The sequence below is a fragment of the Hoplias malabaricus genome, chromosome 7, assembly GCF_029633855.1.
Source record: "Hoplias malabaricus isolate fHopMal1 chromosome 7, fHopMal1.hap1, whole genome shotgun sequence".
Taxonomy (NCBI): Eukaryota; Metazoa; Chordata; class Actinopteri; order Characiformes; family Erythrinidae; genus Hoplias; species Hoplias malabaricus.
In genome coordinates this window covers 16,964,979-17,541,694 of record NC_089806.1, presented here as the reverse complement: position 1 = coordinate 17,541,694, position 576,716 = coordinate 16,964,979, and the positions used below count along the sequence as shown (strand labels likewise).

At 38.7% G+C, this 576,716-nt stretch overlaps 16 protein-coding genes and 1 non-coding gene across 27 annotated transcripts in view; 10 read left to right on the top strand and 7 right to left on the bottom strand.

Annotated features, from left to right (window-relative positions):
- Positions 1-23,565: 23,565 nt before the first annotated feature.
- On the top strand, positions 23,566-29,336 carry gzf1 (GDNF-inducible zinc finger protein 1). The gene is made up of 6 exons (XM_066676443.1): positions 23,566-23,920; positions 24,934-26,226; positions 26,514-26,608; positions 26,690-26,857; positions 26,962-27,119; positions 28,109-29,336. The coding sequence occupies exons 2-6, from the start codon at positions 24,947-24,949 to the stop codon at positions 28,769-28,771; spliced, it is 2,364 nt and encodes a 787-aa protein (XP_066532540.1). The 5' UTR covers positions 23,566-23,920; positions 24,934-24,946; the 3' UTR covers positions 28,772-29,336.
- Positions 29,337-29,349: 13 nt separating this feature from the next.
- On the bottom strand, positions 29,350-34,935 carry napbb (N-ethylmaleimide-sensitive factor attachment protein, beta b). Of its 2 annotated transcripts, XM_066676444.1 has the most exons (11): positions 34,710-34,935; positions 33,085-33,164; positions 32,334-32,450; positions 31,941-31,987; positions 31,564-31,641; positions 31,329-31,384; positions 31,140-31,224; positions 30,946-31,050; positions 30,792-30,860; positions 30,647-30,697; positions 29,350-30,473 (listed from the first exon to the last, which is right to left on the bottom strand). In XM_066676444.1, the coding sequence occupies exons 1-11, from the start codon at positions 34,805-34,807 to the stop codon at positions 30,372-30,374; spliced, it is 888 nt and encodes a 295-aa protein (XP_066532541.1). In that variant the 5' UTR covers positions 34,808-34,935; the 3' UTR covers positions 29,350-30,371. The 2 variants fall into 2 exon arrangements, with proteins under 2 accessions (XP_066532541.1, XP_066532542.1); XM_066676445.1 differs by lacking the exons at positions 31,941-31,987; positions 34,710-34,935 and having other exon boundaries at positions 29,351-30,473.
- Positions 34,936-36,997: 2,062 nt separating this feature from the next.
- On the bottom strand, positions 36,998-50,176 carry gpcpd1 (glycerophosphocholine phosphodiesterase 1). Of its 3 annotated transcripts, none has more exons than XM_066677667.1 (20): positions 50,158-50,176; positions 48,765-48,846; positions 47,476-47,566; positions 47,296-47,380; positions 46,102-46,177; positions 45,405-45,446; positions 45,146-45,269; positions 44,827-45,055; positions 44,217-44,379; positions 43,707-43,836; positions 42,810-42,864; positions 42,617-42,709; positions 41,801-41,878; positions 41,606-41,645; positions 41,461-41,519; positions 41,293-41,358; positions 41,072-41,208; positions 40,773-40,908; positions 40,284-40,444; positions 36,998-38,486 (listed from the first exon to the last, which is right to left on the bottom strand). In XM_066677667.1, exons 2-20 carry the CDS (start codon positions 48,811-48,813, stop codon positions 38,291-38,293), a joined length of 2,010 nt encoding a protein of 669 aa, XP_066533764.1. In that variant the 5' UTR covers positions 48,814-48,846; positions 50,158-50,176; the 3' UTR covers positions 36,998-38,290. The 3 variants fall into 3 exon arrangements, with proteins under 3 accessions (XP_066533764.1, XP_066533763.1, XP_066533762.1); XM_066677666.1 differs by lacking the exon at positions 50,158-50,176 and adding an exon at positions 49,756-49,858; XM_066677665.1 differs by lacking the exon at positions 50,158-50,176 and adding an exon at positions 49,010-49,090.
- A 20,803-nt stretch (positions 50,177-70,979) lies between these two features.
- chgb (chromogranin B) lies at positions 70,980-78,686 on the top strand. Its single transcript, XM_066677448.1, has 5 exons — positions 70,980-71,200; positions 73,774-73,820; positions 73,909-74,002; positions 74,407-77,354; positions 78,506-78,686. The coding sequence occupies exons 1-5, from the start codon at positions 71,155-71,157 to the stop codon at positions 78,560-78,562; spliced, it is 3,192 nt and encodes a 1,063-aa protein (XP_066533545.1). The 5' UTR covers positions 70,980-71,154; the 3' UTR covers positions 78,563-78,686.
- Positions 78,687-78,826: 140 nt separating this feature from the next.
- Positions 78,827-86,519, bottom strand: trmt6 (tRNA methyltransferase 6 non-catalytic subunit). Its single transcript, XM_066677449.1, has 11 exons — positions 86,220-86,519; positions 85,565-85,695; positions 85,366-85,475; positions 85,180-85,271; positions 85,012-85,095; positions 84,717-84,841; positions 84,257-84,582; positions 83,035-83,120; positions 79,896-79,998; positions 79,722-79,808; positions 78,827-79,544 (listed from the first exon to the last, which is right to left on the bottom strand). The coding sequence occupies exons 1-11, from the start codon at positions 86,327-86,329 to the stop codon at positions 79,365-79,367; spliced, it is 1,434 nt and encodes a 477-aa protein (XP_066533546.1). The 5' UTR covers positions 86,330-86,519; the 3' UTR covers positions 78,827-79,364.
- Positions 86,520-88,697: 2,178 nt separating this feature from the next.
- On the bottom strand, positions 88,698-101,465 carry fermt1 (FERM domain containing kindlin 1). Its single transcript, XM_066676896.1, has 15 exons — positions 101,339-101,465; positions 99,326-99,484; positions 98,130-98,363; positions 96,954-97,082; positions 95,212-95,398; positions 94,945-95,047; positions 93,944-94,051; positions 93,122-93,253; positions 92,942-92,991; positions 92,458-92,579; positions 92,256-92,362; positions 91,890-92,114; positions 91,092-91,216; positions 90,521-90,662; positions 88,698-89,288 (listed from the first exon to the last, which is right to left on the bottom strand). Exons 2-15 carry the CDS (start codon positions 99,474-99,476, stop codon positions 89,115-89,117), a joined length of 1,989 nt encoding a protein of 662 aa, XP_066532993.1. The 5' UTR covers positions 99,477-99,484; positions 101,339-101,465; the 3' UTR covers positions 88,698-89,114.
- A 23,880-nt stretch (positions 101,466-125,345) lies between these two features.
- On the top strand, positions 125,346-131,509 carry bmp2b (bone morphogenetic protein 2b). The gene is given in 4 exon segments (XM_066676793.1): positions 125,346-125,751; positions 127,503-127,852; positions 130,616-131,242; positions 131,245-131,509. Coding segments are annotated over 3 exon segments (1,170 nt in total). The 5' UTR covers positions 125,346-125,751; positions 127,503-127,509; the 3' UTR covers positions 131,445-131,509.
- Positions 131,510-161,408: 29,899 nt separating this feature from the next.
- plcb1l (phospholipase C beta 1-like) lies at positions 161,409-287,065 on the top strand. Of its 2 annotated transcripts, XM_066676509.1 has the most exons (35): positions 161,409-161,838; positions 162,116-162,225; positions 162,640-163,023; positions 169,598-169,675; positions 203,275-203,343; positions 229,887-230,027; positions 231,094-231,173; positions 233,748-233,801; positions 234,763-234,838; positions 238,619-238,719; positions 239,364-239,530; positions 245,607-245,753; positions 247,405-247,562; positions 248,221-248,303; positions 248,650-248,734; positions 253,303-253,477; positions 256,134-256,214; positions 256,603-256,670; positions 256,879-256,975; positions 257,617-257,701; positions 257,796-257,920; positions 258,739-258,893; positions 261,916-262,080; positions 262,200-262,299; positions 262,535-262,639; positions 263,831-263,946; positions 264,714-264,849; positions 266,068-266,121; positions 267,575-267,794; positions 268,366-268,537; positions 268,928-269,004; positions 269,098-269,169; positions 269,657-269,714; positions 270,019-270,105; positions 284,343-287,065. In XM_066676509.1, the coding sequence occupies exons 3-35, from the start codon at positions 162,925-162,927 to the stop codon at positions 284,562-284,564; spliced, it is 3,708 nt and encodes a 1,235-aa protein (XP_066532606.1). In that variant the 5' UTR covers positions 161,409-161,838; positions 162,116-162,225; positions 162,640-162,924; the 3' UTR covers positions 284,565-287,065. The 2 variants fall into 2 exon arrangements, with proteins under 2 accessions (XP_066532606.1, XP_066532607.1); XM_066676510.1 differs by lacking the exons at positions 161,409-161,838; positions 162,116-162,225 and having other exon boundaries at positions 162,509-163,023.
- Positions 287,066-292,247: 5,182 nt separating this feature from the next.
- Positions 292,248-387,254, top strand: LOC136702302 (1-phosphatidylinositol 4,5-bisphosphate phosphodiesterase beta-4-like). 2 transcript variants are annotated; one of them, XM_066677306.1, is made up of 40 exons: positions 292,248-292,673; positions 295,405-295,449; positions 318,529-318,590; positions 336,635-336,732; positions 344,615-344,695; positions 347,307-347,366; positions 350,618-350,761; positions 352,872-352,951; positions 354,012-354,065; positions 354,234-354,315; positions 354,876-354,976; positions 355,396-355,453; positions 356,823-356,931; positions 357,465-357,675; positions 358,843-358,936; positions 359,260-359,339; positions 359,607-359,691; positions 360,049-360,139; positions 360,407-360,496; positions 361,991-362,088; positions 362,212-362,304; positions 362,554-362,704; positions 363,707-363,791; positions 364,892-365,016; positions 368,064-368,115; positions 369,114-369,216; positions 369,604-369,768; positions 374,924-375,128; positions 378,644-378,732; positions 378,835-378,985; positions 379,696-379,745; positions 379,881-379,946; positions 380,258-380,373; positions 380,466-380,541; positions 380,802-380,977; positions 381,600-381,701; positions 381,830-381,887; positions 382,454-382,540; positions 382,708-382,744; positions 384,531-387,254. In XM_066677306.1, exons 4-40 carry the CDS (start codon positions 336,649-336,651, stop codon positions 384,617-384,619), a joined length of 3,678 nt encoding a protein of 1,225 aa, XP_066533403.1. In that variant the 5' UTR covers positions 292,248-292,673; positions 295,405-295,449; positions 318,529-318,590; positions 336,635-336,648; the 3' UTR covers positions 384,620-387,254. The 2 variants fall into 2 exon arrangements, with proteins under 2 accessions (XP_066533403.1, XP_066533404.1); XM_066677307.1 differs by lacking the exons at positions 292,248-292,673; positions 295,405-295,449; positions 318,529-318,590; ... (5 more) ...; positions 354,012-354,065; positions 355,396-355,453 and having other exon boundaries at positions 354,236-354,315.
- Positions 387,255-391,705: 4,451 nt separating this feature from the next.
- Positions 391,706-398,818, top strand: lamp5 (lysosomal associated membrane protein family member 5). Its single transcript, XM_066677732.1, has 6 exons — positions 391,706-392,100; positions 393,081-393,262; positions 393,563-393,694; positions 393,794-393,911; positions 395,229-395,417; positions 398,175-398,818. The coding sequence occupies exons 1-6, from the start codon at positions 392,070-392,072 to the stop codon at positions 398,348-398,350; spliced, it is 828 nt and encodes a 275-aa protein (XP_066533829.1). The 5' UTR covers positions 391,706-392,069; the 3' UTR covers positions 398,351-398,818.
- Positions 398,819-400,213: 1,395 nt separating this feature from the next.
- pak5 (p21 protein (Cdc42/Rac)-activated kinase 5) lies at positions 400,214-483,230 on the bottom strand. 3 transcript variants are annotated; one of them, XM_066677032.1, is made up of 10 exons: positions 483,139-483,230; positions 438,987-439,210; positions 436,148-436,192; positions 416,222-417,040; positions 409,170-409,667; positions 408,577-408,710; positions 404,086-404,212; positions 402,633-402,758; positions 402,198-402,332; positions 400,214-401,853 (listed from the first exon to the last, which is right to left on the bottom strand). In XM_066677032.1, the coding sequence occupies exons 2-10, from the start codon at positions 439,188-439,190 to the stop codon at positions 401,698-401,700; spliced, it is 2,244 nt and encodes a 747-aa protein (XP_066533129.1). In that variant the 5' UTR covers positions 439,191-439,210; positions 483,139-483,230; the 3' UTR covers positions 400,214-401,697. The 3 variants fall into 3 exon arrangements, with proteins under 3 accessions (XP_066533129.1, XP_066533128.1, XP_066533130.1); XM_066677031.1 differs by lacking the exon at positions 483,139-483,230 and adding an exon at positions 480,874-481,227; XM_066677033.1 differs by lacking the exons at positions 436,148-436,192; positions 483,139-483,230 and adding an exon at positions 480,874-481,227.
- A 3,081-nt stretch (positions 483,231-486,311) lies between these two features.
- LOC136702865 (U5 spliceosomal RNA) lies at positions 486,312-486,427 on the top strand. The gene has a single exon (XR_010803970.1). It is a non-coding gene; the product is annotated as a U5 spliceosomal RNA (small nuclear RNA).
- A 6,475-nt stretch (positions 486,428-492,902) lies between these two features.
- On the top strand, positions 492,903-497,247 carry LOC136702027 (galectin-3). The gene is made up of 5 exons (XM_066676846.1): positions 492,903-492,986; positions 494,733-495,269; positions 496,044-496,132; positions 496,673-496,844; positions 497,082-497,247. The coding sequence occupies exons 2-5, from the start codon at positions 494,745-494,747 to the stop codon at positions 497,238-497,240; spliced, it is 945 nt and encodes a 314-aa protein (XP_066532943.1). The 5' UTR covers positions 492,903-492,986; positions 494,733-494,744; the 3' UTR covers positions 497,241-497,247.
- A 387-nt stretch (positions 497,248-497,634) lies between these two features.
- Positions 497,635-520,811, bottom strand: LOC136702026 (mitogen-activated protein kinase-binding protein 1-like). 3 transcript variants are annotated; one of them, XM_066676845.1, is made up of 29 exons: positions 520,575-520,811; positions 518,875-518,966; positions 517,995-518,057; positions 516,859-516,916; positions 515,588-515,758; positions 514,955-515,092; positions 513,805-513,987; positions 512,460-512,620; positions 511,675-511,864; positions 510,881-511,021; positions 509,203-509,375; positions 508,930-509,021; positions 508,335-508,460; positions 507,458-507,528; positions 506,961-507,082; positions 506,773-506,848; positions 506,580-506,691; positions 506,060-506,123; positions 505,858-505,968; positions 505,245-505,384; positions 505,112-505,152; positions 504,352-504,585; positions 503,659-503,884; positions 502,596-502,724; positions 502,076-502,139; positions 501,697-501,986; positions 499,541-500,230; positions 499,101-499,186; positions 497,635-498,333 (listed from the first exon to the last, which is right to left on the bottom strand). In XM_066676845.1, the coding sequence occupies exons 1-29, from the start codon at positions 520,677-520,679 to the stop codon at positions 498,115-498,117; spliced, it is 4,368 nt and encodes a 1,455-aa protein (XP_066532942.1). In that variant the 5' UTR covers positions 520,680-520,811; the 3' UTR covers positions 497,635-498,114. The 3 variants fall into 3 exon arrangements, with proteins under 3 accessions (XP_066532942.1, XP_066532940.1, XP_066532941.1); XM_066676843.1 differs by having other exon boundaries at positions 497,636-498,333; positions 513,805-513,990; XM_066676844.1 differs by having other exon boundaries at positions 497,637-498,333; positions 503,659-503,881; positions 513,805-513,990.
- Positions 520,812-521,479: 668 nt separating this feature from the next.
- On the bottom strand, positions 521,480-547,490 carry magl (MAX dimerization protein MGA-like). 2 transcript variants are annotated; one of them, XM_066677169.1, is made up of 27 exons: positions 547,360-547,490; positions 537,776-538,790; positions 537,064-537,682; positions 536,853-536,952; positions 535,402-535,515; positions 535,151-535,285; positions 534,943-535,065; positions 534,256-534,824; positions 533,918-534,155; positions 533,180-533,346; positions 532,367-532,507; positions 531,788-531,836; positions 531,311-531,667; positions 530,985-531,172; positions 530,586-530,871; positions 529,916-530,191; positions 526,166-528,114; positions 525,965-526,071; positions 525,728-525,776; positions 525,398-525,586; positions 525,118-525,229; positions 524,406-524,633; positions 524,069-524,296; positions 523,842-523,925; positions 523,414-523,506; positions 523,026-523,079; positions 521,480-522,925 (listed from the first exon to the last, which is right to left on the bottom strand). In XM_066677169.1, the coding sequence occupies exons 2-27, from the start codon at positions 538,705-538,707 to the stop codon at positions 522,426-522,428; spliced, it is 7,887 nt and encodes a 2,628-aa protein (XP_066533266.1). In that variant the 5' UTR covers positions 538,708-538,790; positions 547,360-547,490; the 3' UTR covers positions 521,480-522,425. The 2 variants fall into 2 exon arrangements, with proteins under 2 accessions (XP_066533266.1, XP_066533267.1); XM_066677170.1 differs by lacking the exon at positions 523,026-523,079.
- Positions 547,491-551,831: 4,341 nt separating this feature from the next.
- Positions 551,832-552,755, top strand: ora6 (olfactory receptor class A related 6). The gene has a single exon (XM_066677839.1). It carries the CDS (start codon positions 551,832-551,834, stop codon positions 552,753-552,755), a length of 924 nt encoding a protein of 307 aa, XP_066533936.1.
- Positions 552,756-567,175: 14,420 nt separating this feature from the next.
- The window catches only part of LOC136702235 (bromo adjacent homology domain-containing 1 protein), a 31,227-nt gene continuing 21,686 nt past the window's right edge, over positions 567,176-576,716 (top strand). The window contains exon 1 of the mRNA XM_066677205.1: positions 567,176-567,312. The gene's annotated coding sequence lies outside the window, so the exon portion shown is untranslated. The remainder of the gene's footprint in view (positions 567,313-576,716) is intronic.

Below are 576,716 nucleotides of genomic sequence, written 5' to 3'. Positions count from 1 at the left end.
GCAGCATCTGTGAAAGGAAAGTATATATAAATATTAAAATATTCAGTGCGAGTTTTTAGATTCATAAACTTAAAGGCAACTCTGTCAAATTCTGAGGGTGTTTTCTCATCATTTGCTGCTCTCCAGTCTGTTTGCATGCTTGAAACCTTTTTTAAAAAAATTTGTTGACAAAGCCCCAGTGGCTGTAAATGTGCAACAAAAAACTGTGTCTAGGTCAGGTATACAAAGCTTTCTCTCTCTGCTCACAGCAGACAACAAATAGACCTCCAAACATTGAAATCATGGACCAAGACAAGGATATTGCTCTATTCCTGCTCCAAAGGTGGGCAATATTTACTTATTTTTGCTGTAGATGGAACCGACTTAAAAATCAAGCGAGAACTAACAGCATGGAATTAAACACAGACTGAAAGTGCTACATAACCAAACAACCCGAGTTACAAATGAGTTTCTGTGGGAATTCACACGGTGAATAAAAACGTACAGACGGGTTAAACTTCAGCTACGTACAAACAATCAAACAGTTGTTGTTTTTTTCCCCTCAAACATACCATTCTTCCTTAAAATACACAGAGATTCTAATTATAAACAAACCAGAGAGAACAGTGGTTTCCATAAATTGGAGACATTGCCTTGAACTGAAACTAGATTTTTATACCAGATATATTATTTTTTGTTTTTAGGTGAAAAAAAATCTCTTAAAGAACTGTGTTATAGCCACGTTTAACTGGTCTAAGAAGCATACGTGACTCGAGACTTAGTTATGTATATTGCATATCTAAATATACCCCAGGATGGAAAGGTTTTACTTTGCCCATGGAAACATATTTACCGGTTTGTGAAGTAGTGGCATATACCGACAGTGAAAGATCAGCTTTTGCAGAGTTAAACAAACTCCCACAGAGTTAGATCTGGCTAAATTAAACTCTGTAGGAGTTGACTCTCGTTATTGTGTTGTGTGGGGGCAGATGTTATGTAGCGTGAGGCTCACTGTAGCATGTCCAGCTTGCCCACACTAAAAAGTTCCCTCAAATGATGTGGGTGTCTTTGCCATGCATCTGATGGGGACTCCTGTTTGAATGGGCGATATAGGGTCACCACCAGAGCACTGTGGAGCCCCAGCAGCTCAATATGGCTCGCTATGTGTCGCTTCGACCATGACCCATTTGCAGATCGAAAGAACACAGTGTTCCCCTGTCCCTGCAGTTGCTATGGCAACGGCAAGTGGAGAGACGCAAGCTGTGGACATCATTTATGCTGCCAAGCAGAGATGAGAGACGGAGGGAGGGAAAGACTGAGTGTGTGTGTGTGTGTGTGTATGTGTGTGTGTGAGAGAGAGAGAAAGACAGAGAGAGAGAGAGAGAGAGAGAGAGAGAGAGAGAGAGAGAGAGAGAGAGAGATCCATTCAGGCAATACTTTCTGAATCATGATTCTTCATTTTGGGATAAAAGATGCACAGATGCAAGCGAAATGCAACCAAGCTACATGTACAAAATGTTTCTAAACAGTAACAACAAATGACTATGGCTGACATTTTAGTATTCACCTCAGTGTCAAACCTTTCACAGCAACTTGCAGCACTAACACTCTAGCACATGTGAAATAATAATGTCTCCAAAACTCTTAAAAGAGAAGACATTGCAGAAAAAATATCAGCTAAAGGATTCTCAGCACATGGACTGGCTAAATATAAAGTGAAAATAGAGGCTAGTGGAAAGCTAACTAATTCAATTCAGACATCTGTAAGGCAGGAGAACAGTGGAGGACTAAAAATGCACAAGTGAGAAAGGCAGACGCACAAGCCAGCACTTCCTCTGACTCAATAAGTATTACTGAGAAGTCACTCGTGGCCTGTTTGCAAAGCAGCTCAAAGGTACAAAAAGGCAAATTTTCATCCAAGACCCAATGGCCTCCTCACATCAATTATTCAAAGCAGTTTGTTAAACTTGAATATGCTGCTTAATTTCTTCATAAGGCCTCTAGCTAAAATGCATAATACAATATGACTGCTGTTGCAAGTTTTCATATGTGCTTAATTTCACCAATGCATAAAAAAAGAGTCATGCCCAACTCACATTAAAAATGATGATTCATTATAATAGACTTATTAAAACATAAAATTCTCATTTTCTTTCAGAATTAAAAGTAATGTATTCTTCCTACAACATATTTTGAGTTCAGCAGTGGGTGGACAAATATAACATTAACTGATAATATTATGTTTCAAAATATTGCTTCTTTAAATTTGGGCATCTGCAGTGAACTGTCCCCAGTGGCCCAGTCAGGAACACGTCACTGACCAGCCATGAAACAGAACTAAAAATGGCCGTAGTAATGATTTACAGTAATGATTTAGTTTCTATAAAGTTCATCAGAAATTTCCTCAGGGTAGTGATCTCATCACTCATAGTCTCAAAGCTCTGCTACCTAAATGAGGTCTGCTTGGATGATGGTTTTTCAATCTGTTTACAGCTCAAATGCTAGGTTGATGACGCCATATCCTCTGTTGGGTTTAGATAATTCTCTGGCTGCAGGTCCAGTCCCCATGGAATACAGATCAGCTCTAATGCTGCTGAAGTCCATGCTGATGCATCATGTTTGTGCTAGATCAGGGCAGTGATTACTTCCTGATGGAGGGACGACTGCCTTTGCTAGGGTTTATACCACACTGCAGTAGCTCGTTATGCTGTGGTACAGTCTTACTAAGCAGAATATGCTAAAGTGCAGTTCAGGGGAAGAGCACAGGATAAGTGGAATGTCATACACATGTCTAGGTTCTGTAACTCCTTTGGTTCAGTCCTTTCATTGAAAACCATTTAGATTTTCTTTATTCCACAAAAGTGCAGAACTCAAGATATTTAGTTTGTGGAGTAAATTTGATGATAGAGAATCATTTGGAGTATGTAGGTGGCCATAGCATAACACATTAATCACTTGGTTGCAAAATAGCAATTAACCGGAGGCAAGCCAGTATGAAATCAGAGGCTTTTAGCTATCAGTGATTCATGGAATTAAAGGGCAAGCTGCATAGTCATTCCACAGATACACATATAAATACTGAGAATTTAGACTGTGATGCAGAACGTCAATGTAGAAATTATTTGGTTGAAAATGAATATGCATTTTAATATCATTCATTGAACAATATACACAGTATTTACACTATACCACTTAAATACTTACTGTATAGAAAACAATATAATTGAAACTTATATACAAATATTTGAAATATATCTCATATGGGATATTTTAGCACTGACAAAAACTGGCTTGTAAACAAGCTATCAATGCATACTTCATTAAGATGCGCAACTTAAAATGGCCATCTAAAATTTTACTTTTTGCAATCATACATAAATAAATATTATTTTCTGCATTACTAATTCTGACATTTTAATTTATGCACTGCCATCTACATCAACACAAATGGTATAAGAAAGACCACCTACTTGTTTCTACACTCTGTCCATTCTCTCAGTGCCACTCACCATAATACAGAAGTATTTTGCAGTTCAACAATTTCAGACTGTAGTCCATCTGTTGTTATGCATATGCATATGCAAACTCCAGCAACACTGCAGTGCCTGACACACTCATATCAGAACAACACACACTAACGCACCACCACGTTAGTGGCACTGCAGTGCAAAAATAATCCACCACCCAAATCATATCTGAAATGTCATGACCTCTGAAGAATACATATATTATGTGGCCTGGTGGTTGTGAAATGGGCTCGTAAACAAAAGGTTGCTGGTTTGAACCTCAGAGCCGGCAGGCCATGACTGAAGTGCCCTTAAGCAAGGCACCTAACCCCCCAAGTGCTCCCCACTCTGGGCATGTGTGCTCACTGCCCCCTAGTGTTCACTAATGTGTGTGTAAATGTGTGTTTCACTGCACGGATTGGGTTAAATGTGGAGCAAAAATCCCATTGGCCGATAAAGTGATTCTAATTCTAATATATTAATTATTCACTGGTCAGGACAATATACATAAATTGCACTTAATATGCATAGTCTTTCTTTCTAAATACTAAAAAGTGCTGAAGAAATAAAACGAAGAGTTTGGAGACTGTGATTTAGACCACAAAAAAATTCTACCACATTTCTGCTTGTTTTGTACGATTCTAGTTACTAACCATTACATACACAAACATAAGAATCGCACAACACATGTATCCATACACACATCAGAGGGTGAATCACCGCCGCACCCGTCCTCAGGGTCTCCTTGGGATGAGTCATCCCCATTAACAGTTGGCCCTTCAGGAATATCTGCGCAGCCGCAGATACACACAGTCGCATGTGCATGGGTGCACTCTCTCTCTCTTTCTCTCTCTCTCTCTCTCTCTCTCTCACTCCATCTATCTCAGGCGGGAATCCCCTCTCTGCTTGCCTCCCAGAAACGTGTCTATCATACAGAGGCAGAAAAGACGCCTGGAGCAAGAGAGCAGTGGGGTTCAGCTTTCCTCCCTGAGCCCGATGAGTCATCCACTGAACAGGGCAGGCAGGCTCTCCCAAACCTACCTGATCACAGCGCAGCCTGCACTTAGCCCCAGAAATATAATAATACTGCTCACCATCACAGCACATTCAATATATTATTTGCCTCTCAAGGCATCAGTGCTGCTTCTCACTAGACGGTCAATGGAAGTAATTTCATGTGCAAGGGCGGCTGTCACTTTTTTGCATGTTAGCTCCGCATATATCATCTGCACAGTCAATGACAGCCTTAGAGGCTTCGAAGCTGCCAGAAATGGACGACAACTCCCAGGCTGGTTTTACAAAGGGCTGCCGTTCTGCTGCAATTACTTGACATCGCTGACATTGAGATCATCCATGCTAATGCTTTCCAAGCATGGGATGCTAGGCCATTCTCAGCAGGGGCTAAGCTTTCTCTGCCAAGAGTACGATGCACAGTTTGAATGAGCGATGTTTTAGTACATGGCGGTCGTTTTGTTAGATAATGACTTTGACTTTGCATCGACTCTGACAGAAGTAAACTTTTAGGTGTCTGACTGTATACAAATACACTGTAATTTAATTCTTCAGAAACAGTCAGCATTAGGATGCTTGAACACCCTTATCACATATTCAGGACATCCCATAATGCACTGCACTTAAAGAAAACAGCACTAGCACAAATTTTTAAAAACAAAACAAATAAGAAGACCTCTGCTCCTTCACAAATTTGACAAATCAGAAATATGGCGAACCGTACACTTCAACATGCGCATGAAACGTTAGCAGTTAAAATTGTGATTTGGATTAACTCTTAAAATACAGTATCTTTAACATTATGGCCTGAAGGGGTAGAAGAGAGAAAATTATACTATACTGTAATAAAAAATGCAAACACATCACTTAAGTTATCAGTAATCCTCTTAGCCTGAGCAATTTTCACATTTTTAAAAAATGAAATAGGCGCAATAAATGGTGTAAACAAAATTCATACTACCAAGAACACTATGCAAAATGTATTTGCAGAATATGCAAACTGTATTCGTCAACTTGTTGATTTGTGAAAACCACTGTGGAGGAAGTTGGTTGTTGATGTGTTTTATGTTACAAGAATACGGGAGGTGTAATAAAACATAAAAAGAGAAATATACAATATTTAGTGGAATAATTAAGGTATTAAATACCGTTGGTTATTTTCAGCGTATGTAATAGAACCAAGATAACACTGAGAACAGTGTTTATTTTGATCTATAAAATACAGTACAGTAGGAAATCATCCACGGCCTACTAATCACTGATACCTGCTCATATCCATAGAGACGGTGTACGTGGATGTACTTCAACTACACTGGCAGTATACGCCTGTGTGCTGTCGTCTCTAATGTTGTCTGGCAGCCAAATTGTGTCCTGTTTGCAGTGAGTCATCCGGCTCTGTTGTGTGACAGAGTGACCCATGCTTTCACACTGATGAGGAGATAGACTGCAACTGAAAACCACCATGACAACACAGGCATGTCGCCATAGCAACTCCACTCGACTGAGCTGAGGGGGAGCAGGAGGCGTCACCTTAACGAGGAATACACAGTGTTCCCTCCACACTGAGAGAGAAAGAGAGAAAGAGAGAGAGAGAGAGAGAGAGAGAGAGAGAGAGAGAGAGAGAGAGAGAGAGAGAGAGAGACTTGCTAGCAGCCATTCTAAATCCAGCCCTGGAGCTGGTGATTAAGACACAGTAGCCAGTTAGATCTAATACAGTGACATGTCTGCCCACCTCACTTCGGATAAGAATAAATGCACACATTTGTTCTATTACCATGGGGACAAGTGGATGCATATGCATTCTACATTTCATGCATAAATTCAAAGTTTTTAATGCTTAGGATATACAGTCTTAAAAAACAAATTACACTATGAAGAGAGTCTTTACCCTTTAAACATTTGTCACACTCACACAAATCCCATTTACATAAAGGATCGTTCAAGTACACTTGGTAACACTTTACGACAAGGGAACATAATTCACAACACTTAAGACAGTAATAAGCCTTAATAAATGGTTAGGTAATGTCAAAATAAATAGTTAATTAATGATAAGAAACAAGAATTAGCACTAACTAGCATTCTTTTTAAAATCCTTAAATAGTGTATGTTTTTGTTTCTATTATTACTAGGGTGACCAGACGTCCTCTTTTACCCGGACATGTCCTCTTTTTTAGACTTAAAAAATGTCCGGGTGGAATTTCAGAAATTTCCGGGATTTAGTTTTTTCTAGAGCTTACATAGAATTTCGAGAAGCGTTTCGTTCACAAACTAGTCCCGCCCTCCTCTACTCCGATTGGTTCGCTTGAGTGAGAAGGGGGCGTGGTGAAGTAGCCTAAAATCTTCTGATTGGACGGTCTGACTTCAGAGCTACCGTTATTGGTCGATAACCTTCTCTGTAAACATTTAATTGGTCAGTCTGCAGGTCAGTAGTCCTTGTTTACGTCAGGCAAATCTCATGTACCTACCCTCATCTCGAGCAGCAATGCCGAAACGTAAAAGTTCTCGGATGAATTAAAATAGTAATTCAAGTTTTCTGTAGCAAATAAGGTGTGTCCTCTTTTTCACCATCTCAGATCTGTTCACCCTAATTATTATTCATTCATTCATTCATTATCTGTAACCGCTTTTCCAATTCAGGGTCACGGTGAGTCCAGAGCCTACCTGGAATCATAGGTCGCAAGGCACCACCCTGGAAGGGGCGCAAGTCCTTCACAGGGCAACACAGACACACACACATTCACTCACACACTCACACCTACGGACACTTTTGAGTCACAGTCAACGTGTGTTTTTGGACTGTGGGAGGAAACCGGAGCTCCCGGAGGAAACCCACGCGGACACGGGGAGAACACACCAACTCCTCACAGACAGTCACCTGGAGCGGGAATCGAACCCACAACCTCCAGGCCCCTAGAGCTGTGTGACTGCGACACTAGCTGCTGTACCCTTACTGTAAAGTATTACATTACCATTCATAAAAGCTTTTATAAAACCAAAATGCTATATCCATTGTCTCACTTTATAGAATCCGATTTGGTGCCCTTTAAGAGTGTGGTGTAGGTGGACATTAGTGAGTAAGATTTAAGGATCGACCAGGTTTAAGACCCTCCCTGTGCTCTCTAAATCCCAACCTCAGTTCATGTGTTTGCCCGAGATTTTGTCGACATACCTTTCAGCTTTCAAGATTTGAAATGCCCCTGTGGCTGGGCATTAGTGATCTCCGCAAGTAGGGAGATTGCTATCTCTGGCCATTTGGGCTATTTGTTCTGCTGGTGCGCACAGCATGGCCTGGAGAGAAGCCTCATTACAGGTATTACTGTGGCATTTAGTTCTGCTGCTGCCAAGAGCGCAAAGAACAGCACAAAGAAAGATCAAAACAGTGTCCCTTTCAACTCCACAAGCAACACATACTGTAGATGTTTTCAATGATAAATTTTTCTGCAGGTCTTCCTTTAAAAATAACAAAGGCTTTTACCATCAATATTCACCAAAAAAGAAAGAGAGAGTGAGTAATGAACAACCAGAGGATAACATAAGCCACTGGATTCATGACACGTTCAAACTTTAAGTGACATCATTATAAAGGTTATGTTTCACTGTGATTATTGTATGATGCTTTCCCCCCAAGAAGGGAGAACATATTGACTTTGTAGACTATGTCTAAAGTTAATGGAATGTCTAAGAGATCCTGCAAATATGAAGATAATCTCACGTATCTCAATCTTTCTATTTAGACTCTGTTACTTGACAAGCAAAATAAGTGTGTGTGTGTGTGTGTGAGGGGGTTGAGGGTGATAGAGACAGACAGACTCTTTTCAACCATTCCTGTACTTATACAACGTCATTACAGTGTTTCAGGCAGAAGGTCAGTGATATTGACAACAAACACTGGCTTATGTTCTCACACAAACAGAAATAAAGAGGAACCATCACGATAGTTTGTATAGCTTTATGTTTGGACCTGGCTCCTTCATATGAGCTATTGTGTCAACAGACAGTACATGGCTGTTGTGGTATATCCGTCAATGTTTTGCTTCAATTTTTTCGAAAGCTTAAATAACACAGAAAGGATGAAAAGATGAGCAGGGAGGCCCCTGGTTAATTCAGCTTAGGCCAGTTACACAAGAGCTTGGAATTTGAGAAAGAACATTATGCAACAGACAGAGGGCAGGCCCAACCTGTCCATAGCACCTTTTTTAGGCCTTTGTTAAAACCCTAAACATGCTTCCTGTGTTCCACAGGCTTTATCCCCAAAAGAACAGACTCTTGATGCCAGACGTAAAGGAATTGAGAGTCATTTCCAAAGCTTTGGAACTGATTCCATACAACGACATTCAAAATTCCCCAATGCATCCAGCAAGGCATGAGATAATCTGTGTTCATAGTTTGCCGGTTGTTTTGGCCATGAAGACCAGAATATCTACTTCTGGCTTGAGACTTGCATGTTTTGAACAGTGTGCCAGAGAGTCAATTAACTGTAAACGTGTAGCACATACATCTAACCCTCATTAGTCAGCTAGCTAGCATTTAGCAAGCTTTTACTTGCTAATCCAGTAGGTTGTATACTTAAGATGGCATTTTGTATCTTGGAGGAATAGCCCTATTATGGCCCTTCCATGCCATCAATCATAATATGGTAGAATGTGTTCTTAATAATGTACTAGTTTTATTAATTAAATTCCCGTCCTTTACTTGAATTTTTGGAAGAGATTATGGTTTGGAGTCCATTACCAGAACCAACTCCATCGATTACTATCACTTGGATTCAGACTAGACTCCAGGCTTTCTGGAACTGAACAGGCCTGGTTCAGTGAGTGTGTGTGTGTGTGTGTGTGTGTGTGTGTGTGTGTATGGGGTACAATCTGAGGCCAGCCGAGCCCTGCTTGTGTTTTTATGTCGAAGGCAGGGCCGAAGAGATCAGACCCAAACCACAGGATATTTTTGACCTTGGGGGCAGAAATAGGAGGGGACAGGGATAGGGAAAAGGATTGTGTGTGTGTGTGTGTGTGTGTGTGTGTGTGTGTCTGGGAGCTGCTGTGGGAAAGCAGCTGGACAGCCTCCAGCACCTCCCTCTGTTAACCAGGCATGAAATTCCTGCGGCAGCCTGCAAAGAGACAGTATGCGTGTTTGTATATCTGTGTGTGTGTGTGTGTGTGTGTGTGAGAGTGTGTGTGTGAGAGAGAGAGAGAGAGAGAGAGAGAGAGAGAGCGAGAGAGAGAGAGGGGAAAGTTCCAAACATAATGACAAAGGAAGGTTCATGTCACCAAAAGGTGCAATAGCAAGAAAACAAGAGAACAAGTATGATGCAACTCATGGAATGTCAAAAGAGGACAGGAGAGAGGGAGCGGAAAGAACAGGAGAGAGAGAGAGAGAGAGAGAGAGAGAGAGAGAGACAGAGAGTGAGGGAGGGAGAGAAAGATAGAGAAAGAGAGAGAGACTGCTGGGACTTCCTAATGGCTTTTGCACGCTTTGGAAATGTGCTGATGATGCCCTATTCTAATGATCTCAGCAAGAGTCCGAGCTAGAGCTGTGATAAAACGGTGATAGAGTGTAACTCAGTAAGCATTCCTCATCTGGCTATTTCTCTCTATTTAGTTTAACAACAAATGTCTCTCTTCTGTGTTAACCTTAAATTTACATTTCTAAGTCATCTTTCTGACAAGAGAGAGGTTTTACTCGTCCTCAAGTTAGATCAGAGTGCCACAGAAATCTGTTTTAAGAGATTACTAAACTGCCCAATGACAGATTATACAAGGTTTATTTTCTCTGGGGTACTGTAGGTAGAGCTCATCCTTTGGTTAGGCCGGTGGTTCTGCAGTATGCAGAAATTTGCTTTCACACAAAACTGCAACTTCATATTGAACAAAAAAATATAAAATGATAAATCACATTTGGAGTGTAATTATTACAAGTGACAAGGCTAATGTATGCATTTATTCACCTTGCTGAACCTCCCTGCACAAGGTTATTTGAGCGATGCCATAGAAGAACCACATTTGGTTCCATAAAGAACCATTTTTTCTAATAACGTTTGAATGGGTAAAGATTGTGTGAATTTTTTCTTTAAAGATTCTTCACACTCACACATCCCTTAAACAAACATGGTTCTTTATGGAACCAAAACGTGGTTCTTCTATGGCGTCGCTCAAAGAACCCTTTGAGGCACCATTGTGTGAGAGCATGTCCCCACGTTGTGAACCACTGGGTTAGGCTGTCAGGAGACGACCTGAAGGCTTAATATCTCAGATTAAGGCCTAACGTAATTAGGACATGGTGCTGAAGTCAACGTGTCATTGGTACAGATTAATTATTTTACTTGGGTTCACCATTAGAATCGTGACATTACGGTACAAAGTGAAGGCCTAGCTCTAACAGTGAAAGTTCATCACTTTTTAGCAATGATTTTTAGACAGCTAAGGAAATGTTCTCTATTTAACCATTTTTGCCCTAAAAACTTCTAACATTAAAAGAGATGGAGAAAAATGGATTTAGAAAGCCCCCAGTGAACACTACACCTCTGCATCAGTATCACGCTGATCAATATCCAACCAAAAGAAGATTTTCTGGCCGATTCATGGGTAAATGCATGCTCCCAGGACAGTTCTCCCATATTGAACAGGAAACACAACACTCTAGCCAATGCATGAGCAAATATCTATTTCAGGCTGCTGACAGCAGGTTTCGTTGATGCTATACTTGTGCACCATTCACAAAGAGAGCATGACTCATGTCAAGGCAATCTATTCACTTATGAAGCCTATTCATACCTACACTCATTCAAATAGCAACCTCCTCTTATCTTCTTAAAAGAGAGTTTAAAACTCAAATAACAGTTGGGCTATTACTAAAAACAATCAATAAGCTAACATAACACATCATAAACTCCATACAGGTAACAAGTGCAATGTCACAGTAGTGCATAAGCAAGAGATCAATAGTCTATCAGGTTCTAAGAGGCTCATGTATCACTTCCTTCACCAGCTGAAAACAGCCACTGATGCTGCAACTGATATTTATACACCTACATACTAAATTTAGTGTCAGCTTTAGTCCTTGAGCGTTTAAGTGAGTTTCTGAGAGCATTATGGGCTGTATACTATTACATTGTAGGCCTCACAAGGACAGCTCAAGGAGACATGGTGCTACACAGGGAATAGGCTGAGTGAGTCAGAGACCTGGCTGAAAAAAATGGCAGGGATTCTTTCTGTTATCCCTGAAAGCCAGGTATCCTTTCATCACTGGAATAAGATTCCAACAACACACTTCAAGCTGAAATACGGGAGCTAATTTCAGCAAGTCCCTAACTATATTTAGCTGGAAATGGAATAGATTCCTGTATTATTTCATTTATTGACTTGCCTCTGTGTCTGTGTAAAGAATATACTAAACCCACTTACTTGTACAGAAATTAGCTACATGTTCCCATTACACCTGCAGAAATGCTGTCTTTTGTGATCAGAGATGCAAAATTGATCTAGACTTAAAGTAGCTGAAGAGACAAGACAGACAAGTATTACACAATTTACATTTCATAAAAACACTGTTCAATTATTATTGTGACAGGGACAATACATATACTTCTTTAATTAAATGAAAATGTAACATGGTCCCGAGACAAACCTGCAACTTCAGAATTATTAATTGAAAACAATATCTGCCTATGTTTATATAAAATGCAGGAGCTGGCACTAAGCACAGAGAAATAAACTGTTTATTTTATGGCGCTAGAAAAACTAATGAGATGCTGATATTCTGCATATTGCTCAGACATCCCATAAATGCTCTTCTATTTCAGAACATTCTAAATGCAGAAGTTAATTTCAGTTTAATCTATTGGTCTAATCTAAATATCTGTCCAAATGCAATCCTTTTTAGGTAAGATTTTGAAATAATCTGATCTCATAATTCATACCTCCTTTAAAGACCTGTGACAATGAAGAATTGTTGCCTTGGTAACTAGTGGTGTATTTACAGTATATGTTAGAAGATGTATCATGTGTGAAATAAGCTGTCGACACCATGGATAATTACTTCCGCTTTGAAATCGAACTTTTCCAAAGCTTGGGTTTCTTACATCATAAAACTAAATAACCAATGCTGTCAATTTGGGGAGCGGGCTGTCAAGCTCCATGCGAGTTGAGGAGATAGAATGGCACTAAAGGTAGGGCCTAATTGCATTTTGCTGAATGAATGTAAAATGAATGTACAGTTATAATTAATCCGCTGGGTTTTTTTTTTTTTGCTTATAAAGGCAGGTAGGAATTTCAAGAGAAAAAAAAAAAAAATATATATATATATATATATATATATATATATATATATAAATGATGACTTATCTGTGTGCATGTAAATGTGGAAATGTGAGTTTATATTTGAATGTGAATCAATAGAAACATTACAGATATACTAAAATGTCCAAAGAAGAAATGAGGAAATATTAGAAATGAATCTGGATTGAGATGGGGACTTTCCAATCTGTGAGACGTGCTGTATTTGCTCTCAGTGATGGGCAGTGGCACTGATAGATGAATTGTGTATACTAGCAGGGATGAGCAATGGTAGGCTGTAAAAGTCAACACTGGCAACACAAACACGACTGAGGCTCTTCTTACATACTGCATCTTGCACAATCATTGGTCAAAGCAAAAGCCTATTATATATACATTTTCAAACAGACAAAATTGTGTTTTAAACATGTACTTATTCCATTTCTGGAAAGGATGGAACATGTTGTCAAATGAAATAAAAACAAGAATCTGTGATTTATTAATTCTCTTGACCTAGCCAAACGTTTCTGGAAATGGAGTTTGTACATTTTTTCAACATTTGAGCATACTAGCATACCATTCACAGAAAAACAGTGACTCATTGCGGGTTGAGAGCATTGGGTTTCATGAAGTATGTTTTATGGGATCACATTTTGAAAGGAAAAAAAAATAAAAAAACACCAGAGCAGAAAGCTGGCTTGGACAAAGGTTTGATTGGAATACTATTAACCATGTGGTTGAATCCGAGACCATGCAAACTCAGTTGTTTTGCACTGCAAGTCACCACAGTCCAACAGCTCAAACTGAAGTCCAAGTCATGACAGGCCATTCGAGGACAAAATCCCCAAATGCACTGAAATTAAACCATCCACTATGACTCAAGCTCATAACCATTGTAAATCCCACACAAATGCTTGTTTAGCTGCCTCGGTGGCAATCTTTGTCAAAACCCCATGCAAATAATGTGTGTATTTTAAGAGTGCCAGGTTGTTCTGCTTTTTCGTTCAATGAAAGTTTGTTGCTTTCTTTAAATTTTACTACTGAATCACCTGGCATATTTATACTTCTGACCTCCATGGAGTGAGTAAACACAATGGACTCTTGATTTACTGTTTCAAGGCCCAGTGTGAGCACTCTCAATTCTGTTACAACAGTGTAATAAATTTCACATGCTTGACTATTATATCACTGCAATTTCTTTGAACGCTTGTACCTCAGAGTCACACCACCCTGGCCTTTTAGCTATCACCTCATCTATATCACTTTCAGCATGCAGGTTTTTAATAGTCCTCTAGGGAAAAGGTCTCCACAGTGCTGTAACTTCACACTCAGTCAGCCAACCACCGCAACAACAGCCTTCCGGCGTAGGAACTCTCCCTGATGGCTTGCTTGTTTTCATGGACAACCTGGGATTAATAGCTCTGAATATAGTCACACTTAGAAAGATGCTATAACCTATGCATAGTTCCAGTTAGGTCTTGTCTATGACATGAAACGACGCCTCCAGGCAAACATTAACACAAAAGAGTGGAGCAGACGGGGCTCCATTGTTTTGAGCTGGAGGACAGTTTCGTTGGCTAGCCAACTTGAAAGCGTGCAGGGTTACAGCAGTGCAGACTTGCAGACACCGTGGCTGGGGTCCAGTGGTAAATGGAAAACCACAGCCTCCGGTCCACAAAAGTGCAGAATGAGTCACAGGAAGGAGCCGTGCACTTGCAGAACTCATTAAGCGAAATGTAAGGCGTATGGATTTCCTATGTCAATAAAAATGGCTTGGCAGCCCAAGCAGCCCCCCCCCCTGGTGAATCCTGGAGTAACACAGAACAGCAGGACAACACAGGGACTGCATTTAGATGCTTGAAACTTGCATCTAATTTGTGAGATCAAACATGGCCTGAATAAATGATTTAGAAAAAAAAGGCCTGTTTTCTTCCCCTTCCACAGATCATAAATAACAAAGACAGAGGAGAGGTTGAGAATGATGCTGCTTTTAGAGTGTTTACAAAACAACACCTGAAAACACATTCTGAATCACACAATCTTAAAGTTAAGTTTTATAATTGAATTTAAAATGATTATTCTAATGAAATTTTCAGTGATAAAACATATATTAACATTTTAATTACACAGTGAGCTTAATCTAACCGGTTTGCGATTGATAAAGGCAAGTTATTTTAAACTATTTTTTTTTTCTTCATAGAGCAACTTGTACTCTGTACCCTTCATTCTCTCTTGTTTATTTCTGTGCAACAGTGACCTCAAGTGGGCACAAACACAACTCACTGTAACGTGTTTATTATACGATTCTGTATTAGAAATATCATATATCATGCAGCTAAATAATTGATTCAGTTATAAAGCAGGTATGTAAGGTTTAACATAGAGTTTGTTCATCTGGAAATATTAAGTATTATTTAAAACACCTTGTGCTATGAGATTATGTATACAAGAGCATGTGGTGTTTGTCCTGTTTCACTCAAAGGTTCATCACGCTGATGAAGTAAAATGCCTTCAGATCTATTTTTTTAAATTAAAAATGCCATAAACTGACAAATACAAAGAATCATGCATAGTGGAGAGAGTCTACTCGATCTTTTAGGAAACATACCTTTCTAAATATTGTAAAATGAAAACTTAATAACAATATCAAAATATTTGTATAAATAAATAGTGCAAAAACCCTTGATCACACATTTTAAGCAGACCAGAACATTTTTACTATACCATACTATTTTTACTATTCAAATTCCTTTGTTTACACTGCATCAATGTGAATCCAGTGTGTTTTCAGCAATTATGGCAGTAATGGTTGTAAATAAATCAGAAAATGAATTTATTGAGACATACATTTACCTCCCTACCTGGATCTGGGCCTTGTCGTGGCTCAAGGTCTTGTGTGGCCTCATGACCTCCAGGGCTATGTCGCCAGGACATACTCACAAGTGCCCGGATGGAGGCTGTACAGTTGGAGTTTGTCCCTGTAAATGAGAGGGTTGCCTCAATGCGGCTTCGGCTTGCAGAGAGGAAAACTTCGACTGTTGTTTGTGCGTATGCACTGAAGAGCAGCTCAGAGTATTCGGCCTTCTTGGAGGTAGTGAGCGGAGTTCTACAGAGGATTCCATGCACTGACTCTATTGTTTTGCTGGGGGACTTTAATGCTCACGTTGGCAATGACTGGGAAACCTGGAGAGGAGTGATTGGGAGGACCGGCCTCCTGATCTGTACCTGAGTGGTGTGATATTATTGGACTTCCGTGCTAGTCATGGTTTGTCCATAACAAAAAGCCCATGTTCGAACATAAGTATGCTCATAAGTGTACTTGGTACCAGAGCGCCCTGGGTCAATGATCGACTTTGTGGCCGTGTCTTCTGATCTGAAGCCATATGTTTTGGACACTCAGGTAAAGAGAGGGGTTGAGCTGTCAACCGATCACCATCTGGTAGTGAGTTGGATCCAATGGCAGGGAAAGCTGCTGGACAGACCTGATAACCCCAAATGTATAGTGAGGGTGTGCTGGGAAAAGCTGGCAGAGGATGGATTTCAACTCCCACCTCAGAGAGAACTTCTCACAAGGAGGTAGGGGGAATGGAGACTGAATGGACTTTCATTGTGGAATCAGTTGAATGAAGCTGTGGTCAAATTCTTATCGGTGTCTGTTATGGTGGTAACCCAAGAACCCGTTGGTGGACACCGGGGGTGAGGGAAGCTGTCAAGCAGAAGAAGGAGGCTTTTTGGGCTTTGCTGGCTCAGGGAACTTCTGATTCTGCGGCAGGCGAAAAAGGCTGCAGCTATGGCACTTGCTGAAGCAAAATCCAGAGAGTGGGAGGAGTTTGGAGAGACCATGGGGAATGACTTCCGGGCGGCCTCAAATAGGTTCTGGAAAACACTCCGACAGCTCAGGAGGGGGAGGGGGACACTGTCCAAGCTGTGCTCAGCAAGGATGGTGAAACTCTAAACTCGACTGAGCGTATTGTCGGGCATTGGAAGGAGCACTTTGAGGAACTCCTTAACCCGTGAGACATGCCTCCTGTGCAAGAGGTACGGCCAAAAGTGTCTGGGGTGTCAGATTCCATTTCCTTGGCTGAAGTCACTGAGGTGGTGAAAAAGCTTTGCAGTGGCAAAGCCTCAGGAGTGGATGAGATTTGCCCAGATTTACTGAAGGCCCTCGAAACTGTGGGGCTCTCTTGAATGACACGCCTCTACAATATTGCATGGACCTCAGGAACAGTGCCTTTGGATTGGCAAATGGGTGGTGGCTTGTATTTTTAAAAAAGGGGACCAGGGAAAGGGTGCCAATTATCATGGCCTCACACTTCTCAGTCTCCCTGGGAAAGTCTATGCCAAGGTGCTGGAAAGGAGAATCTGTCTGACTATGGACCAACCCTTTACTTTTTCACAGATGATTGAGGGGGTGTGGGAATTTGCTACTCCACTCTACATATGCTTTGTGAATTTGGAAGAGTATGACTGTGTTCCCTGAGAGATTCTATGGGAGGTGCTTTGTAAATATGGGGTTCCAGGGTTGCTTTGGTGAGCCATACGGTCCTTGTACTCTCAGAGTTTAGGTTGTGTTTCGCATCCTCAGCAGTCAAGTCAAGCTTGTTCAATGTGGGCATTGGACTCATCAGGGCTGTGCCTTGTCTCCACTCCTGTTCATGGACAGGAAGACTTCTATTGAGGGGCTCGGGAGGTGGCATCTCTGCTGTCACAGATGTTGACGGTGTTATTCTTCTGGCTTCTTCACACAGAGGCCTCCAGTGTTCACTTGAGCAGTTTGCAGCCGAGTGTGAAGCGGTCGGTATGCAGATCTCCAAGTCTGAGGCCATGGTTATCTTCTGGAAACAGATAGCATGCTCCCTTCAGGTAGGAGGTGAGAACCTACCCCAATTGAAGGAGTTCAAGTATCTCTGGTTCTTGTTCACGGGTAATGGGACGAGGGATAATGAGATTGGCCATAGGTTAGGTGCAGTGTCTGCAGTAATGTGATCACTGTACCGGACCATCATGGTGAAGAGAGAGCTGAGCCATAGAGCAAATGGTCATGAGCTTTGAGTAATGACCGAAAGAACGAGATCGCGGATACAAGTGGCCGAAATGAGCTTTCTCCGACAGATTGCTGAGCGTACTCTCCGTGATCAGGTGAGGAGCTCAGTGATTAGGGAGGAGCTCGGAGTAGAGTCGCTCCTTCGCATTGAGAGAAGTCAGTTGAGGTGGTTTGGGCATCTGATAAGAATGCCTGCTGGAGGCCTCCCACTGGAAGTATTACAAATATGTACAAGGAGGAAGGAGGCCCAGGGGTAGACCCAGGGCACACTGGTCTGGGAAGACCTGGGGATCCCTCAGGAGGAGCTGGTGGAAGTTGTGGGGGACAGAGACGTCTGGGCTTCTTTGCTCACCCTGTTGCCACCGCGACCCTGAAATGGATTAAGTGGAAAAGATGATCATGATGATGTTGATGAAACATTAACCTTACTAATTAAAAAAGTTCAAAATTTTAATATGGTGCTACGTTGTATAGCGGGAGCAACAGTGAGTAAAGTTTGTTTATTTGAGCTCACACTGTGCTTGTCTACAAGACAAAACCCCAAATGAGAAAAAGTTGTAACATCTTCTCCAAAGAATAATGAGAAAGTATTTGGATAATTCATCATCTATGGTGCATTATGTAATTAAAAGATTCAAGGAATCTAGAAGAATTTCAGTGAACAAACAGCAGGGTCCTAAGCTGACTAACCATGATCTCTAAAAAAAATTCCAAATAATGCCCTCTTGTATTGTTTGAAATGTAATACAGTTCAACAGGAAATTATAAATCATTGTTGTTGTTTTTTTGTTTTTATTTTGTATTAACCATTTAAAGTTTTAGTGAGAAGCCTTAAATCTACAGTGAGAGAGGCCATACATGTCAGATTATGTAGGTCATATGTGGGTTTTATCTTGCCCTCTTTAAACTTCACTACATCAAATTGCTCTCCTTATATACTGATTTTGAACTAGGACTTCAACATCACATCAAATCTATGCCAGCCACTATACTCAGTGCTTCACGTAATCAGAGATATTATTCAGTCCAGCTGAGCACTTTCTCTTCCTGCACTTTTCCAAAGATCAGGCTTATACTGAGGATGTCAAAGCTTTAAGAGCATTAAAGACCAGAGACATATACACAATTCAGAGAATGCACTTATTATTAATGTTAACATTATCCATGTGTGTGAACATACCATCACCCCAATGCAAATGACACACAGGCATTCTTTTTGGTCTATTATGTTTCCCTGGTATCGCTGATGTCCTGAATATGTTGACTAAACAGCCTGAAAACAAAGTGTCTTTCATGAGCATCTTGTGATCATGAAAGTAGAACCCAGCCTTTACAAAGACAACCTTTAAAAAAAGATTTTCAAGTGGTATTTAAAGGTGAATACATGTTCCTACGTGGTCTACTGTATGGATTAGTGCCATACTGTGTAAATTTTCAAGGTAGCTGGAAACATCCACAGCAATCTTAAGAAATATATATTCATGCAGGATATTTAACACAGTAGGATATTTAACTTTTATATTTATTTGTATTAACATGTGTTGGCGTTATGCACGGATGCTGTTTGTGTAAAAATGAAAGTGTTTTCAGCGGGTGTGACTCCTAAATGCATCCCCCCTCCCCATCTTGCACCAAACATTGTCAGGGATTGCACTAACACTGTCATGTTGGATGCTGCAGGTCAGAGGAGAAGTGTGTATCAGTGGTTTGGCCTGGCCTGGTGCTCAGCGCTGCATGAGTGTTAACCAGAGGAGGAGGAGGGAGGACCAGATCAGATTAAATACAATGAATGATTTTATATCAACTATTACATAAAAGCAAGGTACTGCCCCTCCAAACCAACAGAGGTCGCTGTCTCCTGAGTATTAAACCCAATATCTGCTTCTGTGTTAAACCTGTGCAGTATGCAGAGCAGCCTCATGTGCACCTCTCCAGAAATGTAACTGTGCCGAAAGCAATAAAATCGCTCATCACACACCAAGTCCTACAGCTTTGTTTATTGTGTTTATATAACAATAACTGTATTATTAATAATTATTTTTGACTCAGATATCAACTGTAATTTGGGCATAATGTAATTTATCAAAACAATAGCAAATATTATTTACATTTCAGTTGTAATAAACAACAAAACATACTGTATACTCGAACTTTATACAAGTCCGGACGCAGTAAGGTTTCTCCTTAGTTGTTGAGAAAGGAACAAATCTTCACTAGAACCAAAGTGAGTGGAGCGTTTCTGATGGAACGTGAAGACCTGCTTTTTCATTGGTAGTCGCCACTGTACGTCACTGATCTTTTGCATAGAGTTGAGCTGTAATTTTAAGGTAAAATTATTACATATTGTTACTGTAAGCTCTTTGTTTTGTCTACATAGTTGCAGAGTATAGTTTCTGCAATTTTGAGACACCTGTTTCTTAAAAAAACTATGGTTTTGTTTTTCTGACTTGACACTCCTGATACGTGTCTGTTGGACTTATTTATAGTTAGATAATAGTTTATCTTCTGAATGTATAGTAGTTACTGATGCAGCCAAATACTAAACATTTATAGTCTGAAACCGCTTATCCAGTTCAGGGTCGCGGTGGGTCCAGAGCCTACCTGGAATCATTGGGTGCAAGGCAGGGAACAGACACACCCTGGAGGGGGCGCCAGTCCTTAACAGGGCAACACACAGTCACACATTCACAACTATAGACAGGTTCAAGTGGCCAAGCCACCTACCAACGTTTGTTTTTTGGACCGTGGGAGGGAACCAGAGCATCCAGAGAAAACCCACATGGACACAGGGAGAACACAACGAACAGTCACCCGGAGCGGGACTTGAACCCACAACCTCCAGGTCGACCTGTAGTTCTATTGTAGTTTTAGGCTGAGAAACATTTTCACTAGTTTCGCGGCGACTGTGTTTGTGCGGAGATCTATGCAGACCAGGAAGATTTGTTCAAACACGTTTCGGATTTATTCACATATAAACCAAAAGGAACGGTAGATTTTCATAATATAGTGGAGTAAAAAGAAAGTTATTTCACTTTGAAATGTAGTGGAGTTAAATTATAAAGTCACCCAAAATGGAAAAACTTCAGTAAAGTCATCATCATCATCTTCTTCTTTTCCGCTTTTCCATTTCAGGGTTACGCTTCAGTAAAGTATGCACAAAAAAAGTACTTAAGTACAGTAACGAATTACATTTAGTTCGTTACTGTCCACCACTGATAAAATATACTGTTCAGGTATGAGGATTAGTTCAAATGCACGCACCGTGCTCAACGACACTGAGGTTGGCTACTTATTCGCCAGTTTCTTATTTGGATTTTTTCTTCCACCATAAATGGCGCAGTAGTTGCATTCTGTCGCAGCTAGATGACAAAATACGAACACAAATTCCATACCATTTAAAAACACGTTTAGCTTCAATCCGTGGACATTATCTCTTTATTTTCAAAGGGTCTCAAAAATCTGAAAGGCTCATTGAAGCCACAATATAACACACTATTAATATCCTGAAGATGAAGAAATTCTACTGAGGAAATTTTTTTTTTGCCTTGGTCGTGTGAACATAGCACTGGACATCATAGAATGTGCTGAGAAATTGCGCATTTGGCTTAAATCATTTGACATTATCTCTAAATATTCAAAGTGTCTCAAAAATCTAAAAGGCTCACTGAAGATACAATATAACAGACTATTAATATCCTAAAGATGAAGACATTTTACTATGGATTTTTTTTTTGTATTGGCCCTGTGAATATAGCATGTGATATGACAGAATATGTAGAAACATGAACTGTGGGTATACAGTCATGTGAAAATTAGGACATCCCATGAAAGCCTTTGTCTTTTTGAACATATTTAAACATATGGACATTTGAGTTTCATTTGAACATTATTGAGAAATGGAGCTTATATAAATAAAACTGAAGAAAAGTTTTACAATGTAATGTAGAAAAATTAACATTTTTGTGAGGAAAATGTTAGGTTCTTGAGGAAAGGGTGCTTGAGGAATGTGTCCAAAAACTGAAGCTGAAGTGGACATGGACCATGCAACATGACCATGACCCAAAACATTCCAGTAAATTCACATGTAATGGTTCAAAAGTAAGAAATGGAGAGTTCTGCAATGGCCAAATCACAGCCTGGATCTTAATCCTACTGAGATGCTGTGGGGTGGTCTGTGCATTCAAGAAACCCCTCAAATATCACACAGCTGAAAGAATTCTGCATGGAGGAATGTGAAAAACTTCCTCCCATTCGATGTCAGAGACTGGTAGATGGTTATAGGAAACATCTAATTGAGGTTATTTCAGCCAAAGGGGAAAATACCAGCTATTAGGGCATAGGGTGTCCTAACTAATCTGCAATTGATATTACAGAAGATGTAGTACAAATATAATATCCCAAAGTGTAGCGTTTAATTCATAAAGTCTGTTTGTTTAAACACTGAATGTCAGTGTGTATATTCACAATGTCTGGTTATTTCCAATGTTATTATATTCTCATTTTTATTTTAGAGCAAGTAGTCAGGTTGCTTGGCATCATTTTAAGATAAAAGAGGGCCTGAAATATGTAAAGAAATTGTGTAAAAAAGACAACAAGAATACATTCCAAATAGTTAAAGTGCATTGAAAAATGTTATATTGTTGCATAAACATAGCACAAGAAGTAAGGAAATTTGTGTTTGGTAGATTATTTCTTTATTGTAACAATGCTTCTTGGCAATAAATCTTAGCGTTGGAAAGGGTGTTAATTTCCCTTTTAAATGGTGCCACATTTTCAAGGAACATACATTTGTGGGATGAGCAGTAGAGTTGAGTGTGAATATACACACTGACATTCAGTGTTTAAACAAACACACCTTTATGAATTAAACTCTGCACTTTGGGATATTATATTTGTACTGCATCTTCTGTAATATCAATTTCAGATTCTTTATAATCTGACAATTAAAAAATAAAAATGCCTTAGGACATATACTCCAAAGTTCATGTTTCCACATATTCATCGTCACTTGCTATATTCACAGGGCCATTACAGAAAAAATCCACAGTAGAATTTCTTAATATTCAGGATATTAATAGTCTGTTATATTGTACCTTTCAGATTTCTGAGACAATTTAAAAATAAAGAGATAATGTCCAATGAATTCAACCAAATAAGTAATTTTCCCACATTCTATCGTGTCCAGTGCTATGTTTATAGGGCAATTATATAAAAATCCCACAGTAAAATTCTTTATATTCAGGAAATTAATAGTCTGTTATATTGTATCTTTAGTGAGCCTTTCAGATTTTTGAGACACTTTGAAAATAGAGATAATATGAATGAAAGAAGCTAAACGTGTAGTTTTTCCACGGTATGGAAGTTGTGTTCGAATTTTGCCATCATCAGGCAGCAACAGAATACAACCACTGCACCATTTAAGGTGGAACAGAAAATCCGAATAAGAAACTGGCGAATACATAGCAAACTGCCGCGCGACTACCTAATTTATTCCTCTGGGTGAGGTATCCAAACTCATTTTTCGTTCTTTTAACATATAAATGAGGACTACAAGTGCTGACCGAAACAACAAACCCATTTTTATCAGAGTCTCAGCATTTATAGAACTGATCTATTATCAGCATAAAGGGAATGTCTCATGTCCAGTAAAATAACTTGGTTTCAACTAAGTTTTGTCATCAGTCATCAGTTATGTCATCATTCTTTTCTTATTTACTTGCCAGACTGTATTTTCCACACGTCTCATCTGTGAACTGAAAAACAAATTTCCCTGAGTTTCTTGGTGCTGTTACAGGCAGTTGTGTAAAACTATAAGAGCTAAGGCCCATAAAAGCTGAATCCCCACAATCACTGCTGGGAACAATAATATACGGAAATAATCATCTTAATGTAATGCAGTCACAAATGATTATATAAATCCTGCTCATTTTAGGGACTTTGGCTTTAATTTCTCTGAGGGTTGAAATCCCTTAGGCTCACGTTTTAAGTCCCTTAATTCACCCCCAACCACAACATGGCTGCGGCCTCAGCGCTGGGTGCGATTTCTACAGGAAATACCTTTTATTCGCCGCTGTGAATTTGTGAAGGGCTGCCATTTTACCGGGCTTACGGTAAGATTTCAGTAACAACTTTGTACCACACCCTTTCAGGGCTTGAGCGCTCAGGGAACACTAAACAAGTCCAGTAAACCGCGGTTTTTAATAGACGACTTGTGTTGTTTTTAAATGAAGTTATGTTGTCCTAGTTCTTGGGCTCCTTCAAGCTCATAGCCCGCTAAGGCTAATGTTACGCTCTCTGAGCTAAAACTGTTCAGCTAGTTCCTAATGTTTTGATTCGTTTTGCGGCTAAACGTGTATCACAAATAGTAGGTAGATAACGTAGAAGTGCACGTTTTTGTTACTGGGCGATTCGTTTCCCACAGTAAATATCACCGTTCACTTCAGCAACAATAAAATGTTTTTATCTGAGAACAAAGTGTTGTCTCTGAGCTGCTATGCTAGCGTGGCCTTCAGCTAAACCAGCTAAGGTTAGGTTTATAAAGCTGCTGTTGCTAGCGACACAGTTACGGTTAAAGATTGTGCAAATAATTTTAGTGAAGTATCCTCTATATTGTGTATTTAACTGTCTAACTGTATATCTTGGTCACGGGAATAGGCGGCGCGCTAACACGTTGCTAACGTTTCTTTCCTTTACAAAATACCACATTAGTTCAGCTCTGTTTAGATGATTCACTCTTCTACAACACTAATATTAAAATGTTTATATGTGGTTTCATGACATTGTAGCAACATTGAAATCATTTTAACGCTATAAAGTTATCTATTATTTCCATACTAGAAAATAGCAGTTAATGCATTAAAATGTCTTTGAGGTTTCACGGTCCTAAAGAGCCTTTGCTTTCACTAAATAAGACATTTTTAAGGGTTTAACTAAAACTACATCACTCTACTAGTGGAGTGGTAGGACTGCAAATGTTTTCTACTGTTACTTAAAATGTCGTGAATAATATTTGATTTACTGACATATTTGAGGTGTCATTTTAAGTATTTGAGTAAAATAAGGGCATTGCCCCATGAAAGTGAATTAGAAATTTTACATGTTACATTTCTTTATGAATTTTCAGAAAGTCAACAACAATGGGAGCACAAGTAATTCAGCTCATATCCAGCCATTATCATGAACACTTACTTGGGGAAATGTGGAAATTAAGAACTACTGGAAACCTGTGCGACATCACAGTTGAAGTATGCTATCAGGGGGAGGTGGAAAATTTTGAGGCCCACCAAATTGTACTTGCTGCATCCAGTGGACATTTTAAGACCTCTCTCTTATCTGGTGAAAATGAGAAAAAAATATCCTTGAATGAAATTCCACACAAAACCTTTAACAAATTCTTAGAGTTTGCCTATTCTGGAAAAATAAAAGTAAAGAAGTGCTATCTTAGCAGCATTTTACAAATGGCAAAGCTGTTGGACTGTCAACACCTAGTAGACGCTTGTAATGCAAAGATGGAACTGAATTCAGAAAGCCCCTGCACTGGTGAAGTTGAAAGACAAGTGAACTTAAAAAGGGGAAGATGTGAAAGGCTAAAAAAGAAAGAACTATCTGTGAAAAAAAAGTTTAAAAAATCCTTAACAGTAGACACTGAAGGGGAGAAAAAGTTAGCCTCACAGGGCCGGAGGAGTAGCAGAAGGTTGGCAGGCCGCAAAGTCTCAGAGAAACTCAAAAAGAAAAAGACGGCATGTAAAGCAGAATCTCAGCCTGGAGCTTCAGAAAGCCGAGCTGAATCAGGGACACCACAAGAGGAGTCATTACTAACCTGTGAAACACAGCCTAAGAATGTTAGAAATCAGATTTTACCAGAGGAGGCTCTTACTGACAGTGGTTCTGAATCAGCATATATTTACAACAATGATGCTCCCGAAGAAGAGAACTTAGAACCAGCTGAAATCATGGAAGCAGACGGAAATGAAAAGGCATGCAAGACAGGGAGTGCAAAGTTTAACTGTCAGAAATGTATTCGTTCTTTTCGCTATGAGAAGAGCTACCTGAAGCATGTTGAGATTAGTCATGGGATCCATACTGACACCACTTATCGCTGTGAGATCTGCCAGCAAACCTTTGCCAACCGTTGCAACTTAAAGATCCATGAGCGACATGTGCACAGTGATGAGAGACTCTTCCCGTGTGATATCTGTGGGAAGGCCTTCAAACGCAAGAAGGATGTGACAAGACACAGGAGACAGGTTCATGAGGGTGGAATTGAACGGCACTACTGCCCCACCTGTGGTAAATCCCTAAGCTCCAAAACAGCACTCATTCTTCATGAGAGGACCCACACAGGTGACAAACCCTACAGCTGTATTGAATGTGGAGCCCGGTTCTCCCAAAGCTCGGCACTCAAGACCCACCAAAGGTAATAATGCCAGTATATCAATATGGTATTAGACAAGACATAAATTAAGCCTTCATCTGTGTCTGTACTATTTTATGCATTGTTGTGTTGCCACACAGTTGCATAATTTGATAATTACATGACTGATCACATATACAGGTATATTTAATAAAGTGGCTGGCAATTGTAGCTTGTATATAGTAGGTATTCCTGACCAACTGACCTCTATGCATGGCTTTAATATGAAATCCAGTAGACTGGACTCTCCTCAGTTTTTCATGACATACTGCTACTGATGTACATCACAGGATCCACACTGGTGAGAAGCCTTTTGCTTGTGACCTGTGTGATGCCAAATTTACACAAAACCACATGCTGGCTTACCATAAGAGATGCCACACAGGTAAGTCTATGTCTTATCTCTGCCTAGAGTATATTTCATATAAAACACACTTCATTATGTTAATGGTGTTTCTGTTAATAGGGGAAAGGCCATTTATGTGTGAGAACTGTGGAAAAAGTTTTGCATCAAAAGAATACCTGAAACATCATGCCAGAATCCATTCTGGTTTCAAGCCTTACAAGTGTGAAACCTGTGGAAGAGCATTTGCTCAACGGAACTCACTTCATCAGCATATGAAAATTCATACAGGTATTTATTTAGAGTGCATGTTATTAACCACATACGTGTCTTGCCACACACAGACAATATACAAATACGATCACTGACTTTTACTGTCTGTTGGTGCTCTTCAGGTGAAAGGCCCTACCACTGTAAGGAATGTGATAAGCAGTTTACTCAGCTGAATGCTCTTCAGAGGCATCAAAGGATTCACACAGGAGAGAAGCCATATATGTGCAGCATGTGTGGCCGGACCTTTACGGACAAGTCAACTGTCCGCAGACACACCATGGTGAGCTGTCAGCAGCTGAGCAGATAATAAATAGGTTTTATAACTAAACCATGGTCAAATATCATGGGAATGGCCGGGGTATATTGTATATTTACACATGCAATCTTTGTTTCTTAAGTCAAGAATTATCAAATGAATTTTACCCAGGCTTACCATATAGCTAGCTACCATATAATAGTATTATAATTTCCATATAGTCACCAGTTGAATAGGTTCTAGATATATTCCACAGGCAGCATGTGACACTGATAATACACCGTTTTCAATGTTCTTTTGATTAGAAATCTCTACTAGACAGGTCTTTTGTAGGTCTGATGAGTTTGTTTCATTTGCATATTCCCAATCTGAAAATCTACAATATAAATCACAGGTGACATTCAAATTGTTTAATTTTGTGGTTAGTTCTGTTTATATAGCTTATATTTAATTGCAATATTCTCTACTAAATAAATATTTTAATATTTTAACATTCTATATGAGCGCCCCCTCCAGGGTGTATTCCTGCCTTCCGCCCAATGATTCCAGGTAGGCTCTGGACCCACTGCGACCCTGAATTGGATAAGGGTTACAGATAATGAATGATTGAATGAACATTCTATATGGATGATAGTACAATGGGAGAAAATAAGCAATACAAAAATTTCCAAAAAGCATAAACCAACATACATGTAAATATTATTGCCACTTATTAAATAGTGAAATAATGATGATGATAGTGATGATAGGTTTATAATGAATTACGAGACAAATGTGTCTCCGAAAATGCTTCAGGAGAGGAAGCAATGAATTGTAAATTAACGTATAGTTGATGTAAATGTTGGTTGATTCGTCCTGAAAAGTTCATACTGTCAAAAAAACAGAGTTATCAAATGATAAAAAAAATTATAGCAGAAATGTTTTCTGTGGATAATAAAACTTAGCGCATGATTGAATCTCAGATTATATATATTTCTCCACATGTACAATTTTGTCCACTTTGTTATACACAGACTCATGACAAGGACACCCCTTGGAAGAATTATCTGGTTGTGCTGCAAGGCAATGTGGAGGATCGTGTCAAGAAGCCCAAAAGTGTTTCTTTGAAGAAGGAGAATACAGCAGTGTCTGAAGAGAAGGATCAGGCAGATGTGAAGCAGACTGAGCCAAAGTCCCAGGAGATAGTTACAGTGTCTGAGGAGCCTGTGACTATCCCCGGGGATTGGAGCAGCCCTGGCACCATAGCACTGGTCAGCCATACAGCACTGGGCAGCCTAACAGTTATTCAAACTGAGGTGCCTGCTGGTACACAATTGCAGCCCATTGTTACTGCTGATGGAGCCAGTGTCATTTCTCTGGATAGTTCTGCTGTTGGCATTCCTGTTACTGTCCCATTTTCCATTCCTATCTCTGTTGCACATTCCATCTCTGAGCCAACACCGCAATCCAGCTCAGTATGTTTCTCTGATCCAGCAACAGTTTCTGACACCATGCTGGCACCAGTGGTCACATCAGTAACATCAGGAGAAACAGTCACAAAAGCCCTTTTGGCTCCAGCTGAAGTAAATTTGTCCACTACTGAATGCATAACAGCAGAGTCAGAACTGGAGCAGGTTCAACAGGTACAAAATTCAGACTCCCATCAGGACGTAACTAAATCTGTTCAGACTACATAAACAGACGTCATGCAGATGGTAATAGAAGAATAGCGGAGTATTCCTGAATCTTTAATAAAAAGAACAAAACACTATTTTAAGGTACTCTAAACATTCTCCCCTGCCTTGGTGTGTGTATATATCTGTGACTGCTTTTTTCTAGATATGTGAATGATTCCTGAAAATGACTTCCTCAGTACATTAATTCATATTAGCAGGCAAACCTTAAAATGACCACATTTCCACTGTGCCTGGTTTAAATCTTATCATAATCAATGCCTTTTATAAGAAGAAAACTCTAGAATGATCTGAAATCTGCATATGTTTCTTATAGAGAAATCTAAATAATTAATTAAATGTAGGCTGCATCATGTTAGAACTGTTAAGTTACTGCACAACATTGTATCATTTTGTTTCCATTAATTTGAAAGGTCCATGAATTAAAATGAGAAAGAATGTTTCATTTTGTTATTCTGTTTTACAGAAACACAGGGATGTAACATGTAAAAGTTTAAAGCATTTAACAATGATATAATTTTGAATATTGTATTTTATTTCTGTACTTTATACAGACATTCAACAAGATAACTACTCAGTCAGAAAGTATCTGGATAAGTATGTAGTACACCTCTTTTGGTGGCTTTTTAAAAACAGTGGACACTGTGAGAAACAACACAACACTTACACATATACAGTGACATGCGCTACTAAGGACCACCCCTATGGAGAATGCACTAACCTAAGTGCTGCATGAAGTATGAATTCACAACACACACAGCACAATGACACAGGTTATATGTGGGTTTTGCAAACTGTTAAGTTCAATATGCTGACCAAGAACAAAGAATAACGTTTGCTTTCATCTGTATAAATACTTTGAGTGCAATTTGCAAACCACTCCCTGCAAGCAGTAATAATAGGGAGCAATAAAAATAAGAAAGTAACACCTGGTATGTAAATAAATATTAAAAATGAAACAAAGTACTGGAATTCATAAATTAATTTTATGGAGATTATAATTTCTGACATTCATTACATTTGTATAGACCTAATTTTTCAAGTTTTTACATTCCTGGATTCTCCAACACACACACACAGTAACAGCGGCATAGTCACCCAAGTCTGAACAACAGGGTACATTTGTTCAGACTCAGGCCCACATACCGTTATAAATACTAACAGGAATGGGTTGAGTACAGATTGTTAACAAAAAAAAAAAGATAAATCAATAGAACAACATTACCTACATAAATGTGTCTGGTTGTCTAAATCCATAATTACATTTGTACATGTCATGCAGCACTCACAATCCAAACTCCAGTGATAACTTAATTAGCAGGACCAACGCCAGCTTGTTAGGTTGTGAGGTTATTCTTGGCTTTCCCTAAACTGAACTACACCACTTTGTGTATTCAGAACCACATTCATTATTAAGTCAGGAAGTGTAAAGTTTCGCAGTCCCAAATAAGTCTAAATGTTATGAAAATCAGTGTAATATATCCTCTATAAAGGCTGCAGCAAAAAATCTGACATTGTACTAGGAAACCTGGACTTGGCCATTGCACAAAAATATGAAATGTTTTGGGTAAGGTTGGCATGCCTGGGATGGTTCAACCCAATTTCACTTCAGGTCACCCTCGTCACCCTGGATGGTTTTCTTGATGCGCAGAAGCATGGTGGTCAGCCACTGGTCCAGGCGTGAAATTGAGTCAAACTCCTTCACCTGGTAGAGGAAAAGAAACAAGAACACATCCTGCTATTAGTGATATATTGTATTTATATTTACTAAATAACGTGAATTATTTTGTAATATAAAAACAAACCATGGTGTCAAAGCATATACTTTATCTTTGAAGCAATTTTTTTCAGAATCATGAGATAAAAGGCAAGTCTTACTGCTTCTGTGAAAGCCTCTGCATTCTGTTCCTCATGAGCCTCCAGGAGTTTCTGGAAGTAGCAGTATAGGTGAGAGTTCAATTAATTAGGGTATGTATGTCTTTTTGTTTAAATTTTTATACACACATATATAGAACTTACAAACCTTCAGAAGTTTGCACTCTCTTGAATCGGAGAACGCTGGGAACATTTCCTCATACTTCTCAACAGCAAGCTACAGATTTAAAAATGAATCAGCACAGTTAAATCCATGAAAGGTTATGTACTTTGTTTTTTAATGTTTCTGATAAAAGCCTAACCTTTGCATTCAGCTCATCCACTATAAAGTGACATAAGGAAGCTTTGAAGAAGTATTCTTTGGCGCTGTATTTCAGTAAGGGATTGTCCATGGTGTTTGTTCCAACCTGAAATGTGTTCAGATAGACGTGTAAGGGCTCATTGTGAGGAAACAGTCATTGTTACAGAATCTTCACAGGGGTCTTTAGTATGCTACCTGTTCATAGATTTCAATGGCCTTCTGATACTGTTCAAGCTGGGCACTATATGAAGCGACCTTCAGGAGACACTTGTTCGCAGAGCTAGCACAGGAAAATGAAGTATGGTCAGACACAACCCTGAAAACCTATATAGTCTGCTCTAAAAAAGGTACATCAAGATAAAAGCCACTGTTGAATAGACTAACCTGTTGGACTCCTCCCCTTTGTAATAGTCTGCAGCCTGTTCGTAATGTGCAATTGCCTGGAAGCAAATATTATTGTAAACTTTCTTAATTCCAATTTGTCTCTCCAATTATTGCAGGATACTCTAATTTCTTTAAATAGCAACATGCATTCTATCAGGTATATATCTATATTTATAGAAATAACAATGAATCACACTAAATTCTAAAAATGTACTGAATTTGCATAATACCATACCTTCTCAATATCAACCAGCTCTGACTCATATACCTCAGCAATTGTGATGTGGTGTTTAGCCGCAATAGTAAATCGTCCCTAAGGGAAGAACAGAAGGTCAAATAAGTTTAAAAATAGCCTGATATAAACAACCAGTTTTATATGTATCCATAAAAATATCACGACTGAACTTCAAAGATATAAACCAACAAACGTTTGAAACGTTAACCCCATGTGACTTGCCACTAAATGTATTACAGCTATATACTGGCAAAGTGTAACATTAAAAATAACCGTGGTTAAACAAACAAATGCATGCAAATTATATTCACACATAAACAAATGTACTGATATTAACAGGAGCAGTCTGCACTGACCGCAAAGTACCTTCACCTTACCATATCTGTGTAAATATCGATGGCTGCATTTAAGCAGTTGATAGACTCTATGGTAGGCATTAAAAGAAGAGTGGAAGGAAATATTAGCAAGACATAATCAGACATAAGATGTTTGTTACAGGCTTTAAGCTCACATTGGGACGCCAAATGCAAAAAAACAAAAGGACTTGAACAAAAAAAAAAAAATACATAAATAAATGATTTTGCTGCATAATGTATAGGAAGACTGGACTTATTTACATTTGGGGGATAATTAATTTTGTTAATGAAGTCTATATTTATACACAGTACCCAACTGTCCAAGGGGAAACCATGAAATAAAACAGAGGGTCATATAGAAATATGCAAATGATAGATGTAGAGGGCTGAACAAACAACTGTATTTGCCCTCACCCTGTGGATCAGCCTTCTTGAAAGCATTTCCGGCATCTACAAAGCTGGTGGCAGCATCGTGTTTGTTCTGAAGCTGCATGTGTAATCTGGCTGCCTGACAGAATGCATTCCCTGCAGCTGAAAATCAACAAACACATTATGCACTACATGATGATGATTTTATGACATTAAAAGTTCTAATTCTAATGCTAAATTCTTCATTGTTGTAAAACGTGTCTGTAAAACTGCTGTCATATATCGCAAAATAATGTATGTCCTAAATTTGGAGACACAACCCCTAAGTGATTTTTCATTTCTGGAGATGTGCACTCATTGATCAGGCATGCATTTGTATAATCTGCATGCAAAAGCACTTCTAATAGCAATATCTAAATCATCTGCACACAAGCTTAATGTCACCATGCCCAAGGCCACCCATCACATGAAGTAGTATAAAACCCACATTTACTGAATGAAGCATCAGCCAGTACCTTTGGGATGAGTTGCAGTGGCATTCTTTATCCAGAACTAAGCAACGTTAGTTTCTGACATCGCAAATGTTTATCTGATTAAACGCAATCATATCCTCAAAGCAAAGTATAAACCTCTACTGTAAAGCCTATATAGAACAGCACAGGCTGTTACTGCAGCAAACTGACAAACCCCATACTTTTAATTTCAAAGAAACAACAAGCAAGAAGTTGTCTTCCAACTTTTGGCATTTAATCTAAGAACTCAGTGTAACTTATTCATATATGTGAACAACACTCACCGCTCCAGTTTTTGGCCATCTTGAACATGTTGGCCGCTCTGGCATACATTTCACAGGCTTCCTCTACTTTATGATTCCCACTGGAAAGTGCAACAGACAGCAAACAGTTGCAAAATCAATCATGTCATTTATTGAATTAACAAATTGGCTGCTTTGGCTTGATATAATTTTCTTTAAAAAAAATCCCAGATTGCTTTATATAGGGCAGGTCTGAATTGCAAGGACTGTGTATTGGTCTGAATATTTGAAGCTTTTAGAGTATATATACACTTGCTGACTGTAAGCTGATTGATGTGAGTCCCAGACTGGGGCTTGAAGACTCTTGGGAAGACTCAAATAGGCCATCACAACTTTCACCAGTCAAACCAAAGCATTCTCCACAAGTGAGATTTAATATTTATGACACAGTTGTACATACATTTTAATAAAATGAAGTTATATTGGACATTTATGATTGGATATAAGCTATGATCCAAACAGAGCTGCCCTAATGCTGCATAGGTCATTGGGGGTTGGACTGTTGCCAGGAACTGACCATTTAAAAGATCCAAATATTTAAAACCCATTTCTTTCTTTTTAACGTAGTTAAACACAGTAGTTTTAACACAGGAGTTTAGTCTCACCCATTCACGGTTATGAGGAGCATTTCAGATCAAGCAGTTATTTTAATTAAGCCTGATACAGACCAGGCAATGAGAACTGTGTTGAAGGTATAGGACCATAAACAGCCTGTTTAACAGAGGTTGAAAAACGTGTAACATTCATGTGAATATTAACTGTGATTATGGAACATTAAACCACCCTAAACGTGGGCCCCAGAGGGAAAACTCAACCTAAAATGAAGACGTGATCTTTAAGCTTTACCTACAGTATATATTATTGTATTAAGGCAACCAACATCCCCAATTTCAGTGGTAACATAATACTGAATAAACTGGGGAAGCGACAGTGACAACTATGACTTCGTACGTTTGTTTGATATTACAATCACCTGTCCATTTCGAGATACCATTACATGGTGTCAGCTCAGAGAATAACGCAGTGTAACTGCGCCAATGCTGCGTAAACGAGATAGAGGAGGATACATCGTAGTTAACATACAAACCTGCTTTTAACACAGCTTAGTTTAGTAACAGATAACCATGTGAAACTGGTAAGTAGCTAATAAAATCCTGTAATATTACAAAACCTGACTGTTAACAGTCTTTCACAGAATTAATGTTATAATCGTGTTTAAATATGAGTTAAGAGGCACGCTACATAGAAAATAACCTTTATGTTAACACTCTTTTACATAAGGTGGCAGTTCACAATGTCTGATAAATCCTCCCACATAAAAACACACAGGACTGCTCACGACTCCTACAGAGAAACACTCGTGTTAGCCTGCAGCAGTTTCAAATCAGCAAAACACAGTAAACACATCTACATCCTTCTACACAAGCTTTGTCTCCTCACTGGCAAACTGGTAAAACCCATTAGGTTTTTTTAAATGCTTAAACGGTTAACATTTACTGGTAGGCAAGGCTTACGATATGCTAAACACAGAACTTGATTGATCGACCTGAGCGGATAACGTTAACCCCGAATCCCGCTCCAGAAATACCCACACCTGCTAATCTTACCCAAACATTCCTCCTAAAAAGGACCCTGAAGACTTCACTTTTTTGTCCGCGTCGGCCATCAGTTGAACGGCCTCTTTCTCCTTGCCGGAATTGTCCATGTTTTACCAACAAACAAACAGAAAAACAAGCCTATAAACTTAAATATCCGCAGCACTCCTCCACTCGCAACGTAGCACTACAGTAGCTGGGGATTACTGGTAACAAGGAGTCGATGCTAAAAAGAATCGGTTCCTCGACTCAAGAGTCGACTGCAAGCTTAAGTTTTCAAAAACAGAAATATTTTGCTCTTACTGGTGGGCCATTCCGTCAAACAAATACGTATACTCAGAAATACAGCTCACACATAAAAAGTCGAGGTTGATTTTATGTACTGAACTGAAGGAGCTGAAAGTGTAGAGCCGTTCACACATGCTACAAAATCGTGTTTACTTTCAAATTAAGAAATAATCCCGAGTGATTGCGTTTAAGAAACGATTCAAATAACAGCATTATTTGCCAGATGTTCATTACGTCCTAACTACAATCCGTTGCGCTGAATCGACTCGTTAATTAATACGATTCTGTAATCATTCCAGCGCTCGGACTCGAAGTCGATTCTTTTAGAATCGAACAGCTCCCATTGGCAAAGGTTTACTTTTTGCAAGCGTAGAACCGGCGGCGAAAGTCTTCATGGGAGTTGTAGTTCTCATAAACGTCATGCTCCGTCCACCCCAAGAATTTCATATGATAAACCGCACTACATCTCCCGTGTAGGACCCAAAATCCATTACGTAATACTAACGTGTGAGCCTACGGAGAGCTCGTATACTGCATTGAGGAGATTAAGGATTTTAATCTCGATGTTAATTTAATAGTACGTTTAATAGAAGCACATATAGTTCTAGGGAGTCATCATATGCAGCACTTGCTGTAAACAGCGATCAGACGTCAAATGTAAAATGCAGGTTTAAGTGTTAGAATTTTATTCTAACACCATTCCATACAACTTCTGCATGTCTGTTTTGTTTCAGTATTATTTAAAGTTATTTTTCCTGTTATGTTTGCGCACTGATAAATGCATCTTGCAGCAAAACACAGCAGTGACTCTAGGAGTCTACTTGCTCTGTTGTCCAGCAGATGGCAATAAATGCCTTCTATAGCGAACCTTTCAATATTTATTATGTCGGACTTCGTCCTTAACTAAGAAGAGCATTGATTTACAAACATGAGTGAGTGGCATATTCATTAATGCAAATAGTGTTGGAAAGGGTAAAGAAAGCATAATGCGGTGGCTTTTTCGATTTTTTCCCCTTAGAATAACCATTTCCTATTTTTAATTTTATTTTTAGTCTGCCTAAAACAAATGTTTTTAAATACCATGGCATTACTATTATTTTGTATTATCTGCTACAGCCAACTATGTTCATAAGTTATGAGAGTCTAAGCATAGGTTTCTGCTGCGTTTTGTTTTTACTTAAACAATGTTATGTGTGGAGAGAGCTAACATTTTGCATGATATAATGACTACACTATGCTACATTTTGTCTCTAAATGTTTGTGGAGAATTGCTTTGACACATGAAATATTGAGTATTAATAGGGAATTTGAATACATACGTAAGCAATGTTTGTAATTTGTGTAGCTGAATTCACCAGTTAGAAAGAGCATATGGATAAACTGCACATACAATATATCTAAATTAAAACATCCACTGAGTGTATCTAAATGTAAAAGTGGAATCGCATTAAAAGCACTACTAAACCAACATAGAAGTTGGGGTCTATTTGGCCACGTATGCATTAACAATGAATAGATTGCGAGAACAATAAAGCAGCTTACTGTAGACATAACAGACATGAAAGCAGTTTGTCATGTGAGCATTTCTTCAAAGCACTGCTGACATCACACTAATGTAAGCAGAACGAGAAACTGTGTTCTTCTAAAGAAAGACATCTACTTAGAAAACCCAGCAAAACAATTATGGGTGTAACTGATAGATGCATTAGAAAACAACAGTTGGGTGGAGGCTCCACTGCCTCTGGCACAAACACATAGAAAAGTCCTCAATCACAGATGGATTGACCAAGTGAAAATGCTGATTAAAAATTAGTTGTAAATTTTGTCACTGGACAGATGTGAACTAAACCAGTTAATAGAAAATGCCTTATTTGGGCAGGCATGTGAGCAGCCACATTTAATCACAAGCAGTGCAGTAAAATTCCCCAAAGAATGTTCTTTGAAAAGTACTTTGTTTCCCAAAAACTGCTACTTTACATACAATCTTTTAATTTCCAAAAACGTAACTTTCCTTAAATAACATTTTATTTTGCTTTTGAAGACTTTTTGTGGTGGTAATGTGATGACGACTTCACACAGTGACCAGTAAATACATCACTTTACATCATTAAATTAAGAAAGCATTTGTAACATGCTAATTGCCCTGCGGAATGGGAGAAATATTAAGGCTCACAGTTTAAACACAACATTTGAATATTGAGACACAGCCATGCTAACATTCATAGCACACAAAGATTTACAGAGATCGTGTTCAGAGGCAACGGTACATTCTGTGAGACAGGCTTTGTTGAACATTTGTTTTCTGCAACTCCTCAACATCTTTCAGCTTGTCTCTTATTCTATTTTATAACGATCTTCAATGTTCTGCATAATTATATATCATCACTGTGCAATCAAAATCATTTATCTCCAAAATAATAACTTTATAGAAGGAAGAAAACCTTATAATCTGTGGAAGTCAATGTAAAAATATTTTTATTCCTAATCATTTTGGAGCCGCTCTATTCGCCCATTCTTCATGAAATTTTCACAGTGTGAAAGACGGCTGCTGTATTCAAACGATGTAGTAAATAATTACTAATAATCACCAAATATGGAGACATGGATTTTGTTGGAGAGCAATGATTTTCAAAATGATTTTGCATTCCAGAGTTTCAATTTAGCAATTTCAAAGATCTCAGAAATACACAGCTACTAATTACAAACCTATGAAGTTTAGATTAAAGAGCACAATTATCTCAGACACTGCAAGGATAACTTTATTCAGTTATTTCATGTCTTTGTTGCAGTTTAGTGTTTGATATGTAATTTTAAAAAGTCTTGTGCGATTGAGTGAATTTTTAAAGTGTGAAATTGATTTCTGATTTATGTTTACATTAAGTGCATCATACCTTTACACTGAGAGCAGGTGCTTCTAATACGACACCTGATGTGCAATTTTAAATACATACATTACAGAGAGGAATGAGAATGTTAAGTTTGAAAGAAAAAAAAAGTCCATTGGCGACGGCAGTCATTATTGAAAAGTTATATTAAAGCAAATTTCTTACTGTGTATATTATTTAAAGCACTTCACTTTACAGCATGTGTTTAGATCAGGTGAACTGAGTGTCTACTTCAATATATTTACTATATTTCTGTGTGCATTTTACCTTAACATATAGGACATTAAATCAGGCTTGTTTTGGCAAACATTGCTTAAGTTGAAAATGCCCAGAGATGAGGAGTGTCTGTGTGTGATTTTGACTGGTTTACGGAGACATGAACAGAAATCTTGCATTTATTTTGTCTGAAAACTTTTTGGCTCAGGATGAGCTGAGGCCTGAGTCCGACTCACGGTTGCCTGTTCGAGCCTTATTCGAACATCGCACAGAGGAGCAGGGGAGACTGTATGTGGAACAGGCACAACTCTTCAGAGTCTCCTCAGGGATCACCTCATTCAGAGACACCTTCTCTTCTACTTTAAAGAAGTTGGGTGGCTCAATTTGGTCTTCACAGATTCTAGGCAGAGAGAGAGAGAAATATTTCAGCTGATCTGAAAACTCTAGGTTCATGGGGAAATTAACTCAAAGTTAATTTTTTACAAGATATCAGTTATTCTAATATGGACCAGAAAGTACAAAGGGGTTAAACTGCATTGTTGTCATTAAATACAATTTATAATGTTTTTTATTGACAAATCTTTTAACAATAAAAACAGGTTCATGTTTGTTTAAGTAAAATAACCTAATGCTTATACTTTACAAATCCTTTAAAGTACAATATGATTTCATGCATTATTTGTGACAATGACAGCACGGCTCATTTATATCAAATGAGACCAATGGCTGAAGAATGTAAACAAGCATCATTTGCAGCATGGGAAAAATAAAGCTGGGTGAACATCCTGCGTGGTTATTCCATGATTTTTGCCAGGGGTTGTATCAGTGAATACAGGTTTCCTCTTATATAAATTTGTGCAAATACATGTAATGCTTACATAAAAACAGTATGCGGCAGCAGTACAAAGTGACTAATGCAAAGTTAAATTGTGTAACAGAATCTGAAACAAGCCAGCGTTCATCAATAGGCGCAGTCAGCAATAGCCTATAGCAATATAAAACCATTTTTTCGACCATGCTTGATTTTAAGTCAAAGCAGCTTTTTTTCCTCAAATTAATCAGCCATTGGGATAAGTCAAGATCAATTAAACCATGCACCTGTCACTAGGCCAATGCTGAAATGAATGCTCTTTGACATATTGAAAATTAAAGTGTACTGAAAGTTGCATAATGCTTTGGCAAAAAAAAACAAGCAGGTTAAAATCACATTAGTCGGGTTCAGAATGATGCAATAGGCAGTGGAACATTAAATAAAACTGATTATGAGTGTTATTCTACACAGCCATCAACAGATATTATTCATTATACATTTAATATTTTGACTGCCTTCGACATCATCGCTGTAGAATGCTACATTGCTGCAATAATACAAATCAGTGAGCAAGTTCTTTCAGGCAGTAACCACAAAGGCCAACCAAACATAACTAGAAACATGGCAGACGTTACTGGCATCAGAGGTAGCTGAGGCATTGATATTTGGCACCAAGCATTCACAAATTCTGAAAGAAAGAGGCACAGTGAAGACCACAAAAGCATAAAGGGTTGACAAATTGATGGTAATAGGAGGATAGTCACAATCTTTCTCAAACATCATTTTTACAGAGTATATGTCAATGATTTAAAAGGTTTCTCCCAACAAACCAAGAAGGGAGCTCCATAGCAAAATGAAGGCAATCTGCAGCTGTTAAATTTTTGTGTAGGCTTTTTTTGAGCAAAAAAATACTTAATCATCCACATTCATGATACTAACATAAGACCTAGTGCAATTTTCACATGGATCCACTGTATCCACCAGTGAGCAAAATGTATTATTTGATGAGATGCTGTAAACATTTCTTGTCAGGCATTGCCTGCTAATAGTTGCACATTAACCACTAATACAATATCAACATCAGCACAAACTATTATATAAGATCTTCTTACATAATGGAGATTGTAAGAGAGTATCAAAACCCTCACAACAGAAGGAGGGAGGGAGAGCAGAAAATGCACACATGGCAATGTCCCTGTTTGAGTATAACAGCATTGATTACATTAACCTTTACCCTGGACGACACGGAAATGCTCTTGGTTACTGCAATCTGCCAGAACACAGAAAGCAACTAGCACACAAAATAATGCTTATCTAGTATTGAGACATGGACTGCTCAGGATCATTCATAACAAAACAATAAAAATACAAGTGTTTTAAAATTACCTGTCATAAATGAGGCCATCTATGCCTTGCTCCCTGAGTTTCCTCCGGTTCTCATGAGTGTTATTGTCATCTCCCCAGCAGAACACTACCAAGCCTTTAGACTGGGCCTCCTGAATGCAGTCCATATTTCGCAGTAGTTCCTCAGTGTGAGCAGAGATACCCTGTGAGCAGAAGCAAGGGCAGGATTCTTTTTTATTTTACAAGAAAGAAAACACTGCAATTTACTCAATCACTCAGTTACTATTTGTTCTTGTGTGTGTGTGTATACACACACACACAAGCACTAATTCTTAGGTGCCAAGACAGTTAATTAAAAAAGAAAATATTAGTATGTATTCTCTATGAAGAAAGTTCTTCAATTTATTATTAGTGTTGCAAAATTTACAGCAGAAACTGCAACCATGTCATTAAGTGCAGCATTGATAATATTAACTTTTATGACAAGGCAACATGGGGATGTGCAGGGGACAGCAATCAAACCCTACTCACGAGAATGTCTTCACTTTGAGCAAAGCTCATAGCAATCTGGGTGGTCTGACAGCGGATGTCCATCAGTTCAGGATAGACTTCCGACACACCTTGGGTCAGAAACAGGATGGGATATTTGTTCTGCTTCCGTCTGACCCTTAAGTGGAACAAAAATATATATTCTTCCATCTTTTGTTTAAAAAAGTTCAGTTCAAAGCAATAAGTCAGTGGTTAATTTGTTTAAACGCAGACCATTATTTCTAATCAAAAAATGTATGTTTGTGTCTTTGTGTATCACAGATAAAAGTGTGTTTCCTTACATAGTACAAACGTCGGGGTCAAAACAAGAAAAGACTATCCTTCTTTTTCCAGCATTCTGAAGTACACAGGTGAGGACAACATCAAGGAACTGGTTCATGTTAAAGTAAGAGGACAGGTTTGCATCCCAGCTGCCATCCTAACATCAGAAGATATACATTGTGAAGTTATGCAACCTTTAAAACCATGTAAAATCCCATGCACACTGTAAGAGAATGCCAACCTTCATTTGAGTTATCCATTTCAGCTCGATATTAAATCCAACACAATCTGGGACAGCCTGAAAGATCTGGAGTAAAAAAAAATATTTACAGCTTTTAAAGTTCATATATACTTTCAATATTGATATCAGTTTGTTATATTTGTGGGGATTTATTATTTGTATAAATACCTGTGATAGTGATGGAAAGGGCTGATGTTCATCAATATACTCCTCCTCATCTATTAAGTCTAAATATAAAGAGTACAAAGAGTAAACTGGCAGTACAAAATTTATGTACACTTCTTTAGTAGTGAAAATAGTGGCTAAGACATACCTTTGTGATCATGCATATTCATAGCAGTAGTGTGGGCTAGCTATTATAAGAGCAGAAAGAGCTGTTAGGCAATGTCATCTGTGTCTGGTGCACATACTGAATAATGTATATACTTTTAAATGATGCCATGTGCTTAAATTAGCCTATTTACTTAAAGGGAAGAGAAAATTACAACAGTCATAATGAAATATTTACCTTAAGAAGCTGAAGTTGGTCAAAAGTCAGGTCCTTCACAGGAACTTCAAGTAATACCATAGAGTGCTTGTCATTTTTCTGTGAAATATCAGTACCAGGACAATGTAAATAGAAAAAAAATAGACTAACCCTGTACGTGGTCAGGTGCAACAATGCAACGGACCTCATTAATTTTCTATTGGAAAAATCAGTTTAATCATCCTCAGGTACAGGAGTTGGGGCTGTGGGAGGTTGGCGGTGTGTGCATAGTGGGTACACTGTGTCAAGTTTGGGGGATGCGTTGATGCAAAAAGTTGAGCAGAGCTGAACATTATGCTAATTAAACTGGCCAACATTATCCAAGGAATTTGAAGTGTTCTTCCCTGTCCACGTGGGTTTGAGACATTTGTTTCAAAGGAGAGAATGCATTATCAACTGAAATGATGCAGGTGGAGGACAGCAATAGCAGTTTGCAGTTCCTCCAAAGTTCAAAGCCCAAGTTGGAAAACATCTGGCTGGATATAAATATCCAATGAAATAATTATGCTGACTATTAACTGTCCCTGTATAGTTAAATATAAAATTGTATTAAATATTACATCAATGAAACACACTACACTGATTTGTGAATTATTCAAAAAACAAAGCTTTTTTTTATTAAAAATGACAAGACTTAAATTTTGATTGGATGACATGCAGCCAGCTAAAGATCAATGTAAACTCAGCTTAAAAGATAAACTTTATGCTGAAGGACAATCTAGGGACCATTCAATTAGTGGAAAAAAATAAATAATTTAGATAAGAATGGTAAGATTCCAGTAATAAAATGTCAGTCACCTTTTTGGTGGAAATACAGCATGTGAGATCATGGTACACGATTGGAACAAAGTCCTTAGATAGATGGACATCAAACTCCACAAATGCAGCTCCCTACAATAAGAAACACATTAGTCTTAAATAAACCAACTAAATCAATGTATGTTTTAATCAATGTATGAGTTACATGACTAGCAATGTAGTTTGTCCTTACATGACTAGCAGCACTTAGAAATGAGGCAATTGTGTTTTCCCTGATCTTGTGATGTCTGCAAAGGGGAAAAAAGTATCAGTTAGGCATAGGTCAGAACAAGTTAAAAACAAGCAAGAAAAATCTAAGAAGCTTTCTTACATAATTTCTTATATAGAAAACATCTTTTGACAGAAAATCTCTTTCAGTACAGTTGCAATTAGTCAACCTTCATGTAAACTCTCATGCTGAACAACAGCTCTCTTTAATTCAGAAGTCAGAGAGTTTGACCATTTACCCATCAAACTAAGCATTACTTACCAAGATGTCTCAAAATAACACAGATGAACGTCTAAAGAACTATCTTGGTTAAGGTCAGTGGACACCATTAGAAAGACACTGGCAAAAATAATGGCATCTATGGGAAAGTAGCAAATCACTGCTGACCCAGAAGACCACAATTACATCTCGTTTCCTTTTTGCCAAAAATATATAACTGTCCCCCAAACCTTTTGAATTAATTATATTTGGACTGCTGAGTCAAAGATGGTTTTAGGAAGTTTTAGAAGACATGGGTCTCTTTGGGTCCCCAGTCACTGTCCTGCAATGATCCGAAGAACACTCTTAACCCCACCGCTGAATGATCCAAAGAAGCAAAATAATGGTTTTTGAGAAGCCAAATAAAAGTGCTGACTTGAATCCAATTGGGATGTAGTTGCAAGCAACTTTGTGTGCAGTTCATTTTATTAACATAAAATAAAATCATGCCATATATACATATAAATATAGCTCATCATTGTTAACTATTCATGCACACATAAATTATTTGAAATACATAAAATGTAGGCAACTTATGAAGTTCAAGGCTTCTATAAGGCTTGACATGTAGACTATAGCAATGTGCATGCAGTTCGGACTCACTTGGCAGCATGTGTGCTCCCTGCTCCTCTGTGGCCCACATCCAGTGCCCTCCTCTTCCTCCAGTACTTGGTAAAAGATTGGCGCATGTCACACTGAAAGCCCTTTATTGGCCGAATAACCAGGTAGTCCACTGCAAATGACAAAACATCATTAAATACAACAGCATCAAGTTTATTGATTACAACAGTGACTGTTAAAATCTATTTTTAAACATTGAGTTACTGTGTGTTTGGGTTACTGGCTTCTTTCTTGTGTTTGTTAAAATACACAAATATGACTGAAGTACTGTCAACACATTTCAGCTATATGCTGGGCAAACCTATATAAATGAACTTCCATGGGGACATGCAATTTGTTGTTATCCTAGAACATTTAATTCTACAACCAATTGTTTTAGTATATGTTGCACTAACTATGTTGAAAAAAAACCTGTTGCAAATCATTTTTATACTGTGCAATGCTGTACTGCAGCATGAAATTTGAGAAAAATTAGGGTGTTCTTGAACAAACCTCTAACTTTGCCAATTGTCTGCCTGGAATTTCTGCTCATGATAGGGAGGGTAACAACTCCATTATCCTTGCCACTCTCACCAAAAGAGGAAGATAAGAGGCAGGCAGTGCCAACATGACCTGGATGAACATCTCCCTGAACAACCTTCTCACTCAGGTCCTCCTAAAAGCCAAACAAAGTAACACAACAGCTGCACCAGACAGCAATGCAAACTCTTTCCATGGATTACTTCACACTGCACATTCAATGATCAAATAAATAGGTATATGTATGTCGATGTCCAAAGAAAACTCAAATTTATCTCCAAAACAGTAACTTGATAGGAGAAGAATAAACCCTCTTAACATTCAGTGGAAGTCAAAGTAAAAATATTTTACTCCAAGTACTCTTGGAGCATTTCTATTGTTTGATTCATCATGACATTTTTATTCAAAGTGGGGGACAGCTGCTGTGTTCAAATAGTGTAGCATAGTGTCCGATTGTTTTTCTTGAGTCAGCAATGGCCCAAATTTTCCTTGTCAGATTTTTTTAGAGAGTAATACTAGGTTATTGCCGCAAGTCTTCAAGTTACGAAAGTGCAAGATGTTACTCAGTAAAGAGAATACATACCTCAAAGAACTCAAAAATGAGCTCCAAATTGTCAGGGTCCATAGTGTGAATACTGTATTCAGTCCACAGTGTTGGTTCAAGGGCATAGCCACATTCCGGCTGGGAATGACGAGACTTATATCCTCCAACACTGATCATACTGGTCTCCAGTGTGGTAGTCATCTTGTGCCATGATGAAGGGCTCTCCTCATCTTCTTCCTCTTCAATACCTTCCAGTGTCAACTTAAGCCTACAATATCCAATGAAAGACTTATAAAAATCATACTTAACAAACAATGTTTAAAAAACCCAATACATTCACTCTGGAAAACAGCAATACCTGAAGCGAGAGTTCTTGAATTTCTTCTTAGTAATGGACACTGGAGATTTAATGGAGTAATGGAGTCGAAGGCGAATTTCTGTTTGACATGTCAACCAGCCAATATCTGTACATTCGCTACCATCTAAAAGACAGAAATATCCAAACATTTCACCTTATATAATATAGACTGAATTAATAACATAACACGGTGTACAAAAAATACCAAATGTAATGGAAAAAAAACATTATTTAATAATAAACACTTATAAGAACTTACTATGGGTTCCAAACTGTCCATCATCAATCTCTAGGTTTGGTCCTGCAAGACAAAACTGTTGTTACTATTGCTGTTTGTCTGCCTAAAATGAACATCTACAAAACAAGGCTCATAGGGACAGAGCAATAAGACATTCAACACTTTTTAGTGATAAAGCTCTGGCAAATAATCATGTTTCATCAGTACATCAGTGAAAGATAAAATTGTAATGATACTTAAATAATTAACATTAATGATGAATGTTCTACACTGGTTATGCCTCCAAAGAATTGTAGATGAAAATATCCACACCAACAACACCAAATATAAACAATATTGTTGTGTTCTGTTCTAACACTGTAGGCATATGTTATGTTGATTATATATTTGCCCTAAGGTTATGTGTTAAAAAAGGGGACCAAAGCAAGAATGGGGGAAGGTGGAGAAAAACAATACAAAGGCTTGTAAGCGCTGGCAAACAACCCAGGAAAAAACTAGATGCTATTGTTTCTGTGTATTCCAAAATGCCACTGAAACACTTTCAGCTAAACTAACTGTCTGCTTTGTAAAAGAAAAAAAAGACCAAATTATATATGTATAATATATATTTAGGTGACAACACCATGTTGTATAAGTATAGCCTGAGTGGAAGAGGGTAGGCAACCTATAGGGTATTGAAACACTGAGCCAACCCGTGCACTATTTTAGATTCATATACCTGAGGGGATCAATGATCGAGGCAGTTGATGGGTCTCCCATTTATTGACTATCACTTGACATGGACCACTTGCATTCTGTAATTCCAATGTTTAACATGGTGTTAAAATTAGGGGACAATTTTAATTAAAACACACTTTGGTTCCAACCAAAGTCACACTCCAAAACAATTAGCTCATATATTCACCACTCTCTCAGCCAGCCAGTCATGGTTGGTTGACATCTGAAAAGTGGATTCATTAGTCAAAAAAAAAAAAAAAACACACACATTGGCATCACAAAGCTACAATACTATTTTGACATTTTTAATTAGCATTCTAGCATTCTTAGGGACTAAACTCTAAATACCACTATAATTGCCAACAACCTTTATATTAAAAATTCCAAAATAAAACTTTAATAGAAAATGACTGCATCAGTCAAATGTGGCATAAAATATTACTAACATTTTTCTTTACAAAATGAAATTCAAATACATGGAATTTAGTCATTGTTCAAAAGTGCCAGAAATATTGGTGAAATCATATATCTATAAGCAAACTGATAACAACTCAAAACACTTTACATTTTTGGTAATGCAGTTCAAAAACACAAAAAACTGGAGAGCAGAAAATGGTGAGGAAACATCCTCACACATGAAAAGTGTTTTTTGATTAAAATCATGAATGTCGCTGAAGTTATAAAGAGCAGCATAATGCCACCTCCTGCCAACTCCTACCAAGGCTGGTTTATTTCTCTAATGAAAAATAATCACTTTAAAAGAAAATCATGAAAAACTGGTCTTTTGTTATTATTATTATTTTGTTAAATGTTAGCTTTCTAGTAAAGCAGAGCTGGGCCAGTAAGCAAAGAACTCACCAGCCACCTTAAATGGTAAAAATGGAAAAACAATTAGCAGTTCTCACAAACAACAATATGAAATAAATATTTCATGTTAAAAACTTTACTAAGCACTAAAATATTTAAATGTAATAATGTAATTTTCAGAAAAGCATTCAAACAAAACAAGCATTACACTTAATTTCAATGTACAATATATACAGTGTTAGGGTGTGTAATAAATACAGTGTAATGAAATAAATTATATATCTGAATATATCTAATAATGGCCCAAACTGATTTAATTAAAAAAAATAGTAGCCGATATGCATAGTTAACAATATAGCTTGAGATTTGAAAAAATATATAGGCTCACCTTGGATTCCAGAAAGAACCCCTTAAAATAGCGATAATTGATTTCCGCACCATTTGGAACTGTGATGGTCTTTTTCCACAAGGTACTTGGATGAGACAAACAGGGTTTTGTTTTTTCATTATAACCCTTTACGTAATAATAGGAATTTAAATATTATGAGACAGTAAAAAATATTATTACCAGTCGTCTTCAGTTGGTTCTAAGGGGACAGCCTTCTGGTGACACCAGCTACCAAGAGTTTCACAGCTGCCAACAACTGCAATCACTTCTCCTGGTAACAAGAAAGCAGTCTGTTGAAGCTACAGATATTATATTATATTATATTATATTATATATATATATATATATATATATATAAACACAAACTAAACGAATCAACTGAGTTTGACTGCAGCATGCCTTAATCTTTGCTTATATCTCTGAATTTAGGCTGATTATTATATAAAAAAGAATGGTATTTAATATAAGTTTTGTTTATCCTCAAGAGCAAGAGAACTCCAACTCCAGATACGAGCATGGTCTTAACATGCATAACCTCAAAACTATCCTTCCATTTATGCAGGCTGGCATTTAAAAAAAAAAAAAAACACATTTTTATTTGTAGAGGCTTTACAACCACGCGACTGAAAAACAGGACAAAGATTTACTGTGATAAGGCCTGGCCCCAAAGTTTAAAAGTACTCCATTAATTTACTTAAAATGTTTCAATATTTATATGTTATACTTAAGTATTACTGAATCTGAATATTTTTGTCATTACTACACAAAACTAATTACATTTTTTAGACATTCAAAATGCTTATTACTAATTTAATAACCAGTTTTGTATATTTGTTCAGCTTGTAAAACAGTCAATTTACAGTACACATTAATACACTTTTAAGATATCTGTCATCAAAACCAATCAATCAATCAATCAATCAATAAACAGAAATATGTTGATTTAGCAGTAGCAACAACTAAGCTAACTTAAAGCTCTATGTCTTGGGTACACATCCCTGTGTTCACAATGTCCATGCACTGTTGACATTCTGCTTTTCTTAAAAAAAAGTACTTAAATACATGGTACATTATTTACATGGTACATTAACCACCAAACTACAGCAATCACAGGAAACGTCAATGCTTTATTTTCTCTTTTGCTAATTCCCAGAGCATGTTCACTTGCAGTTAACAGCAGAGATAACATATAAAACAATAACCAGCGCAACAGGGTCACTGATTTCCTTGTCTATATAATCTATATTCAATTAATAGATCTCATCCACACTCTATTGTATGCTGAAATAAGTTACTTGTGTTAGTAAGTGACAAGCATGATTTCTTGATGACATATGAGCTGAAAGTAAAGACATTAGTTCCTTCCTTCTTCTCAAAGGAAGAACTCTTCCAGTCATTTGTGTTTCAGTAAGATCCCTTTTCCTGCAAGCAAATATGAAGGTCTGAATATAATTCTTGATTTAACTTACCAAGTGTTGTGGTTCCCCTCACAGTAAGTGTAACCTGAGTACAGTCCATGGTTTCTGCAGAGGCAAAGAGAGCAGGGAGGACCTGACAAGAACATAATGACAAATTATTATCAAACTTACCCATAAGAAAGCAATTAAAGTACAAATATTGACAAAAGTCCAAACTGATCTCTAAATGTACAGGTGTATTATGTATGTAACAAGTGTACATCTGAAAAATAATGATTTCCTTGGGTGCTATTTACCTTGGGTACCGGTCTACTCTGCGTGAATTTAAACAAAAATATACGTCAAAACAATCTCAGGCACCAGGCAGAGTGTTCATATGTAAATACAACATGTGAATAAAAAACGGTTTTATTACAGACCGTTCGGAATGACGTAAATGTAGTTAGTTCGTTTCGCACAACTTCTGATAAAACAGAGAATGTCTTTAACGCGACAACATTAGATACCGGTGTCAAATGTTTTGTGACATTGAACGTGTTCTTATCACGTGTTAATCTTCTGCTTTTTGACAAAGTTCATGGTTAATCTCAGTGCAATATTTAGGACTGTAACTCGAAGTAAACACTACGTCGTGCTGTTAGTCAGTGGTAAGCCCGGTCGGTGGTCCAGTTCGGTGCCGCTCGGCTGAGGGGGGACCGCTGTGTGACTGAGTAAATCTTAGCTCAGGTGCCCTCTCTTACTGAAATTCTTTGTCCTCTCGGTGACTCAGAACACACAGAGCAGATAACACGTTACCTTTTCAGAAACGGAACTAAGACATAAACCCGCGGTTACTCTAGTGACTGCTGTAAAATAGCAAAACAACTCGTCCCTGTGCTAACTAGTCTCTCCAACCGGTCCGAGCCGGTTTATCACTGCCGCAGTGAGTGTTGCAATGACGGCTCAGATGCCTAGAGCAACAGGAACAAACCGCTGTGTTTATATCGGAATAACAGTAAGTGTTACAGTTGAAAGAGCTGGAGAAGGACGTTGGAGCCATTACCTCTAAAATGGTCAAGATATTGAATTCATATCCAGAGCCCAGAAGTCATCTGCTATCGCTCGCGCGACATGCTCATGTCTTTTGTGCGCGATAACGAGCGGAAAACGCTGAGGCGGAGGATAAAATTAAGCCACACCCAACCATTAGTCAATTTCTCCTCATAAACACAGAATTCCAACGAAAACTAAGTTTTTTAAACAGTTTTATTCCATTTTTGAAAACACTGGGTTATCATTTAAACATCTAAACCCACATTCCTTGCCACACATACGTTTGTAAACACAGCCGTGATCCCGCCCAATTTCGTCAACGTGTCGCAGGCCTCCGTCACGAATAGCTCCCGGCTCCCTACATAGTACACTTCACCGACTATACCACCAAGGCTACTACACCCATACATACCCTATATGGAGGACACGGCGTAATGCTACTTGTAGGGCTGGTGAATGACAATTGTTATCCGACTTACAGCGGTGCCATATTTCACCGTGGAGATGTTTCCCATCCTCTCAGAATTTCAGACTAGGAGAAGTTCACTTTGACAAAGTCATTCATTCACTTTCTGTTACTGCCTTATCCAGTTTAGGGTTGTGGTTGGATGCAAAGCAGGAATACACTCTGGATACGGCACGTGTTCACAGATTCTGTTCTGAGCCTTATTCACATCTATGGATAATCTTGAATCAAAACAGAATAAGTCTGTCACTAATTAACATGTAAAATATAGTGCATACCAACATTTTAATAAAGCTATTAACATTATTTTCATTGACTAGAAATACAAGTAATTTTAAATGTTTTTAGGAATATTGTTAGCTTAAATTATAATAATAATATATTAATAATGTGGTATAAACATTGTATGTGGTTTAAATGACATCCCACTTTTGCAGGTTAGCAGGTGATTTTCGACTGCATTGGATTGGCTCGACTTGACTTGGCTCAGGTGGTTTAGCTGGTCACGTCTCTAATGGGGACAATGGGCTTTGAAAACCAAAACAATGCCAATGGTAAAAAAGATGCATTGTCTACTCTTTTTTAAGACTGAACACAGTGCCGTGCCCCAGTTCTCACAGAACAGATTTCCTTTTTGCATGTTTAGCATTCTATGGAGATTTTTGTCAGCCACAAGATCCAAGGAGCATTTGAAACTCTTCAGAAACCCTCAGGGTAATGTTACAAGGTACCGTTGTTGGTGGAATAAAAACAAAAGTGAAAGTTGCTGTAACTTAAGATATTTTACAATTGGCTAGGTTTTGCTGGAGCTACCTTTTTTGTGGTGATTGACAGGTCTCTGGCCAATCAACTCTGTGCAGGACTTACAGGTTATGATTTAGTACCTCAGCTCAGTTAGAACTGTAAGTCAGCAGGGACTAGAAAAGTACCCAGTTTCAGGGACTAGTTCCCACCCTAGTTCCCCAGATATCAGTCCTCAAGTACAGGGCCAAGTGGCTCCCCAAATGCCAACGTCTCCCACAGATTCTTGGGATGTAAAGTCTATTCCACTATCCCTATGTATCTTACACTTTTTATAGTTATTGCCCCTGTTTTTTTTGTTTGTTTGTTTGTTTTGTTTGTTTGTTTTTTGTCAGAAGTAGGATTTAGAGTAGTTGAGAAGTAGTAGAGTAGTTTTTGAGTAGCTTGAATAGATCTGGCATTTTAGTGACCTTAAATTTGGATGGTATCATTCAGCAAACTGGCTACGCGTTGTGGTTGCCCTAGTTTGATGGAGCCTGCCAGCAGCATGCCAAAAATGGAGCTGAATGTATCCTGGAGCTTCATATTCAGCAAAGAGCTGATCATGGCATGAAAGATATATGGTGGTTCTTGGTGGGCTGTGGACAACAATAGAATTCAAGATATAGTGAGGAGGGAGATATTTGAGATTCAGTCTCAGATCCACTGTGGAATAGAAGTGTCGCCGGAAGTAATAGACTAAGCAGATTATTGCACTTGGTGGTAAACACCCTGAGTCATGGTGAGGGAGGCCAATCCCAGTTACAAAGGTCAAAAATATGAGCTGGCAACAGAAGCCTTTTTCTATGCCCTGCTATTGGAGACCCTCCAGTGTCAAGTGTGATTAACATGTCCACATCTGATTGAATCTGATTTTTGAAGCATCTGCACAGCCAAAGTAAGCAAGGTTCATTAATTGCCAAAAACCACCGACGCACACATTGCATGGCTATTGCATTTGTGGAGGGAGACCTGAGGACAGAGAGTGGTGCTTTGTGGCAGTAATGTCTTGAGAGGAACAATGTAACTAATGGTGTTGGTGCTGGAGGGTGCTGCAAGCAGAGCAGAGTACCACTCCGTCAGCTAATATCAGAGGTGAGACCCTGCAGCCTTTCAGCTCAGAGGTGTCCCAACATGTATGAGCCCAAGTGCACTGCTGGAGAAGTAAAGGGCGAGGTCATCAATTTGGCTTGTTACTATGATTGTTATTAAAAGAGCAATTTTACCAAAGACAAACATCAACATATAGACTAGCTAGTACCTGAAGAGTATTCTGTATTTTAGAGGAAAACAAGGGGAAACAAGCTAAATGTAGACTATTGATCAGTCAGTAGACACAGTAGAACTACTCATACTGCAGTGTTATTAATATTTAATCTCACATCTCTCTCTCTCTCTCTCTCTCTCTCTCTTCTTTTACTGTCTCCCTGAATCTCCCATACTCTCTTAAAATGAGGGAATTTACACAAAAATGTGCTGCATATACAATTATGGTGAGATTTTAAGCTTTTATAGTGCAGATAAATACTATATTGCCATTTTTGAACAACACTAGGGGTATTCCATTTTAACAGACAGTTTAAGCCTTAGTAAGCTTACGGAAATAACATTACAATGGCTAATTTGTGAAAGATTGTATAAACCTACGGCTTACCATTGTGAGTCATTGGGCTTTTGATTTTGTAAGTGTGGTTCACTGTTTTTGTGGATAAAGAAATCAATAAATACATCAGCTGTTATATAAACCTCCTACTGAGAATAACCTTAGACATGAATAGCATTAACAGTGAATGCCTGTTTTTTTCTGCTTTTTGATGATTATCTCAGGCATTATGTGATGTAAGATGTTCCTATGCAACAAAATGACCATATTAAGGTTTTAATTGTACTAAACTATTTCCAACAAATTGACATTTTTTAGGATAAAATGAATACAAGAATCCCTGATCTGGTAACTCTCATGAATCTTTAATTACTTGAAAATAGTACAAAGATTTCTAATGTTTTCACTGACGAAGTTGATTGTATTTTGTTAATAAGGCTAAATGTTAAAAAAAATTGTGTACAGGGGCCAAATAAGAGAGAAAGGTTTATGGAATATTCAAGTTACACAGTTGTGAAACATTCACGAGCAGTTGATTATAAAGAGGCATCCAACAAAGGATGAGTTTTGCAAACAAAGATGTCTCATGACTCAGCAATTTGTGCCAAACAGGGGAGAATTTTCATACAGTTTGAAAAAGACATTTCTTAACGCAAGACTGCAAAGAATTTAGGACTTTCACCATCCACCATTAAAATGATACAGGATAAGATGAGTAAATCCTGCACTTATTCATTGTTACCCATGAGGCCCAATTTATTACCACATATTTCTAAGCACCCGCTACCTCTCAAGCTTTTCATAGCAGTCATCAGGTTGGCATCTTCTTTCATCTGTTTCACTGAATTAAATCCATGACACCTCCAGAGGGCTCAGCAGTAAAATCTGTTGTCCTAGACTCACCTCTTCCAAGCTCACTTTTTTGAATGTAGATCCACGTTTGCCTCGTTTGAGTGACTAAGCTCTTACATAGCCCTCTTAAATAGCCATAGCTCTTACTGGCACCCTTATTGCATGCTTAGAACAACCAGTTCTATGTATACTTTACACACTGCATCAATGGCCTGCACAATAACAATGACCCTGAATTCACACAGGCCTCGCTAGTGACTAAAGCTGTACTTAACCCCACTGACAACATTAATGTATGTTCATTTCCTCCAGTTCCATGTGAGGTTTATGTGAAACATGAAACACAACATCAACATTCAGCATATCCTTACTGCCCAATTAAAAACATGTATCTCCATGCCCTATCAGCTACCTCTGGCAATTACTTCATGGCTGCACACAGCCTCTAATTCTAAATTCAAAAAACAAGGGTGTGGCATAGTTTGCTATGCTTTGTTTTGTTGTACCTCCTATTTCTATTGCTCTAATTTATGCCTGCCACCCTCACTCACTAATCTCAGACACAAAATCTGCATAACTCATCATCTTCCTTTCATAAGCTTCATAAATTTCATCTTTAAATGGGACTGTTAAAAGATGCTATCTGCTCTCTGAGTACACCACATCAGGCCTCAGCATAGTTACCATATTATATAAAATATTATAGTGTTCAAAGATTTTGAACATCAAGAGGAAACCAATATTCAATGTGTGTGACTTTGAGCCCTCAAACAACACTGCACAAGTAACTGTCATGCTACTTTGGTGATTATAGCCATCAAGGCTCAGGAGTACTTCAGAAAAACATTGTCATGTAGCACAGTCTGTGACTTACTCAGGAAATGCAGCCTGAAACTTTATTACTCAAGGAGAAACCCATACCTCAATTCTATGCAAAACACTGCCAATTTGTCAGAAATCAACTAATCTCAGAAGGTCTAAAGACAGTGAAAACATGCTATGTTCAGATCAATACGTATTTCAATTAGATTTTTTTAATAAAGAGCATGCTGAGTTCTCTAAAGTCAAAAGATACTATCCAGACACTTATCAGCGATAGGTGCAAAACCAAGATAGTGGAAACCTCTTATAGTATGGGGTGCAGCAATAACCAAGACTTGAGTGACTTGCATATATGTGATGTTACCATTATTGTGGCAGCATATTTTTAAAGAGACATACTACCATCCAGGGGACATCTTAGAACAAAGAAGATTCTCAAGCGGTAAGTATCACATAAGATAATCTTAACACTGAAATGTTTTTGGGAATATGGACCCAGATCTCTCTCCTATTGTGCATTATGAAAAGGAGATTCAGAACACAACAAACTGTTGGCAGCTGAAGTTTTGTATCAAGCAAGAATGAGGAAATGCTAGGGTTAGGGTTAGCAGCAAATCTCCAGCAATTAGTATCTGTCAATTCCTAAAGTCTAATTAAAATATTAGGTAGCAGTGGTATATGTGATACAAATGTTTTTCAGAATCCATTTCCTTGTATTTACAAAATAAACCCACTGCAAGCAATAGTAGTCAACAGAATGAACAAATAACACATTATAAAATTGTCCCAAAGATGTTAAATGCTAGCTTCTTACAGTTACTCAGCAGTTATAAATATTTCCAAGCAATTTTGTGTTGGAACGAGAAGTTCTCCAAAAAAAAAAAAAGTTGCTTAATGTGTTTGTTTAATCATTGCTCATTTCTTGTTAATGTACAGTTTAATGATTTGTCATTTGGTTTATGGCTCATTTTCTTTTCACATAAATATGTAAAGTATATGATTTTTTATAATGAATGTATTGATCAGACCCCACCACTGTGGACATACTCGAGTTTTCCTCTGCGTCATATACAATAGCTCCATCCAGTGGTAACACGTAGACAGCCCAATGGACAACCACAGCATTAGCATTGCTCTAGAGCTGAGGGCTAGCACAGTGTACCCTCAGTTGTTAGCATTCGTTTGAGCTTACAGATAAATGTTCTTTCCATTGAGAAAAGTGATGTTTAATTCAACATTAAGGTCACCTCAGGTTCCTATCAAAATATTTGACTTGTTCTGCAGTGCTGCTTAGTGTTTCATGCAAGATTTCTGATGGCTCACAAAATAATAGTTTTTAAATCTTAAACTATCATGATCGCCAAACCTATAATTAAAAAGAAGCATTGTGTGTTTATATATATATATATATATATATATATATATATATATATATATATATATATATGCCAAATGCTTGTAAAAAGCTGTTCTAATGAATGTTCAGCTAAGGTGCTTCCATTCCTGGTGTTTTTATAATCTCTATAGAAATGTGTGGACAAAAATAATAGAATCACTGCACTTACTAAACGTTCACCCAGCTTTTTAGTTTTATTTATTTATTTGTTATTATTATTATTATTATTATCATTATTATTATTATTATTATTATTATTATTTACAAATGAACCTATCAGAGATAGAAATAGTTAATAAAATTGGTTAATAACTATAGTTCATAAATATTCTGTTTTTCTGAAACATAAAGAAATTGATTTATTTCAAATAATGGCATTTTTTTGTTGTTGTTGTTCAAGAAGTGGAAGGAGTGGAAAAAGTTAAATGTAAATCAGTGTAAATCACTCACTGTTGGTGTCATCTGTGATTTGTTAATTTGTGACACAGTAAATACTTTGGGGGAACATAGTACTAGAACAGACTAGGGTAAAGCAATTGGACATGGAGCAGTGGAACAGTTTTATTTGGAGTAAGTGAATTCTAAAATCTACCTGATACTTTTTAGATAATTGAAGTTGTATTTGTGATCCAAACTAATTTTCCAATCAGTGCCTGACTTGATGATAGATTGAGGTATGTACACAAAGGGATTTCTGCAGTTTGCTCAAATACCAAACATTCTCTTTCTGTCTCACATTCACCCTGTTTGTTAGACAATGGCAAGTGTTTGTACTGCTATTAATATAAAAAAAATCTCACTATTTACAATGTCCTAATAATTTAATGAAGAATAAATATCTACAGAAAAACTTTTTGGCCTTCTCCAAACATTTCTCCTGTGTACCCCATTGTCTGTGTTTTGCTAAATTACCATAATAACAAAGGTTAACCCATCTTTGCTGTTACCCTGTGTTTAATGTAATTGTTCTTCTCTATTTTACATTTGTTGGAATAAAATGAAATACAGTAAGCTGTCCCCTGGTGATGCTCAAGCACAACCTGACACCTTTAAACGTCCCTTGCTCAAACTGACCAGCTGTTTGAGCCGTGTAATCTCATTTCTAGAGTGATGAGGCAATAAGGTCTCTCAGAATTGTGCTGGTCTCCACACTGGCATTGGCTTCTCTTCTCTTCCAGCAGCTCTAATGAGCGAATTCGGTGTTCTCATTGCAAGCCAATGAATCCCAGCAGGTTCAAGCTGGATATATTGGTCTGCCTGAGTTTGGCTCATGCTAACAAGTCTAATATTCCCTTGTTGTTTCTATTGATGCAGAGATTGCTTTAGCAGTGTTTAAAATATGCTTGATTTGAGAAGGTTTTATCAGTAGTTATATGCCTGATTTTTATTTAAAATGTGCCTCTTTTTGGCTGGGATAGTTTGTTTCCTTGTTAACATATTACACTGGATGTTATAAGGCCTCATGAATCTGCATTAGATATTTGCACACCACTATAAACAACATATGTTTCTTTCATACTTGAGCGTATTTATAAAAGGGTTGCTCTCATGTCCTGCAATAACACCATCTGTATCCCCTGCTAGGCTTTACACTAGATGCTATAGATGTTGGTACTGATGTTGGATTATTAATTTTGGATCACAACATTAAACCAGTTGATCCCAGATGTGTTTGACCATGCACCATCCCTTTCAGAGAACACAAATTTTCTCTGCCCAACAACCCAAGGTTGGGGGCTTTATACACCTTTTAAACTTGGCATTGGGCGTGGTGACTCAAAAGTAAAGTTCTATCAGGTGTGTTCTTGTCTCACTGTTACATCCTAAATCTTTCTAAAAAGTGCCTTTTCCAGAACACGCTGGGCGATTTCTTTCTTAAACTAAATATATGTACACAATTAAAACCCTGTGTCAGCAATGGTTCTGTCTTAGGATGCACCTTTTATCACATATTAGAAGTAAAATGTACAAGTTATGTATAGTTTTTACTTTGTAGTCTTACAATGACAGAGTCATAATATGATGTGAAAATAAATATTGAAAAACAGATCCCTGAACCATGTTTCTCTAATGTTCCTAGTGTTTGAAGAGTTGATTACAACTTTGATTACAAAAGGTAGGTTGATCACTCATATGTTCCAGCAGAAATTATAATGTAGAATTTGCTGAAGCCCAAAACAATCTCAATGTAAGCACAGACACAATTCTTCTTGTGCAAAACAGATGACCATTGAAAGGGGTCTAGCCTTATTGATAGCACTCATGAGTAATCTGCATTTGAAAATGGTTTGCTTACAGAGTACATGGCTCATTTACACATCAAGAGCTGTATTGTGATTACTAGGCTTTATGTGTGTCCATCTCATTTTAAGTGAGACTGTGCATTACACATTGAAGAAGTAGGTGTCATAAACACACACACACACACACACACACACACACACGTAGATTGCCTGTCCATTACCATTACATTTTAATATACAAAGATGTACAGAGATTCGATAATACTTGGTCAACTTTCACTATATGTAGATGTTAATGTTACAACAAAGATAACTGAAGTTATTTTAATATATAATTTTTTGGAAGATAAACAATGAAATATTAAATGATAAATACAACCATAATTGTCTGTTTCTCGATATTTTATGCTTTAAGATTTAAACACTATTCAAATGCCAGGTCTTTTTGTGGTTATTATACAGTACTGTGTAGAGTTTTAGGTAGTGTTACTGTGTTACTGTGTACTGTGTCAGAGTGTATATATATATATATATATATATATATATACCAAACATATGAATTTGTTGAGTAGTTAGGTCGACACAGAATAATGTACTTACTTTATATATGAAAATAAATATTATATTACAAATAATATTATATTAATTTTATAAAACACATTCCAAAAGTTTGGATATTAAGGAACAGCTGTAACAGGACAAAGGACAAACACCCGTTAGTATAAATCTGTATCTGTATTCTTGATGAATAACAAAAAATGTATATATTATTTAACATTTAACAACTTATATTCTAAAAATTCTGAAAACTGAATTAGAAACATGAAACACAATAGCACAGTTGTATTTTAGTGAGAATGGACGAGTGGAAGAAAATACCAGTTGAACTGAACTAACATGGTAAAGAATAACTGACAGGTGAGCTCTAATAAAACATGGACGTTCACTGGATCAGAAATAGCCGGAGTCCTGCTCTAAAGCCATCAGCAGAGACAGTAATGTGCAGCCGAACATGATAACCCTCCAGCACAGCCACTGTGTCTGATTGGGAAAAACAAATGTCTCTTCCAATCTGTCAAAGCGGGTTCACACAGACACTGCTGAAGGCAACAGAGAGACTGCTATCTGGAACACTGTGGAAAGCTGGACAAGAAGTTTTAGTTTTTTTTTTTTAAATTTAAACTCTGAATTATGAACTAGATATTTTGAGAAATGTTATTTTTATATGTACATTAATAAACAATTGGGTAAATGTGGTTCAGCTAAAAGTTCCAAGTTGTGAAAAACTCTAAAATATGATATATTCTATTTGTATTGTATTAAATTATATACATAGGGCGGCACGGTGGCGCAGCAGGTAGTGTCACACAGCTCCAGGGGCCTGGAGGTTGTGGGTTCAATTCCTGCTCCGGGTGACTGTCTGTGAGGAGTTGGCGTGTTCTCCCTGTGTCCGCGTGGGTTTCCTCTGGGTGCTCTGGTTTCCTCCCACAGTCCAAAAACACACGTTGGTAGGTGGATTGGTGACTCAAAAGTGTCTGTAGGTGTGAGTGTATGTGTGTGTGTCTGTGTTGCCCTGTGAAGGACTGGCGCTCCCTCCATGGTGTGTTCCCGCCTTGCGCCCAATGACTCCAGGTAAGCTCTGGACCCACTGCAACCCTGAACTAGATAAGCGTATGGTATACATAATGTCCACACAAATTGGACATTTCATTTTAAATAATTTTTGTGGACTAAAAAAGCCTAAAAAACCCAAATCACATTGTGACAAAATTGGACAGCACAAATTTGGACTATGTCACAGCTCCGGGGACCTGGAGGTTCTGGGTTCAAGTCCCGCTCCAGGTTGTCTCTGTCTCTAAGGAGTTTGGTGTGTTCTCCCTGTGTCCGTGTGGGTTTCTTCCGGGTGCTCCTGTTTCCTGTTTACATGATGTAAATATATACATAATGTCTGAAAAGTTCAGGCAATTATAATATTAGCTTTTTCTTAAAACCCCACAGCTTGATAAATTAGGCAAATTAAACAGGACTGCACAGTGCTCATCTGATGTGAATGATAAGTCTGTAATGATAAATCTTAATACACTTGTATTATGAGAAAAAAACAAACAAACAAATAAATGAATAAATATATTTATATACAGCAGTACTGATGTATACATTTTGGTCAAGTCAGATCAGTGTACATTACTTATTATTCCAAGTTCCCTCCTAAGCATTTATTTTTAACAAGAGAACAGTTGAACTCTGCAATCTAATTTTTGCTTATGGTTTTATCTGAGCTTCGGCAGTGGTGGTTGCCCTGGGTCATGCAGATATAGCTGCCATGTGATTCTATATCCTCACACGAGATTACTAAAGCATCAGCACCCTCATAACAAACAGCCTCACCATCTAATTCAATTGCGCTCACTGGGCTTAAAGGTCAGATTGCCCTGGTAAATGCACCTTTGTCACAGCGAGTTTTCCTCTTGAACAACTGATGTTGATCAATTTCTGGGCAATAGGGTCAGACAGGTCTACTGAAGCCAATTTCGTAATTAAAATGCTGTTAGCATCAATCTTTATGTTGACACCCTGACCTGTGAAGGATGTGTCCAAGACATCGACTTCCTTAACTGAATATGCAGATAGAATTACAAAGTCAAATGCGACTAAACACATAAGGTGTGATAAGGTCACCAGTACCAGTGAGTTATAGGCATCAGGTGAATCATTTGTCACTGAACTGACAGCACATATCAACCAAAGTTCCACTTGGCCTGTGAATGTGCATTTATTGTCGGTATAGGTATAAAACACAAACCAGCAACCTCCAATTCATCAGCCTGTGTTTTCTCCCAGCAGTGTAGCAAGTGGATTAGATTAGGGAGGAAAAAGGCTCAAGGCTGAGGATCATCTCTGTGCTCTGATTGCCTATCTGATGTCTGTCTGCAGCCCTTTAAGTGGTAATCAGACCTGAAAACCAGACATGAAGTGGGAGCTACGTAGACTCAGTCTGTTGGCCCAACTTCACACATTCTAAGCAGAAAATGTCACTTTCCTTGGTGCATTTAAACATGGTCAGATAGACAGTTTAATTCATTGATCCTTTAAACTCCAAACACAGTGACTGTGTCTGAAAGAGGATACTGTTTGCTAAGGCAGTATTCTGAAGGAGGAAGGCACTGAGTCATGTCTAAAATAAATGTGTGTATAAATCCTGCCTGTTTTCTCAATATCTTCAAAGTTGTAATTATTTTGGCGAGCACTGACGGTGTAGTGACTGATAACGTGTTGAAATATTTCTGCTTTTAAGCCCCATCTGTGAGACTCACAGACACAAACACCTTAAATACTGCCTTCTAAGGCACTGATTGTGTGACAGCAAGACAGAAAGGCATCTATGTTGCTGCCTTTTGTTTTAGACACAAACCATAAAATACATTTTCTCCTTGTTTCACCTTGCATCCATATTTGAGCTCCTTTATTTTACATGATTTTAGAAATTTCAGTGGACATTTACAAAGTTTTAATACAAAAAGCCCAGAACTGCTTAGAATAAGACATTTTAATAACTAAAGTAAAATCCAACTTAAGTACTGTCACAATTGAGGCAGGATGCGGATGTACATGCAAGGAATATTTAATTAAACTAAACCAATAACAAACAGAAAACAAACACAAGCATGGAGTCAAGAATACAAACTAGAACTTAATAGAACATAACTAGGACAGGAACATAACAACTGTGAACTGGTGGCAATGTGTAAGACAACTGACAAAGAAACACATTTACACAAACAAGAACCGACCAAGGAACACTGAAACAAAGGGGATTATGTATACACAGAGCACTGACAAGGAACACCTGGGGACAATAACGAGAGAAAACATTAACTTTCAGGTCTTCACTGTAGTTTAAGTCTTAATTGTTGACATGCCGTTTGTGAAGTATGTCATATACCTATATCACCCTCCACTTGCAGGAAAACCCAAAAGTATAAATCTCAAAGTAATTTTATTCACTTATTTATCATTAAAACACTATCACCCACAAGAGGAACTGAAGAATTACCACACATTGATATGTTGTGTTTCCCTACATCTGTTATAGTGCTTTATTGTTATTTTTTTCCTTTGCAGCAGACTTCTAATGGCCTAACTTTGTTGCAGTGATGAATTGCCATGTCACTATGAACTGTTTGGAAACTAACCTCTAACACCTATTTAATTATAAGGCGGTCTGGATGAATGCACTGGGTAATTTTGCACAGTAGATCTTTGACTCCCTGAACTAAAAACTCTGCTACAGTCTGACTACCAAGTTCTTTCTTCAGATTCTTCATCCAAATGCTGGTTATGATTTTAGAATATGTACCTTTAAATATTTATTAATTATGAGGATGATATGATATAAGGAGGTATGAAGTTGTCACACGCTAATGTGCAAGAATGTGGACTGTATGGTACTACTCAGAAAGCATTGGAAAAAAAGGGACTCCTAATAGTCATAAAAGAACTGATACCCTCAAATAAACTGAGGGAGTAAACTGAAACGTAAACTGAATACAGTTTATTGGTATGAAACATAAGCAGAAGGTAATTTACTGGTGAAAAATGTATTAAGGATAGCTGCAGAATAATGTGAGCTGTAAGCATCAGCTAAGCAGAGTGGTGCAGTGGTTTCTGGTTCAGTGGTTGTCCTTCCTTGGACCACTTTTGTTAGATACTAACCACAGCATGCCAGCATACCACCACAAGATTATACGACTTTCACAATTTGGTCTTTGCCAAAGTTGCGTGGGTCCTTACATTTGCCTCTTTTGCTGCTTCCGATACATCAACATCAAGGACTGACTCTTCAAATGTCCAACCCATTGACAGATAATAACCTTTCAGTGTTTTTCATGCTGTGACCGATTGGTTGACACTGGATATTGTGCCCAGTGCTGTATCTTGGCTGAATAAACCTGAAGTTAATTCTCTTCTCCAGTCTTGACAAGCTGAGACAGTGTGGACAGCAGCAAGCAGGCAATTACAGCTTACAAGTGCATCATTACAGTGTAGCAGTAGATGTAGTGTATCTTTAATGATATTCACAGTCTTTTAGCTCTCTCTCTCTCTCTCTCTCTCTCTCTCTCTCTCTCTCTCTCTCTCTCTCAGAAAGACAGATGTCAGCTCCACTGTAAGAAGTCTCAGTGTAACAGAAAGAGCAGATGGACATATTGTTCTGAGCAGAAGTGCCACTGCATCAAGCCTTACAGCTGTTTGTCTCCATGTCTTAGATGTATTATTGATGCCAGTCTTTGCAGAAAAGGAGAGAAGGATAGAGAGAGTATCTGCTTTGTGAGTATCCATACCGTGTTCTCCCGGTGCCTTCATTCTCACACTCTTTCCTCCTTCTCTTGGGCTCTCATAATGAAAATGCAGGAGATGTTCTGTCACACCTGATGAGTCATTTCACAGTGGACACATAAAAACATATGCATCAATTTATTTCAGCTGTTCATGAAATGTGAGTATAATGAGTTTAGTGAGCAGTTATCGTTATTATTTCAGACACACTTTTTTTTCCCCAAAATTTTTCAGCAGGGCAGCTTAAAAGCAACATTAATCTGGTTTGAGTGGTGCGCACAGCTTGTGGACTGATTAATTAAAGGCTGTCTTGTTTTGTGGTGGGGGGTGTATCAGTAAGTGACACTTTGACATAAAAGAAAGCACCTTCCATTAATCAAGCTTCCCAGATTGATTTTAGTTTGTGTGTGGTTTCAGAAAAACTTACAAAGGGAAGTTCCATTCATTTTTAAATAGGTTTCTTTATTATTAAATGTTTAATACTCCGTTTTGGTGTGAAATGCTCCATTCAATAAAACATAACAAGTCAGAATGCTTCACAGTTGTAGTAATAGGACGTCAGTCACAGAAAGTCAGTAGGCAGCAAATTCACCAGTGTTAAATCAACTTTGCTGTGTAGGTGAATGACCAAGAGTGTGTTTATGAATAGTCTGCCTACATCTCTCTACAGTAGTTTTATAATCTGAATGTTGTAAATTAATGTGAATCAATTTTTAGTATTGCGGCATGGTGGTGCAGCAGGTAGTGTCGCAGTCACACAGCTCCAGGGGCCTGGAAGTTGTGGGTTCGATTCCTGCTCCGGGTGACTATCTGTGAGGAGTTGGTGTGTTCTCCCCGTGTCTGTGTGGGTTTCCTCTGGGTGCTCCGGTTTCCTCCCACAGTCCAAAAACACAGGTTGGTAGGTGGATTGGCGACTCCAAAGGGTCGGTGTGTGTGAGTGAATGTGTGTCTGTGTTGCCCTGTGAAGGACTGGTGCCCCTTCCAGGGTGTATTCCCGCCTTGCGCCCAATGATTCCAGGTAGACCCTGGAACTACCGCGACCCTGAATTGGATAAGCAGTTACAGATAATGAATGAATTAATTTTTTAATATTTACATTGCTTTAACCATTATCAAATAATATCCCATATTAGGTACATTTTAGATTGTAAATGTCCATTTGTCTAGTTTCAATGTAAAGGAATGTGAGCTGGTAAGTTTCTCTTGCCTTTCACACCCGACATCTCTGAATGAATTTAATGATTTGAATTTATTGCACATACATCTCTTTAAGGGAATCCTTCTTCTCAGAAGAACTTGTTTAGTTCGATCAGTTGTGATGAGTTGGATCGTGGATTGTGTCGTGAGCAGAAAAAAACATCAAAATGTGCAGGACAGGATGTACTCCATGAATAAGGTTTGGAATCAATGTTTTATAACAGAGATTTTCTGGCACCTTTGTTTTGAAGAGTGAAGGCTGGAAAACTGAGAGACAATGAAGACCTGCCTACATGAAAAAGCCAAACATGCTGCACTGTGGCCTTCCTTAGCCCTGAATGCATAAGTTAGTAGAGTGCTTTCATTGCACACCTGGGAAAGTGTTTGTGACCGCTACAACAGGCAGTGTCCACCCCTCTCTACTGTCCCCAATCAATAGAGCTTTATTCACAAAGCTTACATAAAAACACACCAAAAAGAAGAGCAGAATTAGAGTACCCTCTTTCTGCTAACATGATACAAAACACCATAATGAATAAAGGATGACTAAGGAAAAGAGAGGTTTTTAGGACAAAACCTAGGATCTCATTTTCATCAACAAATAAAGTTGGTTTGATAAGTATTTGCTCTTTTAGGACACACAAAAACAACAACAATACACTTTTGCAACACAAGGTTGTAGACACAGCACATCCAATGTTTATTCTGAAATCATTGGCGTTACCTGAGTGAGGTCAGGCTCTGGTGTTGGATGTTCTTGATCACAAAAACCACCCCAACTCAACCCAGTTTTTTTGGCTGATGATCCATCAGTTCAGAGAACATGTTTCTGCTGCTCTACAGAACAAATCCTAGGGGCTTTATAGCCAAAATGTGGTATTGGACATGATTCGATACATGTTCAGCTGCTGCAGAGTTTCTGTTTCTATTCTCAGTGCTTTATTATAGAGACTGTCTGTGTATCTACATCAGCAATGTGTGCACTGCCACGAATTATAACTTACTGGTAACCTTTGGACATGTAATGTATTATTATACTTTGATTACTAATAGGAGAAAATAAAATTTTACACTTACGATTTTATTAAAGCAACTCTGACATGTGATAGCAAAATATAACATGATAAAAATTCTATCCCAGCTTCAAGGCTGCCATAGCAACTGCCATAAACTAGAATCTCAGAACAGATTGTTCATAAGACACGCATAACCTCTGCTATATGAATAAACAAAATAAAGGTATTAAAATGTTGAACTTCTAGAAAAGCAGTTAATTCCTATGAGTTTGAACTGAACTGCGGTGAAGATACCATTTACAAACCTACCCCAAACCCTACAACTTTTCTCAGAAGTACACATCAGAATTATTGACACCTCTATATTTAGCTTAGCACTGCCCCTCTCACAATATAACAGCGTGTACCTTCTCTTGTAGTGCTGCTTGAAGAAAACACGTGAAAGTGTCAAACACCATTCTTTTCTAAAAATCTGTCCAGATATTTCAGACTCCTCCTGAGTTCTGGTTCTCAGTGGGGTTTACTTAAGGGGACATATCCTCATTCAGGGGTCTGTGATTTATTTTTTGTGCATTTGGAGGAACTGACTTAAGGGGAAGATCTAAGATTATCCAGTGTCAGCTCAATCAAATACCAAATAAACAAATGACTATGGTTAAAGGCCACAATTTAATGGTTGAAAAAATGTTTTTATCATTTAAGAAAATACAATCAATATATGCAGTGCATTGGTCTTATAATCTGTGTCTTTGTTGCTGATAAAGGTTGAATGATTTGTGGGCATATGTAGCATGTTTTTAAACATTATAAATAAACAAAACTCAGTAGGTTTCACAGTTTCAACTGTTACATTTTAAACTATCTAAAGCATAAAATCGAGTATATGTCCAAAATCTCTAGGCACATTTTCAGGTAGCTTTGGTTCTTAAATAGGTTTGTGTGCCTTGTGCCACAGCTGATGCTGTGAGAATTTATTTGCCTTCAGCCACAAGAGCATTATTAAGGCTAGGTACTGATGTCGGATGATTAGTTCTGGATTACAGACATTACTCCAGCTCTTCTCAAATATATTGGATGGTGCCCAATCATTCCAGAAAAAAAGCAATTTCACTGCTCCATAGTCCAATGCTTTATACCACTCTAACAGACTCTTGGGCATAATGACAGGGGGGTCATGACCTACTGCTCCAGAGTGTCTCGTTCTATTGGCAATGTTTTTCTGTCAGGAATACATTTGGCTTAAATTAGCCTCCATTCAATTACTGCCCTAATACATTTGAATATATAATTTACTGATGTGAATGGAGTCTGGTTGGGCAGTGTAATTAAGATGATGCCTCTATTCCAAGCTCAATATTCTTTTTTGTTTAAGCAAAGATAATATACCAAAGACCATAGACCCCCAAAATCCACTTTTTCCTGCTTCTTCATTCTTTTCGTGCTGCTTCTTTTTGTTCCTGCGTGCAAATGACGTCGATTAAAGTCAGTCATGTAATGCAGTGTCCTGGGGAGCCATTAAAACCCAAAATCCTGCACCATTTTCTTAGCTGCTATGAGTAGAGTTGGCTCTCTCACACATAGTGGTGTTATAAAGTTCTCATCTTTAAAATGGGATGAAATATTAACCAAGAGCCGAGCATTGAAGATATGGTGACTGTATAATTCATTGCATTCCAGTTTTTAAGATGGAGAGCCATGAGACAGGAGTGTTGATCTCCAGATGAACTAACAATCTCACTCACTCAGACCAGACATCAAAGATACACCGTCAAACACTTGGCCCTGTACTTGTACTCTGCACAATGACACTAAAGTTGAATCTAATCTAATCTTAATTATCATACATGTTTGAACATCCATGTGTTTTTGCGCCCTTAATGAAAACCAATTACTGAGTGATTATGTCTGACTAGAGGCAAACATACATCGGAGTAACCTGATTTATATTGATCTTCAGCATTATTGAGGGCAAAGGACCATATCATAAACGTAAACATTCTGACGAAAACGTGAAATGAACTTCAGTCACTGCAGTCATTGTATGGAAACTAAGCTGATAAAACAACCCCTTATGGATTCCTTCTTTTTGTGATGACACAAAAACCACGACCCTTTCACTTATTCAGTTAACAACGATTTAGCTTTGTTCATTAATGCTGAAGTTGTAAGGCATGTTTCAGCCTGAACTGCTTTCTGACCAAGGCACAGTGCAGAGTTATTAAAATATATTTATTTCAGTCATATATCTGTCCTAAATGAATGGCTATATTAACACTTGTAATAATCAAGTATAAATGGTTAATCGAGTTTGGAAACATATGAACAAAAATTAATAACATTTGGTGCATAAAACTATGCAATGAATGAAAATAAAAAGAAATGTTAAAAAAACAAGCAAAATAGAAGTTTTGCCTAATTACAATAATAATAAAAAAATGCAGTGCAGTCCATAATTTTGCCAATATAAATTAAATATAAAAAAGCTATATAATATAAACAAAACTACACTATTGGTTAAGAATCTAAGGCTAAATATTTGTGCAGCTATTCAAAAGCTGAACAACATCCTGCCCCACTGCGATGTTACCACAGCAACAAATACACCTCCAGCATGATCTACACCTATGAACTAAGTCTAAATATGAGCAACAGAAGCATAACTGAATTTGTACATGTGCTGCAGTCCTGCAGAGTCTTTTATTACAGTCATTTGAACCTGTGGTTTGTTTCTGTTAACCCACCAAGACTTTGGCCTGGCTGTACATACATGTGCATGGGTGAGCACCTTTGCCTTTGAGGATCTACTCGTTTTTATGTAACAGGGATTAGTTACAGCACAGTGTCTGAAGTAGTGGAATTATGTGGAAGTTCTTCTTCCATCTATTAAAAAATACATGATCTCACATCAAAGAACTCTCTGTTTTATTTAGGAGTGTACCCTGAAACACCTAAAACACCAATTCTGCACTTCTAAAAGTTACTTTAAAATATGTTTAAAGCAAAGCCAATGATTATATATAATCAGTTAGAAATGTGAGTATGACCAGGCCCCAGAAGAATAAACCCTTCACAATTGATTGAATGCCACAAGCTCTATGATGTTCCTGCATCTAGAGGAGACTTCTTTGAAAAGTTGCAGCTGCTACTGCAGCAAAGAAGATGCGAATGTCCTATTACTAACCTTTTAGATGAAACAACAAATTACATCTAGTCTACAAACATTTAAACATAACATTTATTTCACTGGGTTTCAAAAATGTGGAGTGTTACTCAAGGCTATGAAATCGCTTGGTGTACACATTCTATCTGATGAATTATTCATATCCAGTTGTAGGCTGAAATATCTGGAGCTTATACAGTGTGGGAGAGAGAAATAGCAAAGTACAGCAAAGATGGGCTCAGCATGATTTCACACAAATACACACATTGACATGAGTAATGCTGTGATCAAACCAATCACGTGGTTTATGTGGGTCTTTAGTTCACACAGCTATATGATACAATAGAAAACAGCCAAATAAAAAAAAGCAACCATTCAAAAGGGTGCATCCCAACTGAATACTTAACACTAATACTAATTAGATTTTGAGTGTGTAGTATTGCAGTGTTGTTATTAGTGTCAGAGTTGAGTATACTCACAATGCCTATTTAAAACTGATTGTGAGAATTATGGATTATAAACACAATGTTGTATGAAATGGGAAGGGAGGAATTAAAGCTGGAAAAACTGCTGCATGTTGGCATAGCAACACATTCACTTCCTGTTAGCACAAAACTAATACATTAATACCATGTGTTCTGACTTTATTATAGTACATAATATATCATTTATGGTATTTGTGTGTCGTACACAACACACACAACACACCAAATGTTTCACATATCAGTTTGTAAGTGTGTGCTCACTCTGAGTTACATTGTGAGAAAGTTGAGATTTTTTATTACAGTGAACACTAGACCTTTAATACTGAAAAATAGATATTGGAGAACACTACTGCAGCCTTCTACTCCTTTTTCTTCCACATCCATAAATCTCTCAGCATGACAATACCAAGCTGCTTTCTGCATGTGTTCAAACAGCGTGGCTATGTAATCAATTGTGTGTGAGTTCGATACTGGCCATTGTACTCTCCAAAACGGTTTCCCAGTGAGAGCTTCCATGGTCCTTTCATCAGTCAGCCATAACTATAAAGCCACCTCCTTGTTCCTAAGTTCATTGTCCATGTTGTCAGCTCCACTGACAATACAGGAGCACTTTGTTCTTCTGTAATGACAGGCTGTCCTTGACATATGCTGATTTTGCCAAAGTGCATCTGGTCCCCCATAAGATTGCGCATCAGTGAGATATCATTGTGCGGGTATGATATGGCTGGTGACTCAGTCTCAGTACTGCAGTGACAGCGATGTGATGGTGATGTTTTAGTGTGTGTTGTGCTGGTACGATTGGATCAGACACAGGAGTGCTCACAACCAAAAACTCCCAGTCAACGTTGTCCTGTAGGCAGCATTCTGTGGTAAAATAATATACTGAAATTGTCAAATCAAACACAGGAGTGGTGTAGCAGTGATACTGGTGTCTCCATGCCACAATAATTAGCCCCAAATAACGAATTAATTAAAGGAACACTAGTATTTTCCGACCTTAAAATTACAGCTTCCAAATAGTTGGATCTGTAATAAGGAGAATAGAGCCTCTTTCTTCGGTACTCTGGGTTCAGAACTGCAGAAACTGCATTATGTAACTTCTGCAGGAGGGTAGGAATCCACCCTATCCCTAAATCCTTGTGTTCAGAGCAGCCTTATAAAGGGAATTATACTCTGCAACTTTTGGAGGAGCCCAGGAGAGAGAAAACCTAATCACTAACTTACTATGGATTAATAAGAACACAACAAACATGATTTTGCGATGATTTCAGCAGGAAACCCATCAATCAGAACTCATTAGTCTTTTGTCTGTTGAGTCCAACAGCTTTTTGAAGTGAGGTTTATACATAGAGGAACATTTAAAATCTGCTCGTAGCCAGTGAGTCCCTGGGGCTACAGACACTGCAGTCTCCTCTTTCTCAGTGCTGTTTCTTGTCAGGCTTTCCCACATTGTGGGGGGGGATGTGTGTGGGGGGGTGATGATTACATAACAGGAAAGTGATGAATATAACGGCTGAGAATCTGCTGAGTGTGTGAGGAAACTACTGCTGAAGAGAGCTGCTTCCAGTTCCTCTGGCCACCACAATGACCCATTTCGAGTTAAGCTGTAGTGTTGTGATACATTTGTGAGACTTGAGCAGTTGTTTCACAGTAAACAACTCCTAGATCTGTGGCATCACATGGCCCGTTCAATAATGAAGTGTTGAAATGCTGAAATGTCACGCCTTCACATTAAAACGGACGTCTCGTTGGATAAAATGGACAGAGAAATGGTCTCTGACGCTGCTTTAATTGGAAGCAGAAGCTCATGAATATTAAGCAGCTCGGCTTTTTATGGCCATTGTTTCTTACAGAGCGCTTCAGTTTGGGACGTGACGTGACGAGGTGGTGCAGCCCACGGTCTCTTCACGCTCCTGCTGCGCTCCAAACAGACGCAGCGAGAGCGCAGAGGAGCAACAAGGCGCTCTCAGGAGCAGAGCAGCGCATTGCTGCTCTCCTTTTCTCCTTTCGCGTTTATCTTTACCGTTCGCACCAGAAACTGGTGGACGCTTCGATATGAAGTTCCTGTGTCTGCTCGCCGTTGCTCTGTCGCTCTTTGCCGGTGAGTAACTTGGATTTTCGCCTTTATTCTTTGCGCTATTACACTGGCCATAGCGCAGATTTCAGCACCATGGTCAGTGGCACGCTCACGCGTTTCTCTCTGAGGCTGATGTTGGAGGCAGGATCACAAAGAGCATTCTCTTTCAGACCCTGCTGCTCTGACTTTGAACCAACACACACGCACACACACACACGCCTGTTATAGATACTGTAAAGCTTGGGTTGGGACAGTTGGTATTTTTACATAAGAAAAATTTTTTTTAATTATATATACATATATATATACATATATATACATATGTTATACATATATATATATATATGTTTGAGTGTGTGTGTGTGTGTGTGTGTGTGTTGGAATCTCTTCTCTCTAATGCCTAAACCTTGTACTCTTATCTCATTTTGGCACATTTTCTCACTTTTCCCATTCAAAGAATCCAACTGTCTTTTAATACTGTGTTAAAAATCATACACATTTTACAACATTACTCACATTTATTCCATTAAATGTTTAAATATTTTTTTCTATCCTACAACCCCTGGCAAAAATTATGGAATCACCAGTCTCTGAGGATGTTCCTTCAGTTGTTTAATTTTGTAGAAAAAAAGCAGATCACAGACATGACAAAAAACTAAAGGCACTTCAAATGGTAACTTTCTGGCTTTAAGAAACTAAAAGAAATCAAGAAAAATAATTGTGGTAGCCAGTAACAGTTAGATTTTTAGAACAAGCACAGGGAATAAATTATGGAATCACTCAATTCTGAGGAAAAATATATGGAATCAGCCTGGACATTTTCATTACAAACACTAACACCTGCATCAGATTAAAGCTGCTCGTTAGTATGCAGCTAAAAAGGAGAAGATCACACCTTGGAGATGTGTTACAACAAGTGGACTGACATGAATCATGGCTCCAACACCAGAGATGTCAATTGAAACAAAGGAGAGGATTATCAAACTCCTTGAAGAGGGTAAATCATCACGCAGTGTTGCACAAGATGTTGGTTGTTCACAGTCAGCTGTGTCTAAACCCTGGACCAAGTACAAACAACATGGGAACGTGGTTAAAGGCAAGCATACTGGTAGACCAAGGAAGACATCAAAGCGTCAAGACAGAAAACCTAAAGCAATATGCCTTGAAAACAGAAAATGTACAACAAAACAAATGAGGAACAAATGGGAGGAAACTGGAGTCAATGTCTGTGACCAAACTGTAAGAAACCGCCTAAAGGAAATGGGATTTACATAGAGAAAAGCTAAAGAAAGCCACCACTAACACCTAAACAGAAAAAAACAAGGTTACAATGGGCTAAGGAAAGGCAATCGTGGACTGTGAATGAATGGATGAAAGTCATGTTCAGTAATGAATCTCGAATCTGCATTGGGCAAGGTGATGATGATGATGGAACTTTTGTTTGGTGCCGTTCCAATGAGATTTATGCAGACGACTGTCTGAAGAAAACATGCAAATTTCCACAGTCATTGATGATATGGGGCTGCATGTCAGGTAAAGGCACTGGGGAGATGGCTGTCATTACATCTTCAATAAATGCACAGGTTTACATTGACATTTTGGACACTTTTCTTATCCCATCTATTGAAAGGATGTTTGGGGATGATGAAATAATTTTTCAAGATGATAATGCATCTGGCCATAGATCAAAATCTTTGAAAACATTCCTTGAAGAAAGACACATAAGGTCAATGGCATGGCCTGCAGACAGTCCGGATCTCAATCCAATGGAAAATCTGTGGTGGAAGTTAAAGAAAATGGTCCATGACAAGGCTCTAATCTGCAAAGCTGATCTGGCAACAGCAATCAGAGAAAGCTGGAGCCAGATTGATGAAGAGTACTCTTTGTCACTCATTAAGTCAATGCCTCAGAGACTGCAAGCAGTTATAAAAGCCAGAGATGGTGCAACAAAGTACTAGTGATGTGTTGGAGTGTTATTTTGTTGGTCATGATTCCATAATTTCCTCAGAATTGAGTGATTCCATAATATATTCCCTAACTGTTTCTGGCCACCACAATTATTTTTCTTGATTTATTTTAGTGTTTCTTAAAGCCAGAAAGTTGCCATTTGAAAGGCCTTTAGTTTTTTGTCATGTCTGTGATCTGCTTTTTTTCTACAAAATTAAACAACTGAAGGAACATCCTCAGAGACGGGTGATTCCATAATTTTTGCCAGGGGATGTATTAGTGTAGTGATCTGGAGAGGTATGAGTTTCTTTTTTTTTTCAAAAATCAAAGATTTGCATTTATTTATCAGTGTGTTGTGAGCAACTGTCCAAAAACAAATTAAAAATAGAGTTTAAATGTAATTAAAAAGGGCTGTTCTCCTTGTGTATTCCTTCTGGCCATGACTCAAATTTTAAGACAATTCTGCGAACATATTTGGTGGTGCTACTTTTTTCTTCTGAAATCCCTGACAGAGATATGCAGATGTGTTTGACAGCTCTGTGTAGCAGATGTGACTTTTAAATGAATGAATGCAACTGTACCCTGATGTAATTCTCAGTTGTTGTTGTTTTTTTCACAAACGGACTGAAATCCTGCATTAAACACCACAGATAATGAGGCATTACCAGTGCTGCAAGAGGGCCGAAGGGAAGATCTGGTATGCTTCACTTGATTTTGTCAGTTTATTATCCGAGGACAAATGACTTTCCCTGAATATATTACAAAATATTCATCTTTCCTTTTAGCTCACGCACTGCCTGGTTCAGATCCTTTCTAAGGCACTGTCCAAATCAGACGCCACTACACTGCAACCTGAATGTAAAGAAATTCTAAAGGCAGGCAAGTAACTCCCATTTGTTTCATCTTGACAGTTTGCTGGATTCTCTACTAAAGGAAGATTAATCTCAAATGAATCACGCCTCACACGTCTGGCTCTAATTTGGCTCTGGTTATTAATTGGGAGGTTGGGGATCTCATTTCAGGGAAATACTGGAATAATACACAAAAAATCTGCAGAGTGGTAGAGGCACATGTGTTTATACTCTTAAAAATAGAGGTAGCAAAAAGAGTCTTTGCCAAGTGCAATAGAAGAAATTGCTTTTGTGAGTTTTTCTTTTAAAACCATTTACATTTAAAGGTTTTTCATAAATCTAAGTTTCAAATATGGTACCAAAAATGCATTACTCAAAGACGTACTGATGATGTGCAGAACATGACACTCATAATTGTAGCTCTTCATGCAGGTTCCATTCACTCTTCCCCTTTGAAAAAGACTGAAGAAGATGTTGTGCCTTCAGAGCAAGAGGAGAAGAAACATGAAGAGCTCTCTAACAACAGGGCACAGGAAGTCATTGAGGAACTTCTCAAAGCAAAGGAGGAAAAGCATGAGGACCAGGATGAGGAACGGAGCCAGGAAGAATTCCCAAATTATTTCAAAAGACATCATCTTCTGACCAGCAAAGAAAAAAGGGACGATCCAGAGGAGGAGAGGAGCCAAGAGGAATTCCCTCAAAAGAGGCACCACTCTATCTTCACTAAAGAGAAGCGTGAGGATGAAGGTGAGGAGCGAAGCCAAGAAGAATTTCCAACCTACGAGCAGAAAAGACATAATCTCCTAAAGAGCAAGGAGAAGCGTGACGAACCAGACTATGACAGAAGCCAGGAAGAGTTCCCACGTTTTGACCAGAAGAGGCACCATGAAGAAGAGGAAGATGAGGAGAGCGAGGAGAGAGAGAAGCGGATTTGGAAACCTACTCTCAGATACCATCACGATAAGGACGATGACTCATTGGATGAAGAGAACGGGCTGGAAGAAAAGTCAGTGGAAGAAGGGGACAGAGATAAAAGACAATGGAGGCCTTCTAAAAGTCAGAGGAGACACCACAAACGTGATGAGGACTCATTGGATGAAGAGAAACAGTCAGAAGAGGAATTCGAGGAGGAAGACGAGGACAGAGCTAAGCGACAAAGGAGACCATCTAAACATCAGAGGAGACAACACAAACGTGATGCTGATTCTTCTGATGAAGAGAAGGGACTGGAAGAAGAGCCAGTGGAAGAAGAAGAAAAAGAAGGGGACAGAGCTAAGCGACAAAGGAGACCATCTAAACATCAGAGGAGACAACACAAACGTGATGCTGATTCTTCTGATGAAGAGAAGGGACTGGAAGAAGAGCCAGTGGAAGAAGAAGAAAAAGAAGGGGACAGAGATAAACGACAATGGAGGCCTTCTAAAAGTCAGAGGAGACACCACAAACGTGATGAGGACTCATTGGATGAAGAGAAGCAGTCAGAAGAGGAATTCGAGGAGGAAGACGAGGACAGAGCTAAGCGACAAAGGAGACCATCTAAACACCAGAGGAGACAGCACAAACGTGATGCTGATTCTTCTGATGAAGAGAAGGGACTGGAAGAAGAGCCAGTGGAAGAAGAAGAAAAAGAAGGGGACAGAGATAAACGACAATGGAGGCCTTCTAAAAGTCAGAGGAGACACCACAAACGTGATGAAGACTCATTGGATGAAGAGAAGCACTCAGACGAAGAATTCGAGGAGGAGGAGGAAGAGGACAGAGCTAAGCGACAATGGAGACCATCTAAACATCAGAGGAGACACCACAAACGAGATGCTGATTCTTCGGATGAAGAGAAGGGACTGGAAGAAGAGTCAATAGAAGAAGAAGAAAAAGAAGAAGACAGAGATAAACGACAATGGAGGCCTTCTAAAAGTCAGAGGAGACACCACAAACGAGATGAAGACTCATTGGATGAAGAGAAGCACTCAGACGAGGAATTTGAGGAGGAAGAAGATGAGGACAGAGCTAAGCGACAATGGAGACCATCTAAGCACCAGAGGAGACAGCACAAACGTGATGCTGATTCTTCTGATGAAGAGAAGGGGCTGGAAGAAGAGCCAGTGGAAGAAGAAGAAAAAGAAGAAGACAGAGATAAACGACAATGGAGGCCTTCTAAAAGTCAGAGGAGACACCACAAACGTGATGAAGACTCATTGGGTGAAGAGAAGCAGTCAGAAAATGAATTTGAGGAGGAGGAGGAAGAGGACAGAGCTAAGCGACAAAGGAGACCATCTAAACATCAGAGGAGACAACACAAACGTGATGCTGATTCTTCTGATGAAGAGAAGAGGTTTGGAGAAGAATCAGTGGAAGAAGAAGAAAAAGAAGGGGACAGAGATAAACGACAATGGAGGCCTTCTAAAAGTCAGAGGAGACACCACAAACGTGATGAGGACTTGTTGAATGACGAGAAGCACTCAGACGAAGAATTCGAGGAGGAGGAGGAAGAGGACAGAGCTAAGCGACAATGGAGACCATCTAAACACCAGAGGAGACACCACAAACGAGATGCTGATTCTTCGGATGAAGGGAAGGGACTGGAAGAAGATTCAGTGGAAGAAGAAGAGAGAGCTAAAAGACAGTGGAGGCCATCTAAACACCAGCGGAGACACCACAAACGAGATGCCGCTTCTTCTGATGAAGACTTGGAAGACATGGAGAGTGAGGAGATGGACAAAAGGTCTTGGTGGCCCTCTCACTGGTTCCCACACCAGAGGCACTACAAGCGCAGTGGAGACTCTGAGGAGGACTCTGAAGAGCATCCACTTGATAAGAGATATGGGGAGTTAGAGGAGTATGAAGACAAGGAGAAAAGCATCCACCCCATTAAACACTACCACACACATGGAAGGAATGAAGATGAAGAAAACAAAGAAGGGAAAATTCACAGTCTCTACAACTTACTGGAGGTTTCCCAGAAGCACCACTCACCCGAGGAGGAAGAGGAGGAGCTAATCGCCCGAGAGATAAGTGAAAACAAAGATAATTTGTCCAGTCAGGAGGAGGAGAAAAGCCACCACAGCGCTTCAGAGGAGGAGAAGCAGAAGGAGGCAGCGCTGAAATACCTGACTGAGAAGAGGAACAAGCTGGAGGAGCGCCTGCTGAAGGAGGGCGAGGTTTACGAGAAGCGCAATCCCTGGATTTATCGCGAATACTACCATCCAGCCTGGTACAAGAGAGGCTCTGATGGAAACGAGAGATTTGCAGGTGGCCGTCCTTCGCAACAGCTAGAGGAAATCGCCAAGGCCCTCCGATACAAGCGGGGTCTCCTATCTCAGAAAGATTCGTCTGAGGGGGGAAAGACTGAACTTCATCAGAGACCTCTGACTCCAGATGAGGTAAGCACATTAACATACACACAAGTTGACACTTGCAAAGCAGCAAATGGCTGCCTTTGTAAAACATGTGGTTAAAGGTGAGTGGGTGGGTTCTAACCCAGTTCTAAGGCGCTTATAAGACTCAGTGACAGAATATGAAGTTGTAAGCCTGGCATGGAGGCGTGGTGGTGCTGCAGGTACCAAGCCCTACCTCGTGTCACTGTCTTTGAGAAGTCTTGTGTCCTCTCCCTGTGCCTGCATGGGTTTCCTCTGGGCATTTTGGTAGGTGTATAAGCTATGCCAAATATAGCTATAGCTTTTGTGACATAAATTGTTTATGCAAGATAAGAATTACAGGAGAAATGAGGTCAGTTTAAATCATTGCAGTCAGGTGCCTGTGCAATGTTTGTTGCAGGCTCATGAACTTAACCAACGTCCCATAACAGTTCCAGCAAGAAAGTGTGTCAGTAGATTCTGTACAAGTTTTTATAGCGCAGTGTACAGCAAGAAAACTCATCAGCCTAGACTGCACTGCCTCATAAGCCAGCCAACAAAAACCTGCACAAAAACATTCACGTTACAAATGATGCCTCGCAGCTTTAAGAGTAGAACACGGTAAACAAAGCTCTGCTGCTTAAAGTGGGAAATAACACTGTGTGGAGGGGTCACAGTATGAAACTGATCAATTCAAGGAAGAGTGGAAGCACTTTCCAAAGCCATTCCCTTTCGTTTACTGCATGGAGTGCCAACTGCCCCTAAAAAAACATTAATCATCTCCCGCTTCAGTGGCTCCCCAGTGAGTGGTTGTATCAAATCATGCCTATTAAAACGACACTAGAGTTATCATCCCTTCCAATGAATGCAGCACCACTATCGTGCTGTGTGGTCTGTTCGCCAAAGATTTAAAGGCACAGAGAGATGGCTGGCTTATAGTAAAATTTTTCATCCTGACAGGACTGTTGTATGGCTTCAGGCACATTCCACCACATGGGACTTTGGCAAAGTACGTTGCACGGTTGAAGAAGGAAACAAAAAAATACTAAGAGACTAATGTTGTTCTTTAACCACAAACATGTCTCCATTTATCAGACATTGGTTCATTCCATGTTTTCCCTTTTCCAGACCGGTCATAGCTGTGGTGATATCTTTTTTTTTTTTTATCTTTTCCTTAGTTAAAAGAACTGGAGAAACTGGCTTCAATGGATGAGCAACTAAAGCACTTGGATTAATTGATTTCAGGAAGAGAAGAAAACCAGCTATCCAAAGAAAAGGCAACAGTTAAAGTTTCCAATTACGTCCTTCCAGAGGCTTTGTGTGCTGCTGCTTCGGGCTGCTTTTGGATTCATTAATGCATTCTAACTCAGTTCTGTGTTATAAAGTTTGCTCATAGCATTAGTTCATGTTAATGCTTTATATGTGAAATATGTATTATTGGTAGTGGAGGCCTTATAATAGAGAACTGCATTAATAAAATGGCTTAAATATTCATGAAGTCAAACTTCATGCAATGAAGAAAAAAAAAAAAAAAAAAAAGAAAACTATGCCTGTTTATTAACGTTCTTACAACCTGTGTAAACTGATATCAAGAGCCAAAAGCATGACATTTATTAATTATTCTCTTAGACTTATGTTTGCATTTGGTTGTGTGCATCTAGTAAACTGTGTTATGTCGGGACCCAAAACTCAGTGTTTTTGTTTTGTTTATGCTTCTACAATGAATAATACAGACACCTTTTTCCTCAGTTTATTGGCCATTATCAAGTCAATGCGATTGTTCAGTGATGTACTATATAATGAAATGGCTCATTTGTTTCCTGGCACTTTTTGCTTATAGAAAATTTAAAAACAGCAGAATGTGAGAAGCCTTATAAAGCTGGATGAAAGACTGGCTATTGGAAAACTAACTCAATAAGAAGAGAATTTGTACAATAAAGCCTAGCTACTTAAACAGAGAAGTAATATAGAACGTCTCCATGGGAAGAGGCTAAATTGGTTTATTCATATTAAAATAAGTTAGACTGAGCAGAAGGGCTAGGCAGAACTGTTGCTCGTGCTCCTAATCTCATCTAATTTCATCCTCTTCGCCGCTGGTTCGCCTGATTTGTGCTGAGCTCCTGATGTGGCAGCGTCAGCAGTAACAGTGATTCCAGAGAGCACATACCCTCCTCCCCCACTCATCAGCAGCACTGGATGGGTTCTGTTGGGTAACACCTGTCAACAAATTAAATAGAACCTTAACAAAGGAAATGAACGTTTCATTTAAACATACCACAACAAATGATTAATGGCAATCTTACACAATACATCTGTATCAAAGCAATCATTTATTAAAATTATTGTGCATTCTTACATAGGTTCTGAATGCTAACGTAAATCAAACTGAATCACCTGGTAATGCCTGAGCCAAGAGTCTGTCAGTCTGAGACTAATGGCTCCACCTTGCTCCCTGAGCTTTGTATAGCATTCAATTAAAGGCTAAAAAAAAAGAGAGGCAAATATTACACTTGAGTTATCCTTCAACATGCAATTTTATAAAAGAAGAAAAATCATTACTACCAGTACCTCCCTATATTGGCAATACACTACAAATGGTCTAGATGGTGCCACAAACTTCAATAATCCCAGCAGCACAGGACAGGGGTGGAAGCGACTGGCGATCACTAACCTGCAGAGAACAATCCATTCAGCAGTTAAACCATGCAGTTCAGCACTGTGCATGTTACATTTTCAGAAAGACTAAATCAAATGTTCAATACAACAGCATATTAGCCAAGGAATCAATACATGAGATGAGGTGTCAAGCTTCACTGACCTTCCTATATATCAAAGATGTCTAAAGTCAGCAGTGTAATGCTATTCTCATCATAAGCAAAGCGGTAAACAAATATATAACTTTGCAATGGCCACTCAGACCACCAAGCCAGCGAATCTCTCAGTCTAAAGTATTTACGATTAACCTACTGTTGTATTGTTTTTCAGAGTAGTAAACCAGATTTTTATAAAGCGTTGACCATTCTCTACAAAGTTTGATCAAATTAGACCTTTTATATGGCTCCTCTGCAGATAGCGTCATGGAGCCTTCCAAGGATTCATAACTGCAGTAGTTTTATAATTCATGTCCCTTACCAGCTGGAGTTAGAACAGTTTTATAGAGCGAGCAAGAGCTGAGAGACAGTTATAGGGAATAATGGAAAATGAGGTCATATCCCACTTGTATCACTGAAACTGCATAAAAACTCATCTCTGATTATCAAAATTAGATACTTAGAAGTTATTTCTGAGGAAAAATCATTGAATGCCTTAAAAAGGAGCTTAGATGTAGCTCGGCATCTTCACCATGCAGTACACACAGATCTTTGTACATGCAATTAGTCCTTGCCTCTAGCTCCCCGTTGACAGAACTGTTGCTTAGGTTCGATCTGTATGAAACCCCGACTCTTTGAAACAGTAGGTTAAAGGCCGATTTTCATACAATGCAGTTTCAATGTAAGAAATGTTCAGTAATGTAACGTGTAAACCTTGCAGAGCGCACAAGTTAGTCATATGTAAAGTCTTCAAGCTACAGAGACAATAACCTTTGTTTATATCTGACTCGAATGGCAGTTTGTAAAATTACACCATGCCCTTTAATGAGGTACAAACATTTCTCGGAATGGTGGCTGACAAAACAGTGAGTGCCTGTGCAACAAAGGGATAAAAATACACACTGATCTGTCTGCAGATCAGTCTGCAAATTCAAGTTGATTTCCAGAGGACATCACTGCAATGCTGAGAAAAACTAAAGAAGCTGAAAAGCTGATGTCTGGAGCAGATTTGGGTGTTGCCTGCTATGTTTTGAGGGGAGCTGTGGTTGTGGAAAATGAACCAAGCTCCAGGTATCAAAAAATGAGTGTTGAGTAGTGCAGGTAACATGCAGTGGAAAAGCTTATGTTTCAAGCTCAAAATTAGCTTTGACTCAAAATTGCTCATTTGTGATGAGCACTTAGAGCTTTGTTTTTAGTTTAGCAGCAATTTTAGCAATGATTAGCACTTTTCCTCCCTTTTTTCACTCTTTACTGCAGTATTAACCCTGTTAAAAACTGACAAGGCTGATTTAAAATAGTTACATTTACAGCCAATTTATGATGAAATGCTATTGTTTTGTAAAGGAAGTGGGGACAGGGCAGAGTTAGGAAAATACTCTGGGTAAGTCCAGACTGACCTTGTCCCATTTTTCCTACCAACTCACCCCAAAAAGGCTTGTGGGAAATCAAGTCAAGGAAAGATACATATGGCTCGCCAAAAGGAGGACACATTTTAAGGATACTCTAAAGATACGTCTTGGTAAAGAGGACAGTATATATGATGGATGCAGCTAAAAAGCACCCTTCAATGCTCACAGTCACATAAATGAGAAACAGTGAATATAGCTCTATAAAAATAAAAAATGTGTTTCAAAAACACATTGGCTACATTCATTTTTCATTCTTATGAACCCTGTTTGTGATGTAGGCATCAATATATTACAAACAATGTATTCCCTAGGGCTGGGCGATATAGCGATATATTGAAATATATTGGAGATAGAACAGGAAGGGAGTTAGTCTATAGAAAAAAGAAAAGCTGGTTGGTTATATATAAATGTTTTGGATTTGATCGGTCAGATGAGGAACAGAAACGACTATCTGCAGGGAATGCCTAAAGGAGGTAGCATCAAAATGCAGGAGAACTCCCAGCCTATTTCACCACTTACAACTGCAGCACAACCTTCTGTACGAAGCTGTTAAACTCTGAGGTGATGCTGCAGCTACTGTTCTGAAGTATTCACGTCCCAGTACAGTTCCCATAAACCAGTTCAGACAGCATTGCACGCTTCATTAGCTAATGCTGTGCCTTACGAAAAGAAAAGTACGTAGTGGCGTGTCATTACTAAAGCAGTTGTTTATTACATGGCAATGGGTATGGTCCCCGTCTCTACAGTAGAGAAAAAGGGCTCAGAAAGGCTGATTATAACTTCTGGCCCACGATACCAAATATCTGTCAATACCGATGACAGATATATGGTCAAGTCGCACCTGTGAGCCATATTTGAGCGTGACTATCCACTTTATTGAAGATTGGGGGATTAAAATGTGTGTTTGTAGACGAGATATTTCCCAGAATTCCACACTGGGAGCACAGAGCCGAAGCCTTTACAGTGTTCTTAAAATCACTTTAATACAGACACTGTAGGTCTGTAAATTAATAAAGTCATTTGACATGTACTTTAGTCTTTATTTTGATAAATAATAATGTTTTTCTGACATTTTCTTGCTTTGCTTTACCACTGAATTTTCTTCAATGTACAATTATAGGGAAAAGTAAAAGACACTCAATGAAAACCTATGTCTTAAACACACATGGACATTTGATTTTCATATGAATATTGAGAGATGAGCTTGAGCTAACACACGAAACTGAATGTTCTGTTTATAAAATGTTCATAAAACATTTATTCACATTATTTTTCACAACATATCACCATTCAGCTAAAATTATATCGAGAAATGATGTTTGTCCATATTGTCCAGGTCTAGTATTCCCTACAAAGAACAAAAAAGGGTCTCACTGAGACAAACCCTACCCTACTGCCCCCAGTTTACCAAAAGGATTGCTAGGATCTACAGAGTAAAAAACAAAACATAAATACAAAACAAACAAACCAAAAACCTAGGGAACTTACCCATCTGCATTGCGGGTCTCTAAAAGAGCAGCGGCTGCCGCCAGCTTTTTTCTCTTCTCCTCCATTCTCATCTTTTTGTCCTGTGCCTGCCAGAAGGAGAGAGCCCCAGGTTAGTTCCCATCAGATAGACAGATCTATTTTCTGGACTCTGCATTTTCTGAGCAAGAATAAAATATATCTTATTGCTTCTTTAAAAAAAAAATCAACATACTCTAATAAGACCTACAGTATCTACAAAAAAAAATGGGCCTAATATTTTAGAGTGACATCCCTCTGTCGAGGTGTGCCACAGTAAACTGATTACAATAAAGTGGTGGGTTCTGACAAGATTTCTCAAATATTAAAAACCTATATTTGTGTCCTCAGGAATCTAGATACTAGAGAATGCTAAAGTAATGTTTGTTCTTGGCAGCGTGATCAATTTTGACCAGAATTGTGTTGGGCTTTGAGTCATGGTCACACTGGGTTTTACATATTGTGTGGCCTTGTGAAATAGGTGCAGCTGAGAGGAGCCCAGAAATGAGCGATATAAACAGTCCTGCATTTTGGTTCAGTAGTTTTTCATCTGAAGAGCAGTAGTATTGCAGCAACAAACATGCAGAGTTCTGAAAGAACAGTTTTGTTAGCTCTACTTATACTTGTGCTGTATGTATGTAATCTGCACAATAGATTTGTAATATCTCAAATATTAAAACCACAACGATCAGCATTTCCTCCATGTTTTCCAAGATATAGACGAGACTGTAGTGTGTGTCAGAGGTCACACCACCAGAGGTGCAGTCAGGAACGCATATTTGCATGTGGAAGTTAACCAAATTTGAATTTGACGTGAAACATTGGAAGCTAAATTTATTCACCTGTAAATCATGCACACGAAATTCACCTCTCACAGCCAAGACCTCAGCGTGACCCTGGACTTTGTCATAAATTTATTCTAACTATATCAATCACTGGAGAGTTTCCAGTCTTTATCTATAAAGGGCAGTGGTGCTGCTAGTTTTCATATTAACACAGCAGAATCACATGAGATGTGCTGACTAAAGGCCTGTTTAGTTTAGATCGCTTTAATCTAAATTGCAATGGCAATATCGCTCAGGAAAATCACAATTAAATATTTCCTGAAATCACTCAGCCCTACTGAAAGCTCACAGCATCTGATGAAATAAGAAGAGTCAGGAGTCCTCCTGCTCGTTTCAAAAGAAAACCTGCAGCTCATTCTCACCTTTTGCTCCCGCAGCCTCTCCCTCTCCTCCTTTTTCTTAGCCTCTGCTGGGTCTGTGCTCACATCCATGCTCTGTGGCTCGGAGGTGCCCTCCTCACCCCCGGCTGAGGAAACCTGAGAGAGGCCAGACTGCTCGTCTGACTGCTCATTGCTCTGAGAGTCCATGTTTTTTTCATCCACATTCAGTGTTCCTGACAGAAGGGCATTCACCTTACAGAGGGGAAAATCATGTAGGGTCTTATGGAAGTGTGAAGGGAAGCCAAAGCTCTCCATTCCTGCTCTCACTGGACCTCCACCTGGATACATCTGGATCACTGAGCCATGTCCTGCAAGAGAGAACAAATGAAAGAGCAAGTACAGCAAAACCCTATGCTGCCATTAGGCAGATAATAAAAAACAAACATACTGGCAGTGTGAGTAACAAATTAATACAAAATAAATACAATAAATATACACATACCTCCCATTCTCTCCATAACTGAACCAAGAACCAGGCCAGCACATGTCTCAAACACAATGATCTTACTGCCTGCATGGATGTTGGCCAAGGTCAGCATTTGTGCTAATGTGTCATATCGCAGGTGACTGCAACAGCAATAAATAAATGACAAAACATTTCTAGAGATGTATCTGAAACAATATTAAAACACCACAGCTTTCTTCACAGTCTAGATGTTTTATTTAAGTGTCATTATAGAAATGACAGAGGTTGCTGTTGTCATGGTAATAATGCTAAGAACAATGGGGAAGCATACCATATTTTTCCAGGTTCCCTGCCATGGTACATCAAGGCTAGAATACGGGAGGTAGGCCTCAATACTGTTATGCTGCTCTCATACCTGCAAAACACCAAGTATTTACTAATCAAAACACTAATAGCTACGGCGTATATCAGGAATCATCCCGCTACCCTCTCCACTTACTTCTTTTTTTTCTTCTTGATGTATTTCTCCTGAGCAAATTCAGTTTTATCCTTGAATGTTGTGCTATTGTCTATAAGTTGCTGAATAATTTCCTAAAGATGAGAGTTTCAATGAATACAACGCAAATCCATCAGACACAAATATAGTGCAAAAATTCAAAACCCAAAGATTATTAATAATAAATACCTGCCCTTTCAACCCTTGTTCTTTCAGTGATTCAATGTCATCTCGTGTCAGTTTCTGTGATTTGCCATCATCCACAATGTGTCTATTGTCCAAGCCAGCTCCTTTGTTTTCTGTTTAGAAAGACCGTACAGTCAAATTCAGAGTTTAATGGTTATGTAAAAACATCTACAGGCTACAGTCAGTCAGTCTCCTCCATCACCTGCAGCATCTTCTGGGTTTTTTGGTTTACGCAGGGTCAGTTTCCCACCACTGTCCACTTCAAATATAGAGCCATACAGTTGCCCAACAGCATTGTCCAGGAAGATCCACTGCTTCTCAAAAATCACTTTTCTGAGAAAGGAGATCCATTGTTACAAGGCAGGAACTGTAAGTATGAGTAAAGCAATAATATACTTGGGTAATGCTGCTATACACTGCCTTTAGCAATGGTATAGAATTGATTTCTCAATTGATTTTTCAGAAGCTTAGTGTCCTACTTCAGAGTAACACATTTAGGCCTGAAGTAGTTATGTAGGCTGTGTGAAGAATTTAGGCAGGGCAGATTCTCAGTTGAGAAAACCATTATACTTGTTTACTTAATGAGAATATTTGTGGGACATTAAATTCAAAACTGCCTGTTTCCCCATCGCCACCACTGTGAAAGCCTCTGACCAAATACGTTTGTGACCAAGTACGTTAACAAAATATTTCATGTCAAATCTCTCTCAATAATTTGTTTACATATTAAACACTTTCATATTAAGATTTTTAAGTGAAAAAAGGCAGATTTTTTCTTTAGGCACAAGAATAGAGGTGTACAGCTCGGGTAAAGCAGTGGTAGGAATTTGACAAATAGCGACAGAAAGGGAACTTACTTTCTCTTCTCCACCTGCACGGACTTGTAGACGTCTGCTCTCTTCAGAACCACGAATTCTCCTTCGCTGATTCTGCCCTCCTCATCTCCACTGTCCGCCATTTCTAACATTCACACACACACAACCCCACACACTTCTTGTCGAACGGAGAACGACTTTCTGCTTCGGCAGCCTCCCCTCCCTCCAACAGTAACACAATCAGAGAGAAATACAGTGCTGATAAACACTTATACTCTCTCTCTCCACGTGCAACTAGCTTTTTCACAAACCAAAGGATGATTAATCGATCCAACCCACCGCTGAATGCACAACCAGGAAGACTATATGATCACAGATAAGTTCAGCGCGCTAAGTAATTTATAAAATAAAAGTCCTAGGGAAAAGGCTAAAACAGTTCATTATTTGGACGTGTGTATTCTTTTGTGAAATTTGTACTTTCCCGAGCATTGTTAGAACGATATACCTTTTACTTTTAATTTTTAAAGCAGAAATACACCGTCCTTACGGATCACCAGAATGAAAACAACTAAGGCACGGGGAAAGACTGTGAAGACTCTTTCTAGATAGATAGACAGGCAGACTCTGATTTTTTATTTATTTCTTTTTAAACAAAAGGTTGTGTGTGTGAGTGGGGCTGAGTAACAATTAGTTTACTAACTGTTCGTGTATTGTTTAAATAAACATTAAAAACTCATTGTAAATCATTTTTATGAGCTGCCCTAGCTCCTGGTTCCAGACCGCACTGTGACCCTGACCATGATGATATAATATATTAATATATTCTGCTTCAGGCATTACTAAAAATCTAATTAATTATTCTACTATGATGACACGTATTTTTGTTAATTACAGAATGAAATCCAAGGGACTTTACTGGTATATATTTGAATATCTTACACCATTTAAAGTGGAATTTAACTGATTTTATATTGTGAGAATTAAGAAGGAACAAGATGAAAAGGAATTCCCTGTTAAATGTACCTGAATAGTATATCAATAGTCATACCACAGGGACATGGTTTCATATGAATGAATGAAAAAAAAAATCAATTTAATAAAAAATATTATATACAAAAAACGTTGGGATGCTGTGCAAAATGAAATCATTTAAACCCTATAATAACGTATAAATAATACAAAGAAAATGTTTCCAGCTGAGATTTACCCATTTTGAATTTGACACAACACATTCCTGCAAAGTTGGGACAGGTTAATGTTTACCACTGTGTTGCATCACCTATTATTTTAACAACACTCTGTAAAAGTCCAGGAACTGAGGAGACCAATTACTGTAGTTCTGTAAGTGAAATGTTTTCTTATTTTTGCTTGTTATATGATGTCACCTGCTCAACAGCCCTGGGTCTCCTTTATAATGATTTTCTTGTAATAATGCACCAATTTTTTCAATGTAAGACAGCTCTGGACTAGTTTGACTTTTATTATTATTATTATTATTTTTAAGTCCTTAATGTTTTAATAATACAGTAACTTTACAATTAGTTTAGCCTTTTATAGCGGGCAGTAAAATGGGTTCAGCCATTTAATGTGGAACTGAAAATGCTTAGAAGAAACTGGTAAATTAACAAATGGTTAACAACAAAGTTTAGTCTTATCACTAAATTGTAATGTGAGAGCCCTTTGCCTCAATTTTAATACTCTAGAGGGTAATTTAGTGACTTTTTTCAACCATGGGGGTATGGTACCTGTGTGAGACGTTTTAGATTGTAGAATGAAGTCAGGAAAGACAGAATTTTGCATACAAAATGGCAGTATGAAAAGTTCTGGATAAAGCCACCATACAAATATTCCTCCACTAAAAACACACATTCTTACTCAAGAGGTGCTCCACATTATATTTAAATTACTTTTTTATTATATTCATATTTAAATGTAAATGATCTGCATGAATTAGGGAGACCCTTATATAAATTATATATATACGGCACAATCAGGCAGCACCTAAGTTAAGAAACTGAATATGAATTCTCAACTGTGCACAATGTCTCCACATTTAATGAAATTTACTGATTTAATCAACATTGAAGAATAAGAGCCAGTTTGATTTCTGCATGCCATATACTACACTGAAAATCTAAAGAAGTTAGAGTTAAATCCAACAACTTCAGTTACTACTCAAATTGATTAGTAATATTCAGAGAAACAAAATAATGTTGCATTTGAGATTAAACTAGACAGAAAACAACTTGATAATCTGTTCTGGAACAGTAGGTCATGATGTTAAATTGGTGGCTGATAAAAACTTTGGCTGTAGCTTAAGCATGTTTGTATGGCTTCATTGAGACCTGCAAATGCTGCAAATGCTGGTTTCATAGGGATTGATTTGGTCTGAACATATACATAATTGCAAACACTAATGCAAACAGAACTGTATTAGAAATGTAAACATAAAACAATTATTTAATTGGCTTGCGTTATATAAAGAGTAAAAAGCAGCAGTGGTTTGTTTGACATGTTTGTTTTATTAGAAATTGAAAGCAAAAACTTTCTTTGTTCTGAAAAGGCAAAGTATGTTTAAGATACAAAAGTCAAGAAAAATACGTCAATTTAAAAACTGCTGCCCTGGTTTCACTCGTGTGGCTCCTTATCTTAACAAGCAATTGTATATCAAAATTCAGTGATGTCATACCAATTGTAGACTGTCTTACTGAATGCATTCCCAAGTCTAAACATATAATTTCACAAGATATGTCTTCTTAGTGCTTCTGAGCATTTGGCTCAAGCATTCCTTGAAATCTGGTGGCCCTTCTGAATGACAGAGTGTAAATGAACAAGCATAAAATGGCATAATGTAGAAGATAAAGTCTTATTCGTGTCAATTTGTAAGTGACGCACGGCTGTAATATTAATTCACATGTTTCTCAGTAGTTTTCACCATCATTCTTGCCCCCCTGTAAGTTTACGGAAGAGTTCTTCATCTAGAGTTTCATTTTGGTCTTTGGAGCGCGTTGAAAGAAAGATATAGCCTCCGATGTATTCATGAACCACCCTACAGTCACAGCTCTGGCAGGAGAAAGCTATAGACACGCTCTCGTCAAATTCAATGGCCACCTGAAACAAGAGTCATAAATATGAGCACAAATACCTATTCTTTCTAGACAAAATGTATGAAATGTAGACAGTCTGTACAAAATGTCAGCTCTTGATTAAAGATATTGAAATTGTTTGGGGTACTGAAAGAGTTGAAAGTAGGGCTGCAACTATATATTTTTTATAATCGATAAATCTTTTACTATTTTGATTAGATGGTTTATTTGAAAAAATATATATAAATGCAAAATAAGTAAAAAACTTACATTTATTGCAGCATTTCAGTGAAAACTATGCCCTAATTCTAACACTTTTAACATTTATCATGGTCTGCATCACTACAACATGCAGCAGCTCTGGAGTTGGGGCTACACAATATCTGACTCAACACAAACATACAGGGGTTGGACAATGAAACTGAAACACCTGGTTTTAGACCACAATAATTTATTAGTATGGTGCAGGGCCTCCTTTTGCGGCCAATACAGCATCAATTTATCCTGGGAATGACATATACAAGTCCTGCACAGTGGTCAGAGGGATTTTAAGCCATTCTTCTTGCAGGATAGTGGCCAGGTCACTACGTGATGCTGGTGGAGGAAAACGTTTCCTGATTCGCTCTTCCAAAACACCCCAAAGTGGCTCAATAATATTTAGATCTGGTGACTGTGCAGGCCATGGGAGATGTTCAACTTCACTTTCATGTTCATCAAACCAATCTTTCACCAGTCTTGCTGTGTGTATTGGTGCATTGGCATTCTGATACACGGCACCGCCTTCAGGACACAATGTTTGAACCATTGGATGCACATGGTCTTACTGGTGCAATGTGCATTTAATGAAGATTGGCCACCAGGCTGCTCCAATTTAGCCATGAAACCTCCCACACTAAAATGACAGATGTTTCAGTTTCATTGTCTAACCCCTGTATATTGACCTTTAGTCCTCATATGAAAGAGAAGTGCTAGGAGCATAGACAATTCTAATTTCAAGTAAATAGACATGACTATTTAGAGGGCCAGTTTACAATTCCCATGTATGGTCTTTGTATCACTACAGCTCCGCATGGCCAGAGTGATAAAAGACTGAATGTTTATCTGTGTTACTATGAAATAAACAATAGATCAACTATTCAACAACTAAATTAATTGCCAAACATGTTTACAATCAAGTTTTATTAAATTTGTCAATTAGTTTTTGCAGCCTTAGTTAATCTTAAATGTAGGTAAAATCCAATACGAAAAGAAAAGCACCTGTTTGATCTCCCAGTTTACATTCCACTGCTTCATGTTTGAGAATCTCCATGTGGTCACTGGCAGGCGTGTGGACATGTCAATACGGATTAGTCTGTTGTAGGAGATGCCCAGTATCTCATCCTTCTTGCACCCTTTAAATCTTTTTGTACAGAGAAAGCAACATATTTAAGCAAGTATCAAGGCAGAAACATGAAGAAAAATTACAGCAACTTACAGTGAACTTAAGAAATCCATTTAGATTACGCTTTCTTAAGGTAAGATGCAACTTTTGATACAGAAGTCAAGATTTAGATTGACTGTCTAGTGTTAGTGTTTCAGGTAGTTTTTGATTGAATATTATAGTGTTAAATTACTTGTGTTTGATTCAGATGAAGAAGAATCTCTCAATAAAACCTTAATTCATCGCTAATAAAATAAAATTGCAAAATGCTATAGTATAAGATGTATAACAATATGATGTACAAAAACAAAATATCTGATTTGCATATTTAATATGGAGAGGGATAAGGTCTCATTCATGGCCACAATAAATAAAAGTTGTGGCAGAATAATTAAAGGCCACACATACCTGACTATGTAGTACTTGATTCCAAACTCAGGCAACGTCTGCCATGCTTGGATGAAACGCATTTTAGCATCAATGAGAGAAAGCATGGAAATGTTGTGATGGACCTCCAAAATCCGTGTGGCAAGCTGAAGTTCAAAACACAAGAGAAAATATGTCAATATTCAGTCATTGTAATACAGCAGCGTGGAGAACACAGACTTAAAAAGGCCTAAAGAAGTATTTGGGATTTTCAGAACTTACAGATACCTACAGTACTGTGCAGAAGTCTTAGGCACCTAAGATTATTATAAAAATTTTAAACTAATGCTGTCATAGTGGTGTGGTGCTTACATAAAGTTATATATAATCAAAGTAAATACAAAAAAATAATATAAAACAAATAAGAAATATAAGTAGTAGGTGTGAGAGAGTTTGAAGAACGATGTATTGTTCAGATTCTCCTTAATTGCATGAATTTGATAAATCAACAGCACACATTATTTAAAATCATTATTTATTAACCGGTAAAACTAAGTACTGGAAGATAACCTCAAATATTACGGATTGCCACGAGGAGAGATTTGGAAAAAGTTAAACCAACACATTCACACTCATTGGAATAATGTTATATGGTTTTATTCCAATGTTGGCCGTTATTTGTTGTTTGTTTAGGCAAATAAACACTTACTGCTCAGATAAATAGCTTTTGAAATCTCATAATATCTGGTGCCTAAATCTTTTGTACCGTACTGTAGATTCTCAGTGTGTAAGATATTCTTCTCGTTAGGCAGTCCAATGCTCCATGAAAAAAATATTTACTTGTTTGCTCTTGTATTTTTTGGCATATCGTGGAGAGACGAAGCATTCTGCATTCATGTCCATGGACTCCATCTCAGGGGCTGCCTGGCCAGGTGGGGGCGCCAAGCTCTTCATCTGCAGGAATGACTGGATGTTCTTGACCTCTGTGCTGTAGGAGCTGTATGCCATTGTCTTGCCTTTAGAAGCGAGGATGCAAGCAGCTTTCCACTTGGCATACTGCGTCTCCTTTAATAGAGCAAGTTATGCACCGTGAACAAGCCTGAAAACTGTTTAACTGCTACTGTAGCACTGAAGGAGGAGAACATCACATTCTACATTCTAAGACTTGTGTTATATTGAAACCAAATCAAACCAGAGTCAACTCACATTGTCACAGCGAAAATACACCTCACTCATTCCATCTGCAGCAGGCAGCAAGAGTTTTATGCCAAATCGCTTTTCTGTCACATTGACATCTGGAACAACTTCGCTACCTGTGCAATCAATGTGAAATCAAACAACATGCATTAACACTGAACCACAAAAGAGATCATTTTGATGAGTTATAATTGTTAAATATGACGCTAACCTCGCAGATGAAACTGTTCAATGGGCTCCTTTTTGGCTGATTCTTCATTTTTGTAATAGGATATGGTGGTGTCTTTGAACACAAACCAGTAGTCTTTGAATGGTTTCAATAGTCGTTTGGGCCTGCATAATTAAAAGGGCAAAAAAACAAATACTTCATTAACCACACTTCATTGAAAAAATATATAAATATATTATTAATATCTATATATAGTATACATTTTAATACAAATCCTTCAATTTCATACTGAGGAAATATGTGCAGGGAATTCTAAGGCAAAATAATGCCAAAAGAAAATAACGTAGTCCGTAAAAAATAGCATAGTAGATATCGCAAACTAATGTCACTAAACACTATAAAACATGGGTAGGTTTCTCTAGAAAACTCATTTTCAATTGAAACCACTTTAAATGATATTGCTTACATACAGCATACTGTTGAATAATGTAGAAAATATACAAAAAAACTCCTCAACACAGCTTACCTATATAGCTTGAGCGTGTCTTTCAGCATCGGAACATCAGTGATATCTTCCTAAAGGTACACAAAGAGGCATATACTTTAAAGATTTAGATAGTGTGAATATAATTCTCAGATATACAAACCTCCTATATAGCAATTATTGCTACTGACACTGACTGAATCCTTTAGACCAAATGCATACCAGAACTCTGTCCGTGTTCTTTCCTTGTAGCGTTGTTTCTAAGTGTGAGAGGGCTGCATCCACTTCATCAATATCAGGTTCATCCACAATGTCCACAGGTTTGGTGGACATAGTCAGTTTGCATATGTGATACTGAAAGAAGAGCAGACAATATAGATACTGTTTCTGTATTCATTATATTATCCCTGTCATAACTTGCGTCTCATAATTACAAAAGTGAAAAGAGAAGGAAAAAGATATAAATTTTAATTTTGTACATTTTAATGTAATGAGGTGTCCTTTTTGAAATGATTATAAAAAAATGACTAATCATCCTTTGTTATGACTGTGATTCCTCTGACACATCTGTCTTGCTCAATTACTTTAAACCCTTTTTTAAGTAGAAAGCAGTAAAACTGTTAAATCTTTGACAGTTGAGTTTGGCCAGTAAAGACTAAAAAAGGAAAAAGGAAAAACAAAAATTTTGTCTACAATGTATCACCATCCCCTACTGAGCCAGTCATTGGAATCCTGCACTATCTGGTTTGCAGAAATCTCTCCTGCTGCTTATTCTCTTTGTTGTGACACGCTTCATCACATTCTAGTCTAAAACAGTCTTCTCAGGCCTATGAAAAGACTGAGCCTGCAGCTACACAAAGCTCAGTGTCTTATCTCATCTCTCTTTTTATATGGAGATAAAGAAAACCAATGCAATAAAATACCTGATGTAATCAAACCAAAAGCATTAGACAAGAAAACTGTACTCAAAGGATAAATATCGATCTTAGTGTTAGGAATACAATTTGCATTCCTTTGTGTTGCTGGCTGTAGGAGTGATATTACCTGCAGGGAGGCAAACATCAGCATCTCCTCCTCAGTGCATTCAATCTCTTCCAGAAGAATGGCCCAGCGTGCCTGTTCATACAGCTGTGTAATCCTTACTGCATCGTACTAGGGAAGAGAATTTATACACACCTATATAAAACACTCACACACATTCCTGTTATCATATTTATCACCTGTATTATCATAAGTGCGCATGCATGGAGCTATGCATACAGACTGTTATAGTATCTCCAGTTTGTGTTTTTGGTTTTTCAGTGTTTATTCTTTACGTAAACGGTTGCAACTGTAACAACAGCAATTTCCCTCTGGGATCAATAATATATTTCGGAATCTGAATTCTGAATCTGTTTTGAACTTCTATTTGTTACCAAAATACTTAATAAAAGAGCAGCATAAAGCAGTTTAATCTATAAAAATGTTTGACCGCCTTTTAAAGAAACACTTTTTCAATAAAAATGTAGAATGTAGAACAAACAGCAAAAAAACCCACTGACACTTACACAATGCTGCGGTAAATAAATTCTGTCAGAATTTTATACACATTTTTATGAAACACTCTGAAAGCCTGTAAATCTGTATAAATTGTTTTGTTTTTCCACAGGTTCCTAACTGAAGACCCCTCCTGGATATACAATTACATTAAGACAAGCAAAAGAAATCGAAAGTGCTTTTTTACTGTGCTGTTCCATAAATTTCATGAAGAAAAAGAAAGCCCTTGGAAAGCCATTCTGTCTCAGATCTGCACTGAAGAACTGTAATGAGTGTAATTTTAGGTATATCAAGTTTATTCATGGAAATCAACCATTCAAGCCCAAAGACTTCTATTATAAGTGATTTTGCTGTCTGTGGGTTTTCTGTTCTGAATATGTAGCCCTGTTATGTTATTTAACAGACACCCATATGATGAGGCAAAATTCATTCATTTATTTTCTGTCAGTGCTTTATCCTTTCAGTGTTGAGTTGTGGGTGTAGCTCATTTAATTGCACAGGATTCTAACCTTTGGATTAAGATCAAAAAAGCAATGGTACTTGAAGCGCAGCAAAAGTCTGTCATTCTCCTGGACACCCTGCTCCATCAGAGAACGTGAGGAGTCTAGCCACCTGCAAGATACATTTATTTGTTGATCTGTACATGAGCAAATGCATGTTTGCTGAGTGTGTCTTGTATTTAAAGTAGCCCATGGATGCATTTATGTGTAGCGACACTAACATAAGTAAAGTATTAAAACCATCTCATGAACTATGAGTACTAGTGGGACTCTCACCCTGCATTGATAGCAGCTTTATCTTCCATGCTGAGAGGCTGGTACATCTTGGCCAACTCCTCTGGGGGCAGATTGGGTTGGCTGGAGGTGAGAGGGTTCTCTCCAAACCACAGGCTAGTGGCTGACGCTGGTGTCCCATTCTCAGGGTCATAGGTTGCTGTCATGGTTTTACTGTACAGACTGTTTCCTGGGGTAGAGTCCAAATTAAGTCTAGTGATTCTGAGTAAACCTGTTCTACACTTCATTAACATTATTACTACTAACCACTTTTGTATACGCTGCTATACAACATTATTAAAATGACTTCCTTGTTTCTTAATATCAGCTCTAAAGACCATATAGTTGGACACTGCAGTTCTACAATTACATACTGCTGTCCATCTATGATCTTCATCTTCATCTTTGTTAGCCCTATTTTATTTTGTTCTTCAAAGGTCAGAACCACCCTAGAGCAAATATTGAGTAGTATATCATTCTCAGCAATAAACTCCAGCAGCACTGTCATCCACCCCCTACCAGCAGAATATACATTAAGATGAGGCCACTGCCTCAGTGCTGAGAATGATCCACCACCAAAATCATACGTGTTCTGTGGTGGCCTTGTTAGGGTCCTGAACATTGAAAGACTGGATAAAATTAAGCTTACAACGTATGCAGAGCAACAGATGGATATATATTCTTTAGTTGTAGAAGTACTAAGTGTTCCTGTACAGTCAGTGGAGCTGATGAAATGGACAGTCATCGTAGTAACAAGAAGGTGGCTTTAATGATGTCACTGATAGGGGTATCACAACAGTGTATTTCAACCTTATACACTGTGTATAAACTTATGTATACTGTAATAGCAGGCCAAAAATAAGTCTGCAAAAATGTCTCTACCTCAGAGCAAGCCACTAGATTAGAGCCTAGACCACTTTGCTGAGGCTTTCAGCTAAGAAAACAACACAGAGAAATGTCTAGGCTAGGCTTAAACAGCATGCACAAACACCAGAGCTACAAGGATGAACTAAACACATTATTTGATTCAATATGATAAAATAGTGTCTCAATTTGATACCTTTTATGATACAGCAAAATTAATTTAATTTAATGTTAGTGTAAATACTGTAAAATACTATAACACTGTGACAGCGCATGACATGCTTTTGTGATCTAGCCTAAATAATTTTGTGAACTATAGTGTAATAGCACTGCTAATTACTTCAGTCTTGTCAAATACTAAACAGAGACATAGTACTTCTTATTATTATTATTAATGTATTTTACTCTAAATACACCAGCATGGATGCAAAACCCTGGTAAATTTCAAGAGAAAACAGATTACAATTTAAATATCAATCTTTAATACACAGTGGATGTGGCAGGATGGAGTGTACAGATATATCTTCACTCAGATGATGCTACTTTACACTATCAAATATAACGCATTTCAAGTAATGTATTTACTTACTGAAAAACTGAAATTGCAACAATACAAGGCTCTATTTAATACAATATAGTGTTTGCTCGGTGGGTTAGTGGCCTCACACAGTCCCTACATGCAAATAATCTGTGACTTTTGTTTACAAATTTTTTTAGCAACTATTGGGCTCCTGAATTGATGGGAATATGCATACAAGCTATTTTGTTCCCCCAAAACAGATATAACATACTGAGGATATATCTGACATTCCAACTAATAATCAAAGTCAAAGCAAGTGTCAAAGCCAAACAAGAGAATAATTTTAATCATGGTTACTTACCTGGGCCACTGATAGAGTCCATGTCAATTATGTCATCTTCAGCATGAAACTTGGACTTGTCTTTTTTCTTTTTCTTTTTTGGATCATCTGGTGGTCTCAGGAAGGACAACTCTTCAGATCTTCTTATGTCTATAAATGGTTTAAGCACAAATATTATTCACCATGTCATGAAATATTGTCCTTTAAAAAAATCACTAGTTGGCACATACAATGTAAGTAAATGTATGTAGCTATTTAAATACTTTTTTAAATCATACTTGCATCTTCTTGGTTGATATTTAATAGCACTTAATTGATCATAGAAACTTACTGAGTTAAAATAAACAAATATATGTCTTTTTCTATACTGCAGCGTTTTAAAAATATTATAGCGTCAGTTAGTCAGATGTTAGAACTGTTCTCGTTCCCTAATGCAGAAAAAGATATTTCATTATTGCACTGAAAGTATCAGACACTCAGTCAACTTGTGGGCGGAGCATCTATGATTGTGGGGAACTGTAGTTCTCTTTGGTTGTTTATATTCAGAAGCTCTGGATCTTTTAAGTTGGAATGGTATGTTCGAGGAGAAAAATGAAAATGTTTTTTGTACGTAGCTGAAGTTTAACTTGTCTTTAAGTTTTTATTTACTGTTTGAATTAGCACACAACTTGTCTGTAACTCAAGCTGTTTAGTTTTGTTTGGTCTGTGTTTACTTTCATGCAGTTAGCTGTCTCGCAAATTTAGAGTGGGTTCCTATGTAATGAATCTTAAACAGCAAAAACAAATCTATATTACTCATCTATGGAGCAGGAATAAAGCAATATCCTTCATCTTTTTTCATGATTTTCAATGTTTGGTTGGCTCTTTGCAATTTTTTTGCTGTAAACAGAGAAAGGAAACCTAGCATGTCTGACCAAGCTACTTAGATTTTTTACTTGTTTACTGACACCATGGTTTTGTAAATATTTTCAAGCACACAAACAGACTGAAGAGCAAGCAAGTGGTGAGAAAACACCTTCTGAATTCTATATAAAAAAAGTGTTTTTAATTACAATTATGAACATCACCTTTAAAGCCAACATTTGTAGACAATAATAGTAGATCAGGTTTCTGCTGGCATAGCTGTTTCTTAGAAACCCTAAAAAAGCAACGCTGAGAGGATTTGAGATTCTGACCACATGATGTTCCCACACTTACTGAGTGCTCTGCAAATTTCTTCTACGGACTTAAACACCACTGATGAGAAACTGACAGTCGATTTGATGGTCTTCATGTTGGGCAGTTGCAGACATAGTGGCTTGTGCTGAGGAGTGAATCGTAAATCAGCATCTGCCTGCACTCCATATTTATCCAGTGTCCAGTGGTTTTTCAGTAGCCAGCAGTTCCTCTTTTCCCACCATAATGCATGATCTGACCAGTTGTGAGGGGTCTCTGCAACAGCAAAAACGCAGTTTATTTTGATTCATTTTTTGAATGTTCTGTATGTTACAAATAAATTAGGTAATGTTTGGTCTATCTTACAAGGTATTGCTAAAAAAACACCAAAAACGAAATAAAAAAGACCTAAAAGAAATTAATCGGAAATTATTTATATTAACATACATAGACATAAATACATTTTACATGTTTTTTTAAGTCTTTGAAAGCAACATTTAGATAATCATTCAGTCATTGGATTATTATTATTACAACGTTATAAACAATTTAAGACAAAACTGGACATGCAACAGGTGTGGCATAGATGTCATTCTAATGATGTAATTTAATCATAAAGATCAAACAGCTTAGAGCATAGAATGATGATTCTGTCCTTAGTCACACCTCTCAGCCTTCCCAAAGGAGGTGCCAACTCATTCAGGAATCAGCCTTTAAACCGAAAAAAAAAAATCCATCCTTGTCCTACAACGGTGTCAGTGATTTTTATATGGACAATTCACATGATTTCTTATTTTTAAATTCCACATCATTTTTTGAATTTATGTTTTACCTCTGTAATCTATTCTGTCAGGTTTGATCATGAGGTGAACTTCAGACCTTGTGGCTGCAAATAATACCATAGGAGAAGAACAATGGCAGAGAGCCAGGGGCACTTGAAAGGAATGCAAGGCAAACATGGGCGCACCCATGTGTTTAAATGAGGTGAATTTACGAGGCTATATCAGGGTGAGCCATGTAAGAACTTTACAAATGATTTCTATGACAATGTTGCGCACAACCGTAAACACTATGGTTATGTTTATTCTGAAGTAACTTATTCTGACATTTTAAAGTGACTAAAACATTCTGAATTCTGATTTCTGAAACACTCTTGTTGTCTGTGTTATGTAATGGCTTATGCACAGTGTCTTGATCTGAAGAGAACCCTGGAGTGAGCATAAGATTAAAGTACTCACTAATCTCCTCCACGAGTTTGAGCATGAGTCCTCCAATGTGAAGGTCTCCTTTGACCTGAACTTGAATCTTCAGGGGATCATCTTTGTCCCGCTGGTCCACTTGGACTGTAAGCTCCCATGAGTTATGCCCATATGCAGCAGGAGTAATCATGTCTTCACCTACACCAACAGAATAAAAAGGCAGTTCTACAATGTGGCAATTCATTCTTCTCACAACCCTCCCACAGATATCCTCTTACTTTATATAAAGTATAAAGCAATATATAAAGCAACCACCAGATGCTGAGCTCTGTAAAGTTTCTGAAATGCAATTTATAAGCTACAGCATCAGTAATCAGAGATTTCCTTTGTACTTTCAAAGTACTTCAAAAATCATCTCCAGCAATGGGGAAAAACATTGAAGCAGAGAAAAACACAAAATTTTAAGTATGTGAATGAAAAATAGAGTAAGAATTGTCAATGCATTGACTTATTAGTAGTCACTATTTTTATTAATTTTAAAGGGGACGTCTACAGTGGTGAAAAACACTGTGCTCTGGTTTGTTTATGTTCATAAGCTCTGCATCTTTTAAGGATTTAAAATGATTTTGTTTAAAATGACTTTGTATAAAAGCATTAAATATGTATTTCTTACAAAAATACATTTTAAATGTCATGTTTTGGATGATATTCTGTAATATTCTCATTTCTGTTTCGCTTCATTAAAAAACAGCACAATGTTGAGTAATGAATGAATAACTTGCTTCAAAATTATTTGCAATGTATCACATATATCACACAAAAGTTTAATAATTGCGATATAATCGAATATTGGTTTAGGTACTTCAATAACACTGAAGTGAAAGACGGATTGTATGTATCACTCATTCATTAATATTCTGTAACCATACTGTTCAGGGTGGCAGTTGGTCTGGAACCCCACTCAGAAATGTAGAATAACAGCAGTGATTTCCTGTGTACTTCTGGATTAAACATTTTCCTGCTCTAAAACACACAATTCACTACAATCGTACAGGATTGAGCTCATGAGCTAAAACAGGCATGTTCCAACATGGAAAACTCTGAATTACAGAGTACAGGCCTGTGGTTGGGAAACACTAGCTTAGAGAGACTCATTAATTAGGGAATTGTACAATAGAAAGACATAAAGACAAAAAGAATTAGACTTTAATTTAGGAGAAGTCGCTAAAAGAGGAGGGGTGCTGGTCATAAGAGAAGGGAACAACCCCATCCCTGAAATTCCTGACAAGCAGGGACTTGACCAAGGGCAAAAATCCAAACATGAACCAAGTGTTCCCTCTTCCTTTCTGGTGATTTGCTATAAATCAGGTATAACATATCTGCAGTTTGTGAGAGGCTGGCCAGTGTTTTGTGGTTAACACTGAAGTTTTCTTTCTTCATCACTAACCCTTTCATATTTCTCATTGTTGTCTAGTTCATACTGTGACCCACAAGAACAGTGTTGTGTCAGAAGTCATGCAAAACATGACCTCAAAGGACATTCTATATTTTGAACACTGTCCAGGGCAAAGATTACTACATTTTTACAGACAATACCAAAACTCTGGAGAAACAACAGGGATTCTTTAATTGATATTAATGCGAAACATTCTGTAGCTGTAGGGCACTTCTACAGGTTGAGGTTGTTAATGCCTGCAGGGCAAGTAAACGAACACCCTTACTACAGTACACTCAAGCCCAGCAAACAGATATTAAAATCATACTGAAGGCTATTATTAGGCAGCATTACTGAGCACCACAAAACATCCAAAACAAATGGAACCTTTACAACAACTTGTTTACACGTTGATACAGTTATAACGTTCTCGTTTTGAGAACATTGACAATGAAAACTGAAGGTTTTTTAAGGTTTCCTCGCCTGTATGAACGCTAACTCCAGTTCTGGATTCTGCTTTTTGTTGAACGCCTCAAAACAAAGGAGAAATATTACGGCGTTAATCGCCGGCGCGTGAAACGGTTCAAAATCAATTCTGAGATTTGAAAATTACTTACCTGTGGACGGTCAAATTCTGAGGCTGAACCCTGTAGAAGACACGAGAGCTGTGAATAAGGTAAACGGAGGAGAACCCGCCCAGTCAGGTAAAGACCCCGCTCAGGAAATGACTACAGCGTTTGTAATACAGCGAGCAGCCATTTACTGACTCACTGCTACAAACACACACCGGTGATGGTACCTCAGATAAATGGTCAGATAAGAACTCTAAAAACTATTTCAGTCATTTAATTTAAGTAATACTGTCTGAAAATATATATCGCGCGTTGTATTAGCTTTAGTTGATAATAATTAGCAGGGATTCATGATGTCTGTATAATTGAAGGTTTTAGATTTAAACAGTAAGTCTTATTAGTCTGATGTATAATGCTGAACTACTGCTCTGGTGACAGGTTATAACCCAGATAGTAAAAATATTCTGGCCCAAAACTCTAATCTGGCACACTGAACCCCAGTCTGTAGGTCCACGTGTCCTATGTCAGTCTGAAGCTGTGTGATTTTATGTTTTGGGCCGCTGTGGCTCGCACGGAACCGGAACTGTTTTGTGAGATGTGGCCCAACTTATCATTTTTAATATGTTGACCACTTTTGGTTTGCATGCTGTTTGCCATATGTACATCAGTGAGTCTGGACAATGTACAGGAAACATATCTAAAAAGCAAGTTTTCAAGTAGCCTCAGACAGTCTGTTGATGTTTTAACATGGTATGGATAATGTGAATGGTTCTGAGGTCAACTCATGCTCTGATAATAATGTGTCCAGCAATTGCTCCAGGGCCTTCGGGTCCCTAGTTTAGCATGTTATACTTGGGTCTTCGTAGGTTTGAAAACATAATCTGAAAGCTCATGTTGGTAGATTGATTGGCTGTGTGAAAGGTCCACAGGTGTGTGTTTTAGTGATTGGGTGAGTGTGCAATGGGTGTGTCTCCTGACATTCAATGTCACCAAATAGCTGATGTTTGTTAAGCATTGGTGCAGAATTCCTGCCATTGCTTAATCCAGGTTGATGCTAAGCATTGGTTGTGGTTGCAGTTGACTCCCTTATATTCCATTTTGTCCATTGTCTATTTTTCATTTGATGCCACCAGAATTTTCCCAAAGGTTGGGACAGGGATATGGTTGCATCCCCTGTACTTTTAAGTACACAAAATCTGTATATATTTTTTTTATCAGTAATGGTTTTCATCATTAATGTTGAGGGTTTGATTTGCCAATTATTGTATTTTTTTTTCTTTTTGCAAACTGTCCCAGTTTCTGAAAATGAGGTTTGTAAATAGTTTCATGGACATCACCACATAAGTATTTTACTCTTTAATTTTCAACATTTCAGGGTGTTTAAACAAATGAATTAGTCTGAATTGTGAATTGAATGAATTGTGAATTGTATGTTGACACCATCACATTAGTTTCAGAAGTCTGGTTGGTATTATCCAAAACAGCATTTTAACATAAGCATTAGCATTGTCAAATAAAATAATTATTTAATGTGGTCTTTACCACAAAAGTATTATTTTTTGTGCACAACATGTGTTATTTTGGTTGTGCATTGGTTACCAAAATTTAATGCTGCCTAATAATTGTGTGCACGGTGGCGCAGCAGGTAGTGTCACAGTCACACAGCTCCAGGGGCCTGGAGGTTGTGGGTTCGATTCCCGCTCCGGGTGACTGTCTGTGAGGAGTTGGTGTGTTCTCCCCGTCTCTGTGTGGGTTTCCTCTGTGTGCTTCGGTTTCCTCCCACAGTCCAAAAACACATGTTGGTAGTTGGATTGGGGACTCAAAAGTGTCCGTAGGTGTGAGTGAAAGCGTGTGTGTTGCCCTGTGAAGGACTGGCGCCCCCTCCTATTCCCGCCTTGCGCCCAATGATTCCAGGTAGGCTCTGGACCCACCGCGACCCTGAGCTGCATAAGCGGTTACAGATAATGAATGAATGAATAATAAATGTGTGTGACGATTGTGACAAGAAAAATACAAGAATAACACTCTTAAAAATAAATGAACTGCTAAGGCTTCTTTGAGAGATGCCATAAAGAACCATTTATGCTGATACAGTTAAACAGGTAATGAACTGTAAGATCGAGTTACAGATGTGCTCTGCCTATGGCCTGGCTCAGAGAACCCTGTTGTAGCACCTTTATTTTTAGGAGAGGATTTGAAAGGTCACTGTTGCCCTTTCTCTCAAATAAATAGATTTTAAACCATTTATAAACGTTAATAAGTGTAGTCTTATTTTAAAGTAGTACCCTGCGTCGTTTAAGGTGGAACAGATTTCAGCTTCACCTGAGAGTTTGGATTTAATGTGGAACAGCTCAGTGCTGATACTTTTATAATTCTATATTTACTGCACTCGTATGTCACCCAGGTGACTGTTAGAAATCCTGGTGTATAACACAGGGTTGTAAGGTGTTAATGATTGTGAAAAAGGCAAATATTAACATTCACTAAATAAACATTTTTTCCGCCTTTGATTTTGTGTTGTAGCCAATGTTGTCCACTAGAGGGCAGAGTCCCTCTACTGACTGTAGAAATATTGCTACTGAGGAGTAAAAGAGCAAAATACACTATTCACAATGCCCGCTGAAACTTTAAAATAGATATTGTTATATAATATTCTTGTTATATCAGTTCTGACAGCACATTTATCAGGCTCAGAACTATAGCTCATTTGTCTTGTAGTTGCGCTTTATGAAACTACTTCTATTCTCAAAAAAAAAAAAAAAAAAAAAAAAAAAATGAACACAACCTTAAATTATTAATCAAATAGCCAAAAAAGTAAAGTATATGAAATGCTAGTTTAATTGCAGGGTGCTATTAAGAGCTATATTTTCACTAACGCTGTTACATCAACTGAATCTCAGATAAGGTTTCTCTCATTGGTTTCTGAATTCTCTCTTCGATGGTCTTGCGACTCAAAAGTGTCTGTAGGTGTGAATGAATGTGTGAGTGTTGCCCTGTGAAGGACTGGGGCCCCCTCCAGGGTGTATTCCCGCCTTGCGCCCAATGATTCCAGGTAGGCTCCGGACCCACTGCGACCCTGAGCTGCATAAGGGTTACAGACAGTGAATGAATATACTCCATGAATGTATGCCAACTGTTCTATCTGCTGATACTTTACTCAAAACAGTTGTGCCAAAATGTAGAAACATAACAATATGGAGCCTGTTCTTTTTCAAGAAATACATTTCAGTATTCATTTTACTGTAAGCCACACACACACAGTTTTATTCAAAATATTCCAAAACAAATGTATTTACTTGTTTCTTTCCCTGAATGTTTCTGTAAGTTCATTTATTATCAAAGTCTAATGTAAATGAGCCAGAACATTTTATTTTATTTAAGTATATTTAAGTTTATTGTAACATGTTTCAGAAAGATTGTAATTTAAATTTTGAGTGAGCATGCAAGTGCACCATCATTTTTTTCTTAAGATAACAATCCAGAGGAGTCTTACCCAAGAGGAGAATAAAATAATTGAAGTGATGGAATATGACTTTGCTCAGGAAGCCCGTTTTTTTTATTTATTATTATTTTTTTAAACAGATTTTGGCCATCCATTGATGGTCCCCAAATAACTGACTTGTTTAAAGTGAATTTTGTGTATCCATTCATGTTATTAACAGGTCCCCAGTCTAAACGCATTTTGCACGTCCACTGACGTTATTAATTCGTCTTAAATTTACTGACTTGTTAAGATGGATTGTGGAAGGCCACTAACGTTTAAAACATCGGACTGACTATTTTTAGACCTATTCTGAATAGAATAGCCAGCTTTTTTTTTTCACCCGTTACATTTTCATACACATTTTGTTTTGAACATGTTTTTCTTCCCCTTGGCACTAGGTGGGGCTCCAGTCAAAGCCTTAGTCATAACGCAAAGTCTATTTAGAAATAATTTTATGCTTTGTTAAATGTATTTTGGAATTTGGCCCTGACCAAAATTTTAAGTGTCAAGATTCTGTCAAAAAAGATCCTAAATATGCATCATTTAAGCGATTCCCATGGGAGACCTTTTCCCGTAAATTTATGCTAATTCAAACCAGGTGCTTAGCTTATCCATGGCCATATTCACTTTCTCTGCTGGAGAGCAAATTCTGCATAGTCAACTCAAACAGGTACAAAACGGACTCTTTTTTGAAGGATTCCGACTACAGTGCCAGAGACTGAAACCATGAAATCTCCTATACAGCCTTGGATAGCAGTACTGCATTTACGAACCTTTCCCTGAACTTAACCAATTATTATGTTTGTTATAGTTTAGTCAGCCAATCAGCAGTATCCTCGTGGAAAATAGAGGGTCTATTGTGTGGACTATTGGATTCTTCCATAGTCAGTGTAAAAACTCAGGTCGGGTCTGATTGCGATCTAAAAACTAAATCCCTTTTCAAAATCCTCACACAGAGGCCAAAGGGATCAGGGTAGGCTCGCAGTGTGCCCTTTTCTTAAGTGGATCAGACCATTAGGAAAAAAGAAAAGAAAACATTGTTGTTTACATCCTCCACATGACCTCATTTGACCTCCTCTTGCTAGCATTCCTGCCATAGTTTTGACATTTAAGCACAAGTACACAAGGTGGACAGGGAAAACATCACCTAATCATACCCAAAGGGCATGCGGGAGATAACAAAACAGGCTCTTAACCTAAAAGTTCAGGGGCTGACAGATGCCAAGCCATCTGTACATCAGCCCTTTGATTTCCTCCTCTGGCCTTTAAAAAGACATTTTGTCTTTGGGAATTTAATACGTCTTGTGAACGTTTCATTTTTCTCTGATTTAAAAACATTTTGGGAATGGCAAAGTTCCTGAACATTTTCATTATTAAAAATCCTTAAGTGGGGGTTTTAGCATTAGTCAAACGAGTCACATCTAGAATCATGTTTACACCTGCACTACTGAAAAAAGACTGTTGTAGCTGTAATTTGAAAATTCAGGCAAGATCAAGAAAAGGTCAATATTTTGCTTGTTATTTTCTTCACTAAACAGTAGTTTATTTATTCAGTGTAACGGGTTCAGACTTGTACATGATTTCCATGTGAGTGCCCAAGGCCAAGCAACAGTTAGAGAAAGTCCAAAATAGTCCCACATGGGGCTTATTGTTTTTTTTCTAGAATAATGTGACTCATTTAATAAGTTAGAGTGGCATTTGTGATCCAGAACTACCCAACATCAGTGCCTCACCTCACTAATGATCCACTGGCTAAAGTGGAATTTCTAGTGAAAAGCCGTCTCAGAAAAGAAAAGGATGTGACTGGAGCATTGGGGGACACTGTGGCGGTACTCGTTATTATTCGTGATAGTGTCTTTACGTTCTATTGGAACGCTGGAATGAAAGGAGCACACAGTGACGTTGAGATGAAGCATATTTTATTTATCTACAACAGATTAACCCCTTTATTTGCTTGACTTTTACAGCAGATTTTCTTCTTTTTCCAATGTTTGCATAAGGATGAGCCATGAAGTCATAAAGATTAAAGCCAGTTAAGCTTTTTCGGAATCGTGGCCACAGTGGTCTGTCACATCACTTTAGATCGAAATAATAGACAATTCAGCCACTTCCATGCCTCATAACAAACATGAAGGACCTGGTGGTCCACCAAAAGGGTAACCATCCGCCAAACTTTTCACGTTTGAGAGATGAAACTCTTCTCTTTCTTCAGATTTGAACAAATCTATATGTGTTTATGCCCATCTTCACTATGAGTAGACCTGAAAGGACGTGTAGATGTCAAATAAGGAGCAGTACTGGGAAAAAAACAAAAACAAACACATCCAAAGTGTAATCACAAGAATAGATGAGCAAAATCCAACTTCTAAGACTGAATTTACCAATGAACATCCCTTCACATCTCTCCCAAAAATACCTGATGCTGTAACAATTGCAAAGGATAAAAATTCATTAAATTTGAAAATGATTTTAATCTCAAGGAAGCAAAGCAACTGTTACGCGTAGGATCTTTCTTTATATGCAGCCAGTTACTCTTCTTCCTCCATTCCATACTGTGTTATTATTCAAGAAGCCATGAATACGTCTGGACAAAACTGATAACTCAAACAATGTCAGCATGGCCCAAGCAGCAGTGGTGCTCACCTGTGTGTGCTGATCAGGCTTGGCTAAGTCAATATTCTGGGTAAAAAAAAAAAAACAGCTCCAGTTACGACAGTGCTAAAGCAGTAAATGTGAGCTAGAAATGACTGAAATTAACCAACGCATGCAGCCACATAAAAGAAAAATATTTAAGTGATTTATTCGTCCATGTCGCACACAGGCACTCACTGACATGCAGAAAATTGTGCACATCCTTCCATGAGATTGTTGTAACTCACAGTACTACTGAGTTTCAGCCATGAGCTCTATTCCTAGGGGAGTGAGTTCCTTAGAAAAAATGAAAGAAAGATTTTTATCTCTACAAAACATAGTTGTGGCCCCGTCCAGGGTTTGCTCCTGCCTTGTGCCCAGTGATTTGGGGTAGGCTCTGGACCCAACGCGATCCTGAAAAGGATAAAGGGGATACAGAAGACGAATGAATGGATAAACATAGTTGTGTGAAGTTGTAGTTCTCAGGAAAACTGAATCACGAGTGTGTGAGGAATACTGTTATCATCATATCCATAATGTTTGTTTAGCTTACCAGCTGTGAACTTTGCCTTCAGAGAGGAGTGTATTTAAGAGCATGGAAAGGCCATACGTGTGACCGGCTTATTTGGGGAACCGTCTGTTCGCTCAGACCCGCTCCTGCTGGGATCACATTCATAAAAGTAAGAGTTCTTCACTGCTGCGCAACAGACCTCTGTTCACAGAGCATGTTTCCAAGAGCTTCTGAAATGAAAGCCAATAGGGGGTAGTGTGCAATGATTCTACTCCATATGCCCTGTCCACTTAAATTAGCAGGGCCTTGCATCCAACAGCATCTGTTTTCAATATGGAACGAAGACGGAAGGGTGGGTGCTTGGCTTTGCAGCGGAAAATACAGCCTACTGTACTTTTAAATAGCCCACGGGAGACGCGGGACGGATGTGGTCCATATCTTCTTTATCCCTGGATTCCTTGTATCTGGATTGCCACTTCTTCCCCTTTGAAAGACGTCAAATGTACAATTAGGAAGGAATGTTTGTAATGCTGTCTGAGCGTGTGCGTGTGTGTGTGTGTGTTTGTGTTTGTGTGGGTAAAGCACCCATGCCATAGTGGCACTGTATGAAGACCGACAGTATAGTGCACTTCCCCCAGGCAACCAAACAGCTTTGGCTTGCTATGGCACAAACCACCGATTCAGTGTTTGTAAATGTGTCTTTTTCTGAAATGTTTTCTGCTGTTGCTCTTTCTCTCGCTTTAACAATTGCTCATCTGTATGCCTAAGTGCTGTGGAACAAAGTCAGAGAAATAACTCCCTGCAGATAAGAAGCACTGTAGCTCCCCCATAATTCAAAGCTTTGCCATAATTCACACTGCACAGCTTTAACTAAAGGGGCTGTCTGTTACTGGGGCCAATTGCATGTTTGTCCTCCAAATTGTTGGTGCAGCAGGGAGACCATGACGGGAAAAGAAAGAAAGAAAGAAAGAGCAGACTAGCAGCACAGTGATCACCTGCTTACAGATTGGAACATATGAGGCATTTTCATACTAGTCATATATTGCTCTTTGACTAGACTAAAACATAAGCATCGGAAGAGGCTCATGGAAAGACTTACACACACATACGCTTCAACTGGAGCCTTTAAGTCCATTTAAACATGTCATTTTCTCTAAGAAAACAGGCAACGGGAATAGTTTGTCATCTTGCACCTAAAAGGACCTGGGCCTTATCTTAAAATAAGGGCCTTTCATGTTCTCTCTAATGCTAAACACTTCAGAATGACCACACATTTCAGGATTTTGTAGCAGAAGCAATGGATAAATTTAACATTGCCATCATAAATAAGCAATATAACACCATTTTTGGTTTGGTCATTCATTCAAACTCTTTTATTCATTCATTTATTCATTATCTGTAAGCGCTTATCCAATTCAGGGTCGCGGTGGGTCCAGAGCCTACCTGGAATCATTGGGCGCAAGGCAGGAATACACCCTGAAGGGGGCGCCAGTCCTTCACAGGGCAACACACACAGTCACATATTCACTCACACACTCACATTTTTGAGTCGCCAATCCACCTACCAACGTGTGTTTTTGGACTGTGGGAGGAAACCGGAGCACCCAGAGGAAACCCACGCGGACACGGGGAGAACACACCAAACTCCTCACAGACAGTCACCCGGAGCGGGAATCGAACCCACAACCTCCAGGTCCCTGGAGCTGTGTGACTGCGACACTGTTTTAATACTAAGTATCATTATGCAACATTCAATGCACATGATTTTGCAGCACTTTTTCCCTTACTGACCTCAACAAATTCAGTGACAAATAAATTGCTTTTCACACTACTTTTTTTAGTTTTTAAGCTGTACTTTGATGAGAAAATGACAATATATATATTTGAATTCTCAATTACATTATGTTACACAAACACACACACATCTGTACACCTAATGCTACCCTTTAAATTGTGTTCAGTTTTAAATGTACACGGTTAACATATAAATACAAAGGTAGCACATTAATGCTAAGAAAAGCTCTTTACATGAAAAAAAAAGGATTTGTTATCTTATGCGTCTCATGGGAGCTATGTGAACAGAATGGCCACATTGAGGCACGATGGTCATAAATGTGGTGCTGAAACGGCACTGTGAGGTAGCGTGTGAAACCATCTGGAAGAGATCTGGCATATTTCAGAATCCGTTTTTGTTTAGCCAGCGTCAAAGAAACACACACGCCTAGCCGCCATACGCTCTCCTGTCTGAATGAATTCTATTTTTCCATTCACGCCGAGGAAGGAGATACTGCGCGAGGCAAAGCAGAATCTGATAAGGCCGATGACAAACCAGGGGATGGTTGACAGGCCCCTGACGTTTTTTGGCACTGCTTCCCTGACCCCTACAGCTTGCTGAAATGTGGATCACTTGAACAGACTCCTCTCAGCTCAGAGATACTGGAGAAATGTGCTAAAGATAATGTTTTAACAGCTTGTGCCATGCTCACCTTGTTTTGATACGCGATGCTTCCTAAAAGGTGTTTCTGGATATTTCATTACAGAGCAAATGGATGCTATACAATACATAAGTTAGAAACCAGCCTCATTTATTTCATATCCAGTCAATTTCAGTGTAAGGAAAGTATCTTTGTTTTACAGAAATCGTCACATAGGCCTCAAAAACCAAGCTTATCAACATTTTCAGTGTTTAGAGTCCACCCTTAGCTTTGCCTTAATTACAAATTCCATTCTTTTTAGGAGACTTGTTGTTGATTTTTGTTAAAGAAACATGCAGGTATACTGTTCCACACCCTAAAGTTCAGTCAGAAGATGTGAAGAAAGAGATGTGTGCCCAGTAAACATTTAGCCGTTGAGTCAACGTTGGAATGATGTAATGACTGCCGTCTAATCAACGTTCTCTTAAGGTTGAAAATGAAAGTTGAAAAGACGTCCAAACACAGACATTGAAAAGACGACTATTAGATGTATTTTGGACGTCCATTGACGTTATTAATTGGTCCTGAAATAAATTACTTGTATAAAACGCATTTTGGACGTCCACTGACGTTATCGATTGGTCACCACTTAACTAATTATTAAGATGGATTTTGGACGTCCATTGACGTTTAAAATATGTCCTTGACGGACAGACTACTTTTAGACCTATTTTTAATGTCCAGGGACGTTCCTTGTTTACTGGGTTCCTTGTTTAATTTTAATTGTTTAGTTTAAGTTTCTTTTTTGTTAATTTGCTTTTCTGCTCTAACTATATAAATAGCCTCTTCAGAAATGTTTCCTCAATGTTTCTATTATTCCATATTGGCTGATAGAACAGTCTCAGGAAGAACCGTCTCAGATTGTACACATTTCTATTGATAGAAAAGAAGAATTTTAGTAAGGACCAGATGTAAGCAGAACTTACAATAGTAGCCTTTTCAATACCAAACCACAGTGCTGACTAAATATAAATTTAGGATTTTACTGCAGTTCCGTAAGTCTCTTTCGTCCTGTCTCCAGCCATGGTTACAGCTAATCTGAATAAACTTGTTACAGTTTTAAGTTCATGGCGAGGAAGGCTGGTTTCTCACACATGGAGAAGGAATTCGGGCTATTGAAAGATCCTTGGCTCCCATTGTTTTGAGATGAAATATTTAGATATATATTCAAGTGTGCTCCACATGCTCAGAGCAGCCCTATAGCAAGACTCCCCACATGCTTCTGCTGGCTGGCATGCCAGAACCATTTGTGGTCATTTGCAAAAAAAGTAAGCACCTCCGGCACCTCCTCCTGTGTTTCAATGCATTGCCTGAAAATCTTAAAACCTTTAGTTATTCCCTTTAAATTGGCATCATTAACAAAGTTGTTAGCTTCAATCCTCCCTCTACATTACATCCAGCAGTCAAAGGTCAAGAGGATCTGTCAGCAGTAACACAGGGATTATCCCTTTGACATTCCATTTCCAAGGTTTTTTTTTTTTTTTTTTTTTTTTTTACCGACTCACGGCAGCAAGGTCTTGGCAGGCTAGGCATCAAGGAGCAATTACTGTCGCATTAGTGATGATCAAGCCATGTTTCTCAAGTGCACAGAGAAGCTACTGTTTTCCGCTCATTCTTTTTAGCTCCTGTCCGTCACACTGTGGTGTTTACTCTGCTTCAAGCTCACCTCCAGGACCATTAAGAGCAAAAGTGTAGGTGTCCTCTTCCTGAACCCATCCCAAACAATTAAGCAGCTCTTGGCGCCATTTCACTTAATATTTCACATTTTCTTTGCATGTCCTTTTAAGAAGAAATATGGCTACACTTCATTCTGATGATGGGATGTTGTCTTTGGCTTGTCAGCGGGAAATGACTTAATCTCCCCATCCGCACATGTGGAAGGATTCAGTGCTGTGCTTTGTTACTGCTGACTGCTATTCAGTTACTTCAAATCATATCCTATTATACTGTAGCATGATTGTAAATATGCATTTACAAAATGTTGTGTCTTACACACTCATGTTTATTTCCAATCCAAAAGAAAAACAATAATTTGGGGAGCTGATTTTTCAGTGAAAGGGAAGAATTCTTCACATTCCTGTTAGAGCACAAGCAGGTAATGGATCTTAAGAGGGGATATACGTATTGTAGCTTCTCCTTCAGGATGTTCTGGATAGCTCTCGGCTTACAGGTACCTCCCTGAAAATGGCCTCAGGTGCAGGGATTACTACTCCTGTGTGTGCAGAACAAAGACGAGCTGAGTTCCCGCCAAGCACTCGGTAGCCTGTTTCACTGCCGCACCTGAAACCCTATAGCGGGAGTTTACATTGTGGCCACACGAAGGAGATGGGGTTGCTGTAAACAGTGAAAGAAAATGCCTGTTAATTTGACCTTAAACTTAAGGTTAGTTTGCACAGACGCCCGGACTTCATTTAGCGTTTAAGAGAGTGATGATCCACTCAGGACATAACTGAGATCCTTCATTGATTCATTATTCTTCAGTGTCCACTTCATCCAAATCAAGGTCATGCGGGCATGGTATGTACAGAGTATATTTTGCTTCACAGTTATTGAATTTTTGATATTAAACGATGTATCATTAGTTATGAGGAATAATGTAATTGTGTATTTATATATATTTTTTTTAATTGGGCGATTATTAAGTCCAAGCTTTAAGTGGTCAAAGTAACTAACGAGCTGTATTGAAATGCTCTCATTGCTTAATAGCTGAGTAACTGAGGACTGAAACTCATATAAACCAATTGTCGCTATCTTTATGTATTATAGAACCAGTAAGACGTGAGTAATCATTGGTCTCAATGAATGTGTTTTCTGTTTACTTCTTTTAGCATCTGTTTGCCTCATTGTGGGCGGCACGGTGGCGCAGCAGGTAGTGTCGTAGTCACACAGCTCCAGGGGCCTGGAGGTTGTGGGATCGATTCCTGCTCCGGGTGACTGTCTGTGAGGAGTGTGGTGTGTTGTCCGCGTGGGTTTCCTCCGGATGCTCTGGTTTCCTCCCACAGCTAGCATTATTTTTAATCTTGTGGATATTTGACTTTTATTAAAGGCACTACTCAATTTTATTCACTTTACATTAAAGGAGTGTTTTAAGCTATACCTAGGGCTTTATGATTTCTAATTTTAGTCACCTTGGGTATATATTGGTTTACAGCCACGAGACTTCAAACCATTTTACTTCACACATGTTCCTGGGTCAAATTCTATTAATACACAGTTGCCAGAAAATGTCTGCTATTGCAATTCTATAGCTTTTGTAAATGGAAACTTTATGGTAGGCTGTACTGGATTTGCTCACTGGGCACTGAAGCCACCTACAGCTTCATCATTCCCAGTTCGTGGTCACTTTGGATGTGTGAGTTTACAGCAGCAGGCCTTGAAACCATTTCCGTTCACACATGGCACCAAGGCTGCCTTTGGTAACAATTAAGCTTTTAAAGATGCCTGGACACCCCGAGAAGACAAATTAAAGCCCATCTCTCTCATACACCAACCAGCCCACAATGTCTGGAGCTCAAGACCCTGGACTCAAGCCTTTCATCTTGATTGCTCATCTCAGGGGAAATTGATTAAAGGCCCTTGAGACTTCCTCTTTCTCAGACCTATTATTTTCCAATAACTAGCGCTAAGATTGAGGACTGTTTAACTGTTGTTTCCCCTGCTCATTCTTATTTATTTTTCGTTAGACACAAATGAATCAGCTTCGCCGGTTTACTCGTTCGTCATCAGCCTCTAATACTGGAGCCCTCGTGTAACGTTAGACCCTTCATAAGGCACACCACACCAGGGCTGTCACAGCCATGAGTGAAGCCAGTCACCCTCCAGACCCTCACACAAAGGAGCCAGGTCACAAAGGGTCCTTGGGACAGCTACTGTTGTATTTAAATGCTTTTGAAGTTGCAAACAAGAAGGCCCACCAAGATAATGGAAGCCCCTCATGACTTTGACCTCTTGGTGACATGATTCCCTGGTGACTGTAGTGCTCCTTTTTTGCCGTCTGCTCATCACTCTGCGGTCATGCTATCCCTTCCGGAGATCTGGCGCAAGGTCAGAAGGGTTAACTGATCAATGCCATCGCTTCAGAGATGGCTTGTGAAATACTATCAGAAGATAAAAGAAATGGAGCTAAGATAGATATCTATACATGTCACCTGATTAGGTTGGTGAAATTGGGCCCCGGAATTGTTAAAAATAAGGAAAGAGGTCTAATTATTTTAAGGTCAATGTTTAATTTTCCTTGTCATGGTTTGTCAAAAGAGGTAAAGCGGAGTATGTCTGGAATGGCAATATGTCATTTTTTTTTAGCTGGAAGAAAAGTAGAGCTAGAAAAACAGCTGGCAGATGAATGGCAGCAATGGCAGAAGAAATGAAAAGATAAGGGGAGATGAGGCACTTTGATTCTGAGAAGAACATAGGGACAGTGCTGTTCCTTTGAGTCTGCAAACAGGATGTTTCATAGAGGACCTTCAAATACAGCAGTTATCCAAAACACCTGAAACACCTGCTTTTATCTGTGCACGGTATCAACGCAGGAGCATATTTTCCATTCTTGTTCATCTGTGTATAGCAGCCTCAGCCCATTCATGTTCCTCTGCATGAGGTGTCTGAAGAGTCGCAGAGGATGAAACACTGGCTTTGAGGCAAAGAGAGAAAGGGGGAAGTCCGCGTAGAAAGAAAACATTCTCAGATGATAGAGCAACTCCAGCTTTTTGCCAAACGGCGGTTACAGTACATATGTACCTGCAGGTGGTCCCAGACACCCTATCCAAACAGCGGCGTTTGATCGGGAAAGCTGTTTGGTGTGATGTATTGGCTGCTGGCTCATTGCTCGCTTTAATGATTAATCTGATGGAGACTGACTTTTATCTGAGGATGCTCAGAGCATGTAACAACAGGTGCTGTTGTATTTCACACTTTACAGGTCTGTGGATCCCCATATCTGAAACGCATATGATGGAATAAAGATAAATAATGTATCCAACATATCCTGGGGCAGAATGACCTTATGGGGATACCATTTGCTTTTACGATTTTCTGATATACGAGCATCAAATTTTCTTCAAAATATACTTTTCATCCACTAACCAAGCGGACAAGTTTTATGTTATGATGATGTAATTCAACTTTTCAGTAAATTTTTCTTATTTCCCTTTGTGGTAGGTGCCTTGCGGACCAGAATGACTCTATGCACTCAAAACTTGACCTCAGTGCCTCTGAGGTGGGAGATGGGACTTTCCTCTCCCAAATGGACCTTTCATCATCGATTCAAGCGCCGAAGCAAAAGCAAGGTTTAACGAGGAACCACAGCTTACTTTTTGACAGGGGTGAACAAAGCTGGCTTTTGTGAGCATTTTCTGGGAGGCCAGTAGCTCTTGTCATGTACATATGAAATTAATTATAAGGAAATACTAAAACACTTGGGTGGAAATTGCTTTTCACCAGATGTTCCGCATATGAGGATCAATTTAGTATTCTTAGCGTAGCAAAATGACTCCACAAGTTCAACGCTGGCCTCTTTGATGAAAGCCAATCTGTCACTCAAGGCACATAAAAAGAAGCTGAATCTCTATGCTACTGTTTGTTCCACTTTGCAGAGCCTTAGGTAATGTGATTACTTAACCAGGTTAGGAAAATAAAATGTTTTATTCTTAGGTAAAATCTGACATAGTGAAAAGGAGCCCAGTGTTTCTCAATGATCCATACATAAACCAAGCGAGAGCACCTTTGTCTGCTCTCAGCACAGAGAGGGGGGAGGAGCAAATTAATCTGCAATAAATCATTTCCTTCAATGAGATAATTTTCACAGTGTGAGGTGATGTGTTCATGAGCACGAGAGAGAGAGAACTCAAACAAAATATGGGCTTAAAACAAAGATCATGCATCTTCTAATAAATAACGTCCTGTTCTATCAAAGCCAAAGCTGTATTCTGAGCCAGCTAAGTCATTTGTAAATCCCAAGTATTAGTCGACATACTCCTGTTTTAAAGACTGCTACACTGGAGGAACTGCTTGAAAACATTACAGCACCAAAGCCTAAGGTGCAGAACATGGATATGATAATAAGCTCATTTTCATTTATTATTTTTTTAAACACAGGTTTTAAACTTATCAGGACTCCACAGAGTGGATAGTGAGTGGGCTCTGTTAAGAAACTCCAGTGGCACGGCCATGTCTGATTCACTTGTACAAGTACAACACATACAAACACTCCAATATCACGTCAGTTCTGGGAATGATCCACTAGATAAAGTGGACAATGTGTGTACAAACAAGGTAGTCATTAAATATTATGGCTGATCAGTATTTGTATTACCATCATTTCATTTCATTACGTCAACAAAATTAACTATTTGAAATAATCACAACAGTGACTCCAATAATAATAATAATAATACATTTTATTTATAACGAACTTTACACTTGAAACTAATCTCAAAGTGCTACAGGGGTGAAGCATTTACATGAGAAAAGAAAAACAAAAAATTAAGAGATGATGAAAACATCAGCTGGTTTCTTATAAGTCATATATTCAAATATTCCTTAAATTCCATTGGTTTTATTAATTAAAGGGAATGTCTACAGTTGTAGGGATCTGCAGTTCTCTCTGTTTAGTTTACATTCAGAAGCTCTGCCTCTTTTATGGTGGAATGGTATGAGGGGAAAACGACAGTTTTTTGTACATGGCTGAAGTTTAATTTGTCTGTAATTTTTATTTCACTGTTTGAATTTTACATAGAAACTCAAGTTGTGTAGTTTGTAGCGCTTCGCTTTCATGCAGTTAGCAGTCTCCTGAATTTAGAATGGGTTCCTTCATAAATCTGAAACAACAAAAATAAGTCAATAATACCGACCCATGGAGCATTTTCATGATTTTCAATGTTTGGAAGGCTCTTTGCCATTTTCTGGCACTTTCAGTGTTTACTTTCATGTAATTAGCTGACTGCCAAATTAAGAGTGGGTTCCTATGCAAAATCAATCTAAAAACAGCAAAAATAAATAAATATTACCCACCTATGGACCAAGAATACAGCAAAATCCCTCAAAATGTTTAATGATTTTTAATGTTTGGTTGGCTCTTTGCCATTTTTCTGCTCTGAGCAGAGAGAGGAAGCCTAGCATGTCTGACCGAGCTACTTTGTTTTTTACTCATTTACTGACAGTATGGTTTTGTAAATACATTAGACCAGTTTCAAACACTTAAACAGACTGGAGAGCTAGCAAAAGGTGAAGAAACATCTTCTGATTTTTATAAGTTTTTTTTTATTACAATTTTAATGTTGCCTATAAATATATAATTTATTATATATTTAATACATATATTAACATAAACAGCAGTAACAATAATACCACCTAGCCACACCCACTCAGACACACCACGGTAAGGACCTGCATTATATGGATCCAAGATATTAGCAGCAGATCCATATTGTATATTGTCTTGTATATTGCTAGGTTAAGCACTTCATCCCTATGAAGGACTGGTGCCTCCTCCAGGGTGTGTTCCTGCTTTGCGCCCAGTGATTCCGGGTAGGCTCCGGACCCACCATGACCCTGAACTGGACAAGCGGTTACAGATAATGAATGAATGAATGAATGAATAAGCACTTCATGGACTTTTTCCAGCACCTTCCACATATACTTGATCGGCTGAAATCTGGGGAGTATGAATGGCATGACAACAACTTTGTCATGTTACTTTTCCTGAAAATGTTTTTCATTGTGGTCTAGGGCATATTGTCCTGTTGAAGGTAGCCTCCACAATTAGGAAATACTGTTGCAATGAAAGGAGTTATTAGTCTGCGATCATGTTTTGGGCGGTGGTTCATGTCAAAGTAACATCTACATGAATGCCAGGACTTAAGGTTTCCCAATAGAACAATGCTCACAGCATCATACTCCCTTTGTAATTTGTCTTCTTACATTGGGCACAGCACTGTGTGATCAGACCCCATTCCACTCCATGTTCATCAGTGAGCCTTGGATGCCCATAAGTCTGACGACTCTCCTGGATGCACTATTGGTAGGTACAAATCACTGCATACCAGGAAAATCCCACAAGTCCTGGCCGATTTGTGACAAGACTACAATTTTGCCCTTGTCAAAGTCACTCAGATCCTTCCACTTGCACATTTTTCCTGCTTAGTGTTGACTTCAAGAACGGACTGTCCTCTTGCTGGCTAATATACCCCACGCCTTGAACACTGTAGTGAGATAATCAATGCTATTCACTTCACATCTTAGTGGTTTTAATCTTGTGACTAATCAGTGTATACCTATACTTCTTCATTTAATTAATTTCTATTTTGAAGTTTACAGTTTGTCTTGAGAACAGAAATTATTATACGTCAATTCTGGATAAGCTAAAAGCTCACTTGAAATTTCACCAGTAGCAAGGTATTTCCCTGAACCTGGATCAAAGAAGTGTGTTCTGAGGCATCTGGTATTTGTTTATGACAGTCGTAGTGGCACATCACAGTAATGGAGTGTGTGATGAGAGAGAGAGAGAGAGTGAATTACAGGCACGGTGTTTACCCATGCGAATGAATGGGCATCGGTCTCCATTTGATTCTCTGGTGTAATTTAAGGCTGTTTGATCCAGCTGATTATTCATTACACACTGCACTGCTGCACCAGTTTTCGCAAAGATAAATAGAGGAAACAGGCAATTAAGTCGCATGAGTTAAAGTGGCTTGAGTGTCACACAACCGTTTACTTAGTGCTAAATCTCCAGTGATTTTGCATATGTAGTTCATTTCTTAAGCGACACTAACATGGAGCCTTGTGCTGATGGCCTAATAGCAAAATGTATAATACATTTTGCTCTGAACTTGGACGTGCATGCATGTGCAGCAAGATAAGGCAGAGTTTAGGCGTTTGTATGACTGAAATGGGATGCAACTGAGAGTGAAAGTCAGTCAAACGCAGCTCTGAAATCCAATTTTGTGAAAACATCATGGTCAAGGGTTAAGTCAATAGCAGATGAAAGGTATACACATGGAGATAAGTGTTGATATGCACACACAATTGCATCAAGCAAAAGACACAGTTCCACATGAGGATCCCATATCGTGCCACAAGAGGCGTGCTCAGTTAAATGTTTACACAGCTGTTCTGGAGATTATTATTATTGTGAAACCACACACTTTTAATGTTGCTGTGTGGATGCCAAAACACGTCTACTCTTTACCTCCCTCCAGAGCTCGCACAACTGCTCTCGGTACATACAGCAAAACGGACACACATACACAGGCTTAGAACATTTAGGATATGACCAACATAAAGTGTTATATATGCTTTGAATATTGTTTTGCGAGAATTAAAAAAATGGTTTCTCAGAAAGCAGAGACTGCTTTCTACATACATTTCCATGCAGTTCCAAAAGTAAAATTACATTTAGTTTTATTTCGTTTGAATGAATTTCTCAAATGCTACACATGTAGTGTCAGTTCCTCTGTTGTAGTTTAGAACTCATTTAACCTGGAATAACTCTTTAAAAATGAACCTATTGCTTGAGTCACCTTAAAGATGTTCTACAACAGTATGGAACGCATTTATAAAGACTTGACCGTAAATTGTGTACCTCCCCATAAAACAACACAACCTTTTCACATTGAGACACTTGAATTTGTTTGGTGTTCTCTTAAATGCCATGTTTAGTTTTGCGTATCTGTGGTATGTGCACTTAAGATTGTGTCTCAAGTGTAAACCTGAAGATCGGAGGAGCCATTTCACCATCAGAACAGCATCCTGCACCTTGCTCTTCACTGAGAGGTAAAGTCAACATTCTAAGGGAAAAGAAAAGGATCACACTACTTTAAGTCCTTAAAGCACAAATCACCAGCCATTTCTTATGATATGAAAACCCAAAGTCAATAAGGGCCCTTTCTTTGCACTGACACTTTGATGTATGTTGAACATTACAGCTATTTCCGTCGTAACATGGGTGATCGGTAGCCATGTTTTCCATAATTGTCATTTAATTTGACATTGCATTCATTAATCTAAATAAGTCTCTGAGGAAGGAGTTTTAAGGCTTTTGCCCCTATGTATAGCACAGTCTCTCTGCTTCTCTGGGGGAGGCTATAAACAGCTGCTTGCGCTTAAGCGGTGAAATGTAAATCTTGACGCGGGATGTTTATGCAGCCCAAGCTTCTAATCATGCAAACGTATAATTCACTGACATGTGGTGTCTTTACGAGGCCAGTTTGATTCAAAGGGCAGATCCCTGTATTTACCAGTCTCACTCCAAACTAGAAGTACATTGCATCTCTCATCTCAATCTCCTAGAAATGTTGATTTACTTGAGGCACCAAAACTTTTCGTTGCCGTGGTTGTGCACCGGCAATCAGCTTGTTGCAGTGTAGCAGCTGAATTTACAGAGGAAGCCTAAAGAAAGTTTTTGTCACTTTAATCCTCTAATTCAAACTAAACAAGTATGTGCTGTGAGAAGGTTACAGTGCTTAAGGGAGAAATGTCTGGCAACATTCTTGGCACAGTGAAGTGGATGTAACCCAGTCTTCACTGTTCAATGCTTAGGAAAGCATTATGTTACGAATAATTGTGTGTGTGTGTGTGTATATATATATATATATATATATATATATATATATATATATATATAAAATGTAAACATGTTCTTGCAGCTGATGTCAAGTACAGCACATGAATCATAAAATCACCTCTGTCAACTTGGTTACTACACTACCTCTCCCAGTCAGTGCATTCCTGTCTCATCTAGCCTTGTTATTATGAAAGACCAGGCTATGTTGGTGTGTCTCCACTGTTGTAGTGGTAAGGCCAAAGAAGTATACCACATGGAAGAAATCCACCGTTATTTGCTTATGTTTTATGGCAGTCCATTTCTTTACTCTTGGCGAGACTTTGTGAGGCAGTTTTGTAGTATCTGCTGGCCTTGTTAAATATTTGTACCAGATGTATAATAAGTGCTGCCTTCGCTTATCAGACCTGAGAGGGAGGTCTAGGTCAGCTTTAGATTGAGCAGTCCAAGTTTCTTGAAAAACACTGGAATGTGTATGCGTCACTCAGCCAAACAACTGTTAGCACAGTGTAAGAGGGCTCCGTCTGCAGAGTCATCTCCATGTCTTGTTCTCAGACAGTCATGTGGAATGCAGGTGATGACAGAAGCTCTACTCAGCTTATTGGAGGATACAGCAGAGGAGCACTGGCTCTCTGATACTTCCATAATGATACTTGCTCTTCATCATCTACCTGCGCTGCGCAATAACATGGGGCTTGATTTGGCCATGGAGACAGATCACTGACAAAAGTCTGTGTTCCCCACTGACAGAGGCCTGGGCTTCAGACAGATGGGTTTGGAGCTGAAATCTCATATTACTTTCATACACTAGGCTTAGCCCCAAAGTTGTGTTGAAATAGCCATGATGATTATGCTCAAAGGAACCAAAATCCTTTTGTGGTTGTGCCATGTTTTGGTAACATACTGGTAGCCAACCAAACTTTTTTATTATTATTTTCATGGAACCAAGTTGTGGCAACCAATACGAGGCTTTGTTGTGGAGCATGTGATTGGATGCATAAGCAGTTTGGGAGTGGAATGTCCCATATATTTCCTTGTTTCACAAAACAGGCTTGTTTTAGATCTGAAATAAATATGCTGTGGTTTTCAAACATCATACCCACACTGTATTTGTCACTCTTCTTTTCCTACTCTCATCTCTGTTGCAGTGCTGCCATGAATGAATTCTTCCACTCAAGCCAGCACAACCCGCAGAACACAGGACCAGGAAGAAATTGTTGGTAATTACATAGTTTAGCTAATTACGTATTTAGGCTAAAGCATTACTGTTGGAGTAAGTACAGTCTTACCTTTGTGGAGGTATGGTTTTAGTATGTATGGTTTTAGATAAATGAATAGGGTAATAGGAAAACTTTGAGAATCACGAACAGATTGTTTAGTAATTTCTTAGCTAATGTCTGCGTATACCATGCTTTCTTCACATATTTATATGTTATTAGTCTAAAGTGTTTTGGTTTAACATATCGGTGTTTAGAACTATTCTACAAAATTTTCATTAAGGTTATATTGGTTATATGTCATAGAAAGGCTTTTCCAAAGAGCTTTACACAGAAAATTCCAAAAAATCCTTCCAGATACTTTATGATCAACAACTCACTAAGCTTCACTGTGCTATAAGGTTCGGTTTGGCATGCCCACAGTAGCTACAATGTTACAAATCATTTAAGCACAATAATAAAAAATATAAAAAGAATTGTCTTGTTAACACACATATATAAACTTTCAAATATATATATATCAGTCATCCCATGCTGTCTTTTATTGGACTGCTTTATAAAGTTGAATGGAAAAGATGACCAAAAGCCAGACATCTCACAGCTATGGAGCAGATATCTTGTATTGCAGAGAAATGTGCAGGAAAGCAGAAGATTTTTTTTCTCTGAATGGGTCAGTTCCCCATTTCTTTTATTGTTTAAGCCAAAGGCACTGTGTTATATCCAGGTCAGAGAAAGAATCAGCTTTGAATACTGTCTAGCGCTCTGACACCATTAGGGAATATCAACAGATTGGCCTGTGAGCAAATAATAGACAAACCAGATAACATTTCATCCAATCAGTACATAATTACATCAAGTACACATTCATTAGATAACGACTTTACTTTTTAATGAGGGATCAAATTTGTATTAAAAAGAAAACAAGCACCTACACATACGTACACGCACGCGTGCACACACACACACACACACAGAGAGGCAGATACACTCGTGTGCAAGCACATAACTGTCCACAGTTCCCACACACACACACACACACACAACCTTATGCATTCCAGTAGGCCCTGTGGACACATTCTCTCCTTAAGGATTCAGGCCACGCCAGCAGACAATAAAGAGAAGATAAACATTCTTTTCACTCTCCCTAATCCTCTTGTTTTCTGTAATTAAGGCTACTTAACACGTATTGTGGGGTGTTATCCCTAAATCTAAAACACCTTTGGCCACTGAAGGGTTTAGAGCACCAAGTTCATGACCTGATGTTTTCACAACAACCAGCCGGTGAGCAATAAAATAAAAAGCTTTACTGGAAAACAGAACAAGCCAACAACTGCAGTTTATACACTGAAACTTCTGCATGTCTTTTGTGCCATTATACATTTTAATTTGGCAGATGTTTAACCAGATATGCTCTAGAACAATTGTTTCTTGGTCAGTACTCAAACTACTGATGTCCCTCGGTAATTGCATTAATGCAGTTCAAAGTGATCAGTTGATTAAATACACTGTTTATGAGACAGTGTGGCAGCATCACCTCAGCAATGGAATGCGTCAGTGTATTTTAATTGCTAAGTGGATGATCCCGGATTATCCTTCATAAGACATTATTGTCTTAGAAGAAGACAAAGATATCTTTTGATCTCAGTGGAGTTTCATCTGCTGCCATCTCTCCCAGCCCAATAGCTCAGCTGCTTTTGTCAAAACAAGCCTGCCATCATCACATAATTGAAATGAATACCTGTAATCAATGAGGGTTTTTCATATGCTGATTTCTCCAAAAAGCGGTTTACTAAGCACATGGTCATGTACTTTTTCAATATAAATGGCAATTTTTTTTCATGTTGCTAAGTTTTTTTTATTTTGAGAGTTTTTGACAATTCTGTGAATGACAGTCTATGTCAAATTGAAACAAGAATTAGTACTGCACATAACATTTCCAAATTATGCCTGATAATGTCTTAGAGGCATTGGGTCGGTGGTGGGGGTGGTGAGTGTCCTGACATAATTCTGCCCCCTACCTTCACTGATGGCCCCCTGACGACATGATCTGACTTTAAATTAGTCACCTCTGTCTTCAAGTTTGAAATGTCAAGTAAATGAAGTATTAGAAGAGAGTGTTCCAAATACAAAAGACCAATCACTAACACCTTTAATCCCTCTTAATCCCAATAACCAAAAGCCAGTACACATGCCAGCTGTGTTAGTTCATTTTAATCCAGTCTGTAGGTTTTTGCTGAATGTTAATTAGAGTCTGCATTCAAGGGAAACATGCAGCACAATAATAATTACATATATTTTGTTTTTCAAATGATCAAAATAGTGTAAGTAAACATATTAGAGTAGCCGCAATGTAACACCGGCAGCTAATACTGTCTTCATGTTCACTTGTCTAACTTCAACGTTTTTGTGCAAATATGAAGCCATGTTATGTCTTTACACACTTAAAATGACCCTCGTGAAATTACTGTTATTTTTGAAATAATTGCACAAAGGAAAGTTAAAAAAAGGTTTAAAAAAAAAAGACTTGCGTGGGTGTGAAAAAGTACTATGCTCTGTATAGAACTGAAACTACAACATTTATAAGAATAGAAACTGAAACATGAAATCTTATAATTTTGTCTGAAATCATTTTGTCTGATACCCTTTAGTGTATAAGGTACAAAACATAACATTTAAGAAAGAGGAAAAAGCTCCCCGTCCAGAGAAACTGTGGGTTTTTCACAGCTAGCCTACAATCCTGTAATACATATTTGAGTTGAACTATAATAGTTACTGTTGGTTTTCACATTAAGCATCCTAACTGTTTGGAGTAAACTGAAAGTCTCATTATAACAATGTGGCTTAATTGGCATTGCTAAATTAATCTTAAACTTGGTAAAAACAAGTTAGTTTAGTCCAAATGGAAAAACTGTGGCTGAATAACTATGGTGTGTGTGTGCATATATATATATATATATATATATATATATATATATCCACTAATCTGACTGAAGAGTAAGGAGATTTTTCCTCCCCTTAAGAAAGTCTATCAAACTTTCCAACGGTCGCCGCTTCATCAACAACAACAAGAGAAGAGAGGAGCGCGCGAGCGTCGCCGCATCCAATCAGCGCTGCTTTGATGACGTTTTTACTCAGGGCTCATCGTGTACAGAGCGCAGCAGCTTCAAACTCAAACTCCAGCACCAACTCCAACGCAGATTAACTCAGCGCTGAGAAAATACCGGATACCAGCAGCTTCTCACCTCAACAACACACACACACACACACAGCGGAGAAACTACAGAAAGTCCACCGCGGTTCAGGAGTGATGGCGCACAGAGAAGCCGCTCACCGTCTCCACACAGCTCCGCGCGGACTCACTCGCCTGCCCTCGTAGCCGCGTCACTCCGGCCAGAACTGCGACAGAAACCTCGCGACTCCTGTGTTGTTCCGGACTGCCGCTGTCTTTTCGAAGGGGGATGGAGGCGCCGCTGCTGCTGAGAGCGAAGTCCGTTTAATAGCACTGTGGATTTTTAACGCGAATTGATGAGGAATATAAAGGAGAAGGCGGCTGGAGCAACGACAGACTGCAGCGCGTCCTCGTTTGGTAAATGACAAGCTTTAGCTTCTAATGTACGACAGTTAGTGCCGTTGGTGGGGTGAGTGCTGTGGGCTAAATGAAGGAACGAGGGACAAATCCTTCTGGACCCTCAGTAGCATAAAAAGTTTATATTTCCTTCTTAGATAACACTTGACATATTGACTTTGTGGACTTCAGGTGTCTGGCGCTGGACTTACCACCTGTAGGTTAGAGTCTGTCTCTCTCTCTCTCTCTCTCTCTCTCTCTCTCTCTCTCTCTCTCTCTTTCCCCTTTCTTTAAACCAGCGGGACAATTGTGCTTAAAACGTTTACTTCATAGCCACGCAGCCAGTATTTTGTCGGCTCTCTCTCTCTCCCTCTCTCAGACACACACTTTCTCGGTCAGTTTTAAACATATTTATTTATTTATTTATTTGTTACATTTCCATTGCACTTTTACATATTCTGTCATTTTCCCCGTTACCTTCAGGTTTATTTATGTCCCTTTTGTACGCTGCCATTTCTCTCTTTTTACCTCCCTTTAGGTCTCTCTCTCTCTCTCTCTCTCTCTCTCTCTCTCTCTCTCTCTCTCTCTCTCTCTCTCTCTCTCTCTCTCTCTCTCTCTCTCTCTCTCTCTCTCTCTCTCTCCCTCTCTCTCTCTCTCTCTCTCTCTCTCTCTCTCTCTCTCTCTCTCTCTCTCTCGCTCTCGCTCTCTCGCTCTAGGAAGAGTTTCATGCCTGCGCGTGATCTAAAGACAGCGTGCAGACACACCGCGCTGCGCGCACACACTCCCTCCTCCTCTTATCTTTGCCAAATTGCAGACTCCATGTCTGCTCTTTTCTTGTCTCTTTCGATTTTTCTTTGATATTCTCTCTCTCTCTCTCTCTCTCTCTCTCTCTCTCTCTCTCTCTCTCTCTCTCTCTCTCTCTCTCTCTCTCTCTCTCTGAACGTTTCATCCCCTCTGTCTATCTTTCTTTGTCTTACATCCGCTTTGGTCTCCCCCGTGGGTTTTTAAAACTCCCATCAATCTCTTTTCTGTACTTTGCGGTTAATCTGACATGGGAGGGGGATTTTATCTCTCACTTTGTTGTACCACTAAAACACCTTTAGATGTTATTCTCTTCATGGGGGACATGTGTGTGTGTGTGTGTGTGTGTCAGGGTGGGCGTATAATATAGGTGGCCAATATGAACATATCTGATCCATGTCATGTTCAATAATACATTTTCTGTATACCTTCAGTATTTAAAGAATATATAGCAGGTTCAGTTTTATTAGACTACGAACATAAATATTCCTGTAGGCTTACAGTTGTAAAAGCATTGTTTTCAGAACTTTTGACAGCAGACTTCAAATGTGGCACAACATGTGTGTGGTGTTTTGAGATACGTACAACGTGGAAATGCTATGATATGATAAATAAGATCTTGACACCACACAATATCATTTTATTTCCATATTGCCCAATCTAATCTGTGTTATAGCTGTGTCTGCTACAGAGGCTGGAAAGGGAGAGTCTCTGGAGAGTCTTGGCTGGCGTGTGCTAACGTTTAGCCAGCTACAGTAGATATTTTTTCTATGCTTCGCCTTCCTGTGCTCCCTCTTTGAATGAAATGCAGACTCTACACTGCCCTCTGGTGGAGGATCGAGATGAGATTTCTCATGATGAGAATGTATAATGTTACAGACCTCACTTGCTTACTGAATATCCTAATTTCCATAGTTGTTAACTGTTTTTGTGTTTTAATGTATATTCTAATTCTCTGTCTTGCTTGTCAGGATCTGCATGAGCATGGTGGCTGCAGTGCGCTCCGTCACGGCGCTGCTGCTGCTCGCTCAAGTGCTGCTGGGAGGCGTCGCTGCTGCACTAGTGCCCGACGTGGAGCGACGAAGGCCCGGTGAGCAGAGCGCCAGCTTTCTGCATGAGTTTGAACTACGTCTACTCAACATGTTCGGCCTAAAGCGCAAACCCACACCCAGCAGTGCCGCCATCGTTCCCCAGTACATGATCGAACTCTACAACATGCACGCTGCTGGCAGTGAAGGAGAGCAGCTACAGGGTGCAAAGAGGAGGCACGCAGACAGAGCAGCCAGCAGAGCCAATACCATCAGGAGCTTTCATCATGAAGGTGAGCACCCAATTTTTTAAAATTAATAATACATTTATTATGGCGGCACGGTGGTGCAGCAGGTAGTGTTGCAGTCACACAGTTCCAGGGACCTGGAGGTTGTGGGTTCGATTCCCGCTTCGGGTGACTGTCTGTGATGAGTTGGTGTGTTCTCCCTGTGTCCGTGTGGGTTTCCTCCGGGTGCTCCGGTTTCCTCCCACGGTCCAAAAACACACGTTGGTAGGCGGATTGGCGACTCAAAAAGTGTGAGTGAATGTGTGTGTGTCTGTGTTGCCCTGTGATGGACTGGCGCCCCCTCCAGGGTGTATGCCCACCTTGCGCCCAATGATTCCAGGTAGGCTCTGGACCCACCGCGACCCTGAATTGGATAAGCGGTTACAGATAATGAATGAATGAATGAATGAATGAATACATTTATTAGTAGTTTTAAGGCATCAGCACCACACAGTAAGGTTTACTTCTTAGAAATGGATTCCAATATATATATATATATATATCAACGATTGTAGAGAATCTTCAGCCAGAAAGGTAGAAAACAAAAGAAGCATAGGGTCGAATTTACTTTGAAGAAAATCTGAGGACAAATAGTACCTAAAGAAACCACCATTTCTGTGTTGCCAGTATTCAGTGGGAAGGTGAAGCTGTAGAAACCATGACCTCTGGTCACTATCACAGACACTGTATGGAAATCGGAACTGCTACATTTCTCCATAACAGACTGTTGTCCTTGGAAACACACATCAAGTCTTTCCTCACATCTAAAGGAACAATTAATATTGAAAAATAGCTGGAGTTTCTCTTTAAATCAAAAAGATTCTTTTAATATCACAGCTGTTGCTCTTAGTTAATTTCTTTCTGAAATACAAACAGAAGGGTCCTCCTGTTTTTCTAGCTCTCTGATGCAATCATTGAGAAACTAGGCTCTGCATTCCACACCCAGTGCTCATTGTTATTAAAAGAGGCAAAAATGCTATCCTGTCTGCAACTGCTAGAAAAAAAATAGCTGATAGTGTTTACATCTGCACTAAGAATGATTTTCCAGACATATCTCTGCACATGCATCAGGCATTTCCCAGGAATCTGTGCATATCATTGTACTATCATGAGCCATTGTGGCATTTCCTCTGAAATTTATTGGCATTTCAGCATAAGGTTTTAGGGCTTTATTCACTCACGGTAACATTATATGAGATTCTGTATCTATGTAGAGTGTAGATATGTGTAGATACCTCCCTAGACACAAGGTTGTCTGTTGATGGGTGGGCCCGTTGGTGCTTATAAGATGATTATATCCCTTTTTGTCAGTTAGTTTGATGTCTAATCATGAACAGTATTATGAAGTAGTTTATGAACTGCGGTGTCTTTTGATCTGTCTAATTTGTAAGTGATGAGTAACAAGTCTTCTCTTGCTTTGTTTTAATGTTCGTGACCTTTTATTTCTAAGTGGTAGGGAACTTAGGCAACTCAGGTTGTTGTAACATGTTGTACATCACTGCGTTCCTTGCCAGCGAACGCTGCTTAAATTAAATCCTAATGGTTATAAGAAACCCTTTTTTGCTTCAAAACTGTATTTACATTGTCTTACGTGCTGCATTAGAGTTCTGTAGCCGTGCGGGGTGAATAATCATTTTGGTGTGTTGATTGCCAGTTGGTAGTATTCGTGACGGCACGTGAGGTTTTTTTTAGGGAGGTGTCCAAAACAGTGAGTCATTAGGGCTGCCGTGAGGACTCAGAGAGTAATTTGGACATGAAAAAATTCCATTTATTATTTGTCAGTGTCATGATATGTTTATTATTTAATTTATTGTTATTAATTTGTACTACATTTCGTCTTCTCATGCGATCCCTCAGCTTACCTGCCCCCAGTAGAAGCTACTGTCACTTTATGACTTAGATATACTTATCACAGATTGCCTTGTGTGTGTATATATATATGTCACACAAGGATAAGAGCTGGATATTCATAACAGCTTATTTTGACATTTTGTTCTATTGGTTTTTATTTTCCCAGTGTAAATTTTGACAGCAAATATATATATATCTGTAGTAACTGGCAAAAGGATTAGACAGAAACATATGACTTGTCATTAGCTGTTGCCTCCTCGTTTTGGCATAAGGCACAAACAGAAATTAGGAATGTTGATACACTCATAACTGTGGCTGACTGCTCTAGACATGTCCCAACACGCTCACAGAGTTACTCCCCCTGTGGAGGGATTGACACACACACACACACACACACACACACACACACACACAGAATGAGAGAGAAAGAGAGGCTTTCCCACATCAGATGAAATATGCTTAAATTTTTAGGTGTTTTTGAAGCAGATTATGGACAAATGGAGTTTCCAGAGATTAAGCAGTCTTTGGTGTAAAATTGTCTTCTTTTAGTCATCCATGAAAAAAGATAGCTTTCCAAGTGATGATTACACTGTTTTTAAAGGAACACTTTTGAAGCCTCTACATTTTGCTGGAATACAACCTCTCAAAACAGTGCAATCACAGTTAAATGCCTCTGTTTTTTAAATGTCTTAACACCTGGTCCAGCTACTATTTAGAGCCAGCAAAGCTAAGAGTGAGGCCAATTTACAAGAGGGGTTAGCCTCGACAGGTTTCAGGTTATTTGTATGGAATGAAATCTTGGCTTTTTAAAGCTAAACATACCAGTAAAATAACCATAGTAATAACTATGGTCTAGACTTGGACTGTGGATATTCAGTCTTGATAAACTTATAACGACACAATTTTTCTTTCTTCCAGAGGCTTTAGAGGCCCTGTCCAGCCTGAAAGGAAGGACTATGCAGCAGTTCTTCTTTAACCTCACCTCCGTACCTGCAGAGGAGCTAATCACAGCTGCAGAGTTGCGCATCTTCAGAGACCAAGTACTAGGTAATTTTACAAAGAGCAACAGCAGTGTTGCAGGGGGCTTTCACCGCATAAACATTTTTGAGGTGTTCAGGCCAGCTCAGTCCTCCTCTGAGGAGCCTCTCACCAGGCTGTTGGACACCCGTCTGGTGCAGGACTCACATTCACGCTGGGAGAGCTTTGATGTGAGCTCAGCAGTGGCACGCTGGACAGCACACTCACACCAAAACAATGGCCTCCTGGTGGAGGTGCTTCACCCAGAGGAGCAGGAGGCTGAGAGGAGCAGAAGGAGGCATGTAAGGGTGAGCCGTTCTCTGCATGAAGATGAGGATTCGTGGCCACAGGCCCGGCCACTTCTGGTCACTTACAGCCACGATGGGCAGGGAGTGCCCCTCCTGCAGCCTCACAGAGAAAAGCGGCAGGCACGGCGAGGGCCAAAACAGAGGCGGAAACCACACCAGCGCACCAACTGCCGACGCCACCCACTATACGTGGACTTCAGCGAAGTGGGCTGGAACGAGTGGATCCTCTCTCAGATCACCTCAACTCCACAAACCATGCCATTGTCCAAACTTTGGTGAACTCAGTTAACTCTAACATTCCTCGGGCCTGCTGTGTGCCCACAGAGCTCAGTCCTATCTCTCTGCTCTACCTGGACGAGTATGAAAAAGTTGTGCTTAAGAACTACCAGGACATGGTCGTAGAGGGCTGCGGCTGCAGATGAGAGTCCCAACGAAACTCCCAATGAAGACTTTAATTTATATAAAAGAACATTCAAAGAGCTATTTTGGAGGGAAAAAGTATGTGTGTATATATATATATATATATATATATATATATATATATATATATATATAATATTTATGTTTACTGAAAATGGGAAAATAAATATTTTAATGAGAATGTTTTGCTTTTCCAGTGGTTTTGAAGCTGTTTGTCCAATATATATTTCAGTGCAATAGCACATGAAGTATGATGCTCAGATTTTTATTATGTATTTATTTCATCATAACCACTTTATTTGTAAATGAACTATGTGTATTTATCACAAAAATATATGATTTTGTTCCTAATGTGGCTCTGGGGATACATTTATTTTAATATTCAGGTTTTTTATATATGTACTATTTTACATTATTTGTTTCCTATTCCATTATAAAGTTGTGTTCAAAAGTTTGGGGACCCTGGTAAAATCAGTTTGTGAAATTTCTAAGTGAAAACGCATGCATGGAACAAATTGGAATATGACACAATTCTGCATATTTTATGTGTAATATGCTCAATTGTTATCTATTTGCAGATTTTGACCCTCTAGAAAAATAAACACAAAGAGTTGCTCCTCTTTAGTCAGTACAATGTAAAACTCAAGCTGAAATAACACCACACCAATGCGTAACAGTTGATAGGGGATAATTAAATATACTTTATTTCTCAAAACATATTAATGGATTTTATCCAGTGCTTTAACTTTGAGAGTTCAGTCCACAGCACTGCTTTTTTTAAGTGTTGTGTTCCATACTTTACATGTTGACTTTTGTGATGAGATCAGAGTTAAAGTTACCCTCCATGTTGTTGATGTTTGTATAACTACAGTGTACAGCAAGCCAGAGCATCACTAAACTCATGCCTGCAAAAACTTCCTGAAGTTTCTTGACAGTGAGTGGAGAAACCACATCCTCGCACCAGTTTTCCTTTGCATAGTTGACTGGCTTGAGCAATTTTTGACATACTTTTACGTGGTCTTCTAAATCTTGGCTTGAGTTCAACAGTTCTTTTCAACTATTATTATTGACATTCAGGGCATTACAAATCACAAGCCACATAAGTCTATTTCTCTTTTACCGTATTCTCATGCTTTGTAAGAATCTGTGATCTTTAGTGTCAGATCCTGAGTCTGATATTCTAATACACGTCAGATCACGTATCAGATCATAATAGGCACAGAAATGAGTCAAATTTAGGTCTGTTCCATGTAGATGTTGTGTTTACATTTTTACGAACAGCCTGTGCTCAAACTTTTGTGTACAACTTAATTACTGCACTTTGTACAATGGTATATTGACTTATTTCAGAAGTCTGACAGTCTTAGAATATAGGTGATTTAGTCAGCTTCTGCAATGCTCAATAGTTTTCTGAGTGGTTTTCTGATATCTCTGTCCTCTATGTGTCTCTGTTTCAGCAGTTTGGATTTTGAAATCTGGCACTGCCCTTTCCCGCCTTGTCTGGGGGCTGTATTTTTCAGACTCATGCTAATCCTAGTCTGGTACTAAATTGTACTGCCACTGGAGGTTCTACTTTAATAATTCCTATTAAGTAGACTAGGCTTAAGGTCTGTCTGAACAGCAGGCTCAATAGCATAGCTGAAATTAGCCACACACACAAAAAAACATACTGTACACGGCGTTCCTTAACAATCAGTTCAGAGCTATGTATAACGTCTCAAGTCAAACATTTCATGAAGAAGTCTATCAGAGAGTTACAAATGTACAACAGACATTTACAGATGTACACAGCTGATAAAGACACGGTAAATGGCCAAAGCTGTGCCATAAATGAGGACTTCATTAATAATAATCTCAAAAACAAATAAATGAGAAGATCGACATTCTGCTCATCCTATTCTTGGCAGAATTCTTGTGACATTGTTTAATTGTATTGCATTTTTTGGCATTACCAATCTTGGCAGTCCCAGAAAAGAAGTGATTAAAGAAGAAAACAGCAACAATAAATTACAAAATAAGATTAGATACAAGTGAGACACTAACAGGAGAGAAACTCAACAGTATTTTCACCGCAAGCTACACTTTACTCTCTGTGCAAACTTCTCTCAAAGGTTTTACAGCTTCGGAGAGAAGTGTAGTTTGCAGTGTAAATACAAAAATGGCCAGCTATACCTTAATTACTGTAAAGAATCTTTAATGTTTTGCCCCAGGTTTGATGTTTAGTGAAATGTAAAATTCAAATATTCACAGCAAGAATTTTTCATCCTTGACCAGTGGAATTTTCTAGCCTTGGGTAGCTTTGAGTTGGACTGTTTGCTCATTCCCTGTCAACCTGATGTTTGCATGAAACATGGTATTTCTGTCTGCTTTGCTTTGTCATTGTATAGAGCTGACCGCAGTGCTGGGGAGGGAAAAACTGCGTCCTCTGTGGTCGGTGTTCACCAGATCATTTTCAGGGCCAGAAGGAACTGTTTTGCTCTAAAAACCTCAGAATGAAGGTCTTTAATGAAAATTACATTTCATGCAACAGTAAAATCTTACGTTCCTCCAACCAGTCCAGAGCTCTCTAAGGGGAAACGTACTTTGGGAAAGTGTTCGATTTAATGGCTGGCCTTTACTGCACCAAGTCCATAAAGCTTTAATTGAGTTGTGTGGGAATACGACTCCCCTGCCATGTTTCCCATTTAGTGCGCATTTCCCTTGGCTCAGCCTCCACATTTTGAGCCCTCTCTGGTCAGAGGGAATGCCATAGAAGAGGTCAGGGTCATTATAGATAGCCCCAAAGGGCACAGGCTTAAAACTTGTAGCAGTAGCTGAAAAACTGTTTGAATTACAGAAGGCCTATCATCTCACCTAAATTCTTGAAGGTAAAACACTGGGATGTTTTGGAAAATCTTTATTTTTTAAAACATTTTCCAGGAGGCATTACAAATGATTAAGAAAATGTTATCATAAACATCACATGGGAAGGAATTGGCTGAAACTGCTTTTTTAATGACCGTGTGTTGCAGCTTTAATTGGTCGATGAAAAGCCATGGCCCTGGTCTTGGCTTAAAAAATAGGCAAAAAGAAAAATATCATATTCACACAGAATGTTTATGTTTGAAATATCTTACAGCTTAACAATTGTTTGTATTCAAAAGTTAAAACGCCACAGTTGAAATTGTTGGACTAAGAGACAAAATATAATACAAACACATGTTTTGTCTAGTTGTGGCCTTGATTGCTATGTATGCATGGATCAGTCAGTGTATCCACTGCAAAGTTACTGTCACTAAAGTTTATGGAGCAGGTTTCCCACGTTTCTTTTTAAAACATCAAAAACTACTACAAGAAATTCACCCGTAAATGTTTCCGCACGTAGGGTCCAGCCTGCTGCCGGATGGGGCTGGATTCAGTTTGGAAAGGAACTGTAATTTGATTCATCTCGCTAAGTGCAAACCACACCGAAAGTATCTGTAGTTCCTCCGACCAGATTCATAGAGCAGCAGAATCAGATTTCCAGATTTCTGGCGGTTGACGTTTGGAAACTATGCAGCATGTAGCTTTGATGAAGTGAACCCAAGCGGGGCAAAAGAGGGCCTTTGGCCTCGTGCCATGGGGATGCCGGAGTTCGGCCCAGTTCGGCGGTCGACCGGAAGGCCTTTGTTATGCCACAGTGGCGCGCTAATTTGAGATGTGGTTTACTTTGCCTTTCTCAGAAGCGTCCGTAACATGACGTCCAGCGTACTTGGAAATGCAGCATCTGTGAATTAGCTCAAAACACATCAAAAAGTCTTGTATCCACATTTTGGTAAGAGAGGAAAAACACACACTCACACACACAAATGACTTTTCCAGAGTGACCGAAAGACCTAGAAATGATGGTTCTTATTCTTATATCCCTTTAAAGAACACATTATTCTATTACATTATTAGTTTTTATGGTGCATGTGGGTGTGCGGGTGATTGGTGGCAAGGGGGCTATGTCTGTATGTGAGGGCCAAACTGGGGAAATGTTAGGAAATGACTCAGTAGTATTTATGAAGTCTAGTGTTTGTTTGTGCTTTTTTCCACTTCTCCCTCTGGAACAGCAGATTATCCCCTCATTAAGAGTTCACCTAGCAGAAAGCTCCTGACAGATTCCTAGCCACTAGCAGAAACCTAACAGAACTGAAGCCCCCCTCCGTTTAGCTTCAGAATGTCATTGGAAAATCCGAAGTCACCTGGTGCGTTTTTGCTTCTGAAGTCCTTCTAAATGACTTTTTCAGTCAGGACTGACCTCATAGGCACTGACAGTTGTGGATGAGCTCAGGAAATACTGCCCAACACAAAAGCCCATATCAATCAACGGCTGAACATGCATAGGGCTTTTTTTTACGTGCAATTCAGCAGGTTTAGGGAGTGCACCATTATTAAGTGTGCTTTTCTTGGCTCTCCATCACCTTCCCCTGAAACATATGTCATTTACACTAATCACCAGAGCAGAGTAATTTTGTCCTCCATACACAAACAACAAACACACACACACTCATACACCCACAGAGCAGGTGCATTGGTGGAGGTGAGTCAGAGCACTCTCCCAGGCCCTCATGGTCAGATGCACTGTTTGCTTTGATCTTGTGCCAATGCAATTTGACTCATACCTCTAAATTTGTGTTGTTGGGACTAAGGCCTCTCTAACTCTCTAACAAACCACATCCCTCTTCCCAAGAACCCCTTTTAGTCAAGTCTGGTTTCATTTCCTTCAATCTATTGGTCTATGGTCACCATGGCAGCACAGTGAGTTGGCGCATGAAAGCAATTTGACTTTTCTTGTAAAAAAAGAAAAATTGCTGTGTGGAGCATGTGTCCGTTAGGACTGTCTCTCTGAGTGAGGGCTCAAACAGATGGCCAGAGAGAATACAGTATTCGGGCTGTTTGTTCCTACAGGGCAGCTGGAGACCAGTGCTAAACGCAGTTGGTGGTCTAGCTGGTGCGTCTGCTCTGTGTCTTTAAGTGCTTTAGTAATATAGTTAGAAGTTCAAGTTTGGGTGCAGTCTCTCTTAGCTCTTAGCTTATGATGCTATTTATAAGATCTTTGAAGTACTTTGTATGTATGCATGTATGTATGAATAAACACTATGGCAACAATGAAGCATCATCTGAGTTGAAGGCCATCACTTGTGTGAGAGGTGAGCCGTAAGTGATTCACCTTTTCCTTGTTTACGGTTGTTTGGAGCTCAGTGGGCCATTATGACAGGATTTTGATCATCTAGTTCGGTCATCTGTAACCATCATGTGGCTCAAGCACTTGAAACTGGATGTTTAAAAAACAATTAAGAATACTAAGCTTTGTTTTTGACCTAAGGCTTTTGACTCGTCCTGATAAGTCCCCATCTGTAACAGATCCTACCAGCAGATGGCAATAACCAGTCTCTCTCAGTGAGCATCTCTTCTTTTGATACAGAGGCTGTGAATGGTCAGTGGTATCTCTATAAAAAAAAGAACAATATCAGTACTCATAAAGCAACTCAAAAGACCATATATAAAAAGCCTAGCGGCAAAGCCTGGTCTTGAACCTGCTGCTTAGAATGGATTATCATGAGGTTGCAAGCAGCTGCATGGCTGGAAGAGAAGGGGGAACTCTGTTTCCTTGGGTGGTACGGTGCTAATTCCCTCCCCACAAGTTTTCCATTAAGCTAAGAGGCTTCATATGAAGACCTAGGCAAAGGTGGTCAGGGACACACGCCATCCCAGCCCTGCATGCTCCATAGCATCGTTCTCTGCGTGAGTCTTTCTTCACCATTCTTCTCTGTGAATGAGTAATGCCATGCCGTATCATTTCATTAGCGTTTTTTCCACTGCGTACGTCACCAGTCCCACAATCTAGCAATTTGGCAATGAGGCCATGGTGTAGATGGACTTGTTCAGCATGAGTAAGCCTACTAAATGGTATCTTCATCATCAGTTTATACAAATGACTATTGACCATAAATGTTAATCATGTCAAGGTTAATCCGTAGAATGCAGTATCTATCTCGAGAACATCACACTTGTGGGAAATGCTGGAATTCCACTCACTGTGAAGATCTGTAGCCACATTCGGTTCTACTTAGCATCAACTGTAAAAGAGTGTGCGTGTGTAGTGTGTTCACCCAGGCTTGTTGGAATGAGTTTGTGTACAAGGTAAGAGATGGATGGCCGTCTGCCTGCCTAACCTCACCTTACTTCCTGTGAGTAACTTCCTGTCCCAGGCCCTGTCCCGCTGTCCTTGGGTGATGTCAAGGCAGCTTTCCACTCTCTGCCTATGGAACACAAACATCTGGCTATAACATCATAGGCCTGAGCTGAGAGCCAAAGTGAGCGCCAACCCAGCCCTCCCGGTCGAACCCAATGTGACCAACGGAGCTGCTGCATTCTGCTCCTGAATTTATTGACTTTACACAGAGTGGGAGAAAGCCTCATTCGTCAGAAGTTTCTCCTGCTGTAACACTGAATAGTGTGACAATACATCAAGGCTTCTGCTGGGTCTGTAGGAGTAGTTTAGGCCCAAGCTCGCCAAAGATAACACAATAAATAGGCAGGGCTGAAGTTTTTCAAACCCACAGGCAAATGCAAACATCATACGACTGAAAAACACACTTTTTCACTCTTTACTCTTCCTCTTTTTGGGATTTAAAAGCAAGCCATATATATAATAAAAAACATTTGGTTCTTTCATTACTTTTTCTTGGCAGCACCCCCCTGATAAAGAGCATATAATTCTCTCCAAAAGGACGCATGGGTGGTTAAAGTTGACATCTCCGAGTTGACACCTTGACGGCTATGTTCGAGAAGCAGGCAGGAAATGCCGGAGTGTGGTCGTCAGCGGAGTAGGAGGAAAGTATCGGTGGGTTAGAGGTCAGAGGTGAACATGAGGGGGCAATGGGCACATTTCAACATTCATTTCCCTTCTACTTCATCCACGGAGCTCACGGAGCATCGCTTTTTCATTTCTCCTCTTTCATTCGGTTCCGCCCCATTTGTCCCCGCTGGGCGCCTGTTGACAGTGAGGGCGGCACTAATAGTCTGCTGTGGGAAACTCAGAGTTGTGTCCGGGGCATTCCGCTCACCGAAATGTATTCGACAGAACTGTTGAAAGATCACATATCCGTACAGACGAGCGAGAGCAAGAACAGGAATGTTTGGATAGGGCCTAACAGTGGCATTCTCTCTCTGACCGAAGCACTTGGGCTTTTTTCAGTGAGGTAGTTGCACATTGTGTGTTCCTGTCTAGAAATGTACAAAACCCACCCCCTGTGAACTTGGCATGTTCCGGAAGCTTTTAAGAAGGAAGGTGACAAATACTAAAAGGTTCTGGCAGGGCCTCAAACTCTCAGGATTTCTGATTATGAAAGACCACCCTAAAGGCAGCAGGTTAAGATTCATGTATGTTTACATCATATTTAAAGAGGACTCGGGACTTAAAGAGGTCATCACGAGCAAAGATGATGTAGCTTAATTTCGATGTAAATTTAAACAGATTTTACCTCTTGCTTGAGAAAATTCTAGAACAAATCCCCCTATGTGCTTCTACAGTCCCATAAGTCAAGCTACAGTAAAATAGTTGTACATCATGACCTGAGAATGTCCACTTATGTTCCCACAAACATTTAGACCAGATGACACGCTTGTGTATGGCATTAGAGAACATAAGTTCTATGGCTGAAATGAGACCTTCTTGTAAACAACAGACATTTATAACAGTGCAGAGTATTTGCAGAGGTTATAAACAATTCTGACGATCTCAGCTTCAAGCCTGTGCCATTGCTGTTCAAACACGAAGCATTTGTTGACTGCGATATAAAATAGTGCTGTTGGGTTTTGGGTTTCCAGAGAGGGAGCTGGGCTCGAGTATATTGACTCCATGTGGGGAGGACGGTTTTAATCGGACCGTTACCCACATGTCTTCCTGTTTCTAATTTGGAGCTGTGGTGGTTTTGTCCCCTGGCCAACAGCCTCTCATCCACCGAGTGTCCATTTCCTCTGAAGTGAATAGTAGCAGGTGTGTTGGCATGGCTTTGGGAGAACAGCCTCCTGAATGGGCCGTGTATTTTTCTCCCTTCCTCTTTCTGTCTTGTCTTCCCACTCTCTTTTTCTTCATATATTCTTTCCTTGGTCTTTTCCTTTTCTTTTTTTCCTTTCTTTCTTTTCCTTTCTTGCTTTCTTTCTTTCTTTATTTTCATAACCATTCTAAATATTGAATATGCTTTAATGCCCCCCCACAAATGTAAATTGTGAAATGGATAACCGTAAACAAATCACACAGTCTACTTTGAGAAGGCCAGTTTTAGGAAAGTGCATTACACACATTTGCCACTGTAATGTGGCCCCTGCTAGAGATTCAGTCTGAATGGAACTGTTTGATGACAGACATAATAAAAGTTCCTCAGTGTAGAATATACACCCATTGCCGACTTTCTGCATGACTTCAGATCTTGGGAGGAGAACTTATCCAGAGTGACTCTGCTCTCTCACTCAAAATGGGCTTGCTGTCTCTCTGGGAGGAGAGGTGACCTCTTCTTGGGAGAAAGGCAAAAAGAAAAATCAACCTGCTTAAGCTCATTAGGGCCAGTGAAACACACGGTCGACCTCATCCCGCACCAGTTCCTCCGCTGTCTCCCGTGCAAGAGGTGCACTCTTGAGATTCCTGATGAAGGCAACGGTAACGGAATTAACCTCTGTGACCCTTTCCTCAACTTCCGTTGCTCCCTGGCTTCCCACCAGCTCAGGCCTAATGAAGGAACTGCCTTTTGTGGACAGCTCCAGTTGTTTAAGATGAAACAAATCCAATTTAGGTACTGCATTCAATCTGAGGGAGGTCGAACTTCTCATGCAGCTTCTTGTTCAGAGGTTGTTTAGACGTAGATAATTTCTTGAATCATCTATGCTTTTCTGTAATTGATCATGTGGTCAGACTCGTTTCAAACAAGGGAATGTGATGCGGGCAACTTTGCCGATTGGGTCTTAAAGAGGGTGAAAAGGTTTTCAGCTGTTTCCTGCAAATGTAGCAGAACTACACTCCTTTGGTCCAACAAAAGAACACACCAGGAGTGATTTAATCTCTCCCATGATTAGTGGCCTGCTTTACTCACAATCTGATAAAGAATTCATTTTGCATGTGGAGTGGGCATCCGGTTCAGCAGTAAACATAGCCAAATTTTCTTTTCATCTCTGAAAGCTTCCAGCTTTCCCTTAATGTGTTGGGGCTTAAATCAATAGAGAATATGGTAACACATTAATCTTCCTGCTGGGTTTTTCACAGCTTTGAAATAGGAGCTATAACTGTGACTCTCTGAGGAGCATTATCATGGAGCATTTTCAGGTGCACTTTAACTAGGCCAGCATTCGATATGAAGCCTGTAATGGTTTTCTTTTAAAAGTCCACACACTAGTGGAAGGCTCCTATGCTGGGTGTATTTCCAAGATCCACAGTCAAATAATCTCAAAAACGGTGCATCAAAATCAGAACATAATTTAGGATATTCCTTTTGGAAGTTATTCACTATTTAAATGTTGTTTTCCTTTCTCCACATATGGCTTGTGTGTCCTCGCGAACTCCACTGAACACATCACCTGATCATGCAGCCATGCCTTAGCCTCCACCGCAGCTTGCAGCCAATTCTTTTGCTTTCATCCAGGACAAACCGGAACCTAGTAGCTGTCTGCTTAATTGTATCACATTATCTCATCATTGTTTTCCACAACGTCCAGTGAAGAAAGCTCACCGAAATCTCATCTGCCACATCATAGAGGCCCCTATTAACCTCCGACCCCTATTCCGTGTGTATGGATCCTCACACCCAACCCTGGGCCCATTAACACGTAGCTGCAGTGCAGAAAAAGCTATTTTGACGGGCTGTAATTGCTGCTAAGTGACGGCAGACAAAGCTGGCCTTTGTGTGGGAGGCTAGGTGGGTGAGTCTGAGCTCCCTGCTCTGATGTAGGGGACGTGGAGACCCCCGGTGGCCTGCACTCGGCCAGCCTCGCGGCGGCGCTCCTTTGAAAATGTGAGATAATGAGAGGAAGATTTTGGAGGACTTCGCACAATTACATGCCCCAGATGGACGCGCTAGGTGCTGATTAGGCCATTGTGACGTGGCAGTGCTTTCCTTTTCAGTGGCTCAGCACAGGCCTCCCTAAGGCCTAGAGTGAGTAATGAGTTTACGTTAACTACAAAAGGTCAGGGGCCACTAAAGGCCATGGCATTTTCTTTAAGGCAGCGTGCTGCAGTGCAGGTGCTGCCATGAGGTCATTCAGTCCCGGCTTGCCAGCGCTCAGTCCACAGCTCCAGCCCAGTCGCAAAACTGCGCAGGAACAAGGCTCTGTTTGTTCTCAGAGTGCATCAGACCTGATTGATTCTGCAAAACAGACATGTCATCTTCCTGAGATATTGGCAGCCATAGGGTAGATATGCTAAATATATCAGCCTGTGTGCATAATCCCTGTCTTGTTTTTATTTTGCGGTTCAGCCTAAATTAAATCCTGAGGTAGACTTCTGTTCCCCGAGGTTTCAAAGGTTTGGGCACAGGATACATTAGGTTTTAAAAATGTCTTTCAGAATGCTTGAGGTTATTTTCTTTTGAAAAAGTATCCAGGCTCACGAAAATTCCAACATAATACGCTTCTGTTCATCATAGGAAAGGCTGTCCATGAAGTATGTTTGCCAGCTGGGGCTGTTTCCTGTATTTCATATGTGTGGAAATGAGTAAATGATAAGCTGAGGGAGAAGTAGACACCTTGTTACTCTGAATCAAGCTACTCATTGAGAATAGATGTTTTAAAATCCAGCCTTTGACCAAATTTTGTCATCTTTGTATTTATAAGTCTGACGTCATGCACGGGGCAGAAGTGGCAATGAAGTCTTTTAATACCAATGTGTTGCTCTGTCATTATGGGATTTGAAACCGCCTATCAGAAGCAAAGTGAGTGATGTGGTGAAGCCTGGTCCTCTCCTTCCAGTCCTCCACACCGCTTAGCTTTCTCTCACCAGCCCAGCCAGTCCCCAGTGAGCCCAATGGGTGGCTGCTGATGACATCACCACACTTCCCTGTGGAAGAACCTCCTTAGGAGTAGATGGAAATGGAAAACAAAATGAAAGTAATTAGTCCTGTATGGTGTGAATTTTCTAAGCAAACTAGAAGAAAGAAAATAGGTATGAGACACATTTTCCCATATGTAAAAAATTTAACCACTGAGTTTGCCTGAGGTCAAGGGTCAGCTATGTAAAGGACATTTACCTAGTATTTGACATGTGACGTTCACACCCACTTCTATGTATATTTCCATTTCATCTGAGGGCTACGATTCTCAGAGGTTTGCAAATACATTTTAAATGCAGACTAGTTATTCAGAGGTTGATCTGAGTAATGTATCCAATAACAACTATTACAATAATATGTGGTTAAAAGAGTGAAATATTAAAAAAATAGTAAAAGATCTTTGATTTTCAAACCCCACTCCTCAGATAATAGTATATTGTTAAGCTTTTAGCTAATTCAGTCAAAACTTCATGGGCTTTAGACCTATTCTACAAGGCACTCGGTTCATCCTGTTTAATATGAATTATATCAATCTTCAGGGCAACACCTGCAGTGGATTCTTGGTCACAGTGAGCTTTCAGCTCCACAGAGCTCTTTGTTCCCACACTCTGCTGCCTCTCCTGGTCCTGTCCTCATAACAGCAAGCATGTGACTTTGTGGATGAACACCTGCAAAACACAGTGAGATTTGTTGGGCAATTAGAGACCTCTGAACCTTGCAGGCGAAGGAGAACCAAGCCCTAGTTTAGCCTTGTTTCACTGTGGTATCACTCTGGTCAATGGGCCTGTTTTTGGCCATGCTTGCTTACTGTTCCATGAAATGCGCCTCTGGAACAGTGCAAACTCCACTGAAACAGACTGGACACTGTTAGGCAACAGTGCACCCTTTGTGTGGAATTGTCAAAGCTGGCTCTTTCCTGATGGTCCTCCCTTTCTTCAGAACTTCAGCTGTGAGCAAACAAAGCAAGCTCCAAGGCTGTGTGTTGCTACACAGCTAGCCATGCTGGAATGCATGGCAATTACAAGGGCTGCCATTTTGACTTTATCTTCTGTGTTGTCACTAATGCAGCAAGAGTGAATGAGCTGAAAACATTTAATTTACAAAACCATGTGCTTCCACTCCGGAACTTTCATGGCTTCCAGGCTTTTAGAGAAGCCATAGTGACCTCTGTGAATTAAAAAAATACATGTCTGTATTTATTATGCTATTTCTATAACAATTTCATGCCTGGTGTATTTAAATTTTATTTAGAAAAAAAAGATGAATATTTTGCATGCCAAAATAAGACGTATTTTATGTGGTATCTAGCTAGATACAGCCAAGTGAGCATTTCAATTGGTTAGTGCTTCAGAAGCTGAACTGAAGGCTTATACAATCATATTGGCCAATGCCATAACTGTGTAACTGTGTAGAAATAAATGGGCAATATAACTTTTTTTTATTAAGGTACATTTAGTTTTATTTCATAATTTGTTGGAATTGTTGGAATTCTCTGCTGCCTCTGAGGCAGATTCTGAAGAAGTACTTTCCTCCAAATTATAACTGCCGCCTCTGACAAAGCTGCAGAATCACATACAATAGCTTTTTCTGAGGCAGCAGAGCATTATTGTATAACATTCTGTAGGTCTTTCAGAGGCAGCAGTCATAACTTAAGTGTGCAGGAATGCAGCTTCAGATTAGCTTCAATGCTAATCTAAAAACATCTTGACTGATTGGGATTTCCCATGCCAAAATTAAAACTCCAACAATGAAAGATTGTTTGCAAAGTAACTACAGTTATTATATTATTACCATTTATTTTGATCAAAAATGTGAACTCTGATTGGGTTGCAGTCTAAGCCAGACATGGAGAACACAATCCACATGAGCTTCCTAAAGCACATTGAAGCTGACAGCAAACTCGCAGGTCAGAGATAGATCTGGGGGATAGTTTCTTTAGGCAGATTATTTTTGCAACTGGGATTTTTTTCCTGTTGAAAAATGAAAATCAGTAGCACTTGGTCTTAAGCCTCCATTCACTTTGCATAATGGTTCCCAAGGTTGCTGTTTTTATGTCCAAGCTCTCTGTGCCAATATAATTCAATTTCTCTATCCAAGCCAAATATTTGCCGCGTGGCCCACATTTCCACACTGGGCTGCGTGCAGCTTGAAGCGTGGGTGCTCACACAGTGCTCCCGCTGTAGTGGCTGGAGGAGTTTAGCAGTGACGCACAGCTGCTCTTCACCTGACACTTCACTGTGATGACATGTTGACCAAATGCCTTGTAAAAACCTGCTTCCATGGTGAATATATTTCCATAGTATATACACTGCTATGCATATGTTCTTTTGTTTATCAGGATCTGCACTCTGAATTAAGTCTGGTTGAATGTAATTGCATATGGCTACACTAAATGGATTTAACATTATTCAGTCCTACATTCTCTCTCAGTAGGCCAAGACTGGATCTTTTGCATTACTGCAGTGAGGCAGTGAACAGGAGAACTGGTGTAATCCAAAAGGACACGGCCATTTAATTTGACTTACTACCAAATGGAGCCTTTTGTACCATAATTGAATTTGAGCAGGTGGTCCTTCAAGCTCCTGAAAGTCCATTAACCTGGATTTACCTGCACCTGAGTGAGCAGAGGTTTCATCACACATCATCCCAGTGTTAATCAGATCTTTAGCAAATATGGAACAGGTTATACGCCAGACCCAAACAAAAGTATGGTCAATAACGGAATAAGCCGAAGAATAATCAAGGTGAGATTAGTCTCATATTTGCATAGACCCTGACAAGTATGAGGGTACATTTTATCTAGGTAATGATGTTGTTCCATGGGCCTTAAAAGCTTTTTTCATTTTTTAACTAAGAGTGATGAAAGAGTCAAAGCCCTGACAGAATGGAATAGCGGCAGCAGTCTGTAATTTATTCTTTATTTATGTTTTTTTTTTCTTTTGAAGAAGAGAAAAGAAAACGGAGAAGTCAATGTAAGATTTTCCTATCATAAACTAGGTCAGGCAAGCCGTGTGACAGGTGAGAGGGATTCTGTTTGTTTGCTGTCGGTCACTGACCATCTTTTCCATGTAATTAAAAGAGGTTTCTTCCAGACATGCAGCTGGCCATCACAGAGGAGGCTTCTTTCACTTTGTTGATGTAGACCTGCTGTATCTTTCCTGACGTCCCCAAAATGGCACTGGGAGCCTCGAGTGCTGAGAGAACGCAGCTCTGCTGCTGAAAATGAGCTGTAAATCTGGAAATGTTGAGTAAAACCCGGGAAACACCTTAGTCGACACCCTGAAACGCCCTCCAACTCTGATTCAGAACTGCGTCATCAACATGCCATGAGAAATGTCACGCCACACACTGTCATTATGTGACATGTCCACGCATATTTACACCCCTGAAACACTGGGGTAAGAGTTACCTTGCTCAACACACAACACAGGCAGTTTGCTATAGGTAGAACATGACCTGTGTGCTAAGACTTCATGTTGAGCCCATGTTTGGCTTTTTTGCTGTTAATACTCACATTGTTTTTAATGCTTTTTCCAAGAAACGGCCTGCAGCATAAGCCAATTATATATCAGTGAGTAAAAAAACAAAAAAAAACAAAACATGTGCAATTCAACAGGTGCTTATTGGCATGCAGACTTTTCCATGTCTGGAAAACATCTGCATAGGTGGTCTCTCTCTCTCTCTCTCTCTCTCTCTCTCTCTGTGTCTCTCTCTCTCTCTCTCCAGGGTCAAGGAGGAGGAACAGTTGATTGTAAATACTGTGTGCTCCTCAGAGCCAGAGAAGCAGCCTCATATTTCTGGAGCAGAGAGGCTGGTTTTTACCCGAGCATATTTTTATCACTGAACGCCAACACGGATACACCAGGCCTGCACAGCTGTGCCTCTCATTTGTTTAAGCGCGTACAAATAGGCCGACCCACACAAGCCATAAAAAGTGAGAGGAGGTTTTGCTCAACATGGCACTTTTGTCCGACCAGAGGAGCAGGGCCACATTCCAGAAAACAAACACATTATAACAACAACATGAAACAAAAAAGAGAGAGATAGAGACACTTAGATGAGCAAATGCTCTACAGCAGACACCTGTGTTGCATATGGATTCTGCAGTTATTCATTTGCTTGTATTTTGTATTTTTTTGGTAAACAAGAAAGTTCTACATATTTAAATGATTAAAAATACAATTCTTTGATTTTTTTTCCTTTTTATTAATAGTCCACATGTACGGCAATTAAGCTGCAAAATCTTGTAATGAATTGTTTGTGTTTGTGACATCACATAAGCACATTTACATATGGCATTTCACACAGGCAGTGTGGCAGCTCGTCAGTGAGCTAATGGAGAGGAAAATATGATTAAATGTGTGTGCTGTTCCTGGCAGTCAGGAAGCAAATTTATCCTTGCAGCTTTCCAAAGGATCCACACACCTTAAAGAAACAGATATAGTTTATTTATTAATGACAATGCTGGTGATTTGTGTCCGAACTCCTTGTTCTGTACGTTTCATCCCAGAGTGTTCTTTGAATGAAGCTGAATTTTGAATGTTTTTACACAAAACCACACAATTGTTATGAATGACTCTTTGGTAAAAGAAAAGAAATTGAAGACAAATGTATATTATGTCCTTTATTAATCTGAAAGGAAAGGTCACTATTAATGCAAAATACAAGTAATCCACCAGGAAACAGACACGTACAATAGTGGTCTGTTACACTTCATACAACTGGCAGCTGACTCAGTATTCTCTCCTGTTGAAAGGAAGCTGCTTTTGCACTGTTTACAGACGTGGACTATGAAACTTTATGAACACTTGTAGTGTGCTTATGGTCTCTCCCCTCATGAGTCACTTCCAGGTTTAGCTCAGGTTTATAGCTCACGGAGACGTCTTTACATTTTTAGCTTTGTGGCGAGAACCTCGAATTCACAAAGGAAGAAGCCTCCCTCTTTTCCCCAAAGCCATGACTCGATGAGGTTATCCATGCATGGAAGATCACTGTGGTCCAAAAGGCTGTTGATTCTGGGAGTTTTCATAATGTGCTGATTCTTACACATAATTTCAAGTGTTTAGACGTTGATTAAAGGATTGAAGCACAAGAATGATGTGGGTTACAACATCTGTCAAACTTGGCTTCACAGAAAATAATGTCCTTTGACCATGTAAATAAATAGCTGAATGGAACAGTCAGAGTGGAAACCCTAAACATTTGCTCTTCAGAAGTCGCAAAACAGGTGCAAACGAGATTCCCTCTCTAATCTTTAACCATCTCTCCTTCCACTCCCCTTTCCTCAAAGCTAGAGTTCCCTACCCCCCTTTCTTTCTCTCTCTCTCTCTCTCCCCCTTTTATCCCTATTGCCACCCAAAGAGGACTATCCCTCCTTCAGCATGTGTGTATGACTTCCAATAGGAAATATCTACTACAGTCTATTGTTCCAAACAGACATATTTCTGCAATAAATTAAGTGTCTGGAATTGAAGCAAAGCAGGACTGAAACCAATATGTTCAAACCATATCAAAGCTCTTCTCAGTCATAATGTAATGTCTTTATATTGATCACAGTTTATTTTTTCAAGAGATGCTCACTATTCGATTATATTAGTTTTAGAGTTAGAGCACTAAGAATTTCTTATATATATATAACACCTTACTCAAATTATGTGTTCACGTTACACAACCGATTAAATACATCTCATCTCATCCCATGAACGAAGACATCTGCTGAGCAGAGGGGGACGCCCCCCAGCTGAGGTTCACTAATTCTTCATTTATCCACAGAGTTGTATTTGCTCTTGAGAGCAATTTGCAGTGGAAATCCCCCTGCGGGGTCTGGGCCATACAGGACACATATATGTTTGTGCGGGGTTTCCCCCATAAGCCCCCAGTCTAAACGACATGCTTCAAACACTAAACTAGGTGCTAATGAACTGGGTCCTGACAAAGTTTACTTTCCTGGGTTGAGTCCCACCATACAATGGCTTCTTTCACTGGATCTCAGCCGTGGAAAGTGTCTGTAAGGTAATCCCGTAAGAGTTTGCACGACCTTTTCAAATTTTCAATATGTCTTTCTCCTGAACTGCCTTTTGGCCCATGCCAAGGATAACACTAATATACCTCAGCTGATACTAGCAGTTGATTTGCATGAGGCAAAATGGCATCCATTCACAAATCCCTGGCATATTCAACGATGGAGGAAACAAACACCTTCCCTTGCTGTGCCCTATTACTCACCCAATGCACTTACAGCCTAAACATCAGAGTCAGTGGCCTGCTGTAAGTCCTTCCAGGGCACTGGGCCCAATACACAATCAAGGAGCATTTGGGTTTACCTATATACTGTATACAGTGCACAGAGCGTAGAGTCTGGGGTCTATGGGTAAATGCTCTGGAAGATCCAGAACATCAGCACTGATCTGGCAACAAGAGGTGGAAAATATACAGAAAGCACTACGTATAGTAGACATAGTATGGAATCTGTATCCAGGTTTATTCTATTAGGACTGGAAATTTAAAAAGGAATAAAAAGGAAAGGTTATCAGAATCTATAAGCTTCTTTTCCCAGTTGTGAGTAGTGAGTGGTATAAGGCAATTTTATTTTACACTAGTATGACAGTTTTTACTTAAAAATAAGTTGGAGCCCAGTAGATTGGAAAGATTTAACTACAGTGGTCTCATTGATTTTTAATGCGAATTTTTTCAATTACAAATACAAATCTTACCCAATAATATTTAAAAGCATTAATGTTGTACAGTGATGTAGTTTAGTAGAAATTTCATCCACCCTGGTGAGTGTCCAATGGGGATTATCAACACCCTAGTGAGAAAACTTTCTTTCCTCCACAGGTTTTAGGCCAGTTACATGGAAGTAAAATGGGTGATGATATTTTAAACGCTGGACACATGAGTAGAAACATTTGGAAAACTGTTGGCACTGATGGTTCGGTGCTGAAAAGTTAGCTAGAAGGCTCTTGAGATTAGAAATCTTACTACAGAATGGAAGCTCTTGGGATTAACACTGAGGTTCTGAGAGTAGCATTGAAGCTCTCAACATCTGTATTGATGCTGTAACAAGCTTTTGAGATTAGCACTGATGCTGCAGAAACTGTACTTTACATTAGCATTGATGCTGCAATCTTGAAGCTTCTGAAATAATCTATGATACTGTTGAGAATGATACAGTTACAGTAAATCTGATACTTGTTGCTGCAGCATTGAAGCTCTTGATGTCAAAGCATTTTTTCACCTGGTTATTAGGTTAACTCTCTCATATACATAAAGGTTGGCTTCAGTGTTACACTGAATACCTGCAGAAAGATGAGTGACACACAGAGGACAAGGCTCCAGACACCGCTGTCCTGGGGCCAGTAAAAAGAGCCCTGGAGACGTGATAAAAGCTGTTTTGGGACACTTTCAGGACGACAGTGTTGTATGAGGTAAAACCAGAAACATTAAAAATAAGGGAACGATTATGGGTTGAAATTCTCATAACACTGAGCATGGATTCTGTTTACGAACCATCCTTAAGCATAAAGAGCCAATCAGCTTGCTGTTAACAGATAAAGCCCTACCTTCAAGCAATAAGAGCCAATTAGATTACTGGTTATGGAAAAGTAGTAAAGTGAACTTTAACTACAACACAGATCTTTAGGGACTCTATTTACATATGCGTTTATTTTTCAAAATAATTTAAAAATAGTTTCATTTGTAAATTTTACTTAAAATTAGAAAATGACATTTTATTTAGAGTAATCTTGTTGAAATGTAATTGAAAGTGTAATTTGATTTGACATTAAGTTGTTAACTACATAACATGTTGCTATAACTACAAGATTATTTTAATTTACAGGATATGGCTCTGATCATTAGTTATAGTTTATGGTCCTCTAAAATTTTCTCTAACTGGACCTTAATGAATTTTAATTAGTTACCGTTGGTCTACATTATGAAACCTTTTCAAGGCCCCGGTTTCAGAGAGGTGTAATTTAATAGGAGAAGTGATATCTTTATTATACACTCAACTTAAACTGCACCTTTATGTGACATTTCCTCCAGTGTTCATGTTGGTAAACTAACACCTCTCCCCTTTCAGCTGTCAGGGCTTACACCTTCATACGTCACTAACATTTACTGTGCAGGTGGCCACAGCTTTCTGAAAGCTGGATGCTTTTCAGTTTGATTTATTTTCAGCTTACAGGAAATGTGTGTAGGTCATAGAGAGACGAGAAGAAAAAGAGTTGTGAGAGGAGGAGAGACCACAAACTATCTTGCAGATCACCTTCATCAAAACATATGAGTCTGTTCATCCATATCTTTTATGTCTTTCGGCTGTGGAGCAATAAAACACTGCACAGATTTGCAGGCTCCGGTGTGTAACAGAAGCTGTTCTACAGTAGCTGCTCTTCAAAGAGCATGATATTTCAGCATGTGATATCCTTTCCAAGGATGAGGGATGTAAGACTGTAGGGGGAGCTTCATGTGGCAGCCGCTGCATCCATGGCGATCTAACCTGACAAGCTGCGATGCTTTATTTCTATCAGATGTTTCCATGAGAGGCAGAGCTATGGGACTTGGCTGATTTTGACGGAAAGTTAAGATCTGTGAGTGAACACAGAGATAATTGAAAATGCATGCTGTGCTTGGTTTTTTCTTACACATGGTGTTTTTTTTTTTTTATATATGTGTGTGTGTGTGTGTGTGTGTGCAGGTATGTGTGCCTCTCTTATTTTCTTAACAGTGCTGACCTGAGCCTGGTCACATTTTCATAAACTTCACTGGAAATGTCCACAAGCAGAGAGGTAGTTCATAATTTTAATGAAGCAGCAATGCTTCCACTTGCATAAATAAACAAACAATGAATTCTGGAAATAAGGAAGCCATTTATGTAGAATTTGTGCACAGAGGCACTGAAACCAGTTAAATGGCATCTGGCAATGGCAAATTTACTCCACTGTATATCTGCAAATGTGCACTCCTGTTGACATAGAAAAGCCAATACACATTCAAGTTCTTGACGCTAGAATAAAGAAGGCTACTCCAGTCCTGCTGACACATAGGATACCCACTCTAAAAAGTTCCTTATCCTATAAGTAGTTTGTCACATTTATATTAACTTAGATGTAACCCATTCAAATGATTCGCACTATGTTTATCTTTATAGCGCAGCTCCATTTTATTCCAAGGGATAAACAGTGTTAGCTAAATTCATATATTTGGATATACAACTGCTTATGAGGCATGGTGGCGCAGCAGGTAGTGTCACAGTCACACAGCTCCAGGGACCTGGAGGTTGTGGGTTCGATTCCTGCACCGGGTGACTGTCTGTGAGGAGTTGGTGTGTTCTCTCCGTGTCCACGTGGGTTTCCTCCGGGTGCTCAGGTTTCCTCCCACAGTCCAAAGACACATGCTGGTAGGTGGATTGGCGACTCAAAAGTGTGTGTGTGTTGCCCTGTGCCCCCTCCTGGGTGTAGTTCTGCCTTGCACCCAATGATTCCAGGTAGGCTCTGGACCCACCACGACCCTGAAGTGGATAAGCGGTTACAGATAATGAATGAATTAACTGCTTATGACCAGCTCAAAGGAGACCTGAGGACAGTGACACTTATTTTAGTGAAAGGTTTACTGCAATTTATAACTTTCTAACCTTCTTTTGAAAGTCAGTGTATTAATAAGCAATAATCCCCCTTTCGGTGCATTAAAATTCTCTAAACTTTTGAGAAGGCCTGATTGCATATAGGTTCATGAACATTACTAATATTAGGCATTGATTTTCTGATAAGTTCTGAATCAAATATTCAACTCCCATGCTAGGTTCAAGGCATGGTTCAAGAGGGTTTAAGGCATGGTTCAAGATAGGATACTTCTGAGCATCTCATTCTATTGGTCATGTAATGATTAGTGATAATAAGCAAAGTACCTGCATTCAAAAAGTGTGTAATATGCTTATTATTTACAATAATACTCTGTGCAGTCTGCAACAACACCCTTAACTATCTTCTTACTTGGTTTTGATATGTGAACATTCCCTGCAGAGTCAGGTCACGAATCCTGCTGTTCTGTTTAGAAGTGGAGCACCTTATCACCTACAGGAATAGAAACAGTTTGGGTGAGAGGCTGTTAAGTAAAGTGGAAAACCTGTGCAGGAAGTGACTGCACTAAACCTCAAACCCTGCTGCTTTTGACCCTCTTTCAGTCCATAAAACAAGACCTGCACTGACTGAGAGGCTTCTAGTTGCATTCATAAAAAACAGAGGGGGAAAAAGCAGCAGCTTTGCGTTCATGAATGGAGCATTGTGATGTGGGGCAGTCTTGTTTTCTATTGCACTTGATCCAGTAGTGAAACTGCTAATTGGTGAAGTGTGTTACTCAGGTCAACCTGAGGTTTTGCCTTCCACAAGCACACACTCTTGTGCAAACGGCCTCCAAACACTGCATTCCAAATGAGATCCGGCATCCATTGGAACTGCCTGTGTTCTGTGATTAATTGCAATTTATCTCAGACAGATGATCAAAAATCACAAGCAGGTTTTTTTCAAAGGGTAATATGTACAAAGGTGTTTCTTTGACAGATATTATTTAGTTCTTTAAAAGACCTTTTGGTGGGTGGTTGTTTAAATCCATTCTTTTAAACATAATTTTTTAAAATGGTTTCTAAATGTTTTTCTGGAACATATTGTACTATGAAAAACCTGAACTTTATGTACTTCGTGCTCACTTAAAAACTTAAGGGTAGCTTTGAATTCGACTCGAATATTTGACACCCATATATCCAATACAGTCAAAATCACCTTCTTCCACTTACACAATTAAACAAAGTTTACACAAAATTATGCTAATTGCTCTAGCGTCTCAGAGCCAAACATAAACAGTAATTCTGCAACGCCCTTCCTTTTAGCCTCACCCTCTCTCCCACTACAACCCCACCTCCAGTCTTAACTTCTTGTTGCTGAGAGCAAAGGCTAAAAAAGTCACACTGACTAACTCACAATGAACTCATAATATCTGTAACAATAAATGTTATCAAGTCTGTCAAGAAAACACAGTGGCAGCAGACTCAGGCTCTCCCTCTTTGCAGTAGTTTAAAAGTGGAATTTTCCTTACAAGGGGAGTTAGAGAAGAGAAAGCAAAATTTCCCTGTGCAATGAAAGGAGTCCCTGTGCGAGGAAAGTAATCATTGACCGAGGACAGCGTTTCTAGGAGAATAATTGTGAGTTCAGAGTCTGGTTGGAACCTTTCAGCATAACTTAGTGTTCCCCATAATGAAAAAGTCAGTCACGCATTAATTCTCGTCTCGCTATGTGTTTGTGGCTATTTTTGTGATTTTATTTTCTCCATAGAACAATGTGTGAATTGTGGTGTTGTCTTGAATAATAGACATAATTTGGTAATAGAATCCTCCATCTTGCTTTGAGAAAGCTTTGTGGGCCAAGTTTCCAGGGGGCGGGGCTATCTGTTGTCCCAGGGTTTGAAAACAAGGCCTAGAGAACAGCAAAACAGAGCAGTATGTGGCGTCTTTCTCTGCTCATAACGCTTTAACTCCACTACAATTTTACAATGAAATGAGTTGAAATGAGTTGAAAAAACTAGTCCATGCATTTATAGCTTCATGACTAGAGTACCACTATGCACTCCTGGAAAGGAGCTCATGTAAAGTGTTACACAAGCTTCCGTTAGTTCAAAATGCAGCAGCCAGAGTTCTCATTAGAGCTAGACAATTTGGCCACAGCTCTCTCATACCTACACTGGCTACCAATAACATTTCACACTGACTATAAAATACTCCTATTGGCTTATAAATCTCTAATGGTTTAGAGATTTATATGGTGTAGGCCTGCAGTATCTTACTGAGCTTCTCATAGCTTGTTCCCCATCACATACACTTTGTTCACAGGATGCACGTCTAATTCTTGCATTGGAACAGAAGTAAAATATCATGATTTTTTATGGCATTAATGCCCTTTAATTATTTTTGTAACAATATTCTTAATTAATCACCTCATGTTAAGTAAAAATACTTCAAAGTCATTCTTGGTACACCAATATTTCAAAACAATGTTGTTAAATTGTCTGACACTAGTGTCATAAAGCATAAAACACTGAAGGCAATCTTTATCCATTAGGTAGAACCGAATTGCTGTGAAATTGCATTTTGCAAACAAGCAGTTTTGGTTTAAGATTTATGGGCAATTTAATTACTAGTTTAAATTTCCATCCATCCATTATCTGTAACCGCTCATCCAATTCAGGGTCGCGATGGGTCCAGAGCCTACCTGGAATCATTGGCGCAGGGCAACACACACATTCACACATTCACTCACACACATACGGTCACTTTTGAGTCGCCAATCAACCTACCAGCGTGTGTTTTTGGACTGTGGGAGGAAACCGGAGCACCTGGAGGAAACCCACTCGGACACAGGGAGAAGACACCAACTCCTTACAGACAGTCACCCGGAGCGGGAATCGAATCCACAACCTCCAGGTCCCTGGAGCTGTGTGACTGCGACACAACCTGCTGCACCACCAATGCCGCCCCAAATTTAAATTGAATAAAAAAAAATAATTTAAAAAAGCATTTTAGGCGTTTATGGAATAAAAAATAAACTAGCCAAAACATGAAAAGTGTGTTAAGTTTGTATAAATTCCCAAAATACGCATGAATGTAGGGCCAGGCGTACTGCAAGATAGGATTTTCATCCATCGCACTCCAGCTGTCACTTGATGCAGCTGCATAGGTGTTGAGCTGGATAGCTCTGTCTAGACCAACCCACCTTTAAAAAAGTGTGCGCTGTAACCAGATTTTGAAACTAACATTCTTGTATGATGCATGAGACAAAAGTAATGAAAGATTTGACTTTGAAATGTAGTGAAGTTAAAGTAAAATGTCCCCCAAAGTAATAGTTCTCTAGTAAAGTACTGATACACAAAAAAAAAACTACTGAAGTACAGTAATGAATTACATTTACTTTGTAACTTTTTACCACTGCTTTCTCCTGCATCGAGATGTCCTGTTCCTGCTGCACTCCCTGGTGTTGCCCTGATCCAGCCCCCACCCCTATGCCTCCTCTACAAGATACTGGCCTTGTCTCTCCTATAGCTCTATGCTTGGCCATGCAAGGATGCTGTTTTAGCCCAAATGAACTTGGCGCTTGTTTTTGCCCTTCCACAGGGTAACTGACCACCTCCTGCTTGCTCATACAGTTTCATCACTAATATTTCACATTCACATTACCTACCTAATGATTATCTCTATCCATTCATTTTTACTGCCAGGTTATTTGCTGTCCTCTCCAGTGTTGACCTGAGGAGGATGGGTTCCTCGGTACGAGTCTTGGTTCCTTTCAAAGTTTTATCTTCATGCGCTGAGGGAGATTTGCCTTGCCACTGTCGCCCTTGGCTTCCTCATAGAAGGCTTTCTGTTGTGAAAAGTGCTTCATATATTCATTCATTCATTATCTGTAACCACTTATCCAGTTCAGGATCGCGGTGGGTCCAGAGCCTACCTGGTGGGTCCCTCAGGTGGGTCCAGAGCCTACCTGGAATACACCCTGGAGGGGGCGCCAGTCCTTCACAGGGCAACACACACACCTACTCACATCTACAGACACTTTTTGAGTCGCCAATCCACCTACCAACGTGTGTTATTGGAGCGTGGGAGGAAACCGGAGCACCCAGAGGAAACCCACGCGGACACAAGGAGAACACACCAACTCCTCACAGACAGTCACCCGGACCTGCTGCACCACCGTGCCACCCCTGCTTCATATATATATTGCTCATACAGTTTCATCACTAATATTTTATATATATATATATATATATATATATATATATATATATATATTTTTTTTTTTTATTGATTGATTGAGGGCTAAAACTGAAGGTGTGTGAAAACATTGCTAGGTGAACTATTAATCCAAAAAACAGTAGTCAGTAGCACATAAACATCATACTTTACATTAAAAAAAACTGCTATAATAAAGAAAATACATAAACAAAACACTTTTTATGAATGTTGGTTTCAACTGCAAATATCAAACGGCTTTTGATTTAAAAACTTTTTCATCATAATAATATAATTCATAAATGTTACTGAATGGAGGAAAATGCACAGTTCAAATCCATTCAGATAAGTTAAACTCATTTAGTGTTTTAATCCAAAATAGGTAGGTTATAACTGTATTTTATGGCTTCTGTGAAATGATGTTTTAAGGAACCATCCAGAGAAAGATCATTTAGAGTTCCAAAACTTGTTCTTCAATGCTTTTGGTCTCTTAAGCAGTTTTTATTAGTAAGAGTGAGGCAGTGTTTATGTTGCTAATGTGAAGAGCAGGTGATGTTAGCATGGTTCATCAGTATTCTCAGCACGTTCCTCAGATTGGCAGAGCAGGTTGATGTTCCCAGCAAAGGCACTTACTGCCAGTTATATCCCTCTCTGCACCTGAAACCTGCCCAAACATCAATCTTCATTAAGACAGCCCCTTGGGTGTTTCTTGGTAAACACACAGATGTGGTAAATCAACACATTCTGAATATACACCAACCCACACAAACACCTGTACAGCAGTCATTAACGGTAGTACCTCTTAGTGGTAACATACTTAACATTACCACTGCTATTGGACTCTGCCTTCTTTGTCCTCTGAAGGATTGACGTACTTAAAGAACACTGGCGCTCTTTAAGTCGCGTATTTAATGGAACTTGTATTGCTTACTGTAATGTCTTTGTCCTTAGTCCTAGTCCTAGTGGCTGCCCCAACCCACAGCTCTATAGCGCCATCTCCTGGTGTCCTGGGGCTGAGAACAGACTGCACTCTTCAGGAAATGCATTAAACCAAGAGTTCAGTATTGAGGGGAGAATTTAATTGCATTCAACTACAACAAGTATTAGTGGGGTCTGATGTAGGATGATTAGTACTGTACCACAAACTCCAATTTTTCCAATGACACTGATGGAGTTTTATCTTTCTGGACAATGCAGGCAGGCTTATCATCAGTCTTGACACTTTGAAGTCGTGCAGCTGCTCCAGAGCTTCAAATTGGTTTGTTTATTTTTAATTTAACTTAATACTTTTGTTGAGTTCGAGCAGTATACAGGGTGTCTACAAACTTTTGGACATATTTAAAACTTCATCCTAATGGTACATAAGACCATGAGACAATTCTCTGCTACATTTTAATTACATACAGGGGTGTTGACTCAGATGCACTATGTGTTCACTGTATTCAGTGTGTCACTGAGATGCTGTGAGTCTGATCCTCTCTGTATTGGGAATGTAAGATAGCACAGCTGACTTTGCTTTTCCTGGATGGTCAAAATCAACAAAACATATACTTTGACCAAGATATTTTGCATGCAACAGGCAGGTATTGCTTTAGCTTTTTGATACAGCAACATCAAAATTTCTTGACCTTGTTTATATGCTTATATCACCAGTAGCCAGCACTTATACTGCAGAAATTTAACATTCTGGACGCCCACTTCCTTCATTTTCACCCAATGCTAGTGCATGTGATCCAACCAATAAAGTCACTGCTGGATGGTGCTAGTCTCATTAGGATGGTAGACCTCCAGGTGGAGAGGTGATGGTCACAGCTTTATCCATTAAATTACAGCCACATGAGTCAGTGTTTAGAGGAACAAGTTGCTGGTGATAAAGAGCAGGTGCGCCTAATAAAATGGCCACTGAGGGTCTGTTTGATTGGTCAGGGGATATTGTTCTAGCCAGTTTCATCTGATATAGAACATTACATGAATCTATCCATCCATCCATTATCTGTAACCGCTTAGCCAGTTCAGGGTCACAGTGGGTCCAGAGCCTACCTGGAATCATTGGGAGCAAGGCGGGAATACACCCTGGAGGGGGCGCCAGTCCTTCACAGGGCAACACACCCACTTACCACTTACCACCAAATTATTTATGCAAAATAGTGTCTTGTATGCATTATATAGTTCCCTGTATTAATGGTATAGTTTAGACTTGTTTAATAGTAATGCTGTTATGACTATTCTGACTGGATTATATGCCTACAAAGGGTTAATGAGGTGAATGGTTTGCCTGGCTGAAATATGTGTGTACAACACAGTGTGAAACACAGATACATGTTTCTGACTGGTCAGCAACGATATGTGTGATAAATATAAATGTCCAATATATTGTTTGTCATTTATGTTAAACAAAACTGCTAATACACTCAAAGAAATAAGTTATGAGATCAGTTCCAGAAAAGTATTTCAAAGTAATTCAGGAAGCTTCAACCATATTGTGAAAGAGCTGTACAACCTATAACAATCAACTGCACCACATTATTGTGTTTTACAGTAATTTGATTGCATTATGTCACAACAACATTGTTGACCTTATGAACTAATTTCCAGCGAAGGTCTGGCGCCCTCTCCAGTGTGAGCCCCGCCATGCGCCCATTGATTCCGGGAAGGCCCCAGACCCACCGTGGTTACAGACAATGAATAAAAGAATGAATGAATGTACAGACTTTTAAATTATAAATTCCTGATCACACACAGTCCTACATCTCATCCTACAGGCAATAGCTGGAGCTCTATTACTGCCCAAAGCTTATAGCCTATTTGTCCAAGTTTGGCATTGGGTATGGTGACTTTAGGCCCACAGAAGTATCCTGATTGGTTTTATGCTTTTCTATACATACATATGAAAATACATTTGAGCTGTGAGCCTTGGCCTTAGTGGGGATTTAGTCTTGCGTTTGTTACGACAGCTATGGCAGTGATTCACTTATATGAAACCCAGGACCTTCCTCCATGCTGCATTGCCGCTGTTTGTTCATTAGAGGGCGATAAGCTTCCTTCTTATGTTTTACATGAACGGGTTCATGAAAGGGACAATTCAGGTAAAGTTATAAGGCAATGCATTAAGCTTCCTTCAAATTAGCTCTGCGCAAGTTCTGCAGAAAGCAATAGCCTTCATCACATCCAGTGGGTAATCAAGATAATGGAACAAATTACTTCTGTAAATTTCTGATAGACGACATTCCCTGCATTCAGCCTGTTGAAATATAGGCTCATTTATCCTCAGTATTTTTGCTTTTTTCTCCTTTCCTCTCTCGTTCATTGTTTCATGATATCATTCTAATGTGCATCTTTGTCACACTAGAATAAGTAACAGGATGTTCACTGCGGATTTCCAGGTAAAAGCTTCCCACTGCATCATTTCCACACCACCAGATATTGTACTATTATTATTATTAATATAGTAATCAAAAGAGTGGAAATGTCATGGTGTCTAACTTATAAAGGCACTACAATATTTCAATGATTGAAAGCCTGACGTCTTCTTGCAGGACACCAACTGCCTAAAAGATAATTTGAATGTTATGACGTTTCTACCAAGAGCATTGTGCATATTAACTCTATATCAGTGCAAATGTTCATTCATTATCTGTAAGCGCTTCTCCAGTTCAGGGTTGCGGTGGGACCAGAGCCTACCTGGAATCATTGGGCGCAAGGCATGAATACACCCTGGAGGGGGCACCAGTCCTTCACAGGGCAACACACACTCACGGACACTTTTGAGTCACCAATTCACCTACCAACATGTGTTTTTTGGACTGTGGGAGGAAACCCGGAGGAAACACACACGGATGCAGGGAGAACACACCAAATCCCTTACAGACAGTCACCTGGAGCAGGAATCACAGCCACAATCTCCAGGTCCCTGGAGCTGTGTGACCGCGACACTACCTGCTGCACCACCGTGCTGCCCAGTGCAAATCTGTCCAGGATATAATAATTAAATAATATTTAATATTGGAACTGTTTAGGATAATGGAGAAACTCTGGTGGAGTTTTCTCTAAAAGGAGATCAGAGTTCGAACTAAAGGAAACTTAATTATTAAAATGCCAATATGCATCATAACATTATGAAAGCTTTCAAATTTTTTGTTGAGGCCAGAGATGTATTACTGAGTGGCCAAAAAGCACACCACAGCAGGATATTGCCCCAGACAGAGAGGATCAGTCCACTAGCTTAAAAAGGTCAGCACACCACTGGCTGTAGGCCATGGCTGGTCCACCAGCAGACCAGATTAAAATCCACTGTACAAGATCTAACTAGCTTCAAATAGAATTTAAATTCAATGGAAATAAAACAAATATTACCAAACACTGTGAGAGGTAGTCTGATATAAAATGATTACGCTGAAAATATTGACACTATGCTAGATTATAACTGTTTACTAATTTAATTTGCAAAGACTTACAAAAGAAGTTAAAGAAGGAAAAAAATGTTTAATGTCTGGTGCTCCTCACAAAAAAACTGCAAAAACCCAGTGGACCTCCAAGATTGCCCACAGTGAACCAAACATGGTCCATATTGTTGCTAGCCATTTGTCTACTTTTTTATTTAAAAAAAACCAAAATCAATTCCATGCACACTTTATTTCAATTCCACTTTACAGTCTGGCCTTATTATTTTTAAAAACAACTATTTTTAGTATTTTACATTGGAGTAGGCCTACATGTTCTGACGAGCTGTATTGATTGTACATTCTCAGACCCATGTTAATGTTTTTTTTTTGTGATTTTCACAAAACCTTGGAAAAAAGTCTCCTAGCAATCTTGTAAATGTTACAAATTTAATTTCTTCTTCTCATCTCTCTTTTTTTTTAATATCCCTCATGGCAATTCAATAGGCCATAGTACCTGTTAATGAAAGTCATAAAACACGACCATAAGTAGTGCACTAGTAGTCATGAAATGAAGTTTAGAACTTAATAATATATTGCGTATTTCTAATACAGCATCACATTTATTCACATGTGGAAATATGAAATCTAGTGTTAGCTGCATGTACATAGTAGTTTAATAACGACTTGTGTACTTAATGAGTGGGGTATCAGCCACAGACAGGTACGCTGTGTGACGTCAGTGTTTCCGGTGACGTGTCATAACGGCTACTTTCGTCCACAGGAGACAACCATCTGCGTTTTCAAAAGTCCCCACCTTGGAGAGCATTTTAAAATCATCTGTATTCAGTGACGTTTTCGTGTGGACAGGAGGCCAGAAAGCAGGCAAAACCTTCGTTTTAATAAACATCCTCATATGGACGGGGGTCTTACAGATTTTCTCGTCAAAATCTGCTTAGCGAGTCACGCCCAAAATATAAAATGGCGTCTTCAGATCAGTACAAAGGAAATTGGCCCGTGAAAACTCCTCGTTAACGTGAAACTGAAAATATGCGTTAGATTTATGTTCACTCATTGACTATTTGTCATTCATTTGACTTTCAGCTCTTTTGGACCCTGATATTTAGGAAACGGCGGACCACTGTTGACCCACTGAGGGCAAAGTTGGAGGTCCACTAGAGTTTAGCACAGAGTTTTGCTGGTGATTCAATAGGATTTTAGCACTTTTCCATTCACAGTCCAATTTACATATTTTTCCTTCATTAGGTTCTTTTGTTATTCTTTATAAATGAGATTAGTAAATAATATTAATCCAGCACAGTGTCAACATTTTTAGCATAATCATTTTATATCAGGCTTATACTCATTATATCTCTCATAGTTGTTGGTAATATTTGTATTAGTTTGTTTTCCAGAATAAAAGTCTCTGAATTTAAAATCTGTTTGAGGAGATTATAAATGAGTTGTATCCTGTACAGGACAGTGATCTGAGTGGTCCGGTGGTGGTCAAGCAGTGGTCTACAGTCAGTGGTGGGTCAGCATTTTTATTCCAGTGGACCGATATATGCTCGCTGTCTGGGGAAATCTGGTAAGTTAAATTGGGTAAGGATCACATTTGAGTAATGGGTCTGAGACTCGTGTCGTGGGGAATTTAAAAGTCTGTTTTACCTGGCTGAGTCATTCCCTTCCCCAAAACACCTCAACAGATGCCGACACGCTTAAGACATGTGGTAGGATTGTTCTCCACCAGCCCTACATTTTGTTAGATGATAAAATAATGGCATTCTCACATCCCTTCATAATTTATTATCATAGGGTCTACAGTGAACATTCAGGTTGGTGTTGAACGGTCACCCTTCGCCTGCTGTGAATGCACTGTAGTGATATTGGTCATTGAGTTTCTTTGTAAATTAGGCTGCTTGTTAAAAGGCTTCACAATGAATTTGTGGACTAATGTCTGAAATCTCACATTGATAAGAACATGTGTGTCCACTTACCGCAGAGTGGCGCTAGTGCGCAGCCGCTCGCGGAATGTTTCTTCATAAATGGAGGAGTACTGGGGGGATGTTCCCGCACTCGGTCACTTCAGCTCGTCCTGGGTCCGCACGCTGCGCGAGGCTCTGTCCGTGGAGTCCAGCTGTAGCGCGAGGAGCTGCTGCAAGATGGACAACAGAGCACTGGACATTTGCAGCTGTTTTCTGTGAAGAAGACGACTTTGTGCTGAACTTTTAAGCAGGAGAGCAGGAGTTTGTCCGTTCTTTCTGTCCGGTGTGTGTCCGCTGTCCAGATGGCCGGAGCTCAGCCGGGGGTGCACGCGCTGCAGCTCAAACCCGTGGCCGTGTCCGAGAATCTGAAGAAAGGGAGCAAGTTCATGAAATGGGAGGATGTAAGTAGGAGCTACTATACAAGGAACTCACCTGCTACTGTTATTGTTTACGGCAGCAGTTGTAGTCCTGCTACAGGTCCTAACAGCTACATATTGTTTCACAAAAATACTGTAAAACATGAGACCTCTATAGTTTCCCAAAGTGTTAGTAACTTAAAAAGAATGCATTGGGCTGTATATTTTAATTGTTAATTCTGCTCACCCTACAACTCAATCACCACTGTCATCTACAGTCACCACTCCCATCTACAGGTGAACAAAATGAAGGGAGAATATAACTATAATATAATTTGTTTCACCTTATTTTATATAGGCTTTCAGTGCAATTTGATAAATTGGTTAAACCCCTGTTCTTTTCTGAGGAGACCAGCAAGTCCCTTTTCTCTGTACTTAAATACTGAATGTAGTGAGAGATGAGCTGTTATTAGCTTAAATCTCCCACCTTAAATTTTTCAACACCTCATTAATAGACATTGGATAAAATAAAAAATCTCTCGTGAATCTCTTTCAAACTGTCATTTATAATTGTAAACAATATTTCAGCAAGACTGACATCTCTAGACACACACAGTCTCATACTTTAATAAGCTTGTAATATTAAAATGAGGGTCACGTAAATCACTTTATTTTGTGTAATTGCTGTTCTGATGACCATGTAGTGGCACTCCTTTTAAAGGGGAATCGCATCCATTTTCCCTCCATATTGTTATATTTCTGCTCAGTCAAACAGATGATGTGACTAAAGTCATTTAGATTGTATTGATGTGAAATGTGGAGTGAAGGTTTTCGGATCCAGATAGATGTAGTGTTTAAAGAATCAAAGAAAAACTCCAGTTATGAAATGTTTACCAATACATTGCTGATGTTAGAGACATTGTTTTCCTGGGGTTCGTCTCTACAGCGAACGTTTACAAATTAAAACACTCCTAACTGTTTATATCTCAGTGAATGAATGATGCATACATTGGGAAACCCCTTAAAATGCAAAAATGTTCCATGTAGATGAAAATGAGCCTATATTTAATTCAGGAATCAAGTGGAATAAACATCATGTGCATTTACAGATGTGTTATTTCATTTGGATCTATATTAATAGGATTCACCTCTTTATTATGCTGCATATGAGAAAAATGCATGTGAAATTATAGTGATTTGACAAATGGAGAGAAACATTCATTGAACAGTTGGGTGTATTCTCTGTTAACCAAGAGCAAGTGAGAGTATGCCTGCAGTGAGAGTACTTTTATCATTTGATTTACATTTGCTTTTAATAAGACTGGCAAATAAGAGGACAGATCTGTGGCTCTCTTACTCCTCAAATGGAGAATAATTGGCTTTTATGTAATTCATTAATGGAACACACTATTCTCTACAGACGTCTTCAAATGATGTCACAAGATCTGAAAAAGCAGAGATTGAGGACCAGATTTAGGTTTAAATCTAAGGAATAGTTACTAATTCCAATGAACTCCACTGAAGTGAGTAGGTGTGCTGTTTGCTTCTTTAGGTTTGTACTGAGGTTTTAAGGCCAGCGTGGCTAACAATGACTAATGGCCGTTTGAGCGTGACAGTTTTAAATGGCTCTTATTACATGTATTATATCTAACACATTTATATAAAGGACCTAATCTCAGGTGTCCTGGGACAGCATGGAAACTTTTTACAGACAGCATTCGACTTAAGAGATAGGAGAAAATCTGTCTGCTCTTGATTCAGATCTGTGAAAATTCACAAGCGTTTCTCTCAGTCCTTCCCCATCTCAGTGCTGTGGGTCTGACAAAGTGTGTAGTTGCCAGAATCTTTTACTCCGAACCAGAAGCAGACAAAAAGATAACGTGACAAAGGAACAATCTACTGGGCCCCACACAGCCCAGACCTCGACATCAATGAATGCATTTGAGATTACTTGGATCATAAAAAAGGAGAAATATAGCTAGTTTCTAACACTGCAGTGAAGTTCACAGCTGTCAAAGTTGTTCCATGCTGTGGTATTTTTACATTTCATTTGTGAAGAGTTGATTCAGCTTTTGACAAAAACAGAAGTCATTCATGAGAGACACTCCAAAACACCACAGGGAAGTCATAAATAATACATTCATGGATGTCTTCCCGACTGCTCTGTGATGCACGCACGCGTGTGTGTGTGTGTGTGTGTGTGTGTAGCCCTGTCCATCAGTCATTGGCCCTGGAGGAATGGAGCTGTTTTGTCCTATTCTAAAACCCTGGCCCTCGACTTTCTCCTTTGTTTTCCCAGTATGTTGCTGCTATGGGTGTGGACCATGCTATGGCCCTATTCTAGACCCATCAGCCTTTCCAAAGTTCCCAATTTTTGTTTTCTGTTTAGTCCTTCCTCTCTCTCCCGCTCTCTCCTGCTCTAACTGTTTGAATCCCTCAATTTTTCTTTCCATGTATCATTTTCTCTCTCTCCCCTCTCTCTGTGTCACACACTACTTCTGTCACGTTTGGTGTGAGGTGTGGAAGACGGGTGTTTGTGTTTTCCAACATGATGTTAAGCAGCAAAGCAGCGTTCCTCTGGGAGCTTTAGAAATGTGGCACGTTTCAGTTTTGTCAGTGCATCTCACATTTACTGGCTGCAGTTGTGACAACTTGCTGTTGGTGGGGTCTCTACAGATTAATAGACAAGCTCTGCTGAGTTCCATAGCCTTGCCATCATGGCTATATTTGTTAGAGTTGTCTAGAGCTTCTCCTATAAGGCCACAAAGCACAACATTCAGTGGAACAAACACGGGGCTAGTCACAATTTTGAGATGACAGTTTGATCTCCTATTGTTTGTAGGATATTGTTGCAAAGTGTTGAATCTCAACAGCTGATTTAATATTTCTAATAAATTCTAATTATATATATATATATATATATATATTTCATGCTCATTCACAAGATATTGAAAATAAAGCTGATGGTTCTCTATTGTAGTGTGGCATGACACAACAGGTGTCGTCCACCCTGGGTTCAGGCTTAGCCACCGGGCACTGTCCTTGGGGTGTTTCGTCCTCATCTCCCTGTCTATGTGGGTTTCCTCCTGGTGCTTAGATTTTCTCCCATGATGTAAATACATGTTTTTCGGTAGGTTCGCTGGTCAAAATATTCATAGCTTTGAGTGACTGGGAGAGTACGTGGTGTACTTTGATGGACAGGCACCCTGTTGGGTGAATATTCCTCCTTTGGGCTATGGATATCAAAGCATCTGCTTAGTAATGTAACATTTTTAAACTAAATGACGTGTAACTGTTTGTAGACGCCTCTTCTAATTTTTGAATTCAGGGACTCAGAAACAGATAGTGCTGACACAATGTGGATAAATTCTACAGGGGGGTCAAATGAAATAAGACACTTAATTTATCTTCAGATAGTTGTCCATTTAAGGCAGAATATAAAGTTAGAAGGAACTGACTTCAGCTTCGTAAATGCCCACATTTCAGTAAGTACTCAGAGCACTGCTTCATTTAATGGTAAGAGGAAAACTTGAATAAACATTTGGTGTATTACATCTAACATCATACTTTTGCTAGATCAAGCCCCCCTCCATTTGAGCTTTAACTCAATGCATATGCAATGGTCAAAGTGGTGTTTTTATTATTATTATTATTTTTTTTTTTTTTTCACTTGGTCTTTATTTTAACTGACTCAAGTACAAAGAAAATATTTTTGGATATAATTTTTTTCTATGATAAGCTTAATTTTTCAAAACATACTAAAGTTGGACATGTCTACCAGAGTTGTGCATGTTTATCACTGCGTTACCTTTCCTTTTAATTACACATTATATTGGTTTGGAATTGAAAACTGAGGACACTAATTATTTTTTCAACTGTTTATAAAGCAAGCATGCAGATCACCCATGCTGTAGGCACTGATGCACCTCCCATACCATAACAGGTGTTAATTTTTGTGTCTTTTGTTGGTAATGGTCTGGGTGGTCCCTGTCAATTTTGACACAGAGAAGCTGATCTCCTTTTTTTTTTTTCTTGAAAACAAACATTTCTGTTTGTTTTCACCGCACAGGTGTCCTATGCCTTTCCCAGCATCTGAGATGAGCTTGGGCCCAAATAACTCAGCAGTGTTTCTGCATAGGACTAGTGTATGGTTTCTCCTTGCACAACAAGGACTTGTCAGATTACATTTCATATTGCAGCAGTGGTGGACTGTGTTAAGTGATAGAGTTTTCCGAAGTACTCCCAAACCCACAGGGCTACGTTACTCAAAGTATGAGTACCTTATTCATAACGGGTTCTCATGCAGTGCCATCTGATGGTTCAAGGACAAACTTATTCAACAGTGGTGTCCAGCCTTGCCCTACACTTCATGAGATTTTATTTGGATGGTGAAATTATGTCAAATGAAGTTGAATATTGTGTGAAATTTGCACATTTATTTTGCCCTGTCCTAACTTTGTGTTGCAATAAGCAAATTGTTTGTTTATATAAAATAAAGAAATTAAATCAGGTTTGCCAGTGTAACAATGGAAATCTGGTATTCAACAATGGTGTTCTTTTGTCAGTAAAATTAAGGTTGAGGCATACAAATCAATTTTTTATTTTAACAGCATTTTTGGAAATATCCCAACTTCCATGTAAATGGGATTTTACCAAACCATACCAGGTAGATTTAAAGTCAGAGACATTAGCTCATGCATTGCTGCACTGTTTGTGTTGGTCGTCTTCTAGTCCTTTATCTCTGGACGCAGGATACTGTTGGCTGGATAGTTTTGGTTGGGGACTATTCTCAATCCAGCAGTGACACACTAGCTTGAGCAGCCCTGCTCTGTCTGATCTACACATATCAGTGCAACTGGCAATGAAATACCAGCATGTCAATGTCACTGCAGCACTGAGATTTATCCACCACCCAAATCATACCTGCTCTGTGGAGGTCCCGACCATTGAAGAGCAAGGATGTAGGACGCTAACAATTTTTGCAGATCAAGAGATGGACACTAAAGTGCCATAATTTTATGGTTAATGTGTTTTGTAACGTGAAGTGACAGGAATCTCTTCCTGGTTTAATGTGGAGGGCAGTGGTGTTACCCCTATGCTATACCTTGGTCCCATGCATGGTAATCATGTTGTACTGGGTATGAAGGATAGAACCAAACCAACTAATAAGAAAATGTGTCAACATGTTTTGGACATCATTTGTGGTATCTGTTATGGTATTGGTTTTCAAACAAAGTGTTGTATGTTCTCAGGTTGAATCCTATGTGAATGCTGAACACCACTGGCTACTTGAACAACCTCGATTACTTAAAACAACAGGTCATTGATAACTGGCCTACAACATCCCCTTCAGTTGGTGTCATCTCTGAGAAGAGCCTGCCACATAGCATCTACACTCTGCACTATAGCAGAACGATCTCTTGGGGTTTTTCAAAGGCTATTCAATGCCTCCCCCCAGCAATGAGCAGCCCTTTCCAAATGGTCACTGCTCTTTTTTTCTGACAGAGCGATTGATTTCCCCTTTAGTCGTCCACCCACTGCTGGACCCCTCGCAAAAGCTGGCCCGCTTTGAATTCTCTCGCTGTGCCTATCAGAAGGATCAATTAACTAGACGCTACCTCCTCCTCTCAGCTTTATCTCTCCCTCCCTTTTGTCTCAGCACGGATGTGTGCAAGCGAGCCGTATTACCTGAAATAGAATCATTCTCAGGCCCCTGCAGGAAGGCTACACTGAGCACTGTCATATGTGTTTCATGCAGGGAATTCAAAGTGCAGTAAGATTGAGTTACAGCAGAGGAATTGGAGAAGGTTGCGACTGGCCTCCTTATCTAGGTCCTTCGTATTAATGGTAGAGATGGCAAGTGTTGTCACTGTTACCCCACTGTTTTCTCAGAGATATGAGTGTTCCCATGAACACCATGCTAACTTCAAAGAAACTGTCCTGTCACACAGGCAGTAAAAGAGGTACCCAGAGTCAGCTTGGAGCTGGTTTATGCTCTGTCTGGAACATCCTAGTATAACACTGGTATAACACTAACTCAGAATTTAGAGCAGCTCACTCCTCTCAGCTCTGTTTTGTTTCAGCAGTCATTTAGCCTCAGTTCTTGCTGACATCATTCCACTTCTTTTGGGACCCAGCACAGCGGTGTCATGCTGTAGCTAATCACTGCTTTTGTGTCTTATTCTGATACAATTTGGCCATTACTAAATGTTCCTGCACCCTGCTGAGCACAACTGAAAAGAAGTTGTTTGTTTTTTTTCCCAATGAAAGTGTCCAGTAGTATCTTCAGTTTCTATGTAAAGATGACTCAGGGGTTTGGGTGGGGGGGCTTTGTGGTATGACATGAGATCTCTTCTGTGTCTCTTCAATAGGCTAGTTTATGACAGAGGTCACATCAGGCACCAGGGTTTTCTCAAAATGTACTTTCTTTTACAACACAATATTTTCTGCCTCTGTCTCAGTATAATTCTTTCTTTGTGTGTGTCTCTCTCTCTCTCTCTCTCTCTCTCTCAAACATAGATTGAACCATTTATAAACTAGCCTCATTTCAAGTGCCCATTGTCTGCCTCCATGGTTGTGTACCAACTCTCTTTAAACTGACCCTTCTCTACATCTACAGGACTCCACCAATGTGACTCCAGTGACATTACGAGTTGATCCCAAGGGCTTCTTTCTGCACTGGACTGATCAGAATAAGGTAAGAGCTTGTAACACTTGTGTCCTTTCATGTACATTATTCAGGAATATTTTCCATGATACAGACCATTTAAAATGATTTGTCCAAGACATCACTAACAGCAGAAATTGAACAGCAGTATTGAATATTGCTGCTGTCCAGTTCAAACACGTATATCATGTGTATGTTTACTTTTATTTGATGAATGGATCAATAGAAATGCTTAAAAAAATCAAAACAATCTTGATAGAGACATGTAATACAGGTTCCCCATCATAAAGAAGTGCAGGTGAAGCACACACAACCATTTTAACGGCAATTAACACTCACCCAATACCAAATATTGATATCAGGGCAGTATCAGGAGAAAGTTCTGAATAGCACATGCACACACTGCCATGTTGTTAGCTGTGTATTTATATTTGAGATGTAGTTCAGTACTCTCCTGAAATGATTGGCTATATATGGTTTAACAAAAGTTTAGAGTTTAGTACTGACAAAAGACAAAGTGATTTAAGTGGCATTAATGTAGTTCATTGAGTTGCCCTGATTCTGTGTATTGGCATTGCCTTTACATAAAAACCCTGTAAAGGTTTTGTAAGAGAGAATTCTTAATGAAATGTTCACATGGTGTACACATGTGGCGTGTGGAAGTAATTTACATTATCCAGTAAAGTTTACATTTTTGGTAGGCAAATGTAGTATTGGCTTCTTGGCCAACGCCCTGTTAAGGACTGGTGCCCTCTTCTCTGTGTGCTCCTGCCTTGCACCCAGTGATTCTGGGTAGGCTCTAGACACACCACAACCCTAAGTAGGATGATGCAGTTACAGAAAGGAAGGACATGGACGACAGCAACTATGCTATACCATCCTATATTATTCAGATATCATAAACAAAGTATCGTATGTTTAAATATCATCTCTGTCCAATATAAATTATGTCAAAAGTAGCAACTTTACAGAGTAAAAAAAATCTTTTTTTCTTGTAAGAAGTGTTTGTTGCAGGTAAATTTGGAGCAATTCTGTTGGTCCATTCACACAATGTGAAGGACAGCTGCTGTGTTTTTCATTGGGCAGTGACCATATACTAACAGCATAATTGGACAAGAACATGAGCTGGAGAAAATGTTAATTTCTTCTTAAGCCCACATCAATTTACAACACACACCAGGAGGGTTATTAGGCCTGAAGCTCACTTTCCTTTCTCCCAGGACAAAGCTTGATTCCTTGCACTGTTCATCTCTGTGTACACAGCCTTGGAACTGGGTGCACTAACTGATTGGGATGCTGAAACAAAGACTTAATGATTCTGCTGTGTTCATTGGACACACCCACTGAGGGAGGGTTTCCTTTTTTTTATTATTTTCTACATTAAACTATGAAGGAACACGTATGGAATTATGTAGTAAACATAAAAATGTTAAACAAACCAGAATGTTTTATACTTTAGAGTCTCAAAGTAGCTACCTTTTGCTTAGATGACAGTTTTGCACACTCTTGCCGTTCTCTCAATCAGCTTCATGAGGTCGTCACCTGGAATGGTTTTCAGTGAACAGCTGTGGCCTTGTCAAGATTTAATTTGTAGAACTGCTCGCTACCTTCATTTGACACCATAACTTAGGTTGTGCAGAGTTAGGGCTGGTACACTGTTCTATAGAGTGAATAGCCCTATTCCACCAAAGACTAATGAGTTGTATGGAATAACGACATTTTAGAGTACTCACTTACATTATCAGTGTCCTGAGAGTCTGCCCATTTCGACTGATGTATATGACGTACATGGTATGTAAAAAAAAAAAAAAAAAAAAAAAAAAAAAAAAAAAAAAAAAATTAAGAATGTATAAGAACTGCAGTGGACTGAATGTGCATTAGCACGATCCAACAATCTCCCCGTGATGGTGTATCGTGGACAATTTCTTATCCTTCACAATTTGATATCATCATATCACACACCCCTAACTTCATTTGTTTTATTGTTTCTGTCAACACCTTGTAGTCCTCATTTAGACATTAAAAGAAATGTAAGTATGGATCCCTGACCTGTTTGTCTGCATCACGTTTGTAAACAGAGCTCTGTGTCAGTCAGTAGAGGACCTCGGGCCATGTCCAAAAGAAGTGCCATACTCCATCACATCACAGATAATAAAACTAAATAACACAGACAGTAATAAGACGCTCATTTAACAGAGAGCTTTGAACTTTGAGCGCACTAAAACTTATTTTCAATATACATCGCAAAAAAAAACAAGAGTGATATAATATGATTACTGACGCTTGTATATGATCTGTGTATGACTAACTCACTCAGATTTGGACAGAAGAGCAGAGAAATGCATTAGAGTCAGATGTGCTAACAGTTTTTTAAAGACTATTATGACACAAATGCTGTGGCTAACCAATTTTACTTCTTTTTCTTCTCATTATGCTACCTGTGTGATTCTTTGCCTCCTGGAATAGAGAGGAGGCTGGGTTCTGTTGTTCTGGGTGCTGTACAACCCTCTAGCACTGGGAGAGAAATTTGCCTATATTAGTGCTCGCTCTAAAACATGACAGTCGGTCCACAATATGGCACTCACACCAAAAACATGTCACTTCAACCCATGAATATTAGACATCACAAATATGACATCACCTCATCTCAGAGATCATGAATAGAGCTCAGTCACTCCAAATGTTCCACTGCTCCACAGTCCAAGGCTAGCTGAATCATTCATTGAAAGGGTCTACAGGCTTTTGGAGGTTTGGTTTCTACATTAAAGTTAAGTTAAATAAACTTAAAGTGGTCATATTCAGAACTTGGTTGGAATTCGTTGGCATGACTACTTGAATGAAATAAATTATTTACAGATGTCCCCAGACACTAAATGTCTTCCCTGATGATGCTCTGTCCAGCCTGTACTGTGACATTTTTCTATCTGTGTTTATTCTTTCAGGTCTTTATACTTATCTTCATTAAGAGAAGAAGTGAGATTCATGCTCAGTGTTTAGGTCAGCAGACTGGGTTGGCCAATCAATAACACTTCACTGTTTGGCATTGGAACAACTTGGCTTGCATTTATCAGCATATTTTGAGTCACTGCCTACTACAGAGTGACTCTTCATACACAGGGTTTTGAAGCCTTTGTTTTGATTTGAGCTGTTAAGTTATTCTATACACTTTAGAATGTATCCTCTTACTGTGGTCATCAATCACGCCATTGGATAAGTGAGCCAGTTCTGCCGGCAGCTGTACAGACAAATCCATATTGCCATGTTTAAATGAGCTAGCATTATTTTTGATCATGAACGGTTTTATGCACCGTTCTTTTATGGGTTTTCTCAACCCTACACTTATTCTTCAGTTAATATTAAACCTGTTCCCCCCATGTTTTGCCTTGTGCGTCAGCTCTGTTAGTTCATGATCTAGAACATTCTTTGATTATCCACTGCAGTATATGTTAGAGACCACTCTTCATGTCCAGAGCATCACTGAATGTGTTTGGAGAACATTTGTAAGACTGGATCTGGACGTTTTGAAAACTTATCTGTGCAGATGTCTTTGGAAATTGGGTCTGCTGAAAAGAATGGTGGGCTGTAATTTTAACACTGTATTTTTTTAACAGGTGGCACGGTGGCGCAGCAGGTAGTGTCACAGTTCCAGGGACCTGGAGGTTGTGGGTTAGATTCCCTCTCCGGGTGACTGTCTGTGAGGAGTTTGGTGTGTTCTCCCAGTGTCCGCGTAGGTTTCCTCCCACGATCCAAAAACACACGTTGGTAGGTGGATTGGCGACTCCAAAGTGTCCGTAGGTGTGAGTGAATGTGTGTGTTTTGCCCTGTAAAGAACTGGCGCCCCCTCCAGGATGTGTTCCTGCCTTGCGCCCATTGATTCCAGGAAGGCTCTGGACCCACCGCGACCCTGAATTGGATAAGCAGTTACAGATAATGAATTAATTAATTTTTTTAACACTTCAGTGTTAATTTTTTTAACACTGAAAAATGTTATTAGTTATTCAGGCTTCTGAGTAATGTTCAGTTATTTTGAAAAGTGTTTTATATTTGATTCTGAGAGATCACTATCTATAACCTTGTGACTCTTTTGCCAGATACTTGATGTAGTGTAGTCAGTGTAATCTCTGACTGTACAGTACTGTAAGGTGTATATTTAACAGAAAATTACACAGAAGCTTTTTATTGTAGGTTTCAGTCTTTTCTATTCAATTCAGTTGTTCACTTATTTATTTATTTTTTCATTAGTTTTTCTTTGACCATTAATGAATAGCTTTACTTAACAGCTGTGTCAACTGGAAATTTAAAAACAAAATGGTGGCCTCTGACTTTTGCACAATTGTGAATTGTGACATGGCTGGTACAACTTTCTCTGATCTGTTTGGATTTTTCTGATATAAATACCTCACCTGGAATGAACTCTAGACATGTTATAAACTCTTGTTTTAGAGATAATGATGCATGAGCTAATGAAGTAACTAAGCAGTCACTACAATGTTAAATGAACTTTGTGTAAAATGGGCTGTAATTCCTGTATAATTTGTTGAATTGAAACAGACATAAATGAAAGGTAATAATGTGCACTGTAAGTTTATAATTGAATTGTGTTTTGAATGAAGTGTTTTTGCAGTCTGTATCCAAAGTGTGACTGTCCAATTACTTATTGACTGCAGTGTTGTGGTCTGACAGTAATATCAGTAATGTATGGGTTTGCATAAGAGCAAATTGCTATTGAAATGTAGAGAGAGATGAAGAGACACTCTTGTATCCCAAAGAGCTTGCTAATGGTTTTGATGCTGTGATGAGTTGTGGATAAGGCCGTCCTCTGAGACGACTGAAAGTGTGTGAGCTCTTCAGCCTTCATCAATCTGTCCTAGGGGAGGGAGGAGGATGAGGACAAGCACATGTTTCTGAAAATCGAGACATTCACTCCTGTCATCTCTGCCAACACACCTTTTTCCCCCATACTCTGTTAACCACAGTGTGGCCAGTGTGATTACTGTAGGCCAGACTGCCATTAGGAAAACAAATACCTATTTTTAGTGAATTACACAAAGTCATGGAGGCGAGCCGAGAAACTGACTCCAGCCCATTCCAACAGTCACTGTTTTTACAAACATTCATGTCTGTAGCATTCAATACTCTTATATCAGCCTATTTATGGTAGCATGAGACCATGAGATTGAATATCACCATGACGACACACCCAAAAAACATCCTGATTGGCTGAGCCTGATTCATGAGGCACCAGTGAAATCATTTAAAAGGGTTTTTATTTAATTAATTAATTTATTATTATTTTTTTTAATTAGCTTGCCCTCAGTCCTGAAGTTTCTCTCTTATTAGCCACTTTCAGTTTCACCCTTTCAATGAATCTCCAGTGATCGCACATAGTACCACCAGCCTCAGGAGTGTGGAAGCATGTGCTTCTTCCAAAACATGAGCCAATCTACTAATGCAGTGCGACAGAACAAATTAGCACATCAGAGAATGTAAACTGCCCTGGTCTGTCGCATCAGTAGACAGACATCCATTCTAGCCAGCACCACAGTCATTGATGAAGAGACAGGGGCATCCTACCAAGCCAGAGAGTGAGATCATTTGTGCTTTCTAGGCTTACTGACCTTGGACAGATGAGGCATCTCCTGTATTGGGAAACAAGCTGTTGCCTGCCACATGCATGACCTACCAGTTTTTAAAAATGATCGAGCTAAATCATAAGCATAGGGTATGGTGTTGAATTAGACTTGGTGAATAATTATTCACAATCCAACATTAATATCACAAATGGTTGGGTGCTGAGAAAATTGTAAATACCTTTTTAAATTAAATGCAAATGTAATCATTAATTCATAGCCTATAACTGCTTATCCAGTTAAGAGTCATGGTGGGTCCGGAGCCTACCCGGAATCATTGGGCACAAGGCAGGAGCAGACCCTGTAGGGGTGCCATTCCTTACAGGCGACACACACACACACATTCACTCACACATCTATGGACACTTTTTAAGTCACCAATCCACCTACCAATGCGTGTTTTGGACTGTGGGAGGAAACTAGTGAACCCGGAGGAAACCCACGCCGACACAGGGAGAACACACCAAACTCCTCACAGACAGTCACCCGGAGCGGGACTCGAACCCACAACCTCCAGGATCCTGGGGCTGATTGACTGTGACACTTCCTGCTGCACCACCGTGCCTTCCCGAATATAATCAATACAGTTAAATTACATTTGACACATGTCCAAGTGTTTTCTTAACCGTTATTAAACAATTGATTACAGTGGATTTTTATTAGCGGAAACACTTTAATTGTCATTATTAAAGTAGTTTGAACAGTTTGCTTGGGTGCCCCTTCCAGGGTGTGTTCCTTCTTGGTTCCCATTCATTCCAGGTAGGTTCTGGACTGACTGACTGAGTTTGTTTGGGTGCACAGTACTGTATATGGCACATGTGGTGTGCAAGTAGGTATCGCCCTATGTCTTGACGTTGTTTATCAGAAAGCCTTTGAGTGTCCCAAGGCACTTATGATCAACTCTGGAAGATTACTTGATGGAAATGGTGCAGGCCCACCACACAGCCCAAAAAACAAAGACATTGAAACACAGCAGGATTCTGTAAACGTGGACAATCCCACGTGCAGATGTTCACACATCTGTGTTTATATTTAGGCACAGATGGATTGTGTGACAGTGCATGTGTTTGTGCGTGTGTGTGTGTGTTTTAGTGAGTGAGACTCTCCTATGGCCTGCAGAGCAGCTGCGTTCCTCGGATGCCTCAGATGCAGGACTGTGTCCATGCTCTTTGCTCCCTAGGGCCTTTTTGCCCTGGGTTCTAGTCACTGGCTTTAAACTACTACAGCCTGAAGAGGACTTGAGAAACGTTACAGTTAAACTGATATTTACCCATTACACCATACTGTCACAACTGAATAACTGACTAACCTCACTGATACTGGCTTTGTATCTAATTACAGGGCACAATTGAATTGTTCAGCAGTTTGGAATATATATATATATATACTTTCAATACATTTGAATAAGCTGTTCATGAGTTTGTCCCTGCTGCTTTGACTTTCTCTGGCCCTGGGCTGTGGTGTAGGGGGCAGCTGTATTCACTGAAGAATGCAAATCCAAAATAGCAGCTTCACAGGAGAAGGCGGGTACGTTATTTACTTGAAATTTCAACACAGTTTAGAGACTGTTCAAATGATGTTGCATGGACTTATGTGGGTTTTTGGACTGTGAGATGTGTGGGTATTTGCAACTTGTGTGTTTTTTTTATTATATTTAAGTTAAGAACATTAACATAATTTTAAGATTAGCTTTCTATTTACATGTTAAGTAACAGCTATGTGACTGATTTGCATGTTATTAAGGGCGAGACAAAGCATATCCACCTTAAAATAAACAGAAAATGTTTTGAGCAGTTATAATTATTTGACTATGTTTTTGTCAGCTGGCTTTTGTGTTCTTTTACATTTGGGATAAATATAAATATACAATTTAGCATGTATGACCCGAGTAAAGTTGCCAAATGTAATAAATTCAGGCAGAAGCTGGAGTGTCTTTATCTTAATGCATGTTCTGCTATATCCCTGGTTTATACCACACTTGGTGTTAGTAAATGAATTTCTATAAAATTTGTGTGCCATTACAAACTTTACACATGTTCACTGTTCTGTGGTTCAGTGCATGTGTCATTTGGTAGTCAAGCCTGGGTCATTTGAGACGGTTATACTCTGTATCACTGTTGTCAAAGGCCATTTGCCTAAAGCATTTGCATAAGACCGAAACCACAGTGCTATGACTACGTTCCTATGTATACTAGGCCAACAACAGACAACAGGTGCCTTTATCTTACACAAACCCCCCCCTCACACCTGACTGGGAGAGAGTGGCTTTCTCTGAATAGTGTATGGTAGCTTGAGAATTTTTGACTGACTGTGGCTATGAGACAGCACATGACCCTTTGATTTTTACAGGGTTTTGATGAAAAGGCTTGATACTGAAAAGGCTGATAATGTTATGTGGAAATGAAACAGATATCACATATCACTGACTTGTGACACTTATGATTTCCATATGTTGACCTTCGCATAGATGGCTCTACATAGAAAGCAGCCGCAGGCACCAATCTCTTACAGAAAAAGCTGCCGGAAGATATGGGCAGAACTCTGATCACAATTTATTTCTTTACATACAACATATTTCCGCAACATGACATCCCCATCAAATAAATACCTCTTGCCTTTGTCAATATTAATACGTTTAAACTAACTAACTAACTATATATATATATATATATATATATATATATATATATATATTAGTGTGGGTGTTTGTTTGTTTATTTATTTTTTTATGCATGTATTGTCCAGCACTAGCTACTTAACATTTCATATCTCTTATACATCACTGTAATTCATCTATGAGGCTCTCCACGTTTCCTCAGTGCTAACGCTTGTTCCTCCTACTTGTCTTTTTTTTCCTTCCATGGCCAACAGATGAAAGGCTGCTTTCTTGCCCAGCACTGCACTTTTATCTGATTAGCCAGACAGGCTCCCCTTTCCTTCACTGCACATTATTGGAGTAGACAAAGTGTAAATCTTAATCCAATATTCCAAAAGTGAAATGCACTCCATGCCAACCTAGAACTGCTGCCTAGCTTTTGTCAGAGGGGAGGAGGGCAGAGAAAGGAGGAGGAACAGCTACTTAATATGCACAGGATCTGGAAAAGGGAGACTGTTGAGAGTGAGAGAGAGCGAGACAGAGAGGTTTAACTCAGATTATACACAGTTTATACTGTGGGCTGTAATGGTTCACAGAATGTGGTATTGCAGTTCAAATGGCAATTTTTTTTTTTTACTTTATAACAATTGTACACAGTTAAGATTAGAAATGGCTACAGTGCTACCCACAAGCTAATTTTTGCTAAGTTGCTATTCACGATACAGTGATATAATACAAAATAAAATAATGCAGTATGATTATTATAGAAAGGCAAGAAAATACTTAATACCAAAACAATACTCAAAAGAAAATACTTAATGCTCTGAAGGTGTATGTGGTGTATCAGTAGGTTGATGGCATGTGCAGTGATGTAGTTATCTGTGGAATATAGTTATCTTTGCCTCAAGGAGTTTGGGTGTCTGATTAGCAGACCCTGATGCAAGTGCACTGGTTGAACAGCAATAATTCCACCAGAGATTTTCTTGCCAGCTCTATCCATCTGATCTAGTTGTGTTAAATATGGTATGGGCAACTGGACTAGCTTTCATAGCATACAATATTTTATTGCAATTTTAAAGGAGCGATCCTTAATACGTATAACATACTCAGTCACTTGGTTTGTGTATTTTTAACGGAGAAAAGATGGAATGAGTTAATGCTAGTGCTGTATGCAGGCTTCTGTAGTCACCTTTTTAATGTGGATCTGAGAATTCATGTATGAAGCTGGTGAATAACACCAGTATTAACTTTGTAAACTGACCCATTAAAGGTGGAACAGTGCTCCCCAATGTTTGGAACTAAACGCTTGCTGTCAATAGTACAGAGTGTTCCTTTAATAACTTTTTTTCCTCATAATTGTATTTATTTATTTTAATTTGAATTATACATTAGACTCAGCCTGTTAATAGTGACAGGTAACTGAGTTGCCATGATAATCACCTCTGCTGATGGCAGAAGCTCATTTAGCTACAGACTAATTGAGCGGTCTCACAAATTCAAATTTTACATTTTTCATACTCTAAATTGCTGTTTTATTTTGTGCAAAATTTGCTGGTGTTTGACACTAGTGTCAGTCTTTTCACCAGACATAGTCAAGTTTTAGCTTCTAAGGCAGAATATTTTTTTGGTTCAAATGTAGGAGTAATATAAAATGTATTGTTGCATCTGTTTTTAAAGAATTAGCATTCTCTCTTATTTCTAATGAATTTAACAGATTGATCACGCTGCATTTCTGTTTAATCAGGCCGAAAAACAAAACCTGCAGTGGTTTGTGTACAGATGTAGGAAGCACTCTCACTGTATACCTCCTGGAGACTGTTCCTTTTTACTGGAACTGGGGCGTCAAGAGTCAGATGTGCCATAGTTTATTTGTTAAATGTAAACTATTCACGTGGATGAATAATATGTGGTCTGTTTTGCGTTTTGAAATTTGACTATCTTCAGTGTCTATCATGATTATCAGTCAGCATTGTTAATGGTTGGTGCGGGGCACATCCGTGGCTTTTGGAATTGCTGAGCGAACATTCCCACTGACTTCTTCTTTCTGTTCTTTAGAGTTACAAGTCACATTCACATACACTTCTTTAAAACATTTACAGGTTCTTTAGGGATTCATTAAAGAAACGAAAGTGGTTTCTCTATGACATCTCTACAAGAAATCAATTTAATTGTACTGGAGTGAGGTCTTTAATCGGTCACTTGGCAGCATCTTATCTTAGTGGGGCATTGGTGGGTATTTACAAATGTGTTTAGAGTTTAAGATGCACTTATTCTCAACCAGACACCTGCGGAGTGCTGTGGTATTGGATTATAAATAATTCCATTATAAATCATGTCCATATCTGTACATAGAAACCCTATTGTTTGTGTTATAGCTCTATACTCATTAATCATAAATTGTGCTCAACTTGCTTGCTCTGAAGCTCTATTGTGTGAAACAGCGAAAGGGCCAGCGGGTAACTTAGGCTCCAAAAGCCATGAGGAAAGCAAAAGGCAGTGCTGGACTGGATTTCCATGGCTGTTTAGATATTCAGATCAGTTACCCGTCCACCATGGGGCACAGCTCTCTCTGTTCTCTGTTGCCCTGGATAAAGAAGCGGAGTTTCATTCATGAAGGAAAAGAAAAAGAGGCTGAATGAGGGGCCGGAAGGTAAGTGCTGCTCCTGTGCCTGGTGGAGGTCTGAATGGGACTAAAATTACGCACTGCCCTAGCCAGACAGCAAGTGAGCCACCAGTTAGAGTTACACACTTGTATCAAGACAGGAACTCTCCCCTGTAAACTGAAACTGGCCAAGAAAACAGTCGTTCAAAACCAAGAGAAGAGATTACACATGCTCTACACTATAAGTAGAGAAATCTTATTGGTGATGTTGATTCTAAACTTGTAAAAAAAATGGAAAAATATTAGAAGTACAGTCTCAAAACTGTTGTTCAAGAAAGAAACACTTATGAAAATACTTATTCTTACCACAAAATGTAATGATATCCATGTCTTGTGTCATGAAAACATTCTTAGGGCATTGCCACCTCAAGGATTTAAAGAAGCTGAAAGAGTAAAAAGATGGATAAGAAGTTTAAAAATAATAAATAAATAAAACACTCCAATTTGCTGAACTGTAAACATACTGCACTTGATGCATTAGAAGGCTTAGAACAGTGTTTGTAAAAGTGGGAATGCTAGAACGTTTTTCAGTTTTGCACGTTGCACATTGTCTCGAACCGCTTTGTCTGTCCAGAGCCTACTCAATCACTGAGTGCACATCGAGAACAGTTCCGCAATTGGGAGTGTTTATTTATGGAGAAGCATAAGAAACAGCCTGATCTATGGTGTAGGATCCAATTCAAAATTCGTGAGCGGAGAAAATAATTTAGTGTGAAGAAAAACCACATCAGGCAACGAAGAGTCCTCTTGCAAATGAGAAAAAAATTTTCAGGAGGAAAATACACTTTAAGTGGAGTGGGGGGGACCCATTTTGTCAAAAGAGTGTGCCAAACGCTCCCTCGCGCACAGGGAGAATTGGAGAGCAAAGTGTCTGCACTTGTGTTCGCATGTAGTCCAAACAAAATACACCCAAAAACACAGAGGGAACAGGAGACTATAACATATTTAACTAAACTAAAACATACACACAAGCACTTGAGTTAAACCCATTATAGTGTTGTTTACATTCTCACCTTCATGCAGTTTCCTATGTTCATTTGCCATAATAGCATGAGTATACATGCCTGATAGCTTGCAGCTGGCTGTGCTAACCAGGAATAGAAATTAAGGTTTATTTAGCTCAATTTTGATAAATTACTCAAAGTTTATCACCTGTTAAAAATTAATCACGAAACAAATTGATAAAATCCTTTTATTGGCCAGCACTATTTGAAATATTGTAGCAAAAATGCAGTATGAATGCTCAAGCTCTACAGGTCTTAGATATAAGGCTATGCACTGTTTTATGTATTGAAAGTATTTAATCTCAGAGTTTTGGATGCATTGGTGAATTAAGGGGTTCATGTGAATAGAAAAGTAAATAAAAAATAACCTGGCTGTGTATTACACACAGCTCATCACAGTCAGTCACCCAGAACTGGGCTCAAACCCATAACCCAGAGACCCTGGAGCATTGTGACAGCGACAATACCTGTTGTGTCACTGCGCCGCCCACAGATAAAGTCAATAAATGTAAATGAAAATATAAGGCAAGGATTTTACATGGTCTTCTGACTATGTCCTTTTAAAGATGCCCTCAATCTACTGCTGATCATTTTAACTAAATCCTAAACCAGAGTACATGACAATCCACTGTACAGTTACTGACATGTTTTCCAAATCTGTCATCAGGAAAGTCCAGAAGACAATCTTAGCATTGTGGTGCTGAAAATACCCTGCTAATATCTCTTACAGCGCTCGCTGAAATATGTATGAATGTATTTTCCGGATGCCAAATGCCTCGTGATGAAATTTTGATGTACAACATTCTGATGTCTCCTGTTAGAAATGGCAGATTTTTTTTATCTATATAGAACATACTGCCCCCCCCCCCAATCACCTTATCTCACATTGCCACCCACTAAATTCGCAGTCCTTTTATCCTGTGTGATAGAGAGGGAGAATATGTATGTGCCAATGTGTTTTTCCATGTGTAGAACTCGGTGGTGTTCAGAACCTTTCAAATGTCAGCAGTTCAGTGCTGCACTCCTTTTTTAAATATTCTAATCAAGTAAAAAGTAAACATGGACTGCAGATGCAAATGATGACAACGAGCTAAATTTGTCTGTTTGTAGCATTTTCTTTCATTTCTGCTACAGGAGCTTGTGTGATATGGCATATTCAAATAGATTCAAATGTTGTTTTTTTTCTGTTAGCCATGACATGTAGTGTGTTTTTTTTTTTCTCTACATGACATTTGAAAAAAAATATTTGCATGTCTAGTTCAGCAGAAATACATTGTAACTTACTGTGCTGTTCCCAGATCTTTTGTTTGTTTTGCATTTGATTAACAATTGGTTTATTTCCTCCACTCATTTTTATCTACTGGATTTGTTCTGTGTTTTGCTATACAACTCGCTGGTCCAATTGTTCAGAACCAGTAAATAAGTTCAGTAAATATGTTTTGGGATCAGCTGTGTCTTCCAGCATGTGTGTAATAGGGCTGTCTCGTATTGTATTGTTCATGATATTTATCATAATTTTAAAAACGATCAAAAAAAACAAATCTATATCGTGATAATTATGATATTATGACTTGTCAATTGGGCAAACATTCAATACAGGAATCATTTAAGCACAGTGAATTATGGTGGATAGTGGCTCTGATGTGGAGGGATATGCTTCAACAAAAAGTGTTACAGTAGTGTGGAGGTGGTTTGGTCACAAAATATCAGATGTACAATAAACCATGGTATTATGTAAGAAATGAATGGTTGTGTGGTAAATTTATATGCAACTTTTTTTAAATCAGAGTTTTAGTAAATTACTGTTCTTTACAAACTAAGCAAATATTTACAGAATTTATTTTTGTCATTTCTGAATGTTTGAAACTGTTAAATTTGTAGTAATATAAACATTTAATACATTAAATATATTTACCCTAATATAATTTATATAAACATATTATTTATTTTGTTGTAATAGTGTGTTCTTGAAATTAAAATTGATATTGTGCCATGGATACATGTAATACTCTATCAGTGCTATGGCAATGATGTTTATTGTTAAATGCGTGATTCTGAAAAAGCATTTTTTTTTTTTTTAAATAGGCAAGGCATGTTTACTTCATTCACTTTCCGTTTGAGCTTGAGTGTTAATGTTACTAACAACCAATGGATTACAGTGCTACCCAAAACAAACATTTGATTGACAGTCTGCCAGTTTATTCATTATTTTGGTTTGTGTACTTTTGTGGAGCGACACCATTGCTTATATCCAAATTAATATTGTGGCATCTAAATACTTATATAATCTCACTTTGATTCAAATGTTAGCCCATTAACACGCAATAAGAACGTAGCTAGTAGAAAATACTGGGAAAAATCTCATCTGCATCTCTTGTGACTGCAACTAGTAGTAATAGTAAGTGTATTCATGTTTATGTAACCCTAACAGTGTGAGGGCTGCTTTTAAGAAAAAACCCCGACCATCCGACTATATGAGGGAAAAGAAATTAAATCTGGGCATAAAGGTTCATTATTTAGTCAGAGACTCCCGCAGCTCCGTTGCAATAAGGACCACTACAGGAAATCATTCCTGTCCCCAGCAATAGTCTTATATAAGGTCTTACTCTCTCCTGACAGAGATTATTCCTCTGGATTTTAATAAAAATTGCACATCAATTACCACTTCACATTTATTTTTTTATATAATTATTTGCACTTTGACTATTCTTTGGACATTTTACATCATTCGCACATTTGTGTAATATATTTGTGTCATTTACGTAACTTGCTGCTCTAACTAATTTTCCATCCATCCACTCACTAAATTAATATATTTTGGGCAAGGGCAAATTGTTTATAATTATAGTGGGATTATATCTCCATCAGTATGAGTGATAATAATGCGAGGTATATGAATGGGGATTTGTGGGGAAACACAGCTCTCTTTAGTTTGTTTACATTCAGATATGCCTCATCTTTTTTAAAGTGGAACAGTAAGTTTGAGGGGAAAAATAAATGAATATTGCTGGTACGTGGCTCAAGATTGACTTGCCTGTGAATTTTTATTTAATGTTTGAATTACCACAGAAACTCTTTTGTAACACGTTTTGTAGCATTTTCGATAGTGCAGTTAGTTGACTCCCAAATGAGGAGATAAGCCACCTTAGTTAACAGCAAAAATAAATCAGTATTACCCAGGAATAGAGCAATGTCATCAACCGATTTCATGCTTTTTAACGTTTGGAGAACTCTCTATTGTCTAAAAAAAAAAAAAAAAAAAATACCAGATGCCTTTGCTCTGCCATGAGCAGAAATTAAGAAAGAGAAAGCCTAGCATACCGGACAGAGAGTAAACTTTGCCTTTAAGATGTTAAAATGCTGAGTTCACCCTTGCACCATTCATATACACTCACCCTTTCAGAAACATGGTGCTTTTTCATTCCACCAGTGTGATGTTCAATTGTGGAGCAGCAATGAAGGAAAAATGATTCTTTGTGTGTATTGGCTGTGTGTCCTTGATTGCCCCTGGGGGACAGAGAGCTACTGGAGAGGAACTTTTGTTAAGATAATGACTGCAGCAGAGGGAATAGTTTGAGGCTACACTTTCTCACATGTTCTGTGCTGATGATGGATTCTGAGCATTATCTCACTTTATGAAAAGAAAGTGGTGGATGAGAGAGCCCTGCAAACTTCTGCTGGAAATGAATTCATTTCTGTAGTCCTGCAGGTTATGTAGTGTACTCTCAGACTTATAGAATTGCTCAGATATGCACATAGCTAATTTTAACAGCTTGCTTTCATGTATTAAAAGGGATCTATATATTCTACTCACTTACCCCTACCCTCACCATTGGTGTCATCCCTTAACCAACTTACATCTACCCAAGAGGAGCTTAGCATGTGGGATTAAAGCTTTGTGGCATATGTTTTCTGTCATTGTTGCAAAAAAAATGCACTAATTGTGCATGAACATAAAAGAAACTGAAGTCTGATTTATTTGTGTTTTCTCTGTAACAACATCTGCCAAAATAGCCAATTTTAAAGCTGATACTGTTATCACAGAACCCCACAATTTAAATTTATCTACATGTTGCACTAACAGCACTTTAGCTTTGCATACCTAAGGAACATAAACATGCAGTGGTTTTGCCTGGACTGCTATTTGAACAAGGTTCAGCACAGGACAATTTAATGCAGTTGATTAGGTCTAGATTTGTGAAAGAATGTTATTTTATAGAATATATGGTTCTAAATAGCACCACTATACTCTTTTGAAGAGTGTATATACATATGTTCTATAATACATATGGTATTTGCATACAGTAACAAGTGGGACATTGTTGCTGCTTAGAATACATGTAAAAAGATGCAGGTTGGATGGAATAACGATATTGCCGTATACTGTGGTATTAAAAGTGTGGACAATACCTCAAAATGAGGGCGGTATTTATGATGTGTGTCAAATTTCTGTTTTGTGCCTTTTAAGTACATGGCCAAAAATTTTATTTACATTCCTTTACGAGAGCCACGGGATAGGGGCGTTTTGGGAGCTCAATGACGGTCTGAAATCGGGTGGGGGAATAAACACCCAATGCAGTTGTGAATTTAGGACAGAGCTTGGATTAAAAAAGAGCTGAAAATTAACAAAATACACACAAATATGAGGCTTTATCCTCTAAATTTATGATTTGAACCTCAGTTTGCTGGAAAATCATCAGCCGTGGGGTGCTAAACCACAAGTGGCTTTTAAACAGTGCTTATTTCGCATATTTACAAAATTTTCTGTTCCTCCAGCACTAGTTGCTGAAATTTGCTCTTTCAGAAACGAGTTTTTATCGTCAGCACGTGTGTCTGTGTGCATGTTGGACTATGCTGAACACGGCACAAAACGAAAACCTTTCACTCCACTCTGCTCATAAATATAAGGTTCACCTCTGCCCAAAAGTGCACCATCTGGCTCTTGATGCAGAAGGCCACAGTTCTGAAAAGCTCCTCCTTTAAATGATGTCATACTCCTGAATTTCATTGAAACTCATACCACTGATAAATATTCTTGTTTATAACCTTAATTTGCATGCCTTTTTCAGTGTAGCAACTCTGCTATGCAGAATAAAAGTTTAAATTCTGCCATTTATATGTTGAAATTGTATGTGAAAGCAGGTGATTTCATACAAACAGAAATGCAGTTTAGTTATGACTATAACTGACTTTTGACTCCAGAATAAGGCAAATGATAATTTAAGTCAAAACTTATCTGTGACTTGCAACGGAAAGGTTTGCATTTTGATGCAGATATGTAAAACGAGTTATGCAATACTTTTGAGGTCTTGGTGCAGTTTCGTTTTCAGATCTTGCATTGCAGAGGCTCAGTTCCCATGGCTGAATGTAGCACCAGTGCCAGAGCCATAGACAGGGTCATTGTTTACTCTTTGTTTACGACGGGGTCAAATCAGTGAGATATAATGTACAGCTCCTTTGTGTGATAACAATTTATTTGAGCCTTTGAGCTTTTTCTCGAGTTTTCTAAGCTTGACAAACCCACAGATGGCATCACAGTTCATGCTAAGAACCTAACTCTTCAATTCTATTTCTTTCCTGCTTTGCAAACCAATTTACGCTGAACAATTCCAGATTAGGTACGTTAACAGGAATAGTTCCGGAAGGATGGTGATAGAAACTTCACACAGATAGGAACAAAACTGATCAATTACATTATAAACTTGTATTATAATAAGTCAAATTCTGGAAATGTCAAAGCTCTGGTACTTGATCTAGTTCAAATATCATTTTTTGATGCGAGTCACTACGATCAGATGAGTGGCGCTTGGAGGTAGGTCAGCCAGGTGCAACATTTCATGAGACATCACAAATGTTTATCAGATGATCCCTCCCTTTAATCCCTGAGTTTGTGATCATGTCAGTAAACAGGCATCCTTAGTTATTCGTTTCTCATCCGTCAAAAACATGTATTAATTTAGGGAGCATTCTCCAAATGCACTTGAGGATTTAGCATAACAATGAGCTTTAAATAAAACCTCCAAATGCATTTAGCTAAAAGTTGGTTTACATGAAGTAGAACAGCATAGATTATAGTGAATCTGTGGTGTGTTTGTGATTTCGCTGGTCTGAACTGTAACCAGTTTGATTTCCAGCATTTGTGTTTTCAGCAGCTAATGCATATTTTCATGCTATTTTAAACAAATGCTAAATTCTTTTTTTTTTTATCTAATGTTTATAAATAATGTATAACGAATATGACGCTATTGCTGGCTATAACAAAAACATTCCATTTTACATTAATTATTTCTTGTAAAATTACCTCTTTGAAAATGTGCAATGATGGCATTGACACAGGAAACATCAGCATCTTTCTTTGATTTGCAAATGTTCTTTTCTCAGAAACCGCTTCTTGACAGTTATGCATCCTTTCAGACCTCTGCCATTTAGTAGTTGTCTTCACACAACGGAAGTATGGACAGAAAGACCTGTGGGTTCTTTTCCAGTCTGAAGCTCAGGATTTTCTCCTCAAGTATTGTTAACCCGAGAGTGACAGTTTAGCAGTCTTGCGGGCCTTTCTGGATTGCTATCAATCTCATTTTCACAATATCTTTTAATCACTTATTAAAATCCCATTTCCCCTCACCTATTTGCTTGGACTCTTCTGTAAGGAAGGATTTCTTGATGTCTGATCTTGCAACAGGTAATGTCGCTGACACAGTTTGTGGGTTCAATCCTCGCTTTAGGGAGGCTGCGTTGTTTTTTTTTGTGTTCTCCCTGTGATTGTGTGGGTTTGTTCCAGGTGCTCCAGTTTTCTCCCACAGTCAAAAACACATGCTGATAGGTGAATTGGATATGAAAAAGTGTCCGTAGCTGTGTGTGAGAGTGACACTCTGCCAATGGGTGATGTCCTGTGATGGACTGTTAAGCTCTGAATAAGGGACCATGTTAACTTAATTTTGAGTTAACATTGTCCCTTATTCAGAGCTTAACAGTAGAGCTTAACAATATGCATTAGCTGCTGAAAACACAAATGCTGGAAATCAAACAAGCGAACTGATTACAGTTCAGACCAGCGAAATCACAAACACACCACAGATTCACTATAATCTATGCTGTTCTACTTCATGTAAACCAACTTTTAGCTAAATGCATTTGGAGGTTTTATTTAAAGCTCATTGTTATGCTAAATCCTCAAGTGTCACTAAAACAATGTTGGTGTCTGACCTGCACACAGCACTAAACTACACTATGTAATTAGGGACTGATATGATCATAACAAATACGTTTAAACGATAAAAAAAAATCAGATTGAAGGGGGGGGTTGAAAGTGTGTCAGTGGTGGCTAAATGATGAGTCAACACTGTAACAGCACATGTAAGTCACAGACTGTTACACCAGTGAGGAGAGAAGACCCAAACACACACTGACAGCAACTTCCTGCTCTTACATTCAGCTGCTGTTCCAGACGAAAGCACAGAGGAAGAAGGCTGTCTGTTTATTTAAAAACTAAAGTCTGGTTTTACACTGCAGGCTTTATACATTTCCTGCATTCAAGGAATTAGATTTTAGCCAAAGTGCCATATTCAAAAAGCAACATAATCTTATGAAAGTAAATTTATTCAAGTATAAAAATAAAAGTTACCCATCCCTGAGCTGATTAATGATTTAGACACAGGTGTAACAACATTGTTAAATGTTCACACCCAAGGATGTGAGACACAGGTTGTGTCAGTTAACCTCTAAGGTTGTGTGCAAAAACACAATTGCACCACTAAGATTCACCATAACAACACTAAGATTCACCATGACCGTGACGTCACTGGTGGACAACAACTGAACAACGCCACAGTAAAAAAAAAAGTGTTATGACAGTATCTATCTAGCTAAATAACCAACATTATTCATGACAATAGCCTAGCAATAAGCTAAACTCAAATTTAGAGGTACAGTTATTCTTGTAAATGTGATCGAAGTCGAACTCGAATTTATCCGACACTATAAACCTCCGTAATGCAGCCGAGTATAATTTGAGCCACCGAGTTTGGCAAGTCAAGCTAATGTTAACTAACACCAACTAAAACAGGTGAAGTAAGTGTCCTTACCCTGTTTACCTTCATGTTACAGAGGCTCTTGAACACCTTTCGTTGGTTTCCTTACATGCCCATATTGTTGGAAAAGCGCCAGTGAAATGAGCTACAGATAACGGAGTGAGCGGATGGTCCTTTCCAAAGTGCCTGTTTAAAGTTGACAAATTTAGTCAATTTTCTGAATATTTTGGGATCTTTGGGCCATTTGTGCACAGATGACCCACTGTACATTGAATGATTGCAGCCAAAAACAACACACCTTTTCGTCATTTTGCATTAAATTAAGTGCAACTTCTAGAGTTGTTGTCCACCATCTACGTCACAGGCAAGACGTCTATTAGAGTTTCCGAACACCGTTTGGGGGGGGCGGTCTTTTAAACCTTATTCCTTGAATTAGTAAGAAATAACATGTTTTCTGACTATCAATAAACACAAGTTAGGAACTCATATTCCACTATTTTTTTGTTTGACACTTCATATAGCTGGTGCTTAGCCTTTAAGCTAAATGCATTGGGATTTTTATTTAAAGCTCATTGTTATGCTAATTCCTCAAGCTCTTGTGGAGAATGGTCCCTAAATTAATAGATGTTTTTGACGGGTGAGAAATCATTTGTTACTGCTCTAAGGCCTGAATAAAAGCACATGGATTTTTGAGGTTTTAATTCCAAGCCAGCAGGTCTAATCCCAAACCTCATTTCAGTGCTCTCTCCAATGCTGCACCTGCAGATCAGAGGACATAATGAAATCCCTTTTTTTTAAATCTATCTATTTCAATTTCTTGTGAGGGAGAGTTTATCTCATAGAGCAGTTGCTCTTGGCTTAATATAAATAAAACTTACAAAATTCAAACATTACATTTCAATGCACTGCACTGTGTTATTCCCTTAGGTAGACATGTACTATAATCATTTTTGTCTAGGCAGTATAAAAAAGAATTTATTGACCCCCATTTAAAGCCCAAATGGTTAGGCAGGCATGTATTTCCCATGCTTCCACAAATCAACAGGGCATATTTGTAAGAAAATAAAGCATCTAAGAAATAAAAAGGATTTTTGCTAGTTTCAGTCCCATTTTCTTCCCATTTTGAATCATAATCTTTTATTTAGAGTCCTGTATCCTTATTGGCACAGATTGTACTAGGTAGATCTGCATATCTGAAACAATATCCCAGGCATAGCATGGCCTTAAGTGTATTATTGTTGTTATACCACAGTTACATTAATGATGTTTGCTATTTTAAAGACCATGATAATACACAAAAAGAGATTATCTATTTTTCTTTGTGTTAATAAACTTAGTGTTACTGTCCAACGCTTCTGCTTAAACCCTCTAAAAATGAAATATTGTATTGTTTACACTGGAAACATAAAGTCTGTTCATGAAGACATAATGTAAGTAAACTACTGCTTGATATAACTAGCATACATTTGTAAACAATATTTGTAGCTCAAAGCAGATTAAAATCAGTCACTGCATATATTAATAGGTCTCTTGAATTTTCAGTTAGTCTGTTACTTGTCAGTTACTTTTCTTAGGAAGTGTCTCTTGTCCTTTCCGGCAGTTTAAACAGGTTTTGATTAAGGGCAATGGCCTAAACCTAGTATTTAAGATGGAGCAAGGCATCTGTCAGGCTTTGCCACTTCTGGCTTATGTAAGAAGCTTTGTTGATTCCACCTGGTGAGTATTTTAGTTCTATCACTTGCTGTTAGAACTTGATGTTCTTTTTGGCTTCTTACTGGTAATAAACTTTGCTTTGGCTGTTTCCTTTTAATGGCTGGTTGCTATGTTACAGTGGATAAGGCGGAGTAATCTTAAAAAAAGAGATGTTCAGCGAGTGATTAGTCCTCAGAATGGATCTATGCCAATCATTTTGTGAGGTCAGCTCTGACTGCGGTGTAATATGCTTTGTCTTTTTTTCAGCATGTTCATGTTCTTGTACTCTTGTGGTTGCCATTTAGGGGAACAGTGTGTGCTGTCCATCTCCTGGATTCCCCTCTCCCTCGCTCCATTTCTGCCTTCACTCTTAAATGTGTCAGAGATGTAGGTCACTCGTCGTTTTCCCTGTGTTCAGTCAATTCAATTTGGTAAAAAGATAAGAACGTATCAAATTTAAACGCCGCCCAAGTGCTTTGAGGCAAGGCACAGGAACAGGAGTCCGCCATACTTAAAATACCGACTCCCCAGTGTAACTGTTCCTCGAGAGAGAGAAAGAGAGAGCGAGAGAGAAAGAGACAGCCAACAGAAAATCTGTCAGCATATAGGTTGCTGAATGATTGAAAAAGTAGAGAAATTGTCATTTGCTGATTTTATGAGATTAATAGGGAAAAAGGTTTGATGGCAATGTGCCATATTCTAATCCTTCTGATGTACCCTTAGTCCATGATGGTCCATTACTGGCTCAATCAACACAGTGTCTGTAATTGCATAGGATAAGGAATAGAATTATTGGGACTATCCTAGAGGTGTATCAATCCCCTCTAGCTTTAGGCTCTGGAGCAGTGAAACTGTTTTCTGAAGTAATTGAGCTACATTCAGTATCTCTGGCATGAGCTGGAAAGGCTTTGATGATCCAGAACTAATCATCAAAAATGTATCTGATCTCATTAAAGCTTTTGTGGGTGTATGCCATCATATCCTCACAGAGATGTTTCAGCATCTGGCACAATTCCTTGAAGCTGTTGCTGGTATTAAAGGAGACAAACTACCCATAAATAAACTCAATTATCGAAGAAATACTACATAATCAGATTTCCACAAACCTTTGGTTGCTCTGCCATAGTCTCCAGAGCTTTAGTCTTGTACAGTTTGGTTTAGATTGGGAGCCTGTAAGAATTCAAAGTCATTGTCTTTCCAGCCAGAAGCAATCTACATTCTCTGTATTATTTCTTTGATTTTTTTTTCATAGGAGTGGGGCATGTCCCTTCAAAAGGATTTTATACAGATGACTTTCTGAAATGCTTTGATTTGTGCTGTGGAATTCTGAGAACCTGTACAGCTTGGGAAATTGCTTTCTAGCCACTTGCCATTGTCCTAGTTTCAAAAGACCCCTGGATCCTATTTCAGAGCCGTACAGTAAGGCTGACATTAAAATAGTTTTTTTTAAAGTTTTTGGTGGAGCAACTGCTTACGTCTTTTATCTGAAAGATATGGGCTGCTTGTGCACTATTAATGTGTGTGTAATATTTGTAGTTGGTGAACGTTTGATGTGTATGCACTTCGGGCTACTTCTTCTCACCAGTACTGTCAGCAGCTTCTTTCAAACAGCAATTTTGCAAAACGTCCATTTTGCCTGCAGAAGAACAGGTTATAATATTAAAAATAACTTATAACTGATATTTTTTTACTATGATGATTTATTTTTTTTTAAAGTCATGGTTTTATGTTACTAAACATATTTAAAATGCTCAAGGAGGTGGTAATATTAATTGAAAAAGTATGAACCACTTGCAAATGCACTTAATTCAACCTATTGCCTTTGTTGTGCTTGAATGAAAGTTTTGAAAATCAATCAGTAACAAGCACAGACGGATGTATGATAGATGTGGGGTTTAATCTGTTTTTTACAAAAGTAAGTGGTGAGTTAAACAAACAGTCAAATGCTGTGCCTCAGCATAAACCAATGTCTCCATAACAATATACCATAAGTATTCAGCTAAATAATGTACTTCTGTCAGTTCTGTTGTCAGGATGTCTGTAGTTGTTAGATGCAGGCCTGAGGTACGTTATGATATTATGTAGATCATCCAGATGCAGCTTTAAGAGGACAAGCTGTGACCTCAGGGAAAAGAAGAATAATCTCTTTTGGTGAGGGAATGTAAAAGGGGATGTCTCTCCTAGGCATCAAACTTAAGCTGGAAGATTGGTCTACAAAATGAAGTACCTGTCCCCAAGGAGGAGGCAAGCAGAGCAAATGGATCTGAGTGACAAGGACACGCTTTCTGAGACAGAGGGCTGCATCTCCAAGCTTCTCACCTCCTGGGAACTTGTGGCATTGACGGATGGACTTGTGTTGTCATATTTGTCCCACTGTGACCGTTCGCTGAACAAAGACCGTGGGCACCTGCGGGCATCTTTAATTTGAAGACGTTTGTCATGGGAGCAGCTACTGTGTGGCCACTTGACAGATGCTCTTGTGCTTCAGCTGTGTAGTTGCACCCCATGGATCCGTCACAAGTCGGTCAAACTCGCAAGACCCTGTGCCAGTGTGAATGAGCAGCGGTTCAGTGTAGGGCTGTGTCATATTGTCATATTTTTTAAAGTGATAAATATTTATATCGTGATATTCTGACTTGTTTGCATAATGACTCAGCAAAGCAACTATTCTGTATTTTTGTTGTTTATTGTGAGGCTTAAGGTTACTTTTTGTATAATTGTTTACGTTTGCTGTTTATATGCGCTTTAGTTTTCTGCACTTTAGTTGTGTTCTACTTTCTTTTTTTAAACAAATTCAGTATCTTGGTAAGCTAAACTGTTTACAAAATAAGGAAATGTTTACAGATGTTTGTGTTGTTTCTTCTGTGTATTTGAAACTGTTACATTTGTAATATATATTATATATACATATATTTAATTTAACTAATATTAATATAACATTTTATTTATTTATTTTGTTGCAATAGTCTGTTCTTGAAATTAATTAAAGCAAAAATACCCTGAAATATCATCATGTTATTTTAGGGCCATATCACCCACCCCTAGTTCAGAGTAATGTGGCCTGAGAGAGCTCTGTTTCTTCTTATTATCTTTTGCGACTTTTAAATGTGCTCTCTTACCTTGGTGTTTACCAGTTCCTAATCCAGTACTTATGGGTACTACTGCTGTTTTCATATGCAAGTATCATCACCAGCTCTTGTTTGGTACTGAATCTATGTTTATTGTGATTTTCTCCATTTCTAGATATCAGCACTGATTCTTGTATCTTTAGCTATCTTAGTTTTTAGATAATTAAAAAAAATTAAACTATTTGTACTAACAGATATGTAGTAAAGTCATTTTATAGAAGCACCTCTGCTAAATTCCATAGGTCATAATGTACTTTAAGTGCGAACACAAGTGGGGGTGGAAATCCTGACGCTAACGGTTTACTTACAAGAGACTTACTACAGTGGCTTGGTGGTTAACATTTTTGCCTCTCAGTGCTGGGATTCAGGTCCCATTTATGTGGATGGTATGGAGGGTGACTCTATTCTGGGTAAAGCCTCTAGTGCCCAGTGCAGTCCTCCAGGTGGGTGCTCGTCTCTGGTTGAGAAGACACTGTGTGCATCAGGCTGCTGTTGGTTGAGTGTTGAATGAAATGGTGTCGTTGAATGTCTAGAAAGGTGCTAAAGAAAGTGTAAAGAAATCTTTCTGCACATGAAGGACTGTTGGTGTTTTGTGCTGACCGTGCCCCCTTTTGTTTATATTCATAGGAAGTATGAACGAATTGTTTCAGTAAAATACCATCTGCATATGAATGTTGCAAAGCTTGAATATGAGCAGTAAATGAACCTTGCATTAACCTGGGTTTTAAGTATGAAAGGGCTTTGTAGTCTACAAATCAACAGTATATGGGAAGTGCCGATAGGCTTTTATCAGGAGAGCTCACCAGTTCGCTCTGCTGAATACCTCAGAGTCCAGCCTGTTGCCCCTTCACTGCTCTTGCCAGGACTCGGGGAGTAACAGAGGCGCCCAAGCATTGACACCATCCTCTTATCTGTCACAGTGAATCCACAAAAACGATGGCCACAGAGGACCAGGCACAGCTTTATGGCTCCTACTTGTGTGGTTGAAATAAACAGCAAGAAAGATCTTTGACATGGATGACTGTCTCACACAGATGGCAGCGGCAAGCTGAAGCTTAAGCCTGTGATTCAGTGGTGTCCTCTGGTCCCTCTTGAGAGCTACAGGTCATTCTGAGCTACCGTATCACTGCAGCAGTAAACACAAAGCCAGTGGGAGTGAGACCCTTGACTATCTTCTTCAGAAGTCCTCTGTGCCCTGCTTAATGTAAGCACTGAGATCATGCTCGCTCTTTTGACTTGTGAACTGAAGCACATTGCCAAGGAAAGAAGACTGCATCTTGTCATTATCGTTTCTTGGAGGGTCTTGCAGCACCCTACACAAGTTCCACTGTGTCATCAGCGTCGTCGGCTTGGTTGATGCTACGTGTTTTTGATGAGCTCACTGATTTACTGATGGGACAGCTGGAGGATGTCACCTCTTCCACAGAGAATAATCCTTCTTGGGCTGTAAATATGCCAGCAGAGAACACAAACATTTACACCTGCCATTTGCTAGCAGAGTTTGGCCTTTCTCAAGTGTATTCATATCACAATCAATCAAATTTGGCCATGGAAACAAACTTGCAGTATGGTCCTCCTGGTGATTTGTGAGAGCAGTGGACTGTGACAGTAGTCTCTCATTTTCTCTCTGTCTGTCTCTCTCTCTTTCTTTCTAAGCATGCACTGGAGATCAGCCCAGAGTATGTGATACTCTGTTTGACAAGGTTTATTTTGGACGTGTAAAGGGTAAGGTGCAGGGCAACACGTCATACCTTTTAGGACCAATATAGAATCCAGTACACTGCATGGGTTGAATTTGGAAGACATCCCTTATTATTTGTAAATTTTGCTGCTTTAAAATCAACATCCAATATCAGTACCTGAACATCACTAAGGCATCTATAGCTTGAAGCTATCAGACAACCTCCTTGCACCACTGGATTCTAATCATGTTTTTTATTAATTGTTAGAAAGTCTAGTCTTGTCCATAGTCTGTTTCAAGGTCTGTTCCATAAGGTGGTTTGCATCTAAAAATAACCTCCATGTTTGCCATGTTTCTGTCATTGAAACCTCGCTTTAGAAGAAAGGCTAGAACATCTTGTTTTAACTGAAGTTGTCGGTTGTCCTTGAGACTTCCTCTTTGTGTTGGTTACTGCATCTATGCGTAACGGGAGCGGTTTTAAATAGACACTCACTGACCTTGAAAAGGCAGGTAATTATAATTTTACTACTACAGTGATTGTGACTGCTGCTGACTCAGTCTGCCTACTCCACTGACTGTATCTGCACTGGCAGTGATGATAGATAGCTGTGATAATGAATCTAAATTGATTTTTGCAGTAATGCAGAGGGCTGCTGGAGTGTTCAGAGCTGATGGTTAACTTCTTGCCCTGGCACAAGGCAGGACCATTTACTAGAGTTCGTTTTGCCTTTTAATTCTGTGCTGCTCTCTACAGACATATAACTGCTTCTCTATGTACAATGTAGTTGATGACATGGTAGTTGTGACACAGGTTTGGTGTTTTTGGCACATAAGCGATAAATCTGATGTAGCAAGTAATGGAAGCTAATAGCTGTGCAAGTCATTTTCTAAAGAAAGTATACTTTAAATGTGCTCATGTTGTTCCTGAAACTGTTTTATGTGTTTGTTTATATAATTGGGAACAGGTATGGCTTCAGCATGAGTTTTACCACTGTTTCACTGTTGTAGCATTGGGACGTGCCATGATGTACAGTGTCAGATTCCTCAGACACCAGAGTATTTTGGTGCAGTGATTGCTATGAGTAAATAAGAATTAGAGCATTATTTTTCCTTTAAAGAAAAAAAAAGCAAAATATTATTCCCTTCCCTTTTTATTACCTATCCCAAAGAAAAAGACAGGAGACGGATTAATCATGTTACTGATGTTTATGCTATGTGGTTATGAGCAACTACATTGCATTTAAAGTGTGCAGTGTAGTTGTGTGTGTAAGATGTGAATGTTTGGATCCTTGCATTTTGTCTGTGTTTGCTGAAATAACCTTGAGACTAGAAAGAACAAAGTTCCTATTTTGTATTTTGATAAAAATCTGTATAGCCGTCATATATAATACATAATATTATAATATATTTATGTGAGGAAAGGTGTTCAAGAGAACAAACATTTCCTGTGCCATTTTTTTAAATGAATGACTCTGATGTTATGTGAAAAACTCATTCATTCATTCACATACATAACATGTCTGAGGCAGTGTGGGACACACACACACACACACACACTTCGTAGCACAGTGAGTGATTAGTGCCTGAGGGGTTCAGACCTCAGTGGGCTGCTCTTTCCTGGGGCTGTGCAGCTCTCTGCTTCATGCAGTGTGGCATCTCTTTAAACACACACTTCAAAGACTAGTTTTTATAGCAGGGGTTGGAAATGCTAACCTTTTGACTCAAAGCATATCCCACTGCAAACAGGGCCTGTTAAATTGATTTGAGGAATGAATGTGCTGCTCTTTGTGTTTCTGCTCACTTCCAGTGAAAGGTGCTTGCCAATTAGATACTTGAGGCAAAGGCTTCTAGGTAGTAATATTAATAATAATAAGTTGAAGTTATGCTTTTGGCATTTGGTCTTGTCTGTCCACCACGGAATGTGTGAATTTGTGTTTACTAGCTGAATAAGGGCTTAAATACTGCAGTGGTTTTCAATCACATTTGTAAGGGGTAATATATAGACAAAAAACCTTCTTAACATTCAGTGAATCTCAGTAGATTCATTATAGATTTCACACCATGTGAAGGACAGCTGTTTGTTCAAATAATATTGTAAACTAAACATGAAGATACATGTTTTCCTTGGTTATTGTCTAAATACCTTTTTTGGCAATTAATTTAAATAAGAGATTTCAGCAATGCAGTTTTATTCAAGTAATATTTAGGAAAATCATATTGGGTATTTTGAATGGTTCAATTGTTATTACGTTATTATGCATCACTCCTGTTGAAATGTTCACTATGCATAGTCCTCCAGTAGTACCACAAGTCTGGGTGTCCCAGTTCAAGTGATATACACTACTAGTCAAATGATTGGACATGCCCTCACTCAGGGAGGTTTTTTTAATGTATAGTTTGGACAACTAATTCAATGGCTTTTCTTTGTTTTTTATTATTTTCTACATTGTAAATGAATATGGTAGACAAACTATGAAGGAACACGAATGGAATTACAGGGGTTGGACAATGAAACTGAAACACCTGGTTTTAGACCACAATAATTTATTAGTATGGTGTAGGGCCTCCTTTTGCGGCCAATACAGCGTCAGTTTGTCTTGGGAATGACATATACAAGTCCTGCACAGTGGTCAGGATAGTGGTCTTGCAGGATAGTGGCCAGGTCACTACGTGATGCTGGTGGAGGAAAACGTTTCCTGACTCGCTCCTCCAAAACACCCCAAAGTGACTCAATAATATTTAGATCTGGTGACTGTGCAGGCCATGGGAGATGTTCAACTTCACTTTCATGTTCATCAAACCAATCTTTCACCAGTCTTGCTGTGTGTATTGGTGCATTGTCATCCTGATACATGGCACCACCTTCAGGATACAATATTTGAACCATTGGATGCACATGGTCTTACTGGTGCAATTAATGAAGATTGGTCACCAGGCTGAATGACAGTTTTGCACACTCTTTGGTGTTCTCTCAATCTGGAATGGTTTGCAGTGAATAGGTGTGGCCTCAAGAGTAAATTTGTAGAACTGCTCACTGCCTTAATGTGTTTGAGACCATAACAGAGTTAGGGCTGGTACAGAGTTCTATACAGTGAATAGCCCTGTTCCACCAAAGACTAATGAGATGATGTGTCCAGACTTTTGACTGGTACTGTGTGTACTCATCCTCTACAGAGAAAAAGGTTAAGCGTATTTGTGTACGAATATAAATGTGTATATTGTGCAGCTCATTTATAAAATGTAGCAGACAAATTATTGTGGTCTTCTCCACATCATCCAGTATTGTTCTGTTTTATTGGTTAACTCTAATAATTGGTCTGATCTAATGTTTATTTAGACATGAATATACTTATGATTCTGATTGGATCACACTGATTGGATTCAGTATGAGCAATAATCTGAACAAAAGGTTCTTTACACCAAACGTGGTCAGGGTACATCAACATGATCAAGTGGTCTAGAACTGTGCAATTCATGTACGCTTTAAAAGGCCTGTGGATCCATTAATAGTGTCAAAGAAATGAAGACAGCATGCTCTCTAGTATTTGTTCTTGCTTTCTCAATTCCGCTCACACACAAAATCTCTGCACATACAGATGGCATGGAGCCAACAGCAAGTTGTGACAGGTTAATCTCCTGCATTCTGCACCCAATCATTGGGGTCTAAGGCAAAGATAGCTGGCTAATGTCCAGCTTGATTGTGTGCCTACGTGAGTGAGGCACAAGAGACTTGTGCTGAAATCCTGCTCCAAATCTTGAAAAATGAACTTTGTTCAGGGACTAAAATATGTTCTGCAGTGGTGTGGGGCAAACATTCTATGGCTTAATTGTGAATATCATGATTTTAAATGTTTTCTTATTTTGCAGATGCCCAGAAATGATCTTTCCTCTAAGCGCTTGTTCTGCGCTGTGTAGCGTTACTCACACCTTTCACTGAGTTGTCTTATGCAATCGAGTATTTTAATGTAAACAGTTACTTTAGATAGTTAATTTAAAACAGTTGCTTCAGAAACACCTCTGGTGTGTCAGCACATGGAGCTATGAAGTAAATATCTTTTCTCACAGATAAATGGAACATATTTGACATTTATGAGCAGCTGTTAATTTCCAGTTGTATTGATTGGACACTAATGTATACTAATGTATCAAAACGGACATTTATGATTGTGAGGAAATGATGTTCTTTCTGGTTTGTTTATGTTCAGAAGCTCCCCCTCTTTTAAGATGGAACAGTATGTTTCCTTATTGAAACTAGGTTTATTTTTTGTAGCCGTAGCAATTTCATCTGTTCCTATTATCCTTGTATTTTATTATCAAATCAGTACTGGTATTTGTTTTGTGGGTAACCTTTCTCTTTGGCTCCCAGTGGAACAGCTGACTGGATCCAAGCCATGAGCCATGAAAATGCCATAATCTTACACACCATGTTTGCAAGTCTCTGTTCTTAATTGTTCACAACAGGAGTCAGTCACCTGAACAGTAAATGGAGCTTAGCAGATTATTGCAATTTATCAGAAAGTTTCAGTTTCACTTGGTGTCCAGGCTCACGAGGGGGACATACAATGGCACATATCTAGAGAGCTGGTTTTGGATGTGGACCAAAGTCAGCGTTCAGCTAATGTGTTCTTTTCCATGCTTGGTTCAGTAGATTACTCCCACCCTCACATCTTTCAGCAAGAAACGCCTCATAATAAAGTTAGAATGAAGTGGAAGTTAGAATTGTGTTCATTGACATTTCACATCTGAAAAATGATTCCTGAGGAAAACTCAGTTACCACTTCATTTTTCGTTCTCTCTCTTACTTGGTCTTGCCCCATCAATAATAGATATGTAGAAGTACTTGCAGAGTGGTCTAGTCCACCATCTGGAGCCACTGTGGTATTTAAGATGTGGTTATAGAGTGTCTTGTCTGGTCAGAGACCCAGTTAAATCACCCTGAGATTTCATCCTGTCATAGCACTCTCAGACAGAAATTTCATTAGCTTCTCTCTTTCCCCTAACTATATAATAGTTTTGCTGCTGGCTTAATGTGGACTGATGTACACACTCTGATCACATCTGCAAGAACTCTTCTCTTTACATATTTACACTTCCAAACATGAATAGTATGTTGAAGTTCATTGTAAACTTCAGATAAAACACTAATTTCATGTTCCTATCAAAATGGTCATGATCCGAAATTGTGTGTGTATAATAGGGCGGCACAGTGGTGCAGCAAGTAGTGTCACAGTCACACAGCTCCAGGGTCACGCTCCAGGCTCCTCCCTGTCTGTGAGGAGTTTGGTGTGTTCTCCCTGTGTCCACATGGGTTTCCTCCGGGTGCTCCGGTTTCCTCCCACAATCCAAAAATACATGTTGGTAGGTGGATTGGCTACTCAAAAGTGTCTATAGGTGTGAGTGAATGTGTGAGTTTGTGTCACCCTGTGAAGGACTGGTGCCCCCTCCAGGGTGTATTCTTGCCTTGCGCCCAATGATTCTGGGTTGGCTCCGGACACACCGCGACCCTGAACTGGATAAGCGGTTACAGACAATGATTGAATGTAAATAATATGTATAGTACGTATGTAAGTATGTAATATGTATGTAAGTCAAAAGGTCACATCTTTTCATTAGTCTTTGGTGGAATAGAGCTATTCACTCTATAGAACTGTGTACCAGCCCTACTTAGCACAACAAGTTATGGTCTCAAACACATTAAGATAGTGGGCAGTTCTACAAATGAATTGTTGATGAGGCCACAGCTGTTCATTGAAAACCATTCCAGGTGATGACCTCATGAAGCTGATTGAGAGAACGCAGAGGGTGTGCAAAGCTGTTATCAAAGCAAAAGGTGGCTAATTTGTAGAATCTAAAGTATAAAACATATTCTGGATTGTTTAACACTTTTGTGTGTACTACATAATTCCATACATGTTCCTTCATAATTTAATGTCTACCATATTCATTTACAATGTAGAATATATATAAACCAACAAAATTTAACCTTAAAATTTAAGAAAAGATACCCCAACTGTGTAAAAGGTATGTGTAAGAAAAAATGTGTTGCATACTTTCAAAATAAATGTTTAGAAGGTTTAGAATGGTTGCATTTTCCGCGATTTATGATCCAAGTAATCCCCAGTCATTGATGTTCACTGATTCATTGATGTTCAGATCTGAGCTCTGTGGTCAGTCCCCTATTCCACTAGTCCACTAACCAATTATGTTATTTGTTATTTGATTGTCCACTACTTATACTATAATAAAGCAATAAGCCACGAGAGGCCGTGTTTTACTGTGATTAAACCTTTCCTGTCATAAAATCACAGTAACACACAGTGGTTTATTGTAAAACGGCAGTCAACATAAAATACAATAAAATACACAAATGTTTAATTAATAAACATATTTATTCATTAACAAACATTCACAATAAAATATTCTTCCACCACACTGTATAGTCTGTTAACAGTAAGCACTGTTGCTAAGCAACGTGAGGGCGATACATAGCTACCCCATTGAACTATATATGCTCACATATATTCAGAATTTCTTAGTAGAGTAGAAATACTTACATTTCTGTCCTCTTTATGAAGGGACCCTTAAGCCCAATTTATCTCCGCTTACTCTACGCCATAGGCAATGTGTCATTGCCGACCCTACGCCGTAGCCTAATGCACACCTCTCCAGAAATGTAAGGTTAAGCTGCAGGACGCATAGAGCTAGCCCTGGGCTGTGTTTTCAGCCTTTAGCTCAAGAAACTGGCTGAGTAGGATTAGCAACATGAATGATATGAACTTGCGTGTTCAATTCATAAATCACATATGTGAGTAGTATTTGCAATAACCATTCCTTCACTAATTTAAACTCTGGTAGCTAAGCAGTCTAACATGAAAAGTTAGACATTAAACGAAACACCCACTTAATCATTTGGACTTAATATTATATTAATCTGGACAGTCTCTTCACACCATTCATCCACTGTTAACCCACCCAATATATCAAAAGTATCCATTTTTTATAAGCTGCTCACTACCAAGGTAGTGTGTTTTTTCAGCTTTGCTCTAGCTCTTCACTTTAACAATTTACACAGTGAGCTGATTTTCTTCTCACCACTTTTTCACGTTCATGATGAGCTGTGAAATCAAGTGATATATTGTGTAAATAATACATTGTCTTGAATCTGTGCAATATGAACATTCATTTTATTTTTTTTTTTTACTGCAGGAGACAGACCTTCTGGATATTTCTTCTATCAAAGATGCTAGAACAGGGAAATATTCCAGAACACCCAAGGTAAGTTAATGATTACATCTTTACAGATTTAAACTGAAAAAAATGTACCAAAGAAATTACTCTTAAGTCTGCATCAGCTGCTGTCACTTTGTTGTGTGCCTTAAAGTTTTTGAAGGTCACCAGGTCCCTTTGCTAAATATTGAAACAAATATTCATGTAAATAATATTTAGTCAGGAATGTGTTGACAAAACCTAAAGCTCTGCTCTGCTGTGCTTGCCAAGGAATTTTTCCTGCATCCACAGATTTGTTCTCAAAAGCAGACTTCTGGAGAGCAGTGATAAAGAATGTTTGACATAGTAGTTTACACAGCTATATCCGTTTTTCTTTTTTTTTGTGATAGATGAATCCTGACGAAATAAATAAGAAACCATACCTTGTGTATGTTGTGTGATTAAGGTTTTGGAGGGAAAGTACAGTCATAGTTTTCACTGCAGCAGTCTGGAGTAAATCAGATAAGTGTTTCAAACCAAATGTGTGTTTTTCCATCTTTGGCCAGTGACGTGGTGCAGGGGAGTTGCAGTGTTCAGGCTGTAAGCTGAAAAGATCAAATAGAGAGTTGAATACTGTGTTATCTGCACTGAACTGACTTCTGAACTCATTAAACTGCAACATGGAAGCATTGCAGTCTGAGAGATGTGCTTTTCTTGTTGAAGGCCATTAGAAGAACAAGCCAGTGCCACATACAGGGTGAACTCTGGCACTGGCAGAATAAGCGAAGCTAATGTTTCAGCCCCAGCTCAATAGCAAAAAGCACATCACTTACTGTGGCATGATTTTATTGAGCCATTTCTGACAAAAGCAGTGTTGTATCTCTTATGCCACAGGGCTGTTCACAGAAACAGTTAGAGAGGACTGTGTTAGAGAGTGCTGACTAAATACAGCAGGCAGCATTGCTGAAGGCATGCAGACAGCAATAGAGGCAAACATGCCAAATGACTAACAGTATCCATAAACGCCGCCTAATCCATTTGCAAAAATCACCGAACCTCAGCTAAACATAGTTTTAAACATAGTGACAGGAGATGAGTCACAGCCAAACAAAGTGTTGTAGAAGCCTCTAAGTGCAGTGACCATGTGACCTTCAAAGCACATGAAGAACTCAGTTCTAACATTCTAACAGTTCTAACAAGTTCAAGGAACATTGCTACTTCGCAACAATCACCTATTGTTTTACCCCAAATGTCGTTGATCAGACAAGATATTTTGTCTTGACTATGTGGCTAATGTAGCTCAATATATGGGAAGCTATGTGCATTTAAAGTGTGGTGGGTATAGAGGGATGGCTCATACCTGCCTCCAGTTGTTACACAGTGCAGTTTCTGCAGTGCTGAGCCCAGAGTAGCAATGACAGATGATCTACTCTGTTATTACGAGTCATTGAAGCATAGCAATTATTTGAAGCCAATGTTTTAAGGGAAAAATACTACATAAAATTCCTTTAAGTAATCTCAAATATTGCTTGTGTTGTTTCTGACAGGTGCAGCCTGGTCTTAAACTGATTTTTTTTTCTGTAAATCTTTTAGCTTAAAGCTTTTGGGCTGTTAAGGATTGGACATAGGACGACTCACTGGGTTTAGGACAAGAAATTGTAATCAAAATGAGTGAAAACATGAGTTACTGAAACTGGAATTCAAATTATTATTATAAGATACAGAGATTATATTCTACCACCCAATTCATACCTGTTCTGTGGTGGTCCTTTGGGGGTCCTGACTATTGAATAACTGGGTGAAAGAAGGCAAATAATGTACGGAGAGCAACAGATGGTCTACTGCTGTCTGTAATTGTAGAACTACAGTGTGCTTCTGTGCAGTTGAGAGAATGAACAGTGAGTGTAGAAACAAAGAGGTGGTCATGTTATTATGGCTGATCTGTGTTTGGTTAATGTGTTATATGCGGACACTGAACAATGATTAGATTGCACTTAATGACTATTTTTGTAGTGGAAATTTAAATAAATTAGTCACTTTAAGATATGCTTTAAGAACATTTATAATGATGTTATCATTCCCAAGCTACCCCCAAAAAGATATGCACAATTAAGAGCATGTTATCTCACAATGTTGGTGTATTTTTAGTGAAATTTCAGACTAGATCTATTAGAGTTATTGGACTCATGCTTTATTTCCCCCTCTGATTTCTGAACTAGTATTTTTGTCTAGGTTCAAATACTTTTTGAACTAGGTGTTTGTCTAATCAGTCTCTATTATTCATTCATTCATTAAATGTCTGTAACCACTTATCCAGTTCACGGTCGCGGTGGGTCTGGAGCCTACCTGGAATCTCTGGGCAGGAATACACTCAGTCCTTCAAGGGATGACAAACACTCACACATTCACTCACACCAAGGGACACTTTTTGAGTCACCAATCCACCTACCTAAGTGTGTGTTTTTGGACCGTGGGAGGAAACCCACACACGCGGACACAGGGAGAACACACCAGACTCCTCACAGACAGTCACCTGGAGTGGAACTTGAACCCACAACCTCCAGGTCCCTGGAGCTGTGTGACTGCGACACTACCTGCTGCACCACTGTGCCGTCTCTATTATACATAATATCTTTAAAGTCATACAGTTTTTCATTTAACTTAGTCAACATCAAGACACAATTCTACACTCACATGTGCTTTTGGAAGCAGCATTTACATTAATTTCGATTTCCATTGTGAGGCTCAGCCTTGTCCCATACCAGTCCTAACAGCCCTTCAGGAGCGGTGAAAGTTCCCTTTTGTGCATTTGACCTCATTAAAATCAGGTTGGAGTTTGCATTACCGTGCTGTGGCCGGCCTGTGGTTCTGCCTATGCAAATTATGACTCGTGCTGAAGACGAGGTGGCTTCCTGTTCTGAGTCAACCACCAGAACAGCACTGCATCAAAATTCAAATAGAACTAAAGTACTGCTTCTCAGAGAGCGCTGTCTTAAAGAGCAGTTAATCCTACAGGGAACAGAGTCTTTAGAATGGACCTGAATGCTTTATTAATGCATATCCAGAGACTCACTGAATAAAGCAGATGCCAAAAGAATACAAGTCCTTCCTGTGCACAGTGCAGTTTAGGTTAGGTAGGTTAATTAGCATATGTCCTCCCACTCATATTTCACATTGATTAGATTTAGCTTTTTTGTCCTTATGAGACAACAGCTGCTGCATCGCCCTCAAATTAATCACCCTCATACGTGTCAGGTAAACAAAACAGGAGCAGAATTACAGGCTGGCTCCACTTTGATAGTGCATGGCTGCTGTTTTTAGTGTCTATGCTTGATGTGATCCAATATCTTGGCTGTGTATTTAAATGTCCTTACTTATGTTTTACCACATTTAACCATTTCATTTACTGATGCATTAAAGAAATTTAGTTTAACCAGATTTTTCTATGATTTACAAAAGCTTTTATTGAAATGCTGGTCTTGCAGAATTTGTCATTATGCATTTAAAACTTGGACGTGTTCCACACTGCAGACATTTAGAGCTCTTGTTACTTCCAGAAAATTCACCTCATGCTGCAGAGTGTGGGTCCTGTCTGTTTGACACAACTACACTGATAGCATGAATAGAAGTCATAAATATAAATGTTAGATGTGGATTGGGCTTAATACGATCAATATTCAATCAATTAAAATATGCCAGAAGCAGCTCTCAGTCACCGAATGGGATTGGGCCATCTCTAAAATCAAATAATAGATCAAAAGTGTTTATTTTACATTTACATAATCTGAAAATATTGACAGTCAAATAAATGAATGGAGTTATTTTAAATCACTAGTTTACCTAAAAGGGATAAGAATGACCGTCTTTTTTTAAATCCCTTACGCACAAAGACATAATGAACCCAAAGTTTAGCTACATTGAGTGAATTCATTAGAGGATTCTCCATCTAGAAAATAATCATGTTTATAGATGACAAATTAAAATCAGTTTATGATACAAACCAGCATGTAAAATCAAGAAAAAAGTCTCAAACAATTACTGTGTAAAAAAACCTTATTGATGTTTTCTGATTATACATAACCCTAATGGATAAAGCTTATTCTGCTTTCAGGACAGCACTGCAGAAACCTGTACAATTCACCCTGACCTATATATATGTGTGTTCAAGTTAATGCTTATCAGTATTATACTCATTTTTCACAGAAAACAAATGTTGTATACCCATGGAAAATTTCAAAGGTGTGCAAAATTAGGAAACAAGTAATATGCTCTTAGGCATGAGCAGGTACCAAAAAAGATACTGGCACTTTGTGCAGGGGGAAAAAAGTAAGCCCTGATTTATTTATATCTGAGAAATTCAGGAAACATTATAACTCAATATCTGGTAGTCATGGGGGTGATTTTTGTGCATTCATATTGCACAAAACATTGTGCAATATATAATTTTATTACTTTTTTAAAGGTATTTCCGCAATGTTTTGGACTATGCACATAAATGGTGAGCAAACAGAAAACACTTAAAGAAATTTGATCCGGTTTACAGACACTTCACTTCAGACAAACACCTTATGGTGAGAGGGAAAGAGAGCCCTTACCGATTTCAAAGGCTGCTATAGTGGACATTATGCTGCCTGAAAAGCAGTGTGTTCAGCTAGTGTGCTTACGTGAACATCTCATTTTCTGCAGTCAGTCTGATTAACTGCACCTGAGACGGAGCACTCTCTAATGTCTTATCAGCAGAGGTAACGGAGCTCAGTGTCAGAGGATATAAAGGCATGCTGGAGAGACCTTTTAACTGCTTATCTAGATGCAAATCTCACACACATTCCTCATAATACAGTAGACTCCCTGTGCGGCGCTGCTCTCTAGAGTCTCTAGAGCCAGTCGTTGAGTTTGGCCTGCTTCTCAGTGATGATAAAAGTTTAGGAAACCCTGATCCTGATGCTGAAACAAAGTTGGAGAGATTTGGACTGCCACACCTGTTCAGTAGCTGCTGTGGGTGGGATGGTCTTGAGATCTTCAGAAGCTGGCCCATAACATAGGGGTGTATATTCTGTGCTTTAGTACGTAGTTACATTTTATTTTAATCAGATGTAATAACTACTCTTACTTGATGTCACATGTAGGACTTATAAATGATGATGGTTACACTCCATCCGTTTATACTGATGTTGGATATCAACCAAAAGCATAACATTCTTTAATATTTTGTCTTGACAATGTGATTAAGCAATATACTGTGGATGTGTTTGATCAACCATATTATGACCAACTTCTTTCTACACTCACAGTCCATTCTCTCAGCTCTGCTGACCAGACAGGAGCACTTTGTAGTTCTACAATTACACATGGCATTCCATCTGCTGCTCTGCATATTTAGTTTGCCCCGTTTCATCCTGTTCTTCAATGGTCAGGACCAAGCAGTGTGCAAAAGCAAAACTTAAGCAACACATATGATGAACATAAATTGATGGCAGCCTAAACATATCTAAAATAAAACTGTATTAGTAAGTCAATTACATCTTACTAACTTTATTGCCATGAACGAGGCCCTATGGGCAGATATGGCTTTAAACACACTAACTAACTGTCTTCAATGGTCAGGACCCCCACAGAGCAGGTATGGTTTGGGTGGTGGATCACTCTCAGCACTGCAGTGCCACAGAAAACAACTGTTGTATACCCATAAAAAGTTTCAAAAATGTCTAGTTTTAACAGGAAACAAGTAATATGCTCTTAGGCATGTGCAGGTACCAATGAAAAAAATCACACTCCCGGTGTTAAAGATACTGGCACTTTATGCAGGGAGAAAAAGTAAGTGACACTGGTGGTGGTGGTTTGTTAGTGTGTTGTACTGGTCAGAGTGGATCAGCCACAGCAGTACTGCTGGAGTTTTTAAGGGTCACTACTGCACTGAGAATAGTCTACTGATGAAGGACTAGAGGACTGCCAAAACAAACTATGCAGCATCAGATGAGCTGCTCTGTCTGACTTTAGATCTACAAGGTGGACCAATGAGGTAGATGTGTCTAACAGCGTGAAAAGTGTGTGGACACAGTTGAACACACCACCACCATATCAGAGTCACTGCAGCAGGGAGAATAATCCACTACCCAAATCATACCTGCTCTGTGGTGGTCCTGACCAATGAACAACAGGGTGAAAGGGAGTATGCAGAGCAAGAGATGGACTACAGTCTGTACTTGTAGAACTACAAAGTGCTTCTGTCTGGTCACTGGAGCGGACAGAATGGACATTGAATATAGAATCAAGGAGGTGATAATAATGTTCTGTTTGATCTATGTGGGTGAAGATAGTGAAGTACAGTAAGCCCCTCTGAATAAACCCATATCTTTTGGTCATTTGTCAGAATATTACAGTTTTGTTGCTAGTCTAAATAAAGTTGTTGAACTAACCTTGACAGCAACTTTCAATGCAACCTCTGTTTCTGTGTGAAGACTTATCTGGAAAGTGAACTTGACGAGCTGTTCTGCCAAGGACGACTTTGCTTAGTGCTGCTTTCCTTCAGCTTTGCCAGTCAGAATCTTACCAATCAACTCAGTGTATGTTTGCCATGAATCTGAAGCTGTGCCTGTATGATAAACTGCCCTTCCACCTCCTGGAGGTTTGTTAGAGGGTTTATTCTGCACCTCTCAGTGGGAAGGTAGGAAGTGGAGGTGGGCAGACAGGTGAAAGGTCTGTCTTGTTAGGCTGTTGCTATAGTGATAGCGAAGGAGAGAACAGTTTAATGAGTGTAAGGAAGTAGACTGAGACAGTTGTGGACCCTGCCAGGCTGTTCCACTTCAAAACTATGATGAAACGTAGATCCCCTCTACGCCTTTCATCCAATTCTCCACTAGATGTTCAGCCTACAAGAGCAGTCTTCACCGGACGAGTTCAGCAATTCCCTTTCCCCTCTGCTCCAACCCCTGGTTTTACTCTGTGCTGTTTGATTTTAGGATGAAAGGGAACAGGAGATCATGTGACATCATATTTCGAATGTTTAACCAAAGATGACTGTGTTAAGAATGACAGGGTAAAAGCAAAACATGTGGATAACAGATGAGTGCACATCGTATTGTAAATAATACACAAGTCTGTTTGGACAGGATTAGTTTTACCTGTGGACGTGGGGTAATGCAGTCATTACTGGGGTATCTCTGTTGTTTTAATCCCATTTGAATAACCATTTTTGGTCATTTTCCTGGCGTGCGCACTCCTGGAATATTCCTAAGCCTTTTACCTACTGTAAAACATGCAGCAAATATAACCCCAGGTTATGTAAATCCATGCCGAATTGATATGTGGGGGGAATATTGCGTCATATCCTGGGGAAAAGTAGATTTTCTTGCAAGCGGAGGAGCTGGAGGAGGCATTTAGTGATTAAATCTACGGTTTAAGTAAAAGCTCGGTGGATGAACAAAGCACCATTATCAAATCCACAAAATGATCTGAAGATTCACTCAATGAAGAGACATTTCTGGTACCTGAAGGTAGGTTTTGTGCACAACAATATCTTCTACACATTATTATGAAAGTGTCCTACTCTTACCATTGAACTGTTTATAACATCAGTTCTAATAACTGTATGAAGGGTTAGTACATTTTTGGCCACCTTTAGCCTGTTGTCTGTTATGAAGGACTAGAAGGTCATCGAGAGCTGGATATTTAGGCTGTTCTCAGAACAGTATTGACATTCTAAAAACTCCAGTAGCTCTGATGTGTATGATCCACACTGTGTGATGAGCATGAATCGATCAGCCTCTCCCATCTGTTATTTCTTATCCAATGCAAATCCACCATAAACATTATTGACATCTTGTGGAAAAATTACCCCAGCTCACCACATAAAATTAATCCCGTCAGAATAGGGCTTTAGTGTGGTGTTATAAAAAATGCTCTACTCATGTATTTCTTGGACAGACTTAAAAAAAGAATTTATTTTTTATATCAGAATATTAAACCACTGCTAGGTTACAAAGTGGGATGCTGTGATATACATTTATTTAATTTTAATATTTGTTCAGTGCATTGGCCCAAGGGAAAACTGATTTTCATCCCAATGCTAATCACAAATGAAGGTTATGTAATGAATTATTTTCATAGTAAGATATTTTTTGAAAGTTTAATTTGAAAGTGAAAAGGAGCTGTGACCAGAATTTAAGAACATTTGGACACACTTAGGTTCATGGTACTAATCTGGTCCCAAATGTCTCAATTACCGTATAAACTCTTTATCTGATAAACATCGTACTCATTTTGAGAGATGACTTGCTACTAAAGCATTGTTTGAAACTGTTAACATTAGAATAATGGAATTGCCTTCGTAGTAGGCCACTTGAATTTTCAAATTCTGAAAAGACTGGAGGCAGAGGGGAACAAAATCAAACGAGAAGTGGAAGAAACTAGCCATGTCCTAAGAGAGCAAATGTGCTGAAGTCCAAACCAAGGGCCCCATATTTCTGATTTTAGGAAAATGTAATAATCAAAACTGCAGTTTGTAAGCATCTTTTCTCCTACAATTATTACTGTTCTCTCATATATTTCTACTGTTTGTTTTAGCAAACAGTAAGCAATGAGCAATGATTTTTAAATATAGGAAAATCATAGGAAAATATAAGTTTTCTAAGTTTTTGCCCAACAAAATGTCTTCTGAGTCAGTAATGTAGCATTAGTCCTTAATACAATGTTAATATTACGTAACTGTTCAGTATTATATTAGTCCCTCTCCGTTTTGTTTATATTTATTCCTGTAGTATATCATCTTTTTTGGCCTTGTATTCCTTGTGGCAAATAAGGACACCCTCAGTTTGCCCATGTTGTGTGATTTTGAATGGATACAGGCTGTGTTGTGGTGTGCTGCATCAAATTATGATGGCAATCTCTGTCTCTAAAGCATTTTCTCTTGCCTGTGGCTCGCAGGCTTATTAGAGATGGTCCTCCTCTCCATTATTCTATCCATTTCAGCAGAGCTTAATCCACACACAGACAGTTTACCTGAGATGTTTGATGGGATACATTGGTGTAATGATGGCAGTGGCGTGACCTTTGACCTTTCCTGGCTTCTCCATCAAGCTCAGTGAAGCGGACAGGCTGGCCGTTGGCTTGATTGAATTCCAGTCATAAATCTCAGAGGGAGAGAAGGAAAATAAGCGCTGGGAGCTCTATCTCTTAGAAACGGCCACACTCCCGGGAGCAATTCACTACCAATCTAAAGGCACAAAGTTGTTAAGAATGGGCTCTGGCCCTGTATTTCATCTGGGGCCAAATCCAGCCCTCACTAGCCTTACTGATCTCAGTTTATTTTAGATAGGCTTTCTGTAAGAATCCACCATTTTCGTTTGGCTGAGCAGAAGTCTCTGTGCAGTGGGATAGAATGTGATTCATCTAGTACATAAAATCATTAAAGTGGGAACTTCTATTTCTACAAAACTTAGTTGTAATACCAGTCAGTGATGGTGTCCAGTGAATGTAAACGTGCCCTCTGTATTTGTGTGCAGTGTTGGTTATGAGGTAATGTGGTAAATAATTAATTTTGGAGTACTTGTTTATACAATGCCTTGCATGTACTTTTCACCCATGAATGAGTTTTTAAAAAATACATTTTTTTAGACAGTTTTCTCAGAACTAGTGCAAGGAATATCTGTGACATCAGGCAGCACATTCATAACCATTTAATAAAGTAGACTGTGAGGTAGCTTTTTGAAGCATTCAGCATTTCAACATTCATGGGTTCTTATCACCAACAACAACAATTCTGACTCAATACGTGTCTCTGGAGGGACTTCAGATCTGTCCACTCAATGACACTGTGTACAATATTTGATAAAATATGAAAATACCCCTTGTTGGTTCATTGTTGTTAGAGTAGTGCTGGGCGATAAGATATTGATTTTCTTCATGATTATTTTTTTGCTCAGTAACAATGATGAGCTTTGGGTAATAGAGCTCAATAAACCTTCATTTCTATTCCCGGTTAGCATAGTTTTGGGGTGTATATTGTCAGGTATGGTGACCCCCTGTCAGAAAGCAAGCGCAGAAACTTTTCCTATTTGCGAGAGCACTGTTTGTTGCCTGACATGGGTTTTCCTCACACTAAATTATATTATCCACTCACAATTTTTTTTTAATAGATCACGCTGTTTCTCTTAAATAAACACGGCCAATAAGTAATCACTCCCAAGGCACTCAGATTCTGGGTATTCTCCGGACCCCCTGTGACCCTAAACTGGATAAACGGTTACAGATGATGAATGTTCAAGACTGAAAACTTTCTAGCTTTCCTACTGTTACAAGCACTGTTCTAAGCCTTCTCTGTGTTAAGTGCAATATGTTTACAGTTCAGCAATTTGGAGTGTTTTATTTATTATTTTAAACTGTTTTTTAATCTATCTTTTTACTCTTTCTGTTTTTTAAAACGCTTGTTGTGGTAATGCCCTAAGAATGTTTTCATGACACAAGACAGATAGTATATTTTGTGGTAAAAAATAAAAATAGATTGTTCTAGTGAAATCTTTCCTTGTGAATTTGAGTAATGTGCATACTATGTTCATACTGTGTGTGTGTATGTGTGTGTGTGTGTGTGTATAATGAACATTTGGTGTATTCCGTCTACATTCTTAGAAGGATGTGCGTTGTCACAGTGTGACAAAATGTTAGTTGTGTGATAAATATCGAAATCGGTCAATATAGAAAACCTAATCGTGAAAACATTTTTGGCCGTATCGCCCAGCTCTAGGTTAGAGGCACATATTTGAAGTAGCTCTGTGGCAAGTGAGTTGAGTTTATTTAACGATTTATTTTGACAGAGGAACACTAATACAGAAAAGATGTAAATAACTTTATTTAATAATATGTGTAAGCTTTTTTGCTTGTTTTATTGTAATACAGTACTATAGCCTCACCAAGCATGGTGAGAGTTTCCCCCTGCTTTAATTTAACCTGTGTGGGTAAGTCTTGAAGCATAGAGTTCAGGGCTCTTGGCCATTCCCGTGTTAATGAATAATCTTAATGAATGTCTGTAGCTCTGAGCACACAAATGCAGTGCCTCAATATACCATGCTGGATATTTTCTCAGGCGCTTAGATGACTTTAAATTCTCATGCATCCTTTTTAGCTTCAGAAATAGCCTGTGGGGATCTTTGTCGTGAGCAGTAGTTGCAATGGCATGTGTCTGCATTTTTGTTCCCCTGTATCAGTCTGATTGGATAGGTTTTCTCCACAGGAAATATGCCGACTGAAAGGCTGATGACACTCTCCACTATGGGTCACATCACAAAGTCGTTTGTTGTCTGTATAAAGCTGAACAAATTTGTCTAGACAGTAGCCTTGCAATGCAAACTGTGAAGCAGTCAGAGCTATATAATACTTGAAGGTTTTTGGGCAGCAGCTTACTATTCTTCAGTGGCCTCTGAACTTAAAGCAAGATTGTGTGTTAGACTGTCACTTCCAAAGTTTTGATTTTACTGCATGTCTCTTGTTTTAGAAAATAATGGTTACTAAGAGAGTTCACATATGCAGCTGTAATATATGTATATTTACATTAATACCTTCTTTTCCTCCTAGATACACTTCAGAATTGGAAAGAACCATACTAAAATGTACGGTGACTTTAGATGCTTTATCCTTCATAGTAGCTAAGTACCTCATTAAAATGCTGTTTATCTGTGAATAGGTCTTTTCTCTGTAAGTACAACTACACTACTGTAGTTGATATTGGTTGGGACTCTAGGAGACAGCATTGAGCAGAATGACATTAGGCTTGTGTGGCTGCTCCAGAGCACCATATTCAGTGCAGTTCTGTAGAGATTATACAGGTGACCGTCTGTGAGGAGTGTTCTTCCTGTGTCTGCATGGGTTTCCTCCAATTTTCCAAAAACACACGTTGGTATGTGGATTGGTGACTCAAGTGTCCGTAGATGCAAGTGTGTGTTGCCCTTTGAAGGAGTGGCGCCCTCTCCAGGGTGTGTTGCTGCCTTGCCCCCAGTGATTCCAGGTAGGCTCTGGACCCACTGCAAATGGATAAGGGGTTAAAGATTATGGATGAAAGAATGATGGATAGACTGATTAAAAAAACATGCCTTTTAATTATTTTATTACAAGAGTTAAATTAGTTAAAGTATTACAGATTTTGTGTTGTTTAAATAGCAAAAATCGAGATTCCATTTTTGGTTTTCCAGTGTGCAGAGAAGCTTTGTGGTCATTCTAACATATGAGCAGATAGAGACACTCCTCAAAATCTAGAGCTTCTTACGCAAATGTTTCCTGTCCGAGAGGGCGTGAAGTTGGCACGGCACTTTTACAGATGGACTTACTCAGTTATTCACTCAGAACAGAATGGTCCACATTTCTACAGGCCACTACTGATTATGAGAACTGATGGATAGCAAACTGCAGTCAGGAGTTATCAAAGTCCTCCATGTGAAAGGATGAAAAATGGTAATGTTCTCTTTCGAACAGTGTCCTAGTGTACACAAGCTAAATGTCAACATGCTCAAAGCCAAAAGTCTGCTGGAGGAGTATTAAAAACCCATAACACTAGGTTATGGAGCTATGGAACTGTGGAATTGTGTTCTGTGGAGTGATGGAGCACATTTCAATTTTTTTTTTTTTTGCATAAGCTGGAGTGAGGTTTGTGATCCAGAACTAAACCCTCACAGCAATGATTCAGCAGTTTAAAGCCTTCACAGATGGGTAGAGTCTGGTACTTCAGCAAGGGGGACAAACTACCTCTTAATGTCCTTAGTTTTAAGATAAATGTTGAATAAATAAGTGTCCAACAACCTTTGGCCATGTGGTGATTGTTTCAGAAAAACACAAACATTCAAATCTCTCAAAACTGTTTCTCTCAAGTGTCCTTTCTCATTAGCACCAGTTCTCTCTGTGAAACAGCAACAGTTCCAAAATTCATCTCAGTATGAAGCAGATGTACAACTTAAGGTTAATATTTATTTTCAAATTCATTTTCATTTGTCTATAAAAAGTCACAGTTTATAGTGGTGGGCTGTTTGAGATGTATCCTCAGTGGTAAAAAGAGCTTATATAGCAGCAGTGCTTCTCTTTGTGACAATCCCCAGCTCTTGCATGTGATTCTGTATCTGTTTCCTGTTTTTACCCATTTGTTCCTGGAAGAATTCCTCGAATAAACCTCTTCTGTGTCCAAAATCACTCAAACTATCACCTGAGGCTGGAGTCTGTAACACATCTCGATAAGTATTTGGATCTGGGGTTTTTTGCTGGGTGGAAACCAAGGGGAAGCACATTCCTTAGTTCAAATAGTGTTCTAGCCACACGCTGCAGCTGTCAACAAGTGCCCCCGCATAAATGATTTACCTCAGTACAGCTGGGGAATAGCCAAATAATGGCCACGTCAACCTGCACCTCTTGGCAGTGGTCCACACAGACCTAGACCCAGTGCACAACAAAAACTTGACTCCTGAAACCTGCGGCTGATTCTGTGTGACTGTTTGCAGCTTTAGGAAGTGTGGACCTGCAGAGGTTTGGGGCCTGATCCAGGAACACAGAACGCCAGCCTGGTATTAATAAAAATAAAGAAAAACAGAAACACAGTTGGATGATGCACTTGGCATATTAACAGCGGGCCATTAAAAAGTTTAATACATCTAAAACAATATTTCAACATGTAAATGTTTATTATTAGTAATTTGATTATAATCAACTCATAGCTTTTCTTTCTTTATTTAAAATTTAGAAATCATATTTCCTAGGTAACATTTACACTTGTGTTATGGCTTTTTACATTTATAAAAGGTATAGTTATTGACTAAGTAGATTAAAAATCTCTTTTATTATTATGTGAAATTTCAATGTTTACATATTTTTAATATGAAACATCTGAATTGTCGCTATTAAGACAGCATTATTTAATGAAATATTATACAAACAAGATCAATTCTAGATCAAATACAGATCATTAGTGTAAACTGCTGGACACTATCTCTCACACAACAGCCAGAACCTGTGGATAAAAAGCTATGTGCACACGCATTCTGACATTTGCTGGAATAGCTGCCACTGCTTCTCTTGCCAAATGTGCTTTCTCAAAAGTGTTTACAAGTTACACTTGATTCACTTCAGGAAACATTTTGGTTAAGTAGAGAGCTACTCAGTGTCTGGTCAGGCACATTGTAAATGCGTGATTTCTTTTGTCTTAGTTTGCCAGAGGCATTGTATTCAAGCTATTTTATTTGTTTGTTTGTTTGTTTATTTATTTATAATTTATTTATTTTACTAGCCTCTTTTTCCTGGTACCATTGCCTCCTGAACACGATGGAGGAAAACTACTTGAATTAAATCCCCAAAGGTTTGTAGGAAGGTGAGATTTTCTGTGAAAGATAAGCCTTATCTGTGTACCTTGTAAAAACCAAGCAGATTCTGATAAATGATTCTGATTGTAAACTTGATTGCAGCTTGAACACATTTCGCAGATCTTTCTTTAACAGAATAAGCATATCTGCCTGTTACATTTATGCCTTATTATTTTTGTGACATTGACAACATGGACAGTGTCAGAAGTGGTAGGTTGTATCTGTGTACATTGAATGTTAACTGATTATCCATGTTATATATTGTGCAACTTTCATTATGTAATCATCTAATTACATGTAATAATATAGCAGAATAAAGTGAAACTCTTGATTTCAGAGATTTAAGAAGCCATGGTCCCAAAGTCCAGAATAAAGAGGGCCACATGTTACCATTACATATCTCCCTCTGTGGGAGTTACTCTGCTGTTGGAAAGTGCCCTGAGGACTGTGCCAATTTTTAGCTTCTGCTGACTCTGTAGGGTTAATGATTTGTCAGTGCAGTGATCTAACATCGTCTTGTTTTGTGCTGTTTGTCCATATCTGCCCTTTAGTGATTGAATGAAATTACTTCATTTTGTGTTTTGCTTGATTTCACAGCATGAAATTTAATTGTGCTGGTTTTGCTACAACCCTGTTCAGCTATGTCTTACTTTTAAAGCACCTTTGATTAAAATAAAATTGTAGTGTTCTCATAAAGTATGGCAATGCTAAGTATGCAATTTTTTGTGCTAGTTTGGATTGTTGCCAAGGCTCATTATCAGGGCAGGGTTTTGTTCTTCAGTGGTTATGTTGCAGTGTGGCCTTACTGCAGTGTACAAACCCCTCCAGAATAATTACCCTCCTGTTTCTGTGTAAATTATTATTATTATTATTCATTCATTCATTCATTATCTGTACCCTTATCCAGTTCAGGGTCGCGGTGGGTCCAGAGCCTACCTAGAATCATTGGGCGCAAGGCGGGAATACACCCTGGAGGGGGCGCCAGTCCTTCACAGGGCAACACACACTCTCACATTCACTCAATGTGTGTTTTTGGACTGTGGGAGGAAATCGGAGCACCTGGAGGAAACCCATGCAGACACAGGGAGAACACACCAACTCCTCACTGACAGTCACCTGGAGCGGGAATCGAACCCACAACCTCCAGGACCCTGGAGCTGTGTGACTGCGACACTACCTGCTGCGCCACCGTGCCGTTTTATTATTATTATTATTATTATTATTATTATGTGTCCCACAGTTAATCCAGCTTGGCCCTCTTTTTTTTTTCACTGTTGATTAAGTTCAGTGAAGCTCTTCTAAGCAGACCTTCCTCAGTGTGTATCTTAGGGCATTTCTAGTCTCTGCTGTAGCTTTAACTCATGTCCTTCCTAATCTTAAAACCAACTATGGCCACTGCTTCTGCAAGAGTTGGAGATAAAGCTGTGTCCTCAAATGTTTTCTTAGAGGTGTCACGGACATTGTGTTCCCCTCTAAAAGACACAAACATTTACACAAGTGACTTTTCCAAACACTGCTTAGTTGCCTTATACATTTCCTTCTCCTAAACTGGCTAAAGAAGTTTAGACATGTGGAAAGGGAATTTTTGTGCTGTAGTGTACGCCTCTTGTGCAGCTCATTTTCTGCAGTCATGTGAATACTGCTGTTTTGCACTTATTTGCTCAGCAGAACCTCCAGTAGAGTGTGTAGAACACAGATGTAAATCAAAATTGAATATATTACATTTTCTCTTCACTGACAAATCCTAGATTTCCTTCATTGATGAGAAGGTAATTGTCTGCTTTCTGTCTTCAGACACGAATGGAGATGTGCTGAAATGGAAAAGTACAGTTTGTGTAATCTTCCTGAAATTCAGTTTGATGATTCATAGGACGTTCAGAATGTCATAGCAGTGCTTTTCAGAGCTTTTCTTTCTCATCAGTAAAGGCCCTGTTCCATTGTCCGGAGACATGTCATTAAAAAAAGATGAGGGAACGGGGCTTTAATAAAAGAAGGGCAGAATCCTTCACGCCTGATGCATGGTGACAGTGCTGACGGTTGTATGGAGTGATTTAAACAGACGGCAGATATTCCAGACAAATTGTCAGCTCCGCTCAGTGTTTCAGATGGAGAACATATTCAGTGTGAGTGTGTCACTCTCTTCTGAGGGAGACATCGGGGGAATTTTATGTTAGGAACAATTTGGCTTGGTGCACTGACTTGTTTGACTAACCATGCATTGACATGGAGAGAAGTATGATGGAATTGACAGTGTGCAACAAATCCATATCTTATCAAAATTAAGCATGTATCAATCAGTGTGATGGTGGATCATAGATAGCAAATGTTTTGATGATTTTTGTTTGTAAATATTTGTACATAGGTAACATATTGAAGAAAATCTGTCACATTCGTGGTACCTTTTTGCTGTCACTGTGGTGTTACCCTCAAGGCGACATATTCTGTACTTTTAGTACTTTTAGGGGAACATAACTGTAATACAGGAGGTCCTCGGGTTACGTCAGTCCCAAGTTACGATGTTTCGTGGTTACGACACATCTCCCATTTACTGTATAAAGCCTTGTTACGTAAACGTAAAAGTCATAACGCAAACTTCGTGTTTGGTGTGCGCGGTGGAAGAATACACGGTTACGCGGCTCGGGACCGAGGAGGACAAGTGTTAGGATTTGATAAGTGCTTACAGTATGTTATTTACGTGCAGTATGTACATATGTTCCGACTTACACCGAAAATCGGTTTACGACGCGACGTAGAAATGGATCAACGTCGTAAGTCCAGGACCCCCTGTAATATATTCTATATTTATTGTAGATTTTTTTTTACTTTTTTAAGCCTCATTTAATCTTCAGGATGTTTTTTGGTGTTTTATTTTACACAGTTCTATATAATGCAAGCTTACAAATATTAATCATTTCTTCTGGAGAAGAGAATATAATGTAACCTAATTTTACAGAACACAACTGGACCTTAACCCTTTAAAGCCTGACACATGAAATAATAATACAATAAAACTGATTTTTTTTGAAAATCACACATTATGTGGCCCTTTAACTAAGTCCTAATGTGGTTAATTTTTTAATTTTGGATCATATATATTTTGCAACATATTTAGCCATTTAACAATATATATTTTTTCTTTAATTAGTCTTTCATTTAGTTCACTGCATCATTTAAAACTGTTCTTTAGACTTCTTTAAAAGGTTTTTCTTAATTTTGGTTCATTTTAATTAAACAATGAATAACAAATGCTTGTCTTTGTTCTTCAGAACTTCTCAGGAAAACATTGAGCCGATGAGAAACACTGCTCCAGAGGTCCTTGACCTTTGAGTACTCTGTTCTTCATTCCGACCTTTTCACATTTCATATACTTGTGGTAATAGAAACACCAAAACCACAAAGGCTCTTTTTTGTTGATCTGCACAACAATGTTTCCATATTTAGAGAAACTACAGTTGTTTCTGATACTGTCTGAACCTTGGCTTGAAGTATGAGGTCATTCAGCAGACCTCCCACACACATCATCATCTTCCTCTGAATCTCTCTCAGAATTTACGTTGACAAATGTGCCAACACATTTTGCACATAAAGACATTTGGAAAACTAAAAATACATTTTTGCTTCATAAAAATACTTTGCAAATTTGTCTAAATGTGTTTTGCTGCTGTAAAGAACCGATTGTGTTTTCTGAATATTCATCATAATTAATGAGCATGTGGCAGGTAGAATACACTACATCTATGAAATGGAACAAAAATGCTTAGTTTTGCTATAAGTAACATCATACACATTATACCCGTAATTGCTTCAGTTTAGCGAAAGAGTAGCCTTAAGATTTTCTTGTGTTTTTTCATGGTGATAGAAGCAAATTTGTAATGTTTTGGTAAATATATGGAAATGCTTCCACTTCATTCACAGTTCAGTAGAGAACTCCGAACACTCGCTCCAAAGGGATGGAAGTTTGTTTCTGTATTTCTTTTCATTAGATGATTAAAGAGCCACCTCCAAAGGTCATGTATCATATTTGATACGTTTGGCTTTAAAGGGTTAAACCACTGTTGTACCTTTTGAAAAGTACATTCCCACTGTTTGTACCTTTTAATGGCAATGTACCTGTACAGTCATTTTCTTCCTTTGTGATAAATATGTACATTGTGGTAATGCAGCTGTCACAACCTCCAATGTGACGGATAGCAGAGAACCACAAGAAATGGAAAATGACTTTAAACCTTACAAATATGTTGTATCATTGTTTGAAAGTGAAATAAATTGGAACAGGTTTGGTACAAAATTCTGACTATTAATGCAGTGTATTAGCAAATGAGTTACAAACCATTTCCATTTTATATATATATGACTCTTTTTTTTTTGTATTTTGTTTCCTATGACTGTTTATTCATAGAAATCAATGACTGCCCATTAGATCCTATTAGGGTGGATTTTTGAGGAAGTAGATTGTCTGTGGTAATCAGTATTATTATGCCAGTGTGACAGAAGAGTTTAATGGAGTAGGCTATTCCTTTTACAACTCTACCACAAACATATCTTATATTAGCTCATGGAATACATTTGAGGTAATGGGAAAATTGTGTAAATTTAAAGTGGCAGTATAGAACTACAGTAGACTATATCGTATTACAGCATAATAATCCAACTCTATCAGATGGAGATCAGAGTGTTTTGCATTTCATTGCATCAGTTAGTCTAATTTGCATATTAAACTGACATTATCATGAAAGCTAAAATCCAAGACCTTTGCCTAACCCCAGAAACACAGACGTGTCCTCTGCGGCTGTGTGTGTGCTGTGTTCTCTCTGCAGTTACGCATTGCTTCTATCAAGCTAATTAACCTCTTTATGTGAAGGATGAGAGTGAGTGATTGTTAAGCCATCATCGACTTGACCGTACCTCCTTGGCCAGTGAAGCATCGCCTGATGGCTGACCGGTAAAGATCTGACCTTTTCCACAGTGCTGCAGGATTGAGCTAGTGTGCTGTGTGATGCCTGCCGTGCTGCGTTTATCTCCATACGGTCTGGCTGATTTGTGCACAAAGAGCAGTACAAACTGTCAGCCCCACCTCAGTTTACTCAATAAATGGCTTACGACAAGAGAGTTTTCATCCGCCTTCCATTTAAACATCGCATTAGTACAAATGAATAACGGATATAACGAACAATCTTTTTAGCTGTTATTTTAGTGCCTAAAATTGAGCAAGTATTTTTATAATATGAGAGAACTGTTCATGTAGCGCTCACATATTTTGGGACTGGTAGCTCACAGAGAGATTTAGTTGCACCAGGATGGCTTGACATGTTAGATTTTATCACATGGCTTTTACTAGCAAAATTTTGCTTTTTCTGCGCTCTCCCTGTCAGCATTTGACAGCACCCGATAATAATGACAGAAGGTGTGGCCATAGACTATATTACTGCCATAATGCACCACCTTTCTTTTGGCTTTAAAACACTATTTTAATATGCTATTGAATGCTGGTTGTTTAATATTGTATGACGTTTCCAATGCAAAGGTTACAAAATATTTGTCAGTCAGAAGTGATTCCTCTGTGACATCACATCAAAGAACCTTTTACATGCTTTTTACATGAATATTTATTAGTTTATGTTCTTTCTTGAGTGTCCATACTTCTAAGATTGACAGACATTACTGGACCCAGGGTGCACCAAACCTTTCCTTAATGTTCACTTGTGTATTTAAGGTCTTTTCCTTATCTCTGTTTTATCCCTTAAGGTATCATTTAAAGTTCATTAAACCGTGGCACAAAACACCTTAGCAACCAAATTAAGGAAAATATCTTAAGGCACTTCTGATACTGTCTTAACTACAACATGGTCGACTTTATGGTGATAAAGGAACATATCCTGAGGAGAATGTTTCACGACCTGGATGACGAGCAGCTGATTCTAAATTATAGATTTCATCAGCAGTCAATCCAAGATTTGTTTAATCGTCTTGAGTTGGATCACGCTACTTTCAGCAGCTGTGCTCTTCCTGCTGCAATGCAGTTAATGATTGCTCTCCGATTTTTTGCTACAGGATCCTTCCAGTCAGTAGTAGGCGAGGTATTTCATGTCAATAAGTCAACAGTGTGCCGCATTATTCAGAGTTTCAAAGGCCCTCGCCCCGTCTGCTTTTATTGTATTCCTCCAGAAGTATTATCTTTTCCTCCTCTGACCAGTGTGGTTTTCTTTTGTTCCATTATTATTTTTTCTAAAAAGTCTGTGAGCTGGTACAAGAGAGACAATAACAGGTATCACAGCAAGTGCATGTAAACAATGGTTTCCATGGAAACAATTGAATTTTACTCCCTTAAATATGTTGAGGTAAGGAAATCTTTTAAGGGATATTGTACAACACCCTTAAGCTTTAAGTGTCAAACTTAAGATCTTTTGTGCAACCGGCTCATGGAACTTTTGTACACTGTAAAGTTAAGTGTCATATAGTTTTTTGCTGTTATGTCACTTGCGGCTAGGAAACAGATTCTGTAAACTGTTTTTAGACGAGGTTAGTTGTAGCACTGATCTGTATAAATGAAATCGAATTGAATGCTGTGTTTACTAACGTTATTAAACATGTTCTAGAGTTGGTCCCCTTTATGATCAGAGATTGTAAATTTGGATAATGTCATTCTAAGAAACCTGGAAGTAGATTTGCTTAATGTCCAAAATATTAGTGCGTCTATAGTAGTGATCCACCCCCCACTGCCCCTGCAGAACCTTTGTAAGTCTTTGATTACATCACTAGAAAGAGGAAGAAATTAAATAGGAAAGGAATAGGAAATAAAAGGATTTTTTCCCAGTTATAGCTGATTTTAAGCAAAGAATGTAACAGTAAAATGTGTTTTGCCAACATACCAATGTCCCTGTCTAGATAATGAGTGTTTTTTTTTCAGTAGACACACTATTTATTAGGTCTCATGCTGTCATGTCCCTCAAGCTGCTGCTGCTACAAAATGCCAGGTTGAATGTTGTGGTTTTCTTTCTCATGCTGCCTATGATATTGTTACTTCAGATGATTTAAGTCTCAGAAGGAATAGTCTCTCCCAGTGGTAAATTTTATTGAGAGAACCTGTGCTCTTTTAATAGGGTAGATTGGACTCTGTTATTTATTAAAAAAGAGGGTTAAACCTGAATACATGAATAACAGCTAGTACATTTTTATGCAGTTCCTATTGATTTATGTGACTTTCCCTTCAGCTTTTTTTGACAGTCTGAGCGTTCCTTTGGGGAAAGTTTCACACCACTTTGTTCCAAGTCTCTGTGCTGACAGTAACAGTTATTTTGATTTATTGAAGACTGTTTACAAGAAACTACAAAGCTGTGCCTCCAGAGTTTGTCTGCCTTCGTTAGGCTTGGCATGTCTCGCTGTGTCGTTTAGGATGCCATTAGAGGGATTTGCTGAATGTGGAGGGAAGTCATGGCTTCGTCGTCTTTAATGGGATTGGGGTTTCACTCCTCTCTGGTTCTGATAAATGATTTTTGCAGCAAACACTAATATATATATATATATATATATATATATATATATATATATATATATATATATATATATATATATAAAACATGTCTGGCCATGCAGTGCAATATATTGGAAGGTCAAGGTCCTAAATGACAGAACACATCTTGAGGTTTCACCACAGTCTGTGCTCTCCATTTCACTTGTAATATTAAATTTATTCTGTAATTCTTTGGATACTCTTGTGTATTACACCCCAATTATGGAAATATATGAAGAAGCAGGTTTTGCCTGCTACAAGTCTGGTGATGATATGAATTCTGGGGCAGTGTTAAAGAAGCTTTTCAGGGCCTCAGTAGCTTTCAGCAAAATGAACCAAGTCACAGTCATTAGTGACGTAATCTTAGAAGCTTCATGAACATGGGCCTGCACTTATTCTGAGAACTTCATCTTGAGGTAAGTATCTCCCATGTAATCTAGTTTCCATTGGGTAGGGGTCCATGTACCAGGATCTGTTGAAATCCATAATATGTATTGATATCAGCAATACATATTTATATAGATTTTTTGACACAAGCTTTGCAAAGCGGTAGGTGCTCAGAACTCTATGCAGATATAGTATATAGACAATGTTTGTGTACATTTGCCCAGTATTTCCTCTGAAGCATAGGATATTAATCAGTAGTTTGTCCTCCCAGTCTCTACTTTTCTAGGAGGGCTTTACTTTAGATATTAGAACATTGATGTAAGAATTTGATTGGGTTCTGTCATATAAACCGTAGTGAAGTCGTTGGTTGAGTAGTTCTAGATCACAAACAGCACTCAAACTCATCCCTCATGTATTGTATGCTGCTTCACTCCAGAACACTGTTCCAATGTTCATAACTTTTTTAACCCTTAAGCTTATATTTGGCGTTGGGCTTACTTGCCTTGGGCTAATGTGCAGCTGCTAAAGTTAATATAATATTATAATTAAATGCATGTATGAGTGGTGAGGTCCAGATTTCACAGTAATTTTAACTGCTATTTTTAGCTCTTTCTTGTGCATGTTTTATAGGCCAATTAATTCACGTTGTACAGTATAACCATGTTATTATTCTAATAGGAGTTTATACTGCAAAAAAACAACAACAATATATAATTGAAATAAAAAAAAGCTTTCTTGTCAACAAGGAAAATAATCCAGTTTCTGTCGTTAATACTTTCTTGTAAAAAAAACAACAACAAATAAATAAATAAAAATAGCTTTGTGTTTTGTTGTGTTGCACCCGTCTCCCCCCATCTCCCCTCCTGTAAGATCACAGGACACACACACATTCTCACTAGGTTACTCTGAACTCTGACAGTAAGACTTTGGGGTCCTGCTAAGCTCACGTCATCTATTGTCATGGCAACAGCATTTTGAGGCCTTCAGCAGGTGTCACAATGCACCAGTTCACTAATTAAACCTCTCTCCTTCAGACCAAGAAAGGCTTGGGGACATGCAAAGGGTATTCTTTTTATTTGTTTATTTCCTGACCTCACACCACAGCAGCAGTGCAGAGCACCTGAGAGGAGCCCAGTCCTACAAGCGACGAAACAATACTTCAGTCAGCACTAATTTAATGACCACTGCTGAGTAATTACATTTTAAAAGAGATGAATTTCAAACGTGAGGAGTACAGTGTGGCCATACAGAAATGTTAGCTTGCTGTGAGGGTTCCAGAGGCAAAGCCTTTTGTTTGGGCAAATGAGAAAACCTGGGAAAGGTGCAAATTACAGGCAAATAAAGCCTACAGTGATTAAAGAATACAGTTCATTAAAGAATTGTGATATTACACTTACAGTTTGCACAGTAGAATATGATGCAACTCATGTAAAAAGCATCCTTGTGAAAGATGATGGCTGTCTACTTTCCACCAGATTGCATTTACATAATAATTAATACTTAATTAATCAGATTCATCTAGCTGTCAGTACATTAGTAGTATGTTTGAGCTAAATCTAGCTAAACCAAAGACCTGTTTGAGTTAGCCTTCTTTGATGCACATATGCTTCTTCCTTTTCTTTTGATTTCCCAGACCCTTTATTAGTTCTGTTAAAATAATGAGATCTTTCATTTAGTCACTGTTATTAAGACTCTTTTTTAAATATCCTCCAGTCTAAGGGACAGTTGGGCTCAGTTGACTGGAAACCATTCGGAAATGTATATTCTCTTAATTCATTACATGATGCGATATGCTGCAACCTACACTGATGGTATCTTTAGCAAGCAATAATGCTTCACTGTTTGTCGCCTTATATCTCTTCCTCAATCACTGAGTGGTTGCTGCATGAAATGATAATGCTTATCTGCAGATCTGTCAAGGTTGTGAGTTGCATCACCATGAAATGAAACTTTCCTTTGTCGTCGGGTATGAACAAGCCCAGTCGTTTTTTTTTTCTTTTTTGTCTTCTGTTTTGTTATCCCTCCCCCACACACACACTTTTTGAGTTTTTGCTCAGAATTCTGCACGATAAATAGCTGATTATCTGCTGAGGAACATCATCTGGGGAAGACTCGTTGACTTTATCCCTGACAAATTGCCTGTGATTTTTCAGCCCAAGATGGATGGCACTCTTGTCTTTCAGAGTGCAGTCATTTTGTTTGATTGATTGCTATTTAAATCAGCAATTTTGGCTTTATTTATTAGGCCTGGATCAGCATATGTGTCCAGCTCATTTTTATTGTCTGTCATGTGTCCCTGATCCGAGGCAGAAAGTTTTGCAGCAGCACTCCACTGGGAATATTCCCAGCATGCAAATGGAGCTCTGGTTTTAAAGAAGCCCTACAATAAATCAGTAGTGGATTCACCGTGGAGCTCTGAAGCACTTGCAGCGACATTTAGCTTCTAAGTGAGCTTCACGGCTTAAATCAGTTTAGCAGCCACACTTGGTTCAGTGTAGACCTATCTGGAGGTTAAAGAGTAGCATTTCCCCCAAACTGAGATGTGTTAAATCTCATTAACCAGAGGCAAATCAGGAGACCCCAAGGATGGTAAGAAAGAAAAGCAGAGAAAAAGCCCACCTCCTGCGGGAAGTTCAGCACGCTAATAGAACAGTGAGCCTTCAAGACATAGTGTGATGTGATTGGGTGGCTCAGAATGTGTAGGGGACATTTATCACTGTGACACAGCACACTGACTCTCTTTGTTTGATTGGGTAAATTAGTGCGAGCTAATTTGCTTCCTCTGCAGAATCCTTTGCTGGGTTTTTCTTGTGTTAATTAGGCTGTAGAACTGTTTGGTATGCCACATGTATGTCAGGCCAAGGTGCAAGGAATAAGAGCGGTGTCATTGTTATTCATTGCCTGTGCTGGGAAAAGTATGAATATTTTTGTCAAGTATGACCTGCTGTTCATGAACTCCTTCATTGCGCTGTCAAATTGAGCATATAAATTAAAACCAAGGCAATAATCATCACTTCATTCCATATAGAACAGCTCTAATAGAACTTGGATCCAAACTCATTAATATGCTTAATCAAATTTTAAGAAAACCCCATTCGTATTTATTATACTAAGTGATTTATAAAGTTGGTCATGGGCTCTGAAAGATGCATTGCGCTTGTCAAGTCAGATGAAATCTGTCCAGCTGTTTTAAATTAGCCATCATCTGGTCGTATGACAAAGCCATTGCTGTCTAGTCATTTTTCCAAAACAGAGCTGTATAAATACAGCCTGAATATTACACGGGGAGGTGTGGTAATGGAATTATTACTGCTCTTTCTCAATGATTTTACTCCTCTGAATCTGCCTGTAGATTTAGTCTACAGTTTAATAGTCATTTTTATAACAGGCACATAGGGCTGATAGTATTCCGGTGCCACGCCAGATCTCTGGTGTACTGACATGGTTGCCGGGAAAAAAAAAATCAGGTTCACCCAGTGATTTGACAGATCTCTTGAACGGAGAGGTCAACCACACCAACAATAGACCTACTAGACAATAAGCCAATCAGAAATAGGGTAGGGGCGTGTTATACGGTTTACTTTTACTTTTAGAAGCTACTTTAATATAGGCTTGTATTGGGCTTTTTCATCTCATGTGTGAATGTTGTCCATTTATTTCCACAAAATTTACCAGAATCTATCATTTAATGGGTTATTAAAATAAAATTCCCAGGGGAGCATACCCCTGGATCCTTCTTGACAATAATGATGATCAGGGTTATACACAGGCTGTTTATATATATATGGGGTGTTAAAAGTGTGTCGCATACATAGCGCCCCTGCCATGCCTCCCAGGCATGGAAAAAAGTTCTCAGGAATTTTTTCCACTATCAGCCCTGGGCACACTCCCTGGTCCCTTTCAAAAGACTGTGGGAAATGTAAAGACCGGGAACTGTATAGATAAACCTGGATTATAGAAATCAAGTGCCATATTGGTATATCATTGTTATATTATCGAAAGCACTTTCCATGTTTGGATGTTTCCATGTTCCATATCTGTGTGTATTTTCCTTCCTTAAATAAATGAGATATCTTCCTTAATGAGATGTCTTATGTAGTCTTAAAAGGCTGTGTGAAAAAATTCATATATATATATATATATATATATATATATATATATATATATATATATATATATATATATATTTTTTTTTTTGTAAATGGCTTGTACTTCTTAATATGCTTTTTCTAAGTATATGGTGTGAAGCCTACTGGGAAATTGTTGAAATGTGATCCTTAGCTTATAACCTGAAAGTGTACAGGTCACTCTTATCAAACAATAAATAATGTGTGCATGCGACAATTTTATGAGGAATATACAAACTAATAAGTGTGCTTTTCATTTAGGAAACTAAAGTCCGTGAGCAGCTGGGTGTGGCTAACATGGTGGGGAAGATGGAGAACAGGATACTGACAGTGGTCACTGGTCCAGACATGGTCAACATTACCTACTTAAACTTCATGGCTTTCCAAGATGAAGTAGCCAAGGTAATTAACTTATATACATGATACATACATGAGAATTCTTAACTAAGTCAGTTATCAGAGAGGATCATTAGTTTGTCATGACAGAAACTAATGAATGGAAACATTTTAAAATTTTCTATAACTGAGTAAAAATATACATGGCATGATGTAGGTGTCCTGTATAAGAAGCATTTCATGGCTCACCTTTATTGTATATTCCATAATTTATTGACATTTTATTGGAGCTGTATACTGTATTTGTCGGAAGAAATATACTGTTCAGAATGTGAATGTTCAGCTGTAACACAAAAACCACAGAGTGCCACAGATCAGCTATAATATTAATAACAATGAGGTGAAGTGAATAACATGAATGATCACATTAACATGGGTAGGCTACATAGGAAGCAAGTCCAAAACCACCTGCATTTGTACGAGAGGATCAAAAATGGACCATGGTGCAGTGCGTGCATGCCACTTACTTGAGAAAGCAATGGCACTAGGATGCACTAATGGAAGAAAACCTGCCTTGCACCCAATGATTCCAGGTAGCCTCCAGACCCACCGCGACACTGAACTGGATAAGCGGTTACAGATAATGAATGAATGACTGCATACATTTAAATGAAAATATAAGTAAAACAAAATGCTGGCTTGGCCTCTACATTCCCTGTATCTCAGTATAGTTAAACAGCTGTGGGATGTGCTGGAAAAACAAATATAATCCATGCAATACCCACTTTGCAACATTCAGGATTGCCGCTAATGTCTTGCTGCGAAATACCACAGGACAGCTCCAGAGATCTTGTGGAGTCCATGTTTTAATGTTGTGGCAGTATTGAATGAGGCCTACAAAATATTAGGTTAGTAGTTTTAATTTTATGGCTGATCTGTGTATACTGATTCATTTGTTATCAGACTTTACACAGTGCACTAAGACCCTCCACATTCTCACCTAGTTTACTCTGACACACTCATGATGCCACTTTATTATGAGATGACTGAAAAGTCTACAATTAACATTAATTTTAAATGAATCTTATTTTAAATTATTACTGTCTGTGTTTATGCCTGATAATGTTTATAGGAATGGGCTGAAGAGCTTTTCAGCTTGGCTTCGAACCTTCTGGCCCAAAACCTGTCCCGAGAGTCATGTTTAGAGAAAGTGTGAGTATGCTTTGTATTTGCAGTATATTTGCAATTTCCAGATGTTGTTTGTTATCTACTGTAACTATTCCTCTGAAATAGAGATTCTGCATTTTCTAAATGTGTTCTTTATACTTACTGTATCTACCAGTCCCTTCAGCACCATTTCAGTTCATCTAGTAGAACTTTTCTCCCCTAAAATAATAATAATAAATACTATACAATAGGAGCTTCCACAATGTGCAGTAAAATTTCATAAATCAATACTTGGCCCACAGGCGAAAAGATTGGCGCTTAGGACTTGTGGCCCCAAAGCAAGCTGTTTTTATTTTTTTAGAGCCTGTGATGAACAGCAGCAGCATTTAATCAATGCCAAACAGAAAGCACTTCTAGCAGTGTATTAATCTCCCATTGTGTTTTTTATGGTTGCAGTGTTGTACATACATACAAGATGTTTTAGTTCTGACTTTGGTTGCTTGTTTTCTTTTCTACCAGAGTTTTAGATATTTTTCAGTGAACTGGCAAAAAGACCATGGAGGCTAAGTAGCATTAAAATTTCAGCTGTGTTTTTATCTATATGTAGTTTAGTTCAGATGACCCATTGTAAAATTATGTTGCTCTTTTAATGGCAACAGAAATCATTTTGTTGTTATTAGTCAGATATGACATGTGCATTTTCAGATTTGCATTTGAGTGGTTCCACAAAGTGAACAGTATGTCGTCTTTTCATTAGGAATTCAGACTGGTTGTCTGTAGCATGTCCAAAGACAAGGTGATGCAGGCCACCGTGAAAATAGTCAAAAGAAATGAGTTGAATCGCCAAACTTTTTGTTTTAATATTAAATAAGAAGGAAATAAGTTATTTACATACAGAAGAATAAATACCCTGCCTCAAATTGTAACAGTGTAGTAAGAACATTTTATATTTGAAACTACTGCTCTGTATATTGCTACATACATTCTCATGCCATCACTGCAACGAGTTCAAAAGTCGGACATTCAGACATATGTTTTCCATGGCCAAGATAGTCTTATAATAGTCAGAGCGTTTTTCAACTTAACTGTCCTCTGCTCTGAACCACCCTTCCTGAGAATCAAGGCAGAAAATGTTTGCGTTCTAGAAGAGCTTACTGGGGAATTTCCTGAATATTTCATGGGGAATCTGTGAATCAGCTGAGCAGTGCAGGAAGTCTAGCGAGGTTCTTAAAGACCAACATTACAAAACTCTTCTTCTAGAACCTTAGAAGGTGTCACCTGAGAGGAAAACTACTGACAGTTTTCAAAGAACTACACAATTCAGTTTGCTAAATAGTTACTTATAAATAGAAATACACTACACCAGCCACAATATTTTTTCTTTGATGATTACCAGTTAATAATACAAGCAAAGATGTCAATGTATTAGCTCCATATTGATTAAGTTTTTAGCTAGTACTGTCTTCTGATTGGAAAGCAGATTATTTAATGGTGAGGACCACCTGAAATTTACTACCACGTTCTCAGAAAAAGAAAAATGCAGGATATATATTTTGTATGAGGAAAAGTATTGCAGTGTCAGGTTTTTGCCATATCTGTTGGCTCTTTGTCAAATAGTGCTAATTAAAGTGGGTTTTAAAGATCTTCTGTAGGTAAACATGCTTATAAATGACATATGCCCCTCAGCATCCCACTGTGACTTTGGTTAGAACTTCAAGGAGGTCCAGTCAAAGCTGTAGATTGACACCAAAATTGCAAAGGTTTTGTGGCATATTCCGCAACTGCTTTGTTTCTGAGCCACTTTTCTTGACTTTGCCTGAATCACTCCCACTGTCCTTTGCTCAACTCTAATCAAAGAAAAATGCACAGAGCCACAGCAGAAGCATGTAATCATCCATTTAGCAGCTCCCATGCTATTAGAAGGGGGAGCGGGTGGCTGGGCATTTACTCGGGTCTGGAAAGCAGCTGCATAGCAACAGCAGCAGTTCAGATGTCCTTGTGCCACAGAGCAGATTTGTCTGGTCACTCAGTGGGTGGCCATCGGTGGAGGAGGCGTGATGGAGTCAGTGGTGTTAGGGACCCTTTCCCCCGGTGGCTGACTATTACCAGACTTTGGCCTTAAATGATATAACACTGATGAGGTCAACTGCTTAATTGACGTTAATTATTTGCAAAAAGCTACTTATCACCGAGTGCAAAATGACAGCTCATGTATGCAGGCTTATTTTTAGTGTGGTAGCTGCGTACCTACCTCCGCATTCTCCACTGACAATGCAAAACATCCTGGGATTGTGGAGCAATGCATGAAATGTAAATATGTACAAACACACACCCCACACACCCAAAGATACTCACACACAAGCTATAATTAGAAACACATTGGGGCAGTTCTGTATAGTCATGGAGACACACACACACACACATTTTGACAGAAGGCTTATTGATTACAGGCAAATGATGCTTGCCCATTTTCATGCATATGAATGAGCAAAATGTCAGTGATATTTATAATGGTGTACTAATGAATGCATCCACAATTCATGCTTTTGTTCCAGTGATAGGCTGGAATATTTTCACTCACAATAAGTGAAAGGGTGTTTTTATATTATTTTTTTGCAGATATACTAGACTATTGCTGCAGCTCACTCCTGAAGGAGGTATTCCTGTCAAAAAGTGAGTAAAATCCACTGCTCATTCATCATTGTAAATAATATTTACATTTATATGTATCTTCAGTAATTGAATGGTTTAATTGTTTGCTCAATATTCCATTTAGTTTATCAGCTGAGACATGTTTGCTGTCTCAGATTGTATGGGAGATAGCTAACAGTGCTTACAAACCCTAGAACTTTCTCCACCCATGCCCCTGTCACTTGTTCAACAGTTGTCCTTCCTTGGACAATTTTGGTATGTACTACTCACTCCAAAAACTACTCACAGTTCCTGCCACCTTGGTAATAATCTGACCCAGACATCTTCCCATCACAAAGTCATGCAGATAACATTTTCCTGCTTCCAACACATTAACTTCAAGAACTGACTCTTCAGTTGTGTCCTATAACCTGACGCTTGACATTTGCCATTTTAATGAGAGGTATATGAGTGTTATTCACTTGACTTGTAAGTGGTTTTACTGTTGTAAAGTTGCACAGACATTAAGAACATTATGAATTACTGTGAACTATAAAATTGAACACATTTTGACCGTGAAGCTTAACAAAGCAGGCATATGTCTTCAGATCTTAAATTCAGGATAAATAAATCTATATGAAAAGCAGCAACAGATATAGTTATCATAATCTCTGGCATCCTTCTGTTATTTGACCATGCGGATTTCAGCAGAACATCTGTTATCTACAGTAGCTGCATTGCAATATTCAGCTACATGGTGAAATTTGTGTAACTTCCTCTCTGTTGCTGCAAGAATTCAAAGGTATCAAAGACAGAGTTTGTTTGTCCATCTTTTAGCTGTCTGTGTATTAGTTATTACGCTTAATTTTGTGGGGAAAAACCTGTTGAAATTAAGAATCAGGTAGAATTGAGTCCAACTTTTTCTGCATTTGCCATGATCTACATTGAATGCCCTTCATAAATTGTTTGATGTTGTGTCCTAATAGTGTCTGCTTTGTTCTAGTATCTTCCGGGTATTTTCAGCAGACAGGAAGAGGGTGGAAAATGCTTTGGAGATCTGTGGGCTTCCATCTGGAAGAGTAAGCTCTGTCTCATGTCTGTCAATGCACCATGATTCTCTCTCGGTTTGTTCACTGCACCAGAGGTTCTGTAACTTGGTAGTTTAAAAGTTCAGCTTCAATTCTGAGAACAAGAGATTATTGTAATTTACGTTTAATCAGAATACGTCAGACATCACAAAAGTATATTGAAGAATTGTATATTCAAAGGAAACATTTTTTATAATGGTGAATTTTTAGAATCATAATGTGACCTTGCTTTAAAATTACAGAATGATACATTATTTCTATGACACAAAAAGTCTTTCTGTTTGTGAATATTATAGGAAATAAAACCAAATATTCCTGGAACACCTTGCCACTGAGAACCAGGCTACAAATGCAAGACTAGTGTAACCTGTAGTTGAGCAGAGTCTGAGCAGTTTGTGAATGAATCAGTTTAAAAAGATGTCATCATTACACAGTGAAACAACTATTTAATTTCAGAAAACATTAATTTATTCCAGTTTTCCTTATCATAATGGTAATAAAATTGGCCTGGTGGACATTTTTGTGACATAGTTTTTTATGCACAACAATTTTTTGCATTTGAGACAGTAAAGATGTAATCTAGGCAGTAAACATATAAAGACACTATAATAAATACAAATATGGTATTTGTACAATATTTGTATGTATGGACTTCTATAAACCTTATTTTTTCATCACAATGAATGTCCATATGTGACATTTTAGATTTATTTCGTTCCATTTGTTCTCAGGGCATGTGTGATCACAAATCTGCAGAACTGTTCAAGACACACAAATCTGCCTTTAATCTGAATTTTTAAATGTGGACTTTGGATATTGGAGAATGCAGTTTTTAAAACATAGTACAGGAAATGGCTGTTTAAAAATAACTAGTAATGTCATTTTTAGTTCTGTGGCATATTTCTCATACATCACACTCAGTTTAGTAATTTGTCACACGCAAGTTAAGACTTTTGTTTCGATCACTGGTGTAACTGACAATGAGCACTCTACTTATTCACAGAAAGGGTTGCGCCCCCACACTGAATAAATTGTAGCAAACAGATTATTTAAATACACAACCACACTCATTCACAAAATAGAGGCAGCCTGTTCATAATTACATACTTAGCAACAGGCGCAAGCAGTGTATTGCTGTGGTAGAGGCCAGCTGGGATTTGTTGTTGTTGTTGCTGCAATGTGTAATTAATTAGAGCTAAATGTTGACAAAGGTTAACAATTCCTCAAATCTTCCTTTAACCTCTCTCTCTCTCCATCTCTCTCTCTCTCTCTCTCTCTCTCTCCTTGCCTCCCTTTCTCAGTTTGAATATAGTTTCTTATATATTATTAATGAATGTAAACACATGGCTATTTGAAGAGATTTTTCCAATGAGTAATCGGCCTTTGAAAACATGAAACATGGAGCATTTAAACAAGCTATGCCCTGCTCACTTTTTTTGGCTGAGAAAATTTTAACTGACATTTTACATTCAACACACGGTAATAATTTCAAATGAAAAGGCATTTCTTACAGTCATATATTACAACAAACACATTAGGCATGTCAAATTTCCTAGTGAGCTGCCTTGCCCTCTATAACCTTCACAGAGGACCTGGACATGTCCTCTTTTTAAGACTTAAAAAATGTCAAAAAAGACATCCAGGAAATTTGTTTTTCTAGAGCTTACATAGAATTTCGAGAAGCGTTTCGTTCACAAACTAGTCCCGCCCTCCCCTACTCCGTTTGGTTCGCTTGAGTGAGAAGGGGGCGTGGTGAAGTAGCCTAAAATCTTTATTGGTTACCATTATTGGTCGATAACCTTCTCTGTAAACATTTAATTGGTCAGTCTGCCAGTCAGTAGTCCTTGTTTACGTCAGGCAAAGCTCATGTACCTACCCTCATTTCGAGCAGCTATGCCGAAACGTAAATGTAAGTTCTTGGATGAATTAAAAAAGAAATTCCCATGTTTTCCCATGTGTAATAACGGTGTAAAGGACCTAAAAGCACACATGGGTTCAGCTAAGCATACAACGGCAGCGAGTGGCGAGAGCTCCTCTTTCTCTCTATGCATGTGTATATCTATCTTTACTCTGCTCACATTCCAGCCCACTTAATAATAACCTCTAAACTCACTCAGTCACTATAACTAACCTGTTAGAGCTTAGCCCTGTTCCTTAACAAGTAAGGGGAATTCCACTGACATTTCAGAATAATCAAATCTTTAAGAAAAGTTAATCTCATTCAGACTGGATTAATTTAAAATGTTTTGCGTTACTGAAGCTTTCCCCCAAACCTCTCCTATTTTGTTACTTTTTTAAGAGTTTGTGCAAACTTTATACAAGAAATGAATGTAAAATTCAGCATCTCCATGTCTTCTGTTATCACAACAACAATCTCAGAATCAGACTTTTTTAAAATTTATTTATTATTGTTCTGCTCTATTTGTCCAATTGGGTCCATGAATTTATGCTGTAAATTGTACATCAAAATTAATCAGACCAAGCCAACTGTCTTGTTTTAGTAAGCCTGGACCTACTGTAGCCTGACAGAAGAAACTTAACGTTGTCCTCTCTGCTCACTTTGTTTGTTTGTGCAGTATAAACTCCAGAGACTGTTATGCATCATAATCCTAGGAGATCAGCAGTTTCTGACACTAAACACACTCAGTGTGGCACAGACAACCATGTCACAGTTAAAATCACTTTCTTATCATATTTTTCCCATTCTGGTGCTTGGTGTGAGCATAATGATTGGATTATGGTATGACTCTGTGGGTGTCCAGGTATTCTTGTTACTTATTAAGGAAAAGAAGGAAAGCAATAGCACATTTCAATCCACTGATCACAGCCTCTTCATTGTCAGCTAAGAATAAAGGATAGTCTGTATCAGTCACTGCTGACAGATGACTGGAGAGGGCAACACCATGGTGCTTATTGTGAAGTGAGAAATTGCATCATTCTTAGTGAGTAATGGAAGGGTTTTAGTGACACATCTCATTTGCTTCTCTGCTGTTCATTAACTTCATTGTTTGCTGAAGAGAGATGTGTAATTATTCCCTTCTTCCCCAATAGATCCCCAAAAGTTTCTTACACGTCTTTTGCCATAATATTCTGCTCTGCTTAACATTGGGAGTTACTGCTGTGTTACTGTATAGTAATACTCACTGTGATTGGATGGTAAAAAATGATAATTAAACATAAATATTTAGTTAACTTGCCTTACCATTTGGTCAGAATTGTGTGCCTAAATGTAGAGATATAACTAATGTACATGCTGTATATAAACTGGACATCTGGCTGGTTATTCAAGCAGTGACAAAACATGTCCAAATGTATTTTTAGACTGTTTCACTGTGTCAAAACTGCTGAGGGCTGCAGGTTGTCTGGTCCAGTTACCTGGCTGACCACTCAGTTCTCTTTTCCTCTTCTTTTATGAGGATGTATTAGACAGCTCTTCCTCATTTAAGACTGTCGTTGCTGTCATTCTTACACGATCATTATCTTTAATGAACCCCGTCTCTGTAGACCCTTTGTCTTTAATAACCACCGGTCCATGTAATTGGCCGTGTTGAGTTCTTCTTCTTTATATGGGTTGATATTTCTCATCTTTTTTCTTCCGATTATGTTAAGTGCAAATGAATCAGTGCAGATGATTGAAAAATAATTTACAACTTCATGTTCAATAACAGTCGCTCATTTATGGTGGTTATATATATATAATATTTATATATATATATATATATATATATATATATATATATATATATATATATTGTTTCTCTCCCCATGCAGAATGACACAATCTCCCTGCAACAATTCACACCAGATATATACAGAGTGTTCCTCAATAACATCTGTCCCAGGAAGGACATCGATACCATCTTCTCAGAAATGTAAGTCCCCTTCATGCTGCATGCTGAGTCCAGGGTTTTGATGGAAATGGTTGTTTCAATCTCTCCAGGGGAAAGAAAAGCTGGTCTTCTGGAAGCTCAGGTAGTTCTAGAAAGAAACACAGCCATTCCAGGCACAGCATCCTTGCAAATTAAACTCATAAATCAAATGGAGTTTTGGACGAGCAACATGATAAGAGTGAGTCATAAGCTAGGGAGTATGACCAATTGGAAAAGACAAGGATATTAAACACCTCTAATTGGACCTCATGTATCTTTAACAAGTCCTCATGCCCTAATGCAGATCTATTAAATGTTGACTTCCAGATTAAAATAGTCATTTACTCTTCAATCAGCTCATTCCCAGTACTTAATGTCTCTTTGCACCTCTTTAGTTTTCCTGTCCACCTGAACAGTGAACAGTGTGGTCACATGACATTGCCTCTAGTCATACTCTTATCTGCAGTGGAAAATAGCAATGTTTGTATTAACTGAACCAAAAGAAGTTCAAGGAGGAGGGAAAAAAATGCATTCACATTTACACAGAGTGCCTGCTGCTGCATTAAAATCTCTCTCTCTCTCTCTCTCTCTCTCTCTCTCTCTCTCTCTCTCTCTATCTATCTATCTATCTATCAATCTATCTATAGTGGTGCTAAGAGTAGGCCATACCTCACAGTGGAGCAGATAACAGACTTCATCAACAATAAGCAGCGAGACCCTCGACTAAATGAGATTCTCTACCCACCCCTGAAGCCTGAGCAGGTGCAGGCATTGGTGGAAAAGTATGAGCCTGACACCATGCTCTCCCAGCGGGGTGAGAGACGCTGCATGTTTTAAAAAAAATTCACAACACTTCTCTTGGCAAATACCAAGACATACCTGTTTTCTGATGTTTGTTTCTTTAGTTTAGCACTAGACGGACAAAATTAAGGCTTCAGATTATCAGCTGTAATAATTCAGTATACACTATGGAAACCCCTTATAATGAATGATTATACTCCAGTTTTTATCCACCAGTTCATGGAATAAGAAATCCAGTTGTGCTATACTTTGCTTTTATAACCTCTATAAATAAAATCTTAAAACAAACGGCACACTCTGAAGCAGCTGCAGCCTAGGTTTACCATGCTTAGTCCCAAGTGTCAGCTACAGGAGTATTAAACCCACCAGGATTGGGCTGTATACCAGGAACAGTACATCAAATCAGAGCCTGATCTCACTATTGCTTTTGTGAACGCTATTAAATCACAGATATGTCCAACATCTGGTGCAAAGGCTTTACAGAATAGTAGAGGCTGTTACAGCCACAAAGATGGACAAATTGCCTTAATTTCAGAAGAAATGTTGAATGAGCAGGTGTTCACAAACTTTCTTTTCTTTTCTTTTGCCAGTCATCCCTTGGTAGCTCGTAAAAAACACTACTTATTCATGAGTGAATGAACGCAGCTGTGTTGAAGCAAAAAAGAAATCAAGCGCTGCCCTCATGCTCTCTGTAGGGCTCTGAAGTCGGAAGGGTTGTTACCGTAGTAACAGTTGTGTTCCATGAGGGCAGTGAGTTTGGTGGCCCAGTGGGATGCGGGAATGGAATGTTAGCTACAGAGATGAGTTCTTACAGTAACTAACACACACACACGGGCACTGGCACAGCAGGCTAAGAGTCTCCCTGCAAAAGTCATGTTTACAAATTCATAATCCCCACACAGCTGTCACTCTAATATGCATGGCTGTTACCACTAGAGCATACTCCAACAGCACAGTACACATACACACACACATGCTTTTAAAGCATTTTATTGTGTCATGTGCAAAGGTTTGGTACCCCCTCTTCAAAATACTTGTTTTGTTGATTATGAATATAATAAGTAAATTGAGTAAAATGTGAATCTATAGCTTTTAAAATTGAATTTATCTTATAGAAAATTATCTTATAAAAATATATGTCATATATTTTGACTTGTGCACAATATATAGCAAAATTAATATTTTATGTTCTGTTTTTCCCCAGCTAATATTATTAGCAAAGGATATAGAATAATTAATAATAATAAAAATAATTCAAATTTACAGGGGTTGGACAATGAAACTGAAACACCTGTCATTTTAGTGTGGGAGGTTTCATGGCTAAATTGGACCAGCCTGGTGGCCAATCTTCATTAATTGCACATTGCACCAGTAAGAGCAGATTGTGAAGGTTCAATAAGCAGAGGGTAAGAGCACAGTTTTGCTTAAAATATTGCAATGCACACAACATTATGGGTGACATACCAGAGTTCAAAAGAGGACAAATTGTTGGTGCACGTCTTGCTGGCGCATCTATGACCAAGACCGCAAGTCTTTGTGATGTATCAAGAGCCATGGTATCCAGGGTAATGTCAGCATACCACCAAGAAGGACGAAACACATCCAACAGGATTAACTGTGGACGCAAGAGGAAGCTGTCTGAAAGGGATGTTCAGGTGCTAACCCGGACTGTATCCAAAAAAACATAAAACCACGGCTGCCCAAATCACGGCCGAATTAAATGTGCACCTCAACTGTCCCGTTTCCACCAGAACTGTCGGTCGGGAGCTCCACAGGGTCAATATACACGGCCGGGCTGCTATAGCCAAACCTTTGGTCACTCATGTCAATGCCAAATGTCGGTTTCAGTGGTGCAAGGAGTGCAAATCTTGGGCTGTGGACAATGTGAAACATGTATTGTTCTCTGATGAGTCCACCTTTAGATCTGGGAGAGTTATGGTGTGGAGAAGCCCCAAAGAAGCGTACCACCCAGACTGTTGCATGCCCAGAGTGAAGCATAGGGATGGATCAGTGATGGTGTGTGCTGCCATATCATGGCATTCCCTTGGCCCAATACTTGTGCTAGATGGGCGCATCACTGCCAAGGACTACCGAACCATTCTGGAGGACCATGTGCATCCAATGGTTTAGACGTTGTTTTATCCTGAAGGCAGTGCCGTGTATCAGGATGACAATGCACCACTACACACAGAAAGACTGGTGAAAGATTGGTTTGATGAACATGAAAGTGAAGTTGAACATCTCCCATGAAGAATGGCTTAAAATCCCTCTGACCACTGTGCAGGACTTTTATGTGTTATTCCCAAGACAAATTGACGCTTTATTGGCCGCAAAAGGAGGCCCTACACCATACTAATAAATTATTGTGGTCTAAAACCAGGTGTTTCAGTTTCATTCTCCAACCCCTGTATATTGTATGTTGATCCCTGTTGAGATACTTCTTTAAAAACAAGAAGCATGGGGTATTGGGTGAAACAAACTTTAAACACAACTTTGTTGGGTTTTACCTTTTATTTATACTGAAGTAGCCTTGCTCAATTCCCAGACCTCAGAATTCAGAACATGTCCTGAAAATGTACAGAAACAAATTTACTACCACACTTCATCACATCGTGTCTTTTCTGCCGTACACAGTGGGGTTTTACTAAAACAGCTGCTACACAGACTGATTCAATCCTGAATCAAAATGTTATACTGCCAACTCTGCCTTCTGTTGTCATCTCTCTCACACACGCACACACTGTCGCACACAGTCTGTTCTGTTACTGAACTGTGACACCGAATCTGAAGAGGCTTCTTTCCTCGCTATTATAACTAATTGAATGGTGCAGACAGAAAACCTCTTTGATTTATGTTTTGTAACTTTGTTTATAGCAGACACTAAAGCCTGAGGCTTATGTCGCTGAAAGTGGAACCATGGGAGACTCGTTGAGTTAAATAATTCAGAAAAAATGTTTCTGGTTATTAGGAGTCAGTGGCCAGTGGCGTGTTGCTCATCAGCTGTGGAGCGTTTTGCAGCTACGGACCTGTGAGCGTGGATTCTGTTTGCAGCATTTATTTTGCCTGAGGAGCTGCTGATGATGCCTCCGTCTGTTTAACAGTTCCTCCACATGCTCTCCTTCAGGTCATGCAGTCTGTACAGGAGCTCGCACTCTCCTCTTTACTCTGACACTTCTGATAATGGCTTGTGTATCATTCAGAGAGAAACAAGGTTGTGTTCTCTGAATTCTCTGTCCACCACCTGTACTTCACAGAACTCCTCCCAGCAGAAGCTGTGCATCCAGCACAGTTCTTAAACTACACAAAAAGAATAAGTCTAGGACTAATGAAGAAGGCTAGATTAATTAAACCTAAATTACACAATACTACAAACACATCTAGTTTTTGAATCATGCTACTGACTGCAGCAGATATAGCTGTAAGGGTCTTGTTGATGGACTTTTTGGTATGATGTGGTATGGTTGCTTAAGTTTGAAACTGGGCCCCAGTCTGCCATAAGGAGAACAGTGCTGTCCATCAAGTTATACCAGCAGCTAAAAGTCTTATACATCCACCCTACTGTTATTAAAACTAGATTTGACATCTAAATATTAATATGTTCAGAGCACATGCTGCAATCTCTGCTGTCCCAGTTTGAGAACAGTCTTCAGTTAGAAACCACATCCTCTTAAGTTGGATTTTTTTTTTTCAGTGTGGAACTGTTGATGCATGCATCACTGAGGACTATATAGTGGGGCTTGCTGCTTATACAGTGTGCTTTTTTATTTATGCCTCAAAGGTATTAAATGTTGTCACAACAGAAACTCAGTTGCATGGTAGACTGAAGTGCAGATGCTTCAGAGCTTATCATACCATTTTATGTATTTAAATATTAGATATTTTTATAAATGTTAAATATCTGGATATATCGCTTTAGGGTAATTTCTAACACTTGAGTTTGTGCACTGTGAATTTTTGGTAGATTTGGTAGCTACTGCATTCAAATATCCCTTCATATTTTTCATATGTACCTTTATTGTGTGGTTTAAGTATTCTGACTTATTTATTCTAGTTGTCATTATTTAGTGGCACAACGCAGACTAACATTCATGTGATATATCTCAACACATATTGCAGGTAAAATGCTTAGCAACGTAATCAAAATATGGCTTTGGTCCCTCTGACATTAGCCCAGTCTCTAAGGAGAGAATGTCCCCTCTCACACATGCACGGTAACCCTGAACTTTTCTGGACTTTGTACTGGACATTACCCAAATTTTATCCTGCCACCCCCTAGTACAAATCTGAGTGAGCTCCTGTGTGAATAGAGCTGGTAATGTTTTGAAGAATTCAGTAAATGCATGATGTTCCTCACAGGCACCACCCCTTGTCTAAATCACACAGAACTAGCTGCAAAAATGCATCTGACACAGAAAACGACAACTTCATTGTCAAGACTTTTTCCAGAGTTCATATTTGGGGAAAAAAAGACTATTCTTAAAAACTTGACCCTGTAAATAAAGCAGGTTCCATTCATCGAAATATTGGAAGTTAAAAAGAAAGGATAGGCCAGGATTCTGGGAGATCTCCTCAGTGCTTGAACACTCCACTCAACTTCTTAATCAAGTTCTAGTTACATTCTCTAGTTAATTCCACAAACTGTGTCTTTGTCTCTGGTCCCAGAGCAGCACTCTCAGTGTGGTCTTCATCCACAGAGTTCCCTCCAAAGGCTGAAAAGGTGAAGTCTCGCTGAGATGAAAGTCACCCTCCATGGCCTCATTAGGGAGAGTGTGTTCAGATGTCAGAGGAAAAAAATGTCGTTAATTAGGCTGCGGAAGTCTTCCGAGGGCGTGGCAGGATTAATTAGTCTAAAGTGGCCAGAGGGACTGAGGGGATCTCCCATAGTCCAGAGCTTTTACCTGGAACAGCGGGAGGTGCTGAAAGTGGGCTTACTTCATCACAGCTCACCTGTCAGTAGTCAGAACGCCTAAATGGTCAGCAAGCTCTTGCCGTCACTGACCATCACACTAATTGGTGGATGGCATGGTCGAGCTCTGTTCTAGCTGCGGTTGAAGTGTTGCAGGTTTCTCTCATCCTCACTCTGCCCATTAGGTGCCAAACACAGGAAACATTTAGCTATTTCATTTATTCCCCCAAGATTGTTTCCTCCTGGACCAGAGGGGGAGTGGTTCCCATTTTGAGTCTAGGTTCATTTTAAGGTTTCTTTCTGTTTTACTGGAAGAGGGTTTCTTTAGTTTGAATCCCACTGTTGCATCCCTCGGCAACTCTCACTTGGTGCTAGGATTATGGCAGAGCTGCTTTGTAACAATAGCAGTAGTGAATAACACAGCACAGGTTTACAGCTTTTCCATGAATATGCACTATATAGCCAAAGGTGGTGTAGACAATTGCTCAAAAAATTTTGTTCTGAAATTAAGGCAGTTAAAATGACCTCCCCATCTTTTTCGTGCTTAAACAAAAGCCACTAAATATGATCTCAAATGTACTGAACATTAAGTTATCACATTAAAAGAACAAATTTCTACTGCTCCACAGACCATTGCTGGTCTGGTTTATATACCTCTCTAGCTGGCACTTGACATTAGGCTTGGTGAAGTTACCCACAGATGCTCCCGAGCATACCATTTCGTTTTATGCTTTCCTTGCATGTGCTTTAAAGTGACATGATTTTAAAATTAATTGAGCAAAAAAAGCAGATGAATATAAATGTTTGGTAAAGGTTTTATTTACTTCAATAAAAAGTGTCCTCTACAAAAATCGACCAAACTATTTCATCAAAACAGAGTAAATGTAGCTTATTACATTCTTGTAAAGGTCAGGATGCTGAGGTAGTTCTTTAAAAGTGTGTTGATGACCGTCCATTAAATGTAATCTACATTAATTCTGTGTGAAGAAACAGAATTGTTCAGGATTCAAATCAAATCAAATGTATTTCTGCTAGTGGTAGTAAATATTACTGAAATGAAACAGATTCTAACTTCATTAATTTTGTGAGTAAGTACTGCACTCTTCAGTAATACTGAAAAGCAGTTCACGAGTGATATTTACTGTGTTGATGTGAATGCAAATGCGTGCTTTACTCCATGTAGGTCAGATTTCTGTGGAAGGATTTGCAAGGTATCTGAGTGGAGAGGAGAACAGCATCATTCCTCCAGAGAAGCTGGACCAGAGTGAAGACATGACACTCCCACTGTCTCACTATTTCATTAACTCCTCCCACAATACCTACCTCACAGGTCAGCCAATCAGATTACTTATAAAGCTCTGTTTAAGCAAATCAACTACTTTGTGTTTCTTCTCCCCAGATTTTCAGCATGTGTATACAACACACATAAGAAATGGTATAAGTTATACTCAAGTTGCATATTAACTGACTTGAGACTAATCTTGAATGCCTAATATTTAGCCTCTAAAATCCTGATGTTTGCAGGAACACAAGGTAAGATGTGGCATTTTGCTACTGAAGGTTGTTCTATTTATTAAAAATGTTGTTTGAAACTGCACCAAACCAGGTGGACTTTACCTTTGTGCAAATTTAAAACCTGAAAATAAGACTACTTTAAACTCAAGGCTTGACTGGTGCTCACTGCCAGTGACATGAGACTTTACTTCTCTTTACCTGAAGTGCCATTTTCCAGAACATCTTTGGAAAAGAAAAATGCTTATTAAGGAACCCTAACGTTTGTGCACGTTTCCAGACTTTAGAGAGGTTCCATATGAAACATTTATCTTTACCTCATTATCCTCCATGTGCTAACATCATTAATATTTATCTAATGAGCACCATATATCAGGCTTTGGATGTAGACTGTGATGAGAATTAAAGTCAAATGAGTGTGTCGCCGTTTGATCCTGAGGCTTGTATTGTTTCTCATCTGTTCGTTCAAAGTCTTACCAGACACGAGGATGAAATCCCCACAGTGTACAGAATAGCTTCTGAAGTAGAGGTCATGTTATGAAACCCTTTGAATTTGTCTCAGAAATTCAGAGGCACCAGGCTTGTTCCTTAGAATCATCAAGAGCCACAGAAATGGGCTATGGTCAACAATAATGACATTAGTTCACAGATTGTGGTAATGTACATATTACCACGACCACTGCATTCACAAAAATCGGAAACCAAGCCTGTTCTCGTTTACTGATTGTCCTAATGGACTTGTTCTCAGATAAAGACATTAGTTCAGGCTATAAGCAACTGCAAACAATTAGAAGATAATGCAGTATAGATGTTTCTGGAAGTGGCTATGTGCAGAAGTAGATAAAAATGCATTTGCTGGAAAAGCTAAAAGGTTTTTGTCTGGAAAATGACCCCTGAAATGTCTGTGTGGCTTCTCACTGTGCTGTTGTGTTATGGTGCTAATAGGGATGTAATTGCTTTGCTAATGACTGTAATAATGTTGGGGTCAGCTCTGTCACACCCATTCTTTCCAAGAATTATGTATTATTTGGTAAACAGGCAGTATGTGGAGAATCATATGAACATGGGTGTGTGCATATGTTTTAATTGACCCTGGAGTTTTGAGGCTGTGTTTTAAGTTTGGTGTGAACGACATCTGAGACATGTTGGCGTTAGCAGATGTCAGAATCAGACAGACGTTAATATTTCACTGATATTTCCTACTGATATTTAATGATGGACATACTGTTCTTTAAAATAATTTTTGCAAAAATATCTGTGTATTATTGCTTTGACTAAATTTTCAATCACATTTAAACCTTTGTCTCTATATTCTCCCAATTTCTGCATTGTTAATGTTTACATTGATATGAATTGCTTTTACTATTATGAAGAACTAATCTATTCCTTAAAAAGATCTGAACTCTGATAAATAATGAGTTGTGATGCTGTATGAGGCTGTCTTCTGAGAATCTGTATGGTTTCTGCAGCTGGTCAGCTGGCAGGGAACTCCTCGGTGGAGATGTACAGGCAAGTGCTGCTGTCCGGTTGCCGCTGTGTAGAGCTGGACTGCTGGAAGGGGCGCACGGCTGAGGAGGAGCCAATCATTACCCATGGCTTCACTATGACCTCAGAAATATCCTTTAAGGTAAACTCTCACACAGAACACAGCTGGAAAAGAGATTATAGAAAGTGAACTACCAAAATATGTCATACAAACATATGTACCCAGTGAAAATCGACTTATATCCAGTGACTGGACTAAAAAAACGAGTTGAAGAAATAGTTCAGCAAAATAATCTAATGTACATCGACTTCTCCTTGCACCAGATAGAGCTAAAGATAGGAGGCTGAAGATTCTCCACTAAGCAATAACACTCTCCTTGGCTGTAGTTCTTTCTAAGAGCAGTGCTTAATATTGGTGACACTATTTGACCTTGTTATACAAACTATTATTTTTAATGAAGAGGGGATCTACATTAAAAAATATACAGTAAAATAGTTTGAGTTCATTTGAACATTGGAAAAGCAGTGGAGTTGAAAGTAAATGCAGGACGTTAATTTGCACCCTCTCACTTGGTCATACGGCTCCAGAATGAGTCTAATCTCCCACTGTAATAATAGCTGATGACACGGGTTAAGAGACTTCTATTGACTTCTAATAAGATTCCATTTCCATCTTGAGTGGTATTAGAAATATCTCAAGTTCTCTCATCAGCATTCAGCTGGCAGGAAGGCCATGATAGTGCCTGAAAGCCTTCTGGAGCTTCTCAAGGATGATTACACAATGCAACCTGTCTTTTCAGGAAGTGATTGAGGCCATTGCTGAAAGTGCATTCAAGACGTCCCCTTTCCCCGTCATCCTTTCATTTGAGAACCATGTGGATTCGTAAGTGAAAGACGCTTTCTTCTTACGCAATTAGTCTGTCATGTTCCTCCATAATGGTCTGAGTCACTTGATGAGACTAAAAGAAGCCGCTCGTGCTGACCAGTGCAGCACTGCATAAAGGTTACATGAAAATATTCCTCTATTATCATACAGGATGGGTGCATTACTCATACAATGTAATTTTAAGATTCAGAGAGCAGATTTGTAAACGAGTTCTGCCTTGACACGATGGAGAAATTGAATTGGCATGTTTTTCTTTCCTTTAGACAGCGATGAGTTAATGCAAATGTGTGCTGGGTCATGGCCGCAGGCTTGATTGTCTGTCTGTTTGTCTCGTCTTCCTCAGGCCCAAGCAGCAGGCCAAGATGGCGGAGTACTGCAGATCAATATTTGGAGATGCTCTGCTCACAGAGGAACTGGAGAAATACCCAGTGAGTTCAGGCCACGTGCAGTGAATATGCCTCTATGCCGTTGATAAGATCCACAAGCCTTGTCTAATGCTGCCTTCATTTCCACTGTGTTCATCTATTGTGTTCTACAGAAAATGGGAATTTGAATTTACTGTGCAAAACTCAGAGACCACCCTTTATTTAGCTTTCATAATCAACAGTATTCTATATCTTTGATAGATGGGAGGGGGAAAAAAACTTTTTTCAGATCTTGTTATCATGTGAGATAACACCAATTCTGTGTAAGAACATGGAGCTCACAAGAAGCTGTTAGAGAGAAAGAGAAACAGCAGAGAAGACAGCTTTCAAATCAAACAAACAAACAAAAAATGGTCTTGATGTTCTCAGAAAAATGGCCTTCCACAGACTCCAAACCTTATTCATTCGATGCGAGGTAGCCAAGTCAGGTCCAGGAATTAGAAACCTTGTTTCAAGTGCCCTGATAACCTCTGAGGCTGGTTTGAGATGATTAAAGAAGTCATGCAGTTAGTCTACTGAAGTCAATCTTTATTACTAAAGCATGTTTAAAAGACCAAGGAAGCTGGCCAAAGTGCTTACTTGGCTTGACTTAAAATCATCAACTGTGGATGACCTCTTTATGTAAAGTGGCAGGCCATTCCATGGTTTTGAGGCAGCTACAAAGAAAGCTCTGTCGCCGATAGATTTTAATGAAGAATGATTAAAATGATGAAGAGGAAAACAGCAACTGATTTGAGGATCTTCAAACTTATGAAATTGAATGTGTGCTCAAATGATCAGAGAGGTGAGACACTATTAAGCGCTTTAATAACAACCAATAATATCATTTAAAAGTCAGTCCTGTATTTAACTGGTAACCAGTGAAGCCAAGCCAAAACAGTTATATTGATTTCCCTTTGCCTGCTTCCTGTTAAATACCTAGACACCGCATTCTGCTCCAACTGTAAGTGTGACAGAGTAAAGTTGGAATAAAATTAATTAAAAATAAATCAATAAACTGCTAATAAAAATGCTTTTAAGATGTTTAAACATGACCTTTAATACATTATCGCCATTTTGACTGAAAATGATATAATAATAAATAATGGTTTCTGAGTTTCAGAGGTCGTTCAGTATTCTGTGTACCTCCACATAAATACATATGGCATACTTTGCCCTTAGCACAGTCTGTACATGCAGCAACAGTGTTTTCACACTCCTCATATTCCACACAGTACTGTATGTATAATACATAAACAAGCATTGTAATGCGTCACCAGCCCCTATCTGAGAGCCTGAGTGAGGCTTTTGAAGGGGCCATTTGAAAGAAATGCTGCTGTTTACTCAAGGTCTCTTTTCATCTCCTTTCAATCACATGCTCCTTAGTATCGGACTGCTCTATCAGCCTGCTGTTTATCAAATTGCAGAGGGCCAGTCAGTCAGAGCAGATTAAATGGAAATATGCCACCAAGTAATCTAAATGCTAGCCCTTGGCCAACCTTTATCTCTTTCCCCCCTGCCCCAGTTGTCATAGTGACTAGTCAAAAGCATGCTTTGTGCTGTTGTAGAGGAACTCGCCGAGGCCCTGTCCCTCGTCGTTATGTAACCACTTTTCCCTGTGCCTCTCTCCTCCTTTCATCCGCACTCTTTCACTCGTTAAGAAAGTTTTTGTGACATGCCGAGTGACACGTGGGAATACATTTTATTGTGCTATTGGATTTATTGCCCTAGGGAAGTGCAGGATCTTGACCAGAGCACTACTGTAGCCTTTGTGGGGGAGACATTGTGTGAGACGTGTAGCTTCATCTCAGAGAGAGACCCATTTGTCCAACTGTGAAAGGCCTACTGTGCCTTCTGTCTTAACTCATCTCCACAAGACTTTCCTTCTCTGAAGTAAATTATGTGCTGAATGTACATGATGCAAATGTGCAGTTTTTTATTTAACCTATTATGTTACATTGACTTTACAATTTCACTTTGCATATACTAATATATTTCACTCTCAAAGAATTACAAAGACAAGAAAATAACCCACGAGGGCACTAATCTCTTCTTGACCTCTGTGGACCTCATTTCACTGGGTTATTGCCTGGTTCAGGATCCAAGATGCAATAATGTGATGATGCTATATATAATTAACAGTAAAATAAATAAAAAGTAAAGTTGAAAAATATTAGAAAATGGTACACACACTGAAAATGTTGAGCGGTACAACGATAAAACCGTATTTCAAAATGAGGGCGGTATTTATGACCAGTGTGGTGTGTCAAATTTCTGTTCTGTGTCTTTAAAAGGTGGCTAAAATTTGTATATGCAATTAAGAGAGCCACAGGGAGGGGGCGCTGTGGGAGCTCATTGACTGCTGATGTCACTGTCTGAAAACGAGTGGAGAAAAACACAAGCCCCGTAGCCCACTGCAGTTGTAAGTTGAACACTGAGGTTGGGTTAAAAGAGAGGAAGAAAGCTGTAAACAGACAACATTCTCTGAAAATCCTTTACTTAACTTTGTGCTCACAGGTATATGGCTTTATCCTAAAAATATGTGTGTTTTGATACTCAATTTGCTGAAAAATCTGCTGTGCTGTGCTAAACCACAACTGCTTGTTAGCACCAACTGTGCTTCTAAACAGTGTAGAACCGTCTTATTTTGCTTATTTTTCGAACATTTCTGTCCCTTCAGCACCAGTCACTGAAATTTGCTCCTTCAGAAACAGTGTTTGTCCACAACGTGTGTCAGTGTTCACTAAATTCACTCGTTTTTCTGCTCACAGAGAACACAGCCTGACAGAGCACCACCTCTAGGGTGACCAAGACGTCCTCTTTTACCCGGAAATGTATTTTTTTAGACTTAAAAAAATGTCCAGGATTTTATTTTTTCTGGAGTTTACATAGAACTTCGAGAAGCGTTTCGTTCACAAACTAGTCCCGCCCTCCCCTACTGGTTCGCTTGAGTAAGACGGGGGCGTGGTGAAGTAGCCTAAAATCTTCTGATTGGACGGTCTGACTGTAGAGCTACGGTTATTGGTCGATAATCTTCTCTGTAAACATTTAATTGGTCAGTTTGCACGTCAGTAGTCCTTGTTTACGTCAGGCAAAGCTCATGGACCTACCCTCATCTCGAGCAGCTATGACGAAACATAAGTTCTCGGGTGAATTAAAGAATTTCCCATGTTTTCCCATGTGTAGCAAATAACGAGACACAAAGGTACAAAAAAATGTAGATACCGCCCATTCCTACGCACTGGCTTCAAGGAGTGCATCACATGCAAACTATTGTTGCTGTAAGAACAAATATTTAAAAAATATATATAATTTTAAAATATTTTTTTTCTGATAAATGAATCATTACCAATGGAAATGCTCTTATGTAAGTTGAGACGGGGTTTGTCAGTCTGTAATGTAGACATTTGGATTCTGTTTAGGGGATAATGTATTATTCCGTACTCTATGATATTAACACAGCTTTGATTTTAGTAGTTAACTGTTTGATAATGTACTTTAATTAATATAAATTACTGAACCAAGTAAATTCAATTCAGTGTGAAAGAAAAAGGTGAAAGAACTTGTTTACTGAGCTGAACAGTTCAGAGGCATTGAGTTGCCAAAGACTGCTCGCACCTGATTAGTCTGCTTCTGGAAATCTGAATGGAAAGATCGGGGTTTAGGATAAAGATAATTGCTTTGAATACCACCCCACACCCAACCCCCATTCTCGCACTCACACACATGTACGTACACACACACACACACACAAATAAACACCCTTGCTCCTTGCTCCAATGCCTGTGTTTGAATGCAGTTCCATGTTATGATATATTATTAATGAATGTAAACACTGAGATATGAAGTGATTTTCCCCACGAGGATGAGTCCCCACTTGAAAACTCAGATTTACACAAACATGCCCAATCTCTTCTGCCCTCAGCTTCCTTTCAACCTTGAAGACTTTAATTTTTTTTTCATGTTTCCTTGTTCACTGGAATACCACAGCATGAATTTGAAAATAGATGATTTATTTTATATATATTCAAGATCATGAGGCCAACAGTCTGTGAAATGTTCCTTATCTTCCACCCCAGCTCTGCTTACCATAAGACGTGCATTTAAAACTTAATAACATTTTTGCCAGCAGGGCAGCTTAAAAAATTAGCAGACAAAAGTCAATCATGTCGTTACCCCAAGAAATCCAAGACAAGCTTCATGATCACAGAGCAAATCTCCACTCACGCTGTTTAATAATGAAAAAGAAACAAAAAAGCCAGAGCAAAATCAATGTGCCACAAAGCACATCACTGTGATCATAATGACTAATGCGTTCATAAAATACAGCTAAATAAAGTTATTCTCTGTCGGAGAAAAAAGAAGAAAAGGTTAGAGGTAAGATGGTGTACACACCACACAAATAGCAGTTTGTATTATCATGACAGAAACATGAAATGAGCCTAAGCTCACCATGCCAAGCATGTGTAAAACCCTGTATTATTTTAGCTGGGCAGGAGCTGTGTTCTCTGGAGTGATAGAGCTGCAACCATTCCATCCATGACACGTATGCTTGTCCAGAAACTGATGCACATCATTTTTCTCCTTCTCAGCTGGATGCAGGAGTTCCCCTGCCCAGTCCTATGGACCTGATGGGTAAGATTCTCATCAAGAACAAGAAGAACTCCCACAAAGATGAGGGCAGCACCAAGAAGAAGCTGTCAGAGCAGACTTCTAATAATTACAGTGACACGTCCAGTATGTGTGAGCCATCTTCACCCAGCGCAGGTATTTTTCCTCTTTACACCAGCACAATGAACTGGGCTCAGTCACTGATGATATTCCTCTAGGACTGCTATATGTATTGAGTGACCATGGAGCTTTTACACATTATCACTGTCGTCTTGTATTTCTTGCTCATCAAGTTTTACAGTGTTTATCACCTGTGTTTGCATGATGTAGAAAATATTTTAAAAAATGTAGACAGTGATAATATGGAAATGCTTCAGTTAATGGATTAATACATTCAGACATTCTATCAGATGGACTGCCCTGTATGGTCATCTGCAGAAATCTGGGTGCCTCAGATCACGTTCCATGTTTTAATGTTCGTAACTGATACTAAGCTCTAAAGAGGAAACTTGACTAGACATTTTCAGGCATTAATACTTGTTTACACAAATGGACTAAGTTTAAGGCACTGGGGGATGGACATTTGGCCTTTGTAAAAGTTATGACACATTTAAACATTTGTTTTATTCAATATGTATAACTCAGCAAATAAATAGACTAATGTAAATCTGTCCAGGGGTGTTCAAACTTTGTGAATAACTGTAGCAATTAATGCAGTAGATAAATATACCTCAGTTATGTTATAAAACAAGATAAAACGATAGAAAGTTTCGAATGAATATTGTCTTGAAATATCTTTCAAACACTCAATCAGTCTTTCTCGCTCACTCTCTGTCTTACACTCTCTGTTTCTCTCTCTTACACAAACCCCCTCTCACACACACCTCTCTCTCTCTGTTTCTTTCTCTCTTACACACTTGAATGTAGTTTCATGTTCTTTATATATTATTAATGAATGTAAACACATGGAGATTTGAAGAGAGTTTTCCCTCAAGTAATCTGCCTTTGAAAACATGACTCTTGGAGCAGTTAAACAAGCTTTGCCTTCTCACTTTTTCAGCTGAGAACTTTTTTTAACAGATTGTTTAAAAAGTACAGGTTCCTTATTTAACAAATGGTAATAATTTCAAATGTGAAGGCGTCTCCTACAATAATACACTCATAGGGCATGTCTCATTTCCTAGTGAGCTTCCTTTTCCTCTATAGCCTTCATAGGGAGCTGTGTAGATCAGCAGCATTTTAAAATTTAGTTAGACAAGTGTTCATTCAAAACTCATCCTAATTTTGCCAGAAGTCATAACTTTAAGCAAATGGATTATCACAACAAAGCAAAAGCTACATTGTAGCTGTTCACTTAGTTTTGTTTAACTTTTCAACTACTGAAAATAATGACCAAAAACAATTAATGGAAATACAAATAAACTGCAGTGTGATGGTAAAATGGTGCCTAGGTGATCAACTCACTGGGTATTGGGATACACTTAATATTTAAATTAAAATAAAAATAAAGCAGGAGGGCTTTGTATTGTAAATTTGCTTTTACACCATTTTCGTCATGTTCCTGGCTTTCCAGTGGAGTGCTATTTCTTTCTTTTCAGAAACATTTACAGCATTTTAGCAGACGCTCTTAGCCAAAGTGACAAAAGTGCTTAGTGGAACAGAAACAGAGCGCTGCTGCTGACACTGAAAGTCAAAATCTCAGTCAAAACTTGTAACATCAGTTTTCCAGCACAGTAAGAGGGATCTGTCAGCAGCTGGAACTCCTCTTTTCTTACACAGCTCTCATACTGCCCTCTTCTGGACAATCAGCTTTAACACCCCATCAAAATACATTAAATGCATGCTTTAAAAAATACAACAATGAAGAAATATGATAAATTGAAATATTTAAATTAGATCAGAAGGTCATCTGACAGTAGCCATACACATTACTAACATCAACAATGGAACCCATACACTGTGCATGCAATGCTTTGAATTTGTTTCAGATTTGTATATCAGTTGCGAATGTAAATTTTTTTATCAACATTTTTATGTGTTGTATTAAAGTTCGAATGATGTACATATTTAAAAATGAAATGTGTGCCTTTTGTACAAGTAGCCATAATAAAGTCTATAAACATTTCCTCTTCAGTCTTTGTTTGAAAGGAAAAAGTTTGTTTCTCAAATTTACTTTATACGAGTGGGTGAAAAATTCCAGTGTAACTCAGTGTAATGAGGCACGTTTGCTTATTTTTATGAGTAAAATGGATTATTGTTAGCGGTAGTAGTAATAATTGTAGTATTATTATTAGGTTACTATTAAAACTGATCAAACGTATTATTGATGTAATATTACTACTTTAAATTCGGGTTTTGCAATCAAATGTGCAGAAGTGAGTTCTCCGCAGAGGATTTGCACAAACAAAATAAAACAAACATGACGTTAGACAAGAAGCATCCAAACTTTTCCACATGAATGTATTAAGCAGATGTCTGGCATTTGTCCCTAAAAAATTAATGAACAATTGGGAGCATGTTGTGTACAGTTTGATTGTTCAGTCTTATTCCAACTTTCACTTCATCCACATCATCCACTGCACTCCACAGTTTTGAAGCTTTGATCTTTTTTACGTTTAGCCAGTTATCAATTCATTTCATTTGTGTGTAAAAGCAGAATAGAAACGATGATGTGAAACGAAAATGGAGTCTCTTTAAAGTTCAGAATTACTGTTAATTTACAAGATAGAATGATGTTGAAGGATAGTGTTAGGTACTGTCAGGGGTTTGACTTGTTAATTTTAGAAATAACAGAATCTGGATTCATTCACAGGCTCCAACAATCAGGAGATCCCAGACTCTAGCCAGCCCAGCTCTGAGAACAGTGACAGCAGACTGCATGGAAAATCTGCTGGTGAGAATACACTAAAACTAATATTATTACTAAAACAATAATTGTGACAAAGATGTGAGAGTGTGAATAAATCTTTAACAAATTCTATATAAATTGAATGTAAGTATCATGCATCTATGTGTAAATGTAGATATTTCTAATTACATTATGTAATTATTATTATTAACACTTTAAATACAATCTGACACACTACATCTCATTTCTAAAGAACTGTGTGATTTTACTATAATGTTATATTTTGCTGAATTATAGTATGCTTTTATTGTTGCAGTCTTTAATTATTGTAGATGTACGTAATAGTGCCTTTATGAACATTGATGAAATGTGTGAATGTCTCATGGCCACAAATGACTGAAAAGTGTTATCAACTTCTGTCCTGATTTGTCAGGTGAAGTTGAAGCAGAAAGTGACGATGAGGATGACGAAGACGACGAGAGCAAAAAATCCATGGATGAGGTAATAGTTCGTATAGGGGTCAATAATACCACTGCCTTGTGCAGAAGACTAGGATTTTCTTCCCTGTTTGGGTGAGCTCTTCCTGCTGCACCAGTAAAAGTAGTTTGGCAAGACTCCTATAAAATAATCGGATCATCTGTGTTCACATAACTTCATAACTTCAGTATAAACTCACAAAGAGTGAGAATTTACTGTCCATCGTGTGTAGGGGACAGCAGGGAGTGAGGCGTTTGCCACAGAGGAGATGTCCAACCTGGTCAACTATATTCAGCCGGTCAAGTTCAACTCCTTTGAGGCATCAAGGAGTAAGTTACTCACATTCGTTTGGATACTGCTAGTATAATATGCGGTTTGACATAATGTGACAGATTCAGTTTCACTCAGTATGTACATTTGAGACAAACAGATCTGAACTGAACCATGTTTTAGGGGCTAATTTTATCACAATTTCTTTCTTTTTATTGCATCCACTTATTTGGGTTTTCGAAACACTTTTTAAAAAATAGAATAAAAGAGTGTTGTTGTTTTTTTTTTTTTTTTGTATAGTGATTGTTGCTGTGCCTTTAGTACTCCTATATGCTACATTATTGGATACATTGCAGTTTTATAACATTATTGGTATATTATTGCTGGTGAGTTGGCTAAACTGATGTAAGATGAATAGTCAGATATAGTGGCTGTGGGTTTTCATTTTATCACAAAAACTATGTTTTACAGCATAGTATCTATATATGGTCTGTATAGATTAGAAACTTAAAAAGTGCTTTTGAGGTTTTAGGTTGTTCACATTCCATGTCAAACTCTTTATTACAATATAAATAATATGTGTCCTTTTAATAATAACATCTACTGATGGTGCATTCTTTCATACTGTATTTTTTTTAAATAACTTTACTGATACATTAATATATTTTTCTCCCTTTAAATGCCATGTCTTCTTTTACAGAAACCAACAGAAGTTACCACATGTCATCTTATGTGGAGACCAAAGCACTTGAGCTGCTGACCAAGGCTCCAGTGGAATTTGTGGAGTATCCATTTCATACAAATTTGTGTAGCTTGCTTACACTGTTGTATATATCTCTGCCCCTTCATGGGTGGTGTTCCTTAACTAGATTCACACAGATATAACAAACTCCAGCTCAGCCGAATCTACCCCAAAGGCACCAGAGTAGACTCCTCCAACTACATGCCTCAGGTCTTCTGGAACGCTGGATGTCAGCTTGTAGCCCTCAACTTCCAGACAATAGGTACATAACCAGTGACCATTCAGACTTTTTTTTTTTTGCTTTTAAATAATTAGGAAATCTTTCTGAGGAATAGTGATTGAAAACTACAAAACCACAGTGCTGCTGTTATAATGAATTATGGTGTGTACAAATGCCACCACCTACAGAGGCCACTCTCATACAAAGCACGAGTTTTGCTGCGTGCCCATTTTTTATATTGATGCATTGCATCCACCTCAAATAATACTGCATTAAATCCAGTCACCTGCCTTTTACAACAGCATTGGAACAGTGTCCTCATGCTCTGATTAATCTAATCTAATATAAACACTGATGGCTGAATGTCATCAACCCCTCAAAGAAATATTCCTGTATCTAGTGTAAAGTGTTCACAGAAGCATAGAAACTTTAACTTCTGTAATAACATTAATTTAAATGATGTTTTTAGATGAACTGGTGTCCAGAAATGTTTGACCATATAAGGGTTAATATGAAGTTTGTTTACAATTCACATACAGATAGTTTTGGAATACAAACATTTAAAAAGCACAAGAACTGAATCATATTCAGCTGGAATCATTCTGATCTTGTAATGTCCTTGTAAGGGCTCTTTCTTAGATTAATGTCTGCCAAAATTCCTCAGCTGGGAGATTTTTCCCAGAGGCCTGGGCTGAATTTTGATAAACGATTTGTCTGATCGTTTTCCAAATGTGAGCTTAATGTTATGCATATGTTCTCTACTCTCTGCTGTGTTTTCTGTGGAAGGTATGGGTGTATAGAATTTACATTAACTCATTTTTTCACTACTTCTTCTCCTTCATGTTCTATGTGATGGACAGATCTGCCCATGCAGCTGAATCTGGGGATGTATGAGTACAACGGGAGGTGTGGCTATAAGCTAAAGCCTGAGTTTATGAGGAGGACCGATAAACATTTTGACCCCTTCACTGAGAGCACAGTGGACGGGATTGTAGCGCACACACTGTCTGTGAAGGTAAGAGAGCCAGCAGTTTAGTAGACATGTTTGTGTACTGTGAAATGAGTTTTCCAGTGCTCTAGTATAACTTGGGATTTATTTGCTTAAACATTCCACCTTGGAGGTGGTGCAGAAGCATTAGCCGCGTTGTCAAGAAATGTCAGATTTAGTCCCCAGAGGAAAAAAAATCACAGGTTGTGAGTGCTACAAATTACAGTTGGTTTATATGACCTTCTTTCAGCTCTCATCACAAGCACAATATTAGCCAGTGGAGGTATCTGTTAGCTGTCATGAAATATGGACTTTGAATTCTCTTCCAATTGTATTTAGTTGCCCAGGGGTGATTTAGCAGCAGTTTGAAAAGTTCACATTTGCCCTCACCCTCTCAGTATGGTGGTGTTTGTAATTTGGGGAGCTAATACGTATAATAAGTGATGACTAAATCGTTTTTCTGCCTTCTGCAGATGACTCTGTTTGGGCAAAAATGATACTATAGTTATAGTTTGTTAGTTGATCTTTTTTCCCCCTCTATATATGCAAGATATAAAAGTGTCCATTTAAAATTTGATTTTGTTGTGAATGTTTTTATTGTTTAGCATAATATTCTTAAAGTAATTCTTAATGCATCATTTGCTTGATTAGTTTTTTATTCCTTTCTAAATAATTCATAATTGTTTATCATTTAGTCTGGCTCTGGTTGTGTGCACCTCTGATGAACAATTATGCTGCAAGAGATTGCCACGTTGTAGTCATGAATACTTAAAGAAGGCATCATATTAAAGCCCCGGGGAAGCAAACTCTGTGATTGCATTCTAATTAGGTTCATTGTTGAGCTCTGGCTCACAGTTTGCCAAAAGATTGTCTACATGTATTCCATCAGAGTTTACCATTTCTCTCCTTTCACTGTAATTACGCAGGCATCTCTCTAGAAAATTAAAGCATACAGAAGTCATTCACTGGCCAGAAGGCTGATGAGGTCCCATTAAAAACCAAATATCCAGACACTGTTTCAATTAATTTAGCTATAATTTTAATAGAAAATGATTACTCTTAACTCTTGTTCTGCACATGAACCCAACACTGTCAGAAAAAAAGAGTGGTAAAAGTACATCATTGTCACTAAAAGTACAATAAACTAATGTTAATGCATCTTTAAACAAAGAACAATGGTTATAAAGTCCCGTTTTGTGCAACAAAGGTACATTATATCCTCTTCTCCAGGAGGTGAATATTTTATAACTTTTTATTATAGAATTGTATCAACTAAAGCAACATAATGTTAGTCTTGGAGATGAAATGTGGCATATAAAATCAAAACAATATTAAAATCTACATTTAATATAGAATAAGGTACAATTATGCTACCTAACTGAAGGTGCTGAAACATACCCATAAGGATACCACCACAGTGACTGTTTATCTGACAGTGAAGGCCACAATACCCAATGACAGAATTTGGAAAGAAAATGAATATACATACAACAATGGGCTGTGGAGAACTGAAACTCTGTTCTCTGGTGTTATGCAGCAACATCTAATATCTTGGGGATAAGTTGAAGTACAATTTGTGATTCTATGTCGTCTGCAACTGACCTCTCTAGTGATTGTTATGTGAGTTAAATGCAATCCTTGCAAAAATGTTTAGTCAAAAAAACCTCTCAGAAGATTAAAAGCTGTTAGCGCAGCAAAGAGGGACTAAACTGCGTGTTAATACCCCTGAAGTGTAGTAATCTAGCTTTAATCAAAATGATCCTACTTAAACCACCACACTGAATGAGCTATGGGTCCAGAAGCAAAGGGAGTAAGATGGTTCTTTTTGCTGGACCAGCTTAAACGAGAGACGAGAGATTCTGCCGCCTTAGGTTTGCTAAAGTCTTGTCGTTTAATGTGAGTTTGTGAATTAGCTTAAATATTGTTGTAAATGGAAGTAGTGGTATGAATGCATTTCATACCACATCAGAATCCCCAGCTGTTGACAGTAGACTATTCAAGATACACTAAAATATACATTTTATCTTGGTGCTACCTTAAATGTCACAGATTAGCTTGGTCACACTCTAATAATGAACAAACTTTACATGGAGGCTAATGTGTGAACCCCTGCTCATGACTGTAATTTGATTGTCCCTGTATTGAAAATAGGAAGAAGATAAGACTTGCTACTTCTTGGCTAGTGGAATTAACCCTTTCCATATTAAACATATATATATATATATATATATATATATATATATATATATATATCTCAGATGTAGAGAAAATATAGTAGCGTGCAGAGAGACAGAAGGCAGCAAGGCAGCAAAAAGTGAAGGATCTGCTTCAGTTTTTACTGCAACATGTAGCTTATTTTCCAGGTTTATATTTGAATATTCATTTCCACTTTAATGCTAAAAGTGACACTCCTTTGACCTACTGATACATAGAGGCACAGAGAGCCTGTCATTTGACCATGGTGACTATCTACTCTGCCAAATCCAAATCCAACATGGTGCTTAATTCCAGCTCTTAGCTACTGTTAAATGTGTTTATAGATGAGGCTGATGTTATTTTCCTTTTGGATTTTCCCTTCCACATTTAAATGTCATTTTAGGAGGCAGACATTTGATTCTTATTCACGCTTTTCTCATTTGGACAATAATTTTTACTCAGATGTGTGTTTACAATGCTAATATAGGTGTTATTCCTCTTATTTGAATGTCGGGTTCCACCTGAAATAAGGGACTGTGACTGTGCAAGGCTGAATTTGGCTTTTGCCGGTCCTGCAAAACTAGGCTATTCTAGTTGCATTTGTGTTCAAATATCCCTTATTTTCTTTTCATTCAAAAATGGAGGTGGGGACCCTGACACAAACAGAGAATTATTGAAAATGATAGTAATGTGGGGATGGGTTCTTATAAGGAAATATCATTACTGGAATATTTAACACTTCATTATTGCGTATTCGTCCACATATTCTCAGCCTTAGTAACTGTTAAAGGAATATATCAGTAAAACCTACTTTTAAATTCTACTTCTAAGTGTCTTACTTTGTGTCTGACAGATTATATCAGGTCAGTTCCTGTCTGACAAGAGGGTAGGAACATATGCAGAGGTGGAAATGTTTGGACTACCAGTAGACACAAAGCGGAAAGCTTTTCGAACCAAGACATCCCCAGGCAATGCTGTTAACCCTGTGTGGGATGAGGAGCCTATAGTCTTTAAGAAGGTAAACCAAAACCCATCGTTTTACTATATCAAAATCCCTTTCAGTTCAAATCAATTCACAATGCGCTTTTCTAATGACCGTTTCCCTTACTGTATCATGTGCATGGCTTTATCTCACAGGTGGTTCTTCCTACTCTTGCTACTTTGAGAATAGCTGTTTATGAGGATAATGGGAAGATCATTGGTCATCGTATCATCCCAGTATGTGCCATCCGACCTGGCAAGTAGCTCTGTTTAATCTCATTGCTCCACTGTGTTTATAATACAAACATCCTGTCACATTACAACATCTATGATGTATACACAAGGGTCTTTCTGTGCCTGCAGTATATTACTTACACGTTTCATCTCTGGGGTATCACTGTTTCACAAGCTAAGGCTGCTCAGTATTGTTTGAATTGTGAACAGGAATGATAAAGAGTGTGTCTCCTCTCTACTCTCAATTTGTGCTTCAGGTTACCATTACATAGGACTGAGGAATGAGAAGAACCAGAGCCTAACACTGCCTGCAATTTTTGTCTTCACCGAAGTCAAAGACTACGTCCCTGACACTTTTGCAGGTAGAATCTAAGACTACAGGCTAGACCAAGTGTTTCCCAACCCTGGTACTGGAGGAACCCAGCCCTGCATAAATTATGGGTTTTCCTGCTGCAGACTCATCTAAACAGGTTAAGGCTGTTGGTACTTCAGGACCAGCGTTCAGAAACATTGAAAAAAAAAAATGGTGCTTTAAATTTACATAATTAAGAAGTGTCAATCATTTACATGTATAGTACTTTGCACAAGACAGAGCTCACTCGTTATGTATTCCATTGTCAAATAAATTGATGTTTTTGAGATGACATTTAAGAGGAGATTAGTTTAAAGATAAAATCCTTTGGCATAAGAAGCAGAAAGTCAAAGAAAAAATGTGAATTTCCAAAACTGGAGTTCAAAAAAAATATTAAGAGGTACGGGAAAAATGGGACTCCTAACAACTGTGCAAGGTTTCGCCTTTGACTTCAGATCTGACAAAAATCCACAGGTGTTTCTTCCCATCTTTCGACTGTGAGAAGACAACTCAACTACATGGATCTGAAAGGACGTGGATCTGTCAGGACACCCTTGCAGAGAAAAGGAAACAGATCAAAAGGAAGAAAATTTACAAAACAAACGAAGTCTCTGTCTGTGTTCTGAGAATAATGGACTGATCGCCTCAGAGCCCAGACCTCAGTATGTCTGAATGTGTTTGAAAATACCTGAACTGTTAAGAAACAAAAAAAGGCTGGACTAGATATGGAAAGACTTCCCTGCAGATGTCTTTGAAGAACTGAAATCAAGTCTTCTAACAAGACTGGAGGCTGTAATAGAGGCAAATGGTGGTCACACTAAATACTGAAAAAAATGGTGTTGTAGTTTTTGAGGTTTAGATATCTTTTTTTTTTTTGTTAAATCTCTGTTTTCTCCTCTTTGTCCTGTAACATGGAAAACTTGTTTTAAATGACAGTGTTTGTGTTTTGGTTTTGTTTTTTTCGGGGGAAAAAAACGAAAAGTGGTTTCTGACTTTTACACAGTAATACACAGACACTTCTTGCCATAAGAAGTTAATTGAAATACTGCAGTTGTATTGGTGTAATGTATTATTCTCTTTAAACTGTAAATTTAAAGCACCATTTTTTTCAGTTGAAGATCAATAGAACAGTAGCATTCACCCACAATATAATCATTTGTATTCGAATTCTAATTGGTATTTACTACCCCTGCGTGAGCAGATGTGATTGAAGCACTGTCAAACCCTATTCGCTACATCAACCTGATGGAACAAAGAGCCAGTCAACTTGCAGCTCTCACACAGGAGGAGGGAGAACCGGAATACAAAAATGAGGAGGTGTGTAAAGTTCATTCTGAGTATATGTGGGTATTTTTTGTCATTTGGAACACGTTCTTATCCAGAGCTTGTCATTTTAATCATATTACAGTGGTAAGCTAACACAGTGGTAGGAAAGTTACCCAAGGACTCCTCTTAGTACTGCGCTGTATTCCTGCCCAAGCTGAGATTGTATACCTAGCCTGCTGTGTACTCAGAGCAGCACTCTTATCCACCGTTGTGTTTGAACTGCCACACTAAATAGCCCTCCAGTACTCAGCATGTCCACTGATGCATTAGCTGATTGGTCCATCCTGTGGGACACCACTTTGTCCTTTACACTTGACCAATCAAGCTGATGCAACCACAAGCTCCAATTAACACTTCCCTCTAGCTGCTGTTATGACAACTGCTCTTGTAGATGTTGTATTCTTAACTGGCTGTTTTGGCTGCAGTGTCCTAATGGGTAGTTACACAAAGCTTTGGGTAAGAGAAAAGGATTATTGGAAGGTGAGAGTGATCCAGACTTAGCATTAGCCATGATAAGAGTGGGATACCAGTGTTACATCTACAGAGTCTGCACTGCACTGCAGGTACTGTGACTGGTTTATAAACTTTTACTGTAGATCGTCATACACAAGGCTTCAGCTTAGAGTTAAAGGGAAAATGCTTGTGTTGTTTATTTACTTTTACTATTATTATTCATCTGTTTTAACTCTTTTGTCTGATGTTGAATTTGATATTTGATGTGAACATATTGATTCTGATTGGATGATGTGTTCATGCAGGTAGATGGGGGTGGGGAGCCGGTGTCGGAGCAGAATAATGAAACCCATCGTGTCCCAGCAGAGAACGGAATGAGTCATGCCCCCCTCATCTCAGTCAAACCCCCTTCAGTGGGCAGCCAGCATACGCACTCCTCAGGTACAGCTTCATGACCCCTATTTTGGACCTCTAAAAACATTTTTACTTTTTGAAATTAAAACATATTACTTAACAATAACAAAGATTGTTAGTACCTTTTAGATTTAATGATATTTTTATTCTGAATTATCTCATTATTTTCTTAAATGTCCCTGATGTCTAACATAACAGAAGTATATTTTTCCAGAATATTTGCAAATTATCTCCATTGATGTAGTAGTTTGGAGTTCAGAGGAAATATTTAGTGCTTGTTGATGTGAATTTTTCAGTGTCTTTTTGCACTTAGTTAAGTCAGTAAATTTGACACAGGATATGTATATTCAATCATTCTTTCATTGCTTGTAACTGCTTATCCAGTTCGGGGTCACGGTGGGTCTGGAGCCTACCTGGAATCACTGGGTGCAAAGTGGGAACACACCCTGGAGGGGTCACTGGTCCTTTGCAGGGTGACACACAAACACGCATTCACTCACAGACTCACACCTATGGACACGTTAGTCATCAATCCACCTACCAACATGTGTTTCTGAACTCCTCACAGACAGTCACCCAGAGCAGGGCTTGAACCCACAACCCCAGAACTGTGTGACAGTGATTCTATCTGCAGCACCACCGTGCAGCCCCTAAAATATATATAGTAAAAAAAAACTGATAATAATAAAGTTCATGTGTTGTGTGGGTGGCTCAGAGTCTCATCAGGTAGGTAGAATTGCTAACACAGATCCAGGGTTGTGGGGTTGTGGGTTCAAACCCCAGGAGTAGTTTGTCAGGAATTGGTGTGTACTCACCTTGTGTGCATTGGTCTCTTCTGGCTACCCGGGTATCCTCCCAAAGTCCAAAAACACATGCTGTAGGTGGATTGGCTGTGCAAAAGTGTCCAGAGGTGATTTCTAGTGTGTGATGTCCTGTGATAGACTGGCTGGCCCTGTCCACAGTGTGTTCCTGCCTTTCACCCAGTAATTCTGGGAAGGCTCTAGACCCACTCTAACCCTGAACAGGATAAAGCAGTTACAGAAAATGAATGAATGAATGAATGAATGAATGAATGAATATGTTGTTTTATTTCAAAAGCAGCAGTGAATGTTTCTCAACAAAATATTGTGTGTAGTGTCCACTCTCTGGACTGAAGGATAAACATGAATATATTGTATACAGTAGAGGACTGTGTATTTAACTGTGTGTGTGTGTGCATCTTTCTTCATGTGGAATTTGTTTCAGGATCTGTGAAGCCGGTTGTAAAGACTGAAGATGTGATTCAGAGTGTTTTGACAGGTACATCAGTGTAATCTCACTACAGCAAAAACACTAGGCATTTTTTGCCACTAGTACAAAGACAAGTGGAAGATAAGGCATATGTTTGTGCATTCAGAAACACATTCTGGGAGTTATGATGTACATTATATTCACATGCAAATCATATACGTATTTTTGAGTCAGTACATTCAGTCCAGTATTAAAGGTCTGTGCAAACCTTCATCAAACCTTGATGAGCAGTAACTTTAACAAAAAACAAAAACTATACTAAAAGATATACTTTCAACCAAAACAGAAGAACTACAATTCATAACTGAAAAACACTGGTAGTCTACAGTTTCTCCAGACCCCTCTACTGTGATAGATAACAGTATGTCACCAGCACTTCTCTGGAGAGCTCCTTTTCTGCAGTTTAGAGCCGACCCATATCTAATATAGAATATAACACAGCCTGTGCCAAAACCTAAAACGTGCTTTTATTATCACGTGTCTCTGCATTTAACCCATCCAGGGCATTGAAAACACACACACACACACAGAGAGTGAGACAAAGCACATCAATATTACTGACAGCAAGAGTTTCCAATGGCTAATTCAGTCCACATTCAAATCACTCCGAACCTCAAATTCCCTCCTCAACAGAAACTGAGCTCATGCGGTTTGCCAGGTTTAAGAAACTTAGATTAATTTTTAACTTAGAATCTTAGATTAATTTTTTCGCTTCAGATTTAAATGTCATATTTAAACCTGTCATATTTCAAACTTCTTTCCACATTAAATTGGCCAAATTACAAAGTTTATTTTGAAGTTATTCCACAACATTTTATTTGAATTTTCTGTTCTACTTTAAATAGGGGAGCATGCAAATGCAAGACTGAAGTTAGTTTTTGAAACACAACACATATCTCTCACTTTCTTCATTTAAAACACAAACCAGTTTACACCTTTAACAGATATTCATAGATATTTCTCTGTGCTTTTGCAAATAACTATAAATTACGTGCTGATACCTGTTCAGGGGAAAATGGCTAACTGAGGATCTGTCTTTTAGTCCTGCTGGGATCCATGCAGTCTCCAACTTTCAAATGCATGGCCAATATTTACTCTCATTACATTCCCCCTCTGTTCATGGTGATTTTTGTAGGATGCTGAGGCTTTTTACATGCAGTAGAATCTAATGATATCTCTGTTTACTTGCTCGCTTCCATGGCTGCCGTATGCTGTGTTTGTCTGGTTTTGTTTCCACAACCTGCCAACCCAGGGTGTGGAAACAGAACTGTGGATTGGGTGGTGGGTAGGATCACGGGCTGAACCTGACATTTTCTCAAAGAATAAAGAATACTGGCTGCAACAGTGCTGTCAGAGATACCAGTGCATCACGTTTCCTTAATCTTCAATAACACCTGCTAGTCATTTCATGATTTAGTACAGTAAATATAGCAGATAGCAACCTAATGTTTTTGTGTGACAGAGGTGGTGGCTCAGACTCTGGAGGAGCTGAAGCAGCAGAAGGCTTTTGTGCGAGAGCAAAGGAAGCAGTATAAAGAGCTGAAGGAGCTTGTGAAGAAGCACCATAAAAAAACCACAGACATGATTAAAGAGCATGCGGCTCGGCAGAACGAGCTGAACAGTGAGCATCTCCGCCGCCGCTCTGCCTTGCAAAAGAGTGCCAAACGAGACGGTAAGAAAAGGTAGGTTCCCTAACACACACACACACTTCTGTCACTCTCCATTACCAGCCCAATCACTTTTAATCACCTGCCTTATCACTACTTCTTGTTTAGGGTTGTGTTTGTCTATCACTTACACTTTCATTGTCTGGCTTTGTATATCATTTTGCAGTAGTTATGTTTATTCATTATCTGCTCATACTGCTTGCTGGTTTCTGGGGTTGTTTTCTAATAGATATAAGTAATATATTTTGTAAAACGGGAAAGATTGCAGTATGTACACCACATGATTAAAGATTGTAGACAACTACTTATATTTAGTGAATTAGCTACTTAAACGTGCACCCACTGCAGAAATATTGTATGTACTCTCCAAAAAGCATTAAACAAAATCTGACCTTGTGAAGCTGGACATGAGCTGGCTTTCGTCAGGTTGAGGAGTATAATGCCCAGTCAGCATTGAGTTCATTCTCTGTAGTGATGTTTTGGGATGAACTGGGCTGGCATCTGTGATCCAAACTTAAAGGCAGTTTTATTTTATTTTATTATTTTCTGGCTCTCATATATATATGTGTGTATGTGTGTGTGGTAGATCAGGTTCAGATCATGCTCTGTGTGCTGTGGATCAGGAGTTGGCTGCTCTGGAGCAGGAGAGTGCTCAGAAACTGAAAGAACTCAAGGAGCAGCAGCAGCAGCAGCTTCTCACTCTCAGACAGGACCAGTACTACAGTGAGCAGTACCTCAAAGGAAAACACATCAAGCAGGTACACACTTCCCCCAGAACTTCATCCAGAAATTACATGTACAAATGTCTTTCTTAATAAAGTAATAAAATCGGACTCCTCCAACGTATGATCCATAAAACATGATGTGCCTGTGTTGAGTGCCTTTCACCCCAGATAGCATTATCTCTCGTGGAAGTGCAGAGATACTGTTCCAATAGGAAGCACATCTCCACAGAAAAACGTATATGCCCCAAATAGTAACACGTGTGTGTGTGCGCCTGTCTGGGTTTTTAATTTAATTTCTGAAAGCCTTTTTTAAAACCCCATCTGTGATTGTGAAATAGGACGCAGGAAACAGACTAGCACTAGCCAAGTAGTTTTTTTTCTTTGTTATTTCATAATTTAAATAAATAGTTTTGCCTTGTGCAGCTGGTTGAGAAGCTGACCACAGTTGCTGATGAGTGCCAGAATAACCAGCTGAAGAAGCTGAAGGAGCAGTGTGAAAAGTAAGTGCTAATTTAACCTGGATATGAGTGTAGTGCCTTTATATGTGTGACTCTTACTTTATGTACAACACTTTACCATTTTATTACTTACAGGGAAAAGAGAGATTTGAAGAAGAAGATGGACAAGAAGAGACAAGAGAAGATAAATGAGTCAAAGTCAGAAGAGTAGGTCATTTTATATTTAGCACTTTATATGTAACTTTGTTCACCGCATGTACATTAGCTCTGTTATATAATTAATATAAATAAAACAATGCATGAGAAATTAAATATGGTTTCTCCAGAATTACTTGGAAATTAAGCCTTTCTACTTTAATTTCCATTCAGGAAATAGTTGAACTATTTTCTTCTTTCTTTGTATATTTAATGTTTGGGGAAATGTGTTTAATGTGTTTTTTTCACATTAGCATCTATACAGTCCATATATTATACAAATTTAACTGCATATTTTTCTAGAAGTAAGAGTAAGTGCAACTTCCTGCTGGAACTAATCAAGCATTCTTGTGGGCCAAATTTAACCCCTGGGTCTCACTTTGGGGAAGCCCTGAACTAGAAGTCAGAGAGCAACTTTAGTTCAAGAGCGTACACACTGTTTGTACGTTTACCTGCACAGCATTAACTACATTCTCATTTTACTATGTGTATCATGCAGAGACAAGGAGGAAATCAACAGATCACATGTGAATGTAGTTGTGCAGTACCTTAAAAGGGTGAGTAACAGCTCATACACAGAGAAACAGCAAACATGCACATCCAAAAACATCGCTTTGATAAACTCTTTTTGAGAGTAATTTCAGCCATTTGCATTTTATCAATATATTTTTGTAATTACTTAATGACTTCAGTGGTAAACTTAATCTACATTTGCTGTTTCTGATGTCAGGGAAAATGTAAAACTATACTGTTGCATTGGTTAAAAGTCAGGAAAAGAGCTGGAATATTGTTAGTGTGGGTGACACATGCAGAACTACAAAACCCGACTGTGTCTCACCTGCTTCTTTTGTCTCTTTAAAGCTGGAAGACGCTCAAAGCAAAAGGCTGGATAAGTTGCTGGAGGCCCACAAACTTATACGACAACAGATCCTGGATGAGAAACCTAAGGTATGAGAGAACCTTGTTTTTTTTCAGACACTTTTACTAGCAATTGTAGGCGGGACTCACTAAACATGGCATGAAACCACTCTCTCCCATCTCTCCCAAAACACACACGTGTGTGCGTCACCTCATTGTCACTGTTATTTTAGGAGGACTGCTGGCGAGAGGGAGAAGGTAAGCAGTCTTGCATCCCAGCCTTGAATAAAATAAGCTCTAATACTGAAACTAGTCTTATTGTGATGTGCACTGCTTTCAAAGCTCAGAAGCTTAATAAGTGGATGTGTTCTTTCTGCTGTAAATAATCATAATGCCACTTAAACAGCCTAACACTTACCAACTGCCCGACGTTAACACAGCAATGTTAGAATGCCATTCTGTAAATGCTTGGCACTGGTAATTAAGAACCCTGAGTAATAACATGTAATATATTGAACTGCACTCCCAATCATATGGAAGTATTTCTCATACTTGATGGTTTTGTTGGTAATTCACAAAAAACATTACAGATTACAGTTAGTTTGTTTTCTTATGAGCTAAATCCATGTTATTACCAGATTCATGCATGCTGTGTTATAATAGTTTATATATTTAATGCTTGTTAGTAGGATGCACCAAAGCAGTTCTGATTAAGAGCTATATTTTTGGCATATTTTCATTAGTTGTTTTTGCTTTTCACCCATATTCTGTGGGCTTAATGGACACAGGAAATACTGCAGCACACTTTTATACATTTTTTTCTTCGCTGTATGTGCTCTTAACTGTAGAGCATGTGCTCTTCTGTGGGCCAAGTATTTGAAGCTCATACATGTAAAATGTGTTGTGCAACAGAAAGTAAGATGCAGCTGACTGGCATAATTATGCAATAAAGTTTTTGTACAGCTGTAGTAGTAGCAGTATTCAGATAGAGATCTGGTGCATTTACCTCTGATTACATAAAAACATAAAAAATACAAAAATATGCTGGTTCCAGTCGTGCATCCTTATCTTTTGTAAGGCACTTAACAGCACCATCATTAGTAGAGCTTCTAGATTATAATGCTTTCCATCTCATTTGTCGTCTACAATGTATAATGTTATGAGCTTGTCTTTGAATTAATTAAATAAGGGGTCGTTTGTTGTTATTTTATTGGTTTTATTTATTTATATACACAGTTTCATCTTTCTGTTCATGCCAAGATCAGCACACAAACACTATCCACTTTAGTATAGACTGCTATTATGCACGTGCTACAGCAATAAGGTTGGAAACGAGTAGTTGATAAGAGTGCCGCCCTCCAGGTTAGGGTTTATCATTTCCCAAGTACTAAAAATGTAAATAAGAATGTGGTGAAGTGACGTTTTGTCACGGGTGTTGACTAGACCATGAAATATAATGTTGGATTCTTCTGCTTTTCTGAAGCCTATGTGGATAGTCAGCCGTGCAATGAGCTGTAATGTATGTATATGCTTTGCTTCAATATAGAAAAAGTCATGTAGTTTGAAGTGTATAAGCTTGCCTTTCTGTTCTACTGCATATCACTTTGACATTTACTTGGGGGGGACAGTGGTGCAGCAGGTAGTGTTGCAGTCACACAGCTCCAGAGTCCTGGAGGTTGTGGGTTCGATTCCCACTCCGGGTGACTGTCTGTGAGGAGGTTGGTGTGTTCTCCCCGTGTCCGCGTGGGTTTTCTCCGGGTGCTCCGGTTTCCTCCCACAGTCCAAAAACACACGTTGGTAGGTGGATTGGCCACTCAGAAGTGTCCGTAGGGGGGTGTGTGTGTGTGTGTGTGTTGCCCTGTGAAAGACTGGCACCCCCTCCAGGGTGTATTCCCACCTTGCGCCCAATGATTCCAGGTAGGCTCTGGAATCCTGAACCCTGAACTGGATAAGTGGTTACAGACAATGAATGAATGACATTTATTTGATACAAGTATGTACCACGGGAATACAATATATTACATTAACACAATTTTGTCTCACTTTTCAGTGATTATACAATGTTTATTTTTCATGTAATACATTTTAATGGCTGTGTATATTTGTGATGATAATCTCTATTTCTCTATTTTCCAATTACAAACATTATATTTAATGTGAATACAGCCTAAACATATTGTTGTTTGTTCTGTAAATTATATTTCTTATTGTTTTGTGCTTTTATTTGATGTTTTTCAAAGCAGTTTGTTAATCACATTTATAACATGCCTTACTTTTTGCAGAAATTATGTTTCATGTGGAAACCGTGCTCATATTTGAATCAAATGAATTCATTTCTATTTAGAAATGTTGAAGAAAGTAGCCGGTATGATAAGCAGTACCTGTTTCTGAACACTAGAGGGCACTATAGCACTGAGGACACTGTTTCATGGGCTTGCTGGATGCTACTGTCTCAGCAGGGTCAATCTAAGCTGGAGCTGCTTATATCTATATTAGGCATCATGTGGCTGGAGGTTTTACTTTTGGTCTAGTTTCTGCTGCACTTAATGGCCACTCTAGATCCCACCTCATGATATTACATGGCAAAGGTAACAATGACCCACTTTCATTTCATGCCGTTTTCATTAGATTTTGCTTGCTGGCTGGAGGTGGCTTCATGCGTTTATAAATATGCATATATGATATTGTTATTGTTCTTTCCAGTGATCCCTCAGGAAATATTTACTGATCAGGATCATGGTCCAGCTGCACACTTCATCCATCTGACCTCATTCACTCTAAGAGCAGGGTCCGGTATCAAGGCTAAAAATCATGAGAATCGGTACCCCTCATTGTTTTACGCAAACACACAGCCGGATATCTTTAGCAAATTCGTCAGAGTGAAAAATATCTCCCCCTAACCAAAGCAGGTCAGACACATTCAGCTGTTTATTTGTGCCTGAACCCTACATCAGCACAGAAGAAAAAAAGGAATGAGTGGAAGTAAACAGGGCAAAGCTAATATCTTAGAGAGAGAGAGAGAGCGCAGGAGAGCGAGAGATGTAGTCCTGACCCATTTTCACGCCTCGGAGCAGCCACTAATGGACAGCTATAACCATCCCCGTGTCTTTGGAGACCAGCTGGAGAACGGTCTCTGGACTCTGCTGACTTAGAGCTCACCAAAAAAGCAGGAGAGAGAGAGAGAGATAGGTAAAAGAGAAAGGCAGAGAGGACGATTGCACACTCAAATGTAATTCTTTCTACCACCACTTGCAATTAAAACCTCATTAAAATCTTGTCCAACAGCATTTATATTATCCTTTCTTTCAACCCCTTAAATCTATCTAAAGGGAAACACAAAAATGTTTTTTTCATGTAAATGTTTATTTGTTTTTCCCATTTTCATCCAGTAAACCCAGCTTCTACGCATACCTTTTTTCCATTCTCTATAAGATTATCTTAATGGAGGTGTAGGTTTTTTGACAGTCAAAAATATGGTAGCAGTGGAATCAAAATCTTTACTTATAAAAAAGTTCCTTAATTCATAGCATATTAATTTAACAATATTTTTCAGTGTAATTCCAGACTATTCCAACCACTGTGTACTGAAGGAAACATAAAGGGCAACTTGGAAGACCATGACCACAATGTATAGGGGTTAATTAAAGAGTGCAGGCATTGCAGTGTGCTACAGGGTGAGGAGGGATAAGAAAGGATGATGATGATTGTTGTCACACCTCAGTGTGTGTGCACACAAGTGTCAGTGTCCTGCTAACGTTCCAATCAAAATGGCCCCTAGGACTCCCACCAGCTCAGCACATGGCGTAATCTAATAAGCCTCGACTTTCAGAAGCACTTCAGGGAAAGAAACAAGAATGTGTGTTAAACATATGTTAAAGTAAGCCAAACATTTTTGATACACATTAATAAAATGCTCTGCTGCACTTCATATTGATGTCAAATGAGTTTAGTTACAGTACATATCTGGAGTTTGATTACTCTTTCGCACAGTTTACACTTTTTTTCCCATACTAATTTCCTAGAAAGTGATTTAATGATTTGGCAAGATGCACTGAACTGGATATGCAGATTAATTGTGGTTTATTTATTCTTATTGCTACTATTATTATTGTTTCTGTGTTGTTGTGTCTACAGTAACATTTTTCCAAGGAAAGATTGTGTGTTAGGTTGCTGGATTTGTTTGATGGTAGGGGGAGGCTTTCTAACCTGTCATGTTATGGAGCTCCCAGGTGTAATATTGTGCCAGAGTGTAGTGTGTAGCTTTTTTTTTTACTTTGACAGCAGTGAGAATTCTGCCCCATTAAACAAGACCAAGAGTTGAAGGCCGACAGCAGCATGGCAAGAATGGCTGAAAATGGTTGTCTCTCTTTACAAACAGGAGCTGTGTGTGTCTCCATGGCAACGCTCATCCTGGCCCCTAACCCCACCCACTCAACAGCCTTGCTACTGAGAGGAGACATAAACAAGCACAGAGGTGTAGCTTTGCACACAGCTAAAGGCCGGCACAGAGTAACAGACCTATACATGCAGACCACCACAGAGATATAGACCAAGTCACAGATACAGAGAGTGGAGATATAAACCTACACAGATGAACAGGGCAGTTTGCAACAAGCAACTTATAAACTTATAAATGTTCTAACTCAGCACGGTCCAACAGGTTTAAAGGGGACATATTATATCTCTTTTTAAACAAGTTAGAATAGGTCTATTGGACATACAAAACATGTTCATTGCACAAAATCACTCATATAAAGAGATCTCACTAGTTCTATTCTGCAAATAAGCTGTTGTTGGCCACACCCACCCAGCCCATGCATTTGTCTGATTCGGTAACTGCTGCAGTCTTTAAGGTGGAATATAAGAAAAAGTAGCAAATGTAGCTGTTTATTTTCCAGCTTGCAGATTTTGTGACTTTAAATGATGCAGTAGTTTTGTCCAGGCGCCTGTAACTGCTTCCCAGTAAACAAGGAACGTCCCTGGATGTTCAAAATAGGTCTAAAAGTAGTCTGACTGTCAAGGACATATTTTAAACGTCAATGGACATCCAAAATCCATCTTAATAATTAGTTAAGTGGTGACCAATCGGTAACGTCAGTGGACGTCCAAAATGCGTTTTATACAAGTAATTTATTTCGGGACCAATTAATAATGTCAATGGACGTCCAAAATATGTCTAATAGTCGTCTTTTCAATGTCTGTGTTTGGACGTCTTTTCAGCGTTCATTTTCAATCTTAAGGGAACCGTAAAGTCATTACGTTATTTCAACGTTGAATCAATGGCTAATTGTTTACTGGGTTCACTCTTCACTGTAACGAAAACAAACACATACTGGTGATTGTGTGAATATAGCAGCAGCATTTAAGTTGGAACTGAGATTTCAAAGAACTCAACTTAGCACTTGGAAATAACTACGTAATTTTGTTAAGGTGATATGAAATAGTAAAGAACTTTTAGACTCTACTGGTTTGGGGAAGTTTAAAGAGTACTCAGTATAAAACATCAGTATATGTTCAGCTTCAAAGTTTGGTTCATGACACTGCCACTAGTTGTGGAAAGCAGCTGCACAGTGACCGCCACCTATAAATATATTACCGCAGCTATGATTGTAGACTACTATTTATTAACAATCCAACCTCGAGAAGAACAGTCACAGGTTTACCTCAGGGCTGTTCCCACAGCTCAGTCTCTTGGTGTTTTTTATTTTCCTGTTTTCATTTCCTGAAGGATAGTTTCTTTGTCTTCTGATTATACACAAACTCTCCTTGACACAAGGGGACCTGTTTGTGGGGCCGTAAGCAACGTGCGTAGTGAGCGTATATAGCTGTCCGGCTCTGCCTGCACAAACACCTTCACGAATTCCAGGGTGGATCTATGCAAATTTCCATAGTGTGACGTTACAATAAGGGAGCCATCCAAACGGCTCGTAGAAGCGTATGATTCCTGACACTAAAACCTTTCAACTTACATAAAACGGATGGATGTTTTTTTGTTTGTTTGTTTGTTTCGCGATTGGAGTGTTTATAAGAGCAGTAGAGACCCAAGAGAGTTTTACATAATATGTCCCCTTTAAAATATCAGGTAATTATGACATTCTAATTCTATATACATAGGAAATTCATATAGTATATACTTACCCATTAGCTAGAAATAAATACTAATCTGGGCTGTAAGAGAAAACAACTTTACAGTGATGAAACAAAATGAGAACCCCCAGAGAGAGCCAAAGGTAAAAGTGGTAAGGAAAAACTCCCTCAAAGCTAGAGGAAGAAACCTCGAGAGGAGCCAAGAGGGGGTGACTGACACCTAAAGTTGTGTGTTACTCAAACGAGGCTGTGAATTTGTTACAGCACCATTTTATCAGTCAAACCCTTAAAGAAAAGTAAGTCAGTAATAAATATCTAGTTCCAGCGATGCCCTGTTCCTTTATCAAGTGTAGATCACTTGGTTGATAAAATGTTAAGGTGCTTGGTTTTGTTCAAAAATGTATCTTGTTCTTTTCTGGTAAACGAGTTGCTTTACTGTCATCTCAACACAGTGCTTCAGTCTTGTAGCTTTGTATGAACAGAAAATAACAGGCTTTCCATGATCATACACACACTGTCAGCAACTGACAAGATAAATTATTTTTAATAGTTTATTATTTGTTATTATTGTAAACAAAGACATTGATATGAAGCGCCAAAGCTTCTCCAGACCTTCCAATGACAAGGGAATGTATTTTGGGCTTTTCTGTTTTTGAAATGCCAGAAACACCTCTGTGACTATGGCTAATGGTGGTCCGGCTAAATTAGGCTTGCCTAGATTCTCTTTGCTCTTGTTTAGTGTAATTTGACATCTCATACTTAGCAAAAACCAGTGTAGTCATGACAAGATAAAGACCAAGACATATAGTCAAACTCATATACCGCCTCACAGATATGCACAGTACACATCCGTACACAGATAAAGACCATAATACAGCATACACACAGATAACACACAGATACAGCTCAGTCTGAGTGAGGGGAGGGGGTGTGTGACTGAGATATTCAACAGAGAGAGGAGCAGGGAACAAGAGGGGAAGATGAAGAATAGAGAGAGTAAAGCTCAGAGACAGTAATGAGAGGTATTATTAAACAGTAAAGGCCCAAATAGGGGAGGGGGGGTGGGGGTAAAAATAATAGACTACAGCTTTTCATTGCTAGACAGCAGAAAAGAGAGACAGATGGAGTGGTATGTTTGTACGCAGACATGGAAGCCGAACAGCTTGTGAATTGACCAGGCTCGCTGCACTTGGTCCTGCTCCCAGAAACAGAACGAGGGACTGGCATACACTTCACAAGGTTTACACACATCCCTCGGCCTGCTGCTAAAGCCCTAGTGCCGGGCCGGCCAGGCTTTCGGCCTGTTTGATGTGATCCGCTCGGCCAGTCAGCATTAATAATGCACACCGGCCGCCTGCCTCTACACACTGGGGGAAGTCATTGTCACTCGATAGAAACCAGAGGAGCCCATATAAATCCCCAAGGCACCGCCCCCATTGCAAAGATGTTCGGCATGCTTACAGTGGCAGGAGTGAGCGGCTGTGAAACACTCTTTGGAAGAGCTTTGGTGAAGTCAGCACCAGATCCACTTCCTTTTCTAGAGAGCTGTTTCTGCCATGCCTCAAGTGGAGGTATTTGTTTGAAAAGCAAATGGGGAAATAGCAGTGGCTTCCACAAGGAGGTGATCTGTTCATCTGCTCCTCTTTTCCACTTACAGCTGCACATTCTCTCCAGTTATTCCCTCTCCTGACCCCCAGGTCTTATGTTTGGATGTACTCAGGCAATGCCAGGCTGATACAGCAGGATTTATGGATGTTTTCCACCTGTGCTTCAGGATTGCAAAGGTTTTATAAATCTTTTAACACAGTATAGCTGTTCAAGCGGCACTTACTCTTCCTGTTTCAAACCAGCATGATTTAGATATTAAAATATCACATGGGGCAATTAGATCCAATCAAAAGCTGCAATATTAAGCACACGGTCTGGATTGGATGATGATGATGACCCAATTACTAGTTCTGGTCCTTAGTACACGTTAGGTTCCAATGTTTGTTGCTGTACCACAAATTCTTCTGAAATCTAGGAGGGAGTTTGCCACCCCTTACTGCATTAATAGCCCCTGACCTTTGGCAGTGTCATGCACTAGCGCCAAGAACAATAGTATGATCAGGAACTGATGTTGGAGGATTAGGTTTAGTTTTCAAAGACTGCTCTAAAGACTCATTAATTCTCAAGGTTAAATATGGATTCAGATATGCATGGAGCCTTACTTTGTGTTTATTTTGTGTGTATTTTGTGCATATTTTCTGAAAGCTTACAGATTACAGATGGATTAAACACTACCACTGGAAACCCCGGGGTAGTGTATGCAGTAGTTCAAGGGAGACACCACCATTGGTACACTAAGTGAAAGAATTCTCCATCCACGTGTCGCAAAACATTTAACAGCCTCTCAGACCACCACCATTTTACACCACCGCGTCTATCATCATGTTTCTATTAAATAACATTACGTTATTACCACCTGCTCCTCCGTTGTCATTTGTGTTTTTGTCAGAAATTTTTCACTCTTAACTGCCCTCTAGCCGATGTATTGATTAATATTTATGTCAAAGTAAAGGATGCATAGAAGTATGTGCACCTTGCTCTGCCTCCTTGCCTGGAGTCCTGCCATGCCTCATGTAAGTGTGTGGAATTTCTTTTTTGGGAGGGGCGATGGACAACAGTTCCTGTGCAAATAAACATAAAAAAATAAGGAAATATATGATGTCTGTTGCATTGGACAAAGAGTCTGAAAGGGCTAGAGAAAGCAGTATCACAACTCTACCCTCTCTAAATGCTGGGGCACATTCCCCATAGTGCCGGTATTGGCAGTGCTTTTCTATAGTGATTTAACAGCTTGCGTGTGCACAGTTGAAAGCCACAAAATCACTCATTAGGAGAGGCATCTACAAACATTGGACCTACATTGACATTGGACCATGAGCTTGTAAGATATTTTGTGTGTGTGTGTGTGTCTATATTAAAATCAAAGTAATTTGTATTGCTTTATTCATAACTACAGATGAGTGATAATTGAAGTGTCATAGCTCTAGGATATAGTACAAAATGAACATAGAAGAGCAGAATGCTGAGAATTTTATTCTGTATTTTATTTCAGTGCAAGCAGGAGTTTTCAGCTAAAGCAGGGGTGCAGGCAAAAGCAGTGCATCCATATGCAGAGCAATCAGTGTTGTCCAGAAGAGCTGCTCTTCACTCGATGGTGGCTTAGAATTAGGACAGATGTTGGAGAAGGTCATTTTCCTCCTAAAGTGTTTTAAGAGTGCTGAGGATTGGAGCTGAGTCTGGTTTGTTGACAGATGACAGGTCTTTTGAGGGAAGACATATTTAACATCCGTAGCTCAAGAGGGACTGGAAACTAGACTGTGTCACGCTTTCATCTCTCAAGGTCATTTGAGGTGAGCCAGTTAATTTGGTTCTCCTTTACCACTATGCAACACCGCAGAGTCTGCCTCAGCACTGAGGTTTCATTTTCCCTGTAGTCTGGTGCTATTGCAATAATGTATGGCACTCTGATGATCTTTTACCTTCATGTGAGCTTTGGCTACAGTTTACAAAAGCAGTGATGCTGTGCAAAGATGTCACATCAAGCCATCATTAGATGTTTAATTCAGCTCATTCCTGGAGGCAAAGCCTGCACTCAGCTAGGGACCATCTGTAAATATGGAGCAGGTGGCCTGTCTGTTTCATGTTTACATAATCACTGCCTGGATACGTGGGTTAGCCAGCAACTTACTGCACGTTCCGTTTGAATCATTGTCCGCATACACAGGCTCTGGTCTCTGATCAATTCTTACTGTTAGGTCTTTGATCACCATTATGTTTTGATTAGTAAACAGTGGCTTTTCCCGAGATGGAATGAGTAAACATGACCAGTACTGTGCTCAGAGCCCTACTTTGATTAGTGTAATTACACCTCAGTATTGGCATTAATATATTATTCAGTTACAATGTTAACGAAAAGTAAATTTACCATATAGAATGCTTCACACAGGCTCCAACAGTAACTGGGTGCCTTGCTTTCAATACTTTTGCCTCTCAGCAAAATTTCAGAGTATTTATTTAGCCTTACAAGTTGCATTTGTGTTTTCTCTGAGTTCAAGCAATCCCCAACACACTCAGTGATTTTGAACTCTGGGTTCTGGGGAAGTCAGTCTGCTGTTCTGAGGACACCAAGTTATCTTCCATGATTTTGCAAATTCATTGCAAATTTTTGCTTTTCTCAGTTACGGATCCTTGACAGCTACACATCCCACGCTGTGTCCTCACAGTGAAAGCATAGGCCGAAACACTTGTGGATTTATTTTTTTTTCCCTTTCAAACAGCAAGCAAAATTGAAGCTTGATTTTCTCTATTATTTAAATATGAATCTGTAATAACCACAGCAAGCGTTTAGAAGGAGAAAAAAAATGTATTGCACTTCACATTCAAAGCAGCTGAAAGATTTTTGCACCCTCCCCCTCCTTCTCAGCTGCTAAGTGTTGCCAGGTTAGGGAAATATGAACCTACACGAAGACGAGTTTAAGAAATTAAAGTTTTAACTGGACCATCAAAGTTAAAACAAATGTGCCATAAACAACCTACTTACACACGTGTGTACATCACTAAAACATCTACACTAACAAAAGGCAAAAGTGAATGAGCCACCACTGGTTTTCCTGTATTTACCAGCTTGATATTTGAATTAAAACTTCCACGTTAAATATCTCGACTGATGAGGCTTTTATCTTTGTAATTGATTCTTCCTTCCATCTTAAATGTAATTTTAAATGTAATTCAGGTGGAATTATATAGTTCCACCTTATACGGGTCAGTTTACCAAGGCTAATACTGGAGCTATTTGCTGTGCAGCTTACTATCTGAATTTTCCATTATACCTTAAATAGGCGACTATATGAGGCTAAAGTTAGCATAGCAACAATGCTTATTCCCCACTTTACACACTAATGGCATTTATAGCCATTAATCTGTTCATATTACCTAGTTTATCAATCAAAAACTCACAAACTACAGGCATATGGTCGTTTATCTGCCCTGAATACAGATCTTATTCATTTAAAATACACAAACAATGGTGTTTACATCCTTAACCTCTAGTCATTACTCACTTATTTTTCCAAAACATTTTACATCCGTTATCTGAAGTACTCAATAATTCACACATTTTATCCATACATATGTGACCTGTTAAGGAGAAAATTATCCAAATCTGCATCCCTCTTATTGACTTGCTATCCCTGTTCCCTTGCTTGCTTCCATGGCTGTAGCATGCTGTTTGTGTTTTACCTGGCAACCTGGGGTTTTTGTACTTTGCTGCGTTTGGACAGAAGGTGGGATCTCAGGTCGAAACAACAAGAGTTCCGCTCCAGAATGGGTCTCCATAAAGACGAATATCCTGGCTAGAGCACTGCTCTCAGGGATGCCAGTGCTTCAAATTAGAATGATTCCTTAATCTCTGATGACACATCCTGGTCAATATATTGAGATTTGGAAGCTCACTGCTATCTCTGCCAATGTTGCAGCTCAACACTGTGGATGTGATCTATTAAAAGTCCTTATCATGGAAAACTGATTTTTTTTAGCATTAGCTAAAGGAGCCAAAATATATTTCATTGTAAAGAGCTTGATTCATAGGTTTTAGCAAGTGGGGATTTTTGTATAAGGCATAACACAGGGCACCCATTAAACAGAGGCCTGTTTGTTTACACGATCATTAAAGGAACACTAGATGGTATGGTTACCTTAAGATTACGGCTTCAAAGTTCATTGTGCCGCTTCACTGTCCTTTAATAGGGAGAATGGAGCCTCTGTCATTGCTCGTCTTGGCTCAGCACTGCAGAAACTGCACTATGTAATTTTATAGGAGGGTGGGAAACAACCCCTCCCTTCCCTCCCGCTCTCCCTTGATTTCAGGACAGTGTGGTAAATGTGAATTCCTCTCTGCAATTGTAGGGGGAGCCCAGAAGCAAAATTACCTACCTAGTGTTCCTTTAAAGGCACGGTAATAAGCAAACATTTATTCAGAGAAACGTATGGTTCAATGTATATCCGAAATTTACTAGACAACCGTTTTTAGTGAATTCAAAGTTAAGGTGAATGTACAGCTTTTATAATATAATTCATAAAAAGGCATGAACTGCAGTGGGATTCTCTGGAGCATCTGCATATGAGCCTAAAGTCAGCATGAGGACACCCAGACATGTCTCTCAGCATGCATTCACGAGAGTGATGGAGCACCATTCAGTACTTTTAGGATGGGTTAGAGTCACATTTGTACAAAACTACCTGTCCTCAGTTATACTCTTATGGCTGAATGCCATCAGACCTCCACAGAAATGTTCTAATATCAAGTCTGAAGCTTTCGCACATCATTGGAAGCCGTTGTTGCAGGAAGCAATGTCCAGGCTTTTAAAATCACAGTGAATAGAAGAATCCATGTAAATGGAGAAATGTGTTTAGAAGATGTGTTTTTTCTTCTTCTTCTTTTGAAAGGTTAGCCAAAGCTCGGGGGGGTATTAAGAGCTGAATGTGTTAAAAAGAGAGTGACAGTGGCCTGAGTGAGAGGAATGGAGAGACAAGGTGCTAGTCATGGCTGCATTTTTAACACCGAACATAACCTGCTCTCACCCGACTCCAGCTTTTGCCTTCCTTTCCTCTTTTAATTACCTCTGCTGTCACACCAGCCCCCAGGTGATAAAGAGGTGACACACACACACACACACACAGCGAGACCCATGGGTGACATGGCTTAGCGTCAAATGCAGTTGGGCACCCTGGTGAACTGTTGCTCCGGGCCTCTTCACCCACAGTACACACACACACACAACACCTCACGCACACTCATAGGGGGACAGCAGATGTCCTTCCCCTAAGTAGGTCACGCTTTGTGCTGGGCATTCACGTCTTTTGCCATCTGGATGCTCCGTGTCACCGTCAGCTGCGCGGAAATAGGAATTGCCACAAGGTGACCTCTGTGACGGAGACACCTGTGGGCGGAGAGACCACACGCTGCTTCAAACTTCTACTGCATGCGCTGCAGAGGCCTGTATGGGGTAGATCCTACCTTAACTGTACATTTGTGTCTAATCAGAATGCATTCTCCTTCTGTTTTGTGATCAAGAGCTAATCATCCCGCATTCGTACCTGACCCTGACCTTTGTGAGACTAAATGGCAGTCAAATCCACACACTTTTTCTTGAGAACTTTTATTTCGCTGTAGTGCTCAGTCTAGGTAGATCTAGCCCCAGTTTTTGGCCAATGACATTCCGCTGGCTCAGAATTCCAGTATGATTGCACTTTACAGATAGTTTAACTGTATTTAATCACTTAGTTTAAAAACATGTGGGGGGGTGGTCATTACATTTTTATTAGATGATTCAACACAAGTTTGATAAATCACCATTGACAGTGATATTTAGTCTAAGATTACGCTTAATCCCTGTCTGGAAAAGGAAACCACGTTTGGAAATTCCTCACAGAGGTAACAAAATAACCAAATCATACATATTAAAGTTGTTCACAGAACTATAAGCCTTGGGATTAAGGTATTATAAAGGGCATCGCTGAGTTTTGCCTTTAGTGTGAACGGAAATGAACCGGATGCCCTGAAAACCAGACCCTAGCAGTCGATGTGAGCCTTTGAGGAGATTGGGCAGAAAGGAGCATTGAGTGTGTTTCTCTACAGTTGCCTCTGACACAATTCGTCTTTGGTGCTTTTCTTTAATTACAATGCTCCCAGAAGACTGAGTGGGGTAGTTAACCAGTCAAATAAGCATTAAAGCAATTATTGGGTCAGAATGAATACAATTCCGTCATCTTTAATCATTAGGGGAGTCTATGCCTGGGAGAAAAACATTGTGCTGCGCTGAACTGGGAGAGCCAAGAGAGGCAGGAGAGATGAATTGAGACGACTATCATTTCTGTGGAAATTGATTTCTCTTGGCCTCTGAGTGTTTCAGTGGGTCCTCGCCGGTGCTCAGTGCTCAGAGCACAGGCTCCTCTCTGACGGCCTAACCCCGGACTGCTGAATCACCCAGACGCTGCTGCTAGACTCTATTCATCAGCTTTTGAACACCTCTCTTCATGCTGCAGTTAACTCTCTTGAGAGTGTGTCTGGGTTAAACGCAGAAGCTGTAACCTCTAAATGCGTCATGACAGGCTTCACTGGGAGAGCTGGATCATAGCCAAGAGTTGCTGATAGCTTCTTATGAGCTCAAATCTCGTTCTGGTTGTTTCTGCAGCTGCAAAGCGAGCTGGACCAGGAATACCAGGACAAGTTCCGACGGCTCCCAGTGGAGATCCAGGAGTTCTTCCAGGAAGCCACTAAAGGCAAGGCAAGCATTGAGATTGAACAGAGCATCCTGAGTAGCTCCACCTCAGAGAATCTGAACCAGAGAGCAGGCCAGTCTGAGGAAGACCTGGAGGAGCCCTCTGCAGAGAAGGTGTTCGACACACTGCTCTGAGTTGGCCCCTGGCCTTTATAGTTTAACTGTAGTTATGCCAACATGTACATATGTTTTTGTAATATCTTTCTTCCTGGTGGTTTCTCTAATTTAACGTGCACCTTTCTGCTACATTGTCTGTAGGCTTTGTTGCATTGATGAGTTGACGAGACGACATACTTAAAAAGTGGAAAGAATACTGATTTCCTTATAATATTGTTATAAAAGCTCTGTACTGCTGTTAAGCACCTGTTATAGAGTTTGTTTTAAACAGACAATGTTGAATATGCTGCTTCTGTTTAGAGAACCAATAGAAAAGAAATTGTTCAAACTTTCATTGTTTATGACCAGTTGTAGCCTGGGTGAGAGCCACTATAGGTATTTGAAAGTAAACCTATATAAATAGCTGTATATTTAGGCATTTGGGATCTTCCATGTACTAGCATTGAAGTCATTGTCATGGGGTCTGACTCGTCACTTACAAATCTGTTATTGTCTGTTTTACATTACCCACGTATTTTGTTCTTTCTTTTAAAATGTGTTTAATTTTTTTATAGATTTGATATCTTTGTTGTTGGTTTTTATTTTTATATTTGGTTAATGTAACTAAATGTACGCTTAGTTTCAATGGAACCCAACAATGGGAAAGTCATGCAACTGCATGTTTTTGTACAGTTGTAAAGTAAATGTTACTTATGTAGCACAGAGAGAAAATGAACCATATGCATCTCATGTATGTAAATAATACTAAATGTTATCAAAAGAACAGAAAGACTTGTTTTAATGACCATGGTTCTAGGATTGTCTTTAGAGGTTCTACAAAACATTTTGGCAGAAATGTCATTTCAAGGTTACAAATGTAGTAACCTTGGGTATATTTGGGTGTTGTGCTTTGATGGATTCTTTTTATTATTTTTTTTATTTTTCCTGTGATTGGAGTTGCTTTAAATGTCTACTGAAGTGTGATAATCACAGTTGGATCAAAACCTTGTGTCTCCATAAATGCAACTTTACAGGTGAAGAAATTTTTGTGCAAGTTAATGTTACAAGATTGTAACGTTAACGCATTACAATCATTTCAGAGCATTTCTATTGGTCCATTTGTAGTAAAATTTTGACACTTACCAGGAGCTGATGTTAATGTCAAAAAAATCAAAATGTCATGAACAGAAATGCAAACTTCTGTTTTGACGACAACACAATAGTATATAATTATCAAGAAAATTTGTCAGCTGCAAATCGTAAAATGAGAAATGTTCCGAACTGCCCATTTTATAGTACAATGTAGTGTGCCAAAAAAATGTCTGCATGTGTGTCTGTGCATGTCTACAAAATAGTCACTATTATCAATGTTTGTCTCAGAGCTGCAGAATTGTATTACAGCCCCAGTGCAGTGTCTTATCAAAACCAGTTTGGACATTATGCTTCTTTCGGCTGTAATCTAGATTAAACTAGCAGTTAATTCTAGTGTACTCTTTAAAATACAGATGCTAAGAACCTTTACTCATGTCTCTTGAGTTCATCAGTGTCTCCTGTTCACAAAAAGCAGTGGTCAAAGGAGGGCTAATGTAAGTTTTTTAAAGCAGGATATTTTTTCTTTATTTTCTTTATAATCAACAGAAAAAGCTATTTCATGACCACAATGTTGTATGTATTTGCCTATTCAAACTTTCTCAGCTCTCCAACTGGGTAATTTTATCATTTCCCTGTAGAGTCCCAAAGTGTGGGATGGTTGGAATCAACTGATCATTGCAAATTAATTTCAGAAATAATTTTCAAATAACGGACTGTTGTACGGTTGATGAGGTTCCTTTACCACAGAGGTAATGCTGCATTATTTCATTCAAGTGTCTTGAATGTTGAGAACATGGAGAACATCTCTCCGTGTGCAGCATTAGATCAGAGCAATTCCCAGCACAGTTCATCTTAAGATATTTGTACATCTCCTTTGTTCAGGACTACAATTTACCATGAGATCAGCCCTAAGGAAGTCTGGATGATTTACCCACACTGCTCTGCCTGGCTCTAGTGCCACAAATTAAATATGTAAAGTCTAATACACTTGAAATGGATGTGTATAGTAACATGATCTGATTTGTAATATTTCAGAGATTATTGCCAGTCTGTGAGTCCTGTGCCTTTCGATATGTTTGCCTTGTTGAATGTGTGTGAAATGCATCACTGTGTAAAACTGTCTTTGTAATATAAGGTGTATGTTTAGTTGTGTGTGTCTTTGTGTGTTTGTTTTTTTTTTATTTTTTTTTTAAATGTGTGCACTTTTAGTACAAAAACACTACTGAGTAAACTTTGTGATTAGCAGTATTTTAGACAGAAATGTTTTCTATATTCTGTAGTGGACAGTTTTCTCTATGCTACTTGTTTCTCTTCAGCAGAAAGGTACTGGATATGAATTCTCAAAAGAATGTCAAAGAAACCATGAGCGGAAAAAAAAGTGTGTGTGTATATTATATACACATACACATGTTGAAATGTAAAGAGGACTACAGTTAAAGAGACAAATATGAGTGAATAAAATGAATGTTAATCCCATAAGCCTATTGTGTGGGTTTTTGACACACATATTTCTAATTGTCTGACATGTAGTAAGCATCATGCCTACATTAGCAAGTACACGTGTTCACATTATTGTAAATAGTGATTTCTAATTACTGCGCAGAAACCAAACTCTTTTAAACTCTATGTTCCAGTACACTGAATCAATGTATACACCTCTGATTTCTGAGGTTGTTTAGCAGTGGAAATAAAAAGTAATGCCGTCTACAAGAGACAAGTAGGCTAACACTCCGGCACACGCTGCATGAAATTAAGTCGGTTATTAAACCTAAAGAGTATATAAGGCTTGCTAAGCCATCTGTACACTGTTAGACAAGGTGTTGTACAGATACTTTATTATTCAATAAAGGTAGAAATTTATCTTTTAAACCTAATTACAGTGGAACCTCTACCCACGAACTTGATCCGTTCCGTGGCCCGGTTCGTAAGTAGAAAAGTTAGTTTCTCGAGTCAATTTTCCCCATTTAAAATAATGGAAAAGCAATTAATGCGTTCCAGCCCCCACCCCGAAAGTCACACTTTTTGCACTGATATATGTTTACAAAACTCAACTCAAATTGGTTAAAAAAAAAATACATGTAGAATTACTAAAAAGAAAAAAGAAATAAAGTTTTAAGTGGTTACATATCGCTACCTTGAAGACGTGACGACTGGCTGGAGGAGTAACACAGGCACTGGCTGTATGACGGGAGGTGGGGGGTGGGTGGAATAACGGAAAGTAGGCGGGTGAATGTGGGGAGACGGAGCGTAGATACGGCTTAATTTAGCACGAATTTTGATGTCTGCTATTTACACTAATGCTAAATTGCTAAAGCTACAATTTGCTAATCTTAAAAGCTTGCTCATGTCTGGGCGCGCTGAGAGACTCGCCTATTAGTGGCCATTTCCAGCCACCGGCTCGGCGGAGGCTCGGGTTCGTTTCTAGATTCATGGTTCGTTGGTGGAGGCAAAAAATATTTAAATCCAGTTCGTATCTTGGAAAGTTCGTTAGTAGAGGTTCCACTGCATTGTACTTGACAAATCCTGATGGTCTGTAGGATATTTGTGTGGTGTCCCGTCATATGACGTCCATTCCATAAATAACAGCATTTGAGAATGTAGCCAAATTCATATTTCAAATAGATAACTTAAAGCATGTTAGTGACCTTGGAAAATCCTGTTCATTCCTATTGTTGAGCAGTGAAGCTTAGAGTTGGAATTCTTAATAAATGCATGACACCAGCTTTAAAATAATGCCAGACTTTGGGGGATTTTATATAAATAGTTAAAACAATCACAAATCCACAAGTCCAACATTTTATTAGGACTTTAATTAAGTCCCTTTGCACTTAGAACCTCACTGTCTATGAGTGCAGACATCTAGAGGATCTCAGGAGGACATTGTTTGCTCAGATTGTTTTGGACGTTTTGCTTGGCTGGTGCTTCTGGTGGCTGTAAATCTGAGGGCTACCTAATGCCTTTGTCTTTGTTTGAGAATTATATATATATATATATATATATATACACCAAGTTTTAGTAAAGAAGTGCTGGAGCTCTACCAACTGACCTTGATAGGTTAGTAAAGCTGAAGGTGTATACTTCCCATTAGCAGTAAATTACACAGCCATATTTCACACTGTGGTGCTGTCAGCTTGAAAGTGAGAGAAGCTTCTCTGGTGTCGGTGTGTGTGGGGCCCGTAAACACATCCTGCACGGCTCATTGCTTTTAATCTAGAATATTGTTTAACTTTGTTTGAATCTTTAGACATCCGGAAGGAAAAGGTCATTTCAATGGCTTGCTTTAAAGATTCCCCCCATGATATACACTCACCAGCCGCATAATTAGTAACAGCTCAGTCATACAATTATCTAGGCAGCCAATCATATGATCATGTGCACTGACATGAAAACACGGGTCAAAGGCTTCAGTAAATCTTCACATCAAACACCAGAATGGGGAGAAAAAGAAATCATCATCTCACTGATTTTGACCATGGCATAGCTGAGGTGGTGTTCAGAACCTGCTGATCTCCTGGGATTTTGCATTCAAATGATCTGGGGTCTACCCCTGGGTTGCAGGGTGTTATTGGAAAAGCATCAGGGAAATGTGACTTTTATTCCCCCCCCCCAAAGTATTCATTACTGTGTAAAGTGTTTTATGGTGTCAGCAAAGGACACACGTAAAAGCAAATATGTCTTTCATCCAGGTAGTTAGAAGCATGCTACATAGCTACAGTGAAGCTCTTAAGTCATGATAATCACATGCTGAACTCCTATTCCATGCACCAGACACTTGTAGTTCAGCAGAAGGCTGGCAGAGAGAGAGAGAGAAAGGTAAAAAATGATGGCAGGGAAGCGGAGAAACAGCCTAGTTGGCCCAATATGGGGAGACACAGTGCACATGAAAGAGAATTATTCAAAGCTAAAGGCGCTGTGATCGCTGTACAGCTGTAGCCCTTTGCTCTGGTATCTATCAAAGCAGGAGCCACATGCGCTCATCCACTAGGGGGGAATTTTCTATAGCCTACTTCCTGTCATCTCCGTGGCAACACTTGCCCCTGTCTGTTTTTATGTAAGAATAATCAGGATGCTTTCGACTGGCCGTAACACATGGTTAATCCAGTTTCCCTCATGATGACCTCTGATTTCTCGGAAAATGACTCTGCAATACTTAAAGTGTCTATTACATCTCATGATTCCATGCCAGTGGGTTTGCAGTATGGGGAAAAAAAACGCTATGTATGTCCCATCCCATACATTCCTTGGAAACTTCCTTTGGAGATGCAGAAACAACCTGTTTATTTTTAAGCTATCATGGCTATGACATCAGAACCATTAACACACAATGCCTATAGCTTTAAACAATTTAATCACCTGTTGATTCTTTTTGAAGTGATAAGGAGTGTTGCTACTGCAGACAGTCTGTAGCTGATTTAATGAGTGGAAGACGTTGAGGGAATGTATGGGTGTCAGTCTTAAAGGCACAGTAACAAAAACTAGAAAATATTCATGTGAAATTGAATAAATTATAGCAGCATTTATACAGCACTTTTCCAGACACTCAAAGTTCATTACGTTTTTTTTTTTTTTTTTGGGGAAGTTAGGGAGTCGAATCAACCACCACCAATGTTCATCGTTCACCTGGACGATGTGAGAGGGCAGCCACAACTAGAGGGAACAAATTAAGCCAGTTGCAGATGATTAGGAAGCTTGACGTTACCATGGTGATTGATGTAGCTGGACATCAAAGTAGCACCTTTTGACTGTTACCAAAATAAATGCTCTGGGATCTTTTATGACCTCAGAGATTCAGGACCCCCTGGCCAAGCCCAAACCTGCTTAGCATTGGTGTATTTGCATATTCAGTGTTCAGGTGCTCTAATTGCTCGCTAATGGATTGTTTTGTCCTTGAAGTGGACATTCATTGAGAGAAACTGTAGACTCCCTGTGTAGCTCTCTCTCTCTATTTGTTTTTGCCTCTGAAATAAACGCCCTGACCACATGGGTATCCTTGCTTTTCAGTCTAGTGCCTTTCTCTGTCACAGTCAGATGAAGCTGTGAAGAAATGCAAATGAGAAGCAGCCCTGCGTCTCCCTTGACCACATCCGAGCTCAGCCAGAGCCTTCCGTCACATTCCAGCTAGAGAGAAGTCAGTTAATTAACCCTCAGCTGAGCCCAGGACCCAAGAAGATATGCTTTGAACACCATCCTAAAATACAGAGGAGCAAACAATGGGATTCCTTCCAAAATACCAGAAATATGCTTTTAATTCTATCAGCTCAGAATGCAGGGGAGGTGTCAGATAACTGCACTTTAATGAGGCTTGTCTTTAGGGGGTTGATGATGGGAAAGGGTTGTGTTAATATTTGCAAAAGACAAAGTCTACAAGTGCTCCCATTTTCCATATTGCTGGCTAATGGCCAGATGAATTTGAAGATAATCTCAGCAAGGTTCTGAAAGGCCATTAATTAGGAAGCAGGTTTTAAAGAGTGGAAGCTACGGTAGATTTAAATTTAGCCACTGTTAGCGCTAAAGATTTCACTGATCTGATTATTACAGCACCGTGGCACAAATATATTTGATTATTACTATTTATGCTTGTTTTTATTTGTTGGATTTCTCAGTTTGCCTACAACTAATTACATATTGGCACTTTTACGCCCACCACGTTGTAATCACATCTGCTGTGTTGGCTGTAGTCTCTCACTCAAGTGAACACACATTAGAGACGTAACAGTGGCACACAACGGGAAAGATAAAGCAGCTAAAGATAATACTTCTCACACACATATGTCCACTTTGGACTATCTTTATGGTGGTCATTCTAATCCTAGACCAAAGAGGGCAGTAACAAAAGTATGTGAGTTTGGAGAATGTTTACATGCTGCAATGAAATGCATCTAATGTTTTTTTCCATTGATTTTTGCAGGAAAAAGACCAACAGAGATGCGTTTAGGTTTAAAGAATGATGGCATTAGGAGGAGCTGTATAGTTCAGAGTTTGCATCATAAATTGGCAGAGCCCAACTACCTGACTGTCCCCCTTCCACCCACCCCACACATACATACACACTCCTGGATCATTCAGCTCCAGCAGCTCCTGGAGGAGGTTGGGGACTTCTGGATGACTCACTGCCCCCCACCCCGTTCTCTCACACACACACGTGTACATGCACATGCTCCGTAGACTTCTGGGTTACTGTAAGCGAGTATTACTATACTGACACTTCAGTAACACCTACACTTAATCCTGTCATTACCTTCAGTAACGAAAATGTCCTCTTCTTGCTCTGAAGAATGTGATAATGATGAGATAGCTCCATGGACAGTTGCATTCCTGCAGCCATGTAGTACAACATCAATATTTAAAATTAACCTTACCTTAGAAGCTAAAAGCTTATCCTAATGCCCTTTTTGCTTTTCATAAAACGCTGAATTTGTGGCAAAAGAGCGCATTTTTAGGATATAGTTTAGAGAACATTTGGTACTCTCTTCTCTCTCTCTCTCTCTCACACACACACACACATATATACCCGGGGCCTTTGCGCGTGTGCACCACTGGAGGGCGAGGCGCGCAGGAGGCAAATCAGAGAGGATAGCAGATGAGAGAGAGAGAGAGGAATATAGACTTGTGTGTGTGAGAGAGAGAGAAATAGACGAGTGTGTGTGTGTGAGAGAGGAAAATAGACGAGTGTGTAAGAGAGAGGAAAATAGAGAAGTGTGTGTGTGTGAAAGAGAGGGGGAAATAGACGAGTGTGTGTGTGTGAGAGGGAGAGAGAGAGCGAGAGCGAGCGAGAGGGAGAGCGCCCAGCTGGAAGACGGACCAGAGAGAAAGGGGAAAATCTCAGAATCTGATCCCCACTCCTTTCAACACAAACCCGGCAACCAGCAAGAAATCACACGGCAGTGATGACGCCCTGCGTTTTTTGAGGAGGAGGAGAAGAGGAGGAGTGTGGCGTTTCACTCGGGAGGTCCGAAGACAGAGAGAGGGACAGAGAGAGAGAGAGAGAGAGAGAGTCTTGTACAAAGCGGCGAGGAAGATCCATCATCACTATCATCCTCAGCAGCAGCAGCAGAGGTCAGTCTGAAGCGCTTTTACTTCTGTTGTGTAGCGTTACGGGATGGCTTGGCTAGCAGGCTGTATACATGGGCTGTATCCCAAATGGCTCCAAGCTCCCTAGATAATGCACGGCTTAGTTCATGAAAGTATGCCTTCCAGTGCACTAAATGTCAGTTAGAGGGTGGTGCAGCTTGAGTGAGTGTACACTCGACATACACTGCACTGTACTGTTGCAGAAGACGTTATTTCCCTAACCCAGCAGTCCACTACAAAGCGAGAACAGAGCCGTTTGTTATTCAGCTGCATTCATATACAGATGGAGAAAGAAGGAACCAGCTGTGCGTGTGCAATTTACAGGTTATGCCCCAAAATATTTTTTTAATCCGCATTTTCACCGTTTGAAAATTGGCCTCTTTTTCACTGAATAACATGTGCTGGTCGCTAGCCTGTCCACTAGCTCGCTAGCACTTATCACACAGCTAGAAAACAGTCCTAACGTTAGCAGGCGGAGAGAAAACAACCCCGCGTGCGGCTCTCACAGCGGAGTGTCCGTTAGCACAACATTGAAAAATAAATTTAAAAAATCTAAATTAAAAAACACTCCTCTGCAGTGATGGTAGACACGAGTGGTTTATATTTTTAGAATTTATTGAGGGTTTTGATTTTTTTTTCTTGAGTGTTTTACGCGCTCACACTTAGAGGTGTTTGATATGGCAGAAAAATATCGCGATAATATTTCGATAAACGATAACTGTTTTGACACACAGACGCAAACTGCTAACATTAGCAGCACCAAATGTACCTCAGAAACTCAAAACAATGTTTTGTTTTGTTTTTCAGCACATTCTACACGGCTATAAATTTAAACACAAAGTGTTATGTTATGGTCTCTGCAGTTCAGACGTCCAACCACCTCCCTGTTTTTACACTCACTGTTTATTCTCAGATCTACACAGACTATACAGGAGAACTTTGTAATTCTACAGTTACAGACTGTAGTCCATCTGTTGCTGTTGTGCACAGGATAGCCACAGAGCAGATATGATTTGGGTGATGGATAATTTTCAGCGCTGAAGTGATACAGACGTGGTGGTGGTGTGTTCGTTTTGATGTGTTGCGCTGATACAAGTGGATCAGACACAGCAGTGCTGCTGGAATTTTAGACACCTCAGTATCTCTACTGGACAAATAATTTGGTTGGTCTACCTAGGAAAGTAGTGGTATATGCATATACCATATATATGGTTAGAAAAATAGAGGAGACCATCACTGGAAGGCTATAATGTTAAATTACTGATTGTTCAAACATAAGACTGTAGCTATATGAGTATTCTGTACATTTTATTAGTCATGATGTATATGTATTTAAACTGCATAAAGACTTCAATAACTAAATGTAAATGTGATGATCATGAAGCTAAAATGACAAGGAACTGTATTAAGTCCTGCTGCAGGTGTTAACATTCTCAAAAAAAAAAACTTTACCGTTTGTAACATACAGGCATATCAAGTTAGTGCTGCCTTTTTTGGTCTGTACTGAGTGTAAACAAAACAACTATCAACAACTGAAATATTTTGCTTTTATAAGAGTTTAAAAACTTCAGGGAAAATTTAAATCTATTTGGTAATTGATATCTGACAACTTTTTCACAACTCAGCTATGAGAATACTTTGTTCAACAACAACAATAAGAACATGAATATGCTTGGCATTAAATGGTTAGACATATATCAGGTGGCATTTGGTTTAACTGCTTTACTTTTTTGCTGCTTGTTTTCTTTCCTTGTCTCAGGTAGCGGGGGTCACTGAACATGTATTTTAAGGTGGATGAGCATGAACTGACAGCACAAACAGTAGTGTTTATGTTTGCTGAATCTTTATTCCAATAACAGAGTTGTATAAGTGGAATTTGAATTAAAAGTTAAAGAAATGTGTTACATTTTTATTTGTAGGGAAATGGATTTATGTATTAGATTATGGAATGAGAAACCTTTTGCTCTTGTTTGATTGTATATTTCTTATTTTAGTTGAGTGTTCTTAGGTGCCTTGCTATTTTTGGTTACAGAACAAATGTATTTGGTCAGGAAGCTGTCTTGTGGTTTTATCAGGCATCTTAGTTTTTGCCCTGTCAGCTTAATGTTGGAATGAAAATGATTAAATATTACTCTTTAGAATCTGACATCTGCTCCTAAATCCAAGAGCACTTCGCTTAATAAAATATGTTTCGTGAACAAAGTTTATCATTGATAAACAATATTGCTAGTTGTTTTCTCAGTGGGAAAGAAACACAGATTGGTGCAAGATCCCAAGAACATCTGCAAACTATTATTTGCTCCTTGCTCAGAAAAGAAGTTACCAGCTGCACATTAATTCTGTATTAGTCCATGTCAGTTATAACAGTTCCAGAATGTATTATGAACTGCAATATGCTGTTTTTATCATAGAAATAGATTTTAGGAGTGTATTAACAAAGCTACCTTATTTTCATGTAATTTGTTTATTTAGTTGTTGTTTTGGAAGTGTGTAGATTTCTGAAATTAATCCCTGAATCAGTGCCTTAACCAAAACTGTATTATCCAATATTATATTTTTATTGAGATATGACTCAGAGTTTCTGACTGCATTTGTTTGAGGAAGAAAGGCTCTAGACTGGAATGGCTGGTTTAAAAGACAGGACCTTCAACTTTACTCACTATTACATTTCAAATGAATTCTTGCTTTATTCAGAGCTTTCTTTTCTTCTTTGCAGAAAACGAGATGCTGCGCTCCCACTGAAACACTCCATGCAGCACTGGTGAGTGTGTGAGATATTTTATTTTTAATAGCTTTTTGGGACCTATTATTTTTAGAAGGCCTTTCTCTAAGATCTGGTGTTTTTATATCATTCAGAAGATAGGTATATTGTTATGAAATGAGTAAAGGGATAGAGGTGATATACTGAGATTAAATAAATCATCTCTAAACAGTCAGTAAGTCTTTTAGGTATTGGTTAGATTATATGGTAGACATGATCTTAGACTTGGTCTTTGAAGCAAAGGATAATACTGTGTGTGTGTGTGTGAGAGAGAGAGAGAGAGATTCAGTTGTTTCCATAGATTTTTATGGGCCAGCGTAACATCAAGTGCAACAGGTTCCTGTGCTTATCTTGAGTGGTATTCAACACATGCAAAGCATGGCTGATTGGAGTTTAATCGTGAATATCACATGGAGCAGTTAGGTACTTCTTGTTAAAGGGGAATTCCGCTGATTTTTGAAAACGTCTACATTATTTAGTCATTGAGAGGTAAACAATGTCATTCTATAGTGGTCTGATTTAGAAATGGTGCACTGTGGAGATACATACAAACCACACTTTACAGGTTGTGACACCTACTGTGCAAACTGAACCATTTTATTTACTGTTCAGAATGAACAGAGGACTTGTGCATAATTTCATAATGTGGTTATGTAATACTGATAATGGTTAAATAGTGGTAAATTGGAAAGAAAATACAGTATGGTGGAGAGACAGGTACCACCATGAAAGGTTTAAAAATACTTTTTTTACACAAAACTTTCTCAGCTGTTCAGTTGGAACTGTATTACTATTCATTTAATAACATGACTGACTGAATTACAGTTTTAGAGACTTTAGATATTCTTACAGTGTAAGTTTCCCTAGAATTGGCCATTTAACATTGAATCACTCAAATGTCTAACTGTTAATATCTTAACTATTTAATTGTGAAGAATGATTGGTTGAAGTATTTAAAATACCCTGGTTTTTTTTGGGGGGTGAGGGGGGTTATGTATTTAATTGTCACCTACATGTATTGCACACTACACAGCCGTCTGACCTCATACATGAGAATAACTGAGCAATTATTAATACTGCATGTGCACCTATATTCTCCTGGAGGCTGAGGATTTGTGATCCGGAGGGGCGTGGAGTGCTGCCACTGTTGCATATGGACTGACTAAAAATAGAGGCCACATAGGTGGTTGTCAAAGCAGCGTGAGGGATTTAATCCACTGTGTTATGCAAGGTGACACAGCTTTTAATCTGTCCAACACTGTTTTTTTCTGTTTTACTACTTTTACACCAGCTCATTGTTGGTTTTATTTATAGCCTTTTTGGGATTTGGATAAGACAGTGGCACTAAAAGCTGGCAGTAGATTGTGTGCAGATGTCTCCTGCTCTGCTGTGTCTTTGTAGGACTGAGAGGAAGCTCTATTCTAATGCCCTGTTAAAGGCTCCGTGTTGCATACCAATAGCAAGGTCCCTGTCGTCTGCAGGCTCTCTAATTTTAAAATGTTGCTATAAAATTTGCAGGAAGGCTGACTGTGATGTATAATGACTGTGTTATATGAGGCCTTGTTAGTCTCTAAGACAAATCGGCTCATGTTTTACTGCCTGAGATTTACAGTCATGCAAGGCTAAGTTGAAGGCCACTTCTCTTGCTCTTCTGTTTTGTATTTCTTAGAGAAATTCTGTGGCTAGGGGTATTTAAATGTAGCCAGCACAAGACAGTTTAAAGTAACAGCTCAGTAATTATATTTGCCAATTATCTATAAATAAAACTGTACATTGAATACATTTATAGATTGTTTGTTCATACTTTTATTTACGTTACTATAAAAAAAGGCAGAGACGACCCATTCACTTATTCTATTTTTTCTGAGAGAAATTTCTGATAATGTTATTCTGTTGCATAATGAAGGGGAGAAGGGGAAGTTTAAGAAAATATGAGTAAACCAAATAAATATATTTAATTAATTAATTAAATTATTTCCAAAATATTGGAATTAAACAATTTATAAAAGCCAATCTGGGTTAATGGGCAGAAATCTACAAGTATCATTTGTTTATTTTTTATTTTTTTCTCTGTTAAAAAAATAATAATAATTCAGAAAATTGTGCAAATCAAGCATGGAAGCTCTTATTGTTTTCAGAGAAATGGATAGCCCAAGTGTCCAGACACATTATATATGTTTGGGATTATATGGATTGCAAAAATAGGGGGGGAAATGCAGCTGCTAGACTGGCCTTTGGAACTGTGGAAACTTTGAAAAAGTGAAAACAAGTCTCATTTAAAAAAGGAGAATTGATGGAGGAAAACTTCTACTGAATGGGGGGTTTGACTTGAAACTAAGCAAATGTAATGAATCTCTGATATTTTCACATGTTCTGTACTTTAAAATAATTTTACCTTTACTTTTAGCTGTGTATTTAAAGTTTCTGTAATGCCCTCAAAGTAGGGCTGCAACAACTAATCGATTAAATCAATTAAAATCGAGTGTTAAAAGTTTGCAACTAATTTAATAATCGATTAGTTGGGTCTAAGTTATTATACACATAGGTACAGTTGCTACATGTGACGAACTCTGGAAGAAGGGTTTGAAAAATGGCAGAGGCAGTCACAGCAGAGGATAATGTTAGCACAAGCAGAGAGAAAAATGTACTTTACATGAACGCTTTCAAGGAACAGCATTAGGTGCAAAATGTGCACAGCTGATCTCGCATGGCACAGCAGCACAACATCACTGCATGAGCATCTGAAAAGGAAGCCGGTTGGAGCTATGTGTGAAAGAGATTAAGTATAGTAAGTTAATTCTACTTTTTCTCTCACTCAATGTTACTAGAGCCTGCTAGAGTAGTTAAACAACATTTGTTTTTCTTAGTACATTGATATTACACTCGCGTTTAGCGAACAAGCTTTAGCATCCCCCCGAGTTTTCTCTTCCACCTTAAATGTGTCTGCTCGACCAGCAGTTCCAAAACAAGCCATAGTTTTAGTCAAGATAACGTTAGCGACGTTAGTTTTTCTCTCACTGAATGTCACTAGAGCCTGCTGAGTAGTTAAACAAGATGTCTAATTTTTAGTACATTTATATCACTCTTGTATTTAGCGAGTTTTCCGTTCCACCTTAAATGTGGTGGCAGTTACATTCAGAGTTAAAAAAAAAAATCCAAACGTTTTTTAAAATAATATATTTAAAGCCTTTTTCAAGGTCTTTTTTGACTGGCATTGCGTGTTAGTGTTTGAGTATCACAGCCAAGTATATATTACATTATAAGTGTATATTACATTACATACACTGTGTTAAATATTGATAAATATAAAATGAATGTAACGGTTGGGTTAATTCTTCATGTAAATGCTAATTTTTAATAATGGCAGGGTGTGTGTTCCTTAAACAATTACAACATTAGTTCTCTAAAATCTTAAATATCTTAACGATATCTGATCACATGTGTTAGTTGAATTTCCCTTTTATTCTCAGCACATGGCAGCATCACCCAATATCCATTTATGTAATTTCAATTTGCCTGCATTGTTGTCTGCATTTTAGATCAGTAGTTATTAACTTAAAAAAGATGTATGTTCATATCTACACTTTCTCTCTCACTTCAGATAAAAACAGCCCAGCATTGCTGACTATGTTTTGAAGACGATCTGCACACTACAGCAAGCAGCTGTTCTCACTGATGATATCCTGAATATGCTAGAAACAGACAGGAAACCAAATTTGCCATTTGCCATGTCTTCCTTTTTATCCCATTAATAATCGATTAATTGAAAAAATAATCGACAGATTAATCGATTATCAAAATAATCATTAGTTGCAGCCCTACCTCAAAGCTTCCCTGATGCTGAGGAATGACAGCTAATGATGATTTATTAAAATGCTTAGATATTTTACAGTTGTGGCATTGTATAATGGAACTCCATTTACAAGATATGCTGTACTTCTAACTGCTTACCAAGCTGTAAAACTCATTCATTGATTTCTTCATTCATTATGATTACTTAATCAGATAGTTAGGTTAGTTAGGAGCACATTTTCTTGCATAATGATGACCTGAAATATCCTCTCCATCATAATGACACGTGCTGTCAATGAGGCGTCTCTAGCCAGGAACCTAGAAATCTGTTAAACGACTCCTGTTCTTGGACTGCATATGTGAGTCTAAAAATACTAAGGAACAGTGCAAACCAAAAGCTATTATCTGTACTTTCTAATTCCATCCCCCCATTGGAAACACATCCCCCTGTTCACATTCACTCAACCCGTGGCTCAAATCACTGGTGGGAGAGCTACATGTGAACGTAATTTGCACTTCCAATTAAACTGACGACCTTTGTTCCATAACGCAGGATGTGACTCTGAATATCCTCACTCCAGGATCTATTATTACACAGCCTGGTGGAGACAGACTCTTGCAAAATATCATGATTTTACAGTGCTCAAAATATTGCCACTGTTCTAAGGTAGGAGCAGGATAAGCAAAGCTTATGTTGTTGAGAAAGGCTTTGTTGAACTGGGAATCTACTACTCGTGACTGATATTCATGTGGTGCATCGTAACACAGGTGTCCTTACAGCTGAAACTAAAATATTCCTTTTGGGTAAATTTTTAATGATAATTTAAAAATATGATATTTTAAAGTGAAACATGCTCTGCTGATTAAGGAAAATAAACTCTGAGGTAGTTTTTATTTTGGTTAAACCCTCAGCTAAAAGTCCTATGGGGCTATAATACTGTTAAGTGTTTCTGCTCTTGCACACCTAATTCAATTCATCATCTAATTATCAAGCCCCTCATGAGCTGATTTTCTGGTGTGTTGTGGAAAGGGGACCACAAGATTGTGGGCATGCACTGCTGCCTTATGAGCACTGTAAACCCAGAAGCCTGTGTAAAAACTGACTGAATGTTCAATGGTACACATTCATTTTAAGAATGTAGAAGCTCAGTGCCATCTCACCATGGCTTTAACTCTAGATTTTGAAAATGAGTTATTGATTAGTGATGGAGACCCTGAAATATCAATTCAAATATATACCTGAATATATATTTTTAAAACATGCCAACCACAAAGTCAAACTATATATTAATGGATAATTTGTTTACATTTTGAAGAGTTAAATATAGTGCTATGGTTTCACCACTACCAACGTGGCATGGTTTCTGGATAATAAATGAAATGGCTGTATTGCACTGTAGACATCACATCCTTTCCACTATAAGTGTACAGAAAATATCAGTAAAGTTTTTTTTTCTGCAAGGAATTGCACATCAAAGCACTCTGAATGGATTTGTTTACATTTTGATATTTGCATCATGCAGACATTTTTAAAAATGGCTGGAATTCCCCAGTAACACTGAGGCTTCTTACTGTGTGGGTTGAGAATATTGCACACAGTAACATTCCCATGTGTTATCTGTAAGCAAAATATTGTATTACCGTTTTAATGTCTGCAAATCAAAGCTGATAGCAGCTATAAAGATATTATATATATTATAAAGACAGTAAAAAAATCTAATAAAGAGGTAAAGTTTGTATTATGAAACTGTTCAGAGTGCATTAGCACGTTAAACTTGGAACCTGAAGCTCCTAACAAATCATAGACTTTGAAATAAAACAACCCAGTCACTTTTTTGTGGTCTACCTAAGATTTTTTGTTGTTTGCCTTGTGGTCTACTTCAAATCCTCTGCTGCATCTTACTTATGCCCCTTTCACACATGAAAGCCAGAGAATTTCTAGAGGAACTCTGGAATATCTGGTCTGGAGATGTCCTGGAACATTCATTCACACATGCATCTCACAGCAGGGAGATTTTCTGTCTCAGGCAGCGGGAGATGAAAAACGTGATTTAGACGTGGCGCACAGCACGCGCAGGAGAAACTCCGGAACATTTCCCACACCATTCTCACATGCGCTGGCTCTGACTTTACACAGAACATTTACTAGGGCTCAAGGAGGATAATGTCCGGGTAAGGACCTGGACGAATGTTGTGGGTGGTCACATTCACACATACAGCTCCTCTGGGTAAACTCCGGAACATTTCAGGATTACAGTGCATGTGTGAAACGAACAATAGAGTGCTGTCACTTTAGCATTGTTTCGCCTACTTGTCGGAGTCTCTCCAATCTCAGTCCTAGACCTGTGTTCATGTGAGAGCAAAATTACTAAATTTTAATAGTGCATTATATGACTTTAATACAGCATCATTTATACTTATTCATATGTGGGAATCTGAAATCTAGTGCTAGCTGCATGTATATAGTAGCTTAGTGACTTAAAGGGGACTCCCTTATTGAAATTTGCATAAATCCACCCTGGCATTCGTGACAGTGTTTGTGCAGGCAGTGCCAGATTGCCCTACACGCTCACTACGCATGTTTTGTACGACCCCACAAATTAACAAAGGCCCACTCGTCTCAAGTTAGACAGAGTGTATAATCAGAAGATGAAGAGAAACTATTCTTCAGGAATTTAAAAGAGGAAAAAGAAACACTCTGCGAGACTGCAAGAACAGCCGAGAGTTTGGATAGTTAATGAATAATGGTCTATGATCATAGCTGCGGGAATATATTTAGAGATGGCGTGCACTCTGCAGCTGCTCTCCACAACCTTAAAAGCCTCGCAGTGCCATAGTGTCATGAACCAAACATTGAAGCTGAAAAGTGAGCACATACTGATGTTTTTATACGGTCTAGTACTCTTTAAATTTCCCCAAACACAACAGTATTATCTAAAAGTTGCTTACTATTTCATACCACCCTAACAAAATGACATAGTGCTAAGCTAAAATTTCAGTTCCACCTTAAATGCTGCCGCTGTATTTACACAATCACACTAACACTAGCATATTTGAAGTTATCATTAAACACCTTAAACAGTAAAGCCGTTACAGGTGCCTGGACAAAACTATTGCGTAAGGTGACAAAATCTGCAAGCTGGAGAATAAACAGCTATGTTTACTTCTTTTTCTATTCCAGCTTAAGGGCTGCAGCTATTACAGAATCAGACAAATGCTCACTTGGATGCTGGAGGGTTGATCACAAAGTTAATTATGTTAAAACTGTTTGTTTATATATTGTTTTTTTATGAAATGTGTTTGTTTACACTGCATTTTATGCTGTATTTGGCTGGTTGTTTATTTTTAGGAGGAGAGTACTACTGGAGGGTCAGGTGCAACTGTTAAAAAAAAAAAAAAAAAAGGTCACATTTTAGCTCAGAGAAAATCTAGACCGGCTCTGTGTGCAGGTGGCTCCTCTTCTTCTTGCTCTGGGTCCAACTCAGTGTCGAACATATAGAGTTGGATAATGCCTCTGTTTTCTGTCATTTTCACTGTGGTAAATGCTCAGTTTAAACATGGACTGGGTGGGGCGTGACCAGCAACAGCTTATTTGCATAAAAGTGACAGAGCCCTTAAAAGGCTCATTCTGAAAGGGACTGAAACTGGCGAGAATAGAGCTGGTGACATCTCTTTATATGAGTGATTTTGTACAAAGAACTTCATGAACATGTTTTGTATATCCCGTAGACCTACTCTAGCTTGTTTAAAAAGAGGTACAATATGTCCCCTTTAAGTACTGCACTATATAGGTTGTGAGGAGCTATTTGTGTTTCAGCCAGACTGTGTGATGTCAGCGTTTGTGAATACCTCCGTTTACTGTTTTTAGTGACCTAAAACACCATTTTGTGTGGACAGGAGGCCAAAAACACAGGCAAAAATCTCAGTTTTTCAATAAAAACTAATCTGTGTGGACATGGCTTGAGAACATAGACGAAAGAGAACCAGGGGAAAATGGCTAGAAGTCTTAAGGCTTCTACTTTCACTTGTCTCTGGCTTTTGTGTTGACTAAGCTGTGGCTCTTTCTCACTTAAACTAACAGGCGCTTAAACCTGAGCAGGGCTCTTCAGGCAGGGAGAGAATGGTGCTGTGATTTTGATTCAAGTAGTATTTTGAGAAAAGCATGTCACAGTTGTTTAATGAAGACCACAGGGAAGTGTGTTAGTTGTGGAATATGTTGGGTGGAATTTGTGACCTTTAAAGAATAGCTACACATTTTGCAGGATAACTGTGTTTTAAAACAAATAAACAAAGGGCAAAACTCACTGGGGTGTTGCAGATAGCACCATTTTTGTTCTTATATGTTAATACCAATGGCTAAAGTAATAGATAAGAAGCATAGATGATGATAAGAAAGCTGAATGGCAGTGGCAGTTTCCCTGTAGACTAAAAAAACTGCTGGATTATTTGCTGCTAAATGATGGAAACTTCATGCTCACTTCAAAGACTAGGCTATTTTAGTAGTTTGCTATCACACTATTTAATATAGAGCAAGGCACTTCTGGCTGTGTTATAGTGTGAACAGAGGCCTACCTGTCAAACAGCCATGTGTGAATAAAAAAACTTCATAAACTTCAAAGGCTATGCCTTTGTCAGTATCATTACTGACTCACAGTATAAAGTCTTACAGAGTTATTAATGCACATTTATCAAGCACTGGTTGGTTGAATATTTAACCTGGAGGTGTCCTTATCTGTACATAGAAAAGCTCCCACTGAAAATATTTATTCTGTTATATAATTGAAGTTGTAAGGGAATGGCTTAATTACACTGCAGTCTACATTATTTCAGTGCTTTTGTATATACAGGTGCTGGTCATAAAACTAGAATATCATGAAAAAATTTATTTCAGTAATTCCATTCAAAAAGTGAAACTTGTATATTGTACTCATACATTACACACAGACTGATATATTTCAAGTGTTTATTTCTTTTAATATAACTAATGAAAACCCCAAATTCACTATCTCAGAAAATTAGAATATTACTTAAGACCAATACAAAAAAAGGATTTTTAGAAATGCTGGCCAACTGAAAAGTATGAGCATGTACAGCACTCAATACTTAGTTGGGGCTCCTTTTGCCTGAATTACTGCAGTGGTAATGCAGTAATTACCAGTAAGCAGTAATGCTGTGTGGCATGGAGTCGATCAGTCTGTGGCACTGCCCAGGTTGCTCTGATAGTGGCCTTCAACTCTGCTACATTGTTAGGTCTGACATATTGCATCTTCCTTTTCACAATACCCCATAGCATTTCTATGGGGGTAAGGTCAGAGGAGTTTGCTGGCCAGTTAAGAACAAGGGATGCCATGGTCTCTAAACCAGGTACTGGTAGCTTTGGCACTGTGTGCAGGTAGCAAGTCCTGTTGGAAAATGAAATCTGTATCTCCATAAGTTGGTCAGCAGCAGGAAGCACGAAGTGCTCTAAAACTTCCTGGTAGATGGCTGCTTTGACCTTGAACCTCAGAGAACACAGTGGACCAACACCAGCAGATTACATGGGATCCCAAACCATCCCTGACTACGGAAACTTTACACTGGACCTCAAGCAACATGGATTATGTGCCTCTCCACTCTTCCTCCAGAGTCTGGGATCTTGATTTCCAAAGGAAATGCAAAATTTACTTTCATCAGAGAACATAACTTTGGACCACTCAGCAGCAGTCAGTTCCTTTTTGGAAGCGAGACGCTTCTGACGCCGTCTCTTGTTCAAGAGTGGCTAGACACAAGGAATGCGACAGCTGAAACCCATGTCTCGATTTACTGAAATAAATCAACTATTTCATGATATTCTAATTTTATGACCAGCGGTAGATGTTGTCAAACCTCTACATTTAAATGTGTATATTTGCTTTGACATACTTGCTAATTTTTTTCTGTTACAGTACATATCTTAAATGTCTGCTCTTTTGCCATACTAATGGGCCTCAATGAGATTCAATTATTCAGATCAATAAATTGGTATAGTATATATGCCTAATTTATACAAAAATATACACTTGTTAAGAACAGAAAAAAAACAAGGTTGGCTTTCCTTCTGCAAAATAAGAATGGATATGCAATGATAATGACAATGATATTTTCGCTGTCACTGACATGGTACCTTCAAGGGCACATATTGAGTCATTTTAGTTAGGGAACATAATTCATTCATTCATTCATTATCTGTAACCGCTTATCCAGTTCAGGGTGGCGGTGGGTGCAGAGCCTACCTGAAATCATTGGGTGCAATGGGGGAATACACCTTGGAGGGGGCGCAACTCACACACTAACACCTATGGACACTTTTGAGTCGTCAATCCACCTACCAACGTGTGTTTTTTGGACTGTGGGAGGAAACCGGAGCACCTGGAGGAAACCCACGCGGACACGGGGAGAACACACCAAACTCCCAACAGACAGTCACCCAGAGCGGGACTCGAACCCAAAACCTCCAGGGACCTGGAGCTGTGTGACTGCAACACTACCTGCTACACCACCATGCCATTTTATATGCCACATTTCATTTCCATTCTCACCTATTCGTCTAGAGAAGAGGATGTAATGGACCTTTAGGGAGCAAACCTAAGTTCTAAAACCACTGTTGTACCTTTTACATTTACATTCTTTGACAAGGTACCTGTATTATTCTACAAATGATAAATGATAATAGTTGATATAACATTTTAAGAAACAATGAGTGATAGCTGTAACATTTGAAGGATTCATCCTCATAATGTGTGAATCTAAATTCACTACATTCAGAGGAAACCCCAGCAAATGCTTGCTCCTACTATTACCACTCAGTCCATGGGACATCAAATTAAGCCTACAACCGTGTAAAAAAAATGGTTGCCATGGCATCAGCATAGGGTAGTTACTAATTGGCTTTTTCTCAGCTTCATCAGCTTGATTGGTTAAGAGGCATAGAAAGAAAACCTCCAGAGGCCCAATCAAATGTGCATCAAGCTTATGAATAATGCTGGCTTTTTAAAGGGTGTGGTGAAAAAGTGTGATGAGTTGTTCTTTATAATTTACTTGCTTTTAAAACTGTTGATGTAATATATTGGATTTTATTCATTATAAAATAAACTCTGTGTATCACGTTTTGCACTGTGGTTCCCCAAAACCACTGTAGTGGAAGTAGGCTGGTACCCAGTGACACTAGTGAATTTCCATGGTAACAACCCTGAGTGACTGTTTAAAAAAAAAAAAAATGTATTTTTCTAGCATTGATTTATTTCATGCAAAGCATTGCAAGACACTATTGTCTTCTCCCAAATTGGCATAATCAAACATTTAATCACACTGGGTGTTTAACATTATTACCACATTTATTTTGACTGGCACAGATTAGATTGTTTAAAAATACAAGCTGTTTATGTGTGCTGGTTAACCACACAGTGCTACAGGAATATATGGGATTTATGCAAAGTTGCTTTCGCATTAGCATATGTAAGTTGCCTTTGCATTAGCACAACCATAATTCTTAGCAACAAGCCTCACACACTATTCATTTTTTTATTGGACAATAAAGTTTTTTTTTACACTGCATGCACAAATATTTGTAGACCAGCATTTCTTTTTTAAAATTAGTGCATTAACTATCAGTTTATTCCTTGTTCAGCTGCAGTGTCACCCTCTACTCTTCTGACAAATGTTTAGCTTTTGGGAAGTTGCCATAAAGATTTGGTTGCATTCAGCCCCATGAACATTATTAAGGAAAGGTACTGATGTTAGGTGATTAGTTCTAGATGACAAAAATATCTCCAAGTTATTGTAAAGGTATTAGATTGGATTTCTCCAGAGAGTCCCATTGGAGGATTACTCCACTGGTCCACAATCCATTTTTGACTATGTTTACAGTGACCATAGACTTCTTCAAAGCAACTCAGTCTATTGGACATTGCTTTTCTGTGTACATTATGCAAGCTATGTGTGCTCAGAAACAGAGGCTCATTCATGTAGTTGAATTGCCTAATTAAGAGTACCCACAACCTTTTGAACAAATAGTGTATGCTATTATTTGACAAAGATTAAACTGCAGCTCACATTCTTAATCGTTTTTTAATAATGTGCTTACTAAAATATCTAATTTTAGATCATTTAAATATCTAATTATTTTTAGAAGTAGCAAGGACACTAGTAGCAGTAATAGTATTACAGTGGAACCTCTACCTACGAACGTGACGCGGTTCGTAAGTGGAAAAGTTCATTCTCGAGTCAATTTTCCCCATTTAAAATAATGGAAAAGCAATTAATGCGTTCCAGCCCCCACCCTGAAAATCACCCTTTTTGCGCTGATATATGTTTACAACACTCTCAAATTAGTAAAAAAAATAAATGTAGCATTACTAAAAATAAAAAAGAAATAGAGTGGAAACAGTAATAAAAAAAAAAAAGTTTTAAGTGGTTACATATCACTACCTTGAAGACGTGACGACTGGCTGGAGGTGTAACACAGGCACTGGCTGTATGACGGGAGGTGGGGGATGGGTGGAATAACGGAGAGTAGGCGGTGAATGTGGGGAGACGAAGCGTAAATACGGCTTAACTTAGCACAAATTTCGATGTCTGCTATTTACACTAATGCTAAATTGCTAAAACCACAATTTGCTAATCTTAAAAGCTCACTCAACTCTGGGCGCACTGAGAGACTCACCTATTGGGGTCAGGGGCCATTTCCAGCCGCCGGTTCGGCAGAGGCTCGGGTTCCTTTCTAGAGTCATGGTTCGTTGGTGGAGGCAAAAAATATTCAAATGCTCTTTTTGTATCTTGGAAAGTTTGTTAATATAGGCGTTCATTAGTAGAGGTTCCACTGTATCTTTTTAAGTACCTTACATCTTAATGATTCTCAGTATCAACACTTGTATTCCTGGAAGCATCTAGAGATGCAGCATTAATAATAATAACAAAAGCAACACATTCTTTGTTTGTTTATTAACTATAAGGCAGATATGGAAGCAAAGTTATAAAGTTATAAAATAGCATGCAAGTCTGAAATTTATTGTTAGTGCTTAATATTATCTTAAAAATAATATATTATTATTGGCAGAGGTAAAGCTGGAAGCTAAATTGCTTTTTAAGTTATTTTCAAGAACTGCAAATTTTATTACAGCCTACAACATCATTAACTTTTGTCACAGCAAATGTTAAATTGTGGAAATTTAATGTGATAATGCACAATGAATCAGAGCAACCAACAAATATGCAAAGAGACAAAAACCAGGCCTAGTTGAGCACAGTTTAAATCTCAGTTCCAAAATTGGTCCGGAAGACTGCAGTTAGACATTTTACAGCATTTTTCCTAATCGTTTTAACTAAAGTAGAAGAATTATCAGTAAATGACCAGATTTGCTGCTAGATTTTGTTTTTTTAAGGAATTGACACAATACTTCGCTTCTTAATGTATCCCACTCACATGTACACTTCAGCTTCTCATAATTCCTACTCCAGACCTGTTGTAATAGCCCAGGTTCTCAGCCTTCTCCACACATACAAAGTAACTGATGCCTCCCCTGACCAAGTACTGTCACGTTTGAGCAAGCAGTGGTCTGTGTGTGTGTGTGTGTGTGTGTGTGTGTGTGTGTGTAAGATGGCAAGAGAGAGCAGCAGGTAGGAACGTGTGACTCTGAAACACAGTCCTGGACACCCTGCTCCCACCTAGCTAATGGAATTTGCTAATTAGGCAGTGGGGTGGAGAGGGAGATGGGGTACTGTGTTGTTGTGAGACGAAGAAAAGATGTCATTGATGTGGAATTAGACAGGGAGTTACAGGCCTCATTTCTTCTGCTCCAGGGACGAGCAGCATTCTTAGGGAATGGACACAGTAAGCTGGTCCCTAGAGGTCCCACCTTTTGCCCCACCTCACTCTTAATCCCCTCACCCCACTCCCTTCTCTGTCAAGGCACATCCGTGAGGGACCCCTATGATATTTTTACAACAGGCCCAACCTCAATTTCATTAAAAATGTGCTTCCTAGCATTAATTAATATTGTCTGGAATAGGCAACCGTCTATAGGTTTAGCTAATGTTACATTTTTCATGTGCGGGTGTCTGCCCAGGATTTTCAGGCACAATCACTGAGCACTGCATTTATTTCTATTTATCAGCCTACATAGGTAACAATGTATTTCTGCTCATGAGAACCTACATAAATAAATAAAATTAAAGTATCTTCATGGCCGCCCTAAGGGCATGTTAAGGGCTTTGATTTAACATTTTATTTAATAGCTAATTAGGCTAAACTAGCAACTCTATTCTAGCTAAAGCAGCCCCTCCAGCCTTGAGACTTTCAGGGACATATAACATTAAAGGGTGTGTTAACTTGTCACTGCAAAATTTTGAGATCCAGAATTAGTTTTCAGTATAAATTTTACATGTGCATCCAGCAACCGTTTTAATTCATGAATTTTCATGACTAAAATACTGGCACCCCACACTTCTTTTGGAAAATTCTCCAGAAAATTGCTGAAATTAAAAAATGATTTTGTATTCACTTTCTTTTATTTTGAATGAATAAGTAAGGCAATAAGTAAGAAAGGGGGAAAAAGACACCATACCACACAGAACTTCAGAAATGTACTGGCTACACGTTTTTGCACATTCAAAATCGTATTTTATTATGAATTATGTTTTTGTTTTTTTTTGTTTTTTTTTCTTCAATGTGATGCTCTTTAATTTGTATTTCAATTGACATGTAGCAAATAACAGGTGCTGACTTTGTAGAAATTTGTTGACTTGCAGTTGCAAATGAGAGTTCAAATTGTGGAAAAACATGGACAGTCTCAGGGCTACACTGGAAATGAGCAGAATAGAAAAGATGATGGAAGACTGCAAAAATTCAAGCAGTGTAAGACAGTGTCAGCACACATTGTCCATCACCATGTGAATGCAATGAGATTTTGTGGTAGGACACAGTGAATTAAAAGCCAGACTGGAGTTTGCCACAACTTAACTGAGATAGCCACAATTCTTCTGGGAGAACGTCCTGTGGACATATGAGACCAGAATAGAGCTTTTTGGTAAAGCAAATGATTGAACTGTTTACAGAAAAGCCTCCAAAATTAAGAACACCGTCCCTATAGTCAAAGATAGTAGAAGGTCTTTGAAGTGCAGTGTAGGGCGTAATGACAGAAAGCTAGGTCTTCTTCAGTGGTTGTGGCTCTTATAGTAGGACATAAACCCAAATACTGGTAAATGAAAAATGGTTTAAAGGAACCCTATGTAGTATTTCTACCTTAAAATTACAGCTTCTAAATGACTGTAATGTTCCATGGAGCTGTAATAGAGAGAATACAGCCACTACTGCAGCTACGCTGGGTCCTCTTCTTGTTTACTGCACTAAGCAACTTATCTGAATCATGGGGTGGACGACTCTCGCGAGAAAAGGGTAATGCTTAATGGCACATAGCTCACAGGTGGATGGTTGCGTAGCTACAAGAAGAATCTAGCTTTGTATTCCCGGTATGGATATTATATAGCAGAGAGAGCAAGGAGGAGAAAAGAAGAGAGAGAAAGAGACAATGAGCGGCCATGCAAGAATTAATACTGGACTGAAATTACATAGTAGTGTGAGCTGAAACAGACATGAGGACACAAGTTGGAGTATTTTGTTGCCCTTTTTTCATGTGTTGCGGTGCTAGTTAGTAATAGTTTGTTAACGAAAGTGTTATAATCAGTTTTTGAGAGTTACTGAGCAGTGAACCAAGGATTGCAGCTGCTGACTTTAGTCTGATTAGCTCACTTTTTCGCATAAGACATCGATTTTGGGAAACAAGTGCTGTTCGCCCATTGCTATGTGGATTACATGACTGAAGTTACACTTTGTTCCCAGCATAGCAGTTTTTCAGTATAAATGAACGATGAAATACCAAAGTATTTGTAGTTGCTGGAAGAATTTCTGGAAGAAATGGTTAATTTTCTGAAAGAAGTGCAGGGGAAACAAAAAAATTTTGGGCTATGACCACAGTATCATGTAAATATCAGAAATGGCATTTAATCATTTAATTTAATTTCCATTAAGCAATTAATTTAAGTTCTTCAGTTATCAGGAGATATTTCAAATTATAGAGAATCCACCTGCATGAGGAAGGAGATGTTGAAGTAGAAAATAAATCCAAGGAATAGCCATGCAAGACCTGTGATACCATCACAACTGTCATCAGGTAAACAGCCCTTAAAGCTTTAGTCTTTAAGACTAAAAAAGAAAACAATTTGTGTTTTGTGGTTTTGTAAGAAGCAGTAAAATCAATGAAACTAATATTTTACCATTTAATGTGCTTTTTAACGCTTTCATTACAGTCTGATGTTTTTGGGAATCTTTAATGAAGGGGTAGAACACATTTACTGTTGAAACATATTAGTTGTTAAGGCGTCTATAAATGAATATGCTCAACACCTTGCGGAAATGGCATGTAGGCCTAACTCACTTAGGAACTGCTCCACAAGGAAGGCTATTCAGTGTTTATCATCCGTGACAAGATTATTTCTTGTTTTCTTTTGTGTTTGTGTTTACTCTAATTCTGAAAAATTAATAATAATGAACTGTGTCACGCCTTCGTCCTGTCAGTCTGTTGTCCCCGCCATGTGCTTTATTTGCACATGGCTCTGTTTTGTTTATGTTCTAGTCTCCGCCTTTGTCCCGCCTCCTCGTCTGTCATCTGTTAACCCGTCCTTCTCGTTATCTGTCTCAGGTGCGTCTCGTCAGTGTCTTGTATTTAAGTCCCCTTCCTACACTTCCTGTTTGTTGGTCATTGTTCTATAGTTCTCATGTTCTCTCGTTCTTTGTCATGTCAGTCGTGTTATCCGGTCTGTCTCTGTAAGTTTCCACGTTGTCGTTTCATTTCCTGTCGTCTCGTTCTTTAGTCTGTCTGTCCCGTTTGCCCTGATTTGCTCCTCGTGTCCCGTTTAACCTGTTTGGCTCCCTGTTTGTTTTCGTTATGTTAAAGTCTCTTTGTTTTGTTATTATTCTTCTTTATTAAATATACTGTGTTTTAGCGAATGCGTCCGCCTCAGTCAGTCCGCTCCGTGATTCCTGACAGAATGACCAACCCACAGGACGCAGCTAGCACAGAAAATACGTTTAATAGGGCTGTGGAATGGAGTAGCCGGCTCCGACAGATACATGCCACAGTGGCTCAGCGCCTTCGGGAGGAGTCGATTCATGAGTCAATTCATGAGTCGAGTGATTGCTCCAGCGCGAGTCGTAGGAGTCGGCGAAAGAAGCGTGCTGGAGTTCCCCCCTCGCTGGAGGATTACCCCCTCAGGTCCGGGGAAATTTTTGGGGGGGCGTTAAGGGTAGGGGCTGTTAGCCTCACCTCCGGAGCTCTGAGGTCTGAGGCTAACAGGGGCGCACCTCGAGGTGATCTAATGGGTGCGCCTGTGAAACCCCCTAAACCCTTTACAGCTCCAGCGCGAGCCCGGCGAGCAGCACAAACCCCTGTCCTCGAGAGCGCGGCGTGCGCCTCTCCTGTCTTCGTGAGCGCGAAGCGCGCCTCTCCTGTCTTCGTGAGCGCGAAGCGCACCTCTCCTGTCTTCAGGGACGACGTCGCAGATTCCTCTGCCTCCGTGGACGTCGTCGCACTGTCTCCAGTCCCCGTGATGGCGGCACCCGCCGCTCCAGTCCCCGTGATGGCGGCACCCGCCGCTCCAGTCCCCGTGATGGCGGCACCCGCCGCTCCAGTGTCCGTGATGGCGGCACCCGCCGCTCCAGTGTCCGTGATGGCGGCACCCGCCGCTCCAGTGTCCGTGATGGCGGCACCCGCCGCTCCTGTGTCCGAGACTACGGCGGCACCCGCCGCTCCTGTGTCCGAGACTACGGCGGCACCCGCCGCTCCTGTGTCCGAGACTACGGCGGCACCCGCCGCTCCTGTGTCCGAGACTGTGGCTACGGCCTCTCCTGTCCCCGTGACTGTGGCTACGGCCTCCCCTGTCCATGTCCGTAGGTCGGCCCGAAGGACTTCAGGGCCGATCCCCAGAACTGTGCCCAGGCTGGTTCCTCAGACTACCCCACAGACATTAGCCAGTCCTGGGCACCCCCCTGTTATTTTGGTTCCCTTGTCTGTCCCTGTCCTGGTTCCCCTCTCTGTCCTTGTCCCTGTACCCGTGTCTGCCTTTGTGTCTGTCCCGTTCCCGGTCACTGTGTTGGTGTCAGTCCCTGTAAATGTTCTTGTACCTGTTCCCCTGCCAAGTCCTGTCCAGTCCCCTATCAGCCCTGTCCAGTCTATGTTTCAACCCCCGGTTCAGTCCCCTGTTAGTCATGTCCAGTCTCCGTATCTGTCCAACGTCCAGTCACCCGTCTTGTCTCCAGTCCAGTCTCTGTCTCAAACCCCTGTCCCGTCTCCAGTCCAGTCTCTGTCTCAAACCCCTGTCCTGTCTCCGGTCCAGTCTCTGTTTCAACCCTCTGTCTTGTCTCCTGTCCAGTCCCTGTTTCAACCCTCTGTCTTGTCTCACGTCCAGTTCCCGCATCCGTCCAATGTCCAGTCACCTGTCTTGTCTCCGGTCCAGTTTCCCTTTCAATCCCCTGTCCAGTCTCCAGTCCCGTCTCCGTTTCAGTCTAGTGTCATGTCACCTGTCCTGCCTTCGGTCCAGTCACATACCCCTGTCCAGTCTAACGTTCCTATCCTGTCCAGTGTCTTGTCACCAGTCTCTGCTCCCGTCCAGTCCCAGCACCAAGTCCTGTCACCTGTCCCGTCTTCTGTCCAGTCCCTGTTTCCATCCAGTGTCATGTCCAATGTCAAAAACCCTGTCAAGTCCCATGTGTCCACTCCTGTCCTGTCCAGTCCGTTCTCGTCTCTTGTGGCTCCCCTTTGTCAGTCTCCTGTCATGTCCCATGTCCCGTCTCGTATATTCGGTCCTGTCGTGTCCCCAGCTCCTGTGTCTGTTCCCGTCCTGTCCTGAGTCCTGTCTCACTTGGTTCCTTGTCTTGTCTTAGTCTGTCTTGTTTTCCGTGCCCTCTCCTGTGCCAGCTCCTGGGGGGTTTAGGAGTACGCGCCCGGGAGTTGCGCGTTCTTGGGGGGGGCATCTGTCACGCCTTCGTCCTGTCAGTCTGTTGTCCCCGCCATGTGCTTTATTTGCACATGGCTCTGTTTTGTTTATGTTCTAGTCTCCGCCTTTGTCCCGCCTCCTCGTCTGTCATCTGTTAACCCGTCCTTCTCGTTATCTGTCTCAGGTGCGTCTCGTCAGTGTCTTGTATTTAAGTCCCCTTCCTACACTTCCTGTTTGTTGGTCATTGTTCTATAGTTCTCATGTTCTCTCGTTCTTTGTCATGTCAGTCGTGTTATCCGGTCTGTCTCTGTAAGTTTCCACGTTGTCGTTTCATTTCCTGTCGTCTCGTTCTTTAGTCTGTCTGTCCCGTTTGCCCTGATTTGCTCCTCGTGTCCCGTTTAACCTGTTTGGCTCCCTGTTTGTTTTCGTTATGTTAAAGTCTCTTTGTTTTGTTATTATTCTTCTTTATTAAATATACTGTGCTTTAGCGAATGCGTCCGCCTCAGTCAGTCCGCTCCGTGATTCCTGACAAACTTTAAATGATTGCATTACATCTGAGAAAGCTGTACAGCATTCAAAGCTAACTTTAAATAAAGCTCATATCTGCATGTTTCAAGGAATTAATTCGAATTTTTAATGGTATATTTATTATTTGATCAAATAATAATGTTCTCCAAAAATGAAAAAGTAAATTAAATATTGCTTATAGCATTAAATAGTCTAATTTATGTACCAAAATGTTCTGTGTTGTCTTTCTTATAGTATAAAGATTAATGTGATTAATGTGCAGAGTCCCTGTAGTTGTGGATAGTCAGTCTGTTTTTTTTTTTTTTTGTTTTTTTTTCTTCTTTGTCCTTGACGTGCCCCTTGTCCACTTTGATGACACAGCGTGAAGGTCAAACGCTAGCCTAATTACTGTCCAACTCATGAGGGATGTTATGTGAGAATAAGTCAAGGTAGTATCCTCATCACAGGTTTCGCAATTTTTAAGCAGTGTGTATCAGCCCACATCACTAATGAATGCTGAATGGAGTTATATGAGGTGCTCTCTGTAATCTCGGCAGCAGCACAGAGCAGCAGCTGTGAGGAATATGAAGGCGGACTGTCTGTGGTGTGTCAACACCTCTGCTGTGTTCAGGAAACACCATTCACTCTCTAATTACTCCCACCACTCCTTCTGTAATTACAGCATCTTAAAGCTGCTTTGTTCCTGCTGATTCCTGCGTCCCACTCTATTTTAAGGATGGTGTTTGATATTTGTATGCCATACCTCTTCTTTTTCACAGCAGAATTAGTAGCTGTAGATAGAAGAGTGCTGTGCCATTTCAAAAACTGTTGTGAAGCCATTGCAAGAGTTTGTGGGCTTCAAGGTGTTGTATTTTTCCATAACTGATCCTGTCTGTGCTGTAAACAATTGAGGTTCTCTGCAGGTTACAGGATTATAGCCATTTTATCAGCTGATCTAATCAAGAGAATATTTGTAGCCACACTTGATGCTACCTGACATAACCATGTTTGTGTCTAAAAATAAACACCTCTCATTACAGGGATTTACCTGCTATAAGGAGAGACAGAGGTTTTGCACAGGAGATTTAACTGGATTAGGTTTATCTTTTGATTGGAGTGGCAAATTTGAAAGCCAGTTGTGATTGTTCAATGCATGGGACATTAGACTGTATATATTTATAGTGTAAATTATTCTGGAAAATGCCATCACTCATTCTCAAAAAATAAACCATCAAGGTCTTCGTTGCCTAAACCATACAGACACAAATAGAAAGCCCTATAATGACAGTGCTTAAGAATGAACTATGATGGTATATTCCCAACAAACTCAGTCCCTCCATCATGTCTATATCATACAGTAATCATTATTACCTTTTATGGCATTGAGCTCAGATTTTTGGAGAGCTCTCACAGGACTACTTCACCCTGTGAAACCCCTTGATATGCTGAAGTTAAATTAAAAACAGAGTTTCTGCAGCTCTGTAAAATAGGGAGCATACGAGATGACAAGCAGGTTGTTGAGAGTGAGTGAGCAATTGACACTGCTATATTTGTTCCCTCATTTTTTAAATTAAATGAATGTGATCTGGGTTCTCATATATGTGGAAACTGCTAGGCTGAGAACGTAACATTTACACAGTTGTAATCTGTACATGTATCGGTGGTGTTACATCAACACAAAAATGAGCTGTAAAGTTATCTAACAGTAAATGTGGTGTTGTCATATGTTTTATAAATATAAACATGGTGTATGATGTTGAATTATGTTAATTCCTTTATTGTTTGGAAATTGGGGCATATCAAAGACTTATCAGAATCATTCATTTCTATTTCCTGTAATAAATAAAAAAAAAATTCCGATAATGCACAATACCCTGTTCATTTACTCATGCTCATACTCGTAAACGCAAACGAGGCTCCAATTCCAACATCCGATACCTTGTGCCTAGTGCACATTGCTGCACTAATGAGCAGACAACTCAAAATGTTGGCGGTTTGGAATTATTTCACAGTCAGTGATGGCAACCCAAGCAAAGCGGACTGCGGGGGGAACCCAAGAGCAGTGAGTATGCCTGTCGAGTTTTGACTGTCCTCGAACAAGGTGGATTTTTCTTCACTTAGAATGTATTTTCCTCCCGGGAAGTGTTTTCCCATTTGCGAGAGCACTGTTAATTGTCTGACGTGTTTATTTTCCTCAAACAAATTTTTTTCTGCAAATTTTCAATTGGATCCAACGCCATAGATCAGGCTGTTGCTCTTAAATAAACACTGCCAATAAACAAACACTCCCAAGTGCGGAAATACCCAGCCGCTATCATATAATGGAAACAGTCTTAACAAAGAACACTGTGCAAATGCATATCAAGAGTTTGTTGCACATACTTGTGTTGGAAAAAAGTGGTATTTATGCAACCTATTTATAAACAAACATCATGAGCTCTATTGACATGTTAGGTTGAAAACCCCAGAAAATAAGGTTAGGATTAGAACCAGGCTTATTGATTTTTTGGGTTTTGGGTTGAGGTCAAAATAAGGTTTAGAGTGGGTCTATGTTTCTTTTGTTTTATTAACTTTTTTTTTTGTAAATTCTTTGATGGAATTTCTTAAACAACTTTGAAGGTTACTATCTGTTGCTGTGAATGATCCTTCACTGTATAAAAAGTGACCCTTCATTGTGTAAAAGTGGCTAACTACTCGTAAGTGTGTCCCATAATCAGAATAAAAACAAGCCCAGCCACAGCCCAGATGAATGTTTGGACTAAATATGGCCCACATTGCAGGTCTCTTGTGGTCAACATTTGGCCTTGAATGATGCCGTTGACTCTAGCTACCTCAACTTATACCACTTATAGCCATAGGTCCACTTTATATTTGCCATATATCAGGTGTGTTGTGGACCAAATTTGGCCCCTGTCTAGCCCTCACAACAAATGCTGTACACCAAGTCATGTCTGGCTCATGACATTTGGCCCATGTCCTGCCCACAAAACATTTGCCAGTGCCGTAATTGAGCCGTAAGTGCCAAAAGTGATAGAGATTAAGCCCAAATGTGTCTGCTATCTGGATTTGGACATGACAAGGCAATTGTGTCCAATATAAGTCAGACATTCTGGGTACATCTGTGGGCTGAGACTGAGGATATGGTTTAGATTTTGACTTGAGTTTAAATTTCAGGTTTGTGTTTGGGGTAATGATAAGGTTTCTGTTAGTGTTAGATGGAAGAACAGGAACAGGCAAAACAGCACATTTAACAGGATTAAATAAAAAAGTTTAGCATCTACAAAACTTCTTTTATTAATTATTATAATGAATCAAGAAACACATTTTTAAAAGGCCAGATGCTGTTACATGTTAATGTTTTGATTATTAAATCTTACATATTTTCCAAACAGACTCATTAAGATAATCTACTGTAGGCTTCCTCTCCCAGTAGCAATAATATACTTCAGTTTACACAGTGATTTAAGTGATTTATTTTTTATTAAAGGATTTTGCCTGTCGCTTCCATTACCATGCCATTGGCTAGCCTACTCCATCTCTTTTTATGCATGTCTGTCAAAATACAAATGTCTAGTATCTGATAGCTAAGCATTTAAGAATTTTTTTTTTTGAAAACCCGACACAATCCTGCAACCTATTCAGGATGAGGTGTGAACATTTACAATAAACCATCCATATAAAACAATGCTTTCAGGTCTTCCTGTTGTTCTGATCACTTTCCTTGTCCTACATGATAATTCCATAAATGTATTATTTTTTTGTGCTTGTTTGCAGAACATCTCCACTGCTGTCGTCAGCTGTGTAGCCGTCTGTGACACAACCCTAGCATCTGTCTGGTAAGGCCAGGCGTTTGACTGGAATAATTGTCCGCTCTGTTAGACACACCTACCTTGCTCTGCACAGATTTACCAACTTGATTGTACTTTGTAAATTTAAGACAAGACATAGAATTTAATGCCACCAATCAAAATTTTTGGGCCATGGGCAAAATAAGAATAAAAAATATATATATTTTATGCCCCTTTCACACATGCACAGTATCCAGAACTGTGCCAGAGTTTACCTGGAGGAGCTGTATGTGTGAACACGACCACATTCGTTACGCATTTTACCTGGACGGTATTCTCCTCGCACCCTAGTAAAGAGTCTGGATGAAGACAGAGTCAGTGCATGTGAGAACGGCATGGAAATGTTCTGTAGTTTCTCCTGCACCACATTTAAAGCACATTTCATTCCCCACCACGAGAGTGTGCCTAAGACAGAAAATCTCCCGCTGTGCGTTACATGTATGAACGACCACGCCATGAACGACCATCTCCAGACCCGATACTCCAGAGTTTCTCTAAATAATCTCCGGAGTTCATCCGTAAAAGAAGCATTACATTATTCTGTAACAATCTACTGCAAAGCACTAAATATAAATGGTATAAAAGACCATCCATTAAAGTCTATATCTCTGCAAGCAAGGTGGGTCATGGCTCACCTGTTTGTAGCAAACTTCTTAAGACAATTTTCAAATAATTCCAAATTAACATTTCTCAAATTAAGACTGCAAAGAACATAGTTTTTTTCGCCATCTACACTTCATAACACTGTTAAAGATTCAGGTAATACAGAGAAATCTCAGTCCATGTAGATAAGAAATTCTGTTAAGTGTGTGAACAAAACCGTCATGCTACTCTGATAAATATAACCACATGGGCTCAGGAGAAACTTGGAAATCCATTGTCACTTATCAGTGCTTACTGCTTCATCAATAAGTGCAACCTGAAGCTTGGTTACACAAGGAGAAACATAAAATATCAGTTCAATGCAGAAATGCACCCAAGTCCTCTCGGCCTGAGCTAATCCCACATGGTCTGAGAGAAAGTGAAAATGTGCTGTGATGAGTCTACATTGCAGCTATTTTTGGGAAAAGATTTCCCTGTTTTATAGATGAAGGAAACCATCCAGACAATTATCATAAAAAGAAGCAAAAGCCATCATCAGATATGGGGGTGCATCAGTGCCCGCGACATTGGTGACTTGTAAATGTGTGAGCATACCATTGATGTGGAGATTATTAGAGAAATATGCTGCCAGCAGGTAAAAGTCCATAATTAGTTCAGCGAGACAATGCCAGGCTTCATTTTGCACAGACTCTACAATGTGTCTTTGTAGTGCCTGTATGTGTGTGTGTGTCTGTGTGTGTGTGTGTGTGTGTGCTTGACTGACCTGCCTGCAGTCCATATATTTAAAAATGTCTCCTTCTGTTCAAAAACTAAACAGCAAACATTAATTACAAGTAATTTCAAAACGTTTAATATTAGTATATATATAGGGGTTAGACAATGAAACTGAAACACCTGGTTTTAGACCACAATAATTTATTAGTATGGTGTAGGGCCTCCTTCTGTGGCCAGTACAGCGTCAATTTGTCCTGGGAATGACATATACAAGTCCTGCACAGTGGTCAGATGGATTTTAAGCCATTCTTCTTGCAGGATAGTGGCCAGGTCACTACATGATGCTGGTGGAGGAAAACGTTTCCTGACTCGCTCCTCCAAAACACCCCAAAGTGGCTCAATAATATTTAGATCTGGTGACTGTGCAGGCCATGGGAGATGTTCAACTTCACTTTCATGTTCATCAAACCAATCTTTCACCAGTGTTGCTGTGTATTGGTGCATTGTCGTCCTGATACACAACACCACCTTCAGGATACAATGTTTGAACCATTGGATGCACATGATCCTCCAGAATGGTTTGGTAGTCCTTGGCAGTGACGTGCCCATCTAGCACAAGTATTGGGCCAAGGGAATGCCATGATATGGCAGCCCAAACCATTACTGATCCACCCCTATGCTTCACTCTGGGCATGCAACAGTCTGGGTGGTACGCTTCTTTGGGGCTTCTCCAACTCCCCCGGATGTGGGGAAAACAGTAAAGGTGGACTCATCAGAGAACAATACATGTTTCACATTGTCCACAGCCCAAGATTTGCGCTCCTTGCACCACTGAAACCAACATTTGTCATTGGCATGAGTGACCAAAGGTTTGGCTATAGCAGCCCAGCCGTGTATATTGACCCTGTGGAGCTCCCGACGGACAGTTCTGGTGGAAACAGGAGAGCTGAGGTGCACATTTAATTCTGCCGTGGTTTTATGTTTTTTGGATACAATCTGGGTCAGCACCCGAACATCCCTTTCAGACAGCTTCCTCTTGCACCCACAGTTAATCCTGTTGGATGTGTTTCGTCCTTCTTGGTGGTATGCTGACATTACCCTGGATACCGTGGCTCTTGATACATCACAAAGACTTGCTGTCTTGGTCACAGATGCACCAGCAAGACGTGCACCAACAATTTGTCCTCTTTTGAACTCTGGTATGTCACGCATAATGTTATGTGCATTGCAATATTTTGAGCAAAACTGTGCTCTTACCCTCTGCTAATTGAACCTTCACACCCTGCTCTTACTGGTGCAATGTGCAATTAATGAAGATTGGCCACCAGACTGGTCCAATTTAGCCATGAAACCTCCCACACTAAAATGACAGGTGTTTCAGTTTCATTGTCCAACCCCTGTGTGTGTGTGTGTGTCATATTAATAATACTGATATATAGAAATATATGAATAGAGGGTCCTAAAACGTGTACTATTACACATTAGGAGTGTATTCATATGGAGCTCTAATTTATTTCCACAAGCAAAAAAAATAATCAAAAGAAAAAACCTAGTATTTGTTCTCACAAATATGCAAAGTTGCTTCATGGTTTGTGGACTCTGCAGTGTGTCTGATATGTCAACATGCTGAATTGATATTGATATGTGAGTTGGAAGTACACAAGTGCATTTGCATGGAGTTATGAAATAGGTCTGTGTTTACTGGGCATCATAGACACTGTGTTTTACCCAGATGCTGGTAAATGACAAGGGTGATGTATAGCTCCTAGGACGTTTGCATTGTTTTGGTTTGGTTTTAGTTGTGGGAGGGGGTGTGGGGCTTGTGTGAATAGGCCTCTATATACACTGGGATCCCATTTGAAGTGTAAAGTGCTACCAGGAGACGTGCACAGTAAGTCATCCTGTCTAAGCGTGGCAGAGCAGTGGCCATTATGGCCTGGCAGTCCCCTGGAACAGGGTTGCCATGGAGATGCATGGTGTCAGAGCAGAGCAACATCTGTGTGGTGTTTGTTTGTCAAGATAGGTTTTCTCTTTAGTAAGATAAAAGAGAGGTGGGAGGCAGGCAGCCAATCTCGAATGGAAGCTCAACCCTGGTGTAGAATCCACTTTTTCTTTTGCTGTAAAAGCTTGGAACTGATGCACATTTTGGAGAAACTGCTGTGTGTTCTTGTTCAACCTATAACTGCCAGATTTGTACAGCTATATTTCAGATTAATTTCACTTCCATTTTAAGCAGTTCACCTCCACTGACCTTGACTAATTATCCTGAAAAGGCATGCTTTACCCCATGAGATGCAAAAAAAGGCTTGATGTGCTTACTCAAAGCAGAGAGAGGTATCCCCAGGTATTTATGACTGTCACCTTTACAAAGCATTATATCATTTAATTTAACGGTGTTTTGACCAATTGTGAGATAGTGTGTCATTTCGGTGCTCTGTGAGCTTGCTCTGTTGACAGTTTGGGGAATTATTTAACCCCTGCTGCCCTCTCCTGCCTGTCTGGCACTGTATAAGGCAGTGTTCTATTTTGGTAAGTTCAGAAAATATGCTCCCTTATTCTCCTGTTTCCTTATCTGTAGAGGAGGTTACAGGGGCAGAAGTTATAATTTGGTGAAGTGTTTCTTATAGGTACATATTTGGGCAGAGGAAAAATTCAGGGGATTGTGGAGCTTTCCCTCAGCTTAGGTCTCTCTTGTTCTTCCTTCACCCCCAGCAAACACCCCCTTCTATGCTCTCTCTCTCTCATTCTCTCGCTCTATCTCTCTGCCAGTCTGTCTCTATCTCTATCCATATATCTAGTTTGCATGTTATTCATGTACAGTCACATAGAACCCAGAAACAAAAAATAAATGGGATAAACCTGCAACAGGTCATGAGATTCTGAGTTATTATTAGCTTCCACAATAATATTCACCCCCAATATTGCTTATGTTGTAGCCAAAGGGCAGCTGGTCCAGAGAAGATCTCTCCCATAATTAATCCTCTCAGCTGGAATTCTTAACCCTCCCACCCCCAACCACCACACACACACACTTTTGGGGAATGTAGGAAGTTTTGACAAGTCTGTCTCTCTCTCTCTCTCTCTCTTTATGTTTTTTTTATGTTTTTACCATGTATGGGCAAACCTGAGTTAGTAAAACCCATGGCTGTGAGGGTAAAGTGGGCTGCACTAAGCTGATCTACAGCAAAACACATTTCTAGCTGCTAATTGAGCAAATAAACCTTTCACATATATTTCAACCCATGTGTAAAGATGTTGTTCAGATAATATCAGACTTTTGTACTATTAATATCATATTTATTATGACAGTGATTCACAGTCCTGGCGAGTAACTGTGCAGTGTATATTTAGGTCTTTTCTCTCAAATGTACCTGATTCAGCTAACCGTCTAATGATCAAGTAGGCCTGTGCTCTTAATACAGGTCTCTTATGCAGCTAACTGTGGGGAAAAATTACTGTTGATGGCGTGTCCAGAATTACGCTCCAAATGGTGGTAGACACACCTTATAATTAATGAATTCAGCTGTTTTAGGGTGAAACCACTATGGACACAGATGTTTAATTGTGTACACGCAGCTTGAATAATCTTCACTTAAAAAGCATGAAACAAAATTGTTTCAAAAGAAGTTGTGGAGCAATTGCACATGAGGTTGAAGTCACCATGATCAGTGCGAGCCATTGTCTAGAGGAGTACAAGTCCCCTAGCATTTGGCTATGGAACAGTGCCTTTGATGACTCTGAAGTTATGGAGCTTGGAGTGATGTGATTCAAAACTAAACATTCAACTTCAGGACCTGACCTCAGTAATACTGACTTCTTGCGCCCGCATGCCATCAAATCCTCACAGAAATGTTGATTCTAAAACGTTGAAGTTGTTACTGTATCAAAAGGGGGCACACTAACTATTAATACTCCTGATTTTAGTAGAATATTTGGAAGAGCAGGTGTGTAAACATTATCAGCAGATACACTACTAATATAAGAAAAAAAATGTTTTTATTCAGATATTATCACATCCGAACAACCTGATTTATGGATAAAATCTATGGGGACATTATTAAAAGATAAATATCAAATGTTGAAATGTTTAAATGTAATGCTAAATATGTAGGAATACTAGTGTCTTACTATAGTTTGCATGAAATCTATAAATGAACGATAGTTTGACTCTTGAAGTTGAATGTGTTTTTGCCATCACTACCTCTTGACTAGACAGACCTGTTAACAATTTTTTATAAGCTGAAGTTAGTGCGTTAGAGCTGGCAAAACACTTAAATGTATGAGGCAGATTTACTCCATGAACAGCACTGGGATATTTTGGCTATCTTTATCCTTGTTCATGTCAAAGCGTTTTACTCCTGTGTGAAAACACTAGCTACATTTTTGGTGCCATCATTAGGTAATGAATAAGCCAATAGGAATTTTTGGGAAATCTTAACAATTATTAAAGTTATAAAAGCTTATAGCACCATACTCTTCGTATTAAAAAAATTACAGGTTTTGTTAAGTTTTATCAAAAATATTATCATTTTATAACCAAAATATTAGTGGAGTTCTATTGTGTTTTCACTATTGACACAACACAAGAGTCAACTTAGTCCTTCCAAACCTTCCCAACCTGTGGTAATGTTGCATAACTAAATTGGTAAAGATTATGCAAAAATATCCCCAAATGCCTTTAAAAATATGCTCTGACCTCCATGTCATCTAAAGCAGGAGTCTCCCCTGCTGCCTGCACACTGTTGTGCTTTCAAAGTACTACAGATTATATCGCTATAAACACACCTACTCTTTCTATCTCTCTCTTTCTTTCTCTCTCTCTCTCTTTCTATCTTTTCCTATCCCTCCCTCTCTCACTCCCTCTGATTCAGATTGTAGACAAAAGACATAAAAGCTAGAAAGCCAAAGCCTCGCAGGCCTGCTGGCCCCGTGTGAGGCTTGAACCCCACTGGCTAATCCTCAGACATATTTCCCCATGAACATACTCACACAAACAAGTGAAAACAAACACACACACACAGATGGGTGCTCTGGTTTGGGATGAAAAGCTTTGAAAAAAATATCTGGTTTTTAGCTGAAATGACCCAGAGGTCACTTTGGAATCAGATGTTTTCAGCTGCATACCAAATTTGTTGATATCATTTGGTGCTACACTGCCCATCTGAAGTTTGGGAACCCTTGCTTCTGTAGATGTGTATAGGTGGTATTATTTTATTATTACCCCCCCCCCCCCCCATAATTTTCAGCTAAATGTCTCATGGGAGTATGGGGCATTTTGTTAAACATTTTGGTGAAATGTTACTGAAATGAGCATTTTGGAAAAAGGCAGTGAATCTGGTCTCGTTTTTCAACTTTATGTCAAAGTTTATTTGATTGTTCACAGTACGACAGCAACTCGTTCATGAGATCAAAGAATTAAAACACATCTTAGTATAAAAGAGCGTTTTGGAAACCACTCTACAGCTACCACTGTGTTGACAAGCATTTATTATAGAATCTGCTTTGTTACTGCTATCTCCGTTATCATCAAGCTCTCTAGTATGTTCAACATTATTAACAATTCATTGATTCATCAATTCATTGATTCATTGACTGAACCAAAATTATAAAATTATACAGCATGGATTTTACATTAGCAGAAACAAGCTTACAAAATTAGATGATTCTTCATCATCTAGAGCCAGTTTGTTTGCAATTCTAGCCTGACAGCTGTAAATGTTCTAATAGATCTTTTGTCTGTATATATAATATATATGTGTGTGTGTATGTGTGTATATATATATATATATATATATATATATATATATATATATATATATATGCATATATATATATATATATATATATATATGCATGTTTTGTTATACAGCTGTTTATTTCCTTTGTGTGTATTGGAACTACACAACAAAATGGGGAAAAGAAATATTGTCACCCTCAACTTATTTAAGTTAGTATTTGGTTGCACACCCATTGGAAGAAATAAGTGAAATCAATCACTTCCTATAACCATCAACAAGCTTCTTGCATCTCTCAGCTGGAATTTTGGACCACTTTTTCTTTTGCAAACTGCTCCAGGTCACATATTTGAAGGGTGCCTATTCTCAATAGCAGTTTTAAGATCTCTCCACAGGTCCTCAGTGGGATTTTGATCTGGACTGTTTCCTGGCCACTTCAGAACTCTCCAGTGCTTTGTTTCCATCCATTTCTGGGTGCTTTTGGAAGTATGTTTGGGGTCATTGTCCTGCTGGAAGACCCATATACGGGGGCCATATATTGCAACCCAAAATCCTTTGGTAATCTTCAGATTTCCTGATGCCTTGCACACAGTCAAGGCACCCAGTGCCAGAGGCAGCTAAACAACCCCAAAACATATTTGAACCTCCACCATATTTGACTATAGATACTGTGTTCTTTTCTTTGTAGGTCTTATTCAATTTCTGGTTAACAGTAGAATGATATTGCTTACCAAAAACTCTATCTTGGTCTCGTCTTTCCACAAGACCTTTCCCCAGAAGGATTTTGGCTTGCTAAAGGTGAGTTTAAATGAGCATCACATGCTTGAAATAAAGTTATTTACCCACAATTTAAAAAGATTTTTGTATTGTTCCAATACACACTAAGGAAATAAGCATGTGTATAACAAAACATGTGCAATATATTTATTATGATAAATATTAAGGATTCCCTCCATATTGATATTGTTCCTTAACTAAATATGACCAATTTCCGGTCAATTTCTTTTTTCCTTGGAAATAAACAAGCTGTTTTCTATTGCATTAAGAGTAAAACGTGTATGTTCTTTGTTCTTTGTTGTCCAATTATTTTGCCGACCTATCTTTACTTGCATGTTTGTTTACATAACAATGAACAGCACCAATATGTTACCTGCTAGCTCTGTTCTGTTTTCTGGTTTTTCTCTGGTCTCTCTCTTTTGGAGCTCTTATAATATGTTTAGTTGTATTCCAAATCCAATGCCTGAATATTCTTAATAAGTTTTTGTTAAAAGTTCAGTGCTCTTTAAAGGAGTGCATTACTATGCTATTATATTATGTGTCATAAAATGGTCCTAAAATGACAGTAATATATTTTATATCGCAATTATTTTTGACAGACCTAACCACAAAACTATTACACAGTTAATCGAATGTTTTATCTTGATTATGATTAATGAACAGTTTTGTTTTTTGCCCCTCATAGTTGGATGATTAGACTTGTATTGTAAATTTGCTAAAGTCTGAAAATTCAGGATATTTTTTCTAATGTTGCTGGGAGCTTGTCTGTCTTTTTTTTGTTGAGCAATGCGCTGTTCATATTTGGTGATGTGCTTGTGCTACTAGAGTTGAAACAGTGTTTACATTTGATTTCTTAATATTAAGTTTCATCTTCAATAAAAGTCAAAACATGTCCAAACAACAGACAGACCATTTTTCTTTGGTACAAGCTGCTCAAGATGCTTGGTTGGCCTCTGTGTTAAGGTTCTCCTCCATGTTGCCTCCATGTGGCAGATTGGATGGGGCAGAATTATGTGACAATATGCATGGTTGTATGGTTTTATGGAAATGTATTATCAGAATTAATACAAAAAAGGATGAAAAGAATTAAATGAAAAATTAATAAATGCAATTTAGGTTAATTATAATTTCTGAATGTTGCCTAGCCCTAATAAAGCATATGAATTCCCATGTGTTCATCATACAGTAGCAGTATTACACAGCCCCATCTCATTTACACTTTTCATTGCTCTATTTGTCTCTTCAGTGAATTCAGTCTGAAGGTGCTTCCCTCTAAGTCATTTGGGAATCTTTTAGCTTGATGGACCAGCCAAACCTCACATGACAAAGTTAAATATTGGACAGCTGGAATGAAGGACTAATGGATGAAGAGGGGATTTTGACCACTCCCTTACCTTCTGTTTGATTTACAGAAGCATTTTGTGTACTTGTTGGCTCCTGGCTTTTTTCACATGATTCCCATGGCTGTAAAACTGGCTGGCGATGTCACAGTTGATGGCTGCTACACACATGGTTTGTGGAAGCTCTGAGAATAATACAGTAGAGCCCAGATCTCCATCCATGCAAAACAATGTTTACTCTGGAACTGCTTCACTGTGCTACTGTAGCCATCTTTCTCGCTCTCACACACTCGTCTATTTTCCTTTCTCTCTCTCTCTCTCTCTCATTGATCAAATGCCAGTAATTGGGGCATTGATTGTAGAGACATTTATGTAGGTTTGCTGGAGGCTGTGTTTTTCCCAAAGCGAGTTTGAAGTGCTAAACCTTATGAACACAACTGTTCTGGTTTCCTGTTGCACTTTGCTTTAGCAGCCGTGCACTTTGCCACTGGCCCCAGGATTCATGATATCACTGTTTTGTCTTTTCCCCTGCAGGTACACCACTGAGATATTGTTGGAAAACATTAACCTTAAGTTAATGTGGTTGAAGCTAATGTGATTTAGTTCTAATGTCATTTAACAATGTCATTTCAAACAGTGGCCTAACTGAATTAATTCATCATATTGTACATCTTGCTGCATGACTCATTACTGCTTTGTTTCACTTCAAACGCTGGGGCTGAGGTAGGGGTGGGGGTGTTTGCTTGTGATTTTTGCGAACAGGTACATCCCACTTACATCACAAGGCCACAAAGAAAACAATGCATGGTCTCAAGTCTTAGGTTTGGATCCAATACAGCAAGGCTACGGGAGTTTTTAAACACAGTGTCCTTGTTAGACACAAAATCTTTTAAAACTTGAGCAGCACTGCTGTGTCTGATCCACTAGTGCCAGCATAACACAAACTCACTTTCACCATGTCATTGTCACTACCTTGCAGAAATTGATCCACAAACCAAATCATACTTGCTCTCTGGTGGTCCTGTGGGGGATCATGCGCATTGAAGGATAGGGTGAAAGGGTGCAAACAAAGTATGCAAAGCATCAGATGGACTACAGTCTGTATGGAACTACAAAGTGATTTTATATGGTCAGTGAAGGTGAAGAATGGACAGTAAGTGTAACAGCAATGAGGTGGTCATAATTGTATGGCTTATTGGTGTATAGAGTTTTTTTAAATTTCATATGATCCTTTTTACTGTTCACTAGATTTAAGAGGCATGTATTTAAATTTTTTGTGTGTTTTAGAACAGGTTATAGCACTAAAAGCAAGGATGTTTAACCTTGCACATAAGGAAGCATGAGGTGTGTTTTGTTTGCAGTGTTCAGAGACCCGTACACACACACACAGTCGTCAGCATGACAGCAACTGACCTCTCATGAGCGGAGAGCTAAAGGAACACTAGCACTGTTGACTTGTGTTCTTCAGCCTGAAGCAATGCCACAGAGTCAAGCACAGCATGCTTCAGCCTGGAGACACTCAGCAGAAAGATTAAGGTGCTATTGCGGTAGAGCTGAATGTCTTGAGCAGTAGCACAAATCTGGTGAATAGCTTCTTTCATGTTAAGAGGCCATAAGGACAGTCTGCAGCGATGACATCTAAAAACTTCAGAAGGCTCCATTATGTGTGTGCATGGCTGTTTCTTGAGCAGAGTTTTGGTGCCAGTCAACATATTTAAGTTTAATTTATTTTGCCTTACAAATAGGCATAAATGTGTTTCATTGAGTAAAAGTCCATGATGATAGGCTTATATCAGGAAATAAAAGACTATGTTCATAAGTTCTATTAGGAGTGCATTGATATGGAATTCATGATCATCATCATCATCATCATCTTCTTGTTTGACGCTTAATTCATTTCAGGGCCGCGGTTGATATGGAACTGTGGACTAGTGATCGACCGATATATCGGCCAGCTGATTAATCGGGCCGTTTTTGGGCATTTTTTATATAATCAGCATCGGTCGATATATTAGCACATGCACACAGGCAATGCTGTGGGTAGCGCCCTTCATTCTGGCTGTTAGAGCGCCCCTTGCGCCCATTTTGCCACCTTACAGGCAGACATCATTGAGCACAAGTACAAGAGCACAAGCCTCCAACCTGTAGCTGCATTCCGTCTCATCAGAGAAAACGGTGTGAATTATTTTCTCTTTTTCAGCTCTCACTATTTATTACTGGCTGCTCCTTGTAACATACACTCAATAAACTGCATCATAAACGACTGAGCTGAAAGTTGTAACCTAGAAACCCAGCGTTATTTAGCCTCTTATTTCGCTCATTGGTCGGTCAATCACTAATAGTTATATCCGTCAGTATATCTCAAGTACTACAGGTCCAAAGTTGACAGTTTATGTACCAAATTAAAGCTTAAAGTCACTGATTATCATTGATTTAATCATTTTATATATAATCCCACTCAATAAATAGGTATTTTTGCTGTTATTGGAAATTGTTGTGAAAAAATATTAGTGACTGTACAGATTTTCAGGTTTTTCACGGCGCCGTATTTATATCAATGTGTACATATCATACATCAATCGAACGATCAGACTCTCAAGATCACGAGAATATTCACTAAAATGTAGTAGTAAGGAATTAAAGCCAAAAAATTAAGATATTCCAAACTTCAGGTATCTTCCTCATCAATGACAAAACCGCTGCTTCTCGAAGCCTGAAGTGCCCACAAGCGGCTCACACACAAAGTTACCACAGCAGCGCTTACCTTAGATAGTGCCCTTCAAAACGAGACTACATCTGAGTCTCTCTGTCAAACCGTTTGTTAGTAATCCTCATGTATGTGTCAAGAGTACTGGCCGAAAAAAAAAATAGTACACATTATCAAAAAATAATTAAAAAAATGATCCCCGTGGACCCATGTCACACCGACTGCCACGTAGCTTAGGCGCTTGGGTTTCCAACGACATGTCAATCAAGTCTGTAGACCAATCAGAGGCAGAGTTATGGCGATGCGAACCCAAGGAGGAGGGACAATCACGGAGCAGAGCGCATATGTTTTCAGTGCCTAACAGACCCAGAGACCGCACGAGAGATTCAAACTGTTCTGTTTGGTCAGCCACAAGCTCCACAAACAATAATCAAAGTCAATAAACATGTTTCAAAGCTTAGATGTCTTTTACTAGTTACATTTCCCCCACTGAGGACATTTAAATACAACGGGGGCTCTACAGCCAATCCGAGTGCAGCTCTTGCCTTTTAACACGCCAGTCATTTAAAGGAACACTGTAGTCGGTGAGAAACTAGTGTAAACATGTTCTGTAAAAATAAATCATGATAATGTCTCTAGTTTATTCACTGCCTGAGGAATGGGAATATCGGCTTTACATATCGGCCACTACCGCTGTCTAAAAATCGGCATAAGCCAACAAAAAACCCATATCGGTCAATCACTACTGTGGACTAATAATAGTTTTTTCATGGACGGACCTGTTAGTGCCAGTGCTGATAGCAAAACATTTGTAAAAAAAAAAAAAAAAAAAAAATAGACATAATATAAATTTTCTAATCTTCATAGGCTAGCTCCAGAGAGTAATGTAAATAAGTAAAATGATTAAAATGAAGAGATTTTAGTATAGAAACCCACCATGGCTTTAATGTTGTTTTGCTTTTTAATATAACGAATGTATCACCACATATCAGTTTACAAATACACGCCAGCTGGATCACATTAAGCCAGGAAAAAATAAACAAGCCAACAATTAAGTTGTAATAGGGCTGAGAGCAGCACAAGAGCAACAGGTAGTACTGCTGTCAGACAGCTCCAGCGTTCTGGGGTCGAGCCCTGCTCCAGGTGACTGTCTGTGAGGAGTTTGGTGTGTTCTTTCTGTGTCCGCATGGGTTTCTTTTGGGTGCTCTGGTTTACGCCCATATTACAAAAAAACACACTTTGATAAGTGTGGGAGTGAATGTGTCAGTGAATGTGTGAGTGTTTGTTGCCTGGCGAAGGACTGGCGCCCCCTTTAGAGTGTGTCCCAGCTATGTGCACAATGATTTTGGGTAGGTTTCTGACCCAGTGCCCTGATGACCTGAATGACCTGAACTGGATAAGTGGTTACAGAACATGGCTGGGTTTCCATCTAAAATGTTTGCAAATGTTTGCGCAACATAGAAATATTGTCAGATAAAAATCCAAAATGGGTTGTGTTTCCATCCACTACACTTTTGCAAATATACTTCAGATGACGTAAGCCCCCCATGATCAGGGATGACATTGAAACGAGGGAGACGGTGATATCTGAGTCTACGACATGCACACTGTCGCATGCGCAGTATGTATAAACCTGCAGAAACATCATTGTTTATACAAAGAACTCTTTTCCGTTGCCCTATTTGCACATTTGCGCTTTAACGATATTTTAACTTTTCCACCTCATCCAACTGTAAAACACACTTTGTGATATTTGGGTGTTTTTCTATTCAGTTTTTTTAATGCACATTTTCATAATTCACAAAATAAGGACATATTGTGCTATACAGTGCTACCGTGTTTCCCCGAAAGTAAGACAGTGTCTTACATTCTTTTTACCCCCGAAAGTCCCACTATGTCTTACTTTCGGGGTATGTCTTATATTGGTAAAAAATGTCGATTTTTGTTTTAACCATAAAATTAACATTTATTAACAACCTGAACAGTATGGTATTCACCATAAAACAGTTTTATAAAAGCAAGTGCCAAGAATGTCTTGTTACAACTGTATCATGACGGTATTTCCATGTATAACATGTAAAACAATGAAAAACGGTAAGAACGAACAGTTTGAATATGTTATACTGGAAGATAAAACAGATTTATTCCATGGCCATGCCAATCAGAGCGGCCACCAGCGGCTGCACGAGGGCACTGAGGCTGGGTGTTGGACCACGGAAAACATTACTGCTGCTCCCGCGGCCTCCACATCCCTCCGCTCATTCCGCTCCAGATCATTCCGCATCCCGCAGTTAATGCAGCAAAAGGTACCGGTACTATGGCTTATATTTTTCCAACGTACAGTTTACTATGTCTTACTTTCGGGGTACGTCATACATTAGCCGACCCCCCTAAAACCCACACTGCGTCTTACTATCGGGGGTGTCTTACTATCGGGGAAACACGGTACTAAGAAACGTCCCTTAATGTGAGTGTGTTGCTGATTATGTGCAAGAGAAGGTGGATATTGTGTCATTGAAAAAAGGCTAGCTACAGGGGGGATAAAATTGATGCTTAGATGCGTCGTAACTCTCGAATGATTCCAAATCAGTTTACTGAACATCATAATCAGGTTTTTATTTATTCTGCACTTCTGATCAAATAAACTCATGCCTACATCTGCAGTCTAAAGTCCCTTCAGTGGAGTCTCGGTTAGCCTATGCTTTTGTGTTAGTGATTTAAAGAGAAGAAGCAGACTAAATTCATATTTGCAGTTATATAAACACATGTTGGAGTAATATAAAATTGAATCAAATTTAATTCATTTGTATGGTGCCTAGGCAATCCCAAACTGATCAGTTGCTCTAGTTGATGTTAACTAGAACCAAAAACCTTTTAAACACTTTTAGTTCAGTATTGCCTGTGCAAAGTAAAATACTGTCTGTAAACGACTGAGGAGAAAAACTACAGATACAAACCCACAAGTCTTCCCCATCTACAGTTGCCCCAGTAGCTCTAGTGGTAGTGTAAGTGTCTCATTATTTTCTAAAGGTGCAGTCTCAGATTTAAACTTGAAAACTAACTGGTTTAACCAGTAGCATTGCTATTTTTTTACACCTTTCTTGCTGGTCCTATTTGTCATAAAGACTGGTTGAGGCTAAGAATAACGATGCAGAACTTTATCCTGTTAATGTATCATGTAGTATGGCAAGATCACCCCAAGCGTTAACAGAATATTGGTCATTAACTTTATATATTGCATTGTAGCTTTCATGTCTTATCAGATAATGTGAATATTGATGACTGGCTGCAGAAAACGTTTATATTTAATGTCTAAATTTCATATTATACTTTCTTCTTTCCTGAGTGTTACCTTCTACTGAATTTCAGCAAATGCTCCAAGGCTGGCTGGTTCTCTACATAATGAAATAAATCAGTTATGACAAGCCATGACATGCAGCATTAATAGCTGCTGATATCTAGCGGGTTCATGCATTTAACTATTAGACTAATAGACTTGACAAGCAGGTCTTTTAAGTTTTTAAATTCTTTTAAGTTTTGCATCTACATTTTTGCCCCACCTTTTTTGATTGCTATTTTTTTCCCCATTTAATGGAAATACAGAAGTTAGAGTACTGTCTGCAGAACAGGCTGGATTTTTTCAGGGAAAAATTGGAATTCACAAAACTACAGTTCAAGTTTGTGTAAGGCTTTTCATCAGATGCGGTCACAAAGCGGTTTTACAGGAATCCTGGCATTGTATTTGTCATTCATCTATTTATATTTCATGTGACTTCTGAGCCACGGTAGGAAACAGAATCCTGCCTCGTTTCCTCCAGGATATGAGGATGTAATTCTCAAGTGTTTCAGACATGCTAGTTATGGAGTGAGGCTGTGTTTTTGCCTGTTAGGATCTGGACCGGTCCCTGTGCGCTCCCTCAGCAGCTGAGCCTTTTACTCGCTCACTTGAGATACATGATGATAGAGCCAGGGAGGAATGGCTATTACCATAGTGGTCTTTTTAAATGCTGTGTACCAGAGGACTGCATTGCTTTCTTTCATCATGTTGTGTAGCAGGAAATAGGACCCTCTGAATAAAAAGGTTAGTCTTCTATACTCAGAATTATACAAAAATACTGTGCTTTGATTTCATCCGAACTGCGCTTTGTCTTGTGTTATTTGATTTTATCGTTATACGCTGAGAGATGGGATTACCCGCGCAGCAAATGCTTCGCCTAAGCCCTTTTCTCTTGAATATTGAACAGAATATATTGAACGTCTCATTGTAAATGTTCAGCTTCCTCATGACAATGAATGTCTTTGACTGAATATTATCAGGTAAGAGGAAAATTCAGTATTTTCTTTGGAAATGTTGGTATTTTGCTGCATGCCTGTCTCTGAGAGAGCCACAAGAAGCTTTTCTCGGTGTCCCCACATGGAGTGCTGCAATACTGATGGCAGTGTGTGTTAAAGGCCACTTTCTAGTCCTCTCTTTCTCTATAATACTCCCTCTCTTTCACTCTCAAAATCAATTTCTCTCAACTTCCCTCCCTTTCTTTCTTTGATGATGTTTAACTCTTGCTGTCATCTTACAATCTTCACTCTGGTTGTATCTCACTCTTACTGCCACCCTGTATATCTTCATTTCTCTTGGTTTTTCTCCAGATTTCTTTCTTTTAGTTTCTTACTGAGTCTCCCGTTCTCTGACTTTTTTCTCTCACACACAGTTTCTCTCTCTCTTTCCCTCTTCCTTTCTCTATCTCTTTCCCTCTGGCTGATTCTAAAAGGGTTCTCCTCACTCTGCTCTGCTTCTGTGTTTTATTGTGCTCATCAGTGAGAAGCTATTGATCCAGAGCAGTCTCCCTGCTGCTAAGCTCTGAATCAGACACAAGGTGCATCACCTTTGTGTCAGTGGGTCACTTCTACCTGTGTTCTTTTGCCATTCATTAAAAGAAAGGCTGTGTTACTGTGTAATTCTCAGAAGCAACTTGTTGAAGAAATCAAGTGCCTATTTGGTATCATCAGTGATAATTGTGAGACTCAGGAAAGCAGATATTTGAGGAAGTAATTTAAAGCACAGATAAATATCTGCTAGCAGAAAATAATGTTCAAGTCTGACATGGGATTCTTTCTGTGACTTTGTGATGTTCTGCCATGTACTTATAAGGATGCGTTTAGCTTTGAGTTCCACAAAGACTCAAGGTGCTATGGTGCAGTGGGCAAAGTGACGGAAAGTAAACACTTCACTACAGCCTATAGAGTTGAAAAACGGTTTATTCTGTGTTATAGTTAATGAAGAAATGTCTTTTAAAGTATTCTAGGTGCTTGGAAAATTGATAAATATGCCTTATAATGGTTTTGTTATGAACTTATCTTTTGAATTTTTAATGTGGCCTGCCAACATGCCGTTATGTGAATATTTCTCGTCCCAATTTCTGGCCAGTGTGGTTGTATTTTTGTTGGTTATATTTAGTGAACCAGCAGTTGCTAGGAGCATTCTAAATTTGGCTATGTTTTGGAAAAACCCTTTAGCACTTATTTATAATTTTGATGTACTTTTACATAGTTAAAATGTGATTTATCAGTTCAGTTGTCCTTTGACAGCAAAAAAATATGATACAGTAAAGCCAAAAAAATGTAGATTCATATAGTTATGGAAATAACAACATAGATCATAAAATGCACCAAATACACATGCTGACGCAGGTGTATACAGACATTTGATCACACTTGAACTAATGATGTTTTTAGGTGAAAAACTGTCAGCATATTCTCAAAAGGGAACGTGTAAATTTAGTGCACAGTTCCTGTTTATTTGCTGACTGCATTAAGATGTATGAACGTGTGTTCTCTGTTGAGGATCTGTACTTATTCTCACTTAGAACATCAAATAAACATGTAATTTGACCTGGGGCCACATGGACATGTCATTGTTGTAGCTACGGTGGGGATAGACTTTAATGAGTTAAAAAGGACAAAGGCAGAGGAGAAGAGAGATGCTCCAAGATAACCTCATAAGCTAATGTTCTGATCATTTGTGTACTTACACTCTGTTGTCTTTGATCATTTATCAGTTACCAGGTTATGGGTTTTATTGTGCTAATCATGACCCTTTTAGATGAGTTGGATATGAGTTATCTGCAGATCCCTCATGCTAACTGTCTTTCTGTGCCACAGGTCTGTGAGCAGCCATGACGAAGTCCTATGAATTCAACTGGCAGAAGCATGTGCCTGGTTTTCTTCAAGAAGGTGCTGTCTTTGACAGGATTGATGAGGTAAACTTCACAGTCTAATATGCTGCATTTTGATTGGTTCCCATTTGCAGATGTGCTGAAACAGTTTTAGTTTCACATTACCTGAAGCCAATCACTGCCTTTTCCACATGTCCTGCAAGTTCTATTTCCCATCTTGTTATTCTATAAAATATGCCAAAGCCATTATCTTATTTATTATTATTATTATAATGTAAAGGGCTCTGCATTGATCATTTGCACTCTGGGGCATTTAAAATCCTTAGTGCCAGCAAGCATCCCTGTCACTCTCAAAAGCATCCAGTCGTGAGGGGAGGGTCCCCAGAGACAAGCGGTGATTGTGTCCCCCCTCCTCTCCGGTCTTGCAGTCTTTCTTCATTTCCCCACCTAACTCAATCAGTCCATTTAAATGGGTTGAAATGGGAATGGGAGGTACTTTGAGCTACCGAAGGACAAGAGTGATGTAAACATCCAGAGATACACACTCGTCTGATGAGCAAGAGGTTCCAGCTCAACATTTTCATGTCCTCCTTATAGCTGAGGAGACCTCTCTAAGATAATGTGATTCAGCCTGGCAGGCTTTTGACTGGGCCTAGATAATCAGAGTGAATTTTTATTTAGATTCAAGAGCAAGATTACATCTCTTGTTAAAAGAAAAATAATTAAAAAGACTTAATTTGCCATATCTGAGGTAGAGTAGCACTGAACAGAAACGTTTCTTCACTTCAACATTAAAATTATCCCCAATACTGTGTACTGCTCAGAAGGCCAGCCACATACACTCCATACTGTATGTGTAAGTTTAGACACCTATCATTTACAGGTGCGTTATTACATGCTGAGTTATACGGAGCCAGGAACAGAGCTTGCACACAGACCAAAGAGTGTACAGTTCAGTTGCAGTGTGATCTTACAATCAAACAGCAGCCCTGTTTATGGTCTTGAGGGTACCTTGTATCGCCTGTTTCTTTTTTCAAAATGTAGTTTTCAAAAATTTATAATTTTAATATACTCTTTTTTACATTTAATAACATGTTGTTTCAGTGTTGTTGTTTTTTTTTTACATCTAGACTTATTGCTGAAGAAAATAGGAGTTTAATTAACCTTTAAATGCTGTGGCATGTCAGTAGCTTTGTTGTTACAAGGGTTGTAACGATATGAGAAAATATTGCGGTAAATAATATAAAAAATATTGCGGGATCACGGTTATTCGTGGTATAGCAGTATTTAACATATATTTTTACAAGTTACACTGACCCTTATAGAAATGACATCAAAAAGTTTTTTATTTAAACTACTTATTGTAGTTGAAGCTTGGAACCATTTTTAATGACAAATTAAAATTTCATTTTTATTGAAAATGCTGCATCTTTAAATAAAAGTTAATCTAGAACGAAAGATAGTAACACAAAGACTAAAAATATTAGTCTTTTGAGATTAATTATATATATATATATATATATATATATATATATATATATATATATATATACAGTGAATGGAATAATTATTTGATCCCTTGCTATAATTTTAAGGGAAAATGCAGAAAATGTTAAGAAAATCCAGACAGTTACATTGTATAAAATATATACATATATTTGCATTTTGCAGAGAGAAATAAGTATTTGATCCCCTACCAAACATTAAGAGTTCTGGCTCCTACAGACCAATTAGACGCTCCTAATCAACTGGTTACCTGCATTAAAGACAGCTGTCTTAAACTGTCACCTGTATAAAAGACACCTGTCCACAGACTCAATTAATCAGTCAGACTCTACCCTCTCTAACATGGGTAAGACCAAAGAGCTTTCTAAGTATGTCAGGGACAAGATCATAGATCTGCACAAGGCTGGAATGGGCTACAAAACCATAAGTAAAACGCTGGGTGAGAAGGAGACAATTGTTGGTGCCATTGTAAGAAAATAGAAGAAATACAAAATGACTGTCAGTCGCCCTCGATCTGGGGCTCCATGCAAAATCTCACCTTGTGGGGTATCCTTGATCATGAGGAAGGTGTGAAATCAGCCCCAAAACTGCACAGCTTGTTAATGATCTTAAGGCAGTTGGGACCACAGTCATCAAAATAACCATTGGTAACACATTATACCATAATGGATTAAAATCCTGCAGTACCCCTGAGGTCCCCCTGCTCAAGAAGACGCGTGTGCAGACCTGTCTGAAGTTTGCCAATGAACACCTGGATGATTCTGAGAGTGATTGGGAGAAGGTGCTGTGGTCAGATGAGACAAATATTGAGCTCTTTGGCATTAACTCAACTTGCCGTGTTTACAGAAAGAGAAATGCTGACTAGGACCCAAAGAACACCGTCCCCACTGTCAAGCATGTAGGTGGAAACATTATGTTTTGGGGGTGTTTCTCTGCTAAAGGCATAGGACTACTTCACCGCATCAATGGGAGAATGGATGGAGTCGTGTACCGTTTAATCCTGAGTGACAACCTCCTTCCCCCCGCCAGGACATTAAAAATTGCTCGTGGCTGGGTTTTCCAGCACGACAATAACCCAAAACATACAGCCAAGGCAACAAAGGAGTGGCTCAAAAAGAAGCACATTAAGGTCATGGAGTGGCCTAGCTGGTCTCCAGACCTTAATAGAAAAGGTCCTCCAGACCCATAGAAAACTTATGGAGGGAGCTGAAGGTCCTAGTTGCCAAGCGACAGCTTCAAAATCTTAATGATTTAGAAATCACTGCAGAAACTTCACTATGTAACATGTACAGGAGGGTAGGACAACAATTGTGGTAATGTTAAGCGCTGCTTACTCATTGTGTGAAGCTTTTTGTTTCGGGACTGAACACTGCTCCATGCACCAGTATACACACATCAGTGTATTTGTTTCGTTCCTTGCTTCCCCATCCACCTCTTGCTTGATTTTCTTTTTTTCATGGGCTAACAATCTAAGAAACCTTTGTCCATTTCAATCTCTATGGCATAATTTTACCAGCCGAGTAAAAAAGTCGAGTAAAGAAGAGTCCATGCAGTGGAAAAGCTTTCTTTAGCATCCATTAATGTAAAATAAAATCTTAAAATATCTTGATTGATTTAACAGAAACATTCACACAGGGTGAATGACAGCTGAATATAAAAACAAAAATAATCAAAGGTATAACATTCTCTAATGACTGCAGTGATATCTTAAAGTGAATGAAATCTCATTGAATTGCAGAAGAGTAATGAAAAAATAAGTATAGTGCGATCCCATTAACTGAATTACCCTGCAGGGTACATGTCTCTTGATTAATACTGCCGATGCTTAGCCCAGGAATGAGGATGTAAATAAAAAGAGGAGTTAATAGAGAACAGTTACAGCTCATCTTGTGCTTGCAGAGCAGCAGACGGAGGAGCCACGAAGCCAGACTCCATCTTGGCTTCGAACGGTACCTTAAAGACCATTCGCCTTGTGCTCATTATCTTTGCTCATGGGTGGCCACTTACATTAATGACACTCAAGTTTATTAGCGTTTTGGCCATTAACATTTTCGAGTAATCCTTGTGTGTTACACACACGGGCAATTTTATCTGCAAAGCAAATGGGTTCACCTAGAGCTGTGACACAGAGGACTGGCTGGAGTACTCTGAGCAGCGAAAGCATTAGCAGGAGTGGAAATACAAAAAAGCTTAGAGCCTGTGAAGTGGCTCAGCTGAGGGAAGAGGATGTGAACGGAGCACTGGATTCATTTCTTCTCTCTGGCTCACTTCACCACCAGCAGACCACTGCTGGCACAACCTCGTCTAATTGCCTTACTACTGCAGGAATATTCTGAAGCGTGGGCGTGGGGGCCATCCTTTTTTTCTTCTTTTTTTCTCTGACTCACTCCGTATATACCTCAGAGAAAAGGAGCAGGAAACATCCCGCCTCCTCTGTTCCCTCGCTCTCCTCTTTTTACTGAAGTAATTAAATGGGTAATATCTGTCAGCTACACAATCCATATTTCCATGCTGGCGCCATGACGCTCTTTCTTTGAAGAGAAACAAGGAGTGCTCCCCATTCTGATCTATCACTCATTCAACCTTAGGAGTTTCCACACAGAACAACAGTATGAGATCTTCTGAGCAATCACACGCACACAAGCACATCGCTTCATTTAGGCCCTGTCTGTCTCCCAGCCTCCAAAGCCTTTTTCATTGTTTACCACTCAGCACTTCCCCTTCATTGTGGAAGCTAGTGGAATCTTAATATATCAGCTGTAGTATTATTGCATTTGTATATGTACAATTTGATACAAAAGCTTAAAATGATATGGCTTACAAAAGCTTAAAATGATATACAGGGTGGGCCATTTATATGGATACACCTTAATAAAATGGGAATGATTGGTGATATTAACTTCCTGTTTGTGGCATATTAGTATATGGGCGGGGGGAAACTACGGATACTGGAAACCTGTGCTAGCATTTCTCCTGCGGTGTTGCTATCGATGTGTGAAAAGTGGGAGAAGAGGGTTGCATTGACAATCCAACACAATGGGCAACACTTTAAACACATTTTATAAGTGGTCAGAAACTTGTAAATAACTCATGAAAGAATAAAGTTACGTTAAAACGAAGCACACATTGTTTTTCTTGTGAAATTCCCAATAAGTTTGATGTGTCACATGACCCTCTTCCCATTGAAAAAACTAAAGTTGGATCCAAAATGGCCGACTTCAAAATGGCCACCATGATCACTTCCCATCTTGAAAAGTTTCCCCCCTCCCATATACTAATGTGCCACAAACAGGAAGTTAATATCACCAACCTTTCCCATTTTATTAAGGTGTATCCATATAAATGGTCCACCCTGTATCCAAAACTTGAAACATTGAATGAAACATCTTAAAATATCTTCTGGTGTTATGTTAACAGTATTTCAGTCTTTACAGTAAAAGTAAAAAATGTATAATGACCAAATGAATTTAGTCCTTCTATTTTCAGACTCAAAGTTAGATATTTTTATATCAGCACTACACAAGAAATAATTTTCAGTTGAGTCTTACCAGTTATAGTATAATTCAATCCATGACAGCTTGATTCTAATCTAAATAGATCTTGCAACTGCAAATATTGTGTTATATTTTAATGGTCTCTGCGTGGTTATGCTTTCTTGGGTCATGTTAATTTACTATGCATTAAATCCTTATCAACTTCTAAACGAACTAGTTCTAGATCAGACAGAGCTAAAAGGGCAGTATGAAGATGTAGAAAGCATTATATTGGAAAACGTTCTCTCTAATGGCATTTTCAGGACTACTTTCCCCTTTCTTCTTTAAAACGTGCCCTAAAGCCTTGGGCATTCGTCTGCAGAGAGCTTACCTCACATGACATTATATGTTTCTAGATTACCTGTCAACTCTTATAATAAGAGCAGAATTCAAAACTCTGGAAGTTTTTACAGAGATTGGAGAGTAACTTTAAATCACAAAGCATTTACACACCAAGTGAAGTACTCATTTTGATAATAGCTTGTGAAAATTGAGCTCTTGCTTTTTCACATTTAATTTAATTAAACCACTCAATGCTAAACCTCACAGACTAGTTTTCGGTAAATTAAAATTCTGATTAATTCCTTTTTTCATTAGCACATTCAAAAGATATAGAAATTGCATCAGTATCCAGTTTCCGTCTAAACTAATTGAAAGAATGAATCATCGAACTTTGAGGACATTGTATGCATCATAAGATAAGTGGGAATTTCATGCTTTGCTAAAAAAAAAGAGAACCTTTTTTTATTCATTCATTTTCTGTAACCGTTTCACCATGTTTACGATCACAGTGCGTCCAGAGCCTACACAGAGTCACTGATTGTGAGGCAGGAACACACCCTGGACTGAGTGACAGTACATCACAGAGCATCACCCACTAACAGTCCCTCACACCTGTGGACACAAAAAAAAGCCAATCCATGTGTTTTTTGGGATTGTGGGAAGAAACTGGAGCACACCGAGAAAACCTACACAGACACAGGGAAAACACATCAAACCTACAACCCCAAGACGCTATAGCTGTGTGACAGTGACACTACCTGTTACAAAACCCTGCCACACTGAAAGAAGTTTCATTTCAGTCTTTTCTTGTCATCTTGGCCTTGCAAAGTCAGCTCTATTTTAATGGCCATACAATTACTATATTAACTCAAATGAGCTTTATTCAAAGAACCTTTGAATGGGCACAAGATTGAAACTGTATATAAATAGACTTTCACAGCAGAGCTTATTCAGAAATTAGTTGAAATTGCAGTGCTCTTTTCACACTCACCTCCCTAATGTCCCAAAAGCTCTTTGGAATTGCAAGCAATAAAAAGCTAAATACTGAAATAGCTGGATATCACGAGAGAGTCTGATATGTTTGTTTCTTGAATGTGCCAAAGAAAGCCTTCAAAAATAAGGGTTGTTTGATAAGCAGAATAAACAAGGGGCATTATTTTTCTGAAACACTGACAGAAGAGTATGCTACAAAAAACTTTTCACAGACTCTATTTTCACATTGTTCTTAATTTCCTGAACCTGCCTGGAATTGGGAACAAGTGCTGCATTTAGATCCTTGCATGTCCAATGTAGTGCTGCTTTTAAATACTAATACACTCCTCAACTCAAGCCAAGTTGAAATCAAAGGTGGCCCACTTCTGCAGCCCCAAAACTAAATGTGTACAATGCCACTGGGATAAGCCTACAGTGGGTCACCATGGATTTTTTGTACAAATACACTCACTGGTTGTCTCAGCATTTGAGTCTTTGAGCACCATGCTTTTATAGGCTAGGTTTGTGTCATCAGACCCTGTTGGATGTTGTTAGGAGGCAGGGCACACCTGCTGGGTGACAAGGTCTGGGCTCTGTTCAGTAACACTGATCTCACACTCATACACACACTCACTCACTCATTCTGCTTTTTTAAGAGTCACATCACCTCTAAAGAACAATGGGGTTCCTCTGGTGATGCAACTAAATGACTCTGGATTGCAGAATTATTAAAACTGTGATTAATTGCATCTAGTGAGAGCACTAGTTAATGAAATATTGTGGAAGATCTTGGAACATCTTATTTAATGTGGACATTAAATATCTTAATTTGATCATTAATTCAAGTTTTACTGAAAACATTGTTAAACCTATAATTTTAGCATGGTTACTGAAGAAACACATGGGACAAAGAACTCGGGGTACAAGGTACTAGAATAAAACCTTATTTTAATTCAAATTTAATCTCTTTACAATTGTTTTGCCTACAATTAATTGTTGGTGGTACTTCAGTGATGCCTGGTACAGGAAAACAATCAAACAGCATCTTTTTACTTGTGATTTTGATTCTTATTAAATTATTTAATATAAATATATTGTTGTACTGCTTTCTTCACCTTGCTGACCCTCAATTTGCCTGCAATCCTTCATTCTCCCTGGATCCCTGCTCTAATTGACTGATGCTATGTGTGCTAGTGTAGCCTGAGCTTCTACAGTGCTACAGAAAACCACAAATTGACTCAAGCCCTCTATTCCAAGTATTAATTCAGATTATTATTGAGTTTGATGCATACATTTGTGTCAGGGGTATTGCAGGAGTGCCGTGGCTGTGTGCCCAGATATAAAGTGATAGGAGATTTGAATGTAGTCACTAAGGAACCACTATTTGTGTCCAGGAGATGACGTTCATGTTTATCTTTATGTGTGTGTGTGTCTGTGTCTGTCTGTGTGTGTATTTCTGCTGTTTGCGTCTGTTCCCCTCAGGACATTTGTGTCATTACTTGTCTGAGTATGTTTGGGGGTGTTTAAATTATAAATTGTGAATAAGTTACTACTGTTGAAATTCTTGTGTGCAAACCTGGCACTGTTCTTCAGTATTATACTGGTGTGCATGTGGCATGTAAATTAGAACTGATGGGCATCCAGCCATTAATAACAACTCTGCTGTTCCACAGGATCCGTTTGTATTTGAATCCAGCTGCCTTTTCAAAGTGGACGAATTTGGCTTCTTTCTCACATGGAAAAGTGAAGGAAAGGTAATGACAGTTTTAGCCATTATATATTTTACATGCTTCATACTTTCACAGCTTTAAAAATTTTAAAAGCTCTTAAATAACATTGTTTCTTTAAGTTTATCAACTTGATATAGAAAATATCCAATTATTGCTGTTGTCTATGTCTGAAAATAATCATTGTGGTATTTAGACAAAAGCATTTCACAGACATTCCATTAGAACCCCAAGTATCTGTTAACTTGTGGAAGGGGTATAACATTCATTCAATCATTCATTCATTGTCTGAACCTGCTTATCCAGTTCAGGGTCACGGTGGGTTCGTAGCCTACCCGGATTTTATTATTATTATTATTATTATTGTTACACTTATATAGCGCTTTTCTAGACACCCAAGGACGCTTTACAATCTACACTGCTCAGAACGCTCAATTCACACACACACAGGCGAGAAGCGGCAGCCAAACGCGCACAGCGTACTCTCAACCAGAAACGACCGTCCACCTGGAGGACTGCATCGGGCACTAGGGTTTAACCCAGGACAGAGCGCCAATCCATATCTGGGCTCACACATACAGACATTCATTCACACACCAGGACAGTTATTAGAGAAGCCTGTGGGACTGTGGGAGGAAACCGGAGCCCCCGGAGGAAACCCACGCAGACACGGGGAGAACATGGAAACTCCACCCAGATGGGACTTGAACCCAAGATCCCAGCGCTGGGAGGCGAACGTGCTAACCACCAAGCCACCGTGCCGCGGATGTCCTCTATAAATAATTTATTCTACAAACACAATTATGGAACTTTTCAGATAGTTATTGGCCATCTAGACAGTTAGCAGTAAAAAGGTCCAAAGCCGCCATTTGTCAGGGTACGGTTGAACATCATGGGAAGAATATATTGGGGTTTTAGAAAGACATAGGCCAGTAGTTCTCAAACTTTTTAGACCAAGTTCCACCCATTATCAAACCAAAACCTCCAAGTACCACCTATGATTTTTACCACAGAAACATGTGCGCCCCTGTTTCTTCCTCTGTTCCAGGGGCATAAGGCAAAATCTTGCTTGAATTTATGAATGTTTTTTGTTGCTTAACACAAAATTATCTAAAATATTACTAAAAATTATAGAGAGACTACAATCACTAGGCCTAAACTGAATGTTTTAAACACAATTATACATTTATGAGAACATATAAAATGTATGGGCAATAAGCTTTTTGAAAGGAATAAAAAACAAGAAAAGTTCAATTTCATATCAGGTATGTGCTGTAATAGGCTCCAGGGGAAACAGTGTGGCACTTGGGGCAGGTGCTCACAGCAGCTTTGCGCTTGTAGCAGTAGGTGAAGGAGGGTTAGAGCTGTGTTAAACCTTGTTTTAGGGCTGTGATGATGCGAAGAACGGCCACGTTTTACTTCAGCCGTGTACAGAATTCTCTCTTAGTTTTTCTCTATTTTTCCCTCTGAATTTAGTCCTTCTGGGCTTCTGTGTATTTCTCAAGCTTGGTCTCGGCTTGTTTTTCTCGTTTTTGCTTTGCCCTTTTTATAATAAAATCCAAATTGCTCACGTCTTTCTCTAGCCTTTGCTTACATCCAGTAAGCAACTGAAACTCGGCTTTCTTTACACAGGTTTCTAAAAAAACTGGGGGATTGCGTTCCCTCCCTTGAAATGAAGTGGAAGAACGCTGCCCCCAACCAATACCCACCCGCCCACTCGCCATTCCCATACAGATGTATTCAACTAGAGTGTGCGTAACATGTTGTATTTTTGTACAACACAAATCAATTTTATTGGGGCATAATTATGAAAACTGAAACATTATGCAATTTATACATAAAAACTTTAGATTTTCAGTTATGAATAAATTCCTTAATTAGTCTGAGAACCACTGACATATGCTATTACCATGGTGATTATATTTTCCCAAGAAGTCCATGGTTATTTCAGGAAGACACAGCCAGGCCTCACATTCTGCAAATTTGTTTGTATTTATATGTTTCAATTAAGTTAGTGAAAATATTGCAAAAGTTTTCTTTTTTTGTTTTTGTTGTTGTTGTTGTTGTTTTTTTGTTTGTTTTTTTTAGATTAGTAAGGGTTCAAGAAAATGAACACATGCAAGCTGCTTGTTTCAATAGCATTTTTATAATGTTCTTTTATATATGGTATTAATAGAAAGTCAACACTTGTGATGCCATTCTTCATGACTGAGAAAGAATTAATCAACAGTTACAACATGCTATTGTTCTTGCTGATGTTAACTGCATTGGGGTTAATGTCTGAAAGCTTTTCATATTCAGGCATATACAGTCGGCCCTTTTGTATCTGAGAGTTCCACATCCGCAGGGTGAACCAGCTTTGAAAGACCCAAAGCTAGAGTTCCAAAAAGCAAATTAAAAATATGGAGAGCTTACTGCATTGTCCAGAAATATAAGATTACAATGCTAACAGCACAATATGTGTGGTACAGAAGAAGTATGTGTTCCACTGGCATCACTATTACAGTCTGAGTAATCTATCTAATGTGTAACAGGATCTAGCTTCCCTCTAATCAAATTGCTTCCCCTCTTTTAGCTTTACTACAGAGTCTTGAAATGTGATGTGAGCATTGCTCTTTTCATTTGTCTTTCCTTGCAGGAAGGCCAAGTTCTCGAATGTTCCCTGATAAACAGTGTCCGTGTTGGAGCAGTGCCAAAGGTGAGACGTATAAAAAGTAATTTCATTGTAAATGTTCCCCATATATTGTTCTGAGATTTCTTTAATATTCATTTGCTGGTTGGATATAACATATTAACATAATTACCCATTTTCTTCTTAAATATACCTGATAATTTGATGATTAAACTTTCACTTCAAAGTTTTCTCTTAAATTGTTCAAATATTCAAAATGCTACATTCTTAGGGTTGGTTTCCCAGACAGGGTTTAGCTTAGTCCCAGACTATATCCTCTTTTCAGTGTAAAATCATAAATGAATATGCTGTATAGTTCAGGAATAGACTTAGTCCCTGTCTGGGAATACATCCATTAGTGCAAGAACCTATTGAAAGGTTCTAGGTGCCAGAGTTTCAATACTGAAATCACTCATCTTTTGCTGGAAATTATTATTAAAATTACTATACAGAATTTTACTTTGCTGCTACAGATGTACCGTACTGTGAGCGTTTTACCACAGAAGGGCTATGAAGTTGTGTAAAACATAAATAAAAACAGAATATGATGATTTGCAAATATTTTCAACATATATTCAGTTGAATACACTACAAATACAAGATATTTAATGTTCAAACGGATAAACTTAGTTTTTTTTGCAAATATTTAGTCATTTTGAATGAGGCCTGAAACATGTTCCAGAAGAGTTGGGACAGGGACAACAAAATGCGAAAGTGGGAAAGTTGAGGAATGCTCAAAAAACACCTGTTTGGAACATTCCACAGGTGCACAGGTTAATTGGAAAGGGGACTGGGTAAAAAGGGAGCATACCCGAAAGGCTCAGTCGTTCACAAGCAAGGGTGATTCAGACATGTCTTCATAGATTCTTGCTTTCTAGCACCATAATACCAGATTAAATTAGTTTATCAGTTACAAAATATAATTTACTATGTTCTCTGAGCTTTAAATATTGTCTCATCTCAGTATTTGGCTCTTTCTATTATTTTCTAATATATGCCTTTCATTATATGGACTTGAATAATGGATAATCCCACCCTTCAGGAGAAGTGTTAGACATATATTTGCTTTACAGATGGTTTATAACGTGTGGGTGTATTTGTATGTATGCTGGGTTCATCACAGGAATGCATTAGGAGGTGGTGTTTGCAGACAGGGAGGTGTTCCCTTGTGCTGTCATTCTGCCAGCAAACAGTCCATAAACATCAGAACAAAGGCAGATCATGAGCCATTGTCTGTCACTGTATATGACTTAAATGTGTGTCTCATTTCTATTGTATTCCTAAGTAGATTACACAATTAAAAAGCTCTATTGTTTTGCTAGCTCAATAGCAAAGCGTTAAGAAAGAATTAATGGACTTGCACTCTTCAATTTCTATGTCACATTCCTAGACACTCAGCAGATTGGAAATGCACATTGTTTACTTGGCAGATTGAAGACTGTGAGTTTTGAAACCCGTCATTAAATGAATTTGACACCAGTAAGTTATTTCATTATGCAGTTTTGACAGACTGTGGGAACACAGGGTCTTGGGAGTATTAAATTTGCAAAAGCATCGCAGTTGATTTGATCTGCTGATCAAGAACACAGGCTTAATCTCTACAGTTTTCAAGAGCAACACCAACAGCTCTGCCTCCCTTCCTCTTGCACCTTCAAGATTCCGGGTTTGCTTATATCTGGCTTCATGATACATTCATGGACAGGGCAGTTACATATACAACCAGTGAATTCAGACTGCAAACGGATTAGGTATAGATACATCCAAAGACTGCAAGACAAAGGCGAATTTTTAAATCAGTTCTGCTTGACATCATGTCACCTGACTTGAACTTAAATGTTCAGAATATGATTTTATGAGTAGCACTTAAAAAATACACTATATATTCAATGATTTGAAATATATATAATTTTCCATTCGAGCATTTACTGCTTTTTTTTTCTCAGTAGAAAATCATGAAACTCTGGAGCAGTTGCATACAAGCTTATGGACACCATGCTCATTGCGATGAATAAGCTAGAGGGGTATTAAAGCCCCGAGATTGGGCTGTGGAGTAGTGGAATTGAATTCTCTGAAGTGATGGAGCACCGTTTAGAAACAGTTAAGAGTGGCTTTTAGAATACAGGACTTGTCACACACCTTTAGTTCCTGATTTCACTAATGCTGTTCTGGCCACTTTCAGTGCACTTAAATCCTCACAGTAATGCTGTAATATCTTTTCTAATGCCTTCCCAATGTACAAACTGTTATTGCAGCAAAGGGGACCAACTATATATGTTCAAAAGGATTGTTGGCTGAGAATGTGTTTACTAAGTTTTGGCCATATAACATATGTATGGAAAATATTCTGTGTTTTATCAAAGGTTCTAGTTCAAATATTTAATCTATAATTTCCAACTTTTATGCAATGTTTTTACAGGTAATCAACTAATGAGTCTGATGTATGTGATAAGCCTTATTTTTTGCTTAGGATTAATACAAGAAAAACGATCCCTATTGTCAGACAAATCTATCCATCTGGAAAATGTACAGAAACACCATTACTATCTTCCCTTTAATGCTCACAGAACTGAATTTCCCAGAGATAACCATTTGAACACATCTTTGTATAAGAATTCAGAACTGTTTAACATCTATTATGGATTACCAAGTAAGACACTAGATGTTAAGGTATGTAGATAAGAATGAGGAAGTGTGAATTTGCACATTAGCCTATAGGGTGAGTTTCCCAGACAGGGTCTAGTCCTAATTCTGATCTATAATAATTTTATGTAAAGTTTTCTATCTTCAGAGTATACACAGATCAGCCACAACATTAAAAAAGACCACTTACCATATACAGGTGCCCTTTGTAGGTGTACAATTATAGTTTTCCATAGTTTTCCATTTGTTACTTAGCACATATTGTTAGCACTCTTTCACTGTTGTTCATGGTCAGTGGTCATTGAAAATATTTAAGATAGTTTGAATGGAAATTAAATAATAGGGGATCTCTAATTTGTCAAAGAACTGTATATTGTTTAACCAGGCACAGAACACTGTAGGAGTAAACGGAAGAAGCCTTCTCTGTATTAAAACTAGGCCTAAATATTTGCTTTAACCAGTAGCATGTGAAAAGCAGATAAGGAAACACGGAATTCACACATAAATATTTAATATTTAAATGGCAAGACGCTGCATGTAAACTGAATGTGTTGGTTGCATTGTGCTGAATTGTTTGATGGTCTTTAACAGCTCCAACATGTTTTCTTTTCTTTTTTTTAACCTCTGGGCTGGCTCAGGACTCAAAGATCCTGACATGTCTGGAGGCAGCAGGAAAGACAGAGGCAGATTTGGAGGGCTGCATCATCTGCGTGTGCAGTGGCCCTGACCTGGTCAACCTCAGCTTCATGTACATGGTGGCAGACAGCGCAGACACCGCCAAGGTAACTGCTCCTACAGGACATTACCCTGGAAATCTCTGGGTTGACTAGCCTGCAGTGACAGATGTGTCAACAGTGGGTGATTTGGGAGCATTAAATGAAGTATTAAAGTAATGGAGAAAGGCTCTGCTAAAGTAACCACTGCCCTTAATGCTAGCTGAGTTCGAGCCATGCCTGAATTTCAACATAGATCTTCTGCATAGATAATCAGGGCCTGAATTAGGCCAGACCCTGAAGGAGCTCATTCCTCACACACACACACACACCAAAAGGAGTATATGTAATTACAGTCAAGATAAATAATTTCAAGAACTTTGTTTCCTAAACACTTGACTGCCCTTTCCATATAAATCGACAAAACCTGTTTAATTTTTTAAATTTTGACAGAGTTTGACAAAACAAGTACATATCCATTTACTTCCTTTAGATCTTCTTATGGTGACTCAGGTTTGTTGTCATAAAACCCACTTTACAAGATTGTTAAAGCATTATCTGCTACTAATTAAAGATTTTTGAGTGGTGCATGTATGTGAGCATTACAAGTGCAAGTATAGCAGAGTGGTTAAGTTGTTTGTACTACATGTGGTAGTTTGAGCCATGCAATGCTAGTTCTAAATGCTAAGTTTCTGCAAGTTAGATTACATCTTACACATGGCACTTGATATAATATGGTTTGTTTGCACAGTTCTTAAGATACAGATACTTATACTCTGAGGGTGACCGATAAATTACAAATTGTACAGCACTCTTTCTAACATGAGATTGTCTTTACAGCACTAAATAAGACACTAAAAAAACACCCTAAAACAGTAAATATATTCATTTTAATCATGCAGATGTAATTCTTCTGATGCTCAAATTGACCATATAAGGCATGTAAAAGTAGGACTTTATGAATAATTAAAAAACAAACACTCAGTGTATGGTTTATTGTTAATAACAAAACGCATGACGGTGTACAGTAAGGGTACATCACTGCAAAAGAATGTGATATTTTGGAAGACCATTTTGGATACACAGATGTCATTAAATATATTGTTTCTTGGCGAATTGTAAATTGTTTTTGAAACTTTGGAAAAATTAGTGCTTGCTTCCATAATTTATTGGTCTGTAGAGTAGAACAGTCACACAGACAGAGCACAGTAGCTGGATGGAAGGTCTCTGGCAGGGGCTTTGTTTGTGCTGTTTGCACTTACATTGTGCTCTGGCTGCATGGCCTGCATGGAGCAGCAGCCAGAGGCTTACACTGACATGGCTGGCTCTGAGCCACAGGCAGTATGAGCGCAGAGAGGGGCTTTTACAAAGGCAGCTCGGGGTTAGCACAGCTCACGCAGGAGGAATACCTCTTTCAGTGTAATCCACTCTGCTTATGGCCCACCGATTGATGTCCGACAGGGTCTGCGTCCAAAGCTCAGCACCATCTGGTGGACATTGGAGAAGAATAGTGGCAATAGACTTACAGACATCTCAACAGACAAGTCTCTCGGCATGCCTGACTTCTATGAAATGAATTATACATATTGTTTATGGCCTGTTATTTTGGGAAGAAGAGTCACGTGACATTAGTTCCATTCTGAAGGGCAATAACACACAGTGCCCTAAGGTCACAGACAAGCTGTAAAGCACAGTGAAAGCACATGTCTGCTGCAAATAATATGATTCCTTTGTTATTTAAAATAATGAAGTCAAGTGCTACTTATGTCATTCATCGCATCTTTGTATAGCGATTGTATCTGGCAAATGAGTGCTGTTCAATACTGTGTGTTATGCAATATTGAGCAGCACTATTCTTTGGAGTACTATTATTTGCAGACAGGAACATATTAACCACATCATGGTTTTGCTTTAAAGTGGTTTAAAATGTTACTGTGCTAGTCCACAGGCAGGAACCTTTCTCAAGGACATTCATCTGTCCTTCACGCATAACACAAGCAGAAGCTCTGCCTGTGGAAGCCTGTATACACAAACCTCGTGCTCATGGTTTATTTTCCCTCTTCCTCACCAAATATCCCCTCTTGTTGTGTTTGTGTTTTCATTGACAGACACAAAGCTGTGTTTACTTCACAACGGCATCTGTCTTGTCTAATTCATGCTTGTGTTTACTTGCTCATAGAAATGGCTAGAGGGGCTGAAATCAGTCATTCACAACTTCAAGGCCAACAATGTGTGTCCGATGACCTGTCTTAAGAAGCAGTAAGTAGCCACTTATGGCCACTTTTCATGCACAGGGATTAGAAATGTTGCAAGAATACTGCACTGCTTACAGTGGTTGTAAAGGCAATGAAATTATTTTCATGGAAACCTCATTTTAAAAATGTATCCTACTTCCAGTATTGTATGTTGAAATTGATTACTTTTACAGTAGTCTAATTACATACTACACAGTTTGACTCATTTGCTTGATGTAGTCATTTGGGAAATAGTCATTTGCATAATGTAAGGCTCAGTCCCTCTTTGCACACTCAGCTCATCATGGGAAGCACTGAAAAACTAGTTTTTGATACACCAGTCATTGCATCCCTTTTGGCAATTACATTATAAATCTTTTTTTTTTTTTCCAAACGCAACAAGTTTTGGAAAAGTAAACACAAAGTCAGGACGTATAAATTTGCCCATGAAACATAAACAAAAGAAGAAGAGCAGCTCTGTGTCCATTTTAAGCGCAGAGTTGTTCTCTTCACACTCTGAAGTTCATTTGAGCAGCACTTAGCAGGAAGTATTCAGTGACAGCCAGTTTAGTCAGTGTTTACCCATTTTATATTTATGGGAAATAAAATAAATCTCATTAAATATGGCTGTCCAAGACAGAGCATATTATGGCTGCTTTTTTTTCTTCCGTCACCATTAACATCTAACATCAGTATCCATTAAACAAGTGTACACTATGAGCAGCTTAAAGTTAACCTTCTTTTTAAGCAATATTGTAATTAAATATACTTGAAAGCCATAAAAATCAGCCTGCTTGTGTTTCCCTGTTTGTGGTTTCTAGCTGTCGATCACTAATATAGACCTGGTTAGAAATGTATTCTTGACCTTTTCATGGCTGTGCTGCCAGCTGTCCTCAGCCTCTAGAAATGCCCTAATCAGATCTACTCGTCTAAAAGATGAGACAAATGTGAAAACCATTATTCCTTTGTTATTTAGATAGCATGGCGTAATGAAAGCTTTTAGGTTTCAGATGACGATCTAAGTGTGTAAGTGACACAAGACATGCCCGCTGAACTGTGACATTGTATTTTTAATCCTTTTTTAGCTGGATGAAACTGTCCTTTCTGACCAATGTCAATGGAAAAATCCCAGTCAGAGGGTAAGTTCTGCACATACACATCTGTTCGTTCTGGGCTGGCTCGTTCAGCCTCACTGATCTTGTGTAATAAGAGCTTTAGTGAGGTCACTGAAATTATTAGACAAATTAAATGAAGCAGGTCTGTATTAAAGATGATCTGGTGGTACATGTTCCTGTTCTTTACTGCAGCATCACAAGGACTTTTGGCTCTGGCAAAACAGAGAAGGGGATATTCCAGGCTCTTAAAGAGCTTGGCCTGCCCAGTGGGAAGGTGAGAGGATGTTCTGCTTCATTGCCACTGAAATCTAACCTTCATACAGAGTGTTACGCACACAAAAAGAGTTGTACTGATGCCTGATGTCGTTGTACTGATCTTAAATGTGTCTACCATTTCCTATAAAATATAAAAAACAGTGAGACAAATGTATTTTTTTTAATTATTAATTAATTTGGTAATAATCATGTTGATATATTATATAGTGCTTTGCAAAATTTAGAAATATTCTTTAATTTATTTACATTCCATCATCATGCCAATAAAATGCAGGTTATTATTTCAGGAGCTGTTTCGGAGGAGATTAGGTATAAAATAATCCACTTGCATAAGGAAGGGGACAGTCAAAGGCAAATTGAGTTTCGGAGAAAATGGGAGTTTAAAACTGTAATATATTCCTTAGCGCTCTTGTTTTATTCACATTTAAATGATTAATGTCATAAATATATTCAGTGTGTTTTTCAATGTACATGCATTCCATTATTGTTCTGTAGAGCCAGATTTTACAACACCTTTTTGAAGCATTCTAATTTCCTATTTATTTATTTATTTTTCAGAATGATGAAATTGATCATTCAGTGTTCACCTTTGACGTCTTTTATGCCCTGACGCAGAAAATATGTCCACGCACAGATATCGAAGAACTCTTCAAAAAGATGTACGTCTGAACCAAAAGCCTGAGGAAAACACAGTAATTGTGCTGATTTGTGAAGATGTTGACTGCCAAGTAGAATTATTTCCCTTTTCTGTGTTGTGGTCTTAAACATTCGTCAGTCTTATTTTGGTTTACAGTGACGGCTTGTTACTACGCTTGCGAGGTTGAATTAATAACGGCATATCTCTGTATTTAGCATTAAAAGGCTATGCTAACCCCCTTGAGGGAACCTAACCGCTTCGACTTTTAAACATTAACATTTAATGTTTCAACTAACATTAAAGAAAGGGGTTTAAGAATATGTTTTAGCCACACTGCGTGTACGAGGACAGTCGTAATGTCTAATCCGCTCTTCATTCTTTATCATTAATTATTTTGTTCTTGTTAATGTAACCGTTTTCTCCTAATTAATTTCTTTGCAGCAATGGGGACAAAACTGATTATTTAACTGTAGACCAGTTAGTCAGCTTTCTGAATGAAGTAAGCTCTTTATCATTCATTAACTTCTCTGTTTGACTGCTTACCCAGCTTCCCTTGCATCTGCATGCCCCACTCCTTCACTACCTCTTAGCCAATCCCGCTGTCCTGTGTTATGTAACCATGGCTACCTTTAGGATCGTGCTGGCCCATTGTTCCAGATACTGCCCGCTTTTCCTTTGTGTGTGTGTGTGTGTGTGTGTGTGTGTTTGCCTTCTTTCTGCCTGTGTGTGCATGCGCTTTAGACTTTGTCACAGTAAGTGCACAGGTTCTTGTGCCTCTGAGTATGGGTGAAATGAGTTCCTGTAGATCCAGGTCATTGGCAGTGTGTCAGCTTTACTCCATGTCTCTCTGAGCAGAACCACCGAGCTTTCCTCCCTCCCTGCATTTACTGGATGTGTTAAAGTAATAGTTTGGCCAAACCTCAGATCTACACCATTTTAGCACAAATATAACTGATCAGCAAATACATGTTGCTGTCCAAAGTTTACTTCTTTAAATTTGAACTGGAGCTATGAGCCTAGTGTTTCTAACAAGTAATGGCAGCTTATACCCTCTAGCCTTTCACGCACAACCCAACACAGCATTCTGTACATTTGTAACCATCCACTTTGTGTCTGAATCTTCACACACTTACCTCAAACTGTGTTGAATTATGTAAATACATGTAAAAATATTTGATTACTTCATTGTGCTAGTTAGCCCTAAATCTAAATGAAAAAAAAAATTCAGGCTTACTGATGATTGCTGCTGCTATATTAGATATGCAACACACTGTTTCAGTCTTTTTAAATGACCATAAATAAGGTTAACCTATGTTTTATATCATAAGCTAATCTTGAGACCTCTGAACAGCTCATTGTCATCTGTGTTCTGTTTATTTTACTTTATTTTTTTCACATTTGAGAGATATGTTAAAATATTAATTTAGCCCCTTATTGTTAATTTATTTAATTTTATGAATTTATTGCACTAAAGCTCAAGTACAAATTGAAGAAACAAATTTCGGACACCAAATATCTGTGACTACACGTGGGGTTAGGGCAAAACTTTTCTAACTTTGCTTTTATTTGTTAAATTATTGCTTTAAGTGTTGGTTATGCTTCCTCCTTCCAAACCTCATGTGTCTAGATATGTGTCTGCGCTTTGGCCAAGTACACTTTGCCTGACAGTTTTGTTTAAAAAAAGCAGCTAACCAATGCACTTGACTTAGATGTAGAAGGTTTATGCCATTCATGCAGTGTATAAAGCACTACCTTTTAAGGTCATAAATGAGCTTAATGATTCGTGAAGGCAGGTGATGATGATGTTCTGTCTTTGAGCTCATGCTTGAGAGGACCACACTAATAAGGCTGCTCCTTGCTCTGTGTAGAATCAGCGGGATCCCAGGCTGAATGAGATCCTTTTCCCCTTTTATGACCCCAAACGAGTCATGCAGATCATCGAGAAGTATGAGCGAGACGAGGACCTGAAAAAGAAAGGTGAATTCATGAGGATTGTCGTAGAGCAGATTTTTTTTTTTTTTTGTAAGTCTAAAAGAGGCACAGATGAGAGAGATACATAACAACATGGTCAGTCTGGTTTTAAAATTGATCCCAGGATCATTCAGACACTCCCTACATTTGCACCATTCCTAAATGTTCTGGGTTAGGATGCACAAAACAGGGTTTGGGCTTCCTGAGGGCAAGTTTGATAAACACTCCCACATACAGGCCAATTGAGTCCTCTGTTAGTGAGCAGATTAAGTGATAATATGCTGCCATCTTGTGGTAAAACTTAATCGTTGCAAATGTTAACTTATCTTACTTTATAGTAGTTTTAAAGCTGACATTTATTTTTTAAAAATGTTCTGTTAGCAAGAATGCCCTAGAAATGGGCTTTAGAGCAGTGAGATGCTTTCCAAGTATTATGGAGCACCATTCCATAGTTCTGGGATCATCCAACATCACAGAACCTCACAAACATAAGTTCCAAGTGCCTCTATGACGATGCTTTTCCATTTCCCCTGCTGCAGGCCGCATGTCCAGTGATGGTTTTTGTCGGTATCTGATGTCTGATGAGAATGCCCCTGTGTTTCTGGACCGTCTGGATCTGTGTCAGGATATGGACCAGCCGTTGGCTCACTACTTCATCAGCTCTTCACATAACACATACCTGACTGGCAGACAGTTTGGAGGCAAATCCTCTGTGGAAATGTACAGACAAGTGTTGCTCTCAGGGTGCAGGCAAGCACAGCTGTGTTTTTAACGTGTGTGGAAATGCGCCTCGTCATTACAGCATTACATAATGCAGAACGTTCCTCGTACAAACCTGGAGAGACAAACTGTAGACAACTAAAAAAATTATAATAATAAAGAACTCTTATTTTAAGACACAGCACATCACTACACACTGACTTTGTTTACCAGATAATTAAAATATGTAACCATGTAAACTAGGAAACTGTATATGCACCGGCTCTTTGCGCCCTTGTATGAAGTCTTACGGGTGTTCAGGCTTGTCTGTTTTGGTTTGATTAAAGCGAACCCTGCTGCGATTGCTCTTGTAGTGCAGCTTGTTAGAGGAAGTGTGAGTGAGATCATCTGAGCAGGTGGGTCTTGATCAGTGTCTAAACAAACGTTTCAAGTGTTAACGCAATACAGACCAAAGGCATTTGAATGAACCAGACACAGGACATGATATCTTAAGATGTAACAATAATCATGCCACGAGGGAACAGAGTGCATTTAAAACCAATAGTGAAAGACCTCCAAACGGCTTCTCTCTAGTGGCTCTTTTCAGGTTTGGACAGTGGAGGAATTTCTGATGCTGTTTTGACTCCTTTATGTATTTTACCACCTCTCACTGTGTTTCCAGTTTGTAAAATAAATCAGACGTGCAACGTGTCACTTTTTTACTCGCTGTGTTTCGGTCATATGTTTGGCAGTGTGACCTCAAATCAAACAGGGACTGTATGTAACAATGTTTCATTTTCTTTTTGGCCCACACCAAGAGAACCAAACTACAAGTCTGAAGTCTTTGCTGTAAATATAACAACCGTATATGCATCACTTTAAAGTGATTAAAGAGGGGTTTTCTTCTTCATGTTGTTTATTTATTTATTTGAAAATAGGTTTTTTTTTTTTTGTTTTTTTTTTTGAGAATTCGAACTTTTAGAAAATCATAATTGTTCACAGTAAGCAGTAGGATATCTGACCAAGTTACATCACAAATATTGTATTTATATAACCATATATTTAACCCAGATAAGGACGCTGATAAGAATAAAAGTATATGCATACAATATACATGTTTATTAAAAGGAATGAATGTGGTTAGTGTTCAGTTTAATTCCTACATTATTCTCTCTCTCTCGCGCTGACACTCTCAATATGGATGCTTTGTGTTTTCAGGTGTGTGGAGCTGGACTGTTGGGATGGAAAGAGTGAGGATCAAGAGCCCATTATCACTCATGGGAAGGCCATGTGCACTGATATTCTCTTCAAAGTGAGTTTACATGCACTCCAAACCATGCACATGAAAATAGCAGCTAGCTTTAATCTTTTCAGATGTTATGAACATTTAGGTTTGTATCTATTCCAGGATTGATATTTTGTGTATGTTGCAAGTGGTTAATTACTAAAAATTGATATCCAATTACACAGAGAAGCTAAAAAAATACGTCACAGTCAGTTAATATTGAAAATATTTCAGCTCAATTCATTTCAGAATTCTTATTGTATCCAAAGTGATGTCGGAGGGATAATCTAATTTTACTATGTAAATAAATTATTATGAATAATAGGATATTTGCATGTGTGTTTACGCAGGACGTAATCCAAGCTATTAAAGAGACAGCTTTTGTGACATCGGAAAATCCGGTTATTCTCTCATTTGAAAACCACTGCAGGTAAGTTGAGCTCAGTGCTGTGCTTCTTTTCTAATACATTCATGGCTCATTGTTGTATTAAAAGAACAATAGACATAAAAGAGACATCTACATGTAGTAATAGACTATATACATGTGCTTAAATTGTAATATTTCAGAAAGAAATATAATAATGGAATCTTAAAACATACGCAGGGCACTGCAAATTAAACCTAAAAACCCAGTTTTAAGGAAAATGTTATTTTTGTAGCTTTTTTGATTATGTTTAATCATGTCTTGTTGTTTCAGTAAACCTCAGCAGTATAAGATGGCTAAGTACTGTGAAGACATCTTTGGAGATCTGTTACTCAAACAGCCACTGGAGGGCTTCCCTGTACGTGAGCTTGTTACTAAGCTTCATGTATGCAAATATTTGAAATCATAAAATATACAATGTGCCATAAGTTTAGTAATGTGTTTTTTTTTCACAATAGAATGTATGCAATACATTTGCAGAACAATGTCTAATGTTTTTTTTTTTATTCTTTAGTAACTGTGTTGGCATGGAGAAAATTAATACATGTCATTTTTTCAAGTGTTCATTATTTATATTTTTTAGGTCACATGAATATTTTTTCTGTTTGCTTTGTTGTAGAATGATCAAACCCTTGGTATAAAAATGTAATGTAGAATTTATTTATTTATTTATTTATTTTAATTATTATTTATTTATTTATTTATTTATTTTCAGATTGAGCCTGGTCGTCCTCTTCCTTCGCCTAATGACCTCAAAAGAAAAATCCTTATAAAAAACAAACGTTTAAAACCTGAAGTTGAGCAGAGTAAGTACCGTCATTGTATTGGGATTGCATCTTTATTCTTATTTTGATAGACTTTCCCACATTTCCTAAATGTGTTAGCCCTGGTGTTCTGGCTGAAGATTTATGCATCTGTGCTCTTGGATGCACTTGAATCACTTCAAGATGTCTGAAATGAAACTACTCCCACATTCAATATCGGAACATATGTGTAGATTAATATCATTGCCAGTAGTAAAAAAATGTTGCATGTTAATTGACCTTGTTGTGTGTGTGTGTGTGTGTGTACAGAGCAACTGGAGTCGTTTAAGAGACACATGGAGGCGGGTGAGATGAGTGTTCAAGCAGGAGATGATGAGAACGAAGAAGACATGGACAACAGTAAGCTACAGCTTTTCAATTTGCTATGACTCAGAAACACATACAGTTTGACTCTCATTGCATAAAGTTATCAACTAATGCTTATCATTGACCTGCTTTTTGTCCAGTGTTCTTCATTGATATGGATATTATTTTAACTGACAGAGCTGACATATTTCCAATATGCAAAAAATAAAATGTTTGGAGACAAAAAAATTTGGTTTTGCACAAGAAAGACCAGGTTTCAAGAACAGCTTAGAGACACATCGTTTCTCTAATGTTAAACATATCTCCCAAAGCTACACCTAGCCAATTTAATTATATCACTGTCGTGTAATGCAAGTATAAAATGATCTGTTCTACTGAGTTATTGCAACCCTTCATGAGGTAGAAACTCATATTGCCGTGATTGTGTCATTTTTGACAGCAACACCAATTATTACATAAGCCTTGACTCAGCACAAGCTTTACTAATGAGCCAGTCAGCAGTGTTATACTCTGTAACAGCTGATACTAGTCTGATAGAAAATGCAAACCTTTAGCTTAAAGGGCATTGAATGAAGTTAGCTTTATTTGTCTTTTACTTTTGTAATTATAAGAGGTTAATATTCTTAATGTAGTGTTCGCCCTCCATTCCAATCAGTCAATTTTTTTCAAGCTAATTTGCAGAAATAGCCCTTTTGAGTTGATCACAAATGTTACTGAGCTCATGTACACATTGTGGCAAAATGAAACCTATAATTAAAAAATAATTACAAAAGGAGACCTAAATATTTTATTTTAATGGAAATTAAGGGCGGCACGGTGGCGCAGCAGGTAGTGTCGCAGTCACACAGCTCCAGGGACCTGGAGTGTGGATTCGATTCCCTGTGTGTTTTCCCTGTGTCCGCGTAGGTTTCCTCCGGGTGCTCCGGTTTCCTCCGGGTGCTCCGGTTTCCTCCCACAATCCAAAAACACACATTGGTAGGTGGATTGGCGACTTAAAAAAAGTGTCCGTAGGTGTTAGTGTGTGTGTCTGCATCATCCTGTGAAGGACTGGCGCCCCGCGTTGCGCCCAATGATTCCAGGTAGGCTCTGGACATACTGTGACCCTGAACTGGAAAAGTGGTTACAGATAATGAATGAATGAAAATTAAATAAAACAGTTTTTGTAGGGCGCCATGGTGGTGCCTCAGGTAATGTGCAGTCTCACAGCTCCAGGAACCTGGAGGTTGTGAGTTCAAGTCCCGCTCTGGGTGACTGTCTGTGAGGAGTTGGTGTGTTCTCCGTGTCCGCATGGTTTTCCTCCGGGTGCTCCGGTTTCCTCCCACGGAAACTTGCACACAATATAAAGGGCAGCAGATGTGTTCCAAAAACAATATTAGTTAGCAATATTAGTTTTTTTTTATTGTACATTGAATAAATAAATGTATGATACAAATCCAAATTTCAAACATCTATCTCACACACACAAAAAAAAAAGGAAATGAAGTGTTTTAAAGGCGATGTTCTAAAGCCAGTGCTTTTTTTTAACAGCTGACAGCAAAGAAGTCAACTCAGAGACAAAAACCCGCAACATGTCAGAAGAGCCCAGTGAACAAGACACACAGGACAACAATGTAAAGAAAGAGAAGGTGGGTCTGCCTTTCAATGTCTTCACCTAGACTTATACGCAATAAGAATCTTGGGCTGATGTGTGTTTTTTGTTTGTTTGTTTGTTTTTTTCCTTTCCTTGTCTTTTGACCACCTCCTCTCAGATTACTGATGACGAAATCACAGAGATCTCTGAGGCAACAGAAGCTGACGCAACGGATGTGTCAGAGGCTTCGGATCTTGATAACAAGAAGAAGGTCTAGTATTTCAGTCTTTGCACTGCTGAGTAATGTTTTGGGTCTCATATGAACATATATATATATATATATGTGTATATGTAACTAATGCCCCTACACACTGAATGGCTGAGAGTAGTCATAATGTAAAGAATAAAACAATATATATAATCCCAAAAGAAAGTTAATTGTGGGATTTCCTGATTTACTTTTGCTATAGGTAAACCAATAGTGAAATAGCTAAGGTTTTCTGCTGGTGTTCTGGTTTAGGGTGTGGATTCTGCTGAGGATGCAGATGCTGAGCAGCAGCTGATTGCCTCGTATAAATATGAAGGAGCTACTACCAACATCCACCCTTACCTCTCTGCCATGGTCAACTACGCCCAGCCGGTCAAATTCCAGAGCTTTGACATTGCAGAAGGTACAATTTAATACTAATTTAAAGCCAGTGTACACTGGTTTCTCAGTATATAAAATGTGTATTGATCTAAAAGCACAGAGTGAGCATTTTGCCTTGTCATATTCAGTATATTAGGTTTACAGATAAGCTCCTAAACTTGAACAAGATGTTGTTAAAAGAAGAGATGGTGCAACACAGTTGTAAACCTGCCCCTGTCCCAGCATTAACATTTACATTTAAAGCATTTAGCAAACACTCTTATCCAGAGCGACTCACAAAAATGCTTAGTGTTCCAAAAGAATGTGTATCCTGCACATTTTTGGAACAGGTTGCTGGTATCACATTAAAAATGGGCAAATGTTTTAAAAAATAATCATTTTTCTCAGTGTCAAAATTAGAAATATTATCTAAATTCAATTAAATATAGGGTTTAAATGATTTTCACATTATTGCATTTTACGTTTATTTAAATTTTGCCCAGTGTCACTGGAAATGGCCAATGTACCTCTATGACATTGTACTGAGAACCAGTGTTTTACACTACACCAATATACGAAATACTGGCAGGCTGAAAGAAACTGTTAATTCTGTCCTGATTCAGAAGTTTTATTACTGAGCAGAAGTGTTTCAGTACAAACATACCCCTGATAAACACATTTAATCCCCAGAGGGCTTTAGAAACTGAATGCGCTGTAAGACATTATCTTTTTCAAGGTGATTGACATAAATATATTGCTAACTTTGAATGGTTCTATATCAGACCAGTTGTCACATAAGCTTAAATTAATTCCATTAAGCTACAGTCAAACAGAAGACAACTGTGGAAAATCTCTCAAGAGACAAAAGTCTGCTTCATTCAGCCTGTGCAATTTCAGAGCACACTTTTCAGAGCTCACACAGACAATGGTTGAATAAAAGTATAAAATGAGTGGACAGTGACTTAGTGATGTAAGTGTGGTAGCATTGTAAACATAAAACACTTGATCTTGACATGTTTCTGTGAATTTATTTATTTATTTTCAGAAAAAAATATCCATCACAACATGTCATCCTTCAATGAATCTGTTGGCTTGGGCTACCTGAAGACCAACGCCATTGAATTTGTAAAGTATCCTTTTGCATGGCTGAAAGCAACCAATACTATATCCAGACATTTTTTTAATTATACAGTTCACCACCAGGTGTTTCCAAGAGCTGTGAGTTAAGAACTAACGGCTGCCTGAAGAACAATTATTAATTCAAGACAACATTTGTTCATGTCCAGTCACAGGGGACTTTTAACAGTGAATAACTTATACTCCCCCACCATGTGGACAGTGGTTTAATCAAGCCATACATTCAGTTGAATCTGTTTGTTGCATGAAGTATGAATATGAAATGTCTACGAAGAGGGAGAACTCAGTGAAAAGAGTACCATTTAAATAAATCATTCACTACTCTTTGGCACAGAAACCTTTGGATGGAAAAATAATTTCAGAAGTTACATTAGGAAGAGTTCATGCCAAACTATTCTGGACCATTACTAATCCTCCATTTATCATGAAACTTTCGCACGGTCTGAAGGGCAGCTGGAGTTTCTAAATGTTGACCAAAAAAAAGGAAAAATATCAAAATGGCAATGACGCAATATTAGTATGTATTTTAATAATACATCAGTAGTCCTGAAGGGATATTTGTATGTGTGTTTATTTATTTATGAAAAAATGTTATAAATAGCATAACTTTGTCCAGGAAAATATATAATATAATACAAAAATATGAAGTCTATATTATAATTTTTGACCAACGAGTCACTTTTCCAAACTTGTGCAGGCTACAGAATTTGAAAAATGTTTGTGCCTAGTTTTTGTCCAAGTGGTGGCACTGTTGCGTAGTGAAGGTGTACATGCATTAATTCTTAATTCAATTATCCGCAATGAAATAAGAGAGTAGAAACAAATTGGGGATATATTGCACGCCTTTCTTTGTCATCACAGCCATTTCAGTCCTCCAAGTCCTTTCCCCTGTGAGGAAAGTCAAAGAAGCCATTTTGTTCCCACTTTTAAAACCTTTGCTCTTTTTAAAACTGACTTTTATAGCTCTGTCATAGCTGCCAGTCTTTCTCTTGGGAATATAGCAAGGACCCCTGCTGTTGTGAGTTATAAATAACTGCATTGCCCATTTGCATGCTCCTCCCTGTGTGCCTTTTCCTCATCGGCCAACGCACAGCTACAACAAGCGGCAGATGAGCCGAATCTACCCCAAAGGAGGCCGTGTGGACTCCAGTAATTACATGCCTCAGATCTTCTGGAACGCTGGCTGCCAGATGGTGTCTCTGAACTTCCAGACCCCAGGTATAGCTCTGCCCCTGGGCACTGCCAGAGCCACGGCAACCCTAGCACTAAGAACACATGAAATGTCCATATACATGTTTCGGACACAGAATGAAGAACATAATTTACAGACATTTTGATACTTGAGAATGGTGACCAGTAGGTGTGCATCAAATTGTGCACAGAAAACTACAGTTTTACGAGACACACGCTCTAAATTTGTACTGGAAATGAGGCCATTGCCTATTGACAAGTTACCATGGAAACAGCCCTCATCAAAAAATCTACTATTTATTTGCTGATTTATTTTTGTACAAACCATAGAAGTTCCCCTCATGTGAACACGAGTATACCTTAGTACCTCATTGATTTGATCTAACATTGAAAATGTGCATAGAAATGCAGCACAGGTAAAAACTTTGTGGTATTTATGTTTAAAAGTTCAAATACTAATCACAGTATCAGTAGAAGTAGTAGTAAATGTTTAATTACTATCATCTGCTAAGGAGTCTGGACAAGTAATCCTTTTCAGATAGTTCATAGTTCAGATTCAGGATTATGATTCAGAATTGTAAAAAAAATTTAAAAAACACTAAACACACAAATGTAGACAGTAGACAATACATATTAATGAAAATTTATTGAAGATTAAATTAGCCCTTTATCAGGTATAGGCATGTGTTGAAACATCACTTTTTTATGTAACTGTATCCCTTATGATCTATGTTAAATGTTTTTTTGTCATTGGAAATCTCTTTATTCTGTCAAATATCATCATCACAGCACTAACATTCTACACTGAAAGCTTCCATTAATATGAAGATAGTGGTTTAAATAGACTGTACTTTATGAGCCTAAATAAACAATTGGCCCATCAAAAGGCCACACACACACACACATGTACTCATACCCAAATAAGTGTTTAACAGATGCCACTCAGCTCAGAACATATGGCTCCTGTGAAGCTATAAAGTGAAAAAGTGAAACAGGAGAAATGAAGTTTTGTTTATTGGTGCAGAAACAAAGATCAATCTGTAAACTTCAGAGAGCAGGAAGACTCATTTACATGATCACAATTGTACTCTAGGTATGATCATAGTGTTACATGGTACTGGATTGTGCAATGATCTTAAATGATAAATGAGCACTCTGTTAGCAAAGTAGGAACTACAATAACTACTGAATGATTGGAGAGACGCTTCCAAATTCTGCCCCTGAACACAATGGACAGCCCTAGAATCTACAGAGGCCTGGTGTGCTGTTAGGTTGCTCATCTCTATATCACTTTTAGGCAGTGAGGCAAAGTTGTTTTTCAACACTTGAAATCTGAATACTCTGGTATAATCCAGAAGTGTATTAGTATGGTACATATGCTGATCACAAGCAAACTGGTTTTGACAAAATCCTAATTACACTGCTTACATTGATGTTATACTTCCAGCAATACAAATTACTACTAATAAAAATTGACTATATTTATCTTTATTACAAATGGAAATATTGTTGCCCAAAGCAAAGATTTGTTATGTAAAGGTCACCATTCTTACTGTAAAATATTTCCTTATGTACATAGAACCACATTGATAAAGTGTCCGGTTCTTTTCCTGCTCATGTAATACATGGCTCTGTTTATGAAAATGCTTCCTGTCTTAACTTTTGTTTAATTAAGTTTCTTATCACTTCGGTTTTGAGCAGCATTCTGTGGTATAGTATTCACAGTATAAAACACTGTTTGTGCTTAACACTTACCGAAACCTGCCATGTTTTCATATCAGAGCACATGAAGATGGAGAAGAGTAATGGCTGTTAGGGAGTCACTGGAGTGCAGTTTTCTCAGGCACAGAGTACATTTGTTCTGATGGTATTGCTAAAAGAAATATGTTTAAGTCATGTTCTTAATATATATCAAAAGTCACGCTGAGCATTCCTGTAAATTTCAGTCAGATACAGGCTTTGTGCTCTGTTTGCTTTTGTTTTATTTTGATATATAATGCATTAAATATGACTACAATTTTTTTATATGATGTATATTTATATTCATTTTTTAAAGAAACAAATACATTTTGGAATCTACTGAGTCTTTACTACAAGCTGAATACATTATTTAAGGGGCAGGGGAAAGGGTGAACTTGCTGGAAATAGAGAGTGTGTGGTGGAAATATGTGGAAATGATGGAAAGATGGCTGGAAATAAAGATACTAAACTTGTACATGATAAACATAGTGTAATATATTATATATAAAATCAAAATTATAAAACATTTATATAAATTGAGCAAAATAAACCACAAAATAAGACTCTTTAGTGCTACTATTGGCTAGTGCACCTATATGGCAACCTACTATATATGGCAGTACTACGTTTAGCTTTGTAAAAACATAGCCAGTAATTAATGACACAGTTTATGTTCATTTGAATGTTGCAAAACAGCTGCTCTGAACTAAGTGCATTTAACTAGATTTAGATTTCCTGTAATGCATGAGATGATAGTCCAGCTATTCGTGTTGGTGCTATACTGAAGGAGCTCTGGAGATGTTTTTGTTGGAGATTTGTAAAGACATTTAAGATTCATTTCAGATATCAGTTTGATAGTTGACAATGGACACTGTTCTGTTGGACAGTGTTGGCTCTGGGGCTGTGGGTTCAAACCACACCTTGGGTCTATTAGGTGTGCTCCCCCATACCTGCATGGGTTTCCTCCCATAGTAAAATACGCACATTGGTGGGTAGATTGGCCTTGTAATAGTGTCCATAGATGTGAGTTACTTGCTATGATCTTTGAGATTAGCAAAATATAAAATACTTCTCATGCTATTAAAAACACTGCATATTCCTACTGGATGTCAGTTTCAACAAACCTAAATTTACTGAGGGATTTACAGGTTGAATGACACAAAAAATTTTACTTGTCTAGTCTGATTTTGCAGATTTTCACTGGATTATATTTAGAGATCCCAGTAATCACTTAAATTACAGTACCCCTTCAAAAACTAATCCATCTCAAACAGTCCTTAAACTTAGCAAAATAAAGCTTATTAAGGCTCTGTCATCTCTCTCTGTATCTGCAGACTTGGCCATGCAGCTGAACCAGGGGAAGTTTGAGTATAACGGAGCGTGTGGGTGAGTGTGGGAGATTCGTCATAGCAAAACTCATCAATTAAAGTGTGTCACATCTCATTAGACATAGCCAGGGGCAGCCCATACCCACAATCTACATTAGCGCAAATGAGCACTCACTAAATATCAGCCCTCACACACACATACACACGGCTGTCCTCTGCATGGAGATCACCCATCTAAAGTCTCTGCCTGAGGGAATACATTTTCTGAGGATTACAGCCCCCTGTGATTTACACTCTCTTTAGTTCTTTGGGCCTAAGTTTGCTCTGTACTGTAGAAGTGCAGAGGAGTGCAAGCCCATCGTTAGGAAGCAGGAGCTGTCAGATTGAATGCTCTGTTTGTGGGAGTGTGTGATACTTTGTTTGAGAATCTGCACCTTTTTTTAATGGGAAAAATATTAGGTCATTAATCTTCTGAACAATTAATCAGAAAAATAATTAACACCTGCCTTAAAGGCATAGATCAGCGTGACACCACTGCAGACGTTAGGTTTGAATTTAATTCTTAACAGCTTTCAAGAAAGTCCTTATTAAAAAGATCGAATATTATTCATGTTAGATTCCAAATTGCTGTCCACCTGTACTAAATAATGGACATTAGCATTCAGAAAGACAGACGTTTGCATTTGTCGTTTTTCGCTAAAACATTTGAAGTAATAATAAATAATAATAAAGCCTGTAATATTAATTATGGGAAGCAGAATAGGGATAATTATTATCTACATGATTTTGTAAATGAATGGTCTTAGAGTCTCTTGAGAAAATAAACATGAATATGGCACTTTTGAGTGTTTGTAATTGTAGAATTAAAAGGAACGTCTCTCAGTACTGTTCAAATGAAGCTAAGTCCATATGTTTAAAAATGTTCAAAAAGACAAAGGTTTTCATGGAGCGTCCTAACGTTTTCACAAGACCGTAATAAAATAAATAGATAGCTGTGTGTCCTGCTGCAGCTGGTGTGAGACAGTAAACTGTTTCTTCTCTGTGCATGGTTTGTAGGTACCTGCTGAAACCAGACTTCATGCGGCGATCTGACCGAATGTTTGACCCCTTTTCTGAGACGCCAGTAGACGGGGTCATTGCTGCCACCTGTAGTGTGCAGGTTAGAGCATTTGATAGTTGGACATTGTATTTCTGCAGTCGGTTGCTTAATATTTTAGCAAACATGAGTGTTCAGTGGCATCCACAATCTCTAATAGGACAATCTACCTCATCATCTGTAACTGGTGACTGTAACAACCATTATTCTGTCATATTTACAGTAACAGTGACATTTCTAGACACCCCAGCATGATTGCATGTTTTCATACTTTTAAATGTAATAATTTTACATTTTAATCTAAAGGTTTGTGCTTAACTGCCTGAAATAGTATTTAATATTTAGTTTTAAATGAAGAAAGGTTCAGCAGTGTCACTTTAAAAAGTCCAGTTGCTTTTTTATATATAGATACTCACATGTTCAAACTTTCTGTATATCTGCCTATCTCAGGTGTTCTCAGGTCAGTTTTTATCAGATAAGAAGATTGGCACTTATGTGGAAGTGGACATGTATGGCCTTCCCACTGATACCATCCGCAAAGAGTTCCGCACCCGCATGGTGATGAACAACGGCCTGAATCCAGCCTACAACGAGGAACCATTCGTCTTCAGAAAGGTGGGGGCCTTTACTTTCATCACACCGAGACAGTTTTACTGAAATTCAATTAGGTTTGTCATTCAAAAAAGCAATACTTGCTATGTAAAATGTAAAGGACATTTTGTCATTGCACTTAACAATCGGGTATTAATTGTCTATTGTACTACAGTTAGCTCCGACCCTGCAATGTTCCAGGAATGCCAGTATTTCAAGATAAATAGACGAAATATGCAACAACATTAGCATTTACAAGACCTAATTTTGGACAGAGGAAAGGGTTATAGCACAGTGGAACCGTTATCCACTTCTTTATTTGAAAACAAAGGAGAATGGCAAGGACCAGCACCAGACAAGGTGCATACTTTATTTTCACCCACTGCTCTCATAGTCCTGTTACTTGTTTCTAATTGGTTTCTGACATGTTATGTCTATAAATGTCAGTTACAGTATGCTGTAGTCATAATTACAAACTGAATTTATAGTGATTCTATATGGTATTAAAGCTGTAAAATCAAATAAAGAAACCACAGTGTTTCAAAAAAGTCCAAACCTCCGCATCACTGAATGTTTGAAATGACTTTAGTCATAAGCAGCAGAAAATGCAACCAACTCCTGAGACTGAACTATTGAGACTTATGAAAATAACGCAGGCTGTCATACAGAGGGGTGATTCATCTTATGTGTGGAATCCTTTTAAAAAGATTGCTGGATGAAATAAGGAGATACAAATGAGGGAGAGAAGAAAACACTCACAGAGAGGTAACTAAAAAGGAGAAGTAACAGAAGAGGAGAAAGAGAGAGAGCATGTTTAAAAGAAGTGTGTAAGTGCTAGATGGAGGCAGCAGAACCTTTTTTAAAAGGAGTAATAAAGGAAGATGATGAGAAATAAAAGTAAAGGTCATGGAGTTGGAGCCAATGAGCAAAATGAAGCAGATGAATGTGACGCTGCTATTATCAGAGGCAGAACACTGTAGGAGAGAACAAAACCAAACAAAGGACAGCAGAATGAAGATCAGGAACAGAGAAAAGGAAAATGAAATAATAGAAGAATGAGAGAGAGAGAGCTACATGTCACAAACGTTTTATGAGATTGTTTTGAGTTCACTCTAAATATTCAGAATTTTTAAAATATTTTTATGGCATTGTCTTATTCCACTGGAATATAACATAGTTTGTTTCTACACAACAATGCCTAAATGCTTATATGGCCTACATAGTCTTACAAAGTGTTTTACATTTGTCTCAGAATGATATTGATTACAATTATTGTGAAATTGTATCATTTATTTAAAACCATTCTGAATAACTCTCACTACCTTACTGTAGTGTTTGGCTCATTCACTGGCTGTTTCAATGGCCGGGAGAAAGAGAGAAAGAACAGGGCTATTATGCTGAGGTTAGCAGAATGGTAGAGCCTCTCAGCCATGACACTGAAACTCCAGCACAGGCCATAAATCACAGCTGCCGCAGTGCTGCCTGCTCTGGGTACACACACACACACACACACACATTAACTGCTGTTAACCCCCCCCACACACACACACACATACATATCTATAGAAGCATACTGCGATGATGTGAGCACCCAGACCCACTTTACACACACAAAGCTGACATATCTGCTATAACCACATCACTTACACACACACACACACACAAAACCAAAATCATTATCTCTACTATTGTTCCCCTATTACACTCCCTCAGTCTTCACTGCTGCTAGCACACACACAAATATGTTAAAACAAACTATGCATCAGACAGCAAAATTTCCTGTTTCTTCTAACACTTACTGTATACTATAAACATGTAAACATACATTCCCAAATCCTGTATAGCCGTGGAATTCCTAATGATGTAGCATTGATGTTTCTTTTGTATATTTGTATAATGTTATTTGTATAATTTAGAGCCCACTCCCTACAGTATTCCAAAGCAATGAATATTGCTCAGGTATCAGGAGTATTCAGACAGCCATTAAAGCCGTTAACTCGAATGCAGCTGTAACCACCTCATTCACATAGTCTCACACACCTCTCTGTGCTGGCATTACCTAGTGATAACTACAAAATAAAGCAGTAGAAAAATCCATACACATACAGCACAACAACACAGATACAGACCAGAGAAATTAAATAAAAAGAACACTCTAAACAAATGCTCTGTAAATCTCTCTCTCTCACACACACACACACACACACACACACACACCTTCACACCTCCCTGGTTTATATACACTCATCAGATTTACTGCAGTATGCACATTTTTTTAAAGAACATTGCTCAGGTAAATTACCTTTTCACGCTCTGCACATTTTCTAGATTTCTTATTTTTCTATTGCTCTTTGTCTTTCCGTCTCATTACTCTTCACAGTTCTGATCTTATCTGCTGTTCTGTAGCGGTGTGTAACTGCAGAGTCAAGTTCACTTGTGTATGTCCTTGCATACAGGTTATGAAGTGGAAAGTACATTGAGCAGTGCATGCTCAGATATGGATCACATCTATGATCCTGTAACTGTTACTGATCAAACTGAAGGAATCATTTGTTCATTCATTCATTCATTATCTGTAACCGCTTATCCAATTCAGGGTCGCGGTGGGTCCAGAGCCTACCTGGAATCATTGGGCGCAAGCCGGGAATACACCCTGGAGGGGGCGCCAGTCCTTCACAGGGCAACACAGACACACACACACATTCACTCACACCTACGGACACATTTGAGTCGCCAATCCACCTACCCACCTGTGTTTTTTTGACTGTGGGAGGAAACCGGAGCACCCGGAGGAAACCCACGCAGACACGGGGAGAACACACCAACTCCTCACAGAGGAATAATTTGTGAAAAATCTATTTGACATGGTTTTCCTTTTTCTTCCTCTTCTGTTTGCTTTTTTTAGCCTGGTGCTCTAAGGTATTGTTAAAAAGTAATTCATTTTATAAATACTGACTAGCCTTGTGCAAGCTCTACACCAAAACTTTCAGACATTCTTTTTGCCAGGCGGGTTTCTGTAGCATAGGTGGCAACACCACTGCGCTGCATGCAACTGCGCTGCATTTTCAATTATGAAATCTTAAGTAACTGATTACATTCCAACTTCTTAATTTACTCTGCTTATGGCTAAATATTTCTTTGCTCCAAAACAACTGTTAGCTAACAATGTAAAATTTGCCCAAATAATAATATCCTCTTCAAGCAAAGATGTGTAACAAAAATGTAACAGACTGTATTGCCAGCTGTGATTACATTCTCAAGTCAATGTGTGAAATGGAATCCACAAGATCCCATTGTGAATCAACCTCTAATTATTTTCATTTTCCAGGATAATATCCTTGCCATTCCTGGGAACATAGAACCTATGAAGTGCCAGTCTGTGGTTAACCATATGCATTACTATGATCCAAACACACGACATAAATTTCTTGGTTGATCAGTTACATTTGGGGAAAGATGTAGCAATGTAACTTAGATTTTACAGCAAACTATTAATTGAAGGTTTCCCAGTAAAGTAATACCTTGACTTACGAGTTTAATTCATTCTGTGACCGAGCTCATAACTCAATTTGCTCGAATATCAAATAAAATGTCCTCATTGAAATAAATTTAAATTCTGTTAATCCGTTCCAGCCCCCAAAAAACACACCACTTTTTTAAATAAGAAAAAGGTACTCTATAAATAACAAATAATTTATAAAAGAGAATTAATTAATTCATTATATGTAACCACTTTTCCTGTTCAGGGTCACGGTGGGTCCGGAGCATACCTGGAATCATTGAGCGCAAGCCAGGAAGACACCCTGGAGGGGGCGCCAGTCCTTCACAGGGCAACACACACACACACACACACACACACACACCCATATGGACACTTTTGAGTTGCCAGTCCACCTACCAACATGTGGGAGTAAACCCACATGGGAGGAAACCGGAGCATGCGTAGGAAACCCACACAGACATGGGGAGAACACACCAAACTCCTCACAGACAGTCACCTGGAGTGGGAGTTGAACCCACAACCTCCAGGTCCCTGGAGCTGTGTGACTGCGACACTACCTGCTGCACCACCGTGCCCCCCTATAAAAGAATGTAAAGAAATAAACTGGTTTTATTAAGTGTATTTACCTTGAAGATCAGATGATTGCTTGCACAGCGAATAACCAGGTGAATTAAATGCTCGATGGGCTACCTAGTGGCAGGTGACGTAAACTCGCTCGCTCGTAAATCAGATCTTGGCTTGCATCATAAAGCAAAAACACACGGAGTGATGGCTCATATTTCTGAAAATTTGTAAGTTGATTCACTCGTAAGTCAAGGTTTCACTGTATATAAAAATGCATTCAGACTGAATAACAATACATTACATTTATATTGCGCTTTTCAAAGATGCTTACAAGTTACAGGAACGAATTTTAAAAGATGAGAAAAAGTTTGACTGCTGGATTTGTGAAGGAAGAGTTCCAGAACCAGGGAACGGACTTTACACAGAGCCTAGTCTCCTAAGCTGCAAAGATTAGATAGTCGGCCAGTGGTGAAAGATCTACAGGTGCGGGTGGGTCTTTAGGGCTAAAGAAGGTCTGAGAGGTAGGAAGGGGCAAGTTTATATAAGGCTTTGTACGTGAGCAACAGGATAAAGCATTGTGGCTTGCCTGCAGCTACTTCTCTATATAGCTAGAAATTTCCAAAGCCTGTCGGACAGAAGGATTAGGGTTGCAATCTTTGTGGCAGTATCCATGGTTGTAGTGTAAGTTATGCTGCTGCATTTGTTGCTGGTGCCACATGACTTGTGCAGTTTAATGCCAAGCTAAGCTTGTGTCTCTTTAGTGCCATTTTATACTGACTGATACAGGTCAACACCTTTCACTCCACTGATGGAAGCCCTTACAGGAGATTGGACTTGATGGTTCTGCATCCCTGCAGTTCTCAAGTGAAAGAATGCACAGTGACAATGTGTAGATACTGCAACCTTCCTGTTATGTGGAGGAATAAATACATAATCAATCAAAGGCTTATTTAACAGTTATTATGAGTTTAAGGGTATTACGAATTTGTCTCCTTTCACTCCAGTAAAAGGCCCTACGCTTCTGCCCTTTAGCCCAAACGTTCAACGAATCACTAGTAGTTACCTGTGCAGTGTGGATTAGATTACAGCCCTTTTCTTATTTTATAATCCTAGGTCATCCTTCCAGACTTGGCAGTCCTGAGGATTGCTGTGTATGATGACAATAACAAGCTAATTGGTCAAAGGATCCTGCCACTGGACGGCCTGCAGGCAGGCTACAGACACATTTCCCTCAGGAACGAAGGCAACAAGCCCCTTTCTCTCCCCACCATTTTCTGCAACATTGTCCTCAAGACCTATGTACCTGATGGCTTTGGCGGTTAGTATGCAGTCTCTCACACATGCGTGCACACCCACACATAACTCTGAAAGGACTCAGAAACAAGTCACTAATAGCCTTGTCTGAAGTTACATTTTAAAAATGTAAGGCCATGGTAAGTATTCATTTCAAATTTACCTAGCAGTACATTTATACATATTTTTTACTTTTCCTTTTTGAAGAACTTTTTGTGACTTCTCTATTCCATCAGTAAACACAGATTCACTGACAGGTTCAGGAATGCCAAACTGTAAAAAGGCATTTTCAGTGCAAACCTATAAAAGACTATAAATTACTTTTATTAAACACCTTCAAAATTTTAATAAGTATAAAATTTAAAAAAAAGGGCACACACATTTTGTACTGTCTACTTGGAGCTAAATCAGTCCTACACTGCCTCATGCCTCTTTTAATTGCCGTTTTGGTCTTAACTTCATGTGGCATGTTGTGTGGGCTTGTGTTAAAGGTGCTATTGAAGAGCTGAATAAAACCTAAAAGTGACTGCGTCCACCCACTCCCCAACCCCAAACACACACACACACTCACACACTGGACACAAACTGTAACACAGCAGGCTGCATGAAGCTGAGTCAGAGACCTTTAGAACAGCATTTTTAAATCCCCATATTTGATTTTAACATAGGTAACTGTCTTGGCTTACAGCTATTTGAATAACTTTGAATAAACGTCTCGCTCCAGATTGAAATAAAGATTTTAGTCTTAATTTCAAAGACCAGCTCTGGCACTGAAGCTTCTGTAGTCCCCAGTTCTCTGCTGTATTCATAGAGCATCTCTGCACTTTGGCCATGTCCCAGATTTGTCCAGATGATGTGTATGTATGTGGGTAAGCCACTGGCCTCTGCTGACTCCCACTAACTCTCTGGTGCACTTTTGTTCTTAAAGCACCTATTATGAGATTTGTTCCCGTAACGTACAAACTGACTGGAGGTTCAAATTCATCTGGAATAAAAAATCTCCTCGAATCCGTAAAGCTCTGCTAAACCAAAAATACACAGAGGAATGACTTTACCTAATTTAGAAATTCTACTATTGGTCAGCCAATATTAAAACTTTACTCTATTGGTTAACAAACACCTCAGACACAAACGCTCCATCCTGGTTTCTTATTGAGATCCAAAGCTGTGCTCCCTCATCTTTGTAATCTCTGCTTTGTTCTCCATTACCACTAACTCCACCATACCACTGTCAGAATGTCGTGCTGGTTAAAAACTGCCAAAACTTTGGTCAGAGTTCAGGAAATGTTTTGGCTTGTATTGTATGCCTATATCAGCACCAATAACATCCAATTACCTTTTTCCTGCTGCACAAGGAGATTACTCTTTTCAAAGGTAGATAAATTTGGGCACCACAAGTTTAAAAACACTCTACAAAGATAAGACATTCATGTCATTCGAACAAGTTTAAAGTGAGTTTCAATTAAAACCATCAGACTTTTTAGGTGCCTTCAACTACTATCATTTTGTTCAATTCCCAGCCCCACCAACATGTACCACTTTGGATATTATCTTAGATATTAATCCCAGGAATCTGGGGGTGAACTCAAATCTGTATTCTATAATATCTCAAAGAAGTACCTCCAGTATTAATATAATGAAAAATGTTTGGGAAAATGACTTAGATTTGACACTATCGGATGAAATATGAGACAGTATACTTTCTCAAATACACTCCTCCTCAGTCAGTACTAGACATAGTGTGCTACAATTTAAGGTGGAACACTGCAACCATTTAACAAAACCTATTTGTGACCACTGTAAACAAACAAATCCAACACTGTTTCATATGTTTTGGTCACATATCTGTGCACTGGACATCAATTCTTGAAGGTTTTTCAGAGATTGTTAATGTTCACATAGAGCCTCCACCTCTTATTGTCTTATTGGGTGTTGCTTCAGAATATCCATACACTAACCTATGCATCACTTATAGCAAGGCACTTCTTCCTCCCCTCTTATGATGCATTATCTTACATTAGAGCATAACACAGCTAATGCAATGTTCTAAAAATGTTTTTCTTTCTTTCTTTTTTATTTTTTTATTAATTTGTTTATTTTCATATTTTATAATCTAATATAAAATATGTTTCATTTTTCCTGTTTCTTTTTGTTATTTTCTTTTACTTAGATGTTAAAACCATGTTCATATTATGACCAATTGCTGTTAAACTCTGTTAAACGCTGTCAAAACATACCTTGGAAAAGAAAAAAAAACAGAAATTCAACAAAATTCCATGTTTGGATATTATTTCCAAGCAAATTCCCATAATGCTTTTAAACTGTTTTAGAACTAACTCTACACCTTTTATTTAATTTGAAACGCATGGATCTGCGAACATGCAGTTCCTCCACACCTTTGACTCCACCTGCCCCACCGCTGCTCCCCCGCAGCTTGCAGCGCTGCTCCACAAGACGACGGGATTAGTTTCTTAAGTTTATGTCGAAATAAACCCTAGCTGTATTAATCCTCCATGGATTACACTGAATCCAGTATCTTTGGGACACTGTTCTTTCAGAGGAAAAATCCTCAGCCCTGGTGCTGTCACTTACAAAACATGTCATTTTACACAGGCTGTATTCATGTACTTGCCTGTCTTATTTGCTGAATGTAAATTGGCCACTGAGGGCTGTAAACTAAAATTCTTAATAAAACTCAGAGAAAAAGCTTAAAGAACCAGGTGCTCAATGGAGACCAGGCTGGTGTAACTTTTAATTTTCATGTTTAGTAGGCTATAATGTTTCACTGCTAAGCCAAACATTGAAATGCTGTTATTACTCTGTGTAATGCAGTGCATATTATTTCACTGTAAACAATATTTGTTTAGTTGTAGGTTTTATTTAACTACAGATTTAATCGATTTGTATTTTGTGTTGTATTTTAGACTTCAAACTGATGTTTGAAACTCTGATTATTTTTAAAATAAAATCCTTTAAAAAAACAAAAAAACAAAAGTGATATGAGCTGTGTTCAGCCTGTACCCCTATTGCCCTTTGTTCCTTTGGCAGAGCCTGATGGATGTTCATAATCTAACCTTTCAGAGGTTATAATAACATGCATGAATATGTGGGTTTCATTAGCATCGGCTGAATGAATAGTGAGTCCATTGCTACTGTGTGTTGTGAGGGGGCTGTTGAGTGTGGGTGTACGGCTGTGGTCATTGTATCTCAGCTGTCCCCATTGTGTTGTTGCTCAGTCCATAGCACTGGTCTGTATCTAGCTCACACAACCTAATGAAGACCACAGGTTATTCATGAAGGTACTCTGTAAGGAAAGAAGGAATAGTCCCAATACACCCTTGTTTTATTTATTCTAATCTCATGCATTTATGCACTTCTTTCTGTATTTGCATTTTGTATTTAAAAAGATACTATTTGTTATTTTCTCAACAATTAAATACATTTCACCTACAAGTAATTGTTTGTTGGTTTGTTGTAATTTCTTGTACTCTACTGGTGTCAGTGCTCATTTTGTGATCTCTCTGATTGTCCCTTTTCCAGCAATCGTGGATGCTCTTTCTGACCCAAAGAAATTCCTCTCCATAGCTGAAAAGAGGGCAGATCAAATGAGAGCGCTTGGTATTGAAACTGTAAGCTTATTTACAAGACTAATCCCTGCCTTTATTTGTGAAGATGCTTTCCATTCAGTGAATGCCCATCCTGTGCTATAAAAATGTGTTCCCTTGCTGTAGAGTGACATTGCAGATGTGCCAAATGAAAACTCCAAGAACGACAAGAAGGGCAAAATGAATCAGGTGAAGGCCAATGTGACTCCTCAGACCAGCTCTGAGATGGCCCAGACCTCTACTGCCACTCAGAACAACAGCAGTGAAACCAAGAAAGGTGAGTCAAATGAGTATAGCTTTATTACTGACAAAAACAACAGCCCCTCAGTGGATACATAGCCACACACTATAACCCAGACACCCCTTCTAGTTAGTGAAGTTACTTGATGCTAATTTACTCACAGAGCCATTGAGTGGTTCATAGCATTTGTAATCTCTTTAATGAAGCATTTCTGACAGAATGAGACATTTTGGAGTTGCAGCTCATGATTTTTGCCAAGGTCATCATGCCCAGTGCCCAGCATTGGTTTGAATAAAGGCCCCAAAGAACACAATTTTTTTTAAATAATGCGTCTACACAAAGCCTTCATTACAAAGGTGGTGCTTGTTTAACAACAAAGAAGGGACAAACTAGCGATTGTTATGATTAATTTCAAAAGAAATTCTGAATGGGCAGGTCTCTGCAAACATTTGGACATATGTGAGTAAACATATGCCTCTTATGTTAAATTGTCTTAACAAAGTCACTGACTACATTTTTACCTTCCCACTGAAATATTGTCATGCATATAGTATTTTTAATTCTACTCCAGCCAATTGATAATCACATAATAATAAACACCTTTTTGGAATGCTTCTTTTTTACAGTGTTGAAAATATGGCAAATATAAAACAATACAAAAAGGATCAGATTTTTTTACAGCACTGTGTTATCACATTATTCCATGATGTCTGATTGGCATTCCATATTTTATATCCAATCTTCAGATTCTTCACTGGTCAACCAGGTGACGATTGAGGACCTGAAACAGATGAAAGTAAGTATTGCCTTTTTGATTTTTCATTAATGTTCATTGCTTATTGTGATTAGGTGATGGTACCATTACATTATTGATTAATGAATCAGCTGTAAATTCATGAAGGTCTCATTAACCCCTGTCCTCCTTCCACAGTTATATGTTAAACTGATAAAGAAGCAGCAGAAAGAGCTGAATGCTTTGAAGAAAAGACATGCAAAGGTTAGTATTCTTTAAGATGCATTTTCTAAGTTTAAGGCTAAATTCTTTTTGTCCTTCTCTCTACATGACGACTGAATCTTGGTAAGTACATCCTGTCATCTGATGTTATCAAAGGCCATTTTGCCCATCTTTGATCCAGGGCCCAACAGCAGACGCTCATTAGAATTGCTAATATGGTTGTTTTGCTCAGTGAAGTTCACCTTCTTTATGGTATTAGAACACACTTTCTGTTTCCTTCTCTGTGTAGAAGATTGTGTGTGTCTTATAATAAGTGTTTCTTTAGTAGTTCAAGCTGAACATCTTGATTTCAGGAACACAACGCCATGCAGAAATCCCATTGCACACAAGTGGACAAGATGGTGGCTCAGCATGACAAAGAAAAATTTACACTGGAGAAGCTGCTAGAGAAAGCAATCAAGAAGAGGGGGTAAATAAACTGCTTAAGGAAGGATGTTTACCTGTCAAATAAGTGCATTATGCATTTGGTAACTTCTTTATCACTGGTTTTCTTGAACGCAGAGAAAACAACTGTTCTGATTTAAAAAAGGAGACTGCAATAAAAGTGGAGAACCTCTCGTCAGACCACAAAGCAAAGGTAGACTGCCCCACAACTTGTTGATATATGTGCTGACCATGGATCAAGATGGTAGAGTACTTAGAAGCAGTTGATCCAGGGTGTAGATCACTGGTTCACATATTGAATTGAATGTCAAAAAAGAAACAATATTGAGTGATTACAAATGCCAGCTCAGTACCTCTTTTTGGAAGGTTTTTATAAGAATACTTGTATCAAAATGATTATTGCAAATTAACAGAACTAAATGGTCATCATGAAAAAAAATGGTATTTGTCCAGGTGAAGGATATTGTAGCCCAGCACACGAAGGAGTGGTCTGAGATGCTTAACTCTCACAGCACAGAGGAGCAGGAAATGAAGGACGCCCATGTGATGCAGCAGTGTGATCATCTAAAGAAACTGCTGTCCAGTGTTCAAGAGCAACAGACCCTGCAGCTCAAACTTGTCCACGAACGGTGAGTGTGTGGGTATGTTGCAATTAAAGCTATTTTTACATTGGTTTTAGAAAACAAGCTTCAGTTGGCCTGATATGATTCTCCTTTTGAAATATTATCAATAGTTTCATAATCTCCTTACCACCTCTTACATGGAATTATCATTCACACTGACGATACTCTGAACTTCCTGGCAGCTTTATTTCCCATTCCTTTGTTGAACATTATGACTGCATGAATCCTTTTAACTGTGGGAGGATGCCTGCAGAGAAACATACTAAAGCTCTTACTGAAATCTGTTTTAAACCCCTGTGTCTTTGTTAATTATATTCCGCTAAACTCTAAGCTCTAGCCATATCTCTAGCACACTGCCAGCAGCACTACATATTTGCAGCAGTTTGGGAGCATCTCAAGGGATATAATGACCCTTGATTATATTAGCATCATTTACAAATTAAACTTGCTCAAGCACTAGAAATGATCTGAAGTGACTCGAGTTGTAAATTGAGTCGTGACTGTTGAGCCTCTCCTTTTGTTTGTTTGTTTATTTTTTTATTTTTTTATTTATATGGTAAACACCAAAACATGAGTTCAGCCAGATATGGAATTGAATGTTGAGTTTTCTTTCAACACTTTTACACAGACAAAGCAAAGAAATGAAGGCTAACCAGGCCAAGACATCCATGGAGAATAGCAAGGCCATCAGCCAGGACAAGAGCATCAAAAACAAGGCAGAAAGAGAGAGGTACATGGACACTTTCCAGACTCTTCTGTGTGATGTTTAACATGTCATTCAGTACTTTATTCATTTGCTTTACAGGACATATAATAGAATTCTTTTTCTTTTTTGTCCCGCCTACCACAACCCCACAGGAGGGTGCGAGAGTTGAACAGCAGTAACACGAAAAAGTTCCTTGAGGAACGAAAAAGGGTCAGTTTTATCTTCCTTCTTTAATAATCATAGATAATTCACAAAACAAAACATTCTTGGTAAGAAGTAGGTTTATTGGTAATAACACTGATGCTGAGCAGCACGGTGGCGTCACACAGCTCCAGGTTGTGGGTTCGATTCCCGCTCCGGGTGACTGTCTGTGAGGAGTTGATGTGTTCTACCTGTGTCCGCGTGGGTTTCCTCCGGGTGCTCCGGTTTCCTCCCACAGTCCAAAAACACACGTTGGTAGGTGGATTGGTGACTCCAAAGTGTCCGTAGGTGTGAGTGTGTGAGTGAATGTGTCTGTGTTGCCCTGTGTGCCCCCTCCAGGGTGTATTCCCCGCCTTGCGCCCAATGATTCCAGGTAGGCTCTGGACCCACCACGGCCCTGAATTGGATAAGTGGTTATAGATAATGAATGAATGAATGAACACTGATGCTGAGTACCCAAATGTAACAAATATAAAGAGTGACAATATAAGCTGAGAAAACAAACATTTAAAATATATATTTTGGGCTTTTGAATATACTCTCCATTAATTTATGAATTGTTTCTGACCCCGTAGTTGGCTATGAAGCACTCAAAAGAGCTGGAGCAGCTACAGAAATCCCAGCGTGAGCAGTTAGAGAAACTGGAGAAATTCAATGAACAGGTATGAACTATGACTTTTGTCTGATGATTTACAGATGCTATGAAATAGATTTGAAACCCTCCCATTGTTTCATTTCTTTTGGTTTCTGTTTGTCGCCCATGACTCACACATTGTACACGTATTCACTGAACCCATCTGTTTACATATGATTTGCTTTTTTTGCACAGCTTTTGAAATCACATCATGCAAACTCTCAGTGTCAAGGTAGGCTCACTCATTCCCCCATTCTTTTTCTTGTCTTTTCAGTCTTTGTTCTATACCCAAAACAGTTGATTACCTGTACAACTGGACAGACATTATTGCCTTATAACATTTTAATGTTTTATACTTTGCAGCAAAACTGTTAGATACAGAAAATGAGATTGGATTTTTTGTAAAAATGTTGATTTGGGTTATATTTATCAGGGTTGAATGCAGCTTCAACATGGCTGCTGCTTTGTGAAGATATTTCCAGTAAGACTCACTATTTCTATGAATAAACATAATGACTCTAAAAGTACTTAATCATTTTGGATCAGCGGTTTAGGAAGATTAAAGAGAAACAGCTAAACCAGGTCCTTCATTTTGTAAGTGAAAGAGCTCTGTAGTGTTATAAAACAGAACACTGGACTCTTAGATTCAGCCTCTGGAGTGTCAGCAGTCCTGTTAAACAGTGAGTCATTCACTACCCTGACTCATACAGCTTTACCAAGCAAATACCTAGGGAGAGTTTTCAGCACCTGCTTTTTAATAGGACAAAACTCCTCTGCATTGCCTACTATGCATGTGAAACATCACCTTGTGCTGATTCATTTTGTTTGAGGTGTCGTCAAATGTTAGTAGTGTTGGGAAGCTTGTATTAGACAATGTGTTTTCAACTTCAAACTCAGTACAGTTTAAAGATTTGACTGCTTACGTCCCAGTTGTTACCATTCTTATTGGGCTTGTCCCAGCAGAGATATTAAAATTGGACTCCTCTGGGGTCACCTGTGCTGGACAGCTTTACCCGAGCTGTTTTCTATAATTTAGTGTCCAATAACATGCAGGTCCAGTTTGGATTTGATGCAGGTTCAGTGGTCAAAACCCTGCAGGTCATTTCATAGCTTCAGTATCTTAATAAGCTTCCAGGAAAGAGATGCTAGCTTTTCCTTCTACATCAGACATTCACTAAAAACCACACAGCAAAAGTAATGTTCTGAACATCTATTTACACAGATCAACCATAACATTATGACCACCTGCTTGTTTCTACACTCACTGTCCATTCTCTCAGCTCCACTGACCAAATAGGAGCACTTTGTAGTTCTTCAACTAAAGAATGCAGTTCATTTAATGCTCTGCATACCTTTAGTTTCCTAGAACCCTGTTCTTCTATGGTCAGGACCACCATGGAGCAGGTATGATTTGGGTGGTGCCATTCTCAGCACTGCAGTGACATTGTTGTGGTGTTGTGTTTGTGTTGCACTGATACGAGTGGATCAGACACAGCAGTGCTGCTTGGATTTTTAAACATCTTAGTGTCATAGCTGAACTGAGATTAGTCCATCAACCAAAAATATCCAGTCAAAAGCATCCTGTGTCCACTGAAGAAGGACTAAAGGACAACCAACACAAACTGTGCAGCAATGTATGGGCTACTGTCTCTGACTTTACATCTACAAGGAGGACCAACAAGGTAGATGTGTCTGACAGAGTGGACAGTGAGTGGGCACTGTGTTTTTAAAAACTCAAGCAGCTCTGCTGTGTCTAATCCATTTGTACCAGCACAACTCACTTTAGTGCTGACAATCATCCACCACCCAAATCATACATGCTCTGTGGGGGTCCTGACCATGGAATAACTTGTAGAACTACTAAGTGCTCCTGTCTGGTCAGTGGAGCTGAGAGAATGGTGCATGAGTGTAGAAACAAAGACAAACACAGATGTTTGGAAGATGTTTATAAGCATGAGAGAAGACCATAGAGGGTCAAAGTGAATACCTAAAGGTGTGTGCCTATGTGAACCTTCCAGGCCAAGGACATGCAACAGATGGTGAAGCTGGAAGCGGAGATGGACCGCAGGCCAGCAACAGTGGTGTAACCACATCCCCCATCAACTAATAAACAGAAAGAAAGAGACAGAGTGACTCCTTCCTGTACGCCACCACACCCAGCTCTTCATTTGAACACCTGCAGTCAAATGTCCTGTTCATTCTGAACCACCAATGAATTCTATTGAATCCTGCAGAGCTCCATCAAGCATGGAACCAAAATTATTATTCCTCATAAGCCCTGCTTCCCCACTGCTTGCTGATCCTGGGCACCCTTGTTTTTTTTTGTTTTTTTTAAACCCAGTCCCTTTTTTTCAACACCTTCCCTATATCTGCACCACCCCTGATATGGACCTCCGTCTGTACCCTGCCCTCGCTGCTGACACAGAATTGTGGGACAGTGGTCATGCATCCTTCTGGAGTGGTCAACTCCAAGATGGGCAGCCACATCTGGCACCGTTATTCTGCCGCAGCCTCTGTCATCGTTTCGTTCGTGGATCTGCCGAAAGTACCACAGGCCACTTCCATGATCAGATCCTCTCCAGATCCCCCTGCCATGGTGGCCCACGATGGACGGAACCCAAAGTGTTCTTTGTAAACCTTTTAACTTCTGTCTCAATGGTACTAGTTTATAGTAGCAGCACCAGGCACATAGAGGTATACCTGAAAAAAAGAAGATTTTTAGTTTGTTTTATGTGAGCACAACTTTGTGAACGAATCGCTACACAAGAAGTTGAGTCAAATATCCTGAGCACTTTATACATGGTAGGCCGTCAAAGGATTATTTTGGAATCGTAGCAATGTACTTGGTTTTTCCCCTGTGGTAAGAATGTACAGCTGAATGTCTGAACACTGTATCGAGGATCGTGAAGGTCTGGTGAGAGTGAAACCAAACAAAGTAGTCAATGTAGTTCTTACACTGTTGTTCTGTTTTTTCCAAACAAAATACATTTTCTTTTCCTTCTGCTTATTTTTTTAAGGACATAGATTTAACAAATGAACTGTTTTACCTTATTTTTTTATTTTAATTCATCATCAGGTAAAGCTTTTTGGTTTCAGCAGTTCCTTTATGAAATGGCACTTTTTATGTGTTTTTTTTTGCCAATATTTAATGACACTGTACTGTACCTGCTGCTACACAGTTTTTCCTTCCGCGTGTTAACATCGTTAGATCAGCAGCAATGTTGACATTCCATGAGGGACCCCAAACTAAAAAACCCTCAGACAAGTGTGAGATTAGACTGTGTCAGGTGTCCCAGCACTGTTGGAAATTCATTTATTCATTCATTGTCTGTAACCACTTATCCAGTTCAGGGTCGCGGTGGGTCCAGAGCCTACCCAGATTCACTGGGCGCAAGGCAGGAATACACCCTGGAGGGGGCGCCAGTCCTTCACAGGGCAACACATGCACTCACACTTTCACTCACACACTCACACCTACGGACACTTTTGAGTCACCAATCCACCTACCAATCAGCACACCAGACTCCTCACAGACAGTTACCTGGAGCCTCACCGAACTCAGAGCCTCCAGGTCCCTGTTGGAATTTCTCTCCATGAAATTCACTCACTTCTTCTCATTGAATGCTTTTAATCAACAATCAGAAAATGTTCCCTTTAAACCCACCTACCAGTTACAGGGATTTGACACAATCATTGAAATGAATGCAGTGAAGGTTGAGGGTTTAGAAGAAGAGGTGCTTTATTTTGGACTTGGGGTTCATTTTGAACTTGGGGTTCATTTGTTGTCCAGAAATCTTTTTATTTTATTTTTTTGCTTGAAGAACATGAGGCAGTAAAACAGGCAGCTTCTCCTGTGGGTTTTAAAACAGACACCGCACCATTTGTTTTCATTTTATTTTGATTTCTAGCCTGTTACACTGACATACAACGCCACTTTGTTTTCCTCTTACTAAATGATGTCTCCTGTTGAAATCTACTTGCTAGTAAATAGAGAGTATATTGTATATACTGGAATGTACGTAGTTAATTTAACCAAAAGGTTGAACGGTATGCTTATTCTACAAGGGCTCTGGGACAGTGTGTACATGTTGGTAATGGGATTGCCACTTATCAACCACTAACTTATTTTCTTTCCCCTGTGGGTTTTTTGGTTTTGTTTTGTTTTGTTTTGTTTTGTTTTTATGTCTTCATTCCTCGCCATAACTGGTCCCTGTCGTATTATACTTTCACTACATATCTACAATGAAATAATAAGCAAAGTGCTTTTTAACTTAAATTCATTGCTTACAAATGTGCCACTCAGTGTCTGGTAGGACGTTTAAATTATTTTACAAATGAAAAATGCCAAAATAAGGGTTTATTTATATACAGATATATATATAAATATATAAATATTTAAATATACAAATATTATAAAATTTAGCGTGTAGTTTAAGACTATATTTCTTTGTTTAGAGGCTTTTTGCACTAGCTGAATGTTGCGCGACTTTCATGTAGATCTTTTTGCTATAGTTTGCAAAAAAAAAGGCAGATTATTTTTGCAGAACAATGTTGCTTTTTTGTTTGTTTGTTTGTTTGTTTTGTTTTTTTCTGAGCTATCTGCAGCTAGTTGGTGGAGCATTCTGTGAGTGTTTTTGTATTTATATTGTATTTGTCAAACTTCTAGCAATGAAAAATGCTAATAAATACTCTTGTTATCCTGCTACTTTAATACCGTTTTATAGTACGTGTACCAATAAACTATCCAGGTGTTAAATGAACCCCCCTGTTGTGACAGCCTGGTCATCTGTGTTGCGTAACCTCGCAGCGGTAAATTGCATATTCTGTTCATAAGAGGCAGATGTTACAATGAAAGATTCATGTCATTATGTTTTGCAAAGCAAGTAGTTGTAATATTTTAAGCATGAATTTAAACAACGCCTTCTACATTATGCATTTGTGCTCCATGAGTTTGGGGACGTTGCCACAATCTACATTCAAGTGAAGGTCATTATATTATTTTTACTTCTAACTTTAGTCTCCAGTAGAGGAAAAAAAAGGCCCAAAAACTCATGTATTGAATGTCAGTGAAGCTTCTTACTACAACAGGCCTCTACCAGCATAAAATCTGAAGGGATGTTTTCCAGTTTTTGGGAAGTTAACCTAAGGTAAAGAGTGGAAAGTGGCAGGTCTCCAAATCAGTCAAAAACACTAAACAAACAGAACATAAGCAAAAAAAATCAATGAATGTCAAAATGTAGTTAAGAAAAAATGTATATGTCCTACTTTATTAGAAGTAACAGTGTTTTGAAAATGCCCAGAAAATTACATTTAGTAAATATACTTCCCACAAACATTTTTTGGGTTTTTTTTCCACAGATGTTTACTAGTTAATAAGCACATTCAGCGATTCCTATCCTGCTGTCGGTGTTGTCTCTGAAGTGCCTTTGATAATTACCCCATTAATGACTCCATTTACAAACATCAAAGTCTGCTTACCATGTATAGGTTGTCGTGGCAACTCCAGAGCAGTGACATAAAAAAGCCTTGAGCATCAGGTGAGGAGAGAGGCTTTTCCGTCCTGCTCCTCAGCTTCGCACTCTCCCTCCCTGTGTTTAGAGCAAGCTGAGGGTCCACGGCAGCACTATGCTGAAACTGTCGGAGAAGGTGGACACTAAAACAGACACTAAAATCCTTCTGGATGCCATTTCCAAGGACAAGATCCACCTGGCCAGGTTCATCCTGGACGCTCTGGACGGGAAGATTGTCGACTCAAAGACTGAGGGGGCTCACACCCCCCTGATCGCTTCAGTGTTTCTCCCAGACTCACACGCCAGATCCAAGTTCATGAACCTCCTGTTACAGAGGGGCGCCAACGTGAACCAGCAAGATGAGAGTGGACGAACTGCACTTAGCTATGCCTGCGAGCTGGGCTACCTGGATGCTGTGAAAATGCTCGTGAGGAATAATGCTGACCCTGAAATGGCGGATGCCTGGGGAAACACTGCCTTGATGTATGCAGCTGTCGCTGGTCACTCTCTGGTCGTGGAGTTCTTGGTCAGGGCTTTCAAGAGGCTGGGCCTCCAAATAGACCGACCCAACAAGGTGGGCAACTCTGCAGTGGAGGTGGCCAAGTACCTGGGCCACACAGAGTGTCTTTCTGCTCTCCTGTGCAGTTCCAGGAGAGTGTGTGAACATAACAACACCCTGATTGAAAGATCTGCAAATTTTGATGAAGACGGTGAGGAACACAGCACCATCTCTGAAAGAAGGGATGGTGGTCGACTGACTTTACATGGCAAAAGCCCGTCTGCAGATGGGATGCAGCTGCCGGTAAGTTTGGGCTCTAAGAGGTCCTTCAATTTACATGGCAGAATGAAGTCAATGGACTCGATTGAGGAGTTAGAGAAGGAAAGTGACAGCTTGCCATCCACACCAGGGGGCTGCTTCTCCAGTGTCCTTACCCCAAGACCCCCTCACAGATCCCGAGATGTCCTTACATCGAAACAGGGAGTAGACACTTGCACAAATGAGCACCTGCCTCCACTGTCGAGGGGAGCAGGGCATCAGCTTTCATCATTATATTTTCCAAGAGTGGTCAAGGACGTGTCCAGAAGCTTGGCGCTGAAGACCCCACCAGTTGCTCCAGCCATGCCTGGTCCCCTCAGTATCCTGCTGACTCCCATCAGGAAGGCCAATATTGAAGAGTGTATTGGAGATGTGTCAAAAAAACCTTGTGAGTTCAGCTTCAGGAGATTTGATGACAGTTATTACCAAAAGAGATGCAGTCTGCCCACGAGTGCCCTGGGTCAGACTCACCCAGAGCATGCCCCCAAATCACTGCACAAGAACCGGGCATGCCCGAAGCCCACTGAGACTGAGCAGCAGGACGTCCCCATAGCTCCACAGGCACGCACTGCTGCCTTTTCAGTCCTGAGCAGCAGACTGCTGAGGCGTTTCACTTTCCCAGAGCTGAAGAAAAGTGGCAAGGAGGCTGTTTGTGGGGGCAGTGGGCCACAGGACCCTCATGGAGACAGAGAGTTTGGGGCAGGTGCAAGGGGAGTGCCCAGGTCAGAGACATTCCCCCTGGGCCAGCAGCACCCCCAGGTAGGCAGCAAGCCGAGTGTGGACAGCATCAGCGCCGTGAAGTGCGAGTTTGACTTTCAGCCCAAAATGGCTGCAGCTGCCTCAAGCCAGAGAGCATCTGCTTCCAGCTGAAGATCAGGAGCGGCACAGGGAGGACTGGACAGACAGGACTGAGGTATTCTTGCATAGGAGTTAATAGAGGGCATTGTCTATTTTTACATTATATATGATCTAAAGTCCAGTCTCCGTAAACTATACAGTGAGATATAGAATATATATAAACAACAAAAAACAGACATTTTTAGTGTGGAGTTTAAAAATCGTAGAACTGAATATTTTTTTAAAACTTCACTATATATTTAAACACTTTAATACCATGTTTAAATATCATTAAGGTTATAATGTATATACAATTACAATCAATGTATTTACACCCTTTCAAGCTGTTTTTCATCCATAACATAAACAGTATCATTGTTACGCTGTGATCATTCACATTTGACTTTAATATTAAAAAGCCCCACCTATACTGTTTTTTTCTTTTCATGTTTAAATTGTTCTTTTTTAAGGTATTATCTAAGATCTGATTTGTTGTGCCATCATCTCTGAATCCACCGTAGTCTGTTATAGTGACATAGACCATGTAAATGACTTTTCTATTCTTTATAACTGGTAATTCTCTGTCTGGTGACGATAATTAAAATTACAAATGAAACTAGTGTTTGTGAGTGTGTTGTGTACACACACATTGGTGTGTAACGATGTGATGAGTGACAGACAAACGAACTTAATCACAAACGTTCAGCGGAGGTTTTTTAAGACAAAAGTTTTTAAGGTAATTTTCTCTTTTGGGATCATTTTATCCTTAAGCCGTGAAGGATTTTAACTCTATGTTCTTTGCTCTAAGCTTTCCAGACATGTGTGTAAATTAACATACAGTTATTTTATTTATATTTGTTTAATATTGCTGCTTAATTTAAAAAGTACATAGGAAGCCAGAGTCTGTCATTTTAGTACTGAGTTTTAGAAAACTTTCACTACGTATATAACAATATAAATGACTGTTTCTTGGGAATCAAAAGGTCTTTTTAATCACATTTTATTACTACGTCTTAAATTAGTTCAGTAAAATATGTTTTGGGGCTTACTGAAAATAAATAAATAAATGAAACTGAGCTGATCAATAATTACAAGCCGAGACTGCTTACAGTTTTGGTGGATTTCTAGTCACACCCTTTCCCAAATTATTCATTGATTACTGCCCAAACAACCTACAACTCGCCTTATTGCACACTGCCCGAGGCCTTTGGGATGCAGGGTTCCAGACTCCTGACCAATTTTACTTCCACTGAGGTACATTCAAAATGAAGTAATCTGTTTTTAACAGTCTCTAACTCCCAGGTTTCATTTGTTTTGTTCTAAATATTATTAAATATTGACTTTTTTTTTTGAGAGAATAAACGTTCAGAAAAGAAGATCAGACCCATGCTCTCGGTTCAGTTGCTCTGCTGAAAGGTGCTGGGTGTATTAAGAACCTTTACAGTTCTGCAGGGTACTCAGTAAGTACTTATTGACGTGCTTACTTCTAAATCTTTGTACTCCTGTGTGTGCCACACTGAGTATGGGTTCAGGCTACACTCTCCAGCTCTGAGTGTAAGTCTGATCTTCAGAAAACATCAGAAGAAATAAGGGGGGCAATGAGGGGTGAAGGAGTCAGAGCTTGTGGGTGGGGCCTGACAGTGACTCTATGCTGGGGAAGACCCGAGTAAAAACACGCAGCTCAGCTAAGAGGCTGTTTACTGTTGGTTGTTTCAACCATTTTATTTCAGGCTGATCTGTCATTACACAGGGTGGACATCTGAGTGACCACATGCTTTGTACTCTCTACATAAGCAGAGAAGTGTGAAAATAGCTTTTCAACACTCAGGGGAGTGCGTTATTAGAGCTTTCTGTGTGTGTGTGTGTGTGTGTGAGTGAGAGAGAGAGAGATTAAGGACACAACTTCGTCCTCGCACGGCTGAGTTCACACGTTAAAGCGCTGCTGCAACGAAGGAGAACACACAGCTGCAGCCTCACAGGAGGAGGAGGTGTGTGTGTGTGTGTGTGTGTCGTTTAGAGTGCAGCTATGAGCTCAGCGGCAGTGCGGGACTCTTATCGCGCGCGCGCTACGGGGCAACTGAACCTGAAGATGCTCTTGTGACACTCCGTCGGAGTCACGCGCACCTTTTTTTTTCTGCCTTCCCCCTGCACCCTCCCCAGAGCTGTGGAGGAGTTTGAGCGCGCGGAGCGGGGTACCCGGATGTTGCCTCACCTGCACCTGCTGCGTCCGCGATGATCGGCGCGTGACTCGCTTTAGCGCGCAGCACAGCGCCGGCGCCGTCAGCACGCGCACAGCCACTCCACACACCCGCGAGTGAGTGAGTGCGCGTGTGTGAGAGGAGGAGAGAGAAGTAGTGAGAGAGAGAGAAAGAAAGAAAGAGAGAGAGAGCGCCATGGACAGCGCGGTGACCCTCTGTGTGCTGGGTGAGTAGAGCACGAGCACTTACAGTACAGACTCACAGTTTCTCTTCAGCACATACTGTATGTACAGTAGGTCATACAGGTCTTTTAATACATGGAGTAGCACATGTACAATAAGTGACCTGCAGCATGAACACAGTCCAGTAGACGAAGAGCTGAACACTTCATTAGAGCAGCAGCATGCGTCGTGACAGAGAGAATGAATAAAGCGAAGGAAGGAAAGAAAGAGAACGAAAAATATAGGAGGGGTAGAAAGAACGCAAGTGAGAGGATTAAAGCGGGGAGGAACGATGAAGAGAGACACGAAGAAATGAATGAGGAAGGGAACTAAAGAATAAAACCGAACAATCAGAGGATGAAAGGCTCGTTGAAGAACGAAAATGGGAGTAAAGGGAGTGTGCTCTAACCAGTGAAATAAGGAAGGAAGAGAAGAACATAAAAAACACAGGATGGTGAGAGAGAGACTGAAAGAAAGAATGTAGAGGAAGAATGGAAAAGAAAAAGTAAATTAGGTGTATAAAGTGGGATGTGAGCTGTTGGACAGAGGAGTGAATTGTGTAAAGCTGAGGGTAACCCAGTAAACAATTAGCCGTTGATTCAACGTTGAAATAACGTAATGACTGCCGTCTAATCAACTTTCTCTTAGGGTTGAAAATGAAAGTTGAAAAAACGTCCAAACACAGACATTGAAAAGACGACTATTAGACGTATTTTGGACGTCCATTGACGTTATTAATTGGTTCCGAAATAAATTGTATAAAACGCGTTTTGGACGTCCACTGACGTTATCGATTGGTCACCACTTAACTAATTATTAAGATGGATTTTGGACGTCCATTGATGTTTAAAATATGTCCTTGACAGTCAGACTACTTTTAGACCTATTTTGAACGTCCAGGGACGTTCATTGTTTACTGGGAACTGTGTAGCAAATGTTTGATCAATGTGTACGTAGTTTGTAGTAAATGTACAACTGTGTGTAGGCTGTGCGCTGTTGTGTCCGGCGCTGCTGGCCGAGCAGGAGGTGGAGAATCTGTCTGGACTCTCTCCGAATCCGGAAAGAGATATTTTCGTGGTGCGCGAGAATGGGACCACGTGCCTGATGGCCGAGTTCGCCGTTAGGTTTCTCATCCCCTTCGACGTGCTCGCGCTCAACGGCATAGACGTGAGTTTGAGCCTTCTTTCTCTCTCAGTGTGTAAACAGTGATCAGAACCCAGTATCCTTCACAGTCGTATGCAAAAGTTTGGGCACTGGTCGGATGCCGTACCCCACAGCACGTTTCTGCAGAGTTTATTCCACGGCTGCTCTTATATTTGTTGAGTTTATGGCGCCTTTTATGAATAAGTTCAGGGAATCAGGGTGTTCAAACGGCTACAGAGTCAGGCGCATTCGCTCTGATACTCGGTTGTACTGCGCCGTTAAACTCCGTGTTGTGTCGTGACATGTGTCTGTGTGCGCGCGCAGCTCATCACGGAGCAGGCTTCCCTCGCGCTCCCCCGCGGCGCGCGCATTGAGGGCCAGTGCGGCAGCTCCGAGGCCGAGCTTCACATCTCCTGGACGAACGGCGCCTACACACTCCGCCTGTTCTTCATCAAGGTATACACACACACATTACACAACAAAAACACACACACACACACACACGTTCTACCTCTGCCTTTACTCATTTGTGTGTGTGTGTGTGTGTGTGTGTAGGAGAAGCGCACTATGGGCAGTGATGGGAAAGCGAAGGAAACTGAAGTGTGGAAGATGAATAAAGTGCAGCTGGTGTACGACACCTCAGAAACGTCCCACTTCATCAACGCCTACAACCGTGTGTACTCTTCTCACTATATACGCTATGTTTATGTTCAATCAGTGACATGGAATGCATGTAAACACAGCTGGAGTAGTAACAGGACCTGGTCTCCCACCACAGAGAAGAAACCCCTGAACCAGGGAAAGCTGTGTGTTTACACTTCTGTACAGAAGCAAGCACTGACTCCAGAACAGAACCCCTAAAATCCTTTTTACATCTGCCAACAGAACTATTTCACTAAAACAATAATGTTAATATTATTTTTAAAGATATTAAAGATATTGCTATTAATTAAACCATCACAACAATTGACGCGGGCTGAGTTCTGCTGACTCTGCATGAAGAAACTCTCTTAGGTTCTAATTGAGGAGCTGCAGTACACAACTGAGTACAGCAATACCATTTATTATTATTATTATTATTATTATTATTATTATTATTATTATATATATTTTGTGTAGAAAAAAGCACTGAATTCTGCTGACTGTGTGATCTGTGCAGTACTTGATCTCAAATACTGCAGCACACTGCAGCAGAATACCCATATAATGCAAAGCCTATTATCATCATTATTATTATTATTATTATTATTATTATAGCTAATAATATTTTAATAAAAATGCTAATACTAAAAATAATTGCATTTTTTTGCTGACTCTGCGAGATCGGTGCTGTTTTTGTCTGTGAACAAATGGTGAGAATTAACATAAGATCTTAGAGGAGCTGCAGTGTTCCAGCTTAAAAGCTGTTCAACAATTATTATTATTATTATTATTATTATTATTATTATTATTATTATTATTCTGTTTGGATGTATTCCATCCTGGTAGTTTCTCCTTATCCTCTAGTCCTTTGTTCTTCAGCATGTGCTGCTCTGCAGTGGTTTACACCTCAGCAACTATCACTGCGCAGAGGGACGTCTGAAGACTTATGGCTGAGGCATTTTGTACTCGGTTTATCACAGCGATCTTTTCTTGTGGACACATTTCAACACTTTGATCTGCAGTGGTCTTTTTAAAAGAGGTGAAGAAGCTCCTCTACAGATCTCCTGTTCATTCTCCATTCTCCTCAGACACACACCTGCAGACTCAGCACATACTTTACCTTCACATATTCTTTATAGCTTTCACATCTTTGTCATCCCTTTTTACGCTGATAGTTTTAAGAATGTTCGCTCTGGGACATGTTACATGGTGTTTTCCTTCTGTCTGTTTTTATTTCTCTGTTTTAAAATACATTCTCTGTCATTCCTCACTTCAGTGCATGGAATTAATAGGAGATTAATGTAATTCCACTTAAGTAAGTGTGTGTGTGTGTAATATACCTGTGCAGCGGGGAAACACACAGCCAGTACTCATCGCCTCTCGGCTCTGGTGACTCCGGGGGGCCGCTCGTATGTGTGCACAGCTCAGCAGACCCTCACTCTCATCTCTACTGACCACCAGAAGGGCATCACCGTCTACATGTCCGAAATCCAGATCCAGCCGTTTGACATCAAGAGCGACTTCGTGTTCAGTGAACGTAAGAAACCTAGCTGTACCCCTGACACCACCCCCCTCCACCCACCGCCATTAACTGCCATCACTGCAGTTCTCTCAAGCATGCACACACCACTCAGCATGTTGATATGTACTCTACTAATACAGCATATATATCAATTTCAAAATATATTTTATACTGAATGTTTATGAATAATGATATTGATGTCATTTAATTTATTAGTGTAGAAGTGTGTACATTTGTATAAAGTAAATTTAATGCATTAACTTTCTTTAAGTGCATGTAGAATAAATAGCTCTTTTAGATTGTTCACTCACAGAAGAATCAACTCAGTCATTCAGAGCGGTCTGAATTGAAGTGGTGCATTGCGGAGAACCTTCTAGACTCTGATTTCCTTACAGTGCGGCTGATAGGAGTCAGAGGTTGCAATAACTATTTTATTTCATACCCACAACTGCAAGTCTTTTACTTGTTCATGTAACATTCGTAACGACAAAGCTGACATTGTAATATCGAACATGTCCAAATGTACCTCTCTGAAATAGAGATTTTATAAACCTCTACGCCAAAACCATATCTTATCCCTAACATAATTAGATGTCTCATGAATTGAGAAGCGTTTTCATAACCTTTGCAATCAATAACTTCTGTGTGGGAGCTTTTAGAAGCTTTTATATTCTCTGCACATTTTGGCTCCCACACTCTCTCTCTCAAAAAAAAGGTACATTGAAAGTACATTATTTTTACAAAATGTACAGAAAATGTAATGTACCTTTAAAGGTACAACAGTGGCTTTAAAGTCCAGTTGTGTTCCCTAAAGGTACATTACATTCTGTTCTCTAATATAGAATGGTGTACAATAAATACAAAAATAAATAAAATGGAGAATGAAAATTTAAAATCTACAATTATATTGGAATAAAGTGCAATTACGTTCCCTAATTAAAGATACGAATATGTAGCTGAAGCTACCACCACAGTTACACTGATGCTGATACCCGACAGTGTATCAGCATCAGTGGGAGCAGGTCTGAACTGCTTATAGTCCATCTGTCGACTTCCCCTTTAAAAATGGGAAATGCTTCTGTTTGTCTTGTTGTTGGTAAATGACCATATCCGCTAATTGCAGCTAATCTTTTAATACTGTTTTCAGGTTAGTATTAGTATAACATTTCTGAAATAGTCCTCACTCTGCATGCTGTCTCTGTGGGACTAGGAGAACAGTGATAGTGCCATAAAACCACCTTCTTCCACCTCACAGAGCAGTGGCCAGTGGAGATTAGCAGAATGTGAGGAGCAGGGAAGCAGTGAGGGGTCATTATGAATTTATTGGTGTAGAAGTCTTTTCCTGTTAATGAGGCCGTCAGCGTCGTCCCCTTTAAAGCTGTGTGATTTACAGCCGGTTCCCACCCCGCCTACTGAGACGAGGGTAGAGAATTTCACCCTGATACCTCACCTTTCAGTGTATGGGAAATCCCAGAGTGCTGATGGTGCATGTTGAGCATGGGCAGGCTGTTGTGTGTAATGAAGTTAATTGATGTCTCCTCCCCTGATATTCCAGCATCAGGCCAGTAGTGTGTGAGGGTGACACCTCTCACACTGAGACATGTACATGCGTTATTAATATGGAGCTCAATGAGCCCTTTCAATTAGATGTCTAATTGTTTACATCGGCGGTGCTGTAATCCTCTGAGTGCCGCTGGAGCCGTTGTGAAGGTAATCCTCTTACTGCAGCTCTTCAAGGGGTCTTACAGTGGGAGAATGTTCTGGAACTGGCTTCAAATGGTGGAGTGCGGTAGGGAGGGTTAGTAAACTGCACTGGAGGATGAAGATGTGACAGATGATAGAAAAGGCCCTGAAACAGAAATGGCCCCAAATGCAGCCATATGGAGACACACACACACGAGAGAGAGAGAGAGAGAGAGAGAGAGAGAGAGAGAGAGAGAGAGAGAGAGAGAGAGAGAACATTTGCCAAAGGGCAGAAGGATTATTTCATTTTATATTTTACACTATGCACCAAAAGTTGGGAGCAGTAGCAGCTGGAGCAAGAACAGAAACTATATATTTTCATCAGAAAACAGACAGTAATATTTACTCAGCTATATGTTGTACTGTACATTTTCTTTTGCACTGTTTAACTCTCGATGTCTCTGAATACTCTGGTCTTAAAGTACACTCTTAATAATAAAGGTGCTACAAAAGGTTCTTTGAGCGATGCCATAGACCACTCCTAACGGACCTTGTTTGTTAAACAGATGTTTGAGTTAAAGAACCTTATAAAGGTTTCAAACACTTCACTTGATATAAAGGTAGTTTATCAATTTGAAAGTTATTAGTAAAAATGGTTCTTTTTGAACAAAATGTGGTTTAAATATGGTTCGTCTCTCAATGAACCATAAGCAGCATCATTATATTTAAAAGTAATCCACTTCTGTTATTAGAAGCAAGCTTTTCTAACACTAACATTAAGCCATTCATTAGACTTTTGCTCTGAAATTTGCTTTATTTCCAGTGATGTTTCATAAGTGTGTTTTAAAGGGAACTAATATTTATCACTATTTGAAAGCCCTCGCTGCAGTGTTGTTATACCCTTACAAGCCGTGACATAACTGTTCATAACGTAGTGTTTTAAATCTATTTTATTCAACACTGAGGCTCATGTCATGAATCCTACAAATGCAATATTTATATTTATTAAAAATATTACCTGATGTGTCAATTTAGCACAAACCTTTTAGAATGTGAGTGAATTAACGCCCTTTCCTAATTGAATTGCAGCGTATAAGTGTATCACGGACCAGCGGGAGCGTCTGGAAGAAACTCTACCTCTGGTTCTGGGTCTGATTCTGGGTCTTGTCATTGTCATCACCATTACCATCTACCACTTCCACCTTAAACTGACCGCCAGCCAGCCCCAGCTGCCCCGGGACCGCTCCCTCTACAAGAACATGTAAACAGACTTTCTCTATGCACCGTGGTCCAGTCTGCCATAAGGGGAAAGAAGCAGTAACCTCCACACACTGCATCCTACTGTCCAGTAAATTACAAGCTTCCCCAGCTTTTACAACTACTGCCCCATGTCCTGACCCCTGAGTCTCACACCTGGGTTCATTTCTTTTTTCGGTTTGTGGATTTATTTACCTTTTCGCACATCCGGAATTTAAAAATATGTTTAAAAAATAAATAAAGAAAATAATATCAGTGTTATATTCGAATATAGAAATATATCTCATATTGTGTGCCATACCAATGTCAGTCTGTGTGAACTGTGCCAAACTAAAGATCTCACACTTCTATTGTAAAGATACAGAGCCTATAAACATAAGCTATTTTAAGATTTACCATGCCATATGGCTAATGCAAGGGAGAGCTGAGCCATGCAATATTTTGTGTGCAAAAGTCTATTTAATAAATTATTTTGTGTGTCCATCTCTCTAGTTTGTGTCTTCTAAGACTGGTCTTTAATTCTGTTAATTAATGTAAATCCATAGTTTCAATATTAAAACATCTTCTGTGTTATTTTTTTGTTTTAATCACTTTACACTATTATATATTAATATTATTTTTATAATATTTTAATTTAATTCTTCAGTTGCTTTGGTTTATACATTTGTCTCATTCTAGAAAAAGACCCTCAGTGAATAAACAAATGGTCAATGCTCACTGACTGACAGCAAAACAACTAGAAAGTCTGTATTAAATATATCCTGAGTGCATCATACAGAGTAAACTGTGGGAAACAAAATGACAATCAATAGCAGATGATGAGAGGCATGATTAATGTTCAGACATTGTGCTGTGTTTCTGAAGCTGGGGAGATGGAATATTGATCTGATTCTCCCACTCCAAACTAGTATTGGAAAAGTGAGCTTAAGTGGCTTAATGCTGGTGTTGGCACCATGAACTATGACACTATCATTCTTATCATGCCTTCAGCAGCACTGTATTATTGCCATTTACAATCAAATGCATATTTATATTCACTCCAGCTTTGACCAAATGGAGCTTTTGAAATTCACAAACCCTCCATTACACAGACGCCTTGGCAACTAAAAATAATGTAAATGTTTTTACATGGCAAACTATATATTTGGAGCGGACTGCTTTTTCTGCTTTGCCTGGTGATTTTCAACAATTCATTGTTCTGTAATCAGTTAGCTTCTTTTTCTCAGAAATGTATTATTGGCAGCAATGCATCCTTTCAGACCCATAGTCTTCTCACAATCTGTTTTTCCCCAGGTCTGCAACAAGGGTAGATCTTGATTTTCTCCTCTTTGTCTGAAAGTGCTGTTTGTTCATGGTTGTTACCAGGCATTTTTTCAGCCTTGTTTTCCCTCCCATTTACTTTGATATTGTTTATCTTATGCAAGTGCAATGCTTATTTAATCACTTCAATAATATCTGATAAAATCATGAAAAATCTGCAGTTTTGACTGAAAATAATATACTTTTTTTTTTGATTTTTCACAGAATTGTAACTGCATTCCCAGTCAAAATACAGTATTATACACACATGTGTGTTTATATTTACACAGATTATGAAATGAATGATAAACAGACTGAACTGAATGAATCATTGGCTAACGGAGCACAGTTAGCCTTCATTTCCACCTTTTATAAAAATGCTAATGTCAGAACGTGAGTCATGTGCAGTGCACCTGCAAAGCACACATTCTTATTATTTTTGTAATTGACATGGTGCAAATGACGGAGCTATTCTTAACCCGAGAGCTGGGTGCACATAAGAGGTTTACACGCTAGAATGCCACACAAATTAAATAACATGCTCCACATGGCGCTGAGAAGACAGCCACCGCCATTTGTGTTTCCCCTTTTTTATTGAAACCAGTTTTACTGATGACACACATGCAAGATCACTGTACAAGCGACACTACAGTTAGCTTTACTCACTGGAGCCCCACAGTTCAGCAGGGTCCACCAGAAGCTCACGCTGATGTTGGTATTTACAGATCACAGTGACTAATGGGAAAAACCAGGACCAGAGGCTGTGGTGCCACATACAGGGAGATCAGGACTCAAACCAAAGTGTGTATCTTGTCCAAAAAACGTCAATATTGCTAGGAATTTAGGGTGAGTGCTTTTGAATCAGCGTGAATTCTTTAAAGGTAGTAGCCATGTGTCAGTGCTTTAAAAAATGAAAGACGTCTTATACATGTCTTTCCTCCATCACAAAAAACCTGTGTGATCACCAGTGAACAAGCATTTAATATTGTGATAATAAATAGCAGTCGGATTATTGCTCGTTTGATACAGCCTGCTTGGATGATACAGCCAACATCGCTCTTTTTGTTGGTTTGTTTCTTTTAAAATGAGAAGAAAAAAAAAAAATCAAAAGGCCACACTAATGAAAAATAAACCTTCAGTTAAAAAAAATACATAATAATTTAAAACAGAGTACAAAATTTCTAGCAACAACTCTCTCTTGCTCCACACAGACTGGAAGTTCTGTCTACAAATGTAGGATTAAATAAATATATTCATGTATCTCCAACAGCTTAAGGGTGTTTTGTTTAGTGAGGAATATTTTAATTTCTTAGTCAAAAAATGGATTATAAACAGTAGGAAAGATCTTTTGCAGAAACGCTTTTCTTTTCTATTGAATACTGCCCCATATCACAATGGTTTACATCACAACAAAATACTGCCGATTATCAAAACTGTACAGAAAAATTCCTCTAAAATACATCTTCATTGTTAGTGTGAGAAGAACGAGAAAGTGGAAATGAAAAAAAAATAACAAAAGACGTTTGTCCCTCAGTAGTGTAACAGCCTGGCGTCCTCTATCGAGAGTAAAAATCTGGCGCTTGGCCCCTCCCTTTCCCTGCTCTCCCCTCTCTTACGGGCTGTTATCTCTCCTGAAAACACCATCTCTAGTGTGCGTCCAGCTGGGGCCAGTGGCCATCCATCACCGTAGCCTGTCAGGTCCTCAGCCTGACTGACCGACCGCTGCTTCTCAATGCCCTACGCTCTAGTCTGCGGCTACTACAGCACAACTCTAGAGTGGAGTCAGGACACAGAGAGAAAAATACTGCACCAGACACATCACCCCCACAGAGTTTCACTAGCTGTCTAATAACACCAGCGGCTCTACTAGAGGCCTTAATATACCCTCCTCGCTGTGTTACTCTTTATTATTTATTGATTTGTATTAATAGATTCTCTCATTTGCTTTTGTTTCTTCTAAACTACATACGGTTACAGGTGTCAGTGTCTTTTATCCACAAGTTACATATGACGGGGTATCTCGGTATCAGTATGTTGTTGAGGGTGAATCTGGAGCTCAACGGTGTCTGTAGTGCCTCATCAGAGGAACGATGCAGGAAGGAGGGCCTGAGAGTTTGAGGAACGGGTGCTGGAGGAGCTCTTGTGCTGTGGCGCGTTGGGAAGGTTCCCTCACCAACATCAGGTCCAAAAATGCCCGGAGCACCGACGATACCTGAATAACAATAAGAGCAATTGAGGTTTGGTCAAAGACTGCACTGAAATAATCTCTCCAGAACAGCAGGTCTTTCCATTAGCAGATGAGATGTTGGTTGTTTCTTCAAATGGCTACATCTTTTCAGCTTTGTTCTGAACTTTAAAGAAGTGTAGATAAAATGGCAGCCATGTACAAGTTTGTTAGCTACATCAGCTTCAGTGCAAATTAAACAGTGGACTTAAAGAGAAACCAGACCTTTCTTTGCTGATGAGCTACATTTATCTAAAAAAGGAAGTTGTGAACAGGAGGCTTTTTCTGAATTAATTTTTTTAAAGCGCCACAGTCCTCTGACCACTCCTCACCTTGTGCGATTCTTTTAGCCGAGGGGGGAGGTTGTCTCGTATTCTCCTCATGGCCTGCAGTGGAGGCTCATTGAAGTAGGGCGGTTCCCCATCCACCATTTCAATCACCATGATCCCCAAAGACCAGATATCCACCTGGAAAACCACGTGTGTTTGGGATTGTCTTTAGCAGTGATGTGGATTGTTTAGCATAGAGAATAATACCACTGCCCTAAAAATGGGAGGCTAGGTTGGATTTCCTGCTTAGACAAGAACTCCATACTTTAGCTATAAGGAATCTTAGGCAAGACTTCAAAAGCTACAGTAGTTATATGTGTGATATGATTAAAACAATGTTAGATCTGACATCAGAAACCAAAATGTAGCATAAACGTATATTACATTACACGATGTGCCTAAAATGTGAGTGGGGGGTGGAGACCTAGCACTACTTACCTCAGTGCCATATGGCAATCTAGAGATGACCTCAGGTGCCATCCAGTACGGTGTGCCAACCAACGACTTTCTCTTTGGAACTTCTTTTGAGACTTGGGCACAGAAGCCAAAGTCAGAAAGCTTTATCTAAAGAAACAAAGAGAGAGGGACAAGTTTAACTACAAAGAACATGATTTATTGTTCAAGGATCCTTAAAGGGAGGGGGTTTTATTGTTCAAGGATCCATAAAAGGGGTGGTGGTGAGGAGGTGGTTTGGGTTGGGGGCAAATGAGTAGGATACAGAATGCATGTCACTTGTAATAAACCTAGTGAAAAGGTGATTTGTCACATTATTTTGATTTGTTTAGTCAGAAGTCGCAGTTTTGTGTGAATTACAGTCTTTAAAATGAATTCCAGTGTCTGAAAGAAAAAGATATTTATGTATGTGTGGGAGTGGGGGGCTCAAGAATACTCTCTTCTACAAAAGAGGGTACTGCAGAAAAAGCTTTGGAACCACGGATCTAAACTAATTTAACTCCAAGAAGACACCATTTTAAAAATCCTTTCAGAAATGTACAGGATAGTGTGTGGTGATGAGGTCACATGTAGGGCACAATTCACTGCTTATTAGCACATAATCTCTCTGTAATTCATTATGTCATTTCTCCTAATTAGGAGTTGGGTCACAAGATTTAATTATTCATCATTCCCAAACTTGGTAATTAGTCTTGATTACTTTTCCTCTCTTGTCTGTAACTCACACTGCGGGAAACACACAGTGGGCAGACAATGACAGTTTAGTTCAGTCATATCTCTGTTACTTGTAAGGGTTCACTTTTGTCCTTGTAATGTACACACACACACACACACAGTGTAGACTGTGTCCAGGCAATCTCACATCTGCAGTGTGTACAAGACTAAATTCATCAGTAAAACAACAGAGTCACATGTAAAAATGCTATGAAAAAGAGTGAACATGGTACTATACAAATTCTACCTTTGTGAAAATAAATTCTTTATAAAGGATTCAATTCTTAAATGTTATTATTTTGATCTTTTTATACTTTTTTATTTTTATTCTATTCACCTTTTCATGAAACAACACAAAGGTCTCATCATCCAGTGAATGTGAATTTATTGTACCTCATTTAAAACTCATTTAAGGGTCACAGTCAGGCCTTAAAGACCTTGTTCTAACTCTAAAGGTACATTTACACTGTTTGTACCTCAGGGGACAATAATGTACCTGTGCTGTACCCTTTCGTCCTGACAGTGCACTGGTTGTTTACCAGCCCTCTGTAATTGTTCTTAATCTTTTTTAGCTGCAGCTGGTGGCTTTTCTTGAAGTCCCAATCATTTCCAAGATCTACTCCAAAACGAACGCTGTTTCATACTTTATTTAAAACCATATAATAACATCCTGTCATCCTTTGTTTGCACTAACTCAAGATTACATCTGTGTCTCTACACTCACCCTGCCATCACTGGTGAGAAGGATAGAGTCACTCTTTATGTCTCTGTGGATGACTCCTTGCGTGTGGAGGTATGACAAAGCTTTTAACACAGAGAGACATACTGTGGCAATCTGTTCTTCATTCATCCTGCCAGAAAAAAATCAATGAATAAATAAACAACACAGGATTAGATGCCATATGGGAGAAATGCATGGACAACTATTTCACACAAAGTAAAAACATCCTGATTCAGAAACACATCATTCAGGCATAATTAAAAAGCTTTAAACTTTACTTTTCGATTGTTAATATCTAGTCTTATCCCACATTATCTCCTGGTAAAGTATATATAAGTATATGCAAAAGGTTGGGTTAACCCTGATCAAATGACATGTTTCATTGAAAAACAAGCTGAAATTAGGGCACATCTTCTAAAGGAAAGATGTCTGTACATACGGTTTATTTTCAGAGCGACAAATCATTTCCAGAGGCATTACAAAGAATGCAACTGGTCTCTGGTTAAAAAATGAATGAGAAAGTCCATGATGATCTATGTTTACAGGGAAAGTCTCACCTTTAAAAGAACAGTTCACGTTTCTGTGCACAGTATATGATATTTGTCAATGTTTACCAATGACTTTAACTGAGATTCTGAAAAGTTACTACAGATTTTTGTTTAGAGTCCATAGGTCTTCTTCTGCTCAAAATACAGAGGATTTCTGAGTGTTAATGACTGCCTGGAGGTACAAACCAGAAGACCAGAGCGAACCTGCTTTCATATGAGGATCTTGATTAAACTTAGACAAATAAGCAGAAAGTGTGCACTACAGTTTGCAGAAAAATGCCATAATTTGGTTTCCTGCAAAGGACGTGTTAACTTTCTTTCACTCAGAACATCAATAAAACATATAATTAACCTAGACATGTCCAAACTTTTGCATCCGCATATATAACAAAACCCTGCGTCCATGGAGTTTAAAAGGTTAAATCACTCCCTCCACCCACACATTCACTAATCAATGCATTACACCAACCTTATCATTACCACAGCGTGTACAGCAGTAGAACAATAGCAGAAGAACAATAGCTGGCTGTGTTTGTTCAGGCAGAAGATACAGCACGTCTCACTGAGCAGAACAGTGTGTAGAGCATCAACATGATCACCAGCTGTCCACACAGCTCTCTCTCTCTCTCAACCATTTCCTCTCACTCTATTCCATTCCCTTTTTACATCTTTTTTTCTTTGTCACTCTTTCTTTCATTTGCTCTTTCCATCTCTTCCTCGTTTTCTTTTCTCTCTTTCATTCAGGCTGTCCCTCTCTTTTGCTAGATCTTTGCCTTTTTATGTTTTCCTCTATTTCTCTCTGTCCATCTTTTTATATCTTTCTCACTGTTTCTCTACCTCTTCCTGCCTCCTTTCTCCAACTGTTCTCTCTCTCTCTCTCTCTCTCTCTCAGGCCTGAGGGCCTACTGCTGTACTGAAGAGGAACTCATTGTGGAAGCATTTGTTTGTGGATGCCTCCACACTCCAGCAAAACCTGCTCCTCTCACTGATGAGGGCTTTAATGGCCACAGAGCTGCTGTGTGTGCCATAATTAAACTTTCTGCTTGGACAGAGGATGTGTGGATAAGACCGCAGGCAAATCTACTGCAGAAAGGACAAGACTTGTTCATTAGCTCCACAAATGTGCACAAAGAAAAAGACCAGCCATAAGAAATGACTTACTGCATTGTTCCTGTAAGAACAGTAGGTTGTTTCTGCGTGCTTTGTTTTCATTTTAATCATTTTCATCATAATCTAAAAACATCAGATGTTCTTTAAACTTTGCCTAAGCTTTGTGATAAACAGACCAATAGAAATGCTCCAAACTGAAATATGAAAAACAAAAAGATTACATTAAACAATTAGATTATTTAAATACACTATATGTAGTGAAAGTATATGACACATCCAGGACACCAGGAGTCAGTATAATGGCTAAAGTGAAGAAGAATTATTGAAAATAATTGCTCAAAGCAAACTTATGAAAATGTGGGTTTAAAAGGATTAAAAAATGGGATCATACTTCCATTCTTTAATGAATGCACTAATGTAAGTGCTGTATATGTACATGGATATATCATCACTGTCCAATGAAAAAATGTTCCAAAATAGTAAATTTATTTACATGCTTGTAATGGTCAAACATTGTGAATTGTATCTTTAAGAGGCGCTGATGTGCAGGTGAACAGCTGTTCTGCTGAAGAGTGAAAGTTTGTCTCATTTCCCAGCCTTTTTATTCACTTTTTTCTCAAGCTGTAGAGCAACCTCAGATATACAGCCATATACCAACAGAGTGTTTTCATTTGATTCATCCAACACATTTAAACAAGCCCACAAGGCTGTGTAATGTTAAACAGTGGTATTTGGTTACTAATGTTAAATATTAATAACTATAATTTCTCAATAATTCTGCAGGTGATACTTTTTTGTGAAAATATGCATAAACGCTCAAGCCAATGCATGGTACAAAGTACAGTTTTCTTGCTACCTAACATACTTTACAGTACGTTAGTTTCTTTTTATAATGAGGACATTTGATCCTCAAAAAAGGCATAAAAACAATGAGCACATAAACAAAGCCTTACAGCTATTACAATTTATCACCCACCTGTGCAAAAACAATCATTGCTGTCACGAGTTTGATTTCTGTGTCATTTTAATTGATATCTGTGTGTTGTTTCAATGTCCTACACACCACAATGCATTCAACAGCTTTTGGCAGCAGTTCAGCTAGCAGCTGGAGAGAACATCTTCAACCAGGAGCAGAAACAAAGCACATTTCACTGGGATCACAATGATTACTCTCCAAATGTGCTGCCATTTCCATTCCCTTTAAAATGCCAGTCTTCTCCGTATAGAAGCATAATGTAATGTAGTAGAGCAGTGAATGCCTGGTCAAATCAGTACCATTTTAAAGAGCCTATTTCTCCTGAAATGGTGAGGACTGCTGTACTGTGGAAGTGTGAACACAGTGTAAACCGATATTTTTCTCCGTGCCTACTCTTACTATAATTGTGATGCAATCTTTGGGTGTTTTGCACTTGCTGTGAGCGATCATATCTCCTTCTGAAGAAGCTTTGTTGACACCTTTTGATCTGTTCATAATTCATCAGGACACAAATCTCGTTCTCTCTCTCTCTCACTCTCTCTCTCTCTCTCTCCTGAAAGAGAGAGTATATTAGCATTACACTCGCCAAGACAACGGGTGTTTCGCACAGCTCTCTATTAGCAAGTCAAACAGCTCATGATGCTGAAATAAAAGGAAGTAAAAGTAAAAGCAGCTGAACCCACACATCCTCAAGTCTAATGAAGACTGTGTTAGTGATTTCATGACTTCCACACAGACGGGGGCGCCCATCCTCCTGAAAACGTGCAATTAGAACCCAACACCGTGCCACACGAAGCTGATGTACAATGCCAATGACTGTAATTTAAACTTAAAAGTGTATGCAGAAACACGAGCTGTTTTTAAAAACCCAGACTCAGCACCAGAGGGCTCTGGCAATAACTGGGAACAAATTTGCACTGCTTAGCTTCAATATTCACCTCACGTGTTAAAACCCTCACCTTCTGTAAAGTGCTATGCTTCCACATGAATTCTAATGCCACTCATATTTGTGTAAGATGTAGTAAGATGTGTTTAATCACGTGCACTTTATTACATTGTTAATATGGGAACATGCCAGTCTTTGAGCAATTCTATTGGTTTATTCATCACAACATTTTCACACAGTGTAAAGACAACTGCTGTGTTCAGATGGTAAGATGGAGTTTTAGGGCCACGGCATTGAAAAAAAAAGTCAGAATTCTGAGAATATTTTATATAATTGAGTAAAGAAGGTCTGTATAATTTCGAGACTATATTCAAAATATTTAGAGAAGCACTGTTTTGAGGCATTATTTTCTATAATATGTAGACAGACGTAAAGCCTGACTGCGATGCGGCTTTAGTTTACTGTACGAGCCTGAGCCGTAACACAATGGATTTATTCTCAGAATTATTCAGAGATTATTCTCAGAATCTTTTTTTTTTAATGCCGTGGCCCTAAAACTCCGCTGTAAGATGGTACAGAAAAATACAAATAAAGAAAAAAAAGGATGGACAGAGGCTATATAACTCTTAAAGCCGATTTATTAATTTATTAATTCATCTCCTGTAACCACTCTATCCTCTTCATTGTTGCAGTGGGTCTGGAGACTATCTGCAATCATTGGGTGCCAGTAATGAACAAAGATAGTGACCCAAAGCGAAGACTGAAACTAGGAACCCAAGACCCTGGAGCTGTGAGGGAGGACCTGCAGCAGCACTTTGTCGTTCTGAAGGCTTATCAATCAGTTACAGCTTTTTATTGAAAAGCTATGACAAAACTAGAATGAGATTTATCTAGTGACAGCAGTCAGCAGTCCCACACCGCTTCTGGGAGTTTAATGGGTTAATGTCGGTCTGTGTTCTCTTATCTATCATTACCTTGTGTGTGTGACAATGTCTGTCAAAGCTCCGCCTTCCAGGAACTCCATCACCACCCAGAGTTCATCTCCGACCAAATAACTGTTATACATGTCCACCACGTTTTCATGATGGTAGTCCCTCATTATCACCACCTGCAGACAACAGTATAAATGAATCAGACAAGGCCATCTCCAGAAAGACCTCATAGTCTTCAAGCAATTTTATGGACACATGGTCTCTTAAAAAGCCTTAAATATTTATACAATGAAGTGTAAAGATTAGGATTAGATAGATAGATAGATAGATAGATAGATAGATCTTTATTGTCACATACAAAGTTATACAAGTACAACATTGCAGCGAAATTAGCTTCCGTCTGTACACTCACATAAACAGGGGTTAGGTGAGTGCAACAGACGCGACCGCAGCAGGTTACCCGCGCCATCATCGTATTATAAACTGTATCATTTTTATATAAACATACAAAGCATGTATATCATTGTGATATACCAGTATATAATTTGATCATATAATCAGTATTATATTCTATATTATATACGCAAATACACTTGGCTAAACTGCTGTGAAGAGCCCCTCCACTTCTCACTCACTTCATTAAAGAGCAGCTCACGCCTCTGCTGTTTCCTCAGGTCCATCTTTTTTACAGCCACCTGTTTGCCACTATGTTTCTCTGTGGCGATGCACACAATGCCAGTGGAGCCCTCTCCAATCTTTAGGAAGTTGTCCAAGTACTCCCGAGGGTCTCCTGGGTTGACCACAAGCTGCAGCGCTGCCCTAAACTGCTCATGAGACACTCGAGAGGGAGGCTGCTCTGAGGACGAGCCCCAGCTGGGTGGGGGGTAGGCTCCTGGAGGGATGTAAGGGGAAGAGGGCTGGGAGTGCGCCCCCTGTGGGGTGTAAGGGGGGCTAGGTTGTGAGGGGGGGTGGTGGTAAGGTGAAGGTTTGTAGTGGAAGGCAGGTGGGTACTGAAAGCTCGGTGGGTAGCCTGGCTTGCCGTGGCTCTGAGGTAGTTTTAGGGGTCCTCGAGGGTACGTCTCAGCCCCTGGTACCTGCGGACTACCATCACGCGACATCCGGTCATATTCACCCTGTTCAGAACAAAAACAGAAAGATGTTAAGAGCTGTAATGTGACACATTCTAAAGTGTGATTCCATGTTCACATGGCCCTGATCATATCATGAATAATCAGTAGCATTATTACATGCATATATACATTCTCTATGTAAATATGCATGTGTAAATGCCCTCAAGGGACATTTAGATCATTCGTATACTATGTGTTCAAAGGTTTGCCAACACCACATATAATTTTTATAAATTCAGTTAACTTTAAGTAAGCCATGAAGTGAGCCTCAGTGAAAGCTTGTATATAATCTATAGAGAAAAACTGGGGGCAATCAAATATATGGGACAAGCAACACTTAGATGAGTATTAATTCTCCCAAGTATTGTACAGATACCGATACCGTATCGGTATCAGCACCGATACTGACACTTAAACACAGTATCGTATCGGCTACAGAGAGCACCAATACCGTAGGTGTGTGGGAAATAGCCCACTACTCACCATTCCCTACATGTATTACCGCTAGATGCAGCTCAAATTTAAAGTTTGTGCAGATTATAAACAGACTGTTTTTTACGGAGACTGGAAAATAGTCACACACACTACATGACCCCAAACTCCCCACCAAACACCCAACTAGGGTTTCCTTGGTGACAAATAAATACAGACGTACAACTCCATATGATTATTGTTTGCGTTGCTATTTGTGTAGATCCACAATTAAAAAACACATAAAAATGTCTTTGGGTTTGTGGATGGAAAAACTAAATACAGTTGGAATAAAGGCTGTAACAGCATGTTGTGTGGCGCACTATGTTCTCCTACAGGTATTACTTGTTATTTGGGGACATGTGCATCCAGCACTATGTAATATATTACAGTTTTTCATACTTTTACTGTTTAATCCATCTTCCACTGTAGAGCTCCACTGCACACGCCTGTGATTACTTTTTCTTCTCATTGGCTGTATAAGGGACTCGTTCAGAGTTGGTGGAGACTAGTCCCAGTATTGGGCTGTGATCAGTGATCAGCTATGTTCTATGAAATGATGGCTGTCCATCCAATGTCTTAGGAACCGCTGAAGTGATGTTTTTGATACAGACCCAAACACCCAACACCAGTACCTGACCCGACTGTGTCCTTTAGTCTAAATGCAATGAAAACAACACAGAAATATTCCAATAAATATTCCAGAACACACACTGGTAGGTGGATCGTCTACTCAAAAGGGCCCATAGGTGTGAGTGTATGAGTGAATGAGTGAGTGTGTGTCGCCCTGTGAAGGACTGGCACCTCCTCCAGGGTGTATTCACACCTTGCATCCAGTGATTCCAAATAGGCTCTGGACCTACAGCGACCTACAACTGGATAAGTGGTTACAGATAATGAATGAATTAATGAATGAATGAATGAATTATGCATATTGCCAATCTATGTAATTGTTATGAATATGTAACAGATAACACGTTGATTTGAATTTAAATCTTGTTAGTTTTTTTTTTTTTTGTTTGTTTGTTTTTTTTGTTTTGAGAAAAACACAAAGAGGTGTATAGATCAGTCCAGCTGGACAAAGTTACTTCAACACTAAAACTGCTAATTCAACAGTGAAGGTGTTCAATTCACACTGGGGATTCTGCTGTGAGGAAATGTTCCCAAACGGTAGATCAATCAAACAAATTTAGGCCACACGACAGCAATAATACTTTCTAATTACTAACCTGCGATGACTCTCAGAGCCTAATTTATCAAAGAGCTAAAGCTTTCCAAGGGAACACCCACCACACATTTAATGTGCGGTGCTCTTGCCAAAGCAATTTATCAAACAAAGCTCCAGTTCAACCCTGAAACAGGTAGAAACACAGCCGAGGTGTACACTGTGAAAATATACAGAAGAATACACTCACTTTGTGGGTGTAAATTGCCAGAATGTATATCATCATTAGCATTTACGTAAATATGTAAGTACTGATGAATGCAGCGGTCTCCTTAAAGTCCAAGCTGTGGCTTAAAACAGTAAAAAATTATTCTATTATATAATAAAATAGAAAAAAAAACACAACTCTATAAAATGAAAATAACACATCAGCATATTAAGAAACTTAGATTGTATCTTCTGTGATGGAGTCACCCACAGCACTGGAACACACACACACACACACACTTGGATGACTCAACGCAGACTACTCTAATTTGGCAGATTACTACTACTACTGAGTAAACTGTGAACTCTGTAAGATAAAACAGTAATAACTGAGCTGCAGCATTCATACATTTCTGTTTTCTATATTTGATATTTCCTCAAGCTGAGGATTTTTGAATGGTTTTAAATACTTTATGCTTACAGTCAAATTACAGATTGAGACCCATAGGCGTTGAAGAGCAGTGAAATTGGTTCTCTGGAGTTATGAAGCACCATGAAATACCACTGGGATGAGCTGAAGAACCATCCAACATCAGTGCCCACACTGAGGTTTATGTGGTTAAATGTAATCATATCTAGAGGAAAGCATTTTCAGAAGACTGGGGCTCTAACTGAAGCAAAAGATGGACAAATGTCTTATATTTCCAATATATGACTGATTTAATCATATTTTAATCAAGTAAACATGTCCAATCACTCCAGTAACAATGGCAGCCTGAATATATGATCTATGTCCAGTTTATAGACACCTGTTGACCCAACACTCCTTTTGAAATCAAGGCTGAAAAGAGAGTTTGTCCTGCTGCAGCTTCTGCTATTTTGAGAAGGCTGTACACTAAACATAAGATATATTCATTCATTCATTTATTATCTGTAACTGCTTATCCAGTTCAGGGTCGCGGTTGGTCCAGAGCCTACCTGGAATCATTGGGCGCAAAGCGGGAATACACCCTGGAGGGGGCACCAGTCTTTCACAGGGCAACACAGACACACACGCGCACACACATTCACACCTACGGACACTTTAGAGTCGCCAATCCACCTACCAACGTGTGTTTTTGGACTGTGGGAGGAAACCGGAGGACTGGGAAACCGGAAGAAACCCACACGGACACGGAGAACACACCAAACTCCTCACAGACAGTTACCCGGAGGAAACCCACACGGACACAGGGAGAACACACCAAACTCCTCACAGACAGTCACCCGGAGGAAACCCACACGGACACAGGGAGAACACACCAAACTCCTCACAGACAGTCACCCGGAGCGGGAATCGAACCCACAACCTCCTGGCCCCTGGAGCTGTGTGACTGCAACACTACCTGCTGCACCACCGTGCCGCCCTAAACATAGGATATAGAATGATATAATTTCATTCAGGTTAAAGGAGATTAGCGAGTGCATGTACTGATATTGTGCGATTAGTTCTGGATAACAAAGTACAAATATACAAGTGTACAACACTAATTCTAAGCATGAGAGTACAAAATATGTTTGCAAGTTCTTGCAATATCTGTACAAAATGTCAGGGAGAGACTGGGAATCCTTTCAGTTTTTCTGCATTGAGCATATCCCCTAAGACACTCCCCCTGTCTCTGTCGGGTCAGGATAAAGGTGGTAAATTAAATTACTCCCCCACCACACCCACCCAACACAAATTCCTGATGACAGGACATGGATTGTCCCGGTAAAGCCTGCTGATGAGCGTTCCAGAGCGGGAAGCTGAAGCAGTGGATCTGGGTGTTACAGCAGGGGCATGTAATTACGCCTGCAGACCACTTTAATCAATCATCTCCTACTGAAGCTCTGGCGGGACGGAGGATCCCGGGACCCCTCTGCTATACCCCCATTCTACCATCTCCCCCCCACAAGCACCGCTGGCTGGCTGTCAGCCAGGGGTCTCCTGATCCATGTTCGTTAAACGCACATTAATCTGAATTTGGCAGTGTAATCAACAACCCAACTGAACTGTGAAATTGAATTCCGCGCTGGAACATCGTATGGCCGCTTTTATGCAAAGGCTGCAGAAAAGGAAAGTGCCGCAACATCAGTTTGTCACAATGAGCTGCGCCTCTTACTCACCATGCGTGTGTGTGTTGGAGTGTGTGTGTGTGTGTGTGTGTTTTCCCAAGTCCCCAAGCTGTCCATTTTATACATACTGCCCCACAGTAGCAGAAAAAAAACTCTTTGTTGGCTAAAAGACCTACACCCAGCAAAGAGGTGGGTTTATCACAGGTTCAGTATCAAGACGAAAGGGAGAGGCTTCTTTTGCTGTGTAAAAAGCTGCAGTGAATCCTTTTCACATTTGTGTCAAGTTATATACCACAGCCGGTCAGTACATAAATCAAGAGCCTGGGTTAGCTCATTTGGATTATAATGAATAAAAGAGATAATATGACAAGGTGCAATTCTTCAGTGTAGCTTACTCTATTGTTCCAAACCTCTGTAGACACCCCTTATAATGAGGGAGTTCAGCTATTTAAGGTACATCCAGTACGGACAAAAAGTGGGCTGTGAATCAGTGGAATTCTGTTCTTTGGAGTGGTGGAACTCCATTCAGTAATTCTGGGAGTTTCAGCTACATTTAGGAAGAATTCTGACAGCAGGAAGCAGTTTAATACTTAACTCCTGACCTGCATTTTCTCTGTTCAGGTTAAGGACAAAATCAAAAAAGTATTGTGATTAAATATATTTAACAATCATTTTTAAAGGAGTTCATTTTGATATAGCACACCTTGAAAATGTAGGATGCATATACACAGCCCAGTATTCCAGCCCTGAAACAAATGTACACACCTTTTACCCTCATCAATTTAAACCTGGTTTAGCTAGATTGTTTGTATTGGTTTTAGTGAAACTGTCCATTAGTGCTGATTGCCGTCATGTAAATTCCTCATACCTATATAGATTTATATTTTGCTATATATTGTAATCTTATCTTAATATAATATTTTAAATTAATTTAATATATTTAGATTTGCAATTAATTATTTTGGGCGGCACGTTGGCACAGCAAGTAGTGTCGCAGTCACACAGCTCCAGGGACCGGGTGACTGTCTGTCAGGAGTTGGTGTGTTCTCCCCGTGTCCGCGTGGGTTTCCTCCGGGTGCTCCGGTTTCCTCCCACAGTCCAAAAACACACGTTGGTAGGTGGATTGGCGAGTCAAAAAAGTGTCCGTAGGTATGAGTGTGTGAGTGTGTGTGTTGCCCTGTGAAGGACTGGCGCCCCCTCCAGGATGTATTCCAGCCTTGCGCCCAGTGATTCCAGGTAGGCTCTGGACCCCCCGCGACCCTGAACTGGATAAGCGGTTACAGATAATTAATGAATGAATGAATGAATGAATTATTTTGCTAATGTAAAGGTTTTAATGCTGTGCTTGCAATGCTGATGTTACACCGTGGCCTAACGCACGGCACTCAAAACTGCACAAATTACAGACATTGCAAACGCAATTTATTATTATAGATTTTTGAGGTGATCATTAAAACTGTACTACTGCATTCACAAAGCAGATCCCAGTGGTGTTAATACGCTAAAGCTCTGTGTGCTTTACACAGGGCCTCACCTCACTCTCAGCTGTACTGTTGTTATCGGTGGGATTGCGCATGTTCCGCTAATTGATTTCTGCACCACTCTGGTAAAAGTAATTTTGTGTCTTTGGCAGCCAGACTCTCATTCGCGGCGAGTAGATTAGGCGGTGACATGAGATCCATCACAGAGGCAGCACTGCAGCACACCAAAGCATTCAGCCCCACGGCATGATGCGAACTGGGAGATAAACCCTATCTATATGTCGTCTGGGTCAGGAGGGGTCAGGGTGAAGGCAGGGTAAATTTATTGGCCTTCTGCAGAACATTGACTACAACATTAAAATACAGTTTACATCTTTAAATAAATAAATTATATATATATATATATATATATATATATATATATATATATATATATATATATATATATATATAAAGATATATATATAAAACATTATCATGCATATATTTAAAATTGCATGCTACTTCATAGACAAGATTACATTCCCTCCCCATTTGATTTTGCATAAAGATCAAACTAAACATTTCTTTGTTTCCTTTCTCTCCTATTTATTAAGTAAGATTGAACAGTTCAGGACTAACCAATTGGGAAAACATGGACTGTGATTAAACTTTTATTTTCTATAAATGAAGGCCTAGGCTTCTTGTCTGGCCACGGAGATCGCAGCCGAATTTTCAGTGGCTTAAGCATTGAAGCCTATTGTACCAGATGTCCAGTAGAGTTTAATTTAGATGTCACGTGTCTTCTGTTGTTTCTGATTGGCCTAACACAACAGGTTGTTCACAAGCTCTGTGATATTTGGTTAAATTTCACAAATTATAGGCTGAAATTAGCTGTTTAATTTGAAAAATGTATTTTATAAATCATGGTTTTAAGTTAAATCAATTAAAATTTCATCGTCAAAATAATTTTCTGTTAGAGCGATTCATCCGTGCCTGAGTTTTTCACTGTGTCACTATGTTAAAAGCACATTCAGGGGAATGTGTGTTCTCAGATATAGAGTACGACCTAGACATGACTGCACTATTACAGCAGTCATGCCCAAATCACAAGTCACATTCTGAGATAGAGGGGACAGAGAGATTGACGAGTGGGTTACCTTGCTGATGATCTGTGAGGCAGAGGTGTTTTCTGAGAGCCGGGGATATGTGTAGGAGCTGTAAGGGCCCTGGGGTGCAGCCCTGAAGGCACTGATGCCGTAGGGCAGGCTGGGCTCCTGCAGGCCTGAGCCTGATCTGGAGCGCTGACGGATGGCCGGCTGAGGGCTGGTCTGGGAGATGTATGATGATTTTGGCCTCTTATCGTAGTCGTCCCTCAGGCTTGGGCCATAGGCCCCACCTCCCCAGTCACCATCTGGGTAACTCATCTGCTCACTGTGCAGAGAAGCTCGAGACGGCGTGCCCAGGTAATCCTGACTGGAACCTCCGAGAGAGGCCCTGTAGTAGTCCCTACTGCCCCCTGCTCCCATCTCATCAGCAGAGAGACGCACCTTACTCTCCAGGTAGGCATGATAGTCCGGCGGCAGCTTTGCATATTCCGATGCCTTCTGGGGCATGGCGTCTGGGTAGAAAGGGCTCCGGACGGGATGGCCATTCTGCTTGACGGAGAAGCGGTAATGGCGTCCCACAGCCCAATCACCATCATAGCCGCCTTTGTCCCGGTATGGGTCCAGAGAGAAGTCCCTGCTGCTGTCCAGGTCACAGGAATAGCGAGCATAGTAATGGCTGAAGCCGTTTTCCTCAGGACCACCGCTGCTGCTGGCATTAGCCGAGGCTACGGATGGCTGCTTGCTGGCTTGAGCACCAGGTGGGCTCTCCTTGCGCAGAGAGTTGGAGCGTGTCACAGAAATGCTGTCGAACTCCTCCAGCAGGCCATTGATGGAAGCATCCTTGGGTGGTCTGCTCCCTCGTACAATGGTCTAGGAGAGGAAAAGGTGGAAAGAGTGAGTGACACATCAGCTTGGTCACACAGAGCTGGGATTAGGTGGCACCACAGCCACGACATACACAGAAGGATGAAAGCATTGTTGTAAGCACTGTGAACCCTTTACTTTTATAGGCCATGTCCAAATCATTTCTTGGGGGGAGGGAGGGGGGGGACCATAGCTGGGCCAGCTTCCAACCATTTAAAATTATGTTATTTATTTAAGGAAAGAAACACATATAGGTAAAGTATTTATAGGCTTCAACTCAAGTTAAAAGTCTCATGTCTCAAAATCGTGAACCTCAATACACTGAACGATCACTGGATTAGGAACATTTCCATTTTATCAGCTCCACTTACCATACGGAGCCCTTTAGAGCCCTACCATTGCAGACTGTAGTCCATCTGTTTCTCTGCATACTTTACAGAGGACGCTTTGGGCTGGATATTTTTTGTTGGTTTCAGTCCAACAATGACACTGAGGGGTTTAAAAACTATAGCAGCCCTGCTGTGCCTGATCCACTTGTACAAGCACAACACACACTAACACACAACCACCACATCAGAGTCACTGCAGCACTGAGAATGATCCATCACACACACCATACCTACTCTAGGGTGGTCCTGATCATTGAAGAACATGGTAAAATGGGCATAAGAATGTATGCAGAGAAACCGGTGGATGCCAGGCTGTAGCCGTAGAACTACAACGTGCTTGTTTACAGTCAGTGGAGCTGATAAAATGGTAATTGATTGTAGATACAAGGTAGGTGTTATAAATCCAGTGATTGTTCAGTGTATGAAGAATGGATATGTAACATAATAAATGAGATACCACCAGAAAAACCGCTCTTGTCTATTACAAAGGCAAAACAGGATCTCCAACAAATCCTGGATTAAAACCAAGGAAGGGGTGTAATCTATGGTGGCCAGTTAAATATTTGCGGGTTTAGTGCCACCCCAGTCACCAGACTGTCATATGTGGTGCCACGTGGTATAGATTCTGAAGCCTGCTGTTGGGCATAGTTTTGACCAGTCAGGAAACAGACAAGTTGAAAAGGGCTTCTACAAACAGAAGCAAGAATTCCACTGAAACAGCACTACAGTGTGCTTGCTGCATTTTGACCCAAAAAAAAAAAAAAAAAAGATTACCATAAATATCAGTGGGGTTCTGACAAGAACATGCAGTAGTAATCTCAGTATTTGGCATGCTGCAGCCTTGAGCAGAACAGATTTCTTTGAATAGACTGAACAAATGGAGACTCTGCTCATCCCATCCCACTGCTGCCTAAGAGCATTTCACAGCTGCACCATGACTCATGCTTCTTTCTATCATTCTGTGCTGGGAAATAAACAACTTTTACCTTCTCAGGAGTAAAATGTGTGCCTCAAAAGCCAAACAGTACAGTGAACTGTCCTTTGTTCACTTTCACCTCAACAAAACTAGCTGTGCAAAAACACTGTAGATTACACAGGTGCATGAATCAATTGGCTTGGTTTATATGCACACTACATTACTCAACTGATACATGTGCTGTGTAGGAGGAGCACCCCTTGTATTTTGGAAATGTAAGTGAGTGGGTGAGTGAGTGAATGAGTGAGTGCATGCATAGGCAATGCCAGGATCAGACTATATGCTATGTTTTTCTTTCACTATGTCAGATTTGGCGATAGCAGTGCTATACAATCCTGCTGTATTTTGATCAGGGGACTGGCAACATTACATGTTTGACACAAACCAGGCTGTGTTCATAGATCATTGTGGAGGCAGGTCAAGGAACTGTCAATCATGGCTACAGAAGAGCTGTGTATGATGCTGGTGGTTATGTTTTTTTATGAAAATAAAAATAAAGAAGAGTAAACGATTGTGCACCAGTTTGTGGGTGTCACAAATAGTGCTTTTCCACTTTGTGGGTTCGGCACGACTTGACTTGGCTTGGCTCACTTTTAGCACAGCTACCCCATGACACAGATGCGATGACATATATATATTATGCCACTCATTCCAAGTTAACACAGTTGTCTGGTGTCTTAATGAATTGTCTGTGACATGCTTTGGTTAAAATACCACAAGGAACTAACAACACAGTATTATCCTACCCTGTCTAAATAGCCCGGTTCAGAACAATTGATTTTAGCCCCCGTTGAGAATGAGCCTCTGTTAACTTGTTTATCACTTGTTTTTTACCCTTCTCCAGTTAATTTACTATTTTGGAAATATGTTTTTCAATGGACACCAACAATGCTCTCTCTTAAGCCATATCAAAAATAGAGAAGATTGTTCAGTCAAGGAATTGCATGGCTTTATACATAACCCTGATCTGAAGTTCTCATTTAGCAAAATACAAAGACAATACACTGCAACAAACACAGCAAGCATAAATCGACCTTGTAGGCCAAGGTATCAGAACACTGGTGTGAGATGTTGGTCAGGTGGAACTGATGGTGGAACAGTCCATTGAACCCACATAATTTAAGTCAAAGGAAAAAAGTCACTGAAACTGGAAGAGTGAAATAGCCTTTCTGAATCTTAACCCACAATAAAGGAGTACACAACAATGGTAGAGGGTATATTTCCAATGACATTATTTTTACATTTGCATCAAACACAGCATTCAGATGCAGGAATGCGCTTGTATTCAGCTCATTTTAGAAAACACAATCAATACTACCAGAGCACACAAAACATGATCTCCTGTAATGCATCCTAGCATCTATCTGTCTTTGAGGAGTGGACAAAAACCAAAGTGATAAAAAGGAGGCATATAATTGGAACAGAGGACCCATTAAACATTTATTGACTGCTGTAACTCAGCCGGCATGGTTGATGTGCTTCAGGTTTTATTTTTAACGTAGGACTTTATAAATCTCCCGGACAGGCCAGTCATCTCACAGCAGTGTCATTAAACTGAGCTCTATCCATCTTTATACCATCAGAGTTACTGACCACTGGGGTCATTCTAAGACGAAAACCAGATTTCTGGTGGACGCCTTCATATTCCCCTCTTATCATATAGTGACTAAAGCTAATGTGTGGACAGGAATGTTATTCAGCTAATAGCAGAGATAATAAATAACACTCATTAAATTCGTATAGAATCAAGTGTTATATACACTACAGTAATTAATATAAATAAATTTCAATTTCAATATTATAACAACCATTGTAATGTTCTCAAAGGGGGTGAATTGAACTGTGTTGCCATACAGAAAATCACTTTTTAATATTTCCATATAATATAATACAACATGTCCATCCTCAGTTCCTTAGACACCGTTTATTACAGATCTTCAGACTTGTTTTATCAGACTACGGGAAGTGACCACACAATATTTTATTGATCAAATCATGCACTGGTGTCATTGGTCTAATTCAACAGCCTGAAAATTCACTGTACAACAGTGTATCTAAGAAATTAGCACATCGAATGCTTGACCTCTACTTGTTCATCGCTGTTCTTGCTGTAACTGCTATTTTTTATTAATTACACTGCTATTATGAGGTTTTCTGTATCACATTTAAAACACTAGAATGAACTAAAACAAAGATCCAATTTAGTACTAAGTACTATTAGGGAATTTAGGGACTTCTCTGGTGGAAATGTGTAATTGCACTCACCATGCGGATAAACATTTTAGGAAACGTGATGTGCTTTGTAATTCTACCCTGGGTGGAGTAAACTGATGTACTCCAGAAAAGAAACTCAGTTATATCTTATTATATCATATCTTCATCAGTACAATGTTAATTTTACATTTGAGGTCTCTCAAATCAATTCTCTAACCCTTAGAACTATATCTTCTTTGATGTTGGGTTTCTAACATTAATATGTAAAAATGCATGGCACGACCTGAAAAACTTGCCAAATCTGGCCCCATACCATTAACTTTTGAAGTCGTATCTATGCCAGGCTTTACAAGTGACTTACAGCTGCAAAGCACAATATTGCAGATGTAAGAAAAAAAAAGATCAAATGATCAAAAGCGTATTGGTCCCACAAAGGCCAATAAGTGTTATGTCAAACAAATATGAACAGGATTGTACATTTTCTGCTTTATTCTGCTGACTCTGAGCAAAAGAAATGGAGTGTTTATTACAGAGGAGAAAAGAAACCAGGGCTGAAGTGAAAATCAATAAGCACAAAGGAGCACAAAGAAAGAGAAAGAGAGGGAGAGAGATACTGACTGCTGGAGAGAGAGGAAGTCAGGAGGAGGAGGTGAGGAGAGGTTAATTGTGTGCCAAATCAATGTCAAGGTCCAGAATCAAAGCGGGCCTTGGAAATCTGCCCATTCGTTTGAATTAGGTGATAGTTGTAGTGTCTGTACTTCTCCACCTCCCATCCTCTCTCTCTCCCTCCCTCCCTGACTACAGGGCTGCTCTCTTCTCCTATCCTCTTTGACAGGAGCCATATTTCATTGGACGCATCTTCGGCCTGTCCCGCCATGATAAGACGTAATAGATCCGCCATTGCCCCAGTGCTGCTGTCGTCTCAAGGTAAAGCTAGTGAAGGAAGCGAGGGAGTGAGAGAGTGAGGGAGGAATAAGCGGGAGTAGGCAGGGGAGGATAGGGGGTGGCTGATGGGAAGAGCTGGAAGATAAGCGAGGGATTAACCTTGAACGTAATGAAGTGTGTGTGTGTGTGTGTGGTGGGGTGGGGGGTTGTAATTAATGACACTGCCTCCAGCAGAGTAGCACACCACCACCACCTTTCCTTCTGCTTTCAGGTGACAACTGCACAGAGCCCCTGAGTGCACTTGGGCCATACCATTGGTTTTATATCTAATCCAATACAGATTAATACAAAGACTTGCATCAAGTGGCCCCGTGCAATGACACAGGCAACCAGGAGAATTATGGACTAATAGAAGTCGGGGGAGGTCTCAGGATAAAAATGGCAAGAGCCCTGTTTATCAGGAAAGACTAAGAATGTCTCCTTCAAATCCAAACAATTTCATTGCTTCTAAAGTCTTATTTTACACAATAAAGTGTATTAATAAATGAATATCAATTTGAAAGAACATAAAAGCAGTGACTATATTGTCACACATACACTGGTCAGCCAGTATGACCCCAACATGACCACCTCCTTGTTTCTACACTCTCGCTCCATTCTCTCAGCTCCACTAACCAGACAGGAGCACTTTGTAGTTCAGCAATTACATACTGTAGTCTATCTGTCACTCTGCATACATTGCTGGCCTTCTTTAACCCTGTTCTTCAATGGTCAGGCCCCCCCAAAGGACCACCACAGAGCAGGTGAGTGGTGGATCTTTCCCAGTGTGTGTGTGTGTGTGTGTGTTGCGATACGAGTAAATCAGACACAGCTGTGTTATTTATAAACACTGTGTTAGCTCACTGTCCACTCTGTTAGACACATCTACCTCATTGGTCCACATTGTAGATGTAAAGTTAGAGACAGTAGCTCATATATTGCTGCACAGTTTGTGTTGGCCTTCCTCTTGTCCTTCATCAGTGGACACAAGACCTGGTTGGCTGGAAGCTGGATAATGTTTTTTGGTGGACTATTCTCAGTCCAGCTGTGACACTGAAAGGGTTTAAAAACTCAAGCAGCACTGCTGTGTCTGATCCACTTGTATCAGTGCAACACACACTAACACACTACCAAAACGTGTGTGTCGAGGCAGTGCTGAGAATATTCTACCACCCAAATCATACCTGGTCTGTGGGAGTCCTGTCCATTGAACAACAGGGTAAAAGGGAAACTAACAATGTATGCAACAGATGGACTAGAGACTGTAGTTTTAACTACTGAGAGAATGGACTGTGAGTGTAGAAACAAGGTTTAGTGTGAATGGACCAATAGAAATGCTCCTAGATTTCTTAGAATAAAATCTTTTTACATTGACTTCTACTGAAAGTTAAGCTGCTTTTTCCTTCTCCTGTAACGTTGAAGGGGATTGGAGTTTTTTGGACAGCAACAAAATATAGTGACATCACCTATAGTGGGGAACTGGGACACAGCCATACTGCCATTTCACGTTCTTTATTAACACTCAGATAAGTGCACAGTGAACAACTGTTCAAGCACTTTTTGAGCTTGGTGTGTAGTGAGATCCAGGGGCACCACACACAAGCCCACATTTTTTTGCCCCCAACAACCACACATCTCACTACGCACCAAGCCCAAACACACACACAAACACAACAACTACACATAACAAACCCCCAAAATAACCCCAAAACTGTTCAATGGGGAACAGCTACGCATTCTGGGAGCTCCCCTGGTGAGTCTCAGCCTCCCATAGTCTTGGCTGTTGGCACTATTTACACACACACACACACACACACACACACACACAGAGAGAGAGAGAGAGAGAGAGAGAGACTAAACATATGTGCTGCACAATTATGGTTTTGTCACACAGCAGCCCTTACACTCCATAACCATGTGACAGGTTGGGGATCTTGAATACAGTGTTGTCTTTCTCATCTGCAAATTTTGGCTCTGATTCACACGACTGCCACACAGAGACTGGTTGCCTGTGTGACCTTCAACGAGAAAAGAGCACTCTGTCTCCACCTTCTGGTGATGAACCCACAGTACATGCTGAGTGAAAATAGTGTTTTTTTCTCACTGGTTTGCTAGCTCAGCACAATGAGGGTTAACAGATCCACTCTATAAAAAGCTTGATCTTAAAATTGTTATAACTCAATTATATACTGATTTGGTGATTGTGAAATGAAGAAAGTTTTGACATTTGATCTTCAGAGAATGAAGTCTGTGAGACGAGGCCGGTTAAACTACACTCTTAAAGGTCATTAACCTTTAAAGGTCATTCTCAATGGGCAGTAAAACCTCCTGAAGCGTGGTATTTAAGACAGCATGACCTCCTCTGAAAATTAATGTCAGTGCTTCCAAACTTACTCTACTGAGGTCATGACAGAGCACATATTTTTGATGGGAATCTCCAAGCACCTCAATATTCAAATTCAGTTTAGGGTGGCACGATTAAATTTGAAGTCAATTCTTGATTCATCCTGATCATTTTAAATGTAATATCATAATATAGGCTTTACTTAGGCTTTTAAACATAATCTAAAACTAATACTTTTAGTTTATTTTTTAGCAAATAACAAATTAAATGTTAACACAACTTTGTTTTTGAAACTTTTGTCAGTGCAATAGGTCCAAAGCAACTTCTGAGCTAACAGCGCCCTCTATTGGAGAAACGTGTAGAGTCTTTTACATGCTAACATTGACATATTTAAGGAAATTAGGAGTTAGTTCTTCATTAAAAGGAAAATATCATTTAAAAATTGCTTTTTGGGTTCATTTATAGCACATTAATTTCTTGAACTGCACAAACCGTGAAAAACCCAGTTTAAATCATGGGATAAAACGAGTTGTTCTGATCTTTTGTTCTTACACAGCTTTGTCATTTGGCATTTCCGAATTGCCCCGCTTCCTGCTCTTAGTCTCTCCAATCATGGCACTGGACCTGCGTTTATGTGAGAGAATAAAGACCAGGTTAAATAGACAAAACAACAACAACAAAACAACCACAGAGAAATGAGAGAAATGAGTACTGATCAAATATGGTGAAAATTAATAGACACAAGCCTTTCTGCTGCTTGCACCCCACATTGGCAGTAAACTCAAGGCTCATTCTTATTTAAAGCAACAGGCTCTGTAACTAGCTCATACGAACAGAGCTGGTAAGAAGGTAAGAAATGTGTTGTGTTTGGATCCGTGTGGTATTTTGACCAGAATATGCCACATATTATATTAACTATGTTACATTTTTGAAAAGGGGTAGGCTATGCCCCATGTGAAGTGGAGTCACTCTGGAATTCAGCTATACATGCCAGATCATCAGCTGAACAAGCATCAGGGCACTTCACTGTACATGGAGTTATAGGGTGTACAGGGTGAGTCAAAAGTTACAAGACACCTTTTATACACTTGAAAAAACTTGCCCTTGATCCAAAATGGTGGCTTTCAAAATGGTGGCCATGTTCCAAACATAGCCTAGGCCCCTTCACCCATTAGCTGGGTTATTCAGATAAAAGGGTGTCCTGCGACTTTTGACTAGACCTGTATATAGAATACGCTTTATATAACAATAGGCTGAGATTTTTCTTTAAACATTACACAGCACTTCACAATTACATTTTTCACCAAACATTTCTTTCTAAAGTTCTTTCTTGGAGCTCTGATTATTGCTGAGTTAGACTACCAGTATCTCCTGAACAATTTTTATAACAATTCAGTTTTCCAAACTATGATATATTTACTATGATTTCAAACCTCTTATTTCATATAATCAAAACTGTCTGTAGACATCTGTGCATTAGAGATTTCCCACATTCTCTCTTCTCCAGGCCAATCTGCTCCACAGTGTCCTCTTTAATAATGTATCTGGCTGAACATGAGTTAATATTTAATAGGCAAAATTCTGACTATGACATTTTTTGAGACAATTTAGAATCCTTTTCCTAACCCAACACCTGGGACAACACAATCTGATTAATCTGACATTACGGTGGAGACTCAGTACCACAACACACTGAGGACCTCACTGAGGACAAACTGGTCCCTACACAGCTGTAATGGTATGAAAGAGTGGACTCAAACTACAAATAAATTAAACACCAAAAACACCTTAAGAGTTCTTAACCTCATTACTCTCCAAGCACAGAGGGCAAATAGAGGATCCATTTTTTCAGAGTAGAGCTTCCCCTGAAAACACACCCACAGACTGAAAACTATAAGATGTGAGACGTGTCTGTGGTGAAGGTCCTGCAAAGACCACCGCTTTATAGCATCGGCCAAGAAATATCGAGGATATGGCAGTTTACTCTAGGTTTTCATTACTCAGATGCTAGCAACCCTGTATGGCAAATGGTTTAGAGACACATCTACTGCAAAATATAACACACGGTGAATAACTCACTGTCCAAAGAAAACCATGTATCTACATTTTTGTGGATATTAAGTTTTCTACATCATTTGAACACAGCAGCTGTCCTTCACATTTTGTGAAAATATCATAGCATACCAACAGAAATGCTCCAAATTGCTTGGAATAAAATCTTTTTACATTAACGTCCACTGAGAATTAAGAAGGTTTTTTACTTCTACTTTAAAGTTAATGTTATGGAGAAAAATCTTTTCTTTGGACAGCAAAGATCAACTATGCATACTGCTTCTAATCACTATAGAAAAGCATTGCCAATAGAGTGGGCTGTGTTTACAATATCCAATGCTAAGTGTCAACTAGAGAGGTAAAAACCCTCCATATTGCTATGGAGCAGTGGACTTATATTCTATAGAAGGATCAGCACTGCCGGCACTTTGGGATGAGTGAGAGTTGTGTTTCTGATCCAGAACTAATCACCAAATATCAGTACTTGACCTCACTAAGGTTCTCATGGCTGAATGCAATTAAACACAGTCCTCAGAGAAGCATTCCAACATCAGCTCTAAATCCTTCCTAGAAGAGTACTGCAACAAAGAAGAGACAGACTAGTGAGTAACTTGGTAGTTTAACAGAAGAAAAAAGAAAGGTTAGATGGTTAAGTGCACGTGGCCACACAATGTACATTGTTTGCTACTTAAAGTGGTATAGAAAGAAATAACCCTAAAATCCTACTTACAGATTTCTCCTTAATACTTTTTATTGAAAGAGATGACTAAGGATGTGTTATCATTTCTTGCTATTAATATCTGGGTCTATATCTGTGAAGAAAATGAATTCCAAAAATTCCCATTTCAATGCCTCTACAATTTACAGCACATTTGTATCAATATATGATTTCAATTGTGAAATAGGAATGTGCAGCATAATGTATACTATTAAGTGACTCAATAACGTGCTGGGTCATCCCGATCTGTCAGAATAGCTGCAATGTGCCTTGGTATAGACTCTATACGTCCATTGGCCTGTTTAGCGTGTGTGTGTGTGTGTGTGTGTGTATTATAGAGTGCTATATAACATACCAGTCTGCAATCTCACATACATGTCCAACAATATTTTGACCTGGTGATTGCAAAGACCACAGCAAATGGTTCACATCATTTTCACTGTCAAGAAACCAATCATTGCCTCCTCATATACTTTCGATGGAGACATTGTCAGTCTAGAAAAGAATATATATATAGATCAGCAGATCAGAAGATCAGCACCTGTGGTTTTACACTGAACCCTCAGATGTCTAGGATTTCCACAGTAAAACATTACTATTTACTTCCTTCTCTGTGTAGATGTGTATTCACTGTTCTATTCTCCAGCATCTGAAAAAGGGATGTTATTCTGCGTTTTCTTACATATTAAACTAATGTAAAAACAACAGTCAATAAACGTATGCTTTAGACTGTAATTTCCAATCATTTTTTACCCATCCAACTGCAGATCAAATTAGCCAGATGAGGACTCTCTGGGACTGAAATTCTGCCATCTGTGCCCCGTCATGGAAACCTTTTTTCAGAGTCATTAAGATCTGTCCCTCTTGTCATCATAATCCAAATTCAAGGTTACTGGTGCCTTCTCAGCTATTTTAAACATACAGTATGGAAGCATTCCTAGTAGTAGTTCTCCATTCATTTATTCTCCACTGATCATAGTTCTCCAGTAATTTTTCCCTTTTCTATGTATTCTTTAAGCGTGTGGATTCATATGCCTCCACACTTCATCACAAATCTGAGAAATGTTATTTTAAAGGGCCAGTTGTACAGTTCAAAATATTGGAGATGGTACAATACCTCTTTTTCTCTTGTTTTCAATAGCAATATGGTTCATTAATGAATCCGCTGATATTTATATTTATATTAGTGTATACATTTAAAATCTCTTTATTTAACAAGTTCTAGGCTTTTTAACAGAACATGCTTCTTTAATAAAATGTAACATTATCTAGACAGGTTGCAACATGTCGATTTTTCATGTTTCTGTTTCCAACGTCTACACTGGTCCGCTATTCAGTTTAAAGTTATTACAATACTACTAACAATAATCTTCTAATTTCCAGCTTTAAAATGTTCACTGTCAGACAATTACACTGTGCTGGTGTGTTAATAAGCTTTATGGAAAAAGTCCAAAGATGTTCTCCTTCTCTAAATTGCAAAAGCACAATGCAGATAAACTTTGTCCATGCACAATTCCCTTTTTTCAGTTGTCTGTGTCATTTCCTAATTTTTTTTGTGTGTGAAACATGGGACCACAGTGGATGATGGGAAACAGCCTTGAATGAATGAATGAATGAATGAATGAATGCTCTCTCAATACCTTTGCTCACCCAAATGGGCACACAAACAAATGAAGCATGTTTGAGTAATGGGACACAGCTAATTGATACTCCTCCTGACATATAACTGGAATTATGTCACTTTAGTGAATACTTAAGTAAACCAATAACTGTAAAAATGGATTCAGGATATGTATTGGCTCTGGGTGTGTCTGTTGTATGACAGTACTCTCCTTCAGCACTAGAGGATGCTGAAGTGTCGTAAATGAAATCCCCCAGCAGCCTGAAGAGAAACGCAAGCTGCTTCTCCTGAGTCACTGTGCCCTGTCTGCTCTGTTTATCCTCCACTCTCCAGCCTCAGACAGCCATACTGCAGCCACAAAAACATCACCTACCTCTTGCACTTTAAACACTGCAGCAGCACAGAGCTGAATGCACACACACACACACACACACACACTCAAACACACATCAGGTGATACACAGGAAAACACCATTATGTATCCACGTTTTTGTCCACGGCCACAGAAACAGGCACCAAGTTCAATGTTAATGGATTGTGATGTGAGAGAGAGAGAGAGAGAGAGAGAGAGAGAGAGAGAGAGAGAGAGAGAGAGAGAGAGAGAGTTAAATCAGTTTCTTAGACTCTGTCTTTAAGTCTTCAAAGGCACTGGAGCAGAAACAGAGAATGTTGTGAGTGTGTGTTTGTGTGTCTGAGATGTCTCTTTGAAGACAGACCTTTGAAGGCTTGACAGAGAAATAAAGAGAAAGAAAGAGAGAGATGGAAAACAGCAATGACATGACTGCATGTATCCAAATGGATGCTTTTGTTTTCTGCAACAAAAACGTGTAAATGGTAGCTGAGTTTACTGAAGATTACAAATAAGAGTTAACGGCCAGTGTGTGATAACGGCCTTCACTGAGCAGCATTTTCAGCACACACTGACCCACTGACCACAAACACTCCACTGTTATAATCTCTCTCCCGCTGTTTCTTCCTCGCTTTCACTTTCATTCTTGCCATCTGTTTCTCTCTTCTGCTCAGTTTTCACACTTTCTTTCTGCACTTTCTTATTCCTTCTCTATCTATCTATCTATCTATCTATCTAAAAGACACCACAAAATACTTGGCCTAAATATGCCACATCTGCAGTCCTCTTGTGGTCCACTTGTGGCCTGTAATGACAGTGATGACTCAAGGTGAGTCTGGCTACCAGAACTCAGCCACAGCTCCACCTTCTATGCACCAGAAGTTAACATTTGGCACACCCATGTGCCATAACCCAGTTCAAGCCCGGCTCCTGAGAGCTGGCCCATGTCTGGGCCTCACAACAATTGCCAGTGCCGGATCTGAACAGTAAGTTTATCTGCTGACATCTCAAGCACTGCAATCATTAAATCTAGCTACAACCTCATAAACACATACACACATTGTGTCACGACGTGGGGTCATATGTCATAAGTCACATGGGTCATTCAAGGTTATCTTATATTATATATATATAGTTATACACAAAATTTGAGACACTAAAATCTAAATAAAAGATTGGTGGGTCCTGAGCCTACTGGGAATCACTTGGTGCAAGGCAGGAACACACCCTGAAGGGGGTGCCAGTCCTCCACAGGGCGACACACACTCACACATGCACCCACATCTATGGACACTTTTGAGTCGCCAATCCACCTAGCAATGTGTGGAGGAAGCAGGAGCACCCGGAGGAAACCCACGCAGACACAGGGAGAACACACCAAACTCCTCACAGACAGTCACCCGGAGCAGCGCTTCAACCCACAACCTCCAGGTCCCTGGAGCTGTGCCACCTTGCCGCCCTAAACTTTTATATCATAATCCTATATGTCATAACGACATTTGGTGTCCTTAGTTCCCAAAAGTTCACGAAATGTTGAAGCAGAAGTGATGCAACACAGTAGTAAACAAAATGCATGAAAATGATCATTTATATTATTTGTACATTTTTCTCATTTTTTTTTTTAAGTGCAACTCAAAATATGAAGCAGTTCCCAAATGAACGCTGCATCATAGAGCAGGTCATCCTCATGGGTGTGGTCATGTAAAAAGTATGTTTAGTACAGAATCTCTGATTCTGATGTCAGTTTCCTAGTGTAAATCACTGGCTAAAAAATGGCCTCTGAACACCTCTAAAGACAGAGCTCAGTCATTGTCTCCATTAACACCACTGCAGAACATCCTGGCTACTATCTCATAACCATGAGGACACAATGAAACTCTAAACCTTTATCCCCTTAAACCTTAAAGACTCCAAATACTCACAAGTACATATCTCACACAGTATTCAGTATCAGTTCAGTGAATACGGATAAATTTGTATCATATCACAATTTCTTCCAGTCTCACTCAGAGACTGACTGAGGTTTTACTGTGATGTTGGCACACGGACAGCATTTGTAAATTTCTCATTATTCACCTGTGTAACCTAGCAACAGCAGGCAGCAAATACAACATTTATTAGAACTATTTTTAATCACAGACTATGAATAAACATTTTGGTTAATCAACTTCAGCTTCAATAACGGAACTGTGGTATGATCATAATAAAATGTACCCATGACCAAAATCCAGTGCCAGCATTTCAGTACATTATCATATAAGCAGGAACTGAATAATAAGCCTTCAGATTAATAACTGCTTCAGCCTGCTGCTTAAGGACTTAATCTCAAAGGGTGGGTATGCCGTCCACAATTCAGTTCCCCGTACTTATAAATATGTGCACATTAGATTCATAGCAGTTACTGAAAATTAAATATTAAAATTAAATAGTGAATTATAAATCATAAATCCCTTCCAGTGAAAACAATGTTTTAACATTGCTAACGTGTCAGGGTGGTGGTGTTTATACGCTAGGAGACAAATCAAGAGTGAAAAAACAGTTGGAATCAATGCTGAGCATTTCCACTTTCAAACTGCAGTTTCATACAAAGGGATTTAGACATCCAGGGTTTCTAATATCATAAACCTAAGGAACCAATCCTGTCAACTTGCATGGCAGGACTTTCAAGCTGGAGGCAAGCTGCAAAGTGGTGGATAGATATAGAAGGGGGGAGGGCAAATTGCATATTCATAGATCCACGTGTATAGAACGAAGTCGAAGGTGTAGAGTTACAGCTAAGCTACTTTTAAATCTTAAGCATTTTTTTTTTCTTGGAAGTAACTTCTAAAAATGTAATTCTGATGAACAGAGGTGAGTTTTTAGGAGTTTAATCGATGACCAAGGGGTTCATGTGTTAATGCCATCATATATTTGTAAACACCAAGCCAACATATATTTGTAAATTCAGAATTTAAAAATCTAGACATTATCACTATTTAACAGTGGAATGTTCTGTGATTAGTTCAGGATCACAAACAGCACTCCAACTCATCCAAAATATACTACATAGAACTCCATCACTCAAGGAACCATAATCAGTACTGTGTTACGTATTTGACTGGTAGTAAAATATCTTGGATGAGCAAAATAATAAAATGATCTTCATCATTCATTCATTATCTGTAACCGCTTATCCAGTTCAAGGTTAATAAAATGATGTATTTTGTAAATGTTAAGAGATACAACTCTGTGTAACAAGGGTCTACCCAACAATAAATAATTAATAATTACCCATTTTAGGCCTAAATGCCACATTTTATATACCTTCTTCAGAAGCTGAATTCATTAACTAGCAGAGTGTTATATGTCAAGTACTATTTAGACACATTTGGACATTTTAAACAAAGTTAATCTCCAAATATTATCCTGTGTGGATTGGATTGTGTAGCTGTGCACTGGTTCTGTGCGAATGACACACCTGTGGAGGTTTGGATCTCCTCTCCTTGTGAGTCCAGCTGCAGCTGGCTCCAGCAGCTGGCTGCACTCCTGCTGACTGGCCCAGGCCAAAAGTTTCTGCACCTGGTGCCCTCTCCTTCCTTCTCACTCGCTCACTCTCTCTCCCTCTCGTATCTGGCCTGGGCGAGCTCCATCCGTTCACATCGTAACTCTTGCTTTGCAGCTGTCGTTCGTACTGGGTTAGAAACTGAGGCCTACTCTCAGGTTTCCCACCCATCACATGTTCCACTACAGCCATACCGCAGGCTCTCACTGAGACCGAACACAGCGTCTGTCAAAACTGTAATACAGTGAGACGAGCCTCAACATGCTTCAAAACTCCAAGCACTGCTGCTGCACCCGTGCCCTGCCAGCATAACAACACGATCACCAAAGCTAGGAATTCTGAAAATACAATCTCTGTAAGAAGTATGACACCATCTAATGTTCTAATACACTACCATTATGGCTATATGCTAATGCACTAATTTGTCTTATTATTTCCTAAATTTGGAAAAAATATACAGCCAATTTTCTTGTGAGTAATCACATAAAATATTTATCTCTTCAGAAACTTGAAAAGAACACTGAGATGCCATAATAGAATTTGCTCTAAATATATCCAGAATTAATTACACAATTATAAATCATAATGAAAACCACAAAAAACATCTATTTTGCTTAATTTTCAACAATCACAACCCTTACTCTAGCAATCACAGGTATATTCAAGGCAGGTCATTACATTACTGTATAAAAGTATATCATTATACAGTATAATCATTTTTTAGCTTATAATTCATGACATGACAATATAAGTAATTGCAAATTTTTGAACAGCATTTTAAAACTTTCAGGGTCAGAATCTATGCTTCAAATAAACCAGCATCATTACAGTGTAAAATAAATCTACTTCTGTAAAGCTACAGAATTTCCTCTGAGTGAATACACCAACCTCATCCAAGCAAAGCCAAGCCAAGCCCGCTCACAGTCATCTGCTTCACACATACATGTGCACGCCACTGAACAACAGTAAAGTGGGATTCAGAAGAAGTGGTAAGTAACACAATTGCATTAATGGCTTTAACACTGATGTTCTTTTAAATCTAGCAAGATAAAGTGAAGACAGTGTTGAAAACCAAGGTGAACCAGGACATCTGTGGGAACAGGCAGGACGTTGGTGCGATGGACACCTTTCTCTCTCTCTCCCCCCTTTTCTGTGCTCCTTATTACCTCCAGAGCAGCGCACACACAGTCTGGCAGTTGGGGAACCTAGCACATCATTCATGTGTCACCACCGCCAGCAGAAAAAAGACGAGAGGGCTAGCTGAGCGCTTTCTAAAATTATACACAGCTAAGACCCTGACTCACACCACACTCCTAATAAGTGCTCCAATCAGATTCACAGCATTAGTATTATTGCACACAACAAAGAGGCAGAAATAGTACCTGCACAAAGCTGCCTTGATGTAATAAATCAACTGTTGGGTAGGAGAAAATTAAAAAATAAAACTATATATAATATGACCAATCATCAATAGACTCCTGATATAGTTGGTGATTTCAGATACATTGTGTTGCACATACATTCATTTGTCCACACCCTGTATCTATAGATGAAACAAGTGACTTTCTGTAAAGTTCACCACGCACAAACGACAGCTAGAAGGGTATAAAACTCTCAGCACTGGGCTGTTGAACAGAGGAACTGCATTCTCAGGAATGATAGGGCACCATCCAATAGTTTTAAGATAAAATGGAACAGTGTTTTTGATCCAGAACAGTTCATTCAACAACAGTAATGGCTTTGGCAAGTTGGTCAAAATGTTTTAGAACACACACACACAAAAAAAAAGAAAAACAAAAAAATCCATGTTTTGTATTTATCATTTTTTGCCAAATGCCACAAAAAATCTACTCCAATTAAACAGGACTAGAATATATATATATATTTTGTAGTAAAATATGTAGTGGGTCAGTGTTCTTTAAGTACATATGATACCTATTATTTATACAAATAAAACAACTATTAAGTTTAAATATTGCCCACACTTCATCGGCATTTTCAAAGTGAAATACCCTAGGCCCAGACACCCAGTTGACTCCAGTGCTCTTCTATTTTAATATAATTTCTCAATGCTGTTGTTATATTTATTCTGATTTGTGCATTGTTGTACATTGTCACAAGGCAAAACGAATAGAAATTTCAGTCACCCTTAATGGACACTTAGATTGAGCAAAACCATAATAAGCCCTTAGGGGTCCAAATTACATTCTGATTGCATTCATACTCAGAATCTATCACAGCTTACCCGCATGGAGCTAATTTTACACATTTATAGATTGCACAGTAGCACGATGCATTCTGATGTGGATAACGTATACCTAGAACTCCTTAAATGATTATACCTACAGAAATCACAAAATCACTGCTTAATATTTTAAAGTAATAGTAATTTCTGAAACAATTTAACTTGTGCTTCACTCAAAGATATGTATTTGAGTCATATTATGATGTATTTTAATGCAAAGATGCAGTAATACGTAAATACATTTATAAGTTCTAGACAACTACTTGTTACATGTCCAGATAATCCTTGTCCTTATACAAGGCCGATTTCCAGAAAAGCTGGGATGCTTTGCAAAATGTAAACAAAAAGCCATACATAATGTGTAAATCATTTAAACCCAATGATTAACTGAAAATAATACAAAAACAACATTTAAAATGTTAAAAATGAGAAACTTTATAGTTTTTTGAAAAATATATGCCCATTTAGAATTTGAGGCCAGCAACATGTCCCAAAAGAATGGAACAGGGAATAAAACACAGATAACTTTGTATAATATTACAAAAGATAAATTAGGTTAATTGGCAACAGATCTGTGACATGATTGACTTTAGAAAGAGTATGTCAATTATAACCTTTTTTTAAATTAACCTTGTTCCTTATTTACGGTACACTCGCAGAAAAAAAGGGACAGCAGAGCTACATAATTGGTCATTAAAAGTACATACAGTGTAAATGTACCATTAAATGTTCAACAGTGGTTTTAAAGTCCAGTTTTGTTCCCTAAAGGTACTTTACATTCTCTTCTACAGTAGGAGAGGTGAGTATTTGTAAGCCATCATTATAGAACTGTGTAAAACATAAGAACATAATATAAATCCTGGGAATGTGCTGCCATTCAAAAATCTCTTTTTCTAGAATGTCCTTGCTTGTTTCAAAAAGACAATGTCAATCCACATGGATTACAACAGCATGACTATTTCACTTCCAGAAATACAGCAACTGATCTCCTCAGTTCCCAAAGGTTGACAGAATTTTGTTAAAAGCGGAGATGATGCAAATCTGGCCATTTTTTTGGAATGTTTTTGGCATGTTGCTGGCATTCAGTTAAAATGGTCAAATATTATTGTTAAAAAATCTATTAACTTTTCAGTTTCAGCATTTAAAACATTGTCTTTGTAGTGATTTGCAAATCATTGAATTTTGCTTTTATTTACATTTTGAAAAACATCCCAACTTTTTGGGAAAAAAGGGTTTTTATAATAAGGCTTGCTATAGTGAAGCATGCATGATAAAACAAGCTTAAAAATCCCACATAAAAAGCAATGTTCCATGCCAGAAGATGACCTTTTACATGTTATGGTGTTTAATAGTATCAAATAAACATGTTTCATCATGTGACATGCTTACAGCAAGCCATATCATGAAGCATTCTATGTCTATATTTCAGAGCAACATGTAAGCAATTGTCCAATATGAATATTAATATATGATTATGAAAAGTAGAGCATGCAATTTATGCAATTTTAACTTCAGTTAAAAAATGTTCGTTTGTACATTGCCACTGTACTCTACTGTCATGTTGGGTTTTTTTTCTTGAATATTCAAATTGATAAAGAAACTAGCACAGACACCCCTACTCAGAATGCATGTATTCAGGCAGTAAAAAAATTAAAAAGGGAAAATAAAGACAAATAAACGGAGGGAAAGTGTGGTCAAAGGAGAAAAGAAAGGTAAAATAGGGTAGGAAAAAGGGCATACTTTTCGCAACGGCGATTCAGCTGACCGGACTTTCTTGGGAGATATCTGTGAAGAGAGCAAGAGAATTAATATCTTGTGGACCCCTCTTCAGAGATATCTCCTATGACACCGCATTAGACTACAGTCAAATATGCATTCTCACAACTCTGCTGTCTTACATTTCTGAGAGCTGCAAAGCCAGTGTTGTAGCCATCCTCAGTCCTGACCCTTTTCCTAACATCCTGTGCCTCACTAAACACCTTCCTCAACAATCCTGTAATCTCTATACACATCCACCTTTAACATTCTGTGGAAGTTCACTTATTGGCAGTTAACCATGTGTTATAAAGCCTCAGTTTTAACATACCACTCTTCACTGGCTTAGAGGAACACACCATATATTATCCATATCTTTTCTGCATCTGAAGCATATGGCTACTTCCCACAAACAACATATTTGATGTGTTTCCTAATACTTAAAACAGAATAAAAACTCACTGACGCTAAACTCACGTATAATAGATGCTACTGGGTAGTTGCTGCAAACCATCAGTAGATTTTTTGATAAATTATAAACTGAAAAATAAATGTGTTTTTCTAATTACAGGGAACCTCATCAGTGTTTCTGACTATGGTGTTTGAAGTTAATCCATAAAACAGATATGGATCCATATCTATTATTATCTGTTAATCCATAAACAGATAAACATTTATATTATAAAGTTTAGGGACCCTATATAAATAGTGCTTTGGTTCTTTTAACAGTTGCTATGCTTTCTATTCCATTCTCCTCATATTCTGATGCAGAAAGCACTGTTTATTTGTATGCGGTAGCCGTGAAGTTAATAATTCAAGACTAGCAGCCCGAAAACTAAACCTCTCTGTTTTGTTTCTGTTTCTTTTGCTTAAAGTTTGCATGTTTAGTGCTGGTTTTGACTGTTGTCCCTGAGGACCGCTTATGGATTTGTATGCAGTGTTTAATAATGCTTCGCTTTTATCCCTCTATTCATCTAAAGAAATAAAGGGACACGTTAAACAGCATGATAAAATAATCATTATTATGGCAAATACATTCAGATGCTGAAATACAGCAGATCTTTCCAGTGCTGGTGTGCTGAGTCTGTAGAGTTGCCTTTTGAATAGTGACAGTAACACACACAAGGGTGTACAGCACACAACAAAGAGCAAAGCTACAAAACAGATGCAGACACAGGGCAACATGGACAGCAGAAAGAAGGCAGGACAGGGAGGCTACACTGGCACCGGCTATCAGAGGGGACACAGGAAAGCCTTGAATAGCCTATATCTAAACATTCTATACACATAAAGTATTGTGCATAAGCCAGAGACAAACTTCATTTAAAAGTGAATAGCTTTTGTGCATCAGTAATGTCTCTACATATTTTAACAGAACATCACACAAAAGCCTCAGGATCTAAAACAGTTTATCCACACTTTGTTTTTATGAACACTTCCATTCTTGGTTGGATTTCTGCTTCACACAGAAACAAAGTCTCCTAAAAAAAGAAAAACAAGTTGAATGTTGAGCCTTGAAGTTAAATAAATAAAGCATGGTCTCTGACTTGGTCACAGCACTGCAAAACACTACACAAAACTAGTATAATACAGCAACAAAGGATACTCTACAATCTAATAGAAATGGGCACTTTAAATATTAGTGGTCAACATTAGTGATCACTGCATGCAAAAGTGACACTTGCATTCACAAGAATTCCCTGTACAATGCTGGGAAAATGAAATGGAAGCAGAAAGGTGATTTCCAGAGCCAAGCAGCACAAACCTGTTTTAATTTAACATTTCCACTGTTCAATTATAGCCATGTGGACACTGGGGATTTTACTGTGCACTTAAATACTCTCAAAACAATGCACCAAGGTAGTCTTAACCATTTAGAAACAGACCAATTGCATTTTATGAAGGGGTAATAAACTAGGCATGACTCTGCTCTAGTAAAATAAAACACACATATTAAGTTAATATAAAATTTGTATATGATTTTTTTTTCACATTTCTGCATCCATTTTTGTTTTAACATGTTACCCTCCCATAATGACAACAAGCGGAATAAACACCAACAATTGTGATACACTCTCAGAAAAAAGGTACTAAAACAGTCATTGGGTTGGCGCCCTCAAGGGCACATTAAGATGAGTAATATTCCCTTGCAATTATACACAGATTAGCCATAACATTATGACCACCTTGTTTCTACACTCACTGTCCATTTTGTCAGCTCAACTGACCAGACAGGAGCACTTTGTAGTTCTACAGTTACAGACTGTAATCCATCTGTTGCTCTGTATACTTAATTTCAACCTGTTTTTCCCTGCTCAGCACCCATATAGAACCACCAGAGATCAGGCATGATTCGGGTGGTGGATCATTCTCAGCACTGCAGTGACACTGACATGGTGGTGGTGTGTTAATGTTTGTTGTGCTGGTAGGAGTGGATCAAACACAGAAGAAGTGCTCCTGTATAGTCAGTGGAGTTGAGACAATGGACACTGAAAAAAGGTTGTCATAATGTGTATATTTTAAGTTGTACTTTTCCTGGAATAAATGTAATGTTGATTTATAATTCATTTAAAAGTACACAATCAGATGTTATAACCTTGAGTTTGTAATTTGCTTAACAAAAATCAGACCAGGGCCCAGTTTCTCAAATGCATCTTGTAGTTAAGATCATATTACCTGGTAGAGAGAGTTCAGCGTGAAGCTTGTTCGACAATTGAAGAATTATCTTTGTGCTAAGATGCATTTGGGAAACCCAAAACCTTATAGTACCTTGGTTTTTCTGACAGTGTCTAGTGAAACCCATAGGCCTGTGATTGTTCTGTACCTTCATGGGGGCTAGCTGGATAGGGGTGATATAGGAGGGGTCCACCATGGGCTTGGGCCGGTTGGCTGTGTCTGCAAGCAGACTTTGCCATTGCTGAGGCAGTCCAGTGAACTTCTGCTCGCGAGGGTCAAACCCGGTGTGGACACGGTGCTCAAAGTTGGAGGGGGCCGAGATCTCCAGACGCTTCTTCTTCTTTCCAAACATGTTGGAAAAGCTGGCCAAGCCTGAAAGAACACAAAGTGTGGAATAAATATATAACAGTCAGTATTACAGAGCTTTGCGGTGACATCACAGAAACATGGTAAGGGTAAGTGATAAGTTGGTATACAATGTTCCAGTACATACAAAATGTCTCTGATTAAATGATCAATATTTGTACAAAAATGATGTCATCTTACAAACTCTGTGTACCTGCAGTTTTAGAGTTTTGGAACAAATGCGAATAATACAATTAACCAAAGAATAAATAATGCACCAACACAAAACATATGTTTAAGAGTAGAGGTTTACATGATAGCATGATTTAACTGTTGTGGTCAGTGATTGACACAAATAGTAATATCCACCCCAGCTCTTACCTGCACTAGGTGTCATCTGTATTTCACATCATTTATTCTCTAGTGTCACCTATTTGAAGACTACACAAATCAGTCAAATAAGAACCTTAATCAAGGCCATTTCAGCTTGAATATGAGTTTGCTAGTATAGTATAGTCTGTAAAGGCTGAAACAATCTGGCAAAGTCAGGTATAAGAGTTCAGGGATGCTTCAGAATGTGTGTAAAGCTGAACAAAGAGAAAATGTGGAGATGGGGCGGATGTGGGAGCAAGTTTGAAATTATGTGATTTTGGATTTTATGTGATATATAGGGCTAAGGGGAGGAGTTATAGGGATATGGTCCTACTTCAAAAATGTTATCATTACATAACTCCAAAAAGAAATAAACAATGACAGTCACTAGAGCATCTACAAAACCATACTCTAAAATATAATGCATCAAACAGCTGTTTTTTTACTCCATATGCACACAAAGAATTATTCCTCACACATATATCAACACAAAGGTCAACAGCACATCAATTTTTATATAATGTACAAATGATAAAATAACGCATCTGTAAATATCCTTTTCAGCTTGCAGCAGAATGAAAGATTTGTATCCTGGATACATCAGCTCTGCTAGAACTTCAAGACATGAGCTATAATTAAACACCATTTGTGAGATATGCCATCTCTGGATTTCAGCCTTATTCTCTGTAAAACCTCCACAAACAATTCACAGTATGAAAGGAGAGTGCAAGCAGCTCCCTAAACATCACCTAGAAATACAAAATTCAAGTGTGTTCATATACAGTGGTCTCAAGCATATTTGTGCACTTTAACCATTTAACCATCTGCAAATATTAATGAAGTTCTTTAGATAAATTCATAAAACGTTAAACAAAATGATTTGTTTCAGCAAACAAAAGCTATTTTCACAACATTCAATTGCTGGTAAACCCTTTGTGTAGAAAACCTGGAAATGCATTTTAATCAGACTACATGGAAAGAACTTTAAAGGACATGGTGAAAATACTAAAAAAAGAGTTATTCCAATGGTGTCAGTGAGCTTGTGTTCTTTGATGAGATCTAATATGTAGGATGTTTTGGATACAATCCTGTGGAAGTCAAAAACTGCCCAAATGATAATGATCTATAAAACATATAAGCATTCAATTCAGACACGACTCAGTGCCTTCCTCCCTTTGAATACTGCCTTAGTATGCAGCATTCTGGTCATTTCAGACACCGCCATTGACAGCTGATAAAAACAAGCAAAGTGTGAATACATTTATTCCTGAAGAATCCCCTGGAAACGAAGAAGGCATCTAAACGACATCTGATCACTCCCTAACCCCTTTGTGTTTTCACTGATGAATAGATCTCAGTGTGTCTCCATCATCCGTCACTTTTTGTTCCTCACTGTCATTCAGGAAAACAATAAAGTCCTTCAGCTCAGACACGCCAGACCCTGCACTGTGCCAGGCTGACCTACACACTGCCAGCTGTGCTGCCAACACACACGCTCGCTCTCACTCACACTCTCTCTCTCTCACACTCACACACACACAAAGAGAGCTAGAGTCAGCTGTGGAAGAAATGAATACATTTCATTACAGTTGATCTCCACTGAAGCCACACCATAGCAATGTTCAAATCCTGAATGAATCACTTTTTCAAACTAGAATTGGTTCATTTCAGGGTTCATTTAAAAACTTCTTTGTAACAACTACACACTATCTGTCCAAGTAGGGTCAAGAGTCAAGACGGCCAAATTAAATACTAATCTTCCAAAACATAACTGTGAATTCAATTCTGTAATTCATTAAAGAATGAATGTTTGCTTATGTTTTCTCTCATGATGTTTGGTGTATTTGTGAAAGTCTTACTCCACTGGTGATAACAGGGAAGGAAAACATCAGACTTACTTGATGAATCCACTCATTCATTCATTGTCTGTAACCTCTTATTGAGTTCAGGGTCGCGGTGGGTCCAGAGGCTACCTTGAATCATTGGGCACAAGGCAGGAATACACCCTGGAAGGGGCGCCAGTCCTTCACAGGGCAACACACACATTCACTCACACCTATGGACACTTTTGAGTCACCAATCCACCTACCAACGTGTGTTTTTGGACTGTGGGAGGAAACCCACACATACACAGGGAGAACACACCAAACTCCTCACAGACAGTCACCCGGAGCGGGAATCGAACCCACAACCTTGAGGACCCTGGAGCTGTGTGACTGCGACACTACCTGCTCCGCCCCTTGTTGCCTCCAAAGTTATTTAATTTTTTATGCAGGTGAGAAGGCTGACTGTACTTGTGTAAAGGGGAGAGTACTATTACAAAATAGAAATGATATTTCATATTTTAATCAGTTTTACAACAAATTTATTCTGAATCTATAATAAATGTCTTATTATTGTCATAATTTATTCTAACAATGTTAACAGATTGTCATATTGTCCAGCCTTATTTGTGATTCAACAAATCCATAAATCATGTAATTTGCTCAAATGGACACTTTGAAAGAGTCTGTTCAGTAACTGTTCACACCTCAGTACTAGTTAAATCCACTGTCCACTAACCAGCTTAAAGTGAACAACAAGCGCTTACATGGACAGCTAAACCTGGCCCCACAGGAACATCTGAGCATCTGAGCAACATCCAGAACTCAACCCAGGTGCTGAAAAGCAGCAGGATGTTTTGCATGAATGGAGAGCTCTATCTCTCAGAAACACCTGAGAGAGCTGAAAATGTGGACAGCTCCCAGTGAGAGAGAAAGTGTAAAATAACACAGAAGCTCATAGAGGTGATTAATAGAGTCTTTCTCATTCAGTTTGCTCACTTGAGCTCCAGGGGAGTCGTCGGGTATGATTTAGTGGTGTTAAACAGTAGGGAGCTGGGTGTTGGGGAGGCATGGGGTTTCTGAAAAGGAACAAGGTGCAGTCTTTAGGACAGGTAGAGAATGGCCTGGTCAAATACAGGATTTCCCTATCAGGGACCTGGACTTGGATTGCACAATAGGGACAGAAAGCCATATTGTGATTATACTGTTACATTTTTTATATCCATTTGCCTTAGAATATAAATAAATTGGGTAAAATCCTTGATATGACATGACTAAAAATTATGAAGGATGTACCCTCTGAAACATGTCGTCACCAACTTTGACTCATCACTTTGAAGTGTGCCATATCTTAAAGACAGGAAGGCGAACAGTAAGAAATGTTTTAACTGGAAGTCATCTGCCCTTAGCTAAGTTTGCTTTAGTGTGATAACTGGCTAATGAGGCACTCCTTGAAATACTAAGTTTATAGATGTTTTAACAGAATTCAATTTTTGGTTGTAAACCTTAACGTGGAACCATAGGCTTTCCCATTTCTTTTGTACTGCCTTTAACTTGGACAACAATTCTGGTCATTAGCCAGTATCAACACATGTGGTGTCTGAAAGGATTCATTTGCATATTGTAACCTAACAATACCAGCACTGAAAATTGCAAAAGTAATTAATAAACACTATTTTGAGCAGTCAAAGCTTAAACAATTGTGGGGCAATGCAGTTCTCTCTGGTTTGTTTATGTTCAGAAGCTCAGCATCTTTTAAAATGGAAGGGTATGTTTGAGGGAAAATTTACTGTTGTTTGTATGTGCCTGAAAAGTGTCTGTAAGTTTTTATTTACTGTTTAAATTATTATAAACTGTTTAAATTATTATAAATTAAGCTCATTTTTAGCTCGAGTTGTTTATTTTTGTAGCACATTCCGTGATGCAGTTAGCTATCTCCTGAGTTTGGAAACATTTCAAACTTAATTCCAAATTAAATCATCAACACTTTCATCACATTTTCATAATTTTTCATAAATTTTCAATTGATTACACATCTCTCTCTCTCTCTCTCTCTACTTTTGTTCAGAATCAGCTTCTTGTCACTGGTAAAGACGCGGCTTTCCCGCAGTTTCACGGTCCTTTAAACAGTGATGATGCTGAGCATCCACAGAGTTCAATAGCGAAGCAGCGAAGTGCAGCGAAACAAGACGAATCATTGGATAAATGCTGGGCTTTGTCCCGCCCATCGGACGCTCAACGTCTCTGGAGGTCTATGGGGCAGTGGGCTGGCCTCGGCTGGCCCGGACGCTCAGCTTCTGCATGATGATTGGATAATCTGTCTGAAACTGACTCCCTTTTTGATTGACAGCGAAATGAGCGAATCAGCGATACTTTGGTGTAAAGATTCGTGGGAGCGTTACATTTTCATTCTGTTCTGAGTTGAACTAGACTTTCTTAATCTTCTTAGCGGCATTTTCTTTGTTAAAAACGACTAGTGACAAATCGAGCTTCTATTTCTGGTGGGTTTTTTGTAGCTGTTTGTGTTTGGAGACTGACTTCTATCACTCTTTCTGACTTCTATCGCAGTTTCTGTCCAGCGGGTGCTGCTGAGCCCTCCACCGTCACAAAGCACTCACAGGCGGACACACTTCACATGGGCCAAGGCCGTTTAAGGAGCCTAGCTCTGCTGGCCATTGAGAGGACGCTAGTCAAGTCTGTGGAAAAGACGCCTTGTTGGTACGACAGGGTCACAGATCATTTTCTTGAAAAGGAACGGAGGGTAGAATGAATGAATGAATGAATTTACATACATACATACATACACACATACAGTGTGTGTGTATTTGGTAGATTATTTGTTTGTTGTAACAATGCTTTTTGGCAATAAATCTTATACTTTTGGAAAGCCAGTTAATTCCCTTTTAAATAGTGCCACATTTGTAAAGGACATGCATTTGTGGGATGAGCAGTAGAGCTGAGTATGTGGGTTGCACCCTTGAAAAATTAGCCAAATCTTCTCTACCAAAGCCAAACATCCTTCCATTGACTCGTTTGGTGTGTGGTGGACTGGATCATTTAAGTTTGACATACTGGCAATTAACAGGAGCCCCAGTAGCACAGAACAATACACAGCCACAACAGCCTGGCACCTCCTCCTAATACTGGTCACCAGCCTGGTCACACACAGCTGTGGGATGGCATCCCATTCTTCAACCAGCATTTGTCGCATGTCAGCTGACATGGTTGTGTTGGTCACTCTGGCACGAACAGCATGCCCAAGCTGATCCCACAAGTGTTTTAATGGGGTTGAGGTCAGAACGCTGGCAGTCCATTCCATCCTCTCCACTCCCACATTCTGGAGGTAGTCTCTAATAAAACCCGCTCTGTGTGTGGCAAGAGTTTTCATCTTGGAGGATAGAGTTTGGTCCCAGACTGTGGAGATATGGGATTGCCACAGGTTGCAGAATTTCATCGCAATATCTCTCTGCATTGAGATTGCCTCCAATAATGACAATCCCTGTTTTTCCAGTGAGAGAGATGCTGCTGCACACCATCATACTGCCTCCACCAAAAGATCCACACTTTGACCATATGATCTTACTGCCGTAAGCAGAATCTGGACTCATCGCTGAACATAACAATACTCCACATGTTCAGGTTCCAATGCACGTGTTGCCAACACCAGTGGGCCTGACAGTGAAGGGCAGATATGGCAGGCCTCCTGGCAACCCGATGACACCAGAGATTGGTTGCGTTCAGTCTGTTCCAGATTTTCTGGGCAGAGAGCCGTCGGTCATATCGTCCTGCAAACCTTGACTGCAAATCTGTAGATCTTCTTGGGGTGTCGTCTTCTTGGGACACCCACTTTGCTTCCTGTCTCTGACATCCTGTTATGTGTAACTTGGCCTTCAATTTGGAGATGGTACTAGGGCTCACTCCAAATGCTGCAACTTGGTTTTGTGGCATGCCGATTCTTGGAGCAGGCACTTACTGTAGCAGGGCCCATGCTCACCTGGGGGTACCATAAACTCAAACAAGTGTAAATAGCAATAGCAAAATAAGCTGTTTGGCATTGGCAGAGAAGATTTGACAGATTTTTCATGCGAGCAACCCACATTCCCAGCTCTACTGCTCATGCCACAAATGCATGTTTCTTAGAAATGTGGCAGCATTTAAAAGGTAATTAACAGGCTTTCCAACAGCATGAGATATATTGCCAAGAAGCATTGTTGAAACAAAAAAATAATCTACCAAACACAAATTTCCTTACTTTATGTATAGTTTATTTATATAGCAGCAGAAGGTAGTGTCACAGTCACACAGCTCCAAGGACCTGGAGGTTGTGGGTTTGAGCCCCGCTCCGGGTGACTGTCTGTGAGGAGTTGGTGTGTTCTGCCTGTGTCCGTGTGGGTTTCCTCCGGGTGCTGCAGTTTGCTCCCACAGTCCAAAAACACATGTTGATAGGTGGATTAGTGACTCAAAAAGTAATGAATGAATTGTCCGTAACCATTGATACACATCAGGGTCGCAGTGGGTCCAGAGCCTACCTGGAATCACTGGGCGCAAAGCAGTAACACACCCTGGACCGGGTGCCAGTCCATCTCAGGGCACCACACACTTACAAATTCACTCACTGTAACTGCATGGAAGTGAAACCGTACCACACACATCCATAACATTATATATATTGTTACGATATGATGTCATTACTTGACAGAAAGAAATCTAATGTAAATGTAAGTAATTACATAACACTACATAATGGATTCTGTAAATGAAATTATTCTGTAGGTAGTGTCTATAGGTATATAAGATTATATCCATGTCATGTCACACTGAACCACTGTGTGTATCTTGCACAGCTGCATACATTTTTCTCATGCCAACACATGTAGCGCTGACTCAAAATAACAGCTTATCGTGTAGAGCTCTGCATTCCCTACACCTATATCAGCTCCTATCTGTTTTCTGTTGACATGTCAATCACCTTACTTCATCTCCTACGCAATGCGGCCATGCAACAGCCCTTTCTTCTTCTGGCCTCATGCCCACTAGCTTCTGTGCTTCTGTTCACTGGCAGAATGTGCTGCCAATGGGGCCTGTTGCTGCTTCAGTATCTGTCCACTTTAAATGCCCTCTTAAACAGGGATCACAGCAAAAAAAAAAAATCTTATCTCCTATATATGAGAAGGAAAAAATCCTTCTCACTTTGAACATAAGTAAATGGAATGGAAATATTTTTAATGTAATTTTGGAGCACTTCTGCTGGAGTTACATTAAGTTTTTGTACAGAAAAGGCTAAAAAATTCTAATTCCAAACTATATTAGCTGATGTAAACAAACACAACTTCAACAATGCGTGACTCCATTATCACCACATGCTACCCCAGAGTCCCCTTTTCACACAGAGATTCTAAAGTGTCTTTAATCCAAGGTTACAAAGGTGATTATCAGAAAAGTCCCCCCTCCCCCCCACTGTGCCATTTATTTAATGGGGTGAATACAGTTCGAAAGAGTATCTTTCAATCTCCTGGCCACTGGATCCAAGTGCCTAATTTTTATATGTTGCTAGAGAGATCTACACTAAACTATAATAACAGATGAAAGTAAGTGTTCTCTTTAAGTCCATGTTAATTAAGTTACTCATCCAGTTAAAATGATGGTTAAAGCAAACAGGTTTGATTAAGTGGTTTCTGATAATGTATGGCAGTTGTCACCAAATGGTTCTGAATATCTACCTTCCCACAGACATTAAATTCAACACTTGATCCATAACACCTTTGCAATAACTTATAAAACTGAATGAAATGTTAGATTTAGCTTGGAGGTTTATAACATACTTTTGTCCTAAACAAATAAAATATATGGACCAAAAATTATTTGGACTTCAAGCACTGTTTTTAACTATTTATTTATTTATTTATTTGTTACAATTAGCAGTATTCTCTCAAAAAAAAAGCTTGAAGAAAATTCAAGCATATTCAAGAAGATATAATTCCATTTTACTTGCTTGTTACTAGTTTACATGTTAGTATATAAGCCTTTTAGTTCAGAACAAAACTAAAAGATGCTACCTTCATATAATAAGCATATTTAGCCCAAACCTTTTTTAAAATCTTAAGCATCAGACCTACATTACTTGTAGACCACCAGTAAGTGACAACAAGAGATGGACAACAGCAGAAGGTTCCATGTCTGCCTTCAGTGACAGGTTAGCATGTGTTAATTAGCAGCTTTGAAAATCCAGTGCTAAAGCCCTACATTTTTTACACATGTATTTTTTGATTATGGGAAAATAGATTTGATGTTGATTTGATTATATGATAGAAAGCAGACACCTCCTTGCCAAAAATGAACGATGTTTTTATCAGGTGAGAAAACATGTACATATATTTTTTTTTTCATTATGTGTCTGAATTTTTATTAGAGCAGAACCCTGATCCCTGAAGCCTCTGTCCAGACTAAATAAACACTTGTTTGAGACATGCTGTTGGGACTTGCTGATGACATCAGAGCTAAATCATGACATGATGTCTTAACAAAGAGAAACTCTGAAAGTTTAGAGTGAAGCATGACTGGTTTCTGACAATACATGTCCAGATTAGATGTGAGTTTAATGTGCTGGGGTTTGCTCTGTTTGTGCCACGCTTAAGGGATTGGGTGGGATTATAGCCCCAGGGATGAGAGTGAAGGGGTTGTCTGTAGTCATACTCCAAATGAAACCTATGACCTAGATGAGTAGGGACGTCTTGGGAATGGGATTACACAGACTAGAAAGAGCTTAAGCCATCCTGGGCAAACAGTTAAGAGAGGGGGAAAAGGAAATGTGACAGAAAGTGCAGCTTTGGCCCTTTTTTCTGACTTGTCGCTTAATAGTCAAGCACTTGCAAATGTGAATACACACAGCACTAAATCTAATGGCATACATCAATTACATTTTCAGGCTTTTAGGCAGAGAACCACTCATACTCTCCTGCTTTTAACTGTGGAAGTTTGACTACATTTTTCTGAGTGAAATGTAGTTAAGCCAGAGAGCCCTGGAGGATTCCCTCATTGGATATTTTTAATGCATGATTTGTATTTCTTATGGTTTTTTTTATTTATTTTTTTGGGGTGGTGGTGCACAAAAGTTCTTATTAATGAAGAGACAGGAAAAAAAAACATGAATTACAATGCAAAATTTTTAAACCCAGATTAAGACATCAGATACCATATTAAAAATTATATTTACGCTGGTGTGGTGATTATTATACAGCTTCCAACCACAGTAAGAAAAGCCTCCTAGACACTGATGCTGCATAATCAGAAAGCACAGTCATATACAGAATGTATAATTTTAGTGACTTACAAAGATTTTAACTCCAACACCAACAGGTGTACTTTGTATGTTTACAATTACTGGCTACTGTTTGTTTGGTAAATGGCACAGTATTTAGCCCATGTATTTCTGCATAATTTATAACTTCTCTATCCCATTTGTTAATGGAAAGGGACCACAGCATGACTAATGTTGTGTAGAGATTGGGTGGTGGACCATTCTCAGCACATCATGACACAAACATGGTACTGGCATAAGTGAGTACACATGTACAAGGCAACAAAATGTAGTTTAGCATCTAACTAAAGTGCAATAAACAGTAAGTGCAGAATGTAAAATATATACAAAATATAGGCAGAGTAGGCAGAGGTATGGACCAATATACATGTGAATATATTAGAGGTATTTTAAACTGTTGTAATATATACACATGTGAATATGTTATAGAGGTATTGTAAACATAATATACTGTTTGGATAGAAAATACTATAAACATGATACACAGATGGAATAGAAACATAATATAAACATGATATACAGATGAACTAATTTCCAGTTTGGTTTACAATGGAAGGGTTGAATATGCTTTTATTAAATTAATATGCAGAATATGTCGAACCTATGAAACTTAATATACAATTTATTTACAATCTCTGCCAGGAGTTGAAAATTGGTGATAAAACTTTCAGAGTAACGTAAACCAATGTCCTAAAGTTCCTGTCGGTTGAAGGATGTTAAAGAAAAGCTGTTCTGTATGAAAAGATTCAAAATGAGCAGGAAAATACTGCAAAATGTGTTCACTCCGCCATCTTGGTACCAACATTTTGGGAGTTTTAAACCCCACAATATCACTGTTATTATGAGAATCTGTCAAAATATTCAGCCAGCAGTAAGCTGTATGAAAACTGTCAGAAACTGTATATGGCATGGGTAACAAGGGTTTATTAATATGGTTCATGATAACTTAAAAAACTTTAATATTTTCTTCAAAATATGTACAGAGTGATGATGTGGTTCCAAAGGAACTAGTTATAATGAGGACTTTCAAAATAGAACATTATTGGAATCTCAACTAAATGTAAAGTCGCCTTTGATCACACCATTTTGTATTTATTTAAACAGTGTTTAATTTAATCTAATTATTATTTGAACTGTAAAGCTAAAGTAGTTAAATTGGCGGGCCAAATGGACAGGAAATATAATGTATTGGAAATGCCTTTTTAACTGAAAGATGTGACAGTGCTCAGGTTGCTCAACTGCTGAATGAAAAATAAAATAATATTCCTCTTTTGACAGGCACATATTAATAATATTGTTTACCCTGACAGATACATTTTTTCAGGTTTATCCGGTTTAATCATCAAGCTCTTGTGGTTTATGTAAATCTTTGATGCCAGATTCAGATTAATCATGTATGTTTCAAACTAACAGCCAAATCATCATATCTTTATTTTCCATACTGCCTTTTTATTTATTTATTTTTTTTTTAAAGACTGCCACTTACTGTTGGGCTGCAACACAAATGGCTCCTAACACCCTACGAAATAAACTCATGAAATTAGAATTTCTTTGGCCAAAAAGCTTTAGAGTTAAAGGTATTAATGTCCATTTCCAACAAATGCCAAGAGTCTTGTGGTCTGAGTGGTGTCAGTGAAAGTAGAAGCCATGTTCAGAATTTTAAGTTCTGTATGTCCCCGAACCATCTGTCACCATCTGAGAGACGGCAGGCGTTTCCCGCTCAGAGCAGTGCAGGGCAGTGTGGGACAGTGCGGATCTGGCCATTCACCAGCAGTCCTGCTAACAGCCCAGACCCCACGGCTATTTTAGGCCCCTGTACACATGTGCTCATAACACAGGCAACTAGACTATACTCCCAAAGACTCCCACCATGTCATTCCCAGGATGTCCTCAACAGGACAGGGCTTAGAACGGCATCTATGTACATAGCACTCTTAACTGACCTATGAAAAGCATGCAGCACCTGTAGGTTGTACTTCGCAACTCTTAAACTAAGGTTAGGTTTGCATTACAGGGTTCATATGACATAAATAGTTTCTAATACATGGGCTACACATCAGCGAGAACTTGTAGCCAGTAAACAAGCTACAATGTCAAATAACATGGTTAAACCAATTAAATAGGCCCTGTTCTTTCTGACATTTGATTGAGCAATTAACAAACAAAAAATACATCCAAAGTAAAACATTGAACTAGGTCAATCCAAAAAGAATGACTAAACATCTGGACAGAAGACTGGACTGTCCATCCTAAAGTTGGTGGTCTTATCACCCTATATAAGATGCATGAGAAAATGTCTTTATGCAAATGTCATAATGGGAATCATGAGAGCATATTGATTTTGTCACATTCCAGTGTAGTGACAGTGGTAGCTAACAAAAGCAGCTAGTGCTAATAAAAGTCATGTATCCACTGAACTTTAGGTGACTGTTCCATAGACATTAATATGGAAACAGATATGGGTCATTTGCAAACACAATCCTGACCCTTCAAGGCTAACGTTTGCACTAGGGCTAGAAAATATACAAATGAGAAACGTTTCTCTGTTTTACCTTAGGCCACGCTACTACACCAACAATAACTGCCTACAATATGTGAATCGAATTTGCTAACCCACTGTATTTGACTTGTGGATGATCAATGGCAAACAAGTCAATCCACCTTACAAATGCCCTGTTCCTGAAATGTTGTGCCAGTTTAAACTGAGTTTGACATGAACAAGAAGCACTACCAAATCTTTAAACATGCAAATTACATGTGTGTCCTTTACCTTTATTCATAAAAATACTCTGCAGAATTGAAAGTGTCAAAATGTAATATTATTATAATTACATTTTCTCAAGTACACTTATTTATCTGTGAAATGTTTTTTCTGCCTGTGACTTCAACAGAAACCTGTGCTGATTGAAACAGACTACAATTCATGACAGATCACCAGAGGTGGGTGGTAATATACTACTTTTACTTGAGTAACGTTTTTGGATAAATTGTACTTGTAAGAGTAGTTTTATTGCAACATACTTTTTACATTTACTTGAGCATATATTTGTGAAGAAAAAGCTTTACTATTACTCTGTTAAATTGAACTAAAATCTGCTCACTACTCGCTTCTTATATTGTTTTGCTTTGTCGAGACTTCCAACAGAGGCTCTGTCACATGACTGTATCTCACCAATCAGACAAACACCTTTGGTCTCTTAAGAACCTTTTAAATAACTATTTATTTGTATTTTATTTGAAAGAACCATCCTTTGACATGTGCTTTCAGGAACCAAATGAGGTTCTTCTAAACTGCACAAAAAATCATTATTTACTCAAATGTAAGAACTATTCTCTCCTAAGTACAATATGTAAATCAAATTCAGAGTATTCACAAAAAAATTTAACTACACAAAGTAGTTTCTTAAGTGTGACGCCACGCATGACATTTGCTGTTTCCGGGTCCAATTGCGCCTAAGGTCCCCTGTCATACATTCATAAAATGTGTGTTTACTGTTTGAATAAAGCTGAATGTCTCAATCAGTCATGTGAGCTCTGTTCAGGAGTTCAGAAAAAGATTTAAATTAAAGTTAAACAGAAGCAAACGTGTGTCTTTGGCCGCACAATTTGTACATCCATAGTTCATTCCGATGTGTGTTGCTGTGTGCTGACTGACTGGGCTGCTCCGTTTCTGGGAGCACAGGAGCCGCCATGTCTCGCACTCACAGTCAGAGCTGGTGTTTTGTAACGAGCTGTTTTGCCAGCGATAATCTACTATAAGAAGTAGCTAAGATTTGTACAGAAAGTCAATTCAATAGGTGCTAGTCTGTTTTTTTTTTTTTGTTTTTTTTTTTAAATACCTCAGCAGCAGTTTGGACCCGGATGTGACTTTTGACTATGTGGAAATGTAACGACTTAACAAGCAGATAGTAATGATAATAGCAGAGTGTAAAAGATCAAAAACAAAACATTACCAGTTAAATAATAACTACCAAAAAGGGAAAGATATTAAAATGTAAAAAAAATTATTGATAAATATAGTATAAACAGACAGCTGTGCAGGAAACTTTAAAATGAAGGTGATATCAGTGATGTGACCCATCAGCAAAGAGTCTTACCTGGAATCAGATTCATTGTTTCTTTTAAACGAATCCACTCCAGAATCCGCTTCCATAAAACACTCCTTTTGAGCATGTAGAAAGGGAGCTGTGTTCTGGACCCTTCCTGCGGTGAAAGCCTGGACCAGGGCAGTTCACCCATGTGAACACAGAGAGTGTCCAGTGAGAGACTGGGCCCAAAAAAGTGCAGACGGCAGCATCCCGCCGCAGACAGACTAAGCCCAGAGCGCCAGTTCACAGGCCAGTCTGGACACTGCTCTGACCATACCATCGTCACACTGCAGCCACTAGTTCCCCTCACATGCTGCCTCACTTCCTTTCACACCACGGTGCGCACTGGCACCTTGTATGCGTGTTGTCACACACGCATACATACACAACATCCGGTGTGGGACTGAACCCCAGCCATAGCACACTTGTGTGTGTGTGTGTGTGTGTGTGTGTGTGTGTGTGTGTGTGTGTGTGTGTGTGTGTGTGTGTGTTTATGGAAAGAGGAGAGAAAGAGAGAGATAGCAAGAGCTAACAAGAGAGAGACTGCTGCTACCGTCATTCAGCACATAGTGTCAGATTGTAATCTGTCACACAAACACACACTAGGTTGAAATTAGGACTATGAGTATTAATTGGACTGTGAATCAACTATTGTACAAATTATTTTTTGAAATGATCAATGTCTAAATCATATAAGTCTTGATAGAAGATAATTATTTTTAGAGATGATCAGCTTTAGGCATGTTTATATTAGACCAGTATTTCTAACTGATATTTAAAGATATTTTTATTGTACTTATAAAAGAGCAGAATGTCTAGGCAACACTGGGTCAATGTCAGTGATCTTCACAATGAATGAAGATGCTTGTTGACTCCTTAGGAACTGTGAAGTGTTTGAGAAAGGGTCAGAATGCCACAGCTCCAAGAGCTCAGTGTGAATCCTGCAGCAGAACCACACCCCTCTTGCTACAGCACTATTTTTACAGACGCCCACACAGCCAGAAACCGCCACTGTGACTTGCTTATTAGTACTGAGGCTAAGGGCTACAGGATCATACCGTCACTGTCCAAAAAATCCTCAAAACATTTATTTTGATTTTACAGGAGATAAAAAATGTTCTTCATTTTAATGTAAATCAGTGTAAAGAGACAATATATAAACAGAATGCGTTGCGTTTCAATGCAACAGAACAATGATATACAATATCTCCACCAGAGAGAGACCTTCCACAACAGTGTGGAACCTAAGATGGGTAATCTCGAACATCTGAAACATTTCCCACAGATTCAGAGCGTATTTTGACATGCTAGACTCCTCTGTAACAGGTTGAATCACTAACTTTTTTAATCCAAAATTTAAATTAAATCTTATAATAGATTATTTAGCTACACATAAATTAAATATCATCGCTGTTGGAAAAATGTTTTGTCTCCAAAATTTTCAAGATAGAGATAAACTTGTCTTAAATTTGAATGGGAGTGTAATTTGAAATTTAAACACAAGAAGAAGTGCAGAGATATTTATAAATGATATTTGAGGTTTTATTTCAACAGTGATCATATATGTTTGATCTGAGCCTCACTGACAGAATTAAATCTTCATTTCTTTTGTGGTGATGTATAACTATGGCAAAAAGGTAAAAATATAAAGATTTTAGTGTACTGATTTAGATTTAAGTGTACAGATTTAGTGTTTATACACAACAGTACACTAAATAAAACAGCACCTTCACATCATAGCACTGCTGTTGGAACAAAATAATAAACATATAAATAAATAAATTAATAATACAAATAATACAACAGAAAACTTTTTGTTTTACATAATTTGACAAAATAAGTCAAGCGTTTCAGATGTTTACAGAAGAAAGTGGTAGAAGAAACAAGACAATGCAGCCTAGTTGTGCTGGATCACCACTGTCACCAATATTTCAATAATGGGAAAGAAGATTCAGTGCAAAGAATCAGTTCAATTGAATGAGTCATTCAAAAAATAAAATATTAATTGTAAATATTCCAAACTCAAGCTTCCATAAGAGATTTTTCTCTACATCTGTTTTGTGACATTTATCTCTAAACTCTATTAAAATGAATTATTTAAAACTCGCTTTTTCATTGATCATATTGATTTAATAACTTAATTAACACAATCAATAAATGTAGTGGATGAGAATGCCTTGGAAAAAAGCCTTGAAAAGCGAGAATGCAGTGGAGCTGTGAGGCTGCTAGGAGGCTGTGAAAATAGCTTAACTACTCATTTTGCAAAACTAACTTGCATGAAACATAATGCAGTCTATGGAGCTAGTCGAATGTAAAGATGTCTACCAGAGCGGTAAAAACAATGATAAAATGTTGGAGTATTCTCAGAAGTTGCCTGGATTTGTCATACAAACAGAGCATAGGTGGTCAACAACTTTGATGAAAAAGAGAATGAATTAAAATTCAGTGGCCTAATAATTGATAAATATTTGGGAAATATATTTTCATACATAAACAGACGAATTTGGAAGAAGTACAGAAATATTATTCTTACTCAGAACAGATCAGGCCATGAGGCAAGATTATATTACACAAGTGCGTTAAAGCTAAAGAGTATATTTTCACCCTCTATTTGTACACCTTTTAACTAATATCAATAAAATTCCAAGCATGGACACAAATAAAACCACATCTGTAGTGTGTCCAAAAAAGTTTAACATCCACATTTTCTACATAATTTGTCCTTTTGTTGCCGGACAGCCTAATGGGCCAGCCTAGAAAAGGCATTTTCTCTTACTGACTGACTCCTAATTTTGAAACGCCCATGCACGAGTAGCAATGTTATTTTACATCCTGTTGTTAGTTCAGCCATATTTTACATAGTACTTTTCCACCAACAAGGAAGAAGAACAGTTCCAGTTTGTGAACTACATTTGGAAAGAATTGGTTTGCAAACCAGAAAAAAAATTTGTTCCCAGCTAGAACCGAAAAACAGCAGGTTCTTCAGCGCGAACCGTGGCTTCATCTGTGAGACTATTGAAGTTCAGTAACTCAAGAAAGAGCTCAGAGCCTCACAGACAGCGTATCACCCAGTGGAGCTGGACAGGGACATTTACAAAGTTTCACATAAATAAATAATAGGAAATAAAAACAGGAAAATGCTCCGTTGTGTGTTTCTGGGGCTGTGTTTGGCTCTGATTTAGTTACGTTGCTCAGCTGTTCAGAAGCTCAGCATGACGGCTTGAAACTCTGCAACATTTACACACGTATTATATCTCACAGAGAGAGGAGGATGGCTGAATTTGTCTAATTTCATGTGAGTGGGTGTCTTTGCCTGAAATATTGTAAAGGGAAGTGGTGGGGAGACATTTTGTGGTGTAAGTGTGTTTATAAAATTCCATATAGCTGCACACAGCCAAATTAAACATCACATGTTTTACTCTTACTTATTACATGGAATAAATAAGTAATTGTAATTCTTAAAATCAACAAAAGGTTCTTGGTCTTCATAGTTCTTTGGTGGTAGATCATCTAGTATTTATTTTCAAATAAAATGAACAAGAAATGCACTGATGCCAGTGTTATATATTATGAACAAAACTTTGAGCTCCTTTTTTCATTTCTGCATTTATTAGTCCTGCCCTCCATATTTTCTGTACAACACAATCACATAATAAAGCCCACATGTAAACAAAGACATTCATATGAAGCCCCAAAGCTTCTCCAGACCTTCCAAAGACAAGGGTATGTATTTTGGCCTTTCCTGTTTTTGAAATGCCAGAAACACCTCTGTGATAATGGCTATATGGCTAATGGTGTTCTGGCAAATCTAGGCCTACCTAGTTTTTCTTTGTTTGACAAGCTATGAGTAATATTGTCATTATCATCAAATTACACCATGTTTTGTTTTTATTTGTAAGATTTAAAAAAATGTTTCTGTTTAGGTAAGACAAAGGGATGTAAGACAAAAGAACTGAAGTTATGTAATAACGTAATTCAAGGAGTAAGACCATGGCCGAAGTCCTCCTCTCAGACTTATGTATACCCTGCAAACTCATATAATTTCTGTGTTGGACAAACTTGCTCCCACCTCCAGCCGTCTCCACCGTTTTCTCGCATCTATCCAACGGGGCGGCCTGGCTTCATATGCATTAATAAGCCACTCTGAACTCCTCCCCAAAGACTTCTGAGTTCATCTCCCCATTCCAGTTTTTATGGGCATGGTCTGTACTAGCAAAAGAGTAGTAGTATTAGAATCTCAGGGTGATAGATGCAACAGTACAGAGACTGATCTCAGCACACTATTACAATGAGAGCTGTGAGATAAATCAGCTGATGTCACTGAATACACTGTCAGTGTTGTGAGCTGCTGATGTCAGTAAACAAGATAAATTCTGTACTACACTGCACAAAGAACTAATCCATTCTATATATCCATTATATAATACATCACTATTACTATGGCAACATTAACTGTACTTTACAGTCTACAGACCTTAATGCTTTCACTAACATCCCTTATATGCAGTTATGTTTGGTTGCCTCAGTAAAATTGTACAAAAATAAGAAAGAACAATTATAATAATAATAATATAAAATAATAATAAAAAAATAATAATAATAAATCAACATCCTCTACAGTGAAAACCCTTCTGCAACACAAAAAAAAAAAACGTGGTTTTGCAAAATTTGTAAACTAATTAAAAAACGCTATTTGCAAAAAAATTAATTGCATATTTAAGTATTTATCTCTATAAGGGATATGCTCTTTTTTCACTTTCAATTAATCATGTAATTTGTTCAAATTACACTACTCATATGTGACACTGCAACAGAGTACATTCTCTGTCCAGTGAAAAGGAAGTTATCTCTAATTTTCATTTACCTACATAATTTCAACACATAAGGTATTCATTACACTGTGTGAAAATTACATAACAGATAGATCATTAGAAATTGTCCATAATAACAAGTCCTTACACTAATTTTCATATAAGAATATTTTTGCCTTCTGCTATAAATGTACAAATTTGGAGATGTTTTTTTTTTTTTTTTCCTCAGACAGATATTCTGCACACACTGGATATCAAAAATCCACAATGCCTTCAAAAGACTTTGTCGGGACCCATATGGTGTTTGTATCACTGCCTGGAGGGCAACATCTGTACAAAGCCACTGTGGGTGGAAGGCCAGGAACAGCAGCCCTTTCTACTGAAAAAGGATAAGACAAGGTGTTGGGTATAGCGCAGATTTTTGGTCTGACAAAATGTTGCTCGAAAAAAAATGAGCTGGACATATCTGACCAGGTCTAGCCCCCAAAAAGCTAAGTCATGCTGGGGATACTCACAGCCAGTGTCATCCTCGATCAGCTAACAAACTACTTGGACAAGTGAAGCAGTCTCCGTAGAGAATATACACACCAACAATGAATAATGTCCACTCAGAGAACTCTGCGCAAGAGGAGTGTGGTACAATAACACAGGATAGTATGAGTACAATGAGACACGTAGGAGCAGTTACACATGATCTTAACATCACAATGTCAGATGACAAAGAGAGTTAGAGGATTTAAAAAGTACCACAGTACTTGGCTATGGAGCAGTCAGACTTCATAACTCTGAACACCATTAGCTTGCTATACTGTTTCTCCTTGTGGTGGGAACATAGCTGTACTCTACCAGTTCTTACAAGCTAAATAGGTAATGTGTAGGGAACGTTACAATACAATTGCCAATTAATGAGAACAAATGACAGGAAATCACACTTTTTCAGCCATTAGCATTAAATATTAAATCTAGAGCTATAAAAGATAGTGATTTAATATTTAAAAATGTATACATCTACATTGGACTTGAATAGCTGGTCATTATCCTTCATACTATAGAAATACATCTAGGCCCTAATCTAAGCTCACTATAGTGAAAGCTAGCTCATATCTCCTCAGAGACATAAATGTAGCAAATGCTTCTTCTGAACTGCTCCTAACAAATTATCATTGTGCAGGTGAACACGCAGGAGGATAACACCAACTGTCCAGTTCTCTTTTGATGGTTAGCATGGTTAACACGCACACACATATATATTCATATACATTATTCACACATATACAGGCATACACATTCATGCACATACATTATTCACACAAACAAGAACACACACACACCCTTAGATAAGGACAGCGATGTAGCATTTTATCTAAAAGTGCTCTCTGTATCTCTGAAACCAGTTTTCTCTTCCTTTGTCTGAGAGTACTTTGGGGAAGTCCTTAGGGATGCACCCAAAATCCCTGTCCATGAATCATTTAGCATCTCCTGAGTCCCGCCACAGACCCTCTCCAAATGCATGGATCAGCAGGACACACATTCATATTTATGCCAGGATTTTCAAGAATTTCTTTTTAATCATGTTTGCAGCAGTTTGCAAAATTCTCACTGCTGTGAATTAAGAGAAAATATCGAATGGTAAGTTTTTGGACCAATATCAAAACTCAGATGAATTAATGACCAGGGAGTTTGTTTTTGTGATGTCACAAAAGAGGTAGACCACTTATGTGCTATATGCACAAGATAAGTGTTGCCAGGTTACATTTCCCAAACTCTTGTTGAGGCAACACACTTTATATATTACTCTTGAAACTAGGGGCTGGCAATATGGCTCTAAAATAATATTACAATATTTCAAGGTATTATTGCAATAACCATATTCTCAGCAATATGACAATACACTGATAATAAAAATATTACATGTTCGAACAAAATAAAGGTTAAAGTTTTATTTTAGTATTAATCTAACAGTTTCAAATATTTATTATAAATAAGAACCAATCTATAAACATTTGGTTATTCAGGGGAAAAAAAACATTTAGATAAACATTTTTTATTAAATAAATAATGTTTCAAATAGATCTACCAAAAAAAAACATGGAGAAAAATTTGAGCATGCAAACAAACATTTTCCACCATATTTGTTGCTGTGCCTGAATGACTCATGTAGTGAACATACGTCATGTTGTGCTTAACTGCATGATATCATTACATAAACATGTCAGAATAAAACTATTATCATAAGGATTTTTTTAAAATCCATTTAAAAAACCATTTTGATATTTCCACAAAAGATAGGCACAGCTCTACTTGAAACTATTACAAAATTGGCACTCTTTCATCCTGCAATTACAAAATCGATACAATACACCTTTCAGTCGTTCTGAGCAATGTGTCTGTCTCACAAGTTATTCGATTGTTGAACATCAAAAGCAACAAATAAATAAAATGTCTGTGGGAAGAGCATCCTAACCATATTAATGTTGTTTAAACATTTCTTTTAGAAATTAATTTTTACCCTTAGAAATGGACTGACACCTCTTGCAATTCACCTACTTTATGCTGCACTGATGAACACGCGGCTGGTGCAAACTCCACAGTTGACACTTAGCATTGGCTAAAGGTGTATAATGGCCATGTAAAAGCAGTCCAATATAAAATATAAAAAGCAAATGTTTAAACTATTTTTGAAATTTTGTTCAAAAGATACTATATTAATAAAGTGTATTATATTTTAAATGCACTGAGGTGAGGTGGCATTGATTGGAAACACAAATGAAGAATGTAGTCAAACAGTGACAAAAAGTTTAATGCAATGGTACTCCATCACTCCATAGAATAAAAATAGGTTTTGGAGGGAAAAAAGTGACTGACCCCAACACCACACACACAACATCTATCAAAGTGTTCTAAACAATATCATTTCAGGACTAAAATGATACTGCTATGACCTATGCCCTACATGGTGTATATTATTCACTCTCAAAATATAGATGCCAAATTATTTTTTAGAACAATGCCAAATAAATACTATTGGTTTCCAATAGAAATTTTCCATTAAGTGGTTTATTTAGGGAAATGTACTTCATGGAGCATAATCAGACATTCACCGATGGCTGAAAGTAAAGCTAGAATTAGAGGCTGAAGAGTTGCTGCTGTGTGATTTTACAATTTTCAGGCAGTGATAAGGAGATAATGTCTAGTGCGAATACAATAAAGGGAGCAGTTTATTATCTGCAAAAATGTTAGACTTACAGAAGCACAGTGTGAAATATGTGGTGCTGGGGACACTCACTAATTTCCCTCCAAAATCTATTTTATTCTCTGGAGTGTTGAAGTTTTAACATTCAGTTAAAACTTTCTGTCACTGTTTGACTACATTCTTTACTTTAAGTTTCCAGTCAATGCCACCTCAACTCAATACCTTTGAAATATAACACACCTTATTTATATAGTATCTTCTACACAAAATTTCAAAAACAGTTTGAAAATTGGAGATTAAAACAAAATACAGCGAGAGTCCCACATTTCTACAGGTTAGACCAATGTGTTTATGTGTAGGTTGTGATGTTTCATAAGAAGCCAAAGAGTGTGTCTTTTTGAGCAGAATTGGAATAGTACAGTATGGAGAATGGTGAGAGTTGGTGTAGTGCCTGCAGAGCTGAAAATAGCTTCAAAAGGCCCTGAGGTGTGGATACATCTACTGTAAGCGCCACTATTGTTCACCTCTTTAGCTGGAGCTGTGGGTGAGAAATGTTTTAATGTGCTTTAATAGGCATCTCCACTGCCTTTATGAGTATGAGCTCGCACATACATGTGTGTGTGTGTGTGTGTGTGTGTGTATATGTCCACAACGTGTAATCTCTGCCTGCGTGTGTTTCTGAGTGCGATCAGAACTCAGTGGCGGCTTCCCAGAGGCATTATGTAATGCCAAAACTCAGAGCTCTGTACCACCAGGTCAGCAGCAGCCCACACACCACACAGTGAAGAGAGAGAGAGAGAGAGAGAGAGAGAGAGAGAGAGAGAGAGAGAGAGAGAGAGAGAGAGAGAGAGAGACTGCTGATGTGCAAAGAAGACCATACTTGACCATACCCTCACTTTGGCCAAGCATATGATTTGACTGGAGGAAATTAGAGGTGGCTCACTATCTTCATTCCAAATAAGTGGCCTCTGAGTTCTGTAGATGATGTAATCGGCCCTTACAGTTTTCCAAACACACAGAAGCTTCTCCTGAGCCTCAGTCTCATCTGCACTTGCTGTTCTCCACCAAACTGCATTCAATGCATGCAATTTTTCATCCTTACAAGATGAGTTCTTGCCATTTTACCTAATTCCTTTGTGGTTGTTCTACATTACCAAGTGTGTTTAAATTTGATGCATCGCGAAACTAACTTTCCAGGAGAAGAAATGGAAAATAATGTAATAGAAATAAAAGATGTAACAAGATTTATTCCAAGTGGTTTTACAGTTAAGCAAAAATTGAAAAAACAAATAATACGGATACAGGACAATTTTCAACAACTACCAAAATTTGTAGGTTCTGGGTTATTTCGACAACTTAAAAACTCCTAATAAATTTATTTCATAATATACATCTGCAAACATAAATATGGATACAGTTGAAAGTTTGGACTCTGCATTCTTAACCACTTTTCAGTGTGCAATGTGCAGGAAATAGATTTACAACATGCTTTTATGACCAGCAATATCCATGACTCCTAGTGCTTAACTTTAAATGTAAACATGGGAAAAAGCCCAGAGTGAACAATAAATCAAGTAATAAATAAATAAATAAATCAGAGGCACACTTTTATAGCCTTGCTCTCTTTTTAACTTGAACTGAATTTTACTGTGATATTTCCAATTTTAAGCCCTCTGTTCCATACGCAGGGTCATACATACTGCATGTGTGCTCAATGCCACTGTGCCCTACTTAATGCATGTGGCGCCTTGGGGATAACCCCACTAACCTGGAATCAAGTAAACATAAGCATTTCAGAGATACACTGCACTAATTGCATATAAAAGTGGTATAATTTGTGAAGTAAATCCCTTTTTTTAGGGACACTCGTGAACACAGACATTTGAATATGTGCACACAGCATGTATAAACTCCATTAAAAAGCATGAAAAATGATGAGACACTCTGGGACAACTGCACATGGGCTGAGTGTGTAGTGTCAGCTAGAGGTATATTATAAACCCCTTGAGCAGGGTGTGGAGCAGTAGAAATGTGTTGGAGTGAAGAGTAGCATTTTATAGAGCTGGTCGATATGAACCAAAAATGATATCTCGATAATAATTTTTAGCTGAGTGGCGATTAGGGCTGCAACAACTAATCGATTAAATCGATTAAAATCGATTGTTAAAATAGTTTGCAACTAATTTAATAATCAATTAGTTGGGTCTAAGTTATTATACACATAGGTACAGTTGCTACACGTGACGAACACTTTTTGACTGGCATTGCGTGTTAGTGTTTGAGTATCACAGCCAAGTGTATATTACATTATAAGTGTATATTACATTACATACACTGGTAAATATTGATAAAATAAAATTAATGTAACGGTTGGGTTAATTCTTCATGAAAACACTAATTTTTAATAATGGCAGGGTGTGTGTTCCTTATAAAATTACAACCTTAGTTCTCTAAAATCTTAAATATCTTAACCATATATGATCATATGTGTTAGATAAATTTCCCTTTTATTCTCAGCACATGGCAGCATCACCCAATATCCATTTATGTAATTTCAATTTGCCTGCATTGTTGTCTGCATTTTAGATCAGTAGTTATTAACTTAAAAAAGATATATGTTCATATCTACACTTTCTCTCTCACCTCAGATAAAAACAGCCCAGCATTGCTGATTATGTTTTGAAGACGATCTGCACACTACAGCAAGCAGCTGTTCTCACTGATGGTGTCCTGAATAAGCTACTAACAGACAGGAAACCAAATTTGGCTTGTCTTCTTTTTTATCCGATTAATAATCGATTAATCGAAAAAATAATCGACAGATTAATCGATTATCAAAATAATCATTAGTTGCAGCCCTAGTGGCGATATACGATATATATCTCGATATTTTTCTTCTCATGAGATAATAACAAAAAGGCACCTCTGAGTCAAAGCTACAGGACCCAAATGTCACACAGGAACTTTTGTTAACATTCAGCTGTAGATGTACATGAGACATTATTTTACTGCATAACTAAAGACTAATAGCTGTGCTATTAAACTGTAAACAGAAAACATACAGAGCAAAAATAGCAAAAAGTTGATTTGTTCTTTAAAAAGTCAGTTCCCTGTGAAGCAGACTTCACCAAAGTGCTTCCTCCTGTGTGCACTCTTGTGAAAATAACAAAACATGTAAACAGACTGAATGAAATAATAAAAAAAAAATCCATCCTTCAATCATCAGTAGGGCTGGGTGATATGGAAAAAAAATCACATCTTGATATACAGGGGTTGGACAATGAAACTGAAACACCTGTGATTTTGGTGTGGGAGGTTTCATGGCTAAATTGGACCAGCCTGGTGGTGATCATTAATTGCACATTGCACCAGTAAGAGCAGAGTGTGAAGGTTCAATTAGCAGAGGGTAAGATCACAGTTTTGCTCAAAATATTGCAATGCACACAACATTATGGGTGACATACCAGAGTTCAAAAGAGGACAAATTGTTGGTGCATGTCTTGCTGGTGCATCTGTGACTGAGACAGCAAGTCTTTGTGATGTATCAAGAGCCACGGTATCCAGGGTAATGTCAGCATACCACCAAGAAGGACGAAACACATCCAACAGGATCAACTGTGGACGCAAGAGGAAGCTGTCTGAAAGGGATGTTCGGGTGCTGACCCGGACTGTATCCAAAAAACATAAAACCACGGCTGCCCAAATTACGTCAGAATTAAATGTGCACCTCAACTCTCCTGTTTCCACCAGAACTGTCGGTCAGGAGCTCCACAGGGTCAATATACACAGCCGGGCTGCTATAGCCAAACCTTTGATCACTCATGCCAATACTAAACGTCGGTTTCAATGGTGCATGGAGCGCAAATCTTGGGCTGTGGACAATGTGAAACATGTATTGTTCTCTGATGAGTCCACCTTTACTGTTTTCCCCACATCCGGGAGAGTTACGGTGTGGAGAAGCCCCAAAGAAGCGTACCACCCAGACTGTTGCATGCCCAGAGTGAAGCATGGGGGTGGATCAGTGATGGTTTGGGCCGCCATATCATGGCATTCCCTTGGCCCAATACTTGTGTTAGATGGGCCAAGGACTACTGAACCATTCTGGAGGACCATGTGCATCCAATGGTTCAAACATTGTATCCTGAAGGCGGTGCCGTGTATCAGGACAACAATGCACAAATACACACAGCAAGACTGGTGAAAGATTGGTTTGATGAACATGAAAGTGAAGTTGAACATCTCCCATGGCCTGCACAGTCACCAGATCTAAATATTATTGAGCCACTTTGGGGTGTTTTGGAGGAGCGAGTCAGGAAACATTTTCCTCCACCAGCATCATGGCCACTATCCTGCAAGAAGAATGGCTTAAAATCCCTCTGACCACTGTGCAGGACTTGTATATGTCATTCCCAAGACAATTTGACGCTATATTGGCCGCAAAAGGAGGCCCTACACCATACTAATAAATTATTGTGGTCTAAAACCTGGTGTTTCAGTTTCATTTTCCAACTCCTGTATATTTTAGCTGAATGGGGATATACGATATATGCGGTGAAAAATGTTTAATGAACATTTTATAAACAGAACATTCAGTTTCGTGTGTTAGCTCAAGCTCATCTCTCAATATTCAAATGAAAATCAAATGTCCATGTGTGTTTAAGACAAAGGTTTTCATTGGTTGTCTTAACTTTTCCCTATAATTGTACATTGAAAAAAATTCAGTTGTAAAGCAAAGCAAGAAAATGTCAGAAAAACATTATTATTTATCAAAATAAAGACTAAAGTACATGTCAAATGACTTTATTAATTTACAGACCTACAGTGTCTGTATTAAAGTGATTTTAAGAACAGTGTAAAGGCTTCAGCTCTGTGCTCCTAGTGTGGAATTCTGGGAAATAGCTCGTCTACAGATACACATTTTAATCCCCCAATCTTCAATAAAGTGGATAGTCACGCTCAAATATGGCTCACAGGTGCGACTTGACCATATATCTGTGGTACACAACGTCAGGCAGCTCTTCTCGTGCAAAGAAAGAGAAGCCTTTCTGAGCCCTTTTTCTCTACTGTAGAGACGGGGACCATACCCGTTGCTATGTAATAAACAACTGCTTTAGTAATGACACGCCACTACATACTTTTCTTTTCGTAAGGCACAGCATTAGCTAATGAAGCGTGCAATGCTGTCTGAACTGGTTTACGGGAACTGTACTGGGACGTGAATACTTCAGAACAGTAGCTGCAGCATCACCTCAGAGTTTAACAGCTTCGTACAGAAGGTTGTGCTGCTGTTGTAAGTGGTGAAATAGGCTGGGAGTTCTCCCGCATTTTGATACTACCTCCTTTAGGCATTCCCTGCAGATAGACGTTTCTGCTCCTCATCTGACCGATCAAATCCAAAACATTTACATATAACCGAAATGCTGTTCTTCTTTTTCACGCTTTGTGTTACTCTGCTTCGTTGCGTGTGCGTGAGAGAGAGAACAGGGGGGGGGGGGCTATGGGCAGAGCAAAGCAGACAAGCTGAGCAGAGCACAGAATGGCCCAGTACAAGATTTAGACTTTTAAAAACTTAAAATATTGATATAAGCGACATAAGCAATTTTCCAAAATCTATAACTTTCAGAAAAGCGTAACTGCAGCAAAAGTAAGACAAACACCTGACTTCAGAAGAAACAGTTGCCAACCATTTGTCCTCACAGACCTCATTCTACAGAATAAAACTAATCTACTGCATTAGCTCATAGGTCATAATATGTTATACCCCACAACCATTTCATAGTGGCCACCAAATAGAAATAAATGTTGCTTTGTATGTTTTTAGAGCAATGCCAAATAAATACTATTGGCTTCCAATAGAAAATTACCATCAAGTGGTTTATTTAGGGAAATGTACTTCATGGAGCATAATCAGACTATCACCGATGGCTGAAAGTAAAGCTAGAATTAGTGGCTGAAGAGATGATGCAGTGTGATTTCCCACTTTTCAGGCAGTGATAAGGAGATAATGCCTAGTGTGAATACGATAAATGGAGCAGTGCATTATCTACAAAAATATTAGACTTACAGAAGCACCGTGTGAAATATGTGGTGCTGAGGACACTCACTATTTTCCCTCCAAAACCTATTTTTACAGTCTCTTCATGTCCCTTACACTTCACACTATCTTTTGTCCATCAGTGCTGTTCCTCTTGTTCTTCCATTATCAGCGCCAACAATCTCTCTCTCTCTCTCTTTTAGTATCCTGCTATTTATACATTTAATTGCATACAACCCATCTGCCATGGGTGCCTAGCTTGGAGTGGAGCTCGTCAAGTCTCATTTTGCTCAAAGCATTTGGCCTACATAGTGTACGCAATGCTCGCCCAACACTCACTCGCCAGCACCATCATCAGACTCACACACATTGTGTAGGCTCTGACACATGGTCTAGAGCATGTTACCGACTTACTGCAACATACATGAGTCCATGCTAACTACATACACCTCTACATACACACACTCTTCTGATAAAATGCAAGGGGTGATTGACAAATGCAGTAAAAGTATTTCTCACTGTTGGAAAAAATAGCACATTAAAAGGGAACGCATTATACCAATTTTAAACAAGTTCAGTGTAAGAGCTGAGGACTGAGAAACAAGGAGAAGAAGCTCTGTTTTTAAGCCACTTCCGCTCAGTTCTCTCTCTTCTCTGTGCTTGTTTTTGCCATATTTGATGAGTACACCAATATCTTGGAGCTCACTGTGTTTATTTTATTCCATTTAACACGTCATTCTCAAATAAATGTGGGTCCAGCACTGATTGGAGAAACTCAGATTAGGAGGTGGGACAACACTAAAGTAAAGTATGTAAAATGCAGCACAAAATCAGAAAGACTTGTTTATTCTGTGTTAAGATATAGGAAGGTCACAAAAAAATGACTGCATTGTTTATTTCACAGTTTTTGGTTTTGTAGGAGCTCATGATCCTCAAATTGATGTAGAAGAATGAAATACACTCTTTTAAAGAAAGGTAAAAGTGAAATTAATTATTATGAGTCATAATGAAGTATTTCTATTAGAACATTCCATGAGGTTTTAACCAAATATTTGGCACCTCTTACTTTTTAATTATGTAAATATATACCAAGATCCAAGAGCAAAGATACATGATTCAAAAAGTAAAATCATCTGCCATACCGCATAACTCCACTGAGAAACTGACAACATTTTATTGCCTAATAACAGCTACTTAATTTCAATGTCATGTTGCATTATTTATTTCATTGTATAAACATGTTAATACACAATTATTTCAATATATTTTATAAATTAAACAAAATGATTAATATTTCTGAAGTCACTGCTCTAATGTGTTTTTTTTTCATGCACAGCATCAACAACAATGCTAAAATTAAACTGTAAAAGAGAAGAATGATCATAGTTTTTTTGTCAGGAATGGCAAAAGAATACACAGACATCAACACTTTCTATTTGAGCATTTTTATGCCTTTAAAGTTCTGGGAATCTCTTTACGACTGTAATGACCGAATGACCCATGAAGCAAAGCATGATGTCATTTACCTCATCTCAATCTTCCAAATGATGCGTTTCTGGTAAAGTCTGGCCAACATAATAAATAATAATTAACATTTAATCTGAAATCCAACCAGCAGCTAAAACACAAGAACTGTTTTAGCAGACTTTTGTCATCAACTAATAAAGACGTATTGTGCCTAAATATGTTTGGCTCAGATTTTTATTGCATTTAACTGTTGATTAGAGTTTATTTACTCACTGTTGACTAGATGAGATCACTGAGGACATATACAGAATGGAGATTCATATAAAGGGCTTCTAAAACATGCAAGAGAGTGGAAAATAACCATCTGATCAAACTGTCACCTACTTGAGGAATGGCAGTTCATAATGAGTCTTCTCTTCAGGGTGCTAAACAAATGTTGGGCATGGTAGATATACACTAGTGCCTATTACTGCAGCACTGCATAGTGATGGAAATATTTTTTTCAGAATGCTGTTGGTTTGGTATGGCCAATTTCCCAATTCTAATCTTTGATTATAATTTGCTTCTCAGGGACAGATTCTCAGAGTATGAGCTATTGGAAGAGATACTGTTGATCCGGTTTTTGACAAGCACAACACAGGTCTGAATCTTTATCAAGCACAAGCATGTGACAGAGCATTTTCTGCCATCAATTGTGTTCCTGCTGTCCTGCCAGACAGAACAGCCTCCATTCTTCTTCCAACAAGCTTATCTGTGGCCAGTGTAACACATCCATTTAGACATGTTTTCTATGTATGTGTTTAGCACATTATAAGGACAAAAATGCCTCCTGACCAATGAAAAACAGAGCTAATCTGCAGTATCATTAAAAAACAATATTTAGAGGTAAAATAATTTAATTTTGATTTAGAAATGTGATTTATAATTTCATTTTGATGTGTGTTCTGGAGCACAAAATTATAAAGCAATTGTTGAATATCCAACTTAAAGTAAGGTGTTTCCAGTCCAGAAATAAAGGACATTGTAATTATTCATTCATTATCTGTAACCGCTTATCCAGTTCAGGGTCGCTGTGGGTCCAGAGCCTACCTGGAATCATTGGGCGCAAGGCAGGAATACACCCTGGAGGGGGCGCCAGTCCTTCACAGGGCAACACAGACACACACACACACATTCACTCACACATTCACACCTACAAACACTTTTGAGTCGCCAATCCACCTACCAACGTGTGTTTTTGGACTGTGGGAGGAAACCCACGCGGACACGGGGAGGACACACCAACTCCTCACAGACAGTCACCCGGAGAGGGAATCGAACCCACACGTTGTGATTACCTTTAACTAAACAAGCTTTATATACTTGCCAGTGAATGCTTCATAAGATTTAACAAAGGGTATAAATATTTTTCACCTTAGTTGAAGGGACCCGTTCAAAGTTTCTTAAAAAATAATGTGTAATAATGTCATTCATATCATGAATATAAAAAAAAATTGCTTGTCATAACAGTCTTAATATTTTGGGATTATACAAACAGCCAAGTGACATTAGCAACAAGCCTGAATTTCATTCACTGCACAACTGCACCACTAAAGCACATTTCAGTGGGCCTAATATTCAGCTTCCTCCATGCAGGTCCACTGGTTTCTGATCTGACACATTACTCATCTCATCAGAAGCTAATCTAGATGATGGTCAAGAGAGCAGAGTGTTCCAGATTTAGGCCAGCCTCGAGCCTTCAGTCAACACTGAAGACTCTTCAGAGCAGAATGATAATGTGAAAATGATTCTTATTCTTGCAGTGCATTGAGATTAATCATAGAAACCTACGTAAAGACAGTGTATCATTCTGTTTCTTTGTGTATATATAAAAATTACTGAGCAAGTGTATTCTAAATATTCATCTTTTTATTGAAGTATTGATGGAAAAAAATCTAATATGCCAGTGTTAAATTTCACCGCTCTTTGCTTTTTCATGAGACTTCTACTTTAATTCTTCCATTTGTTCAACTTAACAACCATTCATTTCCAGACCTGTCCTCCCAACAAAAGCTGTTTCCCAAAGAGTCACAGACATTAAATTAAGGAGACTCAATTCACACAAGCAATTACACAAACACACCTAGGATGCCTTCTATGTTTCTTCCTCAAGTGCATCTAAAATGACTAAAAGAGATATTTCTGATTAAATTAGGTATAATTGAATCAATATTCATTAAGATGTGACAGTCATAGGAAAATAAGTTATTAAAACAGTTATTTCCCAAAAATTGGAGTTAAAAATATTTAAAAGAGAAAATGGCATTCGTAACTACCATATAAAACAAAGTGAAATAAATTTTGTGATATTATCTGCATTCTGTTTACTTTATTGCATCTATTTAATGTAATAAATATTACATTGCTTTGAAATGTTAATGCAATCACAGCTATTATCTGTTTTAACATATTTTTTAAATCTATGTGTATCCATATCACAGTATCACAGATATTCTTTTGAAGAAGCAAGGGTGGGGGGGTTATATGTGCCTGATTCCCAATGACCCAAACACCCAGCGACCAGGACAAAAAAAAGATCAGTGAACAAAATGTAAATGCAAATCTAACACTAGATCCAAAGAGATCACGAGACTCAGAGAAAATCCAATGTTTAGCTTTAAAAATCTTTGAATTGACATACAGTTATGATTAGGACTGGATACGGGTTACTGGGTCAATCACAGTAGACAGGTTTTATCATGAATACTAAATCCTCATTTTTATGACAGTATGTGTTGCTAGTTCAAGCTTTATGAATACACAATATTTTGAAGTCACAATATTGGCATTTAAATAATATTTAGACCTTCACATTTGTCTATAAAAATATATGTCTGAGGCCCATGTTTGTTTTTAAGAGAAGGAAGTTGGCAGAATAATGAGTCTGGACAGACAGATATAGAAGCCTTCACTCTGAAGACATTGCATAACATAATTGGGTAAGACATACTGTAACTGTCAAGTGATGCAGTGTTCACGTGATTCATTCTGCATGTGTCATCAGGAGCCTGCAGACAAGGAGAAAATGCCACATTGTATGACCTTGTCCGCGGGTCTATGACTGAACAATCTGAGAAAATATGGAAATGTGATTTTCTGACCAATATAGTAACTGAATTTTACTTTGGAACTGTTTTCTACATATTAGGGTCCAGGGCTTTTTTGTGGAGGGTGGGGCGTGGGAGGGGGTGTGGTTGTAGTGTCATAAAACATAAGCGTTTATGAGCTACTGAGTAGTCAGTACTGAGTCAGTTCAAAAGCTGTGATTTATGGAGTTAAATTTCCCAATTTAAAACACTCCAGATTTTGATGTGGGTGAGAATACAAGTTGTAGCACTTGAAATTTTTTAATTGAATTCTTTCAAATTGTGAATGCATAATAAAACAGATTTAAGGAGCAAGGAATTGGTTTTTCCTATGATTTGTATACTTGTTTATTCAGGGACTACAAAGCATTTAATTCTTCATTTTGAGTTACACATTATATAAAAAATATATAAAAAGAATAATACAAAATACTTTAATTAACACTGTTTGCTAATTTTTTCTTGGTACCAATGCCTGATTGCTCCTTTAAACTTTCAGCTTTATTGAGGTTCAATCCCTAAAATGTGAAGTATCCATGACATCAGGACAGACCAACTGCCATAATGTGGAAAGTCCTCTAAATGCCCCCTTCAATGACTCTAGAGGAAGACTACTAAAGCCCAGGGTATATGATGAAGAGCAGAACATCCATGACGCCACAACTCATCTCTAGCAGAGCCTTTATTGGATAAAGAAGAGCAGAGCAATCAAATGAAACAGGACAGTCAAACCCGATTTGGACGACCAATGAGAGCATTGCTTTCCTCCCAGACCAATATCCATGCCAAAGACTGATTGAGTTATTCTTCTCAAACCTAATCTCTCTTAACAGTGTGTTTCGGTCAACTATCTTCAAATGAGGCCCTTTATCTAATTTGGCCTTTTGTTTATGGAGCGCTTAAGATGCCAGGTCCTTTCGAGAGGTTGAAGAGGGATGCAACAAGAGACAAAGGAACAAGCTTGAAACAGTAAGAGCCTGGAGCTTCTCAGGCTAGGACTGGACTGACACGTGCTGTATCTGGGTCTCTAAGATCTAAATCTGTCCTTTGACTGGAAATCTTATTGACATGTGCACAGCCTTCAGAAGCAATATTTGAGAACAAGTTTCAAAATTGAGAGCTCTCTGACCCCAATATGCAATCTGCTACAAGTCTGCAGACAGTACATAGCCCTTTCATTTGTAGGATATGTAAACTGAAGAGTTTCAGAGCACTTGGATGAAGAAATGTCAGCTTGGACTAGATAGGGAAACAAGTCAAATACAAACATTAATCACTGACATTAAAACAACTTTAAAAATTGTTAGTTATTCCTAACAAATACTTTGTGTTACACAAAGTCAATATTTTACATCAGTTCAGTCCATAACTTCTGCCCTGTTCTACTTGTATGAAAAATTGAATAAATTGCAAATAGCTAACTTATTTTTAGCTAACAGCTAACATAACAAAGAAAAGCTATTTAAACACTGTTCAAATTACTAAGTGCTTTTTCAATCCCGTTAAATTTATTTGCTAAAATGTGACAACAAGTCTTCAACTAGTGATAAAATTGACTATGACAGTAAATATGCTATACTCTCACTGTTAGCATTTCTCTCTGCCTATCTGCTCACATTAATCTGAGTATTTCACTGCATACATCTCAACATCTCAGGAGATTTTTTACATTTTTTTAATACCCCCCCCCCCTTTTTTTGTTTTTATATTATTAAAATATGAAAATACTATATCAGTATATAAGAAAGAAGAGTAATGCACTTTGTAGAACACTGCTTCTAGGGTCAACCAAGGCTGAATTTGAACAGATTAGTATCAGTCCACTACACTAGATTCAAACTTAAGGTTTACAATCAGCAATCCAGGGCTGTATACCACTGGAGCTGGGGGTGGCTGATGTGACTTATATAAATAATTAATGTACATGATTTGTACAGTTTTGGAACACAAAGCCACTAATTGAATGCTACTCCATGACTCCAGAGCTCACTCCACTGCCCAATGTCTGAAGGCTTTATTTGTCAGTTAAATGTCTGGCACTGACTGGCTATTTCAAAATATTTCTGTTTAGTTTCATGTTTTTTTAATGACATTATACAAGCAGTACATGCACAGTTGATCAGTATGCACAACGAGTGGACTTTAAATTTGAGTTGTCTACAAAAATAGAGACATACAGTGTGTAAACAATAACCACTCTCAATATTACCAGACCAAAACCACACCTATAATATTACTGGCCCACCATTCAACTTTCCAGGCACTCTTGATTGTCTGTTCCAGCACTGGTAGAGAATTATCTTCTTACACTACAGCAAACCAGAGTTTAGCGTTCCTCTAGGCTTCACGCGCTGAAACCTCAATCTGGAACTACCTCAGAACTAAAGCGGAGTTCATTAGCAGACAGAACGGCCCACGTCTAATTTTAAGTTTTAGCTGCCGTGCTGAAGTGATTCAAAAATACCAGGTGCAGCGATTCCTGACAGAGGCTTTAAATGCAAGTGGAGAGATTACTCACTTGTGCTGAGCCGAACAAAAGCAGACTAATTATACAGTGCAAAACTCATTTCCATGTTGCACAATGGTGCAGCTTACATCTTGTTGCTTTAAGCCATCTACATAACCATCTCCATATGCCACGTAGTTCAGTAAACAAAGATTACATGAGAAGAACCTCAGCATAAGAGCTTACATCAGAACAATATCTACTTATGCAAAAAAATGTACCTTTTTGTTGCTTCCTCTGTGAGCTTAACCTTTGCTAATAGGATAAAACAATGTGTCCCTGTGAAAAGAAAACACTGAAGAGGGTGTCTGATGTCTTCATTAGGCTTGAAATGACCTAATATGTCTGTGCACTGTAAAAGTTCAGGATAAAAATCAGGATGTGTATCTTTAGATCTTCTTGAAAGCCATGTACCTATGTACTCTTATATAAGTACTCACATACCCAGGCCATGTCCAAGCTATCACTGAATATAGACTGCAACTGCAACACCGAAGTAAATTATATCACCACACAGAGAGACTGCATCTCCATGTATATCATCATCTCGACAGTTAACTCTTATGTGGGTTAGGACAGTGCTTGAAATCGAGCCCACAGGCATGAGTGTTCTCTCCAAAACTAAACCGGAGGAAGAGTGCTTAAACTTGCACTACACTGAGCTCCAAACAGCAATATCTCCACTGACCTACATTCACAAAAGTATAGTAGGGTTACTTCAATATAAAATCGGCAGTATTAAACTGCAGTTTCTAACTGGGATACCAAGCGGCTTTGGGTTTTATGCTGTAAGAATAGAAAGTCGCATGGTGGAGATACCTGAAGGTCCACTCCTAGAATCAAATATTTAGGGCTGGCCTGAATAATTTGAATATATTTGTATATTTATGCACACCAAATGTCTGCAGGCATCTTCTCATCCAACATTCCTTCTACAGTCTCCACTATTCTGGGAAAGCTTGTGAGATCATCATGGACAGCTGCTCCAGGTTACCCTATTTCCATTCATGCTTGACTTAGATATGAAACTGTGTCTGTGCAGCTAAACATCTATTTCCACAGTGGGTGTACTTATATAAAGGGTTGTCTACAAATTTTAGAATAATAGTATGTTTCTTTATTTTTTTAGTATTTGTTACTTTATTCTTTTATATTTATTTTAACCTTTAATTTAACCAGGCAAGTCATTAATAACATATTTGTATTTACAACGGCATCCTGGCAAACAGCAAGGGCTACCTGAGGAAAAAAGTTTAAAAGAGGACATATATAAAGGGAAAGGAAAACAAATTATAAAACATTTGCTTACAAGATTAGATGCACAGGAGTAAAAAAGCAGATACATGGTATGATAAGAAAGGCCAAAGGTGGAATTTGTCTTAGGGACTTTCAGTTGGACGTACTTGGAGGACCTGGTGTTATATGTAGCAGACAGCAGGTGTATCAAATTTTGTAGATAGCGTTGTGACTGACCAATGAGGGTTTTGTAAATGAGTGTGAACCAGTGTATACTGCGACGGGTTTGTAATTAATCATAGTGTAAAGTGAGCAGTGATGAGTTCTAAAGGGGGCGTTTATAACAAATCTGAGAGCTGAATGGTACAGAGCATCAAGCTTCTTGTACTATTCGGAATTTTGAATTCCACCTGAAGCTTGAAAGCCCCACCCCTTAAGTGGTTGGGATTGGTTCCTTTTGTCTTCTAGCATATAAACAACCTCACACATGAATATTAACAATGTTAAAACTTGATATTCACTCAATAGCGTCTTTAAGACCATTCAAAGGCTTCTATTCACACTTTTCTGGTTATTTAAAGGGTGTCTTTGTCAGTGGTGCAACTGTCCAGCAAGCAGCCCGCCTCTGTGGAATCCTCCAGCCTGGTCATAGAGTGGTCTGACCCTCTTGACATTTACAGACCTCCAACCCCTCCGAGTTACACAGTGCTCAGTGAACTGGCTATGTTAATCACAAAATAAACACTGTGCAATCAGTCGCCCGAAACAGATTTGCTGACGCGCCATGGCTGCTCATCCCCACTATTATTCTAGTGCATGCTTCACTGTGCAGATGCCACGTTACAACCCCTCTGTCTTTGCCTGTATGCCTTTTGCTCTGTCTACCTCTTCCTCCCTTGTTTTGGCTCTTACTTTCTCATTAACATGCCTCAAATGGCTTCTCTCTGGATCATCCTGATCGATCCCTCAGAGTCTGGTCTACTTAAATTCTCTGACCAAGCCTCTAACTTGTCCAGCACAGATGAAGTATTAAGCACAGAAAACAGGGGAGTTGTTTAATTGAAGTTTCCCATGCAATGAATGAACGCTCCCACAGTTCATTAGCTGCTAAAACATCCTTAGAAATGTTTAATCAGCTGGCCATCAACACTGTAATTTTCAAGCTTAGTGAACAGCATGTGATTCATAGAAAAATGCTTTCAGGTGATTAGTAACAGTCTTGTCTTGCAGAGAAGTGTCCGGTACTTTGCGTACTGAACACAAGGACATCAGACAGACCACTTAAACTGTCTAGAGCAGGGAGTCAGACACATGGACTATGGGCAACCAGCCCTACCCAGCCCACCAGACAAATGTAGAATCCATGTTCTAAATTTAAAGAATCTCTTGGCCCACAATTGGTCCTTTGCAAAGAAATATTTGACTCAAAACCCAATCAATCATTTGAACATAACAGACTCCAACTTACACTGACAAGTGAAGGAAATAGTAAGATACTGCTTTTGTTAGCATTTATTATAATACAATCTCTAACAAAATAGTTTATATTCTTTGATATTTGCCAAATTTTTTCTATTTAAAAAAATAAAAACTGACATAAACCTAGCTACTAATTTTGCTAACTTTAGTCTGATTGTCATGTTTTGAAGATAATATCTGGCATCATGTCCAAGGTGTGTTCCAGGTAGGCTCCAGACCCACTATGACCCTGAATGAGATCAAGTAGTTAAAGAAATAGAATGAGTGAATACATTATCAATCCATTATCTGTAACCGCTTATCCAATTTAGGGTCGCGGGGGGTCCAGAGCCTACCTAGAATCATCGGGCAAGGCGGGAATACACCCTGGAGGGGACGCCAGTCCTTCACAGGGCAACACAGACACACACACATTCACTCACACACTCACACCTACGGACACTTTCGAGTCGCCAATCCACCTGCAACGTGTGTTTTTGGACTGTGGGAGGAAACCGGAGCACCCGGAGGAAACCCACGCGGACACGGGGAGAACACACCAACTCCTCACAGACAGTCACCCGGAGCGGGAATCGAACCCACAACCTCCAGGCCCCTGGAGCTGTGTGACTGCGACACTAACCTGCTGCGCCACCGTGCCGCGTGAATACATTAATTCATGAAAATTATCTGATGATTTTTCATTCAGAATGTAGCTTTCAGATTAAAAACAATTTTAAGGAATTGTGTTATTCATTAGTTCATCCCACTGGTAGCATAACCCCTTATCTCTGAAATAGTAACCTGGACAAATATAACGATTGTAATGATTAGAGTGGAGCCCTCAGGGCCTTCTAGCCTTGTAGCCAGGGGTGTAGTCCTAAAAAAAGAAGTGGGGGAACGCCTGGAACTCAGTGACATATGGCAAAACCTAGCCTGAACTTTTGCATTGCTGTATATGTGCTGAGCTAACAACAAACCAGGGGCTGGGCAGGGGTGCATCTCATGGCTCATGTTCAATGCTAATCTTTAGGCTTTTTTTTACATGGATTTTAGAAATATATAGGGGGATTGCATTCCTTCCCTGGAAAAAAGTAGGGGAATAGTATTCCCCTGTGTTCCAGACTCACTACACTACTGCCTGTAGCTTTCAGAGATCTGGCAAGTACTGTTTGCCATGTCCTTATTTCATTGTTAAATTTAACTGGAAGCTTAACATGAAAAACTTAAAAAAGACAACAGATAATGGTCCAACAAACACTGATACAGCCAAGTTTATCCAGGTGGTTATGGTTGTAGAAGGGACCTGAAGTGCTAACACTTGAGCCACCAGCACAATGTGGACATGACAGAGAGGAATCAACCAATCACATTTTGATTTCCAATGGGTGGGAAACTTGATTTAAATTGGAGTACAGCCTAGAAGAATTCAGGCCATTCTGTACAAAACGCATGTGGACATAACTCTGAAAGGTTACAAACGGAAGTAACAGCTCAGGTCTCCAAAGCATTGACAGATCTGTCAGCTGTTGTGTTTTGCCCCTAGTGCAGCATGCATGCTATTGTAAGGCTGGATAAGTGAGTAGTTTTCCAGCTGGCAGCTTTTCAGACCTCACCCTAGACCAGCACTGGAGTTCATGTCAAAAAATGAAGATAGAAATGCTCCAACTGTGAGCCAGTTATTCAATCACGTCTCTTCACAACAACCCAACACATGACACCAGTTAGGGCAGGAAATGCATAAGCTCACGCCATTTTGACCTACCATAGCTGCTGAGCCAACACAAAAATATCAGCTATACTTACTGTCGTTGTTGTTCTTGTTGCTATTATTTTTCTAATACCAGTTGTAATAGGATACCATCGCTACTCAGAGTCTCACAGAACTCTTTTAGTAACTGTTGTTTTTCTTATTGATATTGAAGTACCATGGGCCCTCAAAGTCTCAGACAGACATATTATCATGTCCTTTCTGCTAGCATTGTCATATAAATCTTTTCACATTAGTACTTACCCAAATTTCTTTTTAAATCAAATGCAATAAAGGTCACATACACGATTAAAATGAATTTTAAAAAATGTAATGGATGAATGAATGTAATTTAAAAAATACATTTAAAACCAATTAAAAAAACACTTTTTTATTCAATTCAGAAGATGTTTTCTTACCATTTCCTAGCTCTCCAGTCTGTTTGCATGCTCAAAACTGGTATAATGGGTTTACAAAGCACTGGTGTCATTAAAAGAGTAAATAAACGGTCTCTGCCCGGTATGCCAGGCTTTCTCTCTGCTCATGGGAGAGAAAAGACTTGTGTTCTTTTAGACAACAGAAAGAACACCAAACATTAAAAAGCACGAAACGAGATGAAAACATTGCTTTTTTCCTGCCCCATAGGTGCGTAATATTCACATATTTTTGCTGTTTCACATCCCATAATGTAGAAATGCCTCCAAATTCAGGAGATGTCAAACTGCAATACCAAATGTGCTGCAAAACTAAACAACTCAAGTTACAAATGAGTTTCTCTGTTAGTTCAAACAGTGAATTAAAAACTTACAGAACAGATAAATCTCAGCCATGTTCAAACAACATTCTTCTCAAACAAACCATTCCACTTTAAAATACGCAGAGCTTTGGAAAGTAAGCAATTGTGTTTCCCCACAATCATAGACACCCCCAATAATAGAGGGATTCTACTCTTCTGGGAAGTCTTTAATGCAGAAGATGGAACATCGCAGTGGGTGTTTGATGGCAATCAGCCAAAAGAACATTAGTAACGTCAGATACTGATATTTGATTATTGGTTTTAAATTACAATAGCTCCCTCACTCCTGAGAAAACAGCCCCACTGCACCTCAGCTCGGTTCTTGGGGCCTTTATACCCCTCTAGATCACACTTTGCATTCAGCATAGTGACATTAAGCTTGTATGCAGCTGTTCCAGCTTCTTCAGAGCACCGTTGAGTGCACATTGAATTCACTAATTACAAAGGGTGCCTAAAGATGTTGGGCACTAGTGTAGGCCCTAAGTATCACAGAGGAACATTGTTTATTACATGTTTACAGTAAGCCAGTGCATACAGAAGATGTGCAGATCTGCCATAGGCCAGGAATCTATGCTGTTATATAAGAATACCCACATACAGCTACGATCAATGTAGCTTACATGAAAACAAGTTATAGCTAGCCACAGTGGCTGCTGATTTCCCTTGTCAACATCTATAATGAGCACAGAATCTTGGGACAGACCTGAGCAGCACAAACTAGGCACATTCATGTTAAATCAAGTCTTGAGTCATTTTCACAACAACCCTATATATGACACCAGCTTAGAACATAATATGCATGAGCTAAAAACATCTTGGCCTGCCACAGTTGCTCAGCCAACACAGAAACATTAGACCTACTTACTATTGTTGTTGTTCTTGTTGCTATTATTTTTAATACTTGAAAGTACAGTATAACATAGCTACTCAGAAACACGAGAATTATTTATTGACTTCCATTAGACTCTCTTTAAGAAACAGGTATTGTTATTATTGTTGAAATCTGTGCTGATAGGATTATCCACATAAGGCTATAATTGATGTCTTTCTGGAAAGCAAATCATATCTAGCCACAGAAAGAGCCGACTGTCCTTGTGGCTGTCTACAAAGAGCACAGAAACTTGGGAAAGACTCTAGCAGCAACAACTAGCCACAATCGAGTAAAATCTGACCGGTAGATTCCAGTGACAGGCGCTCACCGCCCAAACGGAGCAGTGGCCTTGGCTGGGAACAGCGCTTCTCTGCCTCGGTTCAGCCCGCGCCGCTGTAACCGTAGCCGTCCGCGGTCAAACCGACAACGGAAATGGGAAGAAGCCCGGTTCAACACCAAGGACAGCGGTCGACCCTCACACAGCCACGACGTGGGCAGCGGCTCGTTCAGCGCGTGTTCATAAATCGCTGCACGAGGAAGAAGAAGCGGCAGGACGCACTGACCGCGCCGTTCCACTCGCTGATTGGGCGCGAGATCAGTGGGGTTTGTTACCGTGCAGCGCGTGCATCATCAAATCACTGCACGGCCCACCAAGCTGAGGTCGCCTTCTTCGTTCCACCTTAAATGGTGCAGCAGTTGCAATCTACCGCACCATTTAAGGTGGAGCGGAGCATGCGAATAAGATGTCAACTTCAACCCAGTGCACGAGCTGTCTTGTCAGGCAACACTCACATAAATAGCAGCGCCCTATTCACCAACAAACATCCACCCACCCTTCCTACCTGTTCCCTTCGATGGCCGTCCTCACATGTCCATGTCCCGCTGCCCGCGCGATAGTCTTTTCTGGAGGGTTTGTGAAGGATGAATTGTTACGTGCTCGCGTGCGCCATGTTCCGCGTCTCCGCACACTCTCGCCGTATCTCTCCTTCTCTTGAACTGCGCTCCGTTAACGGAGGCTAAAGACGGGCGGCGCGCGCTCTACACTACATCCGGGCCGTTGCAGTGCGCGAGGGCTTCGCGCTTGGGGGACAAACAGCAAAAAAAAAAGGGAAATGCGCGAGCACCTGAGCCGCTGTGCACGCCGGGAGGAGGAGAGGTTTCTCAGGGATGAACCATAGCATGAACGTAGTGCGCTCGCGCCCCCTCCCTGCCTTCGCTCCCCCTGACGCCGAAGCTACGAGGAGGAGGAGCGCGTGCTTATTAGAGGCAGGGTTGGGCAAGACGACGATATTTTATCGATATCGTGGTAAAAATTGTTATCATGTCAAACAATAGGTTTCCGAGTATATTGTGGACTCAAATATCAATGAAATATCAATTTAATATTGAGATAGGACACGTTCATTCAGCAGTTAGGTATTATGACCTGTAAACAGTGTGGACAGCGGAACCAAGGAAGGCCTGTCTCTAACTGACCTTGATGTAAAAACAAATGAATCATTTTAAACTAGCCCGTGCACCAGAGATGGAGCAATAAGATGACAGTATGTGATCATAAAGTGATAATGCCACTGATTGATGATGGGAATGAGGCGCTGACATCACCCTGTGTTCACAGATTTTGAGGTAAATCAGGCCAAAAAATACGAGCAGGTGTAAAATGAGAACAGAAGAGGGCTCTGTCTGTCTTGGGGGCCTCTAAAAAACATCATACTTACCCCATATGATATTATTAAATGTTGTAGTAAAGGCAACACAACAACAGACACAGGAAATGGATAGCGATGCTACAATTACCCTCTTACAGTTTTTCTCAGTTGATTTGGTACATTTCTCACATCATGATTTACACTGGCATCATGTGCTTTTGCTGGTATTTCATTGAGTTTTGCTGTTTGCACTAACTGTTTTGAGAAAGGCACTTGTCCTCACTCAGAATTCTTAGTTTTTTGCCTCAAAAGCAAATATTAATGTCAATCAATTTATCAGTGCCATCAGAATGTCTGTGCAATTGCTATTGAACAAGGCAGTCAAAATACTGTCATGTTGTCAGTGCAACAGTGCACACTGTAATCATATTCTGATGGAAAGTAGCCAAGCTTTTGATTACTAGAACGCTGCACATTCTGTGGCATATCACTTGAAACGGTATGTGTTATACACAAAATACAAACTTGCCCAGAACACATGGCTGTATGGGGGAGACTGACAGCAAGAAATTGGACTGGAATCAATATACAGTAATATTCTTTTACTGCATTGTTCGTACTGCAATTTGTTGGAAAAAAATCTCAGAAATTCAGGAAAAACAGACGACTGTTTGGCAGCACTCTACAAAACAAAGGAAAAACTACAAAATTAGAAACTTTCTGTAAACATTCAAAACAACCTGAGAAAACAACTTAAGGAATTATAGTGCTTTCTTATCTAAACATCCTGACACCCCTCTCTGTTGGGTGTCTCACGTGTTTTTATCCACATCACACTGGATATCTTCCTATGCAGTAATGGAAAGAATCTCCTGGAGTGTCTAATCCAGCCTCTGCAGGCATCTGCTGTGATATCCTCACAAGCTGCATCCATGGGAGTGAGTAGGTTCATCTGGGCGTGCGACTGATGATTGTACACCTTCCATCTCCAGGCTGAGAAGAACTTCTCAGTTGGGATCAGTAATGGGGAATAGGGCGGGAGGAATTCCATCAGCATTCAGTGATGAACAGCAAACCATTGCCTGATGGTGTTAGAGTAGTGAAAACTCGCATTATACCAAATAACCACATATTTGGGCATATCCTCTTGCATCACACCTCTCTCATTATCAAGGATGAGATCCCTGTAGAGGGTGTTCAAGAACGTGGCGAGATGCTGTGTGTTATAGGGCCCTATAATGGGAATATGTGTTAGCACGCCATTCTCTGACATAGCAGCACACATTGTGGTGTTTCCTCCCCGTTGGCCCTTTGGCCAATGATGTTTTAACCACGCCTTCTGCATTTTGCAAGGCTGAAGCCAGACTCATCCAGGTATATAAAAGTGTGGAGTGTTTCTCTTCATCCCAGCTCCATGATACACTACAGCATAAAAGGAGTTAGGAGTAAGGGTTTTACCTGTACATACTGATCCTGTAGCTCTTTCACCATGTCACCATTTATTTGAAACGGAACTTCGCACAGCTGTATCAAGATCTTCCTCTGTTTTGTCCCCTCAGCCTTCCACCATGCAGCCTTACCCCTCTTCTTGACTGTTCACCCTGTACACGGCCTTGTCTTTCCATTGTGATCATTTGTGACACTGCAATGATTTGATGGAGATTGAATGAACAGTTTTGAGAATTTCAATTCTGATCTGAGAAATGAACCAAATCGACCAAGTAAAACTGTAATACATTCATTCATTCATTCATTGTCTGTAACCGCTTATCCAATTCAGGGTCGCGGTGGGACCAGAACCTACCTGGAATCATTGGGTGCAAGGCGGGAATACACCATGGAGGGGGCAACTGTAATACAATAAATAATCAATAAAATAATTAATGAAGAAAAAAAACGCCCATCATCTCAGCTTTCTTAAATGTTTGGAAACAAAGTTTTAATTATGACAAAATAATTGCCCATCCTAATTATGACAAAATAAATCCAAAAAAAATATCTGCAGCACACTGAAAACAGAAAGGCGGACAATAGAAAACTGAAGCATTTTTGGTCTATTAACGAGCTGAGATGTGTGTAATTCAGGGTACTACAAAAATTCAGCTTCTCTACAATGAAATAAAGGTCCAATTAGTGCTGCCAGTGGGTAGCAGTTCCTGGCCATTACGTTGATGAAGTGCTTATCAATATAACCACTGAGGGGCACTAGACACAAATCAGTCAAATGCATCCGCATTGCTCACAGAGGGTGTGATTCTGTTTCTAACACATTAGTGACACCTGCTCTTTCCTGGGTGTGGACTGACTGAGCAAGTCCAGGAGAAAGCCACGACCCCTAATTGATTCTATTTCTTTAATCCACTCCAGTTAGTAGCCTATAGATTAATTGGAGACAGTAGGAGGACAAACTGTGTGTGTGTGTGAGAAGATAGATGTTAAATGAATAGCAGTAGTGGTGCAACTAGTAGAGGAGAGGGACAATTGCACTTGGGCCCATGGGATAGTCTGTGGTGACTAGGTCCCTGAAAATCTTTAATGGGACCCTCATATAGAAACTGACACAGCTGTACACAGAGAGACATGATGTCTTAACAACATCGCTCAGTGACAAATTTCCATCAGTACATGTTGACATGCTGGCCTGTTGTCTATTTGTGTCCTTCTTGTTCATAGTGATGTTTATCCATGGTAACCAGTTTGGTAATATTTCCTTCAAACCTGCAACACGATTTATTTATTTTAATTCTAAAAGCCTAAGCTATGAAAATGGATTTAAAGTAATATCTCAGCATATTTATTGTTGCTAAGTACAGGATCTATGAAATATATATTTATATTTTTTTATTTGGTCAGCAGTATGTCATATGCAATGTATAATTACAGGTGGAGCAGAAGAAAAAAGTAGAAGCTAATAAGAAAGAAACACACACCCACACACACATCATTATTTGAGGTCAGGTTTCCACACACTTGGTCTGCTGTGGTCATACAATGTAGACAATGGCTGTAGTGTCTTGAATGCTCAAAATGTGCACCTTGCTTAAAGATCAACAGAGGGTAAATATCCCTGTCATTATAAAAACACAACAGAATATGTACCACTTGAAAAATGAATCAGCTATTAGCACTCAACTGTAGATACTGCATACATTTTCTGGGCTTGCAAAATTAATTTAATGTACACAGTAAACTGAATGAGTTAAAGGAGTAGATGTGACTCTGTCCCCATGACAACAGTTCCTTTTCTATCTTAATCCTCCAAGACTGGGTTAAACCAGTGCGCTCTGGGTAGGGCTTCCAGTGTTTGCTATGAAGCAGCACTTTGGACAATTGCCAGATATTTTTTTCTTCAACAGAGACAGCATGGCTTATCAGCATCAGACTAATGCAGGCGCTTTGTAGCTGGCAACCCTCCCCCCTTCCCACAATCCTCTGGTGTCTGCCTGACAGCATCCTTCCTAATGCTGCATGGCAACGGCAGCTGATTGGCTGGAAAAGCAATGGGTTTAATTCACTGAGAGCATTTCCAGCACAGCTCATGTTACCTCACAAGCTTCACTTCTCTAACCAGCAGTTCAAGTCACCCCTGCTGCCTTTCCTCACTTGCACCCCAGCCACTTGAATGTCATCCATATGTGCTACTTAAAAATTTCTTACAGCCCTGATATGTTATTGATTTTCATTCATTCATTCATTATCTGTATCCGCTTAACCAGGTCAGGGTCGCGGTGGGTCCAGAGCCTACCTGGAATCATTGGGCGCAAGGCAGGAATACACCCTGGAGGGGGCGCCAGTCCTTCACAGGGCAACACAGACACACACACACACACACATAATCACTCACACCTACGGACACTTTTTGAGTCGCAAATCTACCTACCAACGTGTGTTTTTGGACTGTGGGAGGAAACCGGAGCACCCGGAGGAAACCCACGCGGACACGGGGAGAACACACCAACTCCTCACAGACAGTCACCCAGAGCGGGAATCGAACCCACAACCTCCAGGTCCCTGGAGCTGTGTGACTGCGACACTGTCATGAGCACTTCTATGGCGTCAAAATAGGTTCTAAAGTTCTGAGAACCAAATAACAGAATCCATAACCAATAACCGACATTTTGTAATTGAGAAAACTGTCATTAATATTTGAGAGTTATAAAAACAGGTTTGTAAACAGAATATTTCTGTATATAATCGTCTATTTTGAGTTTAATATTCTTGAAGAATCCGTTTTTGCTTCCACCCCACCTTTTCTCAGTTGCGCTTTTCTCAGTCTCCCTGTCGCCTCCAGAAGACTCTCGCTTTTGACTTTTGATGGGGCAGGCTCTAGACAGGCATTGGCTTCTGAAGTTAAGCCCCACCCACCCATTCTGCACACCCTAGAATAACCAGTTAGTAGTCTGACTCTAAGCCTCTATGACCAACTGTGCATTACTAAAAAAAAAATAAGCGTTAAAAACCGTAGATATGGCTTACCTGTGTTTGCCGGTCGGCCATTTTCCAATCAGAGTAAGATTGGCGCGCTGTCGCTGATGTAGCAGTGTGTGCAGAATGAGCTGGGTGGGCGGGGCTAAACTTCAGCAGCCAATGACTGTCTAGATCTTGCCCCCGCCAAAAGTCAAATGCGAGAAACCTCTGGAGGCTTATTCAGATCGTATAGATCTTTCGCCTTTTACTAAAGATTTCCGTGGGGAGGAACAGTATGAGTAGCAACAATTTTTTAAATGCCCTGTTACATTGCGGGGCTTAAAAAAAATAAAAATAAAATGTTTTCACTGATACTGATCACTGTATTTGATGCCTACAGCACACACCAGTAAAGTTGGGACAGGGCAAATTAAGACTTGATAGTTTATATAAAATTCATGTCACATTGTTATGAAGCATTACACTATTAGCAGATGAATATAAAAGGTACGAAAGGAGCATCCAGCAAAGGTTCTGTGTTTGCAAAATCAATAAATAAATAATAATAAAAAAGATAATTGTATATCACTTTATGGGAGAACTGTCAAATAAATCAAACAGGACCCTATTCATTGCAAGATTGCAAAGACTTTTATCATCTACTTCACTTAAGACTGTGATTCAGGGAATTTGGTGAAATACCAGTCCATGGAGGGTAAGGCTGGACACCAATGTAGAATGTGTGTGACCTTCTAGCCCTCAAATGGCACTGCAAAAACACTGTCATGCTACAATGATAAATATAACCACATGGGCTTGAGACTGCTTCAAAAAGCAGTTGTTGCTTAACAGAGTTCCCCACTGAATCAAGAAATTTAACCTGAAACTATATTACATATTATATTACAAGGAGAAAACCATACATTAATTGCTGAATCGCTAAAATGTTCTCTGGGCACAAAGCTCATCTCAGATGGTCCAAAATGTCTGCTGTGGTCAGAGGAGCCCATGCTTCAGATGGTTTACATGCTAATGTTGAAAGGAACCATTTTGACTATCAGCAATAGGTGCTAAGACCAACACCTCTCATGGTATGGGATGAGGGGTGCATTAGTGACTAAAGCATGGGTGATTACATACGTGAGAATATTCCTTTGATACAGAAGCAAACATTGGTAATTTAGAGAGAACTATTTTGTCATAAATATGACATCTTATCCTGGGAAGTCCATTATTTAAACAACACAATACCAGGCTTCAATCTGTATGTGCTTTTTAGACACAAAAAGCCTGGGCTTGATCAGTCTGTCTGCAGTCCCGATTGCACATCGTGTCTGTCTATCTCCTATTGCACATCATGAAGAAGAGAATCAGGCAGCTGCAACCACGGGTTGTTGAGCAGCTAAGGTCTTGAGTCTTGAGCTATGGTCAAAAAGTCCACTTGCAACACTTTAACAATGAGTATCCTCAGTTCTCAAATGATGAAACAGTGTAAATAAAAGGAAAGGTGCTGTAGCTCAGTGGTAAACATGACCATGTCCCAACTTTTTTGGAATGTGTTTCAGGTGTCAAATAATAAATGGTTTTATATTTACAAAACACTATAAAGAGGTTCTATGAAAATGTTGGAAATCATTTCTTTGTGCCATTGTCAGTTAAATAAATGTTCAAGAGAATTAAATAAACTTTTTCCTAAAAGTCAACCTTTCTGGAAGTGGGTTATCTATGATGATTTATACTTTGCATTTCGTTGTGACACTATGTACTGTGTGCACCAGTCATACGTTGGATTCACATGTTTAACTAAATGTTTAAATGTTCAAAGCATCTTTTAACTGAAGAAAACAGTTATTCTAATGTCTCCTCATATCAGCTCAAGAAAACCATTTTGAGTCAAATTAAATTATGTGTTACTAATGGTGGTTAGAATAGTTTGATGTCAGTCCAAACTGTTTCACAAAACCTGTGCTCCATTTGTACCCGTGTGGGCCAGACAGCTGGTAGCTGGGGTGCAGTTTCTGCTTAGCTCCATGCTGTTTGCCCCGTTTACTCCTGACATTACTGCTGCCTGCTGGGAGGGCTACAGGATTCACAAAGACCTGCCAGCCTGTGTGACGTCAGCCGGGACAGATAAGACCCGAAAATAGCAGCTCCCTTTCTCCTCACAGCTGCATTCAACACAACAAACACCCTCACCTCTATGATTCACACAGCCAGGACAAACACAACCCACAATGCCATTGACATTAGTATTAAAGAACAGATAGTGAGCCTCTGTAAATAAAAATCTACACCACTTATATAAGCTGAGTTTTTAAAAGCTCTTAACTTCTTTACCCTGAAGGCTGAGGCATTTGAACTTCTCACACTCATAAATACATCACTTAATATATATCAGTGACCACAGTTCACTGCCTTCTGTTCTAAATACGTAGCTATCTGGTGTTAATTATGAATTTTTACAGAAGGTGTTTTACAGATCAGTGATAAGGTCAGCATCCAGAAACCCTCAAAGATACTGTTTTCTTTCCTACCGATCCTCCTCCTCTGACCTGGAAACAGCTTGGATATGCTCTCTTGCCAAGTTTCCAAACATTGGAGGAGATGAGATAAGCTTCTTCAAACATGTGACAGAGAGTTTCTGAATGGACGATACATGACCTCATGCTACCCTGGAAGCCTTTTACTACTTTAGAGTGACATTACTGCATGCACACCCAGCAACAACGTAAAAGAAGGGAACAGCACAAGCATGCTTTACCATGAACTTACTAACCCCTTTATTATTCCCCCTTGTCTGGTTTTCTTTCTCCTGTCTCTCTCATGCTTCAAGATGTCCTGTTGCTCTCCAGGTGTTGCCCTGATCCAGCCCCTGATCCTGTGTATCCTGTACAGGATCCTGGCCTTGTCTCATCTACAGTATCATGCTTGGCCATGCATGGATGCTGTTTTATCTCAAATTTAATTCTGCACCTGCCTTTACCTCCCAAAGAATCACTGACCACCTCCTCTTTCCTCATACTCACATATCACTAATATTCTACATTCACGTTACTATAACCCATGTATCTGTCATCAATTCACTTTTACTTCTGCTTTGTTATCTGTTGTGCTGTCTGGTGTCGACCCAAAGAGGATGGGTTCCACGTATGAGTCTTGGTTTCTTCCAAGGTTTCTCCCTCATGTGCTGAGGGAGTTTTTCTTTGCCACTGTTGCCCTTGCCTTGCTCATAGGAGGCTTGGACCTGGATCTCTGTAAAGCTCCTTTGTGACCACAGTGCTATAAAAGAGAGAGAGAGAGAGAGAGAGAGAGAGAGAGAGAGAGAGAGAGAGAGAGAGAGAGAGAGAGAGAGAGAGAGATGCATAGATGCTAGCTCCATGGAATTTTCTTTGTCAATCTAGCAAAACGAAGACAAACATTCTACGATAACTATTAATTTCAGAAGACTGATCAATTTATCCATCTATCCCTCTACATCTGTATCTCTTTTGGCTAAGGGCCGAGAGTTTAATCAAATCATAGAAGCTGCATTATCTCACATTTTATTTTAGACTTTAACATTTGTCTTAACAAATTTTAAACCATGAGTTGTAGCTTATATAAAAATGTGGCAACCAAACACTGTGCTGTGTACGTGACACCCACAAGTAACAACACTCACAAGTCTGGAACAAACAAGATTGGATCATAATTTACAGAAAATGACTGCGATTTAAAATGTAATTGCAATTTTGGCCAGAAATTTTCCCCCCAAATTGTTCAGCACTTTATTTCACATGCTGCTTTAACACGCCTTATGATTATGATGCATGCAAATGACATCAGTTTTATTAGCCATATAGTAACATCAGTGTTGATACAGATGTCAAGTTCTCACATGCAGGTCCCATTTGACCTGGGATTACATGAATATACACACACACACAAAATTATAACAACGCAGTATGGCTCTCAGCTGGCACTGTGTTCTCCTGCAGGGTGTCTTTGTGTGCTCACTAAACCAGAGCAGATCAGCAATCACCAATTCATTCTGCATTATGCATAGAAAACATGGGGCACAACCATTCTGTTGTCCAACAGCTGTGAAATAACTGATGACGTCCATACGCTCTTCTTCTCTTAACCCATGACTCCAATTGCTTATTTGAATGGGTTGCTTAGTTCGTTTATTTTTATTTATTTATTTATTTATTTTTATTTTTTGAATGGGTTGCTTAGTACTATGTAGAACCAGTACATCACAAAGACAAACCTATGGGTAAAACTCAAGCTTGATGATAGCTGCTGCTACTGTTTTTAATTATGCAACACGTCCAAGTCCAATTTTTCTACAGGACTTCATACAGTGTCAGAAATCACACAAGAAATCTAATGAAATTGAAGCAATCACTAAGCGATCAGCTTCCATTCATCTTCCATTCATTTTCAACACTTCCCATTTGTACTTCAGAGTAGCCAGTAAAAGTTGGTAAGAAGATATTAAAAAGTATCCAACTGGGGCCAGGTTTTAAAAATGAAGTCTGAGAATTAAAGACTTACTTATATTTAATTTTGAAATAATAATTAACATCAATGTTATTCTATTTTAGACATAAAAGAAAAATGTCCCTCCACTTCATCAGACTGATTTGTTTGTGTCTACTTCAAAGTTCAAGACTGAATCCAAAGAAGAGGTTGCAGTCTTCAGGGAAAATATGATGAGCACTTGTGTTTGTGCTGTTTGCTTTCTGTTTGTCCTGTAACTTTGGTTACTATGACTAAGTTCGCTGAATGTTAGGCCATGACTCCTCAGACTCGTGATAACACTGAATTCACTAGTTCTCCTTTTGGAAGAATATGGGCACAAATAATTTAAGACAATTTAACCTCAATAACTAATAAAAGAGGATACAGTTAATAATCAGATCTTCACTATTGCGTGAAGTGATGAATCTGACTGACCTTAAATGATCCAAGCTGTGTGTTATATTGTTAGGTTTTGCCTTGCTTAGTGTCAGCTCTAAACACTGGATGCAAACAGTGGGCACTTACAGATGACCAGTGTTACTCAACAGCTCAGCTGAGCCATTCACTGTAATTGCATTACTGCACCCCTGATTGTTAAGTCAGTGCATGTTTTCAAGTAGTTTGCTTCAGCCTCGTGACTGCTGACAAACATACACCCACACTGATCAGGCCATAGTGAGAAGTAAAGATAATTGTCTATAGATTTTATGATATTCCATCCGCAAAACTCAGCACACTTTAAGGTGTGTTGCCACAAAAATTAGGCACTGTTTAAAATGCTAAATATTTTTCTTCACTTTTGTCCAAGAGTTGTTCCATATAACATTAATCTGGTTTCTATGGCAACATGAAATAAGCATCTATGAATGTACTGATAGTTCTTAGAGGAGAAAAGGATGTCTGTTTGTCCACACAGCAGCATTCCTGCCCCACTCACTCTAATTCACAGATATGTGGACATGGACCATTAGTAATTCTACTTCTTGGGTCTCAAAAAAGTGCCACTAAATATCACTGCATTCTGTGGGCAATGCTACAAACAAGAACGCTATACAGAGCTTACATGTCTGTGTTTGAAAGGATGATAATGAAAATAATCCCAAAAAGTAAGAACATAAGTATAATGGCCTTAGGCCAAAACATTTTGGTCCAGTTTTACTTGGAAAAGCATGTAATAGCTTTCAGTGGTGTAGCTCTTTTAGAGCAATTAAATACTACTGATGTCTTGTTCTAAAAGCACCAAAGTATACATTTCTCCACTAAAACGTTTCACTAGAATGAAATATATCACATCAGGCCACTCTGAATGACCTTGTTTACATTCTAAACATTACATTATATCAAGATTTAAAACAAACAGTGGACTCCCTGCTTAAGGCCAGTGCTGAGATGAGCCCTGTATCCACAGTATTTTCCTGAGCCGAATCTTCAGACAGTCATCCCAAAAACTTTATAGCGTTCATGTCATCTTGATGGGGAGAGGATGTGTTTAATGCAATGCCTGCTATACAATTTAAGGACAATATTAATTCTACAAAACATATACGACACCAAACTCCATAATGACTACTTGTGACTACATAATAACTACATTTAGATTAAAAAGGTGTAATATAATATCTACCATTTATATCTTGAAAGAGTAATGATGAAATAAAAGGTTTCCAAAGTAACCATTTATTCAAATTGGATAATGACAGTATATATCTTAATGTCCTGGATATTAATTCCATTTCAATGAAATATATTTGGTGTTTTAACCCTATGTGGTGGTTTCCCAGACAGGGATTAAGCCTAGTCCTGGACTATATCCTCATTTCAGAGGCTAAATAAGAATTCAACATGCTGTGTGGTCTAAAAGTAGGTTTAATCGCTGCTGGTGAAACAAGCCCATAGTGCATATGTAATTTTGGTATAAAAATATTACAAATTATTGTTGAAAGAAGCTCAGAATTTCAGTTATGCTTTTATTTGTAGTGTTTTGTACTTCTTTGTCGAATCATTTAAATTAACTTATTAATACAAACAGGATTCACATAATGGCAAATACAGCCCTAACGTGGATTATGTGGATATGTCCAGGTTATTGATTTTCCAACAAATGAGCTCAGCAGGACATTTACTGCTCCATTACTCCAACACATCATTCAAATAATGCATTTAGATACTCCTGCTTTCATCAGTAGTAGTAGTACTAGTCTAAAATCATGTTTAGCCCACATGAGTTGGAATTGGACATTTCTTTTGCTGGGAGTGGTTTTCATAGACGTTTTGAAAACTTGGAAAGAGGGAGTGGTCAGAAAGAAAAAGGACATATATAGGATGGGTTCTCTCTCAGGTCCTCCCTAAGGTCATCTGCAGTTGTGGATTCCTGTCTACTTCACATTCAACAGGTAATACTTTATAGTAAATATTTGCTGTTTGGAATTTTTTGTATTAATGTTCAACAATCGGTACAGATGCAGGGAATAGGTTGCACTACTTGAATACATCTTCTAAACAATTTTAAAAAGGAGGTGTTCTCAAGTAATTTCAAATCATCAATGGTCCTCAATTGCACTTTACCTCCTTTTGGATTTAAGATTGGAATATTACATTGGTGACAGTCTATTCTGCTCTGTGGCAAGTTATACTTTGACTTTATTAGGTTTATTATTTGTACTTTATACAAAAGTGCTTTTTTAAAAAAACAGCAGAGCCGTATAAAATAAAAAAGCCGTATCCTGTGCTGATACTGAATGTATACATTCCAATACAGTTCTATAAGCAACTGAGTACTTGTAAATGTTTTGTAGCTATTTCTTAAAAATAAAATGGAGCTAGAGACATTATTTTAATAGTGTGAAACTCTGTGTAGGAGTATGATGGGGTTCTATATGTTATCTTGGGGAGGACTGGGCCTGAGTGCCAGACTTCACTGTTGAGCAGTGGTAGATTCAGACTGTCTGAAGAGCAGGGGCTGTGGGTATTAAAAAATAAATAAATAAATAAAATAAAATAATCGAAGGACACCTAGTGCACGACACAGGGCCATACAAGCACACCACAACCTATGATGTAATAATAAGGGTACTTCTTAAGACACACATTATCAAATTTTCTTGCTCTAGACGGTATATAATTTATTGCAAGAAATGTCACCAAAGGGTGTGCTCTTATTTATTTGTCATATGAAGGGCAGCCAACAGGGCATTTTGTCTCATTTTTGCCAACCTAGAGGGCACTTTAGAGAGATTTTTGTTTTTCAACCTAGGGTCACGAGAGAGGGCGGCTGAAGAATTAAGAAATGTGTAGCTCATGGACATGCCCATTATTACGGCTATTGTGAATATGAAAAGATCTAAAAGTCCAGCTGAGATGTAATTTACAAATTACAGGATATATATATTTTTATGCTGTTCTAAAGGAAAGTAAAAATTAAAAGGACTTCAGGATATAGCCATGAATTTGGTAAAGCCTACATTTTACATCAGATCTTCCAGTAACAACAACAATGGTAATATGATTTAAACATGAGTGAATTTTATTTACACATTAGAGAAATTGGAGAGCAATCCGAACACAATTAGTGTAATTACTATAGAGAGGATTCCCAGGGATGTGCCATTTCTTCAGTATTTGTTTTCAGAGGGCTTAGCTACAAGGTTAATTACAGCAGAGCATTCAATATTCAATCTCCATATTGAATACACATTCTAATACTGATTTTGGACCTGACACACACCCGCTATTTCTAATCACAGAACGTTGTACTACAAGAAGAAAAGCAAAGTTGGACTTGAACCACAAATATCAAGACTAATATATTTTTATACTTTCCATAATGTGAAATATAGAGCCCTCTTGTGGTTATAGACATTACTGCAGGGATGCCCCTCTGACGTACTTTACTGGTAGACATAATCACATCATTCACCAAGTAGTGTCTTGGCCAAATAAAAATTAAATGGACCAACTTCTATTTCAGAGGTTATAAGTACATTGGAGAAGTTTAAATGTTTATAAACAAAGGGTTCTTAAGACCAGTTTGCTTGGTGTATAGACATGTCAGTATGTATTGTAGAGTATATGCATATATTTCTTGTTTGATTTACTGTTGGTGACAACAAACTAACCTCATTGCATCCCTTAACCCACAGCTCTCAGACAGAATGAGTTGTCCATCTTCTGGTCAGCAGGGAATATGGCCGTGCCAGGGGTCTCAGCAGCCAGGGGCACAAGTGTGGCCAGGCCAACCCTACCAGCCCTGCTGGCCCTCTCAGGCCCCTCAGCCTAACTGGCCTGGAACGCAGCCATGCACACCCAACTGGCCTCAAAACCCACAAGCAACTCCTAATCAGCAAGGCTGGCCTCAAAACCCACAAGCAACTCCTAATCAGCAAGGCTGGCCTCTTCCTCCTACAACTCAACCCAATCAACCCACCCAGCCAATTCAACCTAGCCTACCTGCTCCACCCAGTCAACCCACACAACCTGCACAGCCTACACAACCTATTCAACCAACACAACCCATTCAGCCCAGCTGGCCTGCACAACTTCCCACCCCGACAGGATACTTGCCCACACCTGTTCATCCTGGGTGGTCCGGGAACCCTGGGCAATCCGGATGGCCCGGACAGGGCCCTACTGGGAGTGCACAGCAGCCATGGCCACCAGCTCCAGCCGCAAATCCCGTTGTAAGAAACCAGAATCTAGTCTGAAGTGCATTGTCACCATAATTTAGAGCAACTAATTTTTCTAAAAAGTGCCCAAAACCTCTGTCTATAACACAGAAAATTGTTTAATATAATAACAATAACAGTTTACATATTACTACATCCAAGAAACTGTTACAAACTGCATAAAAGGGCATTGTATATGATATCAAATACACTTCTTGAAAAAAATGAGAGTTCAAGCCAAATATAGACTTGTAGACAGTTCCCTGGTTTCTTATTTGCATTTTCTCTTCCACTTTGAAGTGGGAAAGTTCTACACTTCCATTAGATAATTATAAATGTAGATGTGGAATAGAAATGTAACCATTTCAATACAGCATCTTTTACTACAGCATTTGTTTTTACAAGGGGTAACTGCAGTCCACACATCAGTAAAGCTCTGCTCTGGAGCTATAATCCTGTCAGTCACATATGTTTAAAATTTGTGACAGTGGCATTGGTTAAAGCTTGCCTAAAAATGCTTATGAACTTTTCAGCACAATCTCAGACTATCTTTTTGAGTAGTATTATATATCATATCATAATAGATAACTAATGATAACCAAATTTCTGATCACATGTGAATATCATTGTAAAGACAGGGGTCCCACATGGCTGTTACTTAAAGTTTCACTTGATCATGTGTTAAAGACATTAAGGCAAAACATGTCAATGAGATATTTTTGTCAAATCTCTCAAACTGTAGCTACTAACAGAATCTAACTGAACTGTTTCCATCTGTTTTGGTTTCAGTCAGTGCCGTTCATCATGAACTTCCCAAGAGGCATCTATGACAAGTTAATGCTCACAATAAGGGGACAGGTTAAGCCTAATGCGAAAATGTGAGTGGATATAAGTGATTTCAAGATCTGGTTCCTTTAAATGTGTCGTTATTAGAGTGGAATTCAACATATCTTTAAAACATACTATATTTAGCATTTCAAATGCAAGTCATGCAAACTGATTTAACCCACTGATATTCTGAGCTCACCTGGTCTGCTTAGTCCATTTCAGGGTCTGGGTAAATAAACATGCAGATCATTTCTTAAAAATAGTGGGAATAGAGTCCAGGAGAGCACAAATATAGTGATTTTATTTTCTTTCCAAATGACCAGTCAGCCTATGTGTCTAATGAGATGAAATATTCATGAGGGTAAAACGGCTTATTTATTTGTGGTCACTTCTGATATCTGGTTTCTATAACCACAACTGTGAAGAGCTAATTTTGCAAGATGATTTGGAATAGAGCATTTCATATCAAATTACTCTGAATGTATGTTTACATCTTAGGAATTTATCCCAAAAAACAAATTAATTTCTCTTTTGCAGTTGCAGGCAGACCTGCTTCTTTAATATCTGCTCTATTTCTGGACACACACCAGGTTCACAGTGAATTTCCTGCGTGGTAACGACATCGCTTTACACATCAACCCTCGCTTTAATGACGGAGGAAAGCCGGTGCTTGTCCGCAACCACAAGCTGGGGGAGAGATGGGGCAGTGAAGAAAGGAACATTTTAGGGCCATTCCCATTTGCTCCAGGAGTACATTTTGAGGTAAGGGACTGAGGAAACCTCTACATATTTCATTACAAATGTTAATTTCTGCAAGAGGACATTTGACATCTCTTGGTATTATCTCAGATTACAGCTGAGCATTAACACGAAAACCTACTAAGCTCTTAACTCCTATTGCTTTAATCAGGAAGCTAATATCAGGTCAATGTTAAGTTGAATGTAGGGATGAGCTCTCCACATTACACAGGCTCACCAGGCTTTCCTCTTCCTCTGTAGATGAAGATCCTCGTCACAGTGAATGAATTCAAGGTAGCTGTCAATAACACGCCCATGTTTGAATTCAAGCATCGCATCAGAGAGGTCAACCAAATCGACCGTATCAACATCCTGCACGACGTCACTCTAACCTCAGTCAATGTGGACACACTGCCCTGAGCTACAGACACTTCCCAGTTAATCATGGAGCACAAACCTTCTCAACAGGGCTGCAAGGAAATACTGTATAGATCAATATTTAAACACTTAACCTCTGAATATATGTTCTAGTAATACAAATATGTTTTAATGATTCTAAAGGACAAAAAAATTACCTTCCCAAAGCTTACCTCTCTAATGCTCTCCCCTGTTTCAACTGAACATTGCTCTGTTTTTATAAATGCACACACAAAATGTGTTTGTTTTAATATGGTTTTGCATTGTTATAACGATCTGCTGTGATTTAATTTGAGATTATAACCTATATAATATTACAGATTTATTTGATTAAAAATCCTATATTTCATCAATGGAAAATAAGCACTAATATCTAAACACTTCATGTTTTCATTCGTCATTTTATTAATATCAACATGGTACAGGAAACAATTAGAAACAACAGCACATCCACAAAAACCCAGCTTCAGCTGCTTAATTCCATCCCACCGTACAAATTAAAACTTTATTAAATAAAAATACAAATCCAGCTTGTATCTAAAAACGTACATGTACATACTGGCATGTAGAACATGTAGAACATGAAGCTTAAAACTAGTTTTGGATAAATCTCTTCTGATGATAAACTACTGCAACATTTTTTGTTGTTCAAAAAGAAAGCATGATTAAAACCAAATAAAGAATATCTGTTCATTCTTTCTGTTTGAAACTCGGTCAAAAGCAAAAGACAGAACAGTTATAAATATTTAAACCGTATAAATGAGCAGTTTTCTCATCAATTCCCAGACACACTTTCAGGTAGGAGAGAGAGTGTTTAAGTCTGACGTTAAGTACCTTGAAGATTTGGGAGTCACAGTGTTGTCCAGAAGGTATGCGGTTAGATTTTGTGGTCAAGTCTCTTCTCCACAGACTGCAGCAGAAGCTGAGAGAACTGCTCTAGCAGAGCGAGGGTTTGCTCGCCCCCCTCAGTTGCTCCCACAGCTGCTGCTGGTCCGGGAACAGTCTTCAGCTCTGCGCGCACCAGCAGCAGAGCCTCCATCAGCACACGTTCCATCTCCTGATGTTCCACACACACCTTCCCATTGTTGGAGCTCACCTTAAGCATCACAAACACACGATGCAAAACATTACAAGTAACTCCCAATTAATTTTTTTGCTAGTCCTAAATCAGTCCATTAATACAGAGCACTTGCTAAAACTAATCTGATCTTTGTATTTTCATATTTGTATACTGTAAAGAATGAAGTTCATGTACGTTACATTAGGTACAAAGATTTGCAGAAATGCCTTATAATGAGTAAATCCAGCTACTACCAAGTGAACCCAATGGAATCAGGCATTCATGTGTACACACTGCTTGTAATTTCCAGAGGCTGATTACGTAATGCAAAGCTCTAGAGTAGCAGCATGAGACTCCTTTTGCCTCCCTTCTGTACTAGACATTTTATGCTTTCTATGTTTTCATATTTCATTTTAAAAATACATGTGATATAGCTACAGGCTTAACATTTATATCAGCTACTCAAATCATCATCATCTAAAATTATTAATAAAATGCTTTGTTATTAAGTGTATGTAGAACTGATAACAGTGGCCAACAATAGCATAAACAGAGTACAAATGTGTAAAACAAGCCTTAACAAAGGATTGCATTTGGATTTGGTGTATTACAGTGGATACAGATTCATTTAAATAGGTCTTGATCAGCTCAGACGCTTCCCAAAACTGAAGCCACAGCTTGTGCAACAATAAATCCAAATCTATTATAAATAAGGATTACAGATAGTGACATTCATGTTGCACCTAGTACCAAAGCGGTATTGAGGGCAGTATAAACCATATGGGAGCTGGGAGAATTCTCACCATTCTGTAGAGATGGTTGGCCTTCTTCATGCTGTTGCACAGTTCAGCAGCAGCTTGCCTGCAGGTTTCCAGGTTTACCACTGGCTCTGACAAAGTAGAGAAAACCAGAAAATCCTTAATAAATTGAGTTCCTGACAGCATACATCAATGACCTAGAAAATCTAATCTATCTCCAGAGGACATCAAGATCTAGGTTAGAAAGTTTGGAACACTGCTATGGGGTACTGCTATACTTCAGCTTAAGTAGACTACTGGAAGTACACATTATAAGCAGGGAGAATAAACAAACTCACCCTTCAGACAGTAATGGTTCAGGCATGAAGGGACAGAGTGAGGAGAACCAAAGCAGAGAGGCCAAAGAACAGGGGAACAGTGGTGAGAAGGAAGATGAAAGGGCACAGATGCCGTGATGATAGAGGAAGAGCGTCGGCAGTGCAAACCTTGGTCATTCTGGGTTTCAGACGCCACGGTGAAGGATTGGACAGCCAGCAGGGAGCAGTCATTCTGTGGGGAATGGGTGACCACCTCAGGGCCCTGTCCCATTTTCAAAGACCTAGGCTGAGAGTCAAGATGAGGGGAAACATGTGTAGCTTCATCCTTAACTCTTGAACAGCCCGTGTCCATTAAGTGTCCTGCAGCTCTAGCATAAGAGTCTTTTAAAATAACAGCAGCTTCAGTATTGGCTGTAGTAGAGGACCTGCTGGAATGTTCTGAGACAGGAAGGCTGGACCTTCCAAAAACACGAGCCTTGATTTTAGGAGGTGGAGTCTGAGAGACACCATGGCTTTGACTGAATGGACCAGGAAAGGAAGAAGTAGGTAATGGCAATATAGGTGTAGGATTGGTAAGTGAGGTTGATGGCCCTGAGCATGGAAAAGTCTCACTACTGCTCAGGCCCTGGTAAAGGCCGTCCCCAATAGATACAGCCCGGCTGACCTTGGCTATGGAACTGGTTGTGGGGTTCATGTAGGAACGAACTTTACAATAACGACTGGTGTTTGGACTCTCCCAGGGCTGAGGAGAAGCGGATTCGGAGGAGGAAGTATGGTGCAAATGTAGTCGGGAATCACTTCTGTCAACAACCAGCTGAGACTCACGCTTCAAACGGGATGGGGTCATGGGGTTTCGACCTATAAAGAAATAGATAGCAACTGTTGGTAACAGAAGCGTTGAAAACGTACAAAAGAGCAAAGGCAAACTTGAGCAATTTACATTACAAGCTTTACATATATTATGTGAACAGACTAAAAAGTGTCCGAAGGTGTGAGAGTGTGAGTGAATGTGTGTGTTGCCCTGTGAAGGACGGGTACTCCCTCCAGGGTGTGATCCGCATTGCGCCCAATGATTCCAGGTAGGCTTCAGACCCACCGTGACCCTGAACTGCATAAGCGGTTACAGATAATGAATGAATGAATATTATGTAAAAGGGGTCCACATTTATGAAAGGACCTGCATTTCCTGTCACGATCATGACATTTCAGCTGGCAATAAATTTCCATTTAACAGTTATGATGATTAACAATCACCTGCCTATTTTTTTTTATATATTAATACATTTCATGCAAATACAATCCTAAAGAAACAAGCTTAATTAAAAAAAAAAAAAAAAAAAAAAAAGAAAAAAAAAAAAAAGTTGCCCTGTTTGTAATCTACACAAATGACATAAACCACTATAACCACTTCAACCTGGAAAGGATGTGCAGCCTGTCCAGAATAGGGATGCATCAATTTAAAATTTTTGGGGCTGATATGATAATTAACACCTTGGAGTAGTCGATACCGATATTAATAACCAATAATTTTATCTTTTTGTAATTAAAGCAAATTCACATTGGATTAAAGCAAAACAAATTATTTTCATCACAGGTTGTCATAGGACAAGCCTTTTCTTCAGTATTTGTACATTTCTGTGTATTAAACATTTCTTTTAAGTATATTGGTTCATTTCTTCATTTATATTTTTATCAACGATTTACTGCTGGTTCCACATGAATGGTTTTTAGAGGTTCGCTAATTAGTAGATGACCCCATCTACTGTCATGTGTTTTATATCAGAAGGACTCCTGCACTGTGGTGGTTGAGAGTTTTTCTGTCATTTACCCTGCTGTGTTTGTTAGCATAACTTATAATTTAAATTAGTGTTCACCACAGAGAAATTTAATCCCAGAGACTGTTCTCTGCAAATACTGTGGTAAAACGTTCATACGGCAGACATAGTTATGTATTTACATGCGTCAGTGCATATGAGCTAGTACAAAAATGCACCAGTTATTATTATAAGTTATCAGTGCAATATCAGCTAAAAATCCAATATCGGACAACAATTTCTGCAATAACAATAATTTAAAAAATATAAATAAATAAATCCACATACGAGCAAATAATATATTGGCTGCCAATATATCATGCATCACTAGTCCAAAGCCTGCCCAGATTCATTGGATACAAGCCAGGAGCGCACACACACACGACAAGGTGCAGGTCCATCAGAGGGCATCCCACTCTTGTAATTTTGCCTTTGGTTGACTGTTGAGAACTATGAACAAATGTAATTAAGTGACTTGAAGACATCTGCATCAGTGTCTGCGGAACTCACTGTCTGCTGCTAGATTCTGTGCAGACATGGACTTCAGAAGCATTGCTGATTGTTTGCCCATTGGACTGGCCACTCTTCTGGGATGGGCTCCAGCAGTCCTCCTCTTCTGTGGTGTGGAGCGCAGTTGTGACAACTGCTCCACAGTGTCCATCTCTGCATTCTCTTCCAGTCCTGTCCCTTGGCATTTCTCCTCATATAGAGGGTGTACTGTAGATACCAGGGGCTTAACTTGAGTGCTGGGAGCCCTGTCAGACGTCCAGCCAGATTTGGAGAGGAACGGGGTGGAGCGTCTAAAAACAATTATTTACATTATTTTTATTTACATTACTGTTAATTATTTTATTTCTGTAACTGTAATCAGTTACTGTAAACATTGTACCTGCTGGTGGAGCCTTGGGCGAGAAATCGTGCTGAAATGCTATCCTGGGGTCTGGTGTGGTTACCTGTTTGAGCACAGTTCAGCTAATTAAATATTAAATATGCACATCATGAAGCCAAACATTTAGTGCACATTTCAGCTTCCAATGAGCTCTCAGACTTTTTGCCTCATAAAATGCACATAACAGAAGCAGGTCTTCCCAATTTTTTTTATATGCTGCCTTATTCTATGGCAACATTGAATAGTTCATTAGACTTTTATTTTAATGCAACGTACATGTTGAATCCTCTTCTGCTTTCCTTGTTCCCCAAGAGAAAATATGATTAAAATAACAATTAAATCCATATGATAGCAATCCATAACACTCTGCTTTGAGATGATGATTGGGAGAGCGCAAGGAAGAGAACATTCTAGACTGTTTTACATGCAGGTTGGTAGACAGCTTTGGACAGTAAAGCAGCTCAATTGGAACAAAAAAAAAAAAAAAAAAAAAAATCATACATTCAATAAAAAAGGCTACCTATTCTGCCAGTGTCAGCGAGTGTCTCAAAGTGTTGCTTAAGGAAGCTCTCTTGTTGGTGAAGCTTTCTTCTAGCCTCTTCATCCTGAATATAATATTCTTCATCAGTGCTGATAGATTCTGGGTCATCTGAGATTGAGGGAAAAAAAAAAAAAGACGTGAGATAGATGTGTAAAATATCGTCACTGTCCAAAGAAAAGCATGTATCTCCATTTTTGTTGATGTCTTCTTGACTATGACTTTTGAACACAGCAGCTGTCCTTCACATTGTGTAAAAATGTCATGATAAAAGGACCAATAGAAATGCTCACTTGAGAAATGACACTTTTACATTGATTTCTCTTGAAAATTAAGGCTTTATTATTTCTTCTATAAATGCTACTATTTTGGAGATTTGGTGTTTTTCTTTGGACAGTCACAATATATTGCCCTTTATAAGATATAGTACCATACAGATATGATACAACAAAACAAATTCCATTTTTAATTTATCAAATTAAAAGTAAACACTTGAAATATATCAGTCTGCGTGTAATGAATGAGTATAATATACAAGTTTCACCTTTTGAATGAAATTACTGAAATAAATCAACTTTTTCATGATATTAATATGTAATATAGATGATGAAATCCACATTTTTTTTTTACAAAAATGTAATTCTTGAAGTATCTCACTATGTGCCTGTGCAGTCTTTAACAGAACTGTGAACTCCTCCTAATCTTTGTTTCTGAAAGCCTTTCTGAGATTTTCTTTTAAAAACAATCATGTCACTGTCCTGTTGCCAATTAACATCTTTTTTGTACCCTTACACATCTTTACCAGTCTCTTCTTGCCCTGTCCCAACTTTATGAAACGTGTTGCTTGCATCAATTTAAAAACGAGCATAGTTTAAAAACTACATTTCTATTTCAACATTAGAAATATTGTCTTTAGAAAGTTTTCAATAAAATAAACTGTAAATGGAGTTGAACATCATTGTATTCTTCATATATATTAGCACAGCATGTTTTATCATGCATTTCTCAATCCCATTGTGTGTGCTATCCACAGAGTGGATTTGACCTTCATGACTCTGTTCAGGACTGGATCCTCCGCTGCCGTAGCCGGTGGAGCCCCCACTGTCTTGGCACTGAATCTCCTCCTGCACCTGGCAGATTCCCGGCAGGCTGTCAGTACTGGGACACAGCTCTGGGTACAACACCACACCCTCAGGTTCAGGAGAGGAGGCAGGAGCCAGCCAGGCAGAGTGGGGATTTCGAGTTTGCTGCTTCTTCCCAAGCAACTGCTGCTATGTTCATGTGAGACAGACAGAGAGCAGAGAGAGAGAGAGAAATAAGCTCTTAAATAATAATAATAATTCACAAATGACTCCCTAAACCTTACATTTAGTGCACTTTTTGACCACAGGAGCCATAACACCCAAATTTTAAAATACATACATTATTAATGTCACATTTCTACATGTTTTATAATATTATTTATGTTGTTATATAAAAGTTATATGTATAATTATATTTGTAGTTTTTAAAATGAGGCATAACTTCGTGCCATTTCAGGACAGATTAGTTATAGGATTAAAATTACATGGCATTTATTTTTTATTTTTTTGCAAATCGTTAACAGTACACACCTGTCCAAGTACACTACAGAATATGAAGAGCCTGGTCCTCTGAAACTACATGAATGTGGTTACAGTACCCTAAAATGCTCTTAAATTTAGCCTCTGTATGGGAGGCAGTCGTGTTCTGCACTCACAGTGCCCTCCTTTAGGTTAGCAGTGCAGCCAGTGTCGGGCTGGCCACAGTGCTGACCGGTGCAGTCTCGTTTTGGGGAGCCAGGTCTGGAGAATGAGTCGAGCTGCCGCAGCTCCAGCATGGACTTCACCATTAGCTCCAGAGAGCCCACCCTGCAGGACCAGCGCCTCCTTGGCTGGACAGTCTCTGGCATAGAGGGCTCACACACACAGGAACCTGTAGATGACTCCTGGTGCTATAATAACAGGCCAAATTTTGAACAAATTATTGTTTTTCACATTATCAAACTCTCATTAAATTGACAGCTAGTGTCCTAGATGTATCAGATTTATTGTAGTAACTGTACAAAACTCTTTAAACATGCTCTATGGACCACAATCTGGATCAAAATAATAAAGCAGTTTGGAGGGGCATTAAAACATTTGTATATGATTGTACAATAAACCTAATAAAAATAATTAGCATAAGAGTGAAAAGTTTACTGCTCTATTGTAACTGGGCACTCATTAACTCCTGCATTTTTTTTTATAAAATTTAAAAACAAGCATAAATTTCCAACATGTCTGGGAATTCTGACCAGGTCAAACTGCTTAATACTTAACGCAGAGAGGAGAAAGGGGCAGGAGGGAGGGAAAGAAAAAAGAAGGAAAAAAAAAACCCAAATACTGATTTGGCTCAGGAAACCAGTATAAAATAAATTCTTCAAAAACCATAAATGTTTCACTGATAATATGAAAGCACAAGTACCAAATGTTTCTGACCTTAATGGAAGACTCCCAATTACTGCCCTCATCAGAAGCACCTGTAACACAGTAACCCATTTCATTTCTTCATTTTCATTAATATGTAAATTTCACTTAAATATTGTGAAGGTGAACAAAGATAGCACCTTACCCTGATCATCATCTAATGATGTATGGATGATTTCATGATCATAAGAGAATAGACTCTCTTCAAATCTTACTTCATCCTCATTGTCTTCCTCACTCCCAGATGAACAGGTCAGTATAGAGGGCGCACTTTGCAGTTCCAGACTGCTTGTAGAAGTACAAAAAAAAAAATTTAAAAAATCCAAACTATAACTCATGCATAACCAAAATACAAAAAAGGCTCATGAAATATTTGCAATACGCCTTACAGCAATAACTAACTCATCGTGTTATTTTATATAAATTACATCTCAGATCTTCTGCTGAAAGTGTTTGCAAGCCAGAAGAGAAATTTATAGAACCATGTTTTCATTTCTTGGCATTGAAATAAACAGGAGAAAACAGAAACTACAGAATTTATCCACGTTAATCTGTTGATGAATTGTCTGTGCAGTGTTAAAGGAATTTTATAATTTCTGACAATAATTACATCATTGTTAATCATATTTCTAATTAAGACAGTTTATTATGATCTAAATTTAATGAAGAAACATCATGTGAACGGTACTGTATTTGTTTCGCAATGACATTGCACTACTGATACAAAACCAACTGTTCCAAAAGCGTTTGTACTTTACCTGAACGCAGTGTGTGTGAACGCTGGGACACTCTGAGAGTGTTTGAGTTGTTCTAGACGCTCCCTCATGCTGACAGTCAGCTCAGGGGCAAGACGCCATACAAAGATACAACTGTAACACAAAAGAGCTGGTGAGGCTGGCGCACACACAAGATTCCAGTAAAATCTGCATGTTAACTGAGGTCACTAAAAGTCAGTCCTACCTGTCTCCCGAGACAGAGATCAGATGCCTACAGTCACTGGTGAACTTAATACCTGTGATGATATCTATGAGCAAAGAAAGACAAAGCATATTATGCAGATATTTTCATTGAATATAAATTTAACTGAATGCTTTTAATGTAAACATAGAAAAATCAAACAAATTGAATGTGTTACACAAATCTGACACCAACAACATACACAATACGGCCAAATGATTGAGGAAGCATGCTCTTTCAACATGTCCTCAGGAATAAAGGAGTTTGTGCCTTTTATTGCAGTAAAATCCTCTCCTGGGAAGGCTTTACAGCACATTTCAGAATATTTCTTTGAAGATTTGATGGTATACAGCCTCAAAAATATTAGTGAGGTCATGTACTGTTTTCAGACAATTAGATAAAATGCAAATTCACTGCTGCATAGCTCAGTGATGGGGAAGCTTTCAACTCCTTTAGCCAATGCTTGGCACCAAGTACGCTGACCTTGTCCAGTAACTCTAATCTCTTTACATATATTCTTTACCTGAATGCCCATGCATAACTGCCAGACATTCTCCAGTCTGGAAGTCAAACAGGCTGAGGTTTTTATCTGTGCAGCTGGTGGCCACATACAGACCAGAAGGATCCACTTGGACCTGCAAAAAAAAAATCCATATGAGAATATCAGCAGAGATTCATGCAGGAAGATGCTTAATTTGATTGAAAGCACAGCTTACCCTGAGGAGACTGCCATCTTCAGCTTGAGAGCCCTTAAAAGACTTTTTCTGTTTTCCACTGCTTATATTGAACACTCTGCCAGAGAACAATCACAGGTATATTTAGAATATGCTACTGTTCGTGGATAAAGAGGAATGGCACAGAATATTGTTAATACAAAATAAATGCAAATAAAGCATGCACATACCTGATGCTGCGGTCTTGGCAGCCAACAGCTGCATATTTGCAAGTGGGATCCACGTCCATATCGTAAAGAGTGCTTTTTCGTACCACATGGTGGGTGCGTTTAAATCTGACTCCTTTGTAAGCCTTGAAACATTGGAAACATTATTATCTCCATTAAAATAAAAAAAATAATAATAAAATGTTCTCTGTGGTCAGAAAGTATTGTCATCAATGAAGGTCTAAAGGACTGGTTCTGCTGCTGGATTATTTTTTAACTGGACTTCAAAGTGTTTATAATAAAGGGACAGCTGAGTGCATGTCTTTGACAACAAGAAATTCTAAAAATAGTTTACATCCATATAATAGCATTCATGAACAATATATTAACTTCATAAACAAACAACTAGAAGCCATTTCAACTAAATGATGCAACCTAAAGTGTCTTTCAAACCAGTAAGAAGTAATTTCAACCAACAGACCCTCAAAAAACCATACATAAATGAAACAAGGCTGACTCACCCTTTGTGCAGTCCGGAAATACAAACTCTTATCAGCTCCACAGCTGATCATCCTCACTTTCCCTTCAGTGGCTGCAGAGTTCAGCCACCACACCGAAAAAAGACAGAAGCACAATGCAGCTCATCAGGAAACCATGGGCAAGAATACATTTCTGAAGAATTCTGATCACAGTGAGATCTAGCCTCTACTTTTTTCTGCCAGTTGATAAAATATAAAAATCACTTTATAATCATTGGGCTGCACGGTGGCGGTAGTGTCGCAGTCACACAGCTCCAGGGGCCTGGAGGTTGTGGGTTCACTTCCCGCTCCGCGTGACTGTCTGAGGAGTTGGTGTGTTCTCCCTGTGTCCGCGTGGGTTTCCTCCGGGTGCTCCGGTTTCCTCCCACAATCCAAAAACACACGTTGGTAGGTGGATTGGCGACTCAAAACAAAAAAGTGTCTGTAGGTGTGAGTGTGTGAGTGAATGTGTGTCTGTGTTGCCCTGTGAAGGACTGGCACCCCCTCCAGGGTGTATTCCCGCCTTGCACCCAATGATTCCAGGTAGGCTCTGGACACACCGCGACACTGAACTGGATAAGCGCTTACAGATAATGAATGAATGAACTTCATAATAATGAGACTTTTTTCTCATACTTGAGCTACCATTCCATAAGTATAACTTCTCATAATTATGATTTAACATCTCAAAATGACTTACCATAGATTCTGATATATGTAATTTTGAACCCGTAGCTCCTTTCTCATTATAAAATCGTCAGGGATTAATTTGAGATTTTATATATGAATGTGAGACAAGTGCATCAGGAGTCTAACGGAAATGTGCTTGTTTCTAAAAGACATTTACAAAATGTACCAAGTATGAAATAAAGTGTCTCACCAGTGAACCGGACAGCTGTGATGGAGGAGGAATGCTCATCCAGTGTCTGCAGCAGCCCATAATCATCCTCCACATCCAGCACGTGGATCAGCCGATCCCGACCTGCTGTTGCCAACAGCTTCATTCCTGACAGAGCAAACACACGTAGTTTGTTATCTTAATAGTGTATGCAAAATTTTCACAAAACCTAAAGAACGAATCTTTTTTTCCATTTATATTTCCAGTCAAAGCAGATTTCATTCTAAGCCTCAAAAGGACTTATCTGATTTTGACACTTTTAGTGATCTACCAGGTCTTGTATGGTTGTTGGTAGTCCCAATTTCTATACAGTTCTCAACAATTTTGTAGTTCCACTTCTGGAATATCATTTTAATCATTTTTCTATATGAATTGTTATGAATATATTTCTTCTGTAAAAAAGAACATGTATTTGTTTTTAATGGCCATTTCAAACTGGTGTTTTATTGATATGCAAGTAATAATTTTTTATTTTTTAAATTTCGATGAGAAATAAACTGCATTTCAAAGAAAGGAAATGTAGTTTTTCTAAAAAGCAAGTTTTTCCTAAATTATATACCCACACACACACGCTCACCTGTTTCAGGTTTTGAATACTCCAGGCAAAGGATTTCTGAGTCATGGGCCTCTAGTTTAAGAATCTGCTTCATACTGCTGAGATCATGAACCCTGTTTAAAAAATAAATAAATAAATATGTTGGGGGGGGGTGACATCTATGTGCAATAAGAACAATAAGGCTAATTGCATGTACGTCAACATAAAAGCTTTAAAAACATTCAAAAATATAAACCTGACTTCTTAAAAGATATGTTTCTAAGTTTAGATCCCATTAAAAGGGATGTGCACTACCTCAGTGTGCCTGTCCGGTCTCCAGAGGCCAGGTGGTTTCCATCCGGACTTACACAGATTGCTCTGATGCCTGTACGGCTTTCTGGAGTTTGAGCCTCAGATTTGTCTGCAGATCCATCCGTGTCCAGCAGGGGTGCTGTATTATTGTCAATATAAATTATCTTCTGAAGATCCTAATAAATGATAAACGATTAAATATGGGCATTTTTTTCATAGAACAAGTAAATCATCATCTTGTCCCAATTCCCATAAGAGAAAAGTCATTGGCTCTTGGTTACAGCACCATCTTCTGGACACACAGCTGATAACCTTTCAATAAATACAGCCATGTGAACTAGGACACCCCATGAAAGCCTTTGTCTTTTTGAACCTTTTTTAAACATATGGACATATGAGCTTTCTTCGAACAGCACAGAGATGGAGCTTATACAGTTAAACAAATAAAGCTCAAGAAATGACTTATAAACATAAGTTGTTAAATGTAATGAACAAAAATGTACATTTCTTGTGAGGGGAAAAGTTTGGACACCCCCCCCCCCATATATATTACTATTTAAAACATTTATATTTAGAATCAAGTGCACCACCTCTGCTGCCAATGAGTAGATCATCAAAGAAGACACTGGAGTAGGTTGTCTTATGTAAACCTTATACATTAGTATGATTTGCCCTTGATTTTTGAAGTGAGTGGTGTCACAATGCCAAGATCTAGAGATCTCTGAGGCCTTCAAAAAAAGAAGGTAATAGATGTATAAGAATCTGGGAATGGATTTTAAAAAAATCTCAAAACAATTAGAAATCAGCCATTCCACTGTGCGGAAAATAAGTGAACATCCAACATGGCCAGCTCAGGCCATCCTAGCAAGTTCAGTCAAATAGTAGACAGCAAGTCTCCAACAATCATAAAATGTCATCACGGGACCTACAAGTAGCTCTAGCCACAGTTGATGCCAAGGTACATGCATCTACCATCAGGAAAAACAGCACAGGTTTGATTTACCTAGGTGTGCAAGGAGGAAACCTTTGCTGTCAAGAAACATTAGGGCAAGACTAAAGTTTGCCAGAGAGCATCCAGACAAAGACCAGGACTTCTGGAACAATGTGCTTTAGACGGATAAATCCAAAGCTGAACTATTTCCAACACAACATTTGAGCACAAGATCCCTATACCAGCTGTGAAGCACGAAGGTGGCAATGTCATGGTTTGGTCCTGCGTTGCTGCAGCAGGGCCTTGTAAGCTCTCCATCATAGAATCTATGTATTCTTAACTGTATCAGAGAGTGCTTGTGGAAAATGTGAGACTATCTGTTCAAAAACTGAAGTGGACGTGGACCACGAAACTTGACCATGAGTCAAAACATTCCAGCAAATCCACAAGAAATGGAGAGTTCTGGAATGGCCAAATCAGAGCCCGGATCTTAATCCTACTGAGATGCTATGGGGTTATCTGTGCATTCAAGAAACCCCTAAAACATCACACAGCTGAAAGAATTCTGCATGGAGGAATGGGGAAAACCACCTCCGCGTCGATGTCGGAGACTGGTAGATGGTTACAGGAAACATCTAATTGAGGTTGTCCAAATACACAAAGATTTTCATGGGGTGTCCTAACTTTTCCATATGACTGATACCTGATGCACTTGGTCCAGTATATACAAAGAGCCAACGGAAGACTTACACTGCTAAGGACATTGCCAGTGGATTGGATACAATGTGCCTCTGTGCTCCACATGCGAACTGTATTGTCTGCAGAGCAGCTGAAGAATAATGTTGAAGAACCAAGACCAGCTGGTGGTCCATCTTTAGATTTAGGGCAAGTCTGAAAAAGACAGTTGACATATCATTCACACAATTTCAAATAAACGCAGATGGTAACCATTCGTATACACCAAGTTACTGCCATATTAAATGTCATATAAATTTGGGAATGTAGCAGCTAACAGGGAAATGCAAAACTTGACACTGTAAAAAGACTTTTAGGGTGAACATTAAAACAACATGTTTCTACTGCATGGATAATAGAATATAAAGCTGTTTGTGTTGTTCTTTGCAATAATCGCAAACAATAAGTAAAAGACAAAATAAATCAACAAGAATGGACTCGATACATTTTTTTTTTGATTTCCAATATGTGGCTTTAAAGTTAAATTGAAAATATAATTTTTCTATGATGTAATATTTTCAAGGCAAAAAATGGTATTAAGGAGTGCATGTAAGCTGATGGATTTTTTTTTTTTTTTTTTTTTTTCTTAAACGAGGTGAAGAAATGAAAAGTCATAATGTGATTTTATTTTACATATAATATGATTAAGCAGAATTCTATCCAAAAATAATAAATTCTAATGATGATCAGCAACTTGAACTAAAAGTAAACCGGCATGCAAACATATACTGGAAATAGTAAACACTCAATAATGTTGTAAGGTAGTATGTTGAAACTAGTCGTTACTATAAAAGTTATAAATTATTTACCTGCAGGTCCCACACACATGAGGAGTGGTAGAGGGCTGAATGTACCTTGCCCACTCCCTGCAGGTCCCTCACATCCCACACATATAGACTGTGGTCATTATATACACATGACAGCCACAGGTTAACAGGGTCATACGTCACTGCTACGGAGTCTGGGCAACGGTCATCTGGTTTGCCCGAGAATGGGTAACTTTTATATAAAAAAATAATTAAAATAAAAAGAGAGAAACGAAGAACATTTTACTGGAATATTTACAAATAATAAGATCACAGTCCAATGTAGTATTTAATACACATCTGGTGATAAAGAGGTAAACCCAGTCTAGTTTTGTAATTTTGCACTGGTGGTACAAGCTAAATGCAGTAACACAAATTTACTTCATAGCTGCAGTGCAAAGAGAGGGGAAAAAAATAAATAAATAAATAAAAACGTACACAAGCTTAAACATTAAAAATCTCCTTGGCTGAGTGACCACATTCAGGAAATGAAAACTGTATAATTAGATTTTTCAGAAAAGCATTACTTCTACAAAAAATAAACCATTTTCTCTTGCAATTGATTTTTTTTCTTTACTAAAAGACATTTTACTGACACCTAGTGGTAGTATTAGATTTTGTATAATACCCATTTTAAAAACGTCTGCCCCATGTGGAAGGATCACTCTATGAATCATAAACTGCTGCTTTCATTGACTACAAAGCAATTTATGCTTTAGATAGAGGTGGATAGTAAAATGACTGATATCAATCAACTCTAGGCCAGAAAAATTATATTCTGTACAAACCTGGCCTGGGTGACTGCAGCCATGTCAGTGCCCAGATGATGTGGACGTGGCAGAGTGCAGATAAAGTGCAGGTCAACAGGGCTGAACACTCGCACTGTGCCATCAGCACACGCACAGAAAATTAGCTCCTCAGTCAGACAAAGGGCACGAGCTGAACATGTCTGCACAAAACACACATTTACATTTAAAACACAGCAATCAAGGAAAACATTTAAAAATAACCTGACAAAAATATAGGGACAGATCTATACAAAAAAATACATTAATTAATTAAATAAAAAACTAATTAACCAGCCAGGGGAAAGATTTATAAATTCTTAAAGTTAGAAACAAGTGCAATTTTGATCTCATTACTGGCAATCATGGATCATTGTGCCTATTTGATAATCTCTACTGTAACACCATAATAGTATTTACAATTGTGCAAACCGTCCCTTATTCTCCAAGCTTGGATAATAGTATAAATTACAGTTCTATTCAAGAATATTGCATTATAAACCTGCAAAACTCCAACCGGTTTTTAATAGCAGAGTTTTTGACCACAGGCTCTTGGTCTCAAAGCTGGTTGATTTGAAGCACAATCCAAAAAACTGTTTACAATTAAACTGTAATTCTCATTAGTAGCACTCTACACACAGCAATCATGGAGATTAGGTCTCAAAATCAGCAATAAAATCCAGCAGCTACTCCAACACCTCTCCCCTGTGAGCAAGAACATTTAATTCAGAACAGTAATGAGGCAGAGAAGAAGCCGTTTGTATCAGATGAATAAGGGCCTTGAGTAAAAGCAGTTGTCCACTGTAAAGTTTAGAGAAACAACAGCTGAGCATAGATACACATCATTTTACTCATTCTAACAATGGCAAAACTTTATAATAACCTACATATTGTTTTAAGTAAATAGGACCAAAGATGCATTTCTCAAGTATTAAAACAAAAAAGACACTGCTACAAATTTGACCATATTAAAGTTTTAACCTAATTTAAAAGAACTTTGAAGAAAAGGTCTGGACATCACATTCCTACACACTACGTCAAGCCCTAATCTCACAGTGATCCTTACATAGGCATATTTGTGTGTGCCATGTGGAATGAAATGTAGATTCCAATGAAGAAGTGTAGATTCCATTAGGTACACAGTATACAGAAGACAACCCAACATAGCTCACCGATCTGAGTAATTAAATTTAAATTAAGCCACTACACACATAAGTGCTCCTTGGATAAAAGGCTGGTCTTAGCCAATCAAATCCTCACAGGGGTGTTCCAAAATGTCAGAGTAAAATAGTTGGCCTTTAGTGTTTTTGGTGCATTTATCACTGAAGTTAAATTAAAACAGACTCACCCGTAGGTCTACCCACTTATCCAGCAACCGCTTCTCATTGAACTCACAGAGAAGCCCAGAAGAGGTAATGCAGAATGTACTCTCAGACTTCTTGCCTTGGCCACAAGCTACGTCACAGAAAAAGTTGTTTCGTAGTTCTCCCAAGAGGCCAGATCGGCCAACCAAAGGAACAGGGGCTGTAAGCTGCTGTGAAAATTAAAAGTTTGCGGGGTAGAAAATGGAAACATTTTTAGCACATTACTGCATATTGTTACCAGTAAACAGAAAAGAAACAGTCATAGAATGAAAATGCATCAGGCATAAGTACACTAATCAAGCACAATATGATCACTTATTGCTTCTACTCTCACTGTACATTCTCTCAACTCCATTTACCATACAGGAAAACACTGCAGTTCTACAATTATAGACTAGTCCAACTGTCGTTCTGAATACTATGTTTACCCCCTTTCACCCTGATCTTTAGTGGTTAGAAACCCTCAAGACCATCACAGAGCAGGTATTATTAGGGTGGTGAATCATTCTCAATGCTACAATGATACTGTCTTGGTGGTGGCTTGTTAGTGTGTCATGCTGGTATGAATGGATCAGACCCAGCAGTACTGCTGGAGTTTTTAAACCCTTCACTGTCACTGCTGCACTGACAAATGCACCAGCCAAAAATATCCAGCCAACAGTGACCAGTGACCATTGATAAATAAACTAAACAATAATCAATAAATCGTGCATCGACAGAGTGACTTTACATCTACAAAGAGGACCAACTAGGTAGATGTGTACAATACAGTGACCATTGAGTGGACACAAGGTTTAACAATCCAGCAGCACTGCTGTGTTTGACCCACTCATACCATGCCACAAAAAAAAAAAGAATTCTCAGCACTGGGAATGAACCAAAACCTAACACAGATGAAAATGTTTTACATAGTTAAACAGAAGTCTATAAAAAACACAACATCCTTTGCACAATTCATTTCCAGATAACACACTTTCAGGCCACAAAGAGTAGGCACTCTCACCACTTCACAGAGTGGTTACTATTCAATCATATAAGGTGGAACACACAAATGTATAAAATACCAGCTATATATAAAATATAAAGTACAGAAACTCTGTACAGTTATAGCCATAGCTTTTCAGCAAAGTGTACCTTGTTGGAGTTGCAGGGTTCCAGGTACCAGAACCTGACATGTCTATTCCCAGCTGTAACAAAGTATGAGCTGTCTTCAGAGAAAGATACTGCTGTCACATTACTGGACACCTTGTTAGCAGCCACCAACAGGTTTTTCTGGGGGGGAGGGAAAACAAATAAATAAATAAACAAACACATACATTAAAAAAGTTCAATCTTTTCTTCAACTCCCATTAAAAGTTTTATCCTCCCAGCAGCTACTCCACAAATGTTAAAAGAACACTCCAGTGTTTTTCAGACAAAACCTCTAAAACCTGCAACTTCCCTTAGATTTCTAACCCGAAAAGAACACAGGGAGTCATGCATATTCAAACCAGTAAACACCTATGAAAACTATGCAAAACAAACAAAAAAAAAATCTCTCTTTGAGGAAAATTTCATTAAAGTGAGTTACAAAGTCAGTTCCACGAGGGGCTTCAAATCTAAATAAATAATCTAAATGCACTCTTCCAAGAGCAGGAAAAGCTCAATTTGTCATTTGTAACTGAAGGTATTCTATAAAATGTGACAGATATAATCAACAGATAAAAGCTATGATGAAAAAAAAGCTGAGGTACTCATTTAATATAGTGAAAAAAAAATTTAATTTACCCTCCAGACCCACACATTCACACTCATGTCGTGCTGATAGCCCACGCTGACGATGTACTTGCTGTTGGGAGAAAAGGCCACACAGGCCAAACCATACTTATGTTCCTGCAGCTCCGCCACCTGAGATCCCTGTGACACATCCCACACACGTACTGCAGGAAGATGTCCACTCTGAGAGGAGGAGGAAACAGCTCTTAGATATTTTGCTCCATTTAAAAACTTGTGATTAACAAGAGGTCCCTCACTTATGCTTCTTTAAAATTTGCTTTGTGCACCTCTAAGGGATTTACATGTGTAAAGGCTGCCAGACTTAATGGATCACAGCACTTTTATCAGATATATATATTTATATGTATACGATGTTGATACACACACTTCACTAAAACCATAGATTATCTTTATTTGTGTTGCATTTATGTAGGAAATGATTATAATTTGTTAATTGAGCCCATGTCTCCGATGCACGCAAGCCTGTGATTATTCTGCAGTGAAGAAGAATTGCATTTTGTGGTTTAATAAGCACACATACAAAATGAGAACAGAGGCCCTTTCAATTAAGTAACAATGGTCAAATTCAACACCACATTCTGCAACACAAAATCTGATTAGGCAGTTGATAAGATTATTCCTCAACTAAAGCACCCAGGTTTCAATGCCTGTTTGAAGTAGCCTCATCATCCACCCTTTGTCCTGATTTGATCACTCAAGGAGACGTCCATTAGCTGGGGTTGCAAAGGTGGGCAATGGTGAATGGAGGGAACTAAATATAAAAAGCTGTCATGAATAATTGAGAGACAGTTGAAAAGCTAATGCCAATGTAAATCAGCTGTACGTCATGCAATCCAATGGGAATCATATCCCATGTGTTAGTTCCAGAGTAAACTCTCTGGGACCAGATCTCCTGCTGCCATGGCAACTCTGCCACAGCTCTAGGGGAAGTCTTTAATCGGCTGGTAATGGATGGAGAGGATTACTCTAATGTGCTTCAGAGATCAGCATGCAGGAATGGCCCCACAAAACTAACCCAAATACCTCAGCAGCGTCTGCCAACAGAGCCCTGGCTGGACACTCTGGAAAACTGTGTCATTACCATCTTTGGAACATTTGCAACTTACGATATTTTTAAAACATGGGCACAGGTCAAAATATCGATCATCTATAAGAACATTATGATAAGATTATCTCCCAAATCAGGCAAATGCTATGGATAGTCATAGTATTACAGAAATTTATACACCTCTATTTTTTCCATTGTGAACATTATACATCACCTCTCCTGTAACGAGATATTTGCCATCTGAAGAAAAGGCCAAAGTGGTAATGGTTTTCCTGTAGTAAAAGAGAAACGTCAGACATGACAGAACTATTGGCTTCAAATGCACAACTTGTTCAAAAATTCAGAAACTGGAAAAGCTACATTTACATTTCAAGCCTCATTAAACTTTAGCCATTTTGACAGTTCACATTCATAAATATAAGTGACATGTATCAGTCTCATGTGAACCAATCTGTCTCTGAAACAACATGCATGTGCACACTGATAAATTTCTGCCAATCTGTCCCAGATCTGTCCCTAAGGCCTGTGTAATGCCCAATGTAGGAATTAAAATAAATGCTTCTACACCAAAGTACTGCACAATATGTTTAAAACAAATCCATTTGTATTTAGCTACGACCTGTAACCATTTCTAACATTTAGTGTATTATTTTTGTGCAGAAACCATAGTTTTATCACCCATCACAATGCATTATGTAGGATGCAAGGAGCCATTTGTGACACGGCATGATGATGGCAGCACTAAGCAAATGCGTACAGGCAAAAAAAGACCTGAAACAATGAGTTTTCACATTCATGCTGAAGGGCCAGGAACTGAATACACAATAAAACTGACTCAAATTTGATTTTAAAAAATTGATTTTGACATTTCTACACAGCGCTGAATAAATCAGACCCATGTCACGTTAAGGCAGAAATCTGAGTCATTTCAACCTGCTAATGTGAAACTAGCCAAAGACTTTTGAGAAGAAAAAGAATACTATGAAAGATTAAGTGTTTACAATACTGCTCAAAGGTCATAGGCCACCCAGCATTTATTTAATTTTTATTTTCATTCAAATCATGACATTTTTTTTAGTGTCAGGAAATATACAGAAAACCTTTAACATTAAGGAATGTTTATACAATAGTGGCAGTTTTTTGGGTGATCTAGAAGGCATTTTATGTTTTTATGTTCATATTTTATACATATTTGAACCCCAGTTTTGAAAGCTTCCCTCTTTTTGCAAGTGCATTTCCTTTCATTTAATCTTTTCATTAATAGAAAGAAAAACTATATCAGATTATCATTTCTTTTTTAACATTAAGATCCATTAACAAAAGAACATTAATGGTAATAAGGCTTGTCACCTGGAGGTGTTGATTATGTGTCGTTGTCTATTCTTCTTGGGGTTTAGGAGCACTACCACACACCTGGAACAACCACACAAACAGCAAACAGATTTTTGGTGTTACAGCCCCAAGAGCTTTCACTGCACATTGCAACTTAGCACTGAAAAATACTCAAAACATGTTAAGAATTACCACTGAAATTTGTTAAATGAAAAAAATTTATTACAGGAACTTATAAAGAATACTATGCTTTGTGTCTTGACTGTTTATTATGCTTATGCTGCCTGGGTTAAGGTTTAAACTGACACCAATGTATGATTTCTACCTTACTGCGTACTTACAGGAGTGCTTGACAAATAGGTTTTAGGTAGAAATCCAAGTGTATCTAAAGCTGAGTATTCAGAGTATAAAGCAGCCAAAAACCCACAGTGTTTTTTCTTTAGAAGGGTTATTATAGCTCTGCATTATAAATGCAATGTCTCTTAAAACATTGCTATAATTACTCAGAATGTGGAAAAAACAGCTACTTTCAGAAATGATCAGATTATTCTTAATGACCTGCTTACACCCCAAAAGGCTGAGATTGATCTGAGAACAGCTTATGGAACAGTTAGGAAACCACTGAGCCCGTACTGAGATCCTTCAGCATGTGGTTCATTAAGCAGATCTGAGATTAAGGGCTGCACAGTTGTGTCAACACAACACAAAACAACATAGCTTTTCAGACCTAAACCGTACAGTTTCTTTCATTTGGCTCATTAATACTAAAACAAAACAACTGCAGAAAGCGTTCCTGGTATGGATACAGCCTGTGTATGAAAAAACTGCCTTTGTATCTACTACAGAATTTAAATGTTCAGATTTTAATATTGAAATTAATTGCTTAAAAATTACTCACCCAGCTGGATAGGCAACAGTCCCAGAGCAAGAGTCACAAGCTAATCCACTGCTTCCAGAGGTTGTGATACCGAGCACTCTCTCTAGAATTACCTAAAAACATTACAAATCATTTTATAGTGAAGTATTAAAGAAAAAACAGAAACACTGTACTACACATTTAGTTCATTTCCAGCTTGTATTATAGATTCTGTTAAGACTTCAGAATGTCTCACACATCTGCAGGGAATATGGACATATTTATTTGCTTTACATGATCCAAGTAATCTCAAACAGAACACTAGCATTTTTATACTTCATTTGGAATTACATTTGTAAACATATATCGTTTGCTCAGTACTTGCTTCCTGAACGCTACAAATCTTTTCAGATACATAGCATCAAGAATTATTGTTACAATGGAAGGATAGACTGAAACATTAGATCTAAAGCAAGTGTAGCTTGATTTCCTCCCATCTCTGGTGGGGGGAGGAAAAGAAGAAGAAGAAAAAAAAAAAGTGTATATTCTGTTTGTTCTATTACGATCTTTTATTAAACTGGTCATGCCATACCTATTTTTACCCCCTCTTATTTTGCATTGACCTTCCCCTCAACGCAAGTAGATTATTTTACATATAATCAATTCAGGAAGTTCACTCAAGAGTGAATACCTTGTTCTCAAAAGATGCATTTTGACTGAATGGTGTGGACAACTAAAAACACAAGGCCAGCACTGAAGAACCAAAACACTGAAGGAGCTTATCATCATTTAATTATCAGTTCATTGATTGTCTGTTCTTTGACTTAATGTCATGTGCAAAACAGAATCAAGTAGTATAAACACTGACAGGAAGTAGCCTATGTTTTAGGCTTTACGTGTTGTGATAAGTGTTTCAGGATATCTGCATCAAGAATAGTCCTCTCTGTCATGGTCACAATGAGGACATAAGAAAAAAAATCCATCTTGTCCAAACAGTAATTTAGTAAACAGTACTTTTGAAAATAAAAATAATAAATAAAAGCAAATAAACAAAAATATACACTGCTTTAATCACGGGTCTAGAAAAACATTTTGGAATAAAACAACAACACAACTACATTAGGGAAAGACTATGAGGTCATTAATAGAGTGGCTTTTATAATTTAAATTAACACTACAGGACAGGCCAATCTAGAAAATGTACATATGAAATTATTCTCACTTCAAGGAGAAATATATATTGACCAGGTAATGTGTAGGCCTTCTAGTGCCAAACTATATAAGAGTAAAACTTATAATTGCACACTACATTCACTTTTCATTTTTAACTTTTCTATAAGTAAAGAAATAAGACCTGGAGCTAAAGCAGAGTGCATGGAGTCAACAGAACCGAACCGAACCGAACAGAGGAATCACTAATAATTTCAGATAATGTTTCTTCACAAACCATGGAGATAAATGTGGTTTTATTGGGCTAAATGAGTTAACGAAGGGTAAATTAGAGTAGTCCTTGCTTAAGTGTTTTTTACGGAAACAGTTCCTGTTTTTTGGGGGGGGGGCTAACCCAAAGGGAGGGATAAATTAGATACAAAGATACTGCCAGGTTGTTGCCTACAAATACGCGTGTGTACTAAATTTCACCCTACAACTGCTTAGCTACTTTGCTTACTTTGTCCTCAGTAACCAGCAGTAAGGTGAAGACTTCTGGTTTTGCTAATTTAAAGCTTGGAGAGCAGCTGTACCTTGTTACTCGTGCTCTCTCTGGTGGCCTGTCGGTTCCTCTTGAGTTTGATGGACGGCGAGCGAAGCAAACTTTTAATTCGGCTTTTTATGGTGGAGCCCTCCATAGCCACAGGGTACGAGAATAAAAATCAGTCTCTTAAGTCGCTCAGAAGTGTGAGCTCTGCATCTGAAAACCTGAACTGTGTACGTCTCAGAGTAGTTTTGTTGGAGAGAGGTCCATGTCTCGGAAGCCGTTACCTCCACTGATTTCTATTGATTTACCTGTGTTCGCGTTCTGTTATGCCGCCAGTCAAAACGGGGCGGAGCGAGGCTTAATCTGATTGGACTAAACTCTCCTGACGTTTTGTCTTCATTTGTCTAGACTAGATAGGTGCCAACTTCCTGACCTCCGCAGTGGAGTCTGGACTGTTTAATTCACAAATGCCGCTTGTGCCACCTCGATACAAAAGCATTGTCAATAGAATGAGACGCTTGTGCTGCTGTAATGTCCAGCAAAACATAATCAAAGGGGGTTTATCACCTCCGTCAAATGACAGTGGAAATGCGTTCTCTGGAGTTCTAACCAGAGTTCATTAAAGTCTCAGAACAAAGTTCCAAAATCTAATCAAGACAATCTCACTTTTAACTCAGTAGAAATGTTCGATGAGCAAGGACTTAAATTTGGATGCAGTATGTAATCAGCCTTGACATGCATTCCACAAAGCAGGTTTTTAGGTTTATTCAGATAACTTGGGCCTCAAGAAACTAATGAAAAGAGCTGAGGGGCAATTATTTTGGACTGTCCTCAGCTCTAAGCTTAAGGGACCTAGCTAATTCAGAAATTCTGCCTCATTGACCGGCCCAGTTCATACTATTTTGGAGGGAAAAAAAAGTATTCTCACTACAGTCTGGATTGTAGGTCTTTATTTTATTTCTGTTTAAGGCCACGATATTCATGTCATTTTCTTGAGTATACTAATATGGTCATATTCTAATGGACATTTAAATTTGGGATATACTTCCCATCACAACTGAGATTTAATTCTTACAGAGGTTTTCAGCTTTTCTTGTACAATGCAGCCAGAGTATTTGGCAGCTGCAAGAATCGCTCGACCTCAGCTACTGTTAAACAATAAACTCCAACACAGGGATACCTACTTAACATCCATACATCCAATAACAAAGAATTAACAATCAAAATAACATAAAAACACTGGCATGGTTCCGAAATTAAATTTTACATTCATTTTCCTTTGCATGCTTTATTTAAGCAATTATTTTAGTCAGAACAGGAGGTAAATATGAACAGCTTCAATGTTAAAGTTTGGTACTTAATTTCAATAATTAAATATCTTCCATAATAAACATGATTGAAAAGCATATGTACAGATTGAACCTGGACTAATTTACTCCCTGAAATCCCTATTCGCATATATGAAAATCTATGAACAATTAATGACATAATAAAGAACATACAAAAGTAACCTGTTTATTAACAACATTACCCCAATATGGGATTCATGAAACATTACCAAATGATAACATCTAGTAGCCATACATTAATTTAATGTTTTGTTCAAATGTTCAGATTCTTGAAAACTTCCCAGCTCAGGCACTGGTAAACATGTAGCATTTCCAGGGTAGCGGAAAAGATAAACAGTGCATTATTGATGGAGTTCATAGGGTCAATTAGATGAGAGACATAGCTGCTTTTTCCTTATCTCTGCATTTATAAGCAAACACATGGGGGATCTTCTTGAACAGTTTCAATCCATCTTAAGCCTCAGAAATGCATTATACACACGCACAAGTACCTATATGTAGGAAGAGGTGCTGCACCTTAAGAAGCATCACATGAGCCACTATTTCATCTAAATAATCCTTTGCCTTTTATTACTTGGAGTGCTCCTCGTAGACATTCTGTTTGTAGCAGGAGATCTGTTCCTAAGCATTCTGGGCCCCAAGATATCAAGGTTAGATAAGGCATCTTCTAGAAACGCATCATTTTTTGCCCTCTTTTTCCTTGGTTTCACTACACATGCAGGGGTCGATTTCTTCTTTTCAGATTCAGAAAAACTGATCTCTTGTACAGGATTTTTACTGGCTGGAGGAGATGCACTTGGGTATTCCTTGTTTGATTCCTCAGACCCTGATAATTTCTCCACTGCTACACAGATATTTTTGTTGTCATCTGATTTAGTTCCTGCTTCTTGTCTGTCAAAGGTAACATCAAGTGAATCTGCAGACTCAGAAGCTTGAGGGGATTTTGGTTCAACGGTTTTCACAAGACTAGTAAGTTCATGCTTTTCCACAGTATCTGCCTTCCCAAAGGACTGTAATACAATCTTGGGCAAACTGAACAATCCTATTCCTGCAAAGACAAAGAAATCATGTTAAAATGTCATGCTCATACCATATTTCCATTAGATTCTACCCCCTGTCCCCCCCCCCATTAGAATTCTGGACATTACCAGTTTGACTCATCACAGTTTTTGAGCTTTGTGCTGAAGAAGGGGTTAAGGGCCCTGCAAAAAACAAAAGGTACTACTGTCACATTTCCATTTCAAATGTTGATTAAATCTATAATATTTATGACATTACCCAGTACAGCGTATATCACAATTATATCTGATACTTTTACATTTTCATAAAGTTTGTGAAAGCTAGTTTATTGGCAATGTTCCCAGTTCCTTTTTTTCCTGATTACATTTTAAAACAAGTTGAAAATGTTAGCTCACACAAGGCTGGTTTTCTCAAAATAATCTAGAGCATAATCATTAAATTAGAGTGCCTATGTAAAGGTAAGGCAGCAGATTTGACATTAACCAAATATCCAGAACACACTGAAAAGGCTGGTACCTGTAGGCCCGGGTTCGGCTGAGAGATCATTAGTGTTGGGAATTGTAGGAAGACCATTGGGGTTCTGTGCCACAAGTTTTAAAACTATGTCCCCTAATGCAATGTAATTTAAGAAAAAACATTTTAAAATATATATTTAAAAAAGTATCAAGCAAGTAGCAAGGCATATTTTTGCATAAAAGTAGTTTTCTTATGCATGTTATTGCAAAGATTTTAAACATATAAAAAAAGAAAGAAAAATGAAAAACAAAAAACTAATAAAACATCACTAGCTGTGTTACAAATTATAGTTTATACTGTGTTCATAACAGGGAGAAAAGTGTAGATGTAACGGATATCATTTAATAATAATTTAATGCAGCATTTACTTAGTTAATTTAATAAATAATGGGACTGATTTAGGAAAATCAAAAATACTCTAATAATACCTGGATTAACTGAGGACAGAGGTGTGCTCGTGTTGCCTGGGGACACAGGGCTTGACAAGGATGTGTCTGAATTCTCATCTGAAACTGTTAAAGTAACAGTCATAGTTATAGTCACACACACTACACACTCTACAGGTAAGAAACCTAAATAAAAAAAATTCTGTTAATTTTACAGCACAGACTTAAACTTAGAAGCCAATACTCTGTTGTGATGTTAAACAGCTAACCTGTGGTAATGGAAAGATCTTTAGCTGGTTTATAGCATCTTTTCCGTATGTAGTTTGCAGATTTCCAAAGTCCAAGACGAGGTGGGAGTTGGTTGCCTTCACTGTCTAAACGTCGAGGGTTTATTTGGGGACTTGAGACAGCAGCTGGCCCCAAGTTTTGGAGGTCAGGCTGCCCTTCCAGCTCACCTTCTTTAATGAAATCTGTCCTTAGAGTTTTCTTTTTCCTTTCTGATTAAATTGGAATAATTCAGTTAGAACTGAGTGGTCATTTTAAATAAACTTTTTGCATCAATATTTCTAGCATCTATCCCCAATTTCTATTTTATAATATACTAACCTCTGTGAGTAACTGAAGGCTGCCCAGGTGATGTATTTGGTTTTTTATGCCTGCAGTTATTAGATCTCCACTGTCCATGAAGAGGTGGAAGTCGTTTGCCTTCACAGTCTACTTGTCTGGAGTTTACAGGGCTCATCACTGAAGCTGGTGCCAGGTTATGAACGGCCAGCATATTTCCCTGCTCACAGTGTTCTTTGAAATGTTTCTTGACTAGTTCCTCTGTCTTTCCTGATGAAATGGGAAGAATGGTGTTAGATTTTTGAGCCACTCCATTAACCTAGTCACTGTTTTTCAAAAGGAGAGTTGCTGCTGCAATCATGTGGAAAGGCTCCAATTCAACTGGGTTAGATTATGCAGACATGCTCAAGACAGACTCAAGAGGGTGGAGCCATTTTAGCCTTAGGATTGGTCATTTTAGGACTGCCAATTATACATCAGGAGGAGAGTAGTACTGGTGAAACCTAGTAGTCATTTATTAGACATTGGGAAAATATTTTTAAAAAACATATATTACATTACACACAAAGATATAAAAGTAGTCTTCTAATAAAGCTTTATAATAGTTAGTGTACTGGCTTTGTTATCAAAACCAGTCAAGCTCTGAAAGTGTATATGCTCAACTTTCTGCCACACATCCTGCCATTACATTCAAGAACAATCTCAAATCTGTAAACAATAATTGTAATATTAGAGACCAACATAGGCATCTTACCAGACAATTGGGCAATTGTACGCATATATGCAGACTGTCGCTGGAGTAAGGCTTTTTTCCTTTCCTCTAAGGTTCTGCTGCGGTCTTCTAAAGCCCGAATCATGAGCCGGGCCTGCAAAGTCAAGAAATTGTTATTTTCCCCTTCCACCTGATTACCTCATATGTCTACTCATGTAATAATAGTAATAATAATTTCTCTTCATATTACCATTAATCAAATTGGTCTTACACCATTTTGACAACACCATTAAGAAGTCAAGAATACAGGCACAATACCAACCTGAATGAGAATGTCATGCGTGCACATTCTAATCTGATCCTCAACATTCAGAGCTGTTTTCAAGGAAGCAAAAGACTGTCGCATTTCACCTCGCCGTACACGTTCCTTCTCAGTATGTTTGAGACGCTTTACCATCTCATTTGCTGGTAAAGACCCCACTTCTTCAGAAATTTCTGTTTTCTGATTACTCTGTGAAAAATAGATGTTACGTTTGCTCTTACATTTCTCCCACCGTATTTCTAAAAACAGGCTAAAACCAAAGAATGAGTTATGATGACACTAAAGTTAAGATGACATCATAAAGCAATATTAAAATCATAAGTAACATACCTGTTTTCTTAATGTTTCAGTTCTCTTTCCCGTCCTTTGTTTTACTTTCCTGTGTGAATGTTGTAAAATAATCATTTAGTGAAAATAAAATGTTCAAATAAAATTGTCACACAAGTTAAAAACAGACTCTTGGAGAAAAACAATGTTCTGCATTAATTAACAAATTCCACACAAATCATTAAGAAACACATTTTTAAATGTCTAAAGAAATAGTATTAATTAGAAGCTTTGTCAAACCTGCATTGTTTGTTTTCAGCTTTCATTTTGCCAATAATCCTTTTTTCTTGGTTTTCATCAAATGACTCAATGTCAACAGCATCATCTTCCTTACTGGAGATGTTAGCCTAGGATTCAAATGAAAGTTTCTTATAGCTTTTTGATATGCACACCAGATTCTTTTGAAAGTCTGAGAGAAAGCATGTGAATGGAGTAACTCACACTCTCATCGGTTGATTTACTGTGACCGGTAGATTCTGAGTCATAGCTGGAACCATCTTCATCACTAAAAGTGTCATCATCATCATCATCTGTACACTCCTTGTGGTCAGAGTCAGAATCATTATGCTGATCATCAACACACACCTTCATCTTATTAACCTCATCAACACACTGCTCTTGGCTTCCTGAATGTTTACAGACTTTATTACCCTCAGAGGATGATTTTTGCACGACAGAATATCGACGACAAGAATTCTCTGGATCAGTAATCTTAGCTGCTTTTGGTAAATTATCTATTGGTGGAGAAGATCTTGCTGGTGTCTGACCCTCCAGTAAAGTACATGGGACATCACCTTCAATGTCTATGTCTTCACAGTCATTTTCCTCAATAGCAGCATGTTGAAGTGTACCAGTGTTGTTTAAAGATGAGGAGAACAATGATCTGTTCTTATGAACTTCTGAACCATTGGATTCCATATGTTGTGTAGCGTGGTCTGGGCTGGATAAGGTTTTAGTTGGGTTCTTATTGGTTGCTGGTTTATTATTTCCTGGGCCAGAGTTTCTGGTACCACATTCTCTGTCAACATGATTTGAAAGTGTATGAGCACATGTTGAACTTGTGGAAGCTGCTTTTTTATTGATAAATGAAGAACTATTTTCTTGTCCAAGACTTTGCTCATTGCTGTTAGACTGCTTAGCAACCATGTCCTGGGTTGGTCCTTCAGGGAGTTCAGTCTGAATTGCTGGAGAACCATTTTCTTGAAGCAGACCTTTTTTGCTGATGATACAGGGCCTAGAGGATATCTGTGCTGTTTTGTTATTAGGCTCTTGTTTTAATTGAACTGAGCAATCGTTGAAACATGCCACTTTTTCAATATTATTTTCAAGGTTTATAACTGGATCATCTAGGATATTGGATTTCACTTTTTCTTGCTGTATCGCACTAGGCTCAGGTGGTAGGAAATTTCCATGAGTTTGGTAACACTCTGACTTATCTGTCTCTATATAACGACATGAATCACAGTTGCTGGGGTCAGAATCAATACTGGTCTTCAAAGTCTTGGATTTCTTGTCAGCTGGACATCCAGGAGAAATATCAGAATTCTTACTCAGCTGTTTATCAATATCTTCATTCTTCTCCTCATCAATTGAGGATTCCTCACTCCAGAGTACTTGCTCTGCTCCTTTTGGTGGCCAGTCTTCCATATTGTCATGTTCCAGTTCACAATCCTCATCACTTTTGAGTATCATCTCTGTTCCTTTAGGTATCCAATCATACTTGCCACAATTGTTTTGTTTTTTGATATCTGCTGATTCCAATTTGTCTTCCTTAAGTTCAACCTCAACACCATTTGAAGACAGAGCACTGTTCCCTTGACTTGAATCAGATAAACCTGCCTCTGCTGAGTTATTGTTCGATGTTTTTGGAATGAGGGCAGCTGCATTGCTTTCAGAAACCTGGCATTTTTTCACAGTGCTGAGAGAGCTATCCTGTGACACTTTATCCTTCCTGCTCTCTTCAGGAAGAGACCCAACTGTGGGGACGTCTGCTGAAGTAGTTGGTACAACTGTGTGCGATACTAAAGGAAGTTTTATCAGAGTAAAACCTCCAGGTAGGATCAATGTAGATGGAGCAGTAAGAAGTGGACCAAGCGGTTTAGCACCCTTCTGGGATCCCAGAGCCGTGCCTTCAGTATTAGGGGGACATATCCGAAAGGAAAAAGTTCCTGTTTTACCAGGAAAACTGGACTGTACATTAAAAGCTGGTGTTCCACTGGCAATATTCATGCCACTACATCCTGAAAGGGAGATCATTTTAGGTGAAAGGACTGGCAAAGGCTTGGGAAATGCATTTAATGAAGAAGTGGAATCCAAAGGCTTCTGTACAGTTTTGAAGTCCATAGGCTGGCACGTATTAGTAGATTTGCGTGTAACCTGTGGAGTGCTACCTGTGATATCAATGAAGGAGAAAGGAAAGTGTGTATGGTTTTAGAAGCATTGACACAGAACAAAACCAGTTAATCAACATGTCATTACAGTACCTCACTTGAATTCAGTGAGCTCTTTAAACAACACATTATTTCACAAATGTTGGTAAAGGCATGGCTAGGTGCTTGATTTTACACGTGTAGCAATAGGACTGAAAAAAACAGTTTAATTAAATTATAAGCTGGTATGTCCCAATAATACAGATACATCTCAATCAATTAGAATATCATCAAAATGTTAATTTTTTTCAGTGATTCAATTCAAAAAGTGAAACTCATTATATAGATTCATTACAAACAGGGTGATCTATTTCAATGGTTTATTTCTTTTTTGTTGATGATTATGGCTTACAGCCAATGAAAACCCAAAAGTCATTACCTCAGAAAATTAGAGTATTATATAAGACCAATTTAAAAAAATAATTTTTAATACAGAAATGTTGGTCTACTGGAAAGTATGTACAGTATATGCTATCTGTATGAACAGTATATACATAGTGGGGGCTCCTTTTGCATGAATTACTGCCTGAATACAGCGTGACATGAAGGCAATCAGCCTGTGGCACTGCTGAGGTGTTATGGGAAGCCCAGATTGCTTTGATAGCGGCATTCAGCTCGTCTGCATTGTTGGGTTTGTTGTCTCTCATCTTCCTCTTAACAATACCTCAGAGACTATCTATGGGGTTTAAGTCAGGCGAGTTTGCTGGCCAATCAAACACAGTGATACAGTGGTTATTAAACCAGGTACTGGTATTTTTGGCAGTGTGCCAAGTCCTGCTGGAAAATGAAATCCGCATCTCCATAAAGCTTGTCAACAGAGTGAAGCATGAAGTTCTCTAAAATTTCCTGGTAGATGGCTTTGGACTGACAGTAGACCAACACCAGCAGATGACATGGCTCCCCAAACCATCACTGATTATGGAAATTTCCCAATAGAACTCAAGCAGCTTGGATTTTGTGCCTCTCCACTCTTCCTCCAGTCTCTGGGACTTTGATTTCCAAATTAAATACAAAATTTGCTTTCATCTCAAACAAGACATTGGAGTACTGAGCAATAGTCCTGTGCTTTTTCTCCTTGGCCCAGACAAGTCGCTTCTGGCATTGTCTCTGGGTCATGAGTTGCTTGACACAAGGAAAGCAACAGTTGTAGCCCATGTCCTGGATATATCTGTGTGTGGTGGCTCTTGAAGCACCGACTCCAGCAGCAGTCCTCTCCTTGTGAATCTCCCCCAAATTTTTGAATGGCTTTTTCTTGACATTCCTTTCAAGGCTGTGGTTATCCCTGTTGCACCATTTTATACCAGACGTTTTCCTTTCACTCAACTTTCAATAATGTACTTGGATACAGCAGGAGGGTGTCCAAGACTGCCTTCTGAACATCTATGAAGTCAGCGGTCTCAATGATTGTGTAGTCTACTGAACCAGACTAAGGGACAATTTTAAAGGCTTAGGAAACATTTGCAGGCGTTTTGTGTTGATTATTCTAATTTTCTGAGACAATGACTTTTGGGTTTTCACTGGCTGTAAGCTATAATCACCATCATTTAAAAGAAATAAAGGCTTAAAATAGATCTGTTTGTAATGAATCAATATATGAATTACTGAAATTAACTTTTTCATATTCTAATTTATTGAGTGGTGTCTATACGTCCCTATAGTATATATATCTGGAAGGAAGGTGGGGGACGACGATGACAAAATAAATAAATAAATAAATAAATAAATATATTTTTAAAAAAATGCATAAAAAAAAAAAACTTACCTTTTTGGTTTAAACTAGGCTGAGGCTGAACCACAGGTCTTGGAGCAATGGGCACTAGCTGAATTATTTGTCCATTATACTGACAAACGAAGTTTGACCCTGGCACTCCTGGTAAATGTTGCAAGACAACTTGTTGCCCGGGTGGGAGCTTGTTACCAGAAGTGTGAGTTTCCGCTGAAGGAGCACCTGCAGAGCTGGATGGTGGCACTGACAAAGAAACAGGTTTGGAGCCAGCTAATAGAAGAGGTGTTTGTTCTTTTAGAGATGTCGGTTGCTCTAAAAAACAAACAAGACAAGCAGATTATTGTTAATTAGCACATTGTTTTTAAGAATGGATCCTACATAATTCCCACAGAGCTATTAAGCTGAGAACCAGTCACTTTTAAAAACAATGTGACATACTTCAGAATTGTATGGAACTTTACATTAGTTACAGGCCTCTGCCTTTTTTTTATTATATATTCTGAAATGATTACCTTTGAATTGAGTTTGAAAAACATACACAATGCACCCAATTAAGATTTATGACTAACAAAATCTGGTAAAAGTCTTGAGAAATATTGATAACTTTAACTAGATTATATTATAGTTCAATGAAGTTAATTTGGAATGGCATATCTATTTATTATCACATATGTTGCAAAGCAGAGGTCAGAAACATTCAACTCACCAATAACGTTTGACAGGGCAGTCAGGGGAGTTGATTTTGATTTGCTTGTCTCTTTGGAATCTGCGTTTGGCTTTAGGACCATGACTGAAATAGGTTTGGAAGATCCTGAGGGAGTCATCTTTGAAATACTTGTCACTTGGTGTACAGCACTGGACTCACATTCAGCATGATCTTGAGGTTTAGACTGTAGTCTGCCAGTAATAAAAGCTGCAAAACGATTGGCTGGGTTTAATGCACCCATCTGGCCTAATAACAATTTTGCTTGATTGTACGTTTTTCCATTTACCTGCAACACACACACAGGTACATTATATTTGTTTTTTCTTAAACCTACAATGACCAAATAGAATAAGAGAAAGCGGAACATCAACCTCAGTTGATTCATAATTTAAAATATACCTTAATTAGACCATGAGCAGGACCTCCTGGTTTCTTTTTGGCAGCCTTGAGATATCCAGCAGGAAGTCTGAGAGTGGCCAAGGGGAAAATCTTTGATAAATTCTTGTAGGGAAGCTTATTCATTGGCCTATCATACAAGGGGCTGCTCTTTTTTTTGGTAACAATGTGTCCTGGAAGTGTATCATTTCCTACGAGAGAGGTAAGTTCCATTAAACTTTATTCAATTATATCTGCACAAAAAAAATTCTCACGTTATGTAATTATTGTGTAGTTAAGTTACTAGTCAAGGTTTTAATGTTTTCTACAATTTAAGACTACACTGTTACCTCTCTTGATTTGTGTTTCCCCAGCTTCTGAAACCTTGTTCACAGGATTTTCCTCTGGCGTTTGAAAATTCTCCTCTTCCGCCCGGGAAACACACACCTTATATATGATTGTAGTACAAGTCTCTCTTTTTCTGAGTGTGGTAGAGAGAAGCTGCACTTTGTACATGCCGACACAGAAAGGCTCTGAGAAGAGGTTATTATTCATGTGCCGGAACAAGGCAGTGAGTACCATGTTCCGATGTGGCTCCCAATTACATTCAGACAGGATTTCGAGTAGTTTAGTGGGCTCTGGCTCGTCTTGAGTCACAGAAGTTGGTGCAGAATTTGGGAGTTGAGCAAGTTCTCTTGTAATTTTTTCTAAGCAGTAATAAATGTAAAAGGTTTAAGTTTCATTTTCACAAATGTATAGTGTTGATGTTTTAAATTATGAGGCTATTTTGGAAATTTAAATTAAAAAAAAAAAAAAAAAGTACCAACCTGCTTCTTTTATAGCTGACTGCGAGCCACCAGCTTCAAAACCATGATTCTGGAAGGAAGAAGGAACACTAAGAGCTACAGCAAATCATGGCAACAGGAAACTAATACTTTCATAGTGATTAATTACTGAATTATGACTTTTAGTTATCAAAAGGCTGTTATTAGTATGCCAATAAAATATTGTATGTAATACAAAAATCAACAATTTTTTTCCTTGGATGCAGCATGCTTTTTCAAATTTGCACACTCAGTGTCAAATTGCTGTTCTAGATGAGCTGAGTTTTAAACATCTCACAGGAAGCCATTACGTGATGCTAAGATATGAGAGTGAAGACTTAGCTTGTGGTATTTTGATTCATACACAACTCTGTTCTTTTGACACCGTTTTCAGTATCTTTTCTATTTCAATCAAGGGCATGTGCAGCATTAAACCAAATATATAACAAGACTTGTTTCCAAACATAATTTATTGTCATTACTGATAATGTCTACTATATGTTGGTGCCCTAATGGGAAATTCAAAACACATTTGGGCAATGCCCCAATTATAATATTTAATTTTTCAAGCAATTTACTTACCAATTTAGCTTCCTTCCTCGATCTTTTGATAGGGAACATGTGCAACTGAGGAGGGGGATTACTGTTGTACTCTCTCACACGAGCACACGTCATCATGCTTTCAAAGTATATGTACACAGGATCTTTATCCTCCTCCCGTATCTACAGCAACAGAACAGTTAGTGGGGACAGTATGACCAGGTGATAGAATGATTTTTATTTAATGTTACACTTATATATATATATATATATATTTCTAGAAACCCAAGGACGCTTTACAATCATCGCAACATTCTATCCACACACACCGACTGCATCGGGCACTAGGGTTTCACCCAGGACATTCATTCACATACACACTCATTCAATCACACACCAGGACAGTTATTACAGAAGCCAATTCACCTAACCTCCATGTTTTTGGACTGTGGGAGGAAACCGGAGACCCCGGAGAAAACCCATGCAGACACGGGGAGAACATGGAAACTCCATCCAGTTGGGACTTGAAACCAAGATCCCAGCGCTGAGAGGCGCACGTGCTAACCACTAAGCCACCGTGTTGCTCATATGAATGATAGCAATATGTATCACGATAGACACATTAAGAAACAGTTTAAAAGATCAAAAATAAACATCAACAGCCAGGAAAGCACACAACGAATATGCATTGTTTGGCTTTATGAACACACCCAAAGTGTGCTCTGGCAATTGGCTCAAACAGTCTGTTAGATCCCTTCATAATGGCCTGTGCTATGAATGACAAGCAAACAGCAAACCACCTGTAGAATTCTGTTGCCTCTTCAACTGAGAATATAAATTAGAAATTGCACTCACCTGAGGAACAGGTTGTGAAGTTTTGTTACAAGGCAATCTTTTAAGGGGAAGTGCTGGCTCTGGCACAAATAAAGGCTCTGGGTCTTGTTCTCCACTCTTCCACTTCCATAGGGTGGTCACGCTTGTAGCAGGTGGTGGTCTATCACCCTTTTCTGGGTCTGCAACCGCTTGAATTCAATTTATAACAATGGTTATTTGTTAAGATTGTTATTAAGTCAATTAATTTGCTACAGTCTCACACTGACTTGAAGCACATGACTGAACTGGTATAATCCTTGATTATTAGGTTTTTACTACAGAGTGTGGTATATTCTCACTATGCTATCAGTGCTATCAGTGTTTGAATGTAATGTGCTGTGTAATTTGTTGTGAATTTCTGTCTAGTGTGGTTATTTTGTGTATTTAATGTAAAGCAACATTGAGCAAGGAAAAGTCACGATATAAATTAATGTGAGGTTGATAAATCCATACTAAGTCACTAATGTGTGTCAGTCCAAAATATGATGCATTAACAGTTCACTTGCAATAGCACATTACAGGAGGAATACCATTTTGAAATTGAAAAAAATATTTTACGTCAGATACGGTGAATGAGTAGATGTCGATATAAGAATGAGCAATAAAATAGAAAAATCTAATGAGTGCAAAATTAAGTTTAGTTTCACAGACTATATGCCTTAATTGACTTAATCATAGCTATATCAGCTCAAATAACAGTTCTGTTTCAAGGACACTTACGAAAAGCCATCAGTGCTCTCTTCCGTCCCCGCTGAATTTTTTTCACTTTAGAAGGATGTATTAGAAGAACCTTGTGCTTGAAACAATTACAATCAAACATGCATTGAACTCGTCTGCAGTGGGTGGGCCCTCGAATTTTCCTTTGTAAGCTATCACAGATGCAGCCCAATTGACAGAAATCCTCAGGACATGCATCTTTCTGACGACGTGTGCTGAATTTAATTCTCTTCACAGATTTCTAAAGATCAAAAAAAAAATTATCTGAACTTATATTAACAGGTTCAAAATAATAGCATAAACAACACATAATGGCAATATACAGCAAATATTTTCCATACCTGAGAAGTAAGCAATGAACAAAGAGCAAAGTTTGCTCTCTCCGTGGTGATGTGTGTACGGGGCTTCCCAAGAATAATGGCCTCTTCCTCTATGTCCTGAAGCATACAATGCAACTGCATTTTAGCAGGTGTCATTCCATAACTACATCTCTGAGGTTTGCATGATTGGTTCGTTGTTCCCAGTTTAGGAATTGGGCCAGTGGAAGTAAAGGCTTGGTCACTTTCATATGAATTCACCAAATGGCTGCTGTTGCCTCTGTTTTCAAAGGCAGAAGAGTGAGGTTCTTCGGAAGAGAAAGGTGCTACGTTTTTGGGAGATGTCCTGAGAAGAGTTTTGTTCTGAATGTTGTTTACATGGGTGGAATAAACCCTGTTTAATGGTGTAGATCGGTTCTTAAGTAGACTGTCCAGTGTGACCACATAACTGCTGCTTTTGGCAGGCGTCTGGTAGGAAACTGGAGTTGAAGAGCTACTGGAAAAGACAGCAGCACGATCAGTGATCTGCTGGGCTTCGTTTTCAAGATACTCATCCAGCAAGTCACTGCAGAATGCAGAACTGTTTCTCATACCTGTGTGAGAAAATCAGAAAGTCTTCACTTGCAGCCATTATTGTTTTAGCACAGTCATGTTGTATGAACAAAGAAATAGAAATCATGTATTCTAGATTTGAGCACAGGCAATCCTCACCCTCAGGGGCATTCTGTACTTTCTCTGTGTTAAATCTATCCCTCCAGCCTTTAATCTTTGTGAGATCATTTGTCTTGCCAGTCCGAGACACAAACGAGCCAGCAGCATCTGCACAAGAACAGCCTGCAATTGAAATATGTAAATATTCACATAAACATCAATTCACCATGCCAACAATTTAACTGTGAATATTTATATATTTACTCACCATGGGAGGATGTGATGCTTACAGAATTCGATTGATCCAAACTGTTGACAATAGGTGGGGGGAAAGGCAAGCGCACACCAAGGTACTGCAGGTCTATGGCTACCGTTGGATCCAGAAGGCTCAATTTCATACCAACTAAAAATAAAGAATAGATACATTTTGAAATTAAACTTGCTTCTTTGGCCCATCTTAAGCCATTTGACTTATTTGTGGATTTTAGCTGTGTTACTAAAGGAAGTTTATTTAGTCACCTTCCTGTAGGAGAGGGTGAATGACTTGTCTATGCTTCTGCTGTTTTAGGTGAAGCAATAAAATGTTCTCAAACTTGGAAATTCTCTCCTCAATAGAAAGACTTGCATCTAAATCTGTGTGAAAGACACAGAACACAGAAAAGACAGCACATCAGAAGCAAACATTTTTAAACATGCCATAAAGTTTAGTAGCACCAAAAAGTATATAACACATTGAGGATTGTGCAGGCATCAGACTACAAAATAACATTGCTTGTTGTTAACATTTTGTTCACATATAGGAAACCTCTTTTGATCATTCTCATCCCTAGCAAATACAAATTATCCAGCCTTAAAAAAAACAAGAAATCTTAGCCTTGAACTATGGAAACATGTTTCCAAATGTATTGCATATGCATTGTAGAAGGCTGCAAACTAATGACTGTTTTAGTGTGCATTACTCTTATGGTTAAGCTAATAACTGCAGTTTGATTTATGACTATTCTACACCTGGCAATAAGATGCACCCTTAATGACAGATCATAAGTTAACAGCACTAAGTGCAGGTATAAATTGTTTGATGCATCCTATAGGCGCACTGTGATCCAAACACTCAAACTACTCAAACTACTATGGTGAGGCACACTTATGACCACATTTGTAGTGTGAAAATTAAAATCTCATGATTCACTGACAAAGAATCGCTATGGATTCCTGACACATTTATCCACATCACATTTGTAAACAGAGCTCTGTTCGTCTGTGTCAGTCAGTAGAGGAGCTTGGTGTCCCCAAAGTAATACCATACTCCCTACATAGTGCGCATTACAGATAATAAAAAAGAATAATAAAGACTGTAATTGGACGCTCAATCGACAGGGAAAACTTGAACCTTATTGCTCACTAAAAATTACACAGTGTGCAAACCGTAATTTACACAGTGCACAAACCATTATTTATGATCAGCTGTGCCACGTGGCATGGCAACCTCTCTCACTGATCACTCACACTTTCAGACAAGGAGGACTACTTTATTCAACTTTAAGCCAAACCAGAACATAATAAAACATTATCCTCCAAGAATCTGTTTCACTCTAAGGGCACAGGGACAAAGGTATCAGATGATTTACATGTGGTTTTTGTCAGTAGTCTCTTACATTCTAAACAATGCACATGTGAAATAAGGCAATTACTGAAGCTTGTATATAATCTGTGTATGAATAACTCACTCAGATTTGGACAGAAGAGCAGGGAAACACATTAAAGTTATCCATTAGAGCCTATGAAAGAATACTAACGTGGCTAACCAATTTTAGCGGTCATTTTCACCTCTTCACAGCGCGATACATTACCATGACACAAAAAGCAATGGGTGTCTGTGCTTCTGGGTGTTGTAAAACTCCCCCATTTGTTTACATTAGTGCTGCACTCTGAAACCCAAATGATGGTATAAAAGAAATCAGTGAACATACCTTCAACTTCAACTGTGTCTAACTGATGTTGAGTTTCAGATGATGGAAGTTGAGGTGTCTCAACAGGTTTCATGTTCTGAACATGAATATCTAAGGCTTCCTTTTTAAAGAAAATAAAGAAAAGAAAATGAAGACAAACTGCCAATTAAAAATATTTTACACAGCTATAAATAGCTTCGAATGAATTTTAAAAATAAATGCACGTCCCAACCTTTTCAGCAAAAGCCACAAACAGCATTCCATCCACATCTTCCAGGTCTGGTCGCAAGGAAACATCAAGAGGAGGGATTACAGGAGGGGGTTTTGAATACTTAATATTAGACCACCATTTCGATTTAGGTTTCTTTGCCCTTCGAAATGGCTTATACCCATAATGGGCAGTTGTGTTAGGTTTGTTCTCTGGTCTAGTATTATAATATGGCGATTTGGACAGCTGCTGTCTCCCCTTGGATTGAGGAATTTGATCAGTAACTGCTGATTGTGAGGATGATTTTTCATGTGTAAAACTGATTTGTGAATTTCCTGCATCATCTGGTATAGGTTCTGAGCTTTGAGTATTGCTTATTAAAGGAACATGTCCATTAATATTTTGTGGGTCATCTTGTATGGACGTGGTTACAACTGGTTCAACATCCAATGGTGCTACATGGACATCCGGTGCAATTGAAGGTTGCTTGACAACAACCTCCTTGACTTTTTCATTCTCACTGCAGTCTACATCCTCTTTACACAAAGCAACACCACTCAGGTAACCGGAGACGACATTCCTCATTTTTATTAATATTCCCTCTGCTTTTTTTGGTGGTGATCCTGGACAATGACTTACTCCCCTGAAATAGATTAAGGCAAATGAAATTGTAACACTTATTTACTTTACCAAATGTGCTTTATTGACTACAAATTAAATGCCCAGATCATCATACCTGTTGTCGATAATGCAGGGTGAGTCTGCATTATTTAGCACACTTTCATTTCCATTTTGTTCACTTGTGTAGCTGGCCAAATTCAGGCTAAGTGGCCGAGTCTGTGGACCACCAGGATTACAAAACCCAAATTTGTCCTGAAGCAGGCGAATGCTCTGGTTGTCTTTACGGAATGCCATTGCAAAAGGGTTACAGTCAATTTTAAGCTGGGTTATCTGTGGGTTCTGATATTTTGTGACTGCATAGAATTCTGTTTTAGGGAACATAAACATCTGAACATTTGGACTGTCAAGTGAAATAAATCCTTTTGACTCTGGATTTACAGGAACAATATGGAGTCGTGGTTGATAACGATGCATTGGGTGCAATAACACACAGCCTTCTTGGTCAGTGGAGGTATTGGTTAATTTCACCTTGTAAAAGGACACTGGACTCTCCATCCACTGCTCACCCAAGGCTGGGGATTCTGGGTGGACACAAACATTGGCAGGTACATGTGGCTCTCCCGTTGCACAGGGCTCCCATGTCATTCCATTCCATTTGTGGATAAAGGTGTCTAATGGAATAATATCCATTACCAGCACATATTCCTTATTTGGATCTAATCCACTCATCTTAAAGCGACAACAAGGAAACATGCGTCTGCCTTGCTTTGTGAGGATCATCTCCGTGCCCAAGCTGTGAAACCTACTCCAAACTGATTCATTTTCCAGAGTGACTGTAATATTACTGTTTGTATAACTTCTCTCAGTAGAGGTTTTGGTGCATCTCACAAGGGACAGGGCCTCAGGGTGGCTGGACTGCTTGACCATTTCAACACACTGGTTGTTGCTACAATCATCAATTTTAAATAACTTTAGAGAAACAGCAGCTGAGTGTGCAGGAGAATCTAACGTTTTAGTTAGTCCCTCTGCAGTTCCATCAGCCTCCATGGCAAGTGTAAATTAGTGATCAATGGGTTCTGTAGAGGCTTCCCTTTTTCTCTTATCCTGGATACATTCCTTTTGTGAACATCCTGTTGAACATGCACACAGAAGGCAAACATTAAAAATGAGACAAATACTTCAGTATTACAATCTATTTAACATGCAACCTTGACTAGTGTCTAAATTTAACACTTGTCTACAAACACACAAGTAAGTATGAATGTGCAAACTGGCATTTTAAAGTCTTGTTTCTACAATACCCTAAAATATTTGTATCATGTTCAGGGAAAATGTTTGTGACTCTATACTCTGTAAGAAAAACTTTAAACATTAAAAGTTGCTTTTGTATACTCACTCTGTGTTATTAAAAAAAATATTGTGTAAAAGCCCTGAATTGATATTTACTCTCACGTTTCTTTGTGTTAAATGTGGGGCTGAGGTTACTGGTCCTAATTCAAATTTCCCATTCTACCAAAAAAATGTGTAATGTTACTGTTGTGCTGTGTTGTTTCTTTTTTTAGGGCATTTACACATGTATTTACTTTTCTATCATGGTAAAATATAGTATAGAGGTGATGAAATACTAAGTTTATTGGCACCATTTAACGTGGAATGGAAAACTCGACAGAGAATTGATATAAAAAGTGTCCAAAAAATTACTCCCGATCACTAACTACTCTTGTTCTCCCTGAACTTCTATGTTCCGTGTTGATTTGTATCTGTGTTTTGTTTTCTGAACCAAGTAAATATAACTTTTAAATATTATTTTTAATATTATAATGTTCCATGTCTGTTTTTATGAGTGACTGGCATGATAACATTGGCATACATATTCCATCCATTGTGAATGTTATAAGCTCAATTGGCATCAATCAGTGTGACTTTTTCAGCTTTTGCTCTCAGCTATGAAAAGTTAAACAGTGTGTTGAGCAGAAGAGTGGGTAAAGCTGAGAAGGATGTTGCTAAATAACTGTTTGGCTGAGATGCTAGTGTGACCTCTGGTGTCAAAATCTTGGATAGTGCACCTTTCAAAAAAATAAATAAATAAAACTGTGCTGCACACCGATTTGTGGCGAATAAAGTGTAAATAACAGGCGAGTTTGTCAGCAGTGGAGTGATCTCTCTGCAGCTATAATCTATGATAGTGATCGACCGATATCGGCCTGCCGATTAATCTGCCAATTTTTGGTATTTTTTTATATAATTGGCATCGGCTGATATTTTGGCGGAAGAAGCTGATATTTACACAATGCACACAGGCAGCTCCGTTACTCTGGCAGTTAGAGCGCCCCCTGCGTCCATTTTGCCATCTTACAAGCAGACATCATTGAGCACAAGTACAGGAGTACAAGCCTCCAACCTGTAGCTGCATGCCGTCTCATCAGAGAAAATGGTATGAATTATTTTCTCTTCTTCAACTCTCACTATTTATTATGACTGCTACCATAAACGACTGAGTTGATAGTTGTAACACTAGAAACTCAGCGTTATTTAGCCTCTTATTTTGCTCATTGGTTGGCGGCGCCTATAAAAAAAATAATAATAAAAAAACAAATCACTCATTGTTATATCCATCAGTATATCTCAAGTACTACAGGTCCAATGTCAACAGTTAATGTACCAAATTAAAGCTTAAAGTCACTGATTATCATTGATTTAATCATCAGTATTTTTGCATATTTTTTGCTTATTGTTATGAAAAAATATTAGTGACAGTACAGATTTTCAGATTTTTCACAGCGCCATATTTGAGTAATGTGTACATAATCATACACCAATCGAACTGTCAGACTCTCAGGATCATGAGGATATATACTAAGATGTAGGACTAAGGAATTAAAGCCAAAAAAATAACATATTCCAAACTTCAGATTTCTTCCTCATCAATGACAAAACCACTGCTTGAAGAGCCCACAAGCGGCTCTCACACAAAGTCAGCACAGCAGCGATCACCTTAGATACTCCCCTTCAAAACGAGACTAAATCTGAGTCTCTCCGTTAAACCTTTCATGAGTAATCCTCATGTTTGTTTCAAGAGTACTGATCCCGAAATCCCGAAAAAATAGTGCACATTTTCAAAAAATAATTCAAATATGATCCCTGTGAACCCATGTCACACTGCCACGTAGCTTAAGCGTTCTGCTTTCCAACGACATGTCAATCAAGTCTGTAGACCAATCGGGGCAGAGTTATGGCGATGCGAACCCAAGGACGAGGAACAAACACGCAGCAGAGCGCATATGTTTTCAGCGCCTAACAGACCCAGAGACTGCAGGAGAGACTCAAATGGTTCTATTTGGCAGCAACAAGCTCCACAAACAATAATCAAGTCAATAAACATGTTTCAAAGCTTAGATGTCTTTTACTAGTTACATTCCCACCACTGAGGACATTTAAATGCAGCAGGGGTGTGGGGGAGGTTGCCTTGCTCTACAGCCAATCAGAGTGCAGCTCTCACCTTTTAACACGTCAGTCATTTAAAGGAACACTGTACTTGGTGAGAAACAAGTGTAAACATCAGAAATAAACTCAGTATATTGGAATAAACCACACCATAACTATGGGTATTTACTGTTTGGTGAGGGGTAAATGGTCACTTGGGACAGGAGACAAGTTTCTCATAGAAAGTAAAGAAAAACACTAAGGTTGACATTAGGTTTAATTTAGGAGTTTAGGAGTAAGCAAGCTATTAAAAATTTACTACTGATAACAGAGGGCACTAAATAATGTAATTATTAAAGTGTTTGAACTGGACAAGTTGAGCACAGTGGTATGACAAAGATCAATTTAAGTAGTCAAAAAATTAACTAGCTGATTAAAATCAGAAAACAAAAAAACAAAACAATATAAACACAGACAAAATGATTATACGGTCTATATTTATGTTTTTTTTTTTTTTCAAAATCAATTTTTTACATAGAAAATTATGTTCGTTTTTCAGCATGTCAGTTTTTCATTATCTGGGCATGATTATTAAAATGTAGCTAAAGGCATAGATATTCAAATTCAAGCATTGACATTTAGTGTATCCAGGCTACAATTTTCCTTTAAAACTGCAAAAATATTAAAAAATGTTATAAAATTATAATTATCAATATTAATTAATATAGAAAAAAAATTATAAAATCTTTGTACATAGCCAAGACCTACATGAAGCCATAGTACGCTAAATGTATACACTAAATATTATTATTCATTAAAAAAAAAAACCACAACAACAACAACTGTCTTTAAATGTCAGACTTTAAAAGCTAAGGACCGCTTAGCTAATCAACACCCCTGAATGTTTTGCATCAATTTAGCTTTTTAAAGCATGTTTATTTTACTTTTAAACTGAATATGTGAACAAGACCTTGATCCCACACTCTTGTGACTAATGTGCTGAATATGTCAGTGCTAGTTCTTCAGATTTAGATGAAGTTATTTCTGAAATGACAATGAACCTACAGTGATCATGGGGTGATTGTAACACTGCAATTCAACCCTTTAGAATTGAGTCAGACATAGACAAATCTGCGCTAGAGACCGCATGCAGATCACTGCATTTGGCTCAGCAATGAGCAATTCACATCAACTGCATGTAACCGAGGCAGTTCACACATGTGGTGTAACATTAAGACGTTTAAAATAAAACCAGCTGAGTAATAAGTTATAAAATGTATTTAACCGTCTTTTAAGCAGGCACGTCATTAAGAACAGCTTCTTTATTTAAAAGCCCGGAAAATAAACATGAAGACAATAAATCCATGAATACATTTTAAAATAACAGACAAATGCTCTCTTCACAGTGCAGAACTGTTATTCACCGTCTAGGTCACACGTATGAGGTTTATGACAGATCCTGAAGACAGCAGGCAGCACAAAGCTTTATCAGGCGTTCATGCGCCCAGTGCTCTAAAACCTATTGTTTTTGTTAGGATTTTTACTGTTTTTCCTTTTTTTGCCTTAAAATGAATTGCATTGCCCAAGCCATAAGGCCTACAGACTTGAGTCTTGGTCAAAAGCTAGTAACCCTCCCACTACTCTGACACACACACACACAAAATCAGTTTCAAGTGGGTGCTACAGCAATGGAAAATTTCTTCATTAAAACATTTTCCTCCTTTAAGTCATAGCAATGACAAACAAGAAAGTACATTCAAAACAAAAAAGAACCACTAAGCTTCACCCACTATTATGCTATTTTGCATAATTTGCCAAACCTACTTTTGACAACTAGTCTGTGGATTTGCTTCAATTCTCTTGAGCTTAGTGCCAAAAATTATTTTCACAAAAATGCAAACAAACATTTCTGGCTCCCTGCAAATTTTCCTCAAATGGGTTCTGATATGAGATTCAACTTAGAGACATGATTTTGAGGTCAACTGTGGCATAAAATTGTGGAGCCACTTTAAATGCTAGGAGGTAAATCTCTGCAGCTGCAAGGCTTGTCTGCCACCCCTTGGCAATCTCTTGGCAAGATAATGGCCAAAGCACTACAGATAAATGCATTTCTAACCTGAATATTTAGAAATGGTTACGCGCGCATGAGCCGATAATTGATGCTCCACCTTGTGGTCAAATAAATCAATGGGAAAATAATTTCTTTCAAGGCCAGATGGCACTGCAAGATTAATGATTGTTTTATTGATCTATAGTGTAGGGGTTGATATCCAGAGGTATATATACAGGGGTTGGACAATGAAACTGAAACACCTGTCATTTTAGTGTGGGAGGTTTCATGGCTAAATGGGACCAGCCTGGTGGCCAATCTTCTTTAAATGCACATTGCACCAGTAAGAGCACAGTGTGAAGGTTCAATTAGCAGAGGGTAAGAGCACAGTTTTGCTCAAAATATTGCAATGCACACAACATTATGCGTGACATACCAGAGTTCAAAATAGGACAAATTGTTGGTGCATGTCTTGCTGGTGCATCTGTGACTGAGACAGCAAGTCTTTGTGATGTATCAAGAGCCACGGTATCCAGGGTAATGTCAGCATACCACCAAGAAGGACGAAACACATCCAACAGGATCAACTGTGGATGCAAGAGGAAGCTGTCTGAAAGGGATGTTCGGGTGCTGACCCGGACTGTATCCAAAAAACATAAAACCACGGCTGCCCAAATCACGGCAGAATTAAATGTGCACCTCAACTCTCCTGTTTCCACCAGAACTGTCCGTCGGGAGCTCCACAGGGTCAATATACACGGCTGGGCTGCTATAGCCAAACCTTTGATCACTCATGCCAATGCCAAACGTCGGTTTCAATGGTGCAAAGAGCGCAACTCTTGGGCTGTGGACAATGTGAAACATGTATTGTTCTCTGATTAGTCCACCTTTACTGTTTTCCCCACATCCGTGAGAGTTACGTTGTGGAGAAGCCCCAAAGAAGTGTACCACCCAGACTGTTGCATGCCCAGAGTGAAGCAAGGGGGTGGATCAGTGATGGTTTGGGCCGCCATATCATGGCATTCCCTTGGCCCAATACTTGTGCTAGATGGGCCAAGGACTGCCAAGGACTACCGAAACAATCTGGAGGACCATGTGCATCCAATGGTTCAAATATTGTATCCTGAAGGCGGTGCCGTGTATCAGGACGACAATGCACAAATACACACAGCAAGACTGGTGAAAGATTGGTTTGATGAACATGAAAGTGAAGTTGAACATCTCCCATGGCCTGCACAGTCACCAGATTTAAAAATTATTGAGCCACTTTGGGGTGTTTTGGAGGAGCGAGTCAGGAAATGTTTTCCTCCACCAGCATCAGGTAGTGACCTGGCCACTATCCTGCAAGAAGAATGGCTTAAAATCCCTCTGACCACTGTGCAGGACTTGTATATGTCATTCCCAAGACAAATTGATGCTGTATTGTACAAATTTATAATGTATTTGTAATTATTCTCACTCAAATTTAGCTTGGGTTGTTTTTTTTTAGCACTGTACCAGTTTAGCCAACCAATAGCAGATTAAAATTAAATTAATATTAGGTTTGTGGAAATATTGAGTCCAGAACAACTTATGATGTATTTATTTGTAGACTAATGTACAATGAATCAGAAAATCTTCAGTGTACATATGTGACCAGCTTAATTACTTATCAGTGTCTTTCAAATAAGTGCTAACCTTCAGATTAGTTTTGTGGGCTACCTCATAAACCTCATATTTCCTTATAAAGGAAATTAGTATAAATTGACAATGAATCACTTCCTAACACATAACCATCAAAACTTTAATTGCTCCTTTCAGTGAAGGTAAATGTACTCACAAAATACTTGGTTGGAAATAGCAAACATTTGACAATATCTGGGAGGTCCCAAAATACCAGTTTTTGCCATGACTTTGTGTGAGATTCCCTGAGTCAGTCTCAACTCAATATTGGCAATATTGGTGGTTAATTAAAAAAAAATGACATAGAAGTAACAAATTGCAGGATATTTTAAAATGATGCATAGTATATATTTTATTTAATTTAACTTTAATCCTGAAAGGAGGCTTAAATGTCACATGTTTAATGAGTACAGTTAAGGCCTTTTTACACCGAGTCTGATTTTTTCACACTTAAAAATGGATGCAATTTTTAACGCAGTAGAACCTTCACACAGCTTCCGGTGCGGGTATTTTTTTGTCTCAGTGCTCTGCAAACAGGGGAAGACACTGGAAGATGAGGAATAAATAAATTTATTGAGTAGGAACATTTATGAATTTTTAATTTTGTTGCATTTATAACCGCAAGTACACAACACATCGAATTCCCCCAGTCTCCAAAAAAATGGGGAGTTCAGCAGTGTATCCAAAAGTTACTGGGTGAGATTGAGGCTCTGCTTCTGCATGTTTCTCCTCTCATTATAAGGGATTATATTTCCTGTAACCTCCATATTTTAGTTCTCAGCAAGTGGGTCATTTACGCTTTTGTGTTCTGCTACGAAGAATATAAGCTGTTCAGCCGCTGTCTTCCTGCACATTTGTTTGGTCTGTAACCATGAGAATGGCGCTTCGATTGGTCAGCTTGATTTTTAACACATCTGTCAACGTGGAAAATATAACAGGTTTTAATTCAAAATCTGACACAGCGTGGCAGTCTGTCAGTTTTGGACTCGGTGTGAAGGACACAATATACGTGTGTTTGTTTTCAAAACTTGACAGGGTTTTTTTTTGTGCGTAAAAATCAGACTGTGTGTGAAAAGGCCTTTACCCTTATTATTATTGGTTCTGTGGTAAATATGACATATGTCCTATGTAACCAAGGCCATGAAAGGGCAAAAGGCCTGTAAAAACAGTATAAACTAAACTTTCGACTAATTGGGGTAACAGTCTGTGTACATATACAAACAAAAACACAAAGACGGCAAAGCCTTCTTTACTATTACAAATTTGGCATTCATAGTTCATTCATTATCTGTAACCGCTTATCCAGTTCAGGGTCGCGGTGGGTCCAGAGCCTACCTGGAATCATTGGGCGCAAGGCGGGAATACACCCTGGAGGGGGTGCCAGTCCTTCACAGGGCAACACAGACACACATTCACTCACACCTACGGACACTTTTGAGTCGCCAATCCACCTACCAACATGTGTTTTTGGACTGTGGGAGGAAACCGGAGCACCCGGAGGAAACCCACGCGGACACGGGGAGAACACACCAAACTCCTCACAGACAGTCACCCAGAGCGGGAATCAAACCCACAAACCCTGGAGCTGTGTGACAGCGACACTACCTGCTGCGCCACCGTGCCGCCCGGCATTCATAGTTCCAGCTACTTAAAAAGCTTCAATCACACAGCTAAATATTCCCACACCCAGTGGATGAAAACAGCAGTTAAGAACAGTGAATTTGCCAGTACTGTGTTACAAGCGTTATGTTAAAAACATAATTCTCATAACCTACAAATACAATCAAAACCATTGCTAAAACCGAGTATTGCGATATATAGACGGTATATCAGTGCACTGCATCTGACACAAAAAACAAAAAATTAAATTTCAATAAATTTTACAGCTGCCCGTTTAGCATAAAAAACTTAAGTTGAGAAATGTTATCTAACTACAGAAAAGAAAAATAAACATTCGTTTCAGGTAAATAACCAGCGATATGTTTAACTCATTCGACGATCCTTCTGTTTACGAATGCAAATTAGACGAAAACAAACACGTGAAAGCTTTTTACGAGCAGTTCTAACTTCGTTGGAAATACATTTTGTCAGTGTTTTTCTCTCTGGGGAAGAAAGACTTGGTGTTTGTTTTAGCCACATGATAAAACTGTAGAGTTGGCTAGCTAGCCGTCTGCAGCTGGGCTAAGGAAAACCGAAGCTGCTTTTCGGTAAAAAGTGTCGGCTTTGGAGCAGAAGGCGGTTAAATTCGTTAAGAGTTGCAGTGCTTCCACTGTGCTCCGAATCGCAGTGAAACTGTGTTTGTAAAGAAGAGGAAAGAGAAGCGCACGAGGCCACAGCAACTTTCGACGAAAAGCCAGAACTCCTCAATGGAGGCCTGCGGAGAGGAGCTGAACATTAACGTGAACACCAACACGACCCGCCGCTGGAAAAGCGGGAGTCCGTCCCGCGCGCTTGGCGCCGCTGAACCCGCCAACCGACACAGCTCGCGCCAAACTTTACTCCGTCTAAATCCGACCACCACGCGCCATACGGACACCGCACGCTCACGAATACTGCACACCTACCTTCAGTCTTCAGTCAGGAAACACTGCTGAAACTGCGCTCCGACAGATTCTCCGTCTCCTGCCTTCACTCCAACTACAGCGTGCTCCTTGTCACACACACACAAACACCCATTCACACACACACACACACACACACACACATCCGTACTCCGCGAGGCTGTGACGTAAGAGAAACCATGGCGGCACCCACGGCGCAGACTCCCAGAGCTGGAGAATTGTTTTTTATCAGACACCGATTACCCCTAAATAATGAGAAAAAACATACTCTGAGAAGGACGCACACAGTGATGTCTGTAGTTTACTGTCTACTAATGCATTCGGTTTATTTGAACCCATTTTGACAGAGCACATGTTGTATAATAGAGTATGAACAGTGCATCAGCTTCATGCAAGTCAGTCTCTCCAGAGCGAACTCCAGCCCAATCCTGTGTTCTACATCAAACAAACCGAGAACGACGTTTTAGGCACAATATCGCAAGCAAACGGCAGAAAATAACCACCTTCGACGCAGTGTGAATATGACCAGTGGCAAAATTGTCTAAAGGGCTTATTTCACGTTATTCAACAGTAAAAGTCTGTTTAACAACACTGAACAGTGCACAGATCTGAAGTGAAGTGGCTTTATGTACCGCATGCTGGACGGAAGCTAAGCTAGGCTTACACTGTTTGCATTAGGCTTCAGTTTATATAAAGTGGAAAATACACAACACAAACAGTAAACAACGTTTTAATGTCCAGGAATAGTTCCTGCTCAGAGTCATTACAATTCTGGTCCTGATTAATTGATTTATTTCGTATGACTAGCTGCCACATTAGCCTAGCATGCTAAAAAACTGTACAACCCAGGCCCGCGTTTAAATATTTTACATAGAAATAATAAACAAACTTCCATAACGCTGTCTGTGACTCAGTCCCGTTATTATTTTGGTTATATTACGGTGCTGGCTGTATGTTACATTTTACAGTCTCACACTTACTCGTGACATAGTCGCATATTTTCCACATTTTATGCGACAATATCACGATCATAAGTGAATGGGTAATTACCGTACAAACACTATGCGACAGTAACACGAAAACTCTTCCTCATTACAGGCGTCATTGCTCATATCACATCGAAAAAGGCATAATGCGAATTACATAACATAGGTTGTTATTCCAACAAAGGCATAAAGTATTTTATTATATTTTTCCTAAGAAATGCCTATTATTGGTGTTCTACTTTAGCTTTAAGTCTAACGAGAACATTTTTTCACTTAACGTTAATTTGACTAATTTTCAAAAGGTTAATACTGAAAAGTACATTTCTCTAGCCATTATTTGCTTCGATATTTTAGCAAATAATGAATTAGTAACGTTATATTTTTCGTAAATAATAATAAGACCGTGGTAATAACGGATGGTAATGACGCCTTAATGAGGAAGTGTTTTCGTGATACTGTCGCACGGGGCACGGATATGACGGTTTCTATGGTAATTACCCATTCACATAAGAACGTGATATTGTCGCATAAAATGTCGGAAATATGCGACTATGTCACGAATTGAAGTCTCCTATATATGTGACTATATCGCGAGTAAGTGTGAGACCGGGTTGCTACAGAGGCTGTTTAGAGAGTGTGTTTTTATGTTTATTCAGATAAGAAAATCTCCCACGAATTCATAAATGCGATTGATATTAATGTAATGGCTTTGTTTAACCGCCACTACGGTTAAATGAGACTTATGTCACAAGCATGTCGGTATTATTTAAGAAAAAACATAATATGAAATGTATTCTGGTAAGCAAACTACGGCTTCCCTTCATGATGCAATAGTGTATCACAAAGGTATGTTCAATAACCTTGTGTAAAGTTTAGTTTTCTAACGTCAGCTATGTGAAGCTAGCATTATTATGCAGTTAAGATTCATCTGCTATTTATTCAACAGATCTGAATAGAATTATTCTGGGTCTGTTTGACTACCTTTGGGAAATGTGCTACCATATAGTGTACATTTATAAGTACAACACCTATATAAACCGATATTTCAATAGGCTAAAAGTGGCTTACCAGGAAATGTTGCCAATAGGAGTATAAGCAGGAGGTATTGCCAAAATTCCCATATGAGTATAAATATAATTATGCTGATAAAAAATTATTGTTTGTTTTATGTTTGATTGCATATAAAGTTGCAAACAATAAATATGAAACCAGATTTATCATGAAAAACATAAACATTAAGCATTGTGGGTTTGGGCATGCACAGAATCACTAAGTATGACACCTGTCAGGAGACCAGTATTATAATAACTGATGGGTGGAGCAGTGGTGCACCAGGGACTGTCTGTGAGGAGTTTGGTGTGTTCTCTCTGTGGGTTTCCTCCAGGTGCTTAGGTTTCCTCCCACAGTCCAAAAACACAATGGTAAGTGGATTGGCGACTCAAAAGTGTCCAGAGTGTGTGTGTTTGTGTGTTGCCCTGTGAAGGACTGGCACCCCCTCCAGGGTGTATTCCTGCTTGCATCCAATGATTCCGGGTAGGCTCTGGACCCACCGCGACCCTGAACTGGATAAGCGGTTTCAGACTATAAATGAACGAAAGGATATTAACTGTTCATGAGAGGGGCTTTAGAGGGCATTAGCAGCTGCCTTGGGCTTCAGATCGGTTTAAATTATTTAACATTTAAATGTATCACAAATCTACACAAATTATCAAGCAAGTATGCAGGAAAATATTAGTTTTCACTTAGCAAATAAAAGATTAATTCAATCATAATCTGTTCGTACTGATTACTTTAAACAAATAAAAGGGTTCGTAAAATTGTGTAAAAGCAATATCAAACTTGAGTCTCTGCTGCCATACTGAATTTTAGCAGTGGTAAGATTATCTTCAACACTGCCTGTAGCCCCCAGCACCCTACCACAACACATGGATACTGAGTACAACAGCACTCCCTCTCCTACTTAACTAACAGCTTCTCAAATAAAAGAACAACCACGGCTTTACAATAGCAAGCAAAATGTGAAAAGACACAATTTATTTAACTTAAGCATAAATCTGTAAGTGTGTATTCAGTCAGCTGCACTCATAAACACAAAATATATTATACTATGTTTATAGAAGAGTGTTAAAGTAAGATGAAGGTGACTTATGGAATCTTATATTTGAAAAGGATTCTGGTGAGATGTTTAAGTATCATTTAAATATTAAATATAATATTAGTATTTGTAAACACAAACCTGCCTACATGATGCACTTTGGTTATGCAGAGGTATATTGCCAAAAGCCTAAATGTCTACACTTTTCAACTGCCTCTTAATGACTAAATATTTGAAAATCATTTAACATCACCTCGACTCATCGCCAGGGAGCTCCATCTCTCCAGAGAAAAGTTTAACTGCTCTACAGCAAAATGTCAAGAGGCTTTATAGTTCTCTAATCCTTTTTTCTATTCTTTTCTAACCATCTATTAGCAATATTCATTCATTCATTCATTCATTATCTGTAACCACTTATCCAGCTCAGGGTCGCGGTGGGTCCAGAGCCTACCTGGAATCATTTGGCGCAAGGCGGGAATACACCCTGGAGGGGGCGCCAGTCCTTCACAGGGTAACACAGACACGGACACTTTTGAGTCGCCAATCCACCTACCAACGTGTGTTTTTGGACTGTGGGAGGAAACCGGAGCACCTGGAGGAAACCCACACGGACACGGACACGAACACACCAACTCCTCACAGACAGTCACCCGGAGCGGGAATTGAACCCACAACCTCCAGGTCCCTGGAGCTGTATGACTGTGACACTACCTGCTGCGCCACAGCGCCACCCATATTGGCAATATGTACAAAATAAATTGGCTTGATATTCAGATTAGATCTGTTGTATACATTTGAGCACATTCTGCAGTTATTTTACTAACTCAAACTCAGCTTACTCTAAGATAAGCATACTCCATTACTTCCATTTTGGTAGCTTTGCCTATGGACCAAATCTCTTTTCCCACGAAAACCCTCATTTTATAATCTGTATAGTGTCTAGTGTCAATGAAAAGACTGTTGTAAGATGTAAATTTCATTATGAAAACAAAGTTGCACTATTTATGTTCTGGTCAATCATGAAATGAGACCATGTTTGATCTGAGCTAATTCTATTCAAGACTGATATATCCTAATCTACTCAGTGCTGAATAAGCGGTACTAAGCCTGGTGGAAAAATAAAGATAACAAGTTCCTTGCTTTAGTTAAGATGACAAAGCTCCAAGGCATCAATTACATGGCTCCCAGTCCTCTAGGTTCTTCAGCTTTTCCTCAAGCCCCAATTAACCAGTGAGCAGCCAGTACGGTTTTGAAAGTCTCTTGACATCAGAGATACTTTAATTCATTGAAGCAGAAGACAAGTAGAAGGGGCAAGGGAAGTAATTGCACTGCATCACACTGTAGTTATAGGGTATACACTGACAGCAACTGCAGTCATTTTGCGAGGTGAACTGATGGATCAGATTGTCTTTGGGCTGTTAGTGGTAAGAATAATCATTTCTATCATAGGTGTAGTGGGAAATGTGGTCTTAATCATATCAGTCCTACATATGACTCGACTGAAGACATTTGAAGTGTTCCTGCTTGGTCTGGCTGTATCAAACCTTGAGGAGATTATGATTGTCGACATCTATGACATCGTTGTCTTTTTCTCTACAACCAGCATCAGTATTTGGTCCTGCAGTGCCCTGAAATTTATAACCATCTCTGGAGAAGTCGCTAGCATTCTTTTCACTGTGCTCATCTGTATTTTCCGCTACCAGAAGATGCACAATGCTGCCATTCGGGTGATTACTCCAATCTTCATGGATAGCATGAAGATAGCTATTGGACTTAGTATAGGGTGCGTTCTCTTGGCTCTTCTTGTAGGTGTGCCAACTTACATCATAAACCTGGATACCTGGCAGTTTACAGACAACTCCACAACAGAAGACTGCCAAGCTGATTTCTTCCAGTGTCCAAAAGGCCACTGTCCGACTTTCAACAATATTTATAAGAACCTAATTATTTTCGTCTGTCACCTTTTGCCTCTCATCATTGTGACAGGCACAAGTTCCTTAATTATCAAGATTTTGACAGGTCAGCAGAAGGTGGCAGAATTACATCAGGACTCAGAACCAGCTGCCATTGTAGCCCATCATCATCATAATGAGAACTCTGTCTTTCATCGAAGTACAATTGGCATCCTGGCTGCAATGGCAGCCTTCCAGCTATACTGTTGTTTATATCTGATTCTTCAACTTAGGTTTACTCCACATGACTTTCCTGCTTGGTCGGAGCTGGAGTTCCTCAATACAACGTTTTACACTGGAATTATCCCCTATATCTATGGTATGGGACATAACTTTTTCTCTGTAAAACATTTCCTGAAACATTAGCCCATTCTGTAAGCATGCTCCTAGGATAAAGGATAATTTATTAAGACATTCATTACTTACAGGATATTTATGAAAAAAAAAAAAACAAACTCCAAGTTTTCTGACGTTTAAAAACTAATTTGTTCCAATTTGTCATTTCAAAATGATATTCATACTGTTTATTTATTAATTAATCTGTCATAAAATATACAGTAGCTTTATACATTGTCTTTTAATTGTTTTACTATTTGAAAAGTTTTTAAATAAAAATGACCAGTTCTGAACTAAGATTAGGTTATTTTATATATTTACTGAAAAGTACATGATCAAATAAGGGTTTGTTGCTTTTATAGTATATAATTCCTCTCATTCATGTGTGTATCAAATAACGTACCCAATAACCTTGTCTTCCAAACAAGTATTTAATGAGTAATTAATTTATCATTATGTGTCTTTAACTAGATGCATCAAAAAATAAATATGATTTGTTTATGAATTGTTTTTTTTAATCCATTATTATGAAGGTCAAATGGTCCCCATTTATTACTCAATGAAATATGAAATGCATTAGCTCAGTGGATTATGAAATGTAGAAACAGGTTTTAGATGTCCCATAAATGATGAAAGAGTGAAGATACACGTGTTCTCTTTTGACTGCCGTAATCATGTCCTTGTCTGAACTGTGCAGTGCGTGCAGAATACTCTGACTCACTGAATAAATTTCTCTGAATTCAGCTCCCAGCTCACTATGCCTGGCATTTTCACATCCTTAAGACAAAATGGCTTCCTCTAAGATTTTACACTTACACGCCTCATGCAAAATCTCATCAGCACTTGTCTACATATTTTATCTATTCTCCCCAAATTGACATTTTTCATCATTTAATGCTGATCTCATTCATCACCCTTTTCAGGTGCTACATCGATCTTGAAACAAAACCTGTAGATGTTTGAAATGTAAAAATGTATATAAATCATTTTAACACTGAGAACATTTTTTATTTTAAGACACATTTTTTGGTAACACATTAAATTACAGCCTGCTAATTACTGCGTAAGTACAGAGTAAGTACCTGTTAAGTAAGGTGTAAGATAAAATAAGTGCTCAGTAAGTAAAGGGTATGATACTAGAAATATGTGGTTATTACTGAGTATCTTACAAACATTTTACAAATAAGGCATGTGACTATGTTCCAAATCCATTTTATTTCTCAGTATAATTAAAGATTGCTAAATGAAATTAAATGTATGACTGTTTATGTAAGTGAATATTACTGTCACTTTTTATAAATAAGGAATGCAGTTTTATTTTGAATTCACTGTGTTTCTGAATGTAATTATAGATCCTTAAGCATTATTTACAGTGCACATACAGAGAAGGACATGGTCAGCTACTTTCATTACAGGCAATAGCAGAGTTTCATGTTGCTTTGTACTCATTAGGTTCAGGACATGTGATTTACCACAACAATCATCATCACATACTTAGGAGATATTTTACACTCTTTTGCCTCTATGTATTAAGACTAATGATGAAACGGGTGATTCTCTTCTGCTCTTATACTTTACTTGAATATGTTTGTAAGATATCAGTGATAACCACACATTTCTAGTATGATACACTTTATTTACTCAATACTTATTTTATCTTATGGATTACTTAACAGGTACTTACTCTGTACTTACCCAGTAATTAGTGGTCTGTAATTTAAAGTGTTACCCATTTTTCTTTTAAAAAGTAGACATTGATTCTCACCAATTATTGCAGTTATTCACAAATAGATAAAAGATCCAAAAAATAAAAATAAAAAAATAAGTAAGTGATTTGAGCTGGAGTAGTGAATTTTAAAGGACTCTTTGTTACATTTTCTTGAAATACTATTTACACCTTAATGGCAATCAACAAATCATATGCTCTGATAATGTAAATGGGAAGAATGTTACCTGTGGCCACACAGAACATTTCATTCAAACTAAATAAAAATGTTAGTAGGCCTTAAGGTTAGGGTGGGCTTTGGAAGTTGGGCTGAAAGCTACATGTGTAGGATATTTTGGTTAGATCATTTTTGGAAACTACTTTACACATGATTGTTTCTACAAAATTAAACACACCACCTTTACTAGTGCAACTGATACTGCTATTACTTATACTAATAACAGAATTACCACCAGATATTGAAGCTCTCAGAAATATTTTCAAAGCAATTAAGAATTATATTTGTGTGCCCTGTTCTGATATGGGAATGATACATTGTTATTCAGTTCCTTTAAAGCTTAAAGATGTACAGTAACAGTGTGTGTGTGTATATATATTTAGCTCAAACCTCTCTTGAATGAAACATTTTCTCAAGTGTGTGAACTATGAATAACCTTATGAAAGTGCAAGCTAGAAAACACGGATGGGGAAGTGCTGGGACTGAGTTCAGATTGAGTGCCACTGTGAAGAGCACTGAATGTGTTTGTTTAGCCTTGGCTGTGAGATGAGAAAGCTCCTGTTCTGAGGTAAAAAAAAAAAAATACATAACCTAACGGTGTGTATTCACGTTACCGCAGGACCGTTTCCATATATTTCGACGATACGCCAGAAAGTTGTAGACGAATTTACAACAAAAAACTAGACTTTAGAAGAGCTACTAGAGCTTGCTGAAGCATGTCAGTTGAAATGAGAGTTGTCTGACTGAGTGTATTTGGGGATTTCTTTAGCTCAGCTCAACTCCACGCGGAAGACACCAGTAAGTCGGGCTGGGACTCGTTCCCTAAATGAATCGATTCATCGCTTCTTCAATTCCAGGTATTCGGGAATCGAGTGTCGACTCATTTTGATCTCGAGTAGCAAATCAGCTGCTAAAGTTGAAGTGAGATATATAGCTCTTTATCAGTACTTTATCAGGTTTTACTTTAGACAAAGCAGAAATAAAAATGAAATTTAATATTTTAATAAAAATTTTAATGTCACAGTCAAACAGCTCCAGGGACCTGGAGGTTGTGGGTTCAAGTCCAGCTCTGGGTTACTGTCTTTGTCTGTGACTAAAAATCCTAAAAAAATGGAGATATATTATGCTTTTATTAGACAGTGATGATATGCATAGAGATGAAAAGTAACAATATGACAACCTGTTTGTTTATATATACTCACATTTTTGTGGTAGCTGATTGCCTCAGAGAGCGGTACAGTGGCACAGCAGGTAGTATCGCAGTCACACAGCTCCTGGAGGTTGTGGGTTCGAGTCCTGCTCCAGGTGACTGTAAGGAGTTGTTCTCCCCGTGTCTATGTGGGTTTCCTCCTGGTGCTCTGTTTTCCTCCCACAGTCCAAAAACACATGTTGGTAGATCAATGTGTCCGTAAGCATGAATGTGTGAGTGTGTGTTGCCCTGTGAAGAACTGGTGCCCCCTCCAGGGTGTGTTCCTTGCGCCCAATGATTCTGACCCACCGCAAATAGTAATTCATTCATTCATTGCCTGTAACTGCTTATCCAGTTCAGGGTCACTGTGTGTTTGGAGCCTACCCGGAATCATTGGGCACACAAGGCAGGAGTGGGGCGCCAGTCCTTCACAGGGCAACACACATGCACATTCACACATTCACACCTATGGACACTTTTGAGTTGCCAATCCACCTACCAACTTGTGTTTTTGGACTGTGGGAGGAAACCGGAGCACCTGGAGGAAACCCACACGGACACAGGGAGAACACACCAAACTCCTCACAGACAGTCACCCGAAGCAGGACTCAAACCCACAACCTCCAGGTCCCTGGAGCTGTGTGACTGTGACACTACCTGCTGCGTCACTGTGCTGCCCACAATCAAACATCATTTGCTGAAACATACATCATCTTGTCAGGCTTTGTTTTGGTTACTTATCTGCCATGTGCTAAAGGAGCACATGGCTCTGTTTTTGTTTTGTCCTAGTCTCCAAACTAGCCCCGCCTTAGTCCCACCTCAATCCCTGCCCTCTCTTTATCCTTCCCAGGTGGTCCTTGTCTGTGGTCTATATTCCTGAGTATATAAAACCACTGTTTCAGCATTGTCTTTGGTGGACATTTCATATACTTGCTCTTTCTGTGAACTTCTGGGCTAGTTTATTGTTTGTTATTTTCATTTGTCTGAGTTGTTGTATCAAGTTTATCTCTATTATATTTTCTAATGTTTGAGTCTTTGGTTTAAGCACCTTTATCCTGTTGTCCTAGTTTAGTTTGTTTTGCATGCTCTGTTATCTCTGGCTTATTTTTTGTCTGTGACCCAGTTTAGTTAATTCTAGTATTTTAGTTAACAATATTCCCTGTCCCAGCTTAGTTCTGTTTGATTAGTCCCACAATAGTATATTATTTTTAATTCTATTTGTAGTTCTACTATTTATTGGATTAGTTGTTTATCTTGTCTGTTTTCCTTGTTTGCAGGTTGTGTTCCTGTCAGTTCTGTATGTTTAGCTTAGTTCCAAGGTTTTCTTTCTTTAGCTGTGTTTAGTTTCTTTTCTAGTCTTGGGCTGTTTGCATCCACCCAAGAATGAGAGATAGTTACAATGGTACATACAAACGCAAAAGAAAAAAGAAAAATAAAAAAATAAAGTAGAAAATGACATCACTATCTTCAAAACTCTGTCATAGACCCCAGCTGTAATTGACAGTGTACATACAAGTGACTTTTGCAAGGATTTGTTTTCTATGCTGACGTCTGATAATAAATGGTATTATTTATGCTTTCAATAAAATTGCTCTTAAAACTGCAATGAACATTGAAATGATTTGTTTTTGTTTAAAGGAGACATTTTATGCAAAACTCATTGGTTGTGTGCTTTTGTACTCTTACTTGGGTCTCTAATGCTCCTAAGCACACACAAAAAAAAAAAAGCCACACAGTCAATTGAAAGATTTTGGTGTCAGGAATCATATGCTTCAACGAGCCATTTGGATGGCTCCCTTATTGTGATGTCACAATAAGGAAATTTTCATAGAACCACCCTTGCAGCACCCCTCACCTGCGTAAACATGGGATGGGTGGAAAACTGTCCCTTGCATCAGCTGGTTCAGAGACTAAATAATCCTAACTTATTAACTCTTAACCTCTCAAACTCCCTAACCAACACTGCTTCAGAGTCTGCCACTGGTTCAGATTCAACCAAATTATTAGGGTACCAATATTGTTACAATATATTTACAAGTCATGGTTTTAATTAGGTTGTAAGTGAACGTAAAATCATTAATAACAATTTATAACACATCTGTTATACACCTGTATTAATTATTTTTATTTTTTTGGGAGGGTGGGGCGAGGGATATTTGTCTTGCACATACCAATGATTACACCTGCTCAGTCAGTGTAAAAGTAAAAAAAAGTAATTGTGCTCAGTAAAAGAGTGGGGGGGGGGTCTCCTGGTTCTGTGACTGAGCGCCTCCTACGAAAAGCCTTTTCCAGAAAACAAATATGGAGAACCGAGGGTCTGTGTAGAAAATGGAATAGGAAATGTGAAATCTACAGGTTTGCAACTCCTGAAGAGATTTTCTCTGACTTCAAATATATTGATACACTTGTGACTATTTTCCACAACAAATTTCACTGCCTTATGTACTTATACATATACATTATACTTATGTATTACGTGCACCAAATATACCTCCACAGGATGACCTCTTGACCACACCGGATCATGCATTGCGAATTAGAACGCCTTTATGTTCAACTGTTTGTTTGTTTTTTCGTGTGTGTAAAGTTGCTTAACACTAGAAGTGCAGAGTCTCTTCACCTGTTGAAGTTCACAAAATCACTTAATTGACCGCTGAAATCGAACTGCACGAAAAGGCAGTTAAAATTGTCCCCACACAAAGCACAACTGCGAAGAGGTAGCTTTTTATTCTGGAACAAATGAGTACGATTTTTAAAGGAGAATAAAATCCATCTCCTCTCTACAGCTTTTAATTAGTTGTATATTTCATTCATCGTTTAATGTAGGCTCATTTAAATATATATATATATATATCAGTGGCAGATGCTGGTCTTTCAAGGAGGGGAAGCTCTATTTCGGCCTACATCATAAAATGTGTCGGTTTATTTATACGTAAATTCTAACCCTCCGTTCCTTTTCAAGAAAATGATCTATGACCCTGTCGTACCAACAAGGCGTCTTTTCCAGGGACTTGACTAGTGTCCTCTCAATGGCCAGCAGAGCTAGTCTGCTTAAACGGCCTTGGCCCATGTGAAGTGTGTCCGCCTGTGAGTGCTTTGTGACGGTGGAGGGGCTCAGCAGCACCCGCTAGAAACTGCGATAGAAGTCAGAAAGAGTGATAGAAGTCAGTCTCCAAACACAAACAGCTACAAAAAACCCACCAGAAATAGACGCTCGATTTGTCTCTAGTCGTTTTTAACAAAGAAAATGCCGCTAAGAGGTTTAAGAAAGTCTCCGGTTCAACTCGGAACAGAAAGAAAATGTAATGCTCCCACAGATCTTTACACCAAAGGATCGCTGATTCGCTCATTTCGCTGTCAATCAAAAAGGGATTCAGCCTCAGACAGATCCTCCAATCATCATGCAGAAGCTGAGCGTCCGGGCCAGCCGAGGCCAGCCCACTGCCCCATAGACCTCCAGAGACGCTGAGTGTCCGATGGGCGGGACAAAGCCCAGCCTTTATCCAATGACTCGTATAATTTTACTCGCATAATTTTACATGAGAGACACTGACTAAAGTTTAATTTTTAGTTGTGTGTGCGCTCAGGTGAATCTAGGCTAACAATGAAAATACTTACTGTCCCAAAGAACCAGAAGTTAAAAAAAAGTGCTGGAACATATGATTACAATCTGGAACAAAGAGTAATAATCATAAATGAATTGTTATACTGGCACAACTCCAAACTCTAATCACAATCCATTTATTCAATTAAAAGCCTGCATATTAAAATCAAACTTAACATGATTTCAATATATAGAAACACATTAAGGCAATGTTATTTTCAAAACAAACACACACGTTAGTATGTGTATAAAATATGTCATAGCAAGACTAGCTAAATGTTAATTCATATCTATAAGCAACATGCTGGAATTTTCTGAAGCAGCTACTTATTGTTCTTGTTTCACCAGAAAACAACTCTCACACTGTTTAAGGACAAATACAAGGAATTTTAACTGGATGCTAGCTAATATTAGCAGTAACTAACATACAAAACCAGAACAGAAGTACTGTTAAAACATTTAACCATTCTAATTTCAAAGAGTAACTCGTTGTTGACTTTCAGCAACTGTAAAATACTTATTTTAATTATTTGTCATTCGCTAAGGGACATGGAAGACCTTAAAATCCTCAGGTAGCTATATATATATATATATATATATATATATATATATATATATATATATATACACATATTAGGTAGGTATATAATAGTTCAATGTGTAGAATGAGAAAAGCATATGATATTTATTATCTAAAAGCAATAGTCAGAATTAGTCAGCATTTTCATGCAGTAGATACTATAGCATTAAAAATGTTTGTTGTATCACGAACATTCGCTTATTACCAGTACTGAAAATATGCAACCAAACTGGAATCTCACATGGATATTATCCTTTCCTCCTGAACTGCTTGTAAGACTGAGCAACTGGAGCCATATACTCACATCAAATAAATAGGTGAAAATAAATAAATAAATATTTAGTTCCTGCCTTGTGCCCTGTGATTCTGGGTAGACTCTCGCCCCATTGTGACTTTGAATTGGATAAGTGGTTACAGACAATGAATGAATGAATGAATGAATGAATGAATGAATGTTCTAAGCCAGTGGTTCTCAAAGCAGCAAGTGGTGGTACACCATTCAACCTTGTAGAAAAAAAATACTACTTGATTTAAAAAAATAATTAATAACTGAAAATCTGAAATGTTCATGTGTAAACTACATAATGTCCCACGGTTTTCATAATTAGGTTTGTGTAAATGTAGATTGTTTAGAAAACAAAATACACACACATCATTAGAGTCCTAAAATGTTTAACAGTACCACGCCTCTTTCACCTACTGATACAAGTGCTGTAGCCGCTGTGAGCACCTGCTCCAAGCGCTGCATTGTTTTCACCTATAGTCTATTAAAGCGCATATTAAATTGTTCTCTCCATGTTTTTATTTCTTTCAAAATGCTTATTTCCCCAAAATGTAATATGTTCTCATAAAACATTCAGTCTAAGCCTAATTATTTATATTTGCTCTATAATCTTTAGAAATTATTTTAGAACAACTTTGTGTAATTCATGCAAATTACAAATATTCATGCAAGACATAGGATTGATGGGTGGTACTTCGAGGCTTTGATTTGATATTAGGTGGTACTTGGTCTAGAAAGTTTGAGAACCACTGTCCTAAGCGATCTGCATTCAGTAACGTGTGACTTGCAGACTCTCACTCATCCTGATCTAAACCCAAAAATAAGCACACAAGCACATACTTTCCTGGCTCGAAGGGCTGACATAAATTCGTGAATGAATGAGCTGTTAACTATTTTTTCAGAATTCATCATAGTTGGATACAAAATGGTTCAAAAAGGCACCACCTAAATCACCTAAGAGTAAAATCAGTTTTTACTTTAACAGAATTCTAATAATCTAACAAATTCAGATAACAGTCTCAGAACAAAAAAGCCTTCTGTTCAGTCCTTCATTGCAACCAAAGAAGTCACTTAAAATGAAATTTTCTGCAATATGTTACATTTGAAATACTCATAAAAACCGTTATAAAAGACATCTTTCTTTGATATAAATTTTTTTCACAAGATGCCATGGCATGCAGCATAATAGTGGTGGTTGAGGCAAAAATTTGCCTGTGGTATTGCTATTTTTGCACACTGAAAAATCCCAACTGCTTCAACCTGCTCATTATTTGATGTGGTATTTAAGCCTTTGCTAACAGTTTTACAGAAAAGAAATGGTCAAAACAGCTGCATTTCTTTTGTGAAAGAAAGGTGGCTGGGCCAAATTTCACAGACATGTAGGCTACTTATTAAGAGCAAATTATACCCTGTATTGTGATATTTGTTTGTAATATTATACGCTGCAACATTGTAAACATGCTCCTTTCTATATATTCTATTATGTCAAATGCTATATTCACAGGGCCATTACAAAAAATTTCCACAGTAAAATATCTTCATCTTCAGGATATTAATAGTCTGTTATATTGTGTCTTCAGTGAGACAGTCAGATTTTTGAGACTCTGAAAATAAAGAGATAATGTAAAATGAATTAAACCATATGCACAATTTCCACACATTTTATCGTGTCCAGTGCTAAGTTTATAGGGCAATTCAGCGAAAAACTTCAGCGTCGTCTCCTCTCTCTCCCTCACTTGTATGGACCTGAGAACCACATTCTTTATGTCTATTGATAGCATACCAATAGACACGCCTGATCCCTGAGTTTTGTGAGCAGTTTTAGCACAAACTTCTCGCGTGGGCGGGTCTTCTCAGGGGTGCCTTCCCATTGGCTAATGAGTTTTTGAGTGACATCTCAGTGCCCTGAGCGTCGTTCACGACTCTGAGGGCAGCAAGCGTGTGTATTCGGCTTTGGGATTCCGCATTTGCAGAATATAACACATATGAACATTTACGTTGCTGAATAGCTCTGATATTTAATTAATTTCCACCCTCTTTAATAATATTTAAACAGATAGTTGAACTGTATACTGTTAGAACATTTTGACTTTTGGCACTGCACTTGTTCTTGTTTATCAATATTATTATTAATAATGATGATTATTAACACTAACCCATTATTGTTAATGTTTTATTAATCATTCACATTTCCTCTCAAAACCCAAAAATGACAGTGGACTTTGCAGAAGGTTGATACAACTTTATTAAATTTGTATTCATTAAAGGAGCAGGAACATTCTTGTCTGTGATGTTTCTCTTTTCTCTGAGACCTCCTGTAAAAAAATGCACATGGCATTTGTTAAAAACAGATTAACTGTGATCTTCAAAATAAAATTTGGGCATTTAAACTATCTAACAGCGATTATGGAAAAGCGAAGACCCACCACGTTAGTACACGATAGGTTTCTGAACAGAGGCTCAAGCACTCATGAATAATAATTTACAAATAAACAAATGAACGCTCATTTATTCTGTTTCACCCTGAGTAAACAGACATCGGCGTGCATTTACCTCAGATCAGTATCTGGTAACGAGAGACAAACAGGTTTGTACTCACAGTAAAATCTTTAATGTTTTGTTTTAGACAGAACATTACCTCAATATCTACATTGATTGTCGGAGTTTGCGGGTATTTTTCGTCATCGTTTTAAAACGGCAAAGTACAGAGAGAATTCGTGTTTGTGTAAAGTTACTCACTTTTTAATGTTGAAATATTTCCTGCCTCTCCTGCTGAGCTGCAACGTGGTGTACGCATGCGCAGTCCATTGAGTTGTCACTCAAAAACTCTTTAGCCAATGGGAAGGCACGCCTGAGAAGACCCGCCCACGGAGAGATTTGTGCCAAAACTGCTCGCAAAACTCAGAGATCAGGCGCACAAACCTCGTGCAACTGGCGCACAAAACTCAGAGAGCACGCGCAGAACTCAGAGCTCACGCACTAAAGCCCATCCATCCATTATCTGTAACCGCTTATCCAATTTAGGGTCGCGGGGGGTCCAGAGCAAGGCGGGAATACACCCTGGAGGGGACGCCAGTCCTTCACAGGGCAACACAGACACACACATTCACTCACACCTACGGACACTTTTGAGTCGCCAATCCACCTGCAACGTGTGTTTTTGGACTGTGAGAGGAAACCGGAGCACCCGGAGGAAACCCACGCGGACACGGGGAGAACACACCAACTCCTCACAGACAGTCACCCGGAGCGGGAATCGAACCCACAACCTCCAGGCCCCTGGAGCTGTGTGACTGCGACACTACCTGCTGCGCCACCGTGCCGCCCGCGCACTAAAGCCATGGAGCACAAAGGTCAGATCTGGATATTTTGTTTGCAAATTATAAGATTTCCGTTTGAGATTATTTTTAGTTTTGTTCCTTAATGGGTTGAAGGAGGTTGAAAAAGATAGAAGCCTATTTATTGAATGGAAAAAAAACTAAAGCATGTGAAGTAGTTTATTTTTGGAGCTGTGAAGTTAGATATAATTTTCAAAATTAACCGAAGATAAGCTAATTAATTTTCTTTATGTAATTATGTAAAACTGGACTGTGGCAAGAAATCTAGTGGGGCAGTGAGAAATGTAGGTGGGTGGGGGGAAATGCAGATAGGAGGTTAATGTAAGTTATTTAAATGAGGTCTTTAGGATCAGTTGTAGCATAATCATTTGTATAACCGTTTGTACTATAACCGGATTATCTATATTATATTTAAGTGAACAAAATATGTACATAATCTCTATCTGTTTAATTATAGAGATGGAATTCAATAAGAGGTACAACTGAGGTGACTACACTTGAGCGTTCTTTCACTACACTGCACATAAGATCTTTGTTGTCCAGGCTGCCAGAGATGAGGATACAGCTGATATTTCCATCATTGTTGAGGGCATTGAGGTATTGACAAAGTGTGACAACACAGCAGAGGCTTGCAAACTGTTGATGGAACTGATGTATGTCATGAATCTGAGCCTAAGTGTCAAATGTGTAATTCCACACATTTGAGGAAACTGAAACTGTTATAAAGTACCCTTTTTTTATTCATTTTGTATTTTATTTTATTTTTTAACGTTTCCAAACCTACTGGTGAAATATTTATTTTTGTATTTTAAACATTTTCTTATTTGCATTGATGGCCTTCGTGTAGTAGATAAATGACATATTTTTAAAGACAAGCCTGAATGTAAAAGGCCGTTCTTAGGGTGTAAAACTAATTATGTTTCTTTGGAAAACAGTATTTGACTGTTATTTAGATTTAGGACATCATGACACTGCCAATTTCAAATGCCAGTTACTAATGTATTTTCTATTTATTGATTTTATGTACTGTTGGCATACATTGCAATAGCTGTATGTTTACATTTTTTCAAGGTTGTATTAAAAGCACAGTTACTGATGTCATTGCATTGAATGTACACTGTCAGAAATGTTGTCACTGTGGTGGTACCTTTAGGTGTCTCTGTGGTGGTACAATATTTGTACATTTAATTAGGGAACATAATTGTATTATAACTGTAGATTTTAAAATCATGTTGATTGCATACACCGTTTCATCTCCAGGACTTCCATTTCTATAGTGGAAGATTACAAACATGTATCTTTAAGGAACAAAACTGGACTTTTAAACACTGTTGTACCTTTAGTGACCAATAGTGTAATTTTTTTTCTGAGTGTGTAAGTTTATTTAATAAAGCAGTAATTTCTCCATGAACCTGATTCTGTCTATTTCTGAGGGAAGGGTGTGTGTGTGGGTGTGTGTGTGTTCACTGCCACAGATGGGTTAAAAGTGGAAGACAAATAATTGCACACACATACCCACATTGTTAAATCTCAGATCTCTGGATACTAACTTTGTCCTCTCCATCAGTCACCATTAACTCTGTCAGCTTCAGCACATATTTGTTAATAAGTTTAACAATAATTTCAATAAGTTTAATCAACCCCCCCCCCCCCCCCCAACAGAATACATCTTTGAACACTGATGATAATGTGGTGCAACTTAACATATGAAATGATTTCTAGTAGGTTCTCTGACATTCATATTTAGATGAAAAAGATCAGTTTATACCTGTGTTACAAATGATTTTCAATGATATTTAAGGTGTTTACACCCTAATTAATAAACATGTAAAGCATTTATAAACTTTTAAAAGTATAGTGTTATTTTAAAGTAGTACCAATGTAGCAAAGCAAAACCACTTACCTGATCACTGAATAAACCAAAGTACTTCACAACGCAAAACTGCTTCCTAACCCTAAAACCAGAATACACACTGGCTGTTTCCTGTTGAAATGTCCAAAATATGAATTTCAGATCACTTGAAGAGAACAATACATTGGCCATTGTACAGGGAGCGGTCAATCGGCATCCACTGCAGCCAGATATGTGCATGAGTGTCATAAACTCTGTATGGGACCAGGACAGTTAGTGAACATATTTCCACACACACGCACAATCATTCTGTATACTGTTATTACGTGAATATGTTGAACATATTTTTTATTATCACAGAGATCATGAATTGTTCTTTCTTTAAAATAAAATATTTTTATTATTACACATATGCATTTCTCTTATTTATTTATTTTAAACACATTTCATCCTGAACTACATCTCTTACCCTCTAACTCCTTCTCCCTCCCTCATCCCTGTCCCGCTCACTTACTCTTCCCTTTCTTTTTTTTACGATTCTGCCACATATACACACTTTCAGCACTTTTCAATTACAGTGTATTTGCCTCAGGAAATGAATATCTCTGTTGTGAATTTCTCTAAATAATATTACTATATTACTCTATTAGCATGTGTATCACAGTGAAGTATCCATAAGCAGCCGGGATTAATCCAAAAGAAAAATAATACACAGCTTTCATTTATGTTTACCTGCCAATACAGTAACTTAATCTCTGCATGAACTGAACAGAAATATTAAGCATAAAATTAGTTACCATTAAAAGTTTTACAATTTGCTGTAAAATATCTATAACCTGAATTTTAAATAGCTTGTCTCCACTCTTAAAAAATAAACAATAAAACGCTAGCCCTGACTGTACCCATTTATATAACATCAGTGGAAAACTATCAAGGGAAAAGGAAACACAAGACAACGTAGTGGAGGGAAAACACATAGAAGCTCTTTATTTATATTAAATATGAAATTGTATGTAGTGTTGTAGTGTTTACTCATATTTTTTAGTGAGCTACTGCAGTTGCACTGGTGCATGTTTCGCACTGCCCTCTAGGGTGTCAAAAATATAGACATTGAAATATTAAAAATGTACAGAAAAAAATGCATATTTGAATGTGCATGAATAAATTATACATTTCAATCTTCATATGCTGAGGGGCCAGAGATCTGTGGTGTATTAGCCTATTATTTAATGAGGCATGTTATTTTGAAAAGCCACTTTTGCTTGAGTTAGCAGTACATGGACTATTAGTGAGAACCTATATATATTTCATATATATGGGCCACATGGGCCCAAAATGAGTTGTCTTAATTTAGAGAGATATTCATTGGGCTGCCCAGATGGGCCCAGTGTTTAACTTATTCTTGTCCCAGCACAGACCCTGGCGGGCACCCATGTGGGGCCAACATTTAACCCACGGACAAAACATACTGGTACCCAGCTGGGCTTCCCATATGGACCCCACGTGGGTGTGTTGGCGAGGAAAAGGGGGAAAAACTAAGACATTGTATGATAAGCTGATGCTATATGAGGAATATTTTTTATAGTGTGGAATCGACTCTTGGAATCGATTCTCGTCACTCTGAATCAAAATAGAGTCGACTCCAAACATTTCTCCGAACAGTCGTAGCAGAAAGCAAGCGACCCAACGCATCATTTTTCTCTGTGTTTAAAACTGTGTGCTAATTGTCTGTAGCATTATGCTCGTTTTAGACATGCAATCGCTCGCTGGGACTGGTGGGATTTGAAGACTCTCGCGGGTAAGTGTCAAATTCTGACGATTTACTTTATGTACAGTGTTGTGGTGGCGAACAGTTTCTTCGGTTCAGTTTGTAGCTGTTGGTGTCTGAACAAGGCTCCAGTTTTAAAACCTGCTGTGACTTTACCGCAGAGGAAAGCTCCGTGTAGCGAGTCGGACTGGGGATTAATTAACGGTAACACTGATCTAATGGAGGGTGGTCGAATGCGCGTGCATGGATCATGACATGTCATTAGCTCGTTAGCATCGTGTGCGCGTGCGTGTGTGTGTGTGTGTGTGTGTGTGTAAAATAGGGAGAGAGAGAGAGAGAGTGGGTGAGTGAGTCAGTGTGAGATTGGGAGATATATGGCATTGCTTTGACAGACCGCTGTGTTGTGTAAATAAGTCTATCCACTCATTATCATTTCTAGAGGGAAATACTAGGTTGTGTTTTTGGAAGTTTCCAATGTGAACGCGAGTCACATGTCTCAGCATTGGCACAGTACGTATGTGTGTGTGTGTGTGTGTGTGCACACGGCACATCATTAAGACCAAGGGGCTCGGCGAGGGGGCTCACTGGAAAATCAAGTTAAAAAAGCACGCGAGCCCCACGCTTTTTAAAGTTAGACTTAGTCTCCTAGAGGCTTTTGTAACATCTGGCTTTCAGTCATAAATAAAAATGACCCCCACGTCACCGCTGTGGTCCAGTTTTCTTGCTGCAGGTGTAAGTCACGTCTGCGTGTTGCCCTGCCTCTCAGCGGTGACGTCATTACTGGTCAACCGCATGTGGAGTGGCATCCCGCCTAAAACTAGATTTTTAAAATGTTGTGAAGTATTGTGCACCGCAGCTGTGTCCCCCCTCAGACGTGATTTGGTTTAGTTGTTTCTGTAAATCAATGCTCAGGGTCCAGCATTCATTACACAAATACAATAGTATTTACACATTGGACAGCCAGGTAGTGTCCAATCCCATGCAATTAACTGCTGATCTAATATAACCAAGTTAGCATTACTGTCACTCTCGGTTAAATGCACACTTGTAATTTATACACGTTTTTTATTCTTTGTGGCTTTGGGTACTGATGAGATTTTGAACACGTATTGAGACTGGTATTAAAACACATGTTCTATTAGTCACTTTGAGATCCAAGGATTGGATCTAAACCATTTTCATCCGCGACTGTTCACCTTCTGTGATTAGCTTCCTTGTAATCATAGATCATGTGTGCTGTGACATACTGTATTGTGTAAGATTTGTTGTTGAATGTGGCTTGGAGAATGGATGCATTTGCATTTACATAACGTCTGTCTAAATACGTCCTCCTCAAGTAGTTTGAATGAATCTATTTTAAATGCATTTTGGTGCAATCACACCTGTAATTTTATGTGAATAATTTCTAGCTCTCACACACTGTACCTTGTTTAAGTTGCTCAGATATGTGGAGGTTGATTGCTGTGTGTAAGTATTTGAATATTTATGAAGTGTTGATTTTTGGGACGTCACTAAGGAAGTGAATTCCAGACAGACAGATGCAGCATACCTCTGTGTGTGAACTGAGGAATTTCAAAGATTTATTATCTTCACTCATTATATTACAAGTATATTATAATACACAAATTAATTGTTATAATAATAATAAAAAAATCAATATATTTACATTTTCCGTGATATATAGTACAATTAAAAGTATAAATGATCAAAGTAAATAACTGGATTGATTTCTAACATAAGTATGTTCAAAAGTTACATTCAATTAACCCTATCAATTATTATCAACAATTTGCTTTGTTTTGTGTTTGTGAAACTGTAAAGTGGTTTTTAGCAGAGTCCTGATAAATAAAAATTTTATTTGATAAAGTAAAAAAACAACTTTAAAGTAAAGATAACTGCATATATTTATCTGAACTTAAATGTTATTTATTTGTGCAGCATAATTTCTGAAGTCATAGATGTACACCGAACAAAATAACCCTTTAAATTTCCTTCTTTTTTTACATTTTAGGGTTGCATAAAATTTAATAGTCTACATCCAGATATAACATTTGAGAATGTGTAGGTGTTTTAATTTCATGCAATCTAGGATTTGCTGCTTTAAGAGCAACAGGTCACTGTCACACAACTCCCGGATCCTGGGGTTGTGGGTCCGAGCTCCACCCCGGGTCTATAAGGAGTTTGGTGTGTTCTCTGCGTGGGTTTCCTCTGGGAGCCCTGGTTTCCTTCCACAGTCCAATCACGCATGTTGGTAGATGGATTTGCTGCTCAAAAGTGTCTGTAGGTGTGAGTGTGAATGCTCAGGCTGTGCTTTCAGGGTGTGTTCCAAATTTGTGCCCAGTGATTCAGGATGGGCTCTGGGCCCACCGTAGCCCTGAACTGAATAGGTGGTTACAAACAATGAATTAATGAATTAATTTATGGGTCTGTTAGACGAACTCTTACGCAGTAAGTTTAGAGTGAAAATACTTAGAACAGATGACGGGCAAATAATTGCTTTAATGTTTTTTGAGTTCTTATTCAGGTCTACAGTAAACACATTGACATAACTGAGAATTACATTTTCTTCATAAAAGGCTGCCAGTCCACTTGGTTTATACCTGTATTTTTAGGTTAATAATCTCTGTCTGAATATAATCCTGATAATCAAGACATAAGAATGCACCAGGTGTAAACAGGGTCATAGATTCTCTGTCTTTTTAAAGGCATTTTAGTCCCATTACATCAGTAATTGCCTAAACAATATGGTTGCAGTTATTAATCTAATGGAATCTTGGAACCACTTAAAGATATTGACTTACTTTAGTGGTTTTATCTGTGTGAATGTAAAAGCTGCTGGAGAACTATTGCCCTCTCTTTTGGTTTAAAATTTGATCTACACCTATAAAATGGAATTCAACCCAGCTTGCTGTTGTCCCTGAAACACACTTGATTCAGTCAATTAGCAGGATTAGCTGATGTGTTACAGCACGGAAATCCAACTGTGCTGGACACTTGCCTGCTAGAACGGGAAGCAGAGCAGAGCTGGACACCCTGGCTTAAAAGAACAGCTGTCTGTGTAACCTTCTTCATAACACACTGACCCTGAGATGCTCACTCGCTCTCTCAGCCACTCACTCACTCAAACAGTAGAGAGAGGGAGAGTGAGATAGAGAGTGCTGTGGAGTGTGTATGATGATGAATTATCCTCCTTACATGTAGGTTTCTGATATAATATAAAATAAAGTTTATTGCATGAATGAATCTTATGATTTTACTAATTGAATCAGAGACATTTCAGGAATCAAAGATTAGTGGAATAAAATGCACATACCCTTTATTTTTGTAAGGATTAATGTGTATTTATTTATTTTTGTTTGCTTGTCCTTTTTTAACATCTGTATGGGCAGATTTACCAAAAATGTCCATAATTTAGTTTACAATATCTCCTTATCCCTATAGTTAAACAAGCTTTTAAGCCTTTAAGACACATTGTCTCTCTAAGGAAAAACATGTATCTCCTATTTTGTGAGTTATTAATTTATTACATAATTTCAACACAGCAGCTGTCCTTCAAATTGTGTGAGAATTTCATGGTGAATAGACCAATAGAAATTCTCCAAAATTACAAATGAAACCTTTATACTTTGACTTCCATTTATGGTTAAGAAGATATTTTCCTTCTCCTGTATTGTCACTAATTTTGAGATAAATTTTTTTCTGTGGAAAAACATTACACAGAAAGCAAAAATCTATGAAGTTGAGTATTTGTTAAATAAGGAGATTTTTGTGACTTCACTAAAACAGTGAATTTAAAAACAGATTATGTTTCTGTATATGAACTGAGGAATAAAGGTTACATTCCCAAAGTTTTACATGTTACATCTTATTGTTTTCATTTTAAAAATGAAGAAAACTACAGTTTCCATGATAAGTTAAAAAAAATAAGATTAACATTATAACATCATTTGAATGCATTGAGAATTAAATTGTTGTCATAATAGGCTGCCAGTCCACTTTATCACCTGGTACTATACAGATTTACAATTTCTCCAATATTTAACACTAGATAATGCAGATTTCCAGATTTTCATCTCTTCCTGCCATAAGGAGAATTTCTAGAGAATGTCTAGAGAGTCACAGAGAAGAATGAAACTAAATTTTCTAAACTACTTTTTCTGAAGAAAGTAACTCATCTTATTGTAATATAGGGCTGAATTATTTGGTAAAATATCCAATTGCAATTTTTCAGGTGGATATTCTGATTGTAGTTTATGTAATTATTCATTCATCGTCTGTTCAGAATCGCAGTGGTTCTGGAGCCTACCCAGAATCACTGGGCACAAGGGAACACACCCTGGAGTGGGCGCCAGTCCTTAGCAGGGCAAGCCTCACACTTTCACTCATAGACTCACACCTAGGGACAATTTTTGTGTCATCGATCCACCTACCAAGGTGTGTTTTTGGACTGTGGGAGGAAACTGGAGCACCTGGAGGAAACCCACACAGATACGGGGAGAACACAACAAACTCCTCACAGACAGTCACCCAGAGTGGAACTTGAACTCCATACCCCAGGATCCTGGAGCTGTGTGGCTGCGACACTACCTGCTGCGCCACCATGCTACCCAAGTTACAATTATTTTTTTAATGATTCATATACAAGTCTTTGTTTTAGCTAGGCTGAGCAATTTTCCAAAATCCATTTTTGGTATTAAAACAATGTATATTTCAACTCCACTGTGATGCAGAAAGAATTAATTTAACAATTTATTTATTTATTGACACAGCTATTAATTTATGCTAAGGATATTTTTTTTGAGCTTAATCTCTTTTGTATAGTATTTATTTATACACAATATGGATAAAAGCCAGGGGACACACCTAACTTACGGATTCGGATGCTTAATTTAGTCCCATTGCCAAAGGTATAGAGTGAAAACGTTTAGAAACCACAGCAACTCAGCCAAAAAGTGGCAGACCATGTACGGATACAGAGTATGGTCAGTGAATGCTGATCTGCACAGTGAGTAAAAGTCATCAACGCTCTCTGCTAGCTCAATTTTTGCTGGGTTCTCGCTTTAACATCAGCACAAAAACTGTGCATTGGGATTTTTAGGCATCATGAGTTTGGCAGTCGATGAGGTGTTGTTCTGATAAGTGTGGTGTTGTCTGCTTAATATCACATGCCCGATTAACAGAAGATTCGAATACATTTCAAATAATTTTTTAATTTTAATGAGGTCACTCCATTCCGATGACCAGTGTTTGGTGCTTCTAGTGAATATCACAGCCTTCTGCCTCAGTTTCTTTTTCCTCATCCTCAACTTCTGAAGTTAATGCACTTGTAGAAACAACCATGAAACAGGTATCAAGTGTAGGAAAGTTTTAGGCTCATATGTTTACTGGCGAATAAAACAAAATAAAAACAAATTTAATAAAGATTTGGCACTTATAGCAGGAATTAAATAAATTATAGAATGCTGCTGCTGTTAGCATTGTTTTATAATAAGATGAAACATATACACTTAAAGTATGTATACAGTTGACTTTTTCAAAACACTTTTAGTTCATAAATCAAACAACTAACAAATATCTAACAAACTATAAAAAACTATCTAAAAACTATCTTTCTTAACCTAAACACTTTTGGCACTTGAGTATTTAAATAAAGTATAGGTTAAAGCTTTTTTACAACATAATGTCTACTATGGAGGACAGAAACAGCTACATATGACATAGTACAGAAATATTATAATTTGACTTATTTAACAGGTTCTGAAGCTCAGATTGTGTGCGCACACTGCATTTTTACATAAAAGCCTATTCATGGAAAAAAGTTCCAGTTAGAATAGTGATTTTCCCTTTTATCCCTAAGCATTACTGTGGCTGAGTGCAAAAAGCAAGGTCCATAAAGACATGGTTGGGTGAGTTTGGTGTGGAAGAACATGACTGGCCCAGTCCTCAGCCACATCCAACATGTTATGGATGAACTAGAATGGAGATTGTGTGCTAGGCCCTCTCGTCTAACATCAGTGTCTCACCCCTCAAATGCACTTCTGGATGAATGGTCAAAAACTCTCCAAAGTCTTGAAACCTGCCCAGAAATGTGGAAGCTTTTATAACTGCTAAAGAGAGACCAACTCCACATTAATGCCTATGGATTTAGAATGGGATGTTATAAAACCTCCTGTGTAGATGTTCCAATCGGTCCTTGACAGGTGATGTCACATGGATGAGAAGTTAGTTGTTGCGCCATTTTGGCAGTCAACTACCAGGGCTGTACTGGAACTATTAAACTCAGAGCATTTTCTTTTAGCTCATTTACTTTTACCGGTGAAAAAAATAAGATCTTGTTGTGTGCAAGATTGCAGTACTAAGCCCCGCGATTAAAAAACTAAAGACATTAACACTAGAGAATATTCTAAATCTTTTAAAATCCTTTGTTAATTTCTGCTTCGTCCTTAGGTCTGTAAAATATAATATATGAAATAATACCATAAAAAATCTCAAATATCTGGTTTGCTTTATTACTCTGCCGAACGTTGAGTTGTATCATCAAGACGGCACAATATTGTTTTTTAAATATATATTTAATTTGAATGGGGGGCTCTGGTTAAAACTATGTCAACCATTAATAATATACATTAGAACACGACTTCACCATTGTCATCACCACAGCATTAATTTCTAATATATTCGTAAGGTTTTGTTTAATGCAGAGGTGTCCAAACTTATCATCAGATGGACAGTGTGGATGCAGGTTTTCACTCCAAACAAGGAGAGCACACCTGATTCCTCTTGCTTAATTAGTACATTTCAGCCTTTTAAAGGCTAAACACCAAAAAAAATGGACCTCCATGAATATTTCACATTATTTTAGTTTTTGACATATATAAGTATGAATTAAAATGAAAATAGCATTCTTAATTTGCTTTAAACCTGACAATTGTATTAAAGTCAAGCTAACGTTAACTAACACCAACTAAAACAGGTGAAGTAAGTGTACTTACCCTGTTTACCTCCATGTATACAGAGGCTCTTGAACACCTTTCGTTGGTTTCCTTACATGCCCATATTGTTGGAAAAGCACCAGTGAAATGAGCACTACAGATAACGGAGTGAGCGGATGGTCCTTTCCAAAGTGCCCGTTTAAAGTTGACAAATTTAGTCCATTTTCTGGATATTTTGGGATCTTTGGGCCATTTGTGCACAGATGACCCACTGTACATTGAATTATTGCAGCCAAAAACAACACACCTTTTCGTCATTTTGCATTAAATTAAGTGCAACTTCTAGAGTTGTTGTCCACCATCTACGTCACATGCAAGATGCCTATTAGAGTTTCCGAACGTTTAAAAGTTTTCTTTTAAACCTTATTCCTTGAATTAGTAAGAAATAACAAGTTTTCTGACTATCAATAAACACAAGTTAGGAACTCAAATTCCACTGTATTTATTTGTTTGACACTTTCATATAGCTGATGCTTAGCCTTTAACAATCGATCATTACTGCAACAAAAACATGCAGCCACACCGACCCTTCGCAGATAAATTTGGATAGCTCTACTTTAACGAGAGAACTCTTCAATGAGAGAATGACTCCATTAGAGTCAGCTTACCTTGGCAGTCACACTTCTTCAATAGAAATGTAAACAAAGGATCTGCACCCAGCAGTGTCATTCAGGGGTTTGGGAACTCTTCGCAGGTAAACACACGTATACCCTAAACAAAATGGTTGGTAATATCCAATTATGAGATTGGAGGCAGCAATGCAAGTTCAGCACTGCAACTTTATGGTCTGTTCATACGGAGCTATATTGTAATAAAATAAATAACAATGAAAATTTATACAAGTAACAAGATATCCTTGCTGACTTTGTCTTGGCATGGAATCCTCTCACTTTGCTCAAACTTCTCCAGCTTTAGTGCTGTCACTACTGCCCACATATAAAAATATTGTATGTTCTTCACTGTTTTCATTGTGACTATACTGCCATAATGGGGTGCTGGTAATGTTGCAGGCGACAAATTCCAGCTCAGAGCAAATTCATCTGGTTATATTAATGATTGAAGCCTTATCACATCGTTGCTGGTAAAAGTTGCCGCATTATTTGCTGTGGACAAGAGAAAATCCTGACATCATATTTTTTTCCTGGATTTAATTCTTGGTCCACTCCTGGTCTGCAATTTTGGATAAATTCACGAACACATAAAATGCATAAATGTTATTTGTTTGGTCAAATGGTTCTAATTGATGTTGGAAATTCTAAATTAAATTAAATATGATTGTTAATTGAATGTGTACAACACATAAAGGATTCTACTATGGTTACAATTCCAAGGACCCTTGATTTTTAATCATAACTTTAAAATATAGCTGTTTGATGAATGATCCTCCTGATGAGAAGACAAGCAAAAGAGTGTGACTATTAGCTGCACTTTAGTTGAGTAGTATATGTTCATGCTTTGCAGAGTTGGTTGAATGCCTCAATTTAGTTTTGTTGTTTCATTTCATAACATCTTACTGGGGGATCACATTTCTTAATACCCTTGATTTCAGGAGAAATACTGGATAACAGTTATTTTTGTCCATAAACTTGAAGGAATGGGGGGGGGGGCTGGAAAAGCCACTGGCATAATGAGGTAGACAGATTTTGGTTTCAGAACTAAACAATTTTGACACATCAATTTTCATTAATTCATTCATTTTCTGTAACCGCTTATCCCGTTCAGGGTCACAGTTGGTCCAGAGCCTACCCAGAATCACTGGGCGCAAGTTGGGAACACACACTGGAGGGCCACAAGTCTTTCACAGGGTAACACACACTCACACATTTACTCATACCTAACAACGTGTGTTTTGGACCGTGAAAGGACTGTGTGACAGGGATATTACCTGTTTCTGCTGCACCCATTCATTTTCATAAATATTTAAAATGGCTTGGGCCAAAACTGAGTATTTCAAGTCCTTATACCGTCATCACTGTGTGATTTGTGTCCATAGAGATGTAGCTCAATATAAACTCAAAGGCCACATTATAAGGTACACATTGTGTCTACTCTCATTGTCCCTTTTTGTCAGCTCCACAAACCCTACACGAGCACTTTGTACTTCTATAAATACACACAGTTGTCCATCAGTTTCTCTGTTAAAGTGTGTGTGTATATATATATATATATATATATATATATATATATATATATATATATATATATATATATATATACTGTATATTTACTGTAATGCGGACTTCAGTCACACAGACTGTTTGTGTATAAGAAGGTGTGAGGAACGCTAGTGCTGCACTGTGGTTCACGTTCACATATTTGTGAAAAATTTTACTTAATTTTCTCCCTATTTTTTGTCATTTTTGGGACTCCCAACCATGGATACTGAGGCCTCGCTCACTGAGGGTTTCCCAGTAGTTTTATACCAGTCATGTGTTTCTTTTT

Excerpts from the sequence above, each read along its gene's own strand:
- gzf1 (XM_066676443.1), top strand. The coding sequence starts at position 24,947 with ATGGGAGCACAAGTAATTCAGCTCATATCCAGCCATTATCATGAACAC. Across the intron at positions 26,609-26,689 it reads CCATAAGAGATGCCACACAG|GGGAAAGGCCATTTATGTGT; the intron begins GTAAGTCTATGT and ends TTCTGTTAATAG. Across the intron at positions 27,120-28,108 it reads CTGTCCGCAGACACACCATG|ACTCATGACAAGGACACCCC; the intron begins GTGAGCTGTCAG and ends TGTTATACACAG.
- napbb (XM_066676444.1), bottom strand. The coding sequence starts at position 34,807 with ATGGACAATTCCGGCAAGGAGAAAGAGGCCGTTCAACTGATGGCCGAC. Across the intron at positions 33,165-34,709 it reads TTTTTAGGAGGAATGTTTGG|TGGGAATCATAAAGTAGAGG; the intron begins GTAAGATTAGCA and ends TGCACTTTCCAG. Across the intron at positions 30,698-30,791 it reads GAGAGTGCAAACTTCTGAAG|AAACTCCTGGAGGCTCATGA; the intron begins GTTTGTAAGTTC and ends TGCTACTTCCAG.
- gpcpd1 (XM_066677667.1), bottom strand. The coding sequence starts at position 48,813 with ATGGACTGTACTCAGGTTACACTTACTGTGAGGGGAACCACAACACTT. Across the intron at positions 42,865-43,706 it reads GGGAGCACACATGCTGCCAA|ACATCACAAGATCAGGGAAA; the intron begins GTGAGTCCGAAC and ends TCCCCTTTGCAG. Across the intron at positions 41,520-41,605 it reads GAATATGCATGATCACAAAG|ACTTAATAGATGAGGAGGAG; the intron begins GTATGTCTTAGC and ends CTTTATATTTAG.
- chgb (XM_066677448.1), top strand. The coding sequence starts at position 71,155 with ATGAAGTTCCTGTGTCTGCTCGCCGTTGCTCTGTCGCTCTTTGCCG. Across the intron at positions 73,821-73,908 it reads AGGGCCGAAGGGAAGATCTG|CTCACGCACTGCCTGGTTCA; the intron begins GTATGCTTCACT and ends CTTTCCTTTTAG. Across the intron at positions 77,355-78,505 it reads GACCTCTGACTCCAGATGAG|TTAAAAGAACTGGAGAAACT; the intron begins GTAAGCACATTA and ends TCTTTTCCTTAG.
- trmt6 (XM_066677449.1), bottom strand. The coding sequence starts at position 86,329 with ATGTTAGAAATGGCGGACAGTGGAGATGAGGAGGGCAGAATCAGCGAA. Across the intron at positions 79,809-79,895 it reads TGTATTGCCAATATAGGGAG|CCTTTAATTGAATGCTATAC; the intron begins GTACTGGTAGTA and ends CTTTTTTTTTAG. Across the intron at positions 79,545-79,721 it reads CTTGGCTCAGGCATTACCAG|GTGTTACCCAACAGAACCCA; the intron begins GTGATTCAGTTT and ends ATTTGTTGACAG.
- fermt1 (XM_066676896.1), bottom strand. The coding sequence starts at position 99,476 with ATGATTACTCCTGCTGCATATGGGCATAACTCATGGGAGCTTACAGTC. Across the intron at positions 98,364-99,325 it reads CAAACTCGTGGAGGAGATTA|AGACCCCTCACAACTGGTCA; the intron begins GTGAGTACTTTA and ends TTGCTGTTGCAG. Across the intron at positions 93,254-93,943 it reads TGATGTTTGCCTCCCTGCAG|TATCACATATGCAAACTGAC; the intron begins GTAATATCACTC and ends CTCTTCTTTCAG.
- plcb1l (XM_066676509.1), top strand. The coding sequence starts at position 162,925 with ATGGCCGGAGCTCAGCCGGGGGTGCACGCGCTGCAGCTCAAACCCGTG. Across the intron at positions 163,024-169,597 it reads AGTTCATGAAATGGGAGGAT|GACTCCACCAATGTGACTCC; the intron begins GTAAGTAGGAGC and ends CTACATCTACAG. Across the intron at positions 266,122-267,574 it reads GATTCAGAGTGTTTTGACAG|AGGTGGTGGCTCAGACTCTG; the intron begins GTACATCAGTGT and ends TTTGTGTGACAG.
- LOC136702302 (XM_066677306.1), top strand. The coding sequence starts at position 336,649 with ATGACGAAGTCCTATGAATTCAACTGGCAGAAGCATGTGCCTGGTTTT. Across the intron at positions 354,066-354,233 it reads GGAAAAATCCCAGTCAGAGG|CATCACAAGGACTTTTGGCT; the intron begins GTAAGTTCTGCA and ends TCTTTACTGCAG. Across the intron at positions 363,792-364,891 it reads AACGCCATTGAATTTGTAAA|CTACAACAAGCGGCAGATGA; the intron begins GTATCCTTTTGC and ends GCCAACGCACAG.
- lamp5 (XM_066677732.1), top strand. The coding sequence starts at position 392,070 with ATGGACAGCGCGGTGACCCTCTGTGTGCTGG. Across the intron at positions 393,263-393,562 it reads TCGCGCTCAACGGCATAGAC|CTCATCACGGAGCAGGCTTC; the intron begins GTGAGTTTGAGC and ends GTGCGCGCGCAG. Across the intron at positions 393,695-393,793 it reads TCCGCCTGTTCTTCATCAAG|GAGAAGCGCACTATGGGCAG; the intron begins GTATACACACAC and ends GTGTGTGTGTAG.
- pak5 (XM_066677032.1), bottom strand. The coding sequence starts at position 439,190 with ATGTTTGGAAAGAAGAAGAAGCGTCTGGAGATCTCGGCCCCCTCCAAC. Across the intron at positions 436,193-438,986 it reads TCCAGCTAGCCCCCATGAAG|ATATCTCCCAAGAAAGTCCG; the intron begins GTACAGAACAAT and ends CTCTCTTCACAG. Across the intron at positions 402,759-404,085 it reads TTCTCACCAGTGATGGCAGG|ATAAAGCTTTCTGACTTTGG; the intron begins GTGAGTGTAGAG and ends TTGTTTCTTTAG.
- LOC136702027 (XM_066676846.1), top strand. The coding sequence starts at position 494,745 with ATGAGTTGTCCATCTTCTGGTCAGCAGGGAATATGGCCGTGCCAGGGG. Across the intron at positions 495,270-496,043 it reads CTCCAGCCGCAAATCCCGTT|TCAGTGCCGTTCATCATGAA; the intron begins GTAAGAAACCAG and ends TTTTGGTTTCAG. Across the intron at positions 496,845-497,081 it reads CTCCAGGAGTACATTTTGAG|ATGAAGATCCTCGTCACAGT; the intron begins GTAAGGGACTGA and ends CTTCCTCTGTAG.
- LOC136702026 (XM_066676843.1), bottom strand. The coding sequence starts at position 520,679 with ATGGAGGGCTCCACCATAAAAAGCCGAATTAAAAGTTTGCTTCGCTCG. Across the intron at positions 508,461-508,929 it reads GTATTCAAAACCTGAAACAG|GAATGAAGCTGTTGGCAACA; the intron begins GTGAGCGTGTGT and ends TTGCTCTGTCAG. Across the intron at positions 506,124-506,579 it reads AGTTATGCATGGGCATTCAG|ATATCATCACAGGTATTAAG; the intron begins GTAAAGAATATA and ends CTTTGCTCATAG.
- magl (XM_066677169.1), bottom strand. The coding sequence starts at position 538,707 with ATGGAGGCTGATGGAACTGCAGAGGGACTAACTAAAACGTTAGATTCT. Across the intron at positions 535,516-536,852 it reads AGACACAGTTGAAGTTGAAG|ATTTAGATGCAAGTCTTTCT; the intron begins GTATGTTCACTG and ends TCTTTCACACAG. Across the intron at positions 523,507-523,841 it reads TCTGTCCTCAGTTAATCCAG|GGGACATAGTTTTAAAACTT; the intron begins GTATTATTAGAG and ends ACATTGCATTAG.
- ora6 (XM_066677839.1), top strand. The coding sequence starts at position 551,832 with ATGGATCAGATTGTCTTTGGGCTGTTAGTGGTAAGAATAATCATTTCT.